The sequence below is a fragment of the Haliotis rufescens genome, unplaced genomic scaffold (genome assembly GCF_023055435.1).
Source record: "Haliotis rufescens isolate VD_foot unplaced genomic scaffold, xgHalRufe1.0.p SCAF_5, whole genome shotgun sequence".
NCBI lineage: Eukaryota > Metazoa > Mollusca > Gastropoda > Lepetellida > Haliotidae > Haliotis > Haliotis rufescens.
In genome coordinates, this window is record NW_025964223.1 from 51,594,319 (window position 1) to 52,171,034 (window position 576,716).

General features: G+C 40.6%; 7 protein-coding genes and 3 long non-coding RNA genes across 32 annotated transcripts in view; 7 read left to right on the plus strand and 3 right to left on the minus strand.

Moving 5' to 3' along the window:
- Positions 1 to 6,278: 6,278 nt before the first annotated feature.
- Positions 6,279 to 50,927, plus strand: LOC124126642 (polyamine oxidase 1-like). 3 transcript variants are annotated; one of them, XM_046490143.2, is made up of 6 exons: positions 6,304 to 6,352; positions 14,018 to 14,060; positions 15,347 to 15,449; positions 38,416 to 38,501; positions 39,428 to 39,530; positions 49,477 to 50,927. In XM_046490143.2, the coding sequence occupies exons 5-6, from the start codon at positions 39,428 to 39,430 to the stop codon at positions 50,799 to 50,801; spliced, it is 1,428 nt and encodes a 475-aa protein (XP_046346099.2). In that variant the 5' UTR covers positions 6,304 to 6,352; positions 14,018 to 14,060; positions 15,347 to 15,449; positions 38,416 to 38,501; the 3' UTR covers positions 50,802 to 50,927. The 3 variants fall into 3 exon arrangements, with proteins under 3 accessions (XP_048240436.1, XP_048240435.1, XP_046346099.2); XM_048384479.1 differs by lacking the exons at positions 15,347 to 15,449; positions 38,416 to 38,501 and having other exon boundaries at positions 6,279 to 6,352; XM_048384478.1 differs by lacking the exons at positions 38,416 to 38,501; positions 39,428 to 39,530; positions 49,477 to 50,927 and adding an exon at positions 21,516 to 22,966 and having other exon boundaries at positions 6,281 to 6,352.
- A 33,616-nt stretch (positions 50,928 to 84,543) lies between these two features.
- Positions 84,544 to 316,867, plus strand: LOC124126522 (CUGBP Elav-like family member 2). Of its 21 annotated transcripts, none has more exons than XM_046489980.2 (19): positions 84,544 to 84,898; positions 176,757 to 176,819; positions 261,957 to 262,129; positions 282,073 to 282,155; positions 288,412 to 288,460; positions 288,797 to 288,928; positions 289,437 to 289,516; positions 293,267 to 293,404; positions 293,689 to 293,749; positions 294,570 to 294,653; positions 295,588 to 295,701; positions 297,699 to 297,773; positions 299,062 to 299,163; positions 301,806 to 302,033; positions 304,534 to 304,620; positions 307,652 to 307,756; positions 308,401 to 308,556; positions 309,389 to 309,535; positions 311,439 to 316,867. In XM_046489980.2, exons 1-18 carry the CDS (start codon positions 84,816 to 84,818, stop codon positions 309,514 to 309,516), a joined length of 1,941 nt encoding a protein of 646 aa, XP_046345936.1. In that variant the 5' UTR covers positions 84,544 to 84,815; the 3' UTR covers positions 309,517 to 309,535; positions 311,439 to 316,867. The 21 variants fall into 21 exon arrangements, with proteins under 21 accessions (XP_046345936.1, XP_046345960.1, XP_046345969.1 ...); XM_046490004.2 differs by having other exon boundaries at positions 84,545 to 84,898; positions 301,806 to 302,027; XM_046490013.2 differs by having other exon boundaries at positions 84,546 to 84,898; positions 308,413 to 308,556.
- On the minus strand, positions 234,830 to 239,533 carry LOC125373073. Its single transcript, XR_007218307.1, has 2 exons — positions 238,881 to 239,533; positions 234,830 to 235,068 (listed from the first exon to the last, which is right to left on the minus strand). It is a non-coding gene; the product is annotated as an uncharacterized LOC125373073 (long non-coding RNA).
- A 1,051-nt stretch (positions 316,868 to 317,918) lies between the features above and the next one.
- Positions 317,919 to 347,951, minus strand: LOC124127506. The gene is made up of 5 exons (XR_006859976.2): positions 347,714 to 347,951; positions 335,258 to 335,367; positions 328,599 to 328,699; positions 321,103 to 321,179; positions 317,919 to 318,930 (listed from the first exon to the last, which is right to left on the minus strand). It is a non-coding gene; the product is annotated as an uncharacterized LOC124127506 (long non-coding RNA).
- Positions 347,952 to 371,811: 23,860 nt separating this feature from the next.
- On the minus strand, positions 371,812 to 392,718 carry LOC124126511. The gene is made up of 7 exons (XM_046489970.2): positions 391,780 to 392,718; positions 384,065 to 384,487; positions 382,907 to 383,227; positions 376,995 to 377,030; positions 375,961 to 376,023; positions 375,167 to 375,266; positions 371,812 to 374,534 (listed from the first exon to the last, which is right to left on the minus strand). The coding sequence occupies exons 1-7, from the start codon at positions 391,850 to 391,852 to the stop codon at positions 373,769 to 373,771; spliced, it is 1,782 nt and encodes a 593-aa protein (XP_046345926.2). The 5' UTR covers positions 391,853 to 392,718; the 3' UTR covers positions 371,812 to 373,768.
- Positions 392,719 to 464,668: 71,950 nt separating this feature from the next.
- On the plus strand, positions 464,669 to 470,931 carry LOC125373323 (excitatory amino acid transporter-like). Its single transcript, XM_048384327.1, has 6 exons — positions 464,669 to 464,873; positions 465,654 to 465,861; positions 466,893 to 467,089; positions 469,831 to 469,957; positions 470,216 to 470,408; positions 470,902 to 470,931. Exons 1-6 carry the CDS (start codon positions 464,669 to 464,671, stop codon positions 470,929 to 470,931), a joined length of 960 nt encoding a protein of 319 aa, XP_048240284.1.
- Positions 470,932 to 488,553: 17,622 nt separating this feature from the next.
- Positions 488,554 to 504,556, plus strand: LOC125373524. Its single transcript, XR_007218379.1, has 3 exons — positions 488,554 to 488,655; positions 503,278 to 503,482; positions 504,228 to 504,556. It is a non-coding gene; the product is annotated as an uncharacterized LOC125373524 (long non-coding RNA).
- Positions 504,557 to 504,887: 331 nt separating this feature from the next.
- Positions 504,888 to 517,698, plus strand: LOC124127730 (excitatory amino acid transporter-like). Its single transcript, XM_048384651.1, has 6 exons — positions 504,888 to 505,427; positions 509,139 to 509,265; positions 509,494 to 509,727; positions 511,730 to 511,924; positions 516,509 to 516,643; positions 517,296 to 517,698. The coding sequence occupies exons 1-6, from the start codon at positions 505,286 to 505,288 to the stop codon at positions 517,447 to 517,449; spliced, it is 987 nt and encodes a 328-aa protein (XP_048240608.1). The 5' UTR covers positions 504,888 to 505,285; the 3' UTR covers positions 517,450 to 517,698.
- Positions 517,699 to 529,852: 12,154 nt separating this feature from the next.
- On the plus strand, positions 529,853 to 538,304 carry LOC124127717 (excitatory amino acid transporter 3-like). The gene is made up of 6 exons (XM_048384328.1): positions 529,853 to 530,133; positions 531,183 to 531,379; positions 533,812 to 533,938; positions 534,228 to 534,461; positions 537,462 to 537,656; positions 538,277 to 538,304. Exons 1-6 carry the CDS (start codon positions 529,913 to 529,915, stop codon positions 538,302 to 538,304), a joined length of 1,002 nt encoding a protein of 333 aa, XP_048240285.1. The 5' UTR covers positions 529,853 to 529,912.
- Positions 538,305 to 562,871: 24,567 nt separating this feature from the next.
- LOC124127464 (excitatory amino acid transporter-like) overlaps positions 562,872 to 576,716 on the plus strand; it is a 15,976-nt gene continuing 2,131 nt past the window's right edge. Inside the window, exons 1-8 of the mRNA XM_046490860.2 lie at positions 562,872 to 563,001; positions 567,493 to 567,691; positions 571,721 to 571,934; positions 572,539 to 572,750; positions 572,969 to 573,095; positions 574,001 to 574,234; positions 574,750 to 574,944; positions 575,485 to 575,619. Coding sequence (XP_046346816.2) covers positions 562,996 to 563,001; positions 567,493 to 567,691; positions 571,721 to 571,934; positions 572,539 to 572,750; positions 572,969 to 573,095; positions 574,001 to 574,234; positions 574,750 to 574,944; positions 575,485 to 575,619 — 1,322 coding nt within the window. The 5' untranslated portion in view covers positions 562,872 to 562,995. The remainder of the gene's footprint in view (positions 563,002 to 567,492; positions 567,692 to 571,720; positions 571,935 to 572,538; positions 572,751 to 572,968; positions 573,096 to 574,000; positions 574,235 to 574,749; positions 574,945 to 575,484; positions 575,620 to 576,716) is intronic.

Genomic DNA, 576,716 nt, shown 5'->3' on the forward strand with positions numbered 1-576,716 from the left:
TGTTTAGTTTTAAGTTTGAATATTTAAAACTGAATTTAGATTCCTACCCATGTTAAAAGTATAAAACTTTCAAGTTCAAGTGAAGTATTGCGGGCACATCAGAGTGACATGATTGAATTGTCTTCTTTCAAGTTTCGGCTTTGAAGAAAGACAGACGAGCTTATCCAGAATCAACTTTCAACTTTGTCTTTTCTCCTAATAATACAGACTGAGTACATTCTTTAAATCGACAAAAACAAGAGACCAAAAGACACTGTACAATTTTTTAAATTGAAATGTTTTCCCAAACTAAATGGAGATTGGAAACTAATGATGGCATCTATGATGTTTTGAAATCTGAAGTTACGCATATGTTGACTTCAATAATGTTCTACATAGAGAGAAACCCTATGACTCGTCATATCGTTTAGGATTATATCACAGAACCTGTAGTCAGTTAATCATCATTAAGGTCTATGTCGATAAACCGCTTGCCTCGAACTATGGATAACTCGATACATTTCCACTGCTTATTGATTAAATAATATGTGTTTGTGACAGTCGACTGTATTTAACATTCTCTAAATAGTTCTATAGAGTTTTTAGCGTCAAATAGCTTGTTCTCCCTATTAGAGATGTGATGTTGGAACGCTGTTCCGGATCGGATATTATCAAATTCCTGTCAACAGATTATTAGCTAACTGTCAACATAGTCCATTACTGTGCTTAGCACCGCGGTCAACGTACATTATCACTTCCTGGTTCTCACCATACCACCCAGCAAGTAAACACCGTGCACTACCGGCCATTACACGGCTATCATATAATCAGGCCTATAACAAATGACATTGCGTGAAGTCTATTCAGATCGATAGGTCTGCAGGCAGAGTGTCGTACGTCCGGAAACTCAATCCAGTCTAGGGCACTCTTTCGTAAAACCATCTCAGTCAAACAGTAATCCTCACCGTTCGCTCCTCATGACGAAGACCCGGGTTCGAATCCCTACATGGGTACAATTTGTGAATCTCATTTCTTCGGTCCCCGTAGGGATAATGCTGGAATAGAAGAAAAAAAACAATAAAGAATATTGCGGTTGCCTCGTGGTTAAATCGTTGGACTGAAACCCGGATGTGATCCCCTTCAATGTGTGAAGCTCATTTCTGGTGTCCCCGCCGTGATATTGCGGGATTAATGCCCAGGTGTCAAGATGCCCTGTGGGTTAATTTAACCCCGTTACAATAGGTCCGCCCCGTTAGCAGAGTTCCTACCCCGTTTGAACTTTAACACCGGTGTTAGCAGGTCCAGGCATAAAGTAGGGGATTGGTTACACTCTGCACCGACCCGTGAAGATCCGGTGTAGAATAGGTCTTCAACAACCTATGCTTGCCGTATTAGGCGACTATGCTTGTCGTAAAAGGCGACTAACGGGATCGGGTGGTCAGGCTCGCTGACTTGGTTGAAGCATGTCATCGATCCCAATTGCGTGGATCGATGCTCATGATATCAACCACTGGATTGTCTTGTCCAGACTCGATTATTTACAGACCGCCGTCATATTGCTGGAATATTGCTGATAATATTGCAGCGTAAAACAACAAACCAACCAACCACCCTTCAGCACCGTTTGTATAATACTATGTGCATGTAATTGGAACTTTATCCTAAAGTAGGGAGAAATGTGCCAGGTGTTGTATGGAACAGTGTGGTAGTAGACCGTATTTCAGTGTTGACTGTAATGGTTTACACAGTTCTACAACGTTCTACAAAGTAAGGGGGTGGTCGGGTAGCCTAGTGGTTAAAGCATTCGCTCGTCACGCTGAAGACCCAGGTTCGATTCCCGACATGGGTACAATGTGTTAAGGCCATTTCTGGTGTCCCCCGCCGTGATATTGCTGGAATATTGCTAAGAGCGCGTAAAACCATACTCACTCACTCTACACAGTAAGACAAACGACCCCTCATACACATCATACGTTTACAATTAGTTCGTAATAGTGAGTGCGTGTGTTGGTTTTACTCCTCTTTTAGCAATATCACGGCGGGTGACCCAAGTAATGTGGGGAATCGAACCTGAGATCGGCGTGACGACCGAACGCTTTAACCCCTGGACCACCAACTTCCTAAAAGACTCACATAAATGCGTATTTATCAAAAATATTGGAAATAGATGACTTCCGAATTAATTTTCTCGGGTTGCGCTATGGTTATGTTTATTATATCATGGGAAACTATTTCCCTGCTGTAGTGTGTTATCTGCTGTTTGAGTTATAGCAAACCTCCTTAACAGAGACACACACTTGTCGCCTATAGGAAACTCGAATACTACTTAAATGTTAATATCCTGCTGATAGAACAGATATATGTAGAACTGATATATTACTTGTCTTACCGTGTTCAGGAAGCTGTCTGGTAATATCCATAGTAATAGTGTCAAATTCATCTGATTACACGGAATTTTAAATTTACATCGCCGTTACCGTAAATCATTATATTCCCTTGTTTTAGTAACGTGTCATATCTGATTGATTAACTGTTTATAAGATCAGATGTTTGCTATTTATTGAAGGTATCGTCTTTAAGGCATTATACAGAGTAACAACAACATCACGTAAAATAATAACAGTATGATCAGACCAACCAACCGACCAACCATCCAACCATCCAACCAACCAGCCAAACAGCCAACCAACCAACCAACCAACCAAACAGCCAACCAACCAACCAACCAACCAGCCAACCAACCAACCAACCAACCAAACAGCCAACCAACCAACCAACCAACCAGCCAGCCAACCAATCAATCAATCAATCAATCAATCAATCAACTATCCAACAATCCAACCAACCAACCAACCAACCAACCAACCAATCAACCAATCAACCAACCAACCAACCAACCAATCTGGAACTATCATATGATCATAAACAAAACATTCCTTTTACTGCTTTCGTTGACGCTCAATAGCACTGGTATCTATTTTTATAAAACACTATGCCAAAATACATGTGTACACAACAAATTAATCTGCACTAAGGACAAGATCATTAATTCTTTAGGAACAACTCTTCATAATTCTAATCACAACATGTATACATTTGGCATACATTTTCGATAGAAGTTTTTGTTTGTATGTTGGTTAACGCCGCACTAAGTAACACTCCAGTTATGACGTCGCTCTGAAACAATCGAATCTGGACCCACACAATTCAGTGGTTGATATAATGAGCAACGACCCACGCCGTCGGGGTACGATGACACGCAAACAACCAACTCACCGAGCCTGACCATCCGATCCATTCAGCCGCTTCTTTTCAAGTATGACTTGCTTGGGACAATTCATATCCCTGAATCCCAGGACGTTTTAGAATTTGAATGCATGTTTATCTTAATTGTTTAATATTTTTAAAGAAAATGTAAATTCTTAAAAACATTTGAAACGAACTTCTCCTATAATACATCCGTGAAATTAATTTCAAGATTAGTATAGTTCTTAAAAATCGCGATCATCTACTTGAGTACCAACGACTTATGTCAAAGATAATTTACATTTATACAAACGAAGATGTTTCTAAATAACTGGACATAATACAAGTAATGTGTATTTACTGTACATGCCGCTGTCGATATATTTATGGAAACTTGCCTAATATCGATATATCTGGAAATCAAACGATTTGATATTAAACATTTATGATACCATTTTGTTTACGATTTTGGTATGTTGAGTGTGTGGTCCATCTAGAATCTTAAGCATCCGCTTCCGTATCAAAATAAAAACTCATCTGTTCTCGGGTACATTATGCAGCAACTACACACAATAACATTTGACAAATATAATTATTTAATATTATTGCGTAATACTGTAAATACCTTGTGTGATTAACAGGTAATGCATAATGAGAAACAAGCTGAAGTGACAACTTTCTCTCTTTCTTAAATAAGTTTAGTATATCAAAAGTTTCAAAACATATCATGTTCAATTCACATGGAACTTTCAGGAGCGTGGTTCATATAAACACACAGATGTAGAGATCTATGTATTATAGGCATGAAATCGTTATACATATTTAGATAATTAAAGGGAAGTTAAATCAATAAGTCATAGAAATAAGAGGGAATGTATACCAGATATTATAACAAGAACTGGCACCATCTTAGAGTGCGGGGACACACTCTTCGTCAGAACGGGGGTCGTATTATAGGCATGACATAATGGTAATTAGCAACTAATTAAGACATCTACAGTAATTATATAAGTAGGCAATATGAGGGGCTAAAACAGTAGGATATAAACTACCGGGCAAAAGAAAGTTTTCACTTTAAAAATAGTTGTATAAAAAGCACAAAAGCTGGTACAGGTTTGAACCCCCGCAGAAAACATTCCCCCAAATGCAACATGACCACAACCATAACGCAGATTTTCGAACGCAGCTTTCCAAATCATGCATTGTTGAAAACGTGCAAAACACCAAGTAAAAACACCAAGAATATGCCCAGACTTACACAAGCGCAACGAGACAGAGCGATCGGTATGGCAAATATGGGGGCTACTCAACGTCAGATAGACAGAATCTTCAACTGCTCCCAGACCACCATCAGTAAGTTGATAATCCGCTACCACCAGACAGGACAGACTCAAGACCGGCCAAGATCGGGAAGACCGAGAGTGACAACACCGGCCGAAGACCGCTACATCCGGCAGATTCACCTCCAAAACAGATGTGTGACGGCGACGTCAACGGCGGCAACAGCACTAGGGCATGCCATCAGCAGACGAACAGTCCTTCGACGACTTCGTTCGGCTGGTATACGAGCCTACCGACCCTTCCGTTGTATGGCCTTGATCCGTCTACACCGTCAACGCAGACTGCAATTGGCACGAACTGTACGTCGGTGGCAGCGACGTGACTCGGCGAGCGTGCTCTTTACAGATGAAAGTTGGTTCTGTCTGTTCAGGAACGATGGCAGAGTTCGAATTTTTCGACGAAGGGGAGAGCGACTGGCGCCAAACTGCATTAGAGAAGTTCACCCTTTTGGAGCTGGAGGCGTCATTGTATGGGGTGGCATTTGTGGCCAGATTACAACACGGCTGGTTATCATCCGAGGAAACCTGAATGCTCAGCGATACAGGGATGAAGTGTTGAGACCTGCTGTGGTGCCCTGTATTCAACATCAGCCAAGAGGATTAATTTTGCAACAAGACAACGCAAGGCCTCACACCGCCCGAATTGTTCAAGACTACCTGAACAACGTTAACGTCAACGTATTGCCCTGGCCACCTTGTACTCCAGACATGAACCCCATTGAACATTACTGGGACCTTCTTGATCGTCAGCTGAGACAACATGTACCGCCTCCAGCGAACTAACAGAAACAGGAGGGGGGGGGGGGGGGGGGGGGGGGGGGGGGGGACTAAACTGGTGCTCCGCTCTCGGCTTGTTGTCACGATCCTTCGAAACAGAAACCAAACTTAGGCACCAGCATTTCGACTGAGACTGAACCTTTGCGACCGAAGTCTCGTAATTAAGTGACAAATAGAGTGGGTTGACCGGCAACACAAAGTGGGATTAAAAGCTGTTAAACGAAGATCACTCTTTGTGCTTGTTGGAGCTCGAGGAACTACGGTAAAAGGTCCAAGGCCCTCGGGTACTGACATTGTACCTCTCGCACATCCCACACTGTCAGCACCAAGAACGAGGGGATTGCCGTAGTTCAGGTGAAGAGGTGCACGAATTGGTACCTTCTTATTAATAACAATTGCCGTCAATTAACACCGTAAAATTACCTTGGACATATGTAGGTTTAAAGTAATTTGTGTAGTGAATGCCTGTAGACAGGATAAGAGTTCGCCAGGGAGCTTGAGATAAATATGGTTTGGAGAGGAGGCGTGTAACAATACACATTGGATACACAGCTCCATGTAGTTATTGCTGAATAGCCGTGAGGATAAGAACGGTCGTTCTATTCTGTCCACGCTGCCACATTCGTACTGCAACATCCATACAAACTAACGCCATAGCCTATCCGCCTTATGTGTAAGGCCGATAAGTATAATATTATGGTTTCTGTCCAATACATTAAATTTGGACTTGACTTGTACCATATGTGTGTTTTTCCGGTGAACAATTGATTTGCCTTGACATGTGTTTGTGACAGGTGCAACTGGTGGGCAAAACACCTACTATCATCACTATGTGATAGTGATTCATAAACACATGCTCATAATATAGTTGGAATCGTACAATCGAATCTGCTTTTGGAAGAGATTTTGTAACTATTCCTTACGTTTTTTTGTTTTAGATAAGTCGTATGCTAGTTGGTCGCCTCTTACGACAAGCCTAACCACCATTACATGTTAGGTCAAGTTCGGGCGTAAGTACTTCAAATGTTATCATACTTATGTATTATGTAATATTAATATGTACCATATGTCGAATGTGTCGTGATAATTAAGTTACACTACTGCCTAAAAGTTCATTCCCCTAACACGCGTTGAGAACGCGTGTAACACGCATGTGACACGGGTGCTCAACGGGTTGCACACGCGATTCACACCCGTTGCACGCCCGATTCCAACGGGTGTGAATCGCGTGTGCAACCCGTTGCACACGCGTGTGCCACGCGTGTAACACGGGACCGGGTTCCAGTTGAAGTTGACAAATTTATCAAATGAATAGTGAAATAAAACAAAACCGTGAGATGTGAAATTTGAGTTAATGAGCGGCCATTGAGCTGTGTTCACCAGACCGTAAATACAAGGTCGGCCCATCTTAATTAGTGTTCGGTTGCTAGACTTTTATGGCATGAACCATTCCACTAGGGTCCAGTCTAGCCATTGTGGCTAGCCGACAGTAGAACAGTAGTGAATTTAGATGCGAGTTTATTGCTAAGAAACCCCCGTGTTGACACGATTGTCGCGGGTTGGTAAATGTTCGCCATTAATAAAATAATTGTTTGTGGATTGCAAACATATTCATTTGCCCACACGAGTCATTCCATTTGATTGCAAATATAACGTTTTTCGTTCGCCAAATTTATGCTTTAGACAGTTCAATTATGACATAGCCGTCACCACCACTAATGTCTCATTATTTCACGTAGGAATATGTCCCATTTCTCCACACCCAACTTTCTGTGTTGTATTTTGAAAAATAAATAAAAGAAGGTTTTGTGTGGGACACTTTTATACTAATTATAAGAGGATGTTGTAAATGAATATGAACAGCCATGCTGTCTGACAGTTGATAAAATTTGAGATCTTCACAATCACCGGGTGTGACCATGTAGACTGAATCTCGTTAGGGTTTGTGATTTTTACATTTGCCCAATTACCATAGTGAGTATTGCTGGGGATACCAAACGTAACAGTTTATTATTAGAGGTTGTGAGTACCTATACCACGTAGACAGGATATCTTTAGGATTTTAATCCTTCTTTGAGAGGCATTTAGAAGTTGGAGTACTACGTTAGGATAAGATTTATGGGTGACTTTAATCCTTTCTTTCTCTGTGGGTAATCCTTTCACGTTCATTTGAGGAAGTCACTCAACCAGGTCATGACAGGTCGTGAGTTTACTTACTAACTACTGTGAGCGTTTTTGGCATGACATCTTTTCTTGTATAAACATAGAAACGATGCTCACTCACTCACTGTTAATCTTCTGCAGTTTGCTGGCAAAGTGGGGATAAACCTCAGTGTCAAAGACGATCAAACTTAGTTCGAATCCTTGTTTATATGTGACATCTCCCAAATGGGGACATTTTCATAAACTTGGCAAGTGATGATGAATTTTAATATTAATATTATTATAGTTTATGAAATTGTTAATAAAACTTTAATAAAATTGTGCTTCACTCTCACGAAAAATATATTGTCTGTGAGTAAATTTATTTGTCACGTTACATCGGCATTTTTCAGTGATATTGGGACTACATGAAACATGGCTGGTTTTACATTTCTGATACAGGTGCTTGACTGACTGAGTAGTTCATGATCAATAAGATATGTTTAAATCAGTCAAGTTTGCAACAATAGATGAATAAGTTGATACATTTGGACCGCAGTTACCGATTAACAACTTAAGACATAGAGACAGGGAGGAGATATATAACCAAACCTATGATCCTGTTGAGACAGTTGACAGTTAGAACGTTGGATTAAACGACAGTAACTAATTTGAACATTCCCCAGTTATATCATAAAATACATCATAACTCATAACAGTCCGAGAGACAGCTTCCAGACATATACTAGTATTGAAGGGACAATCGCTTTTGACAGTTTAAAAATAAACTCACCTTAAGGTGCTTGGCAAATCAAAACTGACCTCCCTGAATATGTTTTTTAGGTTTGACAGCAACTATGCTTGTGGATTTCAGAGATAGACATGATTGGTTAGCTAGATGTTATTATAATAAGCGAAAATGTCTTAAAAGTCCACAGTTGGTTTAATAGTACAAAAAGTGTGTTATAGATCTATCAACGTTTTCTTTTATTGAACATAATATTGGCACTATATTGCTGTAAGCTGTAAATAATCTAGCCTCCCCATGTACGTAACTTACATATATTTATGTATGGCCAGAACAGCAGATAGAGTTCTGGTAGATAGGTACCTCGGAGATATAACGTGCGCTTTCCGACTTAAGCCTATCTCGCACACGGGGAAGCACTTGTACTATTAGGGTAAAAAAGGGTAATGATTAAATAAAGAAGTGCAACCCCCCCCCCCCCCCCCCCCCCCTCCACCCACCTACCCACCCACCACCACCACCCCGAACCACCCCACCCCCACCCCCCAAAAAAAGAAAAAAAAGTCTAGTCCTTGTAGCAGTCTTCTCATCCTGGGGGTCGGGATTCTGGTAGAGACTCTTGGCAAGGAGGGCGGCGGTATTGGCGACGAAGTGGTTTGAGGTCGGTACGCCACTACTCTGGAAGAAGTGGTACAAGTCTGTGTAGTTTGTGATGTCGTACTCGATGTCCTGTCCACCCTTCTTGTGCACCATGACGAAAGGGACTCCTTGTTTGGCGTAGAGATATTCCTTTGGGGTGTTGATCTGGTCAACCTTGAGATCCGGCCGGGGCCTGTAGTGGTTGATCGGAATGTCTGATTTTTCCACTAGTAAATAAAGTTCTTTGGTATGACCTCTTTTATCCCTGCTGACGTTATCCTAATGTTCAATTTCAGTCTGCCTCACCAAGCGTAAGAAAGCATTGTACACGTTCTGATAAACCACACTGATGCAATTAAGCAAATGAATATTTGCTGTGGGCAAATATCTATTTTCTATATATATTTGTAGATATGAAGCATTCTAGTTAATTGTGGATGCATTGGGCAGACAGAATTGTGTTTATTTCCAGGCCATCCTGATCGTCGTTTACTACTATAAGGTGTATGGTTGGAGGCAAGATCAAAGGCGCCGCACAGCATTTATTAGATAACAGACGGGGTCGTCCGTTTCGCTTTGAACAACCACCCCACCTGTCTGTAGGTGTTATATAATCGGTGCGCAAATAATTGTGTCAAGTCCACTGCCGGGCTGATGCGGTGTCAGTGTCAGCGATGAACATGAATGCTCAAATTATAGACTTGTAGCACTCACAAGTTGCTTAGCCAAATTATTTGAAAAGTGTATATTCAATCTCTGATAACAGGAAATATAACCTTAGAAAAAGATTCAACATACAAACAATCAAATGTAGAACACAGTCCTATGCTTATTATCATTTCTTCTGGATATGATCAACCTGCGGAACCCTCTATCCGATGAAGTAACTAATGCTCGCTCATTAAAAGAAATCAAATCCTTAATTAATCGTTCTGATGCAATTACTAATAATTTTGACTTCAAATATTTTCATAGATCATGCCAAATTGTCCACTGTCGCCTTAGGCTCGGCTGCAGTGACTTAAACGCTGATAAGTTTAGACGACATGTATGTATCAGACATACCAGACTGCAGTTGTGGATATCACCTTGAAGATGCAATTCACTTTTTCTATAACTGTTAAAAAATACGATAATATCAGAAACACTGTGTATTTCTACACACATGGGTATGGTCTAAAAATTATATTACATGGCAGTAGTTAAGCAGTTCTACAAACATGACTCTTCTTAAATCAGTTCATGACATCATTGTCAAAAGCAAAAGGTTTGAGTAGCTTAATTTTATGCATGTAGTAAAGGAAAACTGCATTACTTTATTTCAAAGACACCACTTGCTTGCTTTCATTTGTGCATTTTGTATGTTTATGTTCATCACTCTCTTATATATATCCAGCTGTTGTTAAGTTGTTACCTGGAGAGGTATTACATAAGCATGTTTTGCTTGTTTACCGATCCAGATTTCTTTTGAAATAAAAATACGTTTAAGCCAACACACAGCTAACCGTAAAACACATGATTGTAAACTATTCAAAAAGGGGCACTAATCTCTTGCTTCTTCTCGGGTGTCGGACTCAAACTCATTTATTCTTAGAATAACATGACATACAATTATCTACAATTTTTATTATGTACAATTTAATAAAAATAGGATACGTGGATACAAATACAATTTACCAATTGTATTGTACACATTGTTATGGAATTTAGATAGGCCTTTAAGATTTCTTACACTGTTAGTGGTCATAATTTTCTTAAATGTTTGGAAACTTAAGATATTGCTTATTTAAGAGTTCATATCGCCGTTGGTGAAAAGCTTCACATCGGAATATATAATGCAATTCATCTCCCACGGCGATAGAATCACAGAGTGGACACTGGTTGTCTTCCCTGGGAATGTTCAGCCATCGACCAGTTTCAACTGGTACTCCTTGGTTGGAAAGTTCTGACTTTTAGTATTGGGAGAAATATTGATTTTGAGAGCAGTAGATATTTCGCAAATGAAGGTTGATTCTTCAGGTAACACGACCTTTGGATTTCCGCTTGGGCTTACTAGCTGCCGTGAGTCAATTTGCTCGTTAACGCAACCGAGCGTGACAAGAGACTGGGCTACCAGTCTGCAAGGACAGCTAAATAAACTTACGCATTTTTGAAAACTGATTGGTTACCCGTGATCTATGAAGATTTCAACAAAGGGCGCATGGTAATTAATTTCTTCAGCCTAATCAAACAGACAAATAACGGCGAAAGCTCATCGGATGTCGTCATTTGGAAATACCCCTGATTGTTACAGTTTGATAATAAAAAAGTATCCCTGAGTGAAAGCATTTGCGGATTTCGGATTGCGTGGATGATACAATTACTACTCCCTTGTTGTCATCCACATTTTCTGGTATAACCCTACACTTAAGTATTTGTCGTAATTCACTTGCTGCTCAGTTAATGAATTTATAACATGTATTCTTAGTTGTAGCACCACTCAGATTACCCGATAAAGGTTCAAATTTGGTCTTTCTTGTACCTGGGGTAATTATTTAATCTAAATCCAGGTTTGAAGTGAGGTGGAATGTGAGTTATGCACGTCGCAGCCCAGCAAGTGATGTATGATCAGTTGCTTTACTTTTTTTGTAAATCAACTGATCATTCCCAGACATCAAAGGATCAACAGGAAATACGTTGATTGATTAATTACTGTTATCTTGCACAGTGGATATGTCAAAAGTAAGTGTTTACATGTGAAGGTAGGGTTACTAAACCTAGGGAATACTCATATCATGGCGTGAAGTACAGATGTAAAAACAACATACTTTGTTCAAAGGGTAACCGATAATACACTGACTGGTTGTTCATTGTTATCTAACTCAATGTATGTTTTTAAGAACCGTGGACATTATAAAAATAGTTGTCACGTGGGCTTTCTCAGCTAACTTGGCACCTATGTGAAACAATTGAAACAAAATAAGTGATCAGTTAAGAAACAAACACGGGTTATACTATTCGATACATTTAAATAACGTTTAAAAACGATATATTTAAATATTTTAATATATTTCATATATATTCCAAATATTGTCTCCAAATAATTATTATTAAAGTATTTAATTCTCACATAGACATTTTACATCGAATAAGTATTTTTGTACAGCTGCAGACGCAATGGATATTGTTCCTGTATGTTGATATTCCCGGATACATTATAACTTTGTTAGGTTGTTATAATGATTTTTGCATTTTGTTTTCATTCATTCGCTGCAGCTTTGAACAGAATCATTCTTGTTCCTTTCCGTTTGGTTGGGAAGTTTTTCGATGCGCGATAGACGGTGTTTTCACAAGTATTTTCTTTTGTAAGCGTGTATATGTTACAGTCAATGTGTAAAATATGATTCACTCAGGCAATTTATTAAATATCTAAATATTTCAGTCATTTTACAAATTGACTGAATAATCCATTCATTTATTTAACCGACTGACTAAAAATGATAAAGACGACCAAGAGAGCTTAAACACATCACAATATATTAATTATGCTAAGAAAAGAAGCCAAACAATACAGAACTGTACTTGGTGATGGTATTAAACATAAACAAATATTTGGAATTCGTTATCATATTAATAAAGATGGACATATTTTTCAGTTAATTTGTAAAATAAACTGAATATTTAGGCGTTTTAATACATTTCCTTAGTGAAATCTGTTTACATTTTGAATGTAAACATATACACACGGTAAAATAAGCAATGTTCAGTGAAATATTTACTCTGTGTTGCAAGTCAAAATAGTGTACACGAAGATCACAATTACCAAGCAAGTGACTTATCAAAACTGCATCACCATTACCGATGCTCCCCACAAATATACCTACATTTCAAAAACTGTATTTCATTTTTGTTGATCAGTGTGACCATACGTCCTTATACTTTCAATTAAAATGCGCTTACGAATGGCGAGCACAGGTCGCGAACAAGTCTAGATTTCTGCTATATCATCCGGGTACTCACTGGAAAAATACAGTAATGCACAGGTAACAACTACTCCCGCGGAATTGCTTTAGATCAGTGTCCTTTGTACGTTGAAATACTATATATTGTGAAAGACAAAATGATGTATCAAGGATCAAGTAGAAGATACATTGACCGTTGCGCTGGGAGTTTATTCAACAGACCGTGAAAATAACACTGCTGTATCTTATTATTTATTTTAGATGATGCAGGCAAAGCTCACTTCTCCTGGCGGCCATTATCAAACGGCCAGCTAAAACACAACCCCGCGCTTACTTCTACAGGTCTCTTCCTGTAGTACGGTAATTAGTATTCTCTCCCTCAAGTGTATCCTCAATGATATAACCCACCCTCATTAATTACATGCTGCTCTTTTCCAGCCTCACGGCTATGGAGCTGTGATAAAGAGTCCAAGTCATCATAAAGTAATTAGGGTCCAATAAAAACAATGCGCCGCCAAACCTCATACATATTATCACTGAAAGTCGTACTACAGACGGTTAATGTCAAATCACAATAAAAGCATTTCAATTGCATTAACATGTTCCAGGACCATGTATTCTCTTAACACCATCGGATTTAGAAGCAATGGTCGTATAAAACAAAACAGATCTATTTAATCGCAACAGTATTCATGTTATTCCCACAAAATCACATAAAGAAAGGAGACATTAGGAAATACATGTGTATTATCATTTTTCGTCAGGATAACCAAATTTTCTCTCCTTGTTACCACCTCCAGGTTCAGCTTAAGACGGGTCCTCCTTTGGTCAAAAGTTTGTTCCCCCTCTAATGAGTGTGTCACGCGTTGCACACGAGTGGCGGACGGGGTGCACACCCGTGTGCAACGCGTTGCACACGGGTCTCACACGCGTGACCAACCCGATGCACACTAGTTGCGTAACGCGTTGCCCATGCGTGTAAGGGGAATGAACTTCTAGGCAGTAGTGTAGGTCGTTTAGTATATTACTTAAACTTATGAATATTGAAAGGATTGTTTCGCCCTTTAATCACGATTATACATTATTGAACAACATGAATAACATATATACATGGTTATTAAATTAACTTGTGACAGCTGCATGGAATAACTAGGAAAACAACATATGGTACTTTGCTATGAATATCAATGAGCTCATGATTTCAGCGAGTGTGCGAGTACATTGCGGTGGAGGGGCGAGTTGACAAAGGTAAGTCATATGTACACGACATATAACGAATACTTCGTAGAAGGTTATGAGTATATTCACAAGGGAGTGCTTTGAACTAAATATTAATGCTCATATACATTGGGAAATGCTTCTAAAAACGAGTATAAATTCCCTATGCCAATTGATAGGATTGAGTGTGTGACTTGGCAGATTGTGTTCTCGTGGATGGTTTGCCGACGTGATATTGCTGGAATATTGCCGACTTTGGCGTAAAAGAATGTTCACTGTAAGAACGATAAAAGACAGAAAAATCTGATAAACTTAAAATCTAAGGGACAACATGTCGAGGTGTAATTTGGTATGGTTTCTTTTGCTCTTCATTGTAGTTCCCATTAATGACTGAAATGCTGTCATTGATCTGTCACAAATGTTCAGAACACGTCGTTTATAACACACAATAGTTGCTTAAGTATACATATATTGTCTCCATACATTTATTTATCCAGAAGGTCTGAGATAGAAGTTTTTGTTTGTTTTGTTTGTTTGTTGTTTAACGCCGCACTCAGCAAGTTCTTGTGCTGAGATTATCCAAGTTGTCCTGGGTTTTGGTCATTAAGCAGTTGTTTATGTACATTCATTTTCCAATTGAATACAATTGGGCCTCGTTTTTCCTCCATACATTTATTTATCCAGAAGGTCTGAGATAGGCGGTCTGTAAATAATCGAGTCAGGACAAGACAATCCAGTGATTAATATCATGAGCATCGATCCACGGAATTGGGATCGATGACATGCTTCAACCAAGTCAGCGAGCCTGACCACCCGATCCCGTTAGTCGCCTTTTACGACAAGCATAGTCACCTCTTACGGCAAGCATGGGTTGCAGAAGACCTATTCTATCCCGGTCTGAGACCTGCATCACTTCGGGCTTTCCTCCCACATTAAGCTGACACGCCGTGATATAACTGGAATACTGTTAAAAGCGGAGTTAAACCCAACTCACTCACTCACTATTCTACCCCGGAATCTTCACGGGTCCCTCGCATTCATTATAATTACGATGCGACGAAAGATTGCTGAATAAATGGAGCAGACAAAGAGATAACATTTCATTGGAACTTTGGAAACCTTGACACAATTAGGTATTTTGGCCAAAAATGAGCTTTAAACACAAGTATTGTTGTGATTTCCACTTTGACATAAACATAATTTCAATAATGTGAATCATAAAGTACATCATCAAGGGAATATTACATTATTCCCTTATCAATTGATTAATCATCTGCAATAAAACATGTTTAAATGTTTCATTATCTGTTTACAAGATGCAGTGGTTAAACGCTTTCAAGGCAACAACAATAACAGTGATTTTGATTACCTTTTTGGACTCAATTGAATTTCAACAAAGTCAGTGTGGAACGGACACAAGTAAGTTGCGAGATGCTCATATGACCATCTTCATTATCATATTACATCATTCAGTAAATAGTAGAGACGCTGTCCGTGCGCATGCGTAATATCCTAGGTCAAGGTTCATGCGCACGTTAGTAGTCCTTTGGTCATGCTTCTTTCATGCTCTTCATTCTCCAAGTCGCATTTAGCACAATTATGACTTGAGCTTAAAAATGCTATGTAATTTACAAACACAAAGTCCTATGTGGAATAGAGTAGATTCCTCTCCCGTTGTGACACTTCCCTATGTACTTTATACTTAAACCCTCAACATGCTAGTAGTTGGGGACAGGTCTACAGGACCGCTCCTGGCCTCTGATTGGTCGGTTTGGTCACGTGGCCAACCCAGACTACTTGGAAACCGTACCACCAGACCGCGTTCCCATAGAACTACCGTCTTTTCTTTGACAGGGTGATCGATGACTTCTATCACCTTCTATCAACAGATGTCAGGCCAGAAGGGGGATTGTATTTGTCTAGGTATCATTGTACGGATCAAGAACGAAGATCAATTCTGTTTGGCAAGGTCCCGTGTGGTGGCACAGCATTATGTCCAGAAGGTCAACCCTCTGACCCAAGAATGGACCAACCAGCGAATGAGACTGACGGAGAACGTTCAAGGCATACGAGCACGGGACTTGTTTCGGCACCTTGGCATTCCCGAAGGTCCCTGTCGGGGCCTGGACGACCCAGCACGCGTGGGACGTGCCTTGGCCGAAATCAACTATCAACTGAAAGTCTACAGTCAAGAGGTGGACCGGATACTGATGTACAAGTGTGATGAAACTCCACCCAACGCCACCGTGCTGCATTTATTCCATCATGATCACCACTACGATTTCTATGCCAGCCTTTTATGCGTCTAACCATTACTGCGAACTCTGCGACCACAGTTATGATCGTCCCGAAAAACATCCCTGCACCAAGCAATACCGCTGCCACCGCTGCCTCCACTCCAGCTATTGTGGACCCAAGGAAGAGCACGGGATCTCTTGCTTGACATGTCAACGATGGTTCCCAAATCAACACTGTTACACCCAACATCTCCAGTCACGGTCAGAGGGAAAACCAAGCGCCTGTCAATCGATTCACAGGTGCCTGACCTGTTTTCAGCTTGTACACGTCTTGGAGACCCGCATGGCTCATAACGAGTGCTCAGATGAAGGACGTCCATGCTCAGTGTGTTCGAGAAACCCGTGACCCCAGACCATCGCTGCTACATGACTGCCCTTTGTGAAGCCCACGATGAAGAGGAGGGGGGAGGAGGAGGAATGCTACAACCAAAACCGACGAGACAACGTCAAATACGTCTTCTATGATTTTGAATGTAGGCAAGACACTGGGGAGCACATCCCAAATTTGTGTGTGGTGCAGTTAGGATGTGGGCGATGCATCGGTCAAGCGACAAAGGAGTTGTGCGAACACTGTCCATGGAGACAAGAAGGTTACGGTCCCAGCCGCATGATAGTGTTTCGAGGCCCCACCACACTATGCAATGTGTGTGTCTGGTTGACACACACGAAGAAGAAGAAGAACCAAGAGGAGGAGGAGGGCGCGCACGTCCAGGCAAAAGAAAACAGGACGGAACCCTCTCAACCCATCCCCCGACAAAACGTCAGCGACGTACATCACCCCAGGAGGAGGGGAAGGGGGAGGATGCCATGGAGGTGGACACGCCCACCCCATTTGAGGAGGGGGAGGAGGGGGAGGAGAAGGAGACGAAGAAGACGAAAAAGACGAAGAAGAAGAACACCACCGTCGACATGTAGCTCATTCATGTGATTGCACATAACGCGCGAGCCTATGATCTGCACTTGATCATGAAGGGCCTGTACCCACATCTGGTGAAACTCCCCACCAAGGTTCGGAATTGACAACAGATTTTACAGGCGACCCTGGGACGATTGTGTTTCGAAGACAGTTTGAATTTCATAACCCATCCGCTGAATGAACTGAAAAAAGGTTTCTTCCTCACTTTTTCAAGCCGTCATGTACGATCCCGATGGCATGTCTCCCGCAAAACGCACTGCCTGCCTCCAGTGGCATACCAAGAAAGTTCAAGAAGGAGCCTTGTTTGACTGAAAGAAGAACTCTTAGCCTACTGTGAGAGCGATGTCGATATTTTGGGATGTGGATGTGCTGACTTCCGACAGAACTCCATCAGGACGGTTCGCAAGGATCCCTTTGTAGAGATGATGACGATCCCTGCGACCCCGATCTGCACCTCCAGAACGCCAGGAATGGAGGTGAAAAGTGAGTTCACGTGTGGAGAGGGTAAAAATCATTACAGTGTGGATGGCTATGATCCAGCGACAGGCACCATCCACGAATTCCGGGGGTGTTTCTGGCATGGGTGACAGAAATGTCACAAGACCGAACGTGGAGAACCTCATGATGTCCTTGGCACGTTGATTGGAGCACGCTATACCGACACCCACTATCGCCTGAGTCTCTTGAACCAACACCCTGATGTGAAACGTGTCGTCACCCTGTGGGAATGCGAGTATAAAAAAATGCAACAGGAGGACTCCGCTTTATGTGCTTTCTTGCAGGGACCCCACTGTATCCACTTACCTGGTCCGCAAAACCTGGCGACGCCTTCTATGGATGACGAACCAATGCCACTCGATTATGCTACGAAGCCCAAGAAGGGGAAACCATCAAGTATATCAATATCTGTTCACTTTATCCCTACATTTGCATGACCGGAGCGTTTCCCACGGGACACCCGACCCTTCTCAATCAACCGCCTGTGGACACGTTGTTTGAGCTGAAAGGACTTATCCAATGTCGTGTCCTACCCCCGAAACGACTCTACCATCCGCTACTACCCTACAGATTGGGTGGAAAACTGCTCTGTCCTTTGTGCCGCACGTGTGCCGATACCCAGGTCAGACTCACCCTGCGAGCACACGGACGAAGAGATCGGTAAATGGTGCGATAGTCTTTTTGGATGGGTTTGGTCACAAGAGCGTTCCAATGCCCAGGTCCTTTACGAATGATCTGATGGGGGTAATGGAAGCTGATTTTCTCCCCCTCCTTCCCAGGCCGTTGTCCCAGTATCAGTCCTTTCATGGTGTCAAAGTTGAGGTGTTGTTGGTTTCTGTAATTCAAGGTGAACCCTCGCACTTTGCAGGTCTTGCATGTTCCATCGGGTCTGGGGTTCATTTACTCATAGCCATAGTTTATGGGGCCTCCTGACACACATGTCTTGATGGTGTTTCCGTCCAGTTCGTCTGTAAACTCACCCAACAAATGGCCAAGCTCTGGATTCGTTTCGTGGGGTCGATGAATGTTAATGATGCTGTCCGTGTCGAAGTACAAGGCCCTTCGACCCACCAAGGCGAGGGTGTCCTACAGCTTGAGACGTGCTTGTGCGGTGACCCAAGTAGCTAAGGCGACATTGAAATGAGTATGAGGGGTTTGGAATTCTTCCTTGTGGGTATAGGTCTCTTCCACCATGTGTTCGTTGACGACAGTGACATCATCGATGGTATTTCGTTCATCTCTCCACAAGGCAAAGTACTGCGCAGGGTCGTATATAGTCTAACCGCTGTCCGAACTTGCCCCAGAGTGAATTAAGAAAGAGCTTGGCAATAGCGCGGCGTCCTGGTTTCTTCTCGGTGCGGTCCTTGTCCAACCGAATGCCTTCTTTGTCATAGATCTCCTGGATGTAAGCATCGTGTTCGGTACATTCCTCGGAGTATCCGCTAGCTTCGAGCTTCTCCTTGAAATGACGGTCGCTATAGGGGTCAAAGAGTCCTTCTTGATGGGTCTCAGGGTCATGCTTTGCAAAGGTGTTGAAATGCCAAACGTCGAAGATCTGAAGTACCTTGTAGCCATACTTCTTCACGGCTTCATGGAGTTCTACGGTGGCGTACGTGCCCACCCAAGACCTCTCTTTGTCCTTGTGCTCGCAGGGTGAGTCTTACCGGTTATCGGCACACGTGCGGTACAAAGGACAGAGCAGTTTTCCACCCAATCTGTAGGGTAGTAGCGGATGGTAGAGTCGTTTCGGGGGTAGGACACAACATTGGAAAAGTCCTTTCAGCTCAAACAACGTGTCCACAGGCGGTTGATTGAGAAGGGTCGGGTGTCCCGTGGGAAACGCTCCGGTCATGCAAATGTAGGGATAAAGTGAACAGATATGGATATACTTGATGGTTTCCCCTTCTTGGCCCTCGTAGCATAATCAAGTGGCATTGGTTCGTCCTCCAGAGAAGGCGTCGCGAGGCTTTAGCGGACCAGGTAAGTGGATACTCTCTTTCGCCTTCCCCCTTCACACCTTTCCGCCTTCCCGCCCACGCCATCCTGGAGGCGCCGAGCCGCCCTCTTGGAGGTGCGCCGAACCGAACGTGCCGCCATCTAGGAGACGCACGCAACCGGAACCGGAAGTGACGCCATCTTGGATGTGCGCGCATGACCCACAATGCACATTACGCGCATGCGCAGGCACGTGACCAAACCGACCAATCAGAGGTCAGGAGCGGTTATGTAGACCTGTCCCCAACTACTCATGCTCAATATAATTTAACAAAAGAAATTGTGTACATGCATGTCCAATGATAGTGAAAAACATTAATGTGTCCGAAAGCTGGAAACAAAACTATCACCGTCGGTGAGTGATTGAGTAATATTGCATAAAGCCGCATCAGCAGTATTGCAGCTATTCGCGGCTACACTGTCAGTTACAGAAATAATCACAAGCCAGTGAGTTTCTCAATGAGGTAATTTTATACACAGCTAGAATATTCATTAAAATACAATTATCACAGACCAATTTGTAGCATTCAGCTAAAATTATATTTTTTTATACGATACCATATTCGCTACTTTAATTAATAGACTTTCATCCGCTCCCGCCTGACAACAAAACATCCTGCCTTACATTATTCTAATGCCCTCAAATTCCTAGAAATAGAAGTATCGTTAATATGAGTGTTCCTACTTTCCTACCTGATAAAATACTCCGTACCTACTGAACACACATAATGCATGTGAATCGCACCCGTCGACAGCAATTGTACACATATGCCTAAAGTAGGTCGATAAGAACAAAATAAAACGTTAAAAATATAATGCCTCCTATCTCCCATGTTTTTAAAAGATCAATCAAACTGTAACTATTAATTTATTGCGGCCTTAACATCCAAATAACAGGCATGCTTATACTGGAAAATTACCCCCAATATCAAGCCTGAATAAGTGAGTTAGTTTGACTTAACACTGCTTTGAACAGTATTTATATTTCAGTTATATCCCGGCTTGTCGGTTTAAAGAGGCACATCTTCTTCTCGGCTGGGGCTCACTATCTGCCGTGAGTCGATTTGCTCGCTGTTTCCAGCTCTCGGACACATTAATGTTTTCACTATCATTGGACATTCATGTACACAATTTCTTTTGTTAAATTATATTGAGCAAGTTGAGGGTTTTAATACAAAGTACATAGGAAAGTGTCACAACGGGAGAGGACTCTACTCTATTCCACATAGGACTTTGTGTTTGTAAATTACATAGCATTTTCAAGCTCAAGTCATAATTTGGCTAACTGCTACTGGGAGAATGAAGAGCTCGAAAGAAGTATGACCAAAGGACTACTAACGTGCGCATGCGCCTTGACCTAGGATATTACGCATGCGCACGGACAGTGTCTAAAACGCGAGATCGCGAGAAAATGAAATGTTGCATTCTCGCGTTCTCGGGATTTCGTGTTTTTGTGACCTAATTTGACAAGTCGAGATTGCGAGATTGCGAGATTTTGCATTATGTCCAAATGTCGCAGTCTCGCGTTGGCCAAATCTCGCGTTCTCGCGATCTCGCATTCTCGTGTTTTGGGCATATTTACCTCGTTTCCAAAGGTCCAGATCGCGAGAATGAGAGATCCCGAGAATGTCCCTTACAGTATTCCATAGTTATATTTGCCTAATTTCTTTCCATATAATTTTTGTTGTACATTTTACACATCACATTAAGATTAAGACGCGGTATATACACGTTATTGCTAAATGTTATAACTATATGCACAGTGTGATTGTTGAGCAGGGCATAGTCAGGTACTGATACTTGGAGCAGGGGCATCAGGTTTGGCGGCAGCAAAGACTCTGGGCGAAAGAAACATCCCTGACTATAGGATACTTGAAGGTTCGAATAGAATTGGCGGGAGGGTCAAATCTGTAACATTTGGCGGCAAGACTGTTGAAGAAGGAGCGACCTGGGTGATAGGAAAAGAAGGCACCCCTCTATGGGATGTTGTCCAGAAGTACAACGTATCAGGTAAAACATCAGATCGTGGCAGTGTTTTAATCAGAAACGTTCACGGTGATAATGTCACGGACACAGAAGGAGAAGACGCATGGATCAAATTGGAAGCAGCAAAAAGGACCGTATCCGAGATCTTCAAATGTGTTAAAGACAAGAAAAGGGGAGACATGTCTGTACGAACCTGCCTAGATATTGGAGGGTGGTCCCCTAAAACACCTGTTGAAAACGTTGTGGAGATATTTGGCTATGACTTTGAGTATGGAGGATCCCCCGAAGTGACTTCCTATTATGGTGTTGGTATGACTGAAGATGATGTCAACGATCTGTACTACATTACAGACGAAAGAGGTTATGAGTATATTCTGAAGACATATGCTGTTGATGCATTGACACCAAATGATCAACGGCTACATCTGAATGAAGTCGTCACAAGTATAAACTACAGCGACACTAGAGTGGCAGTTACTACCCAGAGCGGAAAGGTCTTCACGGCCAACGTAGTCATTGTAACTTTCAGTATTGGTGTCCTGCAGAGCGGTTCTGTGATTTTCAACCCACCACTCCCAGACTGGAAGATCGACAATCTGTTCCGAGTCCGGTTAGAGAACTATGTAAGTGTGTATCTCAAATTCCCTAACAACTCATCTAGGTTCTGGGATAACACTGAATACATCCTGTACGCTGATGACAGAAGAGGTGTATTTCCAGTCTGGCAGAACCTAGAGGCTGATGGACTTTTCCCCACTGGAACTAACATTCTCCAGATGGTCACACAGGGGGAAGATGCAGACAGAGTATCCGAACTGACTGATGCAGACATCACTGGTGAGGTGATGGCGATCCTCCGGCGCGTCTACACGAACGTTGTCGATCCGGAAGATGTATTCATCACCAATTGGAAGAATAACCCATTGTACATGGGAAGCTTTTGCAACATGAAAGCATTGGCATTCAGGTCGGACATCTTTGAAGCTATAAGAGCTCCGGTGAGAAACGTCTTCTTTGCAGGGGAAGCTTTTGATAGTGAGTTCTCTTGTTATTCAACCGGGGCTGCGAGGAGCGGAATTTACACTGCAAATGAAGTGTCTGCATACGTTTCATCCTAGCTCCTAGTGCCCTATTTCATCAACCATTCACAGACATCCAAAACCTGTACATCTTTTACCTTACCGTTTATTGATATGAATTATTGAAAAACGACCTACACAATAGTGTAAGAAATTAAACTACTGAATGCCTTACTTTTTTTTGTTCTTCAAACTAAAATGCATAATATTTGCACGTAATAGGGTACTTGATATCGTAAAATGACAATTTGTCATTTGAAATAACTTTCATAAGATTAGAGTGAATACTAACGTGATACATGTTCACGTGAGATCTTATAACATTCACTGTCTTCTTTGGCATGAACTATTCTTAAATGTCACCTGGGTGGTCCAGTCGACAACGGCGCCGCAATTCGCTATACATAACTCCGTCCCTAAGACGTTCCACACATCTATGACAGTGGGTTCGAATCCAATATCCGTCCAAATAATGTTTGTAAGCATCAAACCCCTTGAGGACCTCCAAATTATCAGTTCATATCAAGTTCCGGCTTCCACACATCATAAAGCTGAAAGGACTGAAACACTGTTGAAAGTTTCGTTAAATCAAACCCACACACGCATATACATTGTAACTGTTCTTCCTTGTTTTTGGATAATCCATCAAGATGTATTACGCCATCAATACCACTCCAACATTCCTCAGCGATAACCCCTCAAGAAGAGCTCTGTGTAGTGTATGTTATATCAGAGCGTGATAAAATATATGCGTATTTGACCCAATTCAGGCATGCGTTGACACATGATGGGCTGTTGTCATCTTGACTTTGTCATTATACAAGGAGAAGACAAGCAGGCTGCGGAAGGAGACAATGTTGGCATCCGTTGCCCGCCATTCCGCAGACGACACCATATGTCGTCTGCCATTAAGGATGGCCATTAGCGATAGAGTTGACTTTCAATAAATGACTGTCAGACAAGAAGCAATATTGTAATAATGCACAGGAAGAATCATTTTCAAACTGGGGTTTATGTCGATGAGACAGAGCTAAGTAGTTCTAAATCAGTTTTTAATTAAACAATTGGAAGTTATACATTCATTTCTTTGTTTGAGTGAACTTCATTCTGTTTACCAGACCTGTGAGATGAAATAAAACGTAGCTCGGACAAAGAGACCGTATATTCAACGTCTGTCTCAAGTTGCAATTATATGGCAAAGCTATTGGATTCGGAAACGAGATGGTTCTTCTTTCTAACAATCCTCCCTGTCGTCATAATCCCTCCTGTGACGGTAAGAGTGTCTTCTCCCAATCCACTCCCTCAGTGCAAATGATCTTACATCAGAGAAACATTCTTATCCGGTGTAATTCTCAAAACGTGCCCTTTAGTATCACACCTCAGTAGAAATGAATCTGCTTGGCATACCTTTTATTGGTGGCAGATCCCCCTGAAACCTGTTGGTAGCTTAACACGATTTTTAACGATTGCCAATATCATGACGCCTTTAGTCCGCCCATATCGCAAGGATTATACCCTCCTCCCATCTCGCATCAACCTCGCATAAGACTTCAAAAGCAGGACTGTTTCTAGGGATGGGTTTCAGTTTGCATGTAATTAGTTCCCAATTTCCAGCTCGCGTCCTTAAGCTAGCAGCACATGGCAATGTATCAGTTTGATGTGACGCGAAGGTGACGCGAACCAGACACACAAATCAACATCTGTATGGATGCATTTTTGTGCACTAGCAGTTTTGTTTGAAAATCCTAAGCTTTGATGCTTTTGGTTTTATTTATCAGTCCGTCACTACGTAAACTGTATATGTGCAAATAACGAACCGTGGTTATAACGAACTAAAAATAGTGGTCCCTTTGAGTTCGTTATAACCGTAGTTTACTGTAGGTCATAGCTTGGGCTCCCTCTTCTCGGATGGTTAAGAGTTTCCCCGGTGGCCCAGTGAGCTGACACGGGGATCCGTTGAAAATCCTAAGCTTTGATGCTTTTGGTTTTATTTATCAGTCCGTCACATCGTAGATTTAAAGGTGCGTGGAGTAGCATTTGAATTGATTTGTAGTTTCTTTTACTACCAGGTTGTGCATATTCTGATCCATAATAAATCAGAAAAATAATTAGAATGTAATGTCCTTCTCATGTCAAATGACATCGTGAGAGAGAAGAGAAGCAGCTGATTAAATAATACGCACCAACAACGTGACATCAACCGTGTTTGTGCACAAAATATCGCTGGTCTTTGCACGCGGACAGCTATTTCCCGTTGCTCTCAGACTGACACTCATTGCAAAGGATTCCAGTTTTTGGCGTCATTTGTAATAATCTTGTAGTATTTGGATGTTCTTGGGAGTTTTATTTGCACTGGGTCAGTGCATTGACAACTAAAGGGACACGTGAGTTTAATTAATAGTGTACTTCATCAATTTTAAACCAGCCATAACAATGCCAATTTATATACAGTAAACTACGTTTAAAACGAACACGCTCATAACGAACTGACAGATATAACGAACTTATTTTTTGGTCCCGTCAATTTGCTGAATATTTGCTGTATATGTGCAAATAACGAACCGTGGTTATAACGAACTAAAAATAGTGGTCCCTTTGAGTTCGTTATAACCGTAGTTTACTGTAGGTCATAGCTTGGGCTCCCTCTTCTCCGATGGTTAAGAGTTTCCCCGGTGGCCCAGTGAGCTGACACGGGGATCCGTTCTCCCACAATAAACCCAGATTATGAGCCTTTGCTTATTGACACCTTCAACCATGTGTCTCTACTGGCTTTCCCACCACACTGACCAGAATGTCGTGTTAAATCTGATATACTGTAGAAAGCAGCGTTAAATAAAACTCACTTACTCACTCCCAGAACGTCAACAATCCAACTGAGGACTTGGTTATGTAATGAGATGACAGCGGATCACTAAACTAATCATACGTCATTAAATACCGAAAAACATTTATAAGACTGATGACATTTGATAAAACACAACCAGGCATCGCTTGAATGCTTCCTAACAAAGCGCTTCTCTTGTTTGTTTTTTGTTTTCAGAAAAGGTTTCGAACTTTATGTTGATTTTTAACATGCCTAGTTTTCTTTTGCTTACTTTTGAAAGTGTATCCTCGTTGGAAAAGTTGCAACACTCGATATCTTTGGCCGTGGTTGGTAAATCCCAAAACGGTTTGTTAAAATACCTACCACAGCGGTCAATGTTGCCTCACACTGGGGCTCATTCGTACCAAACAGTGATTCAACGTCAATGTTGCCACACGTAACGGTTCTTTTGGACCAAACATAGTAGGTTATTTTTACCACTCATGTTCAGTCAGTAGCGGTAATACTCAAAGATTCTGATGTTGCCAACCGTAAACTTAGCGATGTAAAATTTTAAGTTTGTAATAAATATGAGAGTTTTGTGCAAAACGTGTACAAACATGTCCAGATTGTTTTTCAATGTGGCATCATTTTGAATGACAGTAAAGATTTTGAAGCAAGGCAAAGAGGATGTTCCTTGTCATTTGTTTTCCATGGGTCATTTTATGTGAACTATTCGTCAGGACCAAAGCATATTTCTACCAGTGTAATGTGTCTGTAGAACAGTACAGATGACCTAGTTATTCTTTCGATGTCAGAAGGAAGTTTTAATCACACTTTAATGCATACTGTACTGACATCCACGTACATATTTGGTAATAATTCTTCTCTGTAAATGTATGGGGGAAATTTGTATTCAGTACGTCATACACAAGAGTAGGAAACATTCCATCATGAAAACGCCTACGGTAGTTCTTAGCAATATATGTTATTGCAAACATTCGAAGTATCAGATAAATTAACAAACATGTGTTGGTGTAAGACAATGCCCCCTGTTTTTAAATATACACGTTTCATGGTTCGGTATCGATGTGCTAGTTAGTGTCATAAAACGTTGGACAAAAAAAAGTAAAAAGCATTCCCATTGATTCATATGTGTTTGAAAAACCGTTTATGAAAATGAAAAAGTGATAAAATGCTCAAGCAATTCCATAAATGTTTGAGTCAAATGACAGTCGTAATCGTTTTGACACTTTCCAGACAAACCAATACTTCAGAATGTATCTTGGTAATGGAAAAATAGCAATAACACAACTCGGAAAGAAATGCTCCTCTGTCGTGTTCTCATTAGAGTAACGAATGTGGCATAGTGGTAAATGTTACATTTTCAATATTTATCAAAACATGTGCTGCATGGATGGAATGAAAGAAGGTTATGTAAATTTATGTCACTGTATATTACGGTTATTATTCATGGTTGTGCCAACTGGACTTTAGAAACCACTTATATATGTAGTTGATGATGTGCATATTTCAAAAGAAAAGATGTCATCATTACGACCGTTTTCTAAAGTGTTCCGAAACCTGTACTTGTAATTATCTGAATATATATCCTCCTGTTTATATGAAGGCAGAGGAAAGAAACTGGGCAACTATCTTGCCTAAACATTCCGAGGAAACAGGTTAGCATTTCAAATATTCATTAAGTTAGTGTGTTAGTAGTCTCACACCATATTTTGCAAATCCAGTGTCCTGCTATGTTAGATATTCGTTGATATACAGATACACTGTTGAGGTACGATAACGTATCTCTTCAGAATGGGTCTTCAGTATCCAGTGCCTGTGAGAGTCGACTAAAATGATATTCGCATGGTTACAATGTATGAATTTGCTTGGGCATGGATCAGTCACCATACAGTCAAGTAACAGGCTCGATTACTTAGTTCAGGTTGCAGATTCAGCTGTCAAGTCGGTTATACAATATTTATTCAAGCCTCAACAAATATAGACACATGGTAAGAATATACCCTGGAATCCAAACGGAGTGTGATAACCCTGCTTTGTAATAAATATTGATAGTTGGTTTGGTTGATACATGGAATCTTCAGAGTCCTATACGGAATAATTTATTGAATATTTATAAGGCCCATTTCGATCTAACATAACGTTTCTTATGCTTTCCTTCTTGTTCTGCTCAGTATCAAAACTGTTTAATCTCTGTGGTATAAATGTGAGTCGAATTACACCAAATGTACATGTGACGTCCCGTTCACGATGATTAAGCTTTAAAGTATTAAAGGAGAGTTCATTTAAAAGGTAATATTTCAAGGACTAAAAGAATTTTCCTCTTTCGATCAAGCGTTCATAGAAAGAAAATCAAACAGTGTGCCAAGGTACAACATTATCCAGGCTTCATGTAGTCAGTAGGATTCACGATTCCCTCGCATCCATGGCAAGGTGACGTCGACTTCTCTTGGTTCATTCAAACGTCCCCTCTGGTTATAATGCCACCCTATATATAATGCCATGTTTTTCTCAGAACGGCCTTCCGCAGTGCAAAATTCCCTGGTTATAACGTCTCCCCGGTTAAAATGCCAATGCCAGTGTATATCATGTGGTTCCTGGGTTAGCGGGTGAAAATGAAGAATGATGTTAATTTTTTATGGTTTATTATCTTTCTTCTCGTCTTCTTGATCTTCTTCTTACCAACAGTTAACACTATTTTTAAGTAACGTTTTAGAAACAAGGAAGACAAAAATGACTTTAACTTCTATATTCTTTCAGTACGACTTTTCGGTACAAATGCTGGCACTTTTATGAAGCAAATGGTTCATAAAGTTCCCAGCATCTGTGCAGAAACGTCATATTGAAATAATGAAGAAGTTGAAAGTAAGCTTTGTCTTCATTGATAGTTGAAGTCAGAACGCCGTAAACATATGATCGTGGATTCGAATCCGGGTTAACCACGATTATATTGTTAGGTTTGTCAGCACGGCACCAGTGCTTGTGGCTTTGGTTCGTTTTGGCAAAGTTTAAACAAGGTAATCTGGCCAAGAAGTTAAACTTCAGCTTCAGATATATAGATGATCTAATATCGTTCAATAACCATTAAATAGCTAATTCCCTTCCACTGATTTACCCACCTGAACAGGAAATAAATGACACCAGTGAGACTGCCTCATCTGTTTCATATTTAGATCTATGCATATATATCCAGAGTGACAAAACACTCTCCACAAGACTGTATGACAAGAGGGGTGACTTCAACTTTCCAAAAGTCAACTCTCCCTTCAAATCGAGCAATGTTCCAGCAGCTCCAGCCTTTAGTGTTTACTAGGGCTGTTACGGTTCACTCTCGTATTCGGTGAATCGAACCGTAACCATTCATGAATTGAATTCGTTATTCATGGCCACTAGAATTGAATGTTTATGAATATGCTATCATGTATATTTACATACCCTGTACCTAAAATTCTCCATAACAACATATTATATGCATAGATTTCTTCAATGACAACACTCTAGTAATATTTAATTTGATAGTATTGTTTTCACTGGTCATTGTCGCATTTGAACAGATACTAGTATGACGCATCAGTGACAGAAATGATGTCCGATGCAATTCCCTATTTTGACATGTACAGTATGTTACCGTGTTTTTTGCAGGTGAACAATTGACTTGCCTTTGCATGTGTTTGTGACGGGTGCCACCGTTGAGGCAGGAAACCCTCACCTTTTCGCGAACACCTAGTATCATCACTATTTGATTCATAAACACATGCTCATGCTCGAAATCGTACGATCGAGATTCGAGATATGAATATGGAAAGGGTTTTGTCTTTTGTCGCTTTTATTTTCACCAAAGAGTGGTAAACGTCTGAGACCTGCATCACTTTGGGATTTCCTCCCAAGTTAATCTGGCAGACCGTGATATAACAGATTCAATTTGAAAACGGCATCAAACCCAAATCACCCACTCACTGTAATACATGTGTCACGTTTGTTTGTTGTTTAACGCCGCATAATCCAGCTCTATGACGGCGGTCTGTAGATAATCGATTCTGGACCAGACAATTCAGTGATTGACATCGATCCACGCAATTGGGATACGATGACATTCATCAACCAAGTCAGCGACCCTGACCACCCGATTCCGTTAGTCGCTTCTTTGGACAAGCATAGTCGCCTTTTTACGGCAAGCGTGGGTTACTGAAGAAATATTCTACCCCGGATCTTCATGGGTCATGGGTCAAGTTGATGGTTTACCCGTCTCACTGAGTGAGTTAGTGGATAAACTGAACACAAATTACTTTCAGTTCGAGTTTTAGTAACACCTGTGCTTGTCAGATCCGTGAATAAAAAAACTAGAAGTGACGCAGGACGTAAGCGTTCATCACTTTGGTGGAACGGATAGTGTACTGACAATATTAAATGTTAACACCAGAGAACAACCCGTCTCGATTTTCCGACGAAACAGATTCCATTGGGCGCAAAAAGCAAAATACCGGTGAAAATTACATGACTTGAACAAAGATAACATTCGTGACGAATCTCCAATTGGAACCCTTGACCAGTGGACCCTTGATTGAGGGACACAACGCTGCACGTTGAGCTTAGATCTTTAATAATTGCGTTTGTCGGATATGTGCTTTGTAGTAAAGTCCCTGTCATCGGTGCAGTATGTTGAACGTTTTAGTGATGAACATACACCGCATCAATCGCACGCACGCTGAAATGATGAAGCCGACATTTAGTATTCAAATCTCATTTCACCGTCTGACTCAGTGGAGGAATATCTCAACTTTTTAAACAACATTCCCTTTGATAAACAGAGCGCAGTGTTTTATACACAGTTTTTGTTATAGTGTAAGCAGGAGCCTCAACTCTCAATCAAGACTTTTGACGATTCCTTGAATATTTATCTTCTCCCTACAACAATGATATGTAAATAAATACATGAGCAAACGTGTGTTGCAAAATGAATATATTTCTTAAACGTTTTTCTTTACTTATAAACAGCAGAAGCTCCGCACTAAAACTTGTACACAGAAAAATGTAATTCAAAATTAACATATCGTTTCAATAAAATCAGTAAATGCGCTATCGTGCCATTACATTTTCTGGTTCATAACTTGATTGTTTGGTTTGTTAGTTTACAGGCCGTCGTCACACGCAAAAAAATTAAAACAAATTAAGGCAGTATGGCGGGTGCTACGGCAATTGAGACCATGCTACCCTTTTTGCGAACACCTGGTGTCATAACTGGTACTCGTGGTCCATTCATGGGTTTCACTGCTGTTTTGCTTTTAGCGCCAAGTGGAGTCTTGTTCGGCGGATCATCGAGACGAGTTGTTCTCGGGTGTTTACGTTGTATGTTTAATCTTTACCAACAAAATTTTAGCTTTTGTTTATTTTTAAGTTTGAATATTTAAAACTGAATTTAGATTCCTATCCATGTTAAAAGTATAAAACTTTCAAGTTCAAGTGAAGTATTGCGGGCACATCATGATCAGAGTGACATGATTGAATTGTCTTCTTTCAAGTTTCGGCTTTGAAGAAAGACAGAAGAGCTTATCCAGAATCAACTTTCAACTTTGTCTTTTCTCCTAATAATACAGACTGAGTACATTCTTTAAATCGACAAAAACAAGAGACCAAAAGACAATGTACAATTTTTTAAATTGAAATGTTTTCCATACTAAATGGAGATTGGAAACTAATGATGGCATCTATGATGTTTTGAAATCTGAAGTTACGCATATGTTGACTTCAATAATGTTCTACATAGAGAGAAACCCTATGACTCGTCATATCGTTTAGGATTATATCACAGAACCTGTAGTCAGTTAATCATCATTAAGGTCTATGTCGATAAACCGCTTGCCTCGAACTATGGATAACTCGATACATTTCCACTGCTTATTGTTATAGATAATATGTGTTTGTGACAGTCGACTGTATTTAACATTCTCTAAATAGTTCTATAGAGGTTTTAGCGTCAAATAGCTTGTTCTCCCTATTAGAGATGTGATGTTGGAACGCTGTTCCGGATCGGATATTATCAAATTCCTGTCAACAGATTACTAGCTAACTGTCAACATAGTCCATTACCGTGATTAGCACCGCGGTCAACGTACATTATGACATCCTGGGCCTCACCATACCACCCAGCAAGTAAACACCGTGCACTACCGGCCATTACACGGCTATCATATAATCAGGCCTATAACAAATGACATTGCGTGAAGTCTATTCAGATCGATAGGTCTGCAGGCAGAGTGTCGTACGTCTCGAAACTCAATCTAGTCTAGGGCACTCTTTCGTAAAACCATCTCAGTCAAACAATGATCTTCACCGTTCGCTCCTCATGACGAAGACCCGGGTTCGAATCCCTACATGGGTACAATTTGTGAATCTCATCTCTTCGGTCCCCTTCGGGATAATGCTGGAATAGAAAAAAAAACAATAAAGAATATTGCGGTTGCCTCGTGGTTAAATCGTTGGACTGAAACCCGGATGTGATCCCCTTCAATGTGTGAAGCTCATTTCTGGTGTCCCCGCCGTGATATTGCGGGATTAATGCTAAAAGTGACCAAAACAATATGGACAATCATAATCACTGATTAATGTATTGGAGGTTTGGCGTAACAAAACAGTTCTGTGGTTGTGAAGCGAGTGAGTTATGAGTTAAGATGGGACATTTCAGTGATATCACGGCGCTGTCATGTAAGCACAAGACCAGGGCCCACTTGCACAAAGCGATCTTAGCGCTAAGACTATTGTAAGCCTATGCTAAACTATGGGAGTTACGATCATCTTAGCGCTAAGACTATTGTAAGCCTATGCTAAAGAATGGGAGTTACGATCATCTTAGCGCTAAGATCGCTTTGTGCAAGTGGGCCCAGGTGTCATGATGCCCTGTGGGTTAATTTAACCCCGTTACAATAGGTCCGCCCCGTTAGCAGAGTTCCTACCCCGTTTGGACTTTAACACCGGGGTTAGCAGGTCCAGGCATAAAGTAGGGGATTGATTACCCTCTGCACCGACCCGTGAAGATCCGGGGTAGAATAGGTCTTCAGCAACCCTTGCTTGCCGTAAAAGGTGACTATGCTTGTCGTAAGAGGCGACTAACGGGATCGGGTGGTCAGGCCCGCTGACTTGGTTGAAGCATGTCATCGATCCCAATTGCGTGGATCGATGCTCATGATATCAATCACTGGATTGTCTTGTCCAGACTCGATTATTTACAGAACGCCGTCACATTGCTGGAATATTGCTGAGTGCGGCGTAAAACAACAAACCAACCAACCATCCTTCTGCACCGTTTGTATAATACTATGTGCATGTAATTGGAACTTTATCCTAAAGTATGGAGAAATGTGCCAGGTGTTGTATGGAGCAGTTTGGTAGTAGACCGTATTTCACTGTTGACTGTAATGGTCTACACAGTTCTACAACGTTCTACACAGTAAGACAAATGACTACTCATACACATCATACGTTTACAACTAGTTCCTAATAGTGAGTGAGTGTGTTGGTGTTACTCATCTTTAAGCTATATCCCAGCAATATCACGGCGGGTGACACAAGTAATGTGGGGAATCGAACGCTTTAACCCCTGGACCACCCACTTCCTAAAAGACTCACATAAATGCGTATTTATCACAAATATTGGTAATAGATGACTTCCGAATTAACTTTTTGGGGTTGCGCTATGGTTATGTTTATTATATCATGGGAAACTATTTCCCTGCTGTAGTGTGTTATCTGCTGTTTGAGTTATAGCAAACCTCCTTAACAGAGACACACACTTGTCGCCTATAGGAAGCTCGAATACTACTTAAATGTAAATATCCTGCTGATAGAACAGATATATGTAGAACTGATATATTACTTGTCTTACCGTGTTCAGGAAGCTGTCTGGTAATATCCATAGTAATAGTGTCAAATTCATCTGATTACACGGAATTTTAAATTTACATCGCCGTTACCGTAAATCAATATATTCCCTTGTTTTAGTAACGTGTCATATCTGATTGATTAACTGTTTATAAGATCAGATGTTTGCTATTAATTGAAGGTATCGTCTTTAAGGCATTATACAGAGTAACAACAACATCACGTAAAATAATAACAGTATGATCAGACCAACCAGCCAACCAACCATCCAACCATCCAACCAACCAACCAAACAGCCAACCAACCAACCAACCAACCAACCAGCCAACCAACCAACCAACCATCCAACCATCCAACCATCCAACCAAACAGCCAACCAATCAACCAACCAACCAGCCAATCAATCAATCAACCAATCAACCAATCAACCAATCAATCAATCAATCATCAAACCATCCAATCAATCAATCAATCAATCAATCAATCAATCAATCAATCAATCAATCAATCAATCAACCAACCAACCAACCAACCAACCAACCAACCAGCCAACCAACCAACCAACCAACCAACCAACCAACCAACCAACCAACCAATCAATTAATTAATCAACAATCCAACCAACCAACCAACCAACCAACCAATCAACCAACCAACCAACCAACCAACCATCCAACCATCCAACCATCCAACCAACCAACCAACCATCCAACCATCCAACCAACCAACCAACCATTCAACCATCCAACCAATCAACCAAACAGCCAACCAACCAACCAACCAATCAATCTGGAACTATCATATGATCATAAACAAAACATTCCTTTTACTGCTTTAGTTGACGCTCAATAGCATTGGTATCTATTTTCATAAAACAATATGCCAAAATACATGTGTACACAACAAATTAATCTGCACTAAGGACAAAATCATTAATTCTTCAGGAACAACTCTTCATAATTCTAATCACAACATGTATACATTTGGCATACATTTTCGAAAGAAGTTTTAGAATTTGAATGCATGTTTATCTTAATGGTTTAATATTTTAAAAAAAATTGTAAATTATTAAAAACATTTGAAACGAACTTCTCCTATAATACATCCGTGAAATTAATTTCAAGATTAGTATAGAACTTAAAAATCGCGATCATCTACTTCAGTACCAACGACTTATGTTAAAGATAATTTACATTTATAAAAACGAAGATGTTTCTAAATAACTGGACATAATACAAGTAATGTGTATTTACTGTATATGCCGCTGTCGATATATTTATGGAAACACGAATAAGCGAAATATTTAATTAAACATCAATTCTGGAAAATATACATTGGCTTTGAATCATTAAATGAAGCGAGACTCAAAAAGCGTAATTTATGAATGTATACTTTACGCCTTTAGATAATCTAAGGAATTTATCCTCTGGGAGACAATCAACCAATATGACAATAGATAGAGGGAAGGACGACTATAGTAAACTAGTGTCCAAAAGAAACGATACCAACTTATTTTCAAAATTGTTTTTTACTAAGTGAATTGTCAAGTATGAAAACATGCCAATTCGTATTGCACATCCCAAACACAGCATAGTCGATAAAACATACCGGGAAAACGTGATCACTTCCGGGAAAAAACGTAAATTTCGTGAAAGTGACATTTCCCTCTCTAGCATGTTCTGCACGTACAGAAAAACTGTATAAAACGGCTGATCAGACACGTTGATATCACAGCAACAAAAAGAACACAAGATATGCCACGTTTGACAGCCATCGAGAGAGAGAGAGCCGTTGGAATGGTCCAACAAGGAGCGTCACACGTCGACGTCGCCAGAAGGTTGGGCTGCGCACGCATCACTATCACCAGGTTGATGCAGCGGTTACGTCAGACAGGTCAGACGTCAGACAGGCCCAGGAGTGGAAGACCACGAGTAACCACGCCCCGTGAAGATCGTTACATCCGGGTATTACACCTGAGGAACCGCACCGTAACAGCGACGTCCACGGCGGCTACAGCACTGGGACACAGGATCAGTCGACAGACCGTCTACAGGAGACTACGGCAGTATGGTATCCGGCCACGTCATCCCTACCGCGGACCGCTCCTGACGCCTCGACACCGGAACAACAGACTGATCTGGGCCAGGCGAGTTCGACGTTGGCAACGGCGGGACTGGGCACGTGTTATGTTCTCTGATGAGAGCAGATTCCTCATCTTCAGAAACGATGGACGGCAGCTTGTATACCGACGATTTGGTGAACGTTTGGCGCCTAACTGTATGCAACAGGTCCGGCCGTTTGGAGGTGGAGGGTTAATGGTTTGGGGTGGCATATGTGGTGACGTCAAAACGATGCTTGTCGTAATTCGTGGAAACCTGAATGCACAGCGTTATCTTGATGACATCCTACGGCCTGTTGTGGTGCCCTTTATTCAGCAACAGCCTCGTGGACTCCTTTTCCAATATGACAATGCAAGGCCACACACAGCAAGATTGACACAGAACTTCCTTGCCAACGCCAACGTACACGTTTTGCCATGGCCCGCATGTTCACCGGACATGAATCCCATCGAGCACTTATGGGACCACCTCGATCGGCAAATCCGACGTCGCCGTGTGCCTCCAGTCAACGTCCAGGACTTGGAACGATGTCTCCTCGAGGAATGGCAACGCATCACTCCCAACGTCATCAGACGTTTGACGTCATCAGTCCGTAGGCGTGTTCTGGCATGTATTGATGCTCACGGTGGACATACCCGCTACTGACTTGACTTTGAGACGTGTGGTGTGACATTTCCCGTTGTTTCTGTGATCAGTACTCTAACGAAATGTTCACTTTTCGACCCCACCCATCTTTTTGAATACAATGGAGCCTCGTTTTTCCTCCATACATTTATTTATCCAGAAGGTCTGAGATAGAAGATCTGTGTTTGCTGGTGTAGGTACTAGTGATGTTCTGATATTATCCAAGTTGTCCTAGGTTTGTGTAATTAAGAAGTTTGTATATGGACCATCCAAGAAAGTATGGACACCCTTCAAGTGAACCTTAAATGGAGGAAACAGCCAGCAGTAACAGTGAGTAATGTCATAATAAAGTCGTCAACCATGAAGTCCCGGGCCAAATTGGAGCGAGATAGGAAACGCCATAACAGTTATATGAAGAGAAAATGTGCCCAACTCATGCTGATGAATGCGCCTCGCTGAGCACCACAAACGTACATACAGTCAGTACAGTTGCCAAGTGTATCAACAAGAAGGCAACACCTACGTATAGTGATGCGTCATGTCAATCTGAGAAGTCCCCATCAGTTAACATCGGGACCATGACGAACCCGGTCTCGTTTGCCAGTGTTGGTTCTCAGACCTCAACTAAAGTAGAAACTGCAACGTCAGTGTTGAAATCTAAAACAACTACACAGTCGTCACCTGACCAACCCAGCTCTACCCGAATTACAGAAAGAGTTCTTAAGCGGCGAGTCAAGAACAACAAACCCGTATTTCTCATCAGATGGCAGAATCTACCCAACAACAAAAACACCTGGATCCCTGAGGCTAAACTTGACAGTGTCGCCGTAGCATACCTGGACACAAATGAAAAATGTGTACCTGGGCCTAAACCATATGAAGAATCACCATATGATGCCCACGTGGCCTACATGCAGGAACATCGGGCCAGAATGCAACAGGTCGTTCGCATTCGGGATAATTATCCTTTTTAATATTATGATAACTGACAATTTCACGTTTATATTTGAACATTTGAATACTAGCGATTAATCCCGACATGAGGACATGTCTTTCTCGAGAGGGCGACAATTGTAACAGAGTGACTTAACAGCACTCTGGACAACGCAATGTTAAATAATTGTAGCTCCTTACTTACTTACTTACTTACTTACTTACTTACTTTGGAGATTTAACGTGCGCTTTCCGACTGATGCGTATTTCGCACACGGGCCCGGCCAGGCCATTTCATGTGTTTCCGAAAGGGCGAAAGTGGTCTGTGCAACCCAAGAGGGGGGTTTTAGGGGTTGCTTATATAGAATTTGGGAATTTTGAGATTTGGAATAGATGCCGATGGGATTGGGGAGGAGAACTAAGGGAGCTGGGTATGGTGGATGTTTGTTTGTTTATGTGATTTTGATTTAGTAGGTTATTGTGTTTTTAGATGCGTTTTATTAGTTCCGTTTTTATTAAGAATACGCCTAAGGCCTTGAAGTTTTCTAGTTTATTTTGTGGGTTTAGGATTGCTTCTAGAGTTAGAGCCTTGTTTAGATTGAGGGTGGTTTGTAATGAGGTTCGATGTGTTAGGTAGTGTGTGCAGTGGATGAGTGCGTGTTCTGGGATTGTAGCTCCTGAACAACATCCCTTTTGTACAGTGTTGAGAACATATCGTTTAGGAAATCTGGACTATTTAACCTGATGTAATCCATGCGTAACAGCGGTCAGTTGAACCATTGTCTAACACGGCATTTCACATTATGACATAATGTCTGTAATCGCATCCATAAGCCGCATGTCCAGGGCAACGCCATTGTCTCTTTGTCTGTCTATTTTTGTCCAATAGTGTATATACATGTTTACATCTTTACTGTTAGCTAGTCTGGTATTCCGACAGCACCTGGATGTACAGCCGCGAGTAGGATACGCCTGCTTGCTGGACCTCACTTGTACTTGTTGAGTTGGAATCTCCGCTCGACATATTTCTATCAGTAATTGTATTTTGTTTTATTGCCGACTAAAGAAGTTTGGACTCAACGTATTCTTCGGCTTCAATCTGAGCTAATTTCCCCGTCAACATACGCGTTGACAACTGGTGGTATCGTTATAGTGCGCAAACTTGCTTAATAATTCATATCAAAATATAAAAATAATATTCAAAATTTATAAAATTAACTCACGTATCTTTACAGTCAAAAGCACTGCACCTGAATAAATATTGGAATGCTAGCAGCTCTGATGTCATCATTTATTCTCAATTCTTCTATTCTATTTTAAGGTAAGACATTTTCATGCGCTGTTCAATGGTTGTTTTCATTCATGTTGAGTGTGTATTATGATTATTGTCTCAGATTGTTTTAATTGTTGTTTTCAAATATGTTGAATGTATTTCATGATTATTGTCTTAGATTTCTTGAACATTGTATATTTTCAACCACATGCGTTGGTTCATTGTTAAGTTATTGTTTAATGTATTTTAAATCTTCAAATAACGATTAGTAATGTTTTCAATGCGCACTATGCCACTATAGGTATCACTTATGAAGGTTGTAATCACTGATGTAGGTTGTAGTAATTTCGATCACCAAAATATGAAATTAATTATTCCTGATCAACATCTTGATAACCGTTTGATAAATAAGAAATCTAGTACAAGTATCAACAACATCGTAAAGTAAAATATATCATGTCGTCAATATGTGTAGATTCATTGCTAGCAGTAATGCTGGACTTAGTTAATAGTCAGCCAGCTTTGTTCTTGATAGGTAACTTGTATGTTAATAGTTGAATAGTTCTCAATATATTCATTGTCCAACTGAATACAATGAAGCCTAGTCATTTTTTTCCCCTTTAGTTGGTGGTCTCGGCATGTATTATTCCAGATTCAATTGTAACGGTTTAACGGGGTTTCATGTGTGCTCGCATTCATTATAATTACGATACGACGACAGATTGCTGAATATATCAAGCAGACAAAGAGATAACATTTCAGTGGAACTTTGGAAACCTTGACGTAATTACGTATTTTGGCAAAAGAGGAGCTTTAAACAAAAGTATTGTTCTGGTTTCCCCTTTGACACAAACATAGATTCAATAATGTGAAATATTAAGTATAGCATCAAGGGAATAATACATTATTCCCTTATCAATTGATTAATCAGCTGCAATAAAACATGTTTAAATGTTTCATTATCTGTTTGCAAGATGCAGTGGTTAAACGCTTTCAAGGCAACAACAATAACGGTGCTTTTGATTACCTTTTTGGACTCAATTGAATTTCAACAAAGTCAGTGTGGAACGGACACAAGTAAGTTGCGAGATGCTCGTATGACCATCTTCATCATCATATTACATCATTCAGTAAATAGTAGTGTGTTATGTATGGAATACTGTAAGGGACATTCTCGCGATCTCGCATTCTCGCGATCTCGACCTTTGGAAACGAGATAAATATGCCCAAAACACGAGAACGCGAGATTTGGCCCAAATCTCGCGTTCTCGTGTTTTTGGTACAAAGCACTTTTTGTCAAAAGTCGACAATGCGAGAATGCGACATTTGGACATGATGCAAAATCTCGCAATCTCGCAATCTCGACTTCTCAAATTAGGCCACAAAAACACGAAATCGCGAGAACGCGAGGATGCGACATTTCATTTTCTCGCGATCTCGCGATCTCGCGATCTCGCGTTTTAGACGCTGTCCGTGCGCATGCGTAATATCATAGGTCAAGGCGTATGCGCACTAAGTTCTTTGGTCATGCTTCTTTTATGCTCTTCATTCTCCATGTAGCATTTAGCAAAATTATGACTTGAACTTGAAAATGCTATGTAATTTACAACAAAACATCCTGTCTTACAGTATTCTAATGCCCTCAAATTCCTAGAAATAGAAGTATCGTTAATATGAGTGTTCCTACTTTCCTACGTTCCTATCTGATAAAATACTTCGTACACGTAGCCCTACTGAACACACATGATGCATGTGAATCGCACCCGTCGACAGCAATTGTACACATATGCCTAAAGTAGGTCGATAAGAACAAAATAAAACGTTAAAAATAAAATGTCTCCCATGTTTTTAAAAAATCAATCAAACTAACTATTAATTTATTGTGGCCTTAACATCCAAATGACAGGCATGCTTATACTTGAAAAGTACCCCCAATATCCAGCCTGATGGACCGGTATGGCTCTGAATAAGTGAGTGAGTTTGGCTTAACACTGCTTTGAACAGTATTTATATTTCAGTTATATACCGGCTTGTCGGTTTAAAGGGGCACTAATCTTCTTCTCGGCTGTGTGACACTGCCAGCTGGGGCTCACTATCTGCCGTGAGTCAATTTGCTCGCTGGCGCAACTGAGCGTGACAAGAGACTGGGCTACCGTCTTCAAGAACACTGATTGGTTACCTGTAATCTATGAATCTCAGACAAAGGGCGCATGTTAATTAATTTCTTCAGCCTAAACAAACGGACAAAAAGAACGATGGAAGCCCCTCGGATGTCGTTATTTGGAAATACCCCAGATGGTTATAGTTTAATAGTTTAAAAAATGGTATCCCAGCAGTGAAAGCATTTTCGGATTTTGGATTGCGCGGTTAATATGATTGCTATCGCTTGTTGTCATCCACGTTTCTGGCATAACCATACACCTGTGTCTTTGTTGCCATTCACTTGAAGCTCAGTTATTGAACCTGTTACAGGTAAAGTAAAGGGTAGCACCACTCAGATTACCTGACAAAGGTTCCCATTTAGCATGTCTTGTATCTGGGGTAATTATTTCATCTGAATTCAGGTTTGAAGTGAGGTGAAATGTATGTTATGTAATATTCACGTGGCAGCCCAGCAAGAGGAGTGATCAGTTCATTTACTTTTTTTTTAAACGGATCATTCCTCGCCATCAAAAGTTCCACAGAAAATACGTTCATTGATTAATCACTGTTATCTTGCACAGTGGATTTGTCAAAAGTAAGTGTTTACATGTGTAAGTTTACTAAAGCAGACGGAATACACTCATATCACGGCGTGAAGTGCCGATGTAAAAACAACATACTTGGTTCAAAAGATTAGCCGATGATACGTTTATTGATTGTTCATTGCTTTCTAACTCCATGGATATTTTTAAAGAACCACGGACATCATGAACATAATTGTCACATGTGCTATCTTAGCTGACCGATGAGACTTGACACCTTTGTGAAACATTTGAAACAAACTTAGTGATCAATTGAGAAACGAACACCTGTTATAATATCCAGGAACGCTATACATATATTTTAAAATATTTGATTGTAACAGAGCCACGTGCACGTGACGTCGAATAAGTTTATTTGTACAGCTCCAGACGTATGGGATATTGTTCCTATATGGAAATATTCACGGATACATTCCTCGAACAAGGAAGCTGCCCAAATTTATACATAAACTTCGGTGGGTCGTAATTATGATATTTGCATTTTGTTTTCATTCATTTGCTGTTGCATTGGACAGAATCATTTTTGTTCTTTTTTCTGTTGGCGTGTATATGTTACACTCATCAATGTGTTCAATGTCATTCACTCAGGCAGTTTATAAAATGTCTAAATAGTTCAGTAATATACAAATTGACTGAATCCAAGTCCAGATTGACTAACAATTTTTAAGAGGTTCAAAAAGTCTTAAAACCCCATCACTAGACTATGTATCCTAATATTAGAGTGAGTGAGTGTGTTTGATTTTACCCCGCTTTCAGCAATATTCCAGCAATAACCACTAGACTACCCGACCGCCCCGCTAGTATTAGAAGCCAAAACTATAGAAACGTACTTTGAATTTTGTTTTCTTTTAATCCTAACATTTTCAGTCACTGGGTGATGAAATTAAAACATAAAAATGTTTGGAATTCGCAATAACCATAACATAAATGGACCGATTTTTAGTCAATTTGTTAAATAACTGAATATTTAGGCGTTTAAAAAATTGCCTAAGTGAAACTTTATACGTTTTAGCTAAACAATATACCCACAATGAAATACTATCAATAAAAGCGATACATGCGCTTACGAATGGCGCAGCACGGGTTTCGATTTCTGCTATATCATCCGGATTCTCACGGGGGAAAACAATAACAAAGGCAACAACCAGTCTCGGGGCATTGCTGTAGATCAGTGCCCCTTTAAAATGGGAGGAAACCTACCATTGTAGGTTTCTGGCACATCCAAGGGACGCAACTGTACACAACGATGACTGTATGGGTAATTGGCAGAAAAACGCGACATGGCGAGATCACGACATAAGCCAAGTGTCGCGATCTCGCGTTCTCGCGTTTTTGAAAATAGTTACATATATAACTGTATAGGCAATAAGAACAAAAACACACGAACGCGAGATCGCGACACTTGACCAATGTCGCGTTCTCGCGTTCTTGTGTTTTTGAAAATAGTTACATATTTAACTGTATAGGCAATTAGCACAAAAACGCAAAACGCGAGATCGCGTCACTTGACCAATGTCGCAATCTCGCGTTCTCGTGCTTTTGTGTCCATAAGCCAAAATCACGCACTTGCCAAGCATGTAGATAGCAAGGCCGCAATATATTAATAGTTAGAGTTTGATTGATTACTGTCGAAGGGTGCAATTCACATGCATGGTGCATGTTCAGTAGGGCTACGTGTTTGGAGTATTTCATCCATTAAAGAAAGAAGGCACATACATTTTAGCGATATGTATAAGTATACTCACACGCAAAATAAACGCATGTCGAGTATGCAGTATACATGTTATTTATTTTATACATCCAGAGCAACTGTGCGTAGTTCATCGGCAGTTGTAGGGACTGGGCGCACATTGTGCAGAGGCCTTTGAACCTCATCCCAAATGTGTTCGATGGGGTTCAGATCAGGACTGAGGGCTGGCCACGGTAGAACACGAATGTTGTGTTGTTGCAGAAAGGCCATGGTAGCTCTGGCAACATGGGGACGAGCGTTGTCCTGCTGTTGTTGATGTGCAAAAAAATGGAACAACGTGGGGTCTGATCACTTGGTCGATATACCGCTGAGCAGTGACGCCGTGTCCCCGACCTTGACCAACATTCAGAAAGCACATAAGTCCAAGTCTCGCATTAAGTCCAATCCCTGCCCATATCATAACGCCAGGTCCACCCATGGATCCCTTTCCACAACGTTTCTGTCAGCGAAACGATCACCTTGACGCCGCCAAATTCTGACTCTTCCGTCTGCATGGGAGACACAAAAGCGACTTTCATCAGAGAAGATGACACGCCTCCACTCACGATGACGCCAATTGTGATGACCCTGTGCCCACTGAAGTCGTGCTTGTCGATGCCGTGGTTGGAGAACAGGACGACGTGCTGGTCGGCGACATCTGAGGTTGTTGGAACGGAGACATCGGATCACAGTGTCCCGGCTAATGTGTCGATTATTGTGTTCCTATGGTCTCTCGAGCAGTTTCACTTGCAGTTAGGAACGGATGTCGCTGGTGTTGACGGGTAATCTGCCGATCTTGTCGAGGTGTGGTGACCCTAGGACGACCGCTCCGAGGAAGGTCATCTGTGGACTGTGGACTGTTGCATTGTATCGATGCAGGAGACGGTAAATTGTGGTTAACGTTGAAATGACGGGCAACATCTTGGACAGAGTCTCCAGCTTCCAAACGTCCGATAGCCTGGTTTCTCTGAATTTGAGTTAGGCGTCGCATTGTTGACCAAGGAGTGGTAGGTCCAAGAATCGGCCACAGTTTTATACCCACTACAGTTCGTGACAGTTCGTGCATTTTCGATTTCGCGAGAAATGGGTGCAAGATATCCACATATTCATTGAAATGGTGTGTTTTGGCTATTCGTTTTCTATGTTGCGTTTTTACTCGGGGCTTCCAAAATGCAACAACAAATATTGATAACACCAGCAGGCTTCACTACATGCTAAAACCTGTATCAATTTATGGTTCCATGTTTGTTACCTATTTGCTTAAAACCACTTTCGTTTCTTTTGCTTGTGAGTATATATATAGTTCCAGGAACTTGGAGGCAATAGTATAAGGGTAACCTCTATTTTTCTTCAGAATCCCGAGGCCTTCCGTTAACTGCCCCACGAAGGAGAGCAGTTGAAAAGACCGAGGCCTTCTGCAAATGATATTGCCCTAAAAAATAGCGTTAGCGTGATTATAGCTCAAACGGATAGCATTTGTTATCAAATTAAAATATACAATATCGGTTTTGAAACATTTACTGCAATCAACGAACAACGAATGTCACTGACCCACGTTTACAAATATGAAAACGACATAGAACAAACCAGATGACGTCACTATTGAACGTCATATGACGTCATCTAACAAAGGGCGCGGTAATGGCCCGTCGTTAAGCAATATGAGGACATTATCAAGTTTTATCATCCAAAACTGGCTCCCACAGGAGATATCGCTTGGATGAGATCAAGCGATATCTACATTGTAGATATCGCTGCAATGAAATTACATCACAATGCTTTGCGGACCATTGTGACGTCATTGGTTACCATGACGTCACAATCAAATGACATCACTAATGGCTCTGCTACTGAAGCTGTTTGCAGTACTTTTTACACTGAAGACACTGCTAATTACTGTCTACAAATTGAAAAAGTTGAAAGAATGATGTTGGATAATAAATAAAATCTCACTCTCGTGTCTTTTGATATCAAATATATCAACACTCGTTGATAAAAGTGGCAAAAATCCTCGGCAAGCCTCGGAATTTTTCACTTTTATCAACTCGTGTTGATATATTTGATATCAAAAGACACTCGGGTGAGATTCTCTATTTATCATCCAAAACTGGCTCCCAGAGGAGATATCGCTTTGAAGAGATCAAGCGATATCTACATTGTAGATGTCGCTGCAATGAAATTACATCACAATGCTTTGCAGACCATTGTGACGTCACTGGTTACCATGACGTCACAATCAAATGACATCACTAGTGGCTCTGCTACTGAAGCTGTTAGCAGTACTTTTTACACTGAAGACACTGCTAATTACTGTCTCCAAATTAAAAAGTTGAACGAATGATGTTGGATGATAAATAAAATCTCACCCTCGTGTCTTTTGATATCAAATATATCAACACTCGTTGATAAAAGTGGCAAAAATCCTCGGCAAGCCTCGGAATTTTTCCACTTTTATCAACTCGTGTTGATATATTTGATATCAAAAGACACTGGGGTGAGATTCTCTATTTATCATCCAAAACTGGCTCCCACAGGAGATATCGCTTGGATGAGATCAAGCGATATCTACATTGTAGATATCGCTGCAATGAAATTACATCACAATGCTTTGCGGACCATTGTGACGTCATTGGTTACCATGACGTCACAATCAAATGACATCACTAATGGCTCTGCTACTGAAGCTGTTTGCAGTACTTTTTACACTGAAGACACTGCTAATTACTGTCTACAAATTGAAAAAGTTGAAAGAATGATGTTGGATAATAAATAAAATCTCACTCTCGTGTCTTTTGATATCAAATATATCAACACTCGTTGATAAAAGTGGCAAAAATCCTCGGCAAGCCTCGGAATTTTTCACTTTTATCAACTCGTGTTGATATATTTGATATCAAAAGACACTCGGGTGAGATTCTCTATTTATCATCCAAAACTGGCTCCCAGAGGAGATATCGCTTTGAAGAGATCAAGCGATATCTACATTGTAGATGTCGCTGCAATGAAATTACATCACAATGCTTTGCAGACCATTGTGACGTCACTGGTTACCATGACGTCACAATCAAATGACATCACTAGTGGCTCTGCTACTGAAGCTGTTAGCAGTACTTTTTACACTGAAGACACTGCTAATTACTGTCTCCAAATTAAAAAGTTGAACGAATGATGTTGGATGATAAATAAAATCTCACCCTCGTGTCTTTTGATATCAAATATATCAACACTCGTTGATAAAAGTGGCAAAAATCCTCGGCAAGCCTCGGAATTTTTCCACTTTTATCAACTCGTGTTGATATATTTGATATCAAAAGACACTGGGGTGAGATTCTCTATTTATCATCAAAAACTGGCTCCCACAGGAGATATCGCTTGGGTGAGATCAACCGATATCTACACTGCAGATGTGGCTGCAATGAAATTACATCACAATGCTTTGCGAACCATTGTGATGGCATTGGTTACCATGACGTCACAATCACATGACATCACTAATGGCTCTGCCACTGAAGCTGTAAGCAGTACTTTTTACACTTAAGACAGTGCTTATTACTGTCTACAAACTGAAAAAGTTGGAAGAATGATGTTGGATGATGAATAAAATCTCACGCTCGTGTATTTTGACATCAAAACGTCGAGATGAACCACAACGTTCATAGAAATTTCTGCTTTGCAAATTAATGCAGTTTTTTCAAAATGGCTGCTCAGAAATCACGTGACTTTTGACAATGTCACAATGCAAAATTTCCAAGTCTTTTGATTATACAGAAACATATATGTTGATTTGTACACATATAACAAGTAACATAACATAGTCAAGATCACGCTCCGTTTCTTGCCTGTGAACTGACTGAATTTGACAAATATTGTCTGACAACGAAGAGTCAAATAACCAACATGGATGCCTTATGGTATTTTTCAGAAAGATTTGTTGGTTTGTTTGTTGTTAACGCCGCTGTAGATGCAACAAACACACACTTCTGACACTCACACCCACATGGATTTTTATTACATGATGTTAAGCGTTAATCACAATGTTCAGTACAAACGTTGAACAATATCCATTCAGACATAATCGTTGGTGAATGAGTTGAATTGAAGAGCTTACGTTGAACGGTAAAGACGACTTAAAAATACAACTTCAAACTATGTTTACATTCTAAGGCATTATAATAAGGCAATTTCAGTCTCGTTATACGACGACTATCTTTGTGTACATTTGTTTACGTTGAATGCTTTGGTGGGTGAGGTTCAGAAAACTAAAATAGAAAGAAAATACAATCCTTACTTTAGGCTGAACCAATTAAATAGTCAATGTTACTAATTTAAAAGAATAAGAAACAACTTTCTGACAAAATACTAAAAATTGCTTACAACTGCCAAATGGTTACTGAATTGAAGTTATAAATGCATTGAACACTTGAGAGATAAAATAATATTAACTTTGGCAATGAAAAATTTACTTACATTTGTGTTGCTTTATACTTTGGAGAATGTAACCGTGATCCTAACAAGATGGAGATTTGACTGATTGTGTGGGGAACATGTGCTTTTTGGATCATGTGACTTGAAATGAAATTGAGGCTGTAAACAAGTTTTTAATATATCTGCAAAGGTTTATTGAGAAATGGGGATTTGAACTCACAATCTCTAGGTTTCAAAGGTCATGTGACATATTAGGACGAAACACTTTATCCACTAATCCAAAGTGAGGAGGTTCAAATGAAGACCAAATATTTAACTAAGAAAAAACTTTGTATTTAAAAAATATATGAAACTTAAACCATTACCAAAATATAGAAATGAACTTTAAACAAAACTCTTGAAACAGATGAAAAACACCATTTCTGCATTTACAGCCGAACTCAGCAATATTCCAGCTATATGACGGGATGTCGGGATCGAGTTATCGCCCTTGATGAATTATTTGTTTATTATAGGGTTAAGATAATGATTTTGTATATCATTGATTATTAAGTTCATGTTCATGTACAGAATATAGACGTATGTTTATATGAAATGAATGGTAGCTTTGTATTGTATGAATATGTATGTGTGCGAAACCTATGTACTATTGTTTTTATAATGTTATTGTTTTGTACATTACAGGATGTCATTATCTACTCGGTAAATAAACACTCACACCCGTAGCCTATGTTTGAAATTGTATTTTCCATCACAAATGCTGGTTACAATATGACAATCGGTATTGGGAGAAAAGGTACGTGTAATCGACCTGAGGGTTGTGTGAGCAAATGCGAGAAATACCCACCTTAAATAGGGGTAAATATTTTTAAACCTTGTACATTTTATCAACATCCTTAAAGAGGCTGTACATAATGTTGATATCTCATATAATCATTAAACGACTCGTGGTTGTTGTTTATTGTACAATTAAACACTCGCCCCTCATGGTTTATTCTCCCTGCAGTGTTGTATTGTACCCCTACTCGTCGTTTATTTCTTTAACAGTGGCCCGCTCATTTATGATAACATGCGGGCGGTTTAATGATAATTTTATCCATTTCAGCTATAAAATAATGTAAAGCGGGATGTTTTTTAGACAGGTTGGAGCGGATGAAAATATGATAATTCATTTCGTATTTCAAATTAGTCTGTGATAATTTTGCCTTTCATGAATATGCTAGCCGTGTATAATATTGCCTCATGGAGAAACTCACTCGCTTATGATTATTTCTGTAACTGACAGTGTAGCCGCGAATAGCTGCAATACTGCTCATGCGGCTTTCAGCAATATTACTCACTCACTCACTGACGGTGATAGTTTAAATTTGTTTCCAGCTTTCGGACACATTAATGTTTTCACTATCATTGGACATTCATGTACACAATTTCTTTTGTTCAATTATATTGAGCATGTTGAGGGTTTTAGTATAAAGCACATAGGAAAATGTCACAACGGGAGAGGACTCTACTCTATTCCACATAGGACTTTTTGTTTGTAAATTACATAACATTTTCAAGCTCAAGTCATAATTTTGCTAAATGCTACTTGGAGAATGAAGAGCATGAAAGAAGCATGACCAAAGGACTACTAACGTGCGCATGCGCCTTGACTTATGATATTACGCATGCGCACGGACAGCGTCTAAAACGCGAGATCGCGAGAAAATGAAATGTCGCATTATCGCGTTCTCGCGATTTCGTGTTTTTGTGGCCTAATTTGAGAAGTCGAGATTGCGAGATTGCGAGATTTTGCATCATGTCCAAATGTCGCACTCTCGCGTTGTCGACTTTTGACAAAAAGTGCTATGTACCAAAAACACGAGAACGCGAGATTTTGGTTAAATCTCGCGTTCTCGCGATCTCGCATTCTCGTGTTTTGGGCATATTTACCTCGTTTCCAAAGGTCGAGATCGCGAGAATGCGAGATCGCGAGAATGTCCCTTACAGTATTCCATAGTTATGTTTGCATAATTTCTTTCCATATAATTTTTGTTGTACATTTTACACATCACATTAAGAAACGCGGTATATACACGTTGTTGCTAAATTACATAACTATATGCACAGTGTGATTGTTGAGCAGGGCATAGTCAGGTACTGATACTTGGAGCAGGGGCATCAGGTTTGGCGGCAGCAAAGACTCTGGGCGAAAGAAACATCCCTGACTATAGGATACTTGAAGGTTCGAATAGAATTGGCGGGAGGGTCAAATCTGTGACATTTGGCGGCAAGACTGTTGAAGAAGGAGCGAACTGGGTGATAGGAAAAGAAGGCACCCCTCTATGGGATGTTGTCCAGAAGTACAACGTATCAGGTAAAGCATCAGATCGTGGCAGTGTTTTAATCAGAAACGTTCACGGTGCTAATGTCACGGACACAGAAGGAGAAGACGCATGGATCAAATTGGAAGCAGCAAAAAGGACCGTATCCGAGATCTTCAAATGTGTTAAAAACAAGAAATGGGGGGACATGTCTGTACGAACCTGCCTAGATATTGGAGGGTGGTCCCCTAAAACGCCTGTTGAAAACGTTGTGGAGATATTTGACTATGACTTTGAGTATGGAGGATCCCCCGAAGTGACTTCCTGTTATGGTGTTGGTATGACTGAAGATGCTGTCAACGATATGTACTACATTATAGACGAAAGAGGTTATGAGTATATTCTGAAGACATATGCTGTTGATGCATTGACACCAAATGATCAACGGCTACATCTGAATGAAGTCGTCACAAGTATAAACTACAGCGACACTAGAGTGGCAGTTACTACCCAGAGCGGAAAGGTCTTCACGGCCAACGTAGTCATTGTAACTTTCAGTATTGGTGTCCTGCAAAGCGGTTCTGTGATTTTCAACCCACCACTCCCAGACTGGAAGATCGACAATCTGTTCCGGGTCCGGTTCGAAAACTATGTTAGTGTGTATCTCAAATTCCCTAACACCTCATCTAGGTTCTGGGATAACACTGAATATATCCTGTACGCTGATGACAGAAGAGGTGTGTTTCCAGTCTGGCAGAACCTAGAGGTTGACGGACTATTTCCCCCTGGAACCAATATTCTCAAGATGGTCACACAAGGGGAAGATGCAGACAGAGTGTCCGAACTGACTGATGCAGAAATCACTGGTGAGGTGATGGCGATCCTCCGGCGCGTCTACACGAACGTTGTCGATCCGGAAGATGTATTCATCACCAACTGGAAGAATAACCCATTGTACATGGGAAGCTTTTGCAACATGAAAGCATCGGCATTCAGGTCGGACATCTTTGAAGCTATAAGAGCTCCGGTGAGAAACGTCTTCTTTGCAGGGGAAGCTTTTGATAGTGAGTTCTCTTGTTATTCAACCGGGGCTGCGAGGAGCGGAATTTACACTGCAAATGAAGTGTCTGCATACGTTTCATCCTAGCTGCTGGTGCCCTATTTCATCAACCATTAACAGACATCCAAAACCTGTACATCTTTTACCTTACCGTTTATTGATATGAATTATTGAAAAACGACCTACACAATAGTGTAAGAAATTAAACTACTGAATGCCTTACTTTTTTTTCTTCTTCCAACTTACATGCATAATATTTGCACGTAATAGGGTACTTGATATCGTAAAATGACAATTTGTCATTTGAAATAACTTTCATAAGATGAGAGTGAATAATAACGTGATACATGTTCACGTGAGATCTTATAACATTCATTGTCTTCTTTGGCATGAACTATTCTTAAATGTCACCTGGGTGGTCAAGTCGACAACGGCGCCGCAATTCGCTATACATAGCTCCGTCCCTAAGACGTTCCACACATCTATGACAGTGGGTTCGAATCCAATATCCGTCCAAATAATGTTTGTTAGCGTCAAACCCCTTGAGGACCTCCAAATTATCAGTTCATATCAAGTTCCGGCTTCCACACATCATAAAGCTGAAAGGACTGAAACACTGTTGAAAGTTGTGTGAAATCAAACCCACGCACGCATATACATTGTTACTGTTCTTCTTTCTTTGGATAATCCATCAAGATGCATTACGCCATCAGTACCACTCCAACATTCCTCAGCGATAACCCCTCAAGAAGAGCTCTGTGTAGTGTATGTTATATCAGAGCGTGATAAAATATATGCGTATTTGATCCAATTCAGGCATGTGTTGACACATGATGGGTTGTTGTCATCTTGACTTTGTCATTATACAAGGAGAAGACAAGCAGGCTGCGGAAGGAGACAATGTTGCCATCCGTTGCCCGCCATTCCGCAGACGACACCATATGTCGTCTGCCATTAAGGATGGCCATTAGCGATAGAGTTGACATTCAATAAATGAATGCGTAGTCAAATGGTTTCCCACAAGCCTTTTCTTTCCCATGAAGGGAGTTTTCATATTTTGGTTTCTAAGGAGCAATGTTTTGAGTAATGCACAGGAAACTCTTCTTTGAAACTGGGGATTATGTCGCTGAGACTAAGCTGAGAAGTTCTATATCAGATTTTGATAAATCAGTTTGTATTGGGTCGAAAGTAGTTAGTTTATTTCCTTGTGTGAGTGAATTTGTCTCTGTATAACAGACGTGTGTCAGATGAAATAAAACGTAGCTCGGACAAAGAGAACGTATATTCAACTTCTGTCTCAAGTTGCAATTATATGGCAAAGCTATGGGATTCGGAAACGAGATGGTTTCTTCTTTCTAACAATCCTCCCTGTCGTCATAATCCCTCCTGTGACGGTAAGAGTGTTATCTCCCAATCCACTTCCTCATTGCAAATGATCTTACATCAGAGAAACATTCTTATCCGGTGTAATTCTCAAAACGTGCCCTTTAGTATCACACCTCAGTAGAAATGAATCTGCTTGGCATACCTTTTATTGGTGGCAGATCCCTCTGAAACCTGCTGGTAGCTTAACGCGATTTTTAACGATTGCCAATATCATGACGCCTTTAGTCCGCCCATATCGCAAGGATTATACCCTCCTCCCATCTCGCATCAACCTCGCATAAGACTTCAAAAGCAGGACTGTTTCTAGGGATGGGTTTCATTTTGCATGTAATTAGTTCCCAATTTCCAGCTCGCGTCCTTAAGCTAGCAGCACGTGGCAATGTATCAGTTTGATGTGACGCGAAGGTGACGCGAACCAGACACACAAATCAACATCTGTATGGATACATTTGTGTGCACTAGCAGTTTTGTTTGATAATCCTAAGCTTTGATGCTTGGTGATGTTTTTGGTTTTATTTATTAGTCCGTCACATCGTAGATTTAAAGGTGCGAGGAGTAGCATTTGAATTGATTTGTAGTTTTTCTACCAGGGTCGTTGTGCATATTCTGATTAAAAATAAATATTTTCTCATTAGAATGTAATGTCCTTCTCAAGTCAAAAGACATCGTGACAAGATATAGCCTGATTAATTAATATGCACCAACATCGTAACATCAACCGTTTCTGTGCACATATAATTCCCTGTACACTTTACCATGGATCCTCGTTTTAGACGGATCCGAGGGCCCACAATTAACCTCGATTATGAGCTTTCGTTTATTGACAGTTTCAACGACATGTGACGATTGGCTTCCCTTCGACATTGACCTGTCTGCCGTGATAAATGTGACATACTGTTCTTAGCCACAAGAAACCATACTCACTTACTCACTCCCAGATCGTCAACAATCCACATATGGTTTGTCATTTGAAACATCTCACAATAATTTGTCTTCACATGCTAAGGGAACTCGGTACTATTAATCTTTGGACTTCCCAGGAGGTTCGCAACTGAGGACTTGGTTATGTAATGGAATGACGGCGGAACACTAAACTAATCATACGTACATGAAATACAGAAAAACACAATATACGACCGACACCATTTGATCAAACACAACCAGGCATAGCTTGATTGTGTCTCAACAAAGCGTTTCTACGTTTTGTTTTTTGCTTTCAGAAAAGTTTTCGATCTTTGTGTTGTCGTTTAACATGCCCAGTTTTCTTTCGCTTTCTTTTGAAAGTCCATTCTACTTTGAAGGTTTTACCCTCAAGAAATCATTGGCCGTTGGGAAATTCCAAAATGGTTTGTAAGATTTACTTATGTACGTTTGAAGGTGAAATGAAAACAAAAAAATGCGACCTATGTGTTTGGCTGAGAATGGTATGATATAATGGATTTCTGTGTTGCAATTGTAAATGCAAGGTAAAGCCACAAAATGCAATATGTCCTGACATGTTCCGTCATTTAAATGTATTTTTTTCAAAAAGTAGATTCCATTGGCTCGTTGGCTGATCCCTTAGCGACTTCTAATTCCCAAGTCAGCTAAAAGATGCGGGGCGGTTTTTCACGCCATGTTCACATCAATAACATGTATTACCATACACGTACTTGCTGGGGGGCTGTTGGGAGTTCCCTGTGATTAGAATAGCGTATGAGTTGTAATTAGTTTATCTATGTTTAGATTAGCCAATAGGCCTTGTTAATTAGTTTACTTCCTTCTAAATGTTTTTTTTAATATCTAATTAGCGTTTTGAATCTTAATTTTACATGGCGCAATGTTACTTTAGCGTGTTCAAAACATTTGAGAATTGTCCGGACGTACTCTCCAGTCCACAACTTTATATTACATAAGCACATCTGAGAAATGAAAACGTTTATTTTTTTTAAATAACTTTTCAACAGGGGTATGTAGTGAGAATAAAAGACATAATTTAAGGAATATATATTTTCTCATCGCAAGGATGTAACAATGAGTGTGTGAGTGTGGTTTTACGCCGCTTTTCGCAATATTCCAGCGTTATCACGGTGGGAAACACGAGCATTGGGCCTCACACATTGTACCCTTGCGGGGAATGTAACCCGGATCTTCGGCGTGACGAGAAAACGCCTTAACTACTAGGCTACACCAGATTTTGGAACTTTTTTAAGTCTAGATACAAATCCCTGGAAAATAAAGTATGACATACTGGCATCCTAACATAGGAGTTGAGTGGAAAATTACTTTGAGACTCGACAACATACATCATCATATCACAATGGCTTGGAAAAGAATTGTAGTTTCTTAGATCTATGTGTTTTAAAAGCCAAATGAAAGAACAACGAAAGCAAAACAAAACGTTCAGTTTTGAAAACTTATGAAACGTGTCTTCCATTTAAGCTGACTGACTAATGCAGAAATCACAGGCGTCGAGATGATGGTGATCCTCCGGCGTGCCTATACGAACGTTGTAGATCCGGGAGATTTATTCATCACCAAGTGGATGATCAACCCTTGGTACATGGGATGCTTTTGCAGCATGCAAATATTAGCATTCAAATGTGAGCTCCTGTGGGAAATGTCTTCTTTGCTGGGAAAGTTGCCCTGTTATTCAACTGGGACTGCGAAGACAGCATTTTACATTGCGAAAGCCTCATCCCAACTCTGGCTACCGCATTCCGTCATCCATTCATAGATACGTGCTTTGAAGACAAGACCACCCCCACCCCTCCCCTCCCCTCCCCCACCCTCCATATATAGAGACAAATGATTAAAGAAGATGTTAGATTAGTTTAACGATATTTCAAATATATATTTTTTGTCCAATCGGAAATGTAGAAGTGCACTTAAAATCTTAAAGCGCTCATATTTAAATGCAACGATCAGTATCCAAAAGAAAGAAATCGATATCAAACAATGAACGATGACCACTTATCACAACTAGTCTCATTCTGCCCATCTGGAATAAAACAGGCTGAAGTCAAAACAATTATTTGTTAAAACTCAATATTTTCAAAAATACGGTTGTTAACTGATATCACCAAGCTTAATGTACAGCTGAATAGTGTGCCCATAAAATATGGGGCGTTATTTCAAATTTGTATCAACTCTATATCTGTTGATATGAATGATTCAAAACGAACATAATCACTAGTAAAAGAAATTAAATTACTTAATGCCTTCCTTCTTTTTGTTCTCTATCAACTTTCCCCACATCACCAAGCTGGCATGCACTGATTTAAGTGGAACTCTTTTGAAAGTGGCGTTCAATCAAACCAACGCACGTATTTACATTGTAACTGTTCTTCTTCTTCTTTAGATATCCCATCAACAATCGACATTCGAAGAGAACACTTTGTTGTGTATGCTATCTCAGAGAGGTTGTCATCTTTACTTTGTCATTACGTAAGGAGAAGACAATGTCATCCGTTGCCCGCCATTAAAGGTGAGGTGAAATGGGGTTTAACGTCGCGTCCAAGATTATTGCACTTATATAGCGACGTGCATGCACGTGTATGTATGTATGTATGTGGCTGCTTGTACTAGTCCGGACTGATGCCGATTTATAGTGCTAGCTCTCTAGTGCTAGATACCATGCCGCAGTTTAACATGAATACCCCACTCAGACACAGTATACTGACTCCGAGCCGACCAGTCCTTGTTTTAGCCCCTTAATGCCGAGCGCCAGACAGGGTAACAACAAGTACAATCTTTTAACGTCTTTTGGTATGACGCGGCCTTCCGCTCATCGGGCGGACGCTCTACCACTAGACCACGGAGGCGGTCTGCCATTAAAGAAGTCAATTAGTGGTAAGTTAACATTCAATAAATGACAGTCAGACAAATTGCAAACTTAAATGGTTTCCCACAAGCTTTTCCTTTCCCATAAAGGGAGGTTTCATATTTCGTTTTCAAAGAAGCAGTATTGTAAATAATGCACAGGAAGAATCATTTTCAAACTGGGGTTTATGTCGATGAGACAGAGCTAAGTAGTTCGAAATCAGTTTTTAATTAAACAGTTGGAAGTTATATATTTATTTCTTTGTTTTAGTGAACTTCATTCTGTTTACCAGAACTATGTGAGATGAAATAAAACGTAGCACTGACAAAGAGAACGTATTTTCAACGTCTGTCTCAAGTTGCAATTATATGGCAAAGCTATTGGATTCGGAAACGAGATGGTCTTTCCTTCTGACAATCCTCCCTGTCTTTATAATCCCTCCTGTGACGGTAAGAGTGTCTTCTCCAAATTCACCTCCTCATTGCAAATGATCTTACATCAGAGAAACATTCTTATCCGGTGTAATTCTCAAAACGTGCCCTTTAGTATCACACCTCAGTAGAAATGAATCTGCTTGGCATACCTTTTATTGGTGGCAGATCCCTCTGAAACCTGCTGGTAGCTTAACGCGATTTTTAACGATTGCCAATATCATGACGCCATAGTCCGCCCATATCGCAAGGATTATACCCTCCTCCCATCTCGCATCAACCTCGCATAAGACTTCAAAAGCAGGACTGTTTCTAGGGATGGGTTTCAGTTTGCATGTAATTAGTTCCCAACTTCCAGCTCGCGTCCTTAAGCTAGCAGCACGTGGCAATGTATCAGTTTGATGTGACGCGAAGGTGACGCGAACCAGACACACAAATCAACATCTGTATGGATACATTTGTGTGCACTAGCAGTTTTGTTTGAAAATCCTAAGCTTTGATGTTTTTGGTTTTATTTATCAGTCCGTCACATCGTAGATTTAAAGGTGCGTGGAGTAGCATTTGAATTGATTTGTAGTTTCTTTTACTACCAGGTTGTGCATATTCTGATCCAAAATAAATCAGAAAAATAATTAGAAAGTTATGTCCTTCTTATGTCAAATGACATCTCGAGAGAGAAGAGAAGCAGCTGACTAAATAGTACGCACCAACAACGTGACATCAACCGTGTTTGTGCACAAAATGTCGCTGGTCTTTGCACGCGGACAGCTAATTCCCGCTGCTCTCAGACTGACACTCATTGCAATGGATTCCAGTTTTTGGCGTCATTTGTAATAATCGTGTAGTATTTGGATGTTCTTAGGAGTTTTATTTGCACTGGGTCAGTGCATTGACAACTAAAGGGACATGTGAGTTTAATTAATAGTGTACTTTATCAATTTAAAACCAGCCATGATAATGCCAATTCATATACAGTAAACTACGTTTAAAGCGAACACGCTTATAACGAACTGACAGATATAACGAACTTATTTTTTGGTCCCGTCAATTTGCTGAATATTAGCTGTATATGTGCAAATAACGAACCGCGGTTATAACGAACAAAAAATAGTGGTCTCTTTGAGTTCGTTATATACGTAGTTTACTGTAGGTCATAGCTTTGGCTCCCTCTTCTCCGATGGTTAAGAGTTTCCCCGGTGGCCCAGTGAACTGACACGGGGATCCGTTCTCCCACCATAAAATCAGATTATGAGCCTTTGCTTATTGACACCTTCAGCCATGTGTCTCTACTGGCTTTCCCATCACACTGACCAGAATGTTAAATCTGATATACTGTAGAAAGCAGCGTTAAATAAAACTCACTTACTCACTCCCAGAACGTCAACAATCCAACTGAAGACTTGGTTATGTAATGAAATGACAACGGAACACTAAACTAATCATACGTCATGAAATACCGAAAAACATTTATAAGACTAATAACATTTGATGAAACACAACCAGGCATCGCTTGAATGCTTCCTAACAAAGCGTTTCTTTTCTTTGTTTTTGTTTTCAGAAAAGGTTTCGAACTTTATGTTGATTTTTAACATGCCTAGTTTTCTTTTGCTCCCTTTTGAAAGTATATTCTCGTTTGAAAAGTTGCAACACTCGATATCATTGGCCGTTGGTAAATCCCAAAACGGTTTGTTAGACTTACTTATATACAACTGAAGGTGACAACCAAGAGAAAATAAACAACCAATATGTTTAGCTGTCTTGTCAAAATCCTTCCGACGTTTTGGCGTAGATTTTTATCACTTGATAGTGAAATTGAGAGAGGAGTGAGAGAGATGTTGTGTACCGTCATTTTAGGCACCGTTATTCCCTGTGCATATATGCTTCCTTTAAACATCCCAGAAACGTGATCCTTGGCTCGGATCCTGATGTTTTGAGGGTTTGTCCAGGCGAGCTCCTGGGTTTCGCTAAAGTGGTTAACGTCAAACATCTGCATCTGCATCTATCCACATTTACTCCCACATCTAGCTGATACGCAAGCATATGCAATTAAGGGTTGATAACTCTTGCTTTCACTGGTTTTACAGGCCGGAATATAGCTCGAACTTTTTCTGACGATGTTGAACAATGTTCTCCATATTATGATTCCTTTTACACAATAAAGGTGATCTGTTCAAGGGTGAGTGAGTGCGTGCGTTTGTAATAGCGCGTTTAGACGAAACATCACGGCGGTGACACAATTAATGACTACAAAATCAATATACCGAAGCTGGGACACAAACAAGGAACCAATAAGCAATACGTTTACAAAGAATTCTCTCATTACTTCAGTCCAACGCTAATACCACAAAACAAATGAATAAATACATCTCACTTACAATGGAAGTTTTTAGTTGCAGATCATTTGGTTGCCTCGGTGACATCAATCAGTTAATATCATCGGCAAATATATTCCACAATCGCAGGTGAATCCCTGCCTTTAATTAACAGAGGCCTTGGTTATGTTTCCTGGAGAACGATCTTCCAAAAGGTTTAGTGGCATCCAGTTCCAGACGCCACAGAAGGTACGCTTTCTTCTCGGTGACGGCCCCTGAGGACTCGTGCTGTCAATACTTCATTTAGACTTGTGAAAAATGGATCTACACAGTTGGTTTGAGTGAGTTAGAGCGTCAAGTTCCGTTTTAATGGAAATGTTTTTTCATGAGGAGAGGCAGTATCGCTGAAATCCAATCACAAAAATTTAAAATGACTCTATTCATCATGGAAATTCTTCATGTCATCAATTGTTCATCAATGTATTAAAAATGCGTGAGTGAGTGAGTGATGTTTTTTATGACATTATGTCGTAATACAGAAAGATAGGGACAGAGCCCCATAGCCAAGTTTCTGAACTAACTCCATGAGCAAATATATAAATCTGAATTTCTCAATGGCTTATCCCTTCATAGCGACGTCTGATTCACAAATCAGGTTAAAGATGAGGGGCGCTTTCAACTCCATGTTCACAACAACAGCATTTATTGCCATACACGTAATTGCTTGGGGCCCATGGGGAGTTCCCTGTGATTGGATTAGCCTATATTCCTTGTTAATCAGTTTACTACTTTTTACAAAGCTGCGTAATTTCATTTAGAATTTTTAATCTTAATTTTACATGGCGGGGTGTCAGTTTAGCGTGTTCAAAGCATTTGAGAATTCTCCAAACGGACTCTCCTCCACAACTTTACATTACGCAAGCTCCTCTGAGAAATGAAAACCTTTATTTTTTTAACTCTTTTTTTCGACAGGGTTATGGAGTAAGAATAGAAAACACCCAAGGAATATCATAGTAAGGCAAGAACAAGTGGATCTAACATTTGGAAATGCATTTCCAACAATGAAGTTTTTTTTCTAATGTTCGATGTCTAAATACATTTCGAATCCCCGATACGAGATACCGGCACGGGTTGAGTGGCAATTACTTTAGGACTCGACAAGATACATCCTCATATCACAATGACCTGGAAAAGAGTTCAGTTCTTTAGATCTATGTATTTCATTAAGCAAGATGAAAGAACACCGAAAGCTTGGAGGCTTTGTATCAATAGGATTATCAATCAAATATATATTTTCTTTTTTGTCTTTCTACCTCGTGGCCAAAGTACATAATGTGAAACGTCCAAGATCATGCTCGTAGTAATACATAGCTATGAACGATCATAAAAGATGGTACATGTAAAATATTTAATGAAGTTTATAAAAAGCCTCTTGAAATATACGAGGTGATGCATATAATGGGCCCCATTTCACTTGTGGAAAGAAATTGTGACTTGGCTTTTTAAGATGTGTGTATCATGGACACGATAGCATATATTTTACCATTTTTGAAAAGTTGACAACGCGCAGGAAAAGGATATCATCTTCTATTCATCCGTGTATTCAATTATTTGATCAGCATGTGCATACGAGTGTATTATTATTAAAGGTCAAAAGTAAGATGGTATTAATGTAGCAATTTGTGACAGTCGATTGCCTTGTGAAATCGACCAACAAACCTTAGCGGCTTTGCAGAAGATGAGTCATGATGGTCAAGTTTTACATACGACCACGCTTCTGATAGCCAATCCATATAACTCGATGTGCGTTTTATAAATTATTTTATCAGATACCAACGCCATTACCAGGTTTTTAGTTTAATGCCACAGTCAGCAATGTATACACGGCGTGCAAATATTCAAGATTATTCAATTTATTCATGGAAAACATATGCGACCCGGGTCTACAAAGTGTAGACAGAATACCTGGCTCCAACGAACAGTGATTGAGGTACTCTCTTCATTGTCAACACGATATTCAGTTTAAAATATGTATTTGATACGTGTGCACAATCACCGCTTATCATATTCAACGTGATAATGGGTTTCCGTCCCAATTACGTATAAATTGCTCTGAATCGCCTTAACATCACCATTGTGAATGATGTAATGCTTATTTGAGGCTTGTCATGTGACAGGATGTACGCTCAAAGTACGTTTAAAAGAATATTGTAAAAAAATCCCAATCCTATGATATAACAAACTTGGTGTCAACCTAATGTATAGTTCAAACCGTGTTTCGTGGAATATTCGGAAATTCAAACTATACACAAACGTGCTTACCTATGTCAGTTAGAAGTATGTGAGTGAGTATAGTTTATCGCCGCTTTCAGCATTGTTGCAGCCATATGACGGCGAACGACAACAGAAACAGGCTTCACACATTGTACCCATGTTGGATTCGAACCCGAGCATTTGACGTAACGAGCGAGCGTTTTAACCACTAGGATACCCTACCGCCCCATATTTCCGTTAGTAGGATAATTATGTCATATCAAGGTGTTTGATCCACCTACAGTTGGTGTGGGATATTATCACCGACGCCGTGAATAACACAACGTGTTTGTTGTGCAACATATTGCGTTGTTTGTACACATTGTGGGTTGTTGCTCTGTCTTCCTAGACCCGATTATTTACAGGCTGTCTTAATATAGTTGGAATATTCGGCGTAAGACAAGACATAAATGAAGAAAAAACAAAATCGTGGTGTAAGATGATGATAGAAGCAGACATGTTATTGATCTTATCTATCTTCAGAAATGGCGTTGAACATCAATGGTATTCAACATACATGTTTCATCAACTAATCAATATTTGCTACTTTGCTACATGAATTAGTAACGTCCCTGGGAGCATTTATGACCTATAAATCAATCTGTGTCTGAACTCGTCAAATAGCCAATTCCCTTCCACTGATTTACCCACCTGAACTAGAAAAAATGGAGGACTAGTGAGACCGTCTCATCTGTTTATACTTAGATCTATGTATAACATTCGGTGACAAAAAACTCTCCACGAGACAAGACAAGAAACAGGGATGACTTCCAATAATCAGCCTTTCCTTTATGTCGAACAATATTCAAGCAGCTCCAACCAGGCTGTGTTTTTTACGAATCACATCGTTTAGGTATAATCGAACATGCTCTATCTATGAAATTTCTAAGGGCTTCATACGACCCTTGCTCAAGAGCTGTTTGATCCAGGTTTCAACATTGAAGGCCTCAGTAAAGCTTTCAAACACATTTATGGTTGATACTGGAGGTCATGTCCAAATTTGACACATCAGCGACAAATATAATGCCCGATCCAATTTCCTGTTTGGACTTTTGTTCCCGTGTTTTTCAGTTGAACAATTGACTTCCATTTACATGGTTTTGTGACGGGTTTTCGCGAACACCGGGTATCCCCACTATTCATTTTGATAGTGATCCATGAACACATTCCTTTGATATGTCGGCATCGTTCAATCGATCCTGCTTCAGCAGATGTTTTTAATGAATATGGAAACCAACACGGGTGTACGTAAGTGACACAGTTGATCAAGTGAAAATGAAAGAACAAATTTCGAATTGGCTTCGACGACTTTTCTGAAAGGCAATGCCGTCAACATGTTGTGAAGCTGTTTTCAACAAAACATTATTTTGTATAAAACAACAATCGTGCCAATCAATGAGCCAAAAAATGTCCTGAGTGCCACGGATCCCTTAGGGTGTCGCAGGTGTTAGCAGTGACGTCAACATTTACAAAACAACCCTCTTGTGTTTTTCCTACCTTCCGACCCCATGATGATCAGGTTACGATCTCATGTTGGAGTCCAGATCTTGGAATCGTCCCTGAGGGCAGTGTCCTTTGTAGACACTGGAGTTGTCAAATGCACCATGTGGACAAATGACGGAAAATGTTAAACAACAGAGTGGCTCTTTGTTCCAATGGTTTAGTGCGTATGCGTGTTAAGGGTTTTTGTATTTACCGAGGTTGTGTGGTTTGCAATTTGCAGATTATACCACTGAGACATCCAGTCACACACGGAGACTCACTAAACCATTGACACTCTCCGATTGGGATGTCACAAAGACTCACTAAGACTCCTCATACCCACCAAATGAGATCACATGAAGATTCACGTGAATATACAGACTCACCGATTGGGATCGCACAAAGACTCACTAAGACTCTCATACCCACCAAATGAGATCATGAAGATTCACAGAGGTAGGCAGACTCACCGACTGAAATCACATACAGATTCACTGAGACTCACAGACGCACTCACAAAGACTATCACACACTGAGGCTCACATATACAACGCACAGGCTCACCCACTGAGACGCACACATAGATGACACCGGGCAACGCAACAATGGCACACAACATTCATATTCCCAAAACTAGTCAATACTTACTGCATTGAGACTCCCACATACCAACTCAGACTCACTTATCACCCAATCCGAGATTCACAGATTCGTACAGACTTATTATTACCCCTCCGGCTCATTCAGACTCATATTGTGACACTGCCACACTGACTCATACTTCACATTGTACAATGTAGTACTAAATACGCCTCGAGAAAGCCAGTCTCACAAATCACTACGACCACCACTGACCAGCTAACACATTGAATCAAACACCCTCATTGATTCACTGAATCCTAATAGTCATTGACTTATTTGCATGAAGCAGCATCACACTCACATTCGCGGGATATATATATATATATATATATATATATATATATATATATATATATATATATATATATATTCTCTGCAAAAAAGTGATTTTAGAGGTGAGTGATATGGGGTTTAAGGTCGCGTACAAGATCATTGCACTTATATATAGCGACGTGCATGCACGTGTGTGTGTCTGTGAGGCTGCTTGTACTAGTCCGGACTGATGCCGATTTATAGTGCCAGCCCATGAATACCATGAATACCCCCGTCAAACACAGTATCTTGACTCCGAGCCGACCAGTCCTTGTTTTAGCCCCTTAACGCCGAACGCCAGGTAGGGTAACAACAAGTACCCTCTTTAAATGTTTTTTGGTCTGACGCGGCCGGCGATCGACCCCTGACATTCCGCCCTCCGGGCGGACACTCTACCACTAGACCACGGAGGCGGTCTGATTTTAGATGTATATTTCATATATCACACATATAATCAACAGATGGCAATCGAAATTTGGCACACATCACTGTCATTGGCCCAGGTGCATATGGCACACATGGAACAGTAGAGTTTCAAGGTGAAGGTCTTTTCTCAATATCTTGTGTGGCCACCATTAGAGTCCAAAACTGACTGGCATCATCGACGTCGTCCCATGGAAGCAATCAGATCCCGAATTGTGGCCTGGGGAATGTTCACCCACTCTGCCTGAAGTGTTTGTGCCAACTGTCGGAGGTTCTGTGGTTGTTGCTGACGCGCTCGCAGTAGTTAATCAAGTGCATCCCATAAGTGTTCGATTGGGTTAAAATCTTGAGACTTGGAGGGCCATATGGCAGTACCTGCATGACTTGTCAGCAAGTCTTTTCTACCAGTGTAGGAGATGTTTGTCCATATCATTACACTACCACCACCAAATCTGTCCTCTTCCTCTATGCAGTTTCGTGCATAACGTTCCCCACAACGCCTACCATCCGCACGGCGAAGCATCAAACGTGACTAGTCACTGAACCAAACTTGTCTCCATCACTGTTCTGGCCATTCTCTGTGACCTTCACACCATTGACGTCGCAGCCGACGATTCAGGTGCTTCAAAATGACACCTCGAACTGGTCGTCTAGCGCGAATACTTTTCAGTGCGCAAACGGTTCCTCAATGTCTGGGCTCATATCCTATGCAAGTCTAGTATTGTCGTTGTTGTAGAGGTGGCCGTTTTGGTTCTTTCACGTAAGTGACGTAGCCGTAAGGGTGCTTGGTGCTACGTGGAAATACCTGGCAAAAGCTGAAGATGACTCTCATGTTGGCAGTCGGTGGAACGCATGTTGCTTTGGGTTTCAGTCAGTCGTGGCATATTTTCGCTGTTCACTTGCTGTAAGATTGTGATGGCATGCAAATGAAAACCCAACGGATTTTATAACCAGACAAGTGATGTTGCACGTGCATGTGATGTTGGTGTGTTTCGGGGCCAGGCTCGCACGTGGTTGTGTTTTTGCGATTTCTCAATTTCTGCATTACCTCATTCTTTCCACACAAATCAATCCATATCCATGCAAAAATGACCAATTAATTTTTAGTATTAATTTTGTGTGGACGTCGGCAACATTGTGTCAGATATTTACGATTTTTTCTACTTTTGCGTTTCTTTTTTTGCAGAGTATATATGATATAATTCCTCATCTATAGTTAGCACCGCCCTCAGTGAGCAGGAATATTGCCTTAAACACCAAGCAAACAACCTATAATTAGTAATTTTGTTATATGAGAATCGGTTCATCTTGAAACACCCCCGTCAATATAGCACACACATGAATATTGTTGAAAAAACTATAAGAAAAACATTTTTTCACATCAATGTTCTCATTATCTTAAAGAATATCATTTGTATGGATCGTGTAACCTCCCCATGACAGATTAACAATTTAGACACTTATAACGATCGCCAAGCTGGTCATGCGGTGCCTGTTCGCAACACTTGATCTTGTACAGTGATATGTACGCTCATCCGTCTTCAGATCTTTCGTCATGGAATATTGTCCGACCCGCCAGGACGTCGATATTTCTAAAGATCATGCAACTGTACATGTCCCATAAAAAGAGGCATTATAACATTTATCTGACATACATCAGTCACTTGTAAGGTGTCATGTAGTTCTCAGAGTAACAGTACTTATTACTGACAACGGATAGTACAGACAAAGCGTTTTATCAACAAATACCACCTCAATGCTACAGTCATGTGTACCTACATTCAATGAGGGGTCAAAGGTGGCCCAGTCTATAGCGCCGCATTTCGCGTACCTTGGGCCATGCCAGAAACCTTTGATTGTGGGTTCGATTCTCGTTTGGCCTCGATTATGTTTCTTTGTTTATCAGAAACATACCCGCGGTAAACGTCTGAGACCTTCACGACTTCTTGCTGACACGCCTTGATATAACTGGAATACTGTTACAAGGGGCGTTAAAACCAACTCACTATATTTAAAGCAGAGATAGTTGAAACGGATTTGTAGGCCAGTTTCTATCACAACAATGAAAATGCTGAAACGCGTTATATATTCATGTCAAGTTGCCCTCGTTGAACACATAGACACTGGGTGTGGTTTATATACTTATGAACATGTAGCCCCGGTGATGAATATTTAACTTGCAACTTAATATGGGTGAAGCTGCACAATGTAAATGCAAGGATCTCGAATAATAATCGTAAAGATTTTATAATGAAATGTCAATATGATACCTGATATACTAGATTTTATCCTTGAAAGATATATTTTTGTGTGAACACTTGAGGGGAATAATACTGTCAAATAGGTCAACACACGCACTGGCTGTTATGGCTATCATTAAGCATATCAACACATACCTTCTCGTAACGACTAATGTCGCCTGGACATATCGACAGACTGAGATTTGTTATACGCCGCGCTGCGTTGAAGGAGATCTATTGAAAAAAATCTTTTTTTAAAATATGTTAAATAGTTTTACAAATTAGATATTTAAAAAAAAAAAAATCATATGTGATTTCATTTATGGGTGAACTTACTGTGGTAAAGGAGATGCCTCTTAATTTAATTTCGTAACGATCATTTTAGCGCGAGGTTTCAAATGTATAAAAAAGAGGTATCTACTCTTCCCTGGGACAATTTTCAAAGCACAGTAGGTTATCTCTATTCTACCATGCCGGGAACAGCTCTTTGAAAACGCTGTTCTCTTGTATCGCCTAACAACACAGGGTACAAACGTCCGTCATCTTGGAACTCTCCGAAAAGGCGAGTTGAGGTGAAATGGGGTTTAACGTTGCGTCCAAGATTATTGCAGGTATATAGCGACGTGCATGCACGTATGTGTGTAAGGCTGCTTGTACTAGTCCGGACTAATGTCGATTTATAGTGTTAGCTCACTGAGATACCATCCCGAAGTTTAACATGAATATCCCACGCAGACACAGTATAGTGGCTCCGAGCCGACCAGTCTATGTTTACGCCCCTTAATTCCGATCGCCAGACAGGGTAACAAAAAGTGCCTTCTTTTACCGGACCCCGGACGTTCCGCTCTCCAGGTGGACGCTCTCCCACTAGACCACGGAGGCGTTCCCTCCGTAAAGGGGTCAAGGTAGTTATATATATAACACATATTTTTAAAGTTCATCATTAAAATACCCAGGGTCTTGTCTAGTTCATAATAAGTGTTGAAAACCCATAGCTTTTCAGAAACAGTTGATAGATTACCCTCCGAAGATATATGCTTTAACTTCATCGCAACCCGTGGTGCACTGTTTGTACTCACTAAGTCAATTGTGGGAAATCAGCGCTACAAGTTATTTCTTTGAAATCGAATATGCCATTTCCAGTTGTTGGGGTGACAAGTAGTGGAAATAGTTACAAAAAAAAACTTGTGAATTAAGATTCTACTATTTATACTGGATGTGGCAAAACTTGACCAACATGACTGTTACTCACAACTGTCCATGGCTGCCAATGATGTTGTTTAGACTCTCCGTGCCTCAGACAAGTTACACGAAGCAAGATAACAACCCGGATCTGTGATCTGGTTCAACATAAACCTGAAGATGTCCTGGGAATGAGCTATTGTGATTGGCAATGGAACTGCATTGAGTATGACTGAACATCCGTTTTTAGGATCCAGACGAGCCGGTATTTTGACACGAGTGTTTTACGATATAACGGTAATTGGACGCCACATATGGAGGAAATGTGACAGTTGTGGCCCTGTTACACAGTGGTACGTGTATCTTTTGCTGAATTGTACGTGTTCTGAAATGAATTTTATCAAGTTTGATGCGCGGGGAATACGAGTATTTCATCAAGACTCGCTTTCTAAAAAAAAACCAGAAATATTGTAGCAAATATTTCGGGATGAAACATTTTATTTTTATTTGTTTACAAGAAGTACCTTTTTAACAGGCAACTGAACAAGGCGAAAAAGGAAATATAAAAAGTGAACAATGAAATATATAAACAAGACGTTGATTGATATTCTATTATGTCGTCTAAGGTAACTGTCAGTGGAATATAATACATGTCATCCATATTTACTTAAAATATCTGCAATAAACTCCATCTTGAAAGAATTAGACTTAAAAATATGATATATCACGGTTGTGATGCAGTGTTCTTCCGAGTATTTCCAGTGAGTATATTTTACAAAACGCATTATATACTTGGTTGATGCATGTCATCGGTCCCATTTGCGTAGATCGATGCTCATGGTGTCAATCACTGGATTGTCTGGTCCAGACTCGATTATTTACATACCGCCGTCATATAGTTGTAATATTGCCGACTGCGGCGTTAAACAACAAACAAACAAACAAACTTCAGAGAATCCATATGTATGTGCAATATCCGCCACTGGTGTTTTAAAGTGCTTAAACACAAATACATGGAGGTAAGAAACTGTGCCTTTAGCTAATAGCTTTATTTTACAGCTTAATCTGTCTCAATATACTCGTAAAATGAGACAGAAAAAGAAAATATAAAGTGTTATGTTTCTACAGAGACTAATGAAGTATGAAAACATTGATCATTTGTGCTTATGCTTTGTTAAATTGTCATAAATAAATATATGTTTTGAAATACAAACTTTATTATATATCTTCTTGAATATTTAAAAAAAACATCCATTGCAACAGAATGTTCAAGAAATACAATATGACTTCAGATTGTCATCTAAATGTAATACGCACATTACCATCCAAGCGAAGATCCATAGTTCTTGCATGTTTTTCACACATTGGCTGAATCTCTCTGCTTGCACAGACAATCTGTCTGGCAAAACTTGAAACAAACTGCACTTATCGAAAAACGATCTCCGTGTACCAAGAAACCCTTTACACGTATGAGCCCTTGACCCAAAGTAATCTGACTGGCCTGATTCTATCAATATTAAGGGTCTCCATTAGCTCCCTTTATCGCCCTCATGAGATACCCGCATTGGAGTCAACCTCGCAAGGATCGTCTCCCTTGCTTGCATCACAATAGCCTGGCCATTGATACCCTGTGCTTATCGTCTCGTATAACATCACAGTGTGCAGAGGAACAAAGGCATCTCAACCTAACTCTCCTGGGTAAATTGTACCGATATAAGTGTTGTCATCCGTGAACGTCGAACCATGGGACATCGATCAGGGTGAACAGATTTATCGTGGTCCATACAATCGCATCGCATCTTGGGATACCCATGAAGTGTTGATGTCAATCTGCTGAAACGATGTAAATTTTCTTGGAATCTGATCTAGACTGTGTCTGTGTGTTTCATCTTGCTGATGAGTTTGGCATATCGTATTGATGGACACATGTTTTACTGACACACCTTTCCTCAGACGCGAAGCATGTGCAGATGCGATTGTGTTATTCGAGATGTTTTCTTACTTTGTAGACAAATATTTAAGTGAGTGAGTGAGTTGGGTTTAACGCCGCTTTTAACATTATTTCAGTTATATCACGGCGTGTCAGCTTAATGTGGGAGGAAAGCCCGAAGAGATGCAGGTCTCAGACGTTTACCACTTCGATGAAACCCACGAGCATGGGTATGGTGCTGACAAACCTAGAAACATAATTGGGGCGAACCACAAATATTTAAGACTAGTTATGTTGTATCTTTGTAAGACATGTGCATAAGCCCTTAAGAAGAATGATGCGTAATATATAACATTTATATTAGTTGGTAACTTGTAAAAGAGCTATCATCTATAAAGGTTTGTTTATCATACATATGTTGTCATCTACAAGAGCTGTAACGTTTGTAAGTTTGAACAAGAATTATTATAAACAGTATTTATAAATTGGGGCAAGAGATATACTTTATAAAAGACATCATTGGGACAAAGGTTAAGTTGGGAACAAGAATTAACATCGATAGTGTTCGTAAATTTGGACAAGAGAGTGGGTGACGTTTTGGTTGTGTCACACCAAGATGTGAGGTGAGGTGAAATGGGGTTTAGCGTCGCGTTCAAGATTATTTTATTTTATATGCACGTGTGTGTGTGTGTGTGTGTGTGTGTGTGTGTGTGTGTGTGTGTGTGTGTGTGTGTGTGTGTGTGTGTGTGTGTGTGTGTGTGTGTGTATGTATGTGTACTAGTCCGGACTATTGCCGACTTTATAGTGCTAGCCCACTAATGCCCCAATCACACACGGAAAACCGACTCCGAGCCCACCAGTCCTTATTTTAGCCCCTTAAAACCGAGCGTCAGGCAAGGTAACAACAAGTACCTTAAAGTATTTTGGTATGACGCTGCCGGGGATCGAACCCCCGACCTTCCGCTCTCCGAGCAGACGTTCTACCACAAGACCACGGAGGCGGTCGGTCATACCACAAGGGAGCTAAAACAATTCTATTTCGGAAAATGAACTTAGATTTATGGCTCCATTTATGAGCGCATTTTTATCAATTAGATCAAATTACGACAGTATAGTATACTGTTTATGTTCGTGTTGCAGTTTATCATTCAACACGAAAAAAAATTTTTTGAAAGTATTGAGGACACCATGCAACCCAAAGAGTGACAGCTCGTTAACACAAACTCCATTATATCGTTTATTATAATGTGTCTTTCTGGTCCATGTAGAATCCGGGGCACGGGTGGCCCAGTCGTCTAAGGCGCCGCGATTCGCTGTGCAGAGTTGCGTCCCTTGAACACGCCAGAAACCTTTGATTGTTGGTTCAAATCCCGGTTCCCCCGATTATGTTTCTAGGTTTGTCAGCAACATACCCGTGCTCGTGGGTTTCACCGAAGTGGTAAACGCCTTACACCTGCATCACTTCGGGCTTTCCTCCCACATTAAGCTGACACGCCGCGATATAACTGGAATACTGTTAAAAGCGGCGTTAAACCCAACTCACTCACTCACCCATGTAGAATCCTTTCAGAACTTCGCTTACCTCGAAATACGAATTACTCGATGTATTATGAGTGGTCTCCAAAACTAAATTAAAACTAAATAAAAACTAAATTAACAATTACTATCAGAGACTGTAGAAAATGGAGTACATTTCTACACCATGGCGAGCAGTATCTCTACCGCAGCGACGCTATTATAGTAATATGAAGAAGTTATTATCCACAAATTGTGTCTACTTTGGAACCTCTCAGACAACAAAGGATACTTGTATTCCATTATGGCAAGTTCATATTAAAGTAAAGGAAAACATTGCAGTGCGGATGTACAATGAAGCATATTACACACCACGGTTGTAAGGTCCCGACGGGTCGATCTATCCTGTTCCAGCACCGGTAACACACCATTGCGCGTATCGGTGTGATTGCATCTGTTGTGACAAATCTAATACAACCTGAACTAAAGTTCATCTGATACCGGGGTGTTCCAGGAGTATAAACACATGGTTATTCACGCTAACACGGTTGAAAAGCAACACGTATTGTCACAAACCCGTTGGTTAGAAAGAAAATATTTACACAAATATCCCAGAGACACTGATCTGGGGCATGTTGTTTAGGCATTAAATCTGGTCGTGATGGGAATATGTATGATAGTATTCAGCCAGAAACTACCTCTGTTGTAATCATCACGGACATGGCGTGGCATGATCTGATTTTACGTCCTGTTGCATTTTTTTTACAATATGTCAGCGTTAAATCTCCTGCTCCAGCGCTAAACGTATTTTAGAACAAAAGGGATCATGATGTTGCACAATTTGTTTGATAACCAGAGCGGCAACTACAACTGTAGACTCACGCTTAGTCTCTGAAAAATGTGTAATTTTGATAGATACAAGCAATTTAATTCACATTGAAAAGGAGCCCGAGTGAGATTCGAAATTCAGAACCTGAACCTGTACATGTGGAAACTTTAGACTTTTAGAGCTACTTTTAGAGCTACTTTTAGAGCTACTTTTAGAGCTATTGCATTACAGTGAGGGCTGGGTAGAAGGGGAAATAATATGGTTCAGGGACTGTCAGAGAGACTACTACTACTACTACTACTACTACTACTACTACTACTACTAGCACCACTACTACTACTACTACTTCTATTACTACTACTACTACTACTATTACTACTACTACTACTACTTCTACTACTACTTCTATTACTACTACTACTACTACTACTACTACTAGCACCACCACTACAACTACTACTTCTATTACTACTACTACTACCACAACCACAACCACCACCACAACTACTACTACTACTACTACTTTTTCTGCTGCTGCTACTACTACTACTACTACTACTGCTACTACTACTACCACCATCACCAACACTGCAATTACTACTGCTACTACAACTACTTCTGCTACTGCTACTATTACTACTACTCCTACTACTACTACTACTACTACTACTACAACTACTTCTGCTGCTGCTACTATTACTATTACTACTACTACTACTACTACTACTGTTACAGTGAATGAGGGGTGTGAGTTAGTGAGTGAGTCAGTTTGGTTTAACGCCGCTTTGTAACAGTATTCTAGGTAATCACACGTCAGCGTGATCTTGGAGAAAGGCCCACAGCAATGCAGTACATCGACATTTACCGTGGTGGTGATTCGAACCTAGGATCGCATGTTTCTGACAATCCTAAGGGGGGGGGGGGGGGGGGGGGGGACTCCTGTGGTGAATTGCAGCCCCTTGGGCGACACATACTCCCCGGAGGGGTGCAAGCTTACTCACTTGTGTATGGCGTGCACGGTCAACTTCGGATATGACGAATTATCGGTTGTAACGAAGGTCAGATGTAATATCCCATCTATGGCGATGGCGATTAGGCTCATGTGGTATATTCGAACAAAGGTTATCGTTTCTTGGCATATGCTTACGTCGGGATACACGCATTACTTGAAATTACTTCTTTAAAGGAGATATAAAAAGGTTACCACGAATGGGTTACATTCGCGATTAATGGATACTCAGGTATATATGCTTTACACTTTACACTGTTACAGTTTGAAACAGAACACTTCTATATATAGATTGAATTAGCAATCAGGAACACACGTCTTCAGCATTTGGCGATGACGTAAGATAAGTAGGTAACCAGTCACGTGATCGCGTGATGTCATACCGGATAGTCGTGGCTTTAAAACACACAAAAAGGCATCGGTATCGCGCCGAGTCGCTAACCAACTCGCTGACTAATAATTCGATCCACAAGGTCTAAAATGGATTTGGAAGGTATACCCGAGACATATAATAACACAAAAGTACAGCTTTTCAATTTGAACTTATTTCTGGCAGCAGAAACGACAGGAATATTGACGACTGTAGCAATTCCCTAGAAAACAGTGACGATCCCGATCCCGATCTCAATCCCGACAGTGTTTTAAACAGGCCTAAGACAGAGAGGTGTTATTTGCCTACCCTATTTTCTTGAAAAGACAATTTAAATATGGAATGAATGTTTCAGCTATCGCAGTAAAATATTGCCGAGTCATTAATACCGTAATAGTAGTCGAAACTCATTTTATTACAGTTTCAATTTCCATAAACGCCCGTAAGATCGGTTAGCTGTTGTGATACTTATTGTGTAATATACATATAGAAAAAATAAATAAAACGTAAAATGGTAATGAAACTACTGTGAATTTCAAAACTGTGCCCAAGATAAGATATACACGAAATGAAATATAATTCAGCTGTTATTTTTAGGGAACTGTAGAATGAAGTAATTGAAAGGTTTGCTGGATCATAATTTTGTTGACATCTGTGACTGTGGCAACTGTGTGGTCCAAAACTTGCACGTCCTTCAGATAGCACTCATGAGATTTGTCAGCTTGTCAGGTTCACTAGACGATAACGAATCAATTCATACGTACACGTATGTACCTTTACTGATGATAATAACTATAATCGTAGTAAATATAGCTGCAGAGTATAACATTGACATATCTTTAACATTGTATTGAATCATACCAGTATATTATCAGCGGGGGAAAAAGAAATATCCTCTCTGCTTTATAGTTGTAACATTAACTAATTGTGGTCAGTTCCAAAGAAAGTCCTGGATTAAATCAGGGAAGAACTAGCACAAAACAACAGTAGTATAAAATAATGAGTGAGTGGGTATGGTTTTACGCCGCTTTTAGCAATATTCCAGCAATATCACGGTGGGGGATACTAGAAATGGGCTTCACACATTGTACCAATGTCGGGAATCGACATGATTTCAGTTTATACACCAGGCACTTATGATTTCAGTTTGAACACCAGACACTTATAATTTCAGTTTATACACCAGACACTTATGATTTCAGTTCATACTCCGGTCACTTATGATTTTAGTTTGAACACCAGACACTAATGATTTCAGTTTGAACACCAGATACTTATGATTTCAGTTTGAACACCAAACACTTATGATTTCAGTTTGAACACCAGACACTTATGATTTCAGTTTATACACCAGACACTTGTGATTTCAGTTTATACACCAGACACTTATGATTTCAGTTTATACACCAGACACTTATGATTTCTGTTTATACACCGCAAACTCATGATTTCAGTTTATACATCGGTCACGTATGATTTCAATTTGTTTACCAGTCACTCATGATTTCAGTTTATACACAAGAGACTTATGATTTCAGTTTAATTCTTGATGTCAGTGAATTCACCAGTTCCTTCCTACTTGTTTTTTTTATAAAACCATCTGTAAGAAAGCCTTGAAAATCAGCTTTCAGTCTTTCATAGTCACTTCCTGCAAGTTTGTAGGAAGGAAACATGTTTCTTCTTTATACAATAGCATTTAGCAAGAAGTTCACTTAATGTGTCAATACATTTTACATTGAATGTAATATATGGCATTTTGTAACACAATTTCAGTATTATTGCTTTGCTACCATAACAACTACTATATATATATAAATAAAGACCGCCTCCGTGGTCTAGTGGTAGAGTGTCTACCCCGGCCGCGTCATAAATAAATACGTTAAGAGATGGAACTTATTGTTACCCGACCTGGCACTCGGCATTAAGGGGCTAAAACAAGGAGTCAGTATCCTGTATCTCGGTGATCGTGGCACTATTTGTGATCGTAATCTTGTTCGTGCCGTTGCTTTCCAGGGCAATGTCCGGTGACTCATCCTTGAAAAGTTTGAGTTAGGCCTCCATGTTGCCATACCGTGTTATCAACTACATGAAGGTACCCCTTTCATAATTCTTCTGTGAGAAATGTAATAAATATAACGTGCTGTATGTGCCTTTGAGAATGACATCAGCACTTCGACAATACCCTAGCCATTTCTTTCTCCTTGCAGGTCGTTGGAATGTCCATGGAAATGAGTGAGTGAGTATGGTTTTACGCCACTTTTAGCAATATTCCAGCAATATCGCTGCGGGGGACACCAGAAATGGGCTTCACACATTGTACCCATGTCAGGAATCGAACCCGGGTCTTCGGCGTGACGAGCGAACGCTTTAACCACTAGGCTTCCCGACCGCCCACAACACAATATAAATAATTGAAGTCCTTTGTACGATTCCGACTACACAATTACCATGTGGTCATGAATCTCTACCAAATACAGATGATGCCAGGTTCTCGCGAAATTGTGAACGAGATAGAGGTGTTTACCTTCGGGGAGTCTGGAGTTCTGGTTCAAGTACGAGTAACTGATTCTCCTGTCCAGGTCATCATATATCTCATGGTGATATATTTTCATCTGGCGTTTTACTCAGTGACACTCAAGAATCAATATTTCGATTTCGTTGTAACAGGATATCCCGGAGTCACGGGTGGCCCAGTCGTCTAAGGCGTCGCGATTCGCTGTGCAGAGTTGCGTCCCTTGGACAAGCCAGAAACCTATGATTGTGGGTTCAAATCCCGGTATCCCCGATTATGTTTCTAGGTTTGTCAGCAACATACCCCTGCTCGTGGGTTTCACCGAAGTGGTAAACGTCTTAGACCTGCATCACTTCGGGCTTTCCTCCCACATTAAGCTGACACGCCGTGATATAACTGGAATACTGTTAAAAGCGGCGTAAATCCCAACTCACTAACTCACTCGCTTTTTTCAAAAACCAGTGTAGGCTAACTCGAAATAAACATCATAACTCAACAAATACAGCGTAACAAGGTTCGTACCGACTAAGGTCCCATGTAGACGAGATGCATTGATAAGAACGAGTCTGAAACTCCGAACTTAGTTAAAGTTAAAGTAAAACATGGTTCAGTCACAATACAAGATCTATTTGTATAACTCATTATTGATGATAGGATTGCTGTTCCACCACAAATCAAGCTTACACTCGCCTTTGCCCAACGTGTTAACAACATCACTTAAACTGATTGCATCTAAGGAAAAAAACTAATCCGCTCAATGCATTCACTTGACTGTTTCAGCGTTTGTTGGTACCTACTGAATGTCAGAGTGACACGGCAGGTTAACTTGAATTATCAGTCAATAAAACCAATTTTAATGCACAATGGATTGAGATGAACACGTTTAATATTGATAGGCACAGCTTGATTATAAACTTAAGATAAAAGATGCCCCACAATCAATAAATTAGCGTCTACAGAAGTTCACGTTTACAGCTGCTTGACTAAAAATAGTCCCAATTAATAAAAAAACAATCAATAATAAGGATCAGAATCGCACTAGGCGGCCGATCGTTTTAAAGTCAGATTCGCTTATACGAGGTTTTTCATCGGAAGGTCATGAATATTTTGTTTCATGTAACATATCACAACATTGTTTCCTCTGATGTTAGAACTAGCGGAAGAATTTAATGATAATTGGGAGCATTGTAGGCGAGCCTTGTGGGGAAAAAAACGGTAATTGGTAGGAATGGTGAGGAGATTTCGTGAGGAGATGTAGAGACTGGGCTTACCATCTCTGAGAATAGATTGAGCCGTGAAGCTTGAGATGAAGTTCTCCGTCATTGCTTCAATAGCCCGGGTGTAACCAAGGTCCATTCATGGCTGTAGTCACCAGTGCTAATTAGATACTAATGTGCACTCCAGAACAGTCTCGGCCGTAAAGGGGACAACGAGCCACTTTGAAATAACCATAGTTTTGAAAGAAAGGGATGCCTGTGAATGTGTAAGATTTACGTGAGACCAAGGGTCTAACGCGATATTGAAACTATTTCGAGGTTGTTCGATTCAACATACGAGTGTAATATGCATCTTCACATTATAGCATTTCTCTTATTATTACATCCCTTCATACGTGTGTATTATACATTCAACGTTTCTGACACAGTAAGGTTTTACGAGAACAACAATGCAACTAAGTGAATGAGAGAGAGTCTTTCAGGCTTCGGGTGAGTGAGTTGGGTTTAACGTGACGGCGTGTGGGAGGAAAGCCCGAAGTCTCAGACTTATAACTTTGGTGAAAGCACGAGCACGGGTATGGTGCTGACAGACCTAGGAGCATGATCAGGGCGAACCGGGATTCGAACTCACAATAATAGGCTTCTGGTGAGCAAAAGGGACGCAACTATGCACACCGTTTACGTTTACAGAAGTTTATCTAAATGAACGGTAAGTTCAATGTAACGGAAGTCAATGACGTTTAGGGACCGACCATTAGATATTCTGTGGGGGCCCGGGATTTCAACGAAAAAAAATTGTCTCCGAAAAATCTTGAAAAACTTAATAATGCTTCAATAATAATTGTAAAAAAAACCTGAAAATGTCTGTCTCAAAAAATATATTGTTGCACGGTGTTTTTGTTAAAAAACCCGATTCAGGCTAATATTTAAAAAAAAAAAAAATCTCTGTACCTGTAGTTGTAAAAATAACAAATCTCGATACAAAATCCCAGCCTCCTCAAAAGATCAAAAGGTTGGTCCTTTAAGGCTTTGGCGAAACCCACGGACATGGCCCTCAGTATGGTGCTGAGAAATCAAAATTTTAAACAGTACGACTTTGGGATTCGAACCAATGCTCACCGGATCCAGGAGTTCTTCAAAGCCAGACATATGAAAGGAAAATACAAATTATAATAATTTCGATGATAATACTGTATAGTCCTAAACTACTAAAATAATGATTACTTTGAAACGACATGGTGAAATATACAGTAATATGACGTCTATTCTATTCTATTCTCTCTCCCCTGTCTTTAAAAACAATGCTGTCCAAGCCGTATACCGCCCTTTATCTTTGAAATAAATACAACTAACTATGCAGGACCGCACGCAAGGACATAAAAAGATTGGACAAAATAGCGTAAGAACGTCATTCTCTAATTTACTTGGGATTCGCTTCTTCGCTGTTCATGTTGCAAACATTAACCTCAACGCCGATCTCCAATCCCGAAAGTAATATCAGTATAAACCCCCACTAACCACCGCCTGGCTGCTCCTGTGATTAACCAAGTGGATGTGATGCCGTATTGACCACCTGTAGCCCGGCATCTTCCACCTCGGTGCAAGAGGCGAGACTTCTTTTAAGGATATTCACATCAAGCGTATAACCGTCAAATTTCGATTTCTCACGTTTCTGTTTCAGCGTTACAAAGATTGCTTCAGAGGGCTAGTGGACGACCATGTCTTCAGGACGTTTGCTATGTCGGATGTACATTAGAATCAAAGAGAACCTCATTCCTAGCATGTTATCAAGGCAGATGATGGCGTTGAAACCTTTCTCCCAGCTCTATTGAATACATTTTCTGGTTTGATATTTTGTTTACATTTTTTTGCATATATAGTATGCATTAACAGAACACAATGCAACATCTTTGCCCAAGACGCCATAGAGACTGCAAAACTCGATATGAATTTGACATGAGTACATGTTATTAATGATGTATTATCATTTTTGGAACTATAAAATCATACAAGTATTACTTTCGTTACAAATGCAATCGATTCTTATTCTCAGAATTTTCATGTCTTTTTAACACACAATCGTCTATAATTATCTTTGATAGTGAGTAAGTAAGTTTGATATACGACTGTGTGGAACAACATTTTAGTGTCAGTCATCTTCATGTGGAAGCAGGGGCACGGGTGGCCCGGTCGTCTAAGGCGCCGCGATTCGATGTGCAGAAACCTATGATTGTGTGCTCGAATCCCAGTTCGCCCCGATTATGTTTCTAGGTTTGTCAGCACCATACCCGTGCTCGTGGGTTCCCCCGAAGTGGTAAACGCCTGAGACCTGCATCACTTCGGGCTTTCCTCCCACATTAAGCTGATACGCCTCGATATATGGAATACTGTTAAAAGCGGCGTTAAACCAAACTCACTCACTCACTCACTCGCTCATGTGGGAGAAAAGCACGAAGTGGTGTGAATCTATCATTCAACGATACAGTGAACAGATTATGTTTTTCTCTTGAAAATTCCAGTTCCAAGTATATATATATTTATACATATCGAGATATCCGACACAGTACTCCCTGCTATAGACTAACATTTAGTCTCTGAAATCTTATATTACACAATATCCTTCTTGACTCTAAAAATTAAAAAAATTCTCTATGCTGATTTCAGAATAGAGCTAGCTTGAGATGGCTAGACTTGCTTTTGTATGCATTTCTAGATTATTATTTTTTCATAAAATAAATATATTCCACGGTCATGGTGCAGGATTATCCCTGCTACTGCACGGCCATCCACATGTTTCTGATAGTTACACAGGAACGGAAAGGAAAGCACACTTAGTGAACGTTGCTTACTTTTTCTATCCAATATCGAGGAAACGACAATAGCCTTCTAAGATTAACTTATCTATCATGTCTGTCTGCCGAAAAACTAGAATCACGATGAGGCATGTTTTTTTAGCATCAGTAATCCAACAGGTACAGTGAAGTTGTTTGTCTCCAAGACTGCCCGCTGTTTTTCTCATTCGCCACCGAGTGCCATGACCTTCAGTGTCCCTGTTTACGTTTGAATCAAGATACTGTGTGTTTATATTGTCATATTTCTGCTTAGAACTTTAAAAGAGAACAATAGAATGTGCAAACTGCATTGCGTCTGTGAATATAAAAGCGTTTTCAGATGTACAGAGGAAAAATTGCCAGGCAGTTATGTGAGGCATAAAATTAAAACCCCAAGCGAAGTGTTCTGGCTCTGGCTCTAAAGCTGTCAAAATAACACATGCGAGTTGCTCAAGAGAACTGCGAATCTCGTTCTGTTCACATTATATAAACGTGGCGTAACAATTGTTATACTGTTCTTGCAATCATCACTCCTCGTTTAATTTTATTATCTATGAATGCATTTGAAGGATTTTGTTTTTAGTTACATTCCACTACTGACAGTTACGGTGACCTAGGTTGAATTTCTGCAGAATCAGGGATGTGGCCAGGGTCACGCTATCCGTGGGAAGGTGGCAACTAACATATAACACCAAGGCCGGGTACAAAGTCAGACCACACCACGAAACTTGTCTCTTGTCACCCTTCTTGACATGAGTTTAATTGATAAGGGATAAGCGTGAATCCCCGGGAATAAATGGTGCTGTGAGGGTGAGCGTGCTAGACTTCACCACTGCACGATAGTCACGTTGACATCGCCAACGACACGGTGCAGATGTTTGGCAGATGACTGTGCTGATGTTGTGCTGGTGTTGATGTTGATGGTTGAGGATAAGGACTCATATGTCAGGGGGCACGGGTGGTCCAGTCGTCTAAGGCGCCGCGATTCGCTGTGCAGAGTTGCGTCCCTTGAACACGCCAGAAACCTATGATTGTGGGTTCGAATCCCGTTTCGCCCCGATTATGTCTCTAGGTTTGTCAGCACCATACCCGTGCTCGTGGGTTTCATCGAAGTGGTAAACGTCTAGGACCTGCATCACTTCGGGCTTTCCTCCAACATTAAGCTGACACGCCGCGATATAACTGGAATATTGTTAAAAGCGGCGTAAAACCCAACTCACTCACTCACTCATGTCCACGTCATGTGGTTATGAAAATGAAGAGAGTCATGTTTCGTCAGTTCTATAAATTATTGATTTCACGTTTGTACAAATTGTGAGGCTACATACAGTACCGTTTATAGATCGACACCCAGATATTCTACTGAGGCACAATGCTCTGACTATAGACCTACTCAAACGGCTCATAAAAATTGGGAGGATGACTTTTATGGTGATTAAACTATTGCCTCTGAAAATGTATACTGCTATGAATTCTGACTAGATCTCACAATGGTGATCACGACACCTTTAATGATAATATTAACAATTATGCTGTGTTTGATGCTGATGCTGAGAACACATTTAACGATGACTCTAACGCAACTATAAATCCGAATCGCTGGTATCCGTTCTTATTGCAGCTGGGGCGGTCGGGTAGCCTAGTGTTTAAAGCGTTCGCTCGTTACGCCGAAGACCCGGGCTCGATTCCCGACATGGGTACAATGTGTAAAGCCCATTTCTGGTGTCCCCCGCCGCGATATTGCTGGAATATTGCTAAAAGCGGTGTGAAACCATGCTCACTCACTCTTATTGCAGCTTCTCCTTGAAGATCCGGGTTAGAATGGGTCCTTAACAGGCGACTATGCTTGTCATAAGAGGCGACTAACGTGATTGGTTGGTCAGGCCCGCTAACTTGGTTGATGCATGTCATCGTATCCCAATTGCGTAGATCGATGCTCATGATTATTTACAAACCGCCGTCATATAACGAGAACATTGCTGAGTACGGAGTTAAATAACAAATAAACAAACAAAACTTGCAGCTGCACACTTGATGTTCGCAGACATGCAGCATTAAGATAACGCACATTCTTGTGCAGCAGGGCTCCGTTCCAAAAAGCGCTTGCAGTGCTATGGCTATTGCAAGTCAATGGTTAACATTAGGTGTCACGACCACCTCAGCGTTAACATGTTACCAAATTAAATTAACCTTTTATTTCTAAAGATCAACGTGCGACAATGTATCAATTTTAATGTCACAAGGGAGCTTATCGGTACATTTCTCAGCTTGAATGATCTTTAGTTTCAAATTTTAGAAGTGTCTGTTGCCCATATGTACAGGGGTAACAGTGTGCTGACTATCATTACAACGGCGACATTTACGCTGATCTCATTATACCAAAGTCTAGTTAACTAACTATATAAATTTAAAACAAAAATTGCACGATCAGTCATAGCATCCATGCAGTAGTCATTCAATTTCGACCCATGAAGATCCGGGATAGAAAGGTCTTCAGCAACCCATGCTTCCCGAAAAGGTGCCTATGCTTGTCGTAAGCGGCGACGGGTGGTCAGGCTCGCTTACTTGGTTGATGCAAGTCCTTGTATCCAAATTGCCCGGATCTATACTCATTATATCAATCACTGGATTGTCTGGTCCAGACTCGATTATTTACATACCGCCGTCATATAGATGGAGTGCGGCGTTAAACAACAAACAAACAAACAATCATTCTATTAAACTTTTTCAGTTCGTATATACATCACTGTATGGAAATAGGGAATAATATTCCCCATCGATACTAATCCTATTGTTGAATTTCATATGTGTTGATATTACAAAGGGGCAGACATTAATCCACTTTTTATAAACACCATGCATGCATTGTGTCGTGATGCGTCACTTTGAGTTATGTATTAAATATGACTTAGTACAGCAGGATGGATGCTTAGTGTGGTATACATACGTGCGTTTATATGCGTATGTAGGAGCGATAGTACGCCGCTTGTGTGCATGTTCGTGCGTACCGTGTCGGTGCAGTGGGTATGTTAGTAAAGTACATTTGATATTCTTTTTTCCTATTCTTTATAAAAAAAACTAAACGGTTTCTGAATGAATAATATCTTCAAGGATACAACAAGGATAAAGGTTTCATGAGAAACACATGAATGTGCTTGTTGTTGAAATTCGAAATCAATGAATTTTTAATTAAGTATTTGTTTTAATTTCACCATGGAGATTTGACTCCCTCATTCGTGCCAGGATTTGCTGATCGTGGGTTCGAATCCCAGCTAGCACTTTAGTTAGCACAATACCCGTATTGGTATTACCAATGCCCTAAGTATCAACGGCTCGTGTTGAGACGCCGTGGCATAACAAGATACTCTTCAAAGTGGCCGAAACCTAACTGTATTGTGTGAGTCAATGTATGTGCCTGTAAAATACCATCACACAAACGGGGCACGGGTGGCCCAGTCGTCGAAAGCACCGCAATTCGTTGTGCAGAGTGGCGTCTCTTGGAAACGCCCGAAACTTATGATTGTTGGTTTCGAATCCCAGTTAGGCCCGATTACGTTTCCGTGTTCGTTGGTTTCACTAAAATAGAAAACGTCTGAGACCTGCATCACTTCGGGCTTTCCTTCCACATTAAACTCACACGCCGTGATATAACTGGAATACTGCTTAAAGTGGCGTTGACCCAAACTCACTCAAAATCTTATTGTCTTTCATATATTACCGACGTCAAGCGAAATCATAGCCGTAAAAATAACGTGAAGATCCGGGTTAGAAAAGGTCTTCAGCAACCCATGCTTGCCGTAAAAGGCGACCTTGCTTGTCGTAAGAGGCGACTAACAGGATCGGTTGGTCAGGATCGCTGACTTGGTTGATGCATGTCATCGTATACCCGAATGCGTATATCGATGCTCATGACATCAATCACTGGATTGTCTTTTCCAGACTCGATTATTTACAGACCGCCGTCATAGCTGGAATATTGCTGAGTGCGGCGTTAAACGACAAACAAACGAAACGAACATAACTATCAAAGTCCCCGCATGGTATGTCAACCATGATGGTCAAATTGTTCGAGATGGTCAAATGTCCATTATCCATAAGTGGTGTAACTGGCCATAAGTGTATCTGGACGTACACTATCGTCTAAGTTTGCAAGTAACTGCATATACTTACAGTATCATGATAAAGGTGATAGTCTACAGCTGTGGGGAAAATACTGTATGATTTGCTGACCATAACATGGTGTGAAAAGAACTTCATCATATGTAAAAATATTGTTTAGAGATGAGGAACATCAAGAGTGGATAGCAGCAGTATGTACGTAGATCAAATCAGCCTCGCCGTCAGAAGTTGACAAGGGCAATGTCAGTAGCATACTACATCGGTACCCCTAGGGAACTGCAGCCCTTTGACTGCCACGATCTATCGTACTTTATGGCTTCTGTGTCCCCCAACTGCCACGAGAATACGGGGCCCCACAAGACGGTCGTGTCTGCGTGTTTGTTCTCACCACTGACTAGCTGCTTCAAGTGCCTTCACCTTAAAACCACAGGGACTTCTCCGGACAATTAGAACCCATCACAGTCCCTGAAATATGATAGAGTGACCTGTGAGTGAGGATTTTTATCGGCCGAGACAACATGCTCCTAGCGCCGCTGTCGATAGCTGTTTGTCGATAAATCTTGTTCAGGAGGCTCATATCCAGTATTATTCATACCCCGAAAAATTGGATTCCATTTCCGGATGTGTCCACTTAGTGGCTGCAAAGAGACCGCGGTCATATCAAAGATGGTACACTGTGGTAATGTTCGCGTGATGTAAATCCCGCCCATTGATAACACGCTCCCGAGATCTGATGGTTGCACACAAGGCGGTAGTCGTGGGTCACTGACTGGTCATTTAAAAGGAGACCCGACACACTCGGTTATATTTTGGGAACACTTGGATAATCATCTCCATACATAAACATGATAAATACAAGAATAGGCCAGCGACGCGGAAATTGCCTCCCAACTCCGTAGCAACTCGACTCTGTCAGCTATCGCTTCAACCGAGATCGAACCTGAGCAATGTCCTGATTGGCAATTAGACAAGTTTGTAGCAAGGTCTGACACATCCAGACTGACACAGCAACTCGTGCTGAGTTGGAGTGAAGTAATTGACGGGTAGCAAGACCGTCGGCTTGTGACCTATTTCCACCGCTCGCCTCATCGCCTCCTCGCTTGACTAGCGGGACGGACGGACACAACCACCGCTGTTGCCTCAGCCACGCTGAACACGGACTTGTATCGTACACACGTGAAGTCAGGCAGTCGCTTTAAGCACTACTGGAATACGAAAGTTGTTCCTATTCTGCGGATTGGAGTATGCGTCGAGGCGACAGGAGCAAACCTAAGGGAGCGGTATTAGCAATACAAGCTTTACTCAAAGATCTGTGCAAGCTCCAACGGTAGGCATTCTTTATTTCTATCTGTCGATACATTGTGACAGTTGTCCGTCGTATATGTACGGTTTTCGCTATTCAGTGAATGGTGTATCGACCAGGTTTTTACCAGCCATCGGCGGCCCTATCTGTTATGCCTCGAGTTCTTCCTCGGAAGAATGAAAGAAGTAAAGCCACGTTATTGTTAACTAACTGAATGAGATTACATGAATGTCATTTGTCGATGTATGTCTGCAGGTTCAATTTATCTCTAACTCGTGGAATCAGCTGATGTCAACAAATGGTTTTATGCAATCATGTATCACGTTGCTTTATATGATATTGTAATACTATATGTGATTAACACACACAAAGTCCTACTTTATGACTAGATGACACATGGTCAGGCATATCTATTGTATTAGAAGCCTCGGGGTCCATTTTCAAGACTCACAGTGCCACTTATCATCACACTAATATAACAACCAGAGACGTCAGTGCTGTACAGAACACGTGGTAGGCAGCGATGTTTACATCAGGGAGATGGACTGAAATACCCTATTGCAGGTTCATAGCAGCATGCGTCTCAAAATACATCTCTTAAGTTTTGTCGTAAGACGTTCAGTGTTAGTGAAATGAAGTGATAACTTAGATTACATTTACTTGTTTATAGACAAGAAGATAAATATTTGATAACATCTAAGATTACAAGGGAAAATCCACCGTCCATAGCCTCCGGGAATCCTAAACTCTTGTCACAGAAGGTATTTAATGACAAGGTAAATATTGATCTTAAACCAGGTTTGAATGATATATACGAAAACTGGCGGGGCTCACCGCATTAACTTTGTTAATACTTAGACATTGTTGATCCATTATGTGGTTTAAGAAGCTTTTATCTTGGTATATTTCATCCTGATTCACATTGACGTGTAGTGTGGCACCATGAGTGTGGAATATATACATTAAGTTAAAAGAATGAAATCTAGGTGGTAAAAATAGGCAAGTAAGGCAAGCAACATTCCATAATCAGCAACAGAAAGAAAAATACAAAGAAATACTTTGACTGTATGATATATTTATATATTCTGAATAAAATAGTTAGGGGTCATAAATATTTTTCGGGATAGTCCATTTTAGTGAAGATTGAGAACCCATAAAATATAATATAATAAAATATCCCCCATAATATTCATGATCCCTTACATTTTTGTTTAGTATATATATATATAGGAGTGTTTCTTACAATTTAATGTATAATATTTTGAATAGGAATAAAAACTCATTTTACATACATTGTGGCCTTCAATAATTCATGGCGTGTAAGACAAGACGGCGCTAACCGTCTGTGCGTGCCACTGAAGGGAAGGCTTTACCTATGAAAGTGATATAATAATTATAATAAATCTCCGACAGCTGTGTTTCATAACTGTTCATCACCCCTTTTTTTCCGTATGTAGATAAGAATAGAACATATACGCCTTTGTTCCTTGATAAATCGCTACATTCTTAACTGACATATGGTCATACTTTCCCACACCACGACATGGAGACTGAGCAATGTCAGTGCAATGCATTACAGGTGTACTCTGCACAGGTAAAACTGCTACCGTTGAGGCTCGTTAGCAACAGGTGGTTATCTCCTTGTTGGCCAGATGGTTTTATGTGCATTCTCATTCTGACGAGTAGGGCTTAGTACTTCTACCTGACCTTTATGTAAATAAGACCTTACGCGACGACGCCAGTGTCAACTGAGCTGTTGCTTACTTGGAAAATGATACATGTCTCTTTGGGCACATTCTGACTTAACAATCAATACGGTTGAAAATGATATTAATAGAATATCATAACAGATGCAGGTTGATTAATAGCCCGAATAATATAAAATATTATGTATATGGTAAATATGTTATTAATGCGCTCTTTTTTGCAACAGGTCATACTCTCGGTGATTAAACCAGATTAAATCTGTGACAGATCATTAGAATGTTATAGATTTGTCATTGTCATTTAATTATCACATTTCTGATTACCCATATGTGATTACTCCTCCGTGGTACGTCATTTTTGTCGCAATTTTAGAATACAAATTACTAAATCACTGGTAATGTGTACAAGAAAAGTCTTTGATCAGAATCCAACCACGGCCCAAATGCCCCCGCACTAATTAATCTAATTTATCTCCCAAATGGGCACACCAGTGCAGATTTATTCCTTGACAGCTCAGGACATAAATAACGCAGGCGTCATCATGGCGGATTTACCATTAGGTTAGCTTAATCAAGGAAGGATTTAATTGCAACCAATATTTAAATATCTTTTGATTACAGACGAATAACTTTGCCTTCATTGTAATTTCTGCAATTTGTTAAATCTGAGCATATGAGCAGAGTATTTGAACGCTGCATAACGACTACATCAAATGACATGACATTATTAATCGAAATATTATGAATCATATTGCTGTATTTCGTGTGAACACCTCTTTAGATCTTGCCGGTAGTTCTGTTTCTGTACTTTTAACATGATGTGTTTGTTTTTTAGCGAATTTCTTTCCACGCATTTAAAAACGTCTACGTTTTTATAGAATCCAGCCTATGCTGGCATTCAGGGAGATCGAAGATGAAAATAATAAAGCATCCTAGCACTGAATCTCAGGTATCAATTTCATAAAAAATGTCCACATTAAAAAACATCTTAGAGATAACAAGAATTACAAGAATGTCGTATATCGTGATTAAATATATATTTAATCTATTCGAGTTTATTTCTTGTAAAAGCAAGAAAGCAATACGTATATGCATATCTTCGATTGGACAGCCAACAAGATAAACAAAACGACCACTTTTATAGGATAGGTTTGTCTCGTGATCATTAACGAGTTTAACATGAAAAGGTGCCATATACAATTTCAGCTTTTTATCATGGCACCAGGATATGCGATAGTGAGCCGATGAGGCTACTTCCGGGGTTTCTAGTGTAGGCCATGCACGGTGCTGATACCAGATAGCCTTGTGGCAAAAGAAATATCATATTTATTTCCATTTCATAGAGCAAGAACCGCGCTCATGCGTTACTAGTTGAAAGATTTACCCTAGCTTTTACCGCAGATTATCTTGGAGAAACATTGACTTTTGAATTTACTTCCCAATTTTGCGTTAAGAAATGGTATTTTCCCTGTCACATTGAGTTGTGCAGCTCTTGCAGTGTGACTGTTCATGCTATCATATTTCTTTAAAAGGTTTAAAGGTTTGATAAAATGCTTCGCGATGTGAGAAAGCGAGCATACATACTCAGACCATACATGTCCAGTAATATACTTATATAGAATATTGTGTTACATGGTCCCACAAAGTGTTCAAAGTTGCCGAGAATAAGAATGTGACATAACATGCTATTCTATTTAAACATTGAGAATGATCTGTTCACTCGTTTTTCTTCCGATTTTCAAAAGGGTATGACCTAAGAATATGACACAGTTATCGTTCTGTAGTCGGTATGTTTGCGAACACAAAACAAGCTATCGTGAGTGCTCCATAGTGTTAAAGTAATGGAAGCCAGTTGTGTGTTCTCGAACAGGGTTGACGTTTGCTTTGTAACATAGTGTCATGCCTCTTCCCGATGGCATGATGTTATGTGCGGTATTGTCCTGGCACACAGAGACACTGGCTAGGTGTCTATTCCAAGGTCGTTGGTTACAAAGAAGACTATACTACAAAGAAGGTTATATTGCTGATGATACACACTGATTAAAGGTTCTAGTCAGCATATGTTGCAGAGAGAAACGTGTATGTTCCCACATCACAGTGACGTAGCTAATTGGCTCCAACAGACAGGAATCCCACTTACATGCCAAGCGCGTTTTAAGAAGAAATGTTCTTTCACGGAGTAAAAACGTTCGATAACAATCATTCTATGGATAATTGTTATCTATGTTTATACTATCTACTTGCCAGGTTCATTTATTAGTCAGATTAAGAAGTGCATTATCGAAGTCTTTGAAGTATCACGGAACCTGTATATGTTTAGACGTACTTTTTACTTGTTGGAGAAAGACTTACAGAGTTGAAATATATATTGTATTGCTGTATCAGACAAGCAATAAATCATTAAGAATCGATGATAATTATAAGAATTAAACTTTAAAATAACATTACTCAAACGACAAATATAGGGAGAGATGAAAACACACGATGTGTTTATAGAGGTTATTTGGCTAAAGGTACGAAATAGTATGTCTAACCATCCACTTGTTTTGCTAAGAAATGATATTTTCACAATCCTCTAACTACGTGTATGTCTCTTTGGGCATTCCATTCACACTTTGCTGACGCGCTGCACGATAACCGGAATACCGTTTAAAGCGGCGTAAAACCCAACTCATTCACTAATGTCAACCATTTCTTTTGTTCCTAACGTTTACAATGATGATCGTACCAGTGAACCTATCAGCAATATCTGCCACCGGAAACCACCGTAGCATTAATACCTACTACTTACAACGTTATGCTTCAGTATGAACAAATTTGAAAATGTTTCTTATATGTACCCTATAACAGCAATAAACAATTTTAAACGCGGGACAGTATTCTGTATTTCACTGTCAGGTTAAGTGTAAAATATTGTCAACACCCATGTGCTAAATATCGAAAACATATATAAAATGAACATAGTATACTACACTTTGCAAACGTCGAAAATCCTCAATTCTAAGGAAGCTTAGGAACAAATTAACCTTTTACTGTCTGGCGCATATTAGAAATGACATAACATGCTATAAAATGTTTGCTCTTAAAATGATGTAGTCCTATGCAGGAAACAATTTACGGAACGCCAATTTTCTAGAGAAAAAGTTCAAAAATATCTTTTGTGATGGACGAGATAAGACATATTAAATCGCCTTCAAGTAAAACTTGCATACTATATTTATGCACATTCAAGAAGCAAATAATGTCGTTATTTGCATTTTTCATTAGAAACTCCTCTGTGCAGTGACACTTCCAGAATTGGATGAGCTCCCACTTGACAAACTGTAACGTGTGTGGGAACCCCTTCAGCATCCATACTTAGCATATCCTTTTTTAAGCCTCTGACAAGGCATCGGGAAACTCAATATTCTATAGTGTCTGCACGTTTAGGAATTTCAATCCGATAAATGTTTCCTGGAAATATCCACAAGATGGAGAACCTTCGGTCTGGAGGTCTTAATGCTGTCCAGTAAGACGAATCGTCTCCACTCCAGACGCCCTTCTTGCATTTGGTTGTATCTCAATAGATTTATCTCTTGCATTGACCCTGAAGCAAACCATCTGCTCTTTGCATAATCGGTTCCAATTAGAAATGCATTTTGTCCCATTTCCCTAGACAGAATGATAGATAGAACGGGAAATTGATATTGTCCTTTCATAATCAGACATGTGCAGAGGAAGATGAACTAATGTATTTGAATCAGGAGAAATGAAAACCACATTAACGCTACAGAAACTATTATTAACATTGCCTTGGAATGCACACCATTGTCCGGAGATATTAGATTTTTTGTACAAACAAATATAAATGTCTTAAACTGCATTTTGAATCTGAAAATCACTTGACGTGAGATGAAACATAAGATTAAAGCGAACACTCTAACCATTAGGCACATCCCTTTTTGAACATAAATCGTTTAATCACAACATGGTCGTTAGGAAACATTAACATGCTTTGATAATTTGCATCCTTATGATTTACATATTATGTAAATTAACCCTTACGTGTTGGACAAACAGAACTTCAGGTGTATTACATGTTACGATAGTTCTTGCGCTTAGCTAGCATCCGTGATATGAATTCGGAGAGAAAGAGGAACGAGATTCTTCCAACAAACCACGACAGCTGGTTATAGGTTGCGCACAGTCAGCGACTACACTGGCTGTGGAAAATACGTCTCTCAACTAATCTCAGTGTCTCTTAAGTCTGATACCACACGATACATTTTCCAGATTATAAGGTTTTCCTAGTCTCCGTGACGTAAAACCGTTCCAGTTTGACATATATCAATGCTGACATAAGATGTCGTCTTACTACTTTACATCAATATCAGCTCATATACCAGACTGATGTGTCGTATCGTATAGCGTCATTAAATACCACTGGAAAGAATGGGAGATCCTCATCTGACATTTTAAAATCGCGCACGTTGCAATAATTACTGGCAATAGTCTCACATGAGACTTTTTGGAAGCACAGCTGGATAGATATCCAAAATACATAATCCAAAGATGGGATGAAATAACAGTTACTGCTACTGCATACATATGTAATTGTTTGTTTTTGTTTGTTTGTTGTTTAATGCCATACACAGCAATATTCCAACTATATGGCGGCGGTCTGTAAATAATCGCATCTGGACCACACAATCCACTGACTGACATCACGAGCATCGATCTACGCAATTGGAATACGATAAAATGCATCAGTCGAGTCATCAAGCCAGATCCCGTAAGTCGCATCTAACAAGCATGAGTTGCTGAAGATCATTTACCCGGATCACCACGGGGACACATGCAATTGCAAGGACAAGGAATACAATGTCTCATGGAAGGTTCTTTTGATTATTAATTGAATATGTCAAAGTCTTCGGGTCAAATGTCATAATTGTATCATCGAGTCTGGCGCATTTCTGAATTAAACGTGTATGCCGTCACTGCATTATTAAGTAACGTCATCGTTTCCGCGGAGGGAATTATCTTATATCCTAATTCTGTGGTGACAATATCTGTTATCTTCACCAGTAGGCTACAATGTATGTATTCCTACCATGCATATACACATGTACGTGTAATTCTGTGGTGACAATATCTGTCATCTTCACAAGTAGGCTATGTAATCATCCTATCATGCATACACATGTAATGCTGTGGTGGCAATATCTGTTATCTTCACAAGTAGGCTATGTAATCTTCCTATCATGCAAATACATGTAATGCTGTGGTGACAATATCTGTTATCTTCACCAGTAGGCTATGTAATCTTCCTATCATGCATATACATGTAATGCTGTGGTGACAATATCTGTTATCTTCACCAGTAGGCTATGTAATCATCCTATCATGCATACACATGTAATGCTGTGGTGACAATATCTGTTATCTTCACAAGTAGGCTATGTAATCTTCCTATCATGCAAATACATGTAATGCTGTGCTGGCAATATCTGTTATCTTCACAAGTAGGCTATGTAATCTTCCTATCATGCATATACATGTAATGCTGTGGTGGCAATATCTGTTATCTTCACAAGTAGGCTATGTAATCTTCCTATCATGCATATACATGTAATGCTGTGGTGGCAATATCTGTTATCTTCACCAGTAGGCTATGTAATCATCCTATCATGCATATACATGTAATGCTGTGGTGACAATATCTGTTATCTTCACCAGTAGGCTATGTAATCTTCCTACCATACATATACATGTAATGCTGTGGTGACAATATCTGTTATCTTCACAAGTAGGCTATATAATCTTCCTATCATGCATATACATGTAATGCTGTGGTGGCAATATCTGTTATCTTCACCAGTAGGCTATGTAATCTTCCTATCATGCATACACATGTAATGCTGTGGTGACAATATCTGTCATCTTAACCAGTAGGCTATGTAATCTTCCTACCATACATATACATGTAATGCTGTGGTGACAATATCTGTTATCTTCACAAGTAGGCTATATAATCTTCCTATCATGCATATACATGTAATGCTGTGGTGGCAATATCTGTTATCTTCACCAGTAGGCTATGTAATCTTCCTATCATGCATACACATGTAATGCTGTGGTGACAATATCTGTTATCTTCACCAGTAGGCTATGTAATCTTCCTATCATGCATATACATGTAATGCTGTGGTGACAATATCTGTTATCTTCACAAGTAGGATATGTAATCTTCCTACCATGCATATATAATATTGAAGCATTCATCACTTGAGCTCATAGTTGGGAATAACTTGTCCTGCACGAAAGAACGTATTACACACACGATGCCACTTTTGATGAAAATACATAAAATTCTTAATATATTTTATGATAAACCAACAAACATACATCGATAAAAGCAAATGAAAGCGACAAAGGATACACTTGCATGTTTCTATGCGAGACGTCAACGCATGATCGTAAACGCGAGACAGAAAGATTAATTAAGTTGAAAAGCATTTCTGTAAGTCCTTGGGTTAAGGCAAAGACGTTTATAGTTTAGCCTCAAGGCTCAGCGACAAGGCTTACCGCTAAGGAAGTAGTTCAATCGATGAACTTTGATGATATTGTAATTGAAATCAGTGCTCTTACGGAGCGTGTTTTCCTAGTAACCTTTTAAGAAACAGTCATAATTCTGAATAAGCGCGTAGAGTCCCTGCATCTTGTGAGTCATAACGACCCTGGTTAGGACTTGGTTTTCAGCTCGAACAATCAATAACGCTAAACCTATATGAATATTATTTCTTCCTTGGGTCAAGAAACGTGGATAGCGTGCTTTATCAAGTTGTAATCAAGTTTGGTGTTATTTGAACAAATAGTGTGAGCTAGGAAGACAAGATCGATGCAAGAACTATGATGACCAACAAATAGTGTGAAAGGAGTAATTAGGCTCAAATGACGTAAAGGATTATGGTCACATAAAACCAAACATACACTATAGCTATTGTGCTATCTATTACATTGTTATTGAATCTCCTGCGTGCAAACAAATAGTACTCATTATACAAAATATAAATTGAGAAATATCGATCGAACGATACAATTACATTTAACACACCAGTTATCCTTTGATGATGGGTAGCAGCATCAGAAATAGTAATCTCTTTTTCCTGCTGGTATTTAATTCAGTGTAAATACTGGTTTTTGACAGCTCTCTGCCCCGAGTTAGATGAAATAATATGGTTATAAATGCCAACAGTTACATCAAGCAGGGTTAATTTACCAGGACAAGCAGGAGTCAGGAACCATACTGTTCTTCTTACCAGTGCTCTCCACACAGCCTCATCTGCATGACTAACTTCACCAGACATTTATCGACCCGTGTCCCAATGGGGCAACACGGGGCCAGGAACGTATTCTCACTAAGTGCTCATTTAGCTCAGGCCAATTCAAACCAGGTGTTGGGGAGGAGGCTGCTGCGCTAGCACTGCATACACCTTGCATGAGATACCTTGGTAGTCTGTTAGTGTGACATAAAATATTGTATTATAGTGAGTGTGGTTCGTTTGACTCATGTAATACCATAAGACTAAATGAAACCAGGTGTGACTGTGACATCGTTAATGTCAAACAGAGGGGTTAGTACCGCCATTTTAGCCAGCATTTGAAGCACTTGGTCCGTCATTGGCAGCACGCATTATGCTCTTTTTAACCCTATAGGACTTCCTCTTAAGGTTAAGTGTTCACAGTAACTCACCCATGCTTGCCCCTGCGTATGCTATGTTCATTGATGGAATAATGAAATTGTACTCTGAAGGGCAGGTGTTAATGCTTTCTGAGGACACTATAATTTCGTTTAATGTCACGTTTTCCAGGCTGACATTCTAAACACTTTCTAATATGAATCTCTTTGTGTTATTTTAATTAACGCACTCATTTGGCAAAGAACGAGGTAGGATGAGGGCTCCCTGGAAATAATAAAATTGAGTACGAAAACATATTCCAATGGCTAACAACTAGCTTTTTATCTTTTAGCACCTACAAGTTTCGAATTTCGAATATGATCACATACATAAGTAATGCTAATTTTGCTAAATGCTGAATCTAAAGATTGAGTATATCCGTGTCCCAAAATGAATTATTTATCATATGTTTGTACTATCTTTAAGCTACATATCCTATGAAAATCCGTGTATAACTGGAATAATGTTAAAAGCGGCGTTAAACCCAACTCACTCACCCTATGAAAATCAGCTTGGTTCAAAGTGAGCGAGTGAGTTTGATTTTAGCGGGGCACACCCAAAAAAGGGCTTCACCCATTGTACCCATGTCGGGAATCGAGCGCTGGTCTTCGGCGTCACGAGCGAACGACTCGGCTACCCGGCAGCCCCCTTAGGTCAAAGATATGGTCATGTTTAAATATTGGAAAAAACGTTTGACGAAAACATCTAAAATCAGCGTTGTTCACATATTGTATCCTGTCTACATGCATGCATTTAGTGTTGTCTTGCAATTGTTGAAATGAACAAAGTCACGTTCTCTTTCATGTTAACACATCTGATAACCGATTTCTAAACGTTTTTACCCCATGGAGAATCCGGCTGGAGTAGGTCCCCAGGAACCTGTGCTGGTCGTTAGTGGTAGAACGTCTGCCCGGTAAGCGAAAGATCGGTGGTTCGATCGCGAACATAGTTACCAAAAGACGTTAAAAATGGTACGTGTTGTTACCATGCCTGGCGCTCGACATTAAGGGGATAAAACCAGGACTGGTCGGCTCGGAGTCATTATACTGTGTCTGGGTGGGGTATTCGTTTTACACTGCGGCATGGTATCTCAGTGTGCTAGCACTATAAATCGGCTTATCACACACACACACACACACACACACACACACACACACACACACACACACACACACACACACACACACACACACACACCTGCATGTACGTCGCTATATGAGTGCAATAGTCTTGAACGCCTCACCTCATTGATTGGATACTTTAGAAGAGAGTACTCTACTGTTTTGCATAACCTCATGGTGCAAGTTTTGCAAAATGGTGGCACAGGATAAAAAGTGATATAAGGCATGTGATTACCGCTGATAAACAGGATTCATTTGAAGCCGTCGCGAGGCCAATCGTACTCGGCAATTGTACACCTCCAGTACATGACGAGTTTCGCTCTTACTTAACATTTCCGTCCCAAATTACATTCTCTGAGTCTGTCACTGCCATTTCCTGTCGCCATCTTTCACTAGAAGCAGAGCCCGGATGTGCGTTCCTTTGTTCTCATGGGCGCACCCACGGGGGGAGGGGGGAGGTGCTAATTGAAGTAACCGTGGATACGACGTGTTGAGGGAAAGGACCCAAGATGCAAAGCACATGCTGCACAGGTGCGAAATATTGTCTGGAGGTTCAGAGGATGTAATTGGACTCAAACAATGTACACGGCAACGTATCCATATACTGTAGTATGTGTTGGGTGTGCTATGTTTTTGTTTATGTAATGAGGTTATTTGATAACTATACACGTGAATCCAATCTCGGAGCCCTCCGTCGGGATATACTGTAGGTGACTTGAAGCATAATTATTTTTCCTCTATTTGTTCAGAACCTAAATTGCAACGATAGAATTTTGGTGAGCTCGGTGTGTTTCGCAGGGGACGGGGATGCGCGGATGGTTAGCATAGGTAGTTTGAATGGGTAATGAATGAATCAGTTCCAGCTCAGCAGGCTGAACGTGGTTGGATACAGGTCCCCAGCGACCTGTGCAAGTCGTCATAGGCGAGTTAATGGATCGGGTGGTCAGACTCGGTGACCTGGTTGATGCATGTCATCCTATCTTAATTGCATGGATCGATGACAATGATACTCACTTTTAGGCAGACTCCAAAATCTACGCCGTCATATAGATCGGGTCCGGTGTGAAACAACACAGAAACAAGCATATAATTGATTGTTGGTTTTTACGCTGCGGTGAGCACTATTCCATATTTATCATGGTGGCAGTTGGCTATCGAGTCTGGACCAGGCAATCAAGTTATTGAAAGAATGAACGAGACCCGCGTTGTTGGTACGATGAGTGAGTGAGTGAGTATCGTTTTACGCCGCTTTTAGCAATATTCCAGCAACATCAAGGCCGGGGACACCAGCATTTTAGGACGGTGCTCCGGCTTACTCGCTCACTGGCTCACTAGCCCACTTAGTCAATGGCTTACTGGGCCACTGGGCTACTGGCTTAATGAGTGAATGGCCTACGAGCTCACTGGCTTACTGGTTTACTTGCTCACTGGCCTGCTGGCTTACTGTTTCACTTAGTCACTGGCTTACGAGGTCACTGGGCGAGTAGCTCACTGGCTTACTAAGTTACTGAGTCAATAGCTTACTGTCTTCAATGGCTTACCGAGTTACTGAGTCAATAGCTTACTGGCTTCAATGGCGTACCGAGTTACAAGTCAATAGCTTACTGGCTTCAATGGCTCACCGAGTTACTGAGTCAATGGCTTATTGGCTTCAATGGCTTACCGAGTTACTGAGTCAATGGCTTACTGGCTTCAAGGGCTCACCGAGTTACTGAGTCAATGGCTTACTGGCTTCAATGGCGTACCGAGTTACTGAGTCAATGGCTTACTGGCTTCAATGGCTTACCGAGTTACTGAGTCAATAGCTTACTGGCTTCAATGGCTCACCGGGTTACTGAGTCAATGGCTTACTGGCTTCAATGGCTCTCTGGATTACTTGCCTACTGGCCCACTGGATTACTCGCCTACTGGCCCACTGGCCCACTAGCTTACTTGGCCACTGGCATACCGATTATGTTCGCCTGATACTAAAAGTGCCCGTACGGGGATTTAACGACTTCTTAAAGTGTTCCTGTCATGTCCATTTAAAACCCAGTAAATGTCCCTGAAGAAATATCGAATGTAATCACAACTACAAATTTGTGGAATAACACTTGAATCCTTTCCCCATCGCAAAACAGGATTTGCGTGCAGTTTGTTAAACACTTCCTTCTTTGCTCGCGTTTTATTTTCCTCAATATCTGAAGGCGCGTTTTATGTCTGGAGAGACGTGGAATGGACATGCCATAATCTTATAATTTACTCAAGTTTTGCAACCCAAGCCTCAAATTAACTCCGTCACGCACACGTAGTTTGTTGCAACAAGGACGTCCTGAGGGAGCTGCTGCTGTCTGAAGGCGAATACCGCCGCCATCTGTTCGCTGCTCATTCCTCGTTGCTCGTGCCACACAGAAATGCTGCCCTGCCAAACATTTAAAGATATCATGACGTGAGATGTCGTCGAAAGTATACCACCTCCACTAATGACCTCACTATAAGAACTCTTTTCCCAACTCTTACGTACGTAGTGCACGTGCAGGAAGTGGTAATACGCACTAATTATCTACCGTCGATAGATTTACTCGAATTAGACGTACGACAAACCTCGTTAGTGTCATAATGTATCTTTAATGAAGTTCTTCATGGGATTTAGAAGCCCCGACTTGAATGTCGTCGGATACAAATTAGATGCCCTCGTGACAAATATAAAATCCAACCTTGAGTGCACTTTTTTCTTTCCTGGTATTACCTCTAAGTATGTCTACATCCTCCGTAGGTAATCTATTTTGTTCTTGATGTATATACCTCATCAATATTTCACATTAATCTCATGTTAGCGTTCGTTGTCGGCGACATCAAAGACACGAGATAGGATTTTGAACAGTGTTTCCGACACAGCTCACGTGAACTCATCACAGGTCCAAATGGTTTTCCAAGCGGTTTGGACAATGATGAGGGATTCCCTGTGTCTCCAGATGGACAGGGAATCCTCCTGTGAGGACAGCTCATCCGGATTTACCGCACTGCGTCTGTTTCAGGATCAATATAGTGTCGAGGGGAAAACTGCCTTGTACACGCATGGCTTACTTTTGCCGTGTTACAAAAACACAATAATAATAATAATAATAATAATAATAATAATAATAATAATAATGATAATAATAATAATAATGTTGACTGGCATTGGGAGAGTACCCGGGATTGCTGCCAGGAGTGAGTGAGAGAGTGAGTGAGTATGGTTTTACGCCGCTTTTAGCAATATTCCAGCAATATCACGGCGGGGGACACCAGAAATGGGCTTCACACATTGTCCCCATGTCGGGAATCGAACCCGGGTCTTCGGCGTGACGAGCGAACGCTTTAACCACTAGGCTACCCGACCGCCCCTTTTTTTGCTGCCAGGACTACAGCCCATCTGACAATCTGGTTAAAGAAGAAGGCTGCAGAGTTGGGGAGTCTTTACAATGTCTGTTCTGGGTAGGTTCGACATGGCAGCGGTTCCTGAGAGAAGTCCCATTCGCTGTCTGGGCTGCGTGTGAAGGGGGCAAGGGCCCGGGGCTGATGATGAGCCTAACCAGCTTGACTGTGCCAGGATCACCCAAACCCACTTTGCTGCATTTTTTAATTTTAATCTGAACAAGAAGACGAAGAATGTGAGGATAAGAATATAAATACGATAGCGATGATGTGTAAATCATGGCCCTTAACGAAATGCCATATTTGTAATGAAATAGGCACGTATGTACAAGATGATCAAAGTTGTCAACTATTATCTTTTCATCCTTTACCACACACTGGTTGAATCTTTTCCAGTCATATCCAGTATACACCAGAGGAAGACAGGTATACGTGTACTCATTTCGAACTTACATCTATTTATGTGGCTGAATGTTTACTATGAACACAATTACGCTCACCAAAATACACCTATAGGAATGTAAGTGCAGATAAGGGAGGTAGGATTGTTTGTTCAACCCCCTGCAATAGGGGGCTATGCCACTGCAACATGCAAATCACTCAAGAAGATAACCCCGAGGTTGATAGCATGAACAAGCATCCAGGCCATCAGGATACGATGACATGGACTCAGTCAAGCTAAACATTGTAACCAATGTTGCTCCAGTAGGAATCTGACAAACAAAACTTTCTACGACTGTACAGCGTTATGACGTTACGGTACGTTATGACTCATGTTCGGTATCGTGACATTGATTCAGAACCAGTGACACCCCAATCGTATTAGACTTGCAATAATTGCAATAATTATTTGTTTAAATCATTATTTCTAGATTATGTAAATAGTAGTTGTCCCTATAAGAGACTGGAGTCCTTAGACTGTCATCGTATCTAGACTTACCCATTAGGAAGATAGAATTATACACATTCATGGACTCTTCTTTTAGTACAGGGGCGGTCGGGTAGCCTAGTGGTTAAAGCGTTCGCTCGTCACGCCGAAGACCCGGGTTCGATTCCCGACATGGGTACAATGTGTGAGGCCCATTTCTGGAGTGCCCCGCCGTGATATTGCTGAAATATTGCTAAACGGGTGTGAAACCTAACTCACTCACTCACTCTTTCAGTACAGCCTTGGAGCAAGGCTACATTAGTATAGATGCCGCAATCTTTTCTATGCCGACTTGTGCTCCTTTGCCTTGCTAGGACCCTAATGATCGTGGTTCGAGTTTAATGTTGTGCCTTGATTATAATTCCTCGTTTGTCAGCACCCGACCAGTGCTCGTTTGTTTCGCCAAAATGGTAAACGTCTAAAACCTGTATCCTTTTCCCCTCACACCGTACAGAGGTGACGTGAGGTGAAATTGGGTTCAACGTCGCGTCCAAGGTTATTCCACTTATATGGCGACGTGCATGCACGTGTTTGTGTGGCTTCTTGAACTAGTTCGGACTTATATGCTAGTTGGATGCCGATTTATAGTGCTAGTCCACTGAGATACCATGCCGCAGTTTAAAATGAATACCCCACTCAGACACAGTGTATTAACTCCGAGCCGACCAGTATTGTTTTTGCCCGTTAATGCCGAGCGCCAGACAGGGCAATAACACGTACCATATTTTAGTATGACGCGGCCGGTGATCGAACCCCGGACCTTTCGCTCTCCGGGCGAACGCTCTACCACAAGACCAAGGAGGCAGTCCATGCAGACACGCCGGGATGACCACTATTCTGTTCAAGGCACAGTTTAACATACCTCTCTCACACATTCAAAAATGTACCCGGACAGCATGGGTCGATGCTCGTGCTGTAGACGTCGAGCTTGTGCCAACATTTTGTTATCTGTGTTCGTCATGGTTCAAAGTTTGTCATGGTTAACATGAATGAAATACGTATATTTTCACATTTCTCACAGGAACGGGGTGAGGAGCTGTAGATGTCATTCTACTATTTGTTCATGGTTGACCTTTCGTTAGCAGTTCTGTTTCAAGGGTCGGTCCAGGCTTTGATTTGGCGTGATTGGTAAAAGTGTTGTTTTACCTTAATTGGGCCTGTAGTACAAGGCTTGGTCGGACAACCAGTAGACTAACATTTAGTCTCTGAAATCTTATATTACACAATATCCTTCTTGACTCTTAAAATAAAATAAATTCCCTATGCTGAATAGAGTTAGCTTGAGCTGGCTAGACTTGCTTTTGTATGCATTTCTAGATTATTATTTTTTCATAAAAGAAATATATTCCACGGTCATGGTGCAGGACTAGACAACCAGCTACACAACCAGCGAGCTGTGAGACGCAGATGATTTTTTGCGAAGGCCGTGATATCACTGTGAGATTATCCCGACTGTGTAAAAAATATATTCACTAACTCCCATAATCGTTATTGCAATTGATAATTCATGAAGTGATAAGGTTGTTCTTCTGGGAAACACTCATTTTAACATCATTATACTCACAACTGTGTATCTCTTCTGTTGAACCATTGGAAGGTTAATGTCAATGGCCCGTTTTCGCCTGTAGATTAGTGAAATGGTTTTCAGGTTGTGTATAAAGTGCTCTTTAGATGCTTATGAATGTGTTAAAGGAAAAACTCGCAAAGGATGATTGGTCCACAAACAGCCACATCAAAATGATAAAGGCTCAACACTGCATTTTCATTGTTTCAATTAGCGGATGCACAATTTTGCATTGCGCCGTTTGAAACATAATGCAATTTTCATTTCGATACTTACCATTCAACGGTGTCAGAGTGTAACGGCTTTTTAACTGACAAACAGAGTGTGCCTTGCCTTTGACGTACAATCAGTATTGAACATGGTGGTTTACATTGGGTAAATACAGTAGGCCCTACATAACGTCACACATTTCTTCAGCTCGATATCTTTAACTCCCACCATTGGCGTTAACAAGACACTGCTCAAGATAACAAGCAAAGACTGAACAATATCCCAACATAAGCAGCAGTGTGTTCCGTTATAAACTAGTTGTTTCAATATTGATAAAGTGAGTCACATCTTCCAAGCTTATATTCGTATGTTATACTTTTTGTTTTCTTATTCTGCATGCTCAACTTAAGGCAATACCTTGAATGCATGAGAGGTAACATCCTTTTGATGCATGAATGGATGTACGACATGTGGAATATACAACATGAAGGTCACGATGACCTGGTCACTGTGACCCGCTGAAATCTGCTGCGTGTACGTCTCTGACATTAATGCACCAGTTGCCGCTGATCAAAACCCCTGTGCGTAACTCATTCATTTTTTTTCTCTTTTACCGGAAAATCAGATGGGTTAATTTGTTATTGCAGGTAATTAAGTAAATAGTACTAAGATGACGCCTTGGTTATACGACTTATTTCTTTGGTGCTGACCTGACTCAACACACCAATATATATGTTTCCAAAATTTCTCATATTGCAGAAATATAATTACAATATTAATTTACTTGTGGAAGTATTATCTGAAATCTATCTCTCAATCTGCACCCCCTTCCCCTTTGTCTGAGTCCCCCTCTTTCTCCCTCTCTCTTTATCTCTCTTCCTTTGTCTCTCTTTCTATGTAGGTGTTTTCCTCTGTGTCTCTTTGTCTCTCTTCTCTCCGCGTGTCTCTGTCTTTGTCGGTCTCTATCTGTGTGTCTATTTCCCCATTTTCTCTCTTTCTCTCCTCAATTCGCCATTCTTCTTTTTGCCTTGTCTCAGTCAATATGTGTTTTAAGGAGGTCTGATTGTTACACGGCGTACGGAAACTCTCCAGCACCAACCGTCATTCCATTGAATGGAATTTTCTCACTTCGTGGTAACGACCGACATGAATCCAGCAAATGTCACGTTCCCAATATTCTTCTGAAACATTCACTTTTGACGATTCGGCGTTGATTTTAAAACGATGGTTCGGTCCTTATTGAATGTAAACTGGGTCCCAATATGTCATGCAGATTCATCCAGCTTCAGACTGTCTTTGATGTGCCCCTACACTGTACTCCATAACTTCCTTAACGATCCCTTCCTCAAGCCAACCGTCTAGAAACATCAACGTCTTGGTCTCTTGAATAGATCAGAAGAGTATTTTCTCAGAAGCCACCATCCTCAAGTAGACTGTGGTCAACCATTCACGATAGGAACACTCAACGTAATCGATGCAAGAAGATTCTTATCCAATAGCGTTTTGTTGCTTCATCAATCAACTTCAAACACACCTGAATCAAATTACTTCACATTTGTGTATATCTCAAGCACGCAGGTGACAGTAAAGATTAAAGAGGTAGAAAAGTAACTGTAAAAAAATCTGCACCGAGGCCACAAACCATTTCTTATTTGGTAGACCATTGCGATGTATTTAGTTCATAAACCTGATTTGGATGAGTGTGTTAATATGGTACAAGTGTAATGGAATGGAAAAAGGTTACTTAAGGATGTTTTTGTGAAATGGATCACGTTGTAGATTGGGATCACGTTTGACAGCAGCAAATGATCCTCAATAGATCACCGCGTGTTACTTGTAATTTTGATCAAATATATATATTTCATCAACGTTCTTAACATTCGTTTCCGATGAGGATACCACGTGTTAACAAAGCACGATTGTTAACTCTAAGATAAGGATGTTTATGCCAGACCATCCAGCGGTAATCTTTTCATTACACGCGTTCAGAATATTTATTGCTTGTTTAGGAACAGCAGGTTGTTATGAATTATTTATTTGTTTTGTGAGTTCGTTGAGCTTCATGGCATGTTGGAATATTAGTTAATTGTTTGCCTTGGCTGTCATTAGTGATGGATCATTTCCAGACTACTTTGGAAGGTATTCCAATGTTCCTAATGGACATGTTAAGTATAAACGTTCAATATCGACGAGCATGTGTGTGAGGAATTATTCAGGGATATTTAACCCGCTTAGCATACTTGTGGTGCTGTTATTACACCTTATCGCTTGATGGCATACTGGAATCTCCTACATGGCACTCGTCAATGTCACTCAGTATTAACCATGCACGCATACAAAAGTTAATAGCTTGTATGTCTTTTAAGTAGCATAATACGAGTGGGGCTGTCATTATGGTCGAAGTATTGTGGGTTGTGTCTAGGTCTCGTTAATCTTTGCTTATTTTGTCATTCAGTGGTTCGCCTAGACTAACATTTAGTCTATGAAATCTTATATTACACGTTACTAGACTGAAACAGTCGCCGAGACACTCAAACTTTAGGTCCAAAACACAACTATGATATCCGTATCAAAGACATCACACCATCGAATAACCATTTTTGTTTGTTTCATTTTTAGCAACCATCAAACTTGGGTGTATACTTTCGTTTGCCCGACAGTGTATATGGCATATTGATGCTGAGACACTAATATTGATATCATTACCTGTTGATTCACAAATTGAAACAATATGTTAACCCAGAACGTAAAAGAATTTAGTGTGAAACCAACAACCAACAAATGGTATACAATCAACAATTGTATTACAAAATTGACTAAGTTGACAAATCAATACAAATTACTGCATGGCAATATCAATGGCAGTACATAATATAAGGGCAGTACAATATTCAATGGCATTATATAATGGGAAAACAGTGGAAATGAAAATAATAATAATCACCTCGCCGCAACAGTGGTCAATCTTCCGAGATAGACCTTGGCTGAACACTAGCTGGTCTTGATGTAATATCAGATGAAATGTGAGATATAGTCAAACCAGCTTCAAGCACTTTCTACACAGTGCCAGACCAGTCAAGTGTCACTAAAACAACACAGAGTATTCCACATGTTTCTATAACGCTTGACATCCATAAAAGCTATTCTGAAAGTTCACAGATAATTCTGACATCTAAAAATAAAAACTCCCTCACCACTTCTTCAATTAAATAGTACTACATTCCTGACTAATAATAACTTATCAAATACAATTCAATGAGCTTCTACTGAATCTGAACAGAAACAATGTAATACAGTTACAATAATTGTTTAACAATAAATTACAATATGCATATGCATATGCACAGTTGTCCTGTATTACTCAATATGTGTATCATGTATAGAGTGAGAGTATGGTGTTAGGCCGCGTTAGGAATAATTCCGGAATATCACGTAGGGGGACACCAGGAAAAGGCTTCACACATTACACCCATGTGAGAAGTCGAACACTGGCGAGCGAACGCTTTGATCACAAGTCTACCCCGCTATCCTGCTTTCCCATTCCACCACAGGTGTATTGATTCATGTCAATACACTTCTTCCATTGATGCATGTAAGGGTCATATTGATACTTTCTTGTTGGTCTTGCGTAACCAAGCATCAAACGTATATCCCTTGTTAACATGCCAACTTAAATACAGATATTGAGCTTTTAATGGATACCATTATTTGCATTAACAGTCCAACGAGAATTAGATCGTATTAAAAATGTTTAACTACATGATTCTTCGATCAAAATCACAACATGACAACCATATAATATATCGTTTCTATCATGTGTATGACATAATTCGTGGTCATGTTTGTCCTTGTTCCATTTGTAAATTTGGTTTTGATTCAGTATTTGTTTTGTTACCTCACGCGCATGTATAAACACAATCTACATCCCATGATGATTAATGATAACTTATTGATTCAGCAGCTGATCGTGCTATTGGCATTGTTTGCAACTGATACAAATAACCCACACAATCATCAATTTAAGCCTGTGTGTGATTAATCACAATGGCATGTGTTTTCAACATATTGTCCTATTGACATTTTCTCCCTTAGGGCATGTAATGTCAGGTGACCGCTGTAACACGAATCCGGATGAGAAATGCCGTGATTGTTGCCGGCGTGATTTGTGATTAAACCCCTGGAAGTATCTCTCTAACGAACGTAGCTTCAGCCATTCATAATCTGCTTTGAACTGTTATTTGCTTTACTGGATGCGATCCTATCCGCGAAAATAAATGGAGGTTAGGAGGTGCCACCTCCGCTGTAACGAAAGCATAAGAAACCACGATTGTTAGTTATTTGGCTAGTTGACTGTTAAAACCGTGAGATCAACCAGTCACTTTATGATTTCCGTTTACGCCGCCGAAGCTTTTATCCGCGATTGTGATTGTTGTAAATCGATCGACTGCGGATTCCGCTCCCGACCCCATCACGAAGGTAGCAAATTGACACTTGTGCCTTGATTGTGTCGATACTGACAATCTTAACTCGCTCTTTACACAAAAAACATGTTGAAATTGTCACACAGAAGCCAATCAATTTTAAAGCCAATGGTGTTTTATAATGGAATGCTCACAAGCCTGGCGAAATCGTGGTTGTAAACTTCGGTAGTCAATGACGGAAACGAGAGATTTTACTAAAAGTAACGGCTTTTATACGACCTTTTTTTTAGATTGTAATTTTTTAAATCTATATTGTAATTTCCAAGCTCAATATGTCAGCTTCTTTAGCCTATTAGCACGGTAATGCAAAACCATAAATCTTCCCAAGAAGAATACCACGTGGTCATGAAACTATGAGCAAGAAATCGTTATAGTTTATAACACGTGTACAAATGATACGATAACATTTATTGCATTATCAGTATGTAGGAACATTACATTCATAGAAAACAAAATAATTCAAAACACGTATATTTTATTTATTATACTAAAAACATGGCAACATTTGCATAACCGTTGGAGACATGGCGTTCCTGTGTGATCATTGAAATTATTTATGCCATAATTAGAAAAGGATTATCTAGAAAGAATGTTTGTTGAGGGAATTATTCGACATTTGATGCCACAAATCCTCTTTTCATTATGTATCTGCGTATGACATCTCGAATATCTCCAGTAGTGGCCGTAGATATCCCAGTGTAGCCCTTCGTGACGTATCCTTGTGGACCACGACATATTCATAATTGTGCATGGCGCTAAAGTCACGCCTTCCGATGTTCAACAACACCGATATGGGAAGTTCCCATCCCACACAGCCTCATACAGTCTGGTCTTGGTTAGTTTGGAATGTTTTCATTGAAAAGTGAAGCTGTTTTGCCAAGAGAGTAAAGTCCGTTTGAATGAGATGATGCTGTGTACGCTACCGTGAAGCGTGTGTTCCTGAGAGGGAGGGTGCATACTGACCCATTGATTGTGTTTCATTGTTTGTGTTTGTACGTGTACATTATGTTACCATGTTTGTGCAGGTTAATTTTTTTACTTGCCTGTGCATGTGTTTGTGACGGGTGCCACCGGCGGGGCAGGAAAAGCTCACTTTTTCGCGAACACCTGGTGTCATCACTATTTTGACAGACAGACAGACATCTTATTCGGTATTTAAGGCCGCATGGCCCATTTCACAGTTGTATTTCAGTTCCATTCGTTTAGTCACGTGGTATATATCTATATCTGTCATATATATATATATGATTGTATATCACAAGTTAATAGTGACTCATATGTGTTTATGAATCCCTATCAAGATACAGTCGGAATCGTACAATGGACTCTGACCATTGTAGAGATTTCTTATGCTTATAAAACTGGTTTTGAGGGTTAAATAATTATTGTTAAAATTGTAACTATTCATATAATTGTTATCCCGACGAAGGATCATGTCTTTGTTTTTTAATTACATACATCCGTCAATTTGAAATTTCTTTCCTTTGTATCACACCCTTGAATCACTCTCAACTGTGTTGTCCACAGACGCAGAAAGTAAAAACCTATAAGAAGCAAAATAGCCAGAGTGCAAACTAGCAACATTTGTGAGTAAATATAATTCCAGATATGATAGGTTAATTATGCATATAATGTAATTTTCTATAATTATTTTACACATTAACCAGTATACAAGCTATATAAATGTTAATAACAATATATAAAATGATGATATGTGTAAAATAATTATAGAAAATTACATCATATGTATAATTAATTAATATATATAAGGCTGATTGATAACGTACACGTAACTTCATATCTGGGTGTGTCTGAAAGATTGAGATTTTGTGAACAATAAAACTCAATTAAGCCGGTACCAGTCCCTTAGATCCCCCGATAACACAGGTGTTCAGTGCAATCTGGCCACCAAGACAACAGATATATAACAAGATGACAAACATGTACGGCCCCGGTATACAGTTACTTGTGCTAACAGGACAACAGGATATATTTATCATTCCACAAATGCATTCCAACGATGCAGCACTCGATAGTGATGTCACGGATGTAAAGGTTTATAGAGGTGCAACACATAATTGTGATCGAGCAATTTGTGCTAAGTTTTGTTTGGGTGCGTATTTTACGCTCCACCCTTGAAATCAATGTTATAAAACTGCGCAGTAAACATGACGCATAGATTGCATGGTAATCATGAACGTCTAGTGGAACATAAATGCCATGAGCACATGTCCGTCGAAGCTTATTTCCCGCATACGATGGTTTTAGTATCGAAACCAATTCGATAATAACGAGATAAACCCACGACCACAGACTCATTTAGGAAGATTACATCAGTCTACAATAAACACACATTATCAGTCTAGGTTTGACGCACGATGTTTTCGGATTACGTAGTAGGTCGCAGTTCTGGTCCTTAATCATCCTGGTACAAAATGCTAGAATCGATACTAATACCATTCCTGCATCCACTAATGAGTACCACACGTATTATAAAATAACCTCCAATCTAAGAGACATCCGTCAATGCAAAGCGACGTGCAAGTCACCTGGTTGGCTTAATGGTGTTAATGATAACGACAAAATCCATTCCATAATTATGAGAAATTTTTGCTCAAAGAAGAGTCCATTGTACGATTCCGACTACATCATGAACATATATTTATGAACCACTATCAATTAGTGATTGTACTATTTGTTGAACGGATCCTGCCCCACCTGTGGCACCGTCACAAACACACGCAAAGGCATGTCAATGTTCATATAAAAGAAACACGTGTGGTACAAGACAATGGGCATGCTGAAATCATTGATGCGTCAAATGGGGAAACGTGCTCCACGTGTCTACCATAATACTTTTTAAAAGTTTTATTAAGGCCTTGGATGTTGAAATCCTGATCAACAGCTTTTGAACAAGAGTCGTATGACGCTCTTTGAAATCTTTTTAAAGAGCATTGCTCGATTGTACTTCAAAAGTTGTAAAATGTAGAAACAAAGCATTAGGCTTGAGCTGATGAAATATTGCCAGGACATAAAGGGAAAGTGGACTGTTACGGGGAAGTTGAAGTTATCCGTCTTGCCATACAGCCACTGAATCTGTTTTACACAGATCTGTAATTATGAAACAGATGAGGCAGTTTCACTGATGTCTTGTATTTCTAGTTGAGGTGGGTAAATCAGTGGTAGGACATTGATCTTTATTGACCATATTAGATTATCAATATACCTGAAGATGCAGTTCACGTTTGGGGCCAAATTACCAGCAGCAAATCTGACATTTAGTTAAACGGATTCATATTAGCATTGTTAATGCACTGCTAGTTATAATAGTTAATGCTCCTAATGGCTTCGGCTACGGAGTACAACTAATTTGTCGCTGTTCTACATGTCTTGTACCCGACCGGTCGCATCGTACATCAACATCAGAGAAAGTAATCTCTCAGTCAGTATTCAAAAGATCAAGTCTAGAAAACTGACCCTTCCGGACCGTAACTATCTGTGTGAGAACCTTAAGCACGGTGTATCATTGAAAGGCAAACCAAATTGTCTCTTTTCTGTTGAAGTGACAAAAATGACTATAGTGTTGCCAAAGAGTGAGCGAGTGAGTACGTATGGTTTTATTCCGCTTTTAGCAGTATTCCAGCAATATCAGGGCGGGGGACACCAGTATTTATTATCAGGTATCAGTTTTTTCATGTTTTATAATAATCTGTAAGCGTCTAATGGAAATCCAATGTTGAGTTGATCGGCAACTAATCCTCAATGAATATCTTGGCTTGCAGCGTTCAAGGTAAGATCTGTTCAAGTAATCGAACATTTCCGTCCAGAACAATTGACCTTGTTTCAGTATTACTTGACAAGTGTTAAGCTCTGTGTTTGATGCTTATTATTTTCCCATAACTGTTGACGTGTAACTGACGAAGGGGCGTATTGGACTTGACAGTAATGGTGAACAACTGGAGGTTATTGTAAACTGCACGGACTGTTGGTAATGAACACGTTTGAGAGAGTGTCTTTCAGGTAAATCAAACTACCATGATGTTTTGTAATCTACAAAGGCTCAGCAAAGATGTTCCTCCATAAGGGACCGCCTCCATGATCAAGTGTCAGAGCGTTCGCCCGGAGAGCGGAAGTCTGGTTGGTCATGCTCGCTGACTTGGTTGATGCATGTCATCGTTTCCAAATTGCGTGGATCGATGCTCATGATGTCAATCACTGGATTGTCTGGTTCAGACTCGATTATTTACAGACCGCCGTCATATATCTGGAATAGTGCTGATTGTGGCTTTAAACAACAAACAAACAAACAAATCATGCCAAATGACGTTCAAAGATGGTACTTGTTGTTACCCTGTCTGGCGCTCGGCATTGAGGGGTTAAAACAAGGACTGGTCGGCTCGGAGTCAGTATACACACACACACACACACACACACACACACACACACACACACACACACACACACACACACACACACACAAAAGTAATCTTGGACGCGACGTTAAACCCAATTTCACTTCACCCCCTTCATAAGGGGCAGTCACGGACGTCTCTCGTGAACATCATTAAATCGTCAAGTATATGTCACCACAGGGAATATTATGTTTCAAGGACAACGACATACTGGCACCAACGGTCGAAAGAGGCCATTTCTACATTTGAAAAACATTTAAATATAGTTTTGGAAATATTGGTTTTGGCGTTTCACCTGTTCTTCTGACCATGACTTCACAGATGAAAGATGTTACCATTTGGGAAGGGCTTGCTCCAGTTTCGTGAACACGTGGTGTCATCATACTAACATGAACGGGAATCGCGTCTCTGATTGTCCCTAACATGTTGAATATGGACAACCCGGAGGCGCATGTTTGATAGTAATACCTTAATAATGTGTGTTAGGTGACCTAGCAAAGTGTTATGTCTGGTTTGGCGAAGACGTTCAAAAGCCAAAGCTTTATGAACGATGTTGACGTCTTTGTTGTGATAATTTTAGTTACTTTATGTTCATTTATGCTAGAATAGCATTTCAAACATTATTTCTTTGTCCAATGAGTGGTATGGTTTGTGTAATTCTCAAGAACATCTTTCATACCTATTCAGTCAAACACTTTTACAGATGTGTACATAATTTCTTTGGTGTATAAATAAATGTTTACACAAGATGTTCTTTCTTGCCTATTTCATCAAAAAAATATTTTCATTTGAAGAAATACGTTGTGTTTAAAATTGCCGGGCAAAAAAAAGGATACGCGTGGAGATAGGATTTGACTCGTATCAAATAACCATATCTTGCTTGTTACATTAATTGTGCAGCCACTATCAAACATGAATGTATACTTTCCCCTGCAGTACATATATGCAGTAATTGTTTTAGTCCACAATGACATAACGGAGGAGTACAACATTAACAGACAACACACCCACTGTATTGAAGCTAACGACATTGCCTTCTTTGGTAATTTGATCATTTCCATACACGGTTAACATAACATAATAACGCCATGGGTTATCACATTTACTTCCCTACCAATCTCATTACCGCCTTTAGCACACATATACTCGGAAACAATATTAACTCACATTGGGAGTGGTTAACTTTAAACAAAACAATTTCCTGATGTCTCTCGGGTCATGGTAACCAATTTAAAGGAGACCACTAAGGCAAAACATCAATTTTTTAGGAACAAAGAGAAAATCTTATAAGAGTTATATGAGTTATCGCGAGCTAGGAGTGTTACCATGTTCGGTGTCCCGTCCTCTGACGACTGGAACAGTCTGAACTAGTCTTACACAAGTCTCTAAGGCAAAACATTAGTTTAAGTGACTGACTGACTGATATAGGAGATTTAAGGTGCGCTTTCCGACTGTAGCGTATTTCGCACACGGGAGTTTTAGTTACAATTTCTAGATTATATAGATAATAAGAACAAGTTGTCCCAATAACAGACTGGCGTTCTTAGACTTGCCTATCATAAGGATAGAATTACTATACAACCATGGACTTATCATTCAGTACAGCCTTGGAGCAAGGCTTAGTCTGCACGGGCGTCCGTATTCGTCTCAGCTGGTCCCATGTTGGCTGTCGTGCTAAAGGCGTCAGGCGTCGTGGGATATTAACGAGCCTGTTTCTTCCATGATGGATGTAGGTCGGCAATAGACTCTGGGGAGCTTGCTCCAAGGAAGGGAAATTATTTTCGAAAATACTTGATTGAAGCGATTAATCCATCAAACTCCTCGCTCAACCTGTATGTTTACTCACGGGACACCATCTGGTTGGTTTGTTTGGAATTTACGCTGATGTTGCCATATAAATCTAAATGGAATTGATTGTACTTGTTAGTATTGACGTGTTGTGCAATGAACAAAGCCTACCTGTGAGTGAATACGTTGCTTTTACGAATCTTGGTCGAGTTTGGACCAGACACATCCGTGGTTGTTAGGCTGTAGAAGAATGCAATCGGTCGGAGTAGATGGTACGTAATCAGTTAGACAACATTATGACCATCTAATCATTTTTGTAGTCGGCATTTACCATGAGCAACTGGAGGTGTTTCTGCCTCCCCAAGAGGCATCAAGCATCATACCAGTGTCAGGTATCGTGCAATGATCATGTACCTGCCAGCTGGGACCGCCTCCGTGGTCTAATGGTAGAGCGTCCACCCGGAGAGCGGAAGGTCCGGGGTTCGATCCCCAGCCGCGTCATACCAAAAGACGTTAAAAGATGGTACTTTTTGTTACCCTGTCTGGCGCTCGGGAATAAGGGGCTAAAACAACGACTGGTCGGCTCGGAGTCAGTATACTGTGTCTGAGTGGGGTATTCGTGTTAAACTGCGGCATGGTATCTCAGTGTGCTAGCACTATAAATCGGCATCAGTCCGGACTAGCTAGTACAAGCAGCCACACACACACATATACACGTACATGCACGTCGCTATATAAGTGCAATAATCTTGGACGCGACGTTAAACCCCATTTCACCTCACCTACCTGCCCAGCTGATTCCCAAGCCAGACTAGGTGTGTTCTCCCAATGCTCCAGATAAACACATTTCTCACACACATTGATAATCTACGATTCAATTGGTGTTGTTTATTCCCCCAACATGTTGGTGTGTGTTCACAATATTTGTTCGCGACAAAATCGACGTTCCTCTGTTGCCAGGTGTCCGTCAGCTGTGCAGTGTGTTCCACGCATCGACATTCATCTCCATCACCACCGATCTTAATACTCCCACCCTCCCAAACACGCTCCCCCTCCCCTACACATACACCCAGCTTCCCCTAGTGGAACCAAGACGGTAGACACATGCGAGAATGGCCTGAGGTGTGAAACGCGATTCAAAACAAACACCGTCATGCCTGTTAGGACAATATACACCCTCACCGGCTTTGTTAATCATACACGTCTAACCAAGATCAAACCAGCTTCCGATACCAGCATCTGCTACTAGCTGTGCCGATATATGCCAATCTATCACACAACGCTTCAATGTCATATTCAGAAGAAAGACGAAATGCCAGGCTGAGTGAAGCATCATGTGTTAAACACCCTCTACAGTATCACTTTAGATGAATCAATTGGAAACGTGATAGATATGCGTGCTTGTTATACATACCACGTTATGTATAACATTTTGAGCACGCTGCAAAAGATATTGTATAAGGGTATATGGGAGTATTCCTATTTTCTTGATTTTTTTTTACCAGGTGTGACCTTGGCTGTATCTATATTGGTCGTTGTAACTAGTAGTGCATAGTACACAGATAAAATATTTCTCTACACTGACTGGTTACGAAGAATGCCAACATTGATCTATTGATGCATTGCATTATCCGATTGCGTTACACCAACAACTTAACGTCGACAACGCGTAGTGATATATAGTGTATACAAGCTCAACCTAGTACAGATCTTCAACACATATTGTTTTAAAGATATATACTATATACAGTAAGTTATGCATGGAGAGTGGAAAGTCGGTGGTTCGATCCCCGGCCGCGTCATACCAAAATACGTTGACATATGGTACACGACCGGTCGCATCGTACATCAGTGTCAAGAAAGTAATCTCCCAGTTTGTATTCTGTCACTCTGAATCTGTGTGCACAGATCTGTAAATATGAAACGATGAGTCAGTTTCACTGATGTCTTGTATTTCTAATTGAGGTGGGTAAATCAAAGGGTTGAATGGGCTACTGGATCTTTATTGACCATATCAGATTATCAATATACCTGAAGCAGCAGTTTTTGCCAAATTACCAAAGGAGTAATTCTGACATTAAGTTAAACGTGTTTATTTTGTGGAATTATTAGCTTAATGCTAGTTATAATAGTTAAATGCCCCCTAATGTCTTCACACTACGAAGTACGACTAATTTGTCGCTGTTCTACATGTCTTGTCGCATCGTACATCAACCTGAAAAAAGCAAGCCCTCAATCAGTATTTAAAAGATCAATTGAACAAAACTGACTCTTTCGGACCGTAACTATCTGTGTCCACTTCCACAAACTGTAAATTGCTATTAAACAACCGCTGAATCTTTGATGAAAATTCGATGCATTGAAACGTTTGCCACCAATCAAATCTTCAACCATGTTTCTTTCCGTGGCCAACCACGTCTATAACTGTAGGACTCAGTCTGGGAACGGTTAGCGTTGAACCCGATACCTATAGTAAAGCTCAGTAATTCCAAACATCACTGGCATTCCCACGTGCTTACAGATGCTACCCAAACCAAAGGTAAATAAGACAGTTGGGGAATCCCCTGGTATTCAAGCATTGCTCTTCGTGTATGCAACCCTCCCTCGCTTCCGAGTTTTTCGTTCCATATGCGCAATGCTGTATTGGTATTTGTTTGTACCGTCTAGACAATTTGTAATGAACGTTTCTACCGTAAGAGTGAATATAGAGGAAATGTTCCTCGTTGTCTGACTTCTAGCAGATAAATAAATATAGGTTGTGTGTGATGCACATGCCATGGCGTGAAATACATATGGGTACCAGATAGGCATGTCTAGAATTTATTTTGTTTTACTGACGAAAACATTTACAGAATGAACAAAATGCCCGATTCTGCTTGAGTAGATGGCGAGTTACATCATCCAGCTCGAGGATGAAGATCAAATCTTTGTGTGACATTTTCATATTTATTTAGTTGATACCAATGAATATCGTATCTCATTAATGTTGAACATGATTTAATGTGAAGGTATAAAAAATGAGTTGTCAAATGTACAATTAAGAATATTTTCTTTTTTACAGCATATGTTAAAATTATATCAAGAATTTTGAAATACTAATTATTCGTTCTGACCTTACAGAAATCCTCAAGGCCTTGAATGCTCGAGTTACTAGTATGTAACTTGACGTGGTTTATCTTAATTAGTAAGCATATTCTAGCGTAACAGGTAAAACTTTAACCAAATACGATTAACAGTAAAACCACGCGATGTATGTAATAAATATTTTGTAAAAATGCATGACAAGACCCCGTGGGGATTCCAGGTTTGCAAGACACAGAATCAGACAGGTCATTTTGAGTCGACAAATTCGACAAGCACGTGTTGCTGAGGACATTATCTGACCCAGAATCTACATATTCACAAGGACGAACATTGCAATAAACATTTCAAACTACATGTTTTATTCAACATTGTACAAGTCACGTTCTGTTGACAGTTTCAGCATATATGATACAGTCATTGTTATGATCTGCAATCAGTTGTTGTGGGTAATAGTAACAAACTTTTACCTCATGAAGATTCCTGCTTCTTACAAGCACCCAGCAATCTGTGCCGGTCTTTAGAGGCGACTTAATGTGTGATTCCGAGATTTGGTTGATTGCTGTCCTTGAACCTCGACAGCGTGAATCGTTGCTCACAATATCAATCACTGGTTTGATTAATCCAGTCACCACTATTAAAGGCCGACGTCATATAGATGGTATATTGACAACAACGAAACAAACAATAAATGATACAGCTGTGTCACTGTAACGCAATTAATATAGTGTTCGTCAAACCGGAAATGACTTCGCTTTTGTAAGCGAACACCTAATATCGTCGTAATGACATAACACTAATTCGTGAGTGGCAATCTTCATCATCTCGTTTCAGTTTAAAATGGACTCTGTCGTTAATGGACCATATACAGTCGAACCTCGTTATGTCGAATTCATCGAGTTATCCGGGGCTCGAGACATCAGGGGAAATTTATTCTTAATTTGGATAATTGGGACTCCAGAGAGAGATCGAGACAACCAGGCATTCGACACATCCAAGTTCGACACAACGAGGTTCAACCGTACATGTATATATCTATAATGCCGTTTTGATCGTTGTTAAAATATCAGCAAACTTGCATCCAGTGTAATCGGAATGCTCCGTTAAATGCAAATGCTCTCTAATGTCAACGGGTGTTGCAACCCAATGTCACACTGCCCTATACTATGTCCTCTTGATAGTGTTATGTGTCACTAAAAAAATGTCATTAGCTTAACCTGACAACCTAGTCGTTAATGTGTCTCCCTGGCCCTCACAAGCCACAGCAGTTTAGACATGAGGTGTTCACGTATGCTGCATGCGTCATAACTGTTTTTACTTAATTCTGACAAATACAGCAGATACCCTGCACTTAATGCATCTGGAGACTATTCTCGTTTACGACTATAATAAATACATCAGTTTGTTTATGTCAGTGCACCATTGCCATTATTGTGTTTATGTCAGTACAATCCAATTACTCTAATTAGGCAATCTTTATTTATCCAGTTTGATGGCAATTAAATGGTTGTCTGTGTCGTATCACCAACTTTTAAACGTTGTTTGTTTGTTCAGGGATTCAATAAGCACACTTTGAAGCGAGCACACGTTGTCGTGTAACTGAAGCGTCAACGCAAATAGATTGTAAAGATACCAAACTTTTCTTCTGAAAGGGTATCTCTAACGCACCTTCCAATTTTATTTTCGTTTAAACAAATATTTTTCCGTCCATCTTGCAAGAGATGCAAATTTATTTTCTGTTTCGTTGTGTTCTGTTTCTTATCACATGTAACATGAGAGGAATACCTCTTCATCTGCTGATGAAAATGCCATTTTCTTGTTTAAAACATTAATTGTGAAATGTTTTTACTTTACTTAATGACGTGCATTCCGGTTGTAAGAGTCTATTGACTGGTTTTATTATGTGTTATTTGGCTGGGTGTCGACGTATCCCAGTCGCGTCAGTCATGGGTCATACCATCGATCACTGGTTTATCTTGTCCAGGCTAAATCATTTTAAAACCGCTGAGATACAAAGGACTGAGACGAACTACACCTTGCCTTGCTCCAAGACTGTACTGAAAGAAAAATCCCTGGATGTGTAGTAATTCTATCCTCCCAAAAGGAGTGTGTGTGGTGTGTGTGTGTGTGTGTGTGTGTGTGTGTGGGGGGGGGGGGGGGGGGGGGACCCGGGTTCGATTCCCGACATGGGTACAATGTGTGAAGCCCATCTCTGGTGTCCCCCGCCGGGATATTCCTGGAATAATTCCTAAAAGCGGCGTAAAACCATACTTACTCACTCACTCACTCACTAGATATGTAGACTCCAGTCTCTTACAACTTGTTCTTATGATTTACATAATCTAGAAATTATGATTAAACTAATGATTATTGCCAGAGAGACTTGTGCAAGTCTAGCCAGTCATCTTCTCACCATGTTCCCGGGTTGATTGGCAGGTCAAAGTGCTACTTTATGAATCCTTGAGATGTGACGGATTTCAAACAACTGATGACAATCCATTCATGAACACTTGTCATCTTCAAATATATTCAGCCCAACGGTTAATCTCACTGTAAATGCAATTTACCAAAAATAATTGGGTGAAACTAACTTAGGAAGCTAACTGAGGAAGCGCTAGTCGTATAGTTCTGAGACTTCATATTTTGTACAGCTCACTTGTTCGCCGTCTTAAATTAAATTTGCTTGCCTCTTGTCATCTTTTTCACGCATAAAAGGTCAAAGCTACTTATTCAATTCTTTGTTGATGTGTATTAGGGATGTGATACGTGATACCTAATGTTTCACGGTTAAATGAAGGTCAAGGTCAACGGAGCTGATGAAACGTTTAATATCTGCCGTGTAGCAAGTACGAAAACACTTTCCTGTCTTGTGCACGGCTTCTTCTCAAGTTACTGAACCATAAAAGAAGCTGCCAATACTGCAATAAAGCACGAACAGATCCCAAATGTCTGCCCTGTTTCACCAATTCATATCATTCCCATAACGCCTGTTATGAGTTATCTGGGGATGGCGGGAGTCTGGGAGGCGCACTGGTGATGAGCCATAAATAATGATTCCCTTGTCAAACAAGTAAGATGGCGGTTTCAGGGATGAGGGGTCCTAACTATGTAAGTCAATGGAATCATCTGTCTGCTGCGTGCATAATTCTTGATTGGCGTCTTTGAAGCATACTGAAGAACGAGCTTTACTAACTAGTATTAGGTGTAAAGATGATATTATATTCTGATATTGTATGATGGTGTTATAGAGGTGTGTTGTTATGACTTTACCTCTAAGATTAACTGGAATTGTTGGCTAGATGGAAACGAGTCCTCGTTCCTGTCGCATGAGACAGATAGCACTTTGATATATTGTCATTACTCTCCACCAACTGTCACTGTAACGAGGAGACTGTTATCTTAAGTGATGGCTGGGCTTCTCACAGTGGAGGAGCAGATAAAGCATGTGTACTGTAGCAAAACTTTATCTGTATACGTGACCAAGAAAACATTGATGCTCTGGAAGTAGAGAAGGAGTGAAAGTGCCAGCAACAGATGGCTTGTTGCGAATACGTATGTAGAACCGACGTAGAATCTGTATCTATCAATACAGTAAACGTGAACATATCACAACAGGTATGAGTGTGTATTGTTTAAGCCGCATGTTGAGGCATTAAATAACATTCACTCACTCTCAAGTTGCAAATTAACAACTAGCTCAATTTTGTCACATTGGATTTTTATATACACATTTGTTCTGTTTTGATCAATATGTGTGTCATATATACTTCCCCGTGAGTGAGAGAATGGTTTTACTCCTCTTTATCAATAATCCAGAATATCACCAGGAGACACCAGGAATAGGCTTCAAAACATTGAGCCCTTGAGGGAAATAGAACCCGGTTTACGGCGTGACGAGCGAACACTTTAACCATTAGGCTACCCAACCGCCCCCTACAAGAATGAGGGCGGTGGGGTAGCCTAGTGTTTACAGCCTACCCTCGTCACGGCGAAGGTCCGGGTTTGATTCCCAATATTGTGCAATGTAAAGCACCATTAATGATATTGCTGGAATATTGCTAAAAACTGATTCAAACTTATTCACTCTCTGCCAGGACGTGTCTGATTCGGAACTATGATGTTTCGCCAATGATTCACTTCCTTGACGTGGAAGGGCTGCACCACAAATGCATCTTTGTTGAATCCTTATCTACAGTACACCAAAGTTAACGGTTTCTTCATTTTCCTTGAGTGATTAACCCGCTCTTATCTTGTCATTCCTTTAAAAGACCGCCAAGTAGAATCATGCTAGGAAAACAACCTTCTATTAGTGTTTAATTTCCTCCCGTAATTAGAGTAAACAAATGAAGATGCCATAAACTCAATGTGTGTGGCAAGTGTGATGGATTGCTGATGTCACCTGTTGGACGTGCTTGTCCTACCTGAGCAGCATGTGCAATGCTCGCGAATATTCATCTAACAATTACATAGAAAGGGTGTGTTATATCATGCAGGGAATAACGAAATAAACAGTTCAACGATACGCAGAGAGGCACGAAACGGATACGCCAGATGCAATTTGTTCTAAACTTTCCATGAAAAAATCATTTTGCACCGACGTGTGTAAATAAAAAATCAAAATAACACCAAGAGGAGGTTGGATCCGAGGGTGGTGAGATCAGTTTTCGCTATACACCTGCTAGACTCGGTCAGAATAGGGGGAGTTGCGTCTCTTGAGAAAGTAGAAGGGTGCAATTTAAGAGCAAATTCAGTTGATGGATTTTGAATGAATTCCTGAGTTTCGACAACCTAAATAGTGAGTGAGTGAGTGAGTTTGGTTTTACGCCGCTTTTAGCAATATTCCAGCAATATCACGGCGAGGGACACCGGAAATGGGCTTCACACATTGTACCCATGTCGGGAATCGAACCCGGGTCTTCGGCGTGACGAGCGAACGCTTTAACCACTAGGCTACCCGACCGCCCCGACAACCTAAATAAACGACCTGAATGGTCGAGTGTTAACCAAACACACCTTTCTCACTATGAGTCTAAAAAGTGTCATTTTTGTATCAGGAGTCAAAAGATTAAAGAAACTCGGTCTTTTCAAGAGAGGGCAAAGGCGAATTACCTATTCTGTAAAGTTTGGATCAGTTCGCAATTTTTTTTTTATTTGTATGCTGTCATGTTTTATGATCTTGCAAATACATGTCACCCAGGTAGTGGAGTGATACAGACGTAATGTCACGCAGGGCACCTAAAAAACCTTCTCGCTCACAATTGGGCGCAGGATTATGCTGCACCTCTTTCAGACATCGCAGGCAATGTCACTAATTAAAGACTTCAAGATTCTATTTCCAATGCTAAATTGTTAATCAAACTCTAACCCAATTCTAATTCATTACCCTCGGTCGTGAATAATACCTACTGCAACCAAACCAAGGACTTATTACAGACAAAGCATTCCCTATTTTGGGTGCGGGTTTTAGACATTGGCGATTTCCTAACTTAAATGTCTTATCACACGCTTTAAACCCTGGCTGGTATCGTTATCCAAACACTCCCTCCCCAACCCTCCCACTTAAATCTCGTAGAGGAAATGGGCAGGATTGAGTCACCGAAAGAGTGTGTCATGACGTAACTCTTGCGCTGCATTCCGATTTCTTCGTTAACTATACATGGTTAGTGTGTAGCTCTGATGTTTCCCAGGTCAGTTAAGGAAATCTGATTGTTTTAGCACAAAAGGTTTTATCCAAAAGACAAATCAGCCAGTCAGTTAATAGCTTCATGTTGAGTTATTTGTCGGCGTGGTTGTTGCATGTTGACACTTCATGTTGTGTTTCCAGTGGATCAACAGTATTACGATAAGCTGGTATTTGCTTTTTATGGTACGGTGGAGACAAATTTGAATCCTTACAAAGCATTGACGTGCAGGTTTAAATCGATCAACAAATAGCCCACAACGTAATGAGAAAGCCATTAAGTTACGTAAATTGCATTTTGGGGGATTACTTTTAATTACGTTTTCTCCAATATTTACCAAGTGACTCCGCTGTCCTTACTCGATTAAACTGCCTTTTGTCCCACTCTGTAGAATTCATTTGTTGCTATGTAAATCGATGTCAATATTACCCATATGCCGAAGTATAGTGAATCCTCGAAGTCCATAAACTCGATGTCTTGTTTGTTTGTTGTTTAACGCCGCACTCAGCAATATTCCAAATATATGACGGAGGTTTGTTAATAATCGAGTCTGGACCAGATAAACCAGTGAGTATTGTTATGAGCATCGGATCGATCGACGCAACTGAGATACATTGACATGCCTCAGCCAAATCAGAGAGACTGACAATTCGACCTCGTTAGTCAACTGTTAGGAAACACACGGGTTGCTGAAGACCTATTCCAACCCTGATCTTCACGGGGGCGAAACCCTGATGTGGGTATGATTGTGTATGGTCTCGGCACAATACCTATCGGTTTTTATCCTTTTTTTAAAATTCACACCCAGCTTGTGCCGAAGTACGGATAACTAGATATATTGTCGATAGACTAAAAGACTTCGACATAGGAAGGGTTGCTGTACTACATCTTACCATTCACAACCGTTTTAGATATTATTATATGGGGAGCCATTTCTCGGGGCCCCGCCGCGATATTGCTTGAATGTTGCAAAAAGCGGTGTAAAACACTAGTTTTACTCATTCACACATCCTAGCAATAATACTGTTTCGAGTTTACACCAGTAAAAATGTTTCAAGGGCACATGTCTCCTCCTTCGACGCTTTATCTTTCATACAGTGCTCATGTTTCCGTACACATCATTCGATGAAAACATATACTTCTCACAAGTACGCTGGGAATATTAAATCCAGGAATGTGATATATGCTGGATTGGTCCCTCCTTCGCCAACCGACACCACGTGACATATAAATCAACAAGCCCCGGATGGGATAAAAATGGCAGCCGAGTATTACGCTGTTTACGCTCGGGCAGATATGTAAATATACATTTTTTGACATGCTGTTTGTAGATAACAACAAAACGTGGAGATCAAAAACTACCAATTACACCCTCGTGCTATAATTGACAAGTGATGGATCACGTGACTAAACGCTAAACATGTTCCACTACTGCTTTCAATACGTTTTCAGCTGAATTACTCGCATGACCTTTATTTCCATCCGCTAACGTAAACTCAGGCATTATGAACAATACGAGTGTTTTAAAAGGGTTGTTTTCATGGAACCATATGGAATAGGTAAGGGCAATTGGGCATGTGCACTTTGCCTCGTTATTTTGTTCAATTCTTTACGTATATAAAGTTCATCATGAACGTAGAGGTGAGAGACAAATCTTCGATGTTATTCACAACAAACGTGACATCAAGTAGCATGGTTTGAGTGGGTATGTATGTATATTCGCATAAACGTCTAGGAACTTTCTGGGGAATCGTACAATCGACTCTGTTTTGACAGATTTCTTATGAATATGGAAAGGGTTCTGTCGCTTTTATTTCCATTTTAATGTGACTCGCCGTGATGTAACTGAAATACTGTTCAAAGTGGCGTTAAACTCTTGTATTTTCTATACTATTTTGCATTACCATTTAGTGTAGATGTTTGTTTGTTTGTTGTTTAACGCCGCACTCATCAATATTCCACTTACACGACGGCGGTCTTAAATAATCGAGTCTGGATCAGACAATCCAATGATTGACATCATAAGCATCGACCCACATGCATCAACCAAATCAGCGATCCTGACCATACGATCCCGTTAGTCGCCTCTTACGACAAACATAGTCGCCTTTTATGGCAAGCATGGGTTGCTGAAGACAATTCTACCCCGGATCTTCACGAGTCTTATATTTAGTGAAGATCTTCACATGTAACATTAAACAACTGAAGTCTAGTGTTACTAGATTAAAAAAACACTGTGGTGTGCTGGAGACATCTAATGTAAAGGCACCCAGAATTGGTAACTCCATCAGGGTAAAATAACACACCACCACAATCAGATCGATGGAACATGGTATCAATACTACGCATGCACTCTACCTGTTAGGCTATGTTCCTGTGTTTTAAGATGTATTACGGCAGTAGGCATATGTGTTTGCTTGTGTGTGACGCTTCAGTATTCCAGCTTAATCACAACGGAATGCATATAATCTGAAAATCAGTCTGATCCTGAATTGGTATTATGAGCAATGTCCAACGCCAACGGATTACGATGAAACGCAATCAACTAGCTATTTCACCAGTTTTGACGAATATTATTTTGAGCAATCTGTTGAATAATAATAATAATAATAATGATAATAATGATAATAATAATAGTAACAAGAAATGCAAGGTATTGACACCCTCACACGAAGAATAATGTCAGATAATAGACCCCACCGTATACAGCCTGAAACCTATCCAGACCATACAAGGTTTAGTACCTCCCAGTCTGTTGACTGACATTGGGAGAGTACCCGGGTTTGAAGCCAGGAATACAGTCCTTCTGACAATCTGGTTAAAGCAGAAGGCTGCAGAGTTGGGGAGTCTTCACAATCTCTTAAAAGTTCTGGGTGTGTTCGACTTGGCAGCGCTTCCTGGGAGAAGTCCCATTCGCTGCCTGGGCTGCGTGTAGATGAGGTAAAGGCCCTGAGCTGATGATAAGCCTAACCAGCCTGACTGTGCCAGGATTACCCAAACCCTCTTTGCAGCATTTGTTATATTTTAATCTGTATATAATATTAATAATAATGAATTTAAATATACGTCTATAGGTGTTCAGTGACGCTGTACAAATGAAAATAAATACATGTTAAAAAGTCAAATGCTTTGTGGAATAGATGGGGTCTTTAACTGGGATTTAGAATATGATGTTCTTATTTAGGTAGATTGTCTCAGAGTGAATGAATAGTTCCTTCCGATATCATTTTTGGACAGGTCACATGTGTTTTACACTATCTATATGATTTACTGTTAACTTTTTACGTCTTTTGTATATTAGCACTTCCACTGATCCGCATCCAGACCATATGCTTTGGGCAGAGGCCTCATACATCGTGTGAAAGTCCTGCACAGGCTAACTGTGTTCACGCTTTAAACTTCTTCTAATCTGCCGGGAAAGGGAATGGGGCATGACCTGAATATCGTGTTGGGGTTCTCTACCTTCTTTATTTTTAGACCTGAACACCACGACCATGAAGTATAACTTTCACGCGTCTAAACTGTACTGTGCCATACCTGCTGCTTAGTCCCGAACCCTAACTGCGGAATATACATGTATGTATATTAGGAAAACACAAGCAATCTAGATTTAAATAAAAGCCAGTTAAGCCGACTCTAGCCAGCACTATTCCACATATAAAATCAGCACCAGGAAAAGTAATTGTTTTAATTTGAGATGAGTGAGTGAGTGAGTATGCTTTTACGCCGCTTTAAGCAATATTCCAGCAATACCACGGCGGGGAACACCAGAAATGGGCTTCACACATTGTGCCCATGTCGGGAATCGAACCCGGGTCTTCAGCGTTACGAGCGAACGCTTTAACCACTAGGCCACCCGACCGCCCCTTATTTGAGATGAGAGAAATGTATTGTGAAATAAACGATTTCATAGACTATATGTTAGGCTACCTTATACTGTCAGATCACTCTTAGGCCTGCACCATTACTGTGGAATATATGCATTTTATATAAACAAAATCCAATCTTGATTGACATAAAAGCATGTCTAACCAGCTCTAGTCAGGTCCAGCCAACTCTTTTCCACGAATGAGCATCAGAAAACCTTATTGTTTTGATTTGAGATGAGAGAAATATATTTCAATAAAAGATTTCATAGACTATATGTTAGTCTAGATTACTACATGAGAAATGTATTTGAACTAAGTTTGTATTTCGATTTGAATGTTCAAGTATGATGTGGAATTATTCATATAATTACACTCCGTCAGTTTAAGGTAATGCTAAACCCTGGCCCGGGTGGTTAACTGACAAAAGCGACAAAATCTTTTTAATAATCGTATTACGAATCATTTGTGCGATTCCTGCTGTATCATAAGCATGTGTTTATGAATCACTACCAATTGTTGATGACACCAGATGTTCGCGAAATAGCGCTGTAATTTGCCATGCAGAGATATCCATCCAGAAATTCCACCCGCCATCACGCTCCCGTGTCGCTTTACTTCACCAAAGGTGCAAACGTCTTCGACCTTCGCAATATCAAGCTCACATACCGTAATAGCATTATTCACAACAGCATTTAACCAACTCACTCTCTCGCTACAATGCACTTGACGTTTCAAATGAGCATTTTAATCCGATTGAAATCAAGAAAACAGTCCATCAGGACTGGAAGATTAAAATGTTTTACTTGGCTGATAGTGTGGGACGTGGCTCATAGGTCAGCTATTGGCATTCCTTGCCCCGACTCGAGTGTTTGCACGACTGTCATCTTGATATACCTAGAAAATCGCGATGTTCCGACCTGCGAAGTGAAACAACACTAATTGAAATCAAATGAAACCAAATATGCATGCTCCTCATTTATGAAGTATACGGTATTCATGTCATTCTGATCACCATAACCGACCATGTTTCCAATGTGTAACGAATCTGATACTGGAATGTCAATGCAATACAATGTTCATCTTTTCAGTACGGAAGAAATAAGGTTGTCCAACATTACTTTAGTTCAGACACAAACTAACACATATAAAGGAATTGTAGTCTCAATGTTTCTCAACTATTTCACCATTCACAGTTAAATATCTCAAAGACTGAAATTCAATATGTTTTATGCTATCAGAGTACTAGCAACGAAATGCAGTGTAGTTCAAATCGAAAGTTCACCTTCAAGGCAAGGTTATATCCGACCACATTCTAAATTGAATAGCCATCCCCATGCATTTCAAAGGACTGGAGTGAAGTATTCTGTAACATATCATCAAGCTGTTTTCAATCTTCAATCTTGCATCGATCGAAGTCATTAGTTGTTTTTTTCACTAGTTTATTTTGCAAAATACACACATTTAAAGGTGCGATCGGAACTATCAGGTTTCACCCGCACCGAACATCACAGCCGTTGGTGTAAAGGTCCGCGCTAAAGGTCAAGGTGACGTCCATAGTGGATACCGGATAACGTTAAAGCCTCTTCGCTTTTCCTCAGACATCACCTTCTACAAAGATTCTTGGACTTAGCCAGGAAGGAATTGCTTCTTATCAAACGAAGCACTAATACATCTGTTTTGACGTTCCCACATTACATATCCACACTTGCAGGTGGTGATGCTTCGGCTATAGGTTTGAGGTCACGGGAACCTGGGCTGGCGGAATGTGTTTGATGTGTTAGGCATTGGCAGTTTTTCATTCCATATCATTCCCATCACTTTCAACAGCATCAGAACACTCTTTTTCACGAGCAAACCATTGCTGTAATCTATTGAGGACATCCTATATGATGAAAATATGTAATACTTGGCAGAATGCATCTGACAAAACATACCTTTCCATTCTTCGTATTCTGTATATACACGGCCAATGAACCCGGAAGTGAATCGGCTTCCCCATCATGGGTGTAGCAAAACAGGTTAAAAATCAGGTCGATATGATGTTCAATGTCACGTCACAAGGTGTCATTCTCAAATCTGTACTGCGAACATTAAGCAAACAATTCTGCTTGTGTAGTTGTTATTTTGAAAAGAACTCTTAGACCACACGAATAAAACCGTGTAAAAAGAATCACACGCTGATAGGTATCATTAAGAGGGAACCTGCGTGTCTTGTGATTATGATCATGCTTATGTTTGTTGTTTGTTTGTTTGTTTGTTTGTTTGTTTGTTGTTTAACGCCGCACTCGGCAACATTCCAGCTACCTGTCTGTAAATAATCGAGCCTGGACCAGTCAATCCGTGATTGACAACATGAGCATCGATCCACGCAATTGGGATCGATGACATGCATCAACCAAGTCAGCGAGCCTGACCACACGATCCCTTACGACAAGTATAGTCGCCTTTTCAAGTTCAAGTTTAACGGCAAGCATGGGTTGCTGAAGACCTATTCTACCCCGGATCTTCATGGGCTCACACTTATGCCTGTGCTTTAGGAATCATGACGATCCTGCTTATGACGTGGTTGCAATCACACAATGGACTCAGATTTATTATGATTATGAAAAGGATTTCGTCGATTTTATTTAAAGGGTTCGCTCGCAATGTGTGCTTCCCATGTCTTGTGTCCCCCGCTGTGGTGTTGCTGGAATACTTGGGCGTAAAAACCACACTCGCTGACATTTGTCAAATAATTCAGTACCCATTTTCGCTTATGCTAATCAGACTTTGTGAATATGTTCAATATGTCCAACGAAAAGGCTTAACATTGAGACAAGAATTCAATCATCACTAATAATAAACGTCTGGAACAAAACGACAGATGGGTACAAGACGTTTGATGTAGTCGTTTTTGATAATTATTGGAATATACATACACACTATGTTCACTTTCTTACATAATGAGATATGATCGATGTGATTGGATTTATGAATGATAGTCGAACATTTATCATCCGATGGTTCTGTTACTGCGATCGATGACGTGACACACGACTAATTGTAGAAGTTGTTCAAGAGAGACCCACGCGCTGGAGTTACGGATCACCGTCTGGCTTTGTCCGATGACGGATCTACATTCTATCCATCAGCAGACATTGTAGCTGCCTGCATCATAATAGTATTAAATCAATGTCACCTTCTAACAGTTGTAAATAATGCATCCAACAGATAATCTGTAGACGTGTTTGTTCGAAACTGTTATATATACTGTTGAATACAAAAGGCCAAAGCCAGAGAACAACCGGTGCCGATCATGCACCAGAACAGATTCCATAAGGTGCAAAGGGTATACCAGCAGTGAAAGGTATATGAATGGATCACTGTAAATAATGCATCCAACAGATAATCTGTAGACGTGTTTGTTTGAAACTGTTATATATACTGTTGAATACAAAACGCCAAAGCCAGAGAACAACCGGTGCCGATCATGCACCAGAACAGATTCCATAAGGTGCAAAGGGTATACCAGCAGTGAACAGTATATGAATGGATCACTGAGATGAGTGAAGACACCAGGTGTTCGCGACAAGGGTAAGCATGTCCTGTCCCATCGGCCGTACTCACAATGTTCATAAAGGTTGGTTGGTTGGTTGGTTGTTTTACGCCGCAATATTCCAGCTATATGACGGCGGTCTGTAAATAATCGAGTCTGGACCAGACAAACCAGTGATTGATATCATGAGCATCGATCCATGCAATTGGGATCGATGACATGCATCTACCAAGGCAGCGAGACTGACCACCCGATCCCGTTAGTCGTCTTTTACGACAAGCATAGTCACCTTTTACGGCAAGCATGGGTTGCTGAAGACCTATTCTACCCTCTTCTACGTGAAACAAACGTTGGTAACAAATTAGTCTAAAATTAAGCATATTTCCGAAAGAAGACCAAAATACAAAAAAAAGAGTACTTTTTATAGATCATTCGATTCTTTTTATCTTAAATTACTAGTATATTACAACTAAATCAGTTCCTGCAGTCGAATGGTGCGATTCATCATTTCATACATAGGGATCATCGGATTTTTGGACTTTTAACCTTGTCTGTAGATACCGCCAAATATTCTATACCTTTCGGGGAAATACGGTTAATGATGGTAAAAATTCCCAAAGTTGAACATAAATACCACTTTTTTTACCAACGTAATCTTTATGATCATTTACGTCTTAAACTGTTTAATAATGGCCGGATTTAAAAAGAATTTGTCAGATTAGTTTCACAGCACAGCCTCGACAAACCTTTCATGGAGAAACCATCAGTGGCAAGGTGAATATTATAGTGTCAATAGATTTCTCTCCCAGGGACAGCTCAGTCTTGACAGGGAATCCAGCCCATGGCTTATTGCTGGCAGGCTGGGATACTAAACAACGTTTTTATGTGAAAAACATCTACCCAAGATCAATGCAATAAAGCGTCTTTCCGACTTGGAACGCGGAACGTAAACATGACCGTAGTATATCACAAGTAAACAGAAATAGAATGCGTCAACGCCAGAAAATAACCAGTCTCGATTATCCGCCGAGACAAATTCCATTGGGTGTTAAAGGCAAATAGCGGTAAAAATGGTATGAATGAATAACTGAAATTCAATGATGACACCAGGTGTTCGCGAAAAGAGTAAGCATACTCTACCGGTAGCATCCGCCACTCACACAATTTGGATAAAGAGTCTACTATTTCTGCATGTAAAAAAATAAATCTTGGATCGGAAAACCAGTGGTTGATAACACGCGCAACGATCCCCGCCGAAGGGAACAGTGACATAATAGTCGGCCAGGTCGTACAATTTGACCACCCGATCCTTAAGTACAGGCCTTATGGTACAGGGCTTCTTTTGTGTCCCGGAATCTCACTTTGGGATTGTAATCAGTGATACGATCTCATTATACAAATGGGGCGGTCGGATAGCCTAGTGGTTAAAGCGTTCGCTCGTCACGCCGAAAACCCGGGTTCGATTCCCGACATGGGTACAATGTTTGAAGCCCATTTCTGGTGTCCCCCGCCGTGATATTGCTGGAATATTGCTAAAAGCGGCGTAAAACCATACTCACTCACTCATTATACAAATGCGTTTCTCTTTCGCCTTCTATGTTGAGTATGAGTATGGATTGAAGTGTATGCATGCGTCGAATGAGACATTCGTGTATATGTATGGTGGATAAAAATGGTTATGGATAGTGGATAAAAAAAGATTTATAAATGAGTTGAATTTTCACTACTTGTTATGGGTAAACCATTAGCTCATAAACTTATAACCGTTCAATTTACTTTCCTTGTTGAACGAATTGACGTGTTTTTCTGATTGTATTGGACCGCCAATCGAGGAAGTGTGCCACTACGCTTTCCAGATTACTGTTCTATCCCACTTTAGATATAACCTTTCATTCGAATAAGAATCAACCTTCACAGTCAATATATTTGTATCAAGGTTCCCTGTACACTCTCACACTGACAGCCAATTCAAACACAATTTCTAAACGTAAAAAGGAAAACGTTTCTAAAGTAAGCTTTGACATCCCTTGCCTAACATGTTTCCACAATATACAAGACACAAGCGATAACGTTTCAGTTTGACAGACGAATCAATATCCGATCGATAAACCAAAGTGTGTTTCCTTTTCTTTCAATAATCCGGCAACAAAAAGGTTCACCCAGTGGTGTGGTCAAAGAAATTAAGCGTCTAATCCTTTGCCCTAAAGCCTTCTCAGATCTACCCCTTCTCTAACAGCACATCTTTTACATTTAATTGAAACTCCCCATGTGTACTTCGACTCTAATGACTCCTGGCTTTCAGACTTTTTGAAGAAAAATCTTTTTATCTAAAGCAAAGGGTAGCAGCTCAGCATCTGAGTAGTTAGGGTGTCCTCAATAACTTGGAGTGGTATTTTATGTAGCGACGTGTTGCTCTGAAATGCTGAGAAGACTAGACGCCATGCTTCTGTAGGCTGCTCTAAAGAGAACAATCTCCAGGGGATCCTTTCATGTTTGGATGATGCATTTACTAATCCTTGCCACAGTTAGCACAGCAAGATTATACACCATCAAACATATCATAGACGTTTAAGTTCCTATTGTTTTTATCATATCCCACTTTGACTCGTGACAGGCTTTATGCCATCCATGTTGAACTTTTAAAAAATGTTCCTGCAATCTACGAGTCGAAATTGTCAACTAATGACTACGCATTCAACTGGATACATGCTTATATTTATACAATTAAAGTTCAGCTTTTGATAACGAATAATTTATTTTGGTAATGTTTTATCATTTGTAAAACTTCTCTTTATGGAGATCGATTGTTTCAAATAGTTTTGAAAACATACCTAACCTTTTCAAATAATCTGACTTATTGTTATAAAAACCGTAATTTTATGTTATTGCACGTAGACAAATGTAAAATGCAAACTATGACCTTCTACTTTATCCTGAACATTGGGTCTGCATTAGTCCTGGGTCATGACTGTGGAATATATATATATATATATATAAATTTATTAAAGGCCTAGGCAAGTCTAGATCAAACTGAACCAAGTTTAGGAAACACCAGAAGAGGAAAAAAGACAATTATTATAAAGAAATGTTAGTCTGTGGCTGAATATATATTGGCAAATTTATATTAAGGATGAATTTGATGATATTAACTACAAAGACGTCTGAGAACATTGCAGTGCCTCTTTCATCTTTACATATCATTTTGACTTTTACAATTACCTTCACAATACTTTATTCCTTAGGTTTTGTGACAGTCAAAGAAATCATAACTACTACAAAAATCAGCTGCTTGGGAAAATTGCATCAGCAAAGTAATTTCTTCTCTGTGTATAGGTAACATGAAAAATGTCGATCACCTGGTTTTGAATGGATATTTACACGTCTTCTTCAGACCATGAGTTTAGACTCCACACCTGTGCAATCAGTCAGCGTCTGTACATAATATACCTGGTTTTACCGCTTGATGAAACCCAACCAGATCCGTCAACGAACTGTGTAACTCAATGTGTCAGGGAATCACGTGGAAGAAGTGCTTGCCTTGCTCAGGGCTATCCTGTATAAACAAGGTTTTTTTTCAGGTGAGTGTCACCCTTGTGGCCTGAGGCAACCATCTAAAAAATTCCCTAAATCTCATTCTGAAAAATTCAGTTCATTTCTTTCTCCTGGAGATTAATTGAGGTCACATGGCATATAGGTATGTTATATCTACATGGTATTTATGTATACATGTATGTAAAAGATTAATAATTCTCTGAGTTCCAATCACAATTCACTTAATCTTCGTACATAAGAGATGAGGATGTTGTCATCTTTTCTGACATATTCATCCACAGCGTATGATTAAAGCACATATAAGTTATAAATGGAAGCATTTCAGATAACCTACACGTTTCATGTGTGATATACATTATATCAGGTTATTAATCATATTTTCAACAGAGGTGGAATGTTTAGGTACTTCCTCTTGAACTTGAAGTACAGTACATAGGTTCGACAGATATGTACAAAAAAAAGACACCATAAACCCTTATTATGGGATAAATCAAACACATTCCCCTCCAGGCACACATCTCACTACTCCCTCTTATTATTGTCATCTTGTCATATTCACTTTACCTGTTGTGAGATGACATGACCAATATATAGTTTTCCTACCCCACCATTGGTATCAACCGTACATGGTGTATTTCGCACTACGTAAAGTAAACAACGTATGTAACGAACACGCCAATAAGGAACTGACCGATATAACAAACTTATGTTTTAGTCCCGGCCATTTGATTACGGTTATAACGAACTAAAATTAGTGGTCCCTGTGAGTTCGTTAAAACCGTAGATTACTGTATCCAATTTCTAAATTAATGAAGGAGCCATTTATGCCCAAACCTGTTCATTTTCGTTGAGTTATTTTTGTGTTCTGCGTGCAAAACAAACTAATTTTATGGTGGGCAATTGAGATGAAGTAATAAAGACGATACATCTTCTAAGTAAGGAAGAACGCCTCCGTGGTCTAGTGGTAGAGCGTCCGCCTGGTGAGCGGAGGGTCCGGTTTCGACCCCCGGCCGACCAAACGACGTTCAAAGAAGGTACTTGTTGTTACCCTGTCTGGCGCTCGGCATTAAGGTGCTTAAAAAAGGACTGGTCGGCTCGGAGTAAGTATACTGTATTAAATTGCGGCATGGTATCTCGGTGTGATGCACTCACACACACACACGCACGCACGCACGCACGCACGCACGCACGCACGCGCCAATATAAGTGCAATAATCTTGAATGCGACGTTAAACTTCATTTCACCTCACCTCACCTTGTGAGGAAATAAACCTTTTTCTTGTTATGAAATGATATAGTGATGTTTGACAGTGTATATATTGTCGAATAGGATAGAGGCAGATTTCGGCGCGATGAAGTCTCCGAAAACTTTAAGTACTCGGCTACCCACCGCCCCATCGAAAAATGCAATGAAATTGTGAGATCACATCATAGAATTGTGAATGGTGATCTTCATTTGATCATCATGCATTGTTATTTTGATGTTATGTTTTTTGTGGCAACTTAAATAATTGGTGCTAATTTCACAAGACATGAATACTTCATCAGCAGGTGCACCTTAACTAGAAAAAAGATGTATACAATTATACATCGTGTTATTGATTACTGTGTTAAAGATAATTGTTATTGATCAGGACACCGTGCCTGAAAGTTCCTTTGTGGCTTTCACTGTTCCATACAAGGCACAGGTGGCCTTGTCGTCTAAGGCGCCGCCATTCGCTGTGCAGAGTTGCGTCCCTTAGGCACGCCAGAAACCTATCATTGTGGGTTCGAATACCGGTTCGCCCCGATTATGTTTCTAGGTTTGTCAGCACCATAACCGCCCACATTGGTTTCACCGACGTGGTAAACGTCGCAGACCTGCATCACATCGGGCTTTCCTCCCACATCAAGCTGACACACTGTGATATAACTGGAATAATGTTCAAAGCGGCGTTAAACTAAAGTCGCTCACTCACTCACTCACAGGTCATAGAATGCCTACCATTATAATGAGTACATGTATATATCACTTGTTGCAAGCTTATGAACTGTCAACCTGCCTGTACCCCCCTGACAGTTGGCTAAAATGTCGAGACAAAACCTTTCAGTTCTGATCTCGTGATCTAACCGTACGTGTGCAGAGCGAGCAGCATATTGTGGTATTAAAGGTCACACATACAGAGGACAAAACCAACGGTGTAATGGGTACAACATGGGAGGGAAATGTGTTCATGCCAGCGCTCGCGTGTCCTTCTGTATAAAATGAATAAATAATAAATGGTGGTTCATCAAAGTATATGGTAATTATTTATCGTTTAATCGCTATCAAGTATCATTCTTCAAGGGACTTCTTGAAGAATGTCTGTGTCGGCGGTCTGTGAATAATCGAGTCTGGACCAGACAATCCAGTAGTTGACATCATGAGCATCTATCCACGCAATGACATGAGATCGATGACATGCATCAACCAAGTCAGCGAGCCTGACCACCTAATCCCGTTAATCGCCTCTTACGAATGAGTTGCTGAAGACCTCTTCTACCCCGGATCTTCACGGGTCAGATGCACGTACACGTCTTAAGATGATATATGACTGGTTATACTTAAAACAATGGCCAAGCAGTTTATCGATGATCTGATAATCGTTCAATAACCGTCCAGTAGCTAATTCACTTCCACTGATTACACACCTGAAATAGAAATAAAGAGACCAGTGAAAGTGCCTGATCTGTTTCATATTTAGAACAAATATTCAGAACGACAAAACAATCTCCACAAGTGTGTGCGAGAGGGATGAATTCAACTTTCCAATAGTCAACTTTCCCTTTATGTTGAGCAATGGTGTATATATATATACACTTTTATATATACTTTTGCGGTACAATCGAGCATGCTCTTTCGACGGTTTTAAAGAGCGTCAAGGCTTGATCAAGGTTACAAAGCATTCCAAAGGCAGACATGTGCAGAACATTTCCATCAATGACACCATGCCACATTTTCCCGTGTTTTTTCCAGGTGAAAATTGATTGGCCTTTGCATGTGTTTGTGACGGTTGCCACCGGTGGAGCAGGATACGCGAACACCTGGTATCATCACTATCTGATAGTGATTCATAAACATTGCATTGCATTGATGCACCCCTGGGTTTGTAAAACAAACAGTGAAACCTTGTTAATCCGGACTGAACCTTCCGGATTAATTTTTTTCAGATTAACAAATCATTTGTACATAGAAATGTCCATTTGTGCATAGAATTTCGTAACTATTCGTTTGAAAGGTCAAACTACCGGAATAACGGGGTTTGGACTGACATGGGTTTGTTGTGTACTGACTTGGGTATTTTTTTTTTTAGTAACTGCTATGTCTGATCCAGTCGATCAATTACAGGTCGTTTTCATATAACTGAGATATTGCTGACTTCAGCGATATGTACCAATATTTTGTTCAGCATGTTATTGTTAAAATCAAGCACACATAAAAAGGAATGATTGATTTTGTTACTTGCGTTATTCATGTCTCCAACTTGCTTCGACTTTCTTTTAATGCCTGCAGTGTTGTGGTTTCTGCACTGTCAGCATAACCCAATGAACGCTGACTTGGCCAGCAAGATAAGATCTTGTTATTGGTGAGTTGCTGTCAGACATTCGTCTTCCTGTTTTAGAGAGCGAATGACAGATGACCGAAAGATTTCACCGTCGCCTTGAACAGGTTTTCAGCTACATGTGGTCTTGTCATTAGGAAGAAAGCAGAATGAACGCAGGTGGTAGACTTAAATGGCGATCAAGGGTGACGATATGAATCGAAAGTCACAAAAGGTGTAAATCTAAGAGATTCGAGAGCACGATCGACGGATCCTGTCAAGGTTATCGGAGGCAACTCTGTGCATCAAGTTACGACGCCCTATGCTTCTTGGTCACCCATCTCTCCTTCAAATATTCCTTGGAAATGTGATTATATAATAAACACGTAATTATAAGGATAACTATACATGAAATATCACAGTGGCATTTGATTTCGTAATTATACAAAGGGGAATCACTTGCAATTTCTTTTAATAGATGCTGACGTCATTCACATCAATCAAAGACGTCAATACTTTTTGTATTTAAACAGCAAATTAGTTTGTTTTTGTCTTCATTAACTCATTAGAGCAATATTTTATCTCATTTTACCTAAAATACTTCAATGGGAATGTGCCAATATTCGCCGAGCATATTCAACCCCATTTCAGCACTAACTAATGTCGTTATGTATAAAGGTCGCCGCTCCCCTAATGTCAATGGTTAATGGTTATTAATGGAATTGACGTATGTCTTTACATTATGCAGTAACGGACGATAATTTAAAAGGTAAATCATACTGAAAGGATGCATAAATCAATTCTGTAACACAGAAGCACGCATGTTACTCTTGCCAAGATTGCCCGTTACCATGTTGGCTCAATAGACATCAGAGTTCACAGAACTAAGGAACTCCTTGATGGCTAAACTCCGATCCACATTATTTTCATCGCTAATAGCGATATCGATCAACCGCCGATAGTTTAAATTGTTTCAGTTATTTATGACGTCATGAAGTAACATCATCTATTGATATGGGAAAACTTAGAGTGTTTTCTCACCTAACTTGGTCTGGCTGTGATCCATATAAATATTACATTGTACACATACCCTCATTCGGGTCGTCTCGGCGTATTCCGTTACAGATGGAGTAGGGATATTACATTATTTTACTGGAAGCCGCATTCCGTCCGATCCCTCCGCATATAGTTCGTATCGTACAACATGTCCGACTGTGACAAAGGTTTTTAAATTAGGGGAGTTGTATATACATTCTGATATCGAGCAACAATTATATAACAGTCACGACTGTGTCATATTGTGTTATGTAATGTATTCGTCACAGGAATTGGTGAAACTGAAACTAATTAATCTAGTTCATATTCGTGACAATGGTCGTCAAGATAGAATTGAGTGAGTGAGTGAGTGAGTGAGTGGGTGAGTTTGGTTTAACGCCCCTGTGAACAGTATTTCAGTTATATCGCGGCGTGACAGCATGATGCAGGTTTTAGACGTTTACCACTTTGGTGAAACCCACGAGCAAGGTATAGAGCTGACAAACCTAGACACAATCAGGGCGAACTGGGATTCGAACCCACGAGCACAGGTTTTTTGACACGACTAAGGCACGCAACTGCACATAGCGAATTCCGGCGCCACCGATTGAGCCGACTGCCATTGTCCTATCGCTCCTCATTTCCCTTGCAAGCGGTTCTGGTGTTTTGTCTGCCATACAACTCTCACGGGTATCAATATTCTTCGAAGGCCAACCGGTAGCATTCTGCGACATATCCGACACATCACTACATATCTATATGCTACGAAACTCGACTTCCCCCATTCATGAATTTTACATAGAAATATCAAACAAACATGTATAATCTCCCAGGTAAAGGAGTAAAAATGCAGTTAATGCGCTTCACTTTGAGGTGCCATGTTTGATCCCACACAAAAACGACCTCAAACGAAATGTGAAATTTGGCTGTAAAAACACCTAATGCGTGAGAGATTTGATTATTTCAAAAGCATAAGTTCGTGTCCTTGCAGAGTGACATAGCTAAAAGATCGCCCCATATAGCACAAGCTATGATTAATCACAAAAACATGCAAATGATTGAAGGTTTTACCCTTTCTGTGATGTAGCTGTATATTCATGTAACATGCATGCCTGGCAGTTAGTTGAACTATTTCGTTCTGTGTGGTCTAATGCATGGAGAGTTTTTTTTTTAATTAACCTTTATCTGATGAGAGTTGCGTTAATGTACATATGGGTGGAGTTTGGATTAACATTTTAAAAAAACCTCCTCCACAAGAATATGCAGGGCCAACCTTGTGTAGCATGTGCAATCTATTAGCAACATTCAGCTATATTTTGATGACTTTTGAATGCTCACCTCTGTTCTTTCTCATAAAGAAAGACTACTTGCCGCATGTTGTTGAAGATGTGTAATTAAAACAAGACTATTTACCAAAGTGAATTCTCAAGATGTAGAACCCCTATGAGATGTGATGGCTGAGGAGGGACTTGGTACAAACTGTTGGAAAGGGTTTGAGGCCGTCTTCTGCAGTATCTCAGTTCTATAACGGCATGTCAGCTTGATATGGGAGGGAAGACCTAAGTGACGCTGGTGTTATAGGTTCACCATGAGAACGGTGTGGTTCTGACTGACCAATAATCATAATCTGGACGAATACAATCAATTATGTCTGTACAAACAGAATAAGAATAACAAACTGGTGGCATATTCTTTTCCTTCTTTAAAACGGCAATATGAATGTGGTATGTATGGGTTTGGCTCCAATATATATTGTCAATTGTTAGTACCTAGTGTCTTGTGTATGGCTTTGACATTGTCTCTGTATAATTAAGCAATCATTAAGTATTAGGTGGATTTGCATAACAATGGGACGACGATTCTGCATGAATGATTATACCTTCATGAAGTCACTGTGAAGATTATCAGATGATCATATTAAGGAGACCTAAACTTTGTTAATTTCATTTGGACGTATATGTTTTTGAAAAGTATCGGTCCTTGTTATTGTAGCCATTTTTATGTACACGATCAAGCCAGAAGTCTACAACGCGCAAATTTAAGACAGAAAAGGCAAATTATCAGCCACTTGGATATGTTTCAAAGGTTTCGTAATATTTTGAATTTTACGTTTCAACGACATGGAACCAACATCCTCAACCTCATATTGATTTAGTAAATTAAATATTAACCACACCGCAAAATGTACCTTCGCGTATTAAATAATGTAAAAAGTTTGATAGAGAAGCGCCATATAAGACTTTTGTGACACACCTTGTCAGGTGAATGAAACTGCAGCTTGGATCGTTGAGGCAAAGTACAGAACGGCTTCGTTAGCAATACCTTTAATGATTAGAGGACAATCATGCATCATCCACTGGTGAGATCTGCACGGACGGGTTATCACGAACCCCGTGGTTATACAAAGCCTGTATTTACATATCTATGTAGCTTGGGGTTGTACAATGAGGATGATTAAAACGTCGTGTTCATTCGTTCGTCGGTTTCCTTGTTAATCGAATTCAACAGCGTGTAGCTCGGCCGTTCCGCCCACCTAGAACAATCATAAACAGGCAAGAGCATAGCCTTTTCTGAGACAATTTGTTGTAATTTGATTCAAATCATAACCCAGTTTTATGTCTCCATACTCGCAACAATGTATTGATTGCTTTTCGGTGAGATGAAGAGAGATTAAACTTCGTCACAGCCACTAAGTCGCCTCTTTGATCTTAATGGACATTTTCCACGCCCGACTCGATATTTGAGGAAGCCATGTAACCGGTGCACTTTTCGTAATTACAACTGGGAAATTGATATTGTGATTTTCACAGACTTGTTGAAAGGCTTATTAAAGCATGCTTTATCAAGGCAGAGTAGTCCCATCTTGTCATCCGAATTGTTTAGTAAAGATTACAATCTTTTCCGGTCGAAATTGTCCCAATTAGCATTGTGGATCTATATTATTTTGCCACAGTTGATTGCCGGCCTGGAACTACAATGACCTGACGGGTCAAAGAACAGGACACAAATCGATGCCAGTTGGAACTTGACTGGATTGTTGTAACATGGTGGGGGATCGTGCGGCAATCAATACTTGCTTCCCTGCTCGGGTCTTGCAGTGTTAGTGATGTATATCAGGACCAGATCCGCTGACATTCCATGAGTAACTTCCAATAATAACATCATCTGTGTTTTCCAGCTTCTAGGGATGGGGTTTCAAGTGCCGGTTTGTTTTGCATCTAATGAAGACGAATTTTCATAATTTGAGACAAAAATTGCACATTGCTTCGTATCATAAGGTTTTTAAAAACAATTTTAAACTTGCCCGAAACCATTCCGGAAAGAGAAGCGCACTTCAGATCTCTTCTGCAATGTTGTGTTTTTGTGGGCAGATTTCCCCGACAGCCCTCAGTAATATTGTGCTTGTCACATAAAACGTGGAATTGATGAAATTCGATCGTTTTCCTCTGAACAGGATTATCAAAGAAGTAATCAAGCACGTTTTGCACGCGCAGCGAAGCCCTTGTGCCAGGGGAGATAATTACACACTAAACCACACACAGCTACCTTTCTGCCAAAATATTGACATCACTGCCAACGAGTCGATGTTGTAGCATCTGTCTAGCCCAAAGCCCAACTGTTTTAGTTGCGGCCGTCTCAGGCCATCTTGCTCAAAGGGAGAGTCTTCGATGTTATTCTGGGGTTTACTGGCAATACCAATGACTGTGAGAATAAAATAAATATTTTGAATATCCAAGTATGCCCAATTACAAATAAATGGTTGTTTAGACTGTTCTTTGATGGTATCAAGTAAACATTTAAGGCGTATATAATATGTTACAGTTACAGATCCAAATCGTTATATTGGGTTTGTCGCTGTTCGTCGGAGAATTTCACTTTTGTACATGTTTACCGATCCCATTTGGCCAGACTAACGAGGAAGAAGGGCCTGGTGCTGCCAACCCACAGTTACTGATCTTGGCGATCTGGGATTCGTACACACAGCAGCTGGTCCTGGAAGCTAACTATTTAAAGATAGAGTTGCGGCCCCCTACCAGAATTAGACACACAATCAAGCAATCACCGAATCTGACCATGCTTTCCATTTTAGACGCCTCTTGTTCGCATTGGTTTCTGGGGACCACTTGTACATCTTTATGTTGGTGAAGTTAAAACTCTTGAACTGGTTAGCCTTTGTTGATATCTATATCGTTCCTTTTAATGTATCGAATATGAATTCTGTTTAATATATGGCCAAACCTTGCTTCCATTTCACATTTTAACCCTCTCGCAAACCGATTGCTTCAAATTGTAGTGACTATCTACATGTACGAAACAGTGTAGCTGAAAATGCATACTAGTAATTATCCAACACAGAACATATTTATTTCTAAGCATGTTCGTTGTTTATCTTTTCAAACGGATTTGGTATTCATAAGTATTGGTAGAAACAAAAGCTAAAAAACCCATTCCATGATCATAAGAAATCTCCACTAAATACAGAGTCCATTGTACGATTCCAGCTTTATTTTTTATGCATGTGTTTATGAACCATTATCAATGTATTTAGAAACGATGACATTGTTTTCAATTGAACATATGGGCCTAAATAGTCGCTGCAGCAACATCTGTCTACTTTACCGTTCTATATGGACTGCAGACTCTCACCTAACATCGAACATCGAAGGTTTTAGATGCCACATGGTACAGGAAGCACATCAAACTGGACGGCTATCAGAGGTCCCTAAAACGTGTGAGAACGTAGATATTAACTACGGTGATCCTGGAGCTAATAGTGGGGGGTGTAAGGCGCGATCCCTGTGACGTTCCTTCATCGGTGATACAGTGTTGATGTACTTGGTCTGTGATAGTTTATCTGGCCATACGCGTCCCGATTTGCTTACAAACATAGCTTAATGTAGCAGTTTATAAGCACTGGCAGGCATTACTGACGATGAACGCTTGTGGATACTGCTTTTAACACCGAAATGTGTTCAAAATTATCTTAAGTGTTCACGCATAAAATTATATCTTAAGTGTTTACGAATATGCATTCAAGACGACACACAAGTATCGGCTATGTTTTAGGCAGTGTTGATAATTACCGTTTGGACAGATATGATTTATTCGCTTAGCTAGCTATAAAAGTTGCAGATCTTTGCTTCAGATACGCAATTTACATTGACAGAGGTTAAGGGTTTATGAACATATTCAACAAAATCAACAAAATTCCCTTGTGGTTCACATGGATCATGTATAGGACAAACTACCAGATGATATCAGTTGTGTAAAAGAAATTTTAGAAGGACGAGGGAAGTCTAGAGTAACACTTAATCTCTGAAAAAATATAGTTTTATTAGAAACAAACAACTGCATTTAAATTTTAAAAAGATGTCCCAGTGGGATGGGAGAGTCCGAACTGTGGAACATTTTGGGCTACAGAATTACAGTAAGGCAGAGAGGGATAAATGGTGCAGGGACTGTGAGACAAACTGGGGGTTGTCCTGCACCACAATTAAAGCATATCTGCATGTAATGTAATAAGATCTCACGCCAGTCGATATGGTTAAAAATGTCAAGCACAGCTAGAGCTAACATGTCCAAATAAGAAGACTCTAAAAGGGTTTAACTTATGAAATCAGATCTGAATTCAAAGACTTACTGCCTGAAGTTTAGTCAAGTGTACGGGGAATTAGGAATATTTCCGGAAAGGAATGGGGAACGATAGTGTTTGTCTTTTGTAACCTTGCAAAGAAATGCTGACTGATGTAATAGAAGGTTGAACATGTGTCGGAATACAACACGTGGTGCAAATATTGCTTATTTGAGAGACGCAGTGAGGAAATGAAAATTGACGAAATCTTTGCAAGGTGGTGACCACGTGTACTCCAGCTGATTGCGGCAATTTTCTGTCATGTTTTTGAATTCAAGGCACTCATATTGTGACACAGGATACCCCAGTTGTGAAACGCAAGTCTTTATCATTTTTCAGGATGTGCAAGTAAACTAGAATATGTTAAGCTGCAATTTCCTCAGATTTCGATTCGGATAATACACACACGATGCTGCTTAGTTGTCAATCATCACCTCTTACACATGTTCCGTCTCCGTGGGAAGCTCGGGGTTGAATTGTTCCTTTTGACTGCTCTAATAGGCGACTGAATTGATCAGGGTGTCAGGTTCGGTGACTTGGTTCAGTGTGTGTCATCGTATCGCGACGGCGTAGGACGTTTCTCTAAATAGTCATCGTCAGTTTGTCTGGTTCAAACTTGAATAGTTACACGCCGCATTGATATACCTCGAAACTTGAATATTTACACGCCGCAGTGATATACCTGAAAACTTGAATAGTTACACGCCGCATTGATATACCTGGAAACTTGAATAGTTACACGCCGCATTGATATACCTGCAAACTTGAATAGTTACACGCCGCATTGATATACCTGGAAACTTGAGTAGTTACACGCCGCATTGATATACCTGCAAACTTGAATAGTTACACGCCGCATTGATATACCTGCAAACTTGAATAGTTACACGCCGCATTGATATACCTGCAAACTTGAATAGTTACACGCCGCATTGATATACCTGGAAACTTGAATAGTTACACGCCGCATTGATATACCTGCAAACTTGAATAGTTACACGCCGCATTGATATACCTGGAAACTTGAATAGTTACACGCCGCATTGATATACCTGCAAACTTGAATAGTTACACGCCGCATTGATATACCTGGAAACTTGAATAGTTACACGCCGCATTGATATACCTGCAAACTTGAATAGTTACACGCCGCATTGATATACCTGCAAACTTGAATAGTTACACGCCGCATTGATATACCTGCAAACTTGAATAGTTACACGCCGCATTGATATACCTGCAAACTTGAATAGTTACACGCCGCATTGATATACCTGCAAACTTGAATAGTTACACGCCACATTGATATACCTGGAAACTTGAATAGTTACACGCCGCATTGATATACCTGCAAACTTGAATAGTTACACGCCGCATTGATATACCTGCAAACTTGAATAGTTACACGCCGCATTGATATACCTGGAAACTTGAATAGTTACACGCCGCATTGATATACCTGGAAACTTGAATAGTTACACGCCGCATTGATATACCTGGAACCTTGCTGAGCGCGTCGTTTAAACAACACATCATGAATGAAACGCCTTTCAATTACTGTTGTTGTTTCTGGTCGCCAGAGAAGCCTTACAGAAAATATAGGTGAGATAATAAATTATAATCATAATTTATATAAGATCTTCATATGAGACTTCATTAATGTTCAGTCTTGAATAGATAGGTTACTTAAGATATTCATGCTGGAGTCCAAAAGATATTATTAAAACACACGATAAACTCGCATTCATGTTTGTAAAGAAGCATCATTGTGGGTTTCCCGTGATCTCCTACGTGAAGATTGTATAAATGGAACGGCATAACGGAAACAAATAAAGCGAAACTTAAACATTTAGTGTTGAAAATATATTTAGAACGTAAGCCATGATGTACTGTTTGTTCATTAATTTTCGACTTTTGTGTTTACTGGCCAGATATTGGTTAGGGGGCAAGTAAGGTCAACACAGCTGCTTTGCAGATTTAAATACTTTAGAGCACAATTAATCACAAATGTTTGACCGAAATTAAATTTGAAAAACGGAAATAGCGTAGTACATACAATAAAAACGACATCCGAAATCGTCCTCCCAAACAAAGCGATATACTGAGGAGATTTCCTCAGGGGTGGAGGGGGTGGGGGGTTCGGGTGGCCTAGTGGCTACAGCGTTCGCTCGTCACGCTGATGACCCGGGTTCGATTCCCAACATGGGTACAATGTTTAAAGCCTATTTCTGGTGTCCCCCGCTGTAATATTGCTGGAATATTGCTAAAAGCGGCGAGAAACAAAACTCCCTCCCTCCCTTACTGGGGTTAAAACAGGTTCCCATTGTTTGACGTGTTGCGCACTTTCAACACTCATGACGATCGGATCGATGCCCAGTCTGCCTACTGCCGCCTCGGATGTTTTTTTCTGTCTGCTCATCCATGTGATTACCGCGTCCACTACTTATGTCACGTTATTAGTAATAACACTGAAGATGTTGTTTCCTTAGGGGATTCACCCTGATAGACTTCCATTTTGTGGAATAGGGCCGGGGGCAGCTGGTGGTTTATTACCCAAATAGGATGTTAGTAATAAAACGCTAGTTACCGATTTTTACTAGTTATTTTCATTATTCACAATGTCAAGATCAAAGGTCGTTTCACATATTCAACAATGTGTGCAATGTAGTTATATTTGTGGGAGTAACAGAAATAGCAGAAATTGTAAATGTATAACGGCTAAGAATCACAAGATAGATAAACTCGGCACACGTATCACCCAGTTGTCACCGCTGCGCCGGTAGCTTTAGGCCACGCCCTGAAATGGTTTTGTTTTGGAATCGGATTGCGGAGCGTGTGATTTCAGCCTTTTCACGTGGACATTTAAATACCTTCGAATGTTATGATATTTCTCTCTCTCTCTCTCTCTCTCTCTCTCTCTCTCTCTCTCTCTCTCTCTCTCTCTCTCTCTCTCTCTCTCTCTCTCTCTCTCTCTCTCTCTCTCTCGGGAGTAAACTGTTGACTTAAATAGATATTAAATTAATATTCGCAACAAACAAATAATGTTATTCACTTTACCTGGCCTTTAAAAGTACCTACATATGCACAAACCAGGGGTCTTTCTGAAACCACAATTATTGTCACTGTGAGAATGTATAGGGTTCGATCAGCCTGAAAACCTGCATTTCCAAATTTTATTTGCAGTGGAAATCCAGTCTGCTTAGGATATATGATACTAAATGTTATTTATGTAAACAAGCCGTCTATCGTCTGATGGATGCAATGCGTTAACATTTGAAATAAGACTCTGAATGCGATGTATTTCCGATGTGTAATCCTGGTCTTCTTAATCTACAGCCAAATAATTTGAAATCATTTGGAGTAAATTGAGTAAATTGAACGAAAATTTTAAGTTAGTTTTTTTAGTGTCAAGTGTTTGTTCTCTTGTGTCACTAGTGATTCAGACACTGTTCTATCGCGACGACCAGCAGACAGTAATCAGATCAGATAAGTGAGGGTTTGATAAGGTGGCCCAAGTCAGAGATTTTCTGGGCGGTCAAGGATCCAGTGGTATGCGTTCAGTAGCCGTTGTGGCTAAACGTTTAGTCGCCATTGGCGTCTAGTCTCGTAATCTACGCATTTGTGTCAGACAAATAAGAATTCAAGATAACTTAATCTGATTGCTACCTACACGTCCTAACTAATAGCATTTATCCCGTCTTGGTACACATCATTTATGCTCTCTTATGCTTCGGGGCACGGGTAGACCAGTCTAAGGCGCCGCGATTCGCTGTGCAGAGTTGCGTCCCTTGGGCATGCCAGAAACCCATGATTGTGGGCTCGAATCCCGGTTCGCCCTGACTACGTTTCTAGGTTTGTCAGTTTGTCGGGCTTTCCTCCCACATTGAGCTTACATGCCGCGATATAACTGGAATACTGTTAAAAGCGGCGTTAAACCCAACTCACTCACTCACTCTCTTATGCTTCACTCACCATTTCCTATAAACCTTTGAGATTCATTTCAAGATATATCGATGATATGTATTTAAGAACCACTGGTCCTTTTAATACATCATACCAAGGATATGTATGCAAGAACCACCGGTCGCCCCATAACATCATACCGAGGATATGTATGTAAGAACCACTGGTAGCTCCAATACATCATACCAAGAATATGTATGCAAGAATTATTGGTCGCTCCAAAACATCATACCAAGAATATGTATGCAAGAATCATTGGTCACCCCATAACATCATACCGAGGATATGTATGCATGAACCACTGGTCGCTCCAATACATCATACCAAGAATATGTATGCATGAACCATTGGTCGCTCCAATACATCATACCGAGGATATGTATGCATGAACCACTGGTCGCTTCAATACATCATACCAAGAATATGTTTGCAAGAACCATTGGTCGATCCAATACATCATACCGAGGATATGTATGCAAGAATTATTGGTCGCTCCAATACATCATACCAAGAATATGTATGCAAGAACCATTGGTCACCCCATAACATCATACCGAGGATATGTATGCAAGAACCATTGGTCGCCCCATAACATCATACCGAGGATATGTATGCAAGAACCATTGGTCACCCCATAACATCATACCGAGGATATGTATGCAAGAACCATTGGTCGATCCAATACATCATACCAAGAATATGTTTGCAAGAACCATTGGTCGATCCAATACATCATACCGAGGATATGTATGCAAGAATTATTGGTCGCTCCAATACATCATACCAAGAATATGTATGCAAGAACCATTGGTCACCCCATAACATCATACCGAGGATATGTATGCAAGAACCATTGGTCGCCCCATAACATCATACCGAGGATATGTATGCAAGAACCATTGGTCGCCTCATAACATCATACCGAGGATATGTATGCAAGAACCATTGGTCGCCTCATAACATCATACCGAGGATATGTATGCAAGAACCATTGGTCGCCTCATAACATCATACCGAGGATATGTTTGCAAGAACCATTGGTCGATCCAATACATCATACCGAGGATATGTATGCAAGAACCATTGGTCGCCCCATAACATCATACCGAGGATATGTATGCAAGAACCATTGGTCGCCTCATAACATCATACCGAGGATATGTATGCAAGAACCATTGGTCGCCTCATAACATCATACCGAGGATATGTTTGCAAGAACCATTGGTCGATCCAATACATCATACCGAGGATATGTATGCAAGAACCATTGGTCGATCCAATACATCATACCGAGGATATGTATGCAAGAACCATTGGTCACCCCATAACATCATACCGAGGATATGTATGCAAGAACCATTGGTCGCCTCATAACATCATACCGAGGATATGTATGCAAGAACCATTGGTCGATCCAATACATCATACCGAGGATATGTATGCAAGAACCATTGGTCGATCCAATACATCATACCGAGGATATGTATGCATGAACCACTGGTCGCTCCAATACATCATACCAAGAATATGTATGCAAAAACCATTGGTCGCCCCATAACATCATACCGAGGATATGTATGCAAGAATCATTGGTCGGTCCAATACATCATACCGAGGATATGTATGCAAGAATTATTGGTCGCTCCAATACACCATACCGAGGATATGTATGCAAGAATTATTGGTCGCTCCAATACATCATACCGAGGATATGTATGCAAGAACCATTGGTCGCCCCATAACATCATACCGAGGATATGTATGCAAGAACCATTGGTCGGTCCAATACATCATACCGAGGATATGTATGTAATAACCATTGGTCGCTCCAATACATCATACAGAGAATATGTATGCAAGAATTATTGGTCGCTCCAATACATCATACCAAGAATATGTATGCAAGAACCATTGGTCACCCCATAACATCATACCGAGGATATGTATGCAAGAACCATTGGTCGCCCCATAACATCATACCGAGGATATGTATGCAAGAACCATTGGTCACCCCATAACATCATACCGAGGATATGTATGCAAGAACCATTGGTCACCCCATAACATCATACCGAGGATATGTATGCAAGAACCATTGGTCGCCCCATAACATCATACCGAGGATATGTATGCAAGAACCATTGGTCGGTCCAATACATCATACCGAGGATATGTATGTAATAACCATTGGTCGCTCCAATACATCATACAGAGAATATGTATGCAAGAATTATTGGTCGCTCCAATACATCATACCGAGAATATATATGCAAGAACCCTTGAAAATTCGTATCAAGAAACCATATTTGAGGTATTTATGAACCCTTACAGATTCGCTTCAAGATTTTTTTTCGGCGTTTACTGTTTGCAGAATGTAGTGTGCAGACTCACCAAGAAGCACGTCTTCGTGCCTGGAACGATTGATGAATAACTTTGTACTTAATCGGATGAATTGCATCCAGTGGGACGGAAGTGTAATAACGTCCTAAGATTTACTTTCAAATTAGTCGTCCACTTTACGTATTGCTTTACTCTTCAAAATAATCATGTAACGGTATACTCCCTTCGCCCATGATGCACATCCTTACTCGGACTCCCCAATCCAATAAAGCACATCCCCATGCTGATTTGAGCCCCGCTATTGCTTGGATCTATAAGTGGTTGCATCGGATGACATTGGGAGCAGGACCTCGGGTTAACTGATATACTTCTTTAGCGGCAGTAGTGCAAAATGGACGCGTATTTTACGATGCTCCTGTATTATGATTAGTTGTGGCTGAGTAAACCGACGCCGAATGTTATTAATGTAATGTTCCTCGCCTGACACTGATTCCCGTGTCGACGCCAAGTATTGACGAGCATGCCAGAAATATCATCTCATCCAGTCGGACCACTCGCTTTATACAGACAAATTGCTTATTAAGTGTTAGTTGTAAACCATTTTTGGAGATGCTTCTGTATTTCTCTTTGGAGTTCGTGTGGCGTTCCACTCGACATGAATGAATCATGGGTATTACGCCTGAAGCATCCACCAATTTCTTTGGGTAATTTATTGACCAGTATCTATTTTGACAAGGTTTCGGCACATGCATTGATAGAATAAACTTTAAAGCAGGATCTATGGTGCAAAGTAATTGAGTGGTTGGATAATTGCCTGACATAAAACTAGTGAAGGATTGATGTGTTGGATGCCTACTAAAACGCTTGTGTTTCTATAGTTCTATAGTTCGGCGCTGGATGGGAAGGGGTAGCGGGTAGAGGAAACTCTGGTGATTGTAGATGCTAGACGTCGTTTTGATAAGAGGATGGGTCTTATTTAATCTGAGTGAGTGGGTGAATGAGTAAGTGAGAAGTGTTTGTGTTGTGAACACTATTTCACATGTCAAAAAGGGAGACACTAAGAATTGACGTTACATAATACTCCAGTGAATTTAATGAAACCCAGTCTTCAACGTGGCGAGAAAACCCATCAACATGTACGCTACATTGTTACTACATTCTTGCTACATTCGCACTTCATTTTTACTACCTTCGTACTACTGCATCTGATGAGAGGTCTATTGTGCCTCATTTCCGGATGGACCGCCTCCGTGGTCTTGTGGTAGAGCGTCCGCCCGGAGAGCGGAAGGTCCAGGGTTCGATCCCGGGCCGTGTCATACAAAAAGACGTTAAAAGATTGTACTTGTTGTTACCCTGTCTGGCGCTCGGCATTAAGGGGCTAAAACAAGGACTGGTCGGCTCGGAGTCAGTATACTGTGTCTGAGTGGGGTATTCATGTTAAACTGCGGCATGGTATCTCAGTGAGCTAGCACTATAAATCGGCATCAGTCAGGACTAGTACAAGCAGCCACACACACACATACACGTGCATGCACGTCGCTATATAAGTGCAATAATCTTGGACGCGACGTTAAACCCCATTTCACCTCACCTCATTTCCGGATGCGTCATTTGCTGCCTGAAGAGACTTATTGTGTCTCAGAAGATCAATGTTGAGTACATCCGTTGTCCATACATCATATGAATTAACATTATCGTAATTTCCTCTCCAACGACAAGCCAACCATATTCATGTCATGGAATTCTCGTAAGCAGTGAGTGAGCAGGATAGTATGCTGCTTTGAGCGGTAATCGAGTCAAACCAGATATGTGCGTCAAACATTGTGCCCGTGTGGAGAGTTGAACGCGGGTCTTAGTGTGGACGGTGAAACACTTTGACCACGACGCTACCCTATTGGCCTTTATTTATTAATATATTCTTGTAGCTCGGTGGAGTATTGTTAAATATTTGTGTGTGAAAAGATACAGGTTTTTGCGTGTTAATCTTTCTTGACGTGTGTGTATACATATACCACTGAAAGAGTTTGTAAGCTGACGTTTGATATTTGATCATGGTTGATCAGAGAATACTGATCCAGAAACGCGGTTGCCATGAAAACCATACTACAATGTCCTTTTGCTGTCCTTTTAGCACTGAATATATGTATATATATACATGATTCGTGCATTTGGTGGTGTGTGTGTGTGTGTGTGTGTGTGTGGGGGGGGGGGGGGGGGGGGGGGGGGGGGGGGGTCTCTATTCACACTTGTGATGTTCAGAATATTTGAGCGGCCATTTTGTAAAATGCCGTATGGTGAACAATTAAGTCAATAATGGCAGACAATGGATCCCACCACCTTCACTCTTCCCTTATTATGATGGGATGACGTGGTTTGATTAATGTGGAGGCTCTTCATGACAGAATTGTTTTGTGCACTTTTGCACACATTTATTTGTCTGATGATCCTCTTGAGAAGCATGTCAAGACTCATGATGAAAACAAGGCATTCCACAGTTTTCTAAAACGAGCCAAGGATGTGGGACATAACTGCTGTGGACAGTACAGAAATGAGTGTCAACCAAGCGAAGTGCCATATTAAATCGGCCCAGACTCAGTGAGGCTAACTGAACAACCACTGCATTAACCCTGCAGAGTCCTTCGCTTGGATGAAGTCGGCTGGCCTAACAAGTGAAACAGAAGGCTTTCTGTTTGTTGCTCAGGACCAGTCACTATCCACTCGAAACCGTCAATGTGTGACTTTGCATCAAAATGTTAATACAATATGTAGATGAATTTAATCGGACTGTCCAACACATTGTCAGTGGATGCCCAGCTTTGGCACAAATACAGTATTTAAAGCGACATGATGGTGTAGCTCGATCATTTTATTACCGCCTTCGCCATGCTTGTGGTTTTGACGCAGAGGTCCATCCATGGTACGACCTAGAATATGTAGAGGGCGTCATGGAAAATGATAAATACAAAATTCTTTGCAATCGGTCCGCACACAGCCTCAGACGTATCCAGGCCAACAATCTTGTCCTTTTTGAAAAATCCAATGAAATCATTTGTATCATTGAATTTTATGTCCCTTTTGACACTAACGTGATTGACATGGTTCAGGAAAGACATGGCAAATATGCGGACCTCTCTTTCGTAATGTCACCCCTGCATCACAGGTACCAAGTTGTCCGACTCCCCATTTTTCTCGGTGCCTTAGGTTTGCCACATTGGGCGAGTACCCGGGTTTGCTACCAGGAATACAGCCCTTCTGACAATCTGGGTAATGCAGAAGGCTGCAGTGTTGGGGAGTCTCCACATTCTCCGAAAAGTTCATGGTGGTTTTGACTGGGCAGCGCTCCCTGGGAGAAGTCTTATTCGCTGTCTGGGCTGCGTGTAGAGGGGACAAGGGCCCCGAACTGATGACGAGCCTTACCATTCTGACTGTGCCAGGATCACCCAAACCCTCTTTACTGCATTTATTTATTTTAATCTGATAATAATGATAATTCAGCCATATATACTGAACCGCAAAAGAAACGTCACCATGGATAGATATATGAGAAACCTTATTTGCCCAAACAATGTAAACATACTTTGAGACAGATTAAAAAGATGAAACTTGGCAAAACTGATCACCAAGGTTGAAAGTAAAGTGTTCTTAAAGTGAAACACAACACTAGTCTCTGAGAAAATGGCATCACAAGTCAGTATCTGGTGTGTCTGCCATGTGCATTGATGACTGCCGTGCAACGTCGATACATGTAATGGATGAGGCGGTTGATGAAGGCTATAGGCACTTGATCCCACACTCTGAGGAACGCCAGACGCAGTTCAGCTCAGTTGTCGGCCTTGGTATCACGTCATTCAGCCGTCCCAGAATCTGGTACCACAGGTGCTCAATGGGATTGTGCAAGACCAATTCCACCCCGTACCATGATGTTCGGACCACCCCACGAGTCTCTCTCAACAACACAAGCATCCGAATAACGTTCCCCACGGCGTCTCCAGACTCCCTCTCTCTGCCATCTGCTGTCGGGATACAATAACGGCACTCGTCTGAGAAGAGGACTCTTCTGCACTGCTGGTGGCGCCAATGCTGGTGCCGTGTTGCCCACTGAAGACGTTCCCGGCGATGACGTGGTGTCAGAATGGGTCCTCGGTGTGGCCTGTGACACTGGAGGTGTCTGCTCGTCAATGTCGACGCACGGTGTCCGAACTAGTGTGTCGCTGGTGTGTCCCCATGGTCTGTCGAGCAGTTTCCGCAGCAGTAACAAAGCGATCTTAAAGATGCTGTCGCACAATCTGACGATCCTGACGTCGGGTGGTGACCCTTGGTCTTCCACTACGTGGTCGGTCATTTGTAGTGTTGGTGGTCTGGTACTGTTGCTTGAGCCTGTATATGGTCCTTACGTAGACTTGTAATGCATTGGCAACTTGCCGGGCGGTTTGTCCAGCTTGCAATCGTCCAAGGGCTTGGTGTCGCTGATTTCTTGTCAATCTTGGCATTCAATAGCGAATGAATGTTATCCGATCTGGGTCGATTTTATAGGGCAAGATATGGGGGAACGCATGTGCATTTCAATTTGCACGAAACTCACGTGCATCGAGGTTGCCATGGCCGTTGCCGTGATGCGTTTTGCCGATCGGTTTTATTGTCTGTTTTGTTTTTTTCATCACCAAATTTCATTTTTCCGGACAAGGTAATGTTAAATTTTAGAAACTTTGACACAAATTACCCACATATTTAAATAACAACTTTTCATGCTATGTTACTTGGGGTGACGTTTCTTTTGCGGTTCAGTATATAATGCGCCATTACACTGAATTGAATGTTCATTGCGCTACAGTATTATCACCTCGGTCAATGGATCATTTGTGCTCTCGTGTTTCATTCTCAGCTCCCTGGGGAGTATACACTCATTTGTGTAATTTGATATAGTTAATATGTCTGTTATGTAGAACAAAATCATTTTTTTTTTTATCGATTTACTTTTTGACCATGTTCGTGACTCAGCGAATTTGCTTCTACGTAACTTTTCGTAATTCTGTCTTTTCAAGTACCATTGATATATATCTTTGCACGTGTGACGTAAATTAAGAATACTTTAGATAAGCTATAGAGCTCGAAAGGCGAGAATTTGTTACCCCTTGCATGTTGAAGAGGATACTATTTAGGGTTCGCTTGTCATTGAACTATGTGACACTGGACTCACGGGCAAGCGAGAAACAAATGTCGACCACAGGTTCGCAACATCTCTCCGTTAGATTTCACACATGCGAAATCTAAAAGTTGCATCTTGCAAACATAAGTGCTAGTGAAAACGAACTGTTTTCATGAAATAAATCTGTTATCACAAAATGTCAGCGTGTCGTTAAGTTTCATCATCGCCGTCATTTGTTGTTAATGAGATTCCCCCCAGCGCCACCATGTGTAACTAACTTATCACTCCTGGGAAAAGTCGCAGTGAAAGAAATCTCCTGAAGCAAATTCGTTGAGTCACCTCGGCAATATTCTGCTTTGCCTCAGCTAAAATTCCTCATGCTTTTGACAAACGCTACTTCTTAAAATGATCCCAACTCATAAAAAAAACTGCCATGATTTACGGTTGAAAGCTTTGTTGATAAGCTCCTTTATACAATTTGCGTCCGTTGTCCCAAGAGATATGAGAATTCTATTATGATCAGATTCTGTCAAACATGACCGTTTTTCTCAAACGACCTCCTCCGCGTTGTGTATTAGTTGAAACATGATCTGAGACACGAACTACTTTTTCTATCGCCTGTGTATCTCCACGCAAAGCGCCATATAGTTGCTGGCTTTGGATAACACAGGAGTCCCGCACTGCCGATCAGTGACACAATGTGAGATAAACCTGTCAAGTATATTACTCTTCAGCATCGGGTCAAATGTGTGCGATGTGATGCGGAACTATTAGCACTGAGATTGGTCCAACTGCTTTTCAGATGCTGCTGCCCTTGAGGAGTTCGTCATGTCTTCAAACATGTTTCATTTTTGAAATAACTCTCCGGTTGTAAATAATTCAGATCCACTGAAGGGTATATGCGTTTCATCTCTCCCTTTGGACGCTTAATAACCAAACTTTCTCATTTTTTACTGCCTGTCAGTGGGGACGTCAACACTGAGAAAAGGTTTTCGCTTACAAACAAGGGATAGTGACATTCTGCGTCATTGTGGCTTTTATGAAATAGCTAATTTGAGTATGCAGCTTGAACAAGTTTGTTTTTGGTTATGATATGTGTGAATAAAACATACTGATAGCTTTTATCAAAACGACGAGCTTCTTTGCGTTATAAGAATCAAAGGCAATCATGAACTACTAACGCTACCGCGCCACACGTTTCATCTGATATTTGAGGTTGTGTCCATGATCAGTAGTGTACATACCTCATTGCATCCAAAAGTCAAGTACGTCAGCCCATAGGTATACGTTCATGGCTAACAAAGACTGGAATATTATGTTGGAACCGGTTCCTGAGGCTGTCAGTGTCATTATGTAACCTTTGAAGTTTGGCAGCATAAAGACTACATTTAGACAGTTAATCAAAGATGTTCGAAGGTGTTGCTAACCCCCATCACGTCATTACTTGCAAACAAACCATAGTGGTGTATGGACTATCTACCAGTATATATTCACCCCAGACCAAACAAATTTGCAAGAATCAGATCACCCTTAACATCTTTTAGTAGCATAGAACACGCATGGTCATCATGAGTTCTTCTTAATAAAAGTCCCCCTGTGTGACACGTAATCCTATAGTAATTGATGTAACTATCATCAACCAGTGTTTTAAGCCAACTCATTGATGAGTATTTTTTTAATATTGGCTAGTATTGTGCACAACCACCAGTGGCTAAAGTGATGACGTAAATCCTGCTGGGGTATCATGCAGGAAGCAGAAGTACTGTGAGTCCCCATGATCCCCAGCGAGGTGGCCTAGCTTTGGTTACCCGTGTTTTAAACTGTATTAATGATATTGTTATGCTCATTTGTTTCATCAATTGTTTTTAAATATAGTATGCTCCAATATGTTTCATAAATTGTTTTTAAATATGACATTGCATAAATAACTTAATTGTGTATATATTAACTTGGTCTCGTCGCTATATGGCTGAAATAATGCCGATGCGACGTTAAATTTTAACTCACTCACTCACTCACTTAATCAAAGTTATCTCGAAATATTTTTTGCTTCAGCTCTATCTCTTGGATATTGAGCTTCCCCACCATGAACCTTCGTAAATACATAACAGTATCTTCTAGGGACACGGGTGTCCCAGTCGTGAAAGGCGTTGTTGTCACTGACCAGAGTTGCGTCCTTTTGGCGCATCACAAGCCTATGAAAAGGCCTGCATCGCTTCGGGCTTTCCTTCGACATCTCCAGCTGACATGCTTTGACAAAACTGATATATTGTTCAAAGCGGCGTTATGTCCCTCATTCACTCATGTAACTTGAGGAAAGAGATTTTGTTGTTCTCTTAATCGAATGCTTAAAAAACCCACCACCACTCAGATGCAGTCTTCAAATCCCATGTTCCCGAATCGGCTCGTTTGAATATATTTATTGGACGTTATTGTAACAAAATCCCTCACGTCTGGCGTGAGCATCAGCATGTGTGTGTCTAACCTTGACTCGCATCGCTACGCACATTTACAGGGTAGTTACACATTTCCTAGACTACTTCCGTATTAAATTTCCAGGCGGTATTTTTGATTTACTTAAGTGTCTGCAGTGACGTCATTTCCTGCGTTATATACTGATTCCATTAGCAATGCGACACGCAAGCTATTTACGAACAGGTCACTGACGATTAAGTTTCTTTTTTGTCATGTAGACTTAGTGTCAGTCTCGACAGAACGGAGACTGGCTATTTATTGACTTCAGCCTATCTCTAAAACTGTAACGCTAGTCTAATTAATTCCACATTTGGAGAAACATACGCCATGTTGAATTAATACGTCTCCTAACGCCGTGTAAATCAATATCAAGCTGCCATAATATTGTCTTATTATCACAGACACTGTTGTTTCAAGACGCCGCCATGGCAGAATCAAGATATCACTGGCTATGCAGGGAAACCATTTGTCTTACTTCACGCAATATTATTACCGCCTCCGTAATCTAGTGGTAGAGCATCCTCCCAGAAAGCGGATGGTCGGCAGTTCCCGGACGCGTCATACCAAAAGACGTTAAAAGAAGGTACTTGTTGTTACCCTGCCTGGCGCTCGGCATTAAGGGGCTAAAGGGGGACTGGTAGGCTCGGAGTCAGTATACTGTGTCTGGGTGGGGTATTATGTTAAAAAGCTGCATGGTATCTCTAGCGAGCACCATAAAATCGACAATAGTCCGGACGAGTAACATCCACACACACGTGCAAACACGTCGCTATATAAGTGCAATAATCCTGAGCGCGACGTTAAATCCAATATCACACAACCACCTCAAACACTATTATTTTCTATCTCTTGACATTTAAGGATTACACATGACGATACTCTTTGAGTCTTTCAAAATTAAAAAAAAATGCGTACGTAGAGAACACTTTCTTCTGTTATTTCAAATCAAAATGTCCTACTGGTGTATACGTGAACTAGACACTCTGCGTTGGAGTTAGACTAACATCTAGTCTCTGAAATGAACATATTTTACTGAACAGTTGCTAAATTATCTTAAATTATCTAAATAAAATATAATAAAAAGGAGCCCAGAGACTCTCTTCTGAAACTGCAGAAATCTAGACTTGCCCATTATTATAGACTTAAATTAGCTGTAACAGGGATATCAGTTTCAGGGTCTGTATGACAGACTACGTTGAAGTCTGTGTGGTATGTATCGCCACCGAGGCTAATGACACCACCTGTTTACTATAGGAATTCACCGAATAGATGAATGGAGTATGTGTATTCGTCGTATACATACCGGCACCTTTGAAAACAGATCAACTTCCGATCAAGCGTGTGAACGGGATCTCGCGTGTTTTGATCATGTGGCGAGACTTTACAAGAATAACGTGAAAATACCCACACGTTTTTGATAATCTGAACGTAGTCGTGCGCCATGACTGTGGAATATATATGAAAAAAGTGATCAGATTCGGTAGGGTACAGTTGCACATATGTAAAGAAATTCACACAATAATCACAAGACATGTTCTCCTACATGATGCAGCTTTATCTTCAGAGAAACTTCATTTATTTATTTATTTATTTATTTATTTATTTATTTATTTTTTATTTATTTATTTATTTATTTATTTTTTTATTTTTTTATTTATTTATTTATTTATTTATGCTAAAAACCAAAGCAAGTCCCGATCAAACTAAAGAAAGTCTAGTTCCTTGATTGAACGCATGAAAACAGCAGTGTTGGAATTTGAAAACATAAATTGCAATTATTTGAAAGAAATGTTTTCATATACGAAGCAACATTTGGTTCACGGGGAGTTGTCATTATTTCTTTCTCTACCCTTATTACTGAATGTAAAACAGGTTTTCCATCTACATATGTGCATTGTCTGACAAGACTTTGACCTATCTTAGATTTCACAATGGTACAGTGAAGCCGTAACGTTGATGACATATTGATGAAGCAGTTTAAACCACCATTGACTCCTTCTTACTGTTCATTTCCCCGTACATCAATGCCCATAACGTGGACATGGCGGATACAGAAATAGTATGTGTATCAGTTTCATTATGCATGTCATTCACATTCAAATACAGTAATCTCATTGACGATACAAAATCACAGCAACGCATGAAAGATGCAGACAGTAAATGCAATTCCTATTTCGCTTCAGTGATTGATCCTCTTTTTTCGTGCCAGCTAACGTCCAACTTTTTGTAGAAACACATCGGTTGTCAGCCTCGTTTTGACATGTCATCCTTCAAGTTGGCCCGACTGTGTTAAGTGATTACAAAGACTTGCACTGTAATTTACACATTAACAGTGTAATCAGGGAGTTTCTTATCTAAAAACGCACAACTGTTGGCCGAGTCAGCAGTTGGAGTAGTAGTTGTATCCTGCCCTGTCTCCGGTGCCTCCATGACGTTCCTTAAATCACTGGGTGCCACAGCTTAAATACAAGTTTTGTTTTATTACTCACGTTCGGATCACTACATCAATGTCACTGTACGTTTCATGTAAAAATGTTGAGAACTCTAGTTATGTTATTGAACATTAATGTTTGGTCAGCGGCACATTCTGTGGGTGCCTTCGAGAACATAGAGGAGACTGGCTTATCCTTTCCACATTCCTTAGCCAAGATGAAAGGTAAATTGTAATCGGATGCCACAAAGTCGACCTTGTTTGATGTGATTTATGCTGACGATAGTGGCTTGACTCGTGTCGTGGCTGTTTCAATGGAATGAGATTTGACAGAGAGGAAGAAACAGTCGCAGTACATATGTCTTCAGATGCATGCTAATTGTCATGGGATGGTGTCTTGTACAATGGAATTTCGACAGTTAAACTCACTGGACACTCCAAATTAAAAATGATATTTATCATCATAATAATAGATATCATGCTGCAGTGTAACATGTATACCCAACTCAGACACATTGCACTGACTCTGAGCACACCAGTTCTTGTTTTATCCCCTTAATTCTGTGCGCCAGGTGCAAACAAAACGTGCCATCTTTTAACATCTTTTGGAATGACGCGACACCCGTAAGGAACAGGTCATCAGCATCCCATTCTTGCCGTAAAATGTGACTATTCTTGTCGTAAGAGACGACTACGGGATCGGGTAGTCAGGCTCGCTGACTTGTTTGATGCATGTCATCGTATCTCAATTGCGTAGATCGATGCTCATGATGTCAATCACTGGATTGTCTGGTCCAGACTCGATTATTTACAGACCGCCGTCATATAGCTGGCATATTGCTGAGTGCAGCGTTAAACAACAAACAAACAAACAAATGGAATGATGCGGCCAGGGGATCAAACAACCGACCTTCCGCTCTCCTGGCAGACTATCCACTACACTACTTTACAGAAGTGCCTTTTCTGCACCGGATACAGGCATTCTGCCATGGCGAAAAAACACATGATAGTTCTACTTTTGTTTTTGCATGTAATGCAAACATTTTTTCTTGTTATCAATGACATCATAAATACACACAATAAACATGAACACACTCGCAACGTTTAGATGGAAGTGCGGTACGTCAGCCATCCGGTCCCCTCATATCCCCACGCTGTAAACAGCCGAGCTGTCTTATCAATTATCGCTCACTCAGCAGCCATTTCCAAATGTTTAACCGCAAGTAGTGTGAAGAATACGTTTGACAAATGGCCACAACAGCTCGGGAAAAATACTACAAGCAACGCGAAAGCCTCTTACACCGATGGCGCTCGTGGTGAGTGGCATTGTGGCGAATCAAGACCCACGGGAACCGACTGAAGACGGACCAAAAATGCTTATTACCAAGGCTACAAGGCCGATTGTCTCACAACAAAGCTTGCCTTGAAGCACTCGTATAGAGACGGTACCGTAGAAAGAATATCCACTTACATTAAGAGGTAGCAATGCCCTACACTTTGCGGTGATGCAATGAATTCCTTAACCATGTTGAAATTAACACATCAGTCTGATCCCAATCGATCTGATCTAATCTATAATGGTTTATTTCGGTATAAAAGCCAACGGCCCGCGTGCAAAAAAATCAGTAATTTAATTATAATGATGACAAGATAATTGTGAGAAAGTATTTAGGCATTCAGTTACATTTTCTTTGATAAAGAGACATATAGCTAATTTAGCAGGTATTATATTTCTTGTCATATACATCGCAACAATAGAACAATATACAGATAATGTGGCAGTCGTGTTCCGTGGTATATATGAACAACATATTGATTTCACCGAGTTGACAAAGAAGGCAAGATATCTTTGAGTGAGTTAAGTTTAAGGCCGCTTGAACTGTGTTCTAGTTATATCACGGCATGTCAGCTTAATGTGGGAGGAAAGCCCGAAGTAATGTACGTCCAAGACGTTTACCACTTCGGTGAATCTTACGAGCACGGGTATGGTGCTGACACAGAATATCTTTACAAATATCAATACCTATGACCATAGCGAGCCTTGGCTCCTGAGGACACATGTGTTGTCACCTTGGGCAAGTGACTTTGTTCGGAGTATGCCTCTGTTCATCCAGCGGTGAATGGGTACCCGATAGGATGAGATGACAATGTGGTTGTTAACCTTCTAGTACCTAACAGGCACCTTTGATTGTATTTTCCCCAGGGAGCTGAGAATGATTGTTGAGTGTACACCGATCCACTGACCGGTGTAATAATAGCGCTTTGAGCATGCCCATGTGTGGTGTGGAAATATGCGCAATATAAATGGCCTATCATTATTATAGGACGAGGAACGTGCCAGCATCTCTCTGCTTCGTCGACGATAAACATTTGTCTGTAACAAACCATATTCGTGATAACGTCATTTCAACATGATGTCAGGACCCACTGATCTTTTGAGCTCATCTCAGATACATGTTTATGTGTGTGCCAGCCCAATAACGCGTGCTCGTAGCTGGTGCAAACGTTGAAAAGGTCTACGACCTGTCCCACTTTGGGCTTTCTCCCACATGGAGCAGATACGTAGTGGTTGTACTCAAATGCTGCTCAGAGCTGCGTTAAACCCACCTCTGTAACGAGAATGTTGTGAATGATCTCCACGATCATCACTGAATCCGTGTGGGAACCTGGTTGCCCATGAACTGCACTTTGAAAGTGTGCACCACGGTGCATGCACATGGCTCTCATAGGAACACTATCCTATCTATTAACTACAAGAGCCACACGCAACTGTAACGCAGCATTGGAATACCGGTATTATCGTTGTCCCTTGGGCGAAGACTCGCCTTCAAAAGAATGCTAACCCTGTATCTACCGGCAAGAACGCACCGGGGCCAACATCTATACGCTACTCAATGCGGTAGTAAGGTTCGTAGAATCAACTCCTGAAATTTGTCCAGGAATATAAGGAGGTGAAGTAATGGTCTTATAAATATTTGTCTTACACAGGTGGCTACAACGTTAACGCAACGACTTCATCGTGGTGGTCATGCTCCTGGCGTGGCAACGCTCTGGCATTATTGTTACCTATTCAAGGACAATATGTTAGGGTGGCGCCTCAAGCGTTTGCTTGTCACGCTGAAGACCCGGGTTTGATCATTGTCTTTTTCTCCGCCATGATATTGTTTGACTATGAATTCGTACGGTGCAATATGAATAATGCAGTTTGTCAGAAAAAAAGAATAAATCCAAAATGTTTGATAAAAGCTTTAAATGAAGCACCAGGACAGTACGACGATAACGCTCAACCTTGTAACGTCACCGTAGTGGGGATGGCACGATGCACTCAAAGTTACAGGTATAACACCGTTCGGAAGTCAAGACTTCCTTTCACCGAGCATCACCATGTCAAGACAAGACGCCTTTTAGTAACCACTACCGAAGAGACGTCGCTATGGCATCATACCGTATTGTCTCTATGGTGATCTAGCAGCAGACATTCGTATTGTTATCGCAACTACGTCTGTCATGTTTGTTCAACTAACATGGCACCAATCCAACCGTAACACCACAGACAGACATTTCGATAATCAGTACCATAGACAGCACCACCATACCCTTCTAACAGCACTGTCACTACGATACCCTATCAGCATGCACTCATAGAGCGCTACAGGAAACGGTTCTCGTGTGATCAGCTAACATGGACGTAACACGGTCCTTAGCCATAGTTCAAGATCAGATGAAACTTTGTGATAACCGCTGATAGTGGCAGTTCCACTTAGACATCCAGCTGGTGGTTCCACTATGATGCAACAGCAGCATGCACTCGTAGAGAGGTACAGGAAAGATAGTTCGTGTTTGATCGCCTAACATTGACGTTACACAACCATTAGACACATTTCAAAACAAGATGGAACCTATTGATAACCAATTATGTTGGCAGCCCCACTGTAACATCCTTCTGGTGATGTCACTGTGGACGTTTCCAACATGCACTCGTAGAACAGAAAGCACTCTTCATCGAACATTGGCACGACACTTCTTTAAACCGCAATTAAAGATGAGATGGGATTTTTGATAACCACAACCATAGCCACCCGGTCATAATGTCCCACCAATGATGTCATCGTAATGGCAAATTGGGACTCCAAGTCTTGAAGAAAGTCTCTCTCGTCTACTAACCCGTAACATATCCGAATCAATGTGCACACATGCCCCCGATAGAGTACGTAAAGACATATCAACAACAACTGCCGCAACAGGGACGTCATCACAGTTGTTAGACCTCATGCCCAAGGCAGTGTGCACTAAAGAAGTGTGGGAACGCCGTGGCTCGAGGCCACGCTCGATCAGGAGGTATACGAGAGCCAATCCTGGAATGGAAGGGACATTATTAGCAGATAGGACCGATAAAAAACGTAACTACATCCTCCCTCGTGCACACAAGAGTCTTATAGCCGCAACTGTAAACGCCATATATTTTTTAACGTGAAAAATGTGTTGTTACGTACGAACTGTTTTGCTCCCGAAATATGCGATATGCGAGATCTGATGCCCAACCCGAAGCTCTGCTCCTTTGTTATGGGCCATGTGTAGGAGCCGGATCTTGAGAAATAAACTCCTCTGTGTGTGCTGGGAAAGTTCTGTGATTCCAACATACTCTTGATATTGGGGTTTTGTCTATGGGAGTGTGCCGTGATATTGCCTTTAGGAATGGCACAACCGACCACATTACCGACCACCGCTGTGTTCTGCATAGCAGCTCGTCTCGCAGGACATAATGAGTTATAGACATTGTGTTAAGATAAGAGCGGAGTAGACACCGCTGGCTGAATTTAAACTAGAATTTCAGAATTTACGGTTAAAGGCTATTCGACATTCCCAGATACAGATAGGATAAACGCATTAAATCACAACTGAAAGTTTACGTAAATTGTATAAAGGATGTAAAACAAAAGTAATTTTGTCCAATTCCATGTTTTTAGATTTCATCACAGGTACATAAACACATGCTAAAATATATACAGGTAAAAACTAAATCCATCTGCTCAACATGACAACGTTCATGTTATTGATGTTAGCAGGATGGAAGATGGCTTGTGTATTTTCCAACCCAATCTATGATCTGTACATCACCATATATCCCTTGCTACGAGGCTGTGAGAGGATACATTATACAAACACACTGTGTTTAGTTTGTAACTATTTTCAGTGGCTGATATGTTTGTCCAGCCTGCACTAGCGATCTCTTTAGACATACAACACGTACATAACAGGGACAAGATGGGTGTCTTTTCAACCCATTACTAAATCACTCATACTGGAAGAAGCATTTAGTATTTTGGCAAGCTACTGAGGTTTGTTATTTACATAATAGCAAGGGTAACTGGAATGTATGGTTTAGTTGTTGAGCGTATGTAGGCAACCAGTGCGTCACGGCATGTTGTTAGATGTAAGTCATATCAACCTTGTATTTTTCCAGACATACCGGAAATAGGTGTACGGATTACCGTACATACATAATGACCGGTCATAAATTGTCTGGTACTTAAGTGCCAGTTTCCACTGAAATAATATCTACTGATCTAAAGTTCCCAAGTATGGTTTCTTAACTTGATTACATTATACCTCAGTGTGAGCAGGTGAGTTCACAGAACAAAAACCCAACTGAGCAGACTTGGCATTTGAACAAAAACTACAAACGATGTATATCTTAGGGGAGGTCTGATGGGAAGTTTTTCGATCTTAATTGACTGCATCGACAAACGTCATTAACGGAATTGGATGAGATATCTCCACTTCTGTCATACGATATTCAATTGGTATTAGCCTGCATGTGGAGATAAAAACAGACCTCCAGCCTTTCTATCGTGCCTGCATTAAGCCAGCAAAAGGAGCATGGTACACCACCCCTGCTTTGTACAGGATTCTCAGCTACATCTCTCAGGGCAGCCACAAGAACCTGCCCACCTATGCTGTGTTGAACTCTCTCATCACGGAGGTGTGTTGAGATAACTTTATTACCTCTTCTTACCTTCACACACGTGAGAGCGCACCGCGGGGCGGTAATCGTGATTCTCCACATGTCTGGCTGCCTAATGAAGACATGAGGTCGTACGCTGACATGGCTGATGGAAGAATAGATGGCCGAGTTTCAACCACTGGAGACAGTACTGGGTATTTTAATGAAGCACCACGCATTTACCTCACAAATTACTCAGCATAAATTTGATAAGTCTTGAGAGACTATTGAACTTAATGATTAAAGTATTTCAACATGAACTAAACCGATTTCAGTTCAGCTTAATAGACGATGAAGTTAATTATTTTCCCCCAGGATGCGTACTTTCTATGAGTCGCTTCAGCGTCAGCCCGTATATTCTGTTACAGAGATTATTTTATTTTCATTTTTTACATTCAGACATGCAGGTGTTGAAATAGAAGCGACAAAACTTTTTCCTTCATCTCTGCTGGAAGTAGAGTCCATTGTACGATTCCGACTATATCATGAGCTTGTGTGTATGAATTGCTGTCAAATAGTGATGATACCAGGTGTTCGCGAAAAGGAGAGCGTATCCTTCCCCACCGGTGTCGCACGTTTCAAACACATGCAAAGGCAAGCAAATTGCTCACCTGTGAAAACACGGGAACATGTGTTACAGGTCAAACTAGGGAATTGCATCGAATATTATTTTGGTCACTGATGCGTTTATTGGGGCCTTGAATCCTGACCAAACCACTTTTGAGCAAGAGGCGGATGCCTTTCTTTGAATTCTTCGTAGAAATGCATGCTTAAGTGTATCTCAAAAGTTGTCAAATATAAACACCAAATGAGCTGCTGGAATATTGTTCGACATAAACGGAAAGTTGACACTAATGGAAAGTTGAAGTCATCCCTCTTGCCATACAGTTTGTTGATAGATTGTTTGTAATAGGTCTAAATATGAAACATATTGTTTCACAGGTCTCAAATTATTCTTATTTCAGGTGGGTAAATCAGTGAGAAGGGAATTGGCTATTTGGCCATTATTCATCGATATCGTATCATCGATATACCTGAAGCTATAGTTAAACTGCCTGCCTTTCTGGGGTAACTTCCGATTCACGTGCATAAAAAACAGATCAGCAAGAAGGGGAGTACAACTGGTGCCCATGGGGTGCCTACTTCTTGCCTAACATTCGTATCTCAAACTTTGACATAAATGTCATCAATGAGATAACGGACCATTTCACAGTACACTTCAGATGACATTTGCTTACATTTTAACAAGTCATATTGTCCGAGCCGTTGAAAATAGAGATGTAACTATATCTATGGTCATCACGTGTAGTGACAAATGCACATGTATGGAGGAGCTTTTGTACTAAGTTTGTCATGTGGGATAGTAGTGTACAAGTTTGTAGACACTATTGAACTTTTCATTCTTTGACTGCAAAAATTCAAGCAAATCCTTAATGTTTTAGAGAATCCACGTGATGTTAATTCTACTTGTCTCCGATACTTTCTCTGAATATAAAAAAATTCCTATTGTATACTTGGTTAGGGTAAACCTTTGAGTCGGGAATTTGGTGCTATTATTGCTGAACCAAGCAATAAATTTTGATGGAATTCAGTACAATAGACATGTCTTCAGGGAGTCAAGTCAAAAGTTGATAGTTCTGTTGCGTGCTTACGGCAGATTTCTTCCTCAGTTAATATGATGCTTACATTTAATGGTTATGTGATTTGATGCCTTGTCACTGGGAACAACTACAAACTTATCATGTAGGGCAGCCAGACATTTGATGACAGCTGGCTGGGACAGAATGGGTTTGGCAATGTAGTCACACATTTTACATTCAACATGTAATATTATGCCCATTTGAAGCAATAACACTGAAGGCAGCACCCAACTTTCTAGTTCTATCTTGCGATGTGTTACATTATATTTTTCATTATAAGCCTACAATTCCTATTTTGGAATCTGAAGGAGAGAGTGTCTGGTATCATATTTAGAGTACCGTTTAAAACAAGCTTCAGATATTGGGTCATCGTCACGTGTATGTTTTAACATGTCCACGTATGTCAGGGTATGCAGCTAATTTCACGTTTTGTTATTTAATCTGTCTAAACACAGCCTGAAGTGAAGTTTCATATATACTGAACCGCACAAGAAACGTCACCCCAAGTAACATTGCATGAACAGTATTTAAATATCTGGGTAATTTGTGTCAAAGTTTCTAAAACTTAACATTACCGTTGATAATAAAACGTTGATGATAAAAAAAAGCAGATGACAATAAAGCCGATCGCCCAAACGCATCAGGGCAACGGCCATGGTTACCCGATTCATGTGAGTTCCGTGCAAATTGAAATGAACATGCGTTCCCCAATTTCTTACCCTATAAAAATCCACCCAGATCGGATAACATTCATTTGTTATTGAATTGCTACCACGTGCCAAGATTGACAAGAAATCAGCGACACCAAGCCCTTGGACGATTGCAAGATGGTCAAACCGCCCGGCAAGTAGCCAATTAATTTCAAGTCCAGTAAGGAACATATACAGGCTCCAGCAACGGTACCAGACCACCAACACTGCAGATGACCGACCACGTAGTGGAAGACAAAGGGTCATCACCCGACGTCAGGATCGTCAGATTGTGCGACAGCATCTTCAAGATCGCTTTGTTACTGCTGCGGAAACTGCTCGACAGACCATGGGAACACACCAGAGAAACATTAGTGCGGACACCGTGCGTCGACGATTGACGAGCAGACACCTTCACTGTCACAGGCCACAACAAGGACCCATTTTGACACCACGTCATCGCCGGGAACGTCTTCAGTAGGCAACACAGCACCAGCATTGGCGCCACCAACAGTGGAGAAGAGTCCTCTTCTCAGACGAGAGCCGTTACTGTATCTCAACAGCAGATGGCAAAGAGAGAGTGTCTGGCGACGCCGTGGGGAACGTTATTCGGATGCTTGTGTTGTTTAGAGAGACGCGTGGGGTGGTCCGAGCATCATGGTGTGGGGTGAAATTGGTCTTGCACAGAGGGTCATCCAGAACATCGGTCCAGGGAGAGGCAATGGTGTCACAGCAGCTCGGTACATTGATCAAGTCTTGATACCACACGCCATACCTCATTTGGCAGGTCGCCGCAACCACAAGTTTCTGCATGATAACGCCCGTGCCCACACTGCGAGAGCAACAAGTGCCTTCCTCCAGCAGAATGGCATCAGAACCATGCAGTGGCCTGCCCTCAGTCCCTATTTAAATCCCACTGAGCACCTGTGGGACGAGATTCAAAGACGTCGGAATGACGTCCGAGCAAGGCCGACAACTGAAGCTGAACTGCGTCAGGCGTTCCTCAGAGTGTGGGATCAAGTGCCTAAAGCCTTCATCAACCGCCTCATCCATTCCATTTATCGACTTTGTACGGCAGCCATGATTGCACATGGCAGACACATGAGATACTGACTTGTGATGCCATTTTCTCAGAGACTAGTGTTGTGTTTCACTTTAAGAACATTTGACACTTTAATTTTAACCCCGGTGATCAGTTTTGCCAAGTTTCATCTTTTTAATGTGTCTCAAAGTATTTTACAGTGTTAGGGACAAATAAGGTTTCTCATACACCTATCCATGGTGACGTTTCTTTTGCGTTTAAGTATATTTTTATATATATTTAAGACGTATGTTTCATTTAACACCAAGAACGTGACACACAAAACCTTTGTTCTCATAGTCGCTAAATGGTGAATAAATGCGTCATTCGAAACGTTAGTCAGTGTAATATGAATGCATGGCTGTGATACAAATGAGGTAATTAATAATGACGCCGAACGTCTCAAATGGCGGATTGAGTATGACCAGCTTATGAGTGTGAATAATTCATGTTTTGTTTTTTCAGTCCGTATTGAAAGAACGAACAAGTACTACAGATTTAACTAGATTAACTGGCACGTTTTCCATGCACAACACAGCAACGGATGCATTTCTTTGATTATGTCTAAGATGCTCGATCTTAAATGAAAGATCTCACAGAGCACGATAACTCCTTCACCCCGTGATATGCACTATTTGAAGTCACAGGTCAGAAGTAATTCCACTTTTCCAGGTGACTGAAGACTTCTATAAGTAGATTTGCGGGTCTTCACAGGCGTGTTCTTTCTGTGGAACAAGTTGCCATTCATGTTCTACGCCCATCGGAGAGAGATAGTCTCCACCGTTGAAAGTGTTTTATCTGCCAGGGTAATGGCGTGGAAGATAACGGATCAAGAAGCTCGTTTAACCCAGTTAATCAGGTTTAAATATGACCTTATTTTTACATACTGAATAACTGTATGTAAAAAGTGTGTTTACCCTTTGCCAACAACGAACCGTTGCATATTTGGAATAAATGTAAATATGAATTAATGGGTTTATTGTGAACTTCCTGCTGCTCAACTAATATAACATATAGATAAGAAGGCAAGAGGAAACAGATGTGGTAAATCCTGTTTTAAACATTGTATGTGTCAGTAAATATGGACCAATGGTTATTCAAAACGGAACTGTATCGCTTGACTCGAAACCATTTGTGAGTAAAGATTGTGTTGTGGTGTGTTGTGATTACTTGTAATCCCAGGGCAGGGTCATGTGCACTAAATTCTAACACTCCGATGGCGTCGCTTCTTGTAGTGTTCACCCTACAGATGGTGCATATATCAAAAGGATGTGCGCGCTCTGAACCATATTTAAAGACCACCACAGTTCCTTTCATGTATATTAAAAGACTGAGGGAGCCATTTTGCTGCGAAACATTAGATCAGATTTTTATCTCAACATGTGGTTATGATCAGTCATGAGATACTTTCTTCTCATTTGATCCTCTCTTCACTCATTTTATCTCATGCATTAAAACATTTTTACAGCATACGACTTCTAATATATGTTTTTCTTGCATCTGTCTTGTTACATTTTAAATAAATAGCTTTTCTGTTAAGGGTATCATAACTCTGATGTGGACGTTTTCACGGTCTCGAAGTCAAATTACAGATGGAATATTTGGAAGTCCGTGTTTCCATGCACAAACAATGACAGATTAGAGGTTGAATGGTTGCACAGCACAACAAACAAAAGTGTTGCGTTTATGTCCGTTTATATGTTTCAGTATATGTCTCACTTTATAACTGATAGACTTACACAAGTCTCTAAGGAAATGATTATTACATGTAGTTTAAGTCATAATTTCCAGATCATAGTTCCCTTTAAAAGACTGGAGGCCTAGATATGACTATTATAAGGATAGACATACTATACATCCATGGACCTATTCAGTACAGCCTTGGAGTGAGGCTAAACAACAAACTGCTGTGTTTGAGGAGAAGCTTATCGTTAAGTCCTTAAAGGCATTCTTCGAGAAAGGGTTCTGAGCATGTCAGGAATGCTGAATGATGGCAACAACCTCTTTGGGCATAGGTCGGGATTAGGGAGATTTAGATGGTATGAGGTGCTTCGGGGACGTTCGGAGGATCATGGAAGGCGGTGGTAATAGCGAATGCTTGTACTGATGGTTAAAGCTATGTTTAATGGATAGCGTTGATCTGGACAGTGCATTACACGAATATTAAACGTTAGTTATGTGATGTAGAGGATAATTATGTTTTTGGTGAATGTTCCTATGTTATTTCAGTTTGGGTACGTTCCCGAAGATATTTCAGGATTGGTTAAGGAGTTTTTATGTGATAAAAGAAGGTCTTTAAAACATCGTTGTGGGATGTTCATGGTTAACTATTTGGGGCATGTACGATATGTTCAGGGTATGTATAAGAATGATAATGACGTTTTCAGAAACGGTTAGGCTGCTTTAAATAGTTGTTCAAGAATAGTAAGGGCATGCACTGGAATTATCAGGGTGTGTGCAGGAATGGTCAGAGTATGTTAACGGATGTTTGGGTATGTTCCATGAATGGTCAGAATATGTCCAGTTTAATTTCGAGAGATTCGGGCGTTTGAAGGAATGGTCAAGGATTGTTTAGGGATTTTTTATTGTGTGTTCAGAAATTATAATGTTCTTAGAATTGTCAGCTTGTGTGGTATGTGCATTGATGGTCAGTGTATGTGTAGGAATGGCCAATGCATGTTGCTACAATGAGAATGGCATGTCCATGGAAGGGTTACTGTATGTTCCCAGAACGGTTCGGGGATTGTGAAGGCACATGTTCCGACAATCACTGGTGTTCTGTTAATGGGTATATTCCTAACAAATTATGGTTCGGATATGTTCAAGAACAGTGAGGTAGTGTTTCTGGCTTAAGGTTTGTTCATAAAACCCTTCTTTCAAAAAAATACTATTTGTGTGGCTTAACACGAATCTGTCAAAGCTAAGTAGCCGTCTTCAAGATGATCCAAAGAGAATCTTTGAAAACATGTTGTACAACAGCTGTGGGTTCTTAATGTGAAACGGAAAATGTTTTTTGAATGTTTTCTTTTTCAAATTTCGATTCATTCGCACACGTCAAAGACGATCAGCGGGTCTATAACAGGTCCCATTTGCTCAACACTTATCCACATGTTAACGAAGTAATAAACTCAAAAGCGTTATTTAATCCTTAGAGTAGAGAAGGTGAAAGACTTATGAAGCATTAAAATGCAGCTTGGACGTGTTTAAGAAGGACTTTGCTCTCAACAACAATCAACATTAGATTCCATTACGAGAGGTCAGGAAAGTGCAGCCATATCTTAAGCTATTCCTAACGGCTTACCGAGGCCAAATAACATGACATTAAATCAGCGAACAATTCTGTGATCACTGACTGTATGATTCGCTTACAGAGACATCCATAGCGAATTGATGTCTTGTTATGCATGGAGCGCTCCGGCTCGTTAGGGAGATTTAAGGAAAGCTAACTGAATGTAATCTTATTTGAAATGGAAATTACAGAAATTGTAATACTATAATCAACTAATCATCAAGTGACATTTAAATATAATTATTTGTCGATTTAAGATTTCTCAGTTGGTTACCTTTTTTAGCAAACTGTGCGAGTGGCGGGTGCTGCCGGTGCTGCCGGTGCTGCCGGTGCTATCGATGGTAATTCAGGTACTACCGGTGCGGCAGGACATGTTACTCTTTTCGCAAACACCTGGTGTTATCACTGATTTTTCAGTGACCCATTTGTATAGCTTACTGCTGTTTGCCGTTTTCACCCAATGGGGTTTGTTTCGACGGATAATCGAGATTGGTTATTCTTGACTTTATATATTTATGACTCTTTGATATACAAAAGTATGTGGCCAACATATGTGTTTGTTTTTGAACGTTATTACGTTACGTGTAATCCCATTTCTGCTTTGATCTGCCGACCAGGGCGTTTTGTTGTGACTGATGTTAAGAGAAATAAGCTTGGAAACTTAAAGTTGTAAAGTGATAGCGACCTATCTCATCTTGTTGGTCTGCATTAGACGTTCAATCAGTCTTCATGTACATCATTGTTAGTGGCATGTTACGTTACAATCACGTTGCACGGCTGGCCAAGTCGGCCAACTCGCGTTGCAGAGTTAAGTCTCGTTGCCATGTCAGGATCTGCTGATCGTGGGTTTGAATCTCGGTTTCTTCCTGAATGAGACTTGGTGTCTGAGAAGTTTCATTAAGTTGTAACTACTTTTATTGGTGCTACCTGATACAACTGGAATACGGTAGCGTCAAACACAACTCATTCAATCATCTCAACCTTTTGGCTTCATATTGAGACGACAATTATGATAAAGGTTCGTTTATGTGTCACGACAGAAGGTCTTATTATCCCCTCTAGTCAACACGTCAGTTTGGTTCAATTTAAATTCTCCGATTTATTTCGAAAATTTAAATGTGTTGTGTGTTCATCTTAATGACGTGAAATGTGCATCATTTTTATCGAAAATTCATACCGCCTTCCATACGATTTTCAGATATTTGTTTCATGACACATCTTGTATCTTTAACCTGATTGGCACAGTATTTAATCTGTTCTATTCGTACAATTATGATTTATGCATATATTCCCATTTATACGTGTTTATGTATGGCGGGTAAAGGGAATAGAGAAGGAAGTGTTGCCGTAAATTCGACCGTTGACAACAATGCCGTAAACCGATGATACTGGATGTCGTGAATATGTGTTTATTTTCTGCCGCCAGACTTTGATGTTTATTTAATCCTGTCTCGTGCTGTTTGTGTTGATTATCTGACATTTCAAGGGGTCTCCTATTGACCTAACCTCCCACTTTGCCTGCGATACCACCTCATCTGCTAGCCACCTATGATCGATAGAGTCATGTTGAGAATGCATTTAGCGGTAGACAAAATTGGCAAGGCGTGAAATACAATTTCCCCTGATGTATGTTAAGAATTATTCTATTTGAAATCTTCTTCGTTTATTTGCCTTCATCTGTTTGATATATTATTATCGCATTATCGAGTTACGTAAAATGTTGGAACAACTTCACGAAGTAAACTGCAAACGTTTACATTATTCTGATTCAATTGGAGCATGTAGTCATCCAGGGATCATTTCTGAGCCATCGGGAAAATGTAGTACTAAAGAGAGCATCACGCTTAGCTATCACTAAATCAAACCTTTCTTAGGCATCATTGTAGATCGCCACGATCAGTTGGTAATACCGGCTGAAGACAGTTAACAAATATCACTCGGCTCTCTTTGCGCGTGGTTTGTTAGACCAAGGATCATCTGCCTTATAAGATCCTGTGTTAGGTTCTAGGCGTCAATAACGTGGGCAACTTGCGTCTTTGTTTGAATATCATCAGATGGCCTATGCACATATAGATTGGTTCTTTTGAAACAAATGAGCAAATACACTAGCTGGATGAGTATATTGGCTCTGCAGATTGTCCGTCTTCGATCGTGTGATTTGGAAACCCTACGTGTCCCAGACTACGGGTGTGGACGGTGGAGGAAGCTGGTGAGGGTTTACTCTGACACCGACTAATTGATCTATCAGTGGTGATTGTCTCAGCTGGTAGGGCCAGCTTTAGGGTATAGACCCGCTCCAAATGAGTAGACACCAGCAGTGGTGAGATTAGCGTTCATCTTTTATTGGACATGATCTGGAGATGGAACGCCAGCAGGGACATTCTATTTTCAAGGAGCAACCTTAATTAGAGACATCTCTTTCTTCCTCCTCCTCTTTAGCGTTTGGGACATTGTCGATGGCATTTGCTATTTTTATAGAAAAGACTCCAGGGAGTTTGTGTAATAATTATTTGATTAATCAGATGGAGTTCGGATAAAGCACATCCGTGTTTTACCAGTGGTAAAATCGAACGTCCATCGCGACGAAGACGTTGGTTCGTTTCCACAGGGGGCACGGTAGACCAAGACATAAAATAGTTCATGCAGAGTTCATCTTTAGCCGTGCCTTGATCCGCTCACCATTGCTCATATAACAGTTTCTGTCAGATAATGATCCAAGCACGGGAGTTTTACCAAAGCGGTGAATGGCCTCCTCCAACATTAAGCTGAACCATCGTTAGAACACTGAAATTCTGTTCAAAGCGGTGTTATACCCAACTTACTCGATTTACACCTGGGTGCAATGTATAAAGTCCGTGACACCACCGCCTTGGTACGACTGGGATATTACCAAACGCGACTTAAAACAATTCTCACTCATTTCATGTCAAACGCAATGATCCGAAAAGTCCGGAATACTAGAGGTGGTATAAGAAGGTTCCACAATAATCAAGCACTCAATACTTATACTATTAGAAACTAATACTTATACACTAGGAAGGCAATGCTATTGGAAGCCATGTCCTTACTGGTATGACCGGCTGTCAACTAATCACATCACGTTCGTGCCACCCTGATCTCGATTCGTTATCTCAGTTCAGATGGAAAACATGACTATTTGACAGATATGTTATCTGTGTTTACTCACCTATGTGCAACCGAGTTGATTCAGTTCAAGGTAGTATCAACTATGCATGTATCCTTAGGTAGGAACAGAGACGGGTCGGTGCGTCCATGATAACAAGGAGATAAAAGGGTCTCGGCAATCGTGTTATCATACTAATAAAAACGTTCAAATCTTACCGAATTTGCTTGTGGGACAGTGCATGTAAACAGTTTTTCTAGAAATAAGTTCATCTGGTTTGACAGTGCATTCTTATATAAGTATGTTCACACGAACGTCAATGTTGTATTTAAATTGTCTTAGTGTGCTTTAACAGAATATGAATCATGAAACAGAATATAATCGTGCGTTTGCCTCAGGTAAAAATGTTTCCTAACTTTAGCTACGCTTGAACTTAGTTCAGAACATAGTCAACATGGAAGAGTGCGAGTGTTATAAATTACACCTCAGAAAACACATTTATTGCCAAGAGACTTTCTGTCATGCACATCCGGCTCGACGTCGTGTTTTTCAAGCAGTCTCGTCAGTCAACGTCTTTCTAGCACTTGTAGAAGCCTTGTTCTGAAAGATGACTATTTTATGCTAATAAAACGAACATTGGAACATAACATGCTCATATACTCTTCATGATTTACGGTAACAGACCTGAGAACATCAACTTTACTCGCTGTAATACCTATATTGGGACAATGATAAGTTAAGGAACGCGGTGATTTGCCGTTTTGTTACTTCTCAGATTCAGATTTATAGTAATGATGCAATTTAAGTACGAGAACGTGATTCTTTAATAGTTGAAGAAGTTTCCAATGCCCGTCTCTTCCAAATTATTGTTCATGAAACAAAGCTCAACTTTCTCAACGATCCATTACAGAAAACCTAAAAATGAAACAGATGCCCATAGTTTTAGAGAGTTGTAAAGTCATTTGTTATCTAGAAGTGTCCCTAAACTTTACTAAGTCTTACTGTTATTAGTGTACTGGGTTTACAATGATTTGTGAGAGTTGGTTTTTACTACTACTATTACAACTACTGCTGCTGCTACTACTTCTACTACAAATAATATTCATATTCATAATAATTTGTCATGATTACCCCAGTCAATGAATCAGTGTTCTCAAAGTACATGTATATTATCGGCTCTCTGGGGCCAAGCTGCCTTTGAAGGCTACAAGATTTCTATTTGTATTCACTTGACCATCTCATCCTACCGGGTACCCATTCACTGGAAGAGTAGGGCTGTTACGATTCACTCGCGTATTCGGTGAATCGAACCGTAACCATTCATGAATTGAATTCGTTATTCATGGCCACTAGAATTGAATATTTATGAATATGCTATCATGTATATTTACATACCCTGTACCTAAAAATCTCCATAACAACATATTATATGCATAGATTTCTTTCAATGACAACACTCTAATAATATTTAATTTGATAGTATTGTTTTCACTGGTCATTGTCGCATTTGAGCAGATACTAGTACCTGGATAAGTGCAGTATATAAATGTATAATTTATTAATAATTAACAAACCATGTCAAATAAATTATAATGTTATTGTTTCACTGATTACAATAAATGATACATAAACTGCTGACTTGTTATTATAATTGTGAATTAATATTCGTATTCCTCACCCTATATTCGTGATATGAATCATATTCGCCTCATAGTGTATTCGTTGCAGCCCAAGTACAGAGCCATGTTTAAGTCACTTGCCCAAGGCCACACTATTACACTAACAAGCACATGTAATAGTTGTACTTTATTACACAGGAATACATCCTAACAATTTAAGCACTGTGTGTTTTCAACTTGGAATATTCCTGCCTCAGCATATCTTTGCACACAAAACCCCTTCAACAAAGTTTGAAAATGAAACGTTCAACACACTCTTTCATCCTTTAAACAAACAGCTTTGAACATGAATATATCTGATGTTACTAAGAATCACACTCTGCCATCAAATATTAACCTCGTGGGGATTCAAGAATTCCAGGTTGGAAATGGTCATCAAGTTTAGCGTGTAAGAGGCGACAATATGAATCGGTAGTCTGTCTCGGTGACTTGTTTCATTGCGGACATCGTACCACAACGGAATGAGACGTTGCTCGTGACATCAATCACTTGTCTGACTGGTCTAGACTCGATTGTTTACTGTCCGACATCATACAGCTGGATTTTTGTGACATCATAATGGTTATTTAAGACAAATGGACAAATGGGAATAACAATGAAGCGGGAAATGTGTCACGTCCATTAAGTACATCTAGAGAAAACAACAGCATTTCTACATATGTTGTATTTATGTGACAGATATACGATTATGAATGTCCCTAAGGCTTTGACGATTTGAAACAAATGTTTTAAGTGGTTTCCTTTATTTTCAGGTTTTATACATGCACAGTTGGGTCGCGGAGGAACGGTCACAACAAAGCCATCGCAAAGACCACGTAAGTTACCCATGCATTGTGATACACATGTGCTTCTTATGTAATCAAAGGGGCGTGGCAGTTGGACATGAGGGCGTGTGTCATACCATCCCACAAAGTTATTGACATGCAAGGAAAGGACCATGCCAACGTCATTTACCAGAATGTCAAACATATTCTAAACTCTTCTTCAGCAAAGAACATTTGAATATGGCTGAAGGCGAATGCTGGTAAGGGAGGGTGTGAGTTAGAATGATTTCAGATTACAGTGAGCAATATAAACAAGAGAACAGCCTCTGAATCGTAATGAGAACTTTACATGTTCTCCAGTTTCATGAAAGGGTCACGCTTCTGGTACATCTCCGACATAATGTGTTTAAGTTAGTTATCATTCAAGCCAATCAATAGCAAGTACATATTGGCTTAGATAATGATTGGACAATGCCACTGGGTGATCCATTATTAGCTGAGGAAGAGTACGTGTGACGGATTGTTCACAGGATGCTCTTTGAATCCAATATCCCCCTCCAGGGTATGGTGTCCATTGCTTTGTTTCTTAACTCAGGAAGACCATGAAGGCAAGCCACGGTGTGGGCGTTGATGGCTTTTGTTTGAATGTTTGTTGAAATCTTTTACAGCTTTAGTGAAGTAAGTGATTCTTGCCCTTCTTTTTTTTATGTGACATTTTATGGATAATGTTACTTGTCGATAAAATGCAACGTTTAAACACAAAATCACTATCATCATCATCATCATCATCATCATCATCATCATCATCATCAACAACAGAGTCCCCATTTTATTATTACGTGAAGGAAAATGGAAGAAGAGTCTTGCAGTTATGTTCTTGTAGAACACCGATGTAAAGTATGGAATAACACTTCACACAAGCAAGTCCATACCGGATACCTCACCATAGTGTCAACATTTTCGTGATTCTATGTACTAATAACTACATCACTGTGTCTGCAGCATGCAGTAATTATAAAACCACACCGTGTTTTATTCAAGGTCAGTCACTTCTAAGGACGATGACATTGGTATTTACAGCACAATGGTCACATATAGAATTTCTCGCTGTTCTTGGTCCTCTCTAAATTCCACGTTCGTTTATAAGACTACAGATGCCGATCGTTACAAAAAGGACAGTCACGTAACTAATCTCGAAATGGGAGATGAGTTTTGAATGCATGTGTTATCTACTCATCAAACTCATTTCAAAGGTAGACAGAACGAGCAAAAAATAAAACCACAGCTGTCAAATGTAGCCAGTTGAACGTTTACTTCTCAACTGCTAACTCGGAAACTCGGGGTATTAGGCGAGGTTGTTTATAGAAACCTTGTTTGAAAAATAGAAAAAATTCAGTAGGGTAACGCCAACGTCGATGATGAGCGTGTGGAATGTTAAGATAGGAAACGAAGAAACAAACTGTGTTAAGTAGGAAAGCATCAACACTATAATTCTTTCAAAAATGTGCCACAAGATCCTTTTGGTATATACTGTTTAAACTGGAGACCTGCAGTGCTGAAGGTTTATGTTATGGGTATAAAAAGGGACTTCAGTCGACCCAGTGTCTAGTTTATAGAAGCTCTTGGGCTGCCAAATACACATCTTCGTGTCAAAACCAACGTACGTGAGGGCAGCTGGTATGTATTGCGTCGCCCTGAGTTGTGTCGTTGTTGCCAGAAGGTCATTCTCCACCATATCTTCCGTATGCTGCAATACATGTGGGCCAACACTAAGGCAAATGGGTCGAGGCCATATACGGGTTTGGAAGTGCCTGCAGATGTGAAACAATCCTATGCCACTACACAGCTTTAAATTTTTTTCACAGTTAATACTTGACGGATGTAGAGATCATCCTTTATAAAACATTTCTCCCTGGAACCGTGAGTCATCCTGAACAGGCCGTCCACCATTTATGGACTCGGCTGGAACAACAATTTGGTTATTAAAGGTGTTTGTAATTTACAGGTACCATTGAAACTATTGTTAAACTGTAAATCTGGTTTCTTCAACAGTGTGTCTTTTGGTAAGAAACCGCCTCCGTAGTATAGTGGATAGATATCGGCCTGGAGATAGGAAGGTCGGTTGTTAGATCCCCGGCCGCGCCATACTAAAAGACGTTAAAAGATGGTACTTGTTACCCTACCTGGCGTTTGGTATTATGGAAATATAACCAGCACACACACACACACACACACACACACACACGCACACGCACGCACGCACGCACGCACGCACGCACGCACGCGCACACACACACACACACACACACACAAACGCACACACAAACACAAACACTTGCATGAGTGAACGTCTTTAAACTCCATTTCACCACCATCGTCTCGCTGTAGAAGTTTTTAAGTTTGGAATGCCAAAACCCATTATATATGGAACGTCCAATTTAAGAACCAGTATGTTCTTTTGCTCAATTATACTAATGAAGTGCAGGATACGTTTCACTAGACACATACCCGAGCTAAATTTGTAGAAAATAGTTCTTAAGTGTACACTGTTAGGAAGCAGTCAAGATAACACTGAAACTTCTGTCAGCAGTCACTCTTGCCTAATCCCCAGTGTAAAGACGGGAAGCCCCTAATTTACAGAGAATTAACAGCCATATGTCTGACCGACTTTTCTTTCAACAAGACTTTGGAATCATGGCCATGATGGACCATCATGGTTCACAGTTAAAATATGTTATCATGTAAGATACTTTCTAAATGAAAATATGGAATGCATATTTTCGTCTTCGTATTAATTATTGTTACACGAATTCGAATATTCGTTACCTTTAACCTTTAAACACACGTGACCTTTTGAAACTATTTTCGGTTGATAAAAATACCTCTATAAACGCTTAATCCTCTAACAAACAGCCTGGTGATATTGACGTCCTTTTTCTGTGTGATAAGCAGCAGTACTTTATAACAGGACATTTGCCGTTACCCTGAGGACTTCATCGTTTAATCTTTTCGCCACAAGATACTAGCAGACCTTTCAGAAGCAATGCTATCTATATAATTGAGAAAGCAGGAATAAACGTATAATTTCTTTAGTTTTTGTTACATTCCCAAGAAGATTTATACGTCTTGCACCAGTATATTTCAAAATATTTCATCAATTCAGTTAAAACCCTTCCTGTTCCATAAGGGATTCTTTCATATCCAGCTATTTTAGTTGCAGTTCATGTTTATTGTTAATCGATATAACATCATTTTATCACTTGTTGAATGAATAAGCCACTGGCGTCTTTTCACACTTTCACGGCCTGTTTTGAACTTGAAACACTGTCAGAAAACTTGTTGCTCTCTTGAGGCAGCTCCTCGCACCGTGAATATTGAGATGTCTTAAGTGGCATTTTATGGAAATTGTTCCTCGAACGAGAAATTAATGATCTTTCAGCTCTTATGGAAGGCACGTCTCTTGAAATAGTATGTGAGATAATCCCACATGAGCAAAAAATAAACTTGGAGCAGGTTTTGATAGAGAAATTGCCATTGCAATAAATTTGAATTATTAATGGCCCAGCGGCAAAAGGATGTTAAAATTAGAGATGCGCTCAGAAACTGACATCTCGAGGTAGACAAGTTTTCAATCTCCCCTGCAGCCGATATGAATCTTTCGCAATTACGGAAAAAGAACTCGTAATTTATAACTGTAAAACAATTTATGATTACGAGGAAGAGAATATATGGATGTCGACTTCTTTATTATGAGGAACACAACGTTTCGGAGTAACTAACAAGGGAAGCCAACAGATGATTGACGCTGATGGATGATCACTCATCAGCGCCAATCATCTGTTGGCTTCCCTTGTTAGTTTCTACCCTTTGTTTTTTCCACCTTTTGTTACCTTTTTAATTTTGTGGTCCTTACATGTACGTATATATGCTCTCTGTCTCATTGCATTCATTTACTTGATGAAGGAGTAAGCATATACTCCGAAACGTTGTGTTCCTCATGATAAAGAAGTTGACATCCATATATTCTCTTCCTCGTGTGTAGCACTTCTAAATGCCTTTCAAATACCTAATTTATTATCAGTTTATTACAACATACAGCAATACAATAACCGTGATAATAGTATTAATCTTGGATTATGCTACAAATGCTTCATAAAATCATTCAGCGTTAAAATTGCATTTCTTATGTACACATTCATAAAGGAAACAAAGTGATGCGCATATCTACCATTGACAGCAGTCCATGTGAATCTTATGTTGATGGAGTGGCTTTTGCTTTACTTTTCATTGCTAACGCAACGTCATGTTTATGTTTTGGCCTCAGTATATGGTCTCTGGCCTCAGCAACAAAACAAGCAAGACAAACGCTGTATAGATTTGGGTACGGTGGTAACCACATGATAGCCAGAGAATGATGTTACACACCGTGGCGCATTTAGGTAGGTGCGTTTCTAACGTTCATTATGATTAGTTCATATTGCTACATGCAACGGATCGGTTCTCATGTACGGTTCTCACAATACACAATTTTACTTTATACAGCTAAATGTATACCAGGTCAGCGCATAGGCGTAGTCGTTGATGTGTTGGACCCCTAAAGAACCTAGCCTCACCCTGGCTAGGACAAGTGTGAGACCTTCACTTTCTCCGGCTCCGGACCAAAGATATATCGTCACGGTCACCAGACACAGATTAAGTCATTGATTTAAACAACAGTATTCAGAGGTGTGGCGAAATTGGGTTTAACGTCGCGTTCAAAAGGTGCATGCACGTGTCCTGACTAATGTCGGTTTTATAGTGCTATATTCAGACTCCGAGCCGACCAATCCTTGTTATATTTCCTCAATACAGAGCATCGTGCAAGGTAACAACAAGAACCAACTTGAAACGTCTTTCGATATGACGGGGCTGGGTATCTATAGCATACGCTCTATCCACTAGACCACGGAGGCGGCCCGGCCTAGTCTATGACCAATAGATCTACTCCTGAAGACACCAACGGTCAGACCATATGCAAAGAGAGGACAGCATCTTTATCATCATGGTCATAATCCGCCAACAATTCTTACATACGGTCATCTCTGGAGCCATGTAGATCTACTCCTGAAGAAACCAACGGTACTCAGACCATATGCATAGAGAGGACAGCATCTTTATCATCATGGTCATAATCCGCCAATAATTCTTACATACAGCCATCTCTGGAGCCATGTAGTAACCCAGTCGCGTCACAAAGCAGCTCTATCAATATCATATTTACACACACAAATTGCCAAATGCCACTTCGTGCCTCCGGGTGACTTATTTGTCTCGGCGAAGGCAGTGCCACGGAGCAAGCTGTATGTAATCACGAATGGGAGATGATATTGCTATTTATGAAACAGATGCCGAATGGTGCACAAAAAGACTGCAACTTCGGGTCACTTATCTTATGAAAGTGCAAATTCACAAGATTTAGGCCTGCCCCAACATGTCAAATCTGTCGACCTAATCCTAAAGTTCACTTAATCCCGGAATAGCACTGAAACGAAAATCATCTCAAAATGACAGCTGACAAGTGGGTTGCCTTTGAAGTTTGCTCTGTAGCCATATTTCGACAAATTAGATTAGATTTGGGAGGAATTTTCATTTCAATTGATATTTTTCGCATACATAAAACGGCTCTCGGGGTATAATTGGGAAACGCATTTTATTTGGAATTATGTCCGTGATTAGGTCTGGTAGTCTTGAAGTGTATTTTTATCAAGAAAACAAGCTTTTGAATTTGTTTTAAGTTAACAGTTGTGGACAGAGAAACCTCGTTCAACCGGATGGTGCCCATCTCAGTGAAATAGTCCGCTTTAATACATATATGATTTAAGTAACTTGTATCTACGAGTCGTATGAAGACAGGTTTGCATAGTTTCGTACTGTAAACGGACCGGGAATTGGCTTTCCGTATTACCGGGGTTCCACTGTACACTCACACAGCGGTCTCCACGTGTACATGAATCACGTGTGAATCTTAGCATGGGCTAGGGACATGAGGGACAGGATCCGCTGTCCGTGGGTTCGAATCCCTGATGATGATCCTTGGTTTGTTAGCACCAGACCCGTGGTACGAGCTTTCATCGACGTACATCACTATAGGCCTTCCGACGACATGATGTTGACACACCATGATATAACTGACATGCTGTTCAAAGCGGCGTTAGCTTCCATTCACTCACTGGAGGTATAATTTGTGCAAACTATAACTTCTTTGAATACATAATGTTGTATTTCGCATATCTTTCTGATTTATTTTCAAAATAATACGTTTACAAACCTTAGAATTTTTTAAAGAAAATATATTTTAATTTCATGGATGATCGAAGATTGAAATGAGATGGGGGAACAAGACATATAACCACAGTATTCAGGACTGAAACAAACAGACGAATGTCAGGGATATACTCACCTGACGCTTCTCAGGATTTTGGTATCTGTCAGTTTAAATTAAGTTTTGTTGCATATATATTTCATATCTGGCTTGTAGCCATTTTCTCATCCTATAACGTTGTTACCTATAAAGTAAAAAACTGTAATTCGTTTGTACCCGTGGAGTTCTGGGCGAGAATAAGTTTCTCAGCAACGTATGCCATGTGAGAGGCGACTGAATAGACGAGGTAGTAAGGTTCGGTGCCTTGGTTCATTGCATGTCATCGCACCCCAATTGCATGGATCGATGTGTTAATCATTGCATTGTCTAGTCCAGTATCGATTTGTTTTCCAGACAGCCGTCATGTAGCTGGAACATTGCTGAGTGCGGCGTTAAAATGACAAACAAACAAATATTCAACGAAAACCGCTTATCACGTACCTGGAATGGCACATTTGAATCATCTTCAAGTGATCATAATCAACATCACATGGGGGTCACCTTATATTTCGGAATATAACACTAATTGGTATCCGGGTCACTTCGACATTATGTATGATTAACGACTTATTTCCCTTTATATGAATGCCATCGCATAATGGATTCTAAAGTGATTTATGTGCCCAACAGAGAGTCATTCATCATTGCAATTTCATGTCAATTATATTTTGAAAAAGATTATTTAGAGGGACGAACGTTTGCGTGATACCACAAAGATTTATTTTAGATAACTGATGCACTTTCAATGACTAGTGATATATCGGCTCAGCATGACTCAATTCAGTGCTGGTGTGTATATGGGTACAATGTGTTACAGCATAAAGTCCTGTACCTTTACGAGTATTAGGAAACCTTACCCCGATATAGGATGAGTATTGGCTGCTAGAGCTGAGCATGGGGTGAGAATGGAACGGGGTGATTGTTTTATAAGATATATGCTCTAAGGAGTTCATGTGTGAAGTCAACTGTAGCTATAACCAGTCATGATAATAGATATGCCTGGGAAATTGGTAAAAGCGGCGTAAAACCATATTCACTCTCAAGTCTGTTACTATCATTTTTCTAATGGAATCCTGCATTGAGAATTTGTATTATATAGCCAATTTGTCCATATATGTCTGTACATGAACAAGAAAATACGCCATTTACGGAACTGACACATGCAAGCACGTAATAACGATTTTACATGACTGTCGCGCATACAATAGAATCTCTCTCCTTGACCGAAGAGCGTTCCATTGTGACCGCTGGAGTTGTTTCCCTTACATGACAATCTATCATTCTGTGGACAGTCTGCACGTCGGTGCTTCCTTTGCGGCACCTGATGAAGATGGCAATGCCAGTAATCTATGTCAGTATATGATTTTGCTTGGTAAATACGAAACCTGAACTATCACATGGATCCTCTGATGAATTGATTTCCTTTGACTTTGATTTCCGATAGATAAACTGACGAAGACAACTTGTGAATATTCTGTTGAAGATTTGTGCAGCAGATAAGATGCTTGAATGATTCAAAGGATACAATCACGCATTTCATGTTTGTAGACACGGCATGTGTACATTGACAGGGCTCGCAAAGGTCAGAAGTAGGGTATTGATTATTAAACAAGATCATATCACAAATACGAAATGACTTCTTGGTAGGCCATGTTCTGTGCATAGGGATAATAATAGGGTGATGTTTAGAATAAGACACTGCATAGCGACCGAACGGGTGATCAGAATGATGGTTAACTACAGTTAATAGGCAAATTTCAGTCACGCAATTAGTGTCTTTCATCATGGAAGTCTGAGACCGAATATGTCGTTAGTAATCCATGTTTAGAAGAGCTGACGCCGTATCTGGTTATCGCAATATGTGACCTTGCAGCTTATGGCGTGGTACGCTGATGAATGTGATGCTCATTTCATGCTACCTACCACTGACTCGACTATCACAGGCTGGGGTGTAGACAAACAGACACTCACCAAGTAGCATCGAGACATGACCTTCTCAGAGGCTGCATTGCGATTCACTGGGACGGTAGAGGTTAGGTCAGCAATGTGTGTGTTTGGTTGTGAGGAAAAAGTCGACTCTTTGGGAATCCAGTTCTTGGATAAAACATTTTTTTCGCGATAGGGTATCTCAGTGATTAGATCATTCGCTCGTCCCGGGTTCGACACTGCATATGGATACGATGTGTGAAACCCATTTATGGTGACTGTGCTGGAATATTGTTACAAGCGACAGAAAACTGTACCCACTCACTCATGTGTCAAGTATCAAAATAATACATTATACAACTGTACAACTAAAACCATATATACTACTCAAAAGAATTTAAGGATCACCTGATTCTTTCATATCACTATAGTTAATCTCTCATGTCATAACAGATTAACTTTACCATTATGAAAGAATCGGGTGATCCTTAACTTCTTTTCTTTTGAGTGGTATATGTATGCCTGTAGCCTTGCTCCAAGGCTTACAGAAAGAGAAGACCATGGGTGTGTAGTCTTTATAAAAGGCAAGTCTGGCTAAGCGGACAGTACATCTAAGGACGCCAGTCCTTCAGGGGGACAAGATATTCCTATTATTTTTATAATCTAGAAATTATGATTGAAACTAATAAGTATTGACTCAGAGACTTGGGTAAGTCTGGTGTCACCGATACACAGGGTTCTATCACCACTAATGATTATATGTAATATAACTCGTCACGAACACCTGGTGCCATTGTAGGTATGACAGTGATAAATGTGTACAATGCTTCAAACAAAAATATCTTTTTAAAACAGAGATGTTACTTCATCAAGTTCTGATACTTCTACAATATCAATAGTTTCTCACATAAAGCCGTGCAGCGGATCCATCTGTTAACACTGGCGCGTTGTCAAGAAAACTAATGACATAGATATCAATTATGCAAAACGATCAATGATCTGTTTGCTTTCTCATGTGCTCCAGCATCACTTTACGTGACAGGCAAATGAGATTCTGAGTGCGAGTCAACGCAAGACCACAATTTATACTGAAATCACCATTCAACCGAGTGGGATATGTGAAGTATGGAACTTGAGTTTTTGGTGAAAAATGTGTATAATTTTAACCATATGCTCTCCATTATACTAAATAATGCCAAAGTAGTTCAGTAAATCATACGATTGCCACATCTACTGACAACCCCTTTCTGTCTAAATCTCTGTGATCTGGAACCTCATATTTGAGGCGTCTATTATTAACTCACTGCTAATCATCCATCCCATTTGTCACAGATCTTCGTGCCTTTAATGTCATGTACATTATAGTAACCATTATTTGATATAATGTGTGTAGTTATACTCTGGCAATGCCGAATATACATCTTCCAGGCAAGATGCTTTCAGTCGATTTTATTGATGTCTGATGGTAACAGATCCGGAGTGTCTTACAAGGTCATTACAATACATCTCTCTGATGGTGGGTGGGTCATATACGCACATGGTAATAAAAGGTTCGGTCATTTATGTGAGATGAAGTGTCAACTCTTAGAAGGGTTCTGCAAGCAGTTTTACTCCTGGTATGATATGGCGTCGGCTTAACCCCCGTTATGTTTTCGGAAATATCACATCGCAACACTGACATGGTATAATGCATGGCTCACTGCCAATGTATACTTGATATATCACTGATTGAGCCATCACGTCGGCTGATATGTCAATTATGACCGATTTCTGGGGTAGGGACATATTTTTTGCTTTTAGATATTGATAACATTCTCATGTCAAGTGGAACAATATGTATTCCATCAGGAAGGCACCCTGTAACGTTAGGTAATGCATCATTTTTGCGAGTAGGTCAGCTTAACGATACAATCTGCTTTCAGTGGGGCTGGTGTTGGTGGTATGATGTCAGAACAGGGTCTTGTGTTAACCTTTCAGAAGAAAAATATTCCTGTTATCTCTACAATCCTTCTCTGTCCATTAACATACACACTGACATCAGATAAGGTATGTTACACTCGGTGTATGGCGGAGACAGACGTTGCCGATAAGAAACAACAGGCTATTCGCATAACCATACAGATCGTATTCGGTAGTATGCTAAAACCAACCTTGCGTGAGAGACACAAACAACTCATTCCTTTTATAGATTGGATTCGCTGGTTGAAACTTAACGCCTTGTAAACCATGTGAGCTAGTGAGATCTTAAATATTAACTTAACTTAACTTAAATATTTTCATATTTCTTTTTAATGTCCTTATTTGGTATTGAAATAGACGTGTAGGCTACGGATGTGATAAAGGCTACCAGTAGGATAATTTGTGCCTAGCATGGACAACGTATGTAAAGTAATACTTCTGTTATTTCAATTCGAGTTACGTACCTCAGTCCGCAGTCATTCCTGAGGTGTACTGTTTCTTCTACGTAATGTCATTAACTCAAAATGACGTTTACCTTTGACAATGTTTTGATGATGCCGTACATACGATTTGGCTTTAGTATTTACATTTTATATATCATGGTTTCACCTGATAGTGGACCGCCTCCGTGGTCTTGTGGTAGAGCGTCCGCCCGGAGAGCGGAAGGTCCGGGGTTCGATCCCCATACAAAAAGACGTTAAAAGATTGTACTTGTTGTAACCCTGTCTGGCGCTCGGCTTTAATGGGATCGGAGTCAGTATACTGTGTCTGAGTGGGGTATTCATGTTAAACTGGGGCATGGTATCTCAGTGGGCTAGCACTATAAATCGGCAACAGTCCGGACTAGTACAAGCAGCCACACATACACGTGCATGCACGTCGCTATATAAGTGCAATAATCTTGGACGCGACGTTAAACCCAATTTCACCTCACCTGATAGTGAGATAGTGAGTGAGTGAGATAGTGAGTTTGGTTTAACGCCGCTTTGAAAAGCATTTCAGTTATGTCACGGCATGTCAGCTTAATGTGGGAGGAAAGCCGGAAGTGATGCAGGTCTCAGACGTTTACACAGGAGCATGGGTATGGTGCTGACAAATGTAGAAACATAATTTGGGCAAACCGGGATTCGAACCCACAATCAGTTGGGCCACTCATGCCTCCGTTTCACCTGGTGAAAACATACCAAATTTGGTCATGTCTTGTATTGTATCATGTTATGTCATAGTAATTCGTATCATACATTGTAGCATACCATGTTCAAACATATCACGAGTCACGTTGTTCTCCCCATACCAAGCCAAGAGCCTGTCTGCGCATGTTGTAAGACAATGCAGGAGACCCGCTCTGACATGTAGTTTGAATTAACGGGCAAATCTTGTTTTGATTTCTCGCAGCCACAAAACAAATAAACGGCAACTGGTTCCAATAAATGTGTCCTTTGGTATGGCTTTCAAAATAAACCTTAATACTGAGGCGATATTTGATGTGCAGTTGCTGCTGGCATCGGGATATCTTGAAAGAGAAAAACCTTCCATGTCGGATGGAGTGGGGTTTTATAGAGGATGAGATAGCATCGTGTTGTGATGTATTGTCGGTACCGTCGTGATTCCCACATATCTTTTACACCAATGTGATTCGTTTTCATCTGCGTCTCAACTTACAGCAACCGCACATCAAGACACACTTTTGAGACTACTTTTGCTCTTTAGAGCAATGCAACAGCTGATTTTAACGAATACATTCAAATTCAAAGTAATGAAAATCAAAGACAATAGTTTGATGCAAAATACTTCATTAACGTTTATTTGTGAAGTGAGGCGGTGTAAGAAGAATAATATTAACTGCAGTTACTAATTTGTATTGAATTTTGGAGTCATTACAAACAAATCCACCAGACAGATAAATGCAAGTTTCCGGTTGTGAAGTATGTTCTCGTACTTATATCTAACCGTGTCTCTTAAGTTGTCTATTCCTGTTTGTTGATTGGCGACACAGCACGCAGGATTCCAGCTATATGACGGCCTGTAAACAATCGAATCTGGATCAGATTAATCAGTGATTGATATTATGAACAACGTCCCTTGTCGTTTGACATGATTCCACTCAACCTAGCCGCCAAGTGAGACAAACAGATCTATTCAGTCTTACGACTAGCATATATTACTGAAGCCCTAATCTAACCCGGAATCCCAACTGACATGTTTCATGAATGTCAGCGATTTTCTTTAATTGCAGCGAATCCCATAAATCACTGTAAACGTGAACTGAACATTAAGTCATGGGAGTTTATGTAATGGACATACATACATATATATGTTGATGAGATTTGCAAGTGTTTGACATGTGATTGCTACAGGATAGTTGGTAATTACGGGATGTGTATTAAAATATTACAGTTGTAGACATAACTTCCCTCCAAACTATAAATAAATACCAAGCAAAATGCCTCAGAAGCCCAATGTATCCGATGGAAATGTTTACGACTTCCCGGAAGGAAAATGTGAGACGTGTTGTCTTTTTCTACTCGACAACCGGAGATTACACTTGTCATTCCTCTGACAAACATCGTGTGCTTGGATTATAAACTACATTCTGCAAGTCTCCTGGGACGGTTCACACTTCTTTGTGGAGTTCTGCAGGGCGACTAGATATGTCAGCCTCTGTTAGGATTTAGTGCCTATTTAGCTTTTATGTTCGTTAAGATAATATCTAATATGTGCACCAGGGTGGCTCAGAATATTCCATGGCACATATGGAAACTATAGATATAAGTAAGCAACATGTACACATTGTGAATAACTAGATTGTCAAACGTGACTGTCAGGTTACTGTCAGGTGATTGTCATGTGACAGAGATACCAGTATATATATTTCCCTAACGGCTTGCGGTTTTATATCATATACTTTCTATTTTAGGCCATAAGACTTGGACTTTTCGTAAAACTATTTATCACAGAGTATACACTCTTCAAAAAAAGAAACGCACAGGTAGTTATGTAGTTTATTGAACCTGACTACACAAAAAATCCGGTATATAAATTGGATATATGTTATTGGAAAATGTTGGTGGCCTGATATTCGACAAACGGTGCGTCAAAGCGCAGCAATTGTCCATTTGCTGTGTCTTTAACGGCATTGTTTTCACACTTGTTCCAAAATGTCATGGAGGAAATCAGTAAAGCAAAATGCACGTGCAAGTTATGGCATTCGTAACTCGTGATAGTGGCTATAAAAAGGCAAGCGTAAGCCAATAATTTGTCATTCAATTGTCAAAATATTTAAAGTTCGGATATGCGCTGCCGATCGGAACATCGCCATAGGACGTAACCAAAGAGGGGAATCACAGTCTTCTGTTGCACGCCACTTCAACGTCCACCACAGCACCATTTGCCGCCTTTGTGACCGATACACACAGTTTAATTCCACTGGAGACCTTACGAGAACCGTCCGACCAAGAGTTACCACCCCTGCACAGGATCGTTACATTCGACTGTTCCACCTCATCGTCATCGCAATGCAACAGCTACGGAGACTGCAGGACGCATTCCTGGTTTGGGGAGGATATCGGACCAGACTGTCAAGAACAATCTTCGCGAGGCTGGAATCCGACCCAGAAGACCATTTATCGTCCCTGCTTTGCAACAGTGAGGCTTGCGTTGGTGCCATACCTTACAGCCTTGGCATTTGAGAAACTGGAGACGATTGTGGTTTAGCGATGAATCACGATTTCTTCTTCACCGGCGAGATGGAAGACAACGTGTTTCGCGTCGTCGAAATGAGCGTTTTGCCCCACATTGTGTACATGAGTGTCGGTAGTGTCATGGTGCGGGGGGGGGGGGGGGGGGGGACATATCCTACACCACAAGATCTAACTTGGTAGTGGTTCATGGAAATTTGACAGCAAAACGCTCCATGAAACAGATTCTTCACCCTCACCTTCTTCAAATCATTGATCGCCAGAGGGAGCTGTTTCAACAGGACAACGTTCCACCGCACACAGTTTGTGTCACGGTAAGCTACCTTTCATAATGCCAACATCAACACCTGGCCCTGGCCGTCGAGATTTCCAGATCTCAACCCAATCGAACACCTCTGGGATGAACTCGATCGACGTGTACATCAACGTCAAAACACGCCACAGACACTCCCATAACTGGCCAACGCGTTACAAGCAGAATGGCGCAGAATTCCGCAGGACAGAATTCGTACATCCAGTCAGTGCCGAGGAGATGGAGAGCCGTGATTGCTGCCCGGGGCGGTCACACGAGATACTGAGTTCAGCGCAACCTTGCGGACTTATGTGACATGACAATGAACAGTTTTCAATGCCTTTGTACAACGACAACATATGACTATCAAGCTCCAAAATTTCATGATTGTATCTGTGATATCAAATATATCGACATTATTAGGTACAATAAATTTACTGAAAATCTACCTGTGCGTTTCTTTTTTTGAAGAGTGTATTGGAAATGTTGTGTGGTTGTGCTGGATGTCCTAACTAAAATGTTTTAAGATAAGATTAGTTTATGAAAAGACTGTTCGGATTCCTCCTTTAGAAGACAAAAAACATGTTTGTCTTGCTACGGTAGGGAAGGACATGCTTACTACCCCTTTCGTCAACCTTTAACGATTCATTCATATAATTGTCACCACTATGTTGCCTCTTACGCCCAGTGGAATGTGTTTCGGCTGATAGTCGAGACTGGTTATTCCCTGGCATTGACGTCATGTACTTAACCAAATAATGAGTGAGTGAGTATGGTTTTACGCCGCTTTTAGCAATATTCCAGCAATATCACGGCGGGGGACACCAGAAATGGGCTCCACATATTGTACCCATCTCAGGAATCGAACCCGGGTCTTCTGCGCGACGAGTGAACGCTTTAATCACTAGGCTTCCCGACCGCCCCCCAAATAGTGAAATGTTGAATACTGGAATACTGTTCTAAGTAACTTAATCATGGCTACATGTCACAACAGATGCTAGCTATCCATACTTTAGAAATTTTGGCATAATGTTTATCCATCCAATACTCACATTTGTGTACAAGAATCTTAAAGTTTTCGTTTGTACGGGTTCTATACACCTCTATTTGCAGTATGAAATATAAACACAGGTGCACGTATACGATTCAGCAAACAAACACTGAAAGCGTATATTACCATACATGTGCCTTATGGTTTTGATCATCAGTTTCCATATGTTTAATAATATCATTATCTGTACATCATGTTCAAAATGTCATATAAAAGTTTAGCTTCATAAAACATGTGAGTGGGTGAGGGAATTTGGTTTAACGCCGCTTTTAACAGTATTCCAGTTATATCGCGGCTTGTCAGCTTAATGTGGGAGGAAAGCTCGAAGTGATACAGGTCTCAGACGTTTACCACTTCGGTGAAACCCACGAGCACGGGTATGGTGCTGACAAACCTAGAAACATAATTTGGGCTAACCGGGATTCGAATCCACAATCATAGGTTTCTGGCGTGCCCACGGGACGCAACTATGCACAGCGAATTGCAGCGCCATAGTTGACTGGGCCACCCGTGCCCCCCTCATAAAACATGTAAGAGTATTACATGAACAACGCAGTTTATATGTATGGTGCATGTCGATCAACAGAATACGATTCATCCACTTTTTCCATAACATATTTACATATTTATATTTATATCTTAAATGAGATCCCATCGCTACCTTTGTTCCAATGAATATGCTACATACGCGTTAAACCAACTTGGTGCTTCATCTATGATAATATCAAAGCTCCCCATGTAATGACGTTTTAATATCGACATTCTTGGCATAATATGCGCTTATCAATTTCACAGAGAAGAACCTAGAGGTATTCCTGCATGATATGGATTACCAGCATGTTCCATTTTCGTAACAGTCTCAGTAATTATGCTATCAAATATTCTGATAAAAAACGACATTAAAAGCTTTTTTCTACGGTGTACGGGAACTAATAATGTCTCCTCTCCATTAAGATGTTATTTCAAAGGCATCTTCTTAGCATCCGTGTTATGTTACAGATATGATTTTCTTCCAGAGAATAACACCGACATAATAAAATATCCTGTAAAACTAATTCAATAAGTCCGCGTAATGATCATCGCAACGCATGGGCATATTGGAATTTGACAGGCTGTGGCCACATTCAGGGGAGCTGAATTATGAAAAATGATACTACCAGCCATTTAAGACCATGCTCTTGCTTTGAAAAACTCAAAGACCATCACATGACTCTTGCTTCCAAGAGGTCTTAGTGAAGGCTTTCAAAATGTGTGATGTTAGACGTCTTGAGAACATTTCTAAATTTGACTAATCAGTTGCCAAAATGGTGACGATGCAATTCCCAATTTTGACTACATGTTGCCGTATTGTCAGGTGAACAATTGGCATGCCTTTGCATGTGTTTGTAACGGGTGTCATCCATGGGGGCAGGATGATAAAGTCGGAATGGTACAATGAACTCCTCTTTTAGTAGAGATAGCTTCTCGCGTTTATTCATTATTAATATCTTAAGCTCATTTTGAGCAACCTCCCCGCCCATCCTCTTTCCGCGGATGACGTTTTGTACCAAGTTCTAGTATTCAGCGTCACAGCGTGCAAACGTAAAGGTGGACAGCGTAAATGGATGTGGAATGTAGAGCTTGCTTGAAGGCAGGTTCTGTGGTAGCTGCATGTCTCCAGACTGCATTGACCTGAGACTGAGCATTAACTTTACGGCCCCATCTGTCACTTACACATGTAGTCAACTTTAACAAAGCTTTATTCCTTCAAATACTCGGACTCTCTATTGACCGTTCTTGCTCTAACAGATAGACTAGACAGGATACGTCAATTTAAGTGATATTGATAGTCTCATTCAATCCACAACAATTCCTTGTCTCCTCGATCCCATCTACTGATTGGCTGTCATGGTGACTGTCTGTGGCGCTCCTCTCACACAGCAGGGGAGATAATCGAGATCGCACCAAGCCTCCGCGACACGGATAGATAGTACTCGCAAAGCCGGAAGGTAATCCGACGTGCGTAATCATTAGCCCGCTGAATAGGTTTGCAGTTTATAACAGTGTAAGCGCTGGTGTGATGGAGTGGATGAGTGAGGTGGGGTTTAACGTCCGTCTTAACGGTATTTAGGTCCTGTCACGGTGTGCGTCAACATAGTGATATAATGTTGTTTCATGGCCCCTTCGACTTGTTACATCCGGAGTTGACTGATTTGACGAATGGCTCCTGTAGTTGAGTGCTGACGAATGACTCCTGAATATGCCTGCATTGACGAATTGCTCCTGCGGTTGAGTGTTGACGAATGTGTCCTGAATCTGCCTGCATTGACGAATGGCTCCTGCGGTTGAGTGTTGACGAATGCCTCCTGAATATGCCTGCATTGACGAATGGCTCCTGCAGTTGAGTGTTGACGAATGTGTCCTGACTCTGCCTGCATTGACGAATGGCTCCTGCAGTTGAGTGTTGACGAATGACTCCCGAATCTGCCTGCATGTAAGGACTGGCGCCTGAAATTGTCTGTGTTGGCGAATGACTCCCGTAGGTGTCTGTGTTGGCGAATGACTACCGTAGGTGTCTGTGTTGGCGAATGACTCCCGTAGGTGTCTGTGTTGGCGAATGACTCCCGTAGGTATCTATGTTGACCACTGATTCCTGCAGTTGGTAATGTGTGGACTGGCTACCGTAGTTGACTGTTGACTAATGGTTCCAGTAGTTGGACTGATTATGTGTGGACTGGCGCCTGAAATTGTCTGTGTTGGCGAATGACTCACGTAGTTGTCTGTTTCGGCGAAAGACTCCCGTAGGTGTCAATGTTGACCACAGATTCTTGCAGTTGATTATGTGTGGGCATGCTCCTGCAGTTGTCTGTTGACTAATGGCTCCTATTGTTGGACTGATTATGTGTGAGCTGGCTCCTGGAGTTGATTATGTGTAGACTGGCTCAATAGGTTGACTCTGTTGACCATGGTTCCTGAATGTGACTGTGACAATTATTCATGTTGTAGATTGTCTGTGGACTGGCTCAATGTTTTTACTAATGGCTCCTGAAGCTGGCTATGTCACGTAAGGTGACTTGTTAATGATATGAGCATATCAGTTCTTGTTTATTCCTTTAGTTAACTGAAGCTGGGGCCTAACCATCTAAGGTGTTTGACCCCTGTTTGAAAGGTTTTTACGTGGAGTTTTCTGTGAACAACGAGAAGTGTGAAGACGTTTCCACACGGTCTTCATCATTGTTAGGTAATCATCAGAGATCTGGTGATGGAAAGTTGTTCCTGAAAAAAAACTGACAAGTATGTGTGCCCCCCCCAAAAAAAAAGACACCTCCATTGTAAACAGACATTAATGGGGTAAACTGGTTTTCAGGAAGAAACTTTACTCGCCAAAGTGATTCATTGAATCATCTCAGCTGTCAGAGATAAGTACTAAATCGTTCATGAGAAACAATTAACATTTGCTACACAGTATATACCTGTTGCAGCTTTGTGCCATTATTTTTTCTTGATAAATGCATACAGGTGTGGAATGTCAAAATGAGCAACGAAAAATGACATATTTTGTTATCATTGCACCGAGTTGGTTTTTAGTCAGCACTTAAAACGTAGAGTACATGTATAGTTTAACAGCGAACTGGATGAAATGGTTTAATAAAAACCATTGCGATTTGTTGCTCATGATTGGACATCAAGAACTTGACAGCAAGAAAGGAAAGTATTAAGCGTCGATGCTGAGATGGACATTGGTTTAATAAGAAAATGGTCAACGTCGTTTCACAATCTCTCAAGACCTGAAACGTATTCTTAATTCTCGTAATATCGTTTGTGATTTCGTCAAAGGGGACCAACATGTCCAATATCGTTTTCAGTCTCGCCGTTGGATAATGGCATCAGTTGAGATCATGACAGATACATACGATACCCAGTTTATCTCTATTTATCTTCACTGTCTGTACAGTGTGATGGGCGTTATAGGAAGGCATTGATAGATTTCATTTTACCACAAAAGGAACTGGAACCCAAAGGTTAAGTCAATGGAGTTAATGTTTTACATAATAGTCTCAGCAAATTGTTCATCTCTGGAAGTTTGTGGAATACATTATGTTCATTTGCAGTGACAGTGGATGTCACAAGATGATTCTGTACAAAAATATATTCTGTAGAAGTGGAACGTGTCACTTTAAGATTCTGTAGAATGTTATAGTCTGTCATAGTGCATTGTATCACTCTTACATCCTGGAGAATATTATGTCATGAAGTTGAAGAAAATGTCAATCACCGAGCAGCTAAAACAAAATAGACACCGAAATAGAAAATCCTCTAGAAGTAGACACAGGCCTCTTTATGGTAAACTGCTTTATCTCTGAATGTTATCAGACATCAAACATGTCGCCTTGAGTGGACGTGTCTTCACATTGATGTCGTGAACGAATAACCTGGTGGGCAGATATTATTAGCTAACTGATCGTAAAATAAGATATTTTATTTTGGTTTAATACTGTTTTGGTATAATTCTAAGATTCATAGATAGTTTAGCACCTACTTTTGTACGTAGTACGTTTGGAATAGAAACAAAAGACAACACAATCTAGAAACTGTTTTTGATATATTCGTGTTATTGGTGATGGGATGGTTAGACTTTGAGACTCACTGGAAGAAATAGTCACACTAAACAATTACCGCGATGGAGACATTGATTCACAGATTCAATTGTTGTGCCACTTGAACAAGATACCCTAAAGGGAAATATTTCTTTAGTTTTAAAATATTCCTTTCAAAGTACATGCCACACAGATTCAGGCCGACCCTCACTATTGTTCAGGCTTGATGCTAGTGTTTCAAACATGCTCTTCTCTTTAAGGGAAAAAGACTACTCTGGGCAACAAAGACGTTGATTGAATCATAAATCTGTACTTTGGGCGGCAGAAGCCCGTTAGGTGTCTCCTTCATGATGCACACATTGTGATGCTTATGTCAACTTAAAGATGTACAAACAAGGAGTGACGTAAATGGTGTATATTGCCCTCGTCTTAAACTTAATGCACATGGCTTGCTCTGCGTGTTTGGGTCTACCATGAAAACAAGGGTCTTTCGTGTCTCACGCGTCACCTATAAGGAGCATGCTTCGAATATTTAAATCAGACTGCAAAATAAACATACGAAATCCAAACATTATAGCCTTTGGGATTTGATACCCGTATTGCTAATACTGAATATAATATTGCTGCGACAATGTAAGCGATATGTAGGAAGCTTTATCAAGTTATATTGATGGCAGGGGTTTTCTAAAAATGTGCAAATAAGAAAAACCTCACAGATCAGCATGTGATTCAGGTTGTTCCGGCAAGAAATGCTTGTCTCGTTATGTTCTCCGTAGGTGAAAGAGCAGACAAACACGCCAGGAACACATGCTGCGTGTAAGAGCAATAATCACGACCGGCATGGGTGTTTGTTGGTATGTAAGAGACGTTCACAAGATTACACTTCCTCTACCGTATCAATGTGACGTAAATAATTCACCCTGTTGGGTTCAATTACAAGTGTATTGACAACGCAGCTTTGTTTCTCTTGACAACTGGTCAGGAAACAGTGGCGGAGAAAACAAAGGGTTTCGGGGAAACTATTATCAATATTTTGTTCTTGGTTTTGTGATTTCTAACGTGAGTGAGTGTGGTCTTACGCCAATTTGCAGATTGTTCCAGGTGTGTTTGGGATTTCAAAAAAAGGTTTACTCATGTCGGGAATTGAACATGGGTCTTCGGTTTGATAAGACAACACTAAAACCACTGCAGTGCCCTCTTCGTTCTGTTTTGGGTAATCAGGAGCTGAAGGTTGGTGGTACAATCCCCGACCGCGTCATAAAAAAAAAAGAAGTTTAAGGAAGTCGTACTTGTTGTTACCCTGCCGGCATAAAGGGGACTGGTAGGCTCAGTGTCAGTACACTGTGTCTGAGCAGCGTACTTCAGTGGACTAGGACTATTTAACCGGTATTAGTTCTGATGAGTAGCCACACATGCACACACGCACAGACACACACACACACACAAACACACACACACACACACACACACACACACACACACACACACACACACACACACACACACACACACACACACACACACACACACACACACATACACACACGCGGCTATATACGTGCTTTCTACGGCATCTTTTTCTACAGCATCTTGTTAGCTTGGTATGCCAAAACCCATCATGTATGACACGTCCTATGTACGCAAAAGTGTGTTCTCTTGTCCAATTATACTAATGAAGACCAGGATTCGTTTCATTAAACACATACCCGAGCTAAGTACGCATGTCGTGTTTGTAAAAACTGTTCAATTAATCTAATGAAGAGCTAGATACGTTTCACTAGACACATACCCGAGCTATGTACGCAAGCCGTATTTGTAAAAACTAGTTCACTGTTACGAAGCTTCCAAACAGCTCTGTGGTTTCTCTATGTACAACCATACGCACAATTAACCTCACCACTTTGAACGTTGTGGCTGTGTAATGAAAGTGTTATGATCGGTACATCCGTAATCAAATCACACAAGGAGGTCATGTAGCGTATGTAAAAGTACCCCGTAACTCCGATTTGCCGCAGGTGTTAACATGGTGAAATGTCACCATCGAATATTAATTATTGGTTAAACACGCTTGTATGGAACAAGATTTGTTATGTGTATTTAATGTCTCCTGGCGCATAACCTGTCGTGGGGTAGTACGTGGTCCTGTGCACAGCCCATAGGTTACAAATCAGGCGAAGTTATACAACGACGGTCACGGAGAGTTGTTGGATGGGTGACCGCGTCAACCAGCTTGACTCCCGAGAGTTTTTTAGGATTCGGCCCTGCTTCACACCGAAGCGGGGCGGTCGGGTAGCCTAGTGGTTAAAGCGTTCGCCCGTCACGCCGAAGACCCGGGTTCGATTCCCGACATGGGTACAATGTGTGAAGCCCATTTCTGGTGTCCCGCCGTGATATTGCTGGAATATTGCTAAAAGCGGCGTAAAACCATACTCAGTCAGTCAGTCAGTCACACTGAAGCAATTGTGTCACATGTGGTGTCACCTTAGGCAAGTGACTCTGTTCGAAATGTGCCTCTGTTCACACAGCTGTAAAAATGGGTACCCGGTAGGATGAGATGGTAATGTGGCTGTTAACCTTCTAGCGCCTGACAAAGGAGCTGCGAATGACATAGACCATTGACCGGATCATGTCAGGGCTTTTAGCATTCACCTTGTGTACGGAGTCTGGAGAAACACTCATTATTATTTATTTATTATTATGTCGCTGAATGTACATTAACATTTACAGCATAAGGTGGTCATAACACATGTTTTATCACTGTTTTCAGGCGTGCAACGATATGGAAAAGGAGTCATTTAATTAGCAACTAACAGAGCAGGCACAACCACTGTTTGGTAGTTGTGCTACGTGTTCACATACAAATACCGTTTTGTCGAACTTTGATGTGTCGAACTTACGGTTGACTCGAAGTAAAAGCTTGGTCCCAGCGTATTCTGTATATGAGTGTATTTGTAGACATGTTTAGGTACAGCGACTAAACAATGGTTATACCGGGGCGGTCGGATAGCCTAGTGGTTAAAGCGTTCTCTCGTCACGCCGAAGACTCGGGTTCGATTCCCAATGTGGGTAAAATGTGTGAAGCCCATTTTTGGTATCCCCCGTCGTGATATTGCTGGAATATTGCTAAAAGCGGGGTAAAACCATACTCACTCACTCACCTAATGGTTGTACCTTCTCTTTTAGTCGCTAATTACAGCGATGGCCACACTTAACAGCCATTGTGGCATTAGATAGACGCTACAGTCGCTTATTGAGAAAGGCGACCGCCTCCGTGGTCTTGTGATCCCCGGTCGCGTCGTACCAAAAGACGTTAAAAGATTGTACTTGTTGTTACCCTGTCTGGCGCTCGGCATTAAGGGGCTAAAACAAGGACTGGTCGGCTCGGAGTCAGTATACTGTGTCTGAGTGGGGTATTCATGTTAAACTGCGGCATGGTATCTCAGTGGGCTAGCACTATAAATCGGCATCAGTCCTGACTAGTACAAGCAGCCACACACACACGTGCATGCACGTCGCTATATAAGTGCAATAATCTTGGACGCGACGTTAAATCCCATTTCACCTCACCTATTCCAAAGGGGTACTTCGGATCACAAGTCTTGACTCGGAAATTTCACATGGGAGTACGCAAGACATTAGAGAATGACTCTGAAAACGATTACACGATGGAAACAAATATGTCATTTTAATTATCCCTTTTATCTATAATCACGGTTTAATTATGGGACATTAACCATGTCCCCGTGGGCACAACACAATGCCGTAATATCTTTAATGGAGTTGTGTTGACAGTCTCAAAGGATGCACTAAACGTTCCGTCAATGATACACGTCGAGGGAATGGGGTATCTGACGGCGTTGTCAGTCGTAGGCGAATCACAACATTGATTTCCCTCTCCTGTACTGTTTACGTGTCTGGAATCTGATTCTGGAATCGAAAGGAAAAGATATTTAGTGCCTCAAAAAATGATCACCCTTTGGATCTGAAGAAATAGGGAGACGTATGCGCAACAAATCCCATAATTGTAGCACTAAGACGTGAATACTTAGAAATTGTCCATTAATCTCTCTTCATGGGTATAGGTGGCAATAGAAGCATAGACGTTATTGTTGGTTGGTAATGATAACGTAATCATTCCAGCGCTATCCCAGCCCTATCAGACAAACCACAATGCTTTGTCCCGGTGACAATATTGATGGTAGGGTTATTGTAATGGCGGGTCTTGATTGTCCAGACCAGATCCTGATTGATGAAACATTACTCGAGGCTAGACGGGAGAAATATGCCTCATACTCTTTAAACTACCATCAAAGATACTGTCGCTGTGAATCAAAATACGGATATATACGCTGATTAGGGTAAATTTGTTATGTTGGAATAATTGCCTCCTGTGGCCTGATAGTCTTTCAGTCTGAATACGTCCGCCGAAGGTTAAGCGGAGGACCATTATTTCTGACCTTTGTATTGAGTAATGCTGTGGTGCCTCCGACAGATTGCCTGACCTGTATCGCGCCCTAGGCATAAGCAATTGTGTCCCAGGGATCAGCTAGGCTCTTGTCACGGCAGATATAATGGAGATGTTTATGTAGACTTTGTGTTTTTATCCTGTCTTGTCAAACATGTATATCGATGACGTTCACCAGATCCACGTTGATGCACTCATGTTACTTCACTGGTCAGTGCTTTAATCGGAAATTGTAATATTACTTTCAATATGTACTTCGTCATATCTGCTGGAGATAGAACATGTTTCAGATAATATTAATACCTGACTGTAAAACGAGCTGGTTTACAAGCCTCCATGAGCAGTATTGCAGTTAACTAACGGGAGACAGCTTGATCAACGAACACTGATCAAAGAGCAAGAGATTCGAACCTGCAACTGCCTGGAGATTCAACTCTGCTCAAAGCAAGCAAACCGTCCCTGCCCTGAAGGAAGATATTGATTCATGAAAATATAATAAATCTATATTCATTGAAATGCTTGGTTTGACAGTTGATACGCTTGTCTAAACATGTATTAAATAATATGGTAGAAAGCGAAGCTAAGGGGACAACATAGTGATCATAGTGTAGTGATCATACACAAAGATTGGGCTCGATACTCGACGTTGATACAACACCAGAATTCTTAAAGCGAGCTGAACTCAGTGACTTTAAATTAGTGATAAACTTATACCGATAACTGTTCACTATTACCTGCAAGTACGTGAGTGAGGTTAGAAATAGGATGCATAGATTGTACCCATGTCGGAAATCGAACCCAGGTCTTCGGTGTGACGAGCGAAGGCTTTAACCACTAGCCTACCCCACCGCTCCCAATTACCTACAAGGGAAACGTATTTTAATGTGTATCCTGTGGGAAACTCTTTGGGTTAAATGGTTAAAAGATACACAACCAGGTACAAAGTCTGGCCTGATGAGGGAAGTTGAGGAAGTTGAAGAGGGATGGGCAATGATTACTCTCGATCAGTGTGTATGAGAAATATTCTCTTTGAGTTTTGAATACCAACATCCTGGATTGGTACACGATCCATGCGAATGTATACTTGTGCTGAACGTTTTACCATGAACAGGCTTATAAGATCATGCAAACACTTTAGAACGATTGATGGTGAGGCACACGTGTTACATGGCCCTTGAATGTGACGCGGATGCTGACATCTGCTTTGTCGTTTTACCATCAACGGTTAATCATGCGAACACATATGTTGTGGCATATTAAGTAGGAAAATATTCATAAACATATATATTAAGGATCCCGCTCCTGGTATAAGAAACACGTGTCCAGTACATGTGGCTTTCGCGTCATATCCTACAGTGTATGTTCAAGTCTTTTTGCAGTTGAATCATGGATGCAACTACATATGTGCTAACTATAGAAAGATCCGTGGTAGAATTGGTCTTCAGCAACCCAAGGTTGCAGTAAGAAGTGACTATGCTTGTCGTAAGAGGCGACTAACGGGATCGGGTGGTCAGGGTCGGTTACGTGGTTGATGCATGTCATCGTATCCCAGTTGCGAAGATCGATGCTCATGATGTCAGTTACTGGATTGTCTGGTCCAGATTCGACTATATACAGACCGCTGGAATATTGCTGAATGCAGCGTTAAAATACAAGCAAACAATGGAAAGAAATAAGAGATTAGCTTGGTTAGAATGCGTCTGGGCCTGATATTACGCATTTTATTATGTCTTTTTCGTATCTTTTACATACTGTGTCTCTCCAACGAGCTATCTATCAATCACTCCTTGTCTCCCTCATTTCTTCTCTCCCTTAATATCTATCTTTGCGCCTGTCTCTTTTGTCTGTCTTCCTCTACTGTCAGTCTGTCTGCCCTCTCTCTCTCTCTCTCTCTCTCGCTCTCTCGCTCTCTCTCTCTCGCTCTCCCCCTCTCTCTCCCCCCTCTCTCTCTCTCGCTCTCTCTCTCCCCTCTCTCTCTCTCTCCCCGTCTCTCTCTCTCCCCTCTCTCTCTCGCTCTCTCTCTCCTCTCTCTCTCCCCCTGTCTCTCTCCCCTTTCTCTCTCGCTCTCTCTCTCCCCCTCTCTCTCTCTCGCTCTCTCTCTCGCTCTCCCCCTCTCTCTCTCCCCCTCTCTCTCTCGCTCTCTCTCCCCTCTCTCTCTCTCTCCCCGTCTCTCTCTCTCCACTCTCTCTCTCGCTCTCTCTCTCTCTCTCCCTCTCTCTCTCCCCTTTCTCTCTCGCTCTCTATCTCTCCCCCTCTCTCTCTCTCGCTCTCTCTCTCTCGCTCTCTCTCTCTCCCCTCTTTCTCTCTCCCCTCTCTCTCTCGCTCTCTCTCTCCCCCTCTCTCTCTCCCCTCTCTCTCTCGCTCTCTCTCTCCCCCTCTCTCTCTCGCTCTCTCTCTCGCTCTCTCTCTCTCGCTCTCTCTCTCCCCCTCTCTCTCTCTCTCCCCCCCCTCTCTCTCCCCCCCCCCCCCCCCCTCTCTCTCTCTCTCTCTCTCTCTTGCGTTAATCAAACCTTCAACCTCTCCGTGTGTTCAGCTGCACTGTAATTTAGTCAGGGTCAATGACGGGAGCAGCAGTATGGAGATTAGACAACCTGGCGTTACGACCTGTGTCAGTGTTACCCCATTAGGCGCCAGTACCACTGATTAGTCCACTCACGATGTGCAGAGTCACCTGGGTAGATTCTCAGACTTCCGCTGCATGGCGATGGATGGCTCTACCATGTTCAGTTTCTGATAGGTCAGCAATAAAGGTCTGACTTTAAAGAGTAAAGTGAATAATAATGTACAAATTATGGCGTTTCTATATACAATTTCGTAACACAATAGGAGTCTGATAATCAATCATCAATAATTCTCATTAAGTAGAAAACACTTAATCGCAAACGGATTTGTACACATATTTTGGCACCAGCGCATAAGTATATAAACAACTTGGAAGACGGGAATGTGTATATTTCACTGTAGCTGTGTTGTAATAACATGTATCTGCACTCGTATTAACACTGAACTGTACTTCCTGTCTCAACAACTTCTACTTCATAATTTTGGATTCTACAAGATGGTATTGAGATTTTCCTTGTGGTATCTACCAACCGGAAACTCCTAGCATGGTTTGTTTTGTTAGTTGTTTGCCGCCGCACTCAGCACCTTACGTTCCAGCTATATATGGGCGACCTGCAAATCAAGTGATTAACACCATTAAAATTGATCTACACGACTGGGATACGATGACATCAACCAAATCACCGAGCTTAATCTCCCGATCCCGTTAGCAAGCATGGGTTGCTGAAGACCAATTTTAACCCGGATGTACACGGGTTAGCACATCAATCTTCACATAGTAAGTCTGATATTAATATACGGGAATTTGGCAGTTTCGGTCTTCACATTGTCTGTCCATCACCGCAGGACGGACTGAGAGTGAACAAGGCAGGTAGTGCCATGATCCATGTCCTACATGTTCACTGAGCTACGTCTGCCGTACATGGCGTACCTACTGGTAATGGGGAACATTAGAGAAACCGCCAGAACTTACATATGGGTGGAGACCCAGAGGTGATTTGTACATGTGTGTTCATGGTTGTGAGGATTTGGTATGGGATGTAGTCATGCTATTGATGTATCATGAGTGAGTGAGTACGGTTTTACGCCGCTTTTAGTAATATTCCAGCAATATCAGGCGGGGGGACCCAGAAATGGGCGTAACATATTGTACCCATGTCGGGAATCGAATCCAGGTCTTCGACGCTAGGAGCAAACGCTTTAACCACTAGCCTACCCGACCGCCCTTTGGTGTATCATGAGAAATGTTTCTCATAAAAAATACCAGCAAAATATTAGTATCTAAAATGTTCACTTTATAACCGAATACGTTCTTGATTTCTTCGTTTAACATACATTATATTTGAAGACAAAGACATGGCTATAGTTATATCTTTCTTTCCTTCAATAAGTAGTAAATCGCCAAGGTAGTCGTAAAGAAGCAATACTACACTGCGGGGCAAAAGAACGTATTCACTTAAAAAATGAATTAAACAAAAAAATTACAAAAGTTATCAAAACGTTAGTGGGTTGAAAACAGACGCCAAAACACTGAAAATTTAAGGTCCAAAACACGACTATGATACCCGTATCAATTACATCACCATCGAATAACCAATTCTTTGTTTCATTTTGGCCACCGTCAAATATAGGTTTATACTTACTTTTCCTCGGAAGTCTAGTCAAATAGCTGTATTTCTTCTATCCGATATCATGGATAGTTATGATGTTGAGGTGTTAAATGAATGAATCCCCAGTTGGTTGAAGTTCAGCGAAAAACCATAATATCAGCCGTCGTTGAGTGACCATTGCTTTGGAACTTTTGCTTCGCGAACGTCTGATAGGACGGTTTCAGCGATCAAACAGGTCACAAAGGCCCTCTCAACAGACTTAATAACCAGTACAAGTAATTTCATCATGGTCTACACCAATCTGTAGCGTCCAAAGATATTGCTTCTCTTTGGTGCTACTTGAAGAAGTGTGCCTATTCATATGTCTACCCGGGGGCTCCTGCTTCACATAGGACTTAATTACTCGCCTCGTAAGCTGAAGACCATGACATCAAAACCAATAGCTCCAGGAGCCATCCTTTTCTGGAACAATGTTCTGCGGTGATGAGAGTCTCTGTATCTGATATGACATGTAGCCGTGGGTCTCCTTATGTCATTAGAATGCTCCACCGCAAGTGGTCTGTGGTCTAGGTACCGAAAGGATGTATGGAAAGTAAATAACCCAGTGGCTGAGGGTTGTGAGGAACCATATCTGTATCTGGATATATTAAGCTATTTTGTCAGCTGGTTGTTTTACGTCCTTGTCAGCAACGTTACAGATGTATCACGGCTGCCTGTAAATAATGCTGTCTGAAACTTGCAAACCAGAGGTTGATATAATGAGCAACGTCCCACGCCTTCGGGGTGCGATGCCACGCAACCAGCCTTGTCCGCGAACTTGACAATCTGATCCAAATTAGTTGCAGTGTACAACAATAGTATTGAGCTGTATAGTGATATTTCCCCTTATCTAACCCGTGAAACTTTGTGGTGGATATCGATTGGATAATAATTTGAGACTTACTTGTGTTTTAACACAAGTTGTGTTAAATTGTTTTTAACACGAGTTGTGATAGTGAAACTGAAACAGTTGTTTTAAGCCTAAATTCTCCCCCAAAACAATAGCCCGCTTACATCATTACTACATCTGTCATGTATTAGAATTAATTGAGTGAGGAGATTGCATTAAGGCAGTTGTATCATCAACTCCCTTAAAAAAAGAAAAAAAGTTCTTCGTAAAATACGACGTAAGACGCTAGTTCCCAGCGGAGATGCGTTCCACTCGACAAAAAAAATCAGACATCAATTCGAAAAGTTCAAAACGTCTAGAAACCTCTACAACACATATTCACACAATTGCTGACATTATGGAGATTTTCATAGGTTTGACGATAATTCATTCCATAGCTACTTCCTGATCAGAATAACAAACGAAAACATGCCTGCGTTTCTCGAAACAGGCAGTAATTGCATTCAAACTTGTTTCCTAATAGTAACCAGGATGTTGACACGGGAAAAAACGTCTTTTGTAATCAGAATGTCTGTATTGATGAATAGCAACCGCGATGCCAGTCTGAGATTCACGAGGCTGTTTATCTTTTTACGAAGCGATTGAATTAAAATGTAAAGATTGATTCGGTGTACATGGCTCGGGGAAGTCTCGCGAGACATCTTACTGCATCGAGTTAAAATTGTCAATACCAAGGAAGGAACTTTCTCTCTCTTGACGTATCTGTACAATCGGAACCGTAATGATTTGTGCATTTTACTGGGAAATCTGTGTGTATCATCACATGATTTATCATCCTTGATATGGATTTAGTATAAATGCGGAAATAAATGTGGCTGTATTTCTTTCAGATAAACTAACTGTGCAGTTTGATTAAGTGTTCAGGGCATTTTGGCTGCAGGGACTATTTTAGGTCCGGACATAAATGGGTCCTGAAATGGACCATGGGTCTAAGTCTATGTGACAATATGTAAAACTGGCCGAAATGATGGCCTTTTCGCCTGCCAGATCATAAATTTAATGTCTTCATTTGGCCTACAAATAATGCCATTAAATGTAATTCAGATTTAGTGTAATATTTGAGGTAAGTGAAGCACGGTGCATTTTAGAATTGTTTTCGGGGCAATAGAACTGATATTGTTTTCATCATATGGCTCCCATTCGGGATGAAGGCAAGAGAAACATTTGCTTCAAATCTTGAAGCGATCTATTTCTGGAGATCTGCCATAATGATGTTGTTATGGTACTAGCTATATGTTTACGAAGCGAGAGCGGTTATAAATGGGTTAATTAAATAGTTTTTTATAACAATTATTATAAGAAAGCCGCCTTAGCAAGGCGAATGGTTGTTTATAGGAAACGTTTATATTGTGATATTACAATGTCCGTATGTGCTTTACAAGATATGTCTATACCGTTGAAATTGATGTTTCGTTACTGAAACATCCCGACGATGAAGTCTTCCACATCTCCATCATCCTGAACATTTATTATGCAGCAATGGACGTTCGTAACAATCTTGAAGAAATCCATCCATATCATCTTCCCTTCGGCATCCCATTTTCCCCAAAGACGCATTCTTACTTCAAAGGAAAAATTCAGCCATCTTTGTACGAAGAAAGCCTCATCTGTCTGGCAACCCGACATGCACTGCTCCTTCCGGTGCCTCGCTTTGACATATTCTCTGGCTACAACAGCGTCACCGCTGTGCTATTTAGGATTGAGTGGCAGGATGATGAACAGGGCTAATGTACGTCCTCCATCTTAAAGGAGGTCGGTCACACGAAACAGACACACGATGACTGTGATGCGCAGAAGAAATTGCTTGTGTTGACCGTTGTGAAAGCAATCGTGCCCTCGGAACCTGACACTTTGTTTTTTGGGTAGACAGTACGTCTTTCTGTAGATCAATTTAATCACTCACTGAATATTGTATTGCTAGGTTGCCTTGACATGGCAAGGTACACAGCGATGTGTACAGTTTCCGCTTTTTATAAGGGTCACATCTCGTTGATACGGCCACGCATGAAATCACTAGTGAGTGAGTATGGTTTTACGCCGCTTTTAGCAATATTCCAGCAATATCACGGCAAGTACGCCAGAAATGGGCTTCTACCCATGTGAGGAAGCGAACCCGGGTCTTCGGCGTGACTAGCGAACGCTTTTACCACTAGACAACCCTACCGTCCCTAAAGTCACTAGTAGCAACCGGCTTGACACATTGACACAGTGTCAACAGGGTCACGTGGTAATAAAGACTTAAAGGTAGACATCAAGCTTACTTTCCAAGTGCAGTAAACATATTCCGAAAACGAGGCTCATAATCGTACTATTTTAGTTTTTCTTCACTTGTGTCTAAACTAATAGTCATAAAAGTGGTGTCATAAGCAGAAAATACAATTCAGTTGTACCGCATTAAGGCCAAATGTTACTTTGAGTATTGGGGGGTGTGTGTGTGTGGGGTGTGTGTGTGGGGGGGGGGGGGGGGGGGGGGCGGTCGGGTAGCCTATTGGTTAAAGCGTTCGCTCGTTCGAAGACCCGGGTTCGATTCCCGACATTGGTACAATGTGTGAAGCCCATTTCTGCAACTCAATTCTATTAAATATGAAGCTGTACCATAACGGAAATCGGTGGTTACAGCCTGTATTCAACCCGTGAAGATCCGTGGTAGAAAAGGTCTTCAGCAACCCATGCTAGCCGCAAAAGGCGACTATGCTTGTCATAAGAGGCGACTAACGGGATCAGGTGGTCAGGCTCGCTGACTTAGTTGATACACGTCATCGTATCCAAATTACGTGGATCATGATGTTTATCACTGGATTGTCTAGTCCAGATGGAATATTGTTGAGTGCGGCGTTAAACAACAAACAAACACACAAAACATTCTGTATTCATAAAATAATGAGGGAAAGCTTCAAAATAGTATTACATCATTTATCAGATGAATACGACAAGCGCATGTTCTCAAAAAGTTTCTCTATTGGGTAAATGCATTCTAGATTGTATATTGCTTTTGACGTGAACTCTGGATTGGTATTAAAGATGTAAAGCACCCTGTACAATGAACCTCCCATCCTTTGCGTTTTTTGTATACTTGTTTCGTTTGCTTCAATAGTCTTGAATGACACGAGCAATATTGCTAAGTGCATATTTCTCAGTCGTCACAGTATCAGTTTTCCAGTCCATCGGTTGTTGAAACATCAATAGAAGGTGAGGCCAGTTTGGACAAGAGTGCGTTCAGGTCAATAATTCATCTTTATGATGGAATTAATAATTCATAATTGAGACGGACAAAGAGATTTTTATACTTCTAAAATAAGCAATGTTGCCAAATGATATTGGAAAGAGTGATGTGCTCAAAGACTTCGTTGATGTTGAAGATGTTCTGTGGATGAAGAATATGCCACTTTCAAACAATCAGGTCGGATTATACTTGTCACATGCTGTGGACGCGTGTCTCATAAATTGTCGTTTTTTGCTCTCCTGGCCTCTCACTCCTTATAACCAGCCTCTTGCTCTTGGAACATTGAACGGTGCGCTGCTCTTATAGATGTTGACATTGCGATGCTGATTGTTTGTTTGTTGGGTTTTTTATAATCGTGCGATATGACGGCAGCCTGTATATAACCGAGTCTGGACCGCACAATCCAGTGATTGATATGAGCAACAATCCACGCTGTCGGAGTGCTATGACACTCAATCAACCAAATCACCGAGCCTGATAACCACTATCACCTTACTATGTCAACTATGGAACTTCTACCGCATCCTTTTCCACCGTCATACTGTTATAATCAGATGCTTTATTCATTAAGTGCGCTAAATGATAATAATCCGGTATCATCATAATAATCATTACCCCATGCACCAATTATCATCACCATCACCAATTCACAATAACCACTACCGACATTTGCATATCATATTGTCATCACCACCATCATCACAGCAACACTATGTTTGTGAAGTGTGTGTGTGTGTGTGTGTGTGTGTGTGTGTGTGTGTGTGTGTGTGTGTGAGTGTGTGTGTGTGTGTGTGTGTGTGTGTGTGTGTGTGTGTGTGTGTGTGTGTGTGTGTGTGTGTGTATGTGTGTGTGTGCATGTGTGTATATGTATGTATGTGTATGTGTGTGTATATGTGTGTATATGTGTGTATGTATGTGTGTGTATGTATGTATGTATGTATGTATGTATGTATGTATGTATGTATGTATGTATGTATGTATGTATATGTGTGTGTATGTATGTATGTAAAAAAGACGTTAATATACACGTTTATTCAGTACAGGACGTTTACAGTCGTCTAAATACATGTATAAGATATGGAACATGAGGAGGCTCATGAGGAACATGAGAAGACACAGGAGGAGAACATGAGGAACATGAGTGAATAATAAGCTGAAGGACCTGCAATAGTTTCGGAACGTGTCTTAGAAGGAAGAAACTATAGATCCTTATTTATTCACGCACACCTACAACACAACATTTCTTTCTGTGCTTTTCACTGATTATTTCCACAAATACGTATTATGAAAACTATTTTCCTTATTTGACATTCGCCATCTTTGCCCAGAGCAGTTGTTTGTTATTGAAATTCTATAAGTGACATCGACTACGTAGATTCTTCAACAGAGGTATGAAACGACCCGGTTTTTTCTATGTCCACAGATGAATGGAAGGGTGATAAAGCACAGCAGAGTGCCAAAAAACAAAACAAAACACGCCGTAAACAAGTCACGTAGACAGTGCATGCATTTCACTCAGTCGTGGTACTCAGCAGAGAGAATAGAGATCATTCGGGGCCACTTCGGTTATGTCTTACATTTACAGCTGCTCGGTATCTATGTTCATGCCATACGGAAGTGTCATTCGGAACTACGTCGACTATATTCGTCTTTCTTGTAGATAGTATGGTATCTCGTTATGGTATCTCCAATGGATGAAGATTGTTCTGTCTACACAATAGCTGTCTATTTCTTCTCGAAGTAATTTTCCACCTCATGAAGAATGGAATTGGGAGATGGGTGCATTTAGTTTTTTTCTCCTCTTTCAATCAATGCCATGTTACGTTCGTACAGGAAGGCTGTGTAAATAAGACATAGAGTTATTTTTGTGCTAACATCCGTCTGTATCGGGTAACTTATGTGAATATAAGTCACTGTGTTCAACTTACTGTCACTACATACGAGGAGCACTACATGAGCGGAAATCACTTCTCAATAAAATGTCACTACGTGTGTTTTTAACGAGCGGTTTTCACTTATGAATACAAAATGAGAATATTTTTCTTTACTTTCCTCTTGTATGTATTCTTTCAACACTGTTAGCCTGTGATTACTATATATGTTTGTGAGGACAAAGTACGATAATGACGAACTATGCCATGTCCATGTTGGTTTATTACTGGCTTTGGTTATAACCAGCTGGTGGAACTAGAATTAAACTGGCCATGGCTGTAGTATATTATAGCTTGTCGTGGACTGTACTATGAGGAATCACGTATAACTAAATTAAAGCGGCAAACACCTTGCCATAAACATAAGGATTATCTGCTGAAAGTCCATTGTACGATTCCGACCATATAATAAGCATGAGTTAATGAATCACAATCAAATAATGGTAATGCCAGCGATAACGCAAGCGATAATTAACAATGATACAAAAGCGACAAAACCTTTTTCATATACAATAGAAATCTCTGCATAAAGCATAATCCTTTCCATATCCAATAGAAATATCGGCATAAAGCAGAACCCTTTCCATATCCATATCCAATAGAAAGCTCTGCATAAAGCATAATCCTTTCCATATCCAATAGAAAGTTCTGCATAAAGCAGATCCTTTTCCATATCCAATAGAAATCTCTGCATAAAGCGAAATGGATACATTTGTGAACAAGCAATATCTTGATAATATTAGTCACGCTCTTTCTTTCTATGAAATCACGTTAATGGTTTGTTTTAGATTTGTGAATAAGTGAGGTTGACGCCAAATTGAACAATATTACAGTACATGTTAGACTGATGTGAGAGGATTCACGCTTGTGTTAGTCGTTACCACTTTGGTGAAATCACTAGCTATGATGCTGGAAACAAAATCAGACCGAAGCTGGGATTCGAACCCTCAGCCATGCACCTCAGGGACCCAACCTAGCACAGCTAATTGATACGACTTAGACATCGGGGCCACTATGTAGTTTGGCTGGAGTACCCACTTCGAATGATATTCCAAAAGGCGGTGACGAAGAGGGTTACTACCAACTGTCGGGCAAAAAAGCATGCACTTTCCAAGAAATATTGTAAACGTTACCAAAAAGTTTCTAGGCTGAAAACAGTCTCCGAGAAAAATACGTTCTTAAGGTCCAAAGCACAGCTGTGATACCCGTATCAAATACATCACGATCGAATATCCATTTCTTGTTTGGTTCATTTGAAACCACCATCAAACATGGGTGTATAGTTTCTTTTGCTCGGCAGTTTATGTTGGCCTCAAGGAAGACGTGGTGTTTCTTTAATGTTTCATCTTGGAATATTTTTGTCCAAAGAAGCTTAAGCCGGTTATCTTTTGTCAAATCGATACTTAATCAACGTGAGTAAGTGATCGAAGCGTATGGCTTTATACGGTATTTACAAGCATAATGGGTCCGTGATGTATATTTAAATTAATTGGACAATGGCATTACACCTCACTGGCGACATAAACTCTCATCTCCTTTTCTAATCAAGGTATCACGTCTCAATAAGCTTACCGGCATGAGAATTTAATTTGATAAATATCACGGCCTTTTAATCTTCTCACCAACTGGAGCTCAGTGTTTGATTTAATGCGAAAGTGACGTCTTCTCCCTGCGACAGCTACTACGCTAATTTAATTGAAGTGAGGTTAATTTGATCTTTCTTTCCCATCTACTCTCATGCCCTTTCCCTGTCTTTAAAACAGATCAATAAGTAAGCTGACAGTAAAATGTCTTGAATATCGCTAAAGGTCGCCATTTTGTTTTTGCCGTGGAGTGACACCTGATCAGCAGTGCCTAAGAGTTCCGACGAATGCTACTGCGCATGACAAAGTAAGATCTCTGAAATCTCCGCAGCAAGTGAAACAGCGTGATATTGCATTGTAATTCATTGGCTGTCGTGACATCGTACAAATGAAATGAAGTTTAGTGAAGGACTGGGGACGCCAGCTGTACATATTAAGCTTTAGTCACAGCCAGCGGCCAGGGCAGTGAAGAGAACACATGCTGCCAAACAATGATGGAATAAATTGCCTTTCATTGACAGATGATGATAGCTTTGTTTTTCGAATATACTTAGGAAAGCATTTTATCAGAGACCATATACCGATATATGGTCTCTGATTTTATTTATAAATAAATAAAATATTTTCCAAGTATATTTGAAAAAGACGGATACAATCTTCTATTCCGTAGTTCCTATATATTGCATAAGAAGTTATCTTCCTTTAAACCCCGTTAATCCAGAAACCCGAGATATGAAAATAATTAATTTACAACGTATCATGATTCGACTGGGAAATGTGCTCATCAGCCTTCAGCATTTATCTATTCAAATTTTGCTTCTTTTGACAATTGTGGTTAAAAGGCTATATGTGATTGTACAATTTAGGAAACCGCTTGTGGTAAGCTTAACGATTGCTAATGATGTCTATGCAACTTGTATTAAGATGGAAACGAATTATATTCACAATATACAACATTGGCCCAAATTACCCATTATTACTTATATATAGACCAGTAGGAGAGTAACAAGGGAACGAGACAGCTAGGCACCACGCATCAAATATAGCTTTTTGTATAGTTCTTGTAATGAACTGTTCAAATTGATGACATACATGTATGAAAAAGCCTGATCTCACGTTAATGTGGCTGATTTGCTAGACCCAGCAGGCAATTAATTCCGGGTTCCAGACGAAGCGAGGGTGACGTCACTGGAAATGTATTGTGGGTCTTTCCGTCTTCACCTTGCGCCATTTCGGGTTTTTCACACGACTTTGGGAACTAAGTTTTCCTTTTACTCTCTCAAATTACACTTATTGCTAGGAAACGGGACACGTTTGATGGCTTAACGATTTTCAGCAGGGTTTGACGAAGTAATGCCTCAGAAAACCGGTATTTTCAAAGCCCATTTAATTTGTCCATTGACGTTAGCGCAAGAAGATGTCACTGCTTCTTATCAAACTATTAATAGATCTATCAGGAGATTATAATATTACTTGTTATAAAGACTAATACTCGGAAACATTTCGAAAAAAGTTGTTAAAAAGCAAACAAAATTATTGAAAATTATCAAATCCCTTTACTAAATTAACTCATTTTAATATTTCTTTCTTATATTTTGCAATACTTATTTAAATTTGATATCGAATTTGCGATATGTTGATTATAGCAAACAAAACACGAAGCTGAAACTGTGTTTTAATTTCATAATAATAGTTCATCTACTTGTCATTTACTGATTGTATATATTGCATATGAAACATGATCAAACTATTCTCCTGTACCAATCCCCCAGGTGCCACTGCCGTGCAGTGTTTTACTGTTAATGTCGTGGTTCATCTTTATGTCTCTTCCTACATAGAGAAACTCGATAGCATAATGGCTTCGACCATAGAGAACACGATATCACGAAATAATTAATGACTTTTTACCAGGTCGTTAGGCCTTTGGCTGAAGATGGTCACGAATTGGTCATTAATTTATTTATTTTCAAATATGGGCGGAAAACAACAGTTCAATTTATATTTTTTACAAAGAATTTATTTTTCGAACAGGAGAAATATATAACTGTAACTGTAATTTAATATGTAATTGGAAATAATTTACAATGTACTCATTCAGGTCAGGTGTGCTTGGGTTAAATATTCATTACAATTTGGGCTAATTTGTAAAATTGGACTTGGATATAAGTATCATTTATTCGGCTTGTGATGCAATACAAAGAGACATTTCCAAAAACATCGTTGTAGATTTGTAAAAATGCTCATGTTGTAAAACATTTTATTCCTGAAAATCCAACTTTTGGTTGATCAATGTTCTTATAATGTTTATGCTTCTACGACTAGAGTCATTATTCTTGTTTTTATTAATTAATGAACAACAGTAATATCCATGCTCATTATCAAGAAGCCATTTGCTTTGCACGAGACAAAGGATTCATTCGATACGGCTCTTCCAAATGCCTTCATTTAGATGATCTATGACATCTGCGTTGACCCTGCAATGAGCATAGCAGATAACGCGTAATGTTTGTCTGGGAAACTGTTGTGTTAAGTGGCTCCTAAGCAGATATATCATACCACACATATCATAGCATTCTCCAAAACAAGCATCACCTATCAACATAGTGTTCAGCCATACTTCCTTAATATGTTTGCGCAGTTTGTATATTTCTGGAAGCAAACCCCCTTTTTTTAGGTTAAACTGATAATGATGGTTGTTCATAGACCTCCCCACGTCCTGAAATGGGTTCCCCATCACTGTTTCCAGCACAAATGTCTATTGTATCCATGTCTGGTGTTCTACTCACATCACCACTTCACTCTAAACAGTAACATATATCTTAATATACTTGCGTCTCTGTCTGCAACCAAGCTACCTATACACGTTGGCCGATGTTAAACACATGGCCTGATGTATCCACCGTATGACAAGCAGACTGTAATTTCCTAAGTATTCTTGCACAGATCCCTTTTATCATTGCTAGGTCAAGGAAGCACCTGTTACGATCGGTTTCACAGACGTTTTGTGGTTATTCGAATGTGACAACATTTTCCCAAACAACAAAAGCGACAATCATTGATGTTTTGGTGCTAGAATGTCGGCTTAATATCGACATACCCAGGTTAGCTTCACGGATCATTAGGATATGTCCTTGTTTGTTTGTTCTTTCAGTTAAAAACGTTTCTCGGACAATAACTTGTACTGAACGCTCTCTTTGTGCTGACACTGTGTTTGAATGCGTCTCCTATTTGATTCTGTACAAAGTGCGTAACGATAGCATTGCTGTGAAGAAATTAACCATTTCTGTAGTTGCACGCATCGACATAATCAATCATACTGTAGGCATATGACATTTTTTCATTTCATTGAAGTTATCGGTTATCGTTCTATGAATCTCTTTCATGCATACAGTTTTATTGCTTTGGGGAATTAAACAGATTTAAACAAATACATTCACATTGATTGTATTAATCATAAAATCAGTTTGGGGTACTCAGAACATGGTCGTATTGTCTAGATCTCGGCGTGATCCATTATGATTGCCACAGCTGACACTTTTTTGCTGAAATGAACCGAATATACTAATGCATGGGAACATAAATCATGCAGTGGGTTACTCTCCTACTTTTATGATGCATGTCGTCAAGTTAAATTTGTTTTTCATATTCACACTCTAGACTTCAGTTTCCAACTTAGATTAATGGTATTCCTGACATGCGTAGGCACCCATTGGCTCCAGCAAGTATATATATTCATATATACAGCCGTTTCAGTTAACCTAATGTTAGAGGGGTACAGTGTATGAGACGTTTCTTCAAAACGGTGCTGATATCATCCTTGCCAGCCCGCTAATGTATTCGGTATGCTAATATAATCTGATGCATTTTGAACATAACAAAGCACTGGGATGGATTTAGATTTATCTATCCGTATCTCGGTTCACTAACTTTGTCATAAAAAATGCAACATGAATTTTTATTGCAAAAGTGGAATGCTGACCACATAAATTGTCCAACAGTGAATATCTTATGGGTCAAAGTACAGGTGTGTATATAACATGACAATTCACTTCATGAAACGGAATGGATCACTGTTTCATTATTGCTGAGCGATGTTTTAGATGCATACGATGACTTAATACATATCACCGACATCAGTTTCAATCGAGTACGCTTTAGATGTGTGTACTAATAACGAAAGAATTACTGGACTGGCTATCAAGAGGAAGGTTGTCTGACTGGCATCGATGGCTAGATATCAAATGCAAGGCTGTTTGACTAGCTAGCAAAGCTGGCTAACACATCGGGGGGGGGGGGGGGGGGGGGGGGTGTATTTGACTGGCATAGCTGGCTAGTGCATCGGTGAGAAAGTTATTTGACTAGCATCTCTTGCTGGCATATCAGTGGGAAGGCTATTTGACTAACTAGCATAGCTGGCTAACACATCAGAGGAAAGGCTATTTGCCTGGCATCGCTGGCTAGCATATCAGAGGAAAGGCTATTTGACTAGCCTAGCTTGCTAGCATATCAGTGGGAAGGTCATTTGACTGGTATCGCTGGCTAGCATATCAGGGGGAAGGTCATTTGTCTAGCATCGCTGGCTAGCGTATCAGTGGGGAGGTCATTTGTCTAGCATCGCTGGCTAGCATATCAGAGGAAAGGCTATTTGACTAGCCTCGCTTGCTAGCATATCAGAGGAAAGGCTATTTGACTAGCCTCGCTTGCTAGCACATTAGAGGGAAGAAAATATATCTCAGTTAGTCAGCTCGTCAAGCCGAATACCCGAGTGAGAGTACAGTGTGTAAATACAAAATCCTTTCCATATTCAGAAGAAATCTCTGCCCAAACCAGTCGATTGTACGATTCCGACTATGTCATGAGCATGTGTCAAATAGGTGTTCGCGAAAAGCCCTTCGCTGTTTAACCCCGCTGTTATATTGTTGGAATAGTGCTGGGGTGACGTAAAACTCAAGGTCACTAAATGTTAACATCAGCTCCCGGGGAGGCTTTCTCTTTCTCATCTAGCCTCATATGATCATACCTATTCGTATACACACACTGCTTATGTGGAATGTCAGCTTACGTGATACCTTAAAGTATTGTTAAACGCTTGACTAAGATCATCAAGTCATTCGCTGTCTATGGTATTTACAATAATAGGTATAGTCTTTCACTTGTATTAATAAGCTCTCCTTTACTGTCCATTTATGTGTTGCAGGTCGAAGAAATGTTAGCCAGTGGAAATGATTGATTTGATAGATGAGTTCTTCTACCTCAACGAAAGCACTTCTGTAATGACGACACCGATGCTTGCATAATGCAGCTATCGAATACAACTCGATCTCACTTTCCCGCCGAGGTCAGTCAGAGTTATATAAAGGGTCCTCACAAAAGCTGAAATGCACCTAAAAATGAGAATGTATAATGCCTTTTTAATCAATTATAGCATTTTGTTCGTGAAATGAAATCATTTCTGCTTCGGATTCATTTGTTCGGGCACCTTAATAGGATTAGCTGACTATCCATTATGGCAATCGATATTGTTAGATATTGGACCATCTTGGTAAGTAGTTATATATAGGGAAGGCAGCCATTGCATGCCTGCTACGTACGTCTGTATGTAGAGCATATGGGGATATACATAAACACACCATGACATGAAAAATTGTATGTATATTTATTTCAACAAAAGTTTTATCATTCATGCTGAACGAGAAAAATGCAAGACGGTTAGTCATGTTTTGAATCTGAGGGTAAGACAGGAATTGTATGGCTGACATTATCAACATGAGGAAGTTAGGGTGTGTGTGTGTGCTTGGTGATAAAAATCTATTTGACCTTGATATTGGTCCCGTATAATATCTCCTGCGGGTCGCCTTATGTGGCTGTGATGATTAAAGCACGCGGGGCGTGTACATTGGGTTGGCTTTAATGGCTGCACACTGGCATACTGACTTTGATATGTTTGAAAGTTGTAACACACCAACAATAACAGCATAAGCAGTCTCTCTACACCAGGGCCCACTAGCACAAAACGATCTTAGCGCTAAGACTATTGTAAGCCTCTGTTAAAGTATGGGTTAAGATTAGCGCTAAGATCGCTTTGTGCAAATGGGCCCAGAGCATATACAATGTATTTTAAAAACAATCACTCCAGCTACCGCGGCCTTAGTCCTGCGCCTTGACTGTGGAATTTATATTTTTTATATTTTTTTCTTAAAATCCTAGGCAAGTCTAGATCAAACTAACCAATTCTAGTTTGCTTAATTCCACATATGAAAACCGCAGAAGAGGAAAGATTTCGAAGAAAAAATAATATAATTATCTTAAAGACGTGTTTTCATTGACTATGTGTTAGTCTACCGCGGCCTGTACTCATCCCCTGTGAAATTATGAGATTTTATGGGTTCCTTTCTAGAATTATTTTATGTAATCTTATATATATATAAAACATTATAACGGAGACTATGTGTTGGTATACATGTGCTCCAGCCGCAGGAAGTAAACATAGTTGATGAAAAACCATCAGTAATAAAATATGTGCACAGTATTTGCAGCAGTAAATAGTACCAGATGCCAAAGTCATACACACATAATTGGATCAACCGGAATGGTGTTGATCATAGTAATGGCTGCAACATCAACAACAGCTCTAGACGCGCCAACGGTAGTTGGGAAAAGTTGTTTGATCAAAGTTAGAGCATGCGAGACCTCGGTAAAGCTTTCAACAAGTTTTATGGTAGACATGCGAAGGGCATTTCCAAATTTGACGTCTCAATGACTATAATGATGTTCGATGCAGTTCCCTATTTTAACTTGTACCATATGTTCAGGTGAACAATTGACTTCCATTTGCATGTGTTTGTGACGGGTGCCTGAGGTGCAGTAGGATGCGCTCACATTTTCGAGAACACCAGGTATCATCACTATTTGGTAGTGATTCTTTGATACATCCTTATGTTTGTTTGTTAGTTTTTTAACGAGGCACAAACCCTAGCCAGCCGATCCCGGTAGTCGCCCCTAACGACAAGCACTGGATGCTGAAGACCCATTCAAGCCCGGATCTTCACGGGTAACATGCTTATCAATAGTCGGAATCATACAATGGACGATGCTTTTAGTATAGATTTTTTTATGATAATGGAAATGTTTTTTATCGCTTTTATTAACATCTACAGCAGCTGTGGGAATAGCAATAGTGGTAGTGGTAACATCAACAGCAGCTGTTGAGGTAGGAATAGTGGTAGTGGTAACATCAACAGCAGCTGTAGAAGTAGCAATAGTGGTCATGGTAACATCAACAGCAGCTGTGGAAGTAGCAATAGTGGTAGTGGTAACATCAACAGCAGCTGTGGAAGTAGCAATAGTGGTCATGGTAACATCAACAGCAGCTGTGGAAGTAGCAATAGTGGTAGTGGTAACATCAACAGCAGCTGTGGAAGTAGCAATAGTGGTAGTGGTAACATCAACAGCAGCTGTGGAAGTAGCAATAGTGGTAGTGGTAACATCAACAGCAGCTGTGGAAGTAGCAATAGTGGTAGTGGTAACATCAACAGCAGCTGTGGAAGTAGCAATAGTGGTCATGGTAACATCAACAGCAGCTGTGGAAGTAACAATAGTGGTAATAGCAGAAGCTGTGGTAGTTTCAACTGCCAAAAATAATACGTCCATCATCGAACACAGATATGGGGCAAGGTACCTTGATTATCGAAAACCTGTAAAATGATGTCACATGACGTCAAAGTTAACTTTCTATCACACAAATTCAACCTGTTTTGAAGCAGGACGTGATTACCAAAGTACGACAGTGATACGTGGTGGTGAGGTGAAATTGGGTTTAACGTCGCGTCCAAGATTATTGCACTTATATAGCGACGTGCATACACGTATGTTGCTACTTGTACTAGTTCTTGTTTTAGCCCCTTAATGCCGAGCGTCAGACAGGGTAACAACAAGTACCATATTTTAACGTCTTTTGGTATGACGCGGCCGGGGATCGAACCCGGACCTTCCGCTCTCCGGGCGGACGCTCTACCATTAGACCACTGAGGCGGTCACTACACTGATAACATGTTTATCATATTGTTTCAGTGCAGACTGATATATCATGGTGGCATCAACGTTATCTCAAAAAAACATAAACTACCTGATCTTAGTGGGCGGTATACCTCACAGGCGTATTGCTGTAATAATTATATTAACTTAAACACAACACCTATTACCACAATGTTCGAGCCCTTTTCCGGAGAGAGAGGTCTGTGACGGCAATAAAGTACTCTACCGCTGACAGTTATGCCCTTATGTCATTGACACTGCTGGCAAGCTAAGATTGTGGACAAGTGTCACAGTAACTTGTCCCTTCGCTGTTAGACCATCACATGTTTATCAGATAAGTTTATTATTATGACTGAGATTAGTTGAATTGTGAAGGACTCGACGCTTCCCTATCACCTTCTTTGCCAAGCCGGTTTGACCCTGGGTCTGAGTTTATCTCGGCTTCAACACGCGGACACAATACATCGGCTTTTCCTCAAGCAGCTATACCTAGCTTTTTGCTTGACGGATTTAGCGAGGAGGATCTAGGCAAAGGATGTATACGCAGGCTTTCCCAAGGTAAGACGCTTGCTGCTTTTGTTTCTTTTAGGTCTGCGACAACCACGTGGAACCCATGCATTGACGGATGTTTACTCTGTGGGAACTGGTGTTTAGATATACGACTGTGTGACGTAACGTCTTTGTCGGGCCATTTAAACTTTTACTGCAGAACCAAAGCTTGTTAGGAGAATGCATTGCCCTTGGTCGCTCCTTGGTAGTGGGGTTTTGGCACGTGGTGAAAGGCCAAGGTGTTAAGAGGGATATAGCGTATCTATTTATAAACAAGCATTGATTGGGTTGTTGGTAACTTATACCATTCTACATTGTACCTCTCACAGAGATGTGGTATTCTAACCCGATGAAAAGACATACGAAGAGATATTATCTCTGTTAATATCAATGGGATTGGTTTCAGCATCTGCCTTTACCGTGCAACCATAGAAACTTGCACGTGTTATATCTTCTAGCATGGGTTCTCCGAGAGCTCTACATATTATAGATGATGAAAACCGCTTGGAATGTATAATTGGTAAATGTGTGTAGAAATGAATGTTAAATGTCTATGTGAAACTTTATGAATGGACATATAAGAATCATTGTACAAACCATTGGAGATTTCATGTTAGAATTGGTCCCCAACAACCTATACCAGTCGGAAGAGTTATCTAACTGTTTGTTTGTTGTTTAACTCCGCACTCAGCAATATCTCAGCTATATGACGTCGCTCTGTAAATAATCGATTCTGGATCAGACAATATTGTGCTTGACACCATGAGCATCAATCTTTGCATTTGGGATACGATGACATACACCAATAAAGTCGACTAACATCACCACCCGGTGCGACAAGCATGGGTTGTTGAAGACCAATTCTGACCTGGATCTTTATAGGTCTTGACATGAATCGGATGGTCGGGCTATAACTTAGTTGATTGCGTGTCATTGTACCCGACGGCGTGGGTGGTTATTCATTATATCAATCACTGGGCTGTCTGGCCTTGACTCGATTATTAGCCATACGGTTGGAGAATTGCTGCGTGCAGTGTTAAACAACTAAACAAACACAACATACTCTTAATATCGTGGTCTGATAACTGTGGCGTTGAAAGTACACACTCAAGTGTTCAGAACACAATAAATTGTGTGGATTGTTTTTGTCAGACTAATAATAACCATTGTTTGACCTGTATCCACACGTTTATTGAATGTGTTGGTATAACATTATAACCATATGCCATTGACGGTGTGTACAGGCCAGTGTTAACATTAATCACCATCTTGATTGGCTGTGCGATACAGATAATCACTCTCTGGCACCTGTGACATTTCCCGTAGTGCTGCACGTCGGCTTCCCGCCCAGGTGAGGATTAATGCTGAAAGGTAGTCACTACATTATGGAGTTGCTGACAGCGTTAATCGACAACGCCGAACAGGACTAGGTTCTGCATCGGTTGCTTGACCTTTCGCACTGCGCAACCGAGGCGAAGGGCCATTAAAAGTGTCACTTCCGGTCCACGCTATTATGGCGACTGTGATGGATAATAACTGAATACGATCACGAGGCCTCGTGGTGCAAACCACACATGGACAGAAGCTGCTAATTACCCGATGGCGATAACAATGTCGTCAGGATATAATTAACAACAGTGGTCGCGCACATTCACGGAATAATGTAATCAAATATATTGAACGTACGCTAGTTACACTGACCGCATCGGGTGACAAGTGGCTCATAAACACGTCCGGGGTTGAGACTAATAGTTGTTGGTCGATTGGGACCAAGGCGGCCAATAATGTAGCTGATTGAAGACTCATATTTTCTTGCGTTGTCGTGTTTTAGATGATGTTCATGTTTAACACGCTTTGTACTTTTTGAGACTTGTTGCTTCATTCTAGACGCAAGACGCATGGCATCTTGAGTGTAATATCTTCTTCTCGCGTGCAGTCACAGATCCATTCGTAGAGAACATATTTCAATTCACATCAGCCCATCCTATATTGTTTAAATATTAAAAAAACAAGATTGATGTTTCCACCTACATGTACAGTGCTCTCTTTAAATTACCCTTTTTGTTTGTAGCTGGAACTAATAAATACATTCTTCATTTATTTCAAAGGATTTATTTTTTACTTTTTGAATATTGACTTGCCTTTGTATGTGTTTGTTACGCGAGGCCCCGGCGGGCAGGATACTCTAACCTTTTCGCGAACACCTGTATTTGATAGTGATTCGTAAACACATGCGTACTGTCGGAAGCGTCCAATTGACTCTGCTTTTTGCAGAGATTTCTTATGATTATGGAAAGGGATTTGTCGTTTGTATTATAAGTTCCAACGAAATATTCCATTTTTATCAAACCAATGTAAATACAGTAGCGTCTAGCTAAGGCGTTGGATAAATGGAAATTATGTGGCATTTGTATCGTTATTAGACCATATTACCTATAAGAAATGTGCACGTGGTTACATGTCTTACATGGTGTATTGTAATAATGCCGTTTGAACTAACTCTCTCGTTGTATTTGAATTCTATAGTCAAGTGGATACAATGTGACAAGCCCATTTCTAGATTCCCCCGCCGTGATATTGCTTGAATATTGCTGTAAGCGGCGTTAAACCATACTCACTCATTCACTGTAGTCAAGACCTCGTAAGGCCCTTGTGGAGATTCTGGGTGAGAATAGGTCCCCATTACATCGCCCTTGTGGGTATTCTGGGTGAGAATAGGTCCCCATTACACCGCACTTGTTGGTATTCTGGGTGAGAATAGGTCCCCATTACATCGCCCTTGTGGGTATTCTGGGTGAGAATAGGTCCCCATTACACCGCCCTTGTGGGTATTCTGGGTGAGAATAGGTCCCCATTACATCGCCCTTGTGGGTATTCTGGGTGAGAATAGGTCCCCATTACACCGCCCTTGTGGGTATTCTGGGTGAGAATAGGTCCCCATTACATCGCCCTTGTGGGTATTCTGGTTGAGAATAGGTCCCCATTACACCGCCCTTGTCATACAACCCCATTAAAATGGCCACCGGGAGGTTTGGCTTCTGTGACGTGGCTCTTTGTGTGTCAACGTGCCCCGATGGCATGTGTTGGTGTTCATGCTATCCACCACTGGCTTGTCCTGTGAAAACTGGGTGATTTACGGCCGCTCTTGCTGGATATTGTGACTGCTGCGTGAAACAACATCCGCATTCCCCAGTCTGGAGTATTTCATAACGTTCTGCCACGTACAGCTGTGGAGGTATTAAATTATATATTTAAGTTTTACGAAAATATTCATTCTCATTTCGACAGGCTTTGAATGTACCTTATCTCATCAACCTTCACGAACGCTATCTGAATTAATTGTTCTGAAGCATTCACGTTAGTTTTATCGTCTTACTTTAATTATTAGTACGTTTTCCAACGATTAATATTTTTGTGGCACTTTTGAACTCATTTACAAAAAAAACCAATGCAACTCTGTGACTTCATACCACGTCATGCTATATTAACACTGGCACATTTATGCCAGGGCACGATTCGGTTTGAAGGACTAGGTCAGTTGAATGCGTAATCACCTCTGCTCATGTCAGAAATCAATAGACTGGAGCCCAGTCTATGGGCCATCTAAAAACTGGATAGGTCACATTCAGACCTTGCTTAATCAGCATGTATTTCCACCTAGACGGCTTGAACAAGAATCTCTTATTGATAGTATGATAATGAAGGCTTGTAGCCACTGAAGTGTTTCACAGATCATGACAGCGCTACCATTGCAACATCCTGCTATCCTTGCAGCACTTTTATATTTCTTAAGGATTGAAATTAGTTTTGTTTTCAGGGATTCTTGAAGTGATTCGCAGGACGTCTATGAGGGGCGCCGATCCACTGACTACTTCTCTGACAATTCCATGTCATCTTCATCCTCCTAGAAATATGCATTTATTTAACCAGTCGTGAAACGTTTTTACCATTTTCATTATCTCATGTCCATTTGACAGAGAGCAGATTTATCTTCCATAAAACAGATTTTTGTGATAAAGATGAAATGATACTGTAGTCATGGTAACTGTGGCGAAAGCCTGAATCTTATGATGTTTCAGTGTCTTTTTGATGTCCCTCGAAGAACTATGTCTACATGCAGTATGTCCACAGTTCCAATCACGCAAAGGTGTTTACATTTCTGTTATTCAGTGTAATGTCTTTAATGATTGCGTTAGAACTAGATACATGTTGATACATATAACTGCCATCGCGTCGCGTGGTATGACTCAAGAACGGCTCACTGATAGTACAAATGTCAAAGTCTATCGTGTGTATGGCGTCAGGTGTTCATATTCTTAAAAAAATGTGATTTGAGAAGAATTAGTCACTTCTAATAATCCAGTTAGATTACTCATAGTCTAAAACTGATACGTCATAATAATTAAGAGGACTTTATGAAGTTATGAGTTCATCAATCGTTTAGATGTGCACACAGAGAACACTTGTCAAGATAGATCAGGTTTATTTTAATGCGTGTACATTTTGTGTCACGGAGAAAGTCAAACCTCGGTTTACCTTGCTTTCCGTCTCACGCTGCACTGCTTGATCTATCTAGTGGGGGTTTTAACCAGAAAGGTTCACCATAATTTATGGAATAAACTTTAAAACTGTCAGGAAGAATTCGCATTGAAATTTTTCTAAATTTAAAATATGTAGAAATACTTAGGTGTTAGTCTGAAGAGCCTTAAGCCCAGTTTAACTCAAGTGCACTTATTCTTCAAAGAAAAGGGAGGAGTTCTGAGTTACGCGCTCGTAAATATCAAGTTGTGATACATACATCATGTTCAAACTTGTTTTTGGGAATACTATTTTGTTTTGCTCGTACGCTTCTCATTGCACATCACTACATGTGAGTATGACCCTTTTCAGCAACCCATCCTTGTCGTAAGAGACGACTAACGGGTTCGGGTGGTCAAGTTCGCTCACTTGGTTGATGCATGTCATCGTATCCCAATTGCGTAGATCGATGCTCATGATTGTCTGGTCAACTCGATTATATACAGACTGCCGTGATAAGGTCGAATATTGCTGAGTGCAGTCATTATTAGTCCCGTTGTATATAGACTCCTGGACAAGCAAACCTGTGATTGATACCTTGAGCACCGTTACGATGCCCATAGGACACATCCAGGTTATATATACACCTTGCCCCAGATAATAATGTTCTTCATCTCTGACGGCAAGCAGAGGGTACTGAGGACATATCCTGTCTTGATAACCCCACATGTTTTATCTACTTTAGTAGAAAAGCCATCCTTCACATCTCCCGAGGCCGTTATGCTCTGGTTGTGATAAAAAAAAATGGCCCCCAAATGAGTAAACTTTTATGAGCAGATCATTTGAGGAGATAGTGCCTGATAGAACATCAAATTACAGCACGATAATGTGCACCAATATACAGATTCAGAACATGATGTACAAAGAAACGAGCCCCGAACATGAGCAATACACTTTTACTTTATGCATCGCTTGGTAGGGGTAAGTGTACTCACTAGTGACGGTATTGTATGTGAGGCGGTCTTGTGTTCCGTCTAGTGACATGATGGATTAAAGTGTCGTGCTGAAACTACTTTTTAGTGTTGTGTGGAAACTACTGGCTTGATTAGCATCCCACCCCACCGCCTTCCTTAGTATTATGTGTAATATGTTTTTGGGTGCCGTGGTACAAAACAACCTTAGCGCTACGACTGTCATAAGTCTATGTTAAGGTATGGGAGTTACGATGACCTCAACGCTAGGATAGCTTTGTACAACAGCACCCTGGTTCTTTTGGTTTGGCCGGGGGCATCGACGACTGAGCTGTTTTTTTATCTCTTGACAAGCTCACTTGCATTACATCAACATTCTGGAGGGGAAATATGGTTGTCATGAGTGTTAAATGCCCTTTACGCAGCGATTCATACATGTACACTTGAGTGGTGTCAAAACTGCACTCGACAAGCCCCTGAAGCCTTCATCTTCCACACACACAGACAGACAAACAGACAGACAGACACAATCTGCACAGAAACGGGGGGCATCGTACAACATCAGTTTGTACGTTCTGAAGAAGTCCAACGCGAGAGACTGAAAAGGACGTGTCAGAACCTGAAACATGATATTTCTTTTGGCCTTGCGTTGAAAGTTGATCTACACCATAATATGCAGGTATATGGTTCCCCTCGTGCAAGATATATTATCCTTCACGTCATTCTAACAAACATTTCCTTCTCATTTTACCTGACAGGGACAAATCTATTTCGTCATCCATGACACCACACACACCATTCCGTCAATTTGATTTGATGTTGGGGTTCTACGAAATATATTTAAAGTGTTGGAATTTGACGCACGGGGTGAAATTCGAAGATGTAAGAAAAGACGTTTTAGTCAAAGTCGTAATAGAAGCAGTAGTTGTATCTATTATTTTGGTAGTAGTAGTAGTAGTAGTAGTAGTAGTAGTAGTTGTAGTAGTAGTTGGTTGGTGGTAGTTGGTTGGTAGTAGTAGTAGTAGTAGTAGTAGTTGGTTGGTGGTAGTAGTTGGTTGGTGGTAGTTGGTTGGTAGTAGTAGTAGTAGTAGTAGTTGGTTGGTGGTAGTAGTAGTAGTAGTAGTAGTAGTAGTAGTAGTAGTAGTAGTAGTAGTAGTAGTAGAAATACCCTGAAATATATATCCTATATAGCCCATGTAAGTCTATAATATTTGGCAAGTCTAGATTACTAGATTACTGCAGTTTTGAAAATGATGAACGTCTCTGGGCTCTTTTTTATTTATTTTAAAACTAGAATTTATCATTAATATATGTTCATTTCAGAAACTAGATGTTAGTCTATAGCAGTGGTAGTAGCACTTATAGTAGTTGTCGTTGTGATCGCAATTACAGAAGAAGGATAAGCAATAGCCTAACGACAACAGAAGCATCAGAAAGAATAACTATTGACGACAACAGAAGCATCAGAAAGAATAACTATTGATTGTGGTCGTTGCAGTGGGGACAGTACTACCAGCAACAGCAACAACGCAATTGAAGCAACGTGCGTGATGGTAACACTGACTGTGGTAGTAGATGTTGTAGCCGATGGAGACGTAAAGTATACGATGTTGTAGAAGGTCTTGGCGCATTTGTGCACCTTTGCTCATTTCCTTACCTAAACCGTAGACAGGATTAAGTAGCCTGTTCTGTGCACTTTGTATCTACTTATCGACCACAGTTACCGTGGCACATTGCATTGCAGAGGACACACTTTTTATGGACCAACTGGTTGATAAATGTTCCAACGCGCTTTCAAACAGCCACGTGTGATAAACTGTATCAAGATCACTAGCTTAAAACAATACCTCCCTTTAATGCCGCCAGTTGTCTGAGCCATCAATTACAACCGAAATAAAATAAGACACACGACCTTCCGAATCGACCGGTTTGCCTTTAAGCCCCTCCAAAGCAGTATAAGTCAATAACAGTGATCATTAAAAGACTAACTGCCGACAAACCTGGTGGGGTGATTATATGTGATTATACCCCCGGAAATACTCCGGCTTAACATCCACATAAACACGGCCGAGTAGGACTATTTCACGCGATTTGAGCACATTTGTCGGTTGTATTCAGCGGCTGTAGATTTACAGGAATCCAACATGGACCCCAAACTCAAGAAATAGGAATTTATGTATTCTTTCATTCGCGAACGTTCCCACAAAGTCGTCGTGATCTGATTACATATTTAAGGGGTACCCGGTACTCGGAAAGGTCACTTTCAGGGTCATTTAACCCCGCCATCTCACTCGGGTGGATCAAATATCACTCCGCGGTGTAGTGTTTCTTGCCTAGAGTGAAAAGGCTTTGTCGACGTCCAATGTATGAATACAATTAAGCTAATCCGGCTTAATTGCCCTCCAACCACAAGGTCGGAAAGTTCTTTGGTAAAATCGAATCTGATAAGGACTGAACAAGGTATAACGGCAATCATTTTGAAAACAGCCAGTACATTGTTTGATTCATTGTATTATACATCAAACCCTGCATGACAGGTCAAACATATTCATCAGTGGTTCCTGCAGCCGGCATGTCGGTAACACTTTTGTGTGGAATATGCACTACATAGTCGAAATTGTACAATAGATTCTGCTTTTAGCAGAGATTTCCTTTCTGTTGTGTAAAAAATGTTTTTGGCATTGTTATTTACATTGTCTTATTGAGGTGAGGTGAAATGGGGTTTAACGTCGCGTCCAAGATTATTGCACTTATATAGCGACGTGCATGTACGTGTGGGTGTTTGTGTGGCTGCTTGTACTAGTCCGGACTGATGCCGATTTATAGTGCTAGCTCACTGAGATACCATGCCGCAGTTTAACATGAATACTCCACTCAGACACAGTATACTGACTCCGAGCCGACCAGTCCTTGCTTTAGTCCCTTAATGCCGAGCGTCAGACAGGGTAACAACAAGTACCATCTTTTAACGTCTTTTGGTATGACGCGGCCGGGGATCGAACCCGGACCTTCCGCTCTCCGGGCGGACGCTCTACCATTAGACCACGGAGGCGGTTCTGTCTTATTGAGGTACCAGGGGTATACAAGCCTTATGTATACCTCTCATTGCATCACTACATGTCAGTATACCCGTTTTCAGCAACACATGCTTGTCGTAAGAGGCGACTAACGGGATCGGGTGGTCAGGCTCGCTGACTTGGTTTGAAGCATGTCATCGATCCCAATTGCGTAGATCGACGTTCAAGATGTCAATCACTTGATTCTCTGGTCCAGACTCGATTATTTACAGACCTCCGTCATAATGCTGGAATATTGCTCAATGCAGTTGTTACTTATTCTGGAATTGCTACCATCGATACTGATATCTCTGATCCCTGAAAGTATGTCGTAAATAAATAACCATGCATACAGAATTCATTATTCCAGCCTTATTATTGAAATACCAGGCTGGATCAGTGAAAGGGGGACTTGACAGTTGATGCTAAATCAAGCATGGCGTTTTTATTTGCCGTTCATTACGAAGAACTATTTTCATTGCAGTCCTCTTTTTTTTTATCTTTTTGAGTGATTGGATCTCCATAGTATGGTATCCTACATCTTATGTATAATCATTCCTTGGACAAATCGAATATCGTCGAGGCTTCCCCAGCACGCAGAGTACACCGTTATGAAAATAGTACGTTATTGATTTTGTGCAAGTAAGATGTTTGTATGTATTTTCAATGAGAACGAAGGCCAAGTTAACCTGTTTCAGGTTTCTCGCGTCGAAAAGGTTCACTGAAAACAGAATATTGTTATTAAATAACGGTACCATGCTATTTGAAAGTATTTTTGGAGCGTAGTTTTGTTTAAAAGCTAATATGGAAGCAACTAAGGACGAAATTTATTAAATGCAATTCGCTTTTTATCTTTTTGTCAACTTTATCCAATTATAATTAAATATGGGCATGTCGTGAAGAAGAAGGATTTGTTTCTTGTAGAAGCTGTCGTTATGGAGGAAGTAGTTTTGTTACAGTCGTTAAATATATTATTTCCACAAGTGATCGTTAAATATTAATGGCACTTATACATGTTTCATCCTTAGGCAACTCACGTTGTTGCCGACAGGCCACAATCAATACAAAAGCACTCGGAGTCGAATCGAGTTCAAACAATTCATTTCAATTGATTGGAATGTGAGACAAATCGGTCGGAAGTGATGCGTAGACAAACACAAAGAGGTCGGATTTTAGAATCTATGTGAGGAAAAGTTCTCATTCAATCATTCAGTCAGAGTGAGTATTATGAACGTTATGATAGGGATTGCACAGGGTTGTCCTGTATGCCCATGCACGTTTCTATCATTAACATGTATTTTTGCAGTTCTGTGATGTTGTAGTTTCTGTCCGAGCGTCGCCATGTGTAAACTGGTGAGTGAGTGAGTGAGTGAGTGAGTGACGTCTAACAGTGACTGTGCAACTAAATCACGCTTAATTGATGGACACTGAAAGCATTCAGTCTGAAAAGTCAACGCAGAGATGTCCCCGTCCAATTAAACTCATCTAGTTATTTTAACCAACCGATAACCACTAGGTCCATGTGGGTTGTGGAGCTTGGGTTGGGATATAAGTGCTTGTTTGGGTGGGGATGGAGTAATGGCCTAGTGTTGGGTCGTAATATTTATCTGTCGGGATATGTGAATACGTGCATCCGTGAAAGCACACTTTATCATCCACTGTGGTATGTTTCGAAGATTGATTAACCTCCCTCACTCACTCTCCCGCCAAGGGTGCTGCCCATCAACGCGTCCTCATATCACGTGACACCGGATACGGTGCGTGATAACATGCCGGATGTGCCGGGCTCATTGTTATCTATTCGTCAAGTGTTGATATTACTGAATGACATGGACCTCCGTATTCTGTATTCTATGTTAAGTGACTATACTCACCGACAAAAGAAACGCCTACACCATTCATGTTTGTTAATATATGAAGAATTACTCATTTACAAGAGATATCAGATTGGTTGGATGCACAAACAAACAAACCGTTATGGTGTGTAAACCGACGCTCATGGACGCATCACATGTGACGTCATAGTTCCAGACTCAGGATTAGGGTGTAAAATTTGGAAGTCACGTGCAGCATGTCGCGATTAGAATAATGACACTGTGGTAACACTTCACTGATTGTTAGTTTGGTCATAAAGTGGGACACATTGGAAACATTGCTTCTTAACATACATATTTCTCCATATGTTTTCTTTTGGTGGTGAGTTTTTTCATTACAAATATAAACCAACAAACACTATGTTAAACACGTTAAATATGTATCTACCCTGAAACTGAAAGGACGAAATATAATTAGGACAGAAACGCAATTTGTGGAACAAATGTCGATGTTTCAACCTTGTAGAGATGTTGTTTTTCTACTCAATTTATAGATTATAAAGAACCAATTGGCCGAAAATGTCTCTCATAAAATCATGGTGAGAAAATTTATGACACAAAATGCATCATATTTTCCATGAAACAAGGATTAAGCATGATCAGATACATGCCCTTAATCGTGGCTCACGACCTGACCATAATCTGCTTTGCTTTTTACAACCATAATGTGCGAAACCAAAGTAGGCTCGTTTGTGTCGCAAACAGAGGATTTAACTGATTTTCCGATACGAAAATGTAACTTATTACCGCAATTCCCCGTAGTAACCAAAATGGCGGAGACAATCTGACCAATCAGAGCCCACACCATCTGTTTCTGCTGGTCTGCTCTGACGCCTGGAACTTTGATTTATCGATCCAAATGATTAATTACATAACACTGTCTGCTTTAATCATATTAGTAATTGCGTTGTTTCCAAGGCACCCTAAGGTATTCGCAACGTGAATCCTTGTCAGATCGATGTGGATTTTATTTGATTATCTCAATTTCTATGGAAACGGAGTTTCCGGTGGGCCGAAATACCTGTTTGTCTTTCCCTTCTGTCAGTATGACCCTAAAGACTAGCAACTCTCAACAGCGTGGAATGTAATTTTCTCAATTGCATTTAAATAGAGAAGTCGCAAAGAGCCAGTGTATGGAGCTGTGGAGAAAGCACTCTCGCAGTGCAAGTTGCCAACTTGCGTACTGGCTCTATCTAATTCAGGCGATCCACGGGTGTTGCTTCACTCTTAAAGCTACGAAACGCGCAACGTAGGCCGGAGGCTTAGTTCGTAATTTTACTTTGTTCACAAATAAGCTATTATGGGGGTAACATTATCTTCTGTTTACGATTATGGCAACACTGCTAAACAGGTTGGTTCTGGGAAGATGTTGAGAGATGAGAGCTATGTCTGAGAAATGGCAGATCAAACAAAAAATAAATGTGTTATAGTATTTACCGAGTTTGTTATGATGATTGGAAAACGCCTTTATCTTATAGATTTAGATAAGAAAACATCAAATTCCCAAATTTTTAATTCAAACTTTGCTGTTCTGATGCCTATGAAATAGTTCCTTTTGAATGTAACATTGGAAGTATATTTTCGGTAATATCCATATGACCCTGTGATGTATTGAAGATACTTGGGAAATGTCCAGGGATCTGATGTTTATATTTGCTTCTGTGACGTAAAGTGTTTACTTGCGAACTGAAATTTTCTAGGTTATTATTTTAATATTTGCCCCTGTGACCCAAGGATGCACAGGACATGTAACATTCATGGTATATTCATATTGATATTTGCCCTGCGATGTATAAGAGATGCTTCTGAAATCACTCACTTAAAATGTCTTATATTCATATTTGTCTCTGTGCAATTACGGAAATTCTTGGGAAAAATAATGATTTTTCATATTTGTCTCATAAACAAAGGAAATGAAGGACTTAATTTATTATTCATATTTGCTAAAGTCCTTTGTTCTAAATCCCAACATGTTAAATGTTACTGAATGGTTCACAAGGTTAACAATACCATCTCTATCCATGCCATCCTCAACTGAGTTGAAAGCTCCTACGTTTAGCATGCAACACACTGAGACCAGTCAAGGTCATAACAGCCACTGATAACTATCCTCGTCGGCAAGACGTATGCTCATAAAACCCCTCATATGTCAGATGTCGATCAAGTCTTAAAGGGCAAATTCTTTCAGCAACTCTCGACAAGATCATGTATATAACGAAGCTGTGGCCTCAACTTATGAAGAATACACACACTCATGGAAAAATGATTGACATTTTCAAGAAATACCTGCTAGCCGACATTGTTTATACTTGATAGTGCTTAAAGGAAGGGCTCCTTTTCTACCAGTTAAGCCAATATTGCATGAGGAAAGACGGTAGATTAACATAGCACAACATATTCCTACTAAAATTTGTCATGAAGCCGAAGGTCAAATATATAAGGTTGACATTAAAATACGTAAATGAATTCCAACTTTCGTCCTCGTCTCTCTCTCTCTCTCTCTCTCTCTCTCTCTCTCTCTCTCTCTCTCTCTCTCTCTCTCTCTCTCTCAAGCAGCTTCACCATCTTGTGAGGAGATGTTTTTTATGTACATCAAGAACCTGGAAAGTTGAGGCATAACCTAGATGAATGTTTCAGGACAGTGAGAGAGTGAATGGTTCAGAGTAAGCGAGACGGCGTTAAATAAGACGTATAACTTGTACCTGACCAAACTTACCAGATCTTACCTTTAATAGTTTCGTGATCTTTGTCTGACATATTAACGAGATACTTTATTGCCCCTAGCACCATCCAGACACTTAAATTAAGCAGTACAAATAATTGACACACAAACAACGATAGAGAGGACTTTTATGAGACTTTAACAACATGGAGTTTCTATTGAGCACAGGCTTCAGATAACTTCACAAAAATGTTTTTCACGAATATATTTTTACCTCGTTATCATGCCCCAGTTTCAATCATTAGATAGCTATTTCCTTCTTGAAGACATCACTCCGTGAACCTGATAGCATGTCCCTTCCCTCTATATCGCCTTTCGTTGTCTATAACGTCTGACAGCGCACTTGAAACCTGCAGGAGATATCATAGATGAGTGCCCGGATGTTAAATGCCTGCAAGACTCTCGGCTTTAGGTCCCCGGAACGTGTGTGTCGGGTTTAAGGACTTGTTTGTGAGATGCGATCGGATTAATGTGACATAATGGTATTTACATGGTGTCGTGTTTCTCTTGACATGAGTTGACATGTGGGGAAGACGCCGGTGGTCGATCAGGGCGGAGTGACATCACAAATAACGTTGAGAAACTGTATGTACATACTGCCTTGCTGTTTGGTACAATGCCATGTTGAGGGAGGAGTGTGGGTGCGACAGAATGTCGTTTCGCGCTCACGGTCAGCAATTCTCGAACTGTTTTACGTCAGGCTGTCTATAACCCAGTCTGGGCTAAGCGATCCAGTGAGTGACCAATGATCACCGGATCCTGGCAAAGCTAAGGGGGATACCTCTGCATCGGAAATGTGGCACATTAGCCCATGAGGCAGACTCACCCATGTAGTTATGTTTAAGATGGCGTGGTTGTAGTATGACATACGTTTGCATACTTCAAAATTCGACACTTTCTGGTACCCATACATGGCGGCTTGTCCTGGTTCATATAAGGGGCACGGGTGGCCCAGTCGTGTAAGGCGCCGCGATTCGCTGTGCAGAGTCGCGTCCCTTGGGCACGCCGGACCTATGATTGTTGGTTCGAATCCCGGTTCACCCCGATTATGTTTCTAGGTTTGTCAGCACCATACCTGTGCTCGTGGGTTTCACCGAAGCGGTAAACGTCTGAGACCTGCAGCACTTCGGTCTTTCCTCCCACATTAAGCTGACACGCCGTTATATAACTTGGATACTGTTAAAAGTGGCGTTAAACCCAACTCACTCACTTATATATAGAATGATCCATGTAGTGTAACAGAAGCTCTTCTAAACCATCTATCCTGATCACTGTCGCTACATTTACTTCTGTCTCGTATGATCGTACCGTCTGCTTCGTAAAACTGACGTATAAATCTATTATGGTTTTTTTAATCTTAAACGTATCCTCCCCGTGTTAAGTTTGATACTATTTTGCCATTCTTTATGACTCATGCTTAAGTTACGAAGCGAATTGTAAAAGTAATATCCTGCATTATTATCACTAACGATAAATTTCCCTTGTCTTTGTTCACATACAAATCATGAACGTCCGTGAGAAAACCCTGATTGATAAACAAGATATCTAAATCCGGTTTCCCCCGTAACGAGGAACCGATCATGTCACCGTCTCGGAAATTCATGATTTCAATTATCTATAAACGGAATGCGAGTCATCTAATCTCCGTGAAGAGAATAATCAGGATAATTTAGTCGTGAGGAGCTGTTTTACCAGTTTGAAAGGTAATCATGCAACATACATTACACAACATTAGGTAACATTACATACGCATGCTTCGTTATTACCAGGACCGCCTCCGTGGTCTAATGGTAGAGCGTCCGCCCGGAGAGCGGAAGGTCCGGGTTCGATCCCCGGCCGCGTCATACCAAAAGACGTTGAAATATGGTACTTGTTGTTACCCTGTCTGACGCTCGGCATTAAGGGGCTAAAACAAGGACTGGTCGGCTCGGAGTCAGTATACTGTGTCTGAGTGGGGTATTCATGTTAAACTGCGGCATGGTATCTCAGTGAGCTAGCACTATAAATCGGCATCAGTCAGGACTAGTACAAGCAGCCACACCAACTCACACACGTACATGCACGTCGCTATATAAGTGCAATAATCTTGGACGCGACGTTAAACCCCATTTCACCTCACCTCACCTAGTTATAACCAGCGGCTGTGCCACTTCAAGGACAGACCAACGTGTACATGCCACATAGTGAGTTGTATTGAAGCACAAACACAGACATGCGTAAATACGTGAGTCTGGGCCAGACAATCCAGTGATTGACAATATGAGCATCGAGGGGAGTAGAGAAGGGGCTAAACGTTCACTGGTAGTGGAGAATGGTTCTCCCTTTTACTGGGGAGTTATTTTCTGTCGCATAGGTTAACTTTAAAATGGGCTTGCATCCATTTATATTCCTGTAAATTCCTTGTAACAAGGGGCGGTCGGGTAGCCTAGTGGTTAAAGCATTCGCTCGTCCCGCCGAATACCCGGGTTTGATTCCCGATATGGGTACAATGTGTGAAGGCCATTTCTGGTGTCCCCAGCCGTGATATTGTTGGAATATTGCTAAAGGCAGCGTTAAACCATACTCACTTACTCACTTGGTAACAAGTTATCATCTGAGCGTTAACCCAAGCAACGGGTTCAACCTGCTTTAAACAATTACCCTGCCTATGAATAAACGGTTAACGGTGCACCAGTCATATACAGTGAACTACGGTTATAACGAACTCAAAGGGACCACTAATTTTAATTCGTTATAACCGTAGTTCGTTATAAGCATATGTACAATATCAAAACAGAAAATGGACGGCACCAAGAAACAGTTCGTTGTATCCAACATTTCGCCATAAGCGTGTTCTTTATAAACGTAATTTACTGTATATTCTACCCCTACAAGTAGAGGGTTCACCCTGCTTTAAACGTTACTCCTGCACGTACAAGAAATTTCCGCGTCGTCGTCAACGTTATTCGGACCCCGTTTGACAAAGCAGCCTCAACGCTTGGACACTCTCCGTTAGCCGTTAAACCTGAGATTACGGAGACTTTAGACTCTGTTGGTCAGCTCCTCGTGTGGCGGCGGGCATGGCACATGGTCACATTTAACGATGTTTTATTATAATGCAAATCAATATTGCACTGAGGCTTAATTTGATCGTACAAATTATCGTTAACCTTACTCTGTCTTCTTAAACCTCGATAAAGAAAAGGGTTGTGTTGAAGTCATTAGAGACTCGGGCACGGGCTTAAAGAGGGCAAGGTGATCAATTAGTTGACTGCCAGATGGTACGCTGACAGCCTCGCCATCATTCACACCTCTAGTCAACATCAGTGGTCGTAAAATGTGGAACAATAAAGAAACGAACATGAATTGAAAATGAAAATGATTTATGTTCGTTGTTGTATACAATGCAAACTGTACTTTCTAAACTGCGTGTCCATATTAATTGTACTCGCACGTTAGTACATTCGAGACAAACAGGAACTCTAATAGCATTGACGGTACGTCAAGGCCTTACCTTCGCCGCAGCTATGTTTTGTTTGTTTGTTGTTTTACGCCACACTCAGCAATATTCCAGCTATATGATGGCGGTCTATAAATAATCGAGTCTGGATCCGACAAGCAGTGATTGATATCATGAGCATCGATCCACGAAATTTGGATTCGATGACATGCATCAATGAAGTCAGCGAGCCTGACCACCCGATCCCGCTTGTCGCCTCTTACGACACGCATAGTCGCCTTTCACGGCAAGCATGGGTTGCTGAAGACCTATTCTACCCCGGATCTTCACGGGTGCCGCAACTATGTAAATGTATTCACATGATTTAGAAACCTTTAAATAGGATGAATGTGCAGATGTCGATGTGGAGGGGGTGTGAGTGGTTGGGTGATAAAAAATAATGAATTTATACACTTCATTTAATTTTAACTTTCGACATTTCGTTTTATAATCCCATCTTTTGATGAACCCCGTTCTCGTTTTAGTCTCTAGTATATTAACCCAAATACACCAAAGTAAAGTTGTATCTCTATGTTAAAGATGTGCCCCAATAATTTCCTCTTTGTGAACGATCGTGGCTGTTTACTTTCGCTCCTCATGTAATCCTCTTTTCCGAGGTATTAAACAGGAGGGGGCGTGTTGTTGAAGTAAGCATGGGTTCACGGAAGCCCGCTAAACACTTACGCGACAACACGGTGTACATTGTGATATCAGGCTTGTGAAATCCCTTGTGGCTGAGCGGAACGAGTGCGTAGGGCCATTTAGGCTGGGGTCATTCAACAGAAGTGTACCTTTGCACGGCTTGACACAGTACTTCATATATTTGGCTTTCTCGGTGTGCCTTTAATCCATGATCATTGCCAACAAGGTGTATCCTCTCCACGGGGTGCTATTGTATGCCACCCGGTACAAGCCACGACAGCAGATCTTCAGAGTGCGGGAGCATACAGTCATGGCCTAACACACACGCAGTCGAATAGAAAGACGAGTTTTTTTTAGTCCTTGAATTTGTTCACAAGTGACATTCACGCCTATTTGAATCAACTCGTGTCATTAAAACACGCGCACCTGCTTAGTCAGAGGAAACTTTCGACCTAATACACTTCTCGCTTGCAAACTTTTGAACAGTTTTCCTTCTAGCTCGTGTAAAGGTCATGTGTATCATTGAGCCTTCTCAAGCTACTATGGAACCATAAAGTTTGAAATTAGTTTAATAATTGATCGTTTAATACTTTTCCTTGTCCTAATTTGAGGCATGTCATTTTCCGGGCCACTTTATGTAAACATGTATCTCACACTTATTATAAAGTTGAATAGTGTCAATCGACCCGGTAAGATCTGGGGTAGAATAGGTCTTCAGCAACCCATGCCTGCCGTAACAGGCGACTAACGGGATCGGGTGATCAGGCTCGCTGACATGGTTGATGCATGTCATCGTATCCAAATTGCGTAGATCGATGCTCATGATGTCAGTCACTGGATTGTCTGGTCCAGACTCGATTATTTACAGACCTCCGTCATATAGCTGTAATATTGCTGAGTGCGGCGTAAAACAACAAACAAACAAACCTGAAGTTGAAACAATTAAGACGTGGATGTTTAAATATCTACGAGATGCAAGAAGGTCCGGTTGTAGAAGAGCACCGTATTTCGTTATGTGGAGTTACCTCCCTTAGCCTCCAGGATCCGGTGTTAATAAGATTCAATCCGGTTATGACTGTTTCCTGTCAGCACAACATCCTGCTCAATGGATTCAGCGTAATGGTCGGCGTCATCGAAATGCGCCACTGAGCGTTTTTATCCCATATCAACATGCTGTAATAACTAAAATACTTCTTGTCTGACAGGGGGGCACGGGTGGCCCAGTCGTCTAAGATGTCGCGATTCGCTGTGCAGAGTTGCGTCCCTTGGGCACGCCAGAAACCTATGATTGTTGGTTCGAATCCCGGTTCGCCCCAATTGTGTTTCTAGGTTGGTCAGCACCATACCCGTGCTCGTGGGTTTCACCGAAGTGGTAAACGTCTAAGACCTGCATCACTTCGGGCTTTCCTCCCACATTAAGCTGACACGCCGCGATATAACTGGAATACTGTTAAAAGCGGCGCTAAACCCAACTCACTCACTCACTCACTCACTCTTGTCTGACGCTTTCCTACTGAACTTCTGCTCAAAGCAAGTTAACCCAACCCACTCACCCAAACATTTGCGGATATAATGAGACTGTAGTTATTGATTTCAGTTCAGATCTTACAGTTTATTGAATGGACTCGTATGTTCCTGTGGCAATATGAGGATGTCTTACACAGATAATACTGGCCTACTTGACGTGGTATTTCCTATTTCTTCAACTACATGTCATCATTTTCAAGTCCTGATTATGATCAGCCCTTTATGTCTTTATCAGATTCAAACTGTAACATGATATAAATACTGTTGATATTCCGTACCTGAATAAGCGTTTAGCGTTTTAACAGATCGACGTTAAGCTGTGTACACAACTCTTGTCGTATCTACACTGGGGCAGTAGTTTACATACATATGGTGAAATGAGCTGTATATCGACAAACACACACTACCCAATGTCCACATGTGTAGCACACGACTACATACTTTTTTTCTTTAAAATGTTTCAAAAATCTTAGTTAACCTGGCTGTAAACTAAGAACCGAATATCGTCAACATATATTTTTTTCTGCTGACTGACAGATTGTTTGTGAGTCTTGACACTCCTTAGCACTGACAGCGATCCACGACTATTTATAAGTCGTCATAATGCAAACATGACAGGTCTGAAATATGATATATATTTAACATGGCTGGGGACGCCTGTTTCCGCCAAGCTCCATTACAAAGACAGTCAACGAGATCGTCGACAAAGATCCAGCATTAAACTGGTTAACCGAGGCCGTGTCTGAGGTTTGTTCTGTACAATGGCTGTGGTCTAGGTTCATCAGGTATCGACAGTGTTTCGTTGTTGGTCGGAACTAAGTGAAGCAGGGTTAATTCTCTGCATGTAAACAGTGTCAAATTAGGGCAGCTGTGGGGGACCGAGTAGCCTGTCAGTGTGTGTGTGTGTGTGTGTGAGTGTGTGCGTGCGTGCGTGCGTGCGTGCGTGCGTGCGTGCGTGTGTGTGGGTGTGTATACGTGCGTGTGTGTTTGAGAAAGTGTGGGGGTGAGTTAATTTGTAACAGTTCTACCTCAGGTTCTAAACACTAAAGTAAGTGAGTGGCAGGGTAATTGTTTAAAGCAGGTTGAACCCGTTGCTTGGGTTGACGCTCAAATGATAACTTGTTACCAAGTGAGTAAGTGAGTATGGTTTTACGCCGCTTTTAGCAATATTCCAGCAATATCACGGCGGGGGACACCAGAAATGGGCTTCACACATTGTACCCATGTCGGGAATCGAACCCGGGTCTTCGGCGTGACGAGCGAACGCTTTAACCAGTAGGCTCCCCGACCGCCCCTCTACACACTAAAAAGAATTGTTCACTGGGGATCCTGAAAATATTGGAAGTCCATAACTGTCACCAACATCGGGTGGTCATAAATTAATGTGTACCCTTGACCCCTTCCATTATCGTAAACCCCATAGTTTAACATAGTCACACCTCTCAGATGGCAGTGGGACGCTGGAAGATTGGGTGTCACCGGGCCTTGATGGTGTAGATTGTTGCTCATGCAGTCAACCACTGATTTTATTCATATTGTGGCTTAAAACATCACTCAGTTCACGTGTCCCAAATATGGGACTTTGAATACCCTGGTTGTCATCTACAGATACTTTTGACTTGTGTTCATATGTGACAGCACATGTCAGGTTTCTGGGGATTAAGCGGAATTCGCAAGAGTGTTACCTTGACACCGCTTTTATTCCGAAAGTCTTCGAAGAAATAGCCGTGTTGTAGTTCGGATTAGGGAACATTCTCCCAATAATCCTTAAGACCTTACAAAATGAAACATAACCCGTCACGTCATTAAAAGTCTATATTCATACCAGCGGTTCCTCTTAAAACTATAGATTCCATCTTATCTGCTCCACTCTCGTCTTCCCCCAACAGATTTGCATCAGATCCTTGATAATCTCTTTGGAAATGATGTGGAATATCTCGTATAGCCAATTACATGTTATCCCCGCCAGATGTTGGGGATATAGGTATCGTTGAGGAAGTCTGTAAACGAAAATACCGGAACACCAAAGGCATTACTTCTAGTTTAGATCTAGAGAAAGGTCTCTTATTTTGTCAGTTGTGGGTAATGCTTTCCTATAGGAAGTACCTAGGTCATCGGAGCTAATTTGGAATCAGAATAGCATACAATTACATCTGGTTGAATTTTTACTTTCAAAAGAGGATTAGGAGGTTTTAGCGCTAATTGTGTGTCTGCTGCACTCGATAGGGGTGTCAAAAACAGCCGGGGGAGCTTTCAGTACGGACTTAGTGAACCTGAATGTCGGAAGCGTTACTCTAACAGTGTTGTCGAGAATGTCAATGTTTAAACACAGACAGTGACGAAGCTGGTATATCTAAGATATTGCTTTGTTTATTTGTATAAACAAGCTGCGATGTATTGACTTTGAGCCCGGCACGGAATGTGTTTTTCAACGCAGAGAAAACTTGTTGTTTTTTATCTTCAGGGTATTTATCTTATCTTACTGTACCTGAAATTGTTATATGTATTCACGAAGGACTCATGACCCTTGCTCTATTAGTGGAGACAGCTTTCTGAAACAGAATTGATTCCACTAAAAAAAGAATATTCAGAAAACTACGTGTACGTGTTCTCTGACACCTGCTTTCTGTACTTCCGGTTTTCCCGGAATAAATATGCGCACAGTACATTTAGTTCGAGTCACCGAGTTTGCAACTCACCGCAACTTCCACTCAAAATCTTCCGCCTGAAACCAATAACATAAGTGTTCCCCTCCGTGTTCATGGCCTCCCCCGTGGCCTCGTGGTAGACCGTCTCCCCGGAGAGTGGAAGGTCGGTTCCATCCCCGGTCGCGTCATACCAAAAGACGCTAAATGATGGTACTTGTTGTTTCCCTGCCTGGTGCTCGGCATTGGCGGTTCGGCTCGGCATGAGTCTACAGTGTCTGAGGTTATCCATGTTAAAACTGCGGCGTGGTACCTCAGTGTGCTAGCACTATAAACCCGGCACTTTTCCTGAGCAGTACGTGCAAGACCCCCCACACACACGTGCATTCATGCACGTCCCTTAATAAGTGCGACGATAAACCCCATTTTACCTCCGCCTTGGTCACATAGATCTGGAATATCGGGAGTCTTGCGCTCAAAAACAAACTACCCTCTGCGCAAAATACCCAGCACATATTCAATTAAATTTTTATTTTTAATATACGTTTTCTTTGGGAATGCTATAAAGGGAAAACTTCAAAGTAAGTTTTTAAAATAAAACGATTACCAAAAATAATGACAAGTCGTGAAATTGTACGCGTGGCTTCAAACTAGTAAAGTCTTTGGAATTCATATGACAAAAGACCGGGAAGAAATAATGTTGAAATATTTCCCTCTCTTAAATCTACTGGTGTTTATTATTTTCTATTACAAAAGAACGTCTGTTAAATGAGGTGAGGACAGAGCGACACATGGTAAACTCATCACTGTACGTCTACCGCGGGGCGATCCCTCTGAGACACTGCTTTTAGTCGTTGGTAATAGGAATTCCTCAGGGAGAGGAGCTTACCGCCAATGTCGAACAAGCTTGTTAAATGGTTTCTCTATTGTAATGCGCAGCCGTAAGGACGCATTTCAAACATCGACAAACAGGACCCAAGAGAAGGAACTCGGTATAGATTAGCAGAATAATTTCCGAACTACCATTTGTAGAATATTAGGTTTAAAATCGATTTACATCCGAATGACATAAATTGAAACGATGACCGTGTTTATGAAGTTAACGTGAATTGGTTTTAGGTTTGAAACAATTTAATCTTGTTTCACATGTTTTGTTTTTTTGTAGAACAGACTACAATCTCACTTCGTATTTCGATCATGCTCACTGAACTTGCAATGAAAGATGAGCTTTTTTGATGAAGGTTATAACACATATGCTAAGTATATTAGAAACACCATGTGAATTGCTTTTTTGAAATATAAGTGTACTCTCGTCGGGCATCAAACCTGGATATTCAGCTTGAGAAATGATCGCACGAACTACTGGGCCTCACCTAGATAGATAAGAGAAGAGAGTTATGTCCCCTTGGTGGACCAAAACGAGATTAGCTGGAGGTATCGGCGACTCAGTGTACAATATTGGTATGGCATGTTCCATGGCGGCGCTACCAGGTTTAATGTCTTGGTAAGCCGAGAGACAACCATTAACAATACGTTTTCTGTTCAAAGGCCTCGTAATTCGACGACGACTGTCGCAATCAATTTGTAAAATAGTTTAATAGAAAACATCGGAACAGTGCTGTAAACAAGGAAGGATTGGCTCCGTCATAGAACAGGTATACATTTTAGTTCCGATTGCTGCGAAGAAACGGACAGAAAACGTTAGTATTCTTCCTTTTAATTTCCACCTAATTCCATATGAAGAACAGGAACGCGTTTGGGAAAGTTAGGAATGGTTTTGATATTTGAAAAAAAATACATTGATGCAAGGTTCTTTTCGTAAAAAAACATAATTAGACGTGTTGCATGGGAGTTATATTATAACATTGCCGCAACATAAAATACAACGTTACCATAACTTAAAATAAAACGTTAATATAACTTAAAATAAAACGTTACCATAACTTAAAATAAAACGTTACCATAACGTAAAATACAATGTTACCGTAACGTTAAAAACAACGTTCCCACAACGTACGTTCTCATAACATTGTGACGACGTGAAAATGACGTATTACAACGTCTGCCCACAACGTTGTCACAACACAAATGGGAGTCCACAGAATGACGTTGTATGGACGTAATATCATAACATTGTGACAACGTGAAATTGGGGATGTATTTTCATACCTTGTTTCGGATGGCGTGATGGCTGTTGGTCAACGTCAGGCTCAAACTGCTATCATAATGTTCAAAAAATGAAGACTGCATGTGTGTTAACGTTTTCTTGTAAGAAAATATAGAATGTTTTTATCATGCATTTCATGGTCTAGGGATATCTGAATATGCGGCATGTGTAAATAATTGCTTCATTTTCAAAATCAATTGCAGATGTAACGTTATGATAGCTTACAAAGTGACAGCGGAAGCCGGTAAATGTCTGTTTTGAATAGTCTAGTAGGCAGATGTCTATCGACTTTCTGGAGCGAGATGATGTACATCTGAATATTTCGCTAGTGGAACGCTGGTGTGCTTAGTTGCACAGCTTTGCCTATTTTTGAATTGATAAGTACATTCGTATTTTAGCGTAGAAACAGCTGTGTTTAGATAGCGTCTGTCCAACGTACTTGACACGGGACGAGGGCAGGCTGTAATAAGACGTCCTGCTGGGATCAAGGCCCCGTTCCGCAAAGTAATCTTAGCGTTACGATCATCGTAAGTCTACGCTGCGGTGTGGGAGTTACGATCGCCTTAGCTCTAAGATCGTATTTAGCTCTGATCTCAGCACGACATCTTGATCTGCCTTTCCTCGATATAGCAAGGCTCATATAGATTGTTTCGACTTTGAAACACCTTCAATCCGGACCGTTCAAAGTGAATGAATATTAAAAAGTGGTTTAAGGAAGAATGGCCTTCTTGTATCACTGTTGACATAAAGTCGAATCTACAAAGGGGCATCCCTACTCAGACAGAGACATATGATGATTTCATTGGTCGACTTGCAGAGTTACGTCCCTTAGGTGAAGTTCAGTGCAAGATCATCCTGATAATGATCACTGGTGTGTCTAACGAAAACAACGCTCAGTTTCTCCCTTACATACTCACTATACTACAAATGTAATTAAGTGATAGCTGAAATGAAATTGAAATTGACCAAAAAAAGAATTAGCTAGGATAAGCGCCATTCTCGTATCCACGTGTTTCTCCGAATTGGTAATTAATCGTCTGTGACCTGCGGCACTTTGGGCGTTTTTCCAACATTTATATGGCAGGAATATTGTCCGAAGGAACGTTAAGCCCAGCACCCTCCCATGTCCATGAAATATGATAATCAGTATAGTCTCGCAGTTGCATCCTCTTGTGAAGGAAGTTCGCATTGTCTTACCTCACTACAAGTCACATAATCTCCCACCTGAAAGCGTTAATATTTCATGCTTCCCGTGAATCACTGATAGTCTGTGATGTATTTTCCTTCCTGTGTTTTAATCATCAAGGTATGAGGTACAATATGTATTATTTCTTTTACGTGATAAACAGGATATGAATGAATAATTATGAATATTCACACCAACCTTTTTAATCTTTTTTCTATGTTTCATTCAATATTTTGTACGGATATGCAGGCGTCCTAACGAAGGATTCATTCGGGAAGCCTCTTAGGGCCATTTGGTTTTTTATCGTTTTTTTCTTGAAATTTCAAGATGTTATGTTGAAATGTTAAGATATAAACATGAAATTTCAACTTATTATCTTGAAATTTCAAGGTCCTTATCTTGAAATTTCAACTTAGTATCTTGACATTTCGAGAGAAAAATATAAACAAATGGCCCTAAAAGGCTTTCGTAGATTCAATAGTAATTAATGATATATAAATACATTATACCACTTGTAATCGTCTAGAGTGCATGTGTGGCCCAGTCACCTATGGCGCCGCGATTCGCTGAGCAGAGTTGTGTCCCTTGAGCACGCCAGAATCCTATGTGATCGTAGGTTCGAATCCCGTTTCGCCCCGATTATTTTTCTGGTTTTGTCAGCACTATATCCCTACTCATGGGTTTCTCCAGAGTGCTAGTAGTTTAAGACCTGCGTCACTTCGGGCTTTCCTCCCACATCAAGCTGACACGCCGTGATATAACTGGAATACTTTTTTCAAAGCGGCGTTAAACACAACTCACTATTTATGATGGTCTTGGAAGTCAGATGTGCAGTGCAATAACGTTCAACTGTATGCTGTTTGGTTCTAATGCATTTGCCTGCACTTCAACCCAAACCCATCAACAACAGCAACAAAGCAGTTTATTCTTTAAAGCGAGAGCAAGTATGCATACTTTATTCTGGTAAGACGATCCCTATGAGGTACACTATAATTGATCCAAGTAACGATGGCTAAAGAGATTTATTTCAGACATGTTTATCATATTCTGTTTGATAAATAATTTGGTACACATATATTGTGCTTCCAACATAAATATTCAGTGAAATAGGAGTTACAGCAAATGGCTCTCTCTATATATTTGTTTGAAGCCTTTTTCTCATATATTATGTTTGTAAGTGGAGTATCAGGTACGTAGCCTAGTTTTCTTGAGAGAATAGGCCACTCGTTCCATTGTAATGGTTCAATGACGTCATCGTCAAATTCTTCCAACACACAATATTTGTATTAGAATAGGTTTTACTTTATTCGGATATGGACTGCGTGTTGGGACACACGTATGCATATGTATGTCAGTGAACGCAATGTACAGTGCATGGCGTGTGCATAACAGGGCATGTTCTTTTGCGAAAGATGAACACCTTCTCAAAATGGCGAGAAATTGATCCGCGTAGGCCCAGGTGTGTCCGCTTGCTCCTGTGTTCGAGGATGTAAGTAAATACCAAAACACCGCCATAGCGATGGTCTCAAAAAGGCCAGGGCATATTTCTCTGGGGCTAACGCATTGAATCATCTGCTGTAAATGGGAGTGCGGATTGGAAACACTCATTGTAAATTCCGGACACCGAACGACTAGTATAGTCTGTTTCGTTATTCACCACGCATTGCAAGGAGCATTGACTCCAAGAAATATCCGACATTGTTCCGGAACACGCTGAAGTACCCCAGTGTGATGTCTCGTTCTAACTCGGCCCTTTCCGTCTAGAACGCGTTCTACATTCTCCGCACGAGCAGCTGTAGGTGCGTCGAGCTCCTCCCTAGCGCGTGGCACCTGAGTTGCCCTCCTGGTTTCAGCAGTGCCACGTACCAGTGCGCAAGCGACCATTACAAGAAGCTTGGAAATTTTCACTCAAGCCCCAGATGTATAGTGACATTTAGTCTTTTGGAATACCATTCTAGTGGATTGGGATAAGTTTAGGGCGGATTTTTTTCAAATGAAGTTACTTTCGTTTGTTTAATAACACCCGTGATGATCCGGGGTAGAATTGGTCTCCAGCAACCTATAGGCTTGCCGAAACAGGCGACTATGCTTGTCTCAAGAGGCGACTATGCTTGTCTTAAGAGGCGACTATGCTTGTCTTAAGAGGCGACTATGCTTGTCGTTAGGGGCGACTAACAGGATCGGTGGTTAGGCTCGATTGTTGATATATGTCATCGTATCCCATAGATCGATGCTCATGATATCAACCACCGGACTGTCTGGTTCAGACTCGATTATCTCCAGACCGCCGTCATATAGCTGGCATATTGCTGAGTGTGGCGTTAAGCAACAGACAATAAAAAAATGTTTAATCAGATTAGTTCGAGATTGCAGACCAACGGAACAGCTACTCACGATACCAGTTACATGATAGTTGAAATAAAAATTAAATTAAATTGACAAACAAACTACACAATTTAGCTGGGGAAGAATATTCGGCGTCACGACAGTTATCACTTGCTTGTAAACATAACGGTCAGTCAGTTGCGAGTTCAACTCCATGCATGGTTGTAGGCTGCCTAGCACAATTGGGAGTTACGACTTGTGGCAGCGATAGCGATAGTACATACAGTGCTCCGCGAACAAAAACAGGCTATCGCTGCGATGAGCTTGAAGCTTGCGTGAGTCAGCTTTCCCATATTAGTAGACGGGAGCCCAGTCAAACTACAATTAGGCCCTATAATACCCTCAGTCGGAGTTACGAGATTGGATCGTTGCTTAAAATCTATGTGATGGTGATTGAATGACAGTAATGCTCTCGTGTGTTTGTAAACTCCGGGATAATAACTAGATACCAGCCAGCACAACATTGAGACTTGATGAATGTATGCCGCTACACGATGTTCAATATGGATTCGAACCCGTACTGTCCCAATGACTGATTGATAACACGTCTCATTTGCGTTCGTTAGGCCTGGCGTGGGAACAGAATATAAGTGATCATTTGCAGTAAAAAAATAACTTTATTTTAATTGCCATGTATACAGAGTATTCATTTGGTTAGGTAAATAAGGTTTTCCCAAGCATTAAAATGTGGCCAACTGCGAAATAGCCACATCGCTGCCTAATGTCACTGTGTAAACACCATTTACATAGTTGATCATATTCACTGCTAATGTAGCGTGATGGTATTGTAATGCACTGCCACAATAGCAGCTTATGTCAGTGCTGAGTGGAGCCAGAGTTTGCCAGAGTAAAAAGAACAAGCAACGTGACTGCATATATGTATAGTTTAGCCCATTATTCTGTATTTATTAACTGGAGGGAGGTGACATGTTCCCACGAGTTATTCCGAAACCCTGACACTCTACATTACTGGCAATGAACTCGCTCAACTGTGACCAACCTGTTGATTATTTGAAAACAAATGCTAATATATTGTAATACTGTTATAACATCCCAGATGTTATGTTTTCGTCCGGTTGCCAGTTTTGTGTAGCGTGCATTAGCTGTTTACGTGTTTGGGTGTACCTCTTTCAACTGATGTTGAATTATGTATATCACCTTGGCATGAATTTTATTATGAGGTAAATATATTTCGGTGTTGTCGTAAGGGCTAGGCGACTAACGGGATCGGGGGATCAGGCTCGCTGACTTGGTTGATGCATGTCATCGTATCCCAATTGCGTGGATCGGTGCTCGTGATGTCCATCACTGCATTGTCTGGTCCAGATTCGATTATTTACTGACCGCCGTCATATAGCTAGAATATTGCTGAGTGCGGCGTTAAACAACAAACAAACAAATATATTTATGGTGCCTGCACTATAGTTAATGGTCTGTGACATATCTCAAGCAAAGGTGAGAAATGAATAACAATATGAAAGATCGAACGGTTTGATAACAAGGAGAGTAAGTATTATCCTTGCCTGTCTCATAGTCCCTTCCGCGCACCCTTTACAAAAATGATGTAGACCTAAATAAAGCATGTCTAAATGTTCCACGGTGAGTGAGTGAGTGAGATAATGCCCCTTTGAACATTATTCCAGTTACATCACTGCGTGTCAGCTTAATGTGGGGGAAAAGCCCGAAGTGATGCAAGTCTCAGACGTTTACCACTTTTGTAAAACCCACGAGCACGGATATGGTGCTGACAAACCTAGACACATAACGTGGGCGAACTGGGATTTAAACCCACAATGCACAGTTGTGCACAGCCTTAGACGACTGCATGGGCCACCCGTGGCCCAAAGCTCTCTACAGGTTCAGGAATGTATAATGTGATCTATAATTGATATTGACCCCAGTACGTGTAGCACAAATGCAGATGTTTATTTTCATCTCACTGTGGTGCTCCTTTTAAATTTAAATGGAATTGTTTCCATCAAAATTAAATATTTTTAGAGACTATAAGCGTTGGTCTAATGGTGTACCCAAGGGCATGTGCATGTGGTCATAAATATATAGAGCAGTAATAGTGTTATTCATTCAATGAAGTGGCGTACAACAAGGCAAAAAAGGAAAGTCAAACGTTCATAAAATGGATGCTATGTACAATTACCACCTGACCCCCATGAGGGCATCATTGTTATCACTATCATAGGCGCTTTGAGTACACCCAGGTGTTGCATGGTCCATTTCAGTTTAAATGTGCAAATAACTCCCAGTATATATATTTTTAATTTTTATACTTCTGTGTTCTAAACAGTTACTTCGGTGCAACCATGCTCTACCTCCTAGGCACCCGGCAACCACTTACTTTGTCTTGGCATCCTATGTAAGAGTGAATGAGTGAGGGAGTTGGGTTTAACGCCGCTTTTAACAGTGTTCCAGTTACATCGCGGCATATCAGCTTAATGTGGGGGGAAAGCCCGAAGTGACGCAGGTCTCAGACGTTTACCACTTTGGTGAAACCCACGAACACGGGTATGGTGCAGACAAACCTAGAAACATAATCGGGGGGAACCGGGATTCGAACCTACAATCATAGGTCTCTGGCGTGCCCAAGGGACGCAACTTCCAATGTAAGAACTCTTAAGTCCTATCAATGTACAAATTGGGTACAAGTAAAATAGACTGCATGGCACCAGGAGTACCAAAGAGAGTTGGCACTACATCCTTGTATTCCAAGTTGAACACACACACCTATATTTTGGAATTCAAAATTTAACCATCTCCTTTCATAATATACTGAATCCGCGAAAGAGCATTGGATGGACCTACCTAACTGGGGATCGTGTTTTACCCACGAAGTCCTATATAGATATGTATTAAGCCTTTACATGGTCTGAATATATAACGCTCTCGCAATGTATATGTACCTGTGAGTGAACCAAATGTATGTTAATATATAAATATATCAGTAAGAAAGATGCATTAAGTCATCCACCATGTTAAACGAGTGTGAGCTAAGAAAACAAACATGAAACAGATAACGAGGCCATCCTATTGTATGTTATAGTTCATTCATGAATATGTTCGTACGAAGACACATTTTTTTTCATTTATATTCTGGCAATACCAATTTGACGAATATGAATTAAGTTGTTTAATTTCGTGGTGAGAAATAGCTGGACTGGTTTAATTGGGGTTTGTCTGTATGTTAACATACTGACTGCACATCGTCGAGGTTGCATTCAGTAAGACATATAAGTACGATATGATTTTCAGTTAAAACTGCTCCATAAAGCGCGACCTGGTCGTGTCATGTTCTTTTTATAGCTCCGTAAGTAATTTAAGACAAGGTGGAAATAAAATAGGTTCACGGAGTTGTATTTGGCGATATGTAGGTTGTAAGGCGCATTTAATACTGTCTAAATACATAGATAAGCGTGTTAACTGTCATATGGTTCATTTTATCTTCCTTATCGTCAGAGAAAAAGATTCCGTTGCGTATCTTGAACTATCTTCCTTCCAACAGAGTTCACACACGTGCTTTGATGCGCGCTATATGATTAGGGCACTGGAGGATTGTGGGTATTGCCGTCCGCCATTTTGTTGTGTGTTTGTCCTGTCCTGTCTGTGTGTGTTTTCACGTGGATAAAAGGTAAGTTTTTCGAGAGCAAATAACCCCAAAAACTCCCTCATAGCGACATTAATGTGTGTAGATTACATTTATATTGTAAATATTGCATGAGCAGTGTCTCGCTTTTACTGTGCAGCGAGAATTCGCTCTCGATATCAACTCGTGTTTACTGTAGAGTTAGCCACTGGTTGAGTGCGGAGAATGCTGTATCGAAGCGAGCAATGCCAGCCAACTACCCAGGGTGTTGCGCTACACTGCCTTCAGTGTGGCTTGGGAATAAGTGAAACTAGTGACAAGGTCCGTGTAAAGATGATGTGAAAGTTATGTTATAATTGTCAGCGTAACATTTACTAGTGTTCGCAAATTCAGATTTTGACAATTCGACTTCTAAATTTAGAACGTTGTCAGCGAAGAAGCAGGTTGTAGGCCAGATGAGTTTTCATCTGAGAGGTCGAGACGAATAGATTTTTATCTGAGACCTGGCAATTTCTTCAATTCTGGCGTTTTTAAATGGAATCATTTTGCTAGCAGGAAAAGAATACAACAAACTTTTTTCATGGAAAGATTATGCCAACCGCGCTTGGTTTGAGGTCTGTGGGAAAGCTCGGGGCAGGTGTTTGGCAGCGAAGTGAAAAATCATTACTAGGGAAGCTAATCAATCCCGGTACTATTAGGATGTCTGCTCTCGGTAATGCATGTTTGAACTTGTAGGAAATAATTCCATTTTGTTCCCTGTTCATGCTTAAAACAATATGTGAGATTGTCAGAGCTGAATTGTGGAGGACTCAGGATTGTAATCTACAGTAGGCAATCTATTAGTAATTCTATGAATGACGATTACTTAAAATTCAGTCGGAAACACTTTTCTGTAAATATATTATTTGATCATGTTTTGATATGTCATGTTTTTCCATTGTTGATAACGTCAAATACAGGCCTGGCTACAGTTTAACTACCACTGCTCATTTATTGTATATAAGAATACAGTCTTTTACTTTGTTTGTCCATACATTTATGAATTATAATATAAAATACTTCTCTGTAAAACAGATGTTACATTTGTTGTCTTGATATTTATTCGTTATTATTCTTACAGTAAATCAGTATATCAAAAGTCTATTGTTTTATAAGAAATGTATTATCACACTTCCTCATCTTTAGTTCAATGAATATCCTCAATTAATATGTTGCTAAATGAAACTTACGTACAAATAGGGTGTTGGCTGCAATGAAACTTTCACCAGTGGACAAATCCCCCTTTCTTGTTGCACTTGAAACCAAATACACTTTGTAATTCTATACGCAAATTAGCATGAATCTACATTTCAATCCCAGCCCTTTCTCCTTACATCACAATTTAATCCCAAGTTTTCTCTTTCACACCAGGGCAAGGGGGGCAAATCCTTGTGCTTCTGTAAGCTTGTCAATCCAGTAGCCTGTATTGTTGACTCTGAAAGGGTTGTATTAGATCTTGATAAGTAGCTCTGAGCTAATTCATACTGTAGATTAGTTGCCTGGCATTGATCTTAAGATTAGCGGTGGCCAGGTTTTGTGTATGGCTCAACATGGAAATATGTAATATAAGATATTCCCTTTTTGTTTTCAAGGTAATCTTACTTCATAATCAGGAATGAATAACTACCTCTTTTGTTCCACGTTAGAAAGTGGCATTTGGGAGAGGGTTGTTTAGACTTGCACTAGTCACGTAGGGTACTCACAACATCCATGTATTTCCTTTTTGATCAGGAATAGACCGAGGTTGTGCTGGCAGATTTGGAAATATCCGTCTTGTGAAAGAGTGTTTTGGATACAGACATGGAAGTTATGGTGTAAGTTGCCAAATTTAGATAAGATCTGATGGTGAATGTGTGGTTGTTTTGGGGGTAGAGTTGATAAGCTGTACATGCTTTGCATATTTGTGATAAGTTCATCTGAACATTTGCTAACCATGTTCAGTTTCATATGGACCCATTTTGAAGTTTTCACCTCATTTTCACTTGGTTTAGCAATTACACAAATATTTTTTGCATTTGGTTATGGTTATCATGGTTTGCAAACTTGAGTAAATTACTTCAAAAATTAACTCTTTAATTTTTAAAGTTCAGGTTCAATTTCCAACCTTTTTAACCATAAATGCTAAACAATCTTATCAACCTACACTTCAAGCATTATATTTTGCCTTGGTTCTTGCACTGGTCATGGCTTCAACATGTTCAAGATTGAAGGAGGCCCCAACCAGTTGGGGCTGTGGGGCTAAGTAGCAGAAGAACTGTTCTGCTACATATACTGGTGTTGCAGCTTTTGGTGCTTCTAGATGGTTCAGACTGTTGATGCTTTGATGACACTGTGCTCTAGACTGGAGCATGACTGCACCAATGTACATCGTGTCCATTTCTTGTATTAGATTTTGACTCACAGAACCATATAATAGTGAGCCATGGTTCTAATTGAATATTGTCATAATTTTTAATGACTATGGCACCCATTCTGTTTTAATTTTGTTGAAAAAGTCCTTTGTTCAACTTCAAAGTTGATGATACAATTGTACATTTTATATAGAAAAGCATAGCCTATGACTTGACCTGACCAACATTTAAGCATGTTAAGTTTTGCCTAGAAGAGAATAGCGATATATATGTGTTAAATATAATATGGCCTAAAGAGGCTCATTGGAGCTGAAAGCTCTGAACGCTTGTTTTAAATTTGGTTATATTTTCATCATGCATTTTTGTATGCTGATGACTTTGAACATGTTTTCCTGCATATTGTGAAAAAGAGTTACCAAGACGTCAAAGTATATTATTTAATCATCACTGTGCAACATGTTAAATTATTATGTTTGTTAATGGGATCAAAGGGTTAATTTATTACAAACTTATCCCGCAAAAATCCAGATTAGAATAGGTCTTCAACAACCTATGCTTGCCATAAAAGGTGACTGAGCTTGTCGTAAGAGACGACTAACGAGAACGGGTGGTCATGCTAGCTGACTGGTTGATGCATCTCATCGTATCCCATTGCCAATTGCGTAGATTGATATTCATGATGTCAATCACTTGATTGTCTGGTCCAGGCTTGTTTAATGACAGTCTGCAGCCATATAGCTGGAATATAGCTGAGTGGGGTGTTAAAACAAATATTACAAACTTGCATTACCAGTCCCAATACACTGGCATATTCATTTTTATCTATGTCCAATTTTGTCATTATCATCATGATTGTACATGTGGTCATTGAGGAGGAAAGTTGCAGATTTCTACTGTTAGGATGGTTAGTCAATATGTTTTGCCAAAAAATGCAGAATCTGACATTGGCATGATTTGTGTGTTGTAAATGAGCTGACAGAGTTAATTGTTCATTGTAAATCACTACTAAATGGATTATGAGCCAATCACAGTGAGAAAACACATCAGTTTAACGGAATGATGAACCTGCAACCATGCTTGAAATGGATATGCTATTCAGGATGAAAATATATTTACAAGATATTGATTTTTCTCTTGTTTCCACTGGTGTTCAGTACAGGCTGATTTAGTTGTTTAGAATGGGGAGTTCTGGGTCTTTCACTCCATTTATTACCAAGAAGACGGCCTCTGGTCTAGTAGATAGAGCATCTGCCCGGAGAACGGGTCGGTGGATGGATTCCCGGCTGCATCATACCAAAAGACGTTAGTAGATCTAGAACTTGTTGTCACTCTGCCTGGTCAGCTCAGTCAGTATTCTGTGTCTGAGTTGGGTATCAATGTTACGCGTGGCATGGTATTTCAGTTGGCTAGCATTATGAAACCAATATTTAATCCAGGGTTGGGAGTCTGTTGTATCTTTTCTGATTGTAGGATTCTATAGGTGGGGCTGCACTCATCTTAAGGAAAAGTTTCTGTTGGAAACATTTAAAACATGGAAGAGCGTAAACACATGAAAAATCGGTCTTTGTTCTCAGTGGTCACTTTGTCCTGTTTTGCAGCTACTTTGAAGTAGTTTCAGAATGTATATTTGTTTTTGGATTTTTCTCCTGAGAAATGAAACACTCACCTGCTGATGTTTATGTTATAGAGAGGGTGTTGTGCTCACCCGAATCCAGTGTGGTTGCCAAAGGGAAATATGAAGCAGGAAATTGTTCCTTTTGATTCAACATAAAACACATTTGTTAACAATTCTTTTTGTTGAGGCAAGGCCTTTGTTTACCCCCCATTTAACACGGGGGTAGTTATGAGACTGAAAACTGAAAGTTGTGTGTGAAATGACTTTGATGCAGCTCTGGTTTCTTGCAGCATGTATTTGTGCCCTTGTACCCTAGTGTTATTGGTTTGTTAGCAGGAAGCGTTGAAGTTAAATGTCAAAGTAAGGGACAATGCTGACTGACATGACAGTTTAACTTCCCTTGCGGGTAATTCCTGTCTACTATCCCGGGACAGATTGCCTCCAGCCATCAACTGGGGGTCATTCCAAGGTGGCAGACATCTTCTCCTGCATTACAATATGTTTGGGTACTGAGTATAGGCTGTATCAGAAACATGACGGTGTGCGCCTCATGGCAGTGGCCCCAAGATTCAAATGTCATTCCAAGATCTCGCAAGTACATATCGGTGCATCATGTGTCTTCATGCGCTGATACGATACACGATACTTTCTAAAATATATAACTTACAGCACGTTCAGTTACCCTCCTTTCAACCCCCTCATCCCCCCCCCCCCCCCCCCATAAACACAGAGTTTTTGTCGGTCAAATATTGCAAAATATGTTGTAATTAGCGCTTTAAGTTTACTCCTAAAACAGTCTCCACAAACCTGTTTACAGCTAGCTTTTCCTTTTGAACCTGCTCTCAAATATTTATAGTCGAGAAGTTTCCACTCGATTTGACATAAATATGCGTATCATGATACATATGGTATCGTAACCAATGTATTAGACACATGTCATATTGTGATATTGCTTCCCTGCTCCCCCCCAGCATCATGAATAAATCTGTTATTACTAAGCAGTTTGAGTTTATATACTGAAGGCATGTACATAGAAAACATGATCATGATGGTTGAAATGCTGTTTAATATGTCGTGTAAAATCGGAAGGTAAGATGCCCTGTGGTGAAACATTTAACCTGATTTAACAGATATCTCAAAGTTAGTTGATGAAAAAAGGCACCCTTCAAGATACCAGAAACTGGGTTATCTGCATAATCAGTGTGCTATCATAACGGTAATATTTCTTCCAAATTACTAGACATGTACCGGTATGTGTTTATGTCGTGTTCATCCTCGTTGAGTTGATTCACTGTGGCGAAGGGATGGAACCTTATTGAAGTCTTGAAACTATTGTGCATTGAGGGATATGCAGATTTAGTATACCAGCTGATGCAGCAGCTGTCCACATGAACCAACAACCGGACAGCCAGTGATTCCGACATTAGTAGTACTTGTGACTTCATACCTACAATCAATTACAAGTATTGCCTTTCAATCAGCAATAACCATTTAGTTAATGGCTAGACTTATTTGATTGGCCTGCAATACCATTGAATCATTTTGGTACACATGGTTATGTGAAGTATATATTGCTATGCTAGCATGTTCATCATTGTGATGATATATTGCATGCACTCATTTTGATTGCAGTAATGATTGCTTGTGAAATACATGGTCTAAAAATTGTGATAGAATTTGCCATAGTAACTTAATCAATGTTGAGCAGAGTAAAAAATAATGCTGGTCAGCAAGTAAGATGTATTATTGGTATCATGGGTTGACGTGGAATTTGAATTGTGTGGTTTGATTTAGTATTATTCTGTCCAGTAGATATCAATATCTGATTTCAAGAACCTGAATGTTCAGGCCTAAAAGTTGTGACTAAAACGGTAGCCAATGCGACCAAAATTTCAGTTTGTCTACTGTCCTAAATTCAGAGGTAGCCAAATGACTACCTAGAAAAATATCTTGTGGCGACTAAATTCTATTGCTACACATCTGTAGTCACAAAAATAAATAACAGCTGATATTGGAAAACACGTCTGCTAATAATTGTTCTTGCAAATAATTCCTTCTAAAGTCGTCAATGAACCAAAATACATAAAAATTAATGTAATTAGTACTTTATTTTAGTTATGCTCATTGGATAAGCGAGGATATACCTATATAATCTAGTAACATAAATTGCATCATTGTTCAAGTCACAAGTAACAAAATTCAAGTACTGTTTCCATTAAGGTACAATTTCAATACTAGTGCGGTAACTTGAACATACAGTGATCGCTCGCTATTGCGCTACCAATGGGGTCCAAATAATTGGTGGGCGTTATAGACGATGAGCCGTTTAACCGAGGCCGAGGCGGGGGAGCGCGCTCGGCAAATCTCAAATCATCAATAGGCCTATGTGTATTATAATAGTTATTTGATACAGATAATTTCAAATGCTTTTGACTATCTATAATATTGGCTTGACTTCTTGATTTTACCACTGGATACCTGGAAAAAAACACTTGTAGCCATATGGCTACTTGGTAAAAGTTTAAACTTTGAGGCCTGATGTTAATATGAACAGAAACTGATAAAATTACATATATTATCAATGAATACATGTGAATTATCATAATTATTATATGTAATATCTGAAAGTTAAATTTAGAAGCTGCTGGTCTGTTTCCTTGTCACAGTTTATGACCTGAGTTAAGGTTGAAATCATAATCATAATATGTATGTAGGACAGCATTGCTGTTGATGCAATATGTACAAATTTTAAGTGTTTATGGTAAATCTGAGTATCGCCTGGTGTCTTGCAATATGATACATATCATAATACATACTGATGTAACCACTGGTATCATGAAACACCAACACAAATACTGAGAAATGATGAAATCACTGAAACACAACTCTATAACCTCTTGCTTCATACATTTATTGTCTCAAAAACCAAAACTTGTTATAAAGAAAAAGGGGCGGTCGGGTAGCCTAGTGGTTAAAGCGTTCGCTCATCACGCCGGGTTTGATTCCCAACATGGGTACAATGTGTGAAGCCCATTTCTGGTGTCCCCTCGCCGTGACATTGCTGGAATTTTGCTTAAAGCGGCTTAAAACCATACTCATTTAAAAACAACAACGAAGAACAGAACAGTTTTAGATGAAGGGATGGTCATTAAATGTAATAGTTGTTGGGCATCCTCTTGCCACCACATCCTCATGTTCAGCCATGCTTACAAGTGGCGCTATACTACTTTGGCTATTACCATAACAGGCCGTAACTCTCTGTACCTATTCTATTTATAGTGTATCGCGATCTCACAAACTTACAATTCAAGTATCGTCTGTACCTAAATATTAATGATATCGTAAGTATCGGTGAATCGTTACAGCTCTAGTTTATCATGTTTTTAGAGTATTAAGACTGGTCTGTAGCTTGTGTTCTCAAGTTGTGTGTGTTTCACTGTATGTGGTTGTAGGTATGGTGCTGTTTCACACATCAGGTAGCTTTCACAGCTTGCTGAGGCATAGGACTGACAATGAACTGTGAATAACTTTGTGTATTACACCTTTATGTCATGCACAAATGTCAAATAGGGTTTCATGGTGTGTTTTCTAATCAGGAACTTGTATAGTCATTGCCTCCAGGGTAACATCTTGTTAATACTAAGAAACTAAGGTACAGTTCTTCTCTTGTGAAATACTGACATATTATTCACACGGAAGGCCTGGCCTTGATTCCACTCATGTGTACAATGTGTGAACCAATTCTTTGTGTTTTCTGTTGGCATATTTATACGAGCAGTGGTTTCTGTTCTGACTTGATGTCGTTTGACCACATAAAAAAATATTGGGTAGATATTGCTTCGTTCCTAAGCATGTAAAATAGGAGTTAGATCTAACAGTTGATCATGTCAATTAGATCTAATTGGTATGTTGTACTTTGTAGGCTGCAAACTGTATATATTTTTTTAAAGGAACCATTGGCTTCTTAATGTTTTTTCAGGGAGCCAATATGAAATTCAAGGAACCACAGAAAAGTTTAAGGAGCAATACCACAAGGTTATAATAGCCAGTAATATATGATATAAATTATAGCATTCTAATTATTTTAACCCACATGAATCATAACAGAAGCCTATGGAAGTTCGATTGATATTCAATAAATGGTCAAAACATGGGAAGCATTTAGTTGATGTGTATATATACAACAGAGCTGAGACATCTGATAATGGTTTACAAAGTGGCTTTACTGCCAGCAAGTTCTTAGGTACAGTCAGTGCTGTCAACAACACCTGGCATGCAGTCTTTATTCAATCGATCACCATTTGTTAATCCATCACATTTCTATCTTTAATTACATTCATTTGGCTGTCTGGCCAAAACAATTGAGTCCTCTAGCTCATACATGGCTATGAGCATCATTTTCTGTAGATTTTGCTCTCATTATTTGACGTACTAGCTTAGATTACTAGACTCAGGCTTTGGACAAGTGGTGAAAGTCATGGACTGATTTTAGTAATATAAGTTTCAGGTTGCCAGCTTGATTTTTCCAAGTAGCCAAGCACATTGGTCGCCAATTGGAAATTTCCATTGCCATGGCAACCAAATAAATAACAACAATGAGGCCTGGCAAATGTCTTTTGGTGCTCTTCTCATCAGCCCCTTGTTTGCCCGCTCCTCTGTGTAGTGGCTGTGAACCAGCAAGGTTGTCCGTAACTAGGATGTGTTCATTATCTCCCACTAAGTGGGGGAAAAGTTGTTATACTTCCTCATCAGAAATGAAGTTTTCCCTCAACTTTATCTACCTGACTGATGACTGACATAGGAGTGACAGTGACGTCTGTTTGCATTCAAGGGTTATATAACATAGAAAGCCAGATATCGTTTTTCCTGACATATTGTGGAGGAAAAAATGCAGCTGGAAGCTGCTGAAGCCATTAGATGTTCATATTTCAAGTGAAATCTTATTCTAGTGACTGAATTAGCCTAGTTACCACGGCATCAACAGGATGAATATTTTATCAGCCCTCAAATGATAAGACAGTCATCTACTGAATTATTCATATTATCACTTTGATATTTTACCTCCTATATAGTGTTACAAATATCAGGTTTCTTGTATCATGTTGTATTTGGATGATGATGATGATGAAGATGATGATGATGAATGTTTTCAAAAAGTAGTGTTTAACAATTTGTTTGACATTGTCTGATATTGTATTGACTCGGGTAATATGTCCCTTCTTCATGACAATGGTCGGGTAGCCCAGTGGTTAAAGCGTTCGTTCGTCACGGCGAAGTCACGGGTTCGATTCCCGACATGAGTACAATGTGTGAAGCCCATTTCTGGTGTCCCTCGCCGTGATATTGCTGGAATATTGCTAAAAGCGGCGTAAAACCATACTCACTCGTGACAATGTGTTGCATTAACTATTTATCATATGTTTTTGTACTATATAAACTTAAGAAAATGAAAGAAACCATTACAATTATGAACCATTAGATTTTTTACCAGGGTGGCTGTGTATGCTATTGTTATACACAATGCGTCATTGAAAAATGCACACATTTGTTGTGACTGATCAGTGATTATTACATTAGATGCATTTTAATTATTATTCTTGTCTTTCAGAAATATGAATTCCCAAACACAGAAGACCGAGCCAGACCCGGACTGTATAAAAATGTTCGTGGGTCAGATTCCTCGGTCAATGGACGAAAATGACCTCCGAGAACTGTTTGAGGAGTATGGTCCAGTCTTTCAGCTCAATGTGCTAAGGGATAAAGCAACAGGTCAAAGCAAAGGTAAGAAGAGAAAACATACACTTACACAAATCTTCCAGGGTACGAGGAAAAACAATCCATGGTTATGCTATCAACCACTGGATTGTCTGGAACTGAGTTAATGATTTACTGGCTGCCTTGATATTGTTTGAATTGAATAGAGGATAAAAACATCATTCACTTATTTATTCATCGACTCATTCTGGTACTGACAGAGTGATTGGAGGTAAACAGACTTTGTGATGTTAATATGACTCATGAATTTGTATGATTATGGCACTTGTTCATGTCAAAGTAGACACACTTCTAAGTAATGCCCATCAAACAATTGTTCATGACAGTAGTCAGTTTACCTTAATATGATGAAATGCATGATATTCTCTCTTTTTCTCACTCTTTCTACTGTGTTAAATTTCGAATAATTTTTCAGATTGCCCAATCTAACATATAAGTCACAACAATTCAAGTTCCTATGCAGAGTTGTGTCCCTTTTTATGATGCTATGATCTTATTATAAGTTAAAATCCCAAGGTTGCACTTATTGGTTGTCAGCATCATACCCATGCTTGTTAGTTCAATAAAGTTCCATGCATACAGGGCCGTAGGGGTAGCCTAGTGGTTAAAGTGTGGTCACCACATGTGTGAAGCCCATTTCTGATGTCCTCTGCCGTGATGCTACTAGAGTCTTGCTAAAAGCGGCATAAAACCATACTCAATCACTATCATTTTATAAGAAGGTCATGACAAGGACCCATTGCCTTTCATGCTTAATGTTGGAAACTGGTCAGTTCAATATTGTGGTTGAACAAAGTGTCAATTTTTGCTCTGGACATGCCGTGAGTAATATCAATATTTGTCTTCAAGCTCCAGTACAATTCCACTCTTTGGTTGTGTAATGCATAATGGTACTAATGACATGACTGTTTGCTTTCACAAGTGGAACCCAAGGGGTGAGACAGGAAACATTCTACTTTGAATATGACGTATTGATTTAGTGGATGAGTCCCCCACCCCACTTCAGTTATGTGAGGAGGTAGCTGCAGCCATTGTAAGCATTACCATCGTGAGCCCGCGCTAATGAAGAGTTATACCATAGCATTGAGAGGGAACCTGGGGCTTGTTCTCACTGACCTTGTAACATGTGCTGGCAATGATGACTTTGGGATGGTTCCATTGCTACCACCAAATCTATTTCCCAACTTCTCTGAACATTGCTAGCAGCACTCTGGACACACCAGGGAATTTTTCAGTGTATGCCAGTAGGCTTGAATTGTTTTGGAATCAATAATGAAATTACACTTAACAAGATTAAGGAACAGAGTGGAAGATCTCTCTGTAGTTAAGGAAGCCAAAGGGAAAGGAATGTGCTGGACTTCATGAACTAATTCTTTTTATTTATTGGTTGAAAGGAAGCTTTGTCTGCTCACATGTTAGTGTTTCTGTGTCCAGTTTTGGCCATGTCTTGAATAGGCTTGACTTTGATGTGACTTGTTTTGTATTTTTGTTCAGAGAAGCACATGCTGTTGTAATTATTTTGTTGTTTTTCATGTTTCGAAAGACAGATGAGAAATAATTGTCCCAAGACTTAATTAGAAAACATGCCAAGGTTGTTCCGTGCAGCATCTGTGCATTATCTGTGCATCATATCACACAGCCAGACGGGCTCCACATGCACTGCAGTAAATGAATTCTGTGATATTGGTGTTACAATTGATGTGATCAATACCTCCTCCAGCTCTTGGAAAACTGAGTCCATTACACAGTGGGAATTGTTAGTGACTGAAGTTGACTATTTTGATTCTATTCCTCAACCAAGAATCAATTAATCCCTCTTCACGTCCACAGGCCCATATCTCAGCTTGATACTGAACATTGAATGAGGACACCCTGTAAGGCTTCTCACAAGAAACTATTGCCATGCCAATCCAAAAATGAGGGTGATTGTTCTGTATCAGGTTATTCTCGTATGGATCAGTTTCATAGAAATGCTTAGGTTTCATAATGCAACATAAATAATTATCAAAAGCAAGAAATCATTAATTTTTAAGCAAGGAATCGCAGCAAGTTATCATATGTCGTCTCTACTTCCGATGGCATTCAGCAGGAGCTAAAGTTTTAACTGCTCTGAAAAATGTAAATCATGATATTTTTGGGTGCAAAGCTGTCAGCATGTTTCCCTGATGCATGCAAGATACTCATCTTATGCCATCAGGGTACATCTGGTGGAATTTGGTGAAGTGAAGGACCATGATGCATGTTGACAAGATGGGGGTGGGCTTAGTGGAGTTGTGGTAATTTTCTGCTGTGCTGTGAACAGACTGTTGCTTATGTAATTCACATGAAGTTGTCTACAGGATTTATGGTCCTGTGAGTGAAGTGGCAGCAGTGAAATCTGCACTCTTGCTGTCATGGACATGTGTGATGTGCTACGCACTCGGGAATATGGCTCTTTATGAGAATGTTATAGGCTTTCTGTTGCAATAACATATTCATAAGGTAGAAACCACTGAAACCACAAGATGAATATTTCAAAAAGAGTTGATATGAAATATCAGTATCAGCAAGATCTGCTTTTATGTCATTCTTAAGGTTATGTTCTTAAAGAACCAATCAATGGAAATTGCAAAGGCAATTATTTATTGCAGCTAATGTCATATTCAATTTTGCATTGAGTCACTGAAGAATGATGCTGTTATGGTCAAATCAACAAACATTTAATCTTTAAAAATGTATTTATGGCTAACCCAAAATTGATCAAAATCTTGTGATTTTCATTTTATTTTTTTATAGAAATTTTTGATTTTATGTACCTGATGGTATTCTGAATATCATTGAATCAGCGTTTGCAATACAACAAAATTAATGTCACTATTGATCTGAGCGTTACAGTAATTACTGTACAGTTGTTATTGAAGGATGTCTCCATATGTTAGTCTGTTATCTATGTCATCGGGGAGCCGACATCATGAAGTATTGCAGAACGTGATGACAGTTGGTGTTGAGGTCATGTTCATCTACAAAAATAATTCAAATAGTGCAACATATAATGTTTGTGGGTTAATGTTGAGTCATGTTGACAAATGTTTTATAAGGCTGAGGATTGTTTCGTCCAAATGAGTGAAAAGTTGATGGGTAATGTAGCATAAAAAGTGAATGTTTACACTTTGAAATCATTTCAAAAATATTAAATATTCTAAGTATACTATAGTGTTTTCTTCTTTCAGTAGTGTATTTTGTATAGTTTCATGTTCTTTGGTGACTTTACAGGTAACCCAGCAACCAGTGTGAACATTGCCATTGATCCTTATGGTCAAACTGTTCTACACTAACAATGTGTTCCCTCCAGAACTTGGTAGGGATATCTTTGTGATCACGCTGCTTGTGTTTTTGATAGGCGTTTTATATGTTTAAGAAAAATGTTACTGCAACATGTTTGCTTATATTATAATTTCCCTTATCTCTACTGCCCTGTTTTTCACGTACAGGATATCCAGAAGGAATTTGACCCGTAAAGATCCGGAGTAGATTAGGCGACTATGCTTGTCGTAAGAGATCGGGATCGGGTGGTCAGGCTTGCTGACTTAGTTAATGCATGCCATCGTATCAAAATTGCGTGGATCGATGCTCATGACATCAATCACTGGATTGTCTGGTCCAGACTCGATTATTTACAGACCCCTGTCATATAGCTGGAATATTGTTGAGTGCGGTGTTAAACAACAAACCAACAAAACAAACAAATTGGAATGAATTATGGACTAGTTTGATTAACGCATGGTATTGTACAGTGGCTAACAATATGAATTGCCCACCCAGGTTGATTTCTATTTTTGCTCTCCAAAGAAGATTTCACAGGATATCTCTATCGTACATGTGTTTGTCATCAAAACTATATTTAAAATGGTTATAATGTGTAACCTGGCTCATTGTTTCTTGATGCCATGGATGCTTTTACAGTCAACAACTGGTTTGACTACCAGTACTCCTTTTTTTTGTTAACTTAAAATCGGTAATTGTGAGTAGTCTCACAAGTATTATCAAAGCCCTTGTAGTTATATCACAATATATATCACCACATGACCTTCCAGGATGTCCAGGATTGTGTTTCTGTGCAGGCATATAAGACTTATATTATCCTATACATTTGAAATAGAATTAATAGAATAAATAAATATCAAAAAATGTATTATATATATAAAAAGTATGGGGTCTGTTTGTTTTGAGGTTTTCTCCCAAAGTATTTGGATCTCAGAACCCCATGATTTAACATTAAAAGTTGGGTTATGACAAACCCCTTGACTTTCATGATTCATTTCAAACACAATTTGATAATAAGGAATGGGTAGGTTAAACTGAAATTTTCATAGGCCTTGAGGCATCTGTCATAAACACCAATGAGTGATTTTCTACCATTGTGCCCTACATGCGGCACACAGTGCATGACACGTACGCACAAGACAATCTAGACATGAACCCATTTCAGCACCCCCAGGACTAATTCCAACTCGCAATCACAAGTCTGAAGTGAGGTGTCGCAATCAGCTTGATGCATATGTTGCAGTGTTGTGCATATATTGATCAGCTGTAATCTGTGGCGCCATCTTCAGCTGTGCTGGATGAGAGACAGGTGCCCACACCTTGGGTCACACCTGGCACACGGTAATAACACCAGCAAGAAGACCCAGGGGGTGCCAGCCATACAGTGGTTCTCTGGTCATCACTGGCCTTGGAACTAGGCCTTCACAACAGTAGCTCATCATTGATTTCTTAGAGCTGAACTAACATCAATTTCCTTGGAAACAGGCATCCTTGGAACATGAAAAAATTCTGAAGGGGTGTTGATTGTTATTTTGGTGAATTACGAAGATTAGACTTTATTCATTGTTGATGGCATTTTCTATTATGTTTAGATTTATGATAGTTTTCAGGAACATAAACATTGTCCTATTTTCTAAAATATCCTCATTGTGATAATTACTGTTTTCCTGGCCATCAACATGTGAATAGTCAGTTTTCTGAAGGACAGGAAAACCTTGGGAGTCTTTCGGATCAACAAATTGATCGCATGTTATCAATAATTCAAGACAAGCAGAGCATCTATAAACCAAATTGCAGATATGATGTCTGCTAGAATCGTTAATTTACATCGTCTTAGATGATATATTGAGACTATGGACTTTGACTTCATCATGTACATGAGTTACTGTACCATGTTTACAAAGAAGATGTTAATGAATAACCTTTTATGGGCAGGTTTGGTGTGAAACATGATAGCAACTGTAAGTCGTGCAGTGAAATGGGATATTTGACTCTGTTACAACCTTTGTTCTAGTAATGTTTATTACAATGTTAACATTGTTTACTGTCTCAGTTCTAAGAATAAATGTATTTCTTTTGCCCTTGGGGAAGAGTGGTAATGAATTTGTCAGACCTCCCAGCCATTTCCTTGTAACCATTCCTGCTGTACTTAGACCCACTTCAGCCACATTTCCCTCCTCTTGGATGCTATCTGGCATGTTTTTCTCCATGTTATGTGTTTTCTGACATTGGTGTCAGTCAGTGGTGGTATTTTTGGAGAAGGTCAAATTCTGAGTATTTCTTAACATGCTTAATAGGATTGTGAAGTTGTGTGCAGTAATGTGCAGGCATCATGGAGGTCGTTAAAGACTCATGCTGCATGAATCGTGTTCAGAGAGTTCACCCCATGCAGCACAAGTACGTGGTTGCCACCACCATGATGATTGATGATGTTTGCTTTGAAAATATGTGACACTGTTATTTCATTTCATTCACAAGATTTGGGGCTGTTATCACTTTTACAGTCAAGCAAGTGCTTCATTTTGATAGAAGCCTCAGTCATTGACCCTTGCGTAAAATTGCAAATGAGTGAGCAGTCTGCACCAAGACTTTCTTGTATCGACCAGCCAAACTTGTATTATGGCATAATTTTCAGTTAAATTAATCTCAATATAGTCCTGTAGTCCTTGCCAAACTGCCCAATACTAAAGGTATCATGAGGACTAGTAGAAATTTGCCATTTTAGGGGTTTTGCTATACGTTATCATTATAAGCATGATAAGGACTAGTGGACTGAAACTGTTAGTTTCTAAGGCTGCTTATGTTATCATGCTTACTCGATAAGCAGAATTATGACTCGATTCTGATTTCAGATGAGTGACTAAAGTTTGCTGATTAATATTTTTTCATCTTATGCTATACTACTCAACATTTGCTAAGGACCACACCTGGACTCAAGTTGACTATTTTGGTCCTTAGCAAATGTTGAATAGTATATATTTCTGATTTGTTCATCAATATCTCAGGTACACTATTCCAATCAGTTTTGTTTTTCAAGGACCATTGTTCTGGTTGGAGTCAACCTGAACTGAGTATTGGCCTAATTCCTTATTTGTCCATTTTGAAAGCTCATTTCAGAACGTGGCCATGGTGACTTTTACACACAAAAGCCTTATTTGCGGAAAGAAATGTATATACCAATGCCAAAAGGGTGCAACATTTTGTCCAAAATCTAAAATAGGTTTTTCTTTGTACCTTCGACTCTTTACTTTAATTCAACACCAAGTTTCCTTGTCAAAAACTTGTTTTAGCGATAGGAATGTATAAATAATTTATGGTAACATTGAACATGTTGAAGGTCTACAGTTAGCACTAGTAACTATAGGTTTGGGCAATTATTTTCCGAATGAATTGACGTTGCAATGTAACATGTTCTGATTGGCTGGTTCAGTTACTAGGCCCACTTGGCTTTAAGCTTTTAATTATATAGTCTCGTATCCCTGTCACATGTGGCCATGTACTTGACATGGCATCTGAGAAATGAAGCAGACAAAAGGTCCAACTTTATTTTATTTTTTTTAATATTTGTGGGTTCCCAGGTTTCATCAAATGTCCCCAATTCTGAGAAAGGTAGGGGTCACTGAGCCACACTTTACCAGTTACTGAAATGGACACTGCAGACATACTTGTTTTACTGTGTATACTTTCAGTTTCAGTAAGTCGAGCACTAGCAGTGTCTTGTTTGTGTATCGTATCCCTTACATTAGTCTCTGCACAGGGAGCCCTGGTAATGAGTTCTTGTCACCTAGCTGTGGTCGTCCTGGCTGGATGAACACAGCTGTAACATATTGAAAGCCTACCTATGGGAAGAAACAGGAGGAAACTGAAGGGAACATTTTATCACTGAGGTAACTTAGCTGTGCATTAAGGGCGGTGTAATTCTAGCTGCAGATGAAGTTGCTTTCAGCTTGATTACACACTTTGCAAAAGCAAGGATTAGTAGTGGGAGGGTAAGATGTATGCCTTGTCTTCCTTGCCAATAGGAAGATGGCATGATTTTCTGATGTCTAAAGGTTACTGTGCAGGCATATGGTAACACATTGGTGAATTCTATAATGGATGGGATGAATTGTTTCTTGGGTGTTCTGATCAATATATAGGCTGATGATTACTGATCACAGAAGTAAGATGCTTCGTGGGACTCCATCAGCACTGAAGCCTGAAATTAGCACATCATAACCTTATTTTTAAGTGGCATTTCAGGGTTAGAAATTGTCACTAGTCCTATAGTCCTTGCCAAACTGCCCAATAGTAAAGGTATCCTAAGGACTAGTAGAATTTTGACATTGTTAAAGGTTTTGCTATATGCTATCATTATAAGGACTAGTGGACTGAAACTGTTAGTTTTTACCGCTGCATTTTAGAAGCAGTAACATCAATGAAGACAGAGTTAAACGACCGATTTCAACTTCCTAATTCTTTCAATGCTCTGTCTTCAATCATTATCATTTATGAAGTGTAAAATTGTAGTGTTTTTTGTGTGTTTAGTAAGGCATGATCATAGTGCAACATGAAGTTTTATGGATAGGATTTGTCTCATTTTCCTCTTTTTTATTTCAACCAAACATTAAAAATAGGTGATATTTTCCTCTATCCTAAATAACATTAAATGAAAATAACTTTTTTATAAATAAATTTATATTGTGTAATCAGTTTTTCAGGGAATGGTAATGGTAGAAACACACTTGATAATGGCAGAAACAGCACCTGATAATCACAGTAGATAACATCTTTGCTACCATGACAACCAAACCACCCACCTAGTAAGGAAAGTGTAGTAGGATGCAGAGAAATTTAAATCAATACTATGTATCCAGTTTTCATGGTTCTTTGCCAAATACCACAATTTTAACATTTCGCAACTGAAGATAAGTATTCATACCCTATGTAGGGGAGAGATGCCATTGGTCATACACAACTGGACTGTAGCTCATTTGGACTAATGGTTTATGTAATATAACTACATTTTTGGATCTAACCAAGACAGTCTTTCTGGATTTGACTGGTATCGGACTAATGGACATATGGACATGCCCATCCATGCTATGACAAAAGCTCTGTGCTTCATATCCCTTCAGTCAGATTGTGACACATTTAGTCTTGTTTGGTTTAGGCTACACCATGTACACTGCTACCGTGGTTCACGGCCTGCTCCCTGCTACCGTGGTTCACGGCCTGCTCCCTGCTTCCGTGGTGTCACGGCCTGCTCCCTGCTACAGTGGTGTCACGGTCTGCTCCCTGCTACCGTGGTGTCACGGCCTGCTCCCTGCTACCGTGGTGTCACAGCCTGCTCCCAGTTACCGTTGTGTCGAGGCCTGCTCCCTTCTACCGTGGTGTCATGGCCTGCTCCCTACTACCGTGGTGTCGAGGCCTGCTCCCTGCTACAGTGGTGTCATGGCCTGCTCCCTACTACCGTGGTGTCGAGGCCTGCTCCCTGCTACCTGGAGGTGTCAGCTATGTATAAACAAGGTGCAACTCTTGCTTTAAACACAGTTATGTCTGGCCTGCTAGTCTGTGTGGCTTTGATTGACAGCTCTCAGATGGCCTGGCAGTTTCTGCCATGGTGACCCATACACCATGGAGAAAGCACATGTCTCATGTGAAAGTTTCTTGGATTTCAGGAAGCTTGGATTTTTTATTGAAGTGCTTCAGGCATCAGGTATGGTGACTAGGATTGTGTTTGGCTGGCATTATATAGCCTTAACAAACTGATAAGTATTGGTGTGTGATGGATTTAAGTGATATGATCATGAATGAACAAATCAAGGTCAGATACAGATTTTCTTATCAGACAAACGGTTTTCCTTCTTAAATATGCACTGAAACTCCCCAAATTTATGGAGTTGAATGTTTTTTTAAATTTCTTTACAGCATAAAAAATAATCTTTGAACCAGCAGTAACCCGTACCATAGCATTCCTACATCTCTAGGCAGTATGTGCCTTTCGTTAGTGTGAAGGAATGCACAGTTGTTTCCCAAGACGGTAAGCCCAATTAGATTAGCCTATTCTTTCTTCTATGTGCCTCCTGAGTTCCATGTCACCATGGTCACATGTCGAAAACTCACATTTTTAACATACTTTTCTCCTAATTTCATTGATTTGGTTGTCATCTCTGAAGAATTCACAATAATGAGATCTGTGGGGTTTCACAAGTTACTATGTCAGATATATCTGACTTGGTGATTGTGTTGTCTGTAATTACTTTCATTTAGTACGGTAACCCTGTGTTTGTTCATCATTATGACATTCTGATGTATTTTGTTTAAGGGTGTGCGGTGTTATTGGTATATTGGTAAATTGAGGTTCATTCTTTCAACGATGCGTGTCACAATTTCATTTTTCCATGCTCGATATATCAGGGGATTTCAAATAGTGATTTTTATGATGTGTTTAATGTTATATACATGTACTTGCCAAATGTCTTCGCTGCCTCGGAACATGCATTCGGGGTCCCAAGATGGCTGCGTATTTATTTACTGAGTAAACATTACACCAGCATCTTGTTTTGTTCCATTTATGAACTTCAATTCATACCTTAATGTATCAGATTGCTTCCGAATGATAAAATTTGGAATAGCACACTATATCGTGATACGTATCGCAGTACAGCATTCTGCATCACAAAATATTGTGATACACTTTAAACCCTGTTCCCAATTTTGTTGTTATTGGTCATAAAGAGCTATCTGCCTTGTCTATTGACTAGTGACTAGTGTCTGACCCCCCCCCCCCCCCCTTCAAATACACAGCAGCAAACATTGAGGTAGGTTTATTTCTATATTTTCTGATGGCAATAATATGAAGATATTCTGTACTTTTCTCATGGTGTCATTTGGTTCCAATTTTGAGGGTAGCCCAGAGGCTAAAGGCTTAAGTGTGAGTTTTCTCACACGAGTTCCATTTCCTGTATGGGTACAATATGTGAAGCCCATTTCTTGTGATCACTGCATTGATTTTATTTGAATATTGCGAAAAGAAGCATAATACCCTTTTCACTCACTCCAATTTTGAATATCAGATTTAGAAAGACTTCAGTGATTAAGATTCTCATTTTGAGTGGTGTGTAATTAAGCATGAAAGTCCAGGTTGTTTTGTCAGAACCTTAATATTAAAAGTTTAAGAAATAGGGTGTCCTTTGATTGAAATACTATAGGTGAAAACCTCAAGGATTCCAGGAACACCCTTTATTTCAAACACTGTTGAGCATGTTGAACATGAGCTTGTTTGGGAGGTTTGGAATTTTTTTTTCAATAGCAAGTCTTGTTTTATCTGCGAGATTGTCCTTGCCAAAGAAGTGTTCAAGCAGATACCGTTTCCCTGCTACTATACCTCATTAGTTCTCTCGGTACCATCTGATCATGATCGTTCAGCAAATCACTCCTATTGAGCTGTAAATTCAACAATGTAAAATGTATCTTAAATATTGAATGGGGATAATATGCCCCATATAGACTTAGGTTACACGGATTGAATTTCAATTTACCTTGAACTTGAACCAGAACCAGAACCTAGAATCAAATCATGGCCATAGAAATTTTGTGAGATAAATTGAAGCATCAGGGTGTTGATTGATGCACAAGTGTGCGTCCAGTACGCACAGATGTTGAGATTTGATGCAAAAATGGAATATTCTACATCCCAAGGGAAGCACCATATTATTCTTTGTACCTACTGCATATCAAGAGCAGTTAAGGGTGTCTATTATTTAATCCATCAATCATGACCACTAAAGATTAATTATTGGGTGTCCCCTGAACCTCCACTTTTGTAAGTCAAGGTAAAACCCTTAGCATGTTTCATGTATTGTATTGTCTTGAAGACAAAGGGATAAATGTCATCTCCAAACAGGAACATTCAATGGTGTAAGGTAATATGAAGAAATTAAAGTAATATACAGTCAATTCTCGTTAATCCGACATTCGTTAATCCGACAATCCGCTTTATCTGACACTATTGATGGGAACTGATTAAATCAGTGCTATTTAGACCTGTTAATCCGACAGCCTTGCCATCCGACTCCGACACACCTAATTTGCAACGAATTACCCAAATCACTCATCAATTAGTCTTGTTAATCCGACAGTGATCAGCGTCCTCAGTGGTCATCTGCCTGTGAGTACACATCCCTGTATTTTGATGCGAGTCTGCTGGTATCTGCTTTTTACAATGGCTGCAGAGATAAACTTGCTAACAATAAACAATTGATGTTTGAATAAACAAAATAGGATTAATCTTATTACCTCAAGCTCATAAAAATCAGATACAAATTCTCACTCCCACTGAGGACTTCCCTTCACAGGTCCTGTTAGAACGACCTTTTGCGAACTTTGACCAACCAACCGGATGTCAAAAAAAGCAGCTTTGCAGTACTAGTTCCAAACTGGCGACTTCCATTCCAGGCCATGCTTTAAAAAATATTTTGAATCAGTCATACAGCCCGTAACCGTAGTTTTGTGTTTGGCTTTAAATGGTTGCATGATTAGAAAACATATTCCGCTAACAATGTATCATAACGATATGCATATATTATTTTTCCTTTTTTATTACATTGTGTTTGCATCATTATCCATCATGTAGTTGTCCAATTTTCGATCACAAACGTTGGTACTACTTTATTTCGTTTATTCGACATAATCATATGCAACCAACCATGTCGGATTAACAGGACTTGACTGTACTAATAAGTGAATAATAATAATGTTGCCTTTTGATAGAATCGGCATATATTATTTAACAGCCTGCCAATACAGTTTATGCTCTTGAGGGCTATAAGTATTGTGATCCTGATTTATCTAGGCATTCCCTAAAGCCATTATTGGCCCCAGTAAATGCCAGTAAATATTTCCAATTAAGTTATCATTATGATAACATCTGTTATGTTTACTTGTAATTCAATGGTAACAGGCTCAAGAAAAAAATGCTTTTAATAGTTAAATTAACAAAATGGTATTGAATGCAATGTTTAAATATCTATGCATTCACAGAAAATAAGACTTTTAAACATAATCTCAACTTTGAATGAAACAACAACAAAAAATTTGGACAATACTTTCTTACCAACTGGTCCACTTGGTCAGGACCAATAAATGTTTGTTGTAAGATAAACACAGATGAAGTGTTGAAATCCCTTCAAGACTTGGCGGTTTAGTCTCTGGTAAGACAAAAGCCATCTGGTGCCTTGGATTCTGGAAAGATAAGAAAATGGTTTGTGTATATTTTATTGTTACAGTTACAGCACTGAGCACAGTTGTGACAGCTGGTATGTCTTGGAAGCAATATTGAGCCTGATAACAGGGTATTAGTCAGCGTTTGTGGAAGCATCTTCTGTTTATCATGGTGTTTGCAGGGACCTTGTTGTTTATTATACTTTCAGGAACTCAAGCACCAGGGCATATTGGCGTTACCTTTATGACTTCTCTTTTGAATATAAGAAATCTGTCATGATTTATTTTGAGGGACGTAATACAACAATAGAGAGCTTTGTTAGTTCAAGGATCTCCATGTCCATTCTGTATGTAGTTTTTGTGAAACAAGTGAACAAAAGAAGTTGTAAAGTATTTGTGAAAAGTGATTCAGGGCAAAAATGATTTTGTTATGACTTTCAGATTCACGGTTTTACGTGACGCACAAATGTAGAGAATGAACACAGAACACACACACACACACACACACACACACACACACACACACCACACCACACCACACCACACTGTTATAAAATGCTACACTACACCACACCACACTGTTATAAAAATGCTAAACCACACCACACCACACCACACCACACCACACCACACCACACCACACCACACCACACCACACCACACCACACCACACCACACCTCACCACACCACACCACACCACACCACACCACACCACACCACACCACTGTTATAAAAATACAATAATCTTAAAAGCGATGTTAAACTCGGTTTCACCTCACCTCACCATAACATTCCAAATATTTTCCATAAATACTGTTGAAAGGGGATATCCTTCATTAAGATTTAGAGTAAGAAAAACATTGAATGTGTTAGTATGCTTAAACAATGATAAGAACCCTACTATTGTCATTGCACACCTTGCATTCAATGCAGCCAATGTGGCGTAGGTGCAATTACAGCTATGGGGAGTATATCAAACACTAATCCTGTGTGTACCTTTCATAGTAGGGACAAGCTCAGCATTCAAGAGACTCAATCAACACAGTATCACAGCAAAGTAATAACATTGATTTGTTGGCCAAGCAATTTGACAGTGTTGATGGTACAAGGACCCCTCTATGCAAATGGCCATACCACATGGTGGGTGTTGACAAGCTATTGTAGCAGTCGAGACGGGCCATAGAAATGACAGTGGCACAGCATGTCTGACAAGCCTCTTTGATGATAACATCATCTGTCAGGCAAGGCTACACACACTCCTCACAGGCTGACCTTTGTTTTGGGTAACTTGGAATGGAGGCACTGCTCCACCACCCCTGACCGGAGGTCAACCGTGACACCACTTCACTCCTGCTTGTTTCTGTAGGCGCTGTCTGGTCACTGTCCTCGAGCAATTTCTGTTTTAGGGTCACCAAGTGGATCATGGATTGTAACAGTGATACTTGGACATGGTTGAAGGACAAAGCTATTGCTTTGCTTATATCCTAAGTTTGCAGGTTTCGTCTAGTCTGATAGTCGGAAACCGGTGAAAAGTAATTTTGACTTATAGTTTCCCCAAAATGTAAATAGTAAACTAGTTTGACTAAACCTAACCTAAACTTACACTTATGTTGTCAATCCTGTCAAAACATGACTGATTCCTGGAGTAGCTGTATCATGACTTTATGATACTGGTTTCCTTTGAAGTTGTTGCATCGTGGCATCCCACAGGGGGGCTTTGAAAACGGGTTTATCATACTAAAGTTTAGGTACATTTCTCTACAGTTTAGAATCCTTTTGATGCCGCCAGTGGCAGCTTCCCCACTTATTAATGTCACATGTTGCCAATCCACTTGGATGATGCAATCCTACAAAGTTCTGGAATCTGTCTACAGTAGCCATGAGGTGTTCAGTGAATGCTGACCTCTGCTTGCCCCAGTCTGGTGTATATGGTGATTGTGTCTGGCTTCTCCATACAGCAGGGGGACTGCAAGTATGCCCTCATCCTCCTGCCTCCACAAATGACTTCCAAATGTCCCCTTCCCCTACCTCTCCTGATTCTATGTAAGGCAATTTCCCCCACTGCCTCAGCTGAATCAACACACAGACTGTTTGCCTAACATGTAGCTTTACGGAACATCTAGGGCCTGCTTGCTGGCTGCTGCATCAATTCTAGTGCTGGAAAATTATACTGGGTGTTGCTATTGTTCGTACAGGAAAGGTTAGATTTCAATACAGGCCATGGACCTTGACTTGACTTTCACGTGCAAACCTGCAGATTGCATTTGCTGTTCATAGATCTGTGTGCATTATTTGTTAAATGATTTCAAACAATTAGTTTTTCACAATCTTCTGTGAAAATATGAGCGACAAGCAAAGTTAATGGATATTCCTGGTTCCACTAATGCATGTTATATGGGTTTTCTGATATGATTTCTGTTAAATCTTGATGAAATTGTTTTTATGAACCTATTGAGGTGAAGTGGAAGGCAAAATTGAATTGTTATTGAATCATGCTCCTCTGTACAAACTGTGAATGCACGCAAAGCTTTACATTATGATTCCTGCCAAAATATATGGACGATAGACGGCATTTTACCCATAACATGCATAACTAGCATTATTCGGGATGGGGTGGTAATAAATACACAGTCAGTTTTAAAAGATAAGACGGTCATTAGTTAATTTTCCTCAAGCTAAGTCAGTAAGTGTCTATCTATTATTCTAGAGAGCAGAAGATTGGTAGTTGGACACTAGGCCGCATCATACCAAAATATGATACTTGTTGATACCTTGCCTCTCGCTTGCCATTAAGAGGATAAACAAAAACTGATAGGTCTGAGTTTGGTGTAGATGTTAGAAGAGTGGCATGGTATAGTTTCTGGCTAGTGCTATGAGACCAGTTTCAGCACACATGCACACACACACTGTAATCTTCGATGCAACCTTAAACCCTATTTCACCTACCTTTTCATACCTTGAACCCTGTCTGTAGCCCTTATATATAACCAATTTAGCATTGGCCCTTGTTAGAGCCCTGCCTTATATATAACCGTTATAGCATGGGCCCTTGTTAGAGCCCTGCCTTATATATAATCAGTATAGCATGGGCCCTTGTTAGAGCCCTGCCTTATATATAACCATTATAGCATGGGCCCTTGCAAGAGCCCTTCTGTTACAAATTTATGGGTTTAAATTTAGTCTCTAGGTTCAGTATATATTGGAGACAACCACATGGGCCCATGAATACCCCTTCATTTTGGACACTGCTACATGCCGAGATTATTTACATGCTGATATGTTGTTGTAAACTGTTGTCAGTCAGACAGCATTCACTTCTCTTGACCTTGTGGTTTTCTCACACTCTGAAGCAAAACCCTTCTGCATGTTTCAACCCCACTCATCTCCCAGCTGAAGCCTGTCCAGGGAATCCATCATCTTCACACTGCTTATGCTCTATCTTCCAACACTGAGTGTCACTTGGCCTATCTGTATGAGCCCGACCAGGCCACAGAGGTGACATTTCATTCTGTTGTCTGGTGCTGTAATTGAATCTGTGTGGCGACATCACAGTGAACATGCACACCCAGAGGTGATCTGCAGGGACGCACTAACCCCAGCCATTACCCAACAGAAATGTCGCAGCGACTGATTGACTAATATGTCATGTCCATGATAATGTTACATGTTTGTAGCCAGGAGTAGTGGGGATCAGTTCATTGTGTGGAGACGGCAATGTAGAGAGGATTGTTTTGACTCCTGGACAAGGGAGATGGATGAGGTTGTAGCATCCTAATGAGGAGGATCCTGGGTTTGGTGTCCCACAGTGTGTTGAGCACTTATTTTTATCCCCATATTTTCTTGAAGGAATAGTGCTTATAAAGTATAATACTCACATTGTCTCTGGGTTTCCAAACAATACCAATCTATTATGTTTAAAAAAATCAGTGTACCCGTGAAGATCGAGGGGTAGAATAGGTGTTCAGCAACCCATGCTTGCCGTAAGAGGCATCTATGCTCGTCGTAAGAGGCGACTAACAGGATCGGGTGGTCAGACTCGATGACTTGGTTTTGACGCATGTCATCATATTCTAATTGCATTGATTGATGCTCATAACATCAATCACTGGATTGTCTGGTCCAGACTCAATTATTTACAGACCGCCATCATATATTGCCGAGTACGGCATTTATATATATATATATATATATATACTTTGTTACACAGTGGTTTTTGCTTGGTAATATGATCTCCGTTTTCTGACTTAAAGATCCACAATCCAAAGGCCCCTCTGCATGAGGACCAGCACAGAGCCTGTTACTGGAATGTCATTTTGTAACTTGAAACTCCACAATCTCTGCTCAGACCTGAGCACATTCTGACCACTGGAGCATATAGTGTATATATATATACAAAAAGTACATTAATGATTTTTTTTCTTTTTATTCAGGGTTACTTCTAAGTATGGGCATTGATGTGTCCTTGTAGATCAGGTCATTGAATACACCAAGCAATATTCAACGGACTACTGTTGATATAAATTATAATCCAAGTACAAAAACTAAATCTAGCTTTTATTGCCATATTACTGTCATCAACACTATTGAGCAATTTCATTACACCCATGTAGTGCTAGAGCTGCATCAGCCCATTTAGTTAATGAATTAATAGTAAGGGTTAAATTCAGCCTGGATACTGTGGAGTTGCCTCCCTACTATGAAGTAAGTAATCAGGTGCAGGGAGATCAGTTGATTGTAAAATGCCATTGATTTATGCGAGGTGTGGTGATAACTTTACAGATGTGGTTGATTTATGTTGGGAAAGATAAGCACAATTACAATATTCAGATCCTCCTTTGGAAAAAAACCCCATCCTCTTATCGCTGCAGAGTAATTATAGTTATATATATTACACCTGGGATGCAGCCACATCTGGCTGAAACTCAATTCTCAGCAGTATTGAAAATCTCAAATGTAGTATTAATCTCTGAAGGTAAATAATTGTAATACGTACCAACTGGCACTGGGAATTGGTTGGAATTTGGACATACATCATTTGTTGTGTTGTGTTTTTTCAACCCATCAATCATGATAGGTTACTTTATAAATGAAAATCCTTTTTTGTACTTTTGAAGTATGTTTTTAATCATGATTTCAAATGGTCAAACTTATATTTAAAATGTAGCATATTAATGATGAGTGTTTGTTATCATGGTTATATGTAGTTATGTTTGTGTAAATCATGTGTACAATATTGCTGAGTGTCATACACAATTCGTTTGCTCACTGACCTTGCTCGCTGGCTGTCTAATGTCTACACATGTTGAGTGTTGATAGATTAAGTTTACATTTAGCTGTTATTTTTTCTAGCATTAATTGCCAACCCTGCCATTCTCAGTGATGTAGCTGTGGTATTAAGGGTATGCCTGCATTTTTAGTCCTTCCCTCGCCCCACAGGGATTCTGGATCAGCAATGTATGCTGACAAGTCGAAACAGGATCGGGTGGTCAGACTCTGATTTGGTTGATCCCAGTTGCATAGATCGATGCTCATGTCAATCAGAGGATTTTCTGGTCAAGACGTGAATGTTTACAGGCTGTGTCATATTGTGGAATTCTGAATGTTGCTGAGTGGGCTATCAAACTTACAAATGTAAGAGGTGACCAAATGGATTAGGGTGGTCAGGATCAGTGACTTGGTTGATTACATGTTATCGTACTCATGGACCGTTGCTCACAATGTCGATCACTCGATTGTCTGGTTGATTAATTACAAGCAGCTGTCATATAGCTGGAATATTGCGCAGTATGGTGTGAAACAACAAACAAACATGTCAGTCTCTACCTCTACCTCGGGGTATGTTTCAAAGAGTTGCATCTCCAGTCTGACAGAGTTTACTTCTGCTGTTAATCTGTGTAATATTGCCCTATGTATTGCCATGAAGAGTACGATTAAGTTGATATTAACTTGCAAACACCTCACACTACTAGTACCACAAGGCCATTATGTAATGAACCACTTAGTTTTATCCTCATTAGTCTCTGGAGGATATTTGATTTTAATTAGCAGAACATTTTATTGGTGGCAATGAATGTATGTGAGACGGTGGATGTGAAGAACTGATTCGCTTGTACTGTTAAAGCTGTTTTCTGGCTTCAGTTCTGGGAATGTGTTTTGTAAGGTTCTTGATGTGTTAACCAGAATGTTTGATTATAGAACTGATGTTCGTTTTAGTTCTTTGATGTGTTTCTACTTGATGTACACAAGTCTGTTCTGTGCATTTTGTATACAATTAGTCCTGCTGTTTAGAGATTCCAGAGTAGAAGAGGTCCCCAGTACCTCCAGCTTGTTGTAAGAACTGACTCATGAGGATCAGATCTGGTTGATTGTGTCAGCATGTCCCAAGGCCATGGATGATTGTTCATGTTATCAACCAGTGGTTTGCCTGGCTCAGGTTATTAGGCATTGATCTGTTACCTTCTGCCAGACCCAGTATGTGTCTTGCTTAGCATGTACATCTCAAACTCAAAGCATGATATTATCATGTGCGTGTATATGAGTACACTATGTTATGTGAGTTTTATCCACGGCAAGTAACAAAAATAGGGGTAAATCATGAGATTTTTGCTCTGTTTCCATCCAGCATTAATAATCTATGGTCTTAGATTTATTCCCCACTCTCCAGTCTGTGACTGCACTCGGTCAGACCAGTCAGAAGCCCAAGTCTAGTAACAGGTCTTGTTTGTACGTCAAACAAACGTACATCAACATGATCAATGACACTATTTATCTACTACAGATCATGATACCAAGTAACAAGTCTCTGCTAGTTTTTGGAAGAGACAACCCTGCAATGTACTGACAACTGCCTCAGGATTAGAATTGTGTTCAGAATGATTTTATGTGATTCCATTCAATTCCGTAACATCAGTGTTGACATATAAATCATTAAAATGAGAAATGAATGTCCCCCACTTTACAGTCATTAAGGTGCTCTGTTATGGATATAAGGGGCGGTCGGGTAGCCTAGTGGTTAAAGCGTTCGCTTGCCACGCCGAAGACCCGGGTTCGAATCCCAACATGGCTACAATGTGTGAAGCCCATTTCTGGTGTCCCCTGCCGTGATATTGCTGTAATATTGCTAAAAGCCGCGTAAAACCAAACTCACTCACTCACTCACTGTTATGGATACCTATCTTTCTATCTTGTGAGTTTTGCTGCATTTGAAGTTTTCTCTTTCAGAGTATGTCATGGGGGCATCTCACCCTTCCTTGTTTTCTCCCTGGGTTTAGGTGTGTGCTTCCCTAAGTGGTGATGATGCGTACAAGACTCTCACCACAGGGGTTGCCTTCACTTCTATGTACAGCACAAACAAACATTTCTCCTCCGCATACAATTTGACATCTGTAAGACAAATATGTAAGAATGAATTTCTGTTTACCTCTGCATTTTCTTGTTTCAGGATGCTGTTTTGTGACATTCTATACCAGAAAAGCTGCTCTGGCTGCCCAAAATGCCTTACACAATATCAAAACAATGCATGGGGTAAGTAAAACTCTTATCAAAGCTTCTTGTTATTTTGAGAAGACCTTTTCTTTTCAAGGAGACTGCTTCATCTGATCCCTAAAACAGTTAGAATAATGTCCTATCTATTCACATGAACTTGGGAGTGTTTGTTGGTTAGGTCTAACAAGTAGAGTCCTCTCATTTTCAGTGTTACTCGCTGTTTATGACAAAACAAAGAGCACACATGAACATATGCCAAGCACTGCTAACTTTTCTGCCACAAATAAAATGAAATATAGTCCAACCTGCCAACCTCATTTTGAAGTCAAGTGTAATCAGGACATTTGCTATTTTTGTTAAGTCTTCCTGTCTTTTAGGAACCCTCAATAAGTAAACCAATATTTCATGTTTCCCACTCAACATTTTCACATATTCCAGAAATCCAATCTTCCAATTACAAAAGTGCCTAATGAAGCATCTATTGTCACATTCCCAATGACTGCTATGAATGGATCTAGTTTGGGAATTTTGTGGTACATGTCTCATGGGGAGCTGCTGTTTCAATGATACACCAAGCTGGTTGCTTGATATTGATGGCAAATGACATGTCCACATTTTCACAGCTAAAACTGGGATGAAAACCTTGATCAGGGGTAATTTGATGCCCTTAATTGAAGCTAGCCATTTGAACACAGAATGATTAATCTAATCATGCTACTTTTGTCTTTCCGAGTTAGTCCGGCAATGGTAGAGTTGTTGTTCATTGCTTTGGGTGCTTTTAGCAATATTCCAGCAATATTATGTTGAGGGACACCAGAAATGGGCTTCACACATTGTACCCATGTTTGTAATTGAACCCGGTCTACAGCGTGACAAGGAAGCACTTTAATCACTAGGCTACCCGACCGCTCCTTCATTGATTTCAGTTTGGAGGAAAGCTTGAATGAGGGCCTCAAGGAAATAGTCTGAGATAGAGAACTGTCTAGACACTGATGCAGTCAGAGAAACTTCAGCTAGTTTATTTTGAATTGAAATATGCTTTATGTGTATATATACATAGAATTCTTGGCATTTTGTTGAAGGAAGACAGCACATCTGTTTTGGAAAACGCGTCTTTGAGTATGGATCCTAACAATCTCAATGGTACAAGCTGTTGAGAGACAGCTCCATTGTATGTTATGTGGTAGATTTACAGTCACACTTGTGCACTCTGCAATTTTACTAGACCTGCTTTACTGATTTGGTTATGATAGGTTTACTAATTCAAAAAATCGTTTGTTAGTACAGGTAACAGCTAATAGTTTATGTATTGGGGTAAATTTTAGATGTCAAAGTAAATCGTTTTGAGATTAGGTATCTTGTTGGTTGCGATGTTTGTGTGATAGACTTGAATAGTTGTAAGAAAAACTATAAATAATATTTAACACTTCTGGACAATCAATCATTGATAGGTTTGGAGAATTATTGGAGAAAAAGAGGTCTCGGTGATGTAAGTAGAGAGAAAGCTGCAATAGAAAATTACTTTTGGAGTAACTAGTGCTGATACTGCTGATTTCCCTGGCAATTACTTTGGCCATTGAGGTTAATCCTCAAATCAGGATGTTGGTCAAAGTGCCCATTAAGTTCTGTGACTTCTAAATGACTTGGTCTGTTAATTTGCAGCTATCTTAATGAAGGATCGCGATAGCTTAAACAGTTTATGGATTCCCTTAATCATCCCACGAGAAACCTCGACACTCCAGAGTCAAGATAGCAGGAGTCTGTATAATTAATCATCTGACAATTCCATTATTTTGTGAAATAGAAAACAGAATAGAAACCCAGGATGATGTCGGCTGCATGAAGCATTATTACGCTATGAAATATTCATCATGAAAGTTATCCAACTTTTAAGCAATACTGGTGTAGCTCAACATGAAGTGTTTCCAATATTGCAAATGCCAATAACAATACAATTATATTGTAAATAGGAAATAGAATGGAAACCCCAGGATGAGGAAGCCTTGTGAAGTATAACACAATATGATATGTTCATCACGAAAGTTGTCAAACTTTTAAGCAATGCTGGTTTACCTCCCCATTCCAAGCCAACGGTGTTCCACCATGTGATGCACTACACAGCAGGGGCTACCACACCAGGAGTCCTGGGAGACGACAACAAACAGATGCTTGTCTGCTGCATCTCCACACGCACCATGTCCTTCATACATCATGCTGCAGCAGGGATGATGATTGGATGGGGTTATTGATGGAGCGGCATGTTGGGGGTGATTGCAGAATTCAAACATGGTCCCAGACAGGTTGCTGCCGACACTGTGGGGTGACCTGGATGGCAGCCCAGGCTTGGAGAATCAGTATAATAGAAGGGTTTCATCATGCGAGACTGACCTCTTGACATGAGGGTTCTGGCTTTCTGTATGATTGTAAATGTAATTGAAACTGGGGCAGTTTGTTGGTTTCACAGAAGTGATTGGAGTTTGTCGTCATAGTTACTGGAAGGTGAACCTAGTCAGTTCTGTATGGATTTTCGAGTAGAGAAGTGTCCCAGATATTTATATCGTGAGGTAGAGTTTTAAGGATTTAACTTTCTAAGCTTGATGTTAGACTGCAAGTGGTAGGTGTATGTTTCCCTGTTTCTTTCTTATTACATTCTCAAGTGTAAAAGCAGGTTTGCCATGGTGATCAGAAGTTCAGTTATTTTTCTTTATGAAATAATTGTTGATCATTTAAATTTGAGATTAATAGACACAAGATGTTTAAAAAGAAGACACTTTTCATCTTTGTCACCATGTCATTGGTTTATGTTGCTTTTTGTAATGTGAGATGAGCTGAACCTACAGTTGACAGGCAACATAATTGAAATTAATAATTGATGAAATAATTGGAGACTGATTGAATGACAAATGGAAACAATTTATGCACTAAACTCACCCGAAACAGTCATTCCAAATGAGAGGGGATCGGTTTATTGACTCATGAAACAACACATTACGATCGTTCTCGCAACGGCTTAGTTGACCTATATGTTTTCAAATCAAGCTGAAGCTTTGAAGTAACAGAATGAGATATCTTTCTCAAGGTTGACTAGTGACAGTCTATAAAAAATAACTTTGTGGCAGACCGTTGCTGCTATTCAGTTTGATGAAAAAGATAAATCCTACATTATGAGATTATCATGATAATACCTTTCCTTTTTCAGTTGTGAATTGATTTGGGAAGGCCTCTAGCCTGAAAGGTATATAAGAATGAAATCAAAGAATACTCCCGTAAAGTTCTGTTGTGAAGGGTATATTGTCTCAATGCTGCAAACCTGAAATATCGATTCCTGGATTATATAGGGCAAGATTAATTTGAGCTGTTGATCTATGAATTTGCTGTGGTCAGTGTTCATGTATGATCAACGTTCATATGGGGAATCTGGATATGACTATAGGTTCCCAGCAATCTATGCTTGTCGTAAGAGGCGTCTAAATGGATCGGGTCGTCAGGCTTAGTGTCTTTGTTTATTGCATGTCTCAATTGCTTGGATGGATGCTCATTATGTCAATAACAAGATTGTCATCTTTCACAGGCAGGGAGGTAAACTGACTATAAGAGTCCAGTTTCCACTCTTGCTAAATGAGGCTGGAATTCCGGAGTTATAGTTTGGCGTGACTAACGAGTCTAAGCATAGTCCAATTAAAATCCAATCAAAATCATAATCGACACATCCGGTTTGTAGACACCATGGTGACAACCGTGTAAATTCAGTGTTGCAGGAATTGCAAAACGTATATGTACTGTTAACTGGGTACTGATAGATGGTTTCCAAATCCTAACAAACGAACATCACTGAGCAGTCATCCCACCCGAAAAGCATAGAGAAAACAACTTGGTCAATCTTCTAAGCTCTTCCTTTAACCAGTTTAAGACATATAGCCAAACTATTATCAATAAAATATAGATGTTTGCATGGCCAAGGATGGACAGATTACTGGCAGTTCCCATTTCCGTCCCAGTAAGGATTTCTTTGTATGGTTCCATTGAACTAGAATTAATATGTACTGCCCCTACTCTTGCTTGCCCCGACACTAATGTTACATTCCTAAATCACTGCAGTTGACCTTGACATATTTCTGTGAGGATATGATGGCCCGCAAATAGTGAAAGGTTAGCCAGCACTGATCCCAGTGTCAGTATTAAGCTGGGTCATGCTTTCAATCAGCAATGCTTGTATTGAAAGTCAGTCAGCGATATTTGTTACAATCAGCTATCCAATGCCCCTGGAGTATTGCTGTTAACAGTTGGGTTTGTCCTTGTCCTTGTGGTGGAGGAAACAGTTATGGCACTTGATTTATTTAAACTTAATAGATGTATGAGTTTTCTTTTCACTTTCCTTGTTAAGCTGCAGTAGTCAACTTCCTTGATTTATATGAGGAGGAGGATTGTGTGGAAACGTATTAATCTGATGGATTTCCTTGTGGCTGTGAGAAATGTCATTTAAATATTTCTCAATCATCTTGATATTTCATCATGTGGCTGATTCACAGTGGTGGCTCTGTAATATTGCTTAAGTCAGGTCCATTAATTGAACAAAAAACCGCAAACCCCTGCTGAACTTTCATAACTTCACAGTGTGAAGACATAATTACATTTGCAAGTCACTGCATTGTACATGTTGCAGCTTGGCTGGTCATACATCAACCAAGTGTATGGGGTCCCTATAAGGGTAGACAACTTTGCCACACTGATCCTTCTTTCCATCCATCCATCCATTCATCAGTAAGGGCTGGTATATTACTGGTATATCGGTAAATTGACATTAATTCTCGCCGCGATATGTCTCACAAAATCTATGTCAACAACATTCGGAGCCCAACGATGGCAGTGTGGTCAGTTGTTTCAAATGTGAAAAGCAATGCTGAAGTGTGGAAGCACTTCAGTCTAAAACAAACGGATGACAAAATTGATAAAACAAATATTGCAGTCTGTTGTAAGTGAGCTTCTGAATTCAAAATTAAGAATTATGCAATATGTCATTATACGTATGGCAATACTGCCTTGTGCATCGTAAAATATTGTGATACACTTTGAACCTCCATTAACCATCCCTGTCAGGTAGCCACATATCAATGACTCCCTATTCATGCATGCACTTACTTAATATGTTTAAAAAGTAAAATATGAGGTTTCTGTTGATCATCTGATCTGAAGTGGAATTTGAAAGCCAGTTGTTTCCTGTTACAAGTTTAGTGAGTCTACTTCATTGTTCAGATACCCCCACTGGGAGTTAGAATAGGTCCCCAGCAACAAATAATTATAGTACGAAACGCCTTGATGATTGCATGTCATACCCTGATGGTGTTGATTGTTGTTCATACTAGCAATTACTTGTTTATCTGGTCCAGACCTCAATGTTTTTCAAGCCATTGTCATATATTGCTGGAATGTTGCTGAGTGCATCATAAATTTGGGATTTTACAAAATACCAGTTGGACGAGGTTGTGATGAATGTTAATTTACAGACTGATTTTTAATGAATAAAGTTGCTAGTTGAAGTCTAGGCTTGTTTTTTTAAACAACAGAATTTTAAACAAATAACAAGCTCATCAGCATGTTCACTGGGCAATGTACAGCATTTTAATGAGGTTAGGAAACCCGAGAAGTAAATTGTTCTTGTTGGCGTCACAAAGCAAAAATCACATGATAAGCTATGTTAATAGGATAGCGACTTCGAAGCCTTCTTTCATATTGATGCAAAGGAGTGATGATTAGTTATTATTGTGATCAGATTCTTGTCATGCAGGTGTGTGCCCGTAAAGATCCGGGGTAGAATAGGTCTTCAGCAACCCATGCTTGTCGTAAGAGGCAACTAACGGGATCGGGTGGTCAGGCTCGCTGACTTGCTTGACGCATGTCATCGTATCCCAATTGCGTGTACCAATGCTCATGATGTCAATCACTGGTTTGTCTGGTCCAGAGACAATTATTTACAGACCTCCATCATATAGCTGGAATACTGCTGAGTGAGGTGTTAAACAACAAAGAGAGAGACAATGTGGGGGCGGTGGATTCCATGGCAGTATGGATAGATGCTTTAACCACTGGCTTTCTGGCCCAGACTCAATTATATATACCCACCATGATCATGCATGATGACGCAGGAGTTAGTAATATTCCTAATGGCAGTGTTAAACAATATTCACTCGTGACATAATGCAGCATGCAGGTCAAATTTCAATTACTCATTCCTATGATCACTTCTGGAAACGGAAATGTGATATGAAAAATTTTAAAGCCACTTTTTTATTTGCAGATGCATCATCCTATACAGATGAAACCAGCCGACAGTGAGAAAAGAAACGGTGGGTTGAAGGCTCTTACTCGTTTGTACAGAACATTTGATTTACAAAGGCTCATGACCTGTCAGGTTTCTTTCCTTATAATGCATCACGATCTTGTTAAGGAATCCCACCAAATCTTCTATATATGTTGAGGAAGCTAAAGTTAAATTTAAATAAAACATAAACACATTTCTGTAAGGAATTTTAAAAAATAAGCCATACATGGCCATATATAGATTAAGAGGATAAAAACTTTGAAAATAATTTTTTGATTGTGTTTCACATGTTATGCATGTTTTTATGTAATGTGTGTCTTGTTTTGTTTGGAGAGAATTCCAGCCTCTTATTCCATTTCAGTAGAAGAACGAAAACTTTTTGTGGGGATGGTGTCTAAAAAATTAAGTGAAAATGATATACGGATGATGTTTGCTCCCTTTGGTACGATAGAGGATTGTACAGTGTTACGAGATGCAAATGGTGCTAGTCGAGGTGAGTAAGGGGTAGAAAAATCACGATACCACTTCAAAGCAGCTAAATCGAATACGTTACTATAAGAAAAGAAAATTCTTGGAAATGGAAATATGTTTCAGAAAAGTTCATTATTTCTCATGTTCTCATTAAGAGATGAGAGAAACAATAGTTATGCTTTTGCACACTGGACAAAGCTTTATGGGTAATGATTTGATTTTGACTTCTTGTGAATATTCAGTCTGCCTCTTGTCCGAAAACCTCAGTTGAATAAGAATTTGTTTCACAGAATAAGTTAAACTTTGGATGCTCCATGTTATTAACAAATCAACTGAAAGAATAGATTGACATATATTATTAAATTCTTTTCCTACTGACTTACATATGATACTGTGGAGTATTTTGGTGAAGTGATGGGTGCTCTGTTCATTCTATTCTTAGATGAGGATTGTGATGTCGTGTATGTCTGTAGGACATGTAGATAGCCTCTGTTTCGTGTGTGTGTTGCATTGTCATCTCTTTGTTCCAGGTTGTGCATTTGTTACATATGCCAATCGCCACAGTGCACAGAATGCTATCAAGAGCATGCATCACTCACAGACTATGGAGGTATGTGATTTTATTCAGCAAATCTGTTGAGCCATGGCTGAACCTGTTTGATGGATAGACATGGACACCAGTCCAAGAATAGTAACAATCTAGACTAGCTAGTTTTATCCCAAAGTCGAGTTATTTTATGTAAATACTAGCCCAAAATGAATGAAACAAAAATGTTATCTATGGTTACATTTTTTGTCAGTTTCTTCGAAATTGTAGCATAGTTGGAGCATCGAGAACTGGTTCAGAATTATTGCCCTCAAATGCTAGTCAGTGAGGACTACCATCATTGGATTATTACTTGTCCTCAGCACAATTTAGTTGTCCCGGGCTAGCGGACTTGTGGAATTTCGGAGGGTGTAAGTAATTGTTTCTGGTAGTCTTGACAATGTAATGGCATTATCATGATCATGACAATAGGCCTCTTATGAAGCCCACAACTCAACACCACAGACACTATTAACGCACCTTACATCCATCCCAATATCATATTTCTAGCAACACCATACATCTATAAGTTGTCAAACAAACTCATTATTAAAACTTTTTGAATTTTTTTATATATATATTTTTACTCATATCTAGCATGTTTCCCCAAAAACAGCTTATAGTCATACATTTTAATCTTGGTATTGAGTTACTTGGCCTTAACATATTCAAATGTATCTCGTTTCTGGCCAGTCTGCAGCTTTGCATTACCACAACCTGTTTATAAAGCAACATAAGTGTGTATTGGGTGGTCCCCGCATCTGTGTGTATTTACAATAGTGACACAGTCATGCTGATCGGTATCTCTGGCACCAGAGCCTGCCAGTGAAGGCTGAAGGCATAGATATGCTATACAGTTATGAGAAACCAGTTGGCTTAAGTATGAATGGGTTTTGGAATAATGTTTTTTTAAAAATTCATACTCAATTACTTCCTCACGAATCCAATACATTGCAATAGTGAAAGTGTCAAAGCTTTCATCTGTAATTTGGCTTTATTGCACTGAGAGTGTAAAAATGGGTTATTTCTGTTTTTTTCTCAGCTTGAAATAGAACCGAAAATGTCAACTATTTGGAGTCATAAATTATGTTTCATGTCGGGTATGAAAGGAGAAGTCACGGCAAACTGTGAAGAGAGTCACGATAATCTCATAAAAATCCAAGTTAACAGATCAGGGCAAAAGCCTCAGTAGATTGAGTTTCAGGAACTTCTGGAGCAATCTTATGCTGATAATGGATACACCAGGAGAAACATTTGGTGTCTGTGAATGGTGCCCTGCTGTGGGTTCTGTCATGGTCATTAGCAGAGGGTACACTCTGAATGATAACGCCATTCCGATGTTTCTACATAGTTGCTGTGATTTCCCAGTAACAAGGCTCTGAGCCTAACATTGTTGAGCAGGAACTGTTAGTATCTTGTACTAACCACAGAAGCACAAGGTCTGAAATGATGCTTCTAGCTGCTGCCAGTGAGGAGACACTGCAAACAAACTGAAACATTGTTATGGGCACTGAGGCGGGTTATGCAGACATGTGTTTTCTTAAGAGGAATTCCATGTTAAAGTAACAAAGCATAGCTAGTAGCCCAAGTCTATGGTTGTATCATTTCAGCAATGTTGGAGCTTCAGATTCATGTTGATAATTATCGGTTAAGCCTTGTGGCGATTCTGGGTTAGAATTGGTCCCCAACAATCAATGCTTGTCTTAGCAGAGACTTAATGGATCGAGTGGTCACATATGGTGATCAGTTCACGTGTCTTCACCCCCGGTGTCATTCGGTGATCAGTTCACGTGTCTTCACACCCTGGTGTCATTCGGTGATCAGTTCACGTGTCTTCACACCCTGGTGTCATTCGGTGATCAGTTCACGTGTCTTCACATCCCGGTGTCATTCGGTGATCAGTTCACGTGTCTTCACACCCCCGGTGTCATTCGGTGATCAGTTCACGTGTCTTCACACCCCGGTGTCATTCGGTGATCAGTTCACATGCCTTCACACCCCGGTGTCATTCGGTGATCAGTTCACGTGTCTTCACACCCCGGTGTCATTCGGTGATCAGTTCACGTGTCTTCACACCCCCGGTGTCATTCGGTGATCAGTTCACGTGTCTTCACATCCCGGTGTCATTCGGTGATCAGTTCACGTGTCTTCACACCCTGGTGTCATTCGGTGATCAGTTCACGTGTCTTCACATCCCGGTGTCATTTGGTGATCAGTTCACGTGTCTTCACACCAGGGTGTCATTCGGTGACCATGTGGGGACCTGGCGTAGAGTGTGTCCACTTGTACCTCCATGTCATGGTATTGCCAGGGGACCCATATTGTTTTCAGTCCAATGACCCAGCTTCAAGAATCACTACTATATTTGCATGGTTAAATGAGGCCAGTAGGAACTACATCATGAATTGTGGATGAGTTTGACTGTAGTTTGGTGTCTTTAATCAGGGTTCATGCTGGGCCCCAAAGACCTTTGAACATTGTTGAATTCAACAGCTGCCTTGAACAAAGTTGTATTTTTTTTCATTTGGCATTGAAAAATCCTTCACTTTCACATTTTGCCTTAAACGCAACAAATGTTTCTTAGACATTGCCTTCATTTATCGTTGTTTACGTTTCTTTAGCGTTGAAGCTGCTAAAGAAATGTTTCACATCAGGGCATTTTTTCTAAATACCGTAGTCTGAACCAAGCCTATTGCTCCCCCTGATGAATAGGGGCCGGTCAGGTAGCCTAGTGGTTAAAGCGTTCGCACGTCACACCGAAGACCCGGGTTCGATTCCTGACATGGGTACAATGTGTGAAGCCTATTTCTGGTGTCCTCCGCCGTGATATTGTTGGAATATTGCTAAAACTAAAAGCGGCGTAAAACCATACTCACTCACTCCCCTTATGAATACAATGTCAAGTCATAGTGTTTTCATTTTGGAGTTGTATTTGGCTTGGACTGGTTGTGAAAAGCTGTGTCTTCCTTGGGCCTTTCTGAACTGTGTTGCATACTTGGCAGTAGGAAGTTCAATATTCTCTTAAAAATAGAAAATTGGGCATGTATTATCTTATTGATTGAATGCAGATTCCACTGTGAAGAGTTAAAAAACAGTTCCTTTCGGTATGGGATAGCACTGTTTGATGTTAGTTAAAGATAAATGTAAGATATATACTTTGTGACATGTAAACATGGTAAATGAAGAGTATTACAAAAATATCCTGTCAGAAAAACATACTTCTCGTGCTTATGTTTGTTGTTTAAAAAACATTGTTTTGTTTGCTTTGAATAGTCAAGAAGTATTTGTGTACGACAGTTGTATGTACTGCCTGCCATAAGTAATCCTTTACACAGTGAGCGTACTATCTGTTTGAGATCATGTACTAAGTTGTACGCATTATTTATGACTGCTGAGTGGCTACAAAAGCTGTGTAAATACTGGTTCTTGGGTGCATGTGTCTTACTGAGGAGAGTGACGCAAGCAGTTACAGGAAATTAGTGCAGTGTCTACCAGGAACATGTTTCTATCAGATTCCTGAAATAGACGTACAAACCAACGAAAACCTCCTACAGACAGGATTTGTCTTAATTGATTTGGCATGAAGAATGAATGGTTGTTGAGAAGTGCTAGTTGAGTTTAACATGTACATTGCCTTTACATTGCAATTATTAAGATGAATGGTATTTAGTTTGATGAAGGGAATGTTCAGTGCCAGTTCTCATTTGTGTGAGAAATAAGCTAATCTTGAGGTGTCAGTGATGGTGTTTGATTCATTTTGTTTGTCTGTTGCAGGGTTGTTCCTCACCGATCGTTGTTAAGTTTGCTGATACACAGAAAGAAAAAGAGGCCAAGAAAATGCAGCAGATGACAACAAATTTGTGGAACCTGTCACTTGGGGGATTGGGCGCACTGGGGCCTCAGTATTTAGCTGTAAGTAGGGCGCTCAATGATGGCCCACTTGGGTTATACTCTGGCTGAAATCTTTAAAACACTTTTGTCTAGTACTGACACTTTGGCAAATATTGTTTTGTGAGATTGGGAAAGGGTGTCACATTGGTACTTCTTGAGTTTGATATAATGCATTATAAATGCATATTCTATGCATATTCTATGCTAGTAATTATGGTAATAATTAACGATTTAACACATTCAAGATGTTGCTTGATGCAAACTTTAGACAAGAACAGTTTTGAACACTTTGATTTCATTTTCAGTTACTACAACAAGCAGCTGCAGCAGGGAACTTGGGGATGTTGAATAACCTTGGCAACATGGGTATGTGGTCACCTTATCTTGAGGCAGTAGGGCCTATGTATCTGGACCCGTAAAGATTCCGGGGTAGAATATGTCTTCAGCAACCCATGCTTGCTGTAAAAGGCGACTATGCTTGTCGTAAAAGGTGACTAACGGGATCGGGTGGTCAGGCTCGCTGACTTGGTTGATGCATGTCATCGATCCCAATTGCGTGGATCGACGCTCATGATATCAATCACTGGATTGTCTGGTCCAGACTCGATTATTTACAGACCGCCGTCATGTTGTTGGAATATTGCTGAGTGCGGCGTTAAACAACAAACCAACCAACCAACCTATGTATCTGACATAGTATGTGGTCACCTTATCTTGAGGCAGTAGGGCCCCTATGTACGTTATGTAGAAACCCTATCCTGAGGCAGCAAGGCCTATGTACCTGATATAGGTATGTAGTTACCCTAGTTTTAGCCTGTAGGGCCTATTTACCTGACATAGGTATGTGGTTACCTATCTTGACGCAGTAAGGCCTATGTACCTTATGTAGGTATGTAGTATCCCTATCTTAGCCAGTAGAGCCTATGTACCTTACATGGCTATGTTAATGTTTGGTGTTGATAACACCATTTAGCAAAACCTGAGTATATTTGTGTGTGTAAAGCTTGGTATAAATATAAACATGTTGAATACAAAGCGTATTAATACAATTAACTACCAGTAGATATTTTGCTGGTATTATACATGCTGGACTTTGATTGTAATTGAACTGATTCTTGTGAGATGTCAAGGTCTAGTATTTTCAAACTAGTTGGTGAACTAGTTGGAATTGCTGTTGTTTTTCCAGAGCATTGTAACTCCGGCATCAACAACCTGGGAGTTCAGCAGCTCGTGGCCGCAGCAGCAGCAGCCGCAGCGGGCAATAACCCAGGTAGGTTGCATCCTCGTCATGCCTGATCTTCACACTGGAATGGATGTTTCTTAACCTTGTTTCAGCACCTTGCATACTGTACAATTTGAGTTGAAAGCACCCAGTTTCTCTTGTTTCAGTTGTACTCTAATAAGGTGTGAGAAGACGCAGGATCAATGTCATGTGACGGCTTGTGGCATGGGAAAACTCATGACATTGCTTACTAATAAATATTATGACATGATGGTAGTTGAATACCTAATAGTTAGTATGCTATCTTGTCAGTTTTAATGTGAATAAATTCATTCGTGTCAAGATGGATTTTAAGAACATTCTGCATGTTTGACCAGTGTGTCCCTATTTATAAGTTTCTTCAAAAGTCGTCTGAGTGATCTCCCCTGACCAGATACTGTGGTCTACTTTCTTTACCCTCGAGTGATTGGTGTGTCCTGAATTTCATTTTATGATTTAACATTTATTTCTCTATGGTAGAAATATTTTTTCCATGCCTGAAAAATTACAGTGGTATTTGTAAAATTGTGTGACCCTTTCCCCAAGTTTTGTGGTCTGGTGTGAGTGATTTTTTTTTCTTTCTTGATATATATAATTCAGTCATCTGCGGATGTTTCTTATCGGTTTACAAAGTCTTAGCTTTGGATTGATAAGATTGGTTATGAAAAAAGAAACAAGTTAATGAAGTACTGTTTTGTTTTAAGTAAATGAACACATTGAATGTTGCAGTGAAGTTGATTGTCAAGGGTCAAATACAAGTTAAATAAATTCCACTCAATGTGTCAAGACTTGAGCTTCTTCCAGCACCAAGAAGTGGTATCTCACGTGAATGCGTTTCAATGTGTAGTGCAAGAATTCTATTTTATTTTGCTTTGAGATGAGACTTTTCCAGCTAATTTTGTTTTTTTTTGACTGACTCTTATTTTGTGTGGGTGTGCCACAGGATTGCTGGCAGCACTGGCAAGCCTAAGTACAGGCAGTGGCTCCATGTCAAGTAACAACAACTGTAGCCCCATGCAGACTAGCACAACCTCAAATTCAAACAACAGTTCCTCAGGTATACCTGGTCGGTGGTCCATCGTCGGCCTGAAGCCCTCCGCCCGCAGCCTACCACATTGGTTGTGTTGTGCATGCTGCAGCTGAAACTCTTGCTCCTTCTATTTATTATCTGTTCATATTGTACTCCAACAATGTCCATGTCAGAGCAGGGGGAGCCAATCGGGGCAACTGGCGCTTAGCTGCATTGTGGCTGTATATGCTGTGTGTATTGTATATGTATACTCGGTTGATGTCTACGCCATATTCACTATGTATATCATGTCCTGTATGATATAGTCTCTGAATATGCTGTATGCATTATGTATATACCACATAGAGTGAATATGCTGTATGTTTTGGACATATATATATGCCATATACGGTCTGAGACTTTAGCCAGTAACCCATAGCCTGAGTCTAGTAAAATTCTGTTCGATATTCTAAACTGAGCTAATATTTCCATATAACAATACATTCTAAAGAAACTTATTCAAAGAGCCATGTTTGGGCTAGTAGTCTTGTAAGGTTTTGGAACAGACTGATATATGCTTTCTACTCTGAATATGCTATAGTTTTGTATATTTTGTGTTTGCTGTATAAGAGTAATGTATCTTATGTGCAATAATGTAAGTTTTGAAAAAATGTCTTTGATACCAATTCTGTAATTTAGTCACATACTGGATCAAAACTGGATCCAGATGTTTCAATGAGCCTTATCTTGTTAATAATACTTCACTAAGTTTGATGTAATGGATAGGAACTGGAAGCTTGACTGGTTTCAGTTTCTGTTTCAACTTGATCTAAAGTCCTGAAATATTTCCTAGTGTGTACCAGCAGTTGTCTCCCTCTGCCCTGACATTGACTGTGTAAATTGCACGTAGCGTTCCTTCTCGTGGTTTAGTTCACTGCAGTTTGCTGTGGATCACAATCTCTTGTAGCCTCACATCTTCTGTTGAGCTTATTTCACACCGGACAACACATCCCGGTTTGCTGAGTTACCGGCCCAGTGTTGAAGGGCTTTCTTTAGTGTGTATTGGCACTTAGTTACTTACTCTACAGTTTGTTGTTGAGATTGTTGCCAGCTTTTCTTTGTTTGTGATATATGCATGAAGACATAACACTTCCAGTTCCTCCAAGTGTAAATAATGTTCTATTGCAGCTGTGTGTAACATTTGCTGTACCTTGCATGAGAAATGTCATCTGGACAGTGCAGACTGCCTTTGTGTTAATATGACCACTTTGGTTGTGCATGAATCTACCAGTTAGGAAATAACTCAGATTTTGTGATATTAGTACCTATCTCTTTACAATATACCATGTCAGCTGATGTGTTCATTTTGACTGACATTGACAATATGTCCAGCTGATATCCGCAGGCATCTGATGTAGGCTATCCACAGCTCTTGTCACTGTAGACATCATCTGACAGGGTTTATACCTCGAGTTCTACTATAATTCTCACCCCTCTGTATAGTTGAAGGTGACAGTACACTAGAAATGTCCTCTCATGTGGAACCATAACAAACTCTAATTCACGGCTTGAGCTTAAAGGGAGATAACTCCATCTGGCTTACAGCACAGTGAAATGCAGTTAACACTACTACTGAAAAAGCTCCTTCTGAAGTTATCTTGTTAAGTTCTTGATTGCAAAGTTTTTGTTGACTATTTGACATCATTAAGCTGTGATTTTTTATGATAATCTAATATCATTGTTATAATCAGCTATGGTTTGGCATTTGTTTATTTTTCAGTGAATTGAAAAATTGAAATGAAATGATTTGAAAAAACCCAATGAAAATTAAATCTACCAAAAGAAAGTTACTTTTGCAACACTTAAAAAATAATTTGTTGGTATATCATGTTTTTAAGGAGAAGTTAAAAAAAGTTGATCTGATGGAAGCAGAATAGTTTTGTGAAAAACAATAATATGCCCTTTAATAAAACATTCAATCAGTTTGGAGTTAATCCCAACAAAGTAGTTTAGGATGTTAAAGAATGATGATATTTCTGTTTCAGTAGAAGCCCAAAATAATGTCCATTTACAGAACTTGCATGGTATTGCTGCCCTTGCAAGCTTAGCGAACAACCCAGGTAGGATATAATGCTGCAGATTGTACCCTGTTAACTAAGGATAAGATACATGAAAGAACAACTTCTTTCTTATGATTAAGGGCATTGACTCTCCCAATTGTAATAAAGAAGTTGTTTATCCATATATCTTATCCTTACTTTGTATTTTCACTTCAAGATTCCTCTCAAAGAAGTTGCATAATATTATCACAGAGGAAACAACGTGGAGTTGCATTTGCATCCCTTGTTTGTTCCAGGATCTGCTGATCCTGGGTTGGAATTTGTACTGATTATTGTCATTGGTTTGGAAACATCCTACCCATGCTTGTGGGTTTGAATATGAGGTCAAATGTCTGTTTTCATTTTGATTTTTCTCCTACTTTCTGCTAAGATGCTTTGAAACTGAGAAACTGTCCAATCTGCTCTCAAGGGAACCATTTCAACATGTCTTTAAAGGACATTGGGAGGGTGTTTTTTAATCTATTCCTGTCCAGTTCATTATTGTTCATTCATTCAGAAGGTGGCGTTTAATGGGGATTCAAGTCCTGTGCTGGTCGTAAGAGACGACTAAGTGGATCGGATGGTCAGGCTCAGTCACTTGGTTGATTATGTGTCATCATACCTCTAACGTGTGAGATGATGCTTGTAATATCAATTGGACCACCTCTGTGGTCTGGTGGTAAAGCATCTGCCTTGATGGAGAGTGGTATGTTGAGGGTTCAATCTTAAGCCCTGTCACACCAAAAGACATTAAAGGTGGTACTTGTCGTTACACTGCCTGGCGCTCAGCATTAAGGGGCTAAAACAAAGACTTGTCAGCTCGGAGCCCCATTTTACTTCACCTGTCAATTGCTGGTTTGTCTACCCCAAACTTGATTATTTACAGGCCCTGTCATATATCTAAAATCAACAAATCCTAGTTCAGGAACTGAAGTTCTCGTGGTTATTAGCTCTGACCAAAAGCAACATTAAGACTCAACTCACTCACTCACTCACTCACTCACTCACTCACTCCAAAGTGTACAAATACAGTTTGTGTGAGATGAACTACATCCTAGGATGTGTTTGTGAAAGGGTCATTCATACCTAACTACCCCGATTATGTTTTATCTAGGTTTGCCAGCACCATATCCTTGCTTGTGGGTTTCACCGAAGTGGTAAACATCTGAAACCTGCATTACTTGGGGCTTTCCTTCCACAGTAAGCTGGCAAGCCGTGATATAACTTGAATAATGTTTGACAGCGGTGGTGAACCCAACTCACTCACTCATCCCTAAGTAAAAACTAATACTGATTGTTCCTGTTGCAGGCACACTTAACACTCTGGGTGTACAGAACGTAGCAACATTAAACCAGTTGGCGGCAGCAAGTAACAGCACGCCCATGTCCACGGGGAACAGCATTTACAATGGTAGGTACAAGTTGACTACGTAGGTGTACAGGTTGGTTCTTGCGGACACAAATATTACGAACTCCCTAACTTGATCAAAGTGCCCTGCTCCTTGATATAGGACTAGGCTTAGTTGGGCAGTTCTCATCAGTCCAAGCAAGTTTGAATCAAGTCATACGCTTCATATCACATTTTATGAAGTATGTCAATCAGGTAGTAAATGATTATCCTTATTACATAGACAATGCCTCTGTGGATTCCGGATTAAGATTAGATCGGATGGTGAAGTTACGAGACTTGGTTGATGCATGTCATTGTCATTACTCCCAATGTAAATCACTGGATTGACTCGTCCAGACTATTTATCAAGGACAAAACAAGATAGACCATCAATCATGGTTCTTGTAAGGGTCAAGTCTATTTGCAATAAGTTTTGAATCATTTTGTCTTAATTTATTCAACAATTATCAATTAATGGAACTTGATTTTTGATAGGTTCGTGTTTGATGTGTATAGAATATTGCTAATGACAATTTGGATGGGATCCTACCATGAAAGTGTATACAGTGTGACAGCTATCTAAGAATTTGTAGTTGCGTCCATACAAATGAGATTTAGAGTTACAGGAAGCCACAAAATAGATTGCCAATAATATGATGTGATAGTTCTACATCTGTATGTGACCATCAGTTTGTGAAGTTTTTAGTAGCATCCAGTATTGTACAACTTTTGACAACCATACTGATGCCATCAAGGTCATACAGATTTTTCCAGTATCAGATGAGAGGAAAACAAATGTTGGGGGTTTGAATATTTTTTTCATTTCTGTCTCCTATTTTCTTCTGAACCTACATTTATTTTCTATCCCAGCATTACAAGGAAAAGGTTTACCTTTTGGTAAGGGAGTATGTAGATATTGTGTGTACACTCACCAAGGGGAATGTACTAGACGTTGATGTGTAATAGGGGAATCTTTACATCAATACAAGGGGAAGCACATGCGTGTATGCACACAAGCTCCACTTGGTAACGTGTTGTCTCATGTCTGATGTTGTCTCAGAGAACTGTAACAGGTTACTCATTACATTATCAATAACAACCAATGATGTGAAAAAATAACCTAAACTGTTTAAGTTATCATGGCTATTCAACTTGATGATCGTCCTCCATGATGCTATGTCAATGATTGCAGACAAGTATTTCAGTGGGTTAGTAGTCTCCATACTGGCAAATGAGTATGATATTACAAAGTAGACACAATTTATGGATAACAACTTGTTTATTAACTGAAGTTGTTATCCATAAATCGTCGCCTCTTACGACAAGCATAGTCGCCTTTCAGGCAAGCATGGGTTGCTGACGACCTATTCTACCCCAGATCTTTAAGGGTCGCATTACTTAAAGTTGACCAATGGCAAAGTAGACACAATTTATGGATAACAACTTGTTAATTTACTGATAAATTGTCATACGTCGACTTTTAAGTAATGCGACCCGTGAAGATTTGGGGTAGAATAGGTCTTCAGCAACCCATGCTTGCCGTAAAAAGCAACTGTGCTTGTCGTAAGAGGCGACTAGCGGGATCCGGTGGTCGGGCTCGCTGACATGGTTGATGCATGTCATTGTATCCCAATTGCGTGGATCGATGCTCATGATGTCAATCACTGGATTGTCTGGTCCAGACTCGATTATTGACAGACCACCATCATATAACTAGAATATTGCTGAGTGCGGCATTAAACAACAAACCAGCAAACTCTAAGTAATGCCTATCAAATGATTCTTGAGTGATGTTAAGTGTCCATAACGGCAAATGATCTTTGATATTAGTGTCCATGATGGCTGGCCAGTATGATATTAGTGTCGATAATGGCAAATGAGTACATGATATTAGTGTTCACAATGGCAAATGAGAATGATAACACAGTGTCCATAATGGCAGACCAGTATATTAGTGTCCATATTGGGAGACGAGTATGATTAGTGTCCATATTTGGTGGCCTGTAGGATATTATTGTGATAGCTCATTCCAGTCATATTACTTACAAAATAGATATAGCACTTTCCATGTCTATCCATGTTAAGCAATCATAGATACTGCTGTCTGTAAAGAGACATTAGAAAGGAAATCCTCCCGGTAAAAGGGCGTTAAAGTAACAATAGATATGTTTTGTAACCTTCATGTTGTTAAAATCTCTGTTGTAGTTGCACTGACTATATAATGATAAATAATGATGAAAACGTCATCAGTTTCAACTTGATTCCTTTTCTGACAGTTGATGCAAGTCATGGATGTAGACAAACAGAGTAACCATTTGTTGGTTATGTAAGGGCATGGTTATGAAGTTATTTATGTAAAAGACACATCTAAATGACTAAAGAAGGTTAAAGCTCTACTGAAATACCATCAAACACTATGCCAATTACAAAGGATTTTAGGCAAAAATATTCTTAATATCCTTGACACAATAACCTTAGATACAATAATAAAAATGATACCTTAACAAGTGTATTTGCACATTTTATTATGTCAACATACCACATAAATACCCCTGTATTTAGTCGACCATTAAAGTTTGTTTTATTTCACAGTGAGACAGGATAATTTGTTTCATTGTTTTTGTAAAGGTGTTCCTGTTACGAAACTCTCTCTCTTTTCACAGGCAGCATGTCTGGCGCAACAACAACCAGCGCTGCCTTGGGTGGCATGGGTATTCCTAGCCTGTCAGCCAGCAACATGTCTGGTATCTCGGCCCTCACACAGGGCGTCAACGGTGGCATGAATGGCCTAGGTTCCACCTCCAACCCCCAGGGCATTGACGCCTTGAGCCAAGCCTACACTGGTATCCAGCAATACGCAGGTTTGTCAGGTTTAATCACTCAAGGTAAAGGTTCGTTTCTTCATTTTCTACTTTCATTTTGCAGGTGTGTGCCCGTCAGTGTCCGTACATCCGCGTGTCCACTTGTTCGTAGTTTTTGTCTGTCACCCCGCCGACCTGTCAACTCTCCGATAGTGAAGAAACAACCTGAACCTTTATTATTCTGTTCGATTGAAGACGAATTCATTGATTACAATATATGTTTTTCTCCTGCACCTAACTGTTAATTTTCTGAGATAACGGATTTGGATTTTGCACCAATGTCTGCAAGGACCAACATTGCCAACCTATATTTGAGTGATCACTAATTCTGCATTGAATCTTTACCATTGATTATAAGCTGAATTGGAAGCATGGATCCAGAGTGACGCTCACACAGATGCTAATGGCTTGATAATGCACTGAAAGTCTTTGAAAATCTTGGCTTCAAATCCTTCACACCTGGGAACCTAAAGCTGAAGCATGTAGTTAGGAACACTGCTGTGTATGCATGGGTTTGGGCAGCGGATTAGTATGGCAGTGTGAAGAGGTACTGAAGGTGTAAGCAGGATAGGTGGCAGGTCTATGCTATGCTGTGTTTGATCTAACAAGTCACACACTAACTGCTGCAGGCTTCTGCTTACCACATTGCAGAAGGAAGAATCCGGAACCAACTCTCCACTGTTGGTCTTGATATGCCAGAGCCAGGTATAGGGGCATCTCTTAAGGAGATGCTGATACGGATGTTGACAGTCATTGAGGAATATCTCGATTTATATTAGGGGAATTTTCAAGTGGCATGTTCTGTTAATAGTTTGGTCGATGAAATGTAATAATCGGTTTGTTCAGTTATATCTTGTCCTGATTCTATTGAAACTTTTGGATTAACATTTGACAAAACTGGCATTCATGCTGTTGAAGAGTTGGCTCCGATTCTGAGAGAGGTAACATGGCGGACTTAGCCATCTGCTATTGAAAGTAGCAGCCTGCATTTTATCCTTGGAATGGTGGCATCAGCTGCTTTGTGTCTGAAACCAACACTTCAATAACCTACATTCCTTGTGTGGAGGACAGTTTGCTGATAAGTTTGGTTATGTCCCTTGTTTGATAAAGACATTTTGAGGAGTTTGATAGTTAAGCTCAAGGAGGCTAATGGGAGCTTGAGATGTAGGACAACTTCAGTTTGAGTGAACTCTTTTTCTTTCTTTTTTTTAATTTTATTCATTTTGATTTCATGAATGCATTGTGAATGCTTTTTTGTTTTTCCCTGTTGATTAACATCTGCACCATGTTGTCTTATGCACATTCCCCCCTCAACTTACACATAGTGTGTCTGGTTAAAGAATAAGCATGTAGGGTCTGTGTTTTGTACAGTATAGAGGCTAAATGATTCAGTGATTATATTGAAACCTTGCATGCAGGACTCGTCTGGATTAAACGACACAAAATAGTAAACAAGGTTATGACTTTAAGTGAATGTTGACATTTGTCAGTTATAATATCTGTGGAAACCTATCTGCCATTTGGATTTCCCCACTATTTACATGTACACATCATTAACTGTCTGGTAAAAAGTGGTGTGTAGTTTTGAACTGGAAAAAGCGTTCAAACATATTTGGTACTTTGGTGCATTTTGTACTTTTTTACGTAGTTACTTAGCAACTTGTTTGTCCAAGAAACACATTTCAGCACAAAAAGTCGGTAGAAAGAGTGTGAGCAGTCTCATGACAAGCACCTCTTGGCCATCTCAGTGACTTCTTTTAGGATAATGACAGTGTTACAAGTTTAAAAATCACCTATATTGTTATTTTATTTATTGGTGTATTCACATATTTGTAAAGAAAAAATACCCCGTAAATAAAGGGCATCACAAGTCAAAAGCTATACAGGGTCAAAGGGAAGCAACTCCTACATTTTCCACAGCTTTTTGTTCATGTGTCAAATCCTGGGTTTCTTTGTGTTCATTTGTCTTGCTTTTGCTTCTTTTTGTCACTTTTTTATGCTTTGAGTTTGAGATCTAACTGTCTGAAATATGTATATTCATTGAGTAACTAATCTTTAAGTATTACTGTCATGCATGTAATGGCATCGCTGACTGTACATGACAAGACCCTCAGAAGTAAAACATTATTGGCAGATAGCATTGGTTGCTGGTCAAACTCATCACCTTGTGTAAAATGTGTAGCACTCTCAAAAAGTGAAGTAAAAAGTGTGTGGTTCTGATTTAATTTAGACTGGTTTTATGAACAGCTTGCAAACATTTGAAAATAATGCATTTGCTGTTTACACTCCCTATGCTTGAATTGGTCTTCTATCAGAACTCTAATTATTACAAAAACATTTAGCCACAACTCACAAATAACTTTTGACATCTTTTTAAACTTCACATAGAGTTGCTGTTTAGATTGTTTATATTTTCACTTTATTTATCCTAATTTGAACACAATTAACACACGACTACCTTTTAGCTTCTAAGTAGTACTTGTACATGCAAGCAAATACGTTATTAAGCATGTTTTCCTTTCCATTTCAGCATCTTTCCCCAACGCTTTCAGCAGTCCAACTGCAGCAGCCCAGCTTCAGCAAGCTGCAGCCTCACCCGCAGGGAAGCAGACTGAAGGTGAGTTTCTTCTCTTGATGTTCTTCTCGCAGTCTATGCTTCACTGATGTAAGGTTCCTGCAAATAGCTGCAAGACTGCTGAAGTAGCATCTTGCAATATTAACTTTTGAGTACCTGAGCTTAAGAACCATCTCAATCTGTTGTCAATGTCAGATGAATGGAATAATTTGTCATCTGTATGTGAAAAGGTGAATTTATGACAGACATGAAGTTTGTCCCTGACGTCCTATGTATTAACCATGTTGCACACTAACATCAAAGTGTGGGGTGGTTGTCAGGAAGAACAAGTGACATTGGTAGAACTGTTGTAACACTGTAGCATTTTTGGGTTTTCCTTGTGTGGCTCTCCCAGCACCCTGCTTCTCTCTGCTTGGATAACTCACTATGTTCTGTCAGAGCCCTATGCCTTGTTTCCTTGCTCTCCTCTACACAAACACACAACATTCCTCATTGGGAAGGTCCACTGGAGCAGGCTTAATTATGCCAACCTGGTCGACGTTCTAGTCTGTGTCAAACTTTTACCAGCATAAAGCCCAAACTTTTCCGTCCTCATTTTCAGAAGATGTTGTCCCGAAATAAATATGTGTTGACTCTGCGTTCCCTGGCTCCATGTAAATCATGTTGAATACTGTAATGGTAGTATGGGTTGTGTAGAGGTTTTGGCAGTGACAACCAGTATTAGATTCTCATATATTTTGTGAAGACATGGCTACTGTATTTTATTTTTGCATGAACTCGATTTGCTAAATGTTTTTCTTGTAGTTTCGTTTTTTTCTTTTGCGTCTACTTCTGTGAGGAATGCAGTGTATCTAGTGGAAACATGCAGGTTCTTACATCAAATTTGTTGTCAATTATATCTTCTGTGGCACAACTTTCTGAATTCTCCTGGGATGTCCTTGTGGTTAATGTATTTGCACATCCTGCCAGAGATCCAAGTGAAGTCCCCAAGATGGATATATGTTTAACCCATTGATCCTCGGTGTCATATTTATATGTGCTAAAGTGACATAAAATCTCTGTGCAACCTCTTTTTCTACAAGTTGTAAAGTTCACACAGTTACGTTGCCCCTTGACAAGGAATATAACTAATCATTCCCTTTTAGTTGGTGTTTTTAAACATCAGGGAAACATTTTAAACAAGGCATTAGTTAATGAACATTGTAATTAAATTGTTTCTTACAAGCATAATCATTAGAATTGTCCATTGATTTCCTTGTGAGAAATTCCTTTGACAAAAGGTTTGAATTGTAAACTGTGTACCTACCCTGACTTCAGTCTTCAGCATGCATGATGAACCAAGTAGTCCAAGGGTTGTCATTCTTGTGTATCATTCTTCCAACCTCACAATATCAGTTGTTCCTCTCCACTACCCTCTTAGTCTCTCTCCCCGACCCTAGAGAAATAAAAGTTAAAAATGAGTCCAACTCAAGTCTGAAATGATTTGGCGAGTCTAGATTGCCTCAGTCTAGGGTCTGTCCATACCTGCGGGGCCCACAAGCGAGATTCTGTTTTGTTTTAATCTGTTAATCTTCTGTCCAATGGTGTTTACAGCTGATGTGGGTGACCCCCACTGACACCTCTGGAACCCTCTCTCCCTTGTCTAAGCTTTATGAATGCCAGCTGTGGGAGCTCCCAATTACACAATATACTGTGTTAAACATTCACAGATACATTTTCAGTGGAATCCAGTAAGGTATAAGAGGCAATTCTGACTGCACTTTTTAGGATGAATATGAAGCAGATCCATCCAAATCAGAAAAGAGTTATTCTGTGTACTTGAAAGGAAAAGATGTTATTTTGTTGATCAACTGGAAGTGGAAAGTCACTAACATTTGAAATTGTATCATTTTAATACAAAGAGCTCGTAAGCACAAGAAAGCTACAGTCTTGGTGCCACAGGGGGGAGAGAAGGGATACCAAGGGAGGTAGCAGCTGCAGGGAGGGGTCAGAAATTTGCCGTACGACTAGCAGTGGCATGTAAACAGAAATGAAAGTTGCCATTGACAAGATTACAGAAATTCCAACAAATTAAAGCTTTGCAGATTTGGTTAGTCCCTGAAATTCAGGATTGTTTTGGGTTCCATTTTTATTTTATGTTTTTTATTTTGTAGATATATACTTTTTGATAAGATAGCTCTATTTCAAGGACTCAATATCAGTCTACTCCCCTCTATCCACCCCCGTATATTTAACCAATAATTGGTAGAGTGTCATCACGTTGCTTATGGGGAGATAGTAGACCTACCATTTCTAGGATGCTTGGTCAGCTTATGCACGTACTATTGGTTTATTCCACTCTATACCCCCATGTTTTCAATCATTAATTGGTGTGTCCTCACGTTGCTGATGGGTAGATGGTAGAACACCCATGGCCCAAGTTGCTTGGTCATCTTACATTGCACTTGATATTGGTGAATTCCCCTTAATCCAACTGTGTCCCTACATAAGTTATTAGTGGTGTGTCCTAAGGTTCCTGACATTTAAACAAACATCTATGTCTCTTATCAATCTTCTTTCTTTATCTTTCATAGTTGGTTCTTGAGACCAATATAAATGTTTTTACCTATCATCTTATTGAACAGCCCATAACAAATAGTAGCTAAATCAGTTGAACTTTCCTCAAGAAGCAAATCGTCAAAGACAGCAAGATTATGGAAAGAGAAGATTGTTTTGCCATAGTATCAAAATATGGAAATGTATGTTCTCTTTGAATATTTACTGCCTTAGTAAAAACACAAGCACACCCCGTGAAAGAAATTAAGATGGTGATCCTATTTTTAGTGGGTATTTTAGCTGTTTGGCCCTCCATGTGCCTGTTGTGGGAGTGTAAGAGGGGTGTCCACTTAATGTTGGTGATGGGAGTGTATGAGCGGTGTGTCTCTCCCCCCTCTGATGTTGATGAGATCGTAAGAGAGTTGTCCGCCACCCAGATGCTGATGGGCGATCAAAACGGGTGTCCTTCCCCCCCCCCCTCCTGACGGTGATGGGAATGTAAGAGTGGTAGTTTGACGTGGTGTCCGTTGTGTTATAGGAACAGAGTGGGGACTTTACACTGCTAGTGCAGGGGAAGATCACAGCAGTAGCTTTCAAGGGAAGGCCTTGTATCAGCTTTGTGGACTTTACACCAAAAATTACGGTAAATTAGATGCCGGTAGATTTTAATCTAGAAGGGTTGTGGGAACGAGATTAGGGTTTTTGTTGTAGATGGTATTTTCTGTAATTTCCCTCATGTTTTTATATTACTGACAACAGCTTCTGTCTTTGTGAACTTTTTCTATTTCTTTCAACTTTCAAATGTGATTAATCTGCACTTCTTTAAGCAATAACTTGCACTGCTTTAGCCATTGTTACATTGTGCTTTATCTGTATGTGGATTACACTTCAAAAAAAATTTCTTGCAGAGACTTAACATTCATTAACACATTTTAATCTTTGGTGAACTTCGTTTTCAAATTTGTAAAACTAATTATCGATCATTGTGATTTTATGAAGCTTCTGTCAATATGGTTTTATAGACAGTAAATTGAACATGTAATAGTCATTTGAATTTTGAAGTTTTGAATTAATTTAAATTTAAGAAAAACGTGTAGTAAAATTCTAAAGAATACTACCAATAGTGCAACATGAAGATCCATTCCATGCCCACATACAGATTGGTTCACCCAGCTGTCTGAAGTTTAATCCATATTTCTGCTGTGCAAGGTGAGACATGTCATTTTCCACGTGGGTGCTGTGGTGTGCTGACAAGTGTTTGAGATACTGTAGATATATCATAAGCAGCTTCGGTTTCAGGCCCAGAAGGAGCCAACCTCTTCATCTATCATCTCCCACAAGAATTCAGTGACCATGATTTAATGCAGATGTTTGTGCCGTTTGGAAATGTGATCTCAGCTAAAGTTTTCATTGACAAACAAACAAACCTCAGCAAGTGCTTCGGTAAGTGATGAAATGTTTGAGGACAATATTGGTCTTGATGAACAGCTCTGGTGCTGTTTAGTACTGTGTGAAACTTTGACCATTAGTCCCAGTCTAGTCAAGTTCCTTTAAGACTTGGCTAATGATGATCCTTTAGTTAAGAATACGGTTACATTGATCCAAGAAGATCCGGGTGAGAATTAGTCTTCAGCAACCCATGCATCGTGTGGTCAGACTTGCTGACTTGGTTGATGCATGTCATTGTATCCCAAATGCTTCGAGTGAAGCTCATGGTGCCAATTACTGGATTGTCTGGTCCAGACTAGATAATTTACTGATGGCCATCGTATAGCTGGAAAATTGCTGAGTGTGGCTTTAAACAAACAAACAAACAATTTGAAACAAATAAATCCAGTGGGAGGCTAAGGCTAACTTGGCTGCAGTTCGCAGTGCAGAGTTAACCTAATGCATGCCAAGATAATATGATCCTGGCTGGAACTCAGGTTGACCTCGATTGTTCCTGCTCAGTGACCACCAGACCCGTGGTAGTGGAGTTTACCAAAGTTGTAAGTGTTGAGGACTTGCATCACTTTAGGTTTTCTATCCCCATGAAGCTGAAATGTGATATAAGTCAAATAATGTTCAAAGCGGCATTAAACCAAACTCACTAAACAATGTTGAAAGATTTAGCTAGTTGACTTGGGTGTTTCTGGCACAGCCTATGACCAGTTTTGTAATTTCAAAATCTATCTCCACACAATTGTGTAACATATGATCCCAGTATTAAGCCTTAGTTATGACAGTTTCTCTGTCTGAGAACTGTAAGTAGTGACCCAACTATCCCCTGATGCAGGTTTTGTGAGCTACGACAACCCCATGTCAGCACAAGCAGCAATACAGGCCATGAACGGGTTCCAGATCGGCATGAAACGCCTCAAAGTCCAGTTAAAGCGTCCAAAAAACGACAGCAAGCCCTACTAGCTAGCTGATTGTTAGCACGGTGAGTACCCTCAAGGTAGGAGCTTATCAATAAATGCCATGCTCACTGTCCTCACTATCCAGTTTGACAGTTGAGATACCTGCGTGAAACCTATGGTGGGTGGTCAGAGAGGTACATGACAGTCTGAACGTAGTTGGTGTCTAGAAGAAGGGACAGTTCTCCATGACTTATACTCGTATACACTTCTGTTTGTGACTCTTGTCTGTTTCTATGATTTTCGATATGACAGTTTTGAAATATTCCCGACACTTATTGTCATTGTAGGATTGTCAGATATACATACTGGAACTGGTATGTATTTTTTACTAGTGGATTTATGAACTGTCCTGATACTGTCTCCGATTGTCCTAGTAAGATTGTCATCTAGCTCCGTGTTGCCGGTATCTGATGCCTGCCCACATTGACATGGTGTGGATAGTGATGTCCTGCAACAGTGTAGACAGCAGAGATGGGCCTTGCTGTTTGTTGCCCGTGGCGGTCCATCTTCAGTGTTTTTTGTACCCCCTGTTTGTCCTGTCCTTATGTATGCTCTGTCAATGAATCTTGGCCCCATTAATGGCATGCGTTGTCTTGGTTCAGGAAAAATTATTGTTCTCTCTGTTGGGTTATTTGGGTATAATGTTCGCCAAAGTGGCCGAGTACATTACTCTGAAGTAAGTAGTAGGTTAATGCTTTCGAAGATATGTTATATGAATAGTGGGTGAATATATATATATATATATATATATATATATATATATATATATAGGATGAATGAAAATCACCAAACAGGGATACACTTGGAAGTTTTTAGCATTAACGAAGATCATGTCAAGACATGACACCTTTTGACAGTGGATTGATAGGAAGTAATCGTGTTTTATCATCTAGCTTCAATGAGCTGTGAATTGGGAGGATCTATTACAAATAAATCAAGGACTGTCACAAGTGAAGTTTTCACATTGGTGAAGATCATGTGAAGACATGACCAGTTTCGATATTGGATGGATTGGGACTCATGGTATTTTATCCTGTCTAGCCCCTGTTATCTGAATGGGGAGAATGTGATCGATGAGATCAAGCCTGAACTGAATAAATGTTGCCGGAGACAGGTTATGTTGTGTGTTAGGTTGTCCTGTACGGTCTCTCCCAATGCTAGCCTCTCTGCCATCTGTTCGTCCATTTCTCCTTGCTCTCTGGCTTCTGTCTGGCCTTTGTGTTTTCCCTCATGCCCCTGCTGCTGTAAGCCATGAGCTCCAAGACCTGGCTCCATCTCTCTCTCTAACTCGCAGGACTCATTCTGTTCTTAGTCCTCTTCACTTCCCATTCACTCAAAATCTATGAACCTTGGAGTTGTGTGGAATGACTACAGTGGCCATTAACAATATTTCAAGAAATAGTTCCTATGTCAATGACATGTTTGAACTGTTTGAAAGACATGCTAAGCTGTACATGATTCACTAAGCTATCCAAATTGTTGCTGTTTGATGCATGTTATGAAAGATGTTTTGTACGGCATGGGAAGGTTTCTGGTGTTTGTGTGGTGTGTTGTCTGTGTGGTATGTTGTGTTTGTGTTGTATGGTGTGAAAACGTCCAGAACACATTTGAAACTATGAAGGTGTCACTCATTTAATGCAGTTGATACAAAACGTTTTCATCGAATAATTGTAGGGGTACATGTCTACTTGTGAACATACAGAAATAAACAAATTCTTCAATGTGATTTTAACCTCTTTTTTTTGCAAGAATAAGTTCCCCAATCATGACACTATTCTGTTGTGTCCCTTTCCTTTGTGAATCCTTAACCATCACTTCTGTTAATCAAACAGTATGACCCCATTTAAACAAAGGCCAGACTGACTATATCCAACTGCTTGGGGCAATGTTTTTAATTTGTTTTCTTTTTGCTTCTTTTCTATGTAGATGACCGTGCCGTGCGTCGTGGCGTGTTACCCATGTTGCCGTGCTGTCCTTCATGTCTCCTCAAACAAATGAGTTTGCCTGTCACGTAAATAGCTGTTGTCACTGTAGCCCGCTAGCTTCCTCCAACATCAACGATTGGTTGATTCTCTCGCCCGACCGACCGACTGACCCTGACCTGGGGTCAAGGTTAATCCTTCCTAAGCAATGTGATCAGCATGGGTCTGGGCTACAGACTGCTGAAAGTGATAAATAACTGTGGTTGGGCGAGAGAGGGAGATGTGGTTTGTTTTATTCAAGTTCTCGTCCAAGGTGTACATGTTTCTGTATTGGGGTACCATTGTTGGGCGACATGATAGAGATGGTGGCACTGCCTGCAAGACGACCGCGGAAATGTGTTCAGTGATTCAAGCGATATCACCCATCATTTTGGTGAAGGAATTGTATTTGATTTTAATTTTGTTCTTTTATGCTTATTAAGACTGCAGGGATTACTTGTATCAAGTTAAAGGTAGTACAACATTCAGCCTTAATCGCGCTATAGCCAGTTCTGAAAATGATCTGTGTCCACATATATTGAATTGAATATCCAAAGAATGCATATTGGATAGAGATTTCAGATATACAGTTTAGATGCTTTGTTTGCTTGCATTTAGCCCAGAGGAAGTTTCATACCAATTGTTTCCATTAATATTCCATAAGCCTGTCTTGCCATTGTATTTGTTTCAAGCAACTATGGAATCCTTACAGTATTACTGTCTCCTCAAAATTTACACTTTATCTTACTAATCCCCAAACTTACACACTTTGCCGATCATATATACACATTAGTTACTACAGGAGAACAACCAGAACAGGACTCATATTGAATGAAGCCAAGATGGGACAATGTTCCATGGCTATATGTGTGTGTCAGAAGCCTATCCCTGCAGTCTTATGATCCACCATGAATTGTTATGCTAGACCTAGGCCTCTGAGCCCGTAGTAAGGGTAGTTGACTGCTATGTGGATTCTTGCTACTCCAGGCCTTACGCTCTGTACCCAGATACATGGAAACTGTTTCAATGTAGTTCATTTTATTTTCAATTTATATTTTAACATGTTTACTATACCAAAGGGATCATTGTTTCTAATTCATGTTGTTTCATGCTGTGTTTCATTTCCATGGTGGTTTGGAGTCTTCGATATTCAAGCTCCATTTTAGTTAATGTCTCTTCATGACAATGTGGAGAATGTTTGCATTTAATATTATTTGTCTCATGTACATACGCATTAGTAGGTGGGAAATGAACCTGAGAACATATTCTTGAAGTATTTATTACAAGGAGAGATTGTCATCATGTTACTATACGTATTCAGAAGCTTGTATCCTATAATACCATGAAACAGGAAGGGGCTCGTCTCACAGAAACCTGCTTGATTACGTATGTCAATAATTTGTACAACCATAAAACATTCAGATTGATATAACAAAGGCCCTTTGTTTAATATATTTAAAACATGTTCAAATTTCTTGCTGTTTCATGGTCGAAGCATTGGGCTAAAATACCAGTACTTGTATGAATTAAAAAATAATTCTTTGCAGATTGTATTATCCTGTATAGTATGTGAACAAGACCCTTCCTGTGTCTGTCAATTCCCTGCTGCAAAGGTACCCCATTATTTAGTAAATGCAAGAGTTAGACCTTCTTGACTTGGTCGTCTAACAACAAATGCTGCCTTATATTGTGAAGGAGAGGAACATTTTAGACATGTAATGTACTTCAGTTCTTTCTCAACAAAGTGATAACTTGTTTGCAGTGTTCGTTCTTTTTTTTAAATGAAAAGTTGTTGATGTTGATCGAGTTTTCTTGTTACAATGTGTGAAAATCAAAAATTAATCTCATTTAAATGTTGTGGAGTTTTCCCTTTAAGTGAAAGTTTGTTTTTGAGGACTGTATTTACTGGTGTTGAGTGAGTCGTTTGAAATCATATGCTGAGTAGATTGGTGTGTCTCGTTATCTGCTCGTTGAGGCAAAATAGCCTTGAACCTTAGACAGTAGCTTGGGGGCGTCCATATAACTCTTGAACTTGTAGACATTATACATTTTCAACTTTTGTAAACATCTATTCATATTTATGTCAGTTTTTTTAAAATGTAGATGTGGCACATATGTCGCCGAAATACTTGATTGTTTGTGTTGAAAATTTAAGACTTGTTAACATATCAGTTGTGTTTAAAATATTTTATAGAAGTATTTTTCATTACAATGCTGTCTCATTGCTTCATTTCCAGAATCAAAAGTACTAAATCATGCATTGCAAGACGAATTAAGATGTAAATGTCAAATTTTGTTCACCACTTCCATTTTGTGTGCACTGTTGAATATGACCAAGTGTGACCAGCCGAGAAAACTGATGTAAACCCAAGTGAATGTTCTATGTAAGCAGCAGACAATCAGAGGGTCAGGCTAGGTCAGAGACATCGTCGGTAGGAATATATCCAAATTACTTTAGTGGTATCTAGTCATAAGCTGACCCAAAAAGCGATCTTTATGGAAAGAGTGATATTTATTATGTTGATGTTTTGTTAACTTGATTAAAGTCATACTTTGCAAACTTGAGTGTTCATCCTTTTGAGCCAATCAAAGATTAATGCATGGTTTATGTGTAAGTTCTGTAAAAATACCTCACAGTGTCCTTCCTTCTGTAGCTTTAAACTATTTCCCCGAACTTACAGGCTGTTCTTGTTGTGTTTCTGAAGGTTACAACGGTAGTACAGTTTCTGTTTCATAATGGGACTCTGTTATATATACTACTTCCAAAAGTCCAGGATGCCCCGATTCTTTCATATCACTATAGTTATTCTGTCATGGCATGACAGGTTCGTTATTGTAATATGAAGAAATTGGATGGTCCTAACTTTTTGTGTAGTATACATTGGTCTTGTTTAGTCACATACTTGCACACGAGTTAATGTTCTCTATAGCTGCTTGCCTTGCATGCTACATAGTTGAACCAAAGAGTAGACTTAGCTTTCTGCATAGTACCATAGTTTTACTGCATATGTTTTAACTGTAGATACTTACTGCATAGTTAGACCATATCAAAATTTTACCATGTCTCCAATTATTGTGGATAACTTTATATGTGTATTTGAGATTGGAAACTTACGACTTACTTGAACTAGTGATGTGTCATGTTTGTACATGTGTTTGATTTGTTTACAAGATAGTTTTTTTTTAAAACACAAGACATGCTGCACGAGTGATTCTGGAAGTATTTTTTATTACAGTTGTATGTTCTGGTTGTGATCCCAATAGTTAATACCTTTGTCAGTAATGAGTAATGTTTGCAATTATTTTATTTGTTACAACAGCTCACAATCATATGCTTAAAATCATTTTAGGTTCCACAGATTTGTCACAGTCAGCCAATTTGGAAAATAGTTTGCTATATCGTATGTCCCTTTGAAGTTGCTCCTGCAAGTTTGGATGTAGGATAGGGATGTATCAGGTGTGGTATAATCATCCAATTTACTGAGAATTAGAAAGGTGTGGCTTTGTAGTGCAATGTTCTTAAGATTTGACTAAGATATTATCCGTGGTTTGGTATTCTCGGTCTCCCAATATGATACGATGGTACTGCTGCATGATTGCTCAGTGTGGTGTAAAATTCACAGTTCACGCCTATGAGAATTCTATTTTACCGAACAATATTGACCTGGCTTATCAAATGCATGTGAATTTTGAATTTTCAATTATATTAATCCTTCAAAAACAAAACATCCATGTCAATCCCCAAGATCTGTTTGTCTGACTGTGACAAGTCTTGATCCCCGGAGTTGATTGGACCCCCCTGCCAATTTGCTGTCGGCACAAACTCAGGACTATGTGTTCTCTGTCCATGTTGTTCCACTCGGGCACGTCTTGCTTTAAAAGCAACACAATTTATTACTGGGTACCCATTTTTAACGCACCAAGCCTAACCTGTTACTTTGCAGTCTCGTTTAGTTCCACAGCTGTTAAACAGTATTGAGTCTTTCCTGTTCAGAGTATGTTGGATATAAACGTTTGTTACAAAATCTTCATACCTCAGGTTCGTTGAATGTGTGTACATTTGGTGATCGACCCAAATCAGTATATATCTTGTATTATGGTCATGGCAATGCGCTGTGGATCAGCGAGATGTGATTCCTTGGGGGATATCAAAACTATGTGTCTGTCTAGCTGATATTCGGTTCCTACCCCTATCAGTATTTTGCATTTATTTATCAATCAAAATCAAAGCATTCAACTAGCATTACAAGTGCTTCATGTTGCGTTTTCGTCACACTGTATCTATTAAATGACCAAATGAGGAGGAAAATCAAAAGGTATGATTGAGTATATTATGTGTATTTCTACTGTCAATGATATTGTCAATTCTTACTTGCTGGTCACAGTTTACCATGGGATTGGTAGTATAATTGTGTTCACAAAACTGTCAGCACAAGGTGGTGGCAAGAGGAGACTGTTCAATTGGAGCTTTGCCAGACGTTCGGAATTTGGTGAAAGACGTTCAAAGTGTTGTGAATATTATATCCCTTTCAACTGAACTCTTAAAGTAGAGCATTATTGGGACAGTACAGTCCTTGATTCTGGCTACCTTTGTTTGAGTGCTTCATTTGAACAGTTAACTCCTTGTCACCAACTTGTGAAGCAGATGTGCAGGATAATTGAGGGTCCTGCTATTTTCTTGCCTTACTCAGTACTTGACAACATATCTAGTCAGACGAGACCTAAAACCTATAGTAGACTAGAAACAGCATCTGTATATTGGCTGCCATGTCCTTCCCTAGCCGTTACATATAGATGGACTTGACATTTCATTTAATTGGGCTGCAGTAGATCCGAGACGTGTCGCTTTGACAACAACAGGGTATAGGGGAGAAATACATGTAAATGTATATTTGTATTCATATGAACTTGATTATAATCAAAATTGTGATATTTTTCACCTCTTTTCTTCATGCTCATTTTTGTCAATTCATGAATGCTAGAATTGCACCCTCAGTATTTCATATTTCTCCGTGGGAATTTGCATCGGTGATGTGTTTATCAGTCTCCATGCTTGTATGGTTGTGAGATGATGCCCTGAATCTGGACCTGGAGCTCTGACAAGAGGGAGCCCAGGGAAACAGTTCCCCACATCTGCTGCAGCCCAGTTGCCAGATCACAGTAGTTGGTATAGAGGTTTGTTAACCAGGTAACTCAGCATGTAGATATCGGCCCGCCTGCCTGCCACCACTGGACTCGACTGACGGAAAGCAGATTTTACTTATTTTATTGTCCTAACTTTGATGTGTCTCCCTGTGGCCACAGTGTGTGGTTTCTATCTTGTATTAGTTCGCATTGTGATGTGGTTTGGCAATGTACAGAATGAGAAAGGTATTAAACTTTATTGATATAAAATGGTTTGTTATGTTTTTCATTACAGTTTCAAGGGAATTGCCAACACCAGTTCTTGACATATATTTTTCTTGAAAAAAGGTATTTTCTTTGCGTATATACCCCAAAGGAGATGCCATTGAGTGAATATAGTCAATGCATTGATTGATTGAATGCACTTGGTGTGCTTCATTTATGCCCCACCCATCACTCCTGACTGAATAGGTCCTGGTAACATGCTTGCTGAAGGAGCCTGGTAACATGAATATGGTGCAGTTACTATGTTTATTTGTTTTTTAAGGCGAGCAACAATATTACAGCTTTATGGTCGCAACCTGTTATTAACTATCCTGGATCGTACAAGCCAGTGATTGATATTATGAACAATGTGCCAGTTGACAGTTTGGATGACAATCCAAACAACTGCATCCTGATCCGTTTTGTCTTAGGGGCATGGGTGGCCCAGTCGTCTAAGGCGCCGTAACTCGCTGTTCAGAGTTGCCTCCGTTTGACACACCAGAAACCTATGATTGTGGGTTCGAATCCCGGTTCGCCCCGATTATGTTTCTAGGTTTGTCAGCACAAACCCGCCCTCATTGGTTTCACCAAAGTGGTAAACATCTGTGACCTGCATAACTTTAGGCCTTTCCTCCCACATTAAGCTGACACGTGGTGATATAACTGGAATACTTTTACAAGCAGCGTAAAATCAAACTTGCTCACTCACTCATTTTGTCTGGTTCTTGGACAAAAAAATTGGTTACTTTGGACCTGTTATAACCAGTAATCCCCATGAGATTCCTGCAGTTACAATGTTAGTCAGTGACCATCAACTGATTTGTTCGATACAATTTTGTACAGGCTTAAATGAAATTGTGGACTGGGGTATGAAACAGTAACCGACGTAAACACCAGAAACTAGTTTTGTCTAATATGGTAGGAGGCTAAATTAAACTGAAATTCTGAGTTCATTTGTCAAATACCTAGCTAAGTATACAGCAGATGAGATTCTTGCTTTGCCTTGATGATGATCGATCATTCCCATCGTGTAGTGCTTAACCGCATGACCAATGGAAAATACCAATAAGCCTTGCTTTCTGATAGGGAGTGTCATTTGCTGAAAATGATCTATTATTTCAGTCTTGAAATCCGCTCTCTCCAAGTTTAAGTAGCCAGAGATTTAGAAGTTCTCATTTCAGTGAAATGTGTTTGTAGATGATTTTATTTGTAATGAAGGTAGTTTGTAAAGTACACCATGATCGTACACCAAATGAAGGTAATCACTAATTCGATTTCTGTTGATATTAAGACAACACGCCTATAGTTAAGGTACGGATTGTTGCCTAATATGATTTAATGGACAAGAGGGTAAATACAATAACCCGTGCATTATCCCACCAGCGACAGATTGAGGTCGTCCTGTAAATAAAGAGCTGCCGAACATCACATTAGTCCTGAAAAAAGTCTCGAGGAATGAAGACAACTCACACAAAAATCGGTGATGGACCCTTGTGAACTTACAGGAGAATAAAATGAAATCCCCCCTGATACATATCCACCTTTCCTTATATATCTTAAGTAAAGAGCTGATGAACACGATGGAATCTACTTCGGAAAAAAAATCCTTATGAGACATGAATGAAGGCCAAATGTTTCCTGGTGCTGTGAATAAGTCCCCAGTCAAGATCATCTCAGCCACGCATTTAGAGATGCTCCTTCATCTAGACCAGCACAGCAGCACGAAACATCCCCAGTGATGATGGTACAGACATCTGTCATGTGTGAAAATGACATACGGTTCCAGACATGATGATTTCTTAATCAGTATCCACCAATTTGGACCAACAATGATCCTCTGACATCATCGCACCTACGGCATTTCAGTCTCTGGAAATCGATGGTCGATGTGGGATGTCTATAGTTGGTTTTCTTTTATTCATTGTTGACATGTAAATGAACAACCACGTGTAAGAATTACCACAGGCAAGAATCGGATGCAGGTAATGTTACAAAATTGCACACAACGAAGACTTCTTTCCATATTTGTTGGATTCCCCTTGACAATCTACAGCAATCTCATCCATCACCTGGAACAGATTCAACCATTGGTGAATAAATATTAAGATAGGAGAAAGCAAGTTTTGAACTAGGTCTGCTGAATCAAGATTTATCGATCTTGTTCATTCGAACAATTACAGTGTCCAAATTACACTGATACAATGTGTCAAATTCACGGGGAGCGTTAATCGCAAAGTCTAGACATGGCTTGCAAATAGACACTGGCAATGGAGTTTATATCCTGTACAGGATCTTGTCACGATGGTTATTTCTAAATTCCAATAAGATTAGTGTATATGTTCAATCTTTCACAAAACCAATATGTCGCCTTTTAGATGGTGTCGTTAGTTCAGACGAGAAGGAAAATGAAATGACATTTCGTTTTGTTTCCTTGCGTGTTCAGTGCACAAAACAGGAAATTAATCCCACATATCAGATCCAGGGACGATATGAATCACCTGGGAATGTTTAATTAAACCGGCGTGACAAAATACTACTGTCACACTACAGCGCTCCCCCATATATTCTGACTTCAGAATCCTACAGGTATCCTTACGTGCATAGCTAGTGATTACTAATTTGTTATGAAACAGCCTTCACTTGTTTATGAGAAGGTATACACCTGGAAAAAAGCTAATCAACACCTAACTTGGAGATGTGTACATGGCATTGATTTCATTTTAATAAAGAAAAACCTTACTTCTGTGTGAGTGAATTGTGCTTAACGCTCCCCAAAACAGTATTCCAGTTTATATCACGACGTGTCAGCTTAATGTGGGAGGAAAGCCTGAAGTGATGCAGGTCTGAGACGTTTACCACTTCGGTGAAACCCACGAGCACGGGTATGGTGCTGACAAACCTAGAAACATAATCGGGGCGAACCGGGATTCGAACCCACAATCATAGGTGCCCAAGGGACGCAGCTGTGCACAGTGAATTACGGCGCCTCCGACGACTGGGCCACCCGTGCCCCCACCCACCTTCTAAAAAGATGGTATGAGGGAAGGTTGCACGTCCTGGGTCATGATGCAAATATAATGATGCATGATGAAACTAAGAAAGGAAGAAGTTGTTAAGGTACACAAATAACTATTACAATCCGAAAATTTACCAGACATCTTGTAGATAATCGGTCCCTGTTTCTGTAACATTGTGTACAAAATACCATGTGTATTGTCAGAGGTGAGGTGAAATGGGGTTTAACGTCGCGTCCAAGATTATTGCACTTATATAGCGACGTGCATGTACGTGTGTGTGTTTGTGTGGCTGCTTGTACTAGTCCGGACTGATGCCGATTTATAGTGCTAGCCCAATGAGATACAATGCCGCAGTTTAACATGAATACCCCACTCAGACACAGTATACTGACTCCGAGCCGACCAGTCCTTGTTTTAACCCCTTAATGCCGAGCGCCAGACAGGGTAACAACAAGTACCATGTTTTGGTATGACGCGGTCGGGGATCGAACTCCGGACCTTCATCTCTCCGGGCGGACGCTCTACCACTAGGTCAAGGAGGCGGTCTTGTATCGTCAGAAAATGTAAACTAGATACGATTTTCTTAGACAGTTGTATTACTTAAAACTGAAGTGTTTGGCAAGTGATGCTCAACATAATCCAGGCGGATTTAAACATTGACTTTAATTCTGCCTGTGTTAGAGGTAGAAAAGTAAAACTGTATAAATCCGCGCAAAAGTGTGCACATCAGTTGTGTGTTTATAACTCCATAAAGGCAAACATTATGTTGATATCAATTCTTATAAATAATCCAGTCAACAGCAAGAACTCATAGACCGCTTATTTAATCATCAGCACACCCAAAAAGTTTAGACCGCGATACAAAGTCATGTGACATCGTTCAGCGCAGTAACGCAACACAAGCCCCGCCCATTGTATTATCATCCAATCAGGTAACAGTAGTTTTTTTAAGTCATGGAAAGGCATTTAGAAGTGATACACATAAGGAAGAGAATTTATGGATGTCCACTTCTTTATTTTGAGGAACACAATGTTTCGGAGTAAATTTCGTTTATCCTACTCGTTAATCTGACATAATCATATGCAACCAACCATTAACGGGACTTGACTGTATAAGCATTTTTTGACTGGCCGTGGCTTGGTTAGCCAATCAAATGCTACGGAATCACTTGCAATGTTTTTCGTAATCCAAAAAGCCAGGTATAGGTGTCAACTGTACATTACCTGCTTGATCTGTGGCATGCTCCCTGTGTCGAGCTTGGAGAATATTAGATTCCCATTAGAGAAGATTTCAAAGGAATCTGGAGTATAGAAGATTAAATAAGTGTTGGTTATCAAAGCAGAGAAACAGACATATAGAGAGTTTATACCTCAAGATATGATTTAAACAAAAATATACAAGATAAAATTCATTAGAATATTGAGCCGTTCCATACGGAACGACGAGAGACTATTTTACATAAAATACAAGGAAAGTAAAATTAACGTAAATAAAATACTGGAACTATATTACAGTTAGGTGAATATATGACAGGTTTATACAAATTGACATTGCGTTGTTTTAAGATATTTATGCAGGTTTTAGCAGATAAAGAAATCATTTCAGGATGCCGCACAAGAAACTTAGCTTTCTCGACGTCATTAAAAGACATGAAACTGTATAGAACGGGTGTGCATTTGTGAAAAGGCGGGTTCTTTCATTAGGGTATAAAGAACGGTATAGTAAAACGCGGTATTCATCCCCAATAAAATATTTACAATAATAGAACAGTAAAAAAACTTCCTTCAGATAAATGACAGCTGTCCTATCACCAAGTTTTAACTTTCAGTGGCGCAACGCCACATCTAAAAGGTGCCAATGTCCTTTTATAACATGTGAGGTGAAATGGGGTTTAACGTCGCGTCCAATATTATTGCACTTATATAGCGACGTGCATGCACAAGCCAGGCTTGATATAGTGTGTGTGTGGCTGCTTGTACTAGTCCGGACTGATGCCGATTTATAGTGCTAGCCCAATGAGATACTATGCCGCAGTTTAACATGAATACCCCACTCAGACACAGTATACTGACTCCGAGCCGACCAGTCCTTGTTTTAGCCCCTTAATGCCGAGCGCCAGACAGGGTCACATCTTTAAACGTCTTTTGGTATGACGCGGTCGGAGTTGAACCCCGGACCTTCGGCTCTCCGGGCGGACGCTCTACCGCTAGACCACGGAGGCGGTCCCTTTAATAAGAACGGGACATGTTACATTTTGCATAAAACTCAGTACCAAATTCATTTTTAAAAGTTGAATATGTGCGAAACCTATAACCACCTGTGCCAGTTCTACCGTCCGTTTTTGATACAGCTTGTTTCCCCATATTATGAAACCTAATATATATAAGATAAGTTACTTGTGACACAATAGGATATGATAAGTTGTGTTTACATTCTTAGAATGTTCAAGGCTATGGTCAATTTCGTTTCTTTTGTAGAGCCAAAGCATTACTCCACGTAAAAATGTTATAAGTAACATTCGGAATCACACCAGTGCCTATGCAAACTTGACACACTTATCCACTGATTAACAACAGTCGGAGTCCAACCCATATCATCAATAACACCATTATTTGGTGCCTGTTTATGTAAACCAAGAACAAAGCTCATGACACGGAACACCGAAGGACCTCTGAAAGGCCTTGGAATCACCAATATCTACACCTAATGATAATGGCTAACGGTTACAAAAAGGTCGTTAATGTACAGATTAAAAAATAAAGGCGATAAGAAACAGCCCTGTTTTAAACCACATTGCAATCGAACCAGGGTGTTTTACGACCGTTAATACGTACAGTGAGTGAGTGAGTGAGTATGGTTTTACGCCGCTTTTAGCAATATTCCAGCAATATCACGGCGGGGGACACCGATATGGGCTTCACACATTGTACCCATGTCGGGAATCGAACCCGGGTCTTCGGCGTGACGAGCGAACGCTTTAACCACTAGGCTACCCGACCGCCCTAATACGTACAGAACGTTTGACATTTTTATAAAGTGACATAACAACTTTAAACATGAATACACAATGTCATTTAGAAAGTGGTCCAATGTAACAAATGTTATTTTTGGGATAAAACTTTCTCAGTAAAGTACAAATTTAAACATGTTTCTATTTACACCAATATATTTATAACTCAATTTGTCCCATAGCAGATTCCTATCAATAAAGTCATAAACCTTTTTAAAAATAAATCAATAAAGGCTGTAAAAGTTGATTTACGTTGGGACTTCGGCTTTTTGTTATAGAGGTCATGCTTGATATGTGTTCGGTGGTAGATCGTCGCTTACTGAAACCATTTTGATTATCACAAATGAGTTCGGTTTCGTCAGCATACACAGTGAGCCTCTTGTTCAGAATACCACAGGGGCGGTCGGGTAGCCAAGTGGTTAAAGCGTTAGCTCGTCACGCCGAAGACCCGGGTTCGATTCCCGACATGGGTACAATGTGTGAAGCCCATTTCTGGTGTCCCCCGCCGTGAAATTACTGGAATATTGCTAAAAGCGGCGTAAAACCTCACTCACTCACTCACTCACTCAGAATACCACAGTAGAGTTTATATGATGCACTTGCAAGAGTAATACCACGGTAGCATAGAAGGTGTCTGGAATCGTCAGCACTAGACTTAGGGACAGGCGTTGTAAACCCCTTTGCCCAACAAGGAACGCGGTGGATTAAAACGAATGCTTCATGTACGCGGTGATGTTTTCGTCAATAATAGTTAGAATGGGGATTCCTGGAAGAATCGGTTCACAGTATCCCACGCTTGTCATAAACGTAGTACCCAACGGCTGGGACGTGGCTCATAATATCAATCACCGGTGTGTCTGGTCCAGATCGATTATTGACCTACCGCTATGATATGGACAGACTAATTCTGACTGCCACGTTATACAAGAAAACAAATGATTATGTATGTCTAGCAATGTACGGAATAACATCACATTAATAATTAATCAATTAAAATATATACTACCCAAAAGGAGTGAAGGAACACCCGATTCTTTCAGGTTTTCTATCGTAATATGAAAGAGCCGGTGTTCTTTAACTTCTTTTGAGTAGTGTATAAAGAAACACGTTATCATATCCATATGTCACAGAGGTAACACGAAACAAACCATATTTCATTGTGAGTGAGTGAGTGAGTTGTTTTTAACGCCGCTTTTAACAGTATTCCAGTTATATCACGGCGTGTCAGCTTAATGTGGGAGGAAAGCCCGAGGTTACGCAGGACACAGACGTTTAACACTTCGGTGAAACCCACGAGCATGGGTATGGTGCTGACAAACCTAGAAATGTAATCGGGGCGAACCTGTATTCGAACCCACAATCATAGGTTTCTGGTATGCCCATAGGACGCAACTCTGTACAGTGAATAGCGGCGTCTCAGAGGACTGGGCTACCTGTTTCCCCGTTTGATATGAAGATACACCTAATCCAAAACATATTTGTATTTGTAACATCCCTCTATATATGTAAATACGTGTGTTGACAGTGTTTGTTTATGTAAACAGGGGAGTGTGATGTAAAGAAAATTTATATTTTCATTTGTTTTCAGGACTTCGAAATGTTGTGTATCAAATGTCATGAAGAATCAAAGGATATCAACTTATCACTGAGAAATAATATGAACAATGACCCAAATGATGAAAGCACTAGTAAAATGTTCTGAAATTATAAGGGGAATCAAGCGTATATTCCAGTGGCTCCAGTCTTTGGTGTCTAGATTCCGCAACTATTGAGGTACAGTCGAGCATTTCAAAGAACGTTATAAAGTTGTAACAAATGTTATATTTGGGATAACACTTTCTGAGTAAAGTACAGATTCTCGTACTTTCTTTGGGATTCGAACCCACACTACCAGAGTGAGGCACCTAATCGCCAGCACACAAAGTCAGCGATCTAACCCACTCAGCAACCGAGGCTTCCACAAAAAAATGAAAGTCCGACAACTAGTAGTCTAGTCTAGAAAGTATCCACAAATTGTCAGAATACGCTGAAGACCTTCCGCGGGATACGCTCACATGCTTATTGTGTAGTCGTACAATGGACTTTAGCAGAGTAAGTCAAATGGTAGAGATGTAGAAAGTATTCACACATTGTCAGACTACGCTGCAGACCTTCCGGGGGATACGCTCACATGCTTATTGTGTAGTCGTACAATGGACTTTAGCAGAGTAAGTCAAATGGTAGAGATGTAGAAAGTATTCACACATTGTCAGAATACGCTGCAGACCTTCCGCGGGATACGCTCACATGCTTATTGTGTAGTCGTACAATGGACTTTAGCAGAGTAAGTCAAATGGTAGAGATGTAGAAAGTATCCATACATTGTCAGAATACGCTGAAGACCTTCCGCGGGATACGCTCACGTGCTTATTGTGTAGTCTTACAATGGACTTTAGCAGAGTAAGTCAAATGGTAGAGATGTAGAAAGTATTCACACATTGTCAGAATACGCTGCAGACCTTCCGCGGGATACGCTCACATGCTTATTGTGTAGTCGAACAATGGACTTTAACAGATTAAGTCAAATGGTAGAGATGTAGAAAGTATTCACACATTGTCAGAATACGCTGCAGACCTTCCGGGGGATACGCTCACATGCTTATTGTGTAGTCGTACAATGGACTTTAGCAGAGTAAGTCAAATGGTAGTGATGTAGAAAGTATCCACACATTGTCAGAATACGCTGCAGACCTTCCGGGGGATACGCTCACATGCTTATTGTGTAGTCGTACAATGGACCTTAGCAGAGTAAGTCAAATGGTAGAGATGTAGAAAGTATCCACACATTGTCAGAATACGCTGCAGACCTTCCGGGGTAGAATAGGTCTTCAGCAACCAAGCAGCCGTAATAGGCGACTAATTATTCGTAAGAGGCGACTAATGGGTACGGGTGGTCAGACTCGCTGATATGGTTGATGCATGTCATCATATGCCAATTGCGTTGATCGATGCTCATGATGTCAGTCACTGGAATGTCTGGTCCAGACTCGATTATTTACAGACCGCCGTCATACAGCTGGAATATTGCTGAGTGCGGCGTTACACTACAAACAAACAAACAAACAAACAAACAAACAAACAAATTGTTACAAATATTTCAACAATATCACGATGGGGGACACCAACTGACACGTGTCGGTAGCAGGTTACTGGACTTGGTGTTTGTACATCACTCTATCTTTACATTTAAACAATATCACGTGGTGTACACGAACTTTCAGCTCGTAAAACCCCACCCCCTCTGTTGACGTATGTATCGAATGTATCAGCACAAGATCACAAGTTACAGACACGTATTTTCGTTGGCGCTAGCAAAAAGGCTGAAGATGAGTGGATGAATTGGGTTTTACGTCGCATGGGAGGCTTAAAAGTGACGCATGTCTTTGACGTTTAACAGTCTGTGAAACCCACGAGTGCCGTCAGACGAAGGATCATACTCTCAACAAATCTAGGAATATAACAAACCAATATTTCAACGGTCCCCTGAGGTGCAATATAACGAACCATAGACAAATTGCAAAATCTAACAATACACTCCACTTTTTTTGTATACCATGTCCCTGATACTTCAAAGAATGAAAGAGATCTGTCAATAGATGCCATCGTAGACCAACATGTTTACCATCATCAACAGCGAAAATGCATTAGTCTACCGTGTTAGGCTAACACATTGTAATGCCACCAAACATAGGTGCAGCACCATATCGCTAAAACAATCCCAACAATGTTGCATTACGGTCCGACAGCGACGCCGTTCGAGTAGATTAAGCGTAATGTTTCTGCCTCAAAGATAATATGCTTGTACATTGCTAATGTTATTGCAGTGAGCGGCCTGCCAATCCTGCCCGCAGACAACTGTTCGGTAAACACTGTTATCTCTTGTAATCAGTTGTATTTCATGACCAGTGACCGTCAAATAACATATTGATTTACAAGTACTAAAAGCAATTGTTCAAAATGGAATAAATGGTGTCATTAGATTGAATGTGTCGGCACGGGGATGGTTTGGGGTATATACACTCCTTTGTGTTTGAGTGCACTGAACTTCGTCCCACTATTGGTTCTTTGTATGGTATTTTGTGTTCAAGAAGGAATCGATAATTGAACAAGGATTAACGTTGCGGCAAACGGCAACCTAGTGGTGTTTTAAATCGTCTGTGACGAATTTGATTCTGTTACATATCCGGTGCAATACAGTGCAATACAGTCTGATGGATGTCTTATTGAATGCCTAGGCTTTGTGGAATCTTGTATTGATTGTAAATCAGGTTCGTAGGTATGTAGATAACTTGTCATTTGTAACGTGTACCTACAATATATCCTACTCCAAAGAAGTTAAAGAACACCCACAACTGGAAGGCTGTGTTGCAATACCCACCATCCGTGACAGATTAACTACAATCATATGAAAAACCCGGGTGTTCTTTAGTTTCGTTTAGGTAGTATGTTTTGTATCCTGCATATACAAACCAATACCAAGAGCTACAGGATCTCTCAAATAAATTAATTTACATGTTCCATTTCTGTTTGTCTTCTTGTCTGTCATAAGTTTTGAATATACGATATGAGGTCATTGGCGTCAAATCACACAGCGGGTTAACAATTATTTGTATATTTTAATAGGAACAAAATGAAAAGTGGGTAAAAAAGTCCCCTTATACGCTCGAATTTCTTGAGAACTGAAAAGAGCAGGAACGAATTTTTAAAAAAGTGTCATGGCAAGCTAAACTTGATCAGAAAACTGCGTAAACATCTCGTGTTAAATCGTCTGTGACGAATTTGATTCTGTTACATATCCGGAGTGCAATACAGTCTGATGGATGTCTTATTGAATGCCTAGGCTTTGTGGAATCTTGTATTGATTGTAAGTCAGGTTCGTAGGTATGTTGATAACTTGTCATTTGTAATGTGTACCTACAATATATCCTACAGTTTAGATCGAATTTGAAAAAAAGTGTCATGGCAAGCTAAACTTGATCAGAAAACTGCGTAAACATCTCGATGTTTAGTAGTAATAATTGTTAACAGGAACTGTATGTAGTAATATTTCCATGTTTAAAGACAGATGTATTGAGGATAAGTAGTTGACAGGAAATCCCCAGATTGACGCCAGTCGGTGAGCAAGGTATGGTGTGACTCACGATGGTACATAATCAGAATTATTCGGTGCTTGTTCTTTAACACCACACACAACACTATTCAACCTGTATGACAACGGGCTAAAAATAATTGAGTTTGGACAAGGCAAATCAGTTATTAATGTTATTAGCAACGTCCCACGCTGGCGGGGTGCAATGACACGCTATCAAACAATGAAGTACCGAATCCGACCGATTCATCTAGTCGCCTCTCATGACCAACATCATTTATGAATATATATCAGAACTCCTACGGGGTAATGTATGTTGACTGAATAAATGACTGACTGACTGACTGAATAAATGACTGAATAAATGACTGAATAAATGACTGAATAAATGACTGACTGACTGACTGACTGACTGACTGACTGACTGACTGAGCCCATGACCAGGAAATCATAGCACAGCTAACTGAGCAGTGGATTGACGGATATTTGTCTCTTGCTTATACGTTCATCCAATCTGGTCATAAATTCGTGCGCAGTGCAGTGTAATCAGAATCAACGAGCAGGCAGTGGTTGTGGGTTACCTTTAACGGAGTAGGTCCCGGAGACATCTGCTGCAGGGAACCTCGACAACACAGCCAGCTTCAAGTCCGTGAACAGCTGGCTGTAGTCCGGTCACACATAGCTGCGGGTAGATGGTAGACGTATATATCACATAAAGGCTATAGGTAAAGTTAGGCATACCCCTACACATAAGTAATAAAAAAACAAACTTTTGCATATATTATAGCTATCGGTAGAGACAGGCATACCCGTAAACATATGTATAAAAACAACCCAAAATTTTGCATCTAGAATAGCTATCAGTAAAGACAGGCATACCCTTACTAATATGTAATAAAGAAGATAATACTTGTGCACTCGGTATAGCTATTACAAAAGTCAGGCATACTCGTACACACGTAATTAATAAAGAAGGTAACATGTGTGCAATCATTTTAGCTATTACAAAAGTCATGCATACCAGTACACACATAATTAATAAAGAAGGTAATACGTTTGCAATCGGTATAGCTATTACAAAAGTCATGCATACCCGTACACACATAATTAATAAAGAAGGTAATACGTGTGCATACAGTATAGCTATTACAAAAGTCAGGCAAACCCGTACACATGTAATTAATAAAGAAAGTAATACGTGTGCACACAGTGTAGCTATTACAAAAGTCAGACATACCAGTACACACATAATTAATAAAGAAGGTAATACCTTTGCATACAGTTTAGCAATTACAAAAGTCAGACATACCCGTACACACATAATTAATGAAGAAGGTAATACGTTTGCATACAGTATAGCTATTACAAAAGTCATGCATACCAGTACACACATAATTAATAAAGAAGGTAATACGTGTGCATACAGTATAGCTATTACAAAAGTCATGCATACCCGTACACACTTAATTAATAAAGAAGGTAATACATGTGCATGCAGTTTAGCTATTACAAAAGTCAGACATACCAGTACACACATAATTAATAAAGAAGGTAATACCTTTGCATGCAGTTTAGCTATTACAAAAGTCAGACATACCAGTACACACATAATTAATAAAGAAGGTAATACGTGCGCACACAGTGTAGCTATTACAAAAGTCAGACATACCCGTACACACATAATTAATAAAGAAAGTAATACGTGTGCACACAGTGTAGCTATTACAAAAGTCAGACATACCCGTACATACTTAATTAATAAAGAAGGTAATACGTGTGCACACAGTGTAGCTATTACAAAAGTCAGACATACCAGTACACACATAATTAATAAAGAAGGTAATACCTTTGCATACAGTTTAACTGTTACAAAGGTCAGACATACCAGTACACAAATAATTAACAAAGAAGGTAATACCTTTGCATGCAGTTTAGCTATTACAAAAGTCAGGCATACCAGTACACACATAATTAATAAAGAAGGTAATACGTTTGCATACAGTATAGCTATTACAAAAGTCAGACATACCCGTACACATGTGTATTTATGAAGAGGATAACACGGGGGCACGCTATATCAATAAAGTTGGGGTTACATGTTCACATGTGTAATACATAGACGAGGATAACACGTATGCATATAGCATCAGTTAAGTTCTCCATACACGTACACATATGTAACAAAGAGGGGCGGTGGGGTAGTCTAGTGGTTAAAACGTTCGCTCGTCACGCCGAAGACCCGGGTTCGATTCCCGACATGGGTACAATGTGGGAAGCCCATTTCTTGTGTTCCCGCCGTGATATTGCTGGAATATTGCTGAAAGCGGCGTAAAACCATACTCACTCACTCACTCACTGTAACAAGGAAGAGGAAAACACCTAAGCGAAATGAAAACAATACGGTCATAGTCGTACGTTAGAGAATAGCATAACACATGCTTATAGTATTAGTTAATACACATATATACTACATGGAACATATTAAGTATATTACTTAACTGACGGAATTGCTTATGATTTACTTGGGAATGCTTCATGCTGTCTTTTTGCTACATTATATGTCATTTAAAGAAACATCTTATGTACATCTACTAGACACATACACCCCATTGACGTCAATAAATAATATATCTCCGCACACATGTGCTGCATCAATAATTTGTACACGTTCACATCATTAGGATACAATGACACACATATAAACCTGTTGCTGCGCCTTGTGCCCCCTCCCCCCCCGACACACACACACATTCTCCCACCCACCCCCACCCCCACACAACACACACACACACACACACACACACACACACACACACACACACACACACACACACGCACGCACGCAAGCACGCACGCAGGGTGCTTCTCACAGGGTGCTTCTCACAGGGTGTCCCATTGACTTCATCACATGATTGTCAAGTTATCGCTGATTTTCAGTGATCCATACATATAATTTTCACCGCTATTTCGCCTTGTAGGCTCAATGGAGTCTGTTTCAGCAGATTATGAAGACCGGCGACGTTGCGATTCTTGACGTTTGATATTTACCTGCTTTTTATTATCATTTCTCAGAACTTTCATTAAAAACTTATCTGAGGATATATATTATTGTCCTTTCTTTTCTCTTAATATTTATGCCATTAAGTGTAATTTTCTTTGTCCATGAATCATCAGCGATGAAATGGAACACACAGACTAATTCTATTTGTCAATATAGCTTTCAAGCATCACTGAACAAAGATTTACGGCTGAGAAAACATTGATGGCGATTATTACCATACCGTCAAGTTCCGCATTCTTTATAATAACACGTGTGTCATCATGGATAGCTCCTCGTAGATTACGAAAATAGTTCAGAAGAACGAAATGATTTAAGTATTCAGCACATTGATTTCCAATTGTGTGCAAACATAATTAAAATGGTATTACGTGCAATTGCAATGTGCCAAGGCTCTAAAATTCATGCCTCCTCGAGATAATCTGCAGATAATGAGCTCGTTGAGGTATTAGGTAGTTATTCATTTCATGCACAACATCATTTTATTTAATCAAGCGTCAATTTAATATGATCAAACATCACACATTGTAACGGAATCGTAATCGGAAACCGTTTAATGTACACCATAATAACACATTCCTCGATCAAAGTGATAATGTTTATTGTAGAACTTTCATTTGAATAATTCGTATTTAAACATGAAAATTGCGGGTTGATTGAAAGGTGAATAATGACGATGTTTCACATTCAAACAAAAAAGGCGTTAATTGTTTAATTTTGTCATTATGGATAGAAAGGCGACAATAAATGCCAAAGCATTCAGTTTCTCGGCTTTGCAATGTAAACAATAAATGTTTCTTATAGCAGTGATAGTTTGAATTTCCACGAGAATCCATAATACTGTACGGTAAAACATCGTTACTTCGACGTATTTGGGGTCATTGATAATATATCGAGATTCGAAGTTCGAGACAAGCTGAATGCTTAAATTTGATAATGTTTAATGAACCAACTAGTAATATATATATGATGGGGTGAAACGTTGTTATATTCCGTGGCAATACGGCCCCAACACACGTACGCGTTGCTATACTACGTGGTAACACGGACCTTACACGCATACGTGTTGCTATACTACGCGGCAACACGGACCTTACACACGTTGCTATACTACGCGGCAACACGGACCTTACACACGTTGCTATACTACGCGGCAACACGGACCTTACACACGTTGCTATACTACGCGGCAACACGGACGTTACATACATACATGTTGCTATACTACGTGCTCACACGGACCTTACACACGTTGCTATACTACGCGGCAACACGGACCTTACATACATACATGTTGCTATACTACGTGCTCACGCGGACCTTACACACGTTGCTATACTACGCGGCAACACGGACCTTACACACATAAACGTTGCTATACTACGTGGCAACAGGGACCTTACGCACGTACACGTTGCTATACTACGTGGCAACACGGATCTTACACACATAAACGTTGCTATACTACGTGGTAATACGGACCTTACATACATACATGTTGCTATACTACGCGGCAAAGCGGATCTTACACACATAAACGTTGCTATACTACGTGGTAACACGGACTTACACACGTTGCTATACTACGTGTGTGGACCTTACACACATACACGTTTCTATACTACATGGCAACACTTACCTTACACACGTTGCCATACTACGTGGTAACACGGACCTTACACGCATACGTGTTGCTATATTACGCGGCAACGCGGACCTTACACACGTTGCTATACTACGCGACAACACGGACCTTACATACATACATGTTGCTATACTACGTGCTCACACGGACCTTACACACGTTGCTATACTACGCGGCAACACGGACCTTACACACATAAACGTTGCTATACTACGTGGCAACAGGGACCTTACGCACGTACACGTTGCTATACTACGTGGCAACACGGATCTTACACACATAAACGTTGCTATACTACGTGGTAACACGGACCTTACATACATACATGTTGCTATACTACGCGGCAAAGCGGATCTTACACACATAAACGTTGCTATACTACGTGGTAACACGGGCTTACACACGTTGCTATACTACGTGTGTGGACCTTACACACATACACGTTTCTATACTACATGCCAACACTTACCTTACACACGTTGCTATACTACGTGGTAACACGGACCTTACACACGTTGCTATACTACGTGGCAACGCGGACCTTACACACATTGCTATACTACGTGGGAGCACGGACCTAACACACGTTGCTGAACTACGTGCTAACACGGACCTCACACACGTTGCTATACTACGTGCTAACACGGGCCTTACATACGTACACATTGCTATACCAGGGGGCACTGCAACTAGGGCACAATTAACCCTAACCACCTAATGGTCAACACGATCACATTGGAACATTTCTTTATCGGCCTTGATTGGACCTATTTAATCTAATTTGTTACCACGTATTTAATTGATCTGCGGTGCGTGTGAGATGTGTTTGGTCAGTATTAAACCTAATCCGATTGGGAAGCTACATTACGGAGTGTAGAAAGACTTGATATTACTTGACGAAATTGCTGCCTGGACGGAAACATTTGCCCTGTATTCACAATAATCCGGAGTAAGAAAAGTGCAGATTTGACAGATTCCACTTTATATCAATCCTTGTGTGCTTTTTATATAAATTTCATTTAACATCGTTGACGTTTCTGATTTGCTTCTCTAATAACAATTCAGGACAGATGTAACACAGATCCTATTGATACGCATTTTGTATAGAACTAGCAGAGGGAGCCGTTACCAGAAATGCCGCTCGTCCCGAATCATTACCATTATTAATAATCGACACGCGTTTGTTGCTTTTAAGAAAACTACGGTTATAACGAACACGCTTATAACGAACTGATGGATATAACGAACTTACTTTTTGGTCCCGACTATTTGCTGTAGTTATGCTGTATATATGCTTATAACGAACTACGGTTATAACGAACTAAAATTAGTAGTCCCTTTGAGTTCGTTATAACCGTACTTTACTGTATATAGAATAGTAGCCAGAGCCATTTAAGTCGTCACAAATATACCTCTTTATGAATACCTTGAGAAACTAAGCACCTCGTACTTAGTCGTCCAATGTTAAAAATACATTTTCTAAAAACAACCAAACGTACCCGGAAGAAACAACAGCTATTATTATTCGTGACACTCATTTTGAAACTCAAAAACCGAAATCGGCAAGTGCTGTAAGTATTTTTTTTTAATCTCTCATTGCCTCCTCTGCTTCTCTGCATCATGATATAACAACATTTCCAGAGGCGTCGTTGGTATCTTACACATTTGTCAAAAAACAACAACAATGTCACATGCAGATATTTCTACAAAGTACATGGAAATAAGGGATATATGAACATGAAAGGCTGGTACTTATGTTGCAACATATCCTAAGCATTTGTTTATTCAGCACAATAACTCTTGACATCAGTAATTCGTGATTGGTCACATATCCTTAACATGAATTAAAGCTTGCCTCCAGCTAGACAACATGACCCTAACATGCGACATCACCACCCTACCACGAAGTAACTCTGACACAAGTTCTCGCTCAGCTCTTCTCAATATAATGTACCTATGTTCACGAGCCATAGCCAAGTAACGTCCTACTTCCAACTTAGGTTTGATGCGTGCCTGTCGCCATTATTGGAAGCACAACTGTGAATGTGTGCCGCTATCTGATTGAATGACACGGGGTTAATGTGATTTGAACCACAAACATCTTCTGTTCAACTCACGGCGTATGAATACTGTTCTTACTTTACTTACTTACTTTAATCCTTACGTATATGTAATTAATATTTTGACAGAAACAATCTCTTTAGATGGAGTTTTTATTAACTTCTGGCGATAGACACCCGGTTTCGGTATTACTTTCTCTAATGACGTTATGTATTACAATATGACGCTTTCTTTCTCCACGACTGAAAGTACTACTGAACAAAACAAAACAACAACAAAAAACCAACCCCAAAAAACCAAAACAACAACAACAACAAAAAACGAAACAAAAAACAACAAAAAACAAAAACGTAACATATTTTCAAGTATGCAGGTGTAATAATCGAAGGTCTAACGTCTGAAATGAAACCGGCGCAACTGAGTATCTGGTACTTGAAACCTGAAACCACAATGTTCATCAATGAAATGCTACTGACCAGTAATCCACATGTATGAAGAGGCGATGACCGCTGCTCTGGACGGAGTCTTCCATGTCCGAGTTCATGGTTGTTGAAGTACTGTTGATTGACAGCTGACAGACCCTCACCTGCAATCGATACACTATTGGTCAATGGATCACACCACACCAACCCTCACCTGCTACAACTACACTGGTGGTCTCTGGCTCACACCACACCAACCCTCACCTGCAATAACTACACTATTGGTCTCTGGCTCACACCACACCAACCCTCACCTGCAATAACTACACTATTGGCCTCTGGCTCACACCACACCAACCCTCACCTGCAACAACTACACTATTGGTCTCTGGCTCACACAACACCGACCCTCACCTGCAATAACTACACTGGTGGTCTCTGACTCACACCTCACCAACACTCACCTGCAATAACTACACTGGTGGTCTCTGAATCTGACCTATCCAACACTCATCTGAAATAACTACACTGGGGGTCTCTGGCTCACACCACACCAACCCTCACCTGCAATAACTACACTATTGGTCTCGGGCTCACACCACAGCAACCCTCACCTGCAATAACTACACTATTGGTCTCTGGCTCACACCACAGCAACCCTCACCTGCAATAACTACACTATTGGCCTCTGGCTCACACCACACCAACCCTCACCTGCAACAACTACACTATTGGTCTCTGGCTCACACAACACCGACCCTCACCTGCAATAACTACACTGGTGGTCTCTGACACACACCTCACCAACACTCACCTGCAATAACTACACTGGTGGTCTCTGGATCTGACCTCACCAACACTCATCTGAAATAACTACACTGGGGGTCTCTGGCTCACACCACACCAACCCTCACCTGCAATAACTACACTATTGGTCTCTGGCTCACACCTCACCAACACTCACCTGCATTACTACACTGGTGTTCTCTGATTCACACCACACCAACCCTCACCTGAAATAACTACACTTTTGGACACTGGCTCACACCACACCAACCCTCACCTGCTATAACTACATTATTGGTCTCTGGCTCACACCACACCAACCCTCACCTGCAATAACTACACTATTGGACACTGGCTCACACCACACCAACCCTCACCTGCTATAACTACACTGGTGGTCTCTGGCTCACACCACACCAACCCTCACCTGCAATAACTACACTATTGGACACTGGCTCACACCACACCAACCCTCACCTGCTATAACTACACTGGTGGTCCCTGGCTCACACCTCACCAACACTCACCTGCTATAACTACACTGGTGGTCTCTGGCTCACACCACACCAACACTCACCTGAAATAACTACACTATTGGTCACTGGCTCACACTACACCAACCCTCACCTGCAATAACTACACTGGTGGTCTCTGGCTCACACCACACCAACCCCCACCTGCAATAACTACACTATTGGTCACTGGCTCACACCACACCAACACTCACCTGCAATAACTACACTATTGGTCTCTGGCTCACACCGGACCAACCCTCACCTGCAATAACTACACTATTGGTCTCTGGCTCACACCACACCAACACTCACCTGCTATAACTACACTATTGGTCACTGGCTCACACCACACCAACCCTCACCTGCAATAACTACACTATTGGTCACTGGCTCACACCACACCAACCCTCACCTGCTATAACTACACTATTGGTCTCTGGCTCACACCACACCAACACTCACCTGCAATAACTACACTATTGGTCTCTGGCTCACACCACACCAACCCTCACCTGCAATAACTACACTGGTGGTCTCTGACTCACACCTCACCAACACTCACCTGTAATAACTACACTATTGGTCTCGGGCTCACTCCACACCAACACTCACCTGCGATAACTACAATATTAGTCTCTGGCTCACACCACACCAACCCTCACCTGCATTACTACAATGGTGGTCACTGGCTCACACCACACCAACCCTCACCTGCAATAACTACACTGGTGGTCTCTGGCTCACACCACACCAACCCTCACCTGCAATAACTACACTGGTGGTCTCTGGCTCACACCACACCAACCCTCACCTGCAATAACTACACTGGTGGTCCCTGGCTCACACCACACCAACCCTCACCTGAAATAACTACACTGGTGGTCCCTGGCTCACACCACACCAACCCTCACCTGCAATAACTACACTGGTGGTCTCTGGCTCACACCACACCAACCCTCACCTGCAATAACTACACTGGTGGTCTCTGGCTCACACCACACCAACCCTCACCTGCAACCGATACACTGGTGGTCCCTGGCTCACACCACACCAACCCTCACCTGCAATCGATACACTATTGGTCTCTGGCTCACACCACACCAACACTCACCTGCGATAACTACACTATTAGTCTCTGGCTCACACCACACCAACCCTCACCTGCAATAACTACACTATTGGCCTCTGGCTCACACCACACCAACCCTCACCTGCATTACTACAATGGTGGTCCCTGGCTCACACCACACCAACCCTCACCTGCAATAACTACACTGGTGGTCCCTGGCTCACACCACACCAACCCTCACCTGCAATAACTACACTGGTGGTCCCTGGCTCACACCACACCAACACTCACCTGCTATAACTACACTGGTGGTCCCTGGCTCACACCACACCAACCCTCACCTGCAACCGATACACTGGTGGTCTCTGGCTCACACCACACCAACACTCACCTGCAATAACTACACTGGTGGTCCCTGGCTCACACCACACCAACCCTCACCTGCAATAACTACACTGGTGGTCTCTGGCTCACACCACACCAACACTCACCTGCTATAACTACACTGGTGGTCCCTGGCTCACACCACACCAACACTCACCTGCTATAACTACACTGGTGGTCCCTGGCTCACACCACACCAACACTCACCTGCAATAACTACACTGGTGGTCCCTGGCTCACACCACACCAACACTCACCTGCAATAACTACACTATTGGACACTGGATCACACCACACAAACTCTCACCTGCTATAACTACACTATTGGTCTCTGGCTCACACCACACCAACCCTCACCTGCAATAACTACACTATTGGACACTGGATCACACCACACAAACTCTCACCTGCGATAACTACACTATTGGTTTCTGGCTCACACCACACCAACACTCACCTGCAATAACTACACTATTGGTCACTGGTTGACACCACACCAACCCCCACCTGCAATAACTACACTGGTGGTCTCTGACTCACACCACACCAACCCTCACCTGCTATAACTACACTATTAGTCTCTGGCTCACACCTCACCAACCCTCACCTGCAATAACTACACTGGTGGTCTCTGGCTCACACCACACCAACACTCACCTGCAATAACTACACTATTGGTCTCTGGCTCACACCTCACCAACACTCACCTGCAATAACTACACTATTGGTCTCTGACTCACACCTCACCAACACTCACCTGAAATAACTACACTATTGGTCTCTGGCTCACACTTCACCAACACTCACCTGTTATAACTACACTGGTGGTCTCTGGCTCACAACACACCAACCCTCACCTGCAATAACTACACTATTGGTCTCTGGCTCACACCAGTCCAACCATCACCTGCAATAACTACACTGGTGGTCCCTGGCTCACACCTCACCAACACTCACCTACTAACTACACTATTGGTCTCTGGCTCACACCACACCAACCCTCACCTGCAACCGGTACACTGTTGGTCTCTGGCTCACACCACAGCGACACTCACCTGCAACCGATACACTATTGGCCTCTGGCTCACACCACAGCGACACTCACCTGCAACCGATACACCATTGGCCTCTGGCTCACACCACAGCGACACTCACCTGCAACCGATACACTATTGGCCTCTGGCTCACACCAAACCATCTTCTAACAAATCCCAGAACAAATGATTGATATCACATGGAGATGAGTAAGAATGAGCCTTATCTCTTGGATTATTTTGCAACTATTCCTGTTCTATCGTAGGTAATGACTCATTAATGGAGTCCGATGTGGGGAATTTCAGTACATATTTAAATACATCGTCTGTGATTATAGACCCTAATGCGACTGTAACAAGACTCTAATACGACTCTGACAAGACCATGATGCCACTGCGATTAGAGTCTGATACCATTGTCATCCGTCTGGTATAAGACTGATATGTAATGGTGTAAGAATGACATAATAACAAATCGTATGTTTTCATTTCCCATCAAAGTGTATGTGACATGTAATGATATTTCCACATTTGAGGCATCAGTGACAAAAATGCTGTCTGATGCAATTCCCCATTTTTGACTTGTACCACATGTTCCCGTTTTTAAAAAAAATTGCCTTGCCTTTGCATGTCTTTGTGACGGACGCCACTGGAAGGGCAGGATACGCACACTTTCTCGAAACCACCTGGTAACATAACTATTTGATAGTGACAAATAAACACATGCTCAAGATATAATAAAAATCGTACAATGGGCTCTGGTTTTTGGGGTGATTTTATAAATGTAGAAAGTTTTTTTTCGCTTTTATATACTGTCATAATGTGAACTTCCAGTATGTCTACTTTAAGCCGGTTGAGTGGGCTCAAACGACTCCCCCTAAATTTGACTCTTGAGTCATCTGAGCCTAGGCATACGATAGTAGTTGTTTCAATACAGCTGCACCACATACCTCACCTAGATACCTTCTGAATCCAAAAGACGAAATTACTCCCAAGAAAAAATATACCCCTTTAATAATATCAATGTCTACGCTCAAGACAGTTAAAAACATACATACGCCTACTGCTACTTTACCGTTTGGAATAGAAGACTATTTGCAGATGAGATGTCAGTGTCTCCATCTAATCACGATATCAGTTAATACCAACACCACAGATACTGCACCTGTGTGCTTGGTAGGAATTGTATTCCTCGAACAATGAAATACACCAGCAAAGAAGGGCACTGAGTTACAATCCTACCCAGACTTATCTAATCATCACAATTCTATGGACATTGAGATGTAGTGTACAGTGACCATACATCGCACGCGGGTGTGATTCTCCTTACACGTTATGTACCACACCGCTACACAACGATCAGGTAATAACTAAATGCATCTTCCAGTCGGTTAGCTGTCGCGTTAATACATTGGGTTTGCGTAGGAAGACGCCTGCAAGATGAGACACCAATTAGCGAGAATCTCGATTAAACCTTGCTCTGGCGTTTTTAATTACGGATGAAATGTAACAGCGTGTGAACAAATGTGATTACATGTGTATTAAAAATGTGATTACATATGTATTACAAAAGCGAAACCCTATGTAGGTGTTTGTGATAAAGCACACGTAATCCTGGGATTTCGCAATTCAAAGAACTTTCGATGATATTTTAAGCTGTAAAGATCTTTCTTTCTTCGTCAAATGAACCGCGCAACGATGAGAGTTTTCAAACGGTGAGTAAAATTGTAATGAACAGCCAAGAGTCTTTGATGTCAAAGAAGTATATAATAACTAATCATACATAAATGGCAGCCGTTCTTTCACATGTTGCTTTGAACTTAAAATGCGTTTGGAATTAAATTTAGAATGAAACTGTATCGAAAATAATCTTTTCGTCTCACATTTGCTTTGAAATTAATTAATCATTGATTTCCTTCCTGTATTTAATTACTATAATGAACTCAACGTTCTTATATTTCTTCTTTACAGAACGCCAAACTAATATGCAGTCAAATAAAACGTAAAACCATTTCCCTATCTCTCCAATAAGCAGAGTCCCTTGTACGATTCCGACTATACCATGGGCATGCATTTCTGAATCACTATCAAATAGGGATGGTTCTAGGTGAGCGTATCCCGCCCAACCGGTGGCATTCGTCACAAACGCACCCAAACCAAGTCAAGTGTTCACATGAACGATCACAGAAACATATGGTGCCAGTCCCAATAAGGAATTGCATCGGACATCAAAGTCATATACACTGAATATCTAGTAAATGCGAAACCCGGAATTTCACCGCGACAAGCAAACGGTTGAACCACTAGGCTACCCTACTGGTCTTTAAATCATTGAACTGTGGTTAGAGTCACCTGTACTTATCATTACTGTCGATGGATAAAACAGGAAGGACATGGCTATGGTTTGTCCAGATGGGAAGGACGATGGGCGTTTAAATCAGCTGCCTCCCGCGGGCAGAGCGACCTGTTATATCTAGAGTCGTTATCGCTACTTTCACGGTAAAGTGATCATCTCTCAGTGTTAATGGTGGGAGAATGCATTCAGGCGAAACGGATGAAGGTTTTGAAAACATCAAGGTCATTGGAGTGGCAAATACGTGTCGATTTAATCTTAACAGATGCATTGTACCATCATCACGATTTTAACTTCTTAACCTGTGTTTTGTGTTCACTCTCTGGAGACCATGACCATCACCCTTGTGCCAGGCACACGGTGTCACCACAGTATTAAAATCATTCGAGAGTGTAATCTAACAAATATTATATGTGGGATAACGCTTTCTTAGTAAAGTACAGATTCTAGTACATTTTTGGAGTTGAGTCCTGTCCGGGATTCGAACCCACACTGCCAGAGTGAGGCGACTTATCGCCAGTACACAAAGTCAGCGACTTAACCGTCGTGTGTCCTGTATTGCTTATTCTGTTTTGTGTGTTCTGTAGTGCTTGTTTTGTGTTGTGTGTCCTGTATTGCTTATTCTGTGTTGTGTGTTCTGTAGTGCTTGTTTTGTGTTGTGTGTCCTGTATTGCTTGTTGTGTGTTGCTTGTTGTGTGTCGCGTGTTGTGTGTCCTAGTTTGCTTGTTGTGGGTTGTGTGTTATGTGTTATGTCTCGTCTGGACCGGAAAATCCAAAGGTTGATATCATGAACAACGGTCTAGTTGGCTGGAGTACGATGACACGCAATCAACAAAGGAACCGATTTTGACCACCCGATCCACTTCAGTGGGCTGTAAAAACAAACACCTGTGCGTTCGGGACCTATTCCAACCCCGGCACATGGGTGAAAGTGTAAAGTGTACCCGATCCAGTAAGTCGACTTTTCGAATCCGGTACCCCCCCAATCCGGTACACCCCCCCCCCCCCCCACACACACACACACACACACACACACACTCACCTGGAACCCACCCCCCAGTGTATAACGCTGCTTTTGTACAAGTGAGTAACCATTGTTTTACGCCGTAGTAAGCAACATTCAAGCGAAATCGCGGCAAAATGAAAATAATCAACTCTGGGCCGAGCAAACCCGTGGTTGAACGGATGAGCAACGCACCACAACTTGGAGGCACAACGGCGCACAACCAGTCACTGTACCCGTTTAGAGGATGTTACCACAGGCATGAGGCACAAGATAATATTCTATCCCCGGCTCCCAAGGGGCCTTTTCACGTCGTAGTAATACGATCGATTTATCGTGTTATTGGTAAAGAAACAAGAATTATTTTTCATTCTTTCAAAATGAAAGAATGTTATACCCAATAGCGAGTCAATGAATGTTTCCAAATCTTAAAAAAAACACGAATTTGAGCGGATATTTCCTTTCATATATTATAGGGTTAGGTGGATCGAATGTATATAATGATGACAACATCAGAGGAAGCGCTAAGATAGCTTTATGGAACGGGACCTAAGACTATAATCCAGAAGTATAATTCACCGATTGCCACGCACCGACGCCACCCCAAGTATAAGCGAGTATAAAGAAGAGTATTGGGGGAGTATAACAATGCGGATGTCCTTAATAAGATAGGACAGACTTAGAAATTCATAAAAACACCAATGAACTCATATAAAAGATAAGTTGCATAATATGCATAAATCCATTACAAATATAATTGATGAATGAAACCTTCAACTGATTTTTTTCACTTTGTTTTGTATGTGTCACATACATAATCATGTGATCGTTTAAAATATAATTTAGAATATAAATGTATTTTTCACAAATGAAAATATTTGCCGACTACAGTGTCTCTCGTCTCACAGGAAATTGAGACACACATTCCTGTACACAGTAAATTTCGTGTACACAACTGGTATAAGATAGTGTGAACAGGGACATGAGTAACAAAATAGCCCACAAGCCATGTGGGGAATCTATTCCGGGCCTTCGGCGTGACGAGCTGGAGCTTTAACCACTAGGCTATCCCATCGCCCCCATGAATCATTAAAGGAAGATGGAGACAAATGAGCGGCTAAAGCCTCCACCAGATGTTTTACAACTTCAAAGCAGCGAGACAGACAACACAACCGAAATAGACGTAGAAAAATCGTTGGACGAGAGTTTGGTCCCAGTATACACTCAACGTCGGGATAGACTCTCTGTAACATAATACACAGTATCACCTTTCATCACCCTTGGTCGTACTTGCCATCTTGAAAATAAAATCTTCTATTTCCAGATAAAATGATATTAAGGATGATAATCGTTTATGCATTATTGACTAATTTCTCAAAGGATCGCGCTTTCCATTTATCATCTTCTATTGATCTGAAAGGAGGGTAGCCAGGATGAGATACCTTCTATAAACTAATCCCAGTGACAGCGTTGAAGTTTCCAGCTTACAGATTATAAGGTTATCGATATGATAGCGTTGCGATTAGGCACAGCATTTTTTCTTGCCATGTTGCAGGTTCATATGGTCATAGTCGTTATTGGCAAAGACGCATTGTGTATATCCTATGAGCTGAATGTACCAAAAACCGTTTCTTGTGAGTCTGTATGATGGTGCATAACACTCCAAAGCTTAAGCTTCCAAAACGTTTTATGGTAGGCGTGTTGAGGACAATTCCAAATTTGACGCATCAGCGACAAAAATGACGGTCGATGCAGTTTGTTCAGGTGAACACTTGAGTTGCCTTTGTATGTGTTTGTGACCTTGGGGCAGGATACGTTTATCTTATCGCGAACACCTGGGATCGTGACTGTTTGATAGTGACTCACTAACACACACTCGTTACACAGAATCGAACAATGGACTCCGCTTTCAGCAGAGATCTTCTTATTATGGACATGTTTTGTCGCTTTTATTCACGCCATTAGGTTCTACTACACCAAATCAGAACCAGTTTGGACAGTGCGGTTTTCAGTGCAGATCTAGAGATATCTGCAGGCTGTGATTGGAGGATATTGTGTAAGATTTCTATGTCTTTTAAATGTACATCCATCCAGTTATTAAAACTGGATTTTTTTATATTTAGTACTGTCTTTTTCAACATGCTGACTTATGCTGAATGTGACCACAGCTATTTTCAAGTAGGTGACATTTGGTGCGAAACTGGGGGTGGTGTGTTTAGCTTCCTGTACTCGGAAAAGGAGCTGGTCTCTTTTTTTTAGTTTTTATTGCTGCTCTAAGGCCAAACTGTGCACACACGTACAGGTAAAAGCTGTTGAATGCTTACTAGTTATTTAAAAAAATATATAACGTTACTATAGAAGTCTATGGGAAAACATTTGGTTGTGTGTAACCATTACGTATTGTCGGTGTTGTCCTTAAACGCCATTTTACTCTCTCCACACCTACATCACTAGATTTTCTGACCAAGATGCGACAGTTTACAGGTCGCCCTCAAATAGCTTGAATGTTGCTGAGTGCGGTGCTAAAATCAAATTATTTCTTACAGGATATCAAAATTCGTAATTCAACACGATCGCCGAGCGACCATTTTTTATTTTCAAAGTAGTCCACATTAAAACATGTTTGATAAGACTGCATGGTTGTTTACATTTGAAATTAAGACAAAACCATACAGGTTCCACTCACACACAAAATAATTTCACGAATCAGGATATGCCCTGCTCCTGTGTCCGTCAAAAGAGACGTGGTATTGACTTCGGAGACTGCTCGTACAGATCAGAGGAAACTCGACACCGCTCTCGAGGCTATTCCGTCGACTCCCTGTGAATATATGTATTAGACCCATGTTTTTCCTTGAAATCCTTTGGACATGAAAAATATTGAAAGATTAAACACTTCCGCTGTTCCACACAAGGCCATTAGTGTAGGAAGAAAGTATGTGTAACTTCGATAACTCCCCTGACCGCTAAAGGCAGCTTTTTACTCCCTTCGAATTTACATTACCATCAGCAACTTACCCAAACCTACCATCAAATCCTTCTGTAACTTTTAAACTGTGGATGAAAATGGTCTTCAGATTATCGATTTCGGAGGAGTGTAAGATATTACGGAGTCAAGGACGCCATAGCCATCAGGAAAACATACTTATTACGAGTGAAAGGTTCGGTAATCTTATGACCTGACACTCAGAATCGTTTATCGAAATGGAATACGTGAAAATCAATCGATACAGTTTGACTGCCTTCCCCAGAGAGTCCACAGTAATATCCACGATCATGTGTTCCGTGTCTGGCGCAAAGAAATACCAGTTTCTTAAGGCCACAAGTAACCTTTTAAAAAGGGCGTCATCGGAAAACCATCTCATACTTTGCAATCTCAAAATGTCTAGGTGCAATTTAAAGACTGGTTTATCGTTTCCAGTAAACTAGTACTGCCTCATTTACTACAAGTCACAAACACGCCTCAATGCATTTTAGACGATGATGAAGTAATTACTCTTGTATATGTATCAATACATCACCAAACCTATATAGGGATAAGCAGGACAGAAGTGGCACAGTGGTCTACGGTAGTGTCTCGCTGTGTAGTGATATGTCCATTAGCTTACCAGAACAAGCATGATCTGTATTCGAATTCCAAATTGCCAAATTATTACCCTTGGTCTGTCAGCCCCATACCTATGCTCTGCAGCATCTGTGTAATGGTGTATTTATTAGTTGTACCAGAACCCTCATGTCGTGAGTTCGAGTCCCAAATTGCAAAATCATTCCCTTGGTACATCAACAAGCCTTTGCTCGTGGGTTTCAGCTATGTGGTAAACGTGTACGACATGCGTCAAATGTTCTCCCATTAATCTGACATTAAGCTGTTGTATCATGAAATACTGTTCAAAAGTCTTGAAACCCAAATCACTGACACTGGACCAAGCAGCGTGACATTCAAAGTGAGCTCCGTGGTTTGGTTTGGTTTGGTTTGTTGTTTTACGCCGCACTCAGCAATATTCCAGCTATATGACGGCGGTCTGTAAATAATCGAGTCTGGACCAGACAATCCAATGAGTGATGTCATGAGCATCGATCCACGCAATTGGGATCGATGACATGCTTCAACCAAGTCAGCGAGCCTGACCACCCGATCCCGTTAGTCGCCTTTTTCCGACAAGCATAGTCGCCTTTTACGGCAAGCATGGGTTGCTGAAGACCTATTCTACCCCGCATCTTCACAGGTCGAGCTCTGTGGAGTCAGGCTATATTTATCTGACAACACGCACCAAACGCACATGTACTGGTCAACCAGTATCATATTATATCTTAACAAAGCGGTTTCGATTTCCGGTTCAGCTTGATTATGTTTCGTGATTTGTCATTACCATACTCAGGTTCATAGTGCTAGGATCCCTAAATAGAACGAGAGGTTTGAATCTAAACGACAGTCTTAGCATTTAGAAGCAAGGGTTCCTCTGTAAAGCACCATCGAGAGTATTTGTCAAACCATATGACAGTTTTAGCATTGAGAACCACGGGTCTATTTCTAAAGGACCATCGATAGACTGTGTCAAACTATATGAAGACACCATTGAGATGCACGGGTCCCTTCTAAGGGACCATCGATAGACTATGTCAAGCCATATGTCAGTCTTAGCTTGGAACGAAACCCCAACCCGTTTAACATAGCGGTCTTTGTTCCATGACCATCGTCAATCTGTGTCAAACTATATTTGTATTATAAACTAGGGACCAGTTCCAAAACGCAATTGCAATTTTCGTAAGTTTATATTGTAGTATACTTGCGACAGATGTAGGGCTACAATCGCTTAGTAAAAAGGGTCCCCGGTTCACAAAGCAATCAAGGCTACGACTACGAGTTTAAGCTAAAGTATATAATTTAAGATCACTGTAGCACTACAGTCCCTTTCGAACCGGATCGACCGCCTCCGTGGTCTAGTGGAAGAGCGTCCCACCGGAGAGCGGAAGGTCCGGGGTTCGATCCACGGCCGCGTCATACCAAAAGACGTTAAAAGATGGTACTTGTTGTTACCCTGTCTGGCGCTCGGCATTAAGGGGCTAAAACAACGACTGGTCGGCTCGGAGTCAGTATACTGTGTCTGAGTGGGGTATTCATGTTAAACTGCGGCATGGTATCTCAGTGAGCTAGCACTATAAATCGGCATCAGTCCGGACTAGTACAAGCAGCCACACAAACACGTACATGTACGTCGCTATATAAGTGCAATAATCTTGGAAGCGACGTTAAACCCCATTTCACCTCACCTCGAACCAGATCACTGATCGAAAATTGGTATAGAGGCCAACATAGAGTTAAGATTTTTTTCTTGTTTTATCAATATGATGTAAAAGTGTTTTACCTGAGCTTCAAGGTAAGGTTGCACAGCAGTGGGTCGCGCGCTGGTACATCTCCGCTTCTACTGGAGGCACAGCTCCCTGATCGTGGTGTTAAGTCCGCATCATCACCATTTAGTATGTTGACATATGGCTTCACACACAGCTCCTATTGATAATTACACATAGTTTAATGCTCCACCAAGGATCGATTAATACTACTAAGTCAGACAGATGGAGGGCAAACACTGAAGCTCCATTACCTACTTGATCAATACACACTGATTAACATTTATATTGCATTGCAAATATTCATCTTCTCTATGAAATACTTAAGGGATTGATTTTTCCTGATAAATCATGCTCAGTGACACATATGTAATAGTAGCTTCTGTCAAGGAAACTGTAATAGAACGTTCGATTTTGATAATACGAACCTCCTCAAGTGTTAAATTATTCTTCACTTGTTTACCGATTAATTTTGGCTTTGTGACCTGTGGTCAGCCAGCCTTACTAAGGATATCCTCAACCTGAAGGAGTTAAATAGTCTGTCGGAACTAGGCTGGTAGGTTAGCCTATGGATTTGAACGTTCGCTCGTCACGTTGTGTGAAGCCCATTTCTGAAGTTACCCGTCGTGATTTTGTTGGAGTATTGCTAAAAGCGGCTTAAAACTATACTTACTCACCCACTCGTTCGTACTACTACTACTACTACTACTACTACTACTACTACTACTACTACTACTACTACTACTAGGTGTAAATCCGTTTCTCAAGTACTAAACTGGCGGGCAAAGGAGAGTATAGTCATTTCATCTTTGTTTCATTTTTAGCCATCATTAAACATGGGTCCGTACTTTCTTTAGCCCGACAGTTTTGGTTAAAGGTTAAAATTTTTGTCAAATATTCTAACGTCGATGGATGAAACTTAAAAACTAGTTCGTAGGGTAAAACAAAATGAAAGTAAAGAAAACGGTATTGCTTTGCAAATCAGACGCCAATGGGCTTCTTTTCTTCCACTATTGAACAAGTGTTTTTCCTGACTGAATTTTGATTCGAGGAAAGTAGACAGAAGAAAAAACTCAAACGTTCTCTTACATTGGTCCTACTTTGGATTGGCGGGGCTGTAACCAAGTAAAAATGAAAAACTGCTTTCACAAGTATGGAATAAACATGGATGCCCGTATGAAGACTTATCAAACTGTCTTGGTCAGAGTCATGGCTAAGTGTGTCGAAACTAGGTGTTAATGGAGGTCTTCGTGAGGATTATGAATCATAATATGACCCCAGCAGTACGTGCTTTTAGTATGAGCCGTCTGACATGGGGATCTGTTGGACCCGACTCATACTGTCACCGTTGATTGGTGCACATGCTATCAACCCCCACATGGTGTGCCCAGCCCAGACTCGACTATTCACAAGCCACTGTGCTATGTTGACATAATGCTGGCTGCGGCGTACAATAACACCAAGTTACTCACCAAAGTGTTATAAGTCATAGTTTCATCTTGCAGATAGACATTCAGAAGTAATAATCTTAGCAACTGTTACTTTTCAAACATATTTCTCAGATACCATTTGAAAGAAAATCTCGCTCAAATACATCACTATTTTTAGGATAGAGCCCAAACGCATCTCTTCTTTCAAACTAGCTTAATTTTAAATCAAGTATATATTTCAAGCGAAAAGGTACCCTGAAGCATCTAACCTCATTGCCCTGACCAGTGAAAAAATCACACTCAAATGAGTCTCTTTTTAGAACATATACCGAATCACGTCACTCCTTTCAAACCAGCTTATTTATAAATCAAGTCTATATCTCCTGCAAAAACGTACCCCGAAGCATGTCACCTCATTGCTCAGTTCTACTGGCTTCTCCCGCCGCCTGGTGATCTTGCAAATGTTTTTTGAAACGGAAAAAGTAGTGATAAATCTTCCGGAAGGGTTCCCTTTAGTTGGTTCTCGATTCTAACGCTTAGTCTAATCTTGATATTGCTATGTTGACCCGACCACCAAGATGGTTAGAAGCACTTTCCTTAAAGTCGGGCTCAAGCCGCATGACTGCATCTCTAAATGGTCATTGGCAAACGGCGCCATACACTACCTGTTCAGTACGTGCTGCACTAACTGGTCATTACTTATGGACCAGTGTTATCGAAGTTATATCCGCGGGATTTAACATAGCGTCATAATGGGGTCTGATGCAACTATAATAAGGTCAGCGTGTTTCTGTCCCCGTTCCTGCTCATGTGCACATTCCACCCCGGTTGCAGTGGTACCATCCACCTACTCGTATAAACTCCAACAAAGATATCATTCTTTATTCATTTTAGCAACCATTCCATTCTTAATATATTCTAGCAATGGTTCATTTTCACAACATTCTAACAATGGTTGATTCTTGATGTATTCTGAAAACGATTTCATCCTTTATACATTCTTGCAATGGTTACTTCTTGACATATTCCATCAATGATTAATTCTTGACATATTCTGACAATGATTTCATTCTTTATACATTCCTACAATGATTTGTTCTTAGTACATTCTAACAATGCCTTATTTGTACAACATTGTATTAATTGTAACTTTTTGATATATTCTAACGATGGTTCATTTTTACTACATTCTAACAATGGTTACTTCTTGATATATTCTGACAATGGTGTCTTTCTTACGACATTGTAACACTGTTTTTTTACCACGTTGTAACCATGGTTACCTCTAATATTATTCTAACAATGGTTCATTCTTATTATATTCTAGCAATGGTTACTTCTTGATATATTTCATCAATGATCAATTCTTGATATATTCTAACAATGATTTAATTCTTTATACATTCTGACAATGATTGGCTCTAACTACATTCTAACAATGCCTTATTTGTACTAAATTGTAACATTGGTTTATTTATAGTACATTGTAACAATGGTTTATTCGTAGTACATTCTAACAATGCTTTATTTGTACAACATTGTATTAATGGTTATTTCTTGATATAGTCCAACAATGGTTCATTTTTACTACATTCTAACAATGGTTACTTCTTAATACGTTCTAGCAGTGGATCAATCTTACTACATTGTAAAAATGGTTTATTCTTACAACATTCTGAAAATGTTTCATTCTAACTACAGTCTGTAAATGGTTAATTCTTTATATATTCTAGTGATGTTTTATTTCTACTCCATTGTAACAATGGTTTATTTGTACTACATAGTAAGTACAATGGTTACTTTTTCATATATTCTAACAATGGTTCATTCCTACTACATTGTAACCACGGTTCGTAAATTTATCAATCTAACAAATATATATTCATTCTTAACACATGCTAACAATGATTCTTTCTTGATTTAGCACAATGTCACTAATAAAATATCACCCAATATATGTGTACATATATAACACATTTATTCCAATACTATTCACTGAACAACTAACAAATCATTTTTGTTCTTACTTCCTACTCATGGATGTAACTACAGTATCCTTTGCTAACCGTATTTTGTGGAAAGGTTACTAATCTTAAGTACCTCAATCAGTGTGTACTGTGTACATGCACTAGTGCACTCCAATCTTGACCGGAAGACTTATGTGCAGGGGTGCCTGAATTGGTGTGCATAATAAAGCTACACTTTCTGTTGTTATTAGTCATGAATCACTGTTGGCATTAATCACTGTAGGCATTTCTCACTGTAGGTATTTGTCAATGTAGGCATTACTCACTGTAGGCCTTTGTCACTGTAGGCATTAGTCAATGTAGGCATTTGACACTGTAGGCGTTTGTCAATGTAGGCATTAGTCACTGTAGGCCTTTGTAACTGTAGGCATTAATCATTGTAAGCATTTGTCATCGTTGGCACTTGTCTCTGTAGGCATTTGTCATTGTAGGTTTTAGTCACTGTAGGTATTTGTCACTGTAGGCATTAATCATTGTAGGCATTAATCATTGTAGGCATTGGTCAATGTAGTCATTTGTCACTGTAGGCATTTGTCATCGTTGGCATTTGTCTCTGTAGGCATTTGTCATTCTAGGCACTTGTCACTGTTGGTATTTGTTACAGTAGGAATTAATCATTGTAGGCATTTGTCACTGTAGGCATTAGTCATTGTCTGTCGTAGTCACTGTAGGCACCAGAGACCACTCTCTCTCTACAAAAGGCGGTTAGAAAGGGGACGGACATGACCGTTACAATATCAAGAGGACATTGAAACCAAAATAATAATAACACCCACAAAACCCTCAAATAATTCTCGTACCCCGTTCTTGACCAAAATGTGGATTTCAATTGACGATGTCGATACCTTGGTAAAGTGGTATTATTTAACAAAGTCGATGAAAAGTTTACGAAATTAAAGTTTCTCAACAGCTGACGTGTTATATGCCGTGTGAACGATTGTTTTTCAGGCAAATCAATAGTGTTTGGTTTTGTGCGCTTTCAATATTAGCACTACGAGTGACAGGCTGTGTAGAAGTCTAGGTGACTGACTTTTCGTAACCGTCATAGGGGACCAGTTTATAAGAATGTCAAGATTTTCAGATTTGTTCCCGAAAGATTATATATAGCAATGAAACCGCTGTTGCTAATGTGTTTGAATTGGTATTTTCATGCTGAAATTGACTGGAAATCCTTGCGATTTCTAAATTCCTAATATACCCTTTGGGGAGAATACCAAGGGGCGTAAGGGGGAGCGTATCCTCTCCCGACGGTAGCACCCGTCACAAAGAGAGTACCCGTCACAAATACGCCTAATGTTATCGCCGAATTTTATATTTAGCCCAAACTAGGCTCATGCATGTCTAAAATAAGGAGTAATATGCGAAATGCCTGACTGACTTTTACTTTTAAACTGCCCTCAACCGCTCCTCCACACACACGCACACACGCACGCACGCACGCACGCACGCACTAGTGAAAATCTCCTACTGAAAGTAGATTGTTGAGAGTTTAGGAAGTCTTATTTCTCCAGGTATATTCTGCCAACGGCCAGTCTCTTCGGCTAGTTGTGATTTGACGTAAGGACTTTTCCGTTTTGTATAATTTTAACTGCTATTTTGACTTTTACGCCCAATGAATCAGTTTAGTCGGATAATCGAGGCTGGTTTTTCTCTGTCGTTGGCGTTTTATATACTAGTACTCTCTGCATAAAATAGAAAAGCCAAAGTAGTAAAATGGTCAATATCTGTCCGAGTGCTGCCGACATGAAGACAAAATTAATACCAAAATGAATTGGTTATCTCTTCATGGATTGGGATTGATTTGTGTGGAAAGAATGAGGCACTGCAGAAATAGGGTGACAAAAAGGAACAATCGCAAAAACACAACCACGTGAGAGTCTGGCGCCGAAGAACACCAACATGACATGCACGTGCAACATCACGTTTTGTGCTAGAAAAACGTTGGGTTTTCTTTTGTATACCATCACAATCTTATAGCAAGTGAACAGGGAAAACAGGCTGCGACTGACGTTAGCCAAAACCAACAACGCCGTCGGTCCGCTGCAAACAGCAGAATCATCTTCAGCTATAGCCAGGTTTTCCACGAAGCACCAAGCATCATTACAAGGTAGGTGTCGTGTTTACAGGCGCCGTGTGGGACGTTATGCACGAAACTGCATACAGAAAGTGGACAGATTTGGTGGTTTTAGTGATGTGGGTAGAAACAGACTAGGTGTATGTTGTGGGGAATTTAACGGCACAACGTTACATTTCGGGATCTGATTGCTGCAATAGGACGACGATGCCAGTCAGTTTGGGACTCTGATAGTGGCCATACAAGATATTGCGAACAGATTACCTTGAAAATCTACTGTTCCATGTATGTCATATGGAAACTGGGCCAATGACACTGATGTGTGCCAATTTTGAACAACCAATTACCATCTGTTGATTATTTATATGATATATAAAATTTACATCTGAAATCACTTTTGCGTTCTTTGCTTTGCGGAATATATTATATTGTCTTAACAAAGTGCGTTATTTAACGGTTGCCGTGTTTTAGTTACAATACGGCTAGCTGTGGGGTAAACCAACGTGCATTCACACACTCTTATCAATAAAGGGGGTACACTGTATATTACAGTCAATGAGTAAAATGCGATTCACTTAGGCAATTTCTAAAATGCCTCAATCTTTTATTCAGTTTGAAAAGCCTGTCCCTTGATTTGACAGACTGACTGAAGTTCAAAACGGCTTTAAAATATCACAACATACTTATTGTACAAGGAATAGAGGCCAAAAACAAGACATACGTTGACTTTCGTTTTTTTTTATTCCTATTATTTTCAGTCAGAAGGTGATGAAATTCAATGTGAAAATGTTTGGATTTCGTTATTATGATATAATAAATGGACATATGTTTTAGTTAATTTGTAAATAACTGTATTATTAAGCGTTTTATAAATTGAATGGAATGGACAAGGCGTCGCACAAAGTCCGGTGGGATATCTGTCCATATCTCCTGGAGCATGTTTCGAAGTTCCTGGAGTATCTGTGGAACACGTGGTTGGCGTCGAAGGCGCCGATCCATCTCATCCCACATGTGCTCGATTGGTGAAAAATCAGGTGAGCGAGACGGCCAGGTGATGACATTCACGTTGTTTTGTTGAAGAGAATCCTGAACAAGTCGAGAAATATGAGGCCGGGCGTTGTCATGTTGAAAGGTAATGCCTGGGCCATGACGACGCAAAAACCGTAGAACAACAGGGTCGATGTCCATTGAGATTTCCCTCTACCACTATCAAACGGTTCCTCTGTCTTGCTGTAATCCCACCCCATACCATAACGCTGCCGCCTCCGAACCGATCTTCTTCCATGACACAATGATTAACGAAACCTTCACCCCGACGTCGGTACACTCGAATCCGTCCATCGCTGTGGCTGAGGTGAAAACGAGACTCGTCAGTGAATAGAACTTGTCCCCACTGCATGGCCGTCCAGCGTAGACACTGTCTGCACCACTGTATTGGTTACACTTGGCCTGCCACTCCGAGGATGGTCTCTGACTGCATTCGTCTGTTGCCAATGTTGCCATAAACACCAAATGGAGTTTCTGTGGACGTTAAATTGTCTGGCAACATCACGTTGACTCGATCCTGCTTCAAGCATACCAATGGCTCGCAGACGCTCATTTTCGGACAGGCTCGGCAATTCGTAATGTTGAATAATTGCGAAATTTTGTTGTTTTTCTGAGTGCTTGTTGTCAGCACGATGCTAAACAATGCATATGGATTCCCGTTAACGCACATGTTTTTATACCCATTATTGGGTAGTGAAATGCATGGGGCTTGCATAAAAGTCAACGTTTGCATGGAATGCATGTTTTTTTCTGTAGCAGTTGCGTTTTTGTGACTTGATTCCATACATGTACTAGAATATTGAAAACCAAACTTTACTTGTTTGAAAAATACACTAAAATATTGATGTCACGGAACTTTTGTTGTTGAGTAAATTTTACAGTTAATTCTTTTAGTAATTTAATGAATTTAATTACCTATCTAACGACGGAAAGAATCAATTACTACAGCGGTTACGCTTACAGCATCTAAATGTGTAATACCATATGTCATTGTCAGTCAAGGCTGTGTATGTGGGCGTCTGAGATTCCGTATGCCTTACATAATGTACCTATTATGAGTAACGGAAAAAAACAACACATCCGGTAATTTAAAAAAAATATTCTTTCATCTTCGTTATCAGCCTACTTTTCTTGCGTGAAACTGACAAGATATTTTCCAAGAATATCACTACAGCTGTGATCTTCCTGTTTTACACAGATACGACTTTAATTAGAAGGGTTTTTGACATTGATATTGTGATATATTGACGACGAACACGATCAATACGCTGTGTAAGATGGCAGCGTTATCGATGGACGTGTGTTAAAATACCACATTGGCCATGGCATCAGAAACTTCAGACACACGATCTTATTTTCGATAAAAAATCCTTTAATTAGTAGATTACAAAAATAGAAAATGTGAAAAGAATATGCAGTAAAAGCAATAATATTTCAAAATTACAATTTCTGGTGAAAAAGCCAAACAACTTTAAACATCTTCGGAACGAATATTTGATTGATAATTTTTAACCCAAACCTATTCGAGATGTAATATTTTCTAGTTGAAGAGTAATAATCCCTGTGACTACATCCCAGTGTTTTTGTGGCCTATTATTCGGAAGAGATCATGTTTGAAAAAATGAACTACAGCCCGGATACCCGATTAAAGTATCGCGCAAAACGATTAAATTCTTTAAAGATGATATTTACATAATATACAGTGACTAGTCGTTCATCCGGACCGTACCGGCTCAAATTTGTTTTGTGGCATTAACACATATTCGGATAAACACAAATTCGATTAACATATATTCGGATTAAAGAATCGTTGTTGAATAGTACTGATCCATGTATGAATGAATGAGTGAGTGTGTGAGTGAGTTGGTTTAACGCCGCTTTTAACACTATTCAAGCTATATCACGGCGTGTCAGCTTAATGTGGGAGGAAAGCCCGAAGTGTTGCAGGTCTCAGACGTTTACCACTTTGGTGAAACCCACGAGCACTGGTATGGTGCTGACAAACCTAGAAACATAATCGGGGCGAACCAGGATTCGCACCCACAATCATAGGTTTCTGGCTTGCCCAAGGGACGCAACTCTGCACAGCGAATCGCGGCGCCTTAGGCGACTGGGTCACCCGTGACCCCTATGAATGAATGAATGAATGAATGAATGAATGAATGAATGAATGATGTCGAACATATACTATTAACTTTCCCCCATGTAAGAATGTTGATATATGATTGGTTCACGTGATCTTGATAACATAATATGAATCCCGGGAGGGAAATTCATTTCTGAGCGGGAAAGTGAATCCCTTATACCCCGCCACGAATAAAACAGGGTGCACGTGGATTTCTGAGCGGAACAATAAATATCTTGCACCCCGCTTCAAAGCAAAATGCTGCGCGTTCTTGCTCCGGCTCATGGTATGAAACCAGACGCAGGAGTCATAAAACCACTAGCGAGTGGTGTGAAACCTAACGCGGGATGCATGAAACCACTAGCGAGTGTAATAAAACCAAACAAGCGAGGCATAAAACCAAATTTACCCCGAGTACTGGTACTACTTACAGTAGAAGCGGATTCACACCAACAAACGTGCATTCTGTTCATAAAAGTGGACTGAACGTAATGAAAATTAAATGTTTACACAATAAACAACTCCATATTACAGATTGCTCACTGACAGAAGGTTGCATGAACTTATCTCTGTGGGAACAACATTGACAAATTCTGCCCAGTTATCAAGTCATGTTCACCACAATATTATATACTCTGCATATATACCGCCAAGAGGAGTCACAAATAGTGTCTCATTATCGTTACAGTCTCCAAGTGCCATACACTTTCCCAATAACATTTAATCAAACAATGTTTTATACATATTGTTTCTCTGATGAGAAAGTCAGTTACAGTCTAGACTGTGCTGCAGTCGTAGTGTTCATAGACGAAGTACTCAATGTTTAGTGCTGATGGCATAAATACTGCCTGGCAAAAGAAAGTTCACACCCATTTTATGATGGTGGCTAATCTCAACGGTCGAATAGATACTAGTACTTCAGGATCAGTTTTTGTAAAATTGGATGGAAAGTATGCAGTCGAGGCCAAAGGGTTTATGCTATAAACACTACAATCAACAAACAAATTTTGAAAAGAATATGTCCCTGAAAGCATGTACATTAAAAGTTAAATTAAAAGTCCTTACGTCAAATCACAACTTGCCCGTTGAGACTGGCCGATAGCAGAATATACCAAGAGAAATAAGACTTTGTCAACTCTGATATACTTTCAGTAGGAGATTTTCACTATTTCATGTGTGTGTGTATGTGCGTGCGTGCGTGCGTGCGTGCGTGCGTGCGTGCGTGCGTGCGTGCGGGGGGTAATATTTGGTAGGTGGAACATACACATAGAATATGGAGGGTGTGATACAGAAGGTGAGTGGGTACATCTTTACGACGTTGTTAGCAATAATATAGTAATACCAAGGCAGGGAGACACCAGAAATGGGCTTCCAGATTGTTGAGAATTGAACCCAGCCCATTGGAGTGATGAGCGACCGCTTCAACCACTGGGCAGCCTCACCGCCCCCAAATAGAAGGTAGTAGACGGTGGTTAATAGTGAGTGAGTGAGTTGGGTTAAACGCCGCTTTTAACAGTATTCCACTCATATCGCGGCGTGTCAGCTTAATGTGGGAGGAAAGCCCGAAGTGATGCAGGTCTCAGACATTTACCACTTCGGCGAAACCCACGAGCACGGGTATGGTGCTGAAAAACCTAGAAACATAATCGGGGCGAACCGGGATTCGAACCCACAATCATAGGTTTCTTGACGCAACTCTGCACAGCGAATCGCGGCACCCTAGACGACTGGGCCACCCGTACCCGTACCCGTAACACCCCCCCCCCCCCCCCCCCCCCCCCCCCCCCCTTGTAGAGAGATGATAACGGTTGGCGATCGGGTAGTAGGAGGTAATCGCTATATGGAAGGCGTTATTTGATCACCGATATGTGGAAGGACATTGATGGTAATTAAACGACGGTTGTGTCAGTTAGTATGTTCTAGTCTAACCTAGACGTGTCATTCGTTGGCATGGCATTGAATGATAATGAGTAATGCACGACACAAAGTGCGGGTTCGAATCACTCTTTCGGCTGCACATTTCAATATATCGCTGCTTTCGCTGCATATTTCAATAATTGCGACATAGTGTGTATCCAGCAAACCATTCGTTCTAATATCCACGTAACCTCTGACCTAACACAATCCATCACAAGGGCAAACACGTTCAGCACAGCGTAAACACTGACATGCACACACTGGTTAAGAAAACGAAACACTTTACAGCTGATAAGCAATCGATGGAAACATGACTGACGTATGTTTCAATTTCCCCGAAATGATGAACCAACTAACCTCTGGGTATCCAATACAAGGCGTTTCGAAAGTGCAACCAAAAAATGTTTTTCTTCGTGTCAAAGCAAATGGTGTAGTTTAAAAAAAGTGTATGCGTTTTTAGCCAAGTTAAAATATCAGGTTCTTGTGCCGAGGCAGCAGAGGGAAATGAGTGAGTGAACTTGGTTAGACGCCTATATTTGTTGTTCAACGCCGCATTCAGCAATGTTCTAACTATATGACGGTGGTCTGTGAATAATCGAGTCTGGACCAGACAATCCTGTGATTGATAACATGAACATTGACCTGCGCAATTGGGATTCATTGACATGTATTAACCACGTCGGCGAGCCTGACCACCGTTAGTCGCCTCTTTCGACGAGCATGTGTTGAGAAGACCAATTCTAACCAGGAATCTCCACGGAACTGGTTTGACGCCACTGTGAACACTAGTTCCTTTATATGAGGGCGTGTCAGCATACTGCACGAGTAAAGCCAGATGTGATCCAACCAGTTAGAGGGAGTTTCACCACCTCTGAGGCGTCCGGCCTACATGTATATACAACTAGTTTCATTAGGTACAGCATTTATTAAACATTAATCAAATCATAAAGTGCACCCTCATTATTTATAGCTTGGTATAAGAAAACAGTGTCAGTATTGCACGTCAATTATATACAACTAAACAAAAGTTAAAGAACACACACAACTGGGAGGGTGTGTTTTGCAATACCTGCCAGCCATGTCAGACTAATTATAGCCATATGAAGCGGATCTTTTGTGTTGTGTACGTGTAAAGGCGGTATGGGCGAAAGAGTATTGTTGAGGCATTTACTCAAATGTCTTCATACATGTACTCCAAACGAAAGAACACTTCCACAACACGTGTGAAACATTATCGACATATTGTTAACTGTATGCTGGTAAAAAATAACCCTGCTGTATAAACCGCCAGTTTTGATAAACTCGGTCTAAATGTGACAAAGGCATTTCTGTACTTACTGGTGGTTAAGATGAATGTATACAACGATTGGTCAATAAAATAAAAGCGACAAAACGCTTTCCATTTTCAAAAGAAATATGTGCCAAAAACAAGACATATTTTAAGAATCAATGTGTACTACGTCCTCGAACTATCACTCAATGTATATATATATAATATATATAATAATGGTACTTCGTATTTTCATTTTAACAATTGGGTTAAATTCCACAGCAGTTGTTTTCTAAGTTTTATGTACCAACTTAATAATATACTTCCTATCTATAGTAATATGAAGAAATGGAGTTTCTTTAACTTCTTTTGAGTAGTATATGTCAAATTCATGATTCAAAATAAGGCCTTGTCCTATCTCGTCCTATCACGGTATCTGAAACGAGACTCGAAATGACCCCTTGATCATGAAGCCCACGGTATTGGCTCTGTGTTAAAGGTAGCCCAACAAGCCAAAGGCCGTGTAGCTATTGGTTTCACGACCCAGGCATTAGGTTCCTGGTCATAGCGGTAGTGTCAAACTTAATAGCGGCGACAAATATCTAACAGAGAGTGTTTGGATGGGTGTTTAACATGACATTAAACAGTTTTATTGCGTGCTTGGGAGTGACAACCTCCCTCTGTAATGTATTTTATACGCGTGCATGTCTAACAAACGTCACACTACGAGAGCGTGTAATGAACGCACATGCAATGGTCGTTAACTCCAAGTATGACTTCTATTAACACACACGCCTTCAAACACTGGATAGGATGATTGACCCAGTATTGTAAGTCACCGCAATGTACATATTTAAGTACGTATGTGAGTTCTAGGGCGGCTTCGACCATTCAAGGTCTATTTGCGATCAGAAGGCGCGACAAATGTCTTTCTATAGTTTTGTCCCTTGTCCCTGACAGGATCTGCTGTGTTCGAATCCCAGATTCCTTATAATGATCCTTGGTCCGTCAGCTCCATACCCTCACTAATGTGGTGGACGTCTACAACCTGAATCATTGTGGGATTAGTTAGTTAGTTATGCCCGTCGCTCCCCCGAAGCATAGGCCGCCGACAACAGTCCGCCAGAGTCCTCGGTCCTGGGCTGCCCTCTCTAGTTGTTTCCAGGTGTGTCCAATCTTCTTGCTGTTTGCCTCGAGGTCCCGTCGCCAGGTGTTTCTTGGCCGTCCTCTTTTTCGTTTTCCCTGGGGGTTCCATGACAGCGCATGTCTGGTGATGTTACTGACTGGCTTCCTCAGGGTGTGCCCAATCCATCCCCATCTTCTGCGCCGGATCTCATCTTCGGTTTGCAGTTGGTTGGTACGCTGCCACAGGTCTGAGTTGCTGATGGTGTTGGGCCAGTGGATCTGGAGGATTCTTCTCAGGCAGCTGTTGATGAAGGTCAGCACTTTCCTGGTGGTGGTCTTTGTTGTCCTCCATGTCTCGGCTCCATACAGTAGCACTGACTTGGCGTTGGAGTTTATCACCTTCCACATAAAGGTGACACACCCTCACACAACTGGGACTATGTTCAAAGCGACGTTATAAAGCACAACTTTCCAGCAAGCCGGGTATCACCAGCTAATTTATGGCGGTGATAATAGGTTTGACATTTTAAAGTGGTTTGATTAATAATACAACTTTACATCACGTAAAGCACCCCATCCCCTCACTTTATGATTAGCCAAGTTGTGACATGTGGTTTAATGCAGTTAGACATACAAGCGAAATGTAGACCTTCGTTTTATGTCAAACAGATTACCCAGTATTTCCGAACATTGAAACAAGAAAGTGCGGACCGGCCATTAATGCGGCGATCGGTAGCTGAATGGTTACAGCGATCTTTCTTCACGCTTAGAAACATGGTTCAATTTCTACATGGGTTCGAATTCTTGATCAGTCGCTCTCATTATGATCTTTGGTTTGTCAGCACCATATGCGCCCCGTGGGCCCCACAGAAGTGATACACGTCATGGCCTACGTCCCTTCACGCTGTGAAACTACACGACGTGATATAACTGAAATACGGCTCAAAATGGCGGACACACAGCATATACACTAACCCGACTTGGGGCACGGTTCGCCCACTCGTCTAAGCCCCCGCTATTCGTTGTGCAGAGTTGCGCCCCTTTGGCACACCAGAAACCTCTGATTTTATTTCGAATTCCGGTTAGCCCCGGTTATATTTCGGGGTTTGTCACCACCATACCCATGCTCGTGCTTTTCACCAAAGTCCGAGACTTGCATTACGTCGGCTTTCCTCCCAAATTAAGCTCACACGCAGTGATATAACTGGAACACCTTTCAAAGCGGGGTTAAACCAAACTCACTCTCTAACTTTCCCGACAACGGACTGTAAAGAGCGTCGGTCTTACAGTCAAGTTTCTGGAGAGTCCGGTGCATGAACACTCATCAACAAACGCCCATGTTGATAAATGTGGAAACACCTTTACTGTACTTTCAATTACCGTGTCAAATCAAAATCATAATATTAATAGTAAATAATATGACTAAACTAATGCGTAAACAAGGGAATGCACGTAGGATATTCAGTAGGTAGCATTTGTTGATAAAGGAAATTGTATAAAGAAAACGTCATCGAGTGCATACAATATTCATTCCGCGTAGGTGCAGTCATCATAGTTTCTTGTAAGTTTGTAATTATTTAGTCAAATCCAATTTTTAAGTGTATACCTCCTTTTGCCCGACAGGTTACATATCGACCATTGCACGTTATTTTACACATACTGATGGAGGTGAGGAAAAATTGGGTTTAACGTCGCGTCCAAGATTATTGCACTTATTTAGCGACGTGCATGCACGTGTGTGTGTTTGTGTGGCTGCTTTTACTAGTCCGGACTGATGCCGATTTATAGTGCTAGCTCACTGAGATACCATGCCGCAGTTTAACATGAATACCCCACTAAGGCACAGTATACTGACTCCGAGCCGACCAGTCGTTGTTTTAGCCCCTTAATGCCGAGCGCCAGACAGGGTAACAACAAGTACCATCTGTTAACGTCTTTTGGTATGACGCGGTCGGGGATCGAACCCCGGACCTTCTGCTCTCCGGTGGGACGCTCTACCACTAGACCACGGAGGCGGTCACTGAGCATTAGATGTTACCTAAGTCACACTGTATATGTGAAATGAATCGTACCACACCCTTTACACCTCACGCCAGGAATGTTATCGACTGTCACTGAGTATGTTCCGTGTACAAATATACGTGCATTGCCCTCGTTTAAAATCTAGTGAATGCGTGTACAGGAAATATTTGTCAGAATATGCACCGAGAAGTTGTCTCAGTGATAGCATTATGACTAACCTGATGAAACTAAATATGAAACTAAATTACACTGATACTCGTGCTCATGAACAGACTCAGAAAGACAGAAAGATTTTCGTTTTCCCGCTGTACATCATAAAACATGCATAATATATCAAATCGGAGTTCATATATACTCACATAGAATTATGAGAGACGATAAATACTGAATGATACATACAGAAAACAACATTTGCATTGGTCTGTAAGGCTGAGAGTGATGCGGGCTAAACACGACTTTGAACAGAACTTCATCTTTAAATTGGCGTTACGTTCAACATACTTCAAGAGGAAGGCCTGATGTGACTCTTTATTGTATCACTCTGGTGAAACTTATGAACAGGAGCATGGTACTGACAAACCAAGGTTCAAAATCAGAGCGAATTTGGGATTCAAACTACCGATCGTTGGATCCTCAAGTTTGACGATAGTCAAATGGTTTCGGGGGTTCCATTTATTCAAAACACAAAACTGACAAGACTACATATCCTACATATCCAAGTTCATGTCATGTTCCTACCTGTTGTATGCAGACCCGTTGTAGTTATTAATATTGCTCGTATCGTAAAAATTCAGTACGACATATTGTATATTTATAAACACAACCCACTGAATCCCAAACCTTGAATGCTGAACATAAACGGAATTGGGGCATGGTAACTGCACCCTCTTTGCTAAATGAACATTATTACTACACGTCGTTGTAACATATTGAATCCTACCCCAGATGTATTGTAAGGGATGCAGTCCATCAACCACAGGGCTTTCAGGTGCTACAAACTTACATGAAATCTTGACAGTATTACACAATTTATTCGTTAACTGAAATTACACATGGCATAGTGGATCCTGTCACAAGTCAAATAGCAGCGTGTAACCTCTGTCATAAGCCAAATAGCTTACTGCAACCTGTGTCACAGGTCAAATAGCAGAGTGTAACCTGTGTCACAGGTCAAATAGCTGAGTGTAACCTGTGTCACAGGTCAAATAGCAGAGTGTAACCTGTGTCACAGGTCAAATAGCTGAGTGTAACCTGTGTCACAGGTCAAATAGCAGAGTGTAACCTGTGTCACAGGTCAAATAGCAGAGTGTAACCTGTATCACAGGTCAAATAGCTGAGTGTAACCTGTGTCACAGGTCAAATAGCTGAGTGTAACCTGTGTCACAGGTCAAATAGCTGAGTGTAACCTGTATCACAGGTCAAATAGCTGAGTGTAACCTGTGTCACAGGTCAAATAGCTGAGTGTAACCTGTGTCACCGGTCAAATAGCAGAGTGTAACCTGTGTCACATGTCAAATAGCAGAGTGTAATCTGTATCACAGGTCAAATAGCTGACTGCAACCTGTGTCACAGGTCAAATAGCATTATGTAACCTGTGTCCCAGGTCAAATAGGATAGTGTAACATAGTGTGCCTGATGTTACTGATGTTGCAAGCTCACTGAGATACCATGCCGCAGTTTAACATGAATACCCCACTCAGACACAGTATATACTGACTCCGAGCCGACCAGTCCTTGTTTTAGCCCCTTCATGCCGAGCGCCAGACAGGGTAACAACAAGTACCATCTTTTAACGTCTTTTGGTATGACGCGGCTTGGGATCGAACCCCGGCCATTTCGCTCTCCGGGCGGACGCTCTACCACTAGACCACGGAGGCGGTAACATACTGATTGAGGTGAAATAATGTTTTTAATGACAGTCCGCAATATTTTTGCTACTTTAACATATCTCTTAATTGTCCGGACCGCATACACCAGCGGTTGATAGCCTGAAGTCGGGATACGGTTGCACTCATCAGTCAGGTACATATCGGTACTATCAGTCCTCATCTAGGTTGGCTCCTACCACTAACATTGACTGTTGATATCTTCTCTTCCTCTGAGCCCCAAATGTTTTATCATATTTCTATTATGACCAAACTACCTTGTTGTCAATGCTCTTGAGCGGTATGGTCACGCGTTCAGATGTCAATAAGTGCTGCTCAGTGTAGGCAAATGAGGAACTAGAAATCCCAACTGGAATCAGAAACCAAAACTGACTTCACTGACTTTTTCCGCAAGGAAGGAACGGGAAGGCTATCAACTTTGAAACACGGAAGAAGTTACAATGACTTCGTTGGGCCAATTACACTCGTTATGTAAACAAAACACAAGATTAGATTATTAGTACTTTTTTTAGTAAACGAGTAAGTATGGTTTTACGCTGCTTTTAGTAATATTCCAGCAATATCACGGCGGGGACACCAGAAATGGGCTTCATACATTGTAACAATGTCGGGGATCGAACCCGGGTCTTCAGGATGACGAGCGAACGCTTTAACCACTAGGCTACCCGACCGACCCTCTTTTTCTTTTAAAAAAGATCGATAGTATTTATTAATATAATAATAATCATTTTTCAAGCATTTTCTGGGACAATATGTGTGAACATATATTTTTTTCAGCAAAAAGAGTTTAATTAACTTAATGCAAACTAAACAATGAATAAAGCTTTGTCAGTGCCAAACATGCTGCTGATATAAAGCTTTCTTCTAGTTCATCACAAGGTTAGGTATAGGCCATCCACTACAGATAATATTCCGGCTTTCAAAGGTCAGCCAATCTCCTGGAACTGATCCGCTTGCTGACAAAAAGGATTAAAGGATTGCATGGGATGGAAGTGATGGTTGTGTTTGCTTTGTGGCTCTGTTGCGTGTAACACAAGCTCACAGCTCCGAAAACTACGTTTATAATAACGATTTTGTAACCGAGACCGCGGCTCTTGGTGTCCTCTTACTAGAGCAAAGGAACGCTCAGCTATGTCGGGAGAGGGGTGATCGTCTACAGAATATTTCCAACATAGATCGTGCAATAAACTGACATCCAAATGTAGGTAAGTGTGATATGAAACAGCTGAACTAAATCTTCTACTTACACGTCACGATAGCTCTTGTTTACACTCGTTGTAGGAGGCAGTGTTAACATATAATTTTCATCATAGTTTTGTACTTGCTTTTCCATAAAGTCAAAGTACTACTAACCAAATATATTTAAAGGTCTGGTAGGACACTCTAACAGGTATGTTTTACAATTGTTTCATGTTGGTAAAATACTCATTCAATTCCCCATTCCCTCACAATATCATCCGTATGAACACCACAGTCTACATATAATCAACGTAATCTTTAACCCCATAATCTACATATAATCAAGACCCACATCAACACGACAACCTATATGTAATCAACATCTGCATCAACATCACTCTCACACTTTCACCATGAACCACGAACAGTTACATCTGAAGTCCTATCACCATCTCACCCATATCACACTCACACCCATCCCATCCACATCCACATCCACGCAACCTTTACACTGACACCCACCCCATCCACATCCACACAACCCTTACACTCACACCCACCCCATCCACATCCACACAACCCTTACACTCACGCCCACCCCATCCACATCCACACAACCCTTACACTCACGCCCACCCCATCCACATCCACACAACCCTTACACTCACGCCCACCCCATCCACACAACCCTTACACTCACGCCCACCCCATCCACATCCACACAACCCTTACACTCACACCCATCCCATCCACATCCACACAACCCTTACACTCACACCCACCCCATCCACATCCACACAACCCTTACACTCACGCCCACCCCATCCACACAACCCTTACACTCACGCCCACCCCATCCACATCCACACAACCCTTACACTCACGCCCACCCCATCCACACAACCCTTACACTCACGCCCACCCCATCCACATCCACACAACCCTTACACTCACACCCACCCCATCCACATCCACACAACCCTTACACTCACACCCATCCCATCCACATCCACACAACCCTTACACTCACGACCATCCCATCCACATCCACACAACCCTTACACTCACACCCACCCCATCCACACAACCCTTACACTCACACCCACCCCATCCACATCCACACAACCCTTACACTCACACCCACCCCATCCACACAACCCTTACACTCACACCCATCCCATCCACATCCACACAACCCTTACACTCACGACCACCCCATCCACATCCACACAACCCTTACACTCACGCCCACCCCATCCACACAACCCTTACACTCACGACCATCCCATCCACATCCACACAACCCTTACACTCACGACCATCCCATCCACATCCACACAACCCTTACACTCACGCCCACCCCATCCACATCCACACAACCCTTACACTCACGCCCACCCCATCCACATCCACACAACCCTTACACTCACGACTACCCCATCCACATCCACACAACCCTTACACTCACACCCATCCCATCCACATCCACACAACCCTTACACTCACGACCATCCCATCCACATCCACACAACCCTTACACTCACGACCATCCCATCCACATCCACACAACCCTTACACTCACGACTACCCCATCCACATCCACACAACCCTTACACTCACGCCCACCCCATCCACACAACCCTTACACTCACGACCATCCCATCCACACAACCCTTACACCCACACCCACCCCATCCACACAACCCTTACACTCACACCCATCCCATCCACATCCACACAACCCTTACACTCACACCCACCCCATCCACATCCACACAACCCTTACACTCACACCCACCCCATCCACACAACCCTTACACTCACGCCCACCCCATCCACACAACCCTTACACTCACGACCATCCCATCCACACAACCCTTACACTCACGCCCACCCCATCCACATCCACACAACCCTTACACTCACGACCATCCCATCCACACAACCCTTACACTCACACCCATCCCATCCACATCCACACAACCCTTACACTCACGCCCATCCCATCCACACAACCTTTACACTCACGCCCACCCCATCCACACAACCCTTACACTCACACCCATCCCATCCACATCCACACAACCCTTACACTCACGACCATCCCATCCACATCCACACAACCCTTACACTCACGACCATCCCATCCACATCCACACAACCCTTACACTCACGACCATCCCATCCACATCCACACAACCCTTACACTCACGCCCACCCCATCCACACAACCCTTACACTCACGACCATCCCATCCACACAACCCTTACACTCACGCCCACCCCATCCACATCCACACAACCCTTACACTCACGACCATCCCATCCACACAACCCTTACACTCACACCCATCCCATCCACATCCACACAACCCTTACACTCACGCCCATCCCATCCACATCCACACAACCCTTACACTCACGACCATCCCATCCACACAACCCTTACACTCACACCCATCCCATCCACATCCACACAACCCTTACACTCACGACCATCCCATCCACATCCACACAACCCTTACACTCACGCCCACCCCATCCACATCCACACAACCCTTACACTCACGCCCACCCCATCCACATCCACACAACCCTTACACTCACGCCCACCCCATCCACACAACCCTTACACTCACGACCATCCCATCCACATCCACACAACCCTTACACTCACGACCATCCCATCCACATCCACACAACCCTTACACTCACGACTACCCCATCCACATCCACACAACCCTTACACTCACACCCATCCCATCCACACAACCCTTACACTCACGACCATCCCATCCACATCCACACAACCCTTACACTCACGACCATCCCATCCACATCCACACAACCCTTACACTCACGACCATCCCATCCACATCCACACAACCCTTACACTCACGCCCACCCCATCCACATCCACACAACCCTTACACTCACGCCCACCCCATCCACATCCACACAACCCTTACACTCACGCCCACCCCATCCACACAACCCTTACACTCACGACCATCCCATCCACATCCACACAACCCTTACACTCACGACCATCCCATCCACATCCACACAACCCTTACACTCACGACCATCCCATCCACATCCACACAACCCTTACACTCACGACCATCCCATCCACATCCACACAACCCTTACACTCACGCCCACCCCATCCACACAACCCTTACACTCACGACCATCCCATCCACACAACCCTTACACCCACACCCACCCCATCCACACAACCCTTACACTCACACCCATCCCATCCACATCCACACAACCCTTACACTCACGCCCATCCCATCCACATCCACACAACCCTTACACTCACGCCCACCCCATCCACATCCACACAACCCTTACACTCACGCCCACCCCATCCACACAACCCTTACACTCACGCCCACCCCATCCACATCCACACAACCCTTACACTCACGCCCACCCCATCCACATCCACACAACCCTTACACTCACGCCCACCCCATCCACACAACCCTTACACTCACGCCCATCCCATCCACATCCACACAACCCTTACACTCACGCCCACCCCATCCACATCCACACAACCCTTACACTCACGCCCACCCCATCCACACAACCCTTACACTCACACCCACCCCATCCACATCCACACAACCCTTACACTCACGCCCACCCCATCCACATCCACACAACCCTTACACTCACGCCCACCCCATCCACACAACCCTTACACTCACGCCCACCCCATCCACATCCACACAACCCTTACACTCACGCCCACCCCATCCACACAACCCTTACACTCACACCCATCCCATCCACATCCACACAACCCTTACACTCACGCCCACCCCATCCACACAACCCTTACACTCACGACCATCCCATCCACATCCACACAACCCTTACACTCACGCCCACCCCATCCACATCCACACAACCCTTACACTCACGCCCACCCCATCCACACAACCCTTACACTCACGCCCACCCCATCCACATCCACACAACCCTTACACTCACGCCCACCCCATCCACATCCACACAACCCTTACACTCACGCCCACCCCATCCACACAACCCTTACACTCACGCCCACCCCATCCACACAACCCTTACACTCACGCCCACCCCATCCACACAACCCTTACACTCACGACTACCCCATCCACACAACCCTTACACTCAAACCCATCCCATCCACATCCACACAACCCTTACACTCAAACCCATCCCATCCACATCCACACAACCCTTACACTCATACCCACCCCATCCACATCCACACAACCCTTACACTCACGCCCACCCCATCCACACAACCCTTACACTCACGACCACCCCATCCACACAACCCTTACACTCACACCCATCCCATCCACATCCACACAACCCTTACACTCACGCCCATCCCCTCCACACAACCTTTACACTCACGCCCACCCCATCCACACAACCCTTACACTCACCACCACCCCATCCACACAACCCTTACACTCACACCCATCCCATCCACATCCACACAACCCTTACACTCACACCCACCCCATCCACATCCACACAACCCTTACACTCACGACCACCCCATCCACATACACACAACCCTTACACTGACACCCACCCCATCCACATCCACTCAACCCTTACACTCACGCCCACCCCATCCACATCCACACAACCCTTACACTCACACTCACGCCATCCAATCACACATAAGCCACTCATTACACCATATCCACACGGAAACTGCCTCTACATCTTCCGAAACGACTCAACCACACCCAACCTGCACATGCGCCAGCGTTATGTCTTCATTTCATAATTTACCGTCAATGCATACATATTGACGCATGCATCCAAATACATGTCGGTATTCAGATAACAATTTTGCCTCCACATACAGTTACTTAAGCCAAATATCCACTGACTTCTCCAACTCCTCCACATAATCCCTAACCACCATCCACATCCCCATCTTAATTACACCAACATTTCACCCTAAACAACACCATCGCCATCTCGTAAGAGTGAGTGAATAAGTGAATGAGTGGGTATCGGTTTACGCTAGACTTGCTCAAGTCGAAAAGGCAATAATTCTTAGTTTACATCATAACTTCTAGATTATATAAATAAAAAGAACAATAAGTTCTCCCCATAGACTGGCGTCCTTAGATGTACTGTCGGCTTATCTAGACTTGCGACACATCCATGGACCCTTTCAGTACAGTCTTAGAGCAAGGCTAGGTTTACGCTATTTTTGCTATTATCCTTGTCATTATCATGGCGGGGATGAATAAACCATTCGACAACCCAGCCGCTTATATTTCTTTATAATTGATTAACATTGGTAAGGTGTAAGTTTACTTTATAAAAAATAGGTTTTTAAGGTTTATATTACTACATGTATTTCTTAACAGCGAACATGCGATTTTGGATACAAAGGAGGTGATGTGAAATGGGGATTCATGTCGCGTTGAAAACTATTACATTTATATTGCGACGTACATGTGTTTGTGTGGTTGCGTGCCAGCGTGCGTGTGTGTGTGTGTGTGTGTGTGTGTGTGTGTGTGTGTGTGTGTGTGTGTGTGTGTGTGTGTGTGTGTGTGTGTGTTGTGTTTTTACAAATGCTGGGTTTATAGTGATAGCCAGCTGAAATACAATGCCGTAGTTTAACATGAATACCCCACTCAGACACAGCATGCTGACTCCGAGCAGTCTTTGTTTCATCCCGTTAATGCCGAGCGCCAGACAGGGTAACTACAACTACCACCATTCATGACGTTAACCGCTCTCCGGGCAGACGTCCTATCCACAATGACTACACCACGGTGGCGGTTTCGAAACAAATATCCGTAAACTAATGGTAAGTGATTAAAAACTTTGAGCGGCTCCATATATATGACGTACGTGAATAACACGCACTGTTCATACGTAGCACATACCAAGCACAAACTATTGAACAGTTACAAATATGAAGAGACACATTCTTTCAACAGATGATATTCAGGGACAACACAACAGAAAACGAATTTGCATTGTTTATTGAATTATTAAAAAGGGAAAAAAATTAACAGCAAAACGCACAAAAGCACGTTTCGCGAACGCCGTCAATGGGATGTCAGTTGACCTAAAATATCATGATGAGGACTGATTGCTCTATAACCTTTCAGAGACTTGAGGACAAGTCTGATTACACTCCCGACAGATGTGTTGCTCATCAGATTACAGGCAATGAACGTATACGCCGGAAATGAAAGATCACCCCGGTGCACTTAAGGCGACATTAGGCCATGTATAACAACATACTGTTTCTCACCAGAGGATTTTTTAAAATGAAAATCCGGACAATCACAGAAGTGATATTTGTACCGGACAAAGCCATTCGTCATCGATTGTCCCACAGTCATTCACATAGCATGTTGTAAAAGATCAATACGATGATGAGAAACAGATTTATTCTTTTCACGACCTTATTATAGCTTTTAGATTTTCATACATCAATTATGACAATATACATATATGTGTAAGTTGACGCATACAAACATCTCACCTCACACTACCATCAGCACTATTGAACACATTAAGACAATGTCATTATTCCGTTTAATATGGACCTTGCGGAAATATATCCGCCACTCCCGTGAAAGTTCTATGTACATATATATATATACAAGTTCATTTGCAAAATATATTTTTTTCTGCACATGTAATACTGTGATAAAAAGGTCGTTGCTTTTAGCAATGGACGTTGTACCCTTATAAAGGTCAATGTTAAACTATCATAAACATGGTACAATTACATAAATTGGGGATTTTCACCCACCGACTCTGAGATCGAATCATAGTTTGGAATGTAAGTTTGGAAGAACACGTTGTACATAACCATTGTGCCCTGAATTGTAATAGATATAGAATCAGGATTAATGTGGCATAAGTATGTGGGACAGCTGTGTTTAAAAAGACGACGATGTCACCCGTGTTCCAGGTTGAGGACTTTGGTTCCAGCAGCTACTGGTTTAATACAGGATATTGCCACTAGGTATTCACTTTAGTGAAAGAGGTGGGCGAATTAAAACTTCTGCGAACGGAATTATTTCAATTATATCTCGGCGTATAAGCTTAATAGAGAAAAGCCCGACGTGGTCCAGGTCCCAAATGCTTACCACTTTGGTGAAACCCACGAGCAGGGGTTTTGGCATATCAAGAAGCATTATATCAAGATTGTTCAGATGACGATCTTAGCGCTACAACTATCGTAAGCCTGTGTTAAAGTATGAGAGTTACGATCATCTTAGCGCTATCATCATTTTGTGCAAGTAGACCCAGGTGCCTTAACCCACTCTCATGCGCCGGAGTCACATTTCACCTGACAATGTCTTGGGTAATTTCATATATGAAAAATCGTGCAAGGATACTCTGATCTGAAGCTGCTCCTTTCGGAAAATCCAGCTGATGGGATTCCTGTAATGCTGGTTTTGTGTGGCAAGGTGATGATGATAATTCTCACAACGGTACTTAGTGAAAACATTTGTTACGTATGGCAGTGAACAAAAGCAGCAGCGAAATAAAAACAATGGCAGTGATTCGCTGTGCAAATTATGATTGTATCAGTCTCAATAAAGGATTCAAACTGAATCAAAATAAAATTAAATCCATATCTGTAACTCGAACACCATTATCTCGAAATACCTTTCGAACAATCGATACATTTGTCTCATGTCGGCCTCCCGTTTCACTGTACATAAGATTATGCAACAACATATTGTTCTTGAGGAACGTAACGAAAACCTATCCTTCTACATGGACGTGTGTGTTTGTGACGTTGCACTGAATATGAATGAACAAATCCAGGCTTCTTCTTCTTGTCATGTTTCTATCATCTTCTGAGTAACAACACCTAGTTTCCAGGTGACTCAGTTGTGGCAGGTGTAAATACATAGTTTTCATTTCATATTGAAATGAGAGGAAAAATCCAATTAATGCTCAGGTTAGCACATCAGGAGTGTTACTCTCGAACTCATTGTGATTTTCGTCTCCTTTATGATCGTTGAGAAGAGACAACGTTGCTTCAGCATCTCCCAACAAGTCCTGGGTAGGCATTGGTCGGGGAAAAGCAATGTCCCCTCTCGCAAGGAGCGACTCAGTCACCGAGCCCTCACTCTCAAAAACGGATCCCCCACACTGCCCAGAGCCGACCTCCGATCTGGGCATTGACCCGTAGGCTTGGGGAGATCCTCTCTGAGATTTAAGACTCCCTTGGGATTCCACACGGAACAGGGAGTTCAATAATGAAGGAGACGCATACCCGGAGCCTTCAGTTGACTCTTTCATAGACCCCATCCTCGAAGGAGATATCACTTCCGGTTCCGGCCACTCCAGAAACGCTTCCAGCTGTTCCAGGTTGCTTCTTGGCACGGTGGGAGTCCGACTCAGCCTTGAGTAGCACTGATTGTAACTCTTCCCTTGGTTGTAGTTCATAGCCGGGGACATGCGAGGTGGGGGTGGAGGAGCCATTGCAGGTCTGTCACGGAGACTCCTCATTGACGTCGACCTCGGGTAGAGCTTGTGTACGATGGGTGGTGAGAAGGACCTCTGTATTGTCTGACTGGACATGGAGCGTGTCACACGGATGGACTTCCCAGAAGGTCTTTGGTCCTGGACAGTTGCGTATGGAGGGTCATAAGTGTCCAGATATTCCTGGGTGGTCCGGAAGGAACTGCTGCTCCGGAAACGTCTCTTTCGGCGTTTTCTTTAAAATAATTTTTCATAAAGTAAACTTCGATTTTCCGAAAAGCATGCATAGAAAACTTCATTTGTAACAGTAACATACACTACAATAATATCAAAAAGTATTTACCATTTTAAATAATATGTCATATTTTCTCAAAATAGGTAATGGTAATCGATTTTATATACTTCTTTGACATGGATCATAGTACTGACGTCTCGTTTTAACAATGGTGCTAAATTATTGAGTGAGTGAGTTTAACGCCGCTTTTAACAGTATTCCAGTTATATCACGGCGCGTCAGCTTAATGTGGGAGGAAAGCCCGAAGTGATGCAGGTCTCAGACGTTTACCACTTTGGTGAAACCCCAAGCACGGGTATGGTGCTGACAAACCTAGAAACATAATCGGGGCGAACCGGGATTCGAACCCGCAATCATAGGTTTCTGGCGTGCCCAAGGGACGCAACTCTGCACAGCGAATCGCGGCGCCTTAGACGACTGGGCCACCCGTGCCCCTTGGTGCACCATTAAATGACAGTTGAAGCAAAAACAATATAAAATGAAGGCTCTGTTTCGTTTCGTGAAATTAATATTACTGTGAAGCACGATCTTAAAAAGCCAGTATTAAGATATGTTTACAGTGATGTGTATACCTGTATTTGCATATCCACCAGATCCCGCACACCAGGATGACGATAGATAACATGATGACAGCACCACAAGCCGTGAACACCAAGGGCCAGAATCCATAACCTGTGTACAAAACATTCATAATATAGATATATGAAGATTATTGTATCCATTCGTCATTTGTACCATCTTAAGGTAATATTTTATGCAGGTTTTAGTATACATATTCCCAACATAAACATTCCCATCTATTTCGTTATTTTGACGTCGAAACCAATTCCTTTCGCAACCCTACATACAACAAGATCCGATGATCATACATATACTTGACTGTGGCCGAGTTCGATGTGGACATTGGTAGACATTCAAGCATTATACGCGGAAGCCGTGAAGATCCGGGTTAGAATTGATTCACAGCAACCCATGCTTGTTGCAAAAGGCGACTAATGGGATCAGGTGGTCTGGCTCGGTGACTTGGTTGATGCATGTCATCGTATCCCAATAGAGTAGATCAATGTCAGTGGATTGGCTGGTGCAGACTTGATTATTTACAGACCGCCGTCACATAGCTGAAAAATTGCTGAGTGTGGCGTTAAACGACAAACAAACAAATCAAACGCGGAATATCCAAAACTAAAATATTAGTCATATATGTGTTGGTGTTGGTCTATTATATGCATCTGTTTGTGTGATGATGTGGAAATGAAGAATTGGCGATGAGGATGGAGGCATATGATGTATACATACATCTTGGTTTATCCATGCCCATAAAGTAGCTGGATTGTTATTTGAGAAAGATACGTGATGTTTTTATTACCATCTTTCAGAAATGTCGCCCCTGTCGTTGTCGTAGTGGACGTTGTAGGCTCACGGTCGGGCTCTAAAATGAAAACATAACATTTAATAGCATAAACATGTTTCAAAGGTATATGTGCACATGGTATCCAATATCTTATCTTTCAATCAATATCAAAATTTGATATGAAAACGAATTTGAAATGGTAACTATTAGAAAGAAAGCAGAAATACCAGTGAGGGGAGTGTCCGTGAATTGTGGAATTGAAAACGATAAATTCACAATTAAAGTCAAAGATGTTAAGGAATTGTTTTATTTTCTATATTATTTTCCTGTTTTTTATCTTTTGGAAGATATCTATCTAGATACCTTTCACGGATCAGTATTAATGGTAATCTAATTTGTGACAATATTCAACATACAATCACTTAAAACGAAATAACATAGGCGCTCACACTTATCAGTAAAGGAAACCAATTTTGATTCAGTGTATATTCTTTAGAAATTAAGTATTAAACAGTCATACGGAAGCTAGGACATAGGATACATATTATTGACCATATCTTTACTGAACGAAGTGGAACTCAATATTGAATATAATACGTTTGGTCTTCAAATACATGAAAATAGATTTTCTATTAAGGTAGGAACTCACACATTGGTTCCCAATTGAACAAAGAATTATTTGCAAAATGAAATCAAGTTTTGTTAATGTGTATGAAACACCACAACATCATTTAATATAGCTTATAAAATAGCTTATCTCAAATAAAACAAACATAAGGAAGAATTAATTTTAAAACTATCAAGTAAATATTGACTGGTTGTCATGACATCAGCATGTGACTTACTGAAGTGTAAGTTATAAGCGAATATTCAGCTAACTGAGCCGTGAACGGAAATCTCATATTTTGCTGAAAGTGATGGTCCCTTAAACAAGGATATCTTTTTACAATAATGTACGTCATGACTATAAAATTCATTCGTAAGATATCCATAGCATTAAGGATGCTTTATGTATGAGGGCCCTGAATGAGCATTTTAACTTCACGTACCTCCACATGTGATGTTCACATTTTCTCCATCAGTCGCTGAAACAAAGACGTACACTGATAACTCGCAGTCGATGTTAGAAACATACAATGTAACAATCAACGAAGCTTCAATGCCTCGCGATACTTTGTGTCCTTGGGTGAATATCGTATCGTGAGATCCTTTATTAACACACATATCTGCACATGTACGTAGGAAAAAGGCAGTTGCAGAACAAATAGATTTGTATCATTGCCTCAAGTTCAGAGTGAGTGAGTTTGGGTTAATGTCGCTTTGAACAGCAATCCAGTTATATCTTGGCATGTCAGCCTGAAATGGCGGGAAAGACCGAAGTGATGCAGGTCTCAGACCAAATATGAACAATTTCTGTTACTTGGAAGAAGATTTGTGCACAAATCAAATCTAAAAGCAAACATTCTCTCATAAAATGTAATAATAACTTCACAATGGTATTGTTAACTGTGTATGATTTTTTAATTTGAAGTTAACACGACATGCGACTTTTCCATTTGAAGAGAGGTCTGTCACCTGACCGCGAAATTGACGTTCATAAGTGCATGAACGACACAATTTGACGTTCATACGTTTTTCACAAGACCGTGTTCTTGAAATATAAACACTGGCGGACTACTTCCACATTCATGGGGGGGGGGGGGGGGGGGGGGGGGGGGGGGGATTCTCTAGCACGAATACATGCACAAGTGTTGTTTCTGATCATTTAGACCATTTAATCTTGAACTCAGCGTCTTAGTTTACATTAAGAAACGTCAGAGAGTTTGACTGCATTATCGTTTACGAATGTCCTCGCTACGACCCATACTGGTGACCAAAACGAAGAAATGCACATCCGAACTATCGTTGAATCGACTCGATCCGTGTCTTGGCTGACAGTGACAGCCTACAGCCATCTATGATTTTACCTTAGTGTCAATTTGACACATCTTTTATCACCTTTCAATGATCGGCCAATTGATCAATGTTGACTAAAACATGTAACCGCCACAGGTTCATTAGCAACTCCCGAAATCTCTCCCGTCACGTTTATTATTTTTCGTCTTGTACTTGTTATATTTATTATGACGCGCTGTCATTGTGACTGACTTACTGAGGTAGTTCTCAACAGACCTTTCTCATCTAATGGTGATACTATTTGAATATATGTGTTGCGTGAGATGTTTCTGAAGAGCAAGTTGTGCATCCATACGCCCATGTCACCTCTCTCATTGAGGAACTATTTTATTCCGCGATATAGCTGGTTGTTGTATGGCTGTCAGTGTAAACAAGAAGTCACACATACCAAATAAAATTGTGTATATATCTTGGCCTACATACTTTGAGGTAAGAAATTGTGATCAAAATTATAAGAATTAATTTTCACTTTGCGTGGGTTCATTAGAGTATGAACCTTCATTAAGTGAGGGCCAAACATTGTATGAACGTTGTAGCAAGCTTCGACGTTAATACAGTTTGGCCCTCACTCTATGAAGGTTCATACTCCAATGAACTCACACAAAGTGAAAGTCAATTCTTAACAAACTTCACATTACACTGGCATACATATAAATGGACGAGTTATGAACGGCATTTTAAAATGTCTGGAGGCAGTGTTTCAAACTTTAGCACTATGAGGCCATCCATTAAAAGTTTCAGATGAGCTAAACTCTCAAAAGCAAAATCAATTAATGTATAATCAAATCTATTTGTTTATGACCAATACGAACATAAAAGTAGCAATAGAGAGGTTGAAGGAAACATGTTCAATACTTGAAAAGCACGTGCGACGCAAAGATGTCATTAAATGTCGGTAAAATAGTTCGAAAAACATTTAGTATAAAAAGCTACTTTCCGATGAAGAAACTAAACTGAAGCAAAATGCAAATACTGAAAAATCATTAAACTATTTCTAATGTATGAAGCAAGCAACACGTTTTAGACACGATCAAGACAGGTCAAATTAATCCAAAGGTAATTTATGTAACCCCATAAAAAGTACCTGGTTACCAATCCCACGATTTTAGACGAAAAGATAATGCCTTTTGGTTGTTTTACTACAAAAGTGAAGTATGACGGACAAAGAGCAGGGAGGAATAATTTCTACTAGATGAAAAAAAATTAAATTAAAACAACAGCCCCATGTAACTTCCGATAAGCACTATTCTAAATGGTAGAGGAGAATTCCATTCTTGTCATTCTTTCTTGCCGGAGGGGCGGTCGGGTAGCCTAGTGGTTAAAGCGTTCGCTCGTCACGCCGAAGACCCGGGTTCGATTCCGGTCATGGGTATTATGCGTGAAGCCCATTTTGTGTGTCCCCCGCCGTGTTATTGCTGGAATATTGATAGAAGTGGCGTAAAACTCACTCACTCACTTTCTTGTCGGTGATTGAAGCTATGGACTGATCTTGACGTTTGCAAAACGTATATGTGGACAAGTCATTAAACTGTTTCAGTTCTGACGGGTTGCGCTGCTTAATGTGCGCATAACACAACAACCAGCATGAGAAGATCCCACTGGGATATGACCCCGTAAGCCTCGCTATGTTTAGCAATCTGCCACGTCTGATAATCAACTCAGAACAACCCCAAGGGACATATTTACACAAACACAGCTATGCACATTATTTATTACTCTACGTATATTGCATTACCGAAATAGAAATACATAATAATTACTTTAAAATCTCGTTTGATATTTTCAATCTAGATAAACTGTCCTAAACCGACATATGTTCCTGCGCACACAGAGGAACCGTGTACATCAACACACACGACATTTAGGGAATAAAAACGTATAACTAATATCTATAGATGTGCCGTTGCATCCCTGGGGATGAAGGGGGATGTATTATTTACTAGGTATATGTCCATATCCCCGACTGCCTCGGTCATGGTTCTGTGGTTGTCTGAGATCTTTTACACACCGAAACACTATCAAATTTTTTTTTAAAGTCGTGGTTTCAATTTTAATGTCAGACATGTTAGTTGGTGAGTAAGAAGTCATGTTTCCTTTTGCTTTCCTGTTGTATGGTAACATGGACATTGGCGACGGGGTAGCGCATTGTGTAATGCCTTGGTTGCTGAAGGCAGGGTTATATTATTCCCACCACGGCAGAAGAATGTCCTGTACTTAAATGTGAAGTACACCCCTCCACACTAACGTTTAACATGAAAGGAAACGACAAAGTGGGAAGGGTTGTTTAAAGCGACAATCAGCACTATTATAGCAAGCATACTGCCATATGTTAATATTCCAGTCTGGACCAGGCAAACCATGGCCAGTGACTGTTTCTTGTTTGTTTGTTTGTTTGTTGTTTAACGCCGCTCTCAGCAATATTACAGCTATGTGACGGCGGTCTGTAAATAATCGCGTCTGGACCAGACAATCCATTGATTGACATCATGGGCATCGATCCACGCAATTAGGATACGATGACATGCATCAACCAAGTCAGCGAGCCTGACCACCCGATCCCGTTAGTCGCCTCTTACGACGAGCATTGTCATCTTTTACTTTTACCATGTCTTCACGGGTTCGATCCAATAGTAACTCAGAAAGATATTTTGACATTAGCAATACACTTTATGGGTTTGAAAACAAACAGTGACGTTTACCAACAATACAGGAAATAGGTGACAACATTGATTTTTGATGAAACAGATAATATGTATAATATAGATAATATTTCAAGAGCTTTTAATTACTTTTCAACGTATCTGCAATACCTTGCCATGATGCATACGTATTTAAAATTCAGTTAACATCTGAAACCATATATTCAATTATCGTCATGGTGGCTTTAAAAAGTAAGGTTCAACAAAGACTACTTTTGATATTATTTCTATCTCTTTCATTTTCGAAATCCACTTCATTTTATGTCGTCGACAAAAATGTCGACCTTAACGATGTGAAGATATACGTAATAGCTTTATCACAGACCCATTCAACCTGTGCAAGAATATTAGGTATTTCTGCGTTATTTAACGCGAAAAGAAATTCCTGGGATCGATAACCACGCACACGGGCGTCTCAGAGCGATTCCCAAAAGTACACTGCTTCTGACATTTTCCCACTTCTTGACCACAGATAACAAAGCCGGAAAATAATCGATATTTGATATCAAAGATGAGGACACATGGGACATCCTTCAACGCACATACGCTGTATACTCTTAAAAAGCATTGCCGACAACGTGGTTGGCTCAGAGGGGATTACGACATCGTCAACTATCAACCAGAGACATCTGGTGCAGATTTGAATGGCAGGAACTACAGAGGCTGGCGCGCGCCTGCCTGATGGCGTATTACCCACATTCGTTGCTATGTCCCAAAGGGGGCCAATATGAGGCACCTAAGCTCGTTTAATAAAAATAGTTTGAAGATTTGTCATGGCTGCTTGCTTCAGAGTAAGAATAGGTCTCATTTTTCGTTGACTGGCGAGTCCGAGACACATTAAGCGCGCTCTCCCTGAAGAGATTACCATATGAGAACGCCAAACCCTTTTAATAAGTTTTGAGATTTGTCAGGAAAGTCTGGTGGACATTGCAAACAAAGGGTCGTGACATTTAACTTCTAGTATTGCTAGATGCGGCTAGTTTATCAAAGGAAGTCGTAAATGCCAGGTGGAAATGTCAGACTCAATCACACTTATTTCTGTTTGATTATTCACACATCGTATCCCATCCAATGATTCTGTGATACCCCAGGTATATTAACCACAGAGTCAAACAAAAGAAGCAAAGCGTAAAAACTGATATTGATTTGGAGATAATGATACTTTCCTTGGTCGTCTAGTTTGGTTTTATCAAGTATGTAACATCAGTTCAAAAGAAAAGAGAAAATAATGAATGTTCAATTAAATTAGCAAACCTTAAAAGGTAACCTTTGTTTCTGTATGCCTGATGGAAGGACATATACAGGAACCTAGATTTTCTTCCAGACAGGAGGTGAGGTGAAATGGGGTTTAACGTCGCGTCCAAGATTATTGCACTTATATAGCGACGTGCATGCACGTGTGTGTGTGTCTGGCTGCTTGTACTAGTCCGGACTGATGCCGATTTATAGTGCTAGCTCACTGAGATACCATGCCGCAGTTTAACATGAATACCCCACTCAGACACAGTATACTGACTCCGAGCCGACCAGTCCTTGTTTTAGCCCCTTCATGCCGAGCGCCAGACAGGGTAACAACAAGTACCATCTTTTAACGTCTTTTGGTATGACGCGGCCGGGGATCGAACCCAAGACCTTCCGCTCTCCGGGCGGACGCTCTACCACTAGACCACGGAGGCGGTCCTTCCAGACAGGAGAGGGTCCCTATTATCCAATGGGTAAGAGAAAACTTCAGAGGATCTGGTGTCCATAACTGGTATTTGGTTTGTGTGTTGTTTTACGCCGCACTCAGTAATATTCCGGCTATATGACGGCGGTCTGTAAATAATCGAGTCTGGACCAGTGATTGATATCATGAACATCGATCCACGCAATTGGGATCGATAACATGCTTCAACCAAGTCATCGAGCCTGACCACCCGATCCTGTTAGTCGCCTCTTACGACAAGCATAGGCGCCTTTTACGGCAAGCATGGGTTGCTGAAGACCTTTTCTACCCCGGATCTTCACGGGTCTCCAGAACTGGTGACATGGTTTATTGCGTGTCATGGTGTGGCTGGTTTTTCTAGTTTTCAGTCACTGGTTTGTCTGGGCTTTACTCGATTATTGACTTAACATGCCAAACATGCAATCTAAAATAGTGCTGACTTCGAACATTAAACATTATTTACACTCTCACTGCTTTCTAAAGCACAAGCCCTGATTGTGAACGTAATAATAGCACATTATCCCAGCTTCAAAGCGCATTGTAATAAAGATGTTGAGTATGTGGTTGCAAGCATTCGCAGGAAGAAATAACAATGTAATACCTTTAATTCTCAGCCACAGCTTCATGCTATCAGCCACAGTGATGTTGATTTTGCTCCCCGAAATGAGTTCCTGAAATCCAAACAGTGGAAGGTCGTTTGCTCGGATGATCTTTTCGGCTGCTTCAGTTTTTAGTTTCAGTTCAGGGTGAGAATCCTTGCCCATCACACTTGATCGTATATCCAAAGCTTGCACCGAGATCATCCCTCCGCCAGGTGACCTCACAACGCATTTACGTGTAGCGTTTGTGGTGCCCTTCAGGATCACCTCATTTTCAGATTTGGTGATGTAGTTGGGTTGTAATAGATGTGTTTCTGTTGGATCTGAAATATACCTATAATTGATAACCTTCAGTCTAAATATATAAGAATATCCGATTTCCCTGATCTATATATTCTTGTCTTTGAAAGGCATTTAGAAGTGATACACATTAGGAAGAGAATTTATGGAAGTTGACATCCATAAATTCTTCCTTATATATTCTTGCTTTAATTATATGTATCTGCTTTTTTGCATCTTATCTGTTCAATGTCAAACACCAGTCATATTATGTATGAACAGAGGCAAGAGTTCACAAGTTACCTCTGTTCATCTAGGAGCAAATGGATACCTGATAGGGTGAGATAAAATGTAAATGCAAAATCTTTAAGGCAGGATGCATGCATAATTGTTATTATCATTTACAGATTAAATTTTTTTTAAATCAGCAAAGAGGGTTTGGGTGATCCTGGCACAGTCAGGCTAGGCTCATCATCAGCCCAGGACTTCTCCCAGGAAGCGCTGCCTAAGTCGAACCCACCCAGATCTTTTTGGATAATGTTAAGACTCTCCAACACTGTAGCCTTCTGCATTACCCAGATTGTCAGAAGGGCTATATTCCTGCTAACAAGCCCGGGTACACTCTCGATGTCAGTCAACAGATTTGGAGGTACCATACCTAAGGTCCGCATAATTGCCATTTTTTTCCTGAATCTTGTGAATCACATTGGTGTCAAAAGGGACAGACAATTCAATTATATACTTAAAATAATTTCATTGGATTTATCAAAAAGGACAAGATCAGGTTTGTTGGCCTGGATACGTCTGAGGCTGTATTATTATTATATATCACACCTTCTAGTTATCATGATAAGTGTAGAGAATAAAATATTGCCACCTACCATCAACACATTGGTACATGATCTTAAAGTAACTGGAGTGTGTGTTGTTGTACAGCTTCCTCTGCATAGGCTGGAACACACTGTGGCCTAGAGTACACTCCTGTTTCTCCATACACTCCTGTATTGCAGCCTTCATAAAGGTCCTGTAGTGTCCCCCGTCCTCGTCGTTCCAAACATCTTGTAAACAGTGTCCGTCATACAGGACATCGGCGTTGTTACGCTTACAGCAAACCCTTTCAGTGGATATCCTCTTTGTACATTCACTGCTCTTCTTTACTGCAAAGAGGAGGGACTTCAGAACTATAACCTTTCCAGTCGTACACACAAGTTCTGCTGGACTACCATCATCTTGAGCGCAAGTGTCTTCTTCTGAATCTTCCTCGTGAGCAGCATAGTTATTACATGTCTTCACATCCTTTTGATCTAAAAAAACCCAAAGTAAATATTGTGAATAAATGTCTTATTAGTACAACTTGCTACACTGTCATCGCCATCTCCTCATTAGCATTACACAGATAATCGTTATTGCAGTGCTTCATAAAACGTGCATGAAAACTAACTGAACAGGAGCATCCATCACCACGGGACTCACACAACGTTCCTCAGATGACATTTCCAGGGTCAGACTTAGATCCTGTCAGTTATCAGCCAGACTATCTTGAACACCAGTATCATAAACATTAGTGTGGTATTTGTTTCAATTGTTAGATAAATAAATATATGAATAAAGTTAACATATGTCTTTATCGGGGAAAAGAAAACTTGTCATTGATGTTTAAAATAAACAGCAACAAACACCTCGTTGTGCATTCTTCTAACGAATATAAAGCATGATATGGCAAATACACAACCTCAAGTTGCACAATACGTCACGCTATGAAGATGGTAAGGAGGAACAGGAACAATGTTTAAATATATTCTCTATGTGTGTGACCTTTAGCTCTATTCTAAATGCACAATGCGTGACTCAAATAATATAACCATTATCAAGCTGTTGGCATGTATTCATGAAAATTTTCCTGACATTATATACAGTAAACTACGGTTATAACGAACTCAAAGGGACTACTAATTTTAGTTCGTTATAACCGTAGTTGGTTATAAACATATCTACAGCATAACTACAGCAAATAGTCAGGACCAAAAAGTAAGTTCGTTATATCCGTCAGTTCGTTATAAGCGTGTTCGTTTTAACCGTAGTCTACTGTACTTCCCAACCATGATTACATCATTTCAGTAACTATACTTAATGAGTTGGGGTTTTAAGACTCCTTTCCCTACTGGCATTGTAAGATTAAACAGTAAACATATCAATGTCTCTAAGATCTGTTATCAATCAGAAACATCAGTCGTTTCGGGCAAGGAAGTTCATCAGCACCCCGCCACGTCTGTCTGTCAGACTCCGGTCCCTAGAAGGATGTTATTAACATTTAATATAAGCTGCAAGGCCAGCACTAATAATCTCATTCGCAGTAGAAAATGCTTTACAGGAATCCTCGATCAACAACAAACTGAAGCTTTATCCTCGACATGAAAGTTTTTTCCTGTAAAACCTTTTCATTAAAGACAGTTAGCATGTGACAACAACATGTCTCATTAAGCAAGTCATCCTGGGTAATGGGGACACCGGGAGAAAACAGGCGAAATGAAATAACACACGGGGTTGAAACAAACTGAAAAGCCCAGGAGCAGACAAAAGCTCAAACCCTTGACATGCCTTAGGTATGACTCAACTCCTTGGGTGAAGTGGGTGAGGAGAGTCACATTGTGGGGACAGGGAAGTACGGGGATAGTATTGAAAGTGCACGTGTGGTTGGAGTGTCGGTGTGCCAGGTGGGTGTTCAGGGGGTAGAAGTGGGGTGGAGGGGGCTGGCACGTGATGTTGCATAAACGTACTTAAGGTAACGGATGGCTTTCATATATTTCCCGGGTCATATTTAAAGGTGAAATGAAGGTCGTCTTGATGAATGAGTGAAGAGGCTAAGGTATTGTAGCGGTAATCTCTCAAGCATTCATGGAGAAGACGTTAGATAAAATGTGACCAAAATACCAAACATGTCATACTTCACGTCTCATATAATGCATGTATAAATAACACATCTATAGTAATGCTTTCGGTACTCTCCTAAATCCCTGCACATAACACTACATCATCATACACTCGAGAGGTTTTAACAGCAATAGATCAACATTATCACTGCTTGATGGGGGAAGGCTGACTAGATTGCTATAGTATAGAAGCCTTTCTGTCAATACATCTGCTTAAACCAGAACCAGTCCAAAACATTTTATATGGGTATTTTATGTCAGGATTAAAGAAACTAATCATGTTTATTTAATGCTCAAACTTGGGAAAACGACAAGTCAAATACATCCGATGGGTATAAAATACCCCCTTACTGGTGCCGGATTGTCTTGTAAGTGTCCGATGTTCTCGGGGCTTATGTATGTGTATTGATGTGACGTACAAGTTATGTCAATATAGCATTCATAGTGACAATTCGTGAAGGTGACACACAGACACACAAGACACGCTGGCGACTTCTGAAATGTTGAATCGTGCACAAATGTTTACGAAAACGGCTAAAAACGAATTTCTGATAACTGATTACTCACTAAATAATTTCTCAAACAACAGTCTGTGACAGTCGTACCAAACTTTGTATCAGCGTAAATACAAGAAACAAAACTATTTCCGTATTCATGAGAATACTCTGCAAATAGCAGTGTTGATAGAACGGTTCCGACTGTATCATGATCATGTGTTTATGAATCACTATTAAATAGTGACGATGCTAGGTGTTCGCGAAAAATCAGTGTTAGTATCGGTTCCAAGCCTTTCATCTTGAAAAGTTATCTATAATTGTTCGTTTTCCCCTTCGTATAGAATAATAGATTATTTTCATGCGTGTTTATCGAAGTTTAAAGCAAATGATAAACAAGACAGGAAAACTGATAACTTTGGAATTTCGATTCGTAACATATCTTTTAAATAAATATTGAAACACAATGTTATCTCAGATAGTTGCCATTGCCCTTCATGACCACTTGTCGATCTGTAGAGAGGCGTGAGTATGCCTTTCGCAATATGACAAAGCATCAAAGTATTTCAGTTCTAAGAGTCTCATCATTCCCACTCGTGCACATAAACATGCATATCACAAAGCGCATATCACGCGAGTTCTGGTAATCACATGATCCGAGGGTAACCTTGTTTAAACACCCATACGAATGGATCACGCAGCTACCTGCGCAGTTCATACAACCGGACATATTTTTCAGATATGTCACGAAACCCACACAGACGTATTAAATGATTCATGACTCAATGTCATGAAGTAAATTTGGTAAAGTCATTGGAGGCCTGATACTTTTTTTAAGGTTTATAAAACAGACAGTCCATCGTTTATCTTTTTTCTCCGAAATGACACTTTGAACACTTTACTTGAATGGCGTTAGGCGTTTTATAGCATGCCAGTCATGATGACTTAACCCGAGACAAACTGAGCGCACTCGGAGCTGTTAAAAGCGTAGGTGTTGCAAGCTTGACAGCCCTAGTTGAACTACACAACAGGATTGTGATAGTGTGAATGACAAAACAAACCGACCATTGATCCAGCTGTGGTTTTGTACGAGCGCTTGGAGACATGCGGTAACTAAAGTATTTGTTTGCCATCGTACGAAGTACAACCGAGGGATCAGTGACCGCGGAGATAATATATACATTTTGTTTTAACAGATCGTGTTCCTTTGCTATCACCACTTAACAATAATCCAGAATATTTGTATTCACACTCAGCATATGGTTAGTCTGGTTGTGTTATTTGAACGGGTTAGTACATATACATCATCAACGCTAGGGAAAAATAAGGAGTCTTGTTTATGCAGGGTTAAATGCACGTACAACTTAATGTGGGATTTCGTTCCAACAGGTGACAAGAGTGGGTTATTGATGTATGATTGCCCAAGCATTAAAAACGCGCTTGTCACCAGGTAGATCTGCTCTACTGTAGCTTATACAGAGCGCCCCTGTTGAGATGTTGATGAATGACACTAACTCACTGTTCTCACTATAGTCAAATAGTCATTTTGAATGAATAAATGTTACACATGTATATATATGGCCTATTATGAAACAAAACGTTTTCATGGTGAGTTGGTGAGTTAAAAATTCAAATATTTGGCAACTGGCAATACCTGAAAACGATGGTAAGATCGAAAATAGTTAACAGCATCAAGTCAATAAACAGTTTGAAACATTTCGCAGATTACATATGGAATTAAGCAATATTCCTCCACATCATAAACGAACTTTTAAAACAGGCAACAGTAAGGCCATCATAACGGCGTTCATTGGGTATTGTACGTTTTGTTTGTGAACGACTCGCATGGCTAGTTCTTCATTGATGACATATATGCAAAGCAGACATAGAATCTGTGGCTTTTGTTAGTACGCTCTGAATTCAGATGTTGACATATAGGTGAATTCCAACGTGAATCATGCCTCTTGTAAAGTGACATCCACATAAGATGATTCACGAAATAAAAACTGGATTTGATTCAGGAGTTACATTAACAGAAATAAAACTGTGTGCCTTGTAATAAACTGAACGTTGATAAAAGGAGTAGCGCACTTAAAGTATCATTTTTTATATGATGGTGGTTTGGGAACGGAGCAAGGTTTCAGTACCAATACCTCCCCCCTTTAGCCACCCATCATCCCCCCGCCCCATCCTCACCTACCTAAACACCCCATCCACCCCGCACCCCCACCCCAACCACCAACATTTCTGTTAGTGAGGTTTTCATGTTATCTGTTTACGTGAATAACAATCCTACGGTAAATTCCCTCTTCATGCACACAGCTACTTGACTTAACAGCGTGTTGCCAAGTACACAAACGTCATGCTTAGCAGATCTGCCAGTTCAGCGGAGCAGCAAATTATCCGGAAACTTGTTCTTCTAATTTACTGGCTCAGTGTGCACGTTTGAAAAAAATGAATTAAAACACATGTCTAAAACAAGAAGATCATCGGATGATGTTTATTTCGAAGAGCCGAACTAAATCGATGTGTCATGACGTCTTCCGTATCACCAGAGCAGCACCTGGCCAACTATTGATGTCCACCGGGCTGTGTCAAGCTTATGTCCACTGCTATTCACTATTCAATGTTCGTTTCTTTACCTAGACGCGTGTCAGCTTACACGCATGAAGCCGAAATTAGGTGGCAGGAAATATAGATTGTATGCTTCATTGGAGTTATCCGGTTGATAAGTGTCAAACTTTGTATATGTTTAGTGACAAGGAAAAATTACGTCTAATTTTCTATTGTCCATATAAAACAATGTCGTTTTTAAGTCTCAGCAGCTGCCACTAAGGTTAATCATGAATAGAAACCAACAGAGCAATATTTCCCCCTTCTCAATTCAACGTTCCGTGGTATTGTCCCCCAACACAGGGACACAAAAGGGACATTAAATGCGCACGATGAATCCACAGCGCCGTAGCAACTCTCACGTATGATCATTATGGGAGATGGCTTGGTCGCTTTAATGTACACAATACACCACTTTCAAGTCCTTGGAACTTGTTTAAATTGGACATTTGCATATGCGGTCACACATGGGCCCCCATAGGATAATATTTTACATCCACATAAATATTCTTTTTTTTAAATGCGTGAGTGTGAGTGAGTTGGGTTTAACGCCGCTTTTAACAGCATTCCAGTTATATCGCGGCGTGTCAGCTTAATGTGGGAGGAAAGCCCGAAGTGATGCAGGTCTCAGACGTTTGCCACTTCGGTGAAACCCACGAGCACGGGTATGGTGCTGACAAACCTAGAACATAATCGGGGCGCACCGGGATTCGATCCCACAATCATAGGTTTCTGGTGTGCCCAAGGGACGCAACACTGCACAGCGAATCGCGGCGCCTTTGACGACTGGGTCACCCGTGCCCCCTTTTCACATGCGATGTACATATACATATACATACACATATTGCTTTTGTGTATCATTATGCAAAAAAGGGAAAATATTCGTTAGAGTAAATTTTGAACTGTTGACGATGTTACTATTTGTTTCTTAATTCTTGATCTAATTTTATATGAAATTTATGGCTTTGATGACAAAAAAAACGACGTCCCCACCAGTGCATAGTTCATTTCTTGCACTATCTGCTTCTGTTACCATGGTTTGCACTTATAACCTTTCATCATAGTCTGATGGATCCATGGATGTACAATGCAACCTTGTTAATCCGGACATGATTAGTCTGAGATTTTGACATTTTTAATTTTTTATATTTGGGGTTGTGGGTTGGGTTTAGTGTTGGTGTTGGGTTGGGTAGGGTGTAATGTGTTCAGTATCAATGCTTCTTTAATCAGAAAATGTGTTACTCTAGATGATTTCTCTGAGTAAAGAACCACTGTAATTTTTACTTACAATGATTCAGAACAACATGTATGTACACACTGTTGTATTCAGAAAACAAGAACCCATTAAGTTTCATAGCGATTATTACTTACGTCCCAGAACTGGGGGAACTATTTTTTAAAGTTGTTTGATACATCATAAACACCGTCAGCCCCACCTTACATGTGAGCTGTTGACAAGACAGAAGACTAAACCGAAACCCCGTTAATCTGGAAACCCGCACTACCCGGTTTTATATGGAACGTCAATAGATAACCAAAGGAATGTTAATCCGTGTCCATCCTTCGTTAATCCAGAACGTTGACGAATTAACTGATTTCTGTACCATCCGAATGAACGAGGTTACCCTAGATTTTATCCTGGTGGTTTAGAATACATCAGGAACGCTCTTTAATAAGTAAAATTTATATCACATTTATAAGTGTTTTTATCCTAATTCCTTGCATAGCATTTGTATTACTGAATTAAACATACCGATCACTTAAATGAGTGTGACACATCCCTCAATCAGTACATATAACAATCTGTGTCCTCGCGAGCTGATGATGCAAGTAGCTCCCATACACAACACACGCTTCATCACTTGTAGAAGATAGATCACCGTTCGCAAATACACCTTTGCACATTACTTGACAGCCAATAGACCAGATAACGTGATATATGGATTAATATTTCTGCATTATTTGTGCAAAGGGAACATAGAAATTGAAATCCATGCATACTTCTAAATTGTTCAAGTCTGTTGTCACTATAGACAATAGATGTAACTATAGTTACAATATTATCGATGCGACGGAAAATTTGAACTAACTCACTCGAAGTACATCAATTCTTAGGAAACGTTGACGAGTCACCATATATAATACAGCATGTGCAGTAGTGGTGGCTTGGAATATGTTTATTTATTGTTGGATTGGCATGATCTGATTAGTTTATAAATCATGCAAATGTTACATAAAAACAACAACAACAACAACAACTTGACAGCCCATTTCCATAAGTTGCCTGTCGATTTCATAATAAAATGCATTGTTATTGATAACTTTGAAAGTTCATTATGACAACCTCTCAGCACTACTGAAACTTTCAAAACAAACAACGCATGTTGGTGACAGGCATTTGCATTGCAACTACTCACATACTTCCCCGAGCAGTTGAAACATCGTAAATATCATTGTATTTGGTAAAATAGCTATATAGAAAAGCTTAAAATGCATTATTTACCAAATGTTTGCGCTATCACAAACTTAGTAATAAGAATGACAAGTAGTTTGACATACCTGTTTTCGAAGTCCAAACACCCAGCACAAAGCAGCTAATGAGAAATATAATCCACGCAACGTGTGACGACATGTTGGGGAGACGGTATCCTGCAGGTCCAGACACGCGCGATGCAAGTGTGTGCTTGTCTTTATTTCAAGGGACGTGTTTTAACACGCAGTAGACAGGTACCCAATAGCAACGAGGAACTAATTTTTCAGGGGGTCCCACCCGAATCCTAACGGCTGACCTAGATTTTTGTGGAATCGATATGCATAGCCCAGAGATAGGGGTGGTGGGTTCAGCCTATTGACGACTATTTGAATAGCGAGTTACACCGGAAATATTATAATACCCATGCAGTGTCATACACGTCACGTGGCGTGCGCCCTTGGGCGTATTCGCTTGGAGAAACCAATTTCATAATCTGATTAAAGTTTGCTCCCATTCTTATAGATCATAATCATCAACAATGGATTATTCCGCAGAAGTTCTGTAATAGCTGCAAACACCACTGATGTTTTATTTCCACAAAAGTGTCATTTTCTTTGAAAAACGTCCACCGTGTTCACATTACGAACCGAGAGCACAAAGATATCCTTTTTATCCACAAAAAGGCACAGCAATGCACACTGCAAGACTATAGCAAATACAGTCTCCAAATGAAGACGATGAAAATAACTTATGAAGTTAACCGTATCTCCAGTCCATCCAACCGAATAGTGTTTACCTCAAGTCTGAGAGCGATGCTACGCTTTATCTAGAGGCATCGTTCATTATGATTGGTAGTTCGCACGAATCCTTTTGGGAATGGAAATGAAAGCAGGTACACAAGGGCTGACTTCTCATTGAACGGGAGAATGTGATCGGCGTGAGGCGGATCATAAAAGCTTTAACATAGACCAACTACAAAGGGACTGCAAAGCATCTGCCAGGGGCTCCGTTCAAATCGTAATGACACCGTCCCTGGACTTGACTTTATCTATGTAATCTTATTCGAGTCATTTCAATGCTGTTGCGATCTGATGACTTTTTCCGATGCATGCTGAATGTAATAACGGTGGGTCACGTGACCCAAGGGGGTGATCGTGGGGACAAGCAATCAACTCAAATAACCCAGGGGTCGGCCCCCCTAACTCGGATTTAGATAAGCCGGGATACGGCTGTACCTTTTGCGTGTTGTTATCAGTAGCGATGATTAGAGTATAATGGAAATAGAAGATTACACCGTGAAAGTTAGGTGAGAAGTTGATGCGCCAAACTTACCCCTCCCGAGGCGATATATAAACTTATACGGGCGCCATCTTAACTCGGTTTCAAATAACGTGTTAAGCTGGAAATCATATTACTTGGCCATTGAAACGCGGAGACAAGCCACGAAAGCAGAGGGGCCCCGGCTAAAAGGATTGGGAGTTTACATGTGATTGCAGTGTGTTATGCGTAATCTAATTTCTTGAGAAATTCTATTAAAACCCCTGCCATTAAAACAGGCCCTTTTGTGCGAGGCTGTGTCTTTGCTGTAGTAAAGGATCCGTGAAATACGATCTGCGAGGGAACACACTCAACTGAGTAATGAAAACTAACATTAGTTCCAAGGGCACCGGCTTTTATTAATCTCAAGGATGGCTTGTTTTTCCATGATACAAAGCATTTTTAAATATTTTCACTTAACACCTTAAAGAAATTCTATTGTACTTTGTACAAAGGTGTTAATGTGCTTCTCAATAGCTTTGAGAAATAATGGTCATGTACAAATAATTAATCTATACTTTTTACAACTTTCATTAAACTAAGTTAACTTGAAAGTATATCAGATGTATTTAAAAAAATATATATCTTTTAGTCATGATTAAATTTTTAGATTTCATACCCACTAAAATGGTTAACGTATAGTGAGAAATTCGTCCTTGAAAAACAAGGCTCACAAAAGTTTCATATTTTTTAGATGGACCGTGATAATAAAAGAAAGCACATATTGATTATAACAAGGAGCTGTGAACCAGCCAACACGTAATGCAAGGACGTATATGTGTTTATAATGATGCTGCCTTTCGGAAGTGACTTGTGTTTTTACACTCATGCGTGACATGTCATACCTCGTTATAGTAAGTGAGTAAGTGAGTGGGTAGGTGGGTGAGTGAGTGAGTAAGTGAGTGGGTAGGTGGGTGAGTGAGTAAGTTTTTGCGTGAGTGAGTGTTTGTGTGAGTGAGATTTTGCATGAGTGAGTGTTTGCGTGAGTGAGTGGGTGTTTGCTTGAGTGAGTGAGTGAGTGAGTGCTTGAGTGCTTGAGTGAGTGAGTGAGTGAGTGAGTGAGTGAGTGTTGGTGAAACCCAAGAGCACGGATATGAGGTTAACAGACCCAAAAACATACACAGGGCGAATTTGGGATTCGAACCCACAGTTATAGGTTACTGGCACGCCTAAGGGACTCAAACCTCAACTGAGAGTTGCACCTCCACCATTGCCACCTATTAAAACAAAATAAAACTGCATAGAAAGTAGTCGACCAATTGATCCGGGTTCGAATCCCCCCAAAATGCATATGTGCAACCCAGTTTGGTGTGTCTTTGGTCCGTGTGTGGTCTACAAAATGACGCATTTTTTAAAAGCTGCATGGAACCAACAATTGTTAACAATAAATAGAAAATCAAAGTGTATTATTATATGGATTTGAAAACATTGAGCTCACCACAACTTGATGTGGAATACAGACATCACTGGATGGCATATTCTTACTTTGCTTTTATCCCCATAGGTACCAGTCTGAATTTCTATACAGTTAAGTTGTGCTTTCCCTCTTATACGGACCCGTGAAGATCCGGGGTAGAATAGGTCTTCAGCAACCCATGCTTGCCTTAAAAGGCGACTATGCTTGTCGTAAGAGGCGACTGACGGGGTCGAGTGGTCAGGCTGGCTGACTTGGTTGATGCATGTCATTTATCCCAATTGCGCGGATCGTAATCATGATGTTAATAACTGGATTGTCTGATCCAGACTCGATTATTTACAGACCGCCATCATATAGCTGGAATATTGCTGAGTGCGGCGTTAAACAACAAACCAACCAACCCTCTTATACGGTGCAATAATGTCCTATGACAAATCTATTCTATCACTGAACCTAAAATCCTCCAATTTTGAACAAACAAACGTTGTATTCTCATCTGACTGTACAAAGATAAGATTATAAACACAAACCCGCACTACCCAAGCCGGGACAGCAAGGTCAGCGCGGTGATAACAGTGATTTAAGAGGCACAAGATCTGATACAGAACATTATGAGTATTTTTGAGTATCTAAGAGGTGACGAGGGCGTGGTTAAGTGCTGCTTAATCGCGGAAATGCTTCGCGGGCGATAACAGACGCCCACAGCGGTGAGAGACTTAAATGCTAATCACCTGATTATTCTTTTGAACATAACTAACATCTTGAATTATAATCTCATCGGCATTGTTCTTCACTGAACTAGTATCAGTTAAAACATCACCCCTGATGGAAGAGGTGATGAGTCATCTTTGACTGCCATATCTCGATCAATTCAATGCATATTTGTAAAGATACCGCTTCTAATACAACTAACTGTTCTGTATCAAACCGCCCCTGGGCAACATCCACTGTGCATGAGTACACACAATACAACACACGTTTACGCCCCCAGTGACGAGCAGCGATATTCTCCTAAATACTGAATGTATGTCGAACAAGGTTTTATGTTTTCAAAACAATAACATTTTGGGATTCACCCAAACCCGCTCTGTTTGCTAACTATGACAGATATTCTATTTTTGAAATATTTCAGGTACTGTACTATGAGCCTAATTTCTTTCTTTAAAAAAAGCATCTTGCAGCAATGTACTTTTTGTGGCAGACAATTTGTGTACAACAGTCTGAAGTATAATATTTTAAAACCCAAGCCCCCTTCAACGGTGTTCCTGTTTCCCCAAATACAGTAAACTACGGTTATAACGAACTCAAAGGGACCACTAAGTTTAGTTCGTTATAACCGTAGTTCGTTATAAGCATATATACAGAATAATACAGCAGTTAGTCTGGACAAAAAAGAAAATTCGTTATATCCGTCAGTTCGTTATAAGCGTGTTCGTTATAAGCGTAGTTTACAGTACGACACTTTCATGAACAGGGACAGGACAGGGAAGCTAACAGTTATTGAATACAAGTCAAATTATTCCAGCGGAAATGTTTTACAATCAGTACATTGACATTGTAAAATTCAAGGTTGTCTTTAGCTTGTGCTGTTTCCTTGGTATGTCTCTTAGTAATGGACATCGCGTGTTATGTTGGGTCCACGGTAGCGTTAAGACCTTAATAGCATCTACATTAAGGAGGCCGGGTCAGTTGGTAGTACCAGAAAGCTGGCTTCAGGCCACTAACGACGTTTTCATTGTTTGCTGCTCAGATTTTATTATCATGATATATCAATACACGATAACACTCAATGTAGAGAGTCAATGCCATGATTTTACACAATGCATTCCTCACAACGACTAGATCTGACAAGGGGGTGGGCGGGGCACGGGTGGACCACTCGTCTATCGCAAATTGCTGTTGAGAGTTGGCCCCTTATTCTGTTTCCAGGTTTGTCAACGCCATATACCCGTGTTCGTGGGGTTCATTGCAGTATAATGCGGGTAAGTCTTTGATATCATCACTTGGGATTTACAGACCTCGTTATACAGCTTGAATATTGCTATAATTAACAAACAAACAAACAAAACATGAGTAATAGCCGAAAAAAGCTCTAAATTGTGATCCAGGTAATTCTACAAGCAGTGCCATAGAAAATAATTTGCAATTGAAGGATCACAAAATTACTTTTTTCTTTGTTCCTCATGCTTACTCTATAAATATTTTGTTCATTATGTTGTTGTCACGTTGGTTATTTGCTTTCTTACCTTCGTATACGTATGTATAAGAATGGGAGGAATTTAAATGATGTCGATACAAACATGAGCAGAAAGAATACTGCAGGCACGTGCATGTCACGATCACATGGCTTCAGAACCAAACAATAGTATTAATAAAAATTAAGTAGCGCAGTACTTCACAGAGAAGCATGCTCAACGTGTAGGCCATAGTATTACTCCAGTTAACGGATTAATGTTCATCTGCAGTGCGTGCTCAGCTTCTCTGGGTGTTTGATAAAGCAGAATAAAAAATGTCCATACTTTATCAGTCGAAAACTATTATCATTCGATTTCATGTTAACCCTAGCAACTTTTCCTTTTCAGGAAGACAGTAGCATAATGTACGCCATTCCGTACGGTGTGAAGAATATCTACATAATCTTGACACCTAACAATATTAAATGCCAACGCCAGAGATTAACCAGTCTCGATTATCAGCCGAAACAGAATCACTTGGACGTAATAGGTAAAATATCGGTGAAAATTAAATGGACGGATCACTGAAAATCAGTAATGACACCAGGTGTTCACGAAACGGGTAAACCTGTTCTGTTCCATTGGTAACAACTGCCACTCACTGAATTTGCATACAAAACTAGGTGTTTGTTGTAACGTCTTTCGTTCAGACTCGTTCAAACCTATCCGGTCAGGAATTTTGCTTTTTCAGAAAAGTCTCCCATTATTCTAATTGATGTCAGTGAATATATCACAGGCAACATATACCAATGCAACGGAATGCAAGAAAAACGTTATCAACAGCGGGAAATATTTGTTTTAAATGAACCGAAGCCATCAAAATCGTAGATTTTTTGGAATAAACAATGTCTCGACATTGCAAAGTTTGGAATAAGCAGTCACCTTACATTGGAATGGTTGAAATATGCTGTCACTCAATTTGGAATGTTTCAGATAAGCAGTAATTCAATTTGGAATGTTTGGAATAAACATCAATTCAATCTGAAATATTTGGAATAAACAGTAACTACACATGGGTATGTTTGGAATAATGTTCTTGAATTTAGAATGTTTGAAAATAGCAATCATTCCACAATGTAATGTTTTGAATAAAGGGTCATTTCACATTGGAATGTTTGGAATAAACAGTCACTACACATTGGAATGTTTCGAATGAGCAGTCCCTCACTTGGGAATGTTTGGAATAAGCAGTCTTGAATTTGGAATGTTTGGAATAAACAATCTCGAATTTGGAATGTTTGGAATAAACAGTCTTGGATTTGAAATGTTTGGAATAAACAGTCTTGGATTTGGAATGTTTGGAATGAACAATCTTGAATTTGGAATGTTTGGAATAAGCAGTCATTCAAATGTATTTGGAATATCTGGTATAAGGAGTCATTCAGTTTGGGATGTTTGGAATAAGCGACCACTACAAGTTTTTTAGAAGCTTGTAACGCGGGCTCTGACTTCCATTGTTACACAGTTCTCACACAGAGGCACCTCGATAACCTGGATAACTGTTGCCACTCTGGAGATCGTAATCAAGACCATGTCCTAATGGTTATCTCTGCTTAACGCTTAACACGATATCGACAGCGACGCTGTATCGTCTACGTCGATATCTCTTTATCCTTTACCTTAAAATAGAAGGTAATTTGATCTGGCTGTGTACGTTTAATGTGGCAATATCCTCATTCTGTTAGAGACGCTGATTAGCTCACCTCGTCCTTAGTGCCCTCTTCATGCTCTTAGTGGATGGAGTTACACGTACCGGAGAGTGATAATTAACACAGATTGAGATCGACTTACCACTTCGTGATATGGAGACACAGCTGTGTCGTGTGGCAATGTTTTACGTCGCATCTGCAATCTATCCTTGATAGGGTGAGTGGATGATGTAACAATCAATATTTCATCTATACCACGGTGGTATGAAAATAACCTGGGCTTTGCATGCAAACATGTGGATGATAGCATCATCAACAATTGACGCCGGTGGGTTAGATTACATACAATCAGCTTGATCACACTCTCGACCTATTCTTGGGGCACGGGTGGCCCAGTCGTCTAAGGCGCCGCAATTCGCTGTGCAGAGTTGCGTCCCTTGGGCACGCCAGAAACGAAGATTGTGGCTTCGAATCCCGGTTCGCCCCGATTATGTTTCTAGGTTTGTCAGCACCATACCCCTGCTCGTGGGTTTCACCGAAGTGGTAAACGTCTGAGACCTGCATCACTTCGGGCTTTCCTCCAACATTAAGCTGACACGCCGCGATATAACCGGAATACTGTTAAAAGCGGCGTTAAACCCTACTCACTCACTCGACCTATTCTTACGTCCCATCCACATGGGCTGTAATAGGCATTCTAAAATGTAACTGAACTAACCTACAAACTAAAACATAAGCAATATTCCAGCAATATCACGGCGGGGGACATTTTGAATGGGATTCCCTCACTGTACACATGTGGGAAATAGCGTACGCTATAACTATTAGGCTACCCCACTACCCCGATGGTAGTGTGAACAAACACACTTTTTTCAGCACTTTTGTTTGTGGCCTGATGACTTACTTCTTCAACGATAATACCATGGAGGACAAATATTGGTTCCGAGGACGTATTCAGTGCTGGAATCACATTGGTGGACAAGTATTGTGTCTGAGAACTTGCTCAGTGTCGGAATCACCAAGGAGGACAAGAATTGGGTCTGCGAACTTACACAGTGGCGGAATCCCCACATAGGACAAGTATTACTCAGTGCCTTAATCACCACATAGGACAAGAATTGGGTCTACGAACTTACACAGTGGCGGAATCCCCACATAGGACAAATATTACTCAGTGTCGGAATCACCAAGGAGGACAAGAATTGGGTCTGCGAACTTACACAGTACCGGAATCCCCACATAGGACTAGTATTACTCAGTGCCTTAATCACCAAGGAGGACAAGTATTGGGTCTGCGAACTTACACAGTGGCGGAATCCCCACATAGGACTAGTATTACTCAGTGCCTTAATCACCAAGGAGGACCAGTATTGGGTCTGAGGACTTACTCAGTGCCGGAATAACCACATAGGACAAGTATTACTCAGTGCCGGAATCCCCACATAGGACAAGTATTACTCAGTGCCTTAATCACCAAGGAGGACAAGTATTGGGTCTAAGAACGCACTCAGTGCCGAAATCACCATAGAGGACGAGCAGAGGACCTGGGAACCTCCTCTGACCCGGAATCATCACACGGTCATCAACTTGACTTAATCGAGCTCACCGTGCTTTATGGAGAAGACATCAACTTCTTATCTGCCTCTATGGGTCGAAGATGAAAGTGTTATTACCCGAGCTTTCCATCCCCAGATCGGTAGGTGATCAACTACTCAGCGGCTCTGCTGACCAGAATAACACTACTAATTGTCGACTTCATGATAAAGTAGAGAGTGTTAGGAAGGGCGCTGTGGTTGATATTTATATCACTTTTCTAACGACTCAAATGTTCATCCAATAAGAAAATACAATTTTGTAAGGTTTCAAAATCTAATCATGTACTTGATGAATGTGTTATAAGAACAAGCACGTAGATATTAGGTTAGTGAGTTCATGTGTATCGATGAATTATCAACATTACAGCTACACATAAGAAATAGTTTTGAAAGGTTTGAATATTTTTCAACAGAATAGCATACGATCCAGACGGGAAAATAACCAGATTAAATATACTCTATTGATCTGATCATGAATGAAGTAATTACTTATGGAAGCGGGCAAGAGGCCACCAGAAATCAAAGCAAGACCGCAAAACTTGGAATCAAAGGTGCTCACAGCACATCGGCTTCTTGTAGCTAATGGTTTGGATGTAGGTGACGCGAATAAATGGATGAGTTAAAATGTTTGGTTGATCTGTTCTGAATAATTACCTGGTTAACTCTTATGGTTTGGCGTTTTATAGATTGTGGAATGGTTTATTATCAATAAGAAGAAGTCATACAACACAAACCCGTGAAGATTCGGGACAGAATTAATCTTCAGCAACCTATGATTGTGTCTATGGTGGCCTGGCTCGCTGACTTGGTTGTTGCAGGCCTTCGTATCCCATTTGGGTAGATCGATGCTCATGACGTCAATCACGGGATTGTCCAGTCCAGATTTGATTATTTACAGACCATATAGCTGGAATACTGCTGAGTGTGGCGTTAAACAACAAACAGAATACAAAATATATAATTTCTCGAATATCACATATATGTTCATACATACGTATGAATAAGTAACACATCCACAATTCCCTTCTGATGTTCCGGTGACAGAATGCCTTTTGTTTTGCGGATTTGAAACATTTTCAACCCACATGCTTATTGATGGACAGTTTGCATAATAATAAGTTCGTTAAAATCTGCTGTTGCCTGGAAATCCATCGCTGGTTTATGTTCTTACAAGTTATGAGTTTTGAGATGTATTCCCTGAAACATAATTGTGACAATGATGACATGAAGCAGACTTTTTCAGAAATAAAACAACACAATCAATGTGTAGCAGAGATTCTGGAACAACATTAGGAGGGTGTTTGAACTGGCACGATAGTCTTTCATTTGGTTTCACCGACAATAGTAAATATTCTCTATACTATACTTAGTTTCCTCAAGGAAAGCTGACATTCAACTTGTTTGGGGCAGTTGCTTCACTGCTGACACCATTCGTGGCGTCATAGCAGTTGAATGTTTATACACTTTGCACCTTTACTTCACACACTTGCGCACACATATAGTTTGATCAACACTATAAGTGAGTGAGCTGAGTTTAACGCCGCTTGTAACAGTATTCCAGTTATATCACGGCGTGTCAGCTTCATGTGGGAGGAAAGACCGAAGTGATGCAGGTCTCAGACGTTTACCACTTCGGTGAAACCCACGAGCACGGGTATGGTGCTGACAAACCTAGAAACATAATCGGGGTTCGAACCCAAATTCATAGGTTTCTGGCGTGCCCAAGGGACTCAACTCTGCACAGCGAATCGCGGCGCCTTAGACGACTGGGCCACCCGTGCCCCCCTCTACACTGTAAATACATCCTGTGATTAAATCTAATTACTAGACATCCACCAAAAGCACGCTGTTCACTCTCATTCCACCAACTTTTTTTCTCATCCTTTCATTCTTGTGACCAAAGGCACCAAACAGGTTTTCATTCAATTGACTCCTGGAACGAAATCCACCTAACGTTTTCTCATCCTTTCATTCTTGTCACCAAAGTCACCAAACAGTTTCTCATTCATATGACCAATGTGACAACAACCACCAAATATTTTCTCATGCCCTTGACTCCCGTGACGAAAGACACAAAACATATTCTCATCACTTTTATTCCTTTGAAGAACACTACCAAGCATTTTCCCATTCCTTTGACCCACGTGACGAAAGCCAGCAATCATGTTCTCCGGCAACGTTACAGTTTAAGAGATCGTGTTTATGTCATAGAATTATACTTGACAGTGTAGTGAACCAACCTGAAATATATTAGATCAATGGTCCACTTGCACAAAGCGACCTAAGCACTAACTTGAAGCATAAGACACGCAAAAGTATTAGCTCAACTGTGCAAATGATCCATGGTTTTGAAGATTGAATCAATACTGATATATTTAAAATTGAACCAAACGATGCATGATTATAACGTGATCTTACAAAACCAACAATAATGCACGAACACCTCATCCCCGCAGGGTATGGAGTTATGGCCCTTACTAACGCCCGGATGCACTGGTTTTCGGTTGGATTCACTTGATCGTTGACATTAGTTTGGGGCAATAGTTTCGCAGTGATGGTTTAGATGAAGTTACGATAGTAATGTCTATTTAGGTCATGTCAACATAGCCTATATAACAAAACTCTTACACACTTTTGAAACTTTGAAAAAAATCTTTTGAAAGCCTATTGGGGCCAATATACAGCCAAATCAAACGCCATACCACTTAAATTCTCAAAAGAGAGGAGATATATGCTTTCAATATGATTAAGAAGAGCATTATCACACTTACATTTGCCGTTGAGTATATACGTATTTTTTATGATGCCATATTACTTTTAAGTAACACTCGTCGCTGCAACCCCGCATTTCACATCAGTTCTTACTAAACATTTTTTGGTCCGCCCAGGAGATATTACTACGCACTAAGCTCCGTCTGGGAATCCATTAACTCAGACACAGCAACAGCTACACGTATCCACCAAAATGAGCGCATTCTTCGTGAACGTTACGTGGGAAAGCTGCGCATGAAATATTTACTGTTTTGGTGTAATAACACGTTCAGCATGCTGTGATATCTCATTACAATGACCTACACATGACATTAAAAGCACATGGCGTGGCAATCCCTTAGTTTTATACCGCGGTGATGAAATAACAATTGCAGACACATTCGGAATGTAAGCACTCTTGCTGATTTCTATAATCCGACAAACACTTTGATAAAAGTCACAATATCTTTAAACCAGAACCAGAACCATTCGTGAATCAGTTAATCCCTTGGGCCTCGATCGAAGTGCTATGACTGTCGACAACGTATCATAGGATGAGATATATTGTTTTAAATGTGTAGACTGTATCGAGGAAGAAACGTGTAGTTTTACAATGGAGCTAGGGTAGACCTTCTTAACATATGTTGTCTTTCGGTAGAATACAGTGATAGATCTTTTCTTGAATGCATGCATTTTACTTGTATCCCTGTAATACCTACAGTCTTATTTCATTACACGGCGTTTATTGCTTTCACTGTAGCTCAGAAGTCGCTGAATTACTGGTCGCAACTGGTAACTTTGTTTAAACAGATAACATTTGTACCACACTAACACTATAGCCAATCGATCTATACACCACATACACGCAATAGACAAACCACCTGCACCACATTCACACAAAAGACAATCCACCTGCACCACAATCACACAATAAACAATCCACCTGCACCACATTCACACAATAGACAATCAATCTGCACTACATTCGCACAATAGACAATCCACCTGCACTACATTCGCACAAAAGACAATCCACCTGCACCACATTCACACAAAAGACAATCCACCTGCACCACATTCACACAATAAACAATCCACCTGCACCACATTCACACAATAGACAATCAATCTGCACTACATTCGCACAATAGACAATCCACCTGCACTACATTCGCACAATAAACAAACCACCTGCACCACATCACACAATAGACAATCCACCTGCACCACATTCACACAATAAACAATCCACCTGCACCACATTCACACAATAGACAATCAATCTGCACTACATTCGCACAATAGACAATCCACCTGCACTACATTCGCACAATAAACAAACCACCTGCACCACATCACACAATAGACAATCCACCTGCACCACATTCACACAATAAACAATCCACCTGCACCACATTCGCCCAATAAACAATCCACCTGCACCACATTCACACAATAGACAATCCACCTGCACCACATTCACACAATAGACAATCCACCTGCACCACATTCACACAATAGACAATCCACCTGCCCACATTCACACAATAGACGATCCACCTGCACCACATTCACACAATAAACAATCCACCTGCACCACATTCACACAATAGACAATCCACCTGCACCACATTCACACAATAGACAATCCACCTGCACCACATTCGCACAATAAACAATCCACCTGCACCACATTCGCACAATAGACAATCCACCTGCACCACATTCACACAATAGACAATCCACCTGCACCACATTCACACAATAGACAATCCACCTGCCCACATTCACACAATAGACGATCCACCTGCACCACATTCACTCAATAGACGATCCGTCTGCACCACATTCACACAATAGATAATCAATCTGCACCACATTCACACAACAGACAGTCAATCTGCACTAAAAACAGACACTATATCATAGACCCTTAAATCACATTCTATCTTGATTCGGCGTATGTTCCTCGGCAGTGTTTTGAAGCCCTGAATACCTATGAGCACCTGAATCTCCACCCGCCGTGTTGTAGTGAGCGGTTGTGGCTCATGCCAAGTCACGAGATACCAAGTGAGTGATATAGAAAGATAGTAAGATAGTATGATTTTACGCAGCTTTCAGCAATATTCCAGCAATATCACGAGCTGGGGCACCAGAATTGGGCTTTACATAATGTAACCATGTCGGGAGCGAACCTAGTCCTTCGGCATGATCATGATAAGCGAACACTTTAACAACGAGGCTACACTTTCGCCCCCTTCAGTTGGCAGCAGTTCAGCACTTCCTATTGACACAGATAATGAATTATGTTTGAACCAATATACCTCTTGCTCAACCACTCTCTTCGAAATCAGGATAGTTTATTCGATCGCATAATGATGTAAGCTCTAATTTGCTGAACGCTTGAACCTCACGTCTCACGGGAAAGAAAACTATAAACAACACGTAGCGGTTAACGATTACAACAGTTTCGGGTCCTGGTGGCACATACGTTATCTACCTAGCATTTAAAGAGTGAGTGAGAGAGTTGGGTTTAACGCCGCTTTTAACAATATTCCAGTTATATCACGGCGTGTCAGCTTAATGTGGGAGGAAAGCCCGAAGTGATGCAGGTCTCAGACGTTTACCACTTCGGTGAAATCCACGAGCAGGGGTATGGTCCTGACAAACCTAGAAACATAATCGGGGTTCGAACCGTCAATCATAGGTTTCTGGCATGCCCAAGGGACGCAACTCTGCACAGCGAATCGCGGCGCCTAAGACGACTGGGCCACCCGTGCCCCCAGCATTTAAAGAACCTCAGCCAAGCTTTTGCAGCTCATCAAGTGTCTAGTTTCGCATGAATGTCTTAAGAGGTAACATCGTGTGCCTGTGGCATAAAGACTTACTCATCACCCTTAGTAAGCATTCCAGAAACGGCATTGAAGGGTATACTTCCAACAAAAACACAATCATGGCATTTCACTTTACATTCTTCTTTCACGGAATTAGCAGTTCCAACAGCATGATGCTTTGAGAGGTTACATATCGTTTTTAGTTTCAACAAAATCAGTAATCGCGTCACTGGATTGTCCATCACTTGGTTGTCTGGTTCGTTAACTGACCTTTGTCGCATAGCACGAGTACTTGTGTGTGTTGCGGTTTCTACATGAAGTGCAGGATATGCTTACCCCTCTCATCACTTTCTCATCACATCTCATTTTCAGTGATCCATTCAAACAATTTTCACCGATGTTTTACCTATTACGGCCAAGGGAATCTGTTTCATCTGATAATCGAGTCTGGTCTGGAGTTGACGTTTTGTATCTATATTTACAATGAACGCAAGGCAACTTTATTTGAGTATCAGATATCACTGCAAACACAAAAACGTCGTTTTTTTCCGTATATGGTCATTGGACGGAAAAACGACGTTATTTGGACGCTTTCAAACGATCGTTTTTCCGTCCAAATAACGTCGTTATTTACTGGGAGAGAAGATATCATCAAGCTCCTCCCTTTCTTGATCGACATTGTCAATCAAGCAACAGCGTCTACCGGTATTCCTACTTCTCAGATTTCATTGGTCAGTTCTAGCGTGTTAGATTACAGGCCCGAGTTTGACGCTATACTCTAAGAGCTTAGCGGAAGTACTGAAATCAATCGTTCTGCGCATGCCTGTCATACATACTAAACGGGCAGTTTCAATCGTGTACTGACTTACTCTGATGTTCCCCAGCGAAGCCTATAGGCTTGGGTGTTATACCCCGTTTTTCTGGTAATCCTATTATTACTTCATTTTTATCTAATGACAGCCTGTTCTCCGGATCACGGCTCCGTGACTATCCATAACAATTAAAATGAACATTCAGATCAAGTACATGAATGAGTATGTTTGGCGCCACAGTCAATCAAAGACCAATGCTGTGCGGTTTGATGACACACAATCTACCAGGTACCACATTATGTTCACCCGATCCACATTCTCCTCTGTGTGGATATTCCTGCCGAAAAGGCCCCATGTACCTGGGAATTCCATTCATACATTCATGCGCGGCATTCTCTACCTTAAGAATATCATAGTTAACATGTTTATCCAACTCGAACTACCATCCCGCTCAAGATGAATGTTTTATGTAATATCCAACAGACCTACATTCTCACACACACACACACACACACACACACACACACACACACACACACACACACACACACACACACACACACACACACACACACACACACACACACACACACACACACACACACACACACACACACACGTGCATGCACATCGCTATAAAAGTGCAATAATCGTGGACGCGACGTTAAACCCCATTTCACCTCACCTCACTGTGCAATTTGTAATTGCGGCCACCATGTTCCAATCGTCTCCGTGATCGAACGATAGGGAAGTAATTGTAACTTGTATAAACTGCCGGGCAAAAGTAAGTATACACCCATGTTTGATGGTGGTTAAAAATGAAACAAACAAGAAATTGTTATTCGATGGAGATATATTTGCTTCGGATATCTTACGCGATACTACATGCATCATATCAATGAGTGTCTCACAACAGGTGACGTGCACATGACGTCTTAAGGAACACGGGGGTCGCAATTTCACAGGACACAGGAGTGACATTAGAAGGGCAGGCATTTTCTTTTGCCCGGTTGTGTATATATATCCTGGGAATATAATTTTAAACAGTTTGAGAATTGTTGTCGTTATTTTCTTTTACTGTTCTAATATATTTGATACTGTACAGCAGTAATGAATAGTTTCCTAGACAGAAAGCATGATCTATTAAACGGTTTCTGGTAGTTCGTAGCACTCTTTGGACGACATCCACCTCGTGTCTGCAATCCGACTATCCCCTCTCCCTGTAAGTTACATCATGTCAAGAAGTCTTTGTGTGTCAAGGACATAAGAAAATCAGCGGATGCCCGATGCTGAAGAACCGTGTTCACAGCTGACCGACTTGGTATTTTTCTGCACTGACAGAAACTGGATATACTGACACACAGCTCTTGTGGATATTTAAATAACCCCTGATCAAATAGATGCCCTTCGTTAATCTCTGTGTGGAGTACCGTATATACCTGTGATAACGATACCGGTGGCGATGCTGATGCTGATGGTGGTGGTGATGATAATGATCGTGACGATGATGTTGATGATGGTGATGGTGATGGTGATGGTGATGGTGATGGTGATGATATGCTGATATCCTTGCATTTTACAGTGGTGATAAACATTATCTATGATTGCAAACTTTAACATTTGAAAAATGAAAACACATATAGTTGATCATATGATCAAGGCCGCTGGCGTTGCCTAGTGGTAAAAGCGTTCGCTCCTCGTGCCGAAAGTCCAGGTTCGATTCTCTGCATATCATAGGCACAATGTGTGAATCTCCCGCCGTGATATTGCCGGAATATTGCTAAGGCGGCGTAAAATCCGACTCACTCACAAACTCTCATAAATCACTGTGCCATTGCTCACCAACGTTCTGCAGATGGCACCGGAGCATGTCAAGATTCAACTCTCGGTTTGTCTTTTTCCATTATATCTCACTAGGTGGCGCTACTGGCCTCGCTAGGTCGTTCATTCATCCACAGGGCTGTGTACACGAATGGCGGCACTTTCTTAAAGCGGTTGTCAAGTAGGGGTTTATGTCATGGGAAGTTGACCTCAACCGATTCCAGCAGTCCTGCTTTAAGTTTGTGGCTCTGTTACAACACGTACAAAAGAAAGTTTTTGTACAGGAGATGCAATGGGCTATTCATACGGATTGTGAACCGACCTCGCGATGTCCAATCCGTTGTTCTCGCATAAATATTAACATATCTTCGAGATCTGTCTGAATGAATGGCGTGACAACATTCAAGAAGTACGTTAACGGTTATGTGAAATATTATAATGATTCCACCTCAGAAGGTTCCTGAATACATTAATCGAGATTACGCTATCCGCATGGATGACCTATTCCTGCATAGATATATCTAGATCTGTGACGCTGAGCCGGTGACCCGTACCCAGATCCGGACATACCAGTGGCACTCACTCACTCACTCACTCTATCACTCACTCACTCACTCATTTACTCACTCACTCACTCACTCACTCACCAATAATAACAATCAATAAAACAATCAATCAACTTCATAAAACAATACATATAAATCAATATAACATATTAATCAATCAATAAAACAACTCAATCAAACAATTTAATAAAACAACTATCAATCAATTTAATAAAACAACTATCAATCAACCAATCAATTAACACAAAAAAATTATCAATCAAACAATCAATCGTGCTTTCTAAATGCAAGAAAATGGAAATCGAGTGACGAATGCTTGACTCATTGTAAGTCTTTGTACGCCATTGTATCGTTGCTAGTGGTACCAGTTACCAGTTTGGGCAAGACGAAGCATTGACGAAGCTAAGAGTTTAATCAGACGTCTCCTTGAGGGAGATTGGTATCACATCTGTGATCCCTGGCGATAAGAAATATGACATTGCATACCAGCCCAGCAGTTAGACGTATCAACGAATAATCGTAAATTCTCCCCAGCGTAATATATATCTTTTACGTGTGTAAACAGGGTGTGTTTGGTAACTTGAGTAGGAAGCACAAGTGCACGAGGGGATGTTATTTCAGATGACAAAAGAAAGAAGACAGAATGATTGTGACGTAAATTTAGTGACTGGTGGCCGTGTTGGTTTTCATCATTCGTCTATCCATGTCTACAAAATAAAAATAATAAAATTTAAAAGGAGGACAGAACAATTCTAAATTTCAGGCTAGAGCTGTGGAAATCTATACTTTCCCAATCATTGTAGCCTCGCGTTGGTCTCCTTTTTCACTTTATTCTCACGTCACAGCTCATACCACAAAATAACAAGACCAGTTTGCCCCCCGCCGGAGCTTCTGGATTTTGGTTATATCATCTAACATGGCCAACTCTGCTCTTAAGTAAACAGGAACATGTAACGAGGTCGCAGGTCAGGCGTGCATTCGTCAGTTGTCTTATACGGTCAAGAGTAAGATCTTCCGGACGATCACTGCACTGGAGGAATGTGGATCGTTGATGTTTACAGCGTGTTTGGAACTGGGAGTTGAACACTAAGCACTTTTAGAGAAGAGCTCACAATAAAACGTTATGGACTCGCAAAAGGGACTTGTGTTTTCAATTCAAGACGTACATATATCAGGTTGAACTTCTACGACAGATATAACTTGGTTACCGCTCCCTAACTGTAACATTAACTGAACTTTACGCCTTTTATACACATTTGTGGGGCGACAATGCGACAACGAGACATACTTTGACATTGAAAATGTCGCGTTACGGCATTGTCGGCCTTTTGTGAAATATAGAAAAAGATTAGTCAAAGAGCGACAACGCGACAATGCGACAGATTGGCCAAAATGTCGCGTTGTCGATTTGTCGCGCTTTGGTTAATTTTGACACGTTTTGCTTGTTTTTGTAAGGGCGTCAATGCGACAATACGTCAACGCGACAATGTCCCTTCCAAGATTCCATAGTGATCCGTGCAAATAAAACTGAGTTATGAAATAGAAGTCTAACATGCCAATTAAAAGATAAAGTGTTAAAATGCGCTATAGCAGCTTCTGATTTCATAGCTCTTCAAGAAGGATTATCAATAATGGGATGGGTGATCATCTGCATACCGAGTCTATGCGCTGTGATTAACAATAATGCTCTGAGTCAATACATTTTGTCAAATGTATGACATGTATTCCCTGTAGGAACATATTGTTTATACTCGTCCATGTTTTTGACGGACAATATAATTTACATGCTCGGTAATAGTGAGGACGGGCATCATTGTGTGTTTCCGTGCTTTGTTTAGGTGAACAGTTGACTTGTCCTTGCATGTGTTTGTGATGGGTGCCACCTGTGTGGCAGGATATGCTCACCTTTTCGCGAACAACCGTTGGAAGGCCTGAACCACTTCGGATTTTTATCCCACATCAGTCTGATACACCGTGATACAACTGAAACACTGTTCAAAGTGGTGTTTAATGCGATCACCGTAGTGTGTTACTGCAACTGTCAAAATTGTGTGTAGTGATGTTATAAAAAAATGTAAAATATAGCATTTTCAATTATCCAGTTGAATTGATTAGAATATACTTGCGTCAGTGTATTTTATTAACGCCAAAAACCGTGGAGCGAGGAACATCTGTTTTAGTTTGTTTACAAGAAATGTATTCCAAAATGTATCCTCATTAGATGAGAAGGTCTGTTAAAGAATTACCCCAGTAAGTCAATCACAATGACTGAGGGGCGTAATACATTTACATCAAGTACAAGACGTCAAAATGGCCAACACGATAGACATGACGGGAGATATTTCCGAAGTTGTTAATTAACCTGTGACGATTTCAAGCCTTTTTCATCCCTGATCAATTGGCCGATCATTGACAGGTGATAGTAAAGTGTCAAATAGATACTAAGGTAAATTCAAAGATTTCTGTAGATTGTCACGACGATAGCTTGGATTTTGGGGGTTTTCTCTTCTCTAGGATGGGTTGTTTCGAGGGTATCCTTGAACGGGCATGCAACCAAACTATGACTCCCAGAGTATGCTAAGACGCTACGTTAAAAAATAAAGGCTCTAAATGATGAGACACAACGCTTCTGTATGAATTCGTAATATGGAATTCCCAGGGCTTTCCCCAGGAATGTGGAAGCAGTCAGTGTTTACGTCATTTCAAGAATACAGTCACGTGAAACACGTCCTGGGACTGACCTCTCGTCCTATGGAAAAGCCGTATATCGTGTTAACTTCACATTGCAAAATTAGTTACTGTTATAACCAAATGTAACACAACCCATTATCCGATAGAGGTAAATCTGCATAGCGGAGAGATATGTTATCTCAATAAACTTGGTAACATGGTTTGGTTGTGTCTGAATTCCTTTTACATGTTATATATCCTAAAACTGACTAATCAGCAAATCTCGCTGCACTGCGCGCGACAGATACTAGAGCAAGGCATGCCAGAAATACGAAACCTAATGCTTCCGAAAGGAACCCTTGGGCATCACTTGGTCGGGGGACCAGCGCCATCTGATTGGCCGTTAACAAATGTACAAGGCGGAGCAAAAAGCATCGTTTTTCCGTCCATTTCACGCTTGAAAAACTCGACGCTTTTCCGGACACTTTCCAGACGCTAACCAATTAATCAATTTTAATTAATTTTTAGTCGTTTTTCCGTCCAATGACCATATACGGAAAAAACGACGTTTTCGTGTTTGCAGTGTATGTTCTCAACTCTGACCACAGATGGCGAAGTTGAACACGCATAATTAATTTGTCAGGGGTATTCTGCATCGGTAACCAATGATGATGATTATAATGTGTACAAAGTTTGTTCCTGTAGTTACATTGCTTGCAAACATTGTATATAACTCATTGATTATTTATTGATCCTGTGTGGTCTTATACTGACATACGCGTGGCTATATAAGTGCAATAATCTTGAACGCGATGCTTAACCCCATTTCACCTTCCTCCACCCTTCTCACCTCGAAGTCATCATGGCCAGCATTGAGAGAACCCCGCACTGGAACTAGTTTCAGTAATTGACGAGACTATCACATTAAACGTGCAAGACAGGCTGGCTGAAGACCCCATAAAAATGTGTCTCCCTAATTTTTAAACCGTATGCCTAATTTCTATTAACCAAGAATCGGTCATCATGTTATACGAACTATATGCGGAGTGCTCGGTTAACAGTATGTTTGCCAATATCACAACTCCGTGGCTGTTCATATGGTGACCCACCACTGATCTGGTCACATCCAAGAACAAATCGTTACTTACAGTGAATAAATCGCATCAAAAGCTCCGTCTTTTTTTGTGATGGTTGAAAATATCACTGAGACGTGCACAAGAACTGGGAGAATTTATTTAATGAAGTAATAAATATGGATTGGGATGTACATGTATTGTTGACAAAGTTCAGCATCGGCTGTTTTATAGTGCTAAAACGAAACGACATATTATCGAATATATAACACGTTTTGTGGATAGCAACTTCTTTTGTTCTTTGTCACGACGTTTCAGAGCTACTACTTGCTCCTTCATCACCTTCACTTACATGATGCAGGAGCAAAAAGTATCTCTGAAACGTCGTGACAGGGAATAAATGAAGTTGTCGTCCACAACAAAGTGTCATGTATTCATGTTCTCCCAACTTCTAAATACCTATCAAAGACGACATATTATCGGACCTGCAGTGTACTTCATGCAAACCTAGAATCGAGGCAAGGCCCAATGAAGTTAAAACATTTTGCAGAAAAACAAACGTGTAAACGAATGAGAATAGGGGCGTGGGGGTTACAATAGACACGATCCGCGCCACTGGACGATCATGCCCTCAGATCAATGCTCTTGCTGAATTACCATTGAATTAGTGAGTGAGTGAGTGAGGTTTTACGCCGCTTTTAGCAATATTCCAGCAATATCACGGCGGGGGACACCAGAAATGGGCTTCACACATTGTACCCATGTTGGGAATCGAACCCGGGTCTTCGGCGTGACGAGCTAACGCTTTAACCACTAGGCTACCCGACCGACCCACCATTGAATTAACAGGCCGAGACTCAATAATATGATGACGCCGCCGCGATACAGCTGGAATATGGCTGAGTACGGCGTTAAACAGCATTTAATCAGTCACTCTTGTATAACATTGGCAATAAAGATTAAGTTAAAAGAATACAAAAGTAGGCTCAATCTTAGTATTACACCAGTGTGTTGCGAAAGGATCGGCAGACCGCCTCCGTGGTCTAATGGTAGAGCGTCCGCCCGGAGAGTGGAAGGTCCGGGGAACGATCCCCGGCCGCGTCATACCAAAAGACGTTAAAATATGGTACTTGTTGTTACCCTGTCCGGCGCATTAAGGGGCTAAGACAAGGACTGGACGGCTCGGAGTCAGTGGGGTATTCATGTTAAACTGCGGCATGGTATCTCAGTGTGCTAGCACTATAAATCAGTCCGGATTAGTACAGATAGCCTCACACACACATACATGTCCATGCTCGTCGCAATATAAGTGCAATAATCTTGGACGCGACGTTAAACCCCATTTCCCCTCACCTCCTCGAAAGGATCGGCAAAAGATTATTTTATGACACTTCGAGTACTCTGAAGTAACGCTCACAGCAAACGTGTCCCGGGGAAGATGCATTTGTGAAAGACTTTGAATATCTCCGAACGACATACTGACTAACTAAAGCACCTATTATGTTAAGGACTTTGTATCCTTTGTCAACATTTTGACTAAAATTACTACGTTCCCTCAGCTCAAAACCAAAACCGAGGCGAGTTTCAACTTCAGTGATTGCTGATCATAATAATCATTTGAAAACAGTCATATATCGTTTTATTTTAGAGAAATAATATGTATTCGTGTTGGTCTTATTATTATGCGTCCTATTATTTGATCCTGAAAAGTAGAATACAAATATATGCTTACTTAACAGGTTACCGAAATACACGCTTGTTATTATGTAAAGGCATATGTGCCACAATTACAGGCTTCGTGCATTTATATTATTCGCTTAACGTTTCGTATTCATAATGCAATCTAGCAGAATATCATATATTTAATGATGATCATAATTCTTTAGAATAAAATGTTAATTCTGTACTTCGCTTCCGCGTATATCTGGCGCGTGGACGAAACAAGGATATGAAATATGAACACGGATAAGTGCAGAGAGGGGAGTTAAATTACGAATGCGACAACATTATATTTTATATAATTTATTATGACACTTTCAAGTAACAGAATTGAAATAGGTATGACATGAACAGTAGCAGGAACCAAAACACCATTTTGCAGAGGCATAATGACATTTGTCAAAGGGATTTAGCCTAGGATGGGGATTTAGCCTAGGCGACTAACGGGATCGGGTGGTCAGGCTCGCTGACTTGGTTGATGCATATCATCGATCCCAATTGCTTGTATCGATGCTCATGATATTAATCACTGTATTGTCTGGTCCAGACTCGATTATTTACAGACCGCCGTCAAATAGCTGGAATATTGCTGAGTGCGGCGTTAAACAACAAACCAACCAACCAACCAAATCTGATTTAACTTTAACAGTATAAACATTGACTCAGTAAAACTATGAAACCCTTACGGTTCAATAAAACCTTTGAAGTGCCGTAGTCTCCATCAAAACCACCCAGTGACAGGGATGATGACTGATGTCAGTTTTCTGGTCTCGCAGTAATCATCATTAAACCGTTCCACATTTCATCTTACGTCCGGTACTCTAGGGCTCCGGCGAGTGTCTATTCTTTAAAAGGGGAGGCTCAGACTAATTACAGTCGGGGATTGAAAAGAGAAAAAGAAATAACCGCAAGGTCACGTTTCAGTATTAATCCTCCAGCAAGTTGTTGGCTGGACTCCCCTGGGCGCGGGGTCACTTACGTGTAACCTGGACCGTGGTAGTCGGTTACAGAACGGTCTCCTGGGTTTCAAGTTAGCAATGTTTGAGTTGTGATAAATACACTACTGACGGTGGGGGTATGTTAATCTGTGTGCAAATGTGAGTGATCCGTCGCCTAACGCAAGTGGATATAATAGGTCTTGCAGTTCAGAGACGCTATTAAGTGAACTGTTTCTCTTAATGTATCAATGTATGTCCTCCGTGGACCGTTAGGATTCGGTTTAGTTTAGCTCCTGACCAGCGAAGGACATTCTGCAGAACATATTTGTTTTTTATTTGTCCATTAACATGGTAGCACTTAAATTGATGGATGCATGGAGCCAATTTCTGGCGTAAAAAACGGTTTGAAACCATACTAGCTCACCAACTAAATGAAATTATTCAATGATGTATATACTTTTAACCTTTCGGGATTTTTTTTTATTATTACCGTCACCGGTAATTCTGATTTTTAAAGTTAATGACAAATTATGTATATTTCTCGATAGTACGCCCAACAACATGTTTAGCATTTTTTTTTCCTTTTTATCTGCCCATGTTTAACGGTTTCTTGGACAGAAGGAGTGATAGACAAACAGACAACACCCATTCCCAGATCTAATCCTTTGTCGAAATGTATTATAGCACCAGGCATCACAGACACTGCTCAAGGAACACAAATATATTCTATTAAATCTTATCCTAAATTTTGCATTCTTATGACTCTAAATAATGCAACCCAACTGACACTAACAGTTTTGTTTTTTAAAGTTATTCTCTCTTAGCGCGGACGTCGTGGAGGACAGTCCGTTATTGTAATTTCGATCCCGATTCTTAATTTGAAAATGTTATTTTTTACAAGCAGATAAATATGAAGATTGCTTTGCCTGGGAAGTTTTATTGTTTGTTTGTTGTTTTACGCCGCACTTAGCAATATTCCAGCCATATGACGGCGGTCTGTAAATAATCGAGTCTGGGCCAGTGATTGACATCATGAGCATCGATCCACGCAATTGGGATACGATGACCTGCTTCAGCGAGCCTGACCACCCGATCCCGTCGCCTCTTACGAGCATAGTAGCCTTTCTACGACAAACATTGTCAGGGAGCTGTCAATATGTTTGTTGTAAGTCAGCATCTGTAATAAAAGTTTGATTGCCCGTAGATGAGACGAGATAAATTATTCCGATATTTTTGTGAGATGGAATTATACAGATTATGCCAGCGGTTATGATAAATAGGGCATATATAACAAATATGTTGAAGGTACTCTAGCTGATTGCAATTTGACCCAAAACTATGTAAGACGTTATATGGCCATCCACATCATAATAGTCAAGCCGACAATAAACATCGTCCGGTGTTACTTCACTCGATCATAGGGGTGGTGGGGTAGCCTAGTGGTTAAAGCGTTCGCTCGTCACGCCGAAGACCCGGGTTCGATTCCCGACATGGGTACAATGTGTGAAGCCCATTTCTGGTGTCCCCCGCCGTGATATTGCTGGAATATTGCTAAAAGCGGCGTAAAACCTCACTCACTCACTCACTCACTCACTCACTCACTCACTCTCACCAACTAGAATCACATGGTATCAGTACCCAGTCTATAAATACACAATGTGGGTAATGACTTCGCCAATCAACTTCGTACCCCGTCGTATGTCACCCTGTTTTGTTGTTGTCTCTGTGAACCCTTGAAAAATCATAGGTAGGAGTATATAACCATGTCGCACCCAGGTATTGATGATGCTTGATAAGGTATTTTCACCTGTTCCGAAACGTTACATTGAGATAATAAAGAAGATGACATTCAAAAGTCACCTGTCTTCTGTGATACTACGGCTTCCAAAATGCTACTTAAAGATACCGAGCTCCGTTGGCAGTGTATCATTAGGCCAATAAGGTAAATACTTCTCCCAAACATAATTGGGATAATTAAAAAAACCAGCAAATAATCACATGGCTTTGCATCATGGGAACCTGTTCTGTACCAATTATAAAATGCAGGCCCCCAAAAAGTACACACCCATTTTTTATGGTGGCTATCAGTGAAACAAACAAGAAATGTCAATGCGATAGTGATGTATTCGATACGGGTATATACGATAGCTACGCGATAAATCACAAAGAACAAAGAACAAAGAAATGTGAGTTTTCGATAAAATATTCTTTCATGAGATCATTTCTGGAGATTCGAACATGCGTTCGAAACTTGGTGACGTAAATTGGTAGACGTTATTTTAATGAGGGAAGCGTCTAGTGAGTTGTTCCACATAGATATAGCTGGACAACGTAGATAAACGCTGTGGTCGAACAATCGCACCCAAAAGTGGGACAGTTGGCATTGAGAGAAAAATTACAGAAAAATGACGTTAATGTTGTGAGAATATGCGGTAAATACCAAAATACCGTTCATTAAATGGACTTGTGAGGTCGGATTGTATTCAGGGAGTCATCATTATTTACATACGGTTAGATATTTTTAGAGCTTGTACATTTTATTTACATCCTTAAAGAAGCTGTACACAATGTTGATATTTCATATAAGAAATAAACGACGAGTGGGAGTCGTTTATCGTACAATGGAACACTGCAGGGAGAATGAACTACTATACTCGGGGCTACGCCCCTCATGGTTTATTCTCTCTGCAGTGTTTTATTAATTCCCACATCTCGTATTTTAAAAAAAATCATGGTTGTGTTTTGGACCTAAGGTTTGCAGTCTTTCGGCGACTGTTTTCAGAATAGTTGTGATAACGTTTGTAACATTTTCGAAAAATCCAATTTCAGTCCAATATCCAGGATGTCGTACTAATCGCCAACTGCCTGTTTAAAAGTTTTCAGAAATGACTAAAAGGAAATGACAACTCTCTGTGTCATCCTAATCCCCTTCAGAACATACAAAACACGGAAACTGTTGTCACGCGTTACGGTGAAAAGGGGCCAATCATTTTGCAAATATAAGTATCGTTTTCGGTTGATCAATTTGTTTTTCAGCACATGAACACCAGTAACTTCCTTCAACTCTAAAATGAGATTTCAACATGTTGTTCTACTTTTCTATATGGAGAATATATCTCGTTAGTTTCTTACTGGGAAACAACCGCGTCTGGTGCTCGAAAACAGGTATGACTATCGTTCGTCATCTAGATATTTAGAAAACAAACAAGAAATCGACCATTTTATATTCTGTGAAACGATATGTGTCGTGTGTTATATCCGTAATGATTAATGGTTTTCGGGTCCAATGTGATAAAGCACTTCATCTACGCGGATGTTTAGTACAAGGGTCCAGTTTCGCAAATGACCTTAGCTCTTCAATGGTCTCAACTCCTACAGTACTAACATTGACTCAGTATGGAATCCTAAAAGAGGCATTGTCACATGGTCGCATTGTCACGTTGTGGCCCCTACTAGGCAAGGCAAAATGCGGCAATAACAAAGTTCGTCAATGCGCCAACGCAATATTTCTGTCTGCTGAAAAGATGATAAGATAGTGATTCCAAGTTAATTAACAAATGTTAAACAGTGTGCAAGATGTTTGACCAAAACGAGAGAGATGTAAAACCTTGCGTGAACAGATAATTGTGCCGTACATGAGTGAGTGAGTTTTGTTTTACGCCGCTTTTAGCAATATTCCAGCAATATCACGGCGGGGGACACCAGAAATGGGCTTCACACATTGTTCCCATGTCGGGGTTCGAACCCGGATCTTCGGCATGACGAGCGAACGCTTTAACCACTAGGCTACCCGACCGCCCCTTGTGCTGCACGTGAGTTCGATGACGCGTGTATCTTATTAATAACCTATCGTACATGCTTATCCGACATTTAAAAACAAATACAGTCAAACACCGTTGTGTCGAAGTTGAAGGAGCTGCGTAAATACGTCGAGTTATCCGAGGCTCGACACAGCCAAAAATGAAGAATAAAGAAAGAATACGCGGGGACCAATGTTTTACTTCGAGACAACGGGAAGTTCGACACAACTGCAAAATATGTTACGTGTCTGGGTAAGCTTAGTATGAAAGTCTGATAGCATCCTCTTTGCTGTTTACGCATAGGTCGCGGTCAGACTCCTTGATGCCCCCGTCTACCGCGATGGAGGTAGTACGTAACAAGATATGAGATAGCTTACTTCCTCATTAGAAACCGCAGTAAAACAAGAGTTAATTATGAATTTATGGTACATTTAGTATCACTGTAAATCTCTTTAATTACATATCTCCTATGTAATGCTAATGAGGAGATGGCGATGACAGTGTAGCAAGTTGTACTAATGAGACAATTATTCACACTATTTACTTTGTATTTTCAGATCAAAAGGATGTGAAGACATGTAATAACTATGCCGCTCACGAGAAAGATTCAGAAGAAGACACTTGCGCTCGAGATGATGGTAGTCCAGCAGAACTTGTGTGTACAACTGGAAAGGTTATAGTTCTGAAGTCCCTCCTCTTTGCAGTAAAGAAGAGCAGTGAATGTACAAAGAGGATATCCACTGAAAGGGTTTGCTGTAAGCGTAACAACGCCGATGTCCTGTATGACGGACACTGTTTACAAGATGTTTGGAACGATGAGGATGGGGGAAACTACAGGACCTTTATGAAGGCTGCAATACAGGGGTGTATGGATAAACAGGAGTGTACTCTAGGCCACAGTTTGTTCCAGCCTATACAGAGGAGGCTGTACAACAACACACACTCCAGTTACTTTAAGATCATGTACCAATGTGTTGATGGTAGGTGGCAGTATTTTACTCTCTACTCTTATCACGATAACTAGAAGGTGTGATATGTAATAATAATACAGCCTCAGACGTATCCAGGCCAACAAACCTGATCTTGTCCTTTTTGATAAATACAATGAAATTATTTTAGCTATATAATTGAATTGTCTGTCACTTTTGACACCAATGTGATTGACAAGATTCGGGAAAAACAGGAGTGTACTCTAGGCCACAGTTTGTTCTCGTATATGCAGAGGAGGCTGTACAACAACACACACTCCAGCTACTTTAAGATCATGTACCAATGTGTTGATGGTAGGTGGCAGTACTTGACTGTATTTATGTTGATAATACATCCAGAGGTTTTGTATTTACGCACAATCTTACACCACCGGTACCCAGTCTCTGTGTCGGATGAACAGCTTTAACTTTCGATTTGATAATCGAGACAACTATGATTGTGTGGAAAAGGGCCCTGGTCTATTGTTGTTTAAATTTATATCTCATGTAATTGAAGATATGTGGATGTTTGGCATTCGTATATTTGCTACACCAAACAAGAAGACTCGCATGAGAGAAAAACAAGAACACGTAGATCAGGTAAACAATATGTTCTGGTTTAGTTGGACTGATGTTTACCAATTATGGATATGTTTCAGATCCAACAGAAACACATCTATTACAACCCAACTACATCTCCAATTCTGAAAATGAGGTGACCCTCAAGGGCGCCACAAACGCTACACGTAAATGCGTTGTGAGGTCACCTGCCGGAGGGATGATCTCGGTGCAAGCTTTGGATATACGATCAAGTGTGATGGGCAAGGATTCTCACCCTGAACTGAAACTAAAAACTGAAGCAGCCGAAAAGATCATCCGAGCAAACGACCTTCCGCTGTTTGGATTTCAGGAACTCATTTCTGGGCGCAAAATCAAAATCACTGTGGCTGATAGCATGAAGCTGTGGCTGAGAATTAAAGGTATTACATTGTATTTTCTAGGGCACGTCAGAAAACACTGAACACACCAACATGCCATGATTGTAGTTTGTTAACAGTGCTTGCCTCTACAAATAACTATGCGCCTGTGGACTGTAACACAGGCGTGATTCAACATCTAGAATGTTATTCTATGTTATATTCATGATCAAAGGTTGGTGAGGTTTGGAATGTAAGGAACAATCCCTACGACTGTACAAATCAGCCTATTACTGATATGAGTTGGAATACCAGACACCGGTATCGTATTGAACGTTACTGTGTCCATCCACCGCATCATGCCATTGAGGTGACTTCGGTGTGATGGCAAACATGAAGGACAGGCCACGAAACTGAATCCATGTAGAAAACAGAGCATATAATTAAATAGACACAAATACAGAAGTCTTCTAATGAACATTTGCAAATATACGTTTCAGTTTACTCATTCTTCTCGATTTCTTCTGAACATGAGTTGGCTTTCTGTCATCGAAAATCGAAACACTGTCTGTTTGGGATAATTTTTAAGGTGTTCATAAATACATTATATTCTTGCGACATATTGTGTTTCAGCGACTGATGGTGAGAATGTGAACATCACATGTGGGGGTACGTATACTTAAAGGTACTATTTCGTATCTAGTGGTATATTTATATTCATTGACATGGTCATAAGTATTTTGTTGTTTGTGTTTAATGATTTTATAGAAATATTGGATTGTACTTATAGCATTTTGAAGGATTAGCTAACGGTTATATATCCTCAGTTCCTTCCGCTGAAATATCAAATATTAATGCAAACATCGACATGTTCATGTTGATTTCACGTGTGTGTACATACGAATTATTGTTTATTTTACATAATGACATCTGCCTGAGGCCATTAACGAGAATTGTAATCCATCTTAGAATATATATTTACGCACTTAGAAGGGAGGCTAGGTGGCATTTGACTACATCGCCGGTGTTTAATGATGTGTTTATTGCGTATGGTTGATTGTTGAAATTCGAAATATATATATTGTACATATTGTTTTGTTTCATTTTAGAGCCCGACCGCGAGCCAAAGATACTTACCACCACGGCACCGGCAGGAGCGCCATTTGAAAAAGATGAAATAAGACACATACATTCATCACTGACTTACCACACTTACACTGGTGATTGTGAGACATAGTCCGCGTAGTTAGCCGGACATACTGGCATGTGTGAGATATAGTCCGCGTTGTTAGCCGGACATCCTGTCATGGGTGAGATATAGTCAGTGCAGTTAGCCGGAAGTCCTGCAATGGGTGAGAAATAGTCCGTGTTGTTAGCCGGAATCCTGTCATTGGTGAGACATAGTCAGTGCAGTTAGCCGGACGTCCTGTCATGGATAAGATATAGTCCGTGTTGTTAGCCGGGATCCTGTCATTGGTGAGACATAGTCAGTGCAGTTAGTCGGACGTCCTGTCATGGGTGAGATATATTCTGCGTTGTTAGCCGGACGTCCTGTCATGGGTGAGATAAAGTCCTCGTTGTTAGTCGGACGTCCTGTCATGAGTGAGATAAAATCCTCGTTGTTAAACGGACGTCCTGTCATGGATGAGATATAGTCAGTGCAGTTAGCCGGACGTCCTGTCATGGGTGAGATATAGTCAGTGCAGTTAGCCGGAATCCTGTCATTGGTGAGACATAGTCACTGCAGTTAGCCGTCAATCCTGTCATAGATGAGATAAAGTCCCCGTTGTTTGCCGGACGTCCTTTTATTGGTGAGATATAGTCAGTGCAGTCAGCCGAACGTCCTGTCATGGGTGAGATAAAGTCCGCGTTGTTAGCTGGAATCCTTTCATTGGTGAGACATAGTCAGTGCAGTTAGCCGTCAATCCTGTCATAGGTGAGATAGAGTTCGCGTTGTTAGCCGGAATCCTCTCATGGGTGAGACATAGTCAGTGCAGTTAGCGGTCAATCCTGTCATAGGTGAGATAAGTCCGCGTTGTTAGCCGGACATCCTGTGATGGGTGAGATATATTCAATGCAGTAAGCCGGACGTCCTGTCATGGGTGAGATATAGACCGTGTTGTTAGCCGGAATCCTGTCATTGGTGCGACATAGTCATTGCAGTTAGCAGTCAATCCTGTCATTGGTGAGATAAAGTCCGGGTTGTTAGCCGGACATCCTGTCATTGGTGAGATAAAGTCCGCATTGTTAGCCGGATGTCCTGTCATGGATGAGATATAGTCAGTGCAGTTAGCCGGACATCCTGTCATGGGTGAGATAAAGTCCTCGTTGTTAGTCGGACGTCCTGTCATGGGTGAGATATAGTCCGTGTTGTTAGCCGGAATCCTGCCATTGGTGCGACATAGTCAGTGCAGCTAGCCGTCAATCCTGTCATGGGTGAGATAAAGTCCGCGTTGTTACCCGGACTTCCTGTCATGGATGAGATATAGTCCGTGTTGTTAGCCGGAATCCTGTCATTGGTGCGACATAGTCAGTGCAGTTAGCCGTCAATCCTGTCATGGGTGAGATAAAGTCCGCGTTGCTAGCCGGACTTCCTGTCATGGGTGAGATATAGTCAGTGCAGTTAGCCGGACGTCCTGTCATGAGTGAGACATGGTCAGTGCAGTTAGCCTCCAATCCTGTCATGGGTGAGATAAGTCCGCGTTGTGAGCCGGACATCCTGTGATGGGTGAGATATAGTCAGTGCAGTAAGCCGGACGTCTTGTCATGGGTGAGATAAAGTCCGCGTTGTTAGCCGGACATCCTGTCATGGGTGAGATATAGTCCGTGTTGTTAGCCGGAATCCTGCCATTGGTGCGACATAGTCAGTGCAGCTAGCCGTCAATCCTGTCATGGGTGAGATAAAGTCCGCGTTGTTACCCGGACTTCCTGTCATGGGTGAGATATAGTCCGTGTTGTTAGCCGGACATCCTGTGATGGGTGAGATATAGTCCATGTTGTTAGCCGGAACCCTGTCATTGGTGAGACATAGTCATTGCAGTTAGCCGTCAATCCTGTCAAGGGTGAGATAAAGTCCCCGTTGTTAGCCGGATGTCCTATCATGGATGAGATATAGTTAGTGCAGTTAGCCGGACATCCTGTCATTGGTGAGATATAGTCAGTGCAGTTAGTCGGACATCCTGTCATGGGTGAGATAAAGTCCTCGTTGTTAGTCGGACGTCCTGTCATGGGTGAGATATAGTCCGTGTTGTTAGCCGGAATCCTGCCATTGGTGCGACATAGTCAGTGCAGCTAGCCGTCAATCCTGTCATGGGTGAGATAAAGTCCGCGTTGTTACCCGGACTTCCTGTCATGGATGAGATATAGTCCGTGTTGTTAGCCGGAATCCTGTCATTGGTGCGACATAGTCAGTGCAGTTAGCCGTCAATCCTGTCATGGGTGAGATAAAGTCCGCGTTGCTAGCCGGACGTCCTGTCATTGGTGAGATAAAGTCCGCGTTGTTAGCCGGATGTCCTGTCATGGATGAGATATAGTCAGTGCAGTTAGCCGGACATCCTGTCATTGGTGAGATATAGTCCATGTTGTTAGCCGGAACCCTGTCATTGGTGAGACATAGTCATTGCAGTTAACCGTCAATCCTGTCAAGGGTGAGATAAAGTCCCCGTTGTTAGCCGGATGTCCTATCATGAATGAGATATAGTTAGTGCAGTTAGCCGGACATCCTGTCATTGGTGAGATATAGTCAGTGCAGCTAGCCGTCAATCCTGTCATGGGTGAGATAAAGTCCGCGTTGCTAGCCGGACGTCCTGTCATTGGTGAGATAAAGTCCGCGTTGTTAGCCGGATGTCCTGTCATGGATGAGATATAGTCAGTGCAGTTAGCCGGACATCCTGTCATTGGTGAGATATAGTCCGTGTTGTTAGCCGGAATCCTGTCATTGGTGCGACATAGTCAGTGCAGTTAGCCGTCAATCCTGTCATGGGTGAGATAAAGTCCGCGTTGCTAGCCGGACGTCCTGTCATTGGTGAGATAAAGTCCGCGTTGTTAGCCGGATGTCCTGTCATGGATGAGATATAGTCAGTGCAGTTAGCCGGACATCCTGTCATTGGTGAGATATAGTCCGTGTTGTTAGCCGGAATCCTGCCATTGGTGCGACATAGTCAGTGCAGCTAGCCGTCAATCCTGTCATGGGTGAGATAAAGTCCGCGTTGTTACCCGGACTTCCTGTCATGGGTGAGATATAGTCCGTGTTGTTAGCCGGACATCCTGTGATGGGTGAGATATAGTCCATGTTGTTAGCCGGAACCCTGTCATTGGTGAGACATAGTCATTGCAGTTAGCCGTCAATCCTGTCAAGGGTGAGATAAAGTCCCCGTTGTTAGCCGGATGTCCTATCATGGATGAGATATAGTTAGTGCAGTTAGCCGGACATCCTGTCATTGGTGAGATATAGTCAGTGCAGTTAGTCGGACATCCTGTCATGGGTGAGATAAAGTCCTCGTTGTTAGTCGGACGTCCTGTCATGGGTGAGATATAGTCCGTGTTGTTAGCCGGAATCCTGCCATTGGTGCGACATAGTCAGTGCAGCTAGCCGTCAATCCTGTCATGGGTGAGATAAAGTCCGCGTTGTTACCCGGACTTCCTGTCATGGATGAGATATAGTCCGTGTTGTTAGCCGGAATCCTGTCATTGGTGCGACATAGTCAGTGCAGTTAGCCGTCAATCCTGTCATGGGTGAGATAAAGTCCGCGTTGCTAGCCGGACGTCCTGTCATTGGTGAGATAAAGTCCGCGTTGTTAGCCGGATGTCCTGTCATGGATGAGATATAGTCAGTGCAGTTAGCCGGACATCCTGTCATTGGTGAGATATAGTCCATGTTGTTAGCCGGAACCCTGTCATTGGTGAGACATAGTCATTGCAGTTAACCGTCAATCCTGTCAAGGGTGAGATACAGTCCCCGTTGTTAGCCGGATGTCCTATCATGAATGAGATATAGTTAGTGCAGTTAGCCGGACATCCTGTCATTGGTGAGATATAGTCAGTGCAGTTAGTCGGACATCCTGTCATGGGTAAGATAAAGTCCTCGTTGTTAGTCGGACGTCCTGTCATGGGTGAGATAAAGTCCTCGTTGTTAAACAGACGTCCTGTCATGGGTGAGACATAGTCAGTGCAGTTAGCCTTCAATCCTGTCATAGGTGAGATAAGTCCGCGTTGTGAGCCGGACATCCTGTGATGGGTGAGATATAGTCAGTGCAGTTAGCCGGACATCCTGTCATGGGTGAGATATAGTCCATGTTGTTAGCCGGAACCCTGTCATTGGTGAGACATAGTCATTGCAGTTAGCCGTCAATCCTGTCATGGGAGAGATAAAGTCCCCGTTGTTAGCCGGATGTCCTATCATGGATGAGATATAGTTAGTGCAGTTAGCCGGACATCCTGTCATTGGTGAGATATAGTCAGTGCAGTTAGTCGGACATCCTGTCATGGGTGAGATAAAGTCCTCGTTGTTAGTCGGACGTCCTGTCATGGGTGAGATAAAGTCCTCGTTGTTAAACGGACGTCCTGTCATGGGTGAGATATAGTCAGTGCAGTTAGTCGGACGTCCTGTCATGGGTGAGACATAGTCAGTGCAGTTAACCTTCAATCCTGTCATAGGTGAGATAAGTCCGCGTTGTGAGCCGGACATCCTGTGATGGGTGAGATATAGTCAGTGCAGTAAGCCGGACGTCTTGTCATGGGTGAGATAAAGTCCGCGTTGTTAGCCGGACATCCTGTCATGGGTGAGATATAGTCCGTGTTGTTAGCCGGAATCCTGCCATTGGTGCGACATAGTCAGTGCAGCTAGCCGTCAAACCTGTCATGGGTGAGATAAAGTCCGCGTTGTTACCCGGACTTCCTGTCATGGATGAGATATAGTCCGTGTTGTTAGCCGGAATCCTGTCATTGGTGCGACATAGTCAGTGCAGTTAGCCGTCAATCCTGTCATGGGTGAGATAAAGTCCGCGTTGCTAGCCGGACGTCCTGTCATTGGTGAGATAAAGTCCGCGTTGTTAGCCGGATGTCCTGTCATGGATGAGATATAGTCAGTGCAGTTAGCCGGACATCCTGTCATGGGTGAGATATAGTCCATGTTGTTAGCCGGAACCCTGTCATTGGTGAGACATAGTCATTGCAGTTAGCCGTCAATCCTGTCAAGGGTGAGATAAAGTCCCCGTTGTTAGCCGGATGTCCTATCATGGATGAGATATAGTTAGTGCAGTTAGCCGGACATCCTGTCATGGGTGAGATATAGTCAGTGCAGTTAGTCGGACATCCTGTCATGGGTGAGATAAAGTCCTCGTTGTTAGTCGGACGTCCTGTCATGGGTGAGATAAAGTACTCGTTGTTAAACGGACGTCCTGTCATGGTTGAGATATAGTCAGTGCAGTTAGCCGGACGTCCTATCATTGGTGAGACATAGTCAGTGCAGTTAGCCGTCAATCCTGTCATAGGTGAGATAAGTCCGCGTTGTGAGCCGGACATCCTGTGATGGGTGAGATATAGTCAGTGCAGTAAGCCGGACGTCTTGTCATGGGTGAGATAAAGTCCGCGTTGTTAGCCGGACATCCTGTCATGGGTGAGATATAGTCCGTGTTGTTAGCCGGAATCCTGCCATTGGTGCGACATAGTCAGTGCAGCTAGCCGTCAATCCTGTCATGGGTGAGATAAAGTCCGCGTTGTTACCCGGACATCCTGTCATGGGTGAGATATAGTCCGTGTTGTTAGCCGGAATCCTGTCATTGGTGCGACATAGTCAGTGCAGTTAGCCGTCAATCCTGTCATGGGTGAGATAAAGTCCGCGTTGCTAGCCGGACGTCCTGTCATGGGTGAGATAAAGTGCGCGTTGTTAGCCGGATGTCCTGTCATTGATGAGATATAGTCAGTGCAGTTAGCCGGACATCCTGTCATGGGTGAGATATAGTCCATGTTGTTAGCCGGAACCCTGTCATTGGTGAGACATAGTCATTGCAGTTAGCCGTCAATCCTGTCAAGGGTGACATAAAGTCTCCGTTGTTAGCCGGATGTCCTATCATGGATGAGATATAGTTAGTGCAGTTAGCCGGACATCCTCTCATGGGTGAGATATAGTCAGTGCAGTTAGTCGGACATCCTGTCATGGGTGAGATAAAGTCCTCGTTGTTAGTCGGACGTCCTGTCATGGGTGAGATATAGTCAGTGCAGTTAGCCGGACGTCCTGTCATGGGTGAGACATAGTCAGTGCAGTTAGCCTTCAATCCTGTCATATGTGAGATAAGTCCGCGTTGTGAGCCGTACATCCTGTGATGGGTGAGATATAGTCAGTGCAGTTAGCCGGACATCCTGTCATGGGTGAGATATAGTCCATATTGTTAGCCGGAACCCTGTCATGGGTGAGACATAGTCATTGCAGTTAGCCGTCAATCCTGTCATGGGTGAGATAAAGTCCCCGTTGTTAGCCGGATGTCCTATCATGGATGAGATATAGTTAGTGCAGTTAGCCGGACATCCTGTCATAGGTGAGATATAGTCAGTGCAGTTAGTCGGACATCCTGTCATGGGTAAGATAAAGTCCTCGTTGTTAGTCGGACGTCCTGTCATGGGTGAGATAAAGTCCTCGTTGTTAAACGGACGTTCTGTCATGGGTGAGATATAGTCAGTGCAGTTAGTCGGACATCCTGTCATGGGTGAGACATAGTCAGTGCAGTTAGCCTTCAATCCTGTCATAGGTGAGATAAGTCCGCGTTGTGAGCCGGACATCCTGTGATGGGTGAGATATAGTCAGTGCAGTAAGCCGGACGTCTTGTCATGGGTGAGATAAAGTCCGCGTTGTTAGCCGGACATCCTGTCATGGGTGAGATATAGTCCGTGTTGTTAGCCGGAATCCTGCCATTGGTGCGACATAGTTAGTGCAGCTAGCCGTCAATCCTGTCATGGGTGAGATAAAGTCCGCGTTGCTAGCCGGACGTCCTGTCATTGGTGAGATAAAGTGCGCGTTGTTGCCGGATGTCCTGTCATGGATGAGATATAGTCAGTGCAGTTAGCCGGACATCCTGTCATGGGTGAGATATAGTCCATGTTGTTAGCCGGAACCCTGTCATTCGTGAGACATAGTCATTGCAGTTAGCCGTCAATCCTGTCATGGGTGAGATAAAGTCCCCGTTGTTAGCCGGATGTCCTATCATGGATGAGATATAGTTAGTGCAGTTAGCCGGACATCCTGTCATTGGTGAGATATAGTCAGTGCAGTTAGTCGGACATCCTGTCATGGGTGAGATAAAGTCCTCGTTGTTAGTCGGACGTCCTGTCATGGGTGAGATAAAGTCCTCGTTGTTAAACGGACGTCCTGTCATGGGTGAGATATAGTCAGTGCAGTTAGCCGGACGTCCTATCATTGGTGAGACATAGTCAGTGCAGTTAGCCTTCAATCCTGTCATAGGTGAGATAAGTCCGCGTTGTGAGCCGGACATCCTGTGATGGGTGAGATATAGTCAGTGCAGTAAGCCGGACGTCTTGTCATGGGTGAGATAAAGTCCGCGTTGTTAGCCGGACATCCTGTCATGGGTGAGATATAGTCCGTGTTGTTAGCCGGAATCCTGCCATTGGTGCGACATAGTCAGTGCAGCTAGCCGTCAATCCTGTCATGGGTGAGATAAAGTCCGCGTTTTTAGCCGGACGTCCTGTCATGGATGAGATATAGTCATTGCAGTTAGCCGGACATCCTGTCATGGGTGAGATATAGTCCGTGTTGTTAGCCGGAACCCTGTCATTGGTGAGACATAGTCATTGCAGTTAGCCGTCAATCCTGTCATGGGTGAGATAAAGTCCCCGTTGTTAGCCGGATGTCCTATCATGGATGAGATATAGTTAGTGCAGTTAGCCGGACATCCTGTCATTGGTGAGATATAGTCAGTGCAGTTAGTCGGACGTCCTGTCATGGGTGAGATATAGTCCGTGTTGTTAGCCGGAATCCTGTCATTGGTGAGACATAGTCAGTGCAGTTAGCCGTCAATCCTGTCATAGATGAGATAAAGTCCCCGTTGTTAGCCGGACGTCCTGTCATGGGTGAGATATAGTCAGTGCAGTTAGTCGGATGTCCTATCAAGTGGTTGCTTGATAACGGTGTTGGAACCTACACCGAAACGTCGCTCTTAATTGTAATAAAGAAGTTGTTCATCCATAAATTCTTATCCTTACTTAATTATCTTAGAGTTGTCGACAGTCCTTGTGGTGTTTAGCACACTATTTAAGTACGACTATGTACACCCCTGCGCATATCATTTTAAACAGTCCAGGCTTCGATCAAGCGTCTCTACATAATTTTAAACTTGTCCATGTCCAACATGTGCGTTTAGATTACAGCCACGATATATATTTAGACCATTAGTCAGGGTTTTGTGACCAGATTACCAAGATATTTTAACAGCTACAGCTATTAAACCGGATATTCTTTTATTTAAAGCCATGAGCCATAATTGGTTTAAAAGAAGAACACATTGCATCAATGTAATTTTTGTGGCAGGCAATTTTTTTTTTTGCAACAGTCTGGAGCATAGTTGTTATTTATAATGTATATTTTTCGATAAAGTCTCAATCCACCACTGCTCCCCCCCCCCCCCCCCCCCCCCCCCCCCCCCCCCCCCCCCTTTTAGGTAATTTTAATATTTTAGTTGGAAGAAACTTTGTAAATATATACCACCGAATTTGCACAAGACCATGTGGTCAGTTATCGGAAGTAATATCTGCTACTAACTTGTTTTTTGCAGGTTTTTCTTCGATCCCTCTTGTGTCTGCAGCTGTGAGCGCTGTAATCACGATTTGCATCTACACGGCAATCTGCGGAATTGTCTTCTTGTACAGGTAGGTGGTCGCTCAAATTATTGTAAGTAACGCTTGTGAATCTTTATTTGATAGTGACCGTATAATGTAAATGCATCTGCAATATGGACTATTCCTGTGAAATAACCAGTGTATGATACATACGATTCGGTTTAATTAAACTATGGCCCAGTAATCAATTTCCAATGGTTTACTACCGTTTTACCAGAAAGCGATGTCGAAAAAGGAGAAGAAAAAGAAGAAACGTCGGTTACCTGACAGCATACGGAGCCGACAGAGGCTCAAAGGCAGAGCAAGGTACAGAGGAGCACAATGGATCCCCCTACTACGCTACTATAAGGGATCCTTACAATACTATACCAGACAGTAGTGGAGGGGACCATTACTACACTATAGGTAAAGACAAGGCTATAGAAGCTTCAGTCACATCATCCATGGCGCAATCCGAGGTGGACATCCACACCACCCCTTCGTTATCTCCCGCTTCTCACCCACCCCTTGTGGAATCGATCGCCAGCAGTCTAGAGCCAGAACTAGAACCAGGTTCAAAGCGAGACTTAAGATCAGAGCTGGAATCAGCAATGACGTAACTACCAAATTGCCATGAACTGAGTCGCATATAATATGTACTGCTACAATGACTTGAGCTATACTTATATTGTCGGGGAAGGAAGATTTACATCAAGATCTCCATGTCGACTCAGAATAATACAGCAGTTGTTGTGTCGGCCTATACTACAACTACTTGCCGACCCAATATACCCTCCAAAACTCCAGCTGCGGTATAGCGGTTTTGCTTTTGATGTGTTTTTCCTTGCACTCTGCAATATGACCTATGACACAGGTTACACTATGCTATTTGACCTATGACACAGGTAACACTGGACTATTTGACTTGTGAATGTGATTACACTCTGCTATTTGACCTGCGACACAGGTTACACTATGCTATTTGACCTATGACACAGGTTACATTGTGCTATGTGACCTGCGACACAGGTTACACTATGCTATTTGACCTATGACACAGGTTACATTGTGGTATTTGACCTGTGACACAGGTTATATTATGCTATTTGACCTGTGACACAGGTTACACTATGCTATTTGACCTGTGACAAAGGTTACACAATGCTATTCGACCTGTGACACAGGTTCACAATGCTATTTGACCTGTGACACAGGTTACACTATGCTATTTGACCTGTGACACAGGTTACATTGGACTATTTGACTTGTGAATGAGATTACACTCTGCTATTTGACCTGTGACACATGTTACACTATGATATTTGACCTGTGACACACGTTACACTCTGCTATTTGACCTGTGACACAGGTTACAATCTGCTATTTGACCTGTGACACAGGTTACACTATGCTATTTGACCTGTGACACAGGTTACACTCTGCTATTTGACCTGTGACAGACGTTGCAGTAAGCTATTTGACCTGTGACACAGGTTACACTATGCTATTTGACCTGTGACACAGGTTACACTGGACTATTTGACTTGTGAATGAGATTACACTCTGCTATTTGACCTGTGACACACGTTACACTCTGCTATTTGACCTGTGACACAGGTTACAATCTGCTATTTGACCTGTGAAAATGGTTACACTCAGGTATTTGACCTGTGACACAGGTAACACTCTACTATTTGACCTGTGACACAGGTTACACTTGGCCATTTGACCTTCGACACAGGTTACCCTATGTTATTTGACCTGTGACACAGGTTACACTATGCTATTTGACCTGTGACACAGGTTACACTCTGCTATTTGACATGTGACACACGTTACAATCTACCATTTGACCTGTGACACAGGTTACACTCTACTATTTGACCGTTGACACAGGTTACACTTAGCTATTTGACCTGTGACACATGTTACATAATGCTATTTGACCTGTGACACAGGTTACACTATGGTATTTGACCTGTGACACAGGTAACACTCTCCTATTTGACATGTGACACAGGTTACACTCTACTATTTGACCTGTGACACATGTTACACTCTGCCATTTGACATGTGACAATGGTTACACTCAGGTATTTCACCTGTGACACAGGTAACACTCTACTATTTGACCTGTGACACAGGTTACACTTGGCCATTTGACCTGTGACACAGGTTACCCTATGCTATTTGACCTGTGACACAGGTTACACTATGCTATTTGACCTGTGACACAGGTTACACTCTGCTATTTGACATGTGACACACGTTACAATCTACTATTTGACCTGTGACACAGGTTACACTCTACTATTTGACCTTTTACACAGGTTACACTCTGCTATTTGACATGTGACACAGGTTACACTCTGGTATTTGACCTGTGACAATGGTGACACTCTACTATTTGACCTTTGACACAGGTTACACTTAACTATTTGATCTGTGACACATGTTACACTCTCCTATTTGACATGTGACAAAGGTTACACTATGGTATTTGACCTGTGACACAGGTTACACTATGCTATTTGATCTGTGACTCAGGTTACACTCTGCTATTTGATCTGTGACACAGGTTGCAGTAAGCTATTTGACCTGTGACACAGGTTACACTATGCTATTTGACCTGTAACACAGGTTCAACTATGCTATTTGACATGTAACACAGGTTACACTCTGCTATTTGACCTGTGACACATGTTACACTCTGCTATTTGTTCTGTGGCACAGGTTGCAGGAAGCTATTTGACCTGTGACACAGGTTACACTCTGCTATTTGACCTGTAACACAGGTTACACTCTGCTATTTGATCTGTGACTCAGGTTACACTCTGCTATTTGACCTGTGACACAGGTTGCAGTAAGCTATTTGACCTGTGACACAGGTTACACTATGCTATTTGACACATGACACAGGTTACACTCTGGTATTTGACCTGTGACACAGGTTACACAATGCTATTTGATCTGTGACACAGGTTGCAGTAAGCTATTTGACCTGTGACACAGGTTACACTCTGCTATTTGACATGTGACTCAGGTTACACTCTGCTATTTGATCTGTGACACAGGTTGCAGTAAGCTATTTGACCTGTGACACAGGTTACACTCTGCTATTTGACACGTGACACAGGTTACACTCTGCTATTTGACACGTGACACAGGTTGCAGTAAGCTATTTGGCTTATGACAGAGGTTACACTATGCTATTTGACCTGTGACACAGGTTGCAGTAAGCTATTTGACCTGTGACACAGGTTGCAGTAAGCTATTTGGCTTATGACAGAGGTTACACTATGCTATTTGACCTGTGACACAGGTTGCAGTAAGCTATTTGACCTGTGACACAGGTTACACTCTGCTATTTGACATGTGACTCAGGTTACACTCTGCTATTTGATCTGTGACACAGGTTGCAGTAAGCTATTTGACCTGTGACACAGGTTACACTCTGCTATTTGACACGTGACACAGGTTACACTCTGCTATTTGACACGTGACACAGGTTGCAGTAAGCTATTTGGCTTATGACAGAGGTTACACTATGCTATTTGACCTGTGACACAGGTTGCAGTAAGCTATTTGACCTGTGACACAGGTTGCAGTAAGCTATTTGGCTTATGACAGAGGTTACACTATGCTATTTGACCTGTGACACAGGTTGCAGTAAGCTATTTGACCTGTGACACAGGTTGCAGTAAGCTATTTGGCTTATGACAGAGGTTACACTATGCTATTTGACCTGTGACACAGGTTGCAGTAAGCTATTTGACCTGTGACACAGGTTACACTCTGCTATTTGACATGTGACTCAGGTTACACTCTGCTATTTGATCTGTGACACAGGTTGCAGTAAGCTATTTGACCTGTGACACAGGTTACACTCTGCTATTTGACACGTGACACAGGTTACACTCTGCTATTTGACACGTGACACAGGTTGCAGTAAGCTATTTGGCTTATGACAGAGGTTACACTATGCTATTTGACCTGTGACACAGGTTGCAGTAAGCTATTTGACCTGTGACACAGGTTGCAGTAAGCTATTTGGCTTATGACAGAGGTTACACTATGCTATTTGACCTGTGACACAGGTTGCAGTAAGCTATTTGACCTGTGACACAGGTTGCAGTAAGCTATTTGGCTTATGACAGAGGTTACACTATGCTATTTGACCTGTGACACAGGTTGCAGTAAGCTATTTGACCTGTGACACAGGTTGCAGTAAGCTATTTGGCTTATGACAGAGGTTACACTATGCTATTTGACCTGTGACACAGGTTGCAGTAAGCTATTTGACCTGTGACACAGGTTGCAGTAAGCTATTTGGCTTATGACAGAGGTTACACTATGCTATTTGACCTGTGACACAGGTTGCAGTAAGCTATTTGACCTGTGACACAGGTTGCAGTAAGCTATTTGGCTTATGACAGAGGTTACACTATGCTATTTGACTTGTGACAGGAACCATTATGCCATTTGTACTTTCATTTGACAAATAAATTGTGTAATACTGTCAAGATTTCAGTAAGTTTGTGGAGCCTGATATGTCCTGTGGTTGACGGATTGCATCCCTTGCAATACATCTGGGGTAGGAATCAATATTTTACAACGACGTGTATAGTCTGGAAGGTAATTTAAGGTACCAACGTTGACTACAATATGTGAGTGAGTGAGTTGGGTTTTACGCCGCTTTTAACAGTATTCCAGTTATATCGCGGCGTGTCAGCTTCATGTGGCAGGAAGGCCCGAAGTGATGCAGGCCTCATACGATTACCACTTCGGTGAAACCCACGAGCATGAGTATGGTGCTGACAAACCTAGAAACATAATCGGGGCGAACCGGGATTCGAACCCACAATCATAGGTTTCTGGCGTGCCCAAGGGACGCAACTCTGCACAGCGAATCGCGGCGCCTTAGACGACTGGGCCACCCGTGCCCCCTACAATATCTGAAAAACTATTGGACCTACTCCAGTCAAAGTTGGTATGAGATTATTAAACAGTCATACATAACTGGATATTACATTTAAAGACAATCGGTGCATGAATAAAAAATCTGTCTGTTTAGCTATCACTATATTTCATCAACAACCAGACCTGAGACGCCCAACGCGTCCAATAGCTTTTCAGATATTGTAGTAAACTTCGGTACCTTAAATTAACTTCCAGACTATAGTAATAATGTTCATTTAGCAAAGAGGGTGCAGTTACCATGACCCAATTCCGTTTATGTTCAGCATTCAAGGTTTGGGATTCAGTGGGTTGTGTTGATAAATATACAATATGTCGTACTGAATATTTACGATACGAGCAATATTAATAACTACAACGGGTCTGCATACAACAGGTACATGTAGGAACATGACATGAGCTTGTAGAGAACACCCGGAAATGTAGTCTGGTCAGTTTTGTGTTTTGAATAAATGGAACCCCCGAAGCCATTTGACTATCGTCAAACTTGAGGATCCAACGATCGGTAGTTTGAATCCTAAATTCGCTCTGATTTCGAACCTTGGTTTGTCAGTACCATGCTCCTGTTCATAAGTTTCACCAGAGTGACGCAATTAGGAGTCACATCAGGCTTTCCTCTTGAAGTATGTTGAACGTAACGCCATTATAAAGATGAAATTCTGTTCAAAGTCGTGTTTAGCTCGCATCACTCTCAGCCTTACAGACCAATACAAATGTTTGTTTTCTGTATGTATCATTCAGTATTTATCGTCTCTCATAATTCTATGTGAGTATATATCAACTCCGATTTGATATATTATGCATGTTTTATGATGTACAGGGGAAAACGAAAACCTGTCTGTCTGTCTGAGTCTGTTCATGAGCACGAGTATCAGTGTAATGGTATTTAGTTTCATCAGGTTAGTCATAATGATATCACTGAGACAACTTCTCGGTGCATATTCTGACAAATATTTCCTGTACACGCATTCACTAGATTTTAAACGAGGGCAATGCACGTATATTTGTACACGGAACATACTCAGTGACAGTCGATAACATTCCTGGCGTGAGGTGTAAAGGATGTGGTACGATTCATTTCACATATACAGTGTGACTTAGGTAACATCTAATGCTCAGTGACCGCCTCCGTGGTCTAGTGGTAGAGCGTCCCACCGGAGAGCGGAAGGTCCGGGGTTCGATCCCCGGCCGCGTCATACCAAAAGACGTTAAAAGATGGTACTTGTCGTTACCCTGTCTGGGGCTCGGCATTAAGGGGCTAAAACAAGGACTGGTCGGCTGGGAGTCAGTACACTGTGTCTGAGTGGGGTATTCATGTTAAACTGCGGCATGGTATCTCAGTGAGCTAGCACTATAAATCGGCATCAGTCAGGACTAGTACAAGCAGCCACACAAACACAAACACGTACATGCACGTCGCTATATAAGTGCAATAATCTTGGACGCGACGTTAAACCCCATTTCACCCCACCTCTAATGCTCAGAACCATAAGTAAACGAATTTAAAATTAAAGACCATAGTAGTTTAGTATTTTGAATAATATATCTATATTGACAGGAAATGAGTAATAGCAGAATTCAAAGCACACTGCTTTTATTTATTTGGTCAAAGTTTGCGAAACAAGCTAGGGGGAGTTTATTTTGCTTAATTACATACAAATGAGATATGGCCGACTGTATTGAAAATATTAGCTGAGGAGCCTTTATCATATGGTGATTAACACTATGACAACTTCTCGGGTAATGATCTGATAAATATTTCCTGAATACGCTTTCAGTTGACTTTAAACTTTCTCACAACGGAAATGCACGTTTGTTTTTACGCGGAACATATTCAGTGAGAATCGATAACATTCTTGGTGTGAGGTGTAAAGGTCGGGTTTTACGACTCTGTTCACATATTCAGTGAGACTTCGTTAATTGTGAATGCTCAGTACGAAAAAATCACGAATTTAAAATAAAAGAACCAATCAAATTTCAAATATTTGTTTCCTGTTTTCTAAAAATGTTAAGTTGGTGGGGAAAACAATAATTAAAAAGGGCGGACGTATTTCAGATAACAGGTTTTAATTATAGCATTTTTAATAATTTATCTATATTGATAGCGACAGTATGTGAGTTGTTGTTTAACAAGTGACTTATTTCCTGTCCTCGAAATTAAAAAAGACACTGCGTTTATTTTGTTTTCTTCAAATTTTGCTAAACTAGCTGGAGGAACATATGTTGTTCCTGTACTTCCGAACAGATAGCTACGTAGCTTGGTCATTTATCAAAATGAGACCAATAGCATGTAGACAGTTGCAGGGAAGTTTGGGAGATATAAAAATAAATAAGAGGTTGTGCTTATCTTTATTCAAGCTGTATATATTCAGGTCTGCTTATTTTGTGTACAGCTTGCACGATAGCGGTGTTCGAATGTACATGTACACCGAAATCTCGTCGCTAATTGTAATAAAGACGTGGAATCAGAATACCCATTCTACTTGTTGTGGTTATCATTTACATGTCTAAACTTCTAAATGTCACTCGTTGATTCTGTTTCGACGCTTGTGGGGAACATTCCCTACACTGACATCAACTACTTTATTTGAAACTGTGCTGTAAAGGTTATGTGTGAGTGAGTATGTTTTTACGCCGCTCAAAGCCATTTTCCAACAATATCATAGCGGAAGACACAAGAAATGGGCTTCACACATTGGGGTTATAGCAAAAACTGCACCTCAGCAAAACGGCACCGGACGAAAACGAAACCGGTTGGCGAAAACGGCACCTCGACTCAAGCGAAAACGGCACCTTATTTTTTGTACCTTGGTCAAAGAAATGATATTAAACTTACATCGTAACTTGCAAACGCTGATAATTGTGAGATGTTTAAACAAGTTTACATTAGAAATTAGCCTCTACTCAAACTATAATCCGGAGGGACGACTCAGGGCGTATGTGCGCAAATCATCCACATCTCGTCAAGAGGAGATTTTTGACATATGGCGACGATACAAAGATGGAGACCTCTCCCTGAGCCAAGTACTCTCAAATCGTTGTTATCGTTATTGAAAATAGGGGTGCCGTTTTCGCCCGACACATAGTAGCCGTTTTCGCCAAATGCGGTGCCGTTTTGCTCAGGTGCCTTTTTAGCCTGCACCCACACATTGTACCCATGTGGAATCGAACCCGGGACGAGTGAATGTTTTATAAATTAAAATATAACATAAGAAACGAAAAATGTATGAGGTTAGGACATTGAAGAAGCCGCAGATATATTGTCTCCTTGAAACCGGCAGAGCGTTGTCCACGTGCTTGAGGATCGCTGATATGAACGTCTAGTGACGTCTATTGTCTAAGTTCCTTCAGTCTCCCCCTGCGAACACATACCGTGCAGATTAACATATGTAATACTACCTGATTTAAGTGCCGTAGGGGCTCACCTAGTTTGTCTTTTATTATTATTTACAGATTCAAATTAAAAATGCAGCACAGAGGGTTTGGGTGATCCTGGCACAGTCAGGCTGGTTAGGCTCATCATCAGTTCAGGGCCCTTGCCCCCTCTACACGCAGCCCAGACAGCGAATGGGACTTCTCCCAGGAAGCGCTGACTAGTCAAACCCACCCAGAACTTTTCGGAGAATGTGAAGACTCCCCAACACTGCAGCCTTCTGCATTACCCAGATTTCCAGAAGGGCAGTATTCCTGGTAGCAAACCCGGGTACTCTCCCAATGTCAGTCAACAGATTGGGAGTAACCAAACCTAAGGCACCGATAACAATGGGGAGTCGGACAACTTGGTACTTGGGATGTAAGCGTGACATTTCGAAAGCGAGGTCTGCATATTTGTCATATTTTTCCTGAATCTTGTCAAACACATTAGTTTCAATATGGACTAATTTTTTTAATTATTATTATTATTATTGTTATTGTTAGTGTTGTTGTTGTTATTGTTATTATTAGCAACACAATTCAGCCATCAAACAAACAACTCTTGATTAATATTATCCCTACTATTTCGTGACAACCGTACCGGTGTCTGATTATGTTTTTGTACGTCAGCACCATAACCGTGCTCGTGGGTTTCATCAAAGTGGTAAACGTCTATGACCTGCATCAGTTCGGGCTTTCCTTCCCTTTCAAGCTAACACCACGTTGTAAATGAAGTATTGTTTAAAGGTCAAGCGGCATGACTGGTTTTATGAGGCACATAGTATTTAGAAAAGACATAGAATATATTATTGAAAGATGTAGTAAATAACGATGTTGAAGCATTTCTTGTTCCAACATCAGAGTTACAAACATCAGCTACAGCGCCTAATGAACAGCTGATCACGAAGCATCGCACATCCGAAACTACATGTGATAGTAGTCATTGCGGGGGCGGTGAGGGTTGGAATTGCTTAGAGTTTGAAAAGTTCAGTTAGTCAGCCTGTTTCTCTCTCTCGTCGAATAAAAAGAAGATTTTTCTGACGCTTCATTCACTTACTGTTTGTTTTCAGTGGAAAGGCGAACTTGCAGCAGGTTTCACAGCAGCTTTGACTCAGCATTTAAACAGCCGAGATTCACTCACATTGTGACACTCGGCTCACCACAGCCTAGATGCAGCTTAGATACTAGTATATGATTACATTTGCGACACTCAGCTCATCTCAACCTAGATCAGCTTAGATATATGATTACATATGTGACATTAGGCACACGGCAGCCTTGATGCAGCTTAGATATATGATTACATATGTGACATAAGGCACACGACATATTTGATGCAGCTTAGATATACGATTACATATGTGACATAAGGCACACGACATATTTGATGCAGCTTAGGTATATGATTACATATGTGACATTAGGCACACGACAGCCTTGATGCAGCTTCGATATATGATTACATATGTGACATTAGGCACACGACAGCCTTGATGCAGCTTATATATATGATTACATATGTGACATTAGGCACACGGCAGCCTTGATGCAGCTTAGATATATGATTACATATGTGACATTAGGCACACAAAAGCCTTGATGCAGCTTAGGTATATGATTACATATGTGACATTAGGCACACGACAGCCTTGATGCAGGTTAGATATATGAAAACATATGTGACATTAGGCACACGACAGCCTTGATGCAGCTTAGATATATGATTACATATGTGACATTAGGCACACGACAGCCTTGGTGCAGCTTAGGTATATGATTACATATGTGACATTAGGCACACGACAGCCTTGATGCAGCTTAGGCATATGAAAACATATGTGACATTAGGCACACGACAGCCTTGATGCAGCTTAGGTATATGATTACATATGTGACATTAGGCACACAACAGCCTTGATGCAGCTTAGATATATGATTACATATGTGACATTAGGCACACAACAGCCTTGATGCAGCTTAGATATATGATTATATATGTGACATCTGGCACACGACAGCCTTGATGCAGCTTAGATATATGATTACATATGTGACATTAGGCACACAACAGCCTTGATGCAGCTTAGGTATATGATTATATATGTGACATCTGGCACACGACAGCCTTGGTGCAGCTTAGATATATGATTACATATGTGACATTAGGCACACGACAGCCTTGATGCAGCTTAGGCATATGATTACATATGTGACATTAGGCACACAACAGCCTTGATGCAGCTTAGATATATGATTACATGTGTGACATTAGGCACACGACAGCCTTGATGCAGCTTAGATATATGATTACATATGTGACATTAGGCACACGACAGCCTTGATGCAGCTTAGGTATATGATTATATATGTGACATCTGGCACACAACAGCCTTGATGCAGCTTAGATATATGATTACATATGTGACATTAAGCACACGACAGATTTGATGCAGCTTAGATATATGATTACATATTTGACATTAGGCACACGACAGCCTTGATGCAGCTTAGATATATGATTACATATGTGCGATAGGCACACGACAGCCTTGATGCAGCTTAGATATATGATTACATATGTGACATTAGGCACACGGCAGCCTTGGTGCAGCTTAGGTATATGATTACATATGTGACATTAAGCACACGACAGATTTGATGCAGCTTAGATATATGATTACATATGTGACATTAGGCACACGACAGCCTTGATGCAGCTTAGATATATGATTACATATGTGACATTAGGCACACGACAGCCTTGATGCAGCTTAGATATATGATTACATATGTGACATTAGGAACACGACAGATTTGATGCAGCTTAGATATATGATTACATATTTGACATTAGGCACATGACAGCCTTGATGCAGCTTAGATATATGATGACATATGTGGGATAGGCACACGACAGCCTTGATGTAGCTTAGATATATGATTACATATGTGACATTAGGCACACGACAGCCTTGATGCAGCTTAGATATATGATTACATATGTGACATTAGGCACACGACAGCCTTGGTGCAGCTTAGATATATGATTACATATGTGCGATAGGCACACGACAGATTTGATGCAGCTTAGGTATATGATTACATATGTGACATTAGGCACACGACAGCCTTGATGCAGCTTAGATATATGATTACATATGTGACATTAGGCACACGACAGCCTTGATGCAGCTTAGATATATGATTACATATGTGACATTAGGCACACGACAGCCTTGATGCAGCTTAGATATATGATTACATATGTGACATTAGGCACACGACAGCCTTGATGCAGCTTAGATATATGATTACATATGTGCGATAGGCACACGACAGATTTGATGCAGCTTAGGTATATGATTACATATGTGACATTAGGCACACGACAGCCTTGATGCAGCTTAGATATATGATTACATATGTGACATTAGGAACACGACAGATTTGATGCAGCTTAGATATATGATTACATATGTGACATTAGGCACACGACAGCCTTGATGCAGCTTAGATATATGATTACATATGTGACATTAGGAACACGACAGATTTGATGCAGCTTAGATATATGATTACATATGTGACATTAGGCACACGACAGCCTTGATGCAGCTTAGATATATGATTACATATGTGACATTAGGAACACGACAGATTTGATGCAGCTTAGATATATGATTACATATGTGACATTAGGCACACGACAGCCTTGATGCAGCTTAGATATATGATTACATATGTGACATTAGGAACACGACAGATTTGATGCAGCTTAGATATATGATTACATATGTGACATTAGGCACACGACAGCCTTGATGCAGCTTAGATATATGATTACATATGTGACATTAGGAACACGACAGATTTGATGCAGCTTAGATATATGATTACATATGTGACATTAGGCACACGACAGCCTTGATGCAGCTTAGATATATGATTACATATGTGACATTAGGAACACGACAGATTTGATGCAGCTTAGATATATGATTACATATGTGACATTAGGCACATGACAGCCTTGATGCAGCTTAGATATATGATTACATATGTGACATTAGGCACACAACAGCCTTGATGCAGCTTAGATATATGATTACATATGTGGGATAGGCACACGACAGCCTTGATGCAGCTTAGATATATGATTACATATGTGACATTAGGCACACGACAGCCTTGATGCAGCTTAGATATATGATTACATATGTGACATTAGGAACACGACAGATTTGATGCAGCTTAGATATATGATTACATATGTGACATTAGGCACACGACAGCCTTGATGCAGCTTAGATATATGATTACATATGTGACATTAGGCACACAACAGCCTTGATGCAGCTTAGATATATGATTACATATGTGACATTAGGCACACAACAGCCTTGATGCAGCTTAGATATATGTTTACATGTGTGATACCCGGCTCACTCAATCACTCTATCTCTTAAGTCCTCATATGTCATGGAAGGAGAGGGATTTGTTTACAAAATGATATGTTCGACCATGCAGCTGGAAATGTTTCCTTGTTTTTGTGTGTTTAAATTTATTTGTTGCAGTCAGCAATATTCCAGCTATATGACGGCGTCCTGGTCACAGAGCCCGACCACCTGCTCCACATATGCATGCCTACACACGTACCCGGGAACTTGGATTGAAGTCATTACTTCCCCACAATACCTAAGTATGATAAGACTTTCAACGGAAACGTGATCCTTTATCTTTTTTTAAATGTGTACTCTTACTTACAGGAGTACTTCTGTGCGGTGTCAGGCAAAAAACACTTACTTGGTTATGCAAATTGCGTGAGTGTCGGATACTACCAGTAGGACAGGACATGCATGCCCTTTTTGTGAACACCTGCAGCTGGTGTAATCACTGATTTTCACTGATCCAGTCATATAATTTGCACCGCAATTTTGTGGAAGGAGGGGATATTTTGAGGTGAAACTACAAGAAAATACACCAGTGTCTGAAAGTAAGTCATTTATGTGGCAAAAGGAGATTTCTAAAGAATTAAAGCTCCCAAGCACAGCTTCATGACTAAACTAACTAAACTAAACTACACATTTATATACCGCAGGTATCAAGGTACTAGTATCTGCTCAAATGCGTTTTTCATTTTTTCCCCGACCAGTGGACCCATTTACATTCCACTTATCATTCTCAACTTCCTGGGGAGTATACAACCCAAGCTGCCCAGAGGCGCTAGAAGGATTTTACATCCACCTCACATATCGGGTACCCATTCCCTGCTGGGTGAACAGAGGCACATTTAAACTGAGTCACTTGCCCAGGGTGACACCACACGTGTTTTCACTTGTGTTTCGGGTGTATGAACGTATTCGTGTTTCCACCATCTGGTCCACCATCAACTATTGGATGAGTGGGTTCTTTTGAGTGCACCGGGTGAATGTACTGTACACTAGGGGTAGTGACAACACTGTAAAGACCTGTTGGTCCCAAGGCTGAATAACAACCCAGTTACTAGCGGGATACGATCTCAGCACCTGGCGCTTGCTAGCATGGCGCTTTTGACCGCTTGCCCACTTATGACAGTCATCAAGCACGTGGCTTCGGCCACGCCAGATTTACCATTGTGACTAAGACTCGGTTGTGAGCAGACGCGTGTTGTTTTCGTGGAACCAAACGCTCAAAGACACTTTATTGAACACACTAAATCATTAAGTAAGCAACTGCATTGATAAACGCGCTGAACGTTTATGTGCAATAGGCACATTGCAGGGAGGCACACGTCAGTATTCTATCCCAAGACCATAGGTTTTTCGCACAGCTGAGGGACTCCAATTTGCGCAGGGAATTTCGTCGCCTTGGAAGACTGAACCACTACATATATACATGTGCGCTGTGGTAGCCTAGTGGTTCATGCATTCACTCATCACGCAAAAGACCCGGGTTCGATTTCCAATATGGGTACAGTGTGTGGAGCCCATTTCTGCTGCCCCTCGCCGTGTGATATTGCTGGTATACTGCAAAAAGCGGTGTACAATCATACCAGCCAACGCACAGAGGCACGCACACCCACCCACAACACACACACACACACACACACACACACACACACACACACACACACACACACACACACACGCACGCACGCACGCACGCACGCACGCACGCACGCACGCACGCACGCACGCACGCACGCACACGCACACACACACACACACACACGACAATGCTTCTTTGATCAGTTTAAGAAGGGCGGGCAGGCTTGCCATGACAATCTCATGTCATTGTTGCACCCTCGCTTAGAGCTAAGATACGGATACAGGGGATAAAGTAATCTGAAGATTATTATCACTCTGATTTGCTGAACCTGTCCCACACCTGGCAGTGAAGCTGAGCAACAAGGAGACACATACCTCGTGTGTTAGCATGACTTCGGTTGTGATTCGCATTAATGCTGTTCTATACACTGAAGCTGACCGGACATATTTGCGGACAGGTTAGTTCGTCTCACATTTCCTGCTATGTATTTTGATAAAGTGACAAACGTCCTGGTAGGGAACAAATCTCAAATCACACGGAATATGAAACAAGACTTCCGAGGCTGCAGTTACCACAGTGGCGACGGTGTAAAATATGTTATTGAAAATATGTCGAATCAGCGAATTATGCATAAACTCATATACTCGCATAAACATATCTTCAGGCAATATATGTAATGTCAGATTTATTCAGGGAATATACATAATCCTCAAAATGTTCAGGTATTATACATATTCCCTGGTCCAACAACTATGCTTTTCGACATATTGCTTATTTATGGGCCTAATATATATTGACACATATTAAATTTAGGGTAACGTTTTATTTTACTTTAAAACGGAGGGGTATAAAATTATAACAATGAAAATGAAGATATTCAATTTTATTCCACATAACATTACCAAAATGCAACTTGCATTAATTGCACGAACTTCACTGGAAAAAGTTCGAGAACATTCCAACTGATGTATTGGATACCTTGTCATATGGTCTTTAATAATAACTGTTGGTTTTGTTCTAGTTTGATTTTAATTTTGCACAAAAGACTATGCCCTGTCTACTTCGGGAAAACCATCAATAGACCAACAGTTCATGCCGATGATCGTCCATGCAGCGGCCGACCGCGAGTGACGTCAGATAAACAAGATCGGTACATTCTACGTGATAGATTCCTACGATAGACAGCTGCTCGAAAGACAATGAAATGTAAATACTCTGTAGAATGTAGTAGGGTGCCTCTCATTGAAGTAGTCAGTATACACGAGTATGTGTCTTCTGTACAATATATGCAGTCTTCCTACTAAAAGGTGGAGCATGTTTCATTATGTATTATCCTACCTTTCTCATTAATGTCGGATTCTGATTGGCGGGGACCTATTCTATCATCTTCAATCTACCCCGCTGACATGTAAGGTGCCAACTGTGGTATTCTTACCGTTTCGAAGCAAAGCATGCATACATAAGACATACCTGCAATATAAGTACAGTAAACTACGGAAACATTTGCCCTGTATTCACAATAATCCGGAGTAAGAATAGTGCAGATTTGACAGATTCCACTTTATATCAATCCTTGTGTGCTTTTTATATAAATTTCATTTAACATCGTTGACGTATCTGATTTGCTTCTCTAATAACAATTCAGGACAGATGTAACACAGATCCTATTGATACGCATTTTGTATAGAACTAGCAGAGGGAGCCGTTACCAGAAATGCCGCTCGTCCCGAATCATTACCATTATTAATAATCGACACGCGTTTGTTGCTTTTAAAGTAAACTACGGTTATAACGAACACGCTTATAACGAACTGACGGATATAACGAACTTACTTTTGGTCCCGACTATTTGCTATAGTTATGCTGTATATATGCTTATGACGAACTATGGTTATAACGAACTAAAATTAGTAGTCCCTTTGAATTCGTTATAACCGTAGTTTACTGTAGGTGTGCGGTAAGAAAAATTCGCTGTCCTCTTAACATAAACTTACAGAGGGTACATCAAACCGTCTCCCCACGAGACCTGTGGACAACTTATACTGGTCAGGTACCATTCTTAATCTTATTAATCCTTTGGCGACCCAGGATAAAATGGATACTCCTCATGCGATCTCTAGTATATTTTCTATTACTATACTACAGACACTAGATGAACAATAACAATACATAAATACAACAAAACAATAAACATTTACACCTGAAGTCCGTGTTTAATATATAGATCTACAAATAATATACAATATCAAATGCGCTATCATCGTTTTCCGACAGGACAATGATATGATCTTGCATACGTAAAGCATCTGGGACAAGCTGATATCACAAGAATAAGGTAATAGACACTACAACTATATTAGCATACAGTAATCTATCTGTACTGCATGCGTATTGCGTTTTATACATGTTAAACATATGTATGTGTAAGGACCACCACTGTTCACTGGTGTTACTTCGGCCTGTAAATAACCTATTCTGGACGAGACAACCTAGTGATTGAAGTGAGCAACGTGCCACGTTGTCGGGGTATGCTGTCATGCTAAGACTAAATATCCGATCCGTTTAGTCGCCATGTGGACATATTGTTTTCTGCTAACATCTCAAACTTGTTTCATTAAATAAAACTATATGTGCCTTTTATATCCTTACAGCAGTAACAATCTATTTCCCACCAACTCCAAACGTACCTATTTGTCATTCATGGTCAATGGGCCTCACACACATTTAATGATCATTTCATATCGATTATCATGACAACGTGCACCATCTTATGTTTGATCAAACCGTATATAATATTCATGTCAAATGACGCATACGCGTAGTCGTTGAAGCAGCACGTTAAGCTTCATTTCGAATATTTACATAAAGCTGGAATCACGTGACATAATACATACATTGCATATGGAGTTGGTTTGCTTATCTGTGAATGTATGGACAGCTGGATGATAGCATATCTGACTGACGTCATTTTCTAACTGAGATATAAAATGTGCCAAACATACTTTTTCAAAATTATTCATTGTATTTGTAGTTACATTCTGATAGCTTTGTTATGACGCGGCAATTGTCGTATGTCTAACACAATCATGTAACCACGATGTTATTACTCCTATGCTATTCGGAATTAAAAAAACATTCCATCATTTTATTTCTTTATAATTATCAATTTGTAAGCTCACGTTACCTATATTAATTATTTATACAATAAATGGCTTGTATCTGTTGCTGATTGTGTCCTGTGAAATATCTCTTACAAGTTACTTCTGTTAGTCATCTTCGTTCCTTTCAGGAACTGATAGGCCTGATATTATAATGTTTTCTTCCTCACTGTAGCGATTAAACCCCACCCTTGTGATGAAGATCATCCATCTATCCGCTATTCACTCACACTACGTCACTGGAGTATATGCAATGCATTGTTTTATGCAAAAGCTGAAATAGACGTGGATATACAAGATTGTTTCTGAATGACAAGTGGCGTATGTCACAATTTCGAAGATGATAAAGATTTACTTTGAGCTTCGAAGAACTGAACCTGATGTGTGTTTATTGTGGAGGTCTGGGGAATATGAATGAATCATGTACCGGAAAGATAGGTACAATATCTATGGTTATGCAAGTACGTCTGTTGATGCACAAATATATCCTTCTTCTTTGGAGAGTATAATACATATATCGGTGAATAACATGCCGCCTCTGTCTGCCCCGATCGTTGTTTAGTGAATGAACATAATATACGATGTCAACGGTCTCAAGGGGGATGTGAGTTGATATACCCTCTTTGTTAGTCATGTTCCCTGAGACCGAAGGAGGAACTTGTTTATTGTTTATTCTTACCGATTCGGGCCAAAGCATGCATGCATAAGACATATCTGCAATAGTATTAGGTGTTTTATATGTAAATAACAGTGTGGATGTTTTCTAGTGAGTGGCCCATTGCGGGTGTGTTGGTGAACCGGTAGGTGAGGAAGTATATAAGTTATCATAAGGAGACGGAAATGGGTCTCGGGTTGTTACAGATGGTATTATGTGGGTCAAATCACGGTCAGTGTCAGTTCAGAGGCCATGTTACACCTACCATAAGTCCGACCACGGTCAATGTCAGTTCATAGGCCATGTTACACCTACGATGAGTCAGACGACGGTCAATGTCAGTTCAGAGGCCATGTTACACCCACCGTAAGTCCGACCACGGTCAATGTCAGTTCATAGGCCATGTTACACACACCATAAGTCCGACCACGGTCAATGTCAGTTCATAGGCCATGTTACACACACCATAAGTCCGACCACGGTCAGTGTCAGTTCATAGGCCATGTTACACCTACCGTAAGTCCGACCACGGTCAATGTCAGTTCATAGGCCATGTTACACCTACCATGAGTCCGACCACGGTCAATGTCAGTTCATAGGCCATGTTACACCTACGATGAGTCAGACGACGGTCAATGTCAGTTCAGAGGCCATGTTACACCCACCGTAAGTCCGACCACGGTCAATGTCAGTTCATAGGCCATGTTACACACACCATAAGTCCGACCACGGTCAATGTCAGTTCATGGGCCATGTTACACACACCATAAGTCCGACCACGGTCAATGTCAGTTCAGAGGCCATGTTACACCCACCGTAAGTCCGACCACGGTCAATGTCAGTTCATAGGCCATGTTACACCCTCCATAAGTCAGACGACGGTCAATGTCAGTTCATAGGCCATGTTACACCCACCGTAAGTCAGACCACGGTCAATGTCAGTCCATAGGCCATGTTACATCTTCGATAAGTCAGACCACGGTCAATGTCAGTTCAGAGGCCATGTTACACCTACCGATGGCAACATGTAAGTCAAACCACGGTCAGTGTCAGGTCATTGTACCGTTTTACACAAGCTGAGTGCAACATTTATATCGCCGGCGAGGGGATGAAAGAGGAAGAGAAATAGAATAATTGATATATAATTAGGTTATCAGTTTTCACGTGAATACCACGTGAATATGACCCTTCTGTGTATATAGTATCTATATTATGAACATTAGAATAACCCTTTGCAAAGTTTGCAAAATGAAACAGACTTCAAGGAGATAAATAACCGACAGTCTTAGATACATATCGACAGTAGCAACACTTTTGTTCCATGTATGATTAATACGAAAATCGATGTACGCTCAATACACCTCCCTTTTTCGCAGTACATAGCGCAGCTTATTCAGACGGAATTGTTGAAATACTGCATAGAGAATTGCCATATGTTAAATGAAATCTGGGAGATTAAACATTAGGATTTCGGCGTGTAGTATATTTTGAATTTTGTATATACATAAACTGAGGGGCAAAATAAACTACCTCTCTGTTGATTTATCAGTTGATAATAAGTTAGCAATATTATATCTAAAGAATGAACTGTACTGGCGCTTAGTCATCATTCGAAGAATATTTCTACATAGTTACATTTTGATAAAATATAATTTTATTTAAAACTTGTGAAAATAAATTGCTTAAAACACACAACTGCTGATGGGTAACTTAGACGTGTTAAATTACCATGCTGCAGATTATTATTTACAAACTGTTGAATGAATGAATGTGGATAAATAGACATAATCAAATTTAAAAACATAAATTTCCATTTTCGGTTACACGAGAAACAAACTAGGTATACTTTCTTTTGCCCCTCATGAGATAAAGCACCAAACAGCAACCAGACAGTCAATACACCAGTATACAGCTTTGTGAGCTGTAGGTTTAATGGTTGAAGTAATACATGCCCCATACTATCCAATAGTACATATGACTGTTCAGTGGGAACGACCGTCTTCCTCAGAAATATCTCCCGCTCCGTTCTGTAAGTTGAAACTTAATCCTACAGTTCTATAACCATAAGCCACACCAGGACAACGTGGCTCAGCTTGACTGGCACTGCCAATCAATCGTGTAGGCGGGGCTTTTACTCACAGGAAATTCCGATTACGTAATCCGACGCATTTTGGATAGAACAACCAGTGACCATGTAGGGAAAGAAGGAACGTTTCTCTTTTACAGTGTATTGAATATTGTCGATGCTTCCAGATACTCTTATGTTTGTGTTTCTCTGAAACAAAGTGAGTTTTGTTTTTTTTCTTTGTTGTTTAACGCCGTACTCAGCTTGTCGTAAAAGGCGACTAAAAGGATCGGGTGGTCAGGCTCGCTGACTTGGTTGATGCATGTCATCGATCCAAATTGCGTGATGTCAATCACTGGATTGTCTGGTCAAGACTCGATTATTTACAGACCGCCTTCATATAGTGCGGCGTTAAACAACAAACCAACCAACCTAAAAGGGTTGTTCATGCTGACACGAAATATCACAAGAACTAGTCGTGTAGACAATATATGTTATGCATATTGAGTTTGGGACAAGCTGCCACATGTTTAACATATTTATTACATGTATACAGTTAAATTGTCATGACAAATATAAAAACAATGTCAAATGTTGTATTACAGCTTTCGGATAGAACAGCAATTGATATCATCATCTTTGCATAGGGTAGTTCATACGTAACGCGTAACGGACGCACTGACATCATATGAATTAGTTCATGCAGTACTTAATGCATATTAAAGAGTTTGTGACAAGGCGACGCATATTAGACTCATTCGCGTGTAAGGACAAATCATGTAAAACTGGTTGTCGTATGTTCTACGCAACACTCTGTAATATCCAGATATATGACACCACTCCACAACACAATACGAGTCTGGACAAGACTAACAATGTTCGATGTTGTGCGCAGCGTCCCGCGCCGTCGGGATACCACGACACGCAATAACCAAAATCCTTCTGAAGAGGATGGTCTTGATGGTTGAGCGGAAGCTGCTGTCACCCTTGGATCTTCTGACATCCATTGGAAGCTAATTTCATAGAGCAGAGCCACATCTGCTAAAGTTTTGGTTCCATACGCAGTTGTCTGGGTTGGCGCCACCACCATTGCACACACTATAGCTTGTCCAGATGATTTTGCTGAAAGCCATGCATAAGGCTATTGCTGAACTCTAATCTTGATGCTTGAACTAAGCATTTTACAGAGTCTTTGTCAACCTATGTACTGATATGTCTCTTTCCTTATCTGATGGTATGTATTTTTTTGCATTTGCTCAAACTGAATGTTGAATCAATGATGACGCCTAGATTTCCTGTGTGACTGATTCGTTGAGCAACCCATTTTCTGGGCAAGTGTGGGCAGCATTAGTTTTGAACTGATGATCAAAACTTCAGTTTTGTCATCTACATTCAATTTGAACAAGTTTGTCGTCAGCCAACATTTGATATCAACAATAATTCTCTCACTAACCGATGACGGTGACAATGGTTTTAATCTCAGTTAGAGCTGTGTCTCTCTTCCCACTGTTTTGGTGTTTATTGTGATTAGTATTGGACCAAGAGCAGATCACTGTGGCACTTTAAATCTCAGTTGACTGGTGGGGTACTGTGAGATATAACCATTATCACTGCAAACACGAAAACGTCGTTTTTTTCCGTATATGGCCATTGGACGGAAAAACGACGTTATTTGGACGTTTTCAAGCCATCGTCTTTCCGTCCAAATAACGTCGTTATTTGACATCGGAATTAACTGGGAGAGGACGATATCATCAAGCTCCTCCCTTTCTTGATTGACATTGTCAATCAAGCAACAGCGTCTACCGGTATTTCTACTTTTCAGATTTCATTTGTCAGTTCTCGCGTGTTAGATTACAGGCTCGAGTTTGACGCGGCACACAAAGCGTTTAGCGGAAGTACTGAAATCAATCGTTCTGCAGCATGCGGATTGCTTAATGCCTTGTCGAAATTTTCCGTTCTGTGCATGCGTGATTTCGCGTATTTGACAATGATTCATAAACACAGTGTCGTGATAAATTCTGAATCGTAAAGTGTCTCTTAAATTTATGGCACGTACTTCATCGGCACGCATTTCCAATTAACTAATACAATGATAACGGTAATAATTTTAGTCAAATATTTAGCAATGCACAAGGCTCAGTAGTCTGTCTTTCAGACCCTGATACAAATATATATCAAATACAGCCCATGCAAGTCTATAATGTTTGGCAAGTCTAGATTACTGCAGTATCAGAAAATGAAGAGAGTCACTGGGCTCCCTTTTATTTATTTTTATCAAGATACCTGAACAATTGATTTTTCTGTACGATATGTTCATTTCAGAGACTAGATGTTAGTTTAAAGGCTCAGGAACGTCTGAGTATAGGAAAAGGATTACTTTCGCAAGTCAAATACGCAAACGAACATCAACCGGCTTTTAAAATCTATTTTTGTAGAAGGTGATCTTGGTTTATATTGCCAGATATTATATGCATACACATTTTTCCGATATTGCTTTTATAAATGTTAATTAATAGTTTTAAGGATAATTGATGGGATTCCACTTTCTCATTTGAACATGACACTTAAGCAGTGTCCTGTTACTGTACACAGATTAGTTTCAAATTCCAAACTGGTGATGTCGATTCAGACTTATGCTTAGTCTCTAAATCTGTATAGTTTTGTAAGAAACAAGTAACTCCATTTAAATTGATGAGGAGCCCCAGTTATATGGGAGATTCCGAGATGAACTATTCTATGGCTATCTGGGCTGCCAACCAAATCGATCCAAACGGGACCCGAAAGATAATTGTATGCTATATGGTCATATAAAAGTGGACCAGAATTATACATTGTATTCCGGCCGATTGTGTTCTTGCATTTACTTTTAAGTCATGAAAAAAAACTTAAAAGGGGAGTTGTGGAATTTAATTATTAAATGTTGACTATACACTAATCTGGACGTACTACTCATTGTTCTATTCATGTCATCATATATATACACACACACACACACATTAACGCATGTTAACGTTCTAAAGTCTCATATAACCTTATATTGTTCAAAGTATCAAAGTTTAATCAACAATATCAAGGTCAAGAGCAGCAATTTAAACAACTGAAACACCTAAAACTAGGCTGTTATCAAGCGCTAGTGCAGACGTGATGCATCGTAAAAACTGTATCGAGATGTCTTCAGAAATGCAATTTCGTTCAATATTTATACTACGAGATAGTAAGGCTAACGCTAAATCGCCGATGGAGCGTAGACAATATTGCTAATACAGATATCACATATTGAAATGTTAATACTAAAGACAAACACTCATTATTTTTGCAGTGACGATAGAACACTTATACACGTTTATTGGTAACTTTGTTTTCACATATACATGTAGCAATACCTGACTAGCCTGTCATACATAATTATGGGGCAGTTTACAATCTTGACTTACTCTGGTGTTCCTCAGCGAAGCTTATTGGCTTGGGTGTTATACCCCGTTTTTCTGGTAATCCTATTATTACTTTGTTTTTATCTAATGACACTCTGTTCTCTGGATCACGGCTCTGTGACTATCCATAACAATTAAGATGAACATTCAGTTCAAGTAAATGAATGAGTTTGTTTTGACGCCACAGTCAGTCAAAGACCAATGCTGTGAGGTTTGATTCCACACTTCTACCAGGTCGAACATCGTGGATCCTCATTTTCTACCTAAAGCGAATCAGAATTCATATGCTCATCCACCTGCGAATACCGTCCCGCTCACGATGACCTTACTTGTTGTTAAGTCCATCTCTAACACACACATACACGCACGCACGCACGCACGCACGCACGCACGCACGCACGCACGCAAACGCAATATACTCCGAAACGTTGTGTTCCTAATAATAAAGACGTTGACATCCATAATGTTTTTCCTTATGAGTATCCCTTCTTAATGCCCTTCAAAGACTCGGTCTAGCATTTTTTTTAAATGTGGTGATATTTGCGTAGAATATATAATATGTTCATGCCTATAAACATATATATCTTTGTCTACATGAGCATTTAGACATAAATTTTATAGCGAAGGAAACTGCTATATCTGCAGGAATGCAGTACACGTTACAGCAAGCTGGGATCTTTATCCACACTTTAGATATTCGTAATGGAGATCTATAACTGACGTTTATCGTAATTTTCACCTCCTGACCAGTTAAACATTTTAGTGCATTCTGATGTCATTGTAAAATTCCAGACTGCCCTTCTTTCTGTGATATTTTGACGGATGAAATCTATTGCGTTATAATAATCTGTTTGCTGATATTTAATATGTGCATATTGTAAATTTTTTACGATATTTTAAGCGTGTAATTTGATGCATGCAATGCAATGTGAACATAGGTGCGGATGCCCGAAGGCGGTTATAGTTATAGTGCGATCGATATAGGGGAATGGCGGGAGGGTGTATGTATGTAAGCACGAATACCGATACAGAAGGGCGGATATAGTTATAGTTCGACGGATGGTGGGGAATGGTGGGAGGGTGGATTATGTATGAAAGCCTGCGCATGGATCCATGATGGCTGACTGACGTAGACATAATGAGATGGTTGTAGGGATATGGTGGGGAAAGATGAATGCGATGTGTGTGTGTGTGTGTGTGTGTGTGTGTGTGTGTGTGTGTGTGTGTGTGTGTGTGTGTGTGTGTGTGTGTGTGTGTGTGTGTGTGTGTGTGTGTGTGTGATACGAGGGTTGGCGGACATGTAGTTAGATGATTGTGTAAGTAAGTTAAGTGGTTGAGGATGTGGCAGGTATGAGTACTTTGGGGACTTGGTGTGCCTGTACTGATGTCTTTTGTTTCACTCACTTATAGCACACACACACACACACACACACACACACACACACACACACACACACACACACACACACACACACACACACACACACACACACACACACACACACACACACACACACACACCACACACACCACACACACACCACACACACACCACACACACACCACACACCACACACACCACACACACACACACACACACACACACACGGACCTAAATAACCTGGACAGGAAATACTGCTGTTAGCCTCTGGTCAACTCAGAATGTTCGTCCAACTCTGCAGGGGGCATTCTCAGTAGCTTCAAACGCGCTGAAATGTTTTCGCCTTGCATCCAAGATTGTGGACAAGTGACATCGTATGATATTTGGCTATTTTAGGTCGCTATCTCTTTTTTGGTTTACCCAATAAAGTCAATTCATAGTAACACGGTTGTGAAGAAGCTTACAACTTTATAACACTTATTCATTTCATTCCAATAGAGGTACTCTTTAAAAATATATTACGTGTTCATCAATAACAATTAAGATGAACATTCAATTTCCGATACCAGTTAATGAATAAGTGTGTTTTACATCAGTCAAAGACCAACGTTGTCCGGTTTGATGAAACACAATCTACCAGGTAGCACATTGTGTTCACCCGATCCACATTTAAGTCTCCACTGTGGATGGAAAATCCCCTAACCTTTATTAATCTATACTAGTTCTGAAGTAAATCGTATTTACCCGTATGAATCGTCGTATGTCATTTATTGCCGATAAACAGAATATGCACACTTTCTGAACGTAATGTGTGATAAGCCACGCATCAAACCTATACTCTCGATATACATGCTGCCCTAACTTTAAAATATATTGGGTTAACAAGATACGTATATTAAAGTGCCATGCTGTCCCGATGTGCTATCATTCTAATTTGAAATAATGACATAAATAGTTACCACTCATCTTTCAATATTGTTCAATGTTGGGATAATCACAAACATATTTAAACATATACAACAGCTATACTTACTTATCTCTATACTTAAAAGCATCAGGTTTGTCTGCCATACAGACACCGAACCATATATGTCCAATGCAGCCCAATATTTGGCAAAATGAAGAAAGTCTCTTGGCACCTTATTATTATATTTTATAACTATTGTTTAACAGCTGTTCTTTTTCTGTAAAATATGTTTACTTCAGAGATTAGATGTTATTCTAGCATCAGGTCTGTGGTAGGTTCACTGCATCAGCGTTGACATTAAAACGGTATTTACCTATTTAAATACATACAGAGGAAATGCTTAGCATTTATCTTAAAGGAAGAGTGTAGGATTTGCTAAATGCATATATATATGTGGACATATATGTATGGACATTTGGATGAATATAGATATACCTCGAGCTCCTTATAGATAGTGATCGTAGATGATTGTAGAATGTGCATGAAGAAAATAGAATAATTATGTCAGTAATCGGGTTAATACCACGTTTAGCAATATTCAGCCATATTGCGATATTGGTTTCCAACATGCAAGACGGACCATGAAATTATGACTTGAATTTGGACCCCATAATCTCCTGTAGAAAAAGAGCTCAAAGACGAATAAAGATCACGAGATGAAACTGATGTATACATCCGGACATATATTTGCGTAGTATTATACGTTAATTCATCTGTATGTCTGTATTTTGCGAAAAAGGATAATGTAGGATCGACGCTGATATGCGCATATAACCTATTCACCGGCGCTGTAATGTTTAATTCATTTGTCTTTTGACACATATCGATAGGAACATGGGGGGTCTGTCTGAAGATATATAGACATGTATGGAATCTTTTGGATAGTTGTACTTCACGGTTAGTTAAAACGAGAAACTATATTTAAATTTATAAGGAGCCCTAGTGGGATGGAAATTTCAGCCTGAACCTGTTGAACATCTAGGCTTGTTTCATTTGGGGCTATAGCATTGCAGGCCTGGGCGGGAGGGAAAATAATATGGTTCAGGGACTGTGAGACAAACTACTTCACGGTCTGTATCGCCACGGGGATCTTCAGGGCTACGAAATTTGAGCCATCTGAGACAGCGACTCGACACCTATTTGCACCCATCAGATACCAGTCACTACTTCTCTCTCCAAACGAAAATAAATACGAAAAATGTCGGAAGTTTATATTTGTAATCCTTCTAATTTTCTATTTTGATACATGTTTTAGCTTTAAAGTAATAATATGTATATCATGTTCAAAAATGTATTATTGGTATCTGTGATGCTGGTACCGTTTTGTCGCCATTGTGTTGTGTAGCTTTTGTGGAGATATTATGAATATCAAATACATGTCTTGAAATATCGACTTGTAAAAGAGCTCATCATTGAACCATATGCAGTCTAACCCATTTAATTGAAGTGTATGGACATATTATCCATCTACTTATACACACTTATTATGGACATAAACAGAATTTCATTGTACCTTATTATTAAAAAACAATTACCCGTGAAAATCCGGGTTAGATTAGGCCTTCAACAACCCATGCTTATCGGGTGATCAGGCTCGCTGACTTGGTTCATTCATGTCATCGTATCCCAATTGCGCAGATCGATGCTCTTGATGATAATAACTGGATTGTCTGGCCCAGACTGGATTATTTACAAACCACCGTCATATAGCTGGTATATTGCTGAGTGCGGCGTTCAATAACAAACAATCAAACAAAAACTATTATTAAACACCTTCCAACAATGAGAAATTAAACTTTTATTTTCTATATATTTTGTTATATTTATAACATAATTTGATTCATAATTTAATCATTGCGTTGCTTTCTTGTCTGTCATTCATTGCACATGTTCAAACCCCTAAACTTTGAATATTTGATATTTCACAAATGGTTACGTTAGTGATTTGCCTAGATCTCTCGTTACCTACTCACATGAACAGATTAAAATAATTTATTTGTACTATCATATTTCAGCTTATTTAATTCATAATACGAAATTAATAATTCATTTATCACAGTATAGATCATATGGTATTTATATCACCATCTGATGGTAAAGCTTTATTGCAGAAATTATAATGAATTCAAAATGCAGAAAGATACACAATTTGCCATTATTTGACTTTTAAACTATACAAATTTAAGAATAATATAATAATTAAAATGCCTTTAACGGACAGTGTTTAAGAAAGAAATATTACTCGATTAGTCCCATTTTTCAGATATGCCCTTCAGTATTATTATTGTATATCTCCAGATAGATGTTTACATTGTAGTTCTCATTATTTGTGGATAATTCAAAAAGCAACATAGAATTATATATTCTACCATGACGAAAGAATACAGAGTATACAATAACTCGCAATTGTTCAAAAGAGATTTCAAATCACAATAACATATCTGATATAAACAGAGGTGGTAATGCTTTAATCTCTACATTGCGCCCTTGTTCGTGAGCCCTTGTTCTATTCAGCAAACAGCCCAAACCCGAAACTCCACAACATATCCGATTACACTGAGCCAGGCTGCCCCAGTTCTCCATGCGATACTGACGCCCTTGTACGTCTCCCAGACCGTAGAAAAGGAATCCAGTTCAATTCTAGAACGATTTTGCAAGCCTAGATTGCCTAAATTCTATCCATGAAAGTAAGCATTAATACAAAATATTGTTCTTGGGTCCTTCGGAGTATATTTTGTAGATACATATTTCTAACTACGAAAATTTTACTGACACCGGTACTGTCCCTATTGAAGCTATTTAAAGCTTGAATAAGAATTTCGAATTGTCGTCCATTGTTCGATGTCAATATATCGATGACAAGTGAGGATATCATATAGTTATAGTTCATGCCGCGCTACACTATAATAAAAAATTATAATCAAGTTGACTTGTATGTACATTACTACAGTGAACATGTACATGATTATGCCCTTCGTAATATTAAATACTAATATATTATTGTGTGATGAATTTAACTGGATCAGTGGTAACATGTGATATTAACATTCCATCAATTTCTTTCCTGGTTGGTCTATCCATGTCTACAAAATAAAAATAATAAAATTAAAAAGGAGCACACAACAATTCTTAATTTCAGACTAGAGCACTGGAAATCTAGACTTTCCCAATCATTGTAGACTTGAGTTGGTCTCATGTTTTACATTATTCTCTTGGGTCTACGTCACAGCTCACACAATAACAACACAAGTTTGTCCCCCGCCGGAGCTCCTGGATTTTGGTTATATCATCTAACATGGCCAGCTCTGATAAAATCTGATATCTCTCCTACACAGCTGGTTAATAATATATTTTCTACTGATGAATATTCGAAACAGAGTAAGTGAGTGGGTACTACATATGTATACGGTTCTATTTTAAATGACTGCATAATGAATACTACATGCAGTATACAGTGTGTCGCGAGCTCTTGGCTGCGCTGGAGCCCACATTTCCTACCCCTCTCCCTTCGGCAAACCTCATGGGGGTTGCACTCGTCAGTTGTCTGATACGGTAAAGAGTTAGATCTTCCGGAAGACCACTGCACTAGAGGTATGTGGATTGTTGATGAGGTACTACGTGTTTGGAACGGGGAGTTGAACACTAAGCACTGAAAGAGAAGAACTCACAATCAAACGTTATGGACTCGCGGACGGACTTGTGTTTTCATTTCAAGACGTACATGCATCAGGTTGAACTTCTACGACAGATATAACTTGGTTACCGCTTCCTAACTGTAACATTAACTGAACTTTACGCCTTTTATTCACATTTGTGACCTTGAAAATGTCGCGTTACGGCATCATCGCCCTTTTGTAAAATAAAGATTTTTTTTACAGATTATTCAAAGAGCATCAATGCGACCACGCGACAATGCGACACATGGCCAAAATGTCGCGTTGTCGAATTGTAGCGCTTTGGTTAATTTTGACTCGTTTTGCTTGATTTTGTAAGGGCGTCAATGCGACAATACCACAACGCGAGAATGTCCCTTTCATAGTGATCCGTGCAACTAAAACTGAGTTATGAAACAGAAGTCTAACATGCCAATTAAGAGATATTGTGTAAAAATGCGCTATTGCAGCTTCTGATTTCAGAGATCTTCAAGAAGGATTATTAATAATGGGATAGGTGATGAGTTCAACTGCATGCCGAGTCTATACGCTATGAATAACACTAATGCTCTGAGTCAATACATTTTGTCAAATGTATGACATGTATTACCAGTAGGAACATATTGTTTATACTCGTCCATGTTTTTGACGGACAATATAATTTACATGCTCGGTTATAGTGCTGACGGGCATTATTGTGTGTTTCCGTGCTTTGTTCAGGTGAACAATGGACTTGTCCTTGCATGTGTTTGTGACGGGTGCCACTTGTGTGGCATGATGCGCTCACCTTTTCGCGAACACCCGTTGGATGGCCTGAACCACTACGGATTTTTATCGCACATCAGTCTGATACACCGTGATATAACTGAAATACTGTTCAAAGTGGTGTTTAATGCGATCACCGTAGTGTGTAACTGCAACTGTCTAAATTTTGTGTAGTGATGTTATGAAATATGCAAAAGAAAGCATATTCAATTATCCAGTTGATTTGATTAGAATATACTTGCGTCAGTGTATTTTATTAACGCCCCAAACCGTAATGTAAACACATATAATATCAGATCATATACACGCATGGTGCCTTGACTTACGACTAGCTTTTATAGGCCATCCCGGAATAAAATAGTTCATCTGTTTTTGTTTGTTTACAAGAAATGTATTTCAAACAATATCCTCATTAGATGAGAAGGTATGTAAAAGAATTACGAGGGGTGTTCATTAAAGATTTCCCCTGACCCATTTCCGATGGACCTAGTGGAATGAAACTTGGCATGGGTATTAGTCTTTCTCCACATAGGAACCACCAAGAGTAACACACTTCTGACATCGTTTTATGCAACTATGGAGACCTCGCTTGTAAAAGCCCTCACTTTGCGTCTCAAACCAGGATTTGACTTCAGAAATCAGTGTTTCATCATCTGTGAAACGTTTTCCCTTCAAAAATGACTTCATGGATGGAAAGAGGTGGAAGTCTGATGGTGCAAGGTCATGAGAGTAAGGAGGATGTGGAAGGATTTCATAGCCACAGGACCGCGCTTCTGTCTGGGCAACATTAGAGTTGTGTACTGGAGCATTGTCTTGCAGGAGACGGACACCCTTGGTCAGCATGCAACGCCTCTTAAGCTTGATATTGTGCCGCAATTTCCGCAGCAGTGAAGCATAATAAGCTCCTGTAATTGTGGTACCCTTTGAAAAGAAATCCCTTTGCTTCAATTGCATCGACTGAACTTTAGTCTCAGGATCATAGTGATAGACCCATGTTTCATCCTGTGTGATAAGTCTGTCAAATAAGTTTGCCTGGTTTTTTGGCACATGTCCAAAATATCCTTTCAGCAATTGACTCGTTCCTGCTTTTGGAAAGGTGTGAGCAACCTGGGAATCAATCGTGCAGACACCTTATGCATGTTCAAATTGTCATGGTTGATTTTTTCCACAGACCCTACACTGATCTTGACATCTTGTGCTAACTGGCGAACAATTATACGTCGGTCTGCCAAAATTGCGGCCTCCACTTGATGAATACTGTCCTCATCAATGGCTGAATGGGGGCGACCAGGAATGGCAGCTGTTTCCACAGATGTCCGACCACACTTGAACTGGCGATGCCAGTGTTTAACAACGTCATATGATGGGGCATCTTCCCTATAAGTTGCTTTCATTTCATCGAAAGTTTCTTTTGGTGTGCGACCTTTCAAATATAAAAACCTAATTACTGCTCGGTATTCTACTGGCTCCATTTTCACACCCTACTCGATCATAACACCTGTAAAAGTGGTAAGATTGATAGTTCGGTGCTGCAAATTCAGACATAACCCATAGATACATGTATCATTACACATGTGAAATTTCAACCAAATATGATAACCCTAAGTGGTTTAGGAGAAATCTTTAACTAACACCCCTCGTACCTCAGTAAGTCAATCACAATGACAGAGCGTCGAATACATTTACATCAAGTACAAGACGTCAAAATGGCCGACACGATAAACGTGACGGGAGATATTTTCGAAGTTGTTAATTAACCTGTGGCTATTTCAAGCCTTTGTCATCACTGATCAATTGGCCGATCATTGAAAGGTGATTGTAAAGATGTGTCAAATAGATACTTAGGTAAATTCATAGATTGCTGTAGATTGTCACTACATTAGTTTGGATTTTTTTTTCGTTTTTATTTTCTGGGATGGGTTGTAGCGAGGATGTCCTTGAACGGGCATGCAACCAAACTCTCTGACTTATCACAGAGTAAGCTAAGACGCTAAGTTCAAAATGAAAGGGTCTAAATGATGAGAAACAACGCTTCTGTATGGATTCGTACTAGGGAATTCCCAGGGTTTTCCCTGGGAATGTGGAAGTAGTCAGTGTTTACGTCATTTCAAGAATACAGTCACGTGAAAAACGTCATGTGACCGACCTCTCGTCCAATGGAAAATCCGTATATCGTGTTATAACCAAATGAAACACAACCCATTCTCCAATAGAGGTAACCGTGCATAGCGGAGGGATATGTTATCATAATACATTTGGTAACATGGTTTGGTTTGACTTCTTGGCGCGTGTCTGAATTCCATAAACATGTTACATATCCTAAAACTGGTTTATCAGCAAATCTTGCTGCACTGCGCGCGACAGATACTAGAGCAAGGCATGCCAGTAATACGAAACCTAGTGCTTCCGAAAGGAAGCCTTGGGCATCACGTGCGTCGGGGGACCAGCGCCATCTGATTGGCCGTTAACAGTTGTACAAGGCGGAGCAAAAAGCATCGTTTTTTCCGTCCATTTTACGCTTGAAAAACTCGACCCTTTTCCGGACACTTTCTAGACGCTCACCAATTAATCAATTTTAATAAAGTTTTAGTCGTTTTTCCGTCCAATGACCATATAAGGAAAAAAACGACGTTTTCGTGTTTGCAGTGATATAGAAAATCGCCTCTGACTGCAGCGTCTTGAAAAGAGAAGTGTGGCCGTGTGTGTCAAATGCTGCTCAAAGATCCGATAGCTCAACAATTGCCGCTCCCTTGGAATCAACAGTAAGCAGTAGGTCATTTAGCACACGGGCAAAGCTATTTCTGTGCCGATTGCAGTACACCTACGCGATGCAGCCGCCACTGTTGCTACTCGTTCAATCGACTTGAAGGAGAAGGGTAGATTTGAGACTGGGTGAGAGTTCTTAAACAATTCTCGATCCAGCGATGACGAATTCATATTGATTCTCATAATTACTTTCACTACCTTATGTTGTTATTGATGATATTGTATGAATGATCATATTTATTAAAATGTTAAAAGTAAACCTTAGGTGACGTCGCACTGTTCTGGCAGGTTCATCAAAATGATGGACAACCCAAATTGTTTTAATACAGGAACGCAGCGTCAATCCCTCAGAATGATCGCCACCTTCTAAATACCGAAAATGCAACCTACGCGATGCCATAAATGCAACCAATCAAATGACAGTAACGTTTCACATTTTTTCTATGTTTAGAAATTCCTGTAAAATGTTACTTAAAATTGAAGTTTATAATGACATCTCGTCCAAACGGAATAGCTGAAATATCCGTCTGTCCGGCCGAATAAGCAGCAGAAGTCTCGGGGTATTGTCATCTTCGGAAAGAATAGTGCCGACAGTATCATGTACCTTCTCGAACCTGGTTCCCCATAGAATGTGACATTGGTGATGTTATGGTTGCAGAAATCTTTCCTCTTCATGATGCTATTCTGTTCACATTATAATTACTGACATAAATATTTCCACTGTCCACCATGTGCATCCATTAATCATACGTATACTTAGCGTTTATTTATCATAGTACATAGATATAATTTCAAGTCTGATGGCAGATGACGGTCCTTCAGTTCCTCCGGCACAATTTCCTCCTCATCTCTACACTTCTCGCTGTTGTCCTGGGAATTGTTGCTGGGATGGTGTGCCGGACGCTCAAGCCGTCCTCTGACACTATTCAGCTGGTGCAGTTTCCTGGAGATCTTTTCCTTCGTATGCTGAAGATGTTGATGCTGCCTCTAACAGTAGCCAGTATCATTACAGGTAACGCTAAAACCTTCTTGTTACACATATTTATGAATTGAAGTTGCATCGTAAATCAGACACCACTTATCATTGTCAACGTATTCCTGTGTTATTTACAAATTAATGACATCAAAACTGTCACTTTTTACATTTCCAATTATCTTACAAATTGTTAATTCTCGTTACGTCTTTATATCTTTTCAGTGTAATTATGAGTAGGAGCAGATAACTAGTGTGAGTGAGTGAGTGAGTTTGGTTTAACGCCGCTTTTAACAGTATTCAAGTCATATCACGGCGTGTCAGCTTAATGTGGGAGGAAAGCCCGAAGTGATGCAGGTCTCATACGTTTACCATTTCGGTGAAATCCACGAGCACGGGTATGGTGCTGACAAACCTAGAACCATAATCGGGGCGAACCGGCATTCGAACCCACAATCATAGGTTTCTGGCGTGCCCAAGGGACGCAACTCTGCAAAGCGAATCGTGACGCCGTAGACGACTGGGCCACCCGTAACCCCAGCAGATACCGATGCAGCTATATGAACCGCTAAGGATGTTTTCCTTTATGTTTTATATGTATAGTTTTCTCCTCGCTACATGCTACATGTACAGCACTGGAGTACACGACGACACGTTGGAAAAGTATATCATTCATCTTGTTCTGAAAAAGGACAATTACACGTAGATATATATAACCTAATGTTCAGTGACGTATGTCACAGTTATGAAGTCTTTAAAGACTACTACATGATTTGCTTTGCACTGGTAAGAACCAAACAATATAAATCTCTTTCGAAGGTCTGGGTAATATGAAAGGATCATCTGCCGGAAGGATAGGTGTACTGTCTATGGTTTGTTATACAAGTACCTCTGTTGCTGCAACACTGGTTGGCTTGACATTAGTCCTGACCATCAAACCTGGAGCTTACTCTGACTCGTCGACAACCGATGTATTACACAATAACGCTATGGCATCAACAATGGACATCTTCATGGACTTATTGAGGTAACATTTTGTTTGTTTAATCTCCGCATTTGGGATATGATGACGTGCATCAGCTAAGTCAGCGAGCATCTTACGACAAGCATTGGTTGCTGAAGACCAATTCGAAACAGGAACGTCACAGGACGTTAAGGTAGAGCAGCTCCAAAGGAAGATGCATTTATTTAATTAATCTAAGCAGTGGAAATATATGTATTCATACGTGTTAATACTTATTAAATACATTAAATTATTAAATGTTAACATTAGAAATGATGAAAATCATTATTGGCAAATGAATGACATGACTGCAATTGCTAAATCCCCTTTCATCAAAAGCATAAACAACATGTCAGTTATATACATATTGGAGACAACTGATTCAAATTGAATTTCGTAATGTTTGTTTGTTGTTCAACCCCGCACACCAGACAATACAGTGATTGACATCATGAGCATCGATCCACGCAATCGGGATACGATGACATGCATCAACCAAGTTAGCGAGGGTGACCACCCGATCCCGTTAGTCGCCTCTTCAGACAAGCTTAGTCGCCTTTTACGGCAAGAATTGGTTGCTGAAGACCTATTCCTCCATCGAATTGTCTCGGGTTGTATTTCGTTTGTTTGTTGTTTACCGCCGCACTCAGCAATATTCCAGCTATATGACGGCGGTATGTAAATAATCGAGTCTGGACCAGACATTCCAGTGATTGGCGTCATGAGCATCGATCCACGCAATTGGGATACGGGGTTGTATTTCGTCATGAATCTGGTACAGATAATTTGTTTCCTCGCATAATGATAACAGCTACCATGGACATGTTTAGTATCGCTACATATTGCGATGCAGAGTTTGAATCTGTCTCACGTGAAAAGAAACATTCTTATTGGATGAAAATAATTCCCTATGTATTAGTCGTATACATCTAAGTCATGTTATGTAATGAAATGATAGTTCTTGACATGAGATTTTGGCTGGATATATCCAGCAATGTTGTAAAATTCCATTCATTCAGGAAATGTAAATTTGTCTCTTTTCATCTGTTCTTCAGAAACATACTTCCTGACAACATAGTTGCTGCTACTATCCAACACTCACGCACTGAGATGGTTGTTCATGGAATAAAGTTACAGGACGATGGCAACTCTAGTTCTGGTAACCTGCAGGAAACTGGTGGTGATTCCAGGAAGGTCAACCAATCTGTTACGGCAAAGAAAACAGTGATGGTTGATGGGGCAAATATCATAGGTATTCTTGGAAGTTGTTGCCGACGTTTCGAAATAGTTCCGTTGGCCCCTTTGAAATGAGTTTGTGAAACGTTCCCGCTTCTGAATTTCTATACAGCAAACTCACTTAGTGTATTGGTATTACAAGGCTGAGTTCCTAGTAGACATAAACAAACGAGCTTGCACTTTTTGACCGGACAAACTTGATAATATTAGCTAGAAGGTTTTGAATGAAGTAAAAGTAATGAATATTCACCAGTTTGAATCGTGTCTATACGTTTAACGTTTCCACTTGAGTCGATCACAAATGATAAAAACACCGAATATTATCATGTCAGCCAACACTAGTACATAGTATGTTGAGGTTTGCAGAGTAGCATATTTGTTTTTGAAGGCGATTATTTCACATTTGTTCTAATTATTCCAATGAAACAAGTTTCATATTGTATTGGATTGTATTAAAAAGATAATGTTGCTAACATAATTTTTTTCTGAAATATGCAGGTATGAAGGAATTCATAATGTCGTTAGTATAGAAACATATGATGGTATTCATCATCTAGGTCATTACAATTACATAATGTACAGACACGGTAGGTATTTTACTCCATCGTCTTTCCTCAATTGGTAGTCGATGACACGAAGTTCTAAATTTTTACAGGTTCAAGAATTGTTGCCTGGCCGGTTTTAATAGATGACATTCAAATTTACACGAGGTTTCTTAATAATAATCTTGCTTTCTTATTTAAGAGGCTTTAAGAAGTTGGAGTACTTAGTAAGGATACGATATATGCATGAATAACGTCTGTTTGACAATCAGGAGCGGTGTAGCTCCTAACACAGTTATCAAGCAAGTGATGTACAGTGTATGATTGACAAGCATATATACATGTGAGAGGCTAGACCTCATATGAGGTATGGTACCAAACCATTTCAAACATGTTTTCACACTGTAAAACCACTACCCCGAACAGCTAGTAGAGACCTCAACAACCTCAAAGACTTCAAAATCAGAAAACTCCACGAAGCCATCAACATCAAAAGACTCCAACCATCAGTCAACCGTGACCAAGTCTATTACCTTCCCCCTGCGTACCACCAAATCATCAAAGACCCCAATCAGTCATAACCCCTTTGTTTATGCTGCTGGCTTCACCTTACATCACCCCTTTTGTGTATGTGACACGCTTCTCCACTCCAGTGTAACTACATCCCATTCTACTCAACCGTATAAACACTGACTCACACCTGCATATATGCTTGTCTACCATACCTTGTACATCCTTGCTTTTTAACATTGCTCCTAATTTTAATAAAGGAGTTGTTCATCCATATATCTTATCTTTACTTCATCTTGCTTTCGTTGATATATGAACTTGTTATGGCGACAAGTATAAACGGGATATTTCAGCAGCCGTAAAGATGAAAATGTTTCTCATTCCAGATCTCTCTTTTGATTATGATCAAAACAGAACCTTTACAAGTGAGCAAAAACGGTTCCGTGACCAGACATTTAGAAATAACGTGTTGTGATTTTGACATTTAGGTATATCAGATTATGTCGAGTTCTGCTAACACATCATGACAGATTAGCATATTCAAATTCATGGTTTAAATAACCTCTAATAAACCTCATCACGATTCTTATCAAATTAGTTTCTATGCATGGTATTTCTCTACTGAAAGTAGCCTTGAAATGTAATTGGATATATCTTGATCACCCATGATCTTAGCACATGATTAGCATGCCGAAACAATAACTCGTGTGTTTTGAACAGGAATTTGATAATATAGCCTCCATTTGAAAAACGATATGTCGACTTACAACCGAGGTCACCTCATGTCATTATGTGAAAAAAGGTCAGAAACCAAAGGAATATTTCATTCAAAAGAAAACACTTCTCAGAGATGTTTAATAAAATATATACATGTCATTTCACTAATTAAGGTTGTTACAGTAAACTACGGTTATAACGAACTCAAAGGGACCACTAATTTTAGTTCGTTATAACCGTAGTTCGTTATAAGCATATATACAGCATAACTACAGCAAATAGTCTGGAAAAAAAAGTAAGTTCGTTATATCCGTCAGTTCGTTATAAGTGTGTTCGTTATAAACGTAGTTTACTGTATGTCAAGGTTGTACGAAAATACAAGAAAACCGTTTTACTGCACACACTTTCATCTACCGCATATCGTTGTAATAGCTAAATTATTTACGAACATTTGTCATAATTAATCAGTTAAGGTGAATCGTATCCAATTTGTGTAGATGGTTCAGATCGATTGTTTACAGACCGAGGGCGACGTTAAACAACAAACAAACATATTTATCTCAGAAACGTTACCATTAGACGAGACATGCATAATAATTGCTTATCTAGTACGTTGGAAGAAGCGGCCTTGAACAGTTGGAAATGACACCAGAAGACAAAATATACATGTTGTCTAGTTTTAGGCTCCACTGCCAAAGATACCAGTTTCTTAGACACCTGACATCCAGATTAACTTGCCGGTACTGGAAAGACGGCTGTTTTTTAAGCTAAATATTTGTTCTGGTTTCAAGTCCTACTGCATTAATTGTAAGGTACATGTATACATTCCGATTACAAGAAGGTCATGTATAGTCCTGTGATCAGTGATTCACAATATTGCTGAAATGTAATTGCTGAAGTTTTTCGGATCAAGGCAACTATCAGGAACAATCACCTGTCACGTGTGTCTCTGTATATATGCTATCATCCAATACCTTTCTCCTGACAGGTGTACTTACCTACTGCATTGTTTTCGGTGTGACTCTCAGCCAGCTAGGTCGTCGTGGAGCAGTGGTGACACAATTCTTTACAGCCGTCAACATCGTCACCTTCAAAATGATCAGACTTGTCATGTGGTGGGTACACACAACCTTTGGGGAAAAACTCACGACGTTCATGACACACACATCCACACATAAAGAGGCACAAACAAAGAACACCCACCCACACAGAAGCACACACACACATCCAGACAAAGGACCGCCATAATATTGCTGGACTATTGTGAAGTGCGGCGTTAAACAACATACATACGGATTATCAATGTATAACTTTCCGCATTTAATTTGATTGCTTGTCCATTGCCTGTTTCTGTCATCATTGTATTTCTCCAGGTATTCACCAATTGGCATACTGTTTCTCGTCATGGGCCAGATATTGTCCACAACTGACATGACGGAGACTGGACAAACACTGGCTATCTACATTGCAACTGAGTTGGCCGGATTGGCAATCCATTCACTGGTGGTCCTTCCAGGCTTGTTTTTCATCCTGACAAGAAAGAACCCATATGCCATATATCTCAAAGTAATACAAGCTCTGCTGACAGCCTTTGCGACAAGCTCCAGGTATATATTTTCACAGTTCCATTTATCTCTCTTTTCACTTTTCATAAAATTGGTAATTGAGTTACTTATACCAGTCAGATATGGTTGTAGGGGCATGGATGACATAAAAACATATTCTAATTCCCCGTTAACTGTTCATATATAATGATATTGCTGAGTGTGGTGTTAAACAACAAAGAAACCAATGATGACCCAGCTGAATACATTACATGTATTGACACATGTGTACATAACTTTATTCAGGCATATTAGGAATTATATTCTACTACTATTCCCACACAATTTATATAGTTATATAGAGTGCGGCGTTAAACAACAAACCAACCAAAGCACATAACATATATCATACTTACATATAATGACGGCTAAAACATGCATGTGTAATCTAGTAGTAGTGTACATGCACAAGTATACAAAGGTATCAAATAAAATTATAACATTGTGCTTTGTAGAGAACATTATTGGCCCAGGCGCTGTACTGAAGAGAACGCATATAGCCTGTTCGGCGATAATACAACGTAGATATGGGAAGGTATACAATGCAAAATATACTTCATTTCTAAAAGTGTGACATCAAGGGCAAGGCATACCGATTGGAATGACCAATCAGTTGATCCAACTGCCTCGCTTCGAAAGGCTATCAAGGGGTTTACTAATTACAATCTAATCCCTGTTGTATCACTAAATTACGGAACATATATATACTCTTCAAAAAAAGAAAGCTGACATTGATGTAAAACCACTTTTTGCCAAATATCTAAAATAATTACATTAAATGAGAACCAAATAAGACAAACAGAAAGATGATGTGTCTATAAATCGCGAAAACACATGCAAAGCACATAAACGTAGTACAGTACGTGGGGATCAATTTTACAGCTTCATCCAAACGCAACCGCCTGTAAAAAACGTGCAGCACAGGATCCTGCATTTAGGCATGCAGGCCCCTCTGCTGAATGGGTATAAAAACCCACATCAACGGCTGTTCATACAGTCCTTATAACGGCAGTAGAGGCGGTGACAGAATGCCAAGACTGAATGCAGCTCAACGGAACAACGCCATTGGGAGATTACAAGCTGGAGCAGCTCAGCAAGAAGTGGCCAGGCACTTTGGCGTATCCAGACAGACAATCTCCGCACTGTGGACCCGATACAACAACACCAACAGAGTTGACGACAGACCAAGGTCAGGAAGACCTAGGGTGACAACCCAAGCACAAGATCGATACATCCGGCAGCGACACCTCCGAGACCGCACTACCACCGCCACGTCTTCAACCACACAGATCCCTTGGGTACGCAGAATAACAGATCAAACGGTACGCAACAGACTGAGAGAGGCTGGACTTTTTGCACGAAGACCTGTTCGACGTCATGTATTGACCCCACTTCATCTGGCGGACCGTCTGCTTTGGTGCCAACAGAGGGTTAGATGGGCACGTGCAAGGTGGAGAAATGTACTGTTTACGGACGAGTCCCATTTCCTACTCACACGTGCTGATGGGCGCGCTGGTGTCTTCAGACGTCGGGATGAACGTTACGCCCCCAACTGTGTGCAGCAGGTTGTCCCATTTTGCGGCGGGAGTTTCATGGTTTTGGCCGGAATTCATCACGGTGGTAGGACGCCTCTCGTGCATGTGGCAGGTGCATTGACAGGTGTGCGTTACAGAGACTTGATCCTACAGCCTTACGTTCATCCTCACGTCAACGCTCATGGTGGACAGTTCCAGCAGGACAACGCTCGACCGCATATTGCGCGTGTTTGTCAGGACTTCTTACACCACATCAACATCCAGACATTACCTTGGCCAGCCCGGTCACCAGATTTGTCCCCGATTGAGCATCTGTGGGACGAGTTGGATCGACGCGTTCGCAGAAGGAATCGACCGCCCCAAACACTCCCGGAGCTTCTTGATGCACTTCAGCATGAATGGCAGCACATCCAACAGCGTGTTATTGACAACTTGATTGCATCCATGGGTCGTCGGTGTCAAACGGTGATTGATGCACGTGGTGGGCACAACCGATACTGACATTTTATGTACCCCTGTGACATTAACTGTATCGTGTACGTGTGTCTGTCTTGGTGACACGATTAATGTTTTGAACATTGTGTACATTGATCTTCAAACGATGTTTCAACTATGGTTTCTGTGTCCTATTTTGAAATAATCGCATTATATTACATTTTGAAAGTCAGTGTCAAGTTTCTTTTTTTGAAGAGTATATATAAGGACATGACAATATATAGATAGATCATTGTTTAAGCGAATAGATATACTGTTCATACACGAGCGTGAAGGTTACCGATAGAGGTGAACCCTATGCTGTATAAGTGTCTACAGGAGTGAGAGTAAGACGTACAGCTCGTATCGCGCTTAACGCATGCTCTGTCAGTTAAAGGTAGGCCCGGTCTGGTTAGTGAAAGGAAGATAAATTAAAAAAGATCGCCAAATAGGCTCACTTTCATGCCTTCGATTTGACACAAATAACAAACATTTGTACCCATATCTTCTTCAATCAATTTCCTCGAACGAAATCTGTATACATTATTCCAAAATAATGTAAACAGTAACGGTTTGTAATGGGCAGTCTAATTCGTTTCCGAAAAACTTGAAACTGGTAACGAGTTTTGGACTCATTGTAATATTACGCTCATACGACCATATTGATTTTCTATTCGTACATCATAGTACTACAGTATTGATAATGCCAATGTCTAAATAGGGTTTCAAATGCGATTTTTCAATTAGCGAAAAAATTAATGTATCAACGTCCAATGATTGACATCATGAGCATCGATCTACGCAATTCTGATACGATGCATCAACCAAATCAGCGAGCCTGACCACCCAATCCCGTTAGTCGCCTTTTACGATAAGAATGGGTTGCTGAAGAACAGTTCTAACCTGAATCTTCACGGGTGACTCCCGATTGATTCGCTATTGTTTTTAAGGTTTACATTGAATTCATAATATAAAACTGGTTTACTCTCTATGCAAGTGGCAACGGAGAGCAAACGCAAGTTTATGGAAATAGTCAACACTCATTCTCACGCATAAGGGAAATCACACCTATTAAATTACTGAACATCTCTAACAGGAGATGGATATAGACAAACATATCCCACTTGTGGAAAAAATACTTGGCCCTATTTGAATTTTTAGCATATGGACGTAAGAAATTTTCGATATTCATAAGAAATGTTTTTCATTGTGACTCCTTATGTTTGATGTTCTTCGCTTTATTTTAACTTTATTTCCCATGCATTAAATAGAAATAGGTCTCGCAATATTATGCTTGTTACCCTCTCATATGTGTGTGTTATAATCAATACATGTACACTTTGCTGATGTGGTTCTCCGTCTCCTGGAGGCCATTTTGTATATAATCTGAGGTCTTTTACTTCGCGTGCAGCCCTAAGTTATTCTTGATGAACAGTGGTTAATGCCAGAAATATTGTAACCTCGGTTGACTCAGGTGACTCAGATGTTCATAATCTAACGCACGTCACATTGTCACATTGCAACCAAGAATGGTGAGCTCCGCCTGCTTTACATGACAGTCGGATCTATTTCCAGCGCTGCCACGCTGCCGGTGACGATGCAGTGCGTCGAGACGCGGATGAAGATGGACACACGGATTTCCCGTTTCATCCTCCCAGTGGGCGCCACAGTCAACATGGATGGCACAGCGGTGTATTCTGCCATCGCCCCTGTGTTCATAGCACAGTACAATGGAATCAACCTGTCATTTGGAGATGTCATAATAATAAGGTATGTTGGTGACCCTGCTGAGTGAGTGACTTGGATTTAACTCCGCTTTCAACAGTATTAAAGTCATTCAACGGTGTGCTAGCTTACCTTGAGAGGGAATCCCGAAGTGATATAGGTCTCAGACGTCTGGTGAAACCAACGAGCGCGGTCAATAAATTGGATCATGTGGTCAATCTTGGTGACACGGTTGACGTAATATCAACCACTGAATTGTTTGACCCAGATTCGTGTTCTTACACGCTGCAGTGAAACTCCAGCATGACAAAACAAACACGCGAATATGAGACAGAAACGTCTAATTGGGAAATTGGTTGATGAAAGATCAGCTTTGAAACATAACTGCCCGAGGTAGAACGGTTCCGGAACCAAAACCTAACCGCACTCTCCTAAAACATTGCATGTGGACCAATCTCGGGGCATGAACCATTATTGATAAATTATGTATTTTTTTAAATACACATTGGTCGTCTGTATTGGTTGTTAGAACCCTCACAATACTTCGCAACATGTTCTGTTAACTGTCATGTAACACCTTGTCCCTTTTTATATCCACGCATTACCCTCACTCTATACCTATTGGTATTTCTGTGACCCGTGAAGATCCGGGTTACAATAGGTCTTCAGCATGCTTGCTGTAAAATGCGACTATGCTTGTCGTAAGAGGCGACTAGCAGGATCGGATGGTCAGGCTTGCTGAATTGGTTGATGTATGTCATCCATCCCAATTGTGTGGATCGATGTCCATGATATCAATCACTGGATTGCCCGGTCCAGACTCGATATTTACACAGACCGCCGTTATATAGCTTGAGTATTGCTGGGTGCGGCGTTAAACAACAAACAAATAAATAAAATGGTATTTCTGTAATCTTTCGTTATTTTAGAATACCCCCTGCCTTTTTGGAGAGAAGCTGTTCCATGGGGGCTTAAGGAAAGCATTAAACCCTAAAATGGTTTATGGATGTAGGGTGTAATAAGTGTCAGGACGTTTGATGACCCAGCTGAATACACTACCATTAACATGTATTGACATATTTGTACATAACTTTATTCAGGCTTATTAGGGATTATATACTACTACTATTCCCACACAATTTATATAGTTGGAAACCATCTGTACAATTGCAGTGTCATTTGATATGAAGCAAATATGTTTCACTACAAGTCTCTTCCGATTTTCTCCATACTTTTCAACGGGCTTGAAATGTTAAAGGGGTGTAATATGATGTTAATTTTTTTTGGTATGAAATGACGGACGTGTTGGTGGGCTTTAATGTAACAATTTACTTTAGAAAAACAAGTTTCATTATTAATGACTTTTGCGTCACGTTATAAACATTTTCCAGTTTAACAGCTGTTCTGAGCAGTATAGGAACTGCTGCTGTTCCTGGTGTTGGGGTTTCTATGCTGTTGCTTCTCCTACAATCTATTGCTCTCCCGGATCGAGGCATCTCTTTCCTGGTCACTGTTGACTGGTTGATGTAAGTTATCCTCATCAGAATATGTAAGTGTTAATGTTTAGAATGTTAATGTTATTAGAATATGGCCAATTATAAAGGTGCATATAGTGATGCGTGATGATTTCATGTCTGGTTTCATCTCAACTGTTGTATTCCTTTGGTAATTGTCCGGGGTCATAACGTGTTGCCATCATTGTGCTGAGATTACTTAACAATTACCTTTCTCATTGTTACTAAAACAACCCCAAATCCGTGAAAGTCCGGGTTAGAATAGGTCTTCAGCAACCAATGCTTTCAGCAAAAGGCGACTATGCTTGTCGTAAGAGGCTAGTTACGGGATCGGGTGGTAAGGCTCGCTGACTTGGTTCATGCAATTCATCAATCCAAATTGCGTGGATCGATGCTCATGATATCAATCCCTGAATTGTCTGGTCCAGACTTGAATATTTACAGACCGCTGTCATACAGCTGGAATATTGCTGAGTGCGGTGTTAAACAACCAACCAACCAACCAGCCTATAAAGACAATAATCGGTATCTCACTACTTCCTGTTAGCAAACTGTTCTATGTTATTATCCTTCTGAAAACCAGTGTTTATCTTCTAATGGGTACGCTCCTCGGTTGGGGTCATATGCGTATTAATATGCAAATAAAAAGGTGAGGTAGATACTACTTTCAGTTGAATCCAACAAAGCAGTTATTATCAAATATTTATTGAAACGTATTGTTAAGTGCCTGTTATGATTATTGCTAAGATACCGAAAATCAGTGTCAAAACAACACGTTCGTTTCATTTGGGAATTATATTGCCTGTTGTCACCACCCGACTGCAAAAAACTGACCTTCTGTTATAATACATTTATGTTACAACGCGTATTCAATAAGAAATGCACTGTTTAGGTACCAAAGATGACAATACTTTTTTACAATACGAAATACGACAATATTACCACGTTTCGGATGAAAGATATCCTTCTTTGAAAATAGACATTATTGTATTTAGCGAACCTTGGCACTTGCGTTATTTGTCTACTTTTGAAAAACCATTTGGGGTGTATCGATGGCGTGGGTCGTTGTTAGCCGTCAACAACTGATTCATCTCATTCTCTCTTTCTAGGAGTCGTTTACGCACCGCCGTAAATGTGGCTAGTGATTGCCTGGTCGTAGGAGTTGTCTCCCATTACACGGAACTTCCTCCACGTGACCCGCCAGAGACCCGAAGTGAGCAACAACAGGAAGAGCAGGAGATGCTGGAGAATGACCTGGTGTGAAGTCAAAACAGCTCTTTTTTCTATTTTCAATTTCGTCTCATTAGGAACCATGATCCGTTAATTACATCTTAATTTTCAAACCCTGAAAGATATATTTGAAACAGATGGTTTCACCTGTGGATAGGGATTTCTTGTTTCTTGTTTCTTGCAACAAGTGTGTATTGTTGTATTGTGTGTGTCATCACTATATTCCTTATGATGAGTGAGTGAGTTGGGTTTTACGCCGCTTTTAACAGTATTCCAGTTATATCACTTCGTGTCAGCTTGGTGTTTGAGGAAAGCCCGAATGATGCAGGTCTCGAACGTTCATCACTTTCGTGAAACCCACGAGCATGGGTATGGTGCTGACAAACCTAGAAACATAATCGGGGCGAACCGGGATTCGAACCCACAATTATAGGGTCTGGCGTGCCCAAGGGACGCTAATCTGCCAAGCGAATCGCGGCGCCTTAGACGACTGGGCCACCCGTGCCCCCGTTACTTATTAGAAGTTGTTTAGTCTTTTTATCACATCTCTATCATGGCGCTTCTTAGAACACCAAACAGACTATGATTGCATGAAGACTTGGTAGATAATGTCCATCACCCATACGTTTGCATTCAGTATGTTGACAAACTATGTTCGAAATTGGGGACAAGTGTCGTATGAGTTGGGCAGTTCGAGTAAGCAGCTGCATGTGTCAGCTACAGGTCTACGAGCAAGTCTACAAACTACTACAGACTCCACATTGGGCCACCCGTGCCCCCTTCTTATGATGAAACACAACGTTCAATGTTTTGAAGTGCTTGTGGGGAGGAACAGTGATACAATAAGAGATTTTGGCAATCTTTCTAACCAACGAACCGCTAATGTCAATGTATTCCGGCATCCCAAAGACGTCAACGCAGCCATGGTCACAAGGAAGGACGAAGGCCAAATGATGCCATTCATTTGGAAGATTTGCTGCCTCTCTTTCAGGAACCATTGGGACTGCACAAAGTAAGAACAAGACTATACTCTGCGTCAAGGAAATTAATTAGACGACTCCAGCAACCTTTGCTGATGGATGGGTCTACAAAGAGTAAGAGCCCACAGTATCGACTCGATAGTTCTTGCTATCACGTTGAAACGTTTGGTCAAACCAGAAATACTCCACTTAATCAGACAAAGGCCGCAATTTCGTGAATTTGAAATTTGCAATCAAGGGAATTGTTGCCTTAAATTTATGTTACATTCTCAGACAAAAGTCAGTTTTCGAAAATATCCCCCAATATATCAATTTTCAGGAACCATCAACTATTTTCGTTTTCCTATACGAACATAATTTCATCCAGGTTGTTCACACGGAGAAAAACATATCACATATGAAGTGACAAATATTAATTTTGCAAGAAATAACATATAGTAAGATGAAATTATCAGGAAGCTGGACACTAGGAATTTACGAGATATATAAAAATACATTCCAAGTATGCTTCAAAAATACTGGTGTGCGGTTTCGTTAGGTACTAACTAACTCTGCTGGTATTTAGCTGAATACATACTCCGTTTTTCTAGTAATCCGTTGATAACCTACCTTGATTGTCTAGTTTAGGGGGCATTTTAAAATTTCCTTGCTCAGTCAAAATGGCTGAGTGTTTAGTCTATTAGACTTGTTTGATATTCAGACGTTTGCGTCTATTATATTGTTCAAGGAACTTATTTTAGGTATAGGCCTTCCTTGTGTATTTCCCGTTAATTAACAAGGCCAAAGTTATTCACTCATGAGAGTGTTGAGTTGATTTACTCAGGTATTTTTTGGTTGCAGACGATTTAATTGGCTAATGATGCATCTTGTCGGTATCAAAGTGTTGTTCTAGCTACTCGCAATTTATTACTGTAAACCAGTTGCGCAGCTCACCCGCTTTTGTATTTGCTGATTATTTAATCAGCGATTATATTCAGTATAGATTTTTTTATCTCTTCAGTGTCGGCCTTTGATACTATTAGCTAATAGTAATAAACTTTTGAACCTATTGCCACGTTTTCATTATTACTATATTGTTGTTCAGTGACACCACTGGTCATTGGAGCACAGCTCCTTGACAATAAACAAGGCTAGTTGTAACAGCAAACTGACTGGCTGTTGTGAGTATTTATATTACAATATCATTTATCTATTTTGTATAATTAATACTGATTATACCATTTTCATAATCATACGAAATGTCTGCTAAAGGCATGAGCCATTATGGTTCTGAGAGAGAGAGAGAGAGAGAGAGAGAAAGAGAGAGAGAGAGAGAGAGAGAGAGAGAGAGAGAGAGAGAGAGAGAGAGAGAACGTATCAAACCCATTGCTAGTAATTAAAGATCAATTGTAGACTTACAAACCTTAGGCAAAACAACCAAAGTGAGACTAAAGTTGCTGTTGCATCATAGAACAAAAAGGAAGTATTTACATTATCTAATGTTTGATGTGATTCTGGCCCAGATTGTGTTCATACTTTTGCTAAAAATAGCCTCTCCAAATATAAAAAGTTGTTTAAAAATGACCAATGTCAGACTTACGTTATTTTGGCAAGAAGTGGTTTCACTATTCTAATTGGCACCCAACATTAACTTCTTCAATAGGAAGGCATAAAAGTCTTATCAACACCTGGATTCTCGAGGAGAGGTACTACTTCCGAAGTGTCAAATTCGTCCAACAAAGATTATGAAATAATGTTTTAACGAAAACAATTTTTTTTTGTTAAAGTCGTGAAAAAAAACTAAAGTTATTTCCCTTACGTAGGTTGTTTTGGCAGGCACTCTGAATGATCTAATTAATGATATTTACGTGTTTATATAATCTTCTGAGTGCTTATTAATTATGTTGTACAATGTTATAGCAGATGCACGTGCACTTCATGTTCAATCACTTGCAATTGTTGACGAAAATAACTATTGAATAACTTTCTCTTGACAGATATCAAATGAACAGTCGCCCTGTGGAAGTTTTGGGTATAATTTTCCAGTATTTGTTACCACGCGTTTTGGTAATTGACCACCGATGAGCTGATCCTTGTGAAAGTCTCTACCGCCTCTCGGAATGTCATGGTCGGTCACTTGCACTCGGGAAAGGGGATACTTGGCAGTAACCCCAGCGTTCAGACTAGACACGTGTGTTTCTCTGAGTTGACGGACATAGAATTCGGCTTTGGTCAGGGCTAGTTTGTAGATACCATCAGCAGCACACATGAAGAACTCATCGGGACTTCGTAGCAATTCCAGTTTTATTGGGACGCCTTCCACCAGATAACGGTCTTGAAGATACAGGTTTAGACGTCCTGTCAGTTCCACTTCTTTGGTGGGCACGATAAGATCACGTCGCGTTCTGAACCCCTGTTTCTTGCATTCGCTCCTGTACCATAACTCAGAAGGGTTTCCAAGTAGGCTCTGTAAGGGTAAGTGCCCATGAATGGTGTGATCTCCAACTGATTGTGTCCCACTTGCACGCGCACTTCGCGAAACAGGGAATGCATCAAGTTGTTTACTGTAGATGCGGGGTTATCCGCCAGTATGGTATCCGTGCCATCTTCTTTCGTCATGCATAGACATACTCTCAGGTAGCACTGTTTCAAAAGAATGTAAGCGTTCACAGGATTGGAAATGTTAAACTGGAGTGGTCCTGCCACAGAGGGTGGCGCCAAGGGACTAAAGTGAATCCACTGACCCTCTTGCACCGAGGTGGACACCGGGGGTACGGTAAAGAGATCCAACTGGGCCTTTGAACATTCACAAGCATCTCGGCGCATCATTATGATGGATGGATGGATGGATGGATGGATGGATGGATGTTCCTCCCTAGCTCTGCCTTGAAGGACGTCTGGTCAGGTTGAAAGTCTGATGAGGACTGACCTTTAAACCGTTCTTCTTTTCCTTTTACGCTGTTTCTGGAGGCGGGTGGGGACGGCTTTACATCTTTCAGTGGTCTCGGCTCCTCACGTTCCTCCTAGACATCCATCTCAAGGCTGCTGTTCCACGATGTTTCAGACTCTCTGACCTTTTGCGTTTGCCAGCAAAAACATCACTCACCAACCTGGATAGGATCTTTTTACCCATCTTGAGCAACGATGTTCCGGCAGATTTAAGGAAAGGCAATGCCATCTTCAAGATACCTCCAAGGCCACTGCCAGGTTGATTATACTGTCCTTTGTATACTTTGATGCCACTCCCACGTTGACCGAACTGTCCTCGATCCATCTGGTGTGCCAACATGTGTCCCAACAAGTTGCTTGAGTGTTAGCGGCAACGTATGATGTGAAGTGTCATGATGGCTTTCCCCATTTGGAATGGCACGGGTCGCCCCGTGTCGTCCATGATAGAGAGTTTAATACCCTCAAAGGAACCATGCCGCAGTCCGAGGTAGCGAATGTGTTGAGGGCTTTTAATCACCACACTCTCTTGCATCATCTTCTTTGACATCAGCACGTGGATCAGCAATGGCCCCATCTTATTGCCCACAATTTGATCTTCGACCAGGTCAATGTACACGGTACCAAATCCTGACAGACGATTCGCTTTTGTATCACCTGTAATTTCCACCTACCCACCTACCAAGGGAGTAGCCCCCTCTTGCCACTGGGCCAAGGCACTCAAGGGAACAGACGTCTCTGTGTAGGTTTTATACTCCTCCTCACCAAGGAGCAGTAGTTGAACAAATCTCAAGAGTGGACTTGGCATGATCACTTCCGTGCCATAGAGTGATTCGCCTGAATGGAGTGCTACGTCTTCAGGGCCTTGGAATCGCACTTTTCCATCTCCAAGCATGTCAAATTGGAGACTATCTTGGGGATACCTGGCAGCAATGACAAACCGTCTCCCATCACTTTGGACGCTGTCTGAGGACTGTTCTTTCAAGACACTCGTAAAATATTCCTGAATCAAACGGTTGAGGGTTTTCACCAAATCTGCAGATGAATAGACGCCTTTCTCGATAGGAATCTTCTTGCTTTCGTAATGGAGGGCTCCATACTGTGTTTGTGGTATAGCGCTCTCTGCGCTTTCATACACAAGGGATTTTTTTCAGGGAGAGGTTCAGCGCAAACCAGTCAAAGGGTGGGGCGACGTTGTACCATGTCATCGGAAAGTGAATTTCGCTGACGCCCACCTCCCACTGTTGATGATCAATTTGATAGATAAGACAACTTGATTTCATACGCATTGACAGTGTTGTTTGGATAGATGTCCATGAAGGCATCGCTGCGCAGGGTTATGTAAAAGTCTTGTTTCGAATAAAAGGTGGCAGCCATGACGTCATGAGCAAGGGTAGAACACTCTGGGTGGATGAGGTGTCAGGTTGAAATCTTCTGACGGATGTCATGGGGATGTCTGGTGATGCGGTCAAGGTGGGTGGTGGAAGTATGTATCCCAAACAACTGGAAAGCAGGGCTGTCCACAACTGTTTCTGTCCGTGATCCAAGGCCAACTAAACCATGCTCATGATGATCACGCCATATATCACCATGATCTGAGCAAAAAAGACGACTCCGCTGCGGGGTAACGTCATGCCAAAACAACACCAAGGGGAGTGTCAATGCTGGGGATGTCATGATGCAGCAGCAGCAGCAGCAAGGGGAGTTTCATCGGTACCCACGGATGCAGAGAAGCTTCTCTGCAGTGGTGGTGGTGGAGGTTCTGTTCGCGTGTGTCCACCCTCTGAATGAGCCCGAGTTACAGCAGGCTCCTTATTTTATTAGTAAATGATCTGCAGTGACCCTGTTTCGGCCCTGGACGTCTTTTCAGCATGCGATCCACGGCATACACATCGTCTGTTTTCAAGATGGGCTGTATTTCTTCAGGGTAAAAGGTTCCTTTGAGGACTACACCATGATCATCTTTGATCCGATACACGGGAGGTTTTCTCCCTGTCACCAGACGGTCCACCATAAACAGTTCCTTGGTCCAGTTGTGGAGATCTTTCTCAAAGGTGCCTTTGGTTTTGTTCAGACGTACACGGGTGCCTGACAGTAAAAGATACGGGGATATTGTCTTGGGGGACGACAGTCTTTGTGGTGTTCCGTTTGCGCTGCTGCCGTTGTCGTTGTTGTTGTTCCTCCATGTAGTCTTAATTTCTGACATGATATCTCTTTGGAGGACGTCCTCAGGTCGCTGACCAATGGTCCAATGTACATGACGTGGTACGACTTGACCAACAGGTGTAAGACTTTCACATAGTGTCAGGTCCCATGCTGAGTAAAGTTTCGCCACATTTTTATTTTTCAGCGTCCGTTGAAACCGTTCCACCACAGCTGCTTTTGTTTCAGGATTTTGACTGGTGTAGAAATGAATGCCGTGCTTCGTCATGAGAGACTCGAAAGGGTGGTTGACAAATTCTCTGCCTTTGTCTGTTTGCAATGGAGCAGGTAGTCATCCTTTGGCTTGTTGCATTAGCAAGGTTTGAAAAACCTTCGGTCAAAGCAGAACTGTTCTTGGCCTTCAGGGGTTGCACCCATGCAATCTTTGAAAAAAAATCAATCATGCACAGCAGATATTTGAATCCTTGGTTGTCGTCTTTGAAGGCAATCATGTCACTCAAGTCTGCTTGCCACAATTCATCGACGGCTCACACATGATAGCGGTCTCTTGGAAAGGAGCGTCTGGCTGGTTTGTGCAAGGTGTAGGTACTTTGGGTTTGCAACCAACGCTTGATTTGACTTTGCGATTGAATGGTTTCCTTCTTGCTTTTACTGGTTCTTGCATCTTGAGCTTGGAGCCGTGCTGCTTTCAACAAAGGTCACCAGCTGCCAAAACTTGCTGGATGTACAGGATGAAAGTAGGTTTTTTCCAACCAGGCTGTCCAAAGGGGAGTAGGAAGTCCTTTGTGTTGTGTCTTCCCAGCGGTAAGATTGTGTAGTTGTGTCTTGGCCTGTCACGTAATTTTCTCTCATCAGATTGATGCCTCTCGGTACAGGGTTGGTCTTTTTATAAAGAGGAAAGAGAGAGAGAGATGGGTTTTCTTATGTGGTGCTAAAGGTTATCCATGAACCTCGCCTGTTGATGAATCTGTCCTGTTTGGCATCCGAGGGAGGTGGGATCATCACCCATGGGGTTTGCATCACCTCTTTTTCGTCTTCTTCTTCTTCTTCTTCTTCTTCTGCTTGAGGATCCATCTGCTGCCGTAGCCTTCTTCTCTTGGGGTGACTTTGTGGAGAGCCCTTGGGGAGAGGGGACAGGGTGTGGGGTGTCCTTGGCGTGGCGTGAGGAGGGTGTTGCTGCTGCTGCTGCTGCTTCTGCTTCGGAGTTTAGATCAATCAAGACACAACAAGTCAGTTCTATCAACCCCTGTTTAATGATGAATCATAACAACTTCAACTTAGATACAAAGGAACAAGGCGAACAATTCAAACAATGTGAAACAATGCGAAACAATGCGTAACAATGTGAAAAGAACGGATGACAACCCTCGTCACAGTCATCACACAGGCCATCTGCTCGATGCTGCGACGAGTGTTGTTGTTTTTGCTGCTACTAACGCTGCGAATAGTGCTGAGGCGAGTTCTGCTATGGCTGCAAAGGGGGCTGCAAAGGGGGCTACAAAGGGGGCTACAAAGGGGGCTGCTCCTGCTGCTTCTACCGTATTCTTCCTTTGTGCGTGTTGCTGCTTCTTCGCAGCGTTCTGCCGCTAAGTGTAGTCCTGCCGCGACTGTTGCTGAGGGTGTTGTTCCTGCTGCTTCTACCGCTGCTGCGAATAGTGTTGAGGGTGTTATTTCTCCTGCTTTTACCTCTGCTACTATGGCTGCTGGTGAGGGTGTTCCTGCTGCCGCTACCACTGCTAGTGAGGGTGTTGTTGCTGTGGATAAGGGTTCAGTCCACCATGTTGTATTTTGTGTTTTATTTTTTGGGTCAAGTCCCTTTTCCACACGTAGCCACTCGTTAGGCATCCAAATGGCATATCCCGGAGGCAATGTCGCCTCGACGGTCTTTACCCTCTCATCTATCATGGCATAGGAAGCTGCATACAAGGCACTCGATCTCATCATCTGCCTATGCAGAGCTAACTGATCCTCCATGATGTCGGTCATTTCACGATTTCCAGCATCAGTCATCAGACTTTGATGTTCATGGTTTAGAACGTCCTCGTACTTATGCCCCTACCTCTTCTGTTTGACGATGCGGTAGTAGACGTTGTCATCCCAGGGGTACATGATGGTGTTGCTTGGACCGTTCAGTGAAAAGTGATGGCCAGAGAATGTCTGGCGTATTTAAAGGCACTGAAACCCTGCTTCCTAATTTTTGGAAAAATCCAACTTTCTAATTGGTGAAGAACCCGACCTTCTCATTGGGTGGTTTCTGTCCCACACGGTACCCAGTGTGCACACCCATTGTGTTTCTTTTCCAAAGGGTCAAGTTTATACCCAGGGAGAGAGAGCACAACGGTGTTTCGAACAATCAGAGGACCACCCAGGGCGGAGACGGTCTCTGATTGGTCCAAAACCCTACCGTCTGATTGGTCAGATTTCGATCCTGTTTTTAGTCTCTCGAAGTGGTGTATGTCGATCCACTTTCGGTCCGTGGGTTCATGGCTTCACGGATGGAAGTGAACAGGGCATGGTACTGCCTCCTTTCCCATAGATCTCCTTGATGAAAGCATCGTGATCGGTGCATCCCTCGGGGTATCCGCTGGTCGATATAGGGGTCAAAGAGTCCTTCTTCCTGTGTGTTGGGGTCATACTTCGCAAAGGTGTAGAAATGCCAAGCTTCGTAGATCTGAAGCACTTTGTAGCCATACTTCTCCACGGCTTCATGGAGTTCTACGGTGGTGTATGTGCCCACCCAAGACCTCTCTTCGTCCGTGTGCTCAAAGGGTGTGTCTGACCGGGTATCGGCACACGTGCGGCACAAAGGACAGAGCAGTTTTCCATCCGATCTGTAGGGCAGTAGCGAATGGAAGAGCTGTCTCGTGGGTAGGACACGACCTTTGATAAGACCTTTCAGATCAAACAACTTCTCCACAGGGAGTTGTTGGAAAATGGTCGGGTGTCCTGTGGGAAACTCTTCGGTCTTGCAAATGTGGAAATAAAGCGAACAGATATCAATATACTTGATGGTTTCACCTTCTTTGGCCTCGTAGCATAATTGGGTGGCATTGGTTCGTCCTCCATGGAAGGCGTCGCGAGGGTTTAGCGGCCCAGGTAGATTGGTACAGTGGGGTCCCTGCAAGAAAGCCCGCAAAGTCAGGGTCTGACCATTGCTGGGCTTCCCATTCGTGCTCCTACAGGGTGACGATATGTTTCACATCAGGGTGTTGGTTCAAGAGACCCAGGCGATAGTGAGTGTTGGTATGACGTGTTCCTATCGACGTACCCAGGACGGCATGAGGTTCTCCACGTTCGGTCTTGTGACATATCTGACACCCATGCCAGAAACAAAACATAAATTCATAGTCGGTGCCTGTCGCTGGATCGTACCCATCCACACTGTAACAATATTTACCCTCTCCGCATGTGAACGTCTTTTCACCTCCATTTTGGCGTGCTGGATGTGCAGATCTGGGTCGGTCTCCATGAGATAACATAACCAGTTCATACAGGCCAGGGAATATTTTCTCTTTGGTTGGTAGCCTTGAGGTGGAAGAATGGCTATTGTTTATATATATGGTCTATAATCACGTGACTTATGCAAGTACCTCTGTTGATCCACCAATATCCCCTTCTTCTTTGGAGAGTATAATACTTATACCAGTATCAGTGAATGACATGCAGCCTCTGTCTGCCCCGATCGTTGTTTAGTGAATGAACATAATATATACGATGTCAACGGTCTGAAGGGGGATGCATGCATAAGACATATCTGCAATATTATTAGGTGTTCTATATGTAAATAACAGTGTGGGTGTTTTCTAGTGAGTGAACCATGGCGGGTATGTTTGTGAACCGGGAGGTGACGGGGTATACAAGTTATCATAAGGAGATGGAAATGGGTCTCGGGTTGTTACAGATGGCATAATGTTGGTCAAATCACAGTCAGTGTCAGTTCATAGCCCATGTTACACCTACCGTGAGTCAGATCACGGTCAATGTCAGTTCAGAGGCCATGTTACACCTACCCTGAGTCAGACCACGGCCAATGTCAGTTCATAGGCCATGTTACACCTACCGTGAGTCCGACCACGGTCAATGTCAGTTCATAGGCCATGTTACACCCACCGGAAGTCCGACCACGGTCAATGTCAGTTCATAGGCCATGTTACACCAACCGTAAGTCCGACCATGGTCAATGTCAGTTCATAGGCCATGTTACACCTACCGTAAGTCAGACCACGGTCAATGTCAGTTCATAGACCATGTTACACCCACCGTAAGTCCCACCGCGGTCAACGTCAGTCCATAGACCATGTTACACCCATCATATGTCAGGTCATAGAACATGTCACACCTTCAATAAGTCAGACCACGGTCAATATCAGTCCATAGGCCATGTTACACCTACCGATGGCAACATGTAAGTCAAACCACGGTCAGTGTCAGGTCATTGTACCGTATTACACAAGCTGAGTGCAACATTTATATCGCCGGCGAGGGGATGAAAGAGGAAGAGAAATAGAATAATTGATATATAATTAGATTATCAGATTTCACGTGAATACCGCGTGAATATGAACCTTCTGTGTATATAGTATCTATATTATGAACATTAGAATAACCCTTTGCAAAGTTTGCAAAATGAAACAGACTTCAAGGAGATAAATAACCGGCAGTCTTAGATACATATCGACAGTAGCAACACTTTTGTTCCATGTATGATTAATACGAAAATCGATGTACGCTCAATACACCTTCCTTTTTCGCTGTACATAGCGCAGCTTATTCAGACGGAATTGTTGAAATACTGCATAGAGAATTGCCATATGTTAAATGAAATCTGGGAGATTAAACATTAGGATTTCGGCGTGTAGAATATTTTGAATTTTGTATATACATAAACTGAGGGGCAAAATAAACTATACCTCTCTGTTGATTTATCAGTTGAATAAGTTAGCAATATTATATCTAAAGAATGAACTGTACTGGCGCTTAGTCATCATTCGAAGAATATTTCTACATAGTTACATTTTGATAAAATATAATTTTATTTAAAACTTGTGAAAATAAATCGCTTAAAACACACAGCTGCTGATGGGTAACTTAGACGTGTTAAATTACCATGCTGCAGATTATTATTTACAAACTGTTGAATTAATGAATGTGGATAAATAGACATAATCAAATTTAACAACAATAATTTCCATTTTCAGTTACACGAGAAACAAACTAGGTATACTTTCTTTTGCCCCTCATGAGATAAAGCACCAAACAGCAACTAGACAGTCAATACACCAGTATACAGCTTTGTGAGCTGTAGGTTAAATGGTTGAAGTAATACATGTCCCATACTATCCAATAGTACATATGACTGTTCAGTGGGAACGACCGTCTTCCTCAGAAATATCTCCCGCTCCGTTCTGTAAGTTGAAACTTAATCCTACAGTTCTATAACCATAAGCCACACCAGGACAACGTGGCTCAGCTTGACTGGCACTGCCAATCAATCGTGTAGGCGGGGCTTTTACTCACAGCAAATTCCGATGTCATAATCCGACGCATTTTGGATAGAACAACCAGTGACCATGTAGGGAAAGAAGGAACGTTTCTCTTTTACAGTGTATTGAATATTGTCGATGCTTCCAGATACTCTTATGTTTGTGTTTCTCTGATACAAGGTGAGTTTTGTTTTTTTTCTTTGTTGTTTAACGCCGTACTCAGCAATATTCGAGCTACCTGTATATGACGGCGGTCTGTAAAATAATCGAGTCTGGACCAGACAATCCAGTGACCGATCCCATGAGTCGCCTCTTACGACAAGCATAGTCGCTTTTTACGGCAAGCATGGGTTGCTGAAGACCTATTCTAACCCGGATCTTCACGGTGAGTAAAAGGATGGCTCAGGGAACAGAAAATGTGTATTTTACATTGTAAGCAATTGAACTCTTGTGTGTGGTGGCTGATCGCATACAACACTACAATATGTCTTCTTGAGATTTCCATGTTTACAGTGAAATTATTGAATTATTGAAATTATTATTGAGACCCAGATGTACAATGTGGGAAATAAAATGGCAAGGAACATCATTGATACAATGTAAATAATGTAGCATGATGGCTCTCTTTGAAATGTATTGTATACAACAGACCAGAACATGTTCTAATTTCTTTCTGAACAATTTAGGCAGGTTTGCATCCTATAACCCGAAGCATATGTGATTATGCACTGGGTGTACCATCCCTTATACCGTACAGAAAGTGGCACCCCGTTGGGACTTCGAATAAAATGGGTCCCCAGCGCCTGTTAAGGAACAACACCAAGTCACAGCAATAAACATTTACATGTATTAAGTGATCACGTCCTACAAATAATACACAAGGTCATCAACATATATCATCATATTCCTAAAAGGGTGACCCGTGTAGATTCCGGGGTAGAATAGGTCTTTAGCAACCCATGCTTGCCGTAAAAGCCGACTATGCTTGTCGTAAAAGGCGACTAAAAGGATCGGGTGGTCAGGCTCGCTGACTTGGTTGATGCATGTCATCGATCCAAATTGCGTGATGTCAAACACTGGATTGTCTGGTCAAGACTCGATTATTTACAGACCGCCGTCATATAGTGCGGCGTTAAACAACAAACCAACCAACCTAAAAGGGTTGTTCATGCTGACACGAACTATCACAAGAACTAGTCGTGTAGACAATATATGTTATGCATATTGAGTTTGGGACAAGCTGCCACATGTTTAACATATTTATTACATGTATACAGTTAAATTGTCATGACAAATATAAAAACAATGTCAAATGTTGTATTACAGCTTTCGGACAGAACAGCAATTGATATCATCATCTTTGCATAGGGTAGTTCATACGTAACGCGTAACGGACGCACTGACATCATATGAATTAGTTCATGCAGTACTTAATGCATATTAAAGAGTTTGTGACAAGGCGACGCATATTAGACTCATTCGCGTGTAAGGACAAATCATGTAAAACTGGTTGTCGTATGTTCAACGCAACACTCTGTAATATCCAGATATATGACACCACCCCACAACACAATACGAGTCTGGACAAGACTAACAATGTTCGATGTTGTGCGCAGCGTCCCGCGCCGTCGGGATACCACGACACGCAATAACCAAAATCCTTCTGAAGAGGATGGTCTTGATGGTTGAGCGGAAGCTGCTGACACCCTTGGATCTTCTGACATCCATTGGAAGCTAATTTCATAGAGCAGAGCCACATCTGCTAAAGTTTTGGTTCCATACGCAGTTGTCTGGGTTGGCGCCACCACCATTGCACACACTATAGCTTGTCCAGATGATTTTGCTGAAAGCCATGCATAAGGCTATTGCTGAACTCTAATCTTGATGCTTAAACTAAGCATTTTACAGAGTCTTTGTCAACCTATGTACTGATATGTCTCTTTCCCTATCTGATGGTATGTATTTTTTGCATTTGCTCAAACTGAATGTTGAATCAATGATGACGCCTAGATTTCCTGTGTGACTGATTCGTTGAGCAACCCATTTTCTCGGCAAGTGTGGGCAGCATTAGTTTTGAACTGATGATCAAAACTTCAGTTTTGTCATCTACATTCAATTTGAACAAGTTTGTCGTCAGCCAACATTTGATATCAACAATAATTCTCTCACTAACCGATGACGGTGACAATGGTTTTAATCTCAGTTAGAGCTGTGTCTCTCTTCCCACTGTTTTGGTGTTTATTGTGATTAGTATTGGACCAAGAGCAGATCACTGTGGCACTTTAAATCTCAGTTGACTGGTGGGGTACTGTGAGATATAACCATTATCACTGCAAACACGAAAACGTCGTTTTTTTCCGTATATGGTCATTGGACGGAAAAACGACGTTATTTGGACGTTTTCAAGCCATCGTTTTTCCGTCCAAATAACGTCGTTATTTGACATCGGAATTAACTGGGAGAGGACGATATCATCAAGCTCCTCCCTTTCTTGATTGACATTGTCAATCAAGCAACAGCGTCTACCGGTATTTCTACTTTTCAGATTTCATTGGTCAGTTCTCGCGTGTTAGATTACAGGCTCGAGTTTGACGCGGCACACAAAGCGTTTAGCGGAAGTACTGAAATCAATCGTTCTGCAGCATGCGGATTGCTTAATGCCTTGTCGAAATTTTCCGTTCTGTGCATGCGTGATTTCGCGTATTTGACAATGATTCATAAACACAGTCTCGTGACAAATTCTGAATCGTAAAGTGTCTCTTAAATTTATGGCACGTACTTCATCGGCACGCATTTCTAATTAACTAATACAATGATAACGGTAATAATTTTAGTCAAAATATTTAGCAATGCACAAGGCTCAGTAGTCTGTCTTTCAGACCCTGATACAAATATTTATCAAATACAGCCCATGCAAGTCTATAATGTTTGGCAAGTCTAGATTACTGCAGTATCAGAAAATGAAGAGAGTCACTGGGCTCCCTTTTATTTATTTTTATTAAGATACCTGAACAATTGATTTTTCTGTACGATATGTTCATTTCAGAGACTAGATGTTAGTTTAAAGGCTCAGGAACGTCTGAGTATAGGAAAAGGATTACTTTCGCAAGTCAAATACGCAAACGAACATCAACCGGCTTTTAAAATCTATTTTTGTAGAAGGTGATCTTGGTTTATATTGCCAGATATTATATGCATACATATTTTTCCGATATTGCTTTTATAAATGTTAATTAATAGCTTTAAGGATAATTGATGGGATTCCACTTTCTCATTTGAACATGACACTTAAGCAGTGTCCTGTTACTGTACACAGATTAGTTTCAAATTCCAAACTGGTGATGTCGATTCAGACTTATGCTTAGTCTCTAAATCTGTATAGTTTTGAAAGAAACAAGTAACTCCATTTAAATTGATGAGGAGCCCCAGTTATATGGGAGATTCCGAGATGAACTATTCTATGGCCATCTGGGCTGCCAACCAAACCTATCCAAACGGGACCCGAAAGATAATTCTATGCTATATGGTCATATAAAAGTGGACCAGAATTATACATTGTATTCCGGCCGATTGTGTTCTTGCATTTACTTTTAAGAAAAAAAACTTAAAAGGGGAGTTGTGGAATTTAATTATTAAATGTTGACTATACACTAATCTGGACGTACTACTCATTGTTCTATTCATGTCATCATATATATACACACACACACACACATTAACGCATGTTAACGTTCTAAAGTCTCATATAACCTTATATTGTTCAAAGTATCAAAGTTTAATCAACAATATCAAGGTCAAGAGCAGCAATTTAAACAACTGAAACACCTAAACACTAGGCTGTTATCAAGCGCTAGTGCAGACGTGATGCATCGTAAAAACTGTATCGAGATGTCTTCAGAAATGCAATTTCTTTCAATATTTATACTACGAGATAGTAAGGCTAACGCTAAATCGCCGATGGAGCGTAGACAATATCGCTAATACAGATATCACGTATTGAAATGTTAATACTAAAGACAAACACTCATTATTTTTGCAGTGACGATATAACACTTATACACGTTTATTGGTTACTTTGTTTTCACATACATGTATACATGTAGCAATACCTGACTAGCCTGTCATACATAATTATGGGGCAGTTTACAATCTTGACTTACTCTGGTGTTCCTCAGCGAAGCTTATTGGCTTGGGTGTTATACCCCGTTTTTCTGGTAATACTATTATTACTTTGTTTTTATCTAATGACACCCTGTTCTCTGGATCACGGCTCTGTGACTATCCATAACAATTAAGATGAACATTCAGTTCAAGTAAATGAATGAGTTTGTTTTGACGCCACAGTCAGTCAAAGACCAATGCTGTGAGGTTTGATTCCACACTTCTACCAGGTCGAACATCGTGGATCCTCATTTTCTACCTAAAGAGAATCAGAATTCATATGCTCATCCACCTGCGAATACCGTCCCGCTCACGATGACCTTACTTGTTGTTAAGTCCATCTCTAACACACACATACACGCACGCACGCACGCAAACGCAATATACTCCGAAACGTTGTGTTCCTAATAATAAAGACGTTGACATCCATAATGTTTTTCCTTATAAGTATCCCTTCTTAATGCCCTTCAAAGACTCGGTCTAGCATTTTTTTTTAAATGTGGTGATATTTGCGTAGAATATATAATATGGTCATGCCTATAAACATATATATCTTTGTCTACATGAGCATTTAGACATAAATTTTATAGCGAAGGAAACTGCTATATCTGCAGGAATGCAGTACACGATACAGAAAGCTGGGATCTTTATCCACACTTTAGATATTCGTAATGGAGATCTATAACTGACGTTTATCGTAATTTTCACCTCCTGACCAGTTAAACATCTTAGTGCATTCTAATGTCATTGTAAAATTCCAGACTGCCCTTCTTTCTGTGATATTTTGACGGATGAAATCTATTGCGTTATAATAATCTGTTTGCTGATATTTAATATGTGCATATTGTAAAATATTTACGATATTTTAAGCGTGTAATTTGATGCATGCAATGCAGTGTAATCATGGGTGCGGATGCCCGAAGGCGGTTATAGTTATAGTGCGATCGATATAGGGGAATGGTGGGAGGGTGTATGTATGTAAGCACGAATACCGATACAGAAGGGCGGATATAGTTATAGTTCGACGGATGGTGGGGAATGGTGGGAGGGTGGATTATGTATGAAAGCCTGCGCATGGATCCATGATGGCTGACTGACGTAGACATAATGAGATGGTTGTAGGGATATGGTGGGGAAAGATGAATGCGATGTGTGTGTGTGTGTGTGTGTGTGTGTGTGTGTGTGTGTGTGTGTGTGTGTGTGTGTGTGTGTGTGTGTGTGTGTGTGTGTGTGTGTGTGTGTGTGTGTGTGTGATACGAGGGTTGGCGGACATGTAGTTAGATGATTGTGTAAGTAAGTTAAGTGGTTGAGGATGTGGCAGGTATGAGTACTTTGGGGACTTGGTGTGCCTGTACTGATGTCTTTTGTTTCACTCACTTATAGCACACACACACACACACACACACACACACACACACACACACACACACACACACACACACACACACACACACACACACACACACACACACACACACACACACACACACACACACACACACACACACACACACACACACACACACACACACACACACACACACACACACACACACACACACACACACACACACACACACACACACACACACACACACACACACACACACACACACACACACACACACACACACACACACACACACACACACACACACACACACACACACACACACACACACACACACACACACACACACACACACACACACACACACACACACACACACACACACACACACACACACACACACACACACACACACACACACACACACACACATGGACCTAAATAACCTGGACAGGAAATACTGCTGTTAGCCTCTGGTCAACTCAGAATGTTCGTCCAACTCTGCAGGGGGCATTCTCCGTAGCTTCAAACGCGCTGAAATGTTTTCGCCTTGCATCCAAGATTGTGGACAAGTGACATCGTATGATATTTGGCTATTTTAGGTCGCTATCTCTTTTTTGGTTTACCCAATAAAGTCAATTCATAGTAACACGGTTGTGAAGAAGCTTACAACTTTATAACACTTATTCATTTCATTCCAATAGAGGTACTCTTTAAAAATATATTACGTGTTCATCAATAACAATTAAGATGAACATTCAATTTCCGATACCAGTTAATGAATAAGTGTGTTTTACATCAGTCAAAGACCAACGTTGTCCGGTTTGATGAAACACAATCTACCAGGTAGCACATTGTGTTCACCCGATCCACATTTAAGTCTCCACTGTGGATGGAAAATCCCCTAACCTTTATTAATCTATACTAGTTCTGAAGTAAATCGTATTTACCCGTATGAATCGTCGTATGTCATTTATTGCCGATAAACAGAATATGCACACTTTCGCAACGTAATGTGTGATAAGCCACGCATCAAACCTATACTCTCGATATACATGCTGCCCTTACTTAAAAAAATATTGGGTTAACAAGATACGTATATTAAAGTGCCATGCTGTCCCGATGTGCTATCATTCTAATTTGAAATAATGACATAAATAGTTACCACTCATCTTTCAATATTTTTCAATGTTGGGATAATCACAAACATATTTAAACATATACAACAGCTATACTTACTTATCTCTATACTTAAAAGCATCAGGTTTGTCTGCCATACAGACACCGAAACATATATGTCCAATGCAGCCCAATATTTGGCAAAATGAAGAAAGTCTCTTGGCACCTTATTATTATATTTTATAACTATTGTTTAACAGCTGTTCTTTTTCTGTAAAATATGTTTACTTCAGAGATTAGATGTTATTCTAGCATCAGGTCTGTGGTAGGTTCACTGCATCAGCGTTGACATTAAAACGATATTTACCTATTTAAATACATACAGAGGAAATGCTTAGCATTTATCTTTAAGGAAGAGTGTAGGATTTGCTAAATGCATATATATATGTGGACATATATGTATGGACATTTGGATGAATATAGATATACCTCGAGCTCCTTATAGATAGTGATCGTAGATGATTGTAGAATGTGCATGAAGAAAATGGAATAATTATGTCAGTAATCGGGTTAATACCACGTTTAGCAATATTCAGCCATATTGCGATATTGGTTTCCAACATGCAAGACGGACCATGAAATTATGACTTGAATTTGGACCTTGGAATATTTTGAATTTGGACCCCATAATCTCCTGTAGAAAAAGAGCTCAAAGACGAATAAAGATCACGAGATGAAACTGATGTATACATCCGGACATATATTTGCGTAGTATTATACGTTAATTCATCTGTATGTCTGTATTTTGCGAAAAAGGATAATGTAGGATCGACGCTGATATGCGCATATAACCTATTCACCGGCGCTGTAATGTTTAATTCATTTGTCTTTTGACACATATCGATAGTAACATGGAGGGTCTGTCTGAAGATATATAGACATGTATGGAATCTTTTGGATAGTTGTACTTCACGGTTAGACTAACGCTTAGTCTCTGAAAATACATCATTTTGGTTAAAACGAGAAACTATATTTAAATTTATAAGGAGCCCTAGAGGGATGGAAATTTCAGCCTGAACCTGTTGAACATCTAGGCTTGTTTCATTTGGGGCTATAGCATTGCAGTAAGGCCTGGGCGGGAGGGAAAATAATATGGTTCAGGGACTGTGAGACAAACTACTTCACGGTCTGTATCGCCACGGGGATCTTCAGGGCTACGACATTTGAGCCATCTGAGACAGCGACTCGACACCTATTTGCACCCATCAGATACCAGTCACTACTTCTCTCTCCAAACGAAAATAAATACGAAAAATGTCGGAAGTTTATATTTGTAATCCTTCTAATTTTCTATTTTGATACATGTTTTAGCTTTAAAGTAATAATATGTATATCACGTTAAAAAATGTATTATTGGTATCTGTGATGCTGGTACCGTTTTGTCGCCATTGTGTTGTGTAGCTTTTGTGGAGATATTATGAATATCAAATACATGTCTTGAAATATCGACTTGTAAAAGAGCTCATCATTGAACCATATGCAGTCTAACCCATTTAATTGACGTGTATGGACATATTATCCATCTACTTATACACACTTATTATGGACATAAACATAATTTCATTGTACCTTATTATTAAAAAACAATTACCCGTGAAAATCCGGGTTAGAATAGGCCTTCAACAACCCATGCTTATCGGGTGATCAGGCTCGCTGACTTGGTTCATGCATGTCATCGTATCCCAATTGCGCAGATCGATGCTCTTGATGATAATAACTGGATTGTCTGGCCCAGACTGGATTATTTACAAACCACCGGTACCGTCATATAGCTGGTATATTGCTGAGTGCGGCGTTCAATAACAAACAATCAAACAAAAACTATTATTAAACACCTTCCAACAATGAGAAATTAAACTTTTATTTTCCATATATTTTGTTATATTTATAACATAATTTGATTCATAATTTAATCATTGCGTTGCTTTCTTGTCTGTCATTCATTGCACATGTTCAAACCCCTAAACTTTGAATATTTGTTATTTCACAAATGGTTACGTTAGTGATTTGCCTAGATCTCTCGTTACCTACTCACATGAACAGATTAAAATAATTTATTTGTACTATCATATTTCAGCTTATTTAATTCATAATACGAAATTAATAATTCATTTATCACAGTATAGATCATATAGTATTTATATCACCATCTGATGTTAAAGCTTTATTGCAGAAATTATAATGAATTCAAAATGCAGAAAGATACACAATTTGCCATTATTTGACTTTTAAACTATACAAATTTAAGTATAATATAATAATTAAAATGTCTTTAACGGACAGTGTTTAAGAAAGAAATATTACTCGATTAGTCCCATTTTTCAGATATGCCCTTCAGTAGTATTATTGTATATCTCCAGATAGATGTTTACATTGTAGTTCTCATTATTTGTGGATAATTCAAAAAGCAACATAGAATTATATATTCTACCATGACGAAAGAATACAGAGTATACAATAACTCGCAATTGTTCAAAAGAGATTTCAAATCACAATAACATATCTGATATAAACAGAGGTGGTAATGCTTTAATCTCTACATTGCGCCCTTGTTCGTGAACCCTTGTTCTATTCAGCAAACAGCCCAAACCCGAAACTCCACAACATATCCGATTACACTGAGCCAGGCTGCCCCAGTTCTCCATGCGATACTGACGCCCTTGTACTTCTCCCAGACCATAGAAAAGGAATGCAGTTCAATTCTAGAACGATTTTGCAAGCCTAGATTGCCTAAATTCTATCCATGAAAGTAAGCATTAATACAAAATATTGTTCTTGGGTCCTTCGGAGTATATTTTGTAGATACATATTTCTAACTACGAAAATTTTACTGACACCGGTACTGTCCCTATTGAAGCTATTTAAAGCTTGAATAAGAATTTCGAATTGTCGTCCATTGTTCGATGTCAATATATCGATGACAAGTGAGGATATCATATAGTTATAGTTGATGCCGCGCTACACTATAATAAAAAATTATAATCAAGTTGACTTGTATGTACATTACTTCAGTGAACATGTACATGATTATGCCCTTCGTAATATTAAATACTAATATATTATTGTGTGATGATTTTAACTGGATCAGTGGTAACATGTGATATTGGCATTCCATCAATTTCTTTCCTGGTTGGTCTATCCATGTCTACAAAATAAAAATAATAAAATTAAAAAGGAGCACACAACAATTCTTAATTTCAGACTAGAGCACTGGAAATCTAGACTTTCCCAATCATTGTAGACTTGAGTTGGTCTCATGTTTTACATTATTCTCTTGGGTCTACGTCACAGCTCACACAATAACAACACAAGTTTGTCCCCCGCCGGAACTCCTGGATTTTGGTTATACATGTATCATCTAACATGGCCAGCTCTGATAAAATCTGATATCTCTCCTACACAGCTGGTTAATAATATATTTTCTACTGATGAATATTCGAAACAGAGTAAGTGAGTGGGTACTACATATGTATACGGTTCTATTTTAAATGACTGCATAATGAATACTACATGCAGTATACAGTGTGTCGCGAGCTCTTGGCTGCGCTGGAGCCCACATTTCCTACCCCTCTCCGTTCGGCAAACCTCATGGGGGTTGTAACGAGGTCACAGGTCAGGCGTGCACTCGTCAGTTGTCTGATACGGTAAAGAGTTAGATCTTCCGGAAGACCACTGCACCAGAGGTATGTGGATTGTTGATGAGGTACTACGTGTTTGGAACGGGGAGTTGAACACTAAGCACTGAAAGAGAAGAACTCACAATAAAACGTTATGGACTCGCGGACGGACTTGTGTTTTCATTTCAAGACGTACATGCAGCAGGTTGAACTTCTACGACAGATATAACTTGGTTACCGCTTCCTAACTGTAACATTAACTGAACTTTACGCCTTTTATTCACATTTGTGACCTTGAAAATGTCGCGTTACGGCATCATCGCCCTTTTGTAAAATAAAGATTTTTTTTTAAAGATTATTCAAAGAGCAACAATGCGACCACGCGACAATGCGACACATGGCCAACATGTCGCGTTGTCGAATTGCAGCGCTTTGGTTAATTTTGACTCGTTTTGCTTGATTTTGTAAGGGCGTCAATGCGACAATACCACAACGCGAGAATGTCCCTTCCATAGCGATCCGTGCAACTAAAACTGAGTTATGAAATAGAAGTCTAACATGCCAATTAAGAGATAAAGTGTAAAAATGCGCTATTGCAGCTTCTGATTTCAGAGATCTTCAAGAAGGATTATTAATAATGGGATAGGTGATGAGTTCAACTGCATGCCGAGTCTATACGCTGTGATTAACACTAATGCTCTGAGTCAATACATTTTGTCAAATGTATGACATGTATTACCAGTAGGAACATATTGTTTATACTCGTCCATATTTTTGACAGACAATATTATTTACATGCTCGGTAATAGTGCTGACGGGCATTATTGTGTGTTTCCATGCTTTGTTCAGGTGAACAATGGACTTGTCCTTGCATGTGTTTGTGACGGGTGCCACTTGTGTGGCATGATGCGCTCACCTTTTCGCGAACACCCGTTGGATGGCCTGAACCACTACGGATTTTTATCGCACATCAGTCTGATACACCGTGGTATAACTGAAATACTGGTCAAAGTGGTGTTTAATGCGATCACCGTAGTGTGTTACTGCAACTGTCTAAATTGTGTGTAGTGATGTTATGAAATATGCAAAAGAAAGCATATTCAATTATCCAGTTGATTTGATTAGAATATACTTGCATCAGTGTATTTTATTAACGCCCCAAACCGTAATGTAAACACATATAATATCAGATCATATACACGCATGGTGCCTTGACTTACTACTAGCTTTAATAGGCCATCCCGGAATAAAATAGTTCATCTGTTTTTGTTTGTTTACAAGAAATGTATTTCAAACAATATCCTCATTAGATGAGAAGGTATGTAAAAGAATTACGAGGGGTGTTCGTTAAAGATTTCCCCTGACCCACTTCCGATGGACCTAGTGGAATGAAACTTGGCATGGGTATTAGTCTTTCTCCACATAGGAACCACCAAGAGTAACACACTTCTGACATCGTTTTATGCAACTATGGAGACCTCGCTTGTAAAAGCCCTCACTTTGCGTCTCAAACCAGGACTTGACTTCAGAAATCAGTGTTTCATCATCTGTGAAACGTTTTCCCTTCAAAAATGACTTCATGGATGGAAAGAGGTGGAAGTCTGATGGTGCAAGGTCATGAGAGTAAGGAGGATGTGGAAGGATTTCATAGCCACAGGACCGCGCTTCTGTCTGGGCAACATGAGAGTTGTGTACTGGAGCATTGTCTTGCAGGAGACGGACACCCTTGGTCAGCATGCCACGCCTCTTAAGCTTGATATTGTGCCGCAATTTCCGCAGCAGTGAAGCATAATAAGCTCCTGTAATTGTGGTACCCTTTGAAAAGAAATCCCTTTGCTTCAATTGCATCGACTGAACTTTAGTCTCAGGATCATAGTGATGGACCCATGTTTCATCCTGTGTGATAAGTCTGTCAAATAAGTTTGCCTGTTTTTTTGGCACATGTCCAAAATATCCTTTCAGCAATTGACTCGTTCCTGCTTTTGGAAAGGTGTGAGCAACCTGGGAATCTATCGTGCAGACACCTTATGCATGTTCAAATTGTCATGGATGATTTTTTCCACAGACCCTACACTGATCTTGACATCTTGTGCTAACTGGCGAACAATTATACGTCGGTCTGCCAAAATTGCGGCCTCCACTTGATGAATACTGTCCTCATCAATGGCTGAATGGGGGCGACCAGGAATGGCAGCTGTTTCCACAGATGTCCGACCACACTTGAACTGGCGATGCCAGTGTTTAACAACGTCATATGATGGGGCATCTTCCCTATAAGTTGCTTTCATTTCATCGAAAGTTTCTTTTGATGTGCGACCTTTCAAATATAAAAACCTAATTACTGCTCGGTATTCTACTGGCTCCATTTTCACACCCTACTCGATCATAACACCTGTAAAAGTGGTAAGATTGATAGTTCGGTGCTGCAAATTCAGACATAACCCATAGATACATGTATCATTACACATGTGAAATTTCAACCAAATATGATAACCCTAAGTGGTTTGGGAGAAATCTTTAACTAACACCCCTCGTACCTCAGTAAGTCAATCACAATGACAGAGCGTCGAATACATTTACATCAAGTACAAGACGTCAAAATGGCCGACACGATAAACGTGACGGGAGATATTTTCGAAGTTGTTAATTAACCTGTGGCTATTTCAAGCCTTTGTCATCACTGATCAATTGGCTGATCATTGAAAGGTGATTGAAAAGATGTGTCAAATAGATACTTAGGTAAATTCATAGATTGCTGTAGATTGTCACTACAATAGTTTGGATTTTTTTTTCGTTTTTATTTTCTGGGATGGGTTGTAGCGAGGATGTCCTTGAACGGGCATGCAACCAAACTCTCTGACTTATCACAGAGTAAGCTAAGACGCTAAGTTCAAAATGAAAGGGTCTAAATGATGAGAAACAATGCTTCTGTATGGATTCGTACTAGGGAATTCCCAGGGTTTTCCCTGGGAATGTGGAAGTAGTCAGTGTTTACGTCATTTCAAGAATACAGTCACGTGAAAAACGTCATGTGACCGACCTCTCGTCCAATGGAAAATACGTATATCGTGTAAACTTCCCATTAAAAATGAGTTATGAGTGTTATAACCAAATGAAACACAACCCATTCTCCAATAGAGAACCGTGCATAGCGGAGGGATATGTTATCATAATACATTTGGTAACATGGTTTGGTTTGACTTCTTGGCGCGTGTCTGAATTCCATAAACATGTTACATATCCTAAAACTGGTTTATCAGCAAATCTTGCTGCACTGCGCGCGACAGATACTAGAGCAAGGCATGCCAGTAATACGAAACCTAGTGCTTCCGAAAGGAAGCCTTGGGCATCACGTGCGTCGGGGGACCAGCGCCATCTGATTGGCCGTTAACAGTTGTACAAGGCGGAGCAAAAAGCATCGTTTTTCCGTCCATTTTACGCTTGAAAAACTCGACCCTTTTCCGGACACTTTCTAGACGCTCACCAATTAATCAATTTTAATAAAGTTTTAGTCGTTTTTCCGTCCAATGACCATATAAGGAAAAAAACGACGTTTTCGTGTTTGCAGTGATATAGAAAATCGCCTCTGACTGCAGCGTCTTGAAAAGAGAAGAGTGGCCGTGTGTGTCAAATGCTGCTCAAAGATCCGATAGCTCAACAATTGCCGCTCCCTTGGAATCAACAGTAAGCAGTAGGTCATTTAGCACACGGGCAAAGCTATTTCTGTGCCGATTGCAGTCCACCCACGCGATGCAGCCGCCACTGTTGCTACTCGTTCAATCGACTTGAAGGAGAAGGGTAGATTTGAGACTGGGTGAGAGTTCTTAAACAATTCTCGATCCAGCGATGACGATTTCATATTGATTCTCATAATTACTTTCACTACCTTATGTTGTTATTGATGATATTGTATGAATGATCATATTTATTAAAATGTTAAAAGTAAACCTTAGGTGACGTCGCACTGTTCTGGCAGGTTCATCAAAATGTTGGACAACCCAAATTGTTTTAATACAGGAACGCAGCGTCAATCCCTCAGAATGATCGCCACCTTCTAATACCGAAAATGCAACCTACGCGATGCCATAGATGCAACCAATCAAATGACAGTAACGTTTCACATTTATTCTATGTTTAGAAATACCTGTAAAATGTTACTTAAAATTGAAGTTTATAATGACATCTCGTCCAAACGGAATAGCTGAAATATCCGTCTGTCCGGCCGAGTAAGCAGCAGAAGTCTCGGGGTGTTGTCATCTTCGGAAAGAATAGTGCCGACAGTATCATGTACCTTCTCGAACCTGGTTCCCCATAGAATGTGACTTTGGCGATGTTATGGTTGCAGAAATCTTTCCTGTTTATGATGCTATTCTGTTCACATTATAACTACTGACATAAATATTTCCACTGTCCACCATGTGCACCCATTAACCATACGTATACTTATCGTTTATTTATCATAGTACATAGATATAATTTCAAGTCTGATGGCAGATGACGATCCTTCAGTTCCTCCGGCACAATATCCTCCTCATCTCTACACTTCTCGCTGTTGTCCTGGGAATTGTTGCTGGGATGGTGTGCCGGACGCTAAAGCCGTCCTCTGACACTATTCAGCTGGTGCAGTTTCCTGGAGATCTTTTCCTTCGTATGCTGAAGGTGTTGATCCTGCCTCTAACAGTAGCCAGTATCATTACAGGTAACGCTAAAACCTTCTTGTTACACATATTTATGAATTGAAGTTGCATCGTAAATCAGACACCACTTGTCATTGTCAACGTATTCCTGTGTTATTTACAAATTAATGACATCAAAACTGTCACTTTTTACAATTCCATTTATCTTACAAATTGTTAATTCTCGTTACGTCTTTATATCTTTTCAGTGTGAGTGAGTGAGTTAGGTTTAACGCCGCTTTTAACAGTATTCAAGTCATATCACGGGTTGTCAGGTTAATGTGTGAGGAGCCCGAAGTGATGCAGGTCTCATACGTTTACCACTTCGGTGAAATCCACGAGCACGTGTATGGTGCTGACAAACCTAGAAACATAATCGGGGCGAACCGGCATTCGAACCCACAATAATAGGTTTCTGGCGTGCCCAAGGGACGCAACTCTGCACAGCGAATCGTGGCGCCGTAGACGACTGGGCCACCCGTAACCCCAGCAGATACCGATACAGCTATATGAACCGTTAAGGTTGTTTTCCTTTATGTTTTATATGTATAGTTTTCTCCTCGCTACATGCTACATGTACAGCACTGGAGTACACGACGACACGTTTGAAAAGTATAGCATTCATCTTGTTCTGAAAAAGGACAATTACACGTGGATATATATAACCTAATGTTCAGTGACGTATGTCACAGTTATGAAGTCTTTAAAGACTACAACATGATTTGCTTTGCACTGGGAAGAACCGAACAATATAAATGTTTTTCGAAGGTCTGGGGAACATGAAAGGATCATGTGCCGGAAGGATAGGTGTACTGTCTATGGTTTATTATGCAAGTACCTCTGTTGCTGCAACACTGGTTGGCTTGACATTAGTCCTGACCATCAAACCTGGAGCTTACTCAGACTCGTCGGCAACCGATGTATTACACAATAACGCTATGGCATCAACAATGGACATCTTCATGGACTTATTGAGGTAACATTTTGTTTGTTTATTCTCCGCATTTGGGATGTGATGACATGCATCAGCGAGCATCTTACGACAAGTATTGGTTGCTGAAGACCAATTCGAAACAGGAACATCACAGGGCGTTAAGGTAGAGCAGCTCCAAAAGCAGATGCAGTTAATTAATCTAAACAGTTTAAATCTATGTATTCATACGTGTTAATACTTATTTAATACATGCGTTGACCTGTTAACATCAGAAATTATGAAAATCATTATTGGCGGATGAATGACATTAGCGCAATTTCTAAATCCCCTTTCACCAAAAGCATTAACAACATGTCAGTTATATACATATTGGAGACAACGGATTCAAATTGTATTTCGTAATGTTTATTTGTTGTTGAACGCCGCACCCAGCAATATTCCAGCTAAATGACAGCGGTCTGTAAATAATCGAGTCTGGACCAGACAATCCAGTGATTGACGTTATGCGCACCGATCCACGCAATTGGGATACGGGGTTGTATTTCGTCATGAATCTGGTACAGATAATCTGTTTAATCGCATGATGATAACAGCTACCATGGACATGTTTAGTATCGCTACATATTGGATGTAGAGTTTGTATCTGTCTCACGTGAAAAGAAACTTACTTATTGGAAGAAAATAATTCCCTATGTATTAGTCGTATACATCTAAGTCATGTTATGTAATGAAATGATAGTTCTTGACATGAGATTTTGGCTGGATATATCCGGCAATGTAGTAAAATTCCATTCATTCAGGAAGTGTAAACTTGTCTCTTTTCATCGTGTTCTTCAGAAACATAGTTCCTGACAACATAGTTGCTGCTACTATCCAACACTCACGCACTGAGATGGTTGTTCATGGAATAAAGTTACAGGACGATGGCAACTCTAGTTCTGGTTACCTGCAGGATACTGGTGGTGATTCCAGGAAGGTCAACCAATATGCTACGGCAAAGAAAACAGTGATGGTTGATGGGGCAAATATCATAGGTATTATTGGAAGTTGTTGCTGACGTTTCGAAATAGTTCCGTTGGCCCCTTTGAAATGAGTTTGTGAAACGTTCCCCGCTTCTGAATTTCTATACAGCAAACTCACTTAGTGTATTGGTATTACAAGGCTGAGTTCCTAGTAGACATAAACAAACGAGCTTGCACTTTTTGACCGGACAAACTTGATAAAATTAGCCAGAAGGTAGGTATTTTACTACATCTTCTTTCCTCAATTGGTAGTCGATAAACACGAAGTTCTAAATTTTAACAGGTTCAAGAATTGTTGTCTGGCTGGTTATAATAGATGACATTCAAATTAACACGAGGTTTCTTAATAATAATATTGCTTTCTTTTTTGAGAGGCACTTAGTAAGTATACGATATATGAATGAACAACTTCTGTTTGACAATCAGGAGCGGTGTCGCTCCTAACACCGTTATCAAGCAAGTGATGTACAGAGTATGGTTGACAAGCATATATACATGTGAGAGGCTGGACCTCATATGAGGTATGGTACCAAACCATCTCAAACAAGTTTTCACACTGTAAATGCAGTACCCCGAACAGCTAGTGCAACAGACAATAACGAGCATCACCAAGAAAACTCAGAAATCTCACCGTCAACAATCTGCACCCTTAGTGACCAGCCTCACCGACTTTGGAACAGTTGGCCACAAAATCCCGAGACTCTTAAAGAAACTGGCCAACACTGAAGTAGTTTTCAAGAGCAGTAACAGCATTCAGAACACCCTTAAAGCCACAGGCAAACCACCAGTCAGCCACAAGCTAGAGCCATCGGGAGCAGAGAACTACATTCCGTGTAATTGTGGACAACCTTAATGACATTGGTGAAAGGTCAAGATCCCTCAAAACCCGAAGTCTGGTGTTTTTCCTGATGTTTGGTCAAAAGCTATTATCATTCCTGTTCATAAAAAGGGGAGAAAAGTAATCCTGATAACTATCGTGGTATTTCACTTCTCCGTGTTATAGGTAAAGTTTACACGTCTGTTTTAAGTAAACGAATAACTATATGGGCAAACATCAAGAACAGAATACCAGAAACACAGGCCGGTTTCAGAAAGGGTTATGCAACCACTGACCACATTTACTCTGTATGCTATTATTCAGAAATGTTTATGTAAAAAGAAATCAAAACTTTATGCGGCATTTGTAGATTTTAGAAAGGCTTTTGATTTTGTTAAGCGTGATAAGTTGTGGAATCTCTTAATGTCTTATGGTATAAGTAGTAAAATGTTAAAAGCTTTAAGAAGTTTATATAAAAGTGTTTAATCGTGTGTAAAATGTGATCTAGCTTTCACAGATTATTTTGACTGCCCTACTGGTCTACGACAAGGATGTATTTTGAGTCCATTACTGTTTCCCTTTTCATGAGCGAATTATCTAATCAAGTTATTTCTAATGGAAAGCATGGTGTACAGTTATTCCCTGATTTTATAGAGATACTGTTATTGTTGTTTACCGACGATGTTATTTTAACATCAGATTGTGTCACGAGGCTACAGACTCAGTTGAATATTCTAGAAACCCACACAGTAAAATGGAATTTAACGGTAAATCTGGAAAAAACAAAAGTTGTATTCAGACGAGGTGGGGTGCTTTCAAAAAAGGATATTTGGTATTATTCATCAGGAAAATTCAGTAATAGTATATCTGATCTCGCACTAAGAGCAAAAAGAGCTTTGGTCGAATTGATTGCAACTTTAAGTAAAATTGATCTTATTTCAAAGTCAGTGTTCTTTAAGATATTTGATTCGCAAATACAACCTATACTTTTATATGGCTCTGAAGTATGGGGATTTCAGCAATATGACAAATTGGAAAAAGTTCATCTATTAGCCTGTAAGAAATTCCTGCAAGTAGGCCAACAAACCCCAAATGCTATAATCTATGGGGAAACGGGTCGCTTTCCACTGTACATCAACTCCTATGTTAGAACACTTAAGTTTTGGCTTAAATTAATTCATATGAATGAAGACAGATGGCCAAAAAAGGCGTATAATATGTTATTGTATTTAGATAACTGTGGACGCCATACATGGGCTTCTAACATTCGTTTACTTCTTTTTTCTCATGGCTTTGGTTTAGTATGGATATCGCAAACAGTTGGGAACCAGCTTTCATTTCTACGACTTTTTAAGGATACTTGTATAAACATGTTTTACCAAAACTGGAGATCAGTCTTAAACTCTAGTTCAAGATATCATTTATATGCAGAGTTTAAAAGTCTTTTAGAACCTGAAAAATATCTTTCAGTTTTGTTTGAAAGAAAATTTAGAAACATAATTGTAAGATTTAGAGCAGGTCTTTTAAAATTGAAGAATAATGAAGGCAGATATCTGTCGATAGAAAAGTCTCTTCGAATATGTCCAGTCTGTAATAATGGTGTAGAGGATGAATTTCATTTTTTACTCATTTGTTCACGTAATAATGATCTCACAAAAGAATACTTACTGGCAAAACTTTGCCGATATCCTAGCTTGAACAATTTCAAATCTATTATGTGTAATAACAATGAAGCAGTCTTAAATAGTTTATCACGTTTCCTATATTACGCTTATGCAAAAAGAACAAGTAGTACAATTCAATTATGATATAAGTCATGTGTCACGTTACTTTACCGTTGCATCTGTGAACAATTGGTATATTGTGAACTGTAATTGTATATGGGCCCGAGGCCTTCGTGCAAATAAAAGTTCTTCTTCTTCTTCTTCTCAAAACCTGAAGTAAATAACTTCAAGTCTCAGTCTCCAAAGTTTACTCTAAGTCACCTCTCGGATCATATCCGTGACAACCCCAGCCACGGCATCCAGTGAGACAAAACCAAAGTATTTTCAATCAACCTCAAAGACTTCAAAATCAGAAAACTCCAGGAAGCCATTTGCATCAAAACACCCAAACCGTCAGTCAGCCGTGATCAAGTCTATTACATTCCCACTGCGTACCATCAAATCATCAGACTCCCAAACAGTCATTATCCCTTTGTTTATGCTGCTGGCTTCACCTTACATCACCCTTTTGTGTATGTGACACGCTTCTCCATTCCAGTGTAACTACATCCCATTCTACTCAACTGTAAAAACACTGACTCACACCTGTATATATATCCCGATTCTTATCAAATTAGTTCCTATGTATCTCTCCTGGAAGTGGCCTTGAAATGTAATTGGATATAATCATGATCACCCATGATCTTAGCACACGATTAGCATGACGAGAAGCGGCCTTGCACAGTTGGAAATGACACCAGAAGACAAAAAAATACATGTTGTCTAGTTTTAGGCCCCACTGCCAAAGATACAAGTTTCTTAGACACCTGACATCCAGATTAACTGGCCGGTACTGGATAGATGGCTGTTTTTTAAGCTAAACATTTGTTCTGGTTTAAAGTCCTACTGCACTCACTGTAAGGTACATGTATACCTTCCGATTAGATGCGGGTCATGTATAGTCCTGTTACTGTAATGTTTGGGATCCAACTAAAGTATGAATATATATATCAGTGATTCACGGTATTGCTGAAATTTAAACTGTTAGTGCTAAATAGTTTGGGAGGCAAGAGTATTCAATATAAGAATTTGGGGAACATATTTGCGTGTTTTTCGGATGAAGGCAACTATCAGGAACAATCACCTGTCACGTGTGTCTCTGTATATTGTGATACTTGTCATCCAATAACTTTCTCATTACAGGTATACTTACCTACTGCATTGTTTTCGGTGTGACTCTCAGCCAGCTAGGTCGCCGTGGAGCAGTGGTGACACAATTCTTTACCGTCGTCAACATCGTCACCTTCAAAATGATCAGACTTGTCATGTGGTGGGTACATACAATCTTTCGGGGGAAAACTCATGACATTCACACACTCAAAACCACACACACACTCACAAACACAGATACAGAGAAAAAAGGACTGCCATAATATTGCTGCAATATTGTAAAGTGCGGCGTTAAACAACATACATACGGATTATCAATGTATTACTTTTCGCATTTAATTAGAATGCGTTTCCACTGCCTGTTTCTGTCAACGTTTTATTTCTCCAGGTTATCACCACTTGGCATACTGTTTCTCGTCATGGGCCAGATTATGTCCACAACTGACATGACAGAGACTGGACAAACACTGGCTATCTACCTTGCAACTGAGTTGGCCGGATTGGCAATCCATTCACTGGTGGTCCTTCCAGGCTTGTATTTCATCCTGACAAGAAAGAACCCATATGCCATATATCTCAAAGCAATACAAGCTCTGCTGACAGCCTTTGCGACAGCCTCAAGGTATATATTTTCACAGTTCTATTTTTCCCCCATTTTCACTTTTCATAAAATTAGTAATTGAGTTATGTATACCCGTCAGATCGAATATATTTTGAGTGATAATAAGTTCAGAATACATTTGTTCAGTCGTCAGTTAAAATACAAATTAACACGATGGACGATAGCGGGAAACATGTTATAAAAAATTGTATATTGCCACGGGATTTTCTACGTTTTCTGCAGAAACAGCGATGTCTTGGTAAGTTCTAAACTATGGCAATAATTCCAATTTTAACAAGTAGTCTTCATACTACCATGTACTTCAATGTAAGGTATACATCCGTGCCTTTGATAATAATTGAATAAGAAATAACGCTGAGAATAAAACAGCTGATTTTAATCATCTTATTTTGTTATTCCTACACTATTTTATACCAGTTTATATATTATACGTATACCAAATGAAATTCTACCATGCATCTATAAAACAAATAAAAATAAAAGATTTACCATTCTTATTCCGCCCCTTGGAAAATGTATGCTATCATTTAGCGCTTTCAGTCATCACAGGTGTTTATTTATCCTTTTCGCACAAAATTATAATACTCATGCTCTTAAAATAGGTGTAAATAACAGAGATTTGTTCCAGAAACAACAAATCATACCGTCAGCCCACAAGATATGTAGAAAATATGGTATAGTAAATATGATGTTAAATAGACTATAATCAAATATCTTTTTCATGACATAAATGCAAATTAAAACCGCACAACCATTCCTTGTAGATGTGTCTAAATAACTTATTTATGTTTTTTGCTTTTGCACACAACATATATCATACTTACATATAATGACGGCTAAAACGTCATGCATGTGTAATCCAATAGTAGGGTACATGAACAAGTATACAAAGGTATCAAATAAAATTATAACATTGTGCTATGTAGAGATCTATTGAAAAGAGAATATACATTATTAGATTTTTTTGTGTGGGAATTCGAAACCTCATATTGGAATAAGATAACACAATTAGAGGTGAACTCTATACTGGTTAACTGTCTATAGGAGTGACAGTAAGACGTACAGCTCGTATCGCGCTTTACACATGCTCTGTCAGTTAAAGGTAGGCCCGGTCTGGTTAGTGAAAGGAAAATAAATTAAAAAAGATCGCCAATTAGGCTCACTTTCATGCCTTCGATTTGACACAAATAATAAACATTTATACCTATATCTTCTTCAATCAATTTCCTCGAACAAAATCTGTATATATTATTCCAAAATGAAGAGTATAATAAACAGTAACGGTTTGTAATGGGCAGTTTGTTTCGTTTCCGAAAAAATTTGAAACGTGTAACGAGTTTTGGACTCATTGTAATACTACGCTCATACGACCATATTGATTTTCTATTCGTACATGATAGTACTACAGTATTGATAATACCAATGTCTAAATAGGGTTACAGATGCAACAAATTAGCGAAGGAATTAATGTATCGACGTCCAATGATTGACATCATGAGCATCAATCTACGCAATTCTGATACGATGACATGCATCAACCAAGTCAGCGAGCCTGATCACCCGATCCCGTTAGACGCCTTTTACGATAAAAGGTGAGGTGATATTGGGTTTAACGTCGCGTCATAAATTATTGCACGTTTATAGCGACGTGCATGCACGTGTGTGTGTGAGATACCATGCCGTAGTTTAACATAGATAAACCACTCAGACACAGTATACTGACTCCGAGCCGACCAGTCCTAGTTTTAGCTAAACTAGTTTTTGTACACTTTGCTGTTGTACTTCTCCTTCTCCTCGCAGCCATTTTGTATTCAATCTGGGGTCTTTTACTTCGCGTACTGCAAGTTATTCTTAATTAACAGTGGTTAATCCCAGAAATATTGAAACCTCGGTTGACTCAGGCCACTCAAATATTAATAATCCAACGCACGTAATGTTGCCAGATTGCAACCAAGAATGGTGAGCTCCGCCTGCTTTACATAACAGTCGGATCTATTTCCAGCGCTGCCACACTGCCGGTGACGATGCAGTGCGTCGAGAAGCGGATGAAGATTGATACACGGATTTCCCGTTTCATCCTCCCAGTGGGCGCCACAGTCAACATGGATGGCACAGCGGTTTATTCTGCCATCGCCCCTGTGTTCATAGCACAGTACAATGGAATCAACCTGTCATTTGGAGATGTCATAATAATAAGGTATGTTGGTGACCTTGCTGAGTGAGTGACTTGGATTGAACTCTGCTTTCAACAGTATTACAGTTATTCAACGGTGTGCTAGCTTACCTCGAGAAGGAAGCCCGAAGTGATACAGGTCTCAGAAGAGTTACAACTCTGGTGAAACCAACAAGCACGGTCAATAAATTGGATCATGTGGTCAATCTTGGTGACACGTTTGACGTAATATCAACCACTGAATTGTTTGACCCAGATTCGTGTTCTTACATGCTGCAATGAAACTCCAGCATGACAAAACAAACACGCGAAAATGCATGAGACAGAAACGTCTTATTTGAAAATTGGTTGATGAAAGATCAGCTTTGAAAAATAACTGCTAGAGGTAGAACGGTTCCGGAACCAAAACCTAACCGCACTCTCCTGAAACATTGCATGTGGACCAATCTCGGGGCATGAACCATTATTGATCAATTATGTATTATATAAAACACACATTGGTCGTCTGTATTGGTTGTTAGAACCCTTACAATACTCTGCTGACATGAGTAGTTGTGTGCAGGACTCCAGGACCGCTCCTGGCTTCTGATTGGTCGGTTTCTATGATGTCGTCACTTCCGGTTTCGGTTTGGTCACCTGACCTCTGATGACGTCAGGGCATTGTGGGTCATCCGTTTCCGGGAAGGAGGGGAAACCCAAAGAAACGCTTGTACAATTAAAAAGCTCAAACATTGAAAGAAGCACGTGTAAAAACCTGGATGTACAGTTTTTTTCTGGTGGTGGTGGTGGTGGAGAGCGTTGATGGTGGTGGTAGTGGGAGGAGGAGGAGGAGGAGGATCTGAGCAAAACAAAAACCAAAAACATGACTTTGCTGCTGCACCACTTTTTTGTGTTTTCTTCAGCTCAGATCATGGTGATATATGGTAGGATCATCATGAGCATGGTTCAGTTGGCCTTGGATCCCGGCGAGAAACAGTTGTGGACAGCCCTTGCTCTCCAGTTGTTTGGGGTACATACTTCCACCACCCACCTTGACCGCCACACCAGACATCCCCACCCACCAGAAGACTTCAACCTGATACCACATACACAACGTCATGGCTGCCACCTTTTTATCGAAACAAGACTTTTACATGACCCTACCCAGTGATGCCTCCATGGACATCTATCCAAACAACACTGTCAATGCATATGAAATCAAGTTGCCTTATCCTCTGCATGTGGACCGTCAACAGTGGGAGGTGGGCGTCAGCGAAATTCACTTTCCGATGACATGGTACAACGTCGCCCCACCCTTTGACTGGTTTGCGCTGAACCTCAAACTGAAAAAAGACACCCTTGTGTATGAAAGCGCGGGGAGTGCTATACCACAGCCACAGTTTGGTGTCGTCCATTATGAAAGCAAGAAGATTCCTATCGAGAAAGGCGTCTATTCATCTAAAGATTTGGTGAAAACCCTCAACCGTTTGATTCAGGAACATATTACGGGTGTCTTGAAAGAACAGCCCCCTGACAGAGCCCAAAGTGATGGCAGACGCTTTGTCATTGATGTCTTCGATTTGACATGCTGGAAGATGGAAAGGTGCGATTCCAAGCCCCTCAAAAAGTAGCAATCAATCATCCTCTCTTGGGAAATATTGGTGGACCACTCTATTCCACGGAAGTGATCATGCCAAGTCCACTCTCGAGAATGCTCGGATTTGTTCAACTGCCGCTCCTCGGTGAGGAGGACTATAAAACCTACACAGAGACGCCCGTTCCCTTGAGTGCCTTGGCCCAGTGGCAAGTGGGGGCTACTCCCATGACAAGTGGCTATGAAGAAATCACAGGTGATACAAAAGCGCATCGTCTGTCAGGATTTGATACTGTGTACATTTACACCAACCTGGTCGAAGATCAAATTGTGGGCAATACGATGGCTCCCTTGCTGATCTACGTGCCTGTGTCAAAGAAGATGAAGCAAGACAGTGTGGTGATTAAAAGCCCTCAGCACATTCACTACCTCGGACTGCGTCATGGTTCCTTTGACGGTATTAAACTCTATATCATGGACGACACTGGGCGACCCGTGCCATTCCAAATGGGAAAAGCCATCTTGACACTTCACTTCAGACGTCGCTACTAACACAGAAGCAACATGTTGGGACTCGCGTTGGCACACCCAGATGGATCGAGGACAGTTCGATTAGCGTGGGAATGGTATCAAAGTATACAAAAGAAGGTATCATCAATGTGGCAGTGCTCTCGGAGGTATCTTGAAGATGGCGTTGCCTTTCCTTAAATCTGCTGGCACATTGGTGCTCAAGATGGATAAAAAGATCCTACCCGGGTTGATGAGTGATGTGGTTGCAGGCAAACGCAAATGGTCAGAGAGCCTGAAACATCATTGAACAGCAGCCCTGATGGATGTCTTGGAGGAACGTGAGGAGTCGAGACCCTCTAAAAGACGTAGAGCCGTAAAGCCATAAAGCTGTACACCTCTTAAGACTGACAGTACACCCCTTAAGACTGACAGTACACCCCTTAACACTGACAGTACACCCCTTAACACTGACTGTAAACTGTCTGTTCAGCCCTTTAGAGTGACTGTAAGCTCATATAAGACTGTCTGTACATCCCTGTAAGGGGGACTGTACACCCCTGTAAGGCTGACTGCACAGCCCTTAAGACTGACTGTTCAACCATGTAAGACTGACTGTACAGCTCTGTAAGACTGACTGTACATCCATGTAAGACTGTCTGTACACCCCTGTAAGACTGACTGTACATCCCTGTAAGACTGTCTGTACACCCTGTTAGACTGACTCTTTGTCTCTTGATTGATCCAATAGGGTGTCAAACCAAGGGTAGAGGCTGAGTTGAGATGTTGTCAACGCTGTCTGTCTGTCAAGTCTGTGCATATGCTTGTTGTAAAAGTAAAGATAAAAGAGAAAGACCATGCTTGAAAGGATCAGTTGCCTTGTGTCAGTCACCCAGAACTCATGATAGAGTCTTATCACATCGTCAGTGACATGTAAGACGTCATGGAGTCCACATCGTGTTCAGAATGTGGGAGGCAGTTCACTAGACATGATAATATGGAGAGACATAGGAGACGGTTCCATAAACCTCTGCAACCCCGACAGGACAGCACTTCTCCTCTGGGTAGCTACTCTCCTCCACCACCACCACTGTCGCCGTGTGACAGTCACCCCGAACACAGGATGACGTCACGTGGTGGTGATCATCATGAGCTGGAAGAGATGGCAGACCGCTTAGGGGTCGCTCTTGAGTTTGTGCACAGCATGAAAGAAGCAGATCGTGCCGAAAAAGGGGTGGACCCGCATTGGCTGGTCATCGATGATTTGCTGGGGGACAATACGAAAGAAGAAGAAACGGAAGTGCTGCGATGGTTCACCAAGAAAAGTCATCACCGAAACACATCCGTGCTGTATCTCACTCAGAACTTGTTTGCTCAATCGCCGCAACATCGCACCATTAGTCTGAATGTTCACTACATGGTCCTCTTTAAAAATCCGAGAGATGCATCGCAGATCGACAGTCTGGCCCGCCAGGTGTTTCAAGGCAAAGTTCCTTTTCTGTGTGAAGCCTATGAAGACGCTACCCGAGAGCCTTACACTTACCTGTTCTTGGACTTGAAGCCCACCACGTTGCAAGACCATCGCGTACGCGCCCGCCTGTTTTCGAGATCCGAATTACCACTCGTGTATGTGCCGATCCTATGAGAAGAAGAGACTTTCATAAAAGCAGGCGAACCCCCAGACCTTCCTTCAGTGGAGCCACAGTCATCATGGGACAAAGACGATCTATGAATGCCATGCCACCCTCCCGAGATGTCCCCGATACCAAGGGGGTGTCTGAAAAGATGAGAGAAGAAGCGAGAAAAAGCACACTCTTTACAGTTTACAATCACATCATCATACCCGATGATGTCATTTGTGGAATGTTGTTGCAAGATCCTTCGCCGATATGACGTCAACCTAGCAACAAAATAGCAGGGTCGTCGATTGTGTATGATAACTTTGATAGTTCGTCTCAGTGATCTATCATCTCCACATGCCACTGACACACACCCTGCCCCTCCTCCCTCCTCCCTCCCGCCTTACTCCCTCCCGCCTTACTCCTCCTCCACCCCGCCTTACTCCTCCTCCGCCTCCCTCCTCCTCCCTTTCTCCTCCTCCCCCCCTCCTCCATGCTTGCTGTAGAATGTGACTATGCTTGTCGTAAGAGGCAACTAGCAGCATCGGAAGGTCAGGCTCGCTGGATTGGTTGATGTATGTCATCGATCACATTTTCGTGGATCGATGTCCATAATATCAAGCACTGGATTGTCCGGTCCAGACCGCCGTCATATAGCTGGAATATTGCTGGGTGCGGCGTTAAACAACAAACAATAAAAATGGTATTTCTGTAGTTTTTCTTTATTTTAGAATTTTCTCCATACTTTTCATTTCAACGGACTAGAAATGTTAAAGGGGTGTAATATGATGTCAATTGTTTTTGGTATGCATTGACGGACGTGTTGATAGGCTTTAATGTAACAATTTACGTGAGAAAAACACGTTTCATTATTAATGACTTTTGCGTCACGTTATAAACATTTTCCAGTTTAACAGCTGTTCTGAGCAGTATAGGATCTGCTGCTGTTCCTGGTGCTGGGGTTGCTATGCTGTTGCTTGTCCTAAAATCTATTGCTCTCCCGGATCGAGGCATCTCTTTCCTGGTCACTGTTGACTGGTTGATGTAAGTGATCCTCATCAGAATATGTAAGTGTTAATGTTTAGAATGTAAATGTTATTAGAATATGGCTAATTATAAAGGTGCATATAGTGATGCGTGATGATTTCATGTCTGGTTTCATCTCAACTGTTGTATTCCTTCGGTTGGGGTCATTTGCATATTAATATGCAAATAAAAAGGTGAGGTAGATACTACTTTCAGTTGAATCCAACAAAGCAGTTATTATGAAATATTTATTGAAATGTATTGTTACGTCCTTGTTGTGATTATTGCTAAGATACCGAAAATCAGTGTCAAAACAACACGTTCGTTTCATTTGGGAATTATATTGCCTGTTGTCACCGCCCGACTGCAAAACCTTCTGTTCTAATACATGTATATTACAACGCATGTTCAATAAAAAATGCACTGTTTAGGTACCAACGATGACAATACTTTTTTACAATACGAAAAAAATCTAAGAATGACATTGTATGATGAAAATATTACCACGTTTCGGATGAAAGGTATCCTTCTTTGGAAATAGACATCATTGTATTTAGCGAACCTTGGCACTTGCGTTATCAGTCTACTTTTGCAAACCATTCGGGGTGTATCGAAGGCGTGGGTCGTTGCTAGCCGTCAACAACTGATTCATCTCATTCTCTCTTTCTAGGGATCGTTTACGCACCGCCGTAAATGTGGCTAGTGATTGCCTGGTCGTAGGAGTTGTCTCCCATTACACGGAACTTCCTCCGTGTAACCCGTCAGAGACCCAAAGTGAGCAACAACAGGAAGAGCAGGAGATGCTGGAAAATGACCTGGTGTGAAGCCAAAACAGCTCCTTTTTCTATTTTCAAATTCGTCACATAAGAATCCATGATCCGTTAATTACAACTTAATTTTCAAACCCTGAAAGATATATTTGAAACAGATGGTTTCACCTGTGGATAGGGATTTCTTGTTTCTTGTTTCTTGCAACAAGTGTGTATTATTGTATTGTGTGTGTCATCGCTTCTTTCCTTATGATGAGTGCGTGAGTTTGGTTTAATGCCACTTTTAACAGTATTCCAGTTATATCACAGCGTGTCAGCTTAGTGTTTGAGGAAAGCCCGAAGTGATGCACGTCTCAGACGTTTACCACTTCGGTGAAACCCACGAGCACGGGTATGGTGCTGACACACCTAGAAACATAATCGGGGCGAACCGGGATTCGAACCAACAATCATAGGTTTCTGGCGTGCCCAAGGGACGCAACTCTGCCAAGGGAATCGCGGCGCCTTAGTCGACTGGGCCACCCGTGCCCCCGTTACTCATTAGAAGTTGTTTATTCTTTTTATCACATCTCTATCATATATCCGTGTGCTTCTTAGAACACCAAACAGACTATGATTGCATGAAGACTTGGTAGATAATGTCCATCACCCATATGTTTGCATTCTGTATGTTGACAATTGTTCAAAATTGCGGACAAGTGTCGTATGACTTGGGCAGTTCGAGTAAGCAGCTGCATGTGTGAGCTACAGGTCTACGAGCAAGTCTACAAATACTGCAACAAACTCCACATTGGGCCGCCCGTGCCCCCTTCTTATGATGAAACACAACGTTCATGTGACAATGTTTTGAAGTACTTGTGGGGAGGAACAATGACACAATAAGAGACTTTGGCAATCTTTCTAACCAACGACCCGTTAATGTCAATGTATTCCGGCATCCCAAAGACGTCGACGCAGCCATGGTCACAAGGAAGGATGAAGGCCAAATGATGCCATTCATTTGGAAGATTTGTTGCCTCTCTTTCAGGAACCATTGGGACTGCACAAAGTAAGAACAAGACTATACTCTGCATCACTGAAAAAAATTAGACAACTCCAGCAACCTTTGCTGATGGATGGGTCTACAAACAGTAAGAGCCCACAGTATCGACTCGATAGTTCTTGCTATCATTTTGAAACGTTTGGTCAAACCAGAAATACTTCACTAAATCAGACAAAGGCCGTAATTTCTTGAATTTGAAATTTGCAATCAAGGGATTTAAGTAACATTCTCAGACAAAAGTCATTTTTCGAAAATATCCCCCAATATATCAAATTTCAGGAACCATCAACTATTTTCGTTTTCCTATACAAACACAATTTCATCCAAGTTGTTCATTTGGAGAAAAACATATCACATATGAAGTGACAAATATTAATTTTGCAAGAAATAACATATAGTTAGATGAAATTATCAGGAAGCTGGACACTAGAAATTTACGAGATATATAAAAATACATTCCAAGTATGCTTCACAAATACTGGTGTTCGGTTTCGTTAGTAAGTGATTACGGGGCACTTTTGATCTGGTACTAACTTACTCTGCTGGTATTCAGCTGAATTTATTGGCTAGTTTTTTCATACTCCGTTTTTCTAGTAATTCGTGCATAACCTACCTTGACTGTCTAGTTTTGGGGGAATTTTAGAATTTCCTTGCTCAGTCAGAGTGGCTGAGTGTTTAGTCTATTAGACTTGTTTGATATTCAGACGTTCGCGTCTATTTTATTGTCCAAGGAACTTATTTTTGGTATAGGCCTTCCTTGTGTATTTCCTGTTAATTAACAAGGCCAAAGTTATTCACTCATGAGAGTGTTGAGTTGATTAACTCAGGTGTTAGTTGGTTGCAGCCGATTTAATTGGCTAACGATGCAGCTTGTTGATATCAAAGTGTTGTTCGAGCTACTTTCAATTTATTACTGTAAAACAGTTGCACAACTCACCTGCTTTTGTATTTGCTGATTATTTAATCAGCGATTATATTCAGTATAGACTTTTTTATCTCTTCAGTGTCGGCCTTTGATACTATTAGCTAATAGTAATAAACCTTTGAACCTATTACCACGTTTTCATTATAACTTTAATGTTGTTCAGTGACACCCCTGATCTCTGGAGCACAGTATTTATATTTAAATATCATTTATCTATTTTAGTAGAGAGAGAGAGAGAGAGAGAGAACGTATCAAACCTGTTGCTAGTAATTAAAGATCAATTGTAGACTTACACGCCTTAGGCAAAACAAACTGAAGTTGTGGTTGCATCATAGAACAAAAAGGAAGTATTTAATTCCCTATTGTGTGATTCTGGCCCAGATTGTGTTCATACGTTTGCTAAAAATAGCCTCTCCAAATTTAACAAGTTGTTAAAAAATGACGAAAGTCAGACTTAGTTTTTTTTGGCAAGAAGTGGTTTCACTATTCTAGTTGGCACCCAACATTAAATTCTTCACTAGGAAGGCATAAAAGTCTTATCAACACCTGGATTCTCGAGGGGAAGTACTACTTCCGAAGTGTCAAATTCGTCAAACAAAAGTCTAAAGTTATTTCCCTGACGTAGGTTGTTTTGGCAGGCACTCTGAATGATCTGATTAATGATATTTACGTGTTTAAATAATTTTCTGAGTGCTTATTAATTATGTTGTGCAACGTTATAGCAGATGCACGTGCACTTCATGTTCAATCACTTGCAATTGTTGACGAAAATAACTATTGAATAACTTTCTCTTGACAGATATCAAATGAACAGTCGCCCTGTGGAAGTTTTGGGTGTAATTTTCCAGTATTTGTCACCACGCATTTTGGTAATTGGCCACCGATGAGCTGATCCTTGTGAAAGTCTCTACCACCTCTCGGAATGTCATGGGCGGTCACTTGCACACGGGAAAGGGGATACTTGGCAGTCACCCCAGCGTTCAGACTGGACACGTGTGTTTCTCTGAGTTGACGGACATAGAATTCGGCTTTGGTCAGGGCTAGTTTGTAGATACCATCAGCAGCACACATGAAGAAGAATTCATCGGGACCTCATAGCAATTCCAGTTTCATAGGGACGCCTTCCACCAGATAACAGTCTTGAAGAAACAGGTGTAGACATCCTGTCAGTTCCATTTTTTGGTGGGCACGATAAGATCACGTCGCGTTCTGACGCCCCTATTTCTTGCTTTCGCATCTGCATCAGGATTGAAGGTGTCCATTTTACCAGCATGGTCAGCAAACCATCCATGACATTGAAGGTGAGATGTTTTGGCTCCTGTACCATAACTCAGAAGGGTTTCCAAGTAGGCTCTGTAAGGGTAAGTGCCCATGGATGGTGTGATCTCCAACTGATTGTGTCCCACTTGCACACACACTTCGCGAAACAGGGAATGCATCAAGTTGTTTACTGTAGATGCGGGGTTATCTGCCAGTATGGTATCCGTGCCATCTTCTTTCGTCATGCATAGACATACTCTCAGGTAGCACTGTTTCAAATCAATGTAAGTGTTCACAGGATTGGAAATGTTAAACTGGAGTGGTCCTGCCACAGAGTGTGGCGCCAAGGGACTATAGTGAATCCACTGACCCTCTTGCACCGAGGTGGACCCCAAGGGTACTGTAAAGAGATCCAACTGGGCCTTTGAACACTCACAAGCATCTCGGCGCATCATGCATGATGATGGATGGGTGAATGGATGGATGGATGTTCCTCCCTCGCTCTGCCTTTGAAGGACGTCTGGTCAGGTTTAAAGTCTGATGAGGACTGACCTTTAAACCATTCTTCTTTTCCTTTTATGCTGTTTCTGGAGGCGGGTGGGGACGTCTTTACGTCTTCTAGGGGTCTCGTCTCCTCACGTTCCTCCAAGACATCCATCAGGGCTGCTGTTCCACGATGTTTCAGACTCTCTGACCATTTGCGTTTGCCTGCAACCACATCACTCACCAACCCGGGTATAATCTTTTTACCCATCTTGAGCACCGATGTTCCGGCAGATTTAAGAAAAGGCAACGCCATCTTCAAGATACCTCCGAGGCCACTGCCACGTTGATGATACCGTCCTTTGTATACTTTGATGCCACTCCCAAGTTGACCGGACTGTCCTCGATCCATCTGGTGTGCCAACCCGTGTCCCAACATGTTGCTTCTGTGTTAGCGGCAACGTCTGAAGTGAAGTGTCACGATGGCTTTCCCCATTTGAAATGGCACAGGTCGCCCCATGTCATCCATGATGTAGAGTTTAATACCCTCAAAGGAACCATGCCGCATTTCTACATACCCACCTACCAAGGGAGAAGCCCCCTCTTGCCACTGGGCCAAGGCAGTCAAGGGAAGAGACGTCTCTGTGTAGGTTTTATACTCCTCCTCACCGAGGAGCAGTAGTTAAACAAATCTCAAGAGTGGACTTGGTATGATCACTTTCGTGCCATAGAGTGATTCGCCTGAATGGAGTGCTACTACTTCAGGGCCTTGGAATCGCACTTTTCCATCTCCAAGCATGTAAAATTTTAGACTATCTTAGGGATGCCTGGCAGCAATGACAAACCGTCTCCCATCACTTCGGACGCTGTCTGAGGACTGTTCTTTCAAGACACTCGTAAAATATTCCTGAATCAAACGGTTGAGGGTTTTCACCAATCTGCAGATGAATAGACGCCTTTCTCGATAGGAATCTTCTTGCTATCGTAACAGAGGGCTCCATACTATGTCTGTGGTATAGCGCTCCCCATGCTTTCATACACAAGGGATTTTTTTTCAGGGAGAGGTTCAGCGCAAACCAGTCAAAGGGTGGGGCGACGTTGTACCATGTCATCGGAAAGTGAATTTCGCTAACACCCACCTCCCACTGTTGACGATCCAGTTGCAGAAGATAAGGCAACTTGAATTCATACGCATTGACAGTGTTGTTTGGATAGATGTCCATGAAGGCATCGCTGGGCAGGGTTATGTAAAAGTCTTGTTTCGAATAAAAGTTGGCAGCCATGACGTCATGAGCAAGGGTAGAAAACTCTGGGTGGATGAGGTATCAGGTTGAAGTCTTCTGACGGATGTTGTGGGGATGTCTGGTGAGGCGGTCAAGGTGGGTGGTGGAAGTATGTATCTCAAACAACTGGAAAGCAGGGCTGTCCACAACTGTTTCTGTCCGTGATCCAAGGCCAACTGAACCATGCTCATGATGATCCCGCCATATATCACCATATTCTGAGCAAAAAAGACGACTTCGCTGCGGGGTTACGTCATGCCAAAACAACACCAAGGGGAGTGTCGACGCTGGGTATGTCATGGTGCAGCAGCAGCAGCAAGGGGAGGTTCATCGGTACCCATGGATGCAGAGAAGTTTCTCTGCAGTGGTGGTGGTGGTGGTGGAGGTGTCCATCCTCTGAATGAGGCTGAGTGACAGCAGGCTCCTTATTTTATTTGTAAATGATCTGCAGGGATCCAAAAATTAAAACTGGCAGGGTAGCCGGACCATGTAACGAAGACCACGAAGACCCCTGTTTCGGCCCTGGACGTCTTTTCAGCATGCAATCCACGGCATACACATCGTCTGTTTTCAAGATGGGCTGTATTTCTTCAGGGTAAAAGGTTCCTTTGAGGACTTCACCATGATCATCTTTGATCCGATAGACAGGAGACGGTCCACCATAAACAGTTCCTTGGTCCAGTTGTGGAGATCTTTCTCAAAGGTGCTTTTGGTTTTGTTCAGACGTACACGGGTGCCTGGCATTTAAAGAGATGGGGATCTTGTCTTGGGGGACGACAGTCTTTGTGGTCTTCCGTTTGCGCTGCTGCTGTTGTTGTTGTTGTTCCTCTGTGTAGTCTGAATTTCTGACAGGACATCTCCTGGGAGGACGTCCTCAGGGCGCTGACCAATGGTCCGATGTACATGACGGTTGTATGACTTGACCAACTGGGGTAAGACTTTCACATAGTGTCGGGTCCCATGCTGAGTAAAGTATTGCCACATTTTATTTTTCAGCGTCTGTTGAAAATGTTCAACAACAGCTGCTTTCGTTTCAGTATTTTGACTGGTGTAGAAATGAATGCTGTGCTTTGTCATGAGAGCCTCGAAAGCCTGGTTGACAAATTCTCTGCCTGTTTCTGTTTGCAATTGAGCAGGTAGTCATCCTTTGGCTTGTTGCATTAGCAAGGTTTGAAAACCTTCGGTCAAAGCAGAACAGTTCTTGGCCTTCAGGGGTTACACCCATGCCATCTTTGAAAAAAAAATCAATCACACACAGCAGATATTTGAATCCTTGGTTGTCGTCGTTAAATGCAATCATGTCACTCAAGTCTGCTTGCCACAATTCATCGACGGCTCACACATGATAGCGGTCTCTTGGAAAGGAGCATCTGGCTGGTTTGTGCAAGGTGTAGGTACTTTGGGTTTGCAACCAACGCTTGATTTGACTTTGCGATGGAACGGTTTTCTTCTTGCTTTTACTGGTTCTTGCATCTTGAGCGTGGAGCCATGCTGCTTTCCACGGTCCACGGTCAATGTCAGTTCATAGGCCATGTTACACCCACCGTAAGTCCGACCACGGTCAATGTCAGTTCATAGGCCATGTTGTACCAACCATAAGTCAGACCACTGTCAATGTCAGTTCATAGCCCATGTTACACCTACCATGAGTCCGACCACGGTCAATGTAGGTAACCTTCCTTTTTTACAGTACATAGCTTATTCAGACAGAATTGTTGAAAGCCCGGATTTTGGCGTGGTGAATATATTAGTGAGTGAGTGAGTGAGTTGGGTTTAACGCCGCTTTTAACAGTATTACAGTTATATCACGGTGTGTCAGCTTAATGTGGGAGGAAAGCCCGAAGTGATGCAGGTCTCAGACGTTTACCACTTCGGTGAAACCCACGAGCACGGGTATGGTGCTGACAAACCTAGAAACATAATCGGGGCGAACCGGGATTCGAACCCACAATCATAGGTTTCTGGCGTGCCCAAGGGACGCAACTCTGCACAGCGAATGGCGGCGCCTTAGACGACTGGGCCACCCGTGCCCCCCGGTGAATATATTAAATTTTGTATGTACGTAAACTGAGGTGCAAAAGAAACTATACCTCTCTGTTGATTTATCAGTTGAAAATAAGTTAGCAATATAATATCTAAAGAATGAACAGTACTGGCGCTTAGTCATCACTCTAAGAATATTTCTACATTGTTATAATTTGATAAAATATACACATGCACAAAAGTTAAGCGCCACCTACCATATTTGTCAGCTGTTACTTTTGGCACTTGATGATGACTATTATAACGAGATGTACGATTGTTATAAGCCGTAAATGAAAACCTCATGTGATGCAAAAGTTGTCCCAAAGCAAGTTTATCTTGTGTTCCAAAAGAATATGAGCAGAAAGGAATTTTACCGAAGACCAGAAATTGAAGGATTAGAAAACATTGAACAACTTTTTTTATCATGTAACTGTCATGGTATTAACAGACCATATCATGTGTCACATAGACACCCTAGGGAGTGCAGAGTCTATTGCAAGACAGAAACGTCCGTAACGTGTGTATGATCCACGGACATTGACCACAGCTTCAACCCTACGCCTCAATATTAATTACAAGTCGTTGAATGCTTCTCTGAGGCAAACGGATGCACGGGAATCTCACACAGGAGCAAAATGCAACCACGTGTCTGGAACTTGAATATCACTATTTATAGGGTAGGGGAACTGCAGCAACACGTAAAGCACGCTTTCCTTGTGGTATCTGGACAAATTTGGGTTCATGAAACTATGGAAGCGTAATTCAGTCATACATCATCTTAATTCGTATTTCTGATTCCCACACGTGAAATCAAGAGACTATGCATATGGTGGCGCTTAACTTTTGTGCATGTGTATATAATTTGATTTAAAACTGGTGAAAATAAATCGCTCAAAACACAACTGCTGATGGGTATCTTAGACGAGTTAAATAACCCTGCTGCAGATTATTCTGGATAAATGGACATAATCAAATGTAACAACAATAATTTCCATTTTCAGTTACACGAGAAACAAACTAGGTATACTTTCCTTTGCCCCTCATGAGATAAAGCACCAAACAGCAACTAGACAGTCAATACACCAGTATACAGCTTTGTGAGCTGTAGGTTAAATGGTTGAAGTAATACATGTCCCATACTATCCAATAGTACATATGACTGTTCAGTGGGAACGTGGGTCTTCCTCAGAAATATCTCCCGCTCCGTTCTGTAAGTTGAAACTTAATCCTACAGTTCTATAACCATAAGCCACACCAGGACAACGTGGCTCAGCTTGACTGACACTGCCAATCAATCGTGTAGGCGGGGCTTTTACTCACAGCAAATTCCGATGTCATAATCCGACGCATTTTGGATAGAACAACCAGTGACCATGTAGGGAAAGAAGGAACGTTTCTCTTTTACAGTGTATTGAATATTGTCGATGCTTCCAGATACTCTTATGTTTGTGTTTCTCTGATACAAGGTGAGTTTTGTTTTTTTCTTTGTTGTTTAACGCCGTACTCAGCAATATTCGAGCTACCTGCATATGACGGCGGTCTGTAAAATAATTGAGTCTGGACCAGACAATCCAGTGATTGACATCATGAGCATCGATCCTCGCAATTGAGATCGATGACTTGCTTCAACCAAGTCAGCGAGCCTTACTTCCCGATCTCGTTAGTCGCCACTTACGACAAGCATAGGCGCGTTTTACGGCAAGCATTGGTTGCTGTTGCTCTAACCCGGATCTTCACGGGAACTAATAGAACAACAAATGTGTATTTTACATTGTAAGCAATTGAACACTGGTGTGTGGTGGCTGATCGTATACAACTCTACAATATGTCTTCTTGGGATTTTCATGTTTACAGTGAAATTATTGTATTATTAAAATTATTATTGAGACCCAGATGTACAAAGTGGGAAATAAAATGGCAAGGAACATCATTGATACAATGTAAATAATGTAGCATGATGGCTCTATTTGAAATGTATTGTATACAACAAACACGAACATGTTCTAATTTCTTTCTGAACAATTTAGGCAGGTTTGCATCCTATAACCCGAAGCATATGTGATTATGCACTGGGTGTACCATCCCTTATTCCATACAGAAAGTGGCACCCAGTTGGGACTTCGAATAAAATGAGTCCCCAGTGCCTGTTTAGGAACAACACCAAGTCACAGCAATAAACATTTACATGTATTAAGTGATAACGTCCTACAAATAATACACAAGGCCATCAACATGTATAATTATATTCCTAAAAGGGTAGTTCATGCTGACACGAAATATCACAAGAACTAGTCATGTAGACAATATATGTTATGCATATTAATGAGTTTGGGACAAGCTGTCACATGTTAAACATATATATATATATAACACATATATAAAGTTATATTGTCGTACAAATATAAAAACAATGTCAAATGTTGTATTACAGCTTTCTGACAGAACAGCAATTGATATCATCATATTTGCAAAGGGTAGTTCATACGTAACGCGTAACGGACGCGCTGACATTATATAAATTAGTTCATGAAGTTCTTAATGCATATTAAAGAGTTTGGGATAAAGCGACGCATATTAGACTCATTCACGTGTAAGGACAATTTCATAGAGCAGAGCCACATCTGCTAAAGTTTTGGTTCCATACGCAGTTGTCTGGGCTGGTGCCACCACCATTGCACACACTATAGTTTGTCCAGATGATTTTGCTGAAAGCCATGCATAAGGCTATTGCTGAACTCTAATCTTGATGCTTGAATGCTAAGCATTTTACAGAGTCTTTGTCTACATATGTACTGATTTGTCTCATTCCTTATTTGATGGTATGTATTTTTTGCATTTTCTCAAACTGAATGTTGAATCAATGATGACGCCTAGATTTCCTGTGTGACTGATTGGTTGAGCAACCCTCGCCTCTGACTGCAGCGTCTTGAAACGAGTAGAGTGACCGTTTGCGTCAAATGCTGCTCAAAGATCCGATAGTCAACAATTGCCGCTCCCTTGGAATCAACAGTAAGAAGTAGGTCATTTTGCACACGGGCATAACTATTTCACCCACGTACACCCACGCGATACAAGCATATGCGTTTCAAGTCCAGCCGCCACTGCTGCTACCCGTTCAATCGACTTGAAAGGGAAGGGTAGATTTGAGACTGGGCGATAGTTCTTAATCAATCATCGATCCAGCGATGACGATTTCATATTGATTCTCATAATTACTTTCACTACCTTATGTTGTTATTGGTGATATTTTATGAATAATCATATTTATTAAAACGTTAAAAGTAAATCTTAAGTGACGTCGCACTGTTCTGGCAGGTTCACCAAAATGTTGGACAACCCAAACTGTTTTAATCCATGAAGGTAGCGTCAATCCCTCAGAATGATCACGACCTTCTAAATATCGAAAAAGCAACCTACGCGATGCCATAAATGCAACCAATCAAATGACAGTAACGTTTCACATTTATTCTATGTTTAGAAATACCTGTAAAATGTTACTTAAAATTGAAGTTTATAATGACATCTCGTCCAAACGGAATAGCTGAAATATCCGTCTGTCCGGCTGAATAAGCAGCAGAAGTCTCGGGGTATGGAGTTTTCACTTTAATTGTCCTCTTTGCAATCATTTTGTCCCTGTTTGTGCGTTTCGAGTCAATGATGTAAAAACCAACAGATATGTGGTCGTTGGATGTCCGTTTTCAACATCAAACGTCATAACTGCTGTGCTATCAAATCAAGACCAAACATACTCAACAATATACATGTACTTGGATCGGTATATAATGTCTCTCGCAAGGCATTACAATACATATGTATTTCAGAATTACAATTAACCAGCTGTTCCAAAAATGCGGATTGGTTATTTTTGTCCACATATACTTATTTTGAATTGAGTCATTTAAAATGACAATGTATCTTTCCTTCTAAACAATATTATAAATTTTAAATTGGCGTTTTTAATAACATCGTATTCAATTTTAATCTCATTGATAGATGAGGAGCGATACGTTAGGCAAATTACAATACCACTGGGAGAGTATGCTGTCACTGAATTGTCACTTCATATTTCATCTGCCTGATACTGGTACAATGATTAAATGAGAACTAATATTATTAAAAAGATCCTAGACAGATGAAATTTTTGAAATATTTATCCCTTGTTATGGCAAAATATATATTAATGTAAGGACACTCATTTGATAGCCTATCACTAAGACAGATATCTTTGATTCCACAAGTGTCCTATAATGCCCTTATGTAAATGAACGAGAGAAGTTATGTATGCAATATCCAAATGTTTCAAGGACTGGGGTATTGTCATCTTCGGAAAGAATAGTGCCGACAGTATCATGTACCTTTTCGAACCCGGTCCCCCATAGAATGTGACATTGGCGATGTTATGTTTGCAGACATCTTTCCTGATCATGATATTCTGTTCACATTATAATTACTGACATAAATATTTCCACTCTCCACCATGTGCATCCATTAATCATACGTATACTTAGCGTTTATTTATCATAGTACATAGATATAATTTCAAGTCTGATGGCAGATGAAGGTCCTTCAGTTCCTCCGGCACAATATCCTCCTCATCTCTACACTTCTCGCTGTTGTCCTGGGAATTGTTGCTGGGATGGTGTGCCGGACGCTCAAGCCGTCCTCTGACACTATTCAGCTGGTGCAGTTTCCTGGAGATCTTTTCCTTCGTATGCTGAAGATGTTGATGCTACCTCTTACAGTAGCCAGTATCATTACAGGTAACGCTAAAACCTTCTTGTTACACATATTTATGGATTGAAGTTGCATCGTAAATCAGACACCACTTGTCATTGTCCACGTATTCCTGTGTTATTTACAAATTAATGACATCAAAACTGTCACCTTTTCCATTTCCAATTACCTTACAAACTGTTAATTCTCGTTACGTCTTTATATCTTTTCAGTGTAATTATCAGTAGGAGTTTGGTTTAACGCCGCTTTTAACAGTATTCAAGTCATATCACGGGTTGTCAGCTTAATGTGGGAGGAAAGCCCGAGGTGATGCAGGTCTCATACGTTTACCACTTCGGTGAAATCCACGAGCACGTGTATGGTGCTGACAAACCTAGAAACATAATCGGGGCGAACCGGGATTTGAACCCACAATCATAGGTTTCTGGCGTGCCCAAAGGGACGCAACCTTGCACAGCGAATCGTGGCGCCGTAGACGACTGGGCCACCCGTAACCCCAGCAGATACCGATACAGCTATATGAACCGTTAAGGTTGTTTTCCTTTATGTTTTATATGTATAGTATTCTCCTCGCTACATGCTATATGTACAGCACTGGAGTACACGACGACACGTTTGAAAAGTTTATCATTCACCTTGTTCTGAAAAAGCACAGTTTCACGTGGATATATATAACCTAATGTTCAGTGACGTATGTCACAGTTATGAAGTCTCTAAAGATTACTACATGATTCGATTTGCACTGGGAAGAACCGAACAATATAAATGCTTTTCGAAGGTCTGGGGAACATGAAAGGATCATGTGCCGGAAGGATAGGTGTACTGTCTATGGTTTATTATGCAAGTACCTCTGTTGCTGCAACCCTGGTTGGCTTGACATTAGTCCTGGCCATCAAACCTGGAGCTTACTCAGACTCGTCGACAACCGATGTATTACACAGTAACGCTATGGCATCAACAATGGACATCTTCATGGACTTATTGAGGTAACATTTTGTTTATTTAATCTCCGCATTTGGGATATGATGACGTGCATCAGCTAAGTCAGCGAGCATCTTACGACAAGCATTGGTTGCTGAAGACCAATTCGAAACAGGAACGTCACAAGGCGTTAAGGTAGAGCAGCTCCAAAAGAAGATGCATTTATTTAATGAATCTAAGCAGTGGAAATCTATGTATTCATACGTGTTAATACTTATTAAATACATTAAATTATTAAATGTTAACATAAGAAATTATGAAAATCATTATTGGCGGATGAATGACATGAGTGCAATTGCTAAATCCCCTGTCATCAAAAGCATTAACAACTTGTCAGTTATATACAAATTGGAGGCAACTGATTCAAATTGAATTTCGTAATGTTTATTTGAAAGATAGTGGAGTCCGGGCCAGACAATCCAGTGATTGACATCACGAGCATCGAGCCACGCAATCGGGATACGATGGCATGTATCAACCAAGTTAGCGAGGCTGACCACCCGATCCCGTTAGTCGCTTCAAGCATTGTCGCCTTTTACGGCAAGCATGGGTTGCTGAAGACCTATTCCTCCACCGGATTTTCTCGGGTTGTATTTCGTTTGTTTGTTTGTTTTTTACCGCCGCACTCAGCAATAATCCAGCTATATGGCGGCGGTATGTAAATAATCGAGTCGGTACAAGACAATCCAGTGATTGAGGTCATGAGCATCGATCCACGCAAGTGGGATACGAGGTTGTATTTCGTCATGAATCTAGTACAGTTAATTTGTTTAATCGCGTGATAATAACATCTACCATGGCCATGTTTCCTACAGCTACATATTGCGATATAGCGTTTGAATCTGTCTCACGTGAAAAGAAACTTACTTATTGGATGAACATAATTCCCTATGTATTAGTCGTATACATCTTAACCATGTTATGTAATGAAATGATATTTCATGACATGAGATTTTGGCTGGATAATGAAGGACTCCCACCCATATCCGGCAATGTTGTAAAATTACATTCATTCAGGAAATGTAAACTTGTCTCTTTTCATCTTGTTCTTCAGAAACATAGTTCCTGACAACATAGTTGCTGCTACAATCCAACACTCACGCACTGAGATGGTTGTTCATGGAATAAAGTTACAGGACGATGGCAACTCTAGTTCTGGTTACCTGCAGGATACTGGTGGTAATTCCAGGAAGGTCAACCAATCTGTTACGGCAAAGAAAACAGTGATGGTTGATGGGGCAAATATCATAGGTATTCTTGGAAGTTGTTGCCACCGTTTCGAAATAGTTCCGTTGGCCCTTTTGAAATGTGTTTGTGAAATGTTCCCGCTTCTGAATTTCTATACAGCAAACTCACTTAGTGTATTGGTACTACAAGGCTGAGTTCCTAGTAGACATAACCAAACGAGCATGCACATTTTGACCGGACAAACTTGATAATATTAGCCAGATGTTTATGAATGAAGTAAAAGTAATGAGTATTCACCAGTTTAAGAATGCATGAATCGTATCAATACGTTTAACGTTTCCACTTGAGTCGATCACAAATGATAAAAACACCGAATATTATCAAAACAGAACAGAGTTGTATGTCAACCAATACTAGTATGTACATAGTATGTTGGGTTTGCAGAGTAGCATATTTTATTTGATTATTTCACATTTGTTCACATTATTCTACTGAAACAAGTTTCCTACTGTATGTGATTGTAATAAGAAGATAATTTTGCTTACAGAAAATTGTTTTCAGGAATATGCAGGTATGTAAATATTCATAATGTCGTTAGTTTAGAAATAAATAAATAATGGTTTTCATCACCTGGGTCATAACAATTACATGATGTACAGACACGGTAGGTATTTTACTATATCTTCTTTCCTCAATTGGTAGTCGATGACACGAAGTTCTAACTTTTAACAGGTTCAAGAAATGTTGCCTGACCGGTTTTAATAGATGACATTCAAATTTACACGAGGCTGCTTGATAATAATCTTGCTTTCTTCTTTGAGAGGCATTAAGAAGTTGGAGTACTCAGTAAGGATACGATATATGAATGAACAACTTCTATTTGACAATCAGAAGCAGTGTAGGTTCTCACACCGTTATCAAGCAAGTGGTGGTTGATTGGTTTGTTGTTTAACGCCGCACTCAGCAGTATTCCAGCTATATGACGGCGGTCTGTAAATAATCGAGTCTGGACCAGACAATCCAGTGATTGACATCATGAGCATCGATCAGAGTATGGTTGACAAGCATATATACAGGTGCGAGGCTAGACCTCATATGAGGTATGGTACCAAACCATCTCAAACAAGTTTTCTTACTGTAAAACCACTACCCCGAACAGCTAGTTCAACAGACAATAACGAGCATCGCCAAGAAAACTCAGAAATCTCCCTGTCAACAATCTGCACCCTTAGTGACCTCCCCTACTTTGGAACAGTTAGCTACAAAATCCAGAGACTCTTCAAGCAACAGGCCAAAACTGATGTAGTTTTCAAGAGAAGTAACAGCATTCAGAACACCATTAAAGCCACAGGTAATCCACCAGTCAGCCACAAGCTAGAACCATCAGGAGCAGAGTACTCCATTCCGTGTAACTGTGGACAACCTTAATTACATTGGTGAAACGTCAAGGTCCCTCAAAACCCGAAGTAAAGAACTTCAAATCTCAGTCTCCAAAGTTTACTCTAAGTCAGCTCTATCGGATCATATCCGTGCCAACCCCAGCCACAGCATCCAGTACGACAAAATCAAAGTCCTTATATTACAATCAACCTCAAAGACTTCAAAATCAGAAAACTCCAGGAAGTCATCAACATCAAAAGACTCCAACCATCAGTCAACCGTGATCAAGTCTATTACATCCCCCCTGCGTACCATCAAATCATCAAAGACGCCAATCAGTCATAATCCCTTTGTTTGTTCTGCTGGCTTCACCTTACATCACCCCTTTTGTGTACGTGACACGCTTCTCCACTCCAGTACTACATCCCATTCTACTCAACTGTCAAAACACTGCCTCACACCTGTATATATGCTTGTCTATTATTTACTAACATTGGTCATAATTAACCAGTTAAGGTAAACCGTATCGTAATGGTATACATGGTTCAGATCGATTATTTACAGACCGAGGGCGACGTGAAACAACAAACAAACATATTAATCTCAGAAATGTTACCATTCGGTAAGCGGCCTTGTACAGTTGGAAATGACACCAGAAGACAAAAAATACATGTTGTCTAGTTTTAGGCCCCACTGCCAAAGATACAAGTTTCTTAGACACCTGGCATCCAGATTAACTGGCCGGTACTGGATAGACGGCTCTTTTTTAAGCTAAACATTTGTTCTGGTTTCAAGTCCTACTGCACTCACTGTAAGGTACATGTATGCCTTCCGATTAGATGCGGGTCATGTATAGACCTATTACTGTCATCTATGGGATACAACTAAAGTATGAATATGTATATCAGTAATTCACAATATTGCTGAAATTTAATCTGTTAGTGTTAAATGGTTTGGGAGGAAAGAGCATTCGATATAAAAAGTTGGGGAACGTATTTGCGTGTTTTTTCGGATTAAGGCAACAAGCAGGAACAATCACCTGTCACGTGTGTCTCTGTATATTGTGATACTTGTATTGTGTGATGCTATATGATCCCATAACTTTCTCCTGACAGGTGTACTTATCTACTGCATTGTTTTCGGTGTGACTCTTAGCCAGCTAGGTCGTCGTGGAGCAGTGGTGACACAATTCTTTACCGTCGTCAACATCGTCACCTTCAAAATGATCAGACTTGTCATGTGGTGGGTACACACAACCTTTGGGGAAAAACTCATGACGTTCATGACACACACATCCACACAGAAAGAGGCACAAACAAAGAACACCCACCCACACAGAAGCACATACACACACACAGAGACAGAACCACACACACACAAACACAGAGAAAAAGGGACTGCCATAATATTTCTGGAATATTGTCAAGTGCGGCGTTAAACAACATACATACGGATTATCAATGTATAACTTTCCGCATTTAATTAGAATGCGTTTCCACTGCCTGTTTCTGTCAACATTATATTTCTCCAGGTATTCACCAATTGGCATACTGTTTCTCGTCATGGGCCAGATAATGTCCACAACTGACATGACGGAGACTGGACAAACACTGGCTATCTACATTGCAACTGAGTTGTCCGGATTGGCAATCCATTCACTGATGGTCGTTCCAGGCATGTATTTCATCCTGACAAGGAAGAACCCATTTGCCATATACCTCAAAGCAATACAAGCTCTGCTGACAGCCTTTGCGACAAGCTCCAGGTATATATTTTCACAGTTCCATTTATCTCTCTTTTCACTTTTCATAAAATTAGTAATTGAGTTACTTATACCAGTCAGATTTGGTTGTAGGGGCATGAATGACATAAAACCATATTCCCCGTTAACTATTCAGTTAACTATAATGTCGAATGCCATGTAATGATCAAATGAAACAAGACGATTTTAACTTTCATAGACGACAGAGAACGAATCTTCTTATTTTTATTTCCTATAAAGTTTTACTCCATTGAGACCCGTGAATATCCCCATTCACTGGTTCCCGGATCAATGTGCGCTTCGACAACTATTTACATGTAGAGACGGAGCCAAGCATAACGGTCGTTAAAGGCGACTATGCTTGTCGTAGGAGGCGACTAACGGGATCGGGTGGTCAGGCTCGCTGACTTGGTTGATACATGTCATCGTATCCCAATTGCGTGGATCGATGCTCATGATATCAATCACTGGATTGTCTTGTCCAGACTCTATTATTTACAGACCGCCGTCATATAGCTTGGATATTGCTCAGTGCGGTGTTAAACAACAAAGAAACCAATGATGACCCAGCTGAATACATTACATGTATTGACACATTTGTACACAAATTTATTCAGGCTTATTAGGGATTATATACTACTACTTTTCCCACACAATTTATTTAGTTAAATAGAGTGCGGCGTTAAACAACAAACCAACCAAAGCACATAACATATATCATACTTACATATAATGACGGTTAAACGTCATGCATGACTATTGTGTAATCCAATAGCTGTGTACATGCACAAGTGTACAGAGGTATCCATTAAAATTATAACATTGTGCTATGTAAAGAACATTATTAATTTATTTGTGTGGGAATTCGAAACATCATATTGGAATAAGAAAGCACAAAAAGCAAGGTCAAATGAAATGAAGAAGAAGCAATGTCTATATTACAATTACTATGAATAAAATTATATTGTTTTTAATTTTGGATGAAAAATTGTATTTAGTATAAGTACCCTTGAATATGTAGTGAAACTAATGAAAAGGGTTATTCTGTGTCTTGTAATATTTACAAAAAATTAAAATGCCAAGATATTATCTATATTTTATTGATTATGAATTAAACGTAATACTGATTGACAACAAACAGCCACCATTCATCCATATTTTGTTTGTACACCATGCACCAATTAACTCTTACAAATATAAAAATGGATTTAAGTGATTACCATTTCCTCTATTTCGGATATTATATGTTGTTGGTGACATCATTTGTCAGTGCATGTTTCTTTTACAATTTTCTCAAAACTATTCTTACAACCCTCAGGTAATCGAAATCCACAACATTTATTTTACAAAATACCTTCACATTTCGCGTACCGCATGGCCCAGGCGCTGTACTGAAGAGAACGCATATAGCCTGTTCGGCGACAATACAACGTAGATATGGGAAGGTATACAATGCAAAATATACTTCATTTCTAAAAGTGTGACATCAAGGGCAAGACATACCGATTGGAATGACCAATCAGTTGATCCAACCGCCTCGCTTCGAACGGTTATCAAGGGGTTTACTAATTACAATCTAATCCCTGTTCTATCACTTAATCACGGAACATATATATAAGGACATGGCAATAAATAGATAGATCATTGTTTAAGCAAAATAGATATGCTGTTCATACACGAGCGTGAAGGTTACCGATAGAGGTGAAACTTGTACTGGTTAACTGTCTATAGGAGTGACAGTAAGACGTACAGCTCGTATCGCGCTTAACACATGCTCTGTCAGTTAAAGGTTGGACCGTCGGGTTAGTGAAAGGAAGATAAATTAAAAAAGATCGCCAAATAGGCTCACTTCGATTTGACACAAATAATAAACATTTATACCTATATCTTCTTCAATCAATTTCCTCGAACAAAATCTGTATACATTATTCCAAAATGAAGAGTATAATAAACAGTAACGGTTTGTAATGGGCAGTCTGTTACGTTTCCGAAAAACTTGAAACGGGTAACTGACCTGAGTTTTGGACTCATTGTAATATTACGCTCATTGACCATATTGATTTTCTATTCTTACATGATAGAACTACAGTATTGATAATCCCAATGCCTAAACAGGGTTTCAAATGCAATGTAGCGAACAAATTAATGTATCAACGTCCAACGATTGACATCATGAGCATCGATCTACGCAATTCTGATGCAATGACATGCATCAACCAAGCGAGTCTGACCACCCGATCCCGTTAGTCGCCTTTTACGATAAGAATGGCTTGCTGAAGAACAGTTCTAACCTGAATCTTCACGGGTGACTCCCGATTGATTCGCTATTGTTTTTAAGGTTTACATTGAATTCATAATATAAAAAAACTGGTTTACTCTCTATGCAAGTGGCAACGGAGAGCAAACGCAAGTATATGGAAATAGTCTGCATTTACCAAAGCTAAACAACACTCATTCTCACGCATAAGGGAAATCACACCTATAAAAATTACTGAACATCTCTAACAGGAGATGGATATAGACAAACATATCCCACTTGTGGAAAAAAAATACTTGGCCCTATTTGAATTTTTAGCATAAGGACGAAGGAAATTTTCGATATTCATAAGAAATGTTTTTCTTTTGTGACTCCTTATGTTTGATGTTCTTCGCTTTATTTCTGACAGGTGTACTTATTTGGTGTAACTTTATTTCCCATGCATTAAATAGAAAAAGGTCTCGCAATATTATGCTTGTTACCCTCTCATATGTGTGTGTTATATCAATACATGTACACTTTGCTGATGTGGTTCTCCGACTCCTGGAGGCCATTTTGTATATAATATGGGGTCTTTTGCTTCGCGTGCAGCCCTAAGTTATTCTTGATTAACAGTGGTTAATGCCAGAAATATTGTAACCTCGGTTGACTCAAATATTAATAATCCAACGCACGTCATGTTGTCACATTGCAACCAAGAATGGTGAGCTCCGCCTGCTTTACATGACAGTCGGATCTATTTCCAGCGCTGCCACGCTGCCGGTGACGATGCAGTGCGTCGAGACGCGGATGAAGATGGATACACGAATATCCCGTTTCATCCTCCCAGTGGGCGCCACAGTCAACATGGATGGCACAGCGGTGTATGCTGCCATCGCCCCTGTGTTCATAGCACAGTACAATGGAATCAACCTATCATTTGGAGATGTCATAATTATAAGGTATGTTGGTGACCCTGCTGAGTGAGTGACTTGGATTTAACTCCGCTTTCAACAGCATTAAAGATATTCAATGGTGTGCTAGCCTACCTCGAGAGGGAAGCCCGAAGTGACACACGTCTCAGACCTTTAGAACTTTGGTAAAACCAACAAGCACGGTCAATAAATTGCATCATGTGGTCAATCTTGGTGACACGGTTAACGTAATATCAACCACTGAATTGTTTGACCCAGATTCGTGTTCTTACACGCCGCAGTGAAACTCCAGCAGGAAAAAACAAACACTCGACAATGCATGAGCCAGAAACTTATTATTGGGAAATTGGTTGAAGAAAGATCAGCTCTGAAAAAATAACTGCCAGAGATAGAACGGTTCCGGAACCAAAACCTAACCGCAGTCTACCGTAACATTGCATGTGGACCAATCTCGGGGCATGAACCATTATTGATCAAATATGTATTATTTAAAACACACACTGGTCGTCTGTATTGGTTGTTAGAACCGTTACAATACTCTGCTAACATGTTCTGTTAATTGTCATGCTACATCCAGTCCCTATTTTATCAACGCATTACCCTCACTCATTACCTATTTGTATTTCTGTAATCTTTCGTTATTTTAGAATATCCCCCTACCTTTTTGGAGAGTAGCTGTTCCATGGGGGCTATAAAGAAAAGCATTAAACCCTTACAAAAATGGTTTCTGGATGTAGGGTGTAATAAGTGTAAGGACGTGTGAAAGGCGACTATGCTTGTCGTTAGAGGCGACTAACGGGATTGGGTGGTCAGGCTCGCTGACTTGGTTGAAGCTTGTCATCGATTCTAATTGCGTGGATCGATGCTAATGATGTCAGTCACTGGATTGTCTGGTCCAGACTCTATTATTTTCAGACCGCCGTCCTATAGCTGGAATATTGCTGAGTGCAAATAAAGAACAAATAAACCAATGATGACCGAGCTGAATACATTACCATGTATTGACATATTGGTACATAACTTTATTCAGGCTTATTAGGGATTATATGCTATTCCCACACAATTTATATAGTTGGAAACCAACTGTACAGTTGCAGTGTGATTTGGTATGTAGCAAATATGTTTTACGCTCTTTACTTTTGAGTCTCTTTAGATTTCCTCCATACTTTTCAACGGGCTTGAACTGTTTAAGGGATGTAATATGATATTATTTTCTTTGTATGCATTGCCGGACGTGTTGATGGGCTTTAATGTAACTTGAGAAAAACTAGTTTAATGATTAATTACTATTGCGTCACGTTATAAACATTTTCCAGTTTAACAGCTGTTCTGAGCAGTATAGGATCTGCTGCTGTTCCTGGTGCTGCTTTTGTTATGCTGTTGCTTGTCCTAAAATCTACTGCTCTCCCGGATCGAGGCATCTCTTTCCTGGTCACTGTTGACTGGTTGATGTAAGTTATCCTCGTATGGTATCCTTAAGTTCCTCGGTTGGGGTCATTTGCATATAAATATGCAAATAAAAAGGTCAGGTAGATACCACTTTCAGTTCAATCCAACAAAGCAGTTACTATGAAATGTTTATTGAAACGTACTGTTACGTGTTTATTACGATTATTGCTGGTCTAAGATACCGAAAATAAATTTTTATTTGGGAATTATATTGCCTGTTGTCATTGTTTGACTGCAAAAAAAACTGACCTTATGTTCTAATACATGTATGTTACTACGCGCATTCCATAACAAATACATTGTTTAGGTACCAACTGTAAGCGATGACAAAAAATTTTTACAATATGAAATAATCTAAGAATGACATTGTATGATGACAATATTACCACGTTTCGGATGATAGATATCCTTCATTAGATATATACATTATTTTATTGAGCGAACCTTTGCACTTGCGTCATCAGACCCCTTTCTTCAAACCATTTGGGGTGAATCGATGGCGTGGGTCGTTGCTAGCCGTCAACAGCTGAGTCACCTCATTCTCTCTTTCTAGGGATCGTTTTCGCACCACCGTAAATGTGGCTAGTGATTGCCTGGTCGTAGGAGTTGTCTCCCATTACACGGAACTTCCTCCACGTGACCCGTCAGAGACCCAAAGTGAGCAACAACAGGAAGAGCAGGAGATGCTGGAGAATGACGTGGTGTGAAGCCAAAACAGCTCCTCTGTCTATTTTCAAATTTGTCTCATTAGGAACCATGACACGTTAATTACATCTTATTTTTTCAAACCCTGAAAGATATATTTGAAACAGATGGTTTCACCTGTGGATGGGGATTTCCTGTTTCTTGTTTCTTGCAACAAGTGGGTATTATTGTATTGTGTGTGTTATCACTTTATTCCTTATGATGAGTGCGGGAGTTTGGTTTAATGCCGCTTTTAAAAGTATTCCAGTTATATCACGTCGTGTCAGCTTAGTGTTTGAGGAAAGCCGGAGTGATGCAGGTCTCGAACGTTCACCACTTCGGTGAAACCCACGGGCACGGGTATGGTGCTGACAAACCTAGAAACATAACCGGGGCGAACCCCTGATTCGAACACATAATCATAGGTTTCTGGCGTGCCCAAGGGACGCAACTCTGCACAGCGAATCGCGGCGCCTTAGACGACTGGGCCACCCGTGCCCCCTTCTTATGATGAAACACAACGTTCATGTGATTAACATGGACAATGTTTTGAAGTACTTGTAGGGAGGAGCAATGACACAATAAAAGACGTTGGCAATCTTTCTAACCAACGAACCGTTAATGGCAATGCATTCCGGCATCCCAAAGGTCCATGGTCACATTGGAAGGACGAAGGCCAAATGATGCCATTCATTTGGAAGATTTGTTGCCTCTCTTTCAGGAACCATTGGGACTGCACAAAGTAAGAACAAGACTATACTTTGCATCACTGAAAGGAATTAGGCGACTCCAGCAACCTTTGCTGATGGATGGGTCTACATACAGTAAGAGCCCACAGTATCGACTAGATAGTTCTTTCTGTCACTTTGAAACGTTTGGTCAAACCAGAAATACTCCACTCAATCAGACAAAGGCTGCAATTTATTGAATTTGAAATTTGCAATCATGGGAATTGATGCCTTAAATTTAAGTAACATTCTCAGGCAAAAGTAAGTTTTCGAAAATGTCCAACAATATATCAAATTTCAGCAACCATCAACTATTTCCTTTTCCTATACGAACACAATTTCATCCAGGTTCTTCATTTGGAGAAGGGCGGTCGGGTAGCCTAGTGGTTAAAGCGTTCGCTCGTCACGCCGAAGACCCGACATGCGTACAATGTGTGAAGACCATTTCTGGTGTCGCCCCGCCGTGATATTGCTGGAATATTGCTAAAAGTTGCGTAAAATATACTCACTCACTCACTCATTTGGAGAAAAAAACATACAACATATGAAGTGACAAATATTAATTTTGCAAGAAATAACATATAGTAAGATGAAATTATCAGGAAGCTACACACCTGGAATTCACAAGATATAAAAACAATACATTCCAAGTATGCTTCACAAATACTGGTGTGCGGTTTCGTTAGTAAGTGATTACGGGGCACTTTTGATCTGGTACTAACTCTGCTAGTATTAAGCTGAATTTATTTGCTAGTTTTTTTCATACTCGGTTTTTCTAGTTATCCGTGGATAACCTACCTTTATTGTCTAGTTTTGGAGGAATTTTAGAATTTCCTTGCTCAGTCAAAGTGGCTGAGTGTTTACTCATTAGACTTGTTTGATATTCAGACGTTCTCGTCTATTTTATTGTCCAAGAGACTTATTTTAGGTATAGGCCTTCCGTGTGTATTTCCCGTAATTAACAAGGCCAAAGTTATTCACTCATGAGAATGTTGGTGTTAGTTGGTCGCAGTCGATTTAATTGGCTAACGATGCATCTTGTCGATATCAAAGTGTTGTTCTAGCTACTCGCAATTTATTACTGCAGTTCAGCCGCTTGTGTATTTCCTGATTATTTAATCAGCGATTATATTCAGTATAGATTTTTTTAGCTCGGCCATTGATACTATTAGCTAATAGTAATAAACCTTTGAACCTATCACCACGTTTTTATTATTACTTTATTGTTGTTCAGTGACACCCCTGATCATTGGAGCACAGCTCATTGACAATAAACAAGTAGTAACAGCAAACTGACTGGCTGTTGTGAGTATTTATATTTCAATATCATTTATCTATTTTGTATGGTATAATTGCGATTATACCATTTTCATAATCATACGAAATGTCTGCTAAAGGCGCGAGAGAGAGAGAGAGAGAGAGAGAGAGAGAGAGAGAGAGAGAGAGAGAGAGAGAGAGAGAGAGAGAGAGAACGTATCCATTGCTAGTAATTAATTGTAGACTTACAAGCCTAAGGCAAAACAACCAAAGTGAGACTAAAGTTGCGGTTGCATCATAGAACAAAACGGAAGTATTTAATTCCCTATTGTTTGATGTGATTCTGGCCAAGATTGTGTTGATACATTTGCTAAAAATAGCCTTTCCAAATATAAAAAAAGGTTGTTAAAAAATGACCAATGTCAGACTTATGTTATTTTGGCAAGAAGTGGTTTCACTATTCTAGTTGGCACCCAACATTAACTTCTTCAATAGGAATGCATAAAAGTCTTATCAACACCTTGATTCCCGAGGGGAGGTACTACTTCCCAAGAGTCAAATTCGTCAAACAAAGATTATGAAATAATGTTTTAACAAAAAATATATTTGTTTAAGTCGTGAAAAACATCTAAAGTTATTTCCCTGACGTAGGTTGTTTCGGCAGGCACTCTGAATATTTATTTATGATATTTACGTGTTTACATAATCTTCTATGTGCACGTGATGCACGTGCATTTCATTTCATAAACTATTGAATAACTTTCTCTTGACAGATATCAAATGAACAGTCTCCCTGTGGAAGTTTTGGTTGTAATTTTCCAGTATTTGTCACCTTGCCCTCTTGCGAGACATACAGCTGCTGTCTGAAAGCACTGATTCAACATGATTCAGAGCAGACATTTCTGGTCAAAACATATATCTTCTCCTATGCCCAACAGTTACGCAACATTACAACAACACTCTTAAGAATGGAACACGCTGTGCGTTGCACGGCCGAGATGAACCTGATATATTCATTAGCTACATACAGCAGCTTACGTTAGTATTATAGTGGCTCTTCAGCCCAGAACAACATCACATCGTACGACTGCACATACAGCAGCTTACGTTAGTATTATAATGGCTCTTCAGCCAAGAGCAACATCACATCGTACGACTGCACATACAGCAGCTTACGTTAGTATTATAATGGCTCTTCAGCCCAGAGCAACATCACATCGTACGACTGCACATACAGCAGCTTACGTTAGTATTATAATGGCTCTTCAGCCAAGAGCAACATCACATCGTACGACTGCACATACAGCAGCTTACGTTAGTATTATAATGGCTCTTCAGCCCAGAGCAACATCACATCGTACGACTGCACATACAGCAGCTTACGTTAGTATTATAATGGCTCTTCAGACCAAAGCAACATCACATCGTCGTTTTACTACGCATACAGCAACCTACGTTAGTATTATAATGGCTCTTCAGCCAAGAGCAACATCACATCGTACGACTGCACATACAGCAGCTTACGTTAGTATTATAATGGCTCTTCAGCCCAGAGCAACATCACATCGTAAGACTGCACATACAGCAGCATACATTAGTATTATAATGGCTCTTCAGCCCAGAGCAACATCACATCGTACGACTGCACATACAGCAGCTTACGTTAGTATTATAATGGCTCTTCAGCCCAGAGCAACATCACATCGTACGACTGCACATACAGCAGCTTACGTTAGTATTATAATGGCTCTTCAGCCCAGAGCAACATCACATCGTACGACTGCACATACAGCAGCTTACGTTAGTATTATAATGGCTCTTCAGCCCAGAGCAACATCACATCGTAAGACTGCACATACAGCAGCATACATTAGTATTATAATGGCTCCTCAGCCCAGAGCAACATCACATCGTCGTTTTACTACGCTTACAGCAGCTTACCTTAGTATTATAATGGCTCTGCAGCCTGGCGACAACAATACGCCCGAAAAATATAACAAATCTGAAACTGTCCCCACTGTCACATATCTGAAACATACAGACAACAGATTAAAACATTGAAAATGAAATACTTTTCACATAAAGAAATAGAATAATCTAATGGCCGTGCTTGCACTTAGAGCGAGAATGAACAATTCAAATCTTGGATTGGATTGGATTGGATTTAGGAGATTTAACGTGCGCTTTCCGACTATTAGCGTATTTCGCACACGGGGAAGCACTTTATACTATTGGGAGAAAAAAAGCGTAATAAATAAATAAAGAAGTGCGACCCAAAAAAATGTAACTTTTACAGCACTAATCTAATAAAAGCTAAGGGGCAGTGGGTTTGGCTGGGGGGGTGTGGGTGGTAATAAAATACTCAATAATATGGAAAAGTTTGGGCGTGGGTTGGAGGGGAGAGGGTCAGGCGTGGGAAGGCACGGCGTAGGCGGGCGAGCTTGTGTGGCGACGAGGGCGTTTACTGGGAAACGCCAGCGAGGAGGAGGTTGGCGAGCTTGCTTTCTTCATTGGAGATGTCTTGGAAGGATCCCTTGATGAGGCGAGCTGCCATGGCGGCGATGAAGTGGTCTGGGCAGGCGAGTTCGCTCTGCTCCAGAAACTCCTTCAGGTCGGTGAAGTTGTGGATGTCATGCTCAAACCGTTCGCCCTCTATGGTCTGAACCATGACCAGGGATGGTAAGGGGCGACTGCTTGGCTTAATCCAGTTTGTGCGAGTTCCGCAGGCCGGTGGTGGTAGGCTCTTGTGGGCTTCCAGTAGACTGGTCGCTTCCCGGGAGAGAAGTAACCGCTGGTCCTCCGGTTTTTCCATTGGAACTCGGTCCGGGACTGGGTCAGTCTGGACTTGGCTAGAGTTGAGAGACGGGCCTGGTGGTGTGGCGGTCTGGGTCTCCGTGTTTCTGCTTGGTGGTGATGGAAGAGGGGGAGAGTCGGGGGAGAAGATACTTTTCCTCTTTCTCTTCTTTCTACCATGTCCTGTCCCTTCCGGCGTGCGAAAGGGCTCCTCCCCTCTGGATTCGAGGGGAGCGAGTTCCAGTGCAGCTGAAGGGGGTGGAGGGGTGGTGGGAAGGCTCTCCTGGATCTCCATGGGGGCGACTGGTGGAGCCTTCTTCACTGTGGGCGGCTTGGCCTTCTGTACCGGGCGTGGTGCAGCAGGGGCAGGGGCCGGGGTCTTCTTCTCCTTAGGCTTGGTCTTGGCCGGAGCTTTGACCAGAGGCCTTTTCCTTTGACCTAAGTCGAAGGAGATGGAGAGGGTGGAGGAGTTGGACTTGTACGAAGTCCGAAGGGAGTAGTCCCCGACCCTGTAAGCCAGCAAGGGCTCCAGGATGGCGACTAGCTCCCTAGGTAGAGATAGAGCGATATCCCTCATGGTGATAGCTTGGGTTGAGAGCAAGGAAGGACACGTCTGCAAGGGGCGAGTGTCCAAGCCGGCGTTGACACTCCTTAATTTATATAAGTACCCCAGTTTAACGCCACCTAGCGGGGCGGACTACTCACTTACATTAACGCTACATACCGCTAGGAGAAAGTAATTTCCTTCTAATTCATCCTTCAAACGAAAGAAATAATATTTCTCCTATGCCCAACAGTTACGCAACATTACAACAACACTCTTAAGAATGGAACACGCTGTGCGTTGCACGGCCGAGAGCTACAAAGAAAGTCAAAGACCAAGAGAAAGGGAAACTTTCATTCTATTGTTAATACTATCCTTAATATATCCGTCCTTAGCATTCTCACTTTTCCATCTTCCATGTCTTTTAAACATACGGTCTGGTATGCCGCTGTTCGCTGCTGCTGTAGCACCACCACTACGTAGACTGTGTAGACCATAACTTTTAATGTTCGTAACAAAGGGGGACAATGCATCTAAGAAAAGTTCCCTCAGTCTAGTGTAAGACATAGGATTGTTGCTTTTTCTTAACACATAAGCAGACGCACATTTGCTGAGGTTTCTGAAAACATACTGATCGAATCTGCCGGAATACCTGCTAGTTTTAGATATTGTTTCAAACATTCAACTGGACACAATTTCGATTGAGTTCTACTGATAACGAGCCAGGCTCCGTCTCTATATACATCTGTTTTAGACTTTTCAATAAAAACTGTCATGTGAGAATCATAAAATATTCTTCCAACACATTTTTCACAAGACCATTTTCAGTAGGACTCTCAAGCCCCACACTACAATGTGCATGCCTTAAGCTATAGAAGGCTGTAATGACAGGTGACACTGTATCACTCTGTTGGACAATAGATAAAAGATAAATAGCACAATGCAGGTGCGAAATAGGTAATACATCCGGCATATTATTCATTTTTGCCCACCTTTGCCAAGCAGCAAAACCATATGTATATTTCTTGACAGTGGAGTCGGCTCTCGACTCTGACAACAGGTCCGGCAGACCGTTAGCCAGCTTGCGAATAGGAACAGGAAGATGATCAAGCTCATTTTTATATGTACACTGGAACACATCTGTAACATTGAAAACATCAATCAGCGATAATCTACAAGAAGAGCAAGCATGTTAAATTGCACATCTGTTTCACCAAACATTCCTCCTGGAATCCTACTAGCTATATAAGACTCTCTGGAGGTAGGCAAATACATACAACTTTTAACTTGCGGAATAAACATTGAATTTGAATTTAATAAAGGCCAGAAACAAGCAGAATGCCACTCGGGGACGACAAGTGTACCCGTAGCACCACATTGTGCTAGATGCTTGCAAATTGATTGTTTGTGGAATCAGACAAATTGGGGGCACAATCCAGCTCATTGTTCCTTTCCAGTTAACAGTAAGGCAGTCCACAGCAGCACATCCAGGGTTGCTATAACGTGAATTGAATACCTCTAATTGGGTGTTATAATAGGTCGCAAACCGATCAACATCATGAGGGTCCCACTTGCCATTCACGTTTTGAAATATGATTTTAGCAATACCCCAGTCATCATAGTCGACCATACGACTAAGGTAATCTTCTTTCTGGTTCTCATAGCGAGGGATCCACTGTAAATGTAGATCAATACCATTTTTCACACATAAGTCAAATATTTCTAAAGCAAGTGAGTGTAAGTGGATCTTCATACTCCCTTTCTCAATAATTGTTGCAACATTTTAATTGTCTGTGAACCACTTGATACTCTGGTGTGATAAACTAGACACAAAACTCTGCAACACCATATGCACGGCTTTCAGCTCCCTCCACGTCGAGCTAGGCATTGCCTCGTCCCTTGACCACTGCCCATGGGGAGGGACATTATCCAATTCCACACAGTAGCCACCGTAACCACTATCACTGGCATCTGAATATACTAGTTTCCTTGAAACTGTTGTCTGAACTAGATATCTGGAACAATACTTATGTTAGCTACATGACCAAAACTGCAACTGTTTGATACTTGAATCTGACAACACAATATAGCTATGCCAAGACGGGGATGCAACAACATCAATACTCAGAGATCTTGTCATCAGCTGAGAGATTGGACCCATCACAATTTTCATAGACATTATCTGACCAACGACAGAAGCTATGTATTTCACTGGGAAAAAGCTATGATTAGATTGTAATAACACGGTAATGCACTTCAATACCTTATCCCTTTTTCTGTCAGGAACACTCATGATCATAGATGTTGTATCAATCCTGAAACCTAACCACTCAATTAACTGAGACGGCAACCAAAGGGACTTTTCTACTTTAGGAACGAAACCTGATCCGAGTAGATCCTGCTTAAAAGCTGCACCCGACGCGTGTGCCTCGTCCCGTGAAGAACCTGAAAGAATACCATCATCTAAGAAAGTTACTATTCTGTATCCCTCATACCTCCATTTCATAACCAACTGTCTTATAACTTTGGTGAACACATATGGAGCTGATGTTAATCCAAAGGGAAGCACAAGGAATTTGTAATTGTGAACGATTCCTGTTTGATCAGGCCATGAAAATCCGAGATAATCAGTATGAGGGGGGAAAATATCAATGTGGTGATAAGCAGAATGGATATCAAATTTTATGAGCCAGTCATTTTCTCTGATGTAATTCAAAGCTATCTTCCAATCCTCATATTTCACACTCTGTTTGTACTCATAATTGTTAATTCTGTGAAGATCTAAAATTAATGTCTTCTTCTCGGAAGACTGGACTGATACGGACAGTGGACTGACGATAGTAGGAGGAGTATCACACTCGCATATGAGGCTTTTCGTCTCCAGTTCATCAATAGCCTCTGTGACAAAGTCTTTGTGTTTGAAAGCTGATTGGTTATTTCTTGCATACATAGAAGGTGGTTGAAATATAAATGGGATCTTATACCCATTAGCAATCAAATCTACAACAAAATGTGAAGAACCAATATTTATCCAGAATTGCAACCTGCTCTTGAGACGCCCCCTAACCACAATTTCAGCTGTACCTTGCTCATACTCATAATAGTCATCTGTAATATTTTGAGAAAATTGCAAATCATCAACAACGCCATCATGACTGAAATACGCAACTGACAGGTCTTGCGAACTATTGATTCCCTTGGGATGAGCCTACGGCTGCAAAACTGGACAGTCTCTGGGCTGACACGTTGTTTTTTGGGGACAGTTTCTACTGAAGTGACTGAAGTCACCGCACGTAAAGCATGCTCCTGTCCTCTGACCTTTTGCACGAAAAGGCTGGTTTGTGATAGGTTGAATTTGTTGCACAGAAGAAGCAGGAAGAAAAGCACCTTGCACGGGCCGGGTAAAGGTTGCTGATCGCCTGGATGACCTACTTGGATACGGCGCTTGGCGTGAACGTTTCTGACGTAATTTCCGAACAGCTTTATTGTCGGCCCTCGTAATCTTCCTGTCGTCGTCCGAATCATCGGCAAGTTCATTGGATATATAGTTCCGGACCGTCTCCCATCCACCCTCGGAAGAATCTGCAAGTTTATTGCGTTGCTGGATCCTTGCAATTGCTGACGTGATATACGTTTCACAGTCCTGGAAACGTTGATTTTGTATAGCTACCAAAACATGAGTAACTGAGTCTACCGTTTCTTCGTTGAAACTGTGTTGGATTTTATTACCTTCCCGACTCAACGAATAGTCTTTTTCAGCTCGCAGTTTCTTTAAATCTTTAGTGGTCTGGCTGAATTCTTCCCTCAACGCTCCGATGCGGTCATTTAGCGACAATTAAAACTGAGCTTTGTTGGTATCTAATTGCTGTAGTATAGCATCAAGTTTGGCGTCGGTATTCATGACTAGAATAATCTAATGGCCGTGCTTGCATCAATCTTGTGGCTGTCTCAGAACGTCGGTTCAACACATTGACATTTTCAAATATCTACGTCAGTGCTTGAATGTTGGAAAGCTTCTTATAAATACATGTGTACATGTATCATCTCCGAAATGCCTCGGTTCGATGAACAGTTTAAAAGAACTTACAGTCTCAGAACATTCTCCGTGTACTTAAAAGGCCTCATATGATGTTCCGGTTTAACCCATCTTATAACACATGGTTCTACGGACGTTACAGAAGACGATCAAGTTCAAATGGTTAAATCTGTGCCAAAATACTGGTATTTAGAAATCTGCAATTCTGCACCATTACTCATTCCAAAGCATCCTGGCTTCTCCACTCTCACATCGTCGTTGGGTTTAGTCGTTATCGTATCCGAAGAGATCATAGACTTTTATTTTGCTACTGAATGGTTTTGTGTATATCTGTAGCTAATTTCAAAACTATGTGTGTTAATCTCTAAGATCCGGTCATGGATAAACTTACGACGGAAGAGGTTGTTCCATGGCTGTAAGATGAAGACACTGATCGCGGTACTGACAGCGTCTGTGGCAGAACTCCCCGAGAACGAAGCTGATAATGTATAAAAGATACTGTAAACTTTATTATGTATACATTTTTTTAGGAGTTGGTAAATATATATCAAGTACGGCAATATTAGCTGAATGTGGAAGAAATGGTTTGCATGTGGATTATCATATGAAGTGTGTTAAATACTGGTGTAAACTGATTAGAATGAATGATGAAAGATATCCCCGACAGTGTTATTTGTTAATGAAGAGGCTGGATGAATGTGGTAGAATTACTTGGGCAACTCATGTTAAATATTTACTCGACATATATGGATTTGGTAATGTGTGGTACGAACAGAATATTGGTGATGTTAAGTGTTTCTTGCAGCTATTTAGACAACGTTTGTTGGATTGCAACAAACAGAGTATACAGATGAAAATTTATGAGTCTCGTAAATTAAGGTATTATTCACACGTCAAGATATTATTGGATATGGAATATTATGTTACAGCTTTCAGAAATAGAGACCATAGACGTATGATGTGCCTGTTGCGATTAAGTGAATTGCCTATACGGAGTAATCTGGGCAGAAGAGAGGATATTGATTCGTCAAAACGCTTTTGTCGGCTATGTAACAATGGTTGTATTGAGGACGAAGTCCATTTTGTGTTTGTCTGCCCGTTTTACGCAATAATAAGACAAAATTATATTCCTGTAAGATTCTATAACAATCCATGTATTAAGACTTTTAGTAATCTCTTAAATAGCAAAAATGACTGTATACTCAGAAATGTAGCTAAGTATGTGAAGGAAGCCCTATTATTACGTACCAAGTCCTAATATTATACCCTTAAGATTGTTTGCAATGTAAATTGTCTCAATTGTATATTACTATATATAACTGAAATGTACATGGGCCTATGGCCTCCCATACATGAATAAACACACGTTGAAACATGAAATAAAATAAATACTGCACAAAATGCTTCTTTTACCCGGATATTTGGTTTTCGGATCCGGACAGTGAGTTTCAAATTACCATACACACTATAGTGTCCGACTTACTAGAGAGCGACTACGCTTGTTTTGCAATTCAAACCCAGCAGCCAACACTACAAGGGGTGTCATCCGATCAATGTGTTAATTAGTTACAGGAAGAATCAAAATAATAATACCATTTTATTAAACGCACGGTGAGTTTGTTGTTTAACGGCGCACTGAGCAATAATCCAGCTGTATGACGGCGGTCTGTAATTAATCGAGTCTGGACCAGACAATCCAGTGACTGACATCATGAGCATCGATGCACGCAATTGGGATACGATGACATGCATCAACCAAGTCAGCGAGCTTGACCACCCTATCCCGTTCGTCGCCTAGCATAGTCGCCTCTTTACAGCAAACATTGGTTGCTGCAGACCCATTCTACCCCGGATTTTCACGGGTCACATCTGTGGGAAAATTAGGAAAAGAAGCAGGCATACCAATGGGCACCAATTGTTAAGCACATGAATTATGATTATTGAATTGTTTTTGTCGCTTCTGTGGGGACGACAGGGTGTTGAAATAGTTTAAGAAACCATAAAAAAAGGCTGATCAGATAATTTATTTCAAATCAAACTTTAATAAACTAGAGGTGTTTGCAGTAGCAAAAGAAAAAACAATTTCCCCTAAACATTTAAATAGCAGCATTTATTTTCTGTCCAAAAACAGAAAGATATCTAAAAGGCTGTGACAAACATTAATACAAATAGACAAATAAAAGAACGCCTTGACAAAGGATCCGTGGTTTTGTCCGGGTGATGTTTGATCTTGGTTGCATCCGGGCTCACATTTTGGCGAACACTTGGCATCATCACTATGCTATAGTGATTCAGAAACAAATGCTTATATCCATGATTAGCTCGGAATCGTACGGTAGACTTTGCTTCAAGCGGATATTCATTACGATTGCGGAAACGGTTTGGTCGCTTTTATTGAAAGGAAGTAGTGATGCTGAATTGCGCATCATGTGATTGAAGCACCAAAGTGAGTGAGTGAGTATGGTTTTACGCTGCTTTTAGCAATATTCCAGCAATATCACGGCTGGGGACCCCAGATATGGGCTTCACACATTGGTGATCGAACCCTGGTCTTCAGTGTGACGAGCGAACGCTTTAACCACTAGGCTACCCGACCGCCCCTGAAGCACCAAACTATTTTAGCAGGTGCAAGACAGCACACACTACACTGTCTGACCCATAATGCTTATGGTAAATCGCATAGAACGAATGAAATTTTATTTAAACATTTAGAGTACACTAATCAATCATAGATATCCGTGTGTACATACCCCTTATTTATCCTTTTGGGGGCACGGGTGACCCAGTCGTCTAAGGCGCCGCGATTCGCTGTGTAGAGTTGCGTTCCTTGGGCACGCCAGAAACCTATGATGGTGAGTTCGAATCAGAGGTTCGCACCGATTATGTTTCTAGGTTTGTCAGCACCATACCCATGCTCGTGGGTTTCATCGAAGTGGTAAACGTCTGAGAGCTGCATCACTTCGGGCTTTCCTCCCATATTAAGCTGACACGATATAACTGGAATACTGTTAAAAGCGGCGTTAAACCCAACTCACTCACTTTTTATCCTTTGTGTTTTCTGCATATAACAGGCGTCTGAACGTGGATGTTATCTTTGCTTAGCCTTGCTTAGCTACTCACTTGCCAAAGCAGCGCTAATAAAATAAAAGAGTATACAAGTGGATATCTGTTATGTCAGTTTGTACAGGTAATATATTCAAACTCTGTCTATGATCATGTATCTTTTTAAAATATTTCTTTTATTCAGTGTAAACAGTGATACAACTCGCCACAGAAACGACTCTACCCTGGTTAAAACGTCAATATTTGTCCAAGACGATTTTGGCGTTAATACGAGGGTGGCGTTAAAACCAGGGAAGCCATTCTAGACAGTCAAAACCAAGTCATACGTTAATACATGTACATCAAATAAACATCAATGCAGTGTAGTGTTTCATTCATACATACATATGTAATAGAAGATAATATAACATACATATATTTGTGCACTGAATGGGCATAGCAAAGTAATTATTACCACTGTCATTCACTGTGGCTTAAAGAAATCACACGTTGTTTGCTTGCTGGTGATAAGTGTGTCCATAATATCTCTGTGAAGCGCGTGTCTAAATCCCATTAACAGGTTACATATCCTGAAACTGACTTATCAGCAAATCTCGCTGCACTGCGCGACAGATACTAGAGCATGGCATGCCAGAAATACGAAACCTAATGCTTTTGTTACCCCGTTATGGGATAACAAGACGTATACTTACCCTTAATTAGAAGGGAGAATTCCGTGAGTCAGTGATCAGTCAAAGAGACGTTCCAGTATTTATTGTGAGGTTCGTGTTATACATAATATATATATTAATCAAACAATAATCTGAAACACACATTTCATTTAGATTTGGTGTATTAGCGTTTCACATGGTAAAGTTTGTATACATCATAACAATTATAATATTTCATTCTTTCAACATAACATTGGATAATAATCGTTCAGGAACCATTCATACAATTACTTAAATCTTATCTCACTCATACCTCAAAGGTTGTCATATAAATCCTTTATAAATGATATTTGCCGTTGAACCTAATATGTGCATTGGTTCTCTATCAGCATATAATTAATCATACACGCATGATCAGTGCAATAAATACACAACTATTCATGACAATAGATCTAATTCATTTACATATTCAATAATGACTGAGATATTATGCACGACAATATTCATGCAGAGATTATTGTGAAATACACAAAATACATAATATTTGCAACTTTCTATTCCTCATAAATAGTACATGATATTATCTATCATGATATTATTTGAGATAGATAATAGAGTTTGTACAAGTGAGCTTACCTTAAATTAGAAGGGAGAATTCCGTGAGTCAGTGATCAGTCAAAGAGATGTTCCAGTATTTTAAGTGAGGTTCAATGTGTTGATATGAAGGGTAGACTCGGAGCTTTAACGTGCGCTTTCCGCATGTAATAAAATACATTATGCGTATCTCGCACACGGGGTTGAAATTATACTATTGTGGAAAAAGAGCGTTATGAATAAATAAAGAAGTGCAACCCCAAAAAATGTAAACTTTACAATCCCATTCTAATAAAGCTAAGGGGGGATGGGTTTTGGCTGGATGGGAGTGGGGGATAAAAGCATATACAATAATATAGAAAATTTGGGCATGGGTTGGAGGGGAGGGGGTCAAGCGTTGGAAGGCACGGCGTCGGCTGGCGAGCTGGCAGGTCCCGTTTCTCACTACTGTTTAAGCCCGGCCAGGAGCCTCCTGGCTAGGCTAAGTTCTCCTGGAGGGAACTGTTGAAACAGCGCGGTTGTGAGTCGGGCGGCGACGTTGGAGACGAAGGTAGGGCTGACACTGAGTTCGCAGTCGGCCAGGAAGTCGGAGAGGTCCTGGTAAGCGTGGATCTCATGTTCGAAGCGCTCCTGACCCAGGTACTGCACCATCACCATAGGTGGGAGTGGGCGGCTGCTTGGGTAGACCTTCGAGCTGGCGTTTTGGACCACGGGGCTTGGGTGGACCTGGTGCTGCTCTAGGATGAGGCTTGCCTGCTGGGAAAGTTCGACACGGATGTCCTCCTCAACTTCTGGTTCCGGGACCGGGTCGGTCTGGACTTGGCTGTTGTTGAGGGAGGGGCCTTGTGTTGTGGCGGTCTGGGTCTCCGTGGACTTTGCTGGCGTTCTGGTGGTCTGTGTTTCCATTGCCTTGGTAAGCATTGGGGTAGGGCGTGGAGGAGTGTCGGGAGAGGAGATCTCTCTCCTCGTCCTCATTTTCCTTCCATGTCCGGTGCCTTCCCGTGAGCGATAGGGCTCCTCCCCTCTGGATTCGAGGGGAGCGAGTTCCAATGCTGCGGGCGGTGGGGTAGTGGGAAGGCTCTCCTCGATCTCCATGACGGAGACTGGTGGAGGCCTAGCTTTCTGAACCGGACGTGGTGCAGTAAGGGTTGGGGCCGGGGTGGATTTTTCCTGAGACATGGGCTTGGCCTGAGCTTTGCCTAGAGGTCTCTTCCTTTGGTCAAGGTCGAAGGAGATGGAGATGGTGGAGGTTTTAGACTTAAAGGAAGTCTTGAGGGAGTAGTCCTCAACCCGGTAGGCCAGCAAGGGCTCCAGGATGGAGACAAGCTCCCTCGGAAGTGATTTTGAGAGGTCTCTCATTATCAGCTGGTAGGTTGTGAGCTTGGGAGGACGTTGCGCTGGGCGAGTGTCCAAGCCGAGATGTGGTTGATATGAAATCACGGACCTCTTTTTGTAGTCTAAAAAGTACTGGAAACACCACTGATCAACGTCGAAATTCTCTTGATTGGCCAAAACATACAATATGTCCTTTGATAACAATTTTGGTTGGTTGAAATAGATTAGGTAAATTACTAATAGGAATTTGATTGGACAGGCCGAAATCAGTTCTTATAGGATGTGTCACGTGACCGTGACACGAGGGTAATTGCGTTAATTACATCAGATTAATTAATGTTTGTTTTTACAGCTGCTGTCTAGAAGTCTAATAACCTTTTAGAGGATGTGTCACGTGTCAGAACAGAACAGAAGTTTATTACTCATGAATCACGTATTGTGATATAGAGCATACAATATATATATTTATATTTACAGACGTGTATCAGTGTGCATAAACAAAAAGTAATTACAAACATAGTATATACAGCAATTGAATTCGTATTTAAAAAGTCGTAAACCATCCTTTAAGTATTTCGCCAGCTTTATAACAAGAGGTTTGTAGGAGCAAACCATAAGCTGATTAAATTTTTCAATAGTGGGATACTTACAATAATAACTCGGGAGATATTTATTTCTTAATTCATGAAGCGATGGACATTGTAGAAGAAAGTGGAATTCGTCTCCACTATAACTGTTGCATAATGTACAGAATCTCTGATCTTTATTAACATTGAACCATCTTCCCTTTTCAATTGGTAATCTGTGATTAGCTGTTCTAAATTTGACTATCCATTTCGCTAAGTTGTATGGTAATGATAATAAATATTCCTCAAGGCGAGCCTTATCTTTGAACATGGTATAGCATTTACCCTTGGAAGATAACGTAGCAGATTCATTCCATTTTTGATAAAAGTTATCTAAGATGGCTTTAGTATTTGCCTTTAACCAAGTTCAACAGTTGCAGTTTGTACTCCAAGCGAGCAACACCTCCCAAGCCAGCACAGAACATTGCCTGATAGCCAGCCAAGGAGAACGCCACCATCGGTAATTATCACGTTATCCTTTCATCCTTATTCGCATACTCTTAAAATCACTCTCACCGAATTAATCACAAAACCTCTAAATCTTTAAAAATAACAACACTCAAACACACCCTTTCACCTCAAACTCTTATCCTCCCCCATCTCCTTGACACAACTCGCACGCATTTCTACTCACCACCCACGCCCACCACTCACCTCTATAACACCGCTCAAACACACTGTTCTGGAGAACTATGGCCAGGAACATGAAATGTTCGCTGGGAATACCACTGGGAGCATTCGTGCTAATGCTGAGTGCTTCGCGGATTTTGTAGTTCATGAAAATCGTGCGGCACGTGAAATTGCCTATATATAGCCAAGCTTTGTGAAAATAACACACAAAACCCAAACAACATGACTGATACCAGCAACGCCACACTCGCAGACATTCCAGCTCCTTACTCACCCACGCCTGCGGAAGCGCACAACACTTCCGGGAGGTCACTCGAAAACATCGTCCCGACCGAGTATGGCGAAAACACGACACACACCACCCCCACCAAACTCGCCACCTTAAAACACCAAAAACCGCAAACTCGACACATCCACTCCACCTCCATCGCCCACACCCTCCCCGGCCGCCTTCCTCGCCACCTTCGCCCTCTACTTCTCAGCAGGCTCAGGCACCACTCTCACTAGAACTTTCGGCAGATAAAATAGGACTTTGGTTTAAAAGAGAAAAAATAAATTACAACAATATTAAAAAAGCCAACAAAGGATACCAGATAATCTTCCCTAACCGAGAATCTTACAACGCAGCAAATAAAATAACTCAAATATTCCACGTCACGGTAATCAAACAAACACCTAGTTGGCAACAATATACACGAGGCGTAATTAGGGTTAACCCAAGGGAAACAACTGAAGACTTACAATTATACTCTCTAGAAGCTAACATAAACCAAGACCAAAACCCTCAACCCCTAATCACCAGCACGCGTAGAATAACCTCAACTAGAAACGGAAAAACGGTCCCAACCTCCATTGTCATAATCAACTTCAAAAAGACCGCTAAATTCCCTGAAGCCCCCAAACACATATCCTTCGGAGCCCACACCAACTTAGAAGTCAAACCCTATATAAAGCAGGTTAAGCAATGTACAAAGTGCCTCAAATACAACCACACTGCCTCCCACTGCACATACCGTAACACTAAATGTTAAAAATGCGCACAAACAGACTGCCCAGGCACATGCACACCCTGGTGCATCCACTGCAAATCCACCCAACACAAACCAATGCCCATACAGAGACACACTCACCCAGCAGGCCAACAAACACATAAACATAGACACGGCTAAAATCCAAACACGAAAATTTGCTACACCTGCATCTAAACCACTCCTCCCTACACCACACCCAAACACCATCCCACAAACAAACACCACACCCATAACCGACAGCTGTCTGGGCCCCCTACCGAGAAACCGCACCCACCTCACACACACAAGCAGCCACTCAACCAACCACGAACCCTCCCACATCTCACATAGCCAAAACATCAACCCCCGCATGCAAAACAAACCTCAAAATGACCACCACAACACGACCCTCATCCAAGCACCCTACAGCCCATATGGCAACAACTTTCTCCCACAAGCAAGCACAACAACAAAACACAAACACTAAGAAATCATCAGCTACACCCATCCCGCAAACACCTTCACAATCCTCCCCCATGGAAACTCAATCAGCTAAACCTAATCTAACCGATGACGAAGATTTTTCCACTACTGAGGAAACAATAGACACTACTCCAACTAAAACAAACCAAACTCCCCAATCAGCCAACACCAAAAACCTAAATAACCTCACCTTACTCCTAGCATACATGCATAGTCAAAACTCACCAAAAGCTAGCATGAAATCCTTCCACAAAGTAGCTTTCAATCTAAAATTAAGCGATCTTCCCTTTTTCCTCTTTAACCTCCATCTAAAAGAACTCACCGAATAAAATAAAAACTAAATCACCAATCACCCGAACCCAATAATGGAAGGACTAAATATTTTTCAGTGGAACGCCAACGGACTCACCTCCCACGGCCATGAACTAAAAACTAAATTTAAACTAAATAAAGGCCCTCACATTGCTTGTTTACAGGAAACCAAATTCTCAAAAAAATCAAAATTCACACTACCTAACTACAACTCAGTTAGAACTGACAGAGCTAAACCGAAAACAAGAAGAGCCACAGGAGGACTAATCATATTTATCAGGGAAGATATAAATTACGAAGAAATAAAAATAGACACGCCAAACCTAGAAGCCAACGGCATTAAAATCACATTAAATAACCGAAACATAAACATCATAAATATTTACCACTGGGCGGAACAAAAAGTCCAACCTGAGAATCTAAACAAACTACTCCAAATAAGCGATAAATCTACTATATTCCTAGGAGACTTTAACGCTCACCATCCTACATGGAGCATAGATGATAAAATAGATAATCATGGCAAATTAATCTCCGAATGGATAGAAACAAACGACCTAGTACTCCTTAATAGCAACCAACCCACGAGGTACAATAAGATAAACCAAAAAATGTCGGCTATCGACCTAACCATATGCACCGCAGATCTAGCCCAAAGTACTGAATGGGAAGTGCACGACGTCCCGCTAGGTAGTGAACACTTCCCCATAAACATAACCATAGGAAATACAAACGTACCAATTCAAACAGAAAACCAAGAACCAAAATTCCATTACAATAAAGCTAACTGGGACCAATTCCAAGATATCTGCAACGAAGCTAACTTAAACGAAATAGAAAATAATGATCCAGAAACCTATTGTAAAAACCTAACAGACTATATAATAAACGCAGCCAAAACCTCCATCCCCTTCAAAACATCTAAGACAGGCAAACCGACGATACCATGGTGGAATGAGGAAATAGAACAGACTAGACGAAAACGTAAATCAGCCTTCAATAAAGCAAAATGCGACTACAAATATTTAAACATAGCCCACGAACTTAACCATCAGGTCCAAAAACTAGTCCAAATAGCCAAAAGTAGAGACTGGAAAAAATTCTGCGAAGGTATAAATAACCGTACAGATGCCAGAATGGTCTGGCGCAAAATCCACGCCATCAGAGGCTTAAAACGACATAAAAAAAACTAACATTGACAACTCAACCAACCCCGCCAAAAAAGCAAATAATCTCGCCAACCACTTTTCGGCCGTTAGCAGTAACACCAACTTCAGTCAAAAATTCCAAGATAAACTTAAAACAGAAAACAAACCCACAAAAGAACCAAACAATAACAATCTAGAAATAAATCAACCCTACACAATGGAGGAGCTCCTCTACGTAATCAAAAACAGGAAAAAGGGCACAGCCCCAGGATTAGACCTAACTTCTTACCAAATAATTAAAAAACTCCCCCTTAAACTACTCCAGGCACTACTCAAACTATACAATCTCATCTACCTAAACGGACAGGTTCCTACTCCCTGGAAACAGGCCCTAGTCATACCAATCCCTAAACCTAATAAACCAGCTAATCAAGCTTACTCATATAGACCAATATCCCTAACTTCAAACTTATGTAAAGTAATAGAATCAATGGCTAAAAATAGATTACAACATTACTTAACCCAAAATAACATCATAAACCCAGATCAAAGCGGTTTTACTCCTGGCCGCTCAACCCTAGATAACCACGCCCGACTAGAACAAGATATTAAGACAGGACAACTAAATAAACAATATACCACAGGCATCTTCTTAGACTTCTCTAAAGCTTTCGACATGGTATGGCACGATGGGTTAATACAAAAACTTTAAAAAATTTCTTAATAAAATACAACAATGGGCTGACAAATGGGGCTTCTCCCTTAACTCAGAAAAAACAACAGGAATAATATTCAAACATAAAAACATGAAACCCGCCTCCCCAATCCTCCAGCTATACAATCAAACAATCAAATTTCAAAAACAAACCAAATTCTTAGGACTTATTTTCGATGAACATCTCACCTGGGATGCTCACATCCAAAACCTAACAACTAAATGCAGTAAAGACCTAAACACCCTAAGATGCCTAACTGGCTCTGACTGGGGAGCCTCCAAAGATACCCTCCTCTCTCTCTACATATCACTAATTAGATCAAAACTAGACTACGGCTGCGCCATATACAACACCCTAAACAACTCTCTATCTAAAAAACTTGACTCAATACAATATCAGGCTCTCAAACTAATTACACGCACCCAACATGGCACCTCCTACACCTCACTTCAGGCCTTAACAGGAGAAATGCCACTAGGTCTACGCAGGGAACAGCTAAGCTTAAATTTCTGGGCCGCGTCCCAATCAAACCCTCTCATCCAAAACTTAATAAACTAAAACATCAGCCCCAAAGACCAAGCTCTAGCTCGTAAAGACCCCTTACTTACCCCAATATCCCAAAGAATAACAAGCTACCTAAATGAACACCAAATTAAAAATCTTAAACAAAACTGCAAACAATCAAATATCTTCACCCCTAAACCTAAAATACCCAAAATAGACACAACACTAGCTAGCCAAATAAACAAACAAACCGACCCAAACATAGCTAAAACCACCACACTAGCATACATACACGAAAATTGGCCAAATTTGTGTCACATTTACACGGACGGATCCTCAGATCCGACCTCCAAACACACAGGTTTCGGAGTCCATACCACACAACCAACTAAAACCACACAATCCTTCCGACTCCCAAACAACCAATCAATATTCACGGCAGAACTAATGGGCATGGCCTCAGCCCTCCATAATCAAGAATCCAAAAACCACAAAAAAATCCTAATACTTACCGACTCCCTAAGCCGACTGCAAGCCCTCCAAAACAAAAATACCAAAAACCGACCTAAATTAATAAATCAAATACTTAAAAGCTCCAACGACCTAACTAAGGCAGGCAAACAAATAACCCTTCTTGTGGATACCCGCCCACGTAGGAATATACGGTAATGAAAACGCCGATAAAGCAGCTAAACTATCCCTCAAAATCCCAGAAATAAGCTTAAACTTACCCATCTCAAATTCAGAAATTAAAAGTGTAAACAAGCAAAAAATCACACAAAAATGGCATAACCTATATCTAAACTCAAATAGCCAAATCAAAAAAGTGCTCAGCAAACCACTTACCAAACCAAAAATTCTCCATCCTTCAAAAAGAATCGACAGAGTAATCACTAAACTCCAAACAGGACACACCAACCTAAATAACCACCTAAAAAAAAAAACCACACTACAGGTAACTGCCCACACTGCAAACAACCAGAAACCCCAGAACACGCACTCATCCACTGCACACACTACCTAACACATCGAACCGCATTACAAACCACCCTCAATCTAAACAAGGCTCTCACTCTAGAAGCAATACTGAACCCACAAAATAAACTAGAAAACTTCAAGGCTTTAGGCGTATTCTTAATAAAAACGGAACTAATAAAACGCATCTAAAAACACAATAACCTACCAAATCAAAATCACACAAACAAACAAACATCCACCATACCCAGCTCTCTTAGTTCTCCTCCCTAACCCCATCGGCATCTATTCCAAATCTCAAAATTCCCAAATTCTATATAAGCAACCCCTAAACCCCCCTCTTGGGTTGCACAGACCACTTTCGCCCCTTTCGGAAACACATTAAATGGCCTGTCCGGGCCCGTGTGCGAAATACGCATCAGTCGGAAAGCGCACGTTAAATCTCCAAAGTAAGTAAGTAAGTAAGTAAGCTTACAGTGGTCACATGTATGCCCGTGCCTGTCCTATGTAGGTGTTCCAGTCGGTCTCATTGTGTCGGCTCGCAGTTCGTCTATGGTATGATCTCTTGCTAGGATCCTGGACTTGGATTGTGGCAAGGCTTTTCCAGGAACATATCTCTGTCCATTAACATATAGCCTGTCCACAGTCAGTGCAACTCTATCTCCTGCTCTATTCGCTGTTCTCCTCGCTGGGTACAGTAGTTTGCGCCTTTCCTCTATCTCCTTAGGGAATTGTTCGTTAACATAGTATTTCTTTCCCTTTAGTTGATCAAACGCTGCTTGTCTTACACGTTGACGCTCCTTGAAATCACCGAACTTTGCAATAATCGGCCTAGGTCTCTGATCATTCAATCTTCTGGCTCCATTTCTATGTACACGCACTAAGTTTAGATCCTGTTCAATTTTCACGGTTCGTGTCACGGTAATAACTGCGTTAATTACATAGTCTGGATGTCTATACAATGGTCATTTAAGGTAATTTACAGGTAAAGAAATCAAAAGATTTGATTTTAAATAGACACTGGCGATAGTATATTGTTGATGTTAATTAGGTTTGCTAGGTCAGCTTGGCCGTGACATGATGGGTAATTAAAATGACATTTCAATGTTAGCAACTGTATAGAAATAATAACATGAAATATATGGCAAATATGTGCAAAATATATACATACAAATAAAGTAAATATATGCAAAATATATACATCCAAATTAATATAAATATGTGAAATATTTTATCATAAATTGTGCACTGTCACACTTTCCAAAGGAAGCCTTGGACATCACGTGCGTAAAGAGACCAGCGCCGTCTGATTGGCCAATATCAGTTGTACAAGGCGGAGCAAAAAGCATCGTTTTTCCGTCCATTTTACGCTTGAAAGACTCGACGCTCTTCTGGACACTTTCTGGGCTCTCACCAATTAATCAGATTTGACGACCATATGCGAAAAAACCCGATGTTTTCGTGTTTGCAGTGTTATGTACTGGTATATCACAACAGCCTGTGATTCGAATAAGCAAATTATTTCATTGCATGGGCAACGAACTACACAATGCTAGTTAAGTGCATTTGTTATTTGGGGCCTTTTTGCAAGTATGTCGTTTTAAAGAGATTATATTATTTTGTTTGGGCGACCAAACATTAAGTCAGTTCGGTACATGCACACACCAGTGATACATTGTTTACATCACACTGTCATGGCTTTCATATATAACAAAATATCTTGTCAACGCTGATGCGCCCGTTGATAATGTATTCTCCCTTGGACTATTTCTGTGCACTACGTCCAGCGCTGGCAAATCCTGTCTGCTGAATAGTGAGCAAACAACGGAATGAAGGTATGTTTCCCTTTATGTTTAAACGGATAAGCGAGATAGGGGTGTGTAGGGGTTCGCATCCTCAAGCTTACGTTGGTTTGGGTGGTTGGTTTGTTGTTTAACGCCACACTCAGCAATATTCCAACTATATGACGGCGGTCTGTAAATAATAGAGTCTGGACCAGACAATCCAGTGATTAATATCATAAGCATCAATCCACGCAATTGGGATCGATGACATGCATCAACCAAGTCAGCGAGCCTGACCACCCGATCCCGTTAGTCGCCTTTTACGACAAGCATGGGCCAAGCTTACGTACAAAAAACATGAAACCAAATCATTTTGTGGCATGTTTTCATCCAAAATAACAATTACTTGAACAACGAAATTTTTTTTCTCCGAAATATGTGCCATCATTTCTGTGATTTACGTACTCTCACCCTTTTCCAAAAAGCTGTATTCGTGCATGGATGTGTATACTTACATGGTTCTGTCGATCACAAGGGATTTTTATTATCATTCAACGTCTTTAAAGGATCTTTTTAATAATATCAACGTTCATTTAATTCTCGGATTTTTAAAGTTATTTGATAAATTTTGAATTTTGAATTGTTTAGTGTGATATTATTAACAACTGATATTATTGAAGGCGGTGCTACTCAGGGGGTTAAAGTAGCATAAAATTATTGTCCTCTTGACTCTGGCAAGCAAGTCCATCTAAATAAAAGTGTGTAATATCAACTAGTGTTTTAACTACTTGACTATGGTTTGATCTTTTAATATTGGTTAGCATTGAAGATGACCACTTGTGACCAAAGTGATGACATAAATCCTGCTGGGAATCATGCAGGTAGCAAAGGCACTGTAAGTCCCCATGATCCCCAGTTAGGTGGTCTAGCTTTGGTTGCCAGAGGTATATAGCCCAGTTTTAACTTGTACCAAATCTACTGAAGAATTCTTTGTTTTTATTGTGAACTGGTTTGTTTTATACCTTAACTGTGATACATGACTTACTGTTTTACTGTCCTTTGTCGACGGATATTTTATCATAATTAACTTGTTTTCATCGCAATATGGCTGCAATATTGCCGATGCGATGTAAAATTTTAACTCACTCACTGGTTCTGTCGACCAGAGAGTGTCGCGAGAGCCTTCTGGAATAGGGACTGGGGGATCGGGCTGTGTGACAGATTGACTTTCAATCATGAATATATACGGTAAATAGCTAGAGATTCTGGAGCAGATTATATATTTTCCCCAGTAACATCCGACATTATAGAAAAGCCCCGCACCTCTTCGTGCCTTCCTCCCACTTTAAGGGGATATGCCCTAATATTATTGTTATAATGTCGAAAGCGGCGTTAAAACCAAATTCTTTCATCACTCAAAAACGAGTGGAGTAGACAGAGTGGTACACGCGGGACTCTATTTGTAGATAGAATGTGTCCAAACGTAGTTCCAAAGAAAAGGGGGCACGGGTGGCCCAGTTGTCTAAGGCGCCACGATTCACTGCGCAGAGTTGCGCCCCTTGGACACGCCAGAAATCAATGATTGTGGATTCGAATCCCGGTTCGCCCCGATTATATTTTGTCAGCACCATACCCGTGCTCGTGGGTTTCACCGAAGTGGTAAACGTCTAAGACCTGCATCACTTCGGGCCTTCCTCCCACATTAAGCTGACACGCCGTGATATAACTGGAATACTGTTAAAACGGCGTTAAACCCAACTCACTCACTCCAATGAGGACACCTGCATGTGCCTGTCTGGTATGCCTATAACGTGCACACAGGTTATAATAGGATACCGGCAAAAAGTTTGTTTTGTTCATTTTACTCAAAACATTGAAACCATATATAACAAATTACATCATCATTGAATTTCTAATTTCATTGTTTTGAGACTGTAAGTACTAAGCAATCGTATCTTAACTGTTAACAACTGGAAAAGGTCTCAATGTACGGTATTTGTCAATTCCAATTTCCAAACAGATCGATATTACAATGTCTTCAATATATAATGATAAATACAAAAGGCTCACAGCTTTGTTGGGAAGTATAAAAAAGTGAACCCTTTCCAAAGTGGCTGAGCAGTAAGCTATAGTATCGAGGTAGACATTGGTTTACAATGTGTACTACAGTGCTGATCTAATATTAGGAGAACAGTATTGATACAACGCATGGGACAGGTTCACAACACTCTGTCAGAGAGATGAGTGTACATTCTAGATGGCAATTCCTTTGAGTGTCAGAGTGACACAATACTCTAAACAAGAATATATAACTTTCCAGTAGTCAACTTCCCCTTCATGTCGAGCAATATTCGAGCAGCTCTACATTTGTCTTTGGTGTCTACATTTCACAACTTTTGAGCTACAATTGAGCATGCTCTCTCTCTATCAAGATTCAAGGAACGCCCTACGACTCTTGCTCAAAAGTTGGTTGATTAAGGGTACACCATAAACGGCCTTTGTTTAGCTTTGCAAAAGTTTTATGGGAGAGTAGCAGGATACACTCGACATCGATTTGTGCGTGCGTGCGTGCGTGCGTGCGTGGTGCGTGCGTGCGTGCGTGCGTGCGTGTGGTTTCGACCTAAGGACAATATCTGCAGGATACACTCGACATCTATTTGTACTGTTTAAGTTCGTCATGAGGTTATCTTTAGGTCTTGTGGTAGAGCGTCCGCCCGGAGAGCGGAAGGTCCGGGGTTCGATCCCCGGCCGCGTCATACCAAAAGACGTTAAAAGATGGTACTTGTTGTTACCCTGTCTGGCGCCCGGCATTAAGGGGCTAAAACAAGACTGGTCGGTTCGGAGTCAGTATGCTGTGTCTGAGGAAAGTATTCATGTTAAACTGCGGCATGGTATCTCAGTGAGCTAGCACTATAAATCGGCATCAGTCCGGACCAGCAAAAGCAGACACACACACACACACACACACACACACACACACACACACACACACACACACACACACACACACATGTGTATGCACGTCGCTATATAAGTGCAATGATCTTTGACCCGACGTTAAACCCAATTTCACCTCACCTTATAGCAGTTGTGACAATATGTCAGGTCGGGGTAGAGAGCCTCCATAGGAGCGATTGTGTCTCCACACTGTTTACAATTTCCCATGTGACACATGTCAGCAAAATGCATCTCATTTTTATTTATAACCAGCAGCATTTCTACACTACACTAGGGCAGGACATGCTAACCCTATTCACGAACACCTGGCGTCATCTCTAATTTTCAGTGCTATTTTTTCTGTGTGGAATCTATTTCGAAGGACAATCGAGACTGGTTATTCCCTGGCGTTGACGTTTTATATTTACTTTCATAACAAACACATACTACCATAACTCCATTAGGCATACTACATGTATGGTCAGACCCTTGAAGATCCGGGGTAGAATAGGTCTTCAGCAACCCATGCTTGCCGTAAAACGCGACTATGGCTTGTTGTAAGAGGCGACTAACTGATCGGACGGTCAGACTCGCTGACATTGTTGATGCGTGTCATCGATCCCAATTGCCTGGATCGATGCTTGTGATATCAATCACTGGATTGTCTGGTACTGACTCGATTATTGTTCAGACCGCCGTCATATAGCTGGAATATTGCTGAGTGCGGTGTTAAACAACAAACAAACATGTATTGTCAACAAAGACACCCAGTTAGGTTTTCGTTCTGTTGCTTCGACCTCAACCAATTCCCAAAATTATTTTGCTCATTATCTTTTGGAAAAAGCCATTAGGACCATTACATCGATTTGGCGTGTGACAAAGGGTTTCTAAAGCAAGGTACGCCTCAGTTGGCAAAGTATCATCCTTTAAATAATCGAGTCTGTGAAAGTGACATCAGCGGTTGCTAGCATGAGCAAATAACCATGTCGGGGTACGAAGGCCCCCGATCAGCTGTATACAACACAGTAAACACATGGTCCGGGATGTTAGTTGGCTCTTGCAACTCGTTTGGTGAACAGAGACAAATAATGTGTTTTCAGACTTTTTTCAAGACCAACATTTTTTGTCTGTAATGTAGGATCGAACATTTTCTTTTGTTTATTTAACCCACTAAGATTTACTAACATGTTCGTTTCAAGTTTCTTGGTACTGATTGCGCGTAATAAGATTAGTAACTAAAGTAGTTAGAGTTTTGGCGTGGCCAATAATTATTTTTCATTGAGTAATAAACATGTAGGTTCGAACTTCGTTAATAGATGTCTGGAAATTGACAGATGTTAATATACATTTGTGTAAAAGAATTAAACTTCTAGCCACATACATTAACTCATGATTGAGTTAATATGTATCTTTTTCCGAGACTAGAATGCAGTTTTCGCTAAAATGCAGCTATATGACAGTAAAAACAAATGTTACGATTTGTTGTTGACAAGAGGTGAATAATGACCCAGAGACTCAGTATTCCTGAGTCTGGAAGTAATTATTGTGTCTATGTTACTCATTTAAAGTCTATTTTTAACCCTCAATGTTGTCACTTTTTTTCAGGCCTTAGCATGTCTCCGCCGACATGCGTTGCTACCAGCAACACTCGTCTCTGTGGTTCTGGGATTTACGATCGGACTACTATGCCGTCAGCTGAACCCTTCCCCTGACGTCGTCATCCTCATCTCATTTCCTGGGGAAGTGTTTCTGCGGATGTTGAAGATGATGATTTTGCCTCTGGTAGTTTCCAGCATCATGACTGGTAATTTTAAATTTAATAGATTTCAACATTGTAAGCAATTTAGTTTTTATAACTTTTATGTGGGATTGGTATTTGTTGATACAATTTGTTTTGTGGCAATCTCTAATATTTGAACAAAAACATATATTATGATTAGGCTCGAAAATACTTGTACATACTAAATGGCAGTGTTCCATTTCCTTCATGAGGTAAGTTAGTGTTGTTGTTCTATGAATCCTAATGAATACTAGTAAATAATAATTCTTTGACGTTGTATGGGTGCAGACCTTGTAAGAGCTTATTCCAGGAATAGTCATCAGGTAAATATACTTATGGCAACATTTAGTGTACTGCCACAAACGTCCTGATAATTATTTAGGTGTTATTCTGTGCATGGGTTTTATTGTACAACTGGGATGGTACAGAGATAGGACACAGGATGCAGTGTAGTGAGGTTATATTTATGACGGAAGTCAGAACAAACGCCCTGAAACAAGTACGTCATGGTATCATCAGTATCAGAATACACGCAGAATGGTATCATATATATAATTACACGCACATACAAAATACAATCATACCCTGTGGGTGACGTTGGGAACTATGAGCAAATACATACACGGTAAGTAAATATGCATTCACTCACTCATTCGCAAATAGGGATATAGACAGGGTGAAGATATATAGTGCTGGATAGCTTTAAACTATTTACAAACTTATTGAGCTGGTTGACCACAACTATTTGTCCATATGTATGATAATATAACTGATTACACAAATATGTACAAAACGTATTAACAATGCATATAAAATATATCTGTAATGGGGAAAGCAGTGGTCAACTTAAACACCGCGCTCAGGACGGTAATGTCAGTCAACGTGATAAAGGTGTAAGGAAGTGTGTGCAGGTGAATTCTGAGTGCTGGAACAGTATTTTAACAAGACAAATAAGGGGTAAGCTGACTTGAACAATGAAAACTACTTAATATACCCACATCCAATAACAGCTGAAACTAACTTAAATGCTAATAGATCACTGATTGAGAAAAAACGTCAACACGTCAGAGACCAGTCTCGATTATCTGACGAAAAAGATTCCGTTGAGTGGGAAAGGTAAAATAGCGGTGAAAAGTATATGGATGGATCACTGACAATCAGTGTTAACACCAGATGTTGGTGAAAAGGGTAAGCCTGTCCTGCTCCTGTGAGAAGCATCCGCCACTCACACAATCTTCATAAAAAATATGTGCTTGTTAACTGACACCGCACAACAGTACACTTGCCATGCGACGGCAGCATGTCAACAAACCAGAACATCAAGTGATGGATCAGAAATTCAGTCATATGATAGAGCATTTACTGATTTTTTGAAATTGGAAATTTGTTAATTTTGAATTATTAAAACAGTTATTCTTCTGTCAGCGCTATTGAGAACATCCGCGGTACAGATGTACTTCATTTAAAGCAACACTATGCGTTCAAATACCAATGCATCAGTTCAGTACACTATATAGAAATATACAAATTGCCGAACTGTGCATTTCAAGCTCTAAGAACAAAACGTGTTGCAATTTTAGGGCGTATTGTGGTGATGATATTATTTACTACACTACCTTAAGACTGGGAAAATAAGCACATTCCTTTAAGCCAGAGTGGTATCAAAAGAGCCCATTCCCCTAATCTATATTATGATTATGGAATGTTTTTAATTCTTTAATTCCCCCTCCATACAGTAAGCACATGTCACATCTGAGATCAAAATGAAAAACTCTAGCAGATTTAAATGATGTCGTATTACGTCCAATAACAGGCAGCAGAGGCAACATTGTAAGGTATTTATTTTGTCATCCACGCATTATAATGTATGTGAATATCGTTAGCTGTGTGCCATGGCTGCCCACATGGTTATACTAACATAGGCGGAGTTAAGTCCCTAACCGTATGTCATTCACAAGACAACTTGCCTACACACACAATCCTCGCCTTTGCTTAATGCCAATCATGACAATTTGTCAAAATCACTCACCTTTCATATAAACTGCTAAACCTTATCAACTCAACTCTAAGCTAGTTTACGTACATTGGTCTCGTCATAAATATTCATAATAAACAATCTGTTCCTAATTAATATCCTAAAGAAAGTCTTTTTATTGTTGATAGTGTCATGAACCGAACTTAATAAATAAATACATCGTGTGACACAGAAACTACGAGTTTGGAATCTGCAACTCAGGTAAACAGTTTGTGTTTGTTTCTGGAGGTCGAGGCACTCAGCTCGACCTTCTTAATAGAAGCGTCATTTCCGCTGAACTAGTGTACATGTATGTGTCAAGGTCCATGTACAAGTCATCGGGGGGCACGGGGGCCCAGTCGTCTAATTTTCCGCGATTCGTTGTGCAGAGTTGCGACCCTTGGCCACGCCAGAAACCTATGATTGTGGGTTCGAATCCCGGTTCGCCCCGATTATGTTTCTAGGTTTGTCTGCACCATACCCTTGCTCGTGGGTTTCACTGAAGTGGTAAACGTCTGAGACCTGCATCACTTCGGACTTTCCTCCAACATTAAGCTGACACGCCGTGATATAACTGGAATACTGTTAAAAGCGGCGTTAAACCCAACTCACTCACTCACTCACTAGAAGTCATCGTCTGTGACATTGACCTAGTCGGTGTGTCCCATTAACTGCGATGGATGTTTCGGATGTGAAATTGCCTTACATCGTGGTGTTCTTCACAGGTACAACCTCCTGCCAACATATGTCTCTGATGGTCTAAACTCTCAGTCCAAGTAAGAAACAGCGTTGTTGAAGTATGGTTTCAGTCCTCAACATACCACTGCTGGCCATGTGCGAGTGAAGTGCAAATCTCGTGAGATCTATTTCCGTGAACTTTTTTTCAACCAGCCATGACTCCAAATAACTCATCTAAAACTGCTCCGTATATTCATACCATCCCATTAGCTTTTTGAAGGTATACAAGTGGTCGCCACGTCACTGAATTCTTATGGACCGCTGTTGGGCACAGAGCAAAAAGCATCATTGTTGCTTTGATAAACGTAGGTACTGTTCCCCCTTTACGTGTGGTGTGGCTTTCATTATTTCTGCAGTCCCAGGTTCCTTCTGAAATACATCAGGGTATTGTTCCATGATAAATTGAATGGGGACCTGACTGGATGTTATTTTGTCCATATGACATTATACTTTGCCAATCAAGTCTGAAGAACTTGAATATACATGTTCTCCTGAGAGTGGAGGAGTATTGACAATCACCATCTGCAACTGGCATAGGCAAACTAGCTGTCTGACCATTAAGAGCATTCTCTAGTTTGTTTGCTCTTTGACGCCGCACTCGGGAATACTCCAGCTATACGATGACAGGCTGTAAATGACATCAAAAACATCGATCAACGCTACTGGGATACACTGAAATGCATCTGCAAAATCGGTGAGACTGATAACCCAATCTCGTTAGTCGCCACTTATGACAAGCATGGGTGGCTATACACCCGTGCCTTCACTCGGACATTCTCTGGTTTTATATCCACATTCCTCACTTGTGTGATTCTGAAATCCACATCTGAAACAAGGTTTCCCAGATTTTTGCCATCTCCCTTTGACCAATTTGGTTCACTGAACCACTTGAATGGAATCCATGGTTGCCACTATTGCTTCGGTGACCACCACTCGTTTGATACAAATTAAGGAAAGCAAATTCCTCTTCAAAAGTCTTATCTGTTCAAAGGTAAAGTCTCTTGATAGTCATTTCCTCTGTTTGTGTTCTGAGTCGACAAATATACCTGTCATTCAAACCTTCCTCCAACGTGTCAATAATATGAGGTTGCAATTTTCTTAGATGAAACCGTTGCAACAGCGTTTTCCTCCTGGTTGCATTGACTTGTTTTGTTTTAATTGTTTTTTCTTGTGTTTGTATATGTAGGGGGTCGGTCGATGAGTTAAATGTGGCAGTGTGGGTGTGGCTTATCTCGAATACTACTGTCTGAGGCATAACACAAACTCTCGCTCATCAACAAATGTACACATTTTTCTTGTAGGTCTTGCTAACCTTAATAGCAAGTCAGCTGGACAGATTGGTGTGTATACCATTATCTACTACATCGCTACCACATTATTGGCAACAATGATTGGCCTCATGCTCGTTCTCACCATTAGACCAGGCAAGGTTGCCAACAACAACGTCATGAGTGCCAGGTCATCAGGAGTTGCCCCTTCCGCCTCAGCTAGAGACGTGTTCCTGGATTTAGTCAGGTTAGTTATATTGGAATTGCTGATAATGTCGCCGAAATATTTATAAAAAAAACTAGTTATGTATCCGACTATTCAAAAACATGCGACCAAAGTTGTTCCAGGGTGTTTCTTCTAAAGGTATTCAGGTTCATAATATTGATTAAAGAAATATCTAGTTTTGCGGCTGTAACATATCTCCAGACAAAAGTACAATTTGTTGTGATACCTTTATCACAAGACGTAACTGGAGGTTAAGACGAGGATGTTAAAATAGCGTAAAGATAGTGTTCCACTGTGTGACACGTAATTCCTATCATAAACAATATATCATTAACCAGATTGTCCACAACCACCAGCAAATTAGTGATGGCGTAAACCGTGGGATATCGTGCAGGAGGTAGACGCATACCTGTAGTTTTAAAGAGTTACATGAACAATATTGCTATGATAGAATATGTTTGACAGATTGCTCTTAAACATATCTTTAATAATTTGTAATGTTATAACTTGTTCATAACATTTGTAACAATGCAAACACCTTTCGTTTATTATGAAAATATCCTTAATGTCCATACTCGTCTGGATGTTGGTTATTTAACACTGACCTCTATGTAATCCTCTGCAGGAACCTTTTCCCCGAAAATGTTGTTCAGGCGAGCTTTCAGACAAGTGGCACTGTGTATGTACAGAAGCACTCAGGAGTATCTCTGCTAGATAATAACTCTACAGCTGCAAATACTTCCACGTCCAACAGTTCGAATGATACATCATCAGTTCAAAGCAGAGAAGATGTATGGGCTCCAAAATCTGTCTACAGGCCAGGAATGAACATGTTAGGTATGATGGCGTTAGTAGTTCCATGTTCAATGTACAAGGGATGGCTGAAAAGTTCTGAGTCTAACTATGATGGAATGCGTGGAAATGTTTAATCATTAACCCCTCTGGGGTCCACACACTTCTGCCAACGACGCTAAAGTGCCCGCATATGAGATTCAGCATTAAATATGTTATCTTTTGTTATCATGACATTGTTTTGGATTGTCTTTCATCTACAGGGATATTGAGCTACTTCGTGTTCTTTGGTGTAATCCTTGGTCGCCTCGGGGAAAAGGGAAAAGTGGTGCTGCGTTTCTTCACTGTAGTTAATGACACTACAATTAAGATGATAAGGTTAATTTTGTGGTGAGTATTATACTAAACAAACATTGTATAGTTTGGTCCGACTGAATCATCTTTGACTACATGGAGAGTTAACGCCATGGCGCCTTGTCCATCCTCGGTTGTTGTAAAGGTAACTTTAAGGAAATTAAGCTTGATGTGTGCCACAAATAATGTCTCCTGATTGATTAAAAGCTGGCTGCAGCATTTTCCACTGCAATATATTGACACAACCGGGATATGTGACCCTGCAGTTTTTTTTAACTTCACATCCTGCATACATATTATCTATTTGCAGTATTTCAGGTTTCTTTCTGAAATCACCAGATATTTTCAGATGAAATGTTGTGCACCCGGACCAAGCAATATAGAATATGTTTACAACAAGAAACATCAGCATATTGGACATTCATTATTTGTTTTCCTTTAACTCATCCCTTTCTCGATTAATTTTGTTAACAGTAATTTGATCTGCAAAGAAACTCTTGTTACGTTTTGTTGTGTATTTTGGGATTGGGACAATCATTAATTTCTGTCCAGCCACGTATTTTCCAGCAGCTGACGTTAAAGCAAACAACGCTTTATCAAATCTTGTTTTCAATCCGTGTGCCCGTGGAGATTCCGGGTCAAAACAGGGCGAGAGATAATTGTTGACCTTGATCAATCGATGTTATTGTGCTCAGATGGCGTTAACAATGCTTTTCATCAATTGTTTCTCTATTTCGTTTTCTGCAGCCGTGATCAAACTAAAATATTCAGTAATTAAAAATTCATTCTTGTAGCTGATCATGTTGTAACGATGTCCCGTTATTGAATGTACATGATTTACACTACTGGGATTGCTATCAATCATATCGATGAATAAACTTTGTTTTCAACTTTGGATCAGCATCTGAAAAATGTAACTCTGAAATATTTATCTTTTTTAGGTATTCTCCAATCGGGATTATGTTCCTGATTATGGGGAAGATTCTGGAAGTCAAGAACCTCGCTGAAACCGCCCAACAGCTTGCCGTCTACATAATGACAACTTTGATAGGTCTCGGAATCCATGTTCTTATAGTCCTTCCTCTACTGCATCTTGCCTTGACGAGAAAGAATCCTTACAAAATCATGAAAGGAATACCACAGGCCGTTTTAACGGTTGCTGCAACAGCTTCCAGGTGACTATTTGAAATACATCTGAAATGACAAACACTTATTTTATCATTTGTTTACATCTATCGATAGCGTCAATAGAGTAGCGCGGCACCGATTTTAACTCATGATTTAACGCTTCAATTGTTTTCGTTAAATTGTGTTCGCGCCATCCATGCTAATAGTGAATCTTTAGAAAATTTGTAATCGATTATTTCCCCACTAACTACAGTCTGGCAATCTATTAAAGTATACAACTCAAGTTTTGATGGTGTCATGTAAGTAACGTCTTGATATATACAGTCAGTGAGTATGCCGCTTTTACCAATATTCCAGTACATCATGTTCAATATCATGACAGAGGACACCAGGAATGGGCCTCACGCACTGTACCAATCTTGATAAAAGCAATGTTCCTTCCAAATGATTATTAATATATAATAACCCTTTATGCGGTCAGGTTCTGCTGTTGTGTGTTTATGAACCAGGATTTCAGGTTGTCTTTATATAAGGATTATAACGAATGAATGTTTATGTTTAGCTCTGCAACCTTACCCATTACTATTCGATGTTGCGAAGAGAACTTGAAGATTAACACTGCCATCACTCGTTTTGTGCTGCCGATAGGGGCAACCATCAACATGGATGGTACCGCCATCTTCCAAGTCATCTCTGCCGTTTATATTGCCCAGATACGTAGAATACCCCTTCACTTCATCGAAGTCATAGTATTAAGGTAAATTAACCTATTTGTACATGCTGAGGGTCTGACGACATGTAGCGAATCTAACTAGAACGGTGTCTGATATAGAACAAAATATCCCCGAGATGTAACGAGGAGGTTTGCAACATTATTGATGAAAGTTGGATATATTTGGTGTCAATCAAAATATAATTAATAATCAAACCTAAAAAATATTCAAAATCTATACGGACGGATGAGACTATCATACAATTTAAAAAGATTCACCACAGCTCGAGTTCACTTCACTCGTCATTTCCAGTGTAAAAGACCACATTTAGGTGATTACAGAAGTTAACGACAAAGCCACCCCTGTCTGTTTATTCATCATCTATTATAAATGCACATGCTACTGTCCTACAACAATACACATTTGCACTTTCCAGATATTCAGAGATATGTTTTATTGAAAGCATCGAAAATTTTATATTGCATTTAAGATAATATGAACAAAATACACTCACATATCGTACCATCTAAACAACAAATTCTTTCGCCGCTTTGAGTTCATTATCAAATGGCCATGTGTTTCAGTTTGTGTACAGTGTTGGGCAGTGTAGGCGTGGCGGGAGTGCCCAACTCGGCTATAATGGTATTGATGGTGATCCTGTCATCTGTAGGTCTTCCTGTAGAAGACATCTCCGTCTTGCTGGCAGTCGACTGGTTCCTGTAAGCAAGAGGACTATACATTTTAATCAATGATGCATAAATGAAAATGTTTTTTTAGGAATCTGTGAAACCATAGGACATTGGAAGCTAATTTGTTATTATTAAAAGAGAGACAAGTCTATGCAAGGCAATGATATTTAACATGCAGATGGTTTACATGTCATAAGAAATCTGCGTAAATATTTCAACAATGGTATGTCTTGTGATAACCACTCTCTAAAACTATAACCAGGACGGAAAGAATACTGTTGTGAAATATTATTCAGAAAGAACGAAGTGTGTGTTAAGGTTACTTTTTTGTCCTGTCAAAATATAAAGTTGATTGTTTTTAGTACGTTGCTTTAAAGTTTATAGCACAAATTTATATGACAAATTAAAGGAGGAAGATATTGACATGGACAACGTATCATACAATTGACGGGTTGGAGAAAACCACATTTTTCGGTGGTGTATAAACAAAAGGGAGGTCACTCGTACAAGCAGGAGTTATATGTGTCTCCGTTGTCGTGTTTCCGATTATGCCCTTAGTCATGGTGCATTCTGTCTTTGGTCCAAATATTAATTCGCCATACAAAAGACCTAGGGTAAATCAAATGTTTTCATATTTGTTTATTTCCATCTTTTCAAACGTTATTTCCAAGGAAATTTCCCCAGCTGTAGATGGGCCCATAGTCTGGAAAGTCAGTAGTTGTATTATGCTGTAAGTTGTCAGTAGTTGTAAGGCCCTCCCCTCCCCTGTCATATATGGTTATCAAAACTAGAAGGCCCACATTTGTATATCACCACGCTTCATTATGTTAGCATAGTGCTGATAACCAATTTTTAAAATGTGGGTATGCTTTTTACAAATCAGTATATATTCTGATAAAAACACGTGGACATCTACTTGAAGATCGCGAAGCTTGATTCTAAGTTGGCTTTGTGTTTATATTATATCCTTTTGATATGTTGAATGGACATATTTTGGAACATCATTTTGTGTCATGTGACCACCACGAAGGTACAAAAAGTCTATTAAGTTTGAACAGCATGTCCAACTGATCACTCTTATTCGATAACAAGAATTTTGCAAAACTTCCTTCAAATTTCTATCGAAA

What these genes read in the sequence shown, in the direction of transcription:
- LOC124126642 (XM_048384479.1), top strand. Translation starts at nt 6,333, where the DNA reads ATGTTAGGTCAAGTTCGGGC. An exon ending in ATGTTAGGTCAAGTTCGGGC is followed by an intron (nt 6,353 to 14,017) that starts GTAAGTACTTCA and finishes TCATGATTTCAG; the next exon opens with CGAGTGTGCGAGTACATTGC. An exon ending in GGAGGGGCGAGTTGACAAAG is followed by an intron (nt 14,061 to 39,427) that starts GTAAGTCATATG and finishes TCTGTTTGCAAG; the next exon opens with ATGCAGTGGTTAAACGCTTT.
- LOC124126522 (XM_046489980.2), top strand. Translation starts at nt 84,816, where the DNA reads ATGCGTCGAGGCGACAGGAGCAAACCTAAGGGAGCGGTATTAGCAATA. An exon ending in GGGGAACAGCATTTACAATG is followed by an intron (nt 299,164 to 301,805) that starts GTAGGTACAAGT and finishes CTCTTTTCACAG; the next exon opens with GCAGCATGTCTGGCGCAACA. An exon ending in AAACCTCAGCAAGTGCTTCG is followed by an intron (nt 308,557 to 309,388) that starts GTAAGTGATGAA and finishes CCCCTGATGCAG; the next exon opens with GTTTTGTGAGCTACGACAAC.
- LOC124126511 (XM_046489970.2), bottom strand. Translation starts at nt 391,852, where the DNA reads ATGTCGTCACACGTTGCGTGGATTATATTTCTCATTAGCTGCTTTGTG. An exon ending in GGCGACATTTCTGAAAGATG is followed by an intron (nt 375,267 to 375,960) that starts GTAATAAAAACA and finishes TTTTGTACACAG; the next exon opens with GTTATGGATTCTGGCCCTTG. An exon ending in TGGTGGATATGCAAATACAG is followed by an intron (nt 374,535 to 375,166) that starts GTATACACATCA and finishes ATTATTTTAAAG; the next exon opens with AAAACGCCGAAAGAGACGTT.
- LOC125373323 (XM_048384327.1), top strand. Translation starts at nt 464,669, where the DNA reads ATGACGGTCCTTCAGTTCCTCCGGCACAATTTCCTCCTCATCTCTACA. An exon ending in AGTAGCCAGTATCATTACAG is followed by an intron (nt 464,874 to 465,653) that starts GTAACGCTAAAA and finishes TCTCTTTCGAAG; the next exon opens with GTCTGGGTAATATGAAAGGA. An exon ending in ATGATCAGACTTGTCATGTG is followed by an intron (nt 469,958 to 470,215) that starts GTGGGTACACAC and finishes GTATTTCTCCAG; the next exon opens with GTATTCACCAATTGGCATAC.
- LOC124127730 (XM_048384651.1), top strand. Translation starts at nt 505,286, where the DNA reads ATGGTTGTTCATGGAATAAAGTTACAGGACGATGGCAACTCTAGTTCT. An exon ending in TGATGGGGCAAATATCATAG is followed by an intron (nt 505,428 to 509,138) that starts GTATTATTGGAA and finishes TTCTCATTACAG; the next exon opens with GTATACTTACCTACTGCATT. An exon ending in GCCTTTGCGACAGCCTCAAG is followed by an intron (nt 509,728 to 511,729) that starts GTATATATTTTC and finishes ATCTATTTCCAG; the next exon opens with CGCTGCCACACTGCCGGTGA.
- LOC124127717 (XM_048384328.1), top strand. Translation starts at nt 529,913, where the DNA reads ATGCTTTTCGAAGGTCTGGGGAACATGAAAGGATCATGTGCCGGAAGG. An exon ending in GCCTTTGCGACAAGCTCCAG is followed by an intron (nt 534,462 to 537,461) that starts GTATATATTTTC and finishes ATCTATTTCCAG; the next exon opens with CGCTGCCACGCTGCCGGTGA. An exon ending in GGAGATGTCATAATTATAAG is followed by an intron (nt 537,657 to 538,276) that starts GTATGTTGGTGA and finishes TCGTTATTTTAG; the next exon opens with AATATCCCCCTACCTTTTTG.